At 38.9% G+C, this 576,716-nt stretch overlaps 1 protein-coding gene and 1 pseudogene across 2 annotated transcripts; one reads left to right on the top strand and one right to left on the bottom strand.

The window, feature by feature from the left end:
• The first annotated feature begins 141,921 nt into the window (after positions 1-141,921).
• On the top strand, positions 141,922-567,605 carry TRPC5 (transient receptor potential cation channel subfamily C member 5). Of its 2 annotated transcripts, XM_058291576.1 has the most exons (12): positions 142,326-142,617; positions 143,192-143,322; positions 320,940-321,338; positions 390,464-390,985; positions 453,832-454,168; positions 455,455-455,594; positions 459,784-460,106; positions 469,224-469,419; positions 558,032-558,235; positions 558,481-558,522; positions 563,507-563,596; positions 565,298-567,605. In XM_058291576.1, exons 3-12 carry the CDS (start codon positions 320,961-320,963, stop codon positions 565,988-565,990), a joined length of 2,925 nt encoding a protein of 974 aa, XP_058147559.1. In that variant the 5' UTR covers positions 142,326-142,617; positions 143,192-143,322; positions 320,940-320,960; the 3' UTR covers positions 565,991-567,605. The 2 variants fall into 2 exon arrangements, with proteins under 2 accessions (XP_058147560.1, XP_058147559.1); XM_058291577.2 differs by lacking the exon at positions 390,464-390,985 and having other exon boundaries at positions 141,922-142,617.
• On the bottom strand, positions 547,843-548,563 carry LOC139438134 (solute carrier family 25 member 16 pseudogene; annotated as a pseudogene).
• Positions 567,606-576,716: the final 9,111 nt, after the last annotated feature.

Genomic DNA, 576,716 nt, shown 5'->3' with positions numbered 1-576,716 from the left:
CCAAATGCAATGAATGTCTCATGATGATGGAGCAGATTGTTGTTATGGGGGGAGGAGTGGGGCAAGGGGGGTGGGGAGTTTATAGGGACCTCATACTTTTTGAATGTAATATTAAAAAATTAAAAAAGACAAAATAATTAAAAAAATAAAGTCTCATAGAGTCAAAAATAATAAGGAAAAGGGGGAAAGGGAGAGTATGTTGGGTATCTGGGAATCACCTATATTCTGTATATGACATTTTAGTAGCCTAAAGCTTTTTTGAAGACAAAATGGAAAAATAATAAGACACCAGGGAAATAAATGGAAGAAAATGTCACTGAACATATAAGACAATAGACCTTACTCTGATGAAAGACATAATATCAAAAAGAATTTCATGTATTTTTTTATTTCTAACCTTTTAAAAAATTCCTTGCATTTTATGTTATTTTTAAAACTATCACTAATATATCATTTTCCTATTTAAAAAAAAGTATAGGGGTGGAATGAGAGTACATTGTTTTGACCTACAAGTAAATAAGGCACATAAACTGATTCTTTAAGTAAGGAAAATGAACTGACCTTATATCATTAGCGTGGGGTGGTTTATACGGTGAAAAAAGAGACTCTAACTGTTTTTAAATGGCCCTATTTCTAAAGATGTACAAACCAGAGTGGGAATTTGTGTTTGGACAAAAGGTCTATCTCATATCACAGGAAGCCATTTTTCATTTCCTTTCTGCTTCTAGTTCATTGTGAAGTTATTCACTAATTCATTCATTCAAATACCTATTAAGCACATAATTTATGCCAGGTACTATGCTGGGTACTGTCACATCCCTTTGACTCTTGGGATTTTAAGAGATGAGTTTAAATGTTAAGTCTCCAGAACTGGGACTCCAACAGCAATTTTAAGATTTTCTACTTTGCTTTGGAATTTCCTTCTTTTCTGTTTTCTCTCCAAGCTACACATTTAATCCAGGTTATACATTATCAAGAAAGTGGAAGGGGAATTATAAGATGGAAAATAAGTACAAGATACAGTTGGTATATAAAGGAAAGTTCCCAAGTATCAAGACACTTTTATGGCCATATGTATAGCATTCTATCCCACCTTCAGTCATAGTCAGGATATGACCGTGCTCTTTGGACTCCTTTATGACTCTGATAAATACTTGTGGACTCAAGACTGCCACATCCAACAGAGTAGAGAGCAATGCTTCAAATTAGCATTTGTCTTTGGCATCATTTGCTCATTAGTGCTGGCTTGCTGCTATATTGGATTTTTCAGCCTCCAGATCATGCCTGCTGAGTTCTCAAACAGCAGTCCCATCCCTTAGCATCCCTCTCTATCCCCTTACCTTGCTTGCTTTCATACCACTTACCAACTCCTAACATTGTGTTCATCTGTTTATAATTTGTCTAAGCTCCATGAAGATGGGGAATTTTGTCTATTTTGTTCACTCAGTGCCTAGAATAGTGCCCAGCACATATGTTGTTGAATAAATTTTTTCAAGACTGATTCCTGTATGTTACTTTTCTGCCTTAGCTGTCCTTCTGGGCTTCATTCTCTAGCTGACAAGGATCAGCAGCATCAACTTGATCCTCTTCCTTGGTGCAAATACTTTGTCCCACCTGACATATTGACCAGATTCTAACTGAAGAACAAGAACCCACATACAACCCAGGAAGGACAAAAGTCAAATCACTGTATTCTTATATATACAAGGATCCACCCACAAAGCTATTTGTTTATTCATTTGTCCTTAAAGAATTTTTTCAATTATACTCTATAGGTGAGTATTTAATTACCTACCAAAACATCTGCTACAAGCCTTCACCAATTATTTAGGCTCTTCCTTAGTCATATAAGGCCCATTCCCCTCCAAAGTAGTGTTTACATTTTAATAGGGAACACTTTAATGCCATAGGCATGACCCAAGGCAGCAATAAACAACTATGAATGACAGTAGTTAAGGGCAACAGATAATAGGGGCTTACTTACCTCCTACTGAGTCAATGTGTGTGTCTCTACTCTTCCACAACATTGGGGAGGTCATGCTTGAAAAACAGATCACAATGGAGTGAATACTAGGAATCTATTCTTCAAGACAGTTTTATCCAACCAACCACTTTTCATTTGCCAACTAACTGCTGCACCTTATGTCCATTAGCTAAGATCCCAAAAAGACTTTTCTTTCTATTGACAATTCAAGAGAATCTTCACACACTTTGCTCCTTCTGTCTTTTGGGTATCTATTTTCTGAGACGTATAGTCAGAGGAGATAAACATGGTGAGAATTACATTCCCATCTATTCCTAAAGTGTCCTGGGCATATATTATGCGATTCCAAGGAAGCAATGCTAGGGTTGGGGTGAGGATAAAGGGAGTTGCACATTGCATGTGTTATCATAAATGAGATCGCCATGATGCCTAACAATGAAAGCAAGAGAGGGTGAGGGTGAGAGACCAGTTAAGCACATAGTTGTTGTTGCTGTTTTACTAAACAATATATACGTAATTTGGAATAATTTTAGATTTACAAAAAAAGTGGCAAAGATAGTACAAAGAGTTCCCATATACCCTCCACTCAATTTTTCCTAATATTAATATCTTACATAATCGCGGTACATTTGTTAAAAGTAAAAAAAATAGAATTTCTATATTACTATTAAGTAAACTGCAGACATTATTTAGATTTTACTACTTTTGCCACTACTTTTCTCTCACTGTTTAAGGGTCCAGTCCAAGATCCTACATAGCATTTCATGGATAGCCTTTTGGTAGTATTAGAAAATCTAACCAGGAGGCCAAGTCCAGGCCCAGTCTTCATCAGGAGAAACCTGCTCCCACTGGGCTATTTCTTTCTAGAAGCCCTGCTTAATCTGCACTGCATGGTGCAGTCAAAGGGAGCTTGGCTAAACAAAATAAAATAAAATAATAAGTCCATTTCAAGGGAAAGGACATCATTCAGATATGGAAAGCCATGTGGGAGAATAAAGAGAACCATATTAATTGCAATGTAGATTAAAAATTATGAAAGAACCTTAAAAAAGTATTCTTGACTACGGTCCATAAATTACATTAGGTTTTTTGTCCCCTATATACCACCCTATTATTAACACCTTGTATTAGTGCTGTATATCTGTTATAATTTGTGAAAGAACTTTCTTATGTTATTTCATCTAGGGTCAGAGCAAGTTGTTTGTATGTTTCTATAAATTTGTCCATTTCTTCTAGGTTATCTAATTTGGTGGTAAACAGTTGTTCATAGCATCCTGTTATGATCCTGTTTTATTTCTGTGGGGTCAGGAGTAATGTCCCCTCCTTTCACTTCTCATTCAATTTATTTGCATCTTTTCTCTTCTTTCTTTGTCAATTTTATTGATCTTTTCAAAGAACCAACATTTGGTTTTGTTTGCAACCTTTGACTATCATAAAAAATGCCTCTATGAACATTGGTGTGCAGATGTCTAGTCATGTCATTGCTCTCAGTTCTTCTGGATATATACCTTGCAATGGAATTGCTGGGGCCCATGACAAGTCTATATTCAACTTCCTTAGGAACTGCCAAACAGTCCTCCACAGTAGCTGTACCATTCTATATTCCCACCAACTGTGAATTAGCATTCCTGTCTCTCCATATCCTCACCAACATTTACAGTTTTCTTATGTTTTAATATCGGCCAGTCTAATAGGTATGCAATGATACCTCATTGTAGTTTTGATTTGCATTTTCCTAATCGCTAGTGAGATTCAACATTTTTTTTTCATGTATTTCTTTGCCATTTGTATTTCTTCTTTGGACAGTTGTCTTTTCAAGTCTTTTGCCCATTTTTAATAGGATACTTTGTTTTTTTTATTGTTGTTGTATGATCTCCTTATAGATCATAGATATTAAATGTATATCAGATATGTCATTGCCAAATATTTTCTCCCATTAATTCGGATGCATTTTCACACTTTTGAAAAAGTCCTTTGAGGTACAAAAGTGTTGAATTTTGAGGAAGTCCCATTAATCTATTTATTTCTTTTGCTTTTGGTGTAAAGTTTAAGAAACTATCACCTACCACAAGCTCTTAAAGATTTTTTCCTACATTTTCTTCTAGGGGATTTATGGTAGTTGTTTTTATATTTAAATCCTTGATTTAATTTTTAGAGTTAATTTTTGTATAAGGTGTGAGATAGGGGACTCCTTTCTTTTTTTTGAATATGGCTATCCAGTTCTTCCAGCACCACTTGTTGAATAGACCGTTCTGACCCAGCTGGGGGAGCTTAAGAGCCTTGGGAAAATTCAATTGACTGTAACTGTAAGGGTCAATTTCTGAGTTCTTGATTATGTTCCATTGGTCAGTCTGTCTGTCCTTATGCCAATACCATGCTGGTTTTTTGTTTGTTTGTTTGTTTGTTTACCATATTAGCTAAGTAATAAGCTTTAAAGTCAGGAATTAAGACTTCCTCCAAATTCTTTCTTCTTTTAAAAACATTTTTGGTTACTTGGGGCCCCTTCCCCTGCCAAATAAATTTGATTATTGGCCTTTTGATTTGTGCAAAAAAAGCTGTTAGGAATTTTATTGGGATTGTGTTGAATCTGTAATACAGTTTGGGTATAACTGGCATCTTAATGATATTTTGTCTTCCAATCAATGAACACAGAATGTCCTTTCATTTATTTAAGTTTTCTTCAGTTTCTTTAAAAATATTTTTTAGCTTCCTGAATATAGGTCCTTTATGTCTTTGGTAAGTTTATTTCCAAATATTTTATTGTTTTAATCACTATTACAAATGGAATTTTTTTCTGATTTTCTCCTTAGATTGCACATCAGTAGGGTATAGAAACAAAATTGATTTTTGCATATTTTCCATTTTATTATATATTTTTTAAAGATACACAGATTACACAAAATGTTACATTAAAAAATATAAGAGGTTCCCATATGCCTACACTCTACATACACCCACTCCTCACACTTCGACAACTTCTTTCATTAGAGTGGTACATTCATTGCATTTGGTGAGTACATTGTGGAGCATTGCTACACAGCATGAATCATAGTTTATGTTGAAGTTTACACTCTCTCCCAGTCCATCCAGTGGGTTATAGCAGGATATATAATATCCTGCACCTGTCCCTGCAATGTCATTGAGGACAACTCCAAGTTCCAAAAGTGCCCCAATATCACACCTCTTGTTGTTGATGTGGGAGGAGTGGGGTGAGGGGGGTAGGGGATATATGGGGATCTCACATTTTTTTAACGTAACATTTTAAAAAGATAAAAAATAAAACAAAAAAAATGTTAAATGCAAATATATTGAGCTAATTTAATCTATTATTCAGGTGTTCCTTTTCTTTATTCTATAATGCTATAAGAGAATAAATGTGGTGAATTTATATCAAAAAATATATATATATATCACATTTCTCTGTCCCTCTACCTGTCCCCAGCAACTCCTGTGGCCACTGTCTCCACATCAATGATATAATTTCTTCCATTGCTAAAGTAACAATAATTCCGTAGTAGAATACCAGTAAGTCCACTCTAATCTATATTTTATTCCTCCATCCTGAGGACTCTGGGATGGTGATGTCCACTTCACCTCTAAATTGAGAGGGGACTTAGATCCCACATGGCTGATGGATGGGATAATCCTGCTTGCAACTGTAGACTCTCTCGGTTCCCTTGTGTGGTAGTTGATCTTCTTCACCTCCCTGTTAACTGACATGGGTAACTCCAACGACCCGGAGATTAGGTGTTGCAACTCTGCTGAGGCTCAGGGCCTAGCTGGCACATAGACATTCCAGAGATTCAAGTCATCTGAGAATACACCCACCTCAGTGCCAGTCACAGGTTCAGTAAAGTGAAAGAAGAGGCATGCATAGAGTGGTCACATCTGAGTACACCTCCATCACACTCTGGAACACAAATTCCAAAGTAGGGCCCACTGGCGAGCAACTGAATTGCACATCAATCTGCCATGACCGTAGGACCTGGGTGTCCCAGTAGCCTTCAGGAGCACCACTACCTGGGGCTGTATTTACTTTGGCTGTCTCTGATATCCTGCTGAGATGTGCATAAGGACGACCCATCTGATGACTCCCGACTCATGTTGAAGGGTGGGAGTTCCTTCCCTATATTCTATATGGGACTTTACTGTGACTTAAAACTTTTTTGAAGACATAATAAAAAAAAGGATATAGACACTGAGGAAGAAATGGAAGAGACTGCCTTGCCACTGTACATACAAGGCAACACCTATTACAGTGAGGAAAGGTAAAATATCAAAAAAATTATATGATATTTTTCATTTTTTAATTCCCCAATTTATTTTTAATTTTATTTCAGTTTTTCTAAATTATTATGTATTCTATTTCTAATCTTAAAACTGCCATTACTATTTCATTTTCCTGCTAAGTGAATCTGGCAATATATTAGACTTCATTTTTGAAAAAGTTTTGGATCACAGGGGGATTCAATATGGCAGGGGAGGTACACTGGCATGGGGTGTCATCGATGGGGGATGCATGGGTGGGAGGGAGTTCTCTGGAGCATGCATATAGGGTATATAGATATGTTCAGATGTTCATTGGGTATTGACATAGGGGGTAGAGTTTCACACAACAACTGAGGGGGTGGTGAGTTCCCATTTCAGGGAAATCTGTCACACTCCCCAATGGAGCAGCAAAATTCCCCCAAGTACAAGGGCAAAGACTAGTGAAGAAGGATGATCCAGTGATGGGCCCTTGATACTGATGACTATGCTTATGAGCCTGTGTGCTTGAAATTTCAACTAAGCCTAGAACTGCAGGGTGCCTAAGAGTTATCTCCTGAGAGCCTCCATGTTGCTCAAATGTGGTCACTCTCTAAGCCAAACTCAGCTTGTAAATGCATTACCTTCTACCCAGAATGGGACTTGACTCCCCAGGATGAGCCTCCCTACTGCCAAGGGATTACTACCAAACACCAGCCAGTGATGCAACTAGAAAAAGACCTTGAATAAAAGGGGGAATTGGTAAAGACAAATGAGTTATATGGCTAAGATTTTTGCATATTAAAAATGTATCCCACCACTTTGCTAAACTCATCTAATAATTTTAATATCTTGCTTGTGGATTTTTCAGGATTTTCTAGCTATAGGGTCATATCATCAACCAATAGTGAAAGATTTATTCTTCCTTTCCTATTTCTGTACCTTTTATTTCTTTGTGTAGCCTAATTGCTCTAGCTAGAAATTCTCTGACAATATTGAATAGAAATTGTGACAGTGGGCATCCTTGTCTTGTTCTTGTGTGTGTGTGTGTGTGTGTGCGTGTGTGTGTGAAACACATACACATTTTATTGGATGCTGTGTGTTTATCTCTTCATTTGAAAACAAGTTCCAGACCTCATGACTCTTAAGTACTTCAACCTATATCTGCTAAGTATATGGACAGTCTCTTCTATAATCAACATATGTTACAATAGCTTTTATTTATTTTTATAGTTAGTAGTGTTTTTTTCTTCTTTATTTTCTTCTAAAAGTTACATTAAAAAAATATGAGGTCCCCATATACCCCCCACTTTTTATTGATCTCAAGGGAAAGGTTTCAGTCTTTCACTGTTGAGAACAGTGCTAGTTTTAAGTTTTTCATATTTGTACTTTACTATATTGAGAAAGCTTCCTTGTATTCCTATCTTTTGGAGTGTTTTCATCAAGAAAGAGTGCTGTATTTTGTCAAATGCCTTTTCTGTATCAATAAACAGGAAATGTGGTTTGTCTTCTTCATTTTATCAATGTAGTTTATTAGACTAATCGATTTTCTTGTGTTCAACCACCTTTGCAAGCCTGGGATAAAACCCACTTAATCGTGATGTATAATGCTTTTAATGTGCTTTTAGATTATGTTTGCAAGTTTTTTTTTTGAGGATTCTTGCATTTATATTCAGTAGACATACTTGTCTGTAATTTTCTTTTTTCAAAGCATCTTTTTCTAGTTTTGGTATTAGGGTGATGTCGGCTTCATAGAATGAGTTTGGTAGCTTTCTTTCCTGTTCAAATTTTGGAAGAGCTTGAGCAAGATCAGTATTAGTTCATCTTTGAAAGATGGGTAGAATTCCCCTATAAAGCCATCTTGTTCCTGGCTTTTCACCTTTGTGAGGTTTTTAATAACCGTTTCAATCTTGTTGCTTGTGATTGGTTTGTTGTGGTCTCCTATTTCTTCCAAAGTCAGTGTAGGTGGTTCATGTGTTTCCAGGAATTTGTCCATCTCATCTACATTTTCTAGTTTTTTCACATACAGTTGTTTAGAGTATCCTTTTATAATGTCTCATTTTCTACAGGATCAGTGGCAATGCCCCCTCTCTTATTTATGATTTTATTAAATTGTGTATTCTCCCTTTTTTTCTTTGTCTATCTAGCTAAGAGTTTGTCAATTTTGTTGATCTTCTGGGAGAACTAACACGTTTTTTGTTGATTCTATGATAGTTTTTTTTTCCTGATTTCATTTATTTCTGCTCTGATCTTTACTATATCTTTCCTTTTGCTTGGTTTGGGTTTAATTTGTTGTTCTTTATCTAGTTCTTCCAAGTGTGCAGTTAGATTAATAATTTCATCTCTTCTTTTTGTAATGGAACCATTGAGGGCTATAAATTTCCCTCTCAGTACTGTCTTTGCAGTGTCCCATAGGTTTTGATATGTTGTGCTTTCATTTTCATTCATCTCAAGATATTTGCTGAATTCTCCTGCAACTTCTTCTTTCACCCACTGATTCTTGAAGAGTTTGTTGTTTAATCTCCATATATTTATTAGTTTTCCATTTTCCATCCATTATTGATTTCCAGTCTCATTCCATTATACAAAAAGAAAGTGTTTTGTGTTCTTTCAATCTTTTTAAATTTATTGAGAGCTGTCTTGTGCCCAACATATAATCTATCTTGGAGAAGGAAACATGAGCACTTGAAAAGAATATATAACCAACTGTTTTTGGGATCCCAGAAAGAGAAGAAAATGGGCCGAGAGAATATCTCAGGAAAAAATGACTGGAAACTTCCCTATCCTTACGGGAAAAAAAATCAATATCAAACAGAATAAACATGAATAGACCTACACTGAGACACCTAGTATTTCGAATGCCAAATATTAGAGATAAAGAGAAGATTCAGAAAGCAGCAAGAGAAAAGCAAAACATCATATACAGGGGAAATGCTATAAGATTAAGTGCTGATCTCTCATCAGAAACCATAGAGGAAAGAAAAAAGTGGTATGATGTATTTAAGACATTGAAAGAGAACAACTGTCGGCCAAGAAATCTGTGGTGGCAAGGCTGTCCTTCAAAAATTTCGGGAAGCTCAAAGTCTTTAAAAACAAACAAAAAGTAATAGACTATATTATGAAAAGACCAGAATTACAAGAGATACTAAAAGGAGTGTTGCAGCCTGAAAGGAAACAAAAGGGTGAGAGACTTGGAGAAGAGTGCATAAATGAAGAATATGAGAAAGGGTAAGAAGATAGATTATAGTGCAATATGACAATAGAACACCAAAGGTCAAAATGGATGAAGTAAGTAATGCTTTTACAGCTATAACATTGAATGTTAATGGCTTGAACCCCCCAATCAAAAGAAACAGGTTGATAGAATTGATTACAAAATATGAGTCATCTATATGTTGTCTATATCAGATGTAAGGACACAACCAGTTTAAAAGTGAGGGGTTCAAAAAAGATATTCCATGCAAAGAGTAAACCAATAGGAGATGGGGTAGCAATACTAATATCAGACAAAATAGATTTTAAATGCAAAACTGTTATAAGGCATTAAGAGTGAAATTATATTTTAATAAAAGGGACAATTCAACAAGAAGAAATATCTATTCAAAATATTTATGCACCTGACCAAAGTGCCCCAAAATGCATGAGGCACACACTGTGAAAGCTGAAGGTAGAAATAGATTTCTCCACAATAATAGTTGGAGACTTCAACACATCACTCTCAGTTTTGGATGGAACATCTGGACAGAGGATAAATAAACAGGGAACTTGAATAACATGATAAGTGAACAATACCTAACAGACATCTATAGAGAACTACACCCCTAAACACCTGGATATACATTCTTTTCAAGTGCTCAGGGATCCTTCTCCAAGATAGACTATATGTTGATCAAAAGAAAAGTCTCAATATATTTTAAAAATGGAATATATAAAACACTTTCTATGGTCATAACAGAAAGAAGTTGGAAATCAATAAAGGACAGATAAAAGGAAAATTCATAAATATATGAAGATTAAACAACACACTCTTCAACAATCTGTGGTTCAAAGAAGAATTTGCAAGAGAATTCAACAAATATCTTGAGATGAATGAAAATAAAAACACAACATTTCAAAACCTATAGGACACCGTAAAGGCAGTGCTGAGAGGGAAACTTGTAGCCCTCCATGCTTATGTAAAATAAGAAGAAAGAGCTAAAATAGATGATCTAACTGAATACCTAGAAGAACTGGAAAAAGAACAATAAACTAATCACAAACCAAGTGGAAGGAAAGATATAGTAAAGATCAGACCAGAAATAAATGAAACTGAGAACCGAAAAAAATAGAGAAAATCAACAAAATCAGAATTTGGTTCTTTGAGAAGATGAAGAAAACCGACAAATCCTTAGCTAGCCTGACAAAAAAAAAAAAGAGAAGGCATGAATTTTAAAAATCAGAAATGAGAGTGGGAACATTCCCTCTGACCCCATAGAAAACAGAGAAGTTGTAAGAGCATACTATGGACAACAGTATGCTAAAAAAAAAAATAACTAGAAAATGTAGATGAGATGGACAAATTCCTGGAAACACATGAACCACCTGCACTGGCTTTAAAAGAAGTAAAACACCTCAACAAAAACATTACAAATGAAAAGACTGAAACAATCACAAAAAAATTTCCAAAATTGAACAGCTAGGGACCAGATGGTTTCACAGATGAATTCTACTCACCATTCAAAGATGAACTAATACAGATCTTCCAAAAAATTTAAAAGGAAAGAATGCTACCAAACTCAATCTATGAAGCCAACATCACCCTAATACCAAAACAAGATAAAGATACTATGAAAAAAGAAAATTACACACAAATATGTCTACTGAATTTAGATGCAAAAATCCTGAACAAATAATTGCAAACGAATCCAAAAGCACATTGAAAGCATTATAAATCATGATCAAGTGGGTTTTATCCTGGGTATGCAAGGGTGGTTGAACAGAAGAAAATTAATTAGTGTAATTAACCACATTGCTAAATTGAAGAACAAAAATCACATGATCCTCTTGATTGATGTAGAAAAGTCATTTGACAAAATACAGCACACTTTCTTGGTGAAAACATTACAAAAGATAGATTAGAAGAAAATTTTCTTAATATGGTAAAATGCATATATGAAAAAACTACAGCTAGCATTGTACTCAATCTTGAAAGACTGAAAGCATTCCTGTTGAGATCACTAACAGGACAAGGTTGTCCACTGTCACCATTATTATTTAATACTGTCAGAGAATTTCTAGCTAGATCAATTAGGCTAGGCAAAGAAATAAAAGGCACCCTAATAGGAAAGAAAGAATGAAACTTTCACTATTTACTAATGACATGATCCTATATCTAGAACATCCTGAAAAATCCACAACAAAGATACTAAAATTAACAGATGAGTTCAGCAAAGTAGTGGGATACAAGGTTAATATGCAAAAATCAAGAGCGTTTCTATATTGTACTGATGTGCAATCTGAGGAGGAAAGCAGAAAAAAAATCCATTTATAATAGCAACTAAAACAATCGAATATTTAGGATAAACTTAAATAAGGGCATAAAAGACGTATTCAGAAAACTACAAAACATTGTTAAAGAAAGTGAGGAAGACTTAAACAAATGGAAGGACATTCCAAGTTCATGGATTAGAAGACTAAATATTATTAAGAAGACAATTTTACCCACAGTGATTTATAAATTAAATTCAACACCAATAAAAATCCCAACAGCCATTTTACAGATATTGAAAGACCAATAATTAAAATGATTTGGAAGGGTAAGGGACCATGAATAGCAAAAAAAAAATAAGTCTTTAAAAAAAAAGAAGGAAGTTGGAGGACTCATATTTCCTGACTTTAAAGCATGTAACTTAGCTACAGTGGTAAAAACAGCATGCTACTGGCATAAGGACAGACAGACTGACCAATGGAACAAAATCAAGAACTCAGAAATTGACCCTCACATCTACAATCAAGCGATTTTTGCAAGGTTGTTAAGCCTACCCAGCTGGACCAGAACAACAAATGGTCCTGGGAGAATGGGATAGCCATATCCAAAAAGAAAGAATGAAGACCCCTACTTCACACCTTACACAAAAATTAACTCTAAGTGGATCAAAGATTTAAATAGAAAAACAACAGCCATAAAATTCCTAGAAGAAAATGTAGGAAAACATCTTCAAGAGTTTTTGGTAGGTGGTAGTTTCTTAAAACTTATGCCCAAAGCATGAAAAATAGAAAAAAAGAGAGTAATGTGACCTCCTCAAAATTCAACACTTTTCCACCTCAGAGCCATTGTCAAAAGGGTGAATAGGCAGCTGAGAAAATATTTGGCAATCACATATCTGATAAAGTCAATATCCATGGTATATAAGATGGTCATACAACTCAGCAATAAAAAGTGAAAGTATCCTATTAAAAATGGGCAAAAGACTTGGAAAGACAACTATCCAAAGAAAGAAAACAAACGGCAAAGAAACACAAGAAAAAATGTTCAACCTCACTAGCAATTACGGAAATGCAAATCAAAACTACAATGAGATATCATTTCACACCTATTAGACTGGCCACCATCAAAAAGATGGAAAACTTTAAATGTTGAAGAGGATGTGGAGAGATAGGAATGCTTATTCACTGTCAGTGGGAATTTAGAATATTACAGCCACTGTGAAGGACTGTTTGGCAGTTCCTAAGGAAGTTGAGTATATACTTGCCATGGGCCCAGCAATACCATCACTAGGTATATTCCCAGAAGAACTCAGAGCAGTGACACGAATAGATATCACACACTGATGTTCACAGCAGCATTATTTGTGATAGCCAAAAGTTGGAAACAATCCAGGGGTCCATCAACTGAAGAATAGATAAGCATATTGTGGAGTGTACACACAGTGGAATATTGTGCAGCAGTAAGAAGAAATGAAGTCATAAAACATATGATAACATTGATGAACCTGGAAGATGTTATGTTGAATGAAGCAAGCCAGACACAAAAGGACAAATACTGTATGATTACCCTTTTGTGAACTAAATATATTACGTGAAATATGGATATGGATAGAATTGTATATGTAAGACCATTTTGCTGTGAAGCTGAGCCAATGTAAGTTAATAGTACAAAATGTTAATATCAGACAAAAATAAAAATAAAATCATTATACTAAGTGAAGGAGACCAGACACAGAGTCCTACATATTGTATGATCCCATTTATATAAAATGTAAATATAAATCAATAGATTAGTGGTTATAGAGGTCTGAGGAAGGAATGCTGAGTGGTGTGGAGTCTTTCTTTTTGGAATAATGAAATTTTTCTAAAATTTTCTAAAATTTTTGAGATGATGAATGCACAACATTGTGATTATTCTAAAGGCATTGATTATACTTTGGATAGAGTAGCCAGAAACAGCAGCTATATACATTGGGGGAAGCATAGAGAGGTTGAGAGGTGAGGAATTTTCTTGTTTGTCTATTTTATGTTTATTATTAATATTATTGAAATAATGAAAATGCTCTAATAATGATTGAAGAGATGAACACACAACTATTTGATTAGAGCATATAAAACTGATAGTACACTTTGGATGAATTGTATGTTTATTAATATGTGTCTATAAAAAATTGATTTGTTAAAAAAAAATAAAAACTAGAAAAAAACACATTAACCATTGACCACTGTTGAAGTATGACCCTGCATGCCACTATGATTAAATGTTACTTAGTCTGCTGGTAACATTAACAAAATAGCTCCTTCTGACACCCTGTACATTATGTACTGAATAGAGAACTTGTTCTGAGAAATTTGTTCAAAAGTTTCTCAAAATATAGAAACTCACCATCAGGTATACTAGTTTCTAGGTAGAAATTCATATTCTTTTTATATAAGTAATATTTTGAAATAAATATTTATTTACTTTCTGAAAAAATATCAATTGGGCATACATGTGAGGGTTTATTTCCAAACTCTCAGTTTGATTCCGTTGGTTGAAAAATCTATCCTTGTGCCAGTACTAAGCTGTTTTGACCACTGTAGCTTTGTAATGTGCTTAAAATAAGGAGGTATGAGTCCTATTTTCTGCTGCTTTTTCAAGATGTTTTTGGCTTTTTGGGGCCCCTAAACCTTCTAAATAAATTTGATAATTGGCTTTTCCATTTCTGCCAAGTAGGATGTTGGAATTTTTATTGGAAGTGCATTGAAACTGTAAATCATTTTGGGAAGAATTGACATCTTAATAATATTTAGTCTTCCCTTCCATGAACATGGGATGTCCTTCCAGTTATTTAGGTCTTTAAAAAATATTTTTAACTATGTTTTGTAGTTTTCTGTGTACAACTTTTTATATACATGGTTAAATTTATTCCTATATATTTGATTCTTTTAGTTGGTATTATAAATGTAATTTTTTTATTTCCCCCTCAGATTGCTCATTACTAGTGTATAGAAACACTACTAACTAACTATGAAATTTATTTGGAAAGGAAAGAGGCCTGGAATAGACAAAGACATATTGGAAAAGAAAAACAAAATTGGAGGAATCACACTACCTGACTTCAAAACATACTCCAAAGCTACAGTAGTGAAAAGAGCATGGTATTGGCATAAGGAGAGACACACAGACCAATGGAATCGAATTGAAAGTTCTGATATAGAACCTCATATATATAGCCATATAATATTTGATAAAGCCACCAAACCCTCTCAACTGGGAGAGAATGGTCTATTCAACAAATGGTGCCTGGAACTGGATATCTATATGTAGAAGAATGAAAGAAGATTACCATCTCAAACCTTATACAAAGATGAACTCAAGATGGATCAAAGACCTAAGTATAAGAGCCAAGATCACAAAGACCTTGGAAAGCAGTGTAGGGAAACATCTACAAGAACTTGTAATAGGAAATGGCTTCATGAACATCACACCAAAAGCACGAGCAGCAAAAGAACAAATAGATAAATAGGACTTCCTCAAAATTAAAGCCATCTGCACCTCAAAGGAGTTTGTCAAGAAAGTGAAAAGGGAACCTACACAATGGGAGAAAATATTTAGCAACCATATATCTGATAAGAGCCATAACTTGCATATATAAAGAACTCCTATATCTTGAAAATAAAAAGATAAACAACCCATTTAAAAAATGGGAAAAAGATTTAAACTGACACTTCTCCAAAGAAGAAATACAAATGGCTAAAAAGCACATGAAAAAAATGTTCCAAATCTCTAGCTATCAGGGAAATGCAAATCGAAACTACAATGAGACACCATCTTACTCCCATAAGATTGGCAGCTATGAAAAAAACAGAAGAATACAAATGCTGGAGAGGATGTGAAGAAAGGGGCACACTCATCCACTGCTGGTGGGAATGCAGAAGGATCCAACCATTCTGGAGGACAGTTTGGCGGTTTCTCAAAAAACTAACCAAAGATTTGCCATATGACCCAGCAACACCACTGCTGGGTATATACCCAGCAGAACTGAAATCAAGGACACAAACCGATATACGCACACCAGTGTTCATAGCAGCATTGTTCGCTATCGCCAAAAGTTGGAATCAACCCAGATGCCCATCAACAGATGAGGGCATCAATAAAATGTGGTATATACATACAATGGAATACTACATGGCTTTAAGAACAAATACACTACAAACACTATGTGATAACATGGATGAACCTTGAGAACCTTATGCTGAGTGAAACAACCCAGGCATTGAAGGACAAATACTACATGACCTCAATGATATGAAATAAGCAAGGTGCCTCAGAGAGCTAGAGACTGGAAGATAGGCTTACAGGAAATTGGGGGGTAAAGGAAGGATGTAAGCTGACATCTACACGTGTGAAATCTATGAAAAGCTGGAGGTAAGTATGTGCACAAGGAAGAGATAAAATGGGGGCATAGGGTTACCTTTGGGTGGGGCTTTGCGGGGTTGAGGGGGGCTAGGGATGGGCGGATGGGTAATATTGCCCAAGAAATTGGGGGGAGGGTGGGGCAACATATGAACCTAGGAGATTGTCAGGTGTTGGTTGAGAGTATAATGATGAGAAAACCTTTTCAAAATATAATTAGGAAAGTTACCTGTTCAAGATACTCAAAGGGGATAATCTGATGCAGGACAGACTCCTAGAGAATATCTGAATGCTCATTTTGCAAAAGTGGTTTATACCATTGGGTAGAGACCCATATAATGAGAGTGAAGGTAGACCCATATACTGGGGAGGACTAATGCCATCAAATAGAGGGAACTGTGTCTCTCAAGAGAAAGGGTGGCTCCCAGGGCATTAGGGCAGTTGAGCAAGTCAAGACCTCAACACTGTTGCAAGTATCTCTGAACATGGCTCCTCAAGGAATGAAGATTGACTGCCACTGTGGGCCCCGAGGGGAGGGGGAAAAAGATATTGAATAGATGGAACCAAAGTAAATGTGAGGGTAAAAGAAGTGTTTCACAAGAGTACACAAGGATGGATATAAAACATGTAATATTATAGCAAAAACATATAGGGGACGACAGACTAATAATGTAAACCATAATGTAAAACATATGATAACTAAAAAATTTAGAAAACTGTATAGCTTAAAGTATGAAACACAATGTAAACACAAATGTTACCTTGTTTGAAAGCTATTGTCTCAATATCTGTACATCAGTTTCAGTAAGTATGATATGAAAAAGTTAAAAGATTATCGCTGTGGAAGGGAAAAGGTTTTATAATGGATATGTAGGAGTACTGTATATTGTATATATGAATTACTGTGATCTAGTGCTCTTGTGAAGAGAAGCTCAATAATTAGGAAAAAAGAAAAGAAAAAGATAGGATGTAGAATTTTTCCAAATCAATACGTATTCTATATCTAACATTTAAACTCATCGCTATATTCCATTTTACTAGTAAGCCAACCTGACATTATATTAGGCTTCATTTTTCAGGAAGTTTTGGATCACAGAGTGGTTCAACAATGGCAGTGGAGGAATACTGGTATGGGATGTTATTGACAGACTATATATTGTTGACAGGGAGTTATACAGGGTATATGTCCAGGGTGCATGGAAATATTTGGACATACTCATAGTGGAAACAATGAAAAACAACAGCTGGGGGGGGGTACTGGGTTCCTGGCTGGGAGGGGCTCTGTCATGGTCCCTAGGGGAGCAGTGGCAGACCCCCAGGTGCAACGGTAAGGACCAGGAAGAAATGAGGGTCCAACAGTGAGCCCCTGATACTAATGACTATGCTTGTGAGCCTATACACCTGAAATAAGAACAAGGCCTAGAGCAGCACTGTGCCTAAGAGTTCCCTCCTGACAGCCTCTGTGTTACTCGAATGTGGCCAGTCTCGAAGCCAAACTCAGCATGTAAATGCAATGCCTTCCCCCCAGTGTGGGACATGACACCATGGGATGAGCCTCCCTGGCACCAAGGTATCACTACCAAGTTCCAGCTGATGACGTAACTAGAAAATAACCTTGAATTGAAGGTTATTTCAATTCAATGGACCAGCAGAATATCCCTGTCTACATATAATAAGAGGAGTTAAAAATGCTGTTTGACCTAAAGTAAGGGGGAAATGGAAAGGACAAATGAGTTTATATGGCTATGAGTCTCTTAAACAGAGTCTGGAGGTTGTCAGAAGGATTGCCCTTATGCACACCTGAGCAGAGTCTCAGAGATAGATAAAGTAGATACAACCCCAGGTATTGGTCCTTTTGAGGGCTAAAGAGACCCACAGGTTCTATGGTCATGGCAGATGGGGCTAACTGCCATGTCAGTTGGCTCTTCTTTGGAGCTAGTGTTTCTGCGTGTTGGAGCTGGATTCAGATGTGATCTCTTTTCACAAGCCTTTCAAGCTACTTTACTGGAATTGTAGTTGGTGCTGGGGTTTAAGATATATCTAGGGGATTTGAATCTCTGGACTGACAATATGATAGCCAGGCCCTGAGCCTCAACAGACTTCAGCTCCTACACTCTGATTTATTGGACTTACCCCACTCAGCTAACATGGAGTTGAAGAATGTCAACCACCACACCATGGAGCCTAGAGTGCCTACAACTGAAAGCAGGAGGATTGCATCCAGTATCCATGTGGAATCTAAGCCCCTTCTTGACATAGATGTGGAATGGACACAACCAAGCCAAGGTCCACAGGAAGAAGGAATACAGTAAGTATTAGAATGGACTTAATGATATTCTACTCATGAACTAATGTCGTTAATAATCAAGAAAATGTGGCATTGGTGTGGAAAAAGTGGCCATGGTGGCTGCTGGGTGTGGGGAATGGGAGGAAGAGATGAGATGTGGAGGCATTTTCGGGACTTGGAGTTGTCCTGGGTGGTGCTGCAGGGACAATTGCCGGAAACTGTATGTCCTCCCATGGCCCACTGGATGGAACGTGATAGAGTGTGGGCTATGGTGTGGACCACAGGCCATGGGGTGCAGCGATGCCCAGAGATGTACTCACCAGATGCAGTGGATGTGTCATGATGATGGGGGAAAGTGTTACTGTGGGGGGAGTGGTGGGGTGGGGGTGGTTGGGGTGAATAGGGACCTCACATTTTTCTAATGTAATATTTTTTTAAAAAATGAATAAATTTAGTAGAATTTGGAAAAAAAAAAAAAGGAAACGCTACTGATTTTTGCATGTTACTCTTGTACCCTGCCACTTTGCTGAATTTGTTTATTAGCCTTAGTAGCTTTGTTGTAATTTGCGGGACTTTCTATATATAAGATCATATATTCTGCAAATACTGCAAGTTTTACTTCTTCCCTTCCCAATTTGGATGGCCACACATTGTTTTCTTAATATCCTTTTTCTCTTTTTTTTACACATTTTTATTAAAGTTAATAGATCACAAAGAACATTACCTTAAAAACATTTTAAAAAAAAATGAGGTTCCCATATAACCCACTCCCCACCCGCCAACCCATCATTTTTGTTAATTGTATTTTATTTGAAGATATATACATCACACACAAAAAATGTTACATTAAAAAACATAAGAGGTTCCCGTATTTTTCTTCATCTACTTGAACTGAATTAGGAGACTGTTTGGACATCTTTGATTAGGTGATCTAAGTTCTGAGTCTCCTCTGAAGTTTTAATCTGTTCCCTTAACGGAACCATACCTTCCTGTTTCTTAACATGGCTTCTCCTTTTTTGCTCATGCATAGGAATCTGTTTTTCCTGTTGGGTTAGAACTGAAGGTCCATTTCTCTCTCTTGTTTGGGGTTATATTGTTGATTGTCTTTGACTTAAAGTTCTTCTTTGACACTTGCTCTAAATTTTTCTAGACTGCTAGAATAGTCCATATTTAACTGTTCAGAATTTCTCAGCTCTTCCTTGTCTGATTCTTGCCCTGGATAAGCAGTGCAGTTCTTAAGATTGCACTTTTGTGTACTTTTTTCACCTCTAGGAAAACATTTCCTTTCCTCTTTTTCCTTCTCCAGGAATCTTGATCTTTTCAGTTTTGTTCTTTTGATCTTTTCTCCCCAGCGCCTATGGTTTGTTTAATTCTCTCCCTCACTCAGTGCCCCGTTTTCCTTACAATTTTCAGTTCTGACACCTGTCTCATCTTACAGCAGTTCAGTTACCATCCCCCCATTTTTTTCTTTGTGAGGCTTTCTTCCCTTCAATTTCTTCCCCATTAGGGTAACCCACCACAGAGAGACAGATGGGGTCAATATAGAAAGGTGGTTTACTTTAGAAAAATCTGTTTTGCCTTCAGGTGGCCCAGCAGCCTGAAACTGGATTGGTCCCTATTCTTACTAGCCTTTCTCTGATAGTCTCTCTTTTTTTTTTCACCCCTGCATACAAAAGAGAACTTTTGTATGCAGCATTCTTCAGCCGGTTCTTGTTCTGTTCTGGGTCTCTGTGAACTTAGGTCCCTATGTATACATATGCATGGAGTTCTAACTTGCTGATGTGATTTGGTCTACAGTCTCAGTCGGTGGTTAGAGGGGCTCGGGGCTATATAACCTCCGTTTGGTTCCCAAGGCGTGTGTGACTAAGAGAGTGGAAAGGTAAATGCGAACCGGGTGGAGGTCCTAGATGGACTTCTCCTACCTGAGATTTTTCTGTTTCTTGTAACTTTTTTGTCCTTCAATTCCATTAAACCCTACTTTTATATTTATTTGCTTTTCTGCATTGTACCATGTTGAGTGCCTTCTCATTTCTATCTGGATATATTTTTAATCTATTTTACTTGTGATTACATTGGGGTTAAAATTTAACTTCCTAAATATAAAACAAGCATACTTGGTTTGATACCAACTTAATTTCTTTTTTTGTTGTGTGTATAGACTAATTTACTTTTTTTAATTTTTACTTTTTATTTTTAAAGCAGCTTTAGATTACACAAATGTTACATAAAAAATATAGGGGATTTCCATATGCCCCACCCCCTACCACTCCCAAATGCTCTCATATTAACAGCAACCTTCATTAGTGTGGTACATTTGCTAAAATTGATGATCACATATTGAAGCATTGCTACTAACCATGGACTATAGTTTACACTCTACCCTGCACAATTTTGTAGGTTATAACAAATTATACAGTGGCCTATATCCATCATTGCAGTGTCATGAAGGACAGCTATAATATTCTGAAAATGCTCCCATATTACACCTATTTTTCCCTCTCCCTCCCCTTAGAACCTCAGGGGACTACTGCCTCCACATCAGTGATAAAATTTCTTCCATTGCCAGAATAACAATAAGTCTATATCAGAAAATAGTAAGTCTACTTTAGTCCTTTGATCATTGCCCAATCTTGAGGAATTTGGGATGGTGATGTCTACTCTATTTCTAACTGAGAGGGGGCCTATGTCCCATGGGGAAGATGGGTAGAATTATCTTACTTGCAGACCAACTTAATTTCAATAGCATGCACATACACTTTTTAATATACTCCTCTGTCACACCACCATTTTTGTAGTTGTTACCACATTACCATTTGAATCTTTGTATATTGTACATCCAAAAATGTAGATTCATCATTACTTTTTGTGCATTTGCATTTTAGCATGTGTAGGCCTTAAGAAGTGGAGCTACATATACAAAAATACAATACAGAAATATGGACATTTATAATTATAATTATGCAAATGGTTACTTTTGCTTCAGATTTTTATTTCTTTATGGTGCTTATTACCACTGTCTAGTGTCCTTTCCTTTCTATCTGAAGAACTCTCTTTAGAATTGCTTGTAAGCAAGTCTAGTGGTGATGAACTCCCTCAGTTTTGTTTATCTTAAAATGTCTTAATTTCTCCCTTATTTTTGAAAAAATGTCTCCCTGGATATAAAATTCTTGGCCAGCAGTACCTTTCTCTCAGCACTTTAAGTATTTTAGTCCATTACTGATATTCTGTTCATGAACTATTGTGATTAGTAATCGAAGAAAATGTGCCATTGGTGTGGAGAAAGTGGCCATGGTGGCTGCTGGGGGTAGGGAGTGGGAGGAAGAGATGTGATGTGGGGGCATTTTTGGGGGTTGGAGTTGTCCTGGGTGGTGCTGCAGGCACAGTTACCGGACATTGTATGTCCTCCCATGGCGGCCCACTGTGTGGACTGTGGGAGAGTGTGGGCTATGGTGTAGAACATTGACCATGAGGTGCAGTGGTGCTCAGGGGTATGTTCACCAAGTGCAATGAATGTCTCATGATGATGGAGGAGTTTCTTGTTACGGGTGGAGGAGTGGGGTGAGGGGGGTGGGGGATATATGGGGACCTTATATTTTTTTAATGTAACATTAAAAAAAAATAGAGACAAAAAAAGTATTTTAGTTCACTACCTTCTTTCCTCAGTTGTTTCTGATTAGAAATTGGTACTCAATCTAATTGGGACTCCCTTATACATAACATGCTGCTATTCTCTTGCAGCTTTCAGAACTCTCTTCTTGTCTTTGCATTTGAAGGTATGATCAGTGTATAATGGGGCATATTTTTCTTCATTTCTATCCTGTTTGGTGTTCTCTGAGCTTCCTCAACATGCATATTCATATCTTTTGCTAAGTTTGGGAAGTTGCCTGTCATTACTTCTTTGAATATTCCTTCTGTTCTTTTCTTCTTCTTCTGTGACTCCCATGTGTATATTGTTTGGCTTGATTTTGTCTAAGAGATGTCTTTGGCTTTTATTGCTTTTAATATTTCGTTTGCTTTCTGCTCCTCATCCTGACTCATTTCAAGTGTCTTTTCCTCCTGAAGTTCACTGATTCTTTTTTCTGCCATTTCCAATCTGCTCTTGAAACCCTCCTGGGTATTTTCCATTTCAGTTACTGTGGTATTCAACTCCAGTAGCTAGCTTTGGTTCCATTTTAATATTTTTATCTCTTTACTTAGACTCTCATATTGCTCAATCATTGTTTTCCTGATATCATTTAGTTCTTTGACTTTATTTTCCTTGATCTCCTTGAGCATTTTAAAAGATCACTTTTTAAAGGCTTTTTTAGGTATGTGTACATTTTTGTCCTCTTCATTGCTATTTTCTGGATTTTTCTCCTCTTCCTTTCAATGGATCATCATTTCCTGTTTCTTTCTTTTGTACTCTTTTGTTTCACACTGTATATTTTTATATTTTAAAACTCTGAGATCTATTCCATAAGATGTCTTTTTCTTGGTTTTGTGACCAACTGGTGTAAGACAGATTTCCTTGATCTTTAATCCTCCTATCGAGAAGGTCTGCCCAAGGCAAATGCAGTGTGGAGGGTTTTGTCTGCATTCCTTGGCCTCTGTCTTGTCCTGAGATTTTGCTTGTTAGTTATTTTGGAGTTCCCCTGTGTAGCAGTTTTATTTATTGATGAATTCCAAAAAGAAATATTGGATTATATTTGTAAATTGATCTTTTCCTCTGGGCATATTAGATTATATTAGATTCAGAGGTTTACTTGATTAAGTAATCAGATAAAACTCTTGTGCCAGTAGGGCATTGAGTTCCCCCCACCCCTTGGTTGATGGGGACTCAAAGATAAAGGACATGGCAAAGGACAGAGTTGAAGGGTTTTTGATTTTGGAGTTTTGATGTTGGAGTTTGATGCTGAAGCCTTAAGCTGGAGGCCCAGAAAGTATGCTCACAAAGGAAAGAGAAACAAGCCATAGGAGGAGAGAAACACTGAGCCCAGGAAGAAGCTAGCCCTGGGAAAAAAGGAACCCAGAAAGCTTGAACTTTCACAGACTTCTGCAGCCATCTTGACCCAACATGTGAAAATAGGCTTTGGGGAGGGAAGTAACTTATGCTTTGTGGCCTGGTATCTGTAAACTCCTTCTCTAAATTAAAACCCTTTATAAAAACCAACCAATTTCTGGTATTTTGCATTGGCACCCTTTTGACTGACTATTACACCCTGTTTACAGGAGATTGGTTGCCCTCTCTGCTTTCCAAGAGACAGGGCTCCTTCTCCCAGGCATTTGAAAGTGGCAGGCCTTTGTCCATAACAGTCCTCCTCTATAGTTATTTACACTCTTTTCATTTTCTTAAGGTGCTTTTGCCTGCATGGCAAATTATGGGAGGAGAGGAACTCTGCAGAGGACTTTCCCAAGTCAGTCTTTCCTAGGCAAAACAGGGCTAGAGCCCCATAAAGGAGGTTTAGACAGGCTCCAAATTCCATGGGGAGGGTATCAGGAGGGGCACCAAGAGCTTCTGTAATAGCTCCCCATAGTTGAGCTTTTCTGGTATGTCCAGCAATTGAAACCCTTCAGCTAACTTTTCCCTGCAACCTGAGGAAGCATAACATTTTTAAGTCTCCACCACTTCGGCCCCTGTCATAGGAGAGTTGAAACAATGACTGCCACCAACTTTGTCTGGGGCAGGTTTAAACAATATCTGTCTTCAGAGCTAAGCCCACGGTGACTTGAATTCGCTAATCAAAAGCTATGATCCATGATTGACCTTGCCCACCCCTGTTCTTGGAGAATAGGATTTTTGTGTCCCTTTCTGTTACCAGTGTGCTAGCCAGGGGCTGAATCCTATGGTAGCCTATTGTGAGAATAGGATCTGGGCACAAACAGGCACCACATGTTGTGATCATTTATATTCTTACCATAATTTATCAGCCTATTCCTCCCACTCTTCTCTGGATGTTGTAAAGTGTTCTTCTGGCCTCTGGAGTTTTAAATTAGTTGTTTCAGAGAATTCCTCCTGTTTAATATTTGTTTTGGTCAGAGGACTGAGTCCAGGAGTTCCCTACTCCACCATCTTCCCCGGAAGTCCATTTAAACTTCCTTAAGAGCAGACTGCTCATTCTCCTAAACTCCAAAAATCATATGAACACATTACTTCTATTGTCAACATTTTAGGGATGAGAAAATTTAGGTGCAGAGAGACGAACTTACCCACTGTCATATAGCTGTGAGTGGTAAAGCTGGGATCTGAATTCAGTTTGGAGTACCTGAAGCACCATGCTCTTTACCACCATAATAAATAGCCTTTCAGATCCTCTATAATCCTTGATCATCACTTTTTCTGGAAGGTAAAACAACTGAAAAACAACAGATTTTACAAAGTTTTTTAGGATCACATACTTTTCCTAAAGTACCTTGAAAAAATTGCCTGATATCTCTGTAAGGGTAGGAGGGATTTCACAGGTTCACTTTATGTTGTGGAAGCAGCTCATGTTATCTATCCAGCCCTGTTTCTTGGTGTCGGTACAAAGTCAGCACAATCTAATGGCTTTCCATAGGTAAATTCCTACCTGATAGATCATCTACTAGGAATAATGTGGAATTTGGAACCATGAAAGTTTAAAAGAGATATAACCAGGAGATTTAGATGAGAGGAGACTGGAGAATGATGTTGAATCCTGTTAACCAGAAGTGCTTCCTAATCAGTCTGCCCCAGCACTCTTGGGAATGATGCATGCGCAAATGAGGTTTGCTGATATAGTGGTGATATATTGATATCTCAGCCTTAAGGCCCCAGAGCTTTTTGCCTCTGACTGCTCCAAGTCTCATCTTTTTATATCAAAATTCCCAAGAAATGTTTTTTACTTATGCCATGATGTGTAGTGCAGGGATTTGGGTTGTACTGTTGACCAAACATATTTCAGCCACCAAAGATTTCATATCTTATATCCAATATGAAAATGCTCTTTTATTTCCTGGTCTGTTTTGATATCAGAGGTTCAGTGTGACTTTCTGAGGATCTAAGAGAGTAGGGTATAGAGAGGAGGCATGAAAAAAAATCAGATTCCACCCAAATGTAGGAGACTAAAGGAATGCATGGTGAACTGGTGCTCTAGCTTTTTAGAACAATTCTTTTTCTTGATAGTTTTGCTCAGCATTCAATACACAGAAATGGGTCAATTTTCAAATAAGAGCACCCTTCTGCAATAGTTATGTCATATTAGCCCTGCTTAGATATGGAGAGGGATTCTCCTAATACAAGTGAAATGATGGAGAAATAGATGTAAATATAGATAAAGAGAAATAGTCATGGAAGGCTATACATTAAAATGTTGACAGTGTTTTATTTCTTGAGGCATTATGGTATCTTTTCATTTATTTTAATATTGAGCATGCATTTGTCTTATAATATTAAAAAGAATAAAAGAACTATTTCCATTTTAGAAAACATCACCACAATAAATAAATTGCTAAATGACATTAAACGAATTACAGCCTCAGTTAACCTCAGTTTCCCACCTAAAAAAAACAGTGTCTTCTTAAAGGTTGTTGTAAAGATTAAAGGAAAGAATGTCAGGTGCATAGCAAGAACCCCAAAAACATTTCTTTAAAAAAAAATAAAACCTCTGAAAGGAGAGTGTCAGTGATGAGTTTGTTTCTACAAAAAATATATAAACCAGAGAAGCCCTTGAATTCAGGATAAGATTGCTTACCTCTTGTATCTTTAAAGGTCAGGAAAAACAAATAGATAAAACAAGCTATGTAGAATGAAAACCCTTCTGCCCAAGGTGGAAGCTTACCCAAACTCTACTAATGCACTTTGTTGTTTCATTGTGCATTCTCATCTTGCTTTCACTCTTCTGTTTTCCTTTCCCTAGTGATATGAAAAAATTAATGTACCTAACAAGATCCCCAAGTATGTCACTGGAAGATATTAATACATCTTATAACACACAGCCCTTTTGGTCTCTGGCTATAATGATCTGAAAATCTCTAAATTGAAACTGAATTTGGCCTGGGCCAATCTGACCTTTTGCACTTGCACAACTGTAGTCAATTTTTTCTCTAAGGAAGCTTTTGTCCCATCTCATCACTTCTTTTTATATACACATAGATAAAGATTTTCAGTATGTTTACTTTTAAATAGAAGAATTAAAATTTGTTAGAACAGAGAAGGAATGCCAGCCAATCCAGACGTAGAAGATAAGCAGCTGCAGCAGAGGAGGAAGGGACTTAGAACGTCATCCTAAACCAAACACCATAATCAAAATTAATTATATAGTAGTTACTGTCTGTCAGGCCCTGTTTTTAACATTTCACCTCTATCAACTTATTTAATCCTCAAGACAACCTCATGACATAGGCACTTTCATTATCCCATTTTACAGATGAGAAAACTGAGATACAGACTCACTCAGATCGCCCAGCCAGTAAGTGATACAGCCATACAGACTGACTCTGGGTCTCTGCTCTTGACCACTGCACTATGCTACCTCTCTAGGAACAAAGTACTTTCAATCACAATCAAACTGTACCAAAGAGAAACCTAAATATTCTTCCTTGGTTTCTCAAAGTAGTTTTTGTTTACAAATATCCATCTTTACCCCTATTTACTTTACCCCTTTATTGCTACTTAGTCCTACTTAAACATCACCTACTCTAAACTACAGTCATCTTCTCCCATACTCACTGACACTTCACTGACATAGTGAGGACCCCAAAAAGACACTTCAGCAGGGTATCATCTCCAGCAAATCTGAAATGTTACTCCTTTACTCTTTCCTGCTTTTTCATTCATTTGAACTCATTAGTTATTATTCCCTTGTTAGCTAGCAACATACAATAAATGATTCTGCTCCTGCACAACTATTCTTCCTCCTTCCCATTCTGGTTATTCAAAAACATGGTCTTTCTAGGAAATGGGAAAGGGATTGATCTGAAAGAATTAAAGAATACCCAACATGCACTGCACAATTTTTTATATTCCATATTAGTGGGCCCAGAAACTATGCTGGCACTTGGGGTGTTTAATTGGACAGAGCCTCTGAAAGACATTGCTGAATAATATGGATTGATAAGCCATTACTAATCAGCACTTTTGTCAAGAACATTATATTAATTACTCTTTAGGACTTTTAAGAAACTGGTGATTATTTGAATGGAGAAAGTTTCAACAAGTCAATTATTCCTCAGGTTACAAATAAAGTTAACCTCCTTCCTATAAAAGGGTTCTGTGATTTTCTATATGAATTGATTTTAATGAACACATATTCCATTTCCTATACACATTCTCAATTAATGGCATCTGAGTGGAAGGCAAAGTGCTACAATGCTGGCATTCTTTTACAGAAAAGAAAACTTAGAAAATTGCTGACAATACACTTGCAGTCTTGGGGGCCAAAAAAGCATCCAAAGACAGAGAGAGGAAATATTTACAGTGATAGATCATTCACAGTGTTCTCTGCAAGGCCTTTCTTGGTTATTACCTGACTATGCAGGAAGAGTAATATGAACACAAAGCAAAAGTGATGAAAAGTACAGTGAATAAACTAGAGCCAACCATATTAAAAATAAGAGAGAGAAGGAGGAAGCAAGGGAAGAGGGGGGAGAGAGAGAGAGAGAGAATATTTAATTCAGTGAGTTCTTTCCACCTGGGATGGATAGGATTCCACATTGGTCCAGCAGGAGAGAGATGATTCAACCTGATTGGATTTAATCAATCCAATTCCCCAAGGATTGGTTGAGGACCTATTATTTGTACTAACTTCTAGGTACTGTCGCAGTAGGGAGGATTAGAGTTGGGGTCTGGAGGGAACATAAAAGATAAGAAGAAATAAGAAAAAAAGGCATCTTTCCCCTCAAGTAATGAACAAAGATAGGCAGACAGAATATCTGTCAGGAGATGGAGAACAGTTCACACCAATCTATGGCCAAGCAATGGTTAGAATGTTTCAGGCTACTGTATTTTCTGAGGTCTAAGACTCCTGTGTTCTTTTTGCAATTATATTGCTTCCCAAAATGAAAGTGGTCTGTGAATTGCTGTATAGATTTGATGTAATATTGCAATTTCTTATTTTATATTCTGAAAAGTGATTTTTAAAATCAAAGGTGCATGTTGCCAATCAATGATATCTTAAAATGACAGAAATTTGCTATGTGAGCTCTGATTATGTGATATGGGAAAAAATATCTGTGATCTCAATGTGAAGGAAAGTCACAACAGAATAGGCAGTATCTGATAAAGGACCTGAAAAATGACTGTGACAAGATCATGTGAGCAGAGAAAAGAAGGCACTCCTGAAGTGGGTAATGGGAGAGGGCAGGAAAATATGAGCAATTACGGACAAAAGAGTGAATGTGGCCTTGGAAAGGATGGGGAGAACCTAGTTGGAGATGAAGTTCTTTTACAAGACTAGTATTAGTAGCAGATCAGGCAGGAAGAGTGAGTAGACTTTGCTCTTTTAGGAAAGTGTGGGATACAGGGTGTTCTATATCCAAATCCAAATACCAGTATCAGAAAATAAGCTGACTGAGGCAGACACCTGAGGTGAGTTAGGAGCGTGAACCATTGGGTCCTACGCAGTTGTAAGAAAACAGACAGGGGATGTTCTAAATTAACAGGAAAGAGCAGACTGGGAAACAGATTATAGACCGGTTTTCAAGTCAAGATAACTAAACTAAAGATAGTGAGTAGGATACTCCCCTCCAACAATTGGTTGACTCTAGCTACATGAGCTGCTTTGAGAGAGTGGAAATCATACAACCTTTGGTTTTAGACTGCAGGGATTTAAATCCTGGCTCTGCCACTTACTGTCTTACTATGGACAATAACTTTCCCTCTCGGGCCTCAGTTATTTAATTTGTAAAATTAGCCCTGTTTTACTGAAGAGATTAACTGAGGTTTTGAAAGGATGCATGGCATTTTTTTCTTGACCCATACTATTTCCCCATTCTTGTGGATATAGACAACTCCTTGCCCCATTCTCAGAAGCTCATGCTATTCCTGCCAGCCTTAAGTGGACAGATTAAAATTTTTGCATACTTTTTTATTTTTAAAATATACTTAGATTACCTAAATGCTACAAAAATATAGAGGACTCCCATATGCCCCACTACCTACCCCTCCCACATTTCCCCACAATAACAACATCCTTAATTAGTATGGCACATTTGTTACAACTGATGAACACATTTTGGAACACTGCCACTAAGTGTGGATTAGAGCTTATATTGTAGTTTACATTCTATCCCACACAATTTTGTAAGTTATGACAAGATATATAATGACCTGTATGTGTCATTGCAATGTCTTTCAGGACAAATACCAAGTCCCGAAAATGTCCCCAAATTACAGCTATTATTTCCTCTCCTTCCCCAGAACCTCCAGTGGCCACTGCCTCCACATCAAAGATAAAAGGTCTTCCATTGCTAGAATCACAATAAGTCTATAGTAGAACAATATTAAGTCTACTCTAGTCCACCATTCACTCCCCTATCCTAAGGATTCTGGGATAGTTATGTCTACTCCACCTCTAATTGAGAGGGGGCTTATATCATATGGGGCAGATGTGTGGGAATATCTTGTTTGCAGTTGCAGACTGTTCCTTGAGATGGTTGTTGTCCATCATCAACTCCTTGTTATTTGTCCTGGGTGAGTCCAATGGACTAGAGAGTAAGTGTTGCAATTCTGTTGAGGTTGAGGACCTAACTGGCACAAGGACAGACCAAAGATTTAGGTCGATTGGATGTATACCTGTCAACTCTACTACTAATTCTAGGTTCAAATAGAAGGGCAGAAGAGCCATGTGTAGGGAAATGACAACTGAATCCAACTCTGTCACACCAGGGAGTATAAAAATCAAAGTGGGACCCACTGACAGGGAGCCATACCCTTGAGCTGTTTGCCCTGCTTATAGTATCTGGATGTCTCAATAGCCGACAGTAGCCCCGCTATTTTATTCTGGCTTAACTTTTGCACATCTGTAGTACTTTATAAACTTTCTTTTTTGTCTTTATTTATTTTTTTAATAATACATTCAAAAAATATGAGGTCCCCATATACCCCCCAACCCCTCACCCCACTTCTCCCCACATAACAGCCACCTCCATCATCGCGAGACATTCATTGCACTTGGTGAACACACCTCTGAACACCGCTACACCTCATGGTCAATGGTCCACACCATAGCCCACACTCTCCCATAGTCCACCCAGTGGCCATGGGAAGACATACAATGTCCGGTAACTGTCCCTGCAGCACCACCCAGGACAACTCCAACCCCCAAAAATGCCCCCACGTCACATCTCTTCCTCCCACTCCCTACCCCCAGCAGCCACCATGGCCACTTTCTTCACACCAATGCCACATTTTCTTCGAATACTACTCACAATAGTTCATGAATAGAATATCAGCAAGTCCATTCTAATCCATACACTATTCTTCCATCCTGTGGACCTTAGAATGGTTGTATCCACTCCACATCTATATCAAGAGGGGGCTTAGAATCCACATGGATGCTGGATGTAATTCTCCTGCTTTCAGATGTAGGCACTGTTGGCTCCCTGGTGGGGTGGTTGACTTTCTTCAGCTCCATGTTAGCTGAGTGAGGTAAGTCCAATAAACCAGAGCGTAAGAGCTTAAGTCTGTTGAGGCTCAGGGTCTGGCTATCACATGGTCAGCCCAGAGATTCAGGTCACCTGGGTATACAATGAACCCCAGCGCCAACCACAGGTCTGGTAAAAGTAACAGGAGAGGCTTGTGAACAAAGATCACGTCTGAGTCCAGCTCCATCACACAGAAACACGAACTCCAAAGTAGGGCAAAGTGACATGGCACTGAACTCCATCTGCCATGACCATAGAACCTGTGGGTCTCTGTAGCCCTCAGAAGAACCAGTACCTGGGGTTGTATCTACTTTATCTGTCTCTGGGACTCTGCTCAGCTGTGCATAAGGGCAACCCCTCTGATAACCTCCCGGCTCTTTTTGGAGATTCATAGTCATATAAATTCATTTGTCTTTTCCATTTCCCCCTTGATTCAGGTCAAAAAGCATTTTTAAACTCCTGATATTATATGCAGACTGAGATATTCTGCTGGTCTGGGTTGACCCTTTTATTCAAGGTCATTTCCTAGTTACATCATCAGCTGGTACTTGGTAGTAATCCCTTGGTGCCAGGGAGGCTCATCCCCAGGAGTCATGTCCCATGCTGGGGGAAAGCAATACATTTACATGCTGAGTTTAGCTTTGAGACTGGCCACATTTGAGCAACATGGAAGCTCTCAGGAGGTAACTCTTAGGCATCCTGCAGCTCTAGTCCTTGTTCTTATTTCAGGTGCACAGGCTCACAAGCATAGTCATTAGTATCAAGGGCTCATTGTTGGACCTTCCTTCTTTTTTGGTCTTTGCCGTTGCACTTGGGGGATTGTTGCTGTTCCTTTAGGGACTGTGATAGAGCTCCTCTGGCTAGGAACTCAGCACTCCCTCAGTTGTTGTTTTCATTGTAACCCCTATGAAAATATCCAAACATATTTATGTACCCTGAATATATGCCCCAGAGAACTCCCTTACAACCATCTGTCTCTTGTCAGTAACATCCCACACAAGTCTTCCTTCCCTGCCATTGTTGAACCTCTCTGTGATCCAAAACATCTTCAAAAATGAAGCACAATATATTGCCAGGTTCCTTTAAAAGTAAAATGGAATATAGTGATGAGTTTAAAGATTAGATATAGAATACATATTAATTTGGAAAAATTAAGGTAAAAATAATTTGGGGTATCAAAAAATTTAAAAATGCAAAATCTTCGTTTTTGATGTTTTGCTTTCCATTACTGCAATAAATATTAACCTGTATGCAAATTGGCAAGGCATCTTCTTCCATCTTTTCCTCAGCATCTATGTCCTCTCTTTTTTTTCCTAATTATTAAGCTTATCTTCACAAAAGCTTTAGATCACAGTAATTCATATATACAATATACAGTACTCCCACATTTCCAACATAAAACCTTTGCCCTTCCATAGCAATAATCTTTTTACATGTTCATACTCTATTGCCTGAAACTGATGTACAGATATTGAGACAATAGCTTTCAAACAAGGTAACATTTGGGTTTACATTGTGGTTTATATTTTAGACTATACAATTTTCTAAATTTTTAGTTATCTTATGTTTTATACTATGATTTACATTTTAGCCTATCTGCCCCTATATATTTTTCGTGTAATTTGACATGTCTTATATCCATCCTTGCATAGTCTTGTGGAACACGTCTATTGCCCACACATTTACATTGATTCCATCTATTCAATACCTCTTTTCCCTCCCCTTAGGGCCCACAGTGACAGTCAATCTTCATTGCTTGAAGGGCCATATTCAGAGACACTTGCAACAGTGTTGACCTCAATGATATGAAATAAGTAAAACAACCTGCCTCAGAGAGCTAGAGACTGGATGATAGGCTTAAAGAAAATTGGGGGGTAGAGGAAGGATGTAAGCTGACACCTACATGGGGGAAATCTATGGCAGTCCTGCTATTTGAGGTAATATATACTTTGCCAGTCAATGAGATCTTACTGAGATGTGTGTAAGTATAACCTCTGGAATGACATCTAAATTCACTTTGATGTCTTAGCCATATAAACTTAATTATCTTTACCTTTTGCCACTTTGAAAAAAGTTCTTTCCCCAATGGCTTTGCTAGTTGGCACTTAGTAATCCCTCATTGCCAGGGAGGCTCATCCTTTGGAATCGTGTCCAACACCAAGGGGAAGAAAATGCATTTACATGCTGAGTTTGGATTAGAGGTATGCCACAATTGAGCGACAAGGAAGCTCTCAGAAAGTAACTTTTTTTTTGTATGTTTGTTTTTTTTGTTTTTTTTTTCTCCAAATTCTACTCAATTTATTCATTTTTTTAAAAAGATATTACATTAAAAAAATATGAGGTCCCCATTCGCCCCTACTGCCCCCACCCCACCACTACCCCAACAATAACACTCTCCCCATCATCATGTCACATCTATTGCGTCTTGTGAGAACATCTCCGGGCATCGCTGCCCCCATGTCCCGTGTTCCACACCATAGCCCACACTTTCCCACGTTCCATCGAGTGGGCCGTGGGAGGACATAAAACGTCCGGCAATTGTCCCTGGGGCACCACCCAGGACAACTCCAAGTCCTGAGAATGCCTCCACATCTCTTCTCTTCCTCCCATTCCCCACACACAGCAGCCACCATGACCACTTTTTCCACATCAATGCCACATTTTCTCGATTATTAACCATAATAGTTCATGAATAGAATATCATTAAGTCCACTCTGATCCTTACTGTATTCCTGATTCCTGTGGACCTTGGCTTGGTTGAGTCCATTCCACATCTATGTCAAGAGGGGTTTTAGATTCCACATGGATATTGGATGCAATCCTCCTGCTTTCAGTTGTAGGCACTCTAGGCTCCATGGTATGGTGGTTTGCAATCTTCAACTTCATGTTAGCTGAGTGGAGTAAGTCCAATAAATCAGAGTGTAGGAACTGAAGACTGTTGAGGTCAGAGCCTGGCTATCATATTGTCAGTCCAGAGATTCAAATCCCCTAGATTTATCTTAAACCCCAGCACCAACTTCAATTCCAGTAAAGTAGCATGAAAGCTTGTGAAAAGAGATCCCATCTGTGTCCAGCTCCATCACGCAGAAACACTAGCTCCAAAGAAGGGCCAACTGACATGGCAGTGAACCACATCTGCCATGAAGATAGAACCTGTGGGTCTCTTTAGCCCTCAAAAGGACCAATACCAGGGGTTGTATCTACTTTATCTGTCTCTGAGACACTGCTCAGGTGTGCATAAGGGCAATCCTTTTGACAAACTCCAGACTCTTTTTTAGAGACTCATAGCCATATGAACTCATTTCTCCTTTCCATTTCCCCCTTACATTAGGTCAAACAGCAATTTTAACTCCTGTCATTATATGTAGACAGGGATATTCTGCTGGTCCGCGTTGAAACTTTAATTCAAGGTCATTTTCTAGTTGCGTCATCAGCTGGTACTTGGTAGTGATCCCTCGGTGCCAGGGAGGCTCATCCCCGGGTGTCATGTCCGACGCCAGGGGGAAGGCATTGCATTTACATGCTGAGTTTGGCTTTGAGACTGGCCACATTTAAGTAACACGGAGGCTGTCAGGAGGAAACTCCTAGGCACAGTGCTGCTCTAGGCCTTGTTCTTATTTCAGGTGTATAGGCTCACAAGCATAGTCATTAGTATCAGGGGCTCACTGTTGGACCCTCATTCCTTCCTGGTCCTTACCGTTGCACCTGGGGGACTGCCGCTGCTCCCCTAAGGACCACGACGGAGCCCCCCCAGCCAGGAACCCAGTACCCCCCCAGCTGTTGTTTTTAATTGTTGCCATTATGAGTATATCCAAACATTACCTTGCACCCTGGACATATGCCCTGTATAAGTCCCTGTCAACCATATATCACCTGTCAATAACATCCTATACCAGTATTCCTCTACTGCCATTGTTGAACCACTCCGTGATCCAAAACTTCCTGAAAAGTGAAGCCCAATATAATGTCAGGATCCCTTACAAGTAAAATGGAATATAGCAATGGGTTTAAAGGTTAGATATAGAATACATATTGATTTGGAAAATTCTACATCCTATCATTTTCTTTTCTTCTTTCCTAATTATTGAGCTTCTCTTCACAAGAGCCTTAGGTCACAGCAATTCATACATACAATATACAGTACTCCCAAACATCCACCATAAAACCTTTTCCCTTCCACTTACATTGTGGTCCATACTTTAGGATATACAGTTTTCCAAATTTTTAGTTATCCTATGTTTTACATTATGGTTTACATTATTATTCTGTCATCCCCTATATGATTTGGTGTAATATTACATGTTTTATATCCATCCTTGTGTACTCTCCAGAAACTCCTCTCTTGCCCCCACATTTACCTTGGTTCCATCCATTCAACATCCATTTCCCCCTCCCCTTGGGCCCAACAGTGACAGCCAATCTCCATTTCCCGAGGAGCCACGTCCAGAGATACTTGCAACAGTGTTCAGGGCCTGACTTGCTCAACTGCCCTAATGCCCTGGGAGCCACACTTTCTCTCGAGAGATACAGTTCCCTCTTTTTTTTGATGGCATTAATCCTCCCCAGGATGTGGGTCCACCCCCACTCTCACTACTTGGGTCTCTATCCAATGGTACAACCCACCCTGGCAAAATGAGCATTCAGATATTCCCCAGGAGTCTGCCCGTGACAGACCATCCCCTCTGAGCATCTTAAACAGGTAACCCTCTTAATAATATTTTGATACGATTTTCTCAGCATTTTACTCTCAACCAACTCCTGACACTCTCCTATGTTCGTATGTTGCCCCTCCCTCCCCCCAATTTTTTGGGCTCTATTACCCATCCGCCCATTCCCAGCCCCCCTCAAACCCGCAAAGCCCTACCCAAAGGCAACCCCTTGCCCCCATTTTATCTCTTCTTTGTGCTCATATTTAATGCCAGCTCATCATAGATTCTACCCCTGCAGACATCGGCTCACATCCTTCCTTCACCCCACAATTTCCTATAAGCCTATCTTCCAGTCTCTAGCTCTCTGAGACAGCTTGCTTATTTCATATCATTGAGGTCATGTAGTATTTGTCCTTCAATGCCTGGGTTGCTTCACTCAGCATAAGGTTCTCAAGATTCATCCATGTTATCACGTGTGTTTGTAGTGTATTTGTTCTTAAAGCCGAGTGGTATTCCATTCTATGTATATACCACATTTTATTGATCCACTCATCTGTTGATGGGCATTTGGGTTGATTCCAACTTTTGGCTATAGGGAACAATGCTGCTATGAACATTGGTGTGCATATATTGGTTCATGTCCTTGTTTTCAGTTCTGCTGGGTATACACCAAGCAGTGGTATTGCTGGGTCATATGGCAAATCTATGGTTAGTTTTTTGAGAAACCGCCAAAGTGTCTTCCAGAATGGTTGGATCCTTCTGCATTCCCGCCAGCAATGGATGAGTGTGCCCATTCCTTCACATCCTCTCTAGCATTTGTATTCTTCTGTTTTTTTCATAGCTTCCAATCTTATGGGAGTAAGATGGTATCATATTGTAGTTATGATTTGCATTTCCCTGATAGCTAGAGATTTGGAGCATTTTTTCATGTGCTTTTTAGCCATTTGTATTTCTTCTTAGAAGAAGTGTCTGTTTAAATCTTTTTCCCATTTTTTAAATGGGTTGTTTATCTTTTTATTTTCAAGATATATGAGTTCTTTATATATGCAAGTTATAAGTCTCTTATCAGATATATGGTTTCCAAAGATTTTCTCCCATTGTGTGGGTTCCCTTTTTACTTTCTTGACAAACTCCTTTGAGGTACAGAAGGCTTTCATTTTGAGGAAGTCTCATTTATCTATTAGTTCTTTTGCTGCTCGTGCTTTTGGTGTGATATTCATGAAGCCATTTCCTATTACAAGGTCCTGTAGAATTTTCCCTACACTGCTTTCCAAGGTGTTTAGGCTCTTGGCTCTTACATTTAGGTCTTTGATCCATCTTGAGTTGATCTTTTTATAAGGTGTGAGATGGTAATCCTCTTTCATTCTTCTACATATGGATATCCAGTTCTCCAGGCACCATTTGTTAAATAGGCCATTCTCTCCCAGTTGAGAGGGTTTGGTGACTTTATCAAATATTATATGGTATATATATGAGGTTCTATATCAGAACTTTCAATTCGATTCCATTGGTCTGTGTGTCTCTCCTTATGCCAATACCATGCTGTTTTCACTACTGTAGCTTTGTAGTATATTTTGCAGTCAGGTTGTGTGATTCCTCCAATTTCGTTTTTCTTTTTCAATATGTCTTTGGCTATTCGGGGTCTCTTTCCTTTCCAAATAAATTTCATAGTTTTTCTAGTTCCCTAAAGAAGGCTGTGTTGATTTTTATTGGGATTGCATTGAATGTGTAGATCAGTTTTGGTAGGATAGACATCTTAATAATATTAATCTTCCTATCCATGAACAAGGAATATTCTTCCATTTATTTAGGTCTTCTTTGATTTCCTTGAACAGTCTTGTATAGTTCTCAGTGTATAAGTTTTTTACATCTTTATTTAAATTTACTCCTAAATATTTGATATTTTTAATTTACTATTGTAAATGGTATTTGTTTCTTGATTTCATCCTGATCTTGATCATTATTGGTGTACAGAAATGCTACTGATTTTTGTGCATTGATCTTATAACCTGCGACTTTACTAAACTGATTTATGAGTTCTAGAAGCTTTGTTGTAGATCTCTCAGGGTTTTCCATTTATAGGATCATGTCATATGCAAATAACGAAATTTTGACTTCTTTCTTTCCAAGTTGAATGCCATTTATATCTGGTTCTTGCCTCAGTGCTCGAGCAAGTACTCCTAAGGCAATGTTAAATAGAAGGGGAGACTATGCGCATCCTCATCTTGTTCCTGACTTTAGAGGGAAGGATTTTAGGATTTCTCCATTGCAAACAATGTTGGCTGTAGGTTTTTCATATATACTCTTTATCATGTTCAAAAAATTTCCTTGTATTCCGATCTTTTGGAGTGTTTTTATCAAGAAAGGGTGCTGTATTTTGTCAAATGCTTTTTCTGCATGTATAGATATAATCATGTGATTTTTTCCCTTCAATCTGTTTTTATGGTGTATTACATTGATTTTCTTATGTTGAACCATCCTTGCATACCTGGAATGTATCCCACTTGGTCGTGGTGTATAATTCATTTAATGTGTTGTTGAATACGATTAGCAAGTATTTTGTTAAGTATTTTTGCATCTAGGTTCATTAGAGAAATTGGTCTGTAATTTTCCTTTCTTGTGGTGTCTTTCTTTGGCTTTGGTACTAGGGTAATGTTGGCATCATAGAAGGAGTTCGGCAATGTTCCTTCTGTTTCGATTTTTTGGAAGAGTTTCAGCAGGATTGGTGTTAGTTCTTTCCGGAATGTTTTGTAGAATTCACCTGTGAAGCCGTCTGGCCCTGGGCTCTTCTTAGTTGGGAGGGTTTAATGATGGATTCTATCTCTTTACTTTTGATTGTTTTTTTGAGATCATCAATTTCTTCTTTTGTCAATATGGGCTGTTTATGTGTTTCTAGGAATTTGTCCATTTCCTCTGAATTGTCATTTTTGTTGAAATATAGTTTTTCAAAGTATCCTTTTATGATAGTCTTTATTTCTGTGGGGTCAGTGGTGATATCTCCTTTCTCATTTCTTATTTTGTGTATTTACATCTTCTCTCTTTTTTTCTTTGTTACTCTCGCTAAAGGTTTGACAATTTTGTTGATCTTCTCAAATAACCAGCTCTTGGTCTTGTTTATCTTTTCAAGTGCTTTCTTATTTTCTATTTCATTTAGTTCTGCTCTTATCTTTGTTATTTCCTTCCTTCTTCTTCCTGTTGGATTACTTTTTTGTTGTTTTTTCTAATTCCTTCAAATGTGCAGTTAGTTCTTCAATTTTGGCTCTTTCTATGTGGAGGCGCCTTTGGGACTTAGAGTTGCCCTGGATGGTACTGCAGGGGCAATCACCGGACATTGTAAATCCTCCCAGGGCCCACTGGATGGAATGAGGGAGAGTATGAACCATGATGTGGACCATTGACCATGAGGTGTAGAGATTCCCGGAGATGTACTTACCAAATGAAATGGATGTATCATGATGATGGAAATGAGTGTTGGTGGGAGGGGGAGTGGTGGGGTGGGGGTGGTGGGGTTGAATGGGACCTCATATTGTGTTTTTAATGTAATATTTTTACAAAATCAATAAAAAAATGTTTGGCTCTTTCTTCTTTTTTGATATATGAATTTATGGCTATAAATTTCCCTCAGTACTACTTTTGCTGCATCCCATACATTTTGGTATGTTGTGTTATCATTATCATTTGTTTCAAAGTAGTCATTGATTTCTTTTGAGATTTCCTCTTTGACCCACTGTTTTTCTAAGAGTGTGCTGTTTAATTTCCAAATCATGGTGTGAAAGCTGGGTCTCTGACCCGTGCAAATTTCAAGCTTCACTCCACTGTGGTCAGAGATATTATGTTGTATGATTTCGATCTTTCTGAATTCATTAAGCCTTTCTTTGTGGCCTAGCATATGGTCTATCTTGGAGAATGATCCATGAGCACTTGAGAAAAATGTATATCCTGCTGTGTTTGGGTGTAATGATCTATATATGTCTATTAGATCCAGCTCCTCTAATATACTGTTCAAATGTTTTGTTTCTTTAGTGATTCTCTTTTGAGATGTTCTTTCCAGAGTTGATAGTGGTGTATTAAAATCCCCCACTATAATTGTGGATGCATCTATTCTTTTAGTTAATTTTTCCAGTGTTTGCCTCATGTATTTAGAGGTGCCCTTGTTAGGAGAATAAATATTTATGACTGTTTGATCTTTTTGACAGATTATCCCTTTCACTAAAATGTAGTATCCGTCTTTGTTTCTCACAATTGTTTCACGTTTAAAGTCTATTTTGTCTGATATTAATATAGCTACTCCTGCCTTTTTTTGGTTATTGTTTGCTTGTGTGATTGTTTTCCAACCATTCACTTTCAACCTCCATGAGTCTCTGGATCTAAGATGTGTCTCTTGTAGACAGCATATAGATGGGTCATATTTCCTTATCCAATGTCCCAGTCTGAATCTTTTGATAGGTGAGTTTAATCCATTGATATTCAGTGTTATTACTTTCAAGGAATTATTTGCGTTAGCCATATTTTGATTGTACCTGTGTTTGTCATATTTTGTTTGCTTTATTTCCCTTCTCTTTTTTGTCTTTTTGTTGCTCTTACACACTCCTCCAACTCTGCCTGTCCAGTTTTTTCCTTTCTTCCTGCAGAACTCCCTTTAGAATTTCTTGACGAGCAGGTTTCTTATTGGCATACTCTTTCAGTTTCTGTTTATCTGTGAATATTTTGAACTCTCCATCATTTTTGAATGCTAGTTTAGCTGGATAGAGTATTCTTGGTTGGAAATTTTTTTCCTTTAGTACCTTGACTATATCATACCACTGCCTTCTTGCCTCCATGGTTTCAGATGAGAAATCAGCACTTAATCTTATGGAGCTTCCCTTGTATGTGATGGTTTTCTTTTCTCTTGCTGCTTTTAGAATTTTCTCTATGTCTTGAGCGTTGGATAATTTGACAAGTATATGTCTTGGGTTGGGCCTGTTGGGGTTTATGATGTTTGGGGTGCACTGTGCTTCTTGGATATGTACTTCTGTCTCTTTCAGTAGATTTGGGATGTTTTCAGCCATTATTTCTTGCAACACTCCTTCTGATCCCTTTCCCTTCTCTTCTCCTTCTGGGATGCCTATAATATGCATGTTTGAGCGTTCTGCATTATCATTCAGGTCCCGAAGTCCTACCTGGATTTTTTTCTATCTTTTTATCGACCAATTCTAGTATCTGTTTGATTTCACTAATTCTCTGCTCTGCCTCTTCTAGTCTGCTGATATTTGCTGCAAGTGTATTTTTGATTTCTTGAACTGTGGTGTTCATTCCCATGATATCTGTTTTCTTTTTGCGTATGTCTGCAATTTCCCCTCCAAGTGTTTTATTCATGTTGTTAACCTCTTCCTTTACTTCATTAAATTTGTCGGTGATAAATGCTCTGAGATCTTTCATTACTTGTGCAAAGTTCTGCTCCCCTTCCTGATTTTTAGTTTGTTGATTGGACTCAGCCATGTTTTCCTGATTACCGGTTTGGTTTGTAGATTTTTGTTGCTGTCTGGTCATCATTTTATCTTGACAGGTTTAATCAGTTCCTTAGCTTCTTTGTCTAGTCTTGGGTATTAATTAGCTGTTGTTTTTGCGTAAGTGTTATATCTTCTCTTTGTCACTTTGTTCTTCTTATTCTAATTTCCTATTGCTGGTTGAGTTCAATCATTGTTGCTAATTCCTCTCTGAGAAATCCATCCAAGACAAACTGCTGTACAATGAATCCTACAGCAAGTTCATGGCAGTCAAAACTGGAGGCCCACGTGGTGCCTTGGCCTGGCCCAAGCACCATCTCACTGCGACCGGATACTGAACACCCTGAGCTGTGAGAGGTGCCGCCGCCACCACGCCACGTGCTGGAAGGATATAACTCATTTTTTGAAAAACCACCAAATTGTCCACCAGACTGGCTGGATATTTCTGCATTCCCACCAGCAGTGGGTAAGTGTTCCCATTCCTCAACATCTCTCCAACAATTGTCGTCTTCTGATTTTTGATAGCTGCCACTCTTATGGGAGGAAGATGCTATCTCATTGTAGTTTTGATTTACATTTCCCTAATAGCTAGTGATTTTGAGCAGTTTTTAATGTGTTTTTTTTTTCCACTTGTATATCATCTTGGGAGAAGTGTCTGTTCATATCTTTTGCATATTTTTAAAATGGCCTGTTTGTCTTTTTATTTTCAAGATATAAGAGTTCTTTATATATGCAAAATATAAGTCTCCTATCAGATATGTGGTTACCTAATATTTTCTCCCATTGTGTAGGCTCTTTTCACTTTCTTCACATACTCCATTGAGGTGCTAAATGCTTTAATTTTCAAGAAGCCCCATTTATCTATTTGTTCTTTTGCCGCTCATGTTTTTGGTATGAATTTCATGATGCCATTTCCTATTACAAGGTCCTGTAGATGCTTCCCTATATTGCTCTCCAAGGTCTTTATGGTCTTGGCTCTTATATTTAGGTCTTTGATTCATCTTGAATTGATTTTTGTATAAGGTGTGAGTTGGTAATCCTCTTTCATTTTTTTCATATTGATATCTAGTTCTCCAGGTACCATTTGTTGATGAGGCCATTCTCTCCAGTTGAGGTGGTTTGGTGGCCTTGTCAAATACCATATGGCTTTATATATGAGGATCTATACCAGAACTCTCAATTCAGTTCCATTGTTCAGTGTGTCTATCCTTGTGCCAATACCAAGCTGTTTACTCTACTGTAGCTTTGTAGTATGTTTTGAAGTCAGGTAGGTGATTCCCCCAATTTCATTTTTCTTTTTCAATATGTCTTTAGCTATTCGGGGCCTCTTTCCTTTCCAAATAAATTTCATCATTAGTTTCTCTACTTCATTAAAGAATGTTGTGCTGATTTTTATTGGAGTTGCATTGAATCTGTAGATCAGTTTTGGTAAGATCGACATCTTATTATTTAGTCTACCTATCCGTAAACAGGGAATGTTTTTCCATTTATTTAGGTCTTCTTTGATTTCCTTGAATAGTGTTGTGTAGTTTTCTGTGTATAAGTCTTTTACATCTGTAGTTAAATTTATTCCAAGGTATTTCATTTTTTTATTTACTATTGTGAATGGCACTTGATTCCTGATTTCTTCCTCAGATTGCTCATTATTGGTGTGCATAAATGTTACTGATTTTGTGCATTGGTCTAATAACCTGTGACTTTAATGAACTCATTTACAAGTTCTAGAAGCTTTGTTGTAGACTTCTGAGGGTGTTATACACATAGGATCATATCATCTGCAAACAGTGAAATTTTGACTTTTTCCTTCCCAATTTGGATTCCTTTTATGCCTGGTTCTTGCCTCAGTGGTCAGGCAAGTACTTCTAAGATTATGTTAAATAGTAGGGGTGAAAATGAGCCTCTTTGTCTTGTTTCTGATCATAGAGGGAAAGATTTTAGAATTTCACCATTGTAAATGACGTTAGCTGTGGGTTTTTCATATATACTCTTTATCATTTTCAGAAAGTTTCCTTCTATTCTGATCTTTTGCAGTGTTTTTATTCAAGAAAGGGTGCTGTATTTTGTAAAATTCTTTTCTGCATCTGTAGATATGATCATGTGATTTTTTTCTTCAATCTGTTTATATGGTGTATTACATTAATTGATTTTTTTATCTTGAACCATCCTTGCATACCAGGAATATACCCCACTTTGTTATGGTTTATAATTCATTTAATATGCTGTTGAATATGATTAGCAAATATTTTGTTGAGAATTTTCACATCTAGGTTCATTAGAGAGATTGGTCTGCAATTTTCCTTTCCTGTAGTGTCTTTGTTTGGCCTTGGTACTAGGATAATGTTGGCATCATAGAATGAGTTAGGCAATGTTCCTTCTTTTTTGATTTTTTTTGAAAAGTTTAAGCAAGATTGGTGTTAGTACTTTCTGGAATGTTTGGTAGAATTCACCTGTGAAGCCATATGGCCCTGGGCTCTTCTTAGTTGGGAGGTTTTTAATGACTGATTCTATCTCTTTACTTGTGTTTGGTTTGTTGGGATCATCAATTTCATCTTTTGTCAATACAGGCTGCATATGTGTTTCTAGAAATTTGTCCATTTCCTCTAAATTGACGTTTTTGGTGGAATATAGTTTTTCAAAGTATCCGCTTATGATAGTCTCTATTTTTGTGGGGTCAGAGTTAATCTCTCCTTTCTCATTTCTTATTTTTTTGTATTTGCATCTTCTCTCTTTTTTTCTTTGTTAGTCTAGCTAAAGTTTTGTCAATTATATTGAAACTCTCAAAGAAGTAGCTCTTGGTTTGTTTATTTTTTCAAGTCTTTCTTATTTTCTTTTTCATTTTGTTCTGTTTTTTATTATTTCTTTCTTTCTTCTTCTTTTGGGATTAGTTTGTTGTTTTTTTTACTAATTCCCCCAGGTGTGCAGTTAGTTCTTCATTTTTGGCTCCTTCTTCTTTTTTGATGTATGAATTTATGGTTGTAAATTTCCCTCTCAGTACTGCTTATGCTGCATTCCATAAGTTTGGCTATGTAGTGTTATCGTTTTCATTAGTTTCAAGATAGTTATTAATTTATTTTGAAATTTTCTCCTTGACCCACTGTTTTTCTAAGAGTGTGGTGTTTAATTTCCCATCTTGGTGCCAAATCTGGGTCTCTGGCCCTTACAGATTTACAGCTTTCTTCCACTATTGTCAGAGAAATTATTTTGTATGATTTCCATCTTTCTGAATTCATTTAGGTTTTTTCTGTGGCCTAGCATGTGGTCTACCTTGGAGAATGAGCCAGGTGCCCTTGAGAAGAATGCATATCCTACTTCTTTTGGTGGAATGTTCTGTATAAGTCTACTAGGTCCAGCTCCTCTAATATATTGTTCAAAGTCTTTGTTTCTTTATTGAGTCTCCTTTGAAGAAGAGGGAAACAGTACAGAAGGTGTGTTGGAGGAAATAATAGCTGAAAACTTCCCAAACGTATTGAAGGATATGTTAAGAACATGTCCAGGAAACATGGCACACCCCAAACAGTATAAATCCTACCAGGCCTACTTAAGGATATGTACTTGTCAGATTCTCCAATGCTCAAGAAAGAGAGAAAACACTGAAAGCACAAAGAGAAGAGAGAACCATCATATACAATGGAATCTCAATAAGATTAAGTGCTGATTTCTCATCTGAAAATAATGAGGTTAGTAGGCAGTGGTATTACATATTGAAGGTGCTAAAAGAATAGACTTGCAGCCAAGAATTCTCTGTCCAGCAAAACTGGCATTCAAATCTAAGGAGTGTTCAAAATATTAACAGATAAACAGAAATTAATAAAGTATGTGATCTTTGTCCACAAGCCTCTCCTGTTACTTTTACCAGAACTGTAGTTGGTGCTGGGGTTTAGTGTATACCTAGGGGACCTGAATCTCTTGACTGACCATGTGATAGCCAGGCCCTGAGCCTCAACAGACTTGCAACTCCTACACTCTGCTTTATTGGACTTACCCCACTCAGCTAACATGGAGGTAAAGAAGGTCAACCACCACGACAGGGAGCCAAGAGTGCCTGCAATTGAAAGCAGGAGAATTACATCCAGCATCCATGTGGAATCTAAGTCCCCTCTTGATATAGATGTGGAGTGGACACAACCATTCCAAGGTTCACAGGATGGAGGAATAGAGTATGGATTAGAGTGGACTTACTGATATTCTATTCATGAACTATTGTGATTAGTACTCCAAAAAAATCTGGCATTGGTGTGGAGAAAGTGGCCATGGTGGCTGCTGAGGGTAGGTAGTGGGAGGAAGAAATGTGATGTTGGGGTCATTTTCGGGTGTTGGAGTTGTCCTGGGTGGTGCTACAGGGACAGTTACCAGACATTGTATGTCCTCCCATGGCCCACTGGATGGATTGTGGGAGAGTGTGGGCTATGGTGTGGACCACTGACCATGAGGTGCAGTGGTGCTCAGAGAAGTATTCACCAAGTGCAATGAATGTCTCATGATGATGGAGGAGGTTGTTGTTATGGGGGGAGGAGTGGGGCGAGGGGGTTGGGTGGTATATGGGGACCTCATATTTTTTTAATGTAACATTAAAAAAATAAGTAAAGACGAAAATTAAAGTATGTAAATAAGAAGCCAACACTTCAAGAATAACAAAAAGGAGTTCTGCAGATTCAAAGGAAAAAATGAAACAGTAGAGCAAGAGTTGAAGAAGAGTGTAAGAACACCTAAAAAGATAAGAACAGAAATAAAAACAACATATGGCATACATAAACCAAAGAGTATATACCTAATGTGAGTAATACCTTGTCACTAATAACATTAACTGTTAATAGATTAAAGTCACTAATCAAGAGGTACAGATTGACAGAATGGATAAGGAAATACGACCCATCAATGCACTGTTTCCAAGAAACCTAACTTACTTAGACCGAGGGATGCAAAACTACAATTATAAAAGGGAGGGGGGGAGGAATAGCTATACTAACATCAGACAAAATGAACTTTGAATGTAAATCTGTCGTAAGAGACAAATAAGGGCACTACACATTAATAAAAGGGAAATCTATCAAGATAAACAAAAATCATGAACATTTATGCAGCTAACAAGGGCACCTCAAAATACACGAGAAAACATTGGAAAAAATAAGTGGAGAAAAAGTTGCTTCTCTGACTGTAGTGGGGGATTTTTTTTTCTTTTTTAAAACGTTTTATTGTAGTAATATATATGCAACTCAAATTTTCCCATTTTAAACACTTTCTTGTGGGCACTTTCAATTATATACTTTCAAATGTACAATTCAAGTGCATTAATTACATTCACAATATTGCTCTACTATCACCAATGTCTATTACTCCCACTGTTTTTAATCACCTTAAACAGAACCTCTGCACCCATTAGGCAATATCTCCCTCTTCCCTTTCCCAACGCTTGGCCCCTAATAACCTATAATCTACAATCTGTCTCAATGAAATTTTCTTCTTTTAGGCATGTTATATAAGCAAGATCATACAGTATTTTAACTTTCTGTGTCTGACTTAATTTACTAATACAGTGTCTTCAAGTTTCTTCCATGTTGTAGCATTGTATCAGATTTCTATTCCTTCTCACAGCTGAATAATATTCCATTGCACATATATACCACCTTTTATTTATCCATTCATCTGTTGATGAACACTTGGGTTGCTTAGTGAGGGATTTTTTAAAAAATTGATTTTGTAAAAATATTACATTAAAAATATATATATGAGGACCCATTCAACCCCACCACCCCCACCCCACCACTCCCCCCAGCAACACTCATTCCCATCATCATGACACATCCATTGCATTTGGTAAGTACATCTCTGGGCACCTCTGCACCTCATGGTCAATGGTCCACATCATGGCCCATACTCTCCCCCATTCCATCCAGTGGGCCCTGTGAGGATTTACAATGTCTGGTGATTGCCCCTGAAGCACCATCCAGGGCAGCTCCAAGTCCCAAAGACGCCTCCACATCTCGTCTCTTCCTGCCATTCCCCATACCCATTAGCCACCATGTCCACTTTTCCCACTCCAATGCCACCTTTTCTCTGTGGACATTGGATTGGTTGTGTCCATTGCACCTCTATGTCAAGAGGAGGCTCAGATTCCACATGGATACTGGATGCAATCCTCCCGCTTTCAGTTGTAGGCACTCTAGGCTCCATGGTGTGATGGTTGTCCTTCTTCAACTCCATCTTAGCTGAGTGAGATGAGTCCAATAAATTAGATTGTAGGTGCTGGAGTCTCTTGAGGCTCAGGGCCTGGCTATCACATTGTCAGTCCAGAGATTCAGATCCCCTAAATATATCTTAAACCCCAACACCAACTACAACTCCAGCACAGTAGCATGAAAGTCTTATGAAGAGAGATCCCATCTGAGTCCAGATTCATCATGCATAAACACCAGCTCCAAAGAAGGGCCATCTGACATGGCAGTTAACCCCATCTGCCATGACCTTAGCACCCATGGGTCTCTTTAGCCCTCAAAGGAACCAATACCTGGTGGTTGTATCTACTTTATCTGTATATTAGACTCTGCTCAGTTGTGCATAAAGGCAATCCTTCTGACAGCCTCCAGACTCTTTTTTAGAGACTCGTAGCCATATAAACTCATTTCTCCTTTCCATTTCCCCCTTACATTAGGTCAAACAGCATTTTAAAGTCATGTTATTTTATGTAGACAGGGATATTCTGCTGATCCGCATTGAACCTTCCATTCAAGGTCAGTTTCCAGTTGCATCATCAGTTGGTAGTTGATAGTGATCCCTTGGTGCCAGGGAGGCTCATCCCCGGGTGTCATGTCCCACGCTGGGGGGAAGGCATTGCATTTACATGCTGAGTTTGGCTTCAAGACTGGCCACATTTGAGTAACATGAAGGCTGTCAAGAGGAAATTCCCAGGCATAATGATGAGTGAGGGATTTTAATACACCATTATCACCATTAGAAAGAACATCTTGACAAAGAATCAATAATGAAAAAAAAAAGACTTTGAGTAATACATTAAAAGACCTGGATTTAAGAGATATATACTGAACATTATATCAAAAGAGAGTAGAATATACATTCTTCTCAAGTGCACATGAATCATTCTTCAGGATAGACCACAGGCTAGGCTATAGAACAACACTCAATGAATTCAGAAAGATTGAAATTATACAAAGTAATTTATCTAACCACAATGGAAAGAAGCCTAAAATCAGTAGGGGAGAAAGAACCAGATTAGGCACAAAAATATGGAACTTGAACAACACACTTGTGGACAAACAGTGGGTCAAGTGTGAAATTGCAAAAGATATCAGTAACTACCTTGAAACAAATGAGAATGCCACCAGAGCATATCAAAACCTATGGAATACAGCAAAAGCTGTACTGATAGGGAAATTCATAGCCTTAAATGGTGGTCTGATGCGGATCTGATCCACTATAGCTTTCTGAATCCCAGCAAAACCATTACATCTGGAAAGTATGCTCAGCAAATCAATGAGATGCACTGAAAACTTCAATGCCTTCAGCTTGCATTGGCTAATGGAAAGGGCCCAATTATTCTCCATGACAACATTCACCTGCACAGTACACACCCAATGCTTTAAAATTTGCACAAATTGGGTTATGAAGTTTTGCCTCATCCACCCTATTCACCTGACCTCTTACCAACTGACTACCACTTCTTCAAGCATCTTGGCAACTTTTTGGAAGGAAAATCATTCCACAACCAGCAGGATGCAGAAAATGCTTTCCAAGAGTTTGTGGAATACTGAAGAATGGATTTTTACACTACAGGAATAAATAAACATTTCTCATTGGCAAAAAGAAAAAAAAAAGAAGAAGAAGAAAGAGCTAAAATCCATATCTAACTGCACACTTGGAGGAATTAGAAAAGGAAAAACAAACTAAACACCAAGGAAATAGAAAGAAATAAAAAAATACACAAAGATTAAATCAGAACTAAATGAAAATGGAACTAAGAAAGCACTACAAAAAATAAACAAAACCAAAAGCTGGATCTTTGAGAAGATCAATAAAATTGACACACCCATACCTAGACTAACAAACAAAAAAAAGAGAAAAGATGAAATTCAGAGAATAAGAAATGAGGGAGGAGTTCTCATCACTGACCCCACAGAAACAAAAAGTGTCATAAGAAGATACTTTAAAAAAATCATAGGCTGGCAAGATGTATAATTTAGAGTAAATGGACAAATTCTGAGAAACACAGCCTACATTATCTAAAGAGGAATTTTTTTAAAAGATTTGTTTATTTTATTTATTTATCTCCCCTTCCACCCTCCTGCCCCAGTTGTCTGTTCTCTGCATCTTTATGCTGCGTGTTCTTCTTTGTCCACTTCTGTTGTTGTCAGTGGCACAGGAATCTGTGTTTCTTTTTGTTGCATCATCTTGCTTTGTCAGCTCTCTGTGTGTGCAGCACCATCCCTGGGCAGGCTGTACTTTCTTTTGCACTGGGCAGCTCTCCTAATGGGGCACACTCCTTGCAAGTGGGGCTCCCCTATGAGGGGACACCCCTGCATGGCAGGGCACTCCTTGGGCACATCAGCACTGCACATGGGCCAGCCCCCAGAGTTTGAACCGCGGACCTCCCATGTGGTAGACAGACGCCCTAACCACTGGGCCAGGTCTGCTTCCCTAAAGAGGAAACTGGTAAACTCAACAGACAAATCACAAGTAATGAGATAAAATTAGTCATCAAAAACCTCCCAACAATTAAGATCCCAGGACCAGATGTCTTCACAGGTGAATTTTCCAAACATTATAAAAAGAACTAACAGCAGTTCTGCTTAAATTCTTGCAAAAAATAGAAGTGGGAGAACATTGCCTAACTCATTCTATGATGCCAACATCTCCTTAATACCAAAGCCAAACAAAGAGACCACAAGAAAGTAAAACTATAGACCAATATCAGTAATGAACCTAGATGTTAAAATCCTCAACAAAATACTTCCTAATTGTATTCAACAACACATCAAATAAGTTATACACCATGCTCAGGTGGGTTTCATCCCTGGTATGCAAGAATGGTTCAACATAAGAAAATCAATCAATGTAATACACCACATAAACTTATTTTTAAAAAATCAAATGATCATCCCTATATAGATGCAGCAAAAGCATTCAACAAAATTCAGAAAAAAAATTGCTGATAAGAACACTATAAAAGATAATAATAGAAAGAAACTACTGAAGGGATGGGGCAAGATGGTATCCGAGTGATTATACCCTCATCATCTCTCCTGCAAAAAAACTGGCTTACTGGAGACAGAATCCTGCCTGAGCAAGCTGTTTTGGGAACCCACAAAACAGGAGGCTTCCAGACATTGATCTGGAGAGAGTGTGACAAAAGGAGTGATTGTTCAAGGTAAAACCATGGGTTTCTGGCACTTGTGCCCAAAGCTGTGACGAGGCGAAAAACCCTTCCTCTAGACTTGCTGGTCGTGGCATTCCCTGAACACCCTAGTTGCACAGTGGCTTTCCCCATGTCCCGTGAGCCCCAAGCCCTGGGTTCTCCAAACCCCACATTTCCCAAACTCACATTCCCTGAGCCCACATTGTCCAAAACCAGGGCTCTCCAAAACCCAAGAGTGGGAGGGTTCTGGTGAGGTGTGCAGAGGGGCCCAAGGAATGCAGGTTCAATTGTCTGGTCCCCCCTTTTTGAGATTGGAGGAGCATGCCAGCTGGCTGAGGGAGAGGCTAAGAATAGATGAGAGGTGAATCAGCTGAGAGAGCCCAATTTACCTAAACACACCGGGATAGGGAAAATTGGTCTGGGAGAAGGTGGAGTCAGGTAATTAAGTAATCCTGTGCAACACACCAAAGGGAGGGAGACAGAATGTTGTCTTCATATCACTGTGCTAGGGGGGTTAAGACTCTAACCCAAAGATGGGGTAAGGTGTGGCAACCACCCCAACACTCTTGGAGGGTGAGGTCTGGAGCTTGGTGGACACCCAAATGCTTGATGAGGATGGAACCAAGAATATGGCTGTTGGGCAAGCCTGTGGAAAGGGTGGGTTCCCATACGGCACCAAGGAGAAGAAACCATCATCTTTAGAATGACTTTCAGACTGAAATTGAATGGAGGATGCCCTGCAGGTTTACTGAACTGTAGACGAATCATGACTCATGTTTCCGTCCCAATTTCTCCTTCTTGTAATGAAAATGTGTCTATTTGTGTATTGGAAACAGATAAATTGTTGTGTAAGTTTCAGAGGTCTTGAGCAGACAGGACTTTCCCCAAGACAAACTTTATTTCTTTAAAATGACTGTGATATGATTTAGCACTTGCATTGTTACTGATTTAAGGTTTTTTTTTTTAAAATTGTAATTATCTTTTTGCAATTCAGAGGGTGGATGTAGAAGTTTGATATGGTTATGAATTCCAAAAATAGATACTGGATTAAGTTTTTAATTTGGTCTGTACCTGGGTGTGATTGAATTATGATTAGGGATTTGATTGGGCCATGTCATTAGGGTATTGAGTCACTGCCCCTTGGTGGGTGGGGACTTACAGATAAAAGGCATGGCAAAGGGCAGAGTTGAGGGTTTTTTTATGTTGGAGTTTTGACTTTGGAGTTTGATGCTGAAGTCTTAAGCTGGAGCCCTGGGAAGTAAGCACACAGGAAAGAGAAGCAAACCCTGGGAAGAAAGGAACCTTGTATCCAGAAAGAAGCGAGACCCAGGAAGGGAGGAACTCAGGAATCCTGAACCCCCAAAGCCATCAGCAGCCATCTTGCTCCAACATGTGAAAATAGACTTTGGTGAGGGAAGTAAATTATGCTTTATGGTTTGGTACCTGTAAGTTCCTACCCCAAATAAATATCCTTTACAAAAACAACCAATTTCTGGTGTTTTCCATCAGATCCCATTTGGCTGACTAATACCGTATACCAACAAGAAACCTGCTTTCAAAAATACTTATGGGAGTTCTGCAGAAGGAAAGAAAAAAACAGAAGAGACAGAGTTGGAGGAAAGTTTAAGAACAACAAAAATAAAAAAAGAGAAATAAAAACAGCATATGACATACACAAATGCAAAGAAAATATAGTGAATGTAAGTAATTCTTGAGAGTAATAACACTGAAGGTTAATGGATTAAATTCACCTATCAAGAGACAGACTGGCAGAATGGATAAGGCAATATGACCCATCTATATGCCGTCTGCAAGAAACCCACCTTAAGACCCAGGATTTCAAGTAGGTTGAAAGGGAATGGCTGGAAAATAATCTTACAAGCAAACAATAACCAAAAGAAAGCAGGAGTAGCTATACTAATGTAGAACAAAATAGAGTTAAATGCAAAATTATTGTGAGGCAAAGATGGACACTACGTATTAGTAAAATGGGTAATCTTTCAAGAAGAAAGAAGTCATAAACCTTTTTACTACTAACCAGGATGCCTCTAAATATAAGAGGGAAACACTGGAAAAACTAAGTTAAGGAATAGATTCCTCTATAATTACAGTGGGGGAATTTAATACACCATTATCACCAGTAGACAGAATATTTCAATTGAGAATCAATAAAGAAACAAAGACTTTGAATAATATAATAGAGGATCGGGACATAATAGATATGTACAGAACATTACACCCAAATATAGTAGGGCATACATTCTTCTCAAGTGCTCTTGGATCTTTCTCCAAGATAGACAATAGGCCAGGCCACAGAGAAAGACTCAATGAATTCAGAAAGATTGAAATCATACAAAATAATTTCTCTGACCACAATGTAATGAAGCTGAAAATCTGCAAAGGCCAGAGACCCAAATTAGGCACATAGATATGGAAGTTAAGCAACACGCTAATAAACAAAGAGTGGGAAAAGGAGGAAATCTCAAAAGAAATGTGTAACTACCTTGAAATAAATGAAAATTACAACACAACATATCAAAACTTATGGGATACGGCGAAAGCTGTACTGAGAGGGAAATTCATATGTCAAAAAAGAAGAAAGAGGTGTCTGGACATCGATTTGGAGGGAAGGTAACAGAGAGGATTCGTCTGTGAAAGATACACGGAGATCCCAGCTACCTGTAGAGGATTCCCTCCTTGGTGAACTTAACCAACAACAAGTAACTAGAATAAGAAGAAAAATCTGACAAAGAGAAGATATAACACCTATGCAAAAATAACAACTAATTAACCTCCAAGAGCAGACAACGAAGCTAAGGAACTGATTAAATTCGTCAAAATAAAGAGATGACCAGAAAGCAACAAAAATCTACAAACCAAACCAATAATCAGGAAAACATGGCTGAATCCAATCAACAAACCAATAATCACGAAGGGGAGCAAAACTTGGCACAAGCAATGAAAAATCTTAGAACATTTATCACTGACAAATTTGATGCAGTAATGAAAGAGGTTAACAACATGAAGACATCACTTGGAGGGGAAATTGCAGACATACGCAAAAACATAACAGATATGATGGGAATGAACACCACAGTTCAAGAAATCAAAAATACACTTGCAGCAAATATCAGCAGACTAGAAGAGACAGAGCAGAGAATTAGTGATGTGGAAGACAGTACATCAGAAATCAAACAGATAGTAGAAGGGGTCAATAAGAAGATAGAAAAAATCCAATTAGGATTTAGGGACCTGAATGACAATGCAAAACGCTCAAACATACGTATTATAGGCATTCCAGAAGGTGAAGAGAAGGGAAAGGGGTCAGAAAGAGTGTTGCAGGAAATAATGGCTGAAAACTTCCCAAATATACTGAAAGAGACAGATGTACATATCCAAGAAGCACAGCGCACTCCACAAGTCATAAACCCCAACAGGCCCACCCCAAGACATATACTTGTCAAATTATCCAATGCTCAAGACAAAGAGAAAATCCTAAAAGCAGCAAGAGAAAAGAAAACCATCACATACAAGGGAAGCTCAATTAGATTAAGTGCTGATTTCTCTTCTGAAACCATGGAGGCAAGAAGACAGTGGTATGATATAGTCAAGGTACTAAAGGAAAGAAATTTCCAACCAAGAATACTTTATCCAGCTAAACTAGCATTCAAATATGATGGAGAGTTCAAAATATTCGCAGACAAACAGAAACTGAAAGAGTATACCAACAAGAAACCTCCCCTTCAAGAAATTCTAAAGGGAGTGCTGCAGGAAGAAAGGAAAAAACAGGAAAGGCAAAGTTGGAGGAGAGTATAAGACCAACAACAACAACAAAAAAGACAAAAAAAATATATACAAACAAAATATGACAAACACAAATCCAATCAAAATATGGCTAACACAAATAATTCCTTGATAGTAATAACACTGAATGTCAATGGATTAAACTCACCTATCAAAAGATTCAGACTGGGACACTGGATAAGGAAATATGACCCATCCATATGCTGTCTACAAGAAACACATCTTAGACCCAGAGACGCATGGAGATTGAAAGTGAAAGGCTGGAAAACAATCATACAAGCTAACAATAACCAAAAAAAGGCAGGAGTAGCTATATTAATATCAGACAAAATAGACTTTAAATGTGAAACAATTGTGAGAGACAAAGAAGGATACTACATTTTAGTCCAAGGGAAAATCTGTCAAGAAGATCGAACAATCATAAATATCTATGCCCCTAACAAGGGTGCCTCTAAATACGTCAGGCAAATGCTGGAAAAACTAAGTGAAAGAATAGATACATCTACAATTATAGTGGGGGATTTTAATACACCACTATCAACTCTGGACAGAACATCTCAAAAGAGAATCACCAAAGAAACAAAACATCTGAATAGTATATTAGAGGAGCTCGATCTAATAGACATATATAGATCGCTACACCCAAACACAGCAGGATATACATTTTTCTCAAGCGCACATGGATCATTCTCCAAGATAGATCATATGCTAGGCCACAAAGAAAGGCTGAACGAATTCAGAAAGATTGAAATCATACAAAACATTATCTCTGACCACAGTGGAGTCAAGCTGGAGATTTGCAAGGGACAGAAGCCCAGATTTCACACCACGATTTAGAAATTAAACAGCACACTCTTAGAAAAACAGTGGGTCAAAGAGGAAATCTCAAAAGAAATCAATGACTACCTTGAAACAAATGATAATGAGAACACAATATACCAAAATTTATGGGATGCAGCAAAAGCAGTACTGAGAGGGAAGTTTATAGCCATAAATTCATATATCAAAAAAGAAGAAAGAGCAAAAATTGAAGAACTAACTGCACATTTGAAGGAATTAGAAAAACAACAACAAAGCAACCCAACAGGAAGAAGAAGGAAGGAAATAAAAAAGATAAGAGCAGAACTAAATGAAATAGAAAATAAAAAAGCACTTGAACAGATAAACAAGACCAAGAGCTGGTTTTTTGAGAAGATTAACAAAATTGACAAACCTTTAGCAACACTAACAAAGAAAAAAAGAGAGAAGATGCAAATACACAAAAATAAGAAATGAGAAAGGCGATATCACCACTGACCCCACAGAAATAAAGACTATCATAAGAGGATATTTTGAAAAACTATATTCCAACAAAAATGACAATCTAGAGGAAATGGACAAATTCCTAGAAACACATAAACAGCCCATATTGACAAAAGAAGAAATTGATGATCTTAACAAACCAATCACAAGCAGAGAGATAGAATCAGTTATTAAAAATCTCCCAACTAAGAAGAGCCCAGGGTCAGATGGCTTCACAGGTGAATTCTACAAAACATTCCGGAAAGAACTGACACCAATCCTGCTGAAACTATTCCAAAACATCGAAACAGAAAGAACGTTACCCAACTCCTTCTATGATGCCAACATTACCCTAGTACCAAAGCCAAACAAAGACATCACAAGAAAGGAAAATTACAGACCAATTTCTCTAATGAACCTAGACGCAAAAATACTTAACAAAATACTTGCTAATCGTATTCAACAACACATTAAATGTATTATACACCACGACCAAGTGGGATTCATCCCAGGTATGCAAGGATGGTTCAACATAAGAAAATCAATCAACGTAATACACCATATAAACAGATTGAAGGAAAAAAATCACATGATTATATCTATTGATGCAGAAAAAGCATTTGACAAAATACAGCACCCTTTCTTGATAAAAACACTCCAAAAGGTTGGAATACAAGGGAATTTTTTGAACATGAAAAAGAGTATATATGAAAAACCTAAAGCCAATATTGTTTACAATGGAGAAATCCTAGTCTCCTTCCCTCTAAACTCAGGAACAAGACAAGGATGCCCACTGTCTCCGCTCCTATTTAACATTGTCTTAGAAGTACTTGCTCGAGCACTGAGGCAAGAACCAGAAATAAAAGGCATTCAAATTGGAAAGGAAGAAGTCAAAATTTCATTATTTGCAGATGACATGATCCTATACATAGAAAACCCTGAGAGATCTACAACGAAGATTCTAGAACTCATAAATGAGTTTAGTAAAGTCGCAGGTTATAAGATCAATGCGCAAAAATCAGTAGCATTTCTGTACACCAATAATGAGCAAGATCAGGAGGAAATCAAGAAACAAATACCATTCACAATAGTAAATAAAAAAATCAAATACTTAGGAATAAATTTAACTAAAGAGGTAAAGAAATTATACACCGAGAACTATACAAGATTGTTCAAGGAAATCAAAGAAGACCTAAATAAATGGAAGACTATTCCTTGTTCATGGATAGGAAGACTGAACATTATTAAGATGTCTATCCTACCAAAACTGATCTACACATTCAATGCAATCCCAATAAAAATCAATGCAGCCTTCTTTAAGGAACTAGAAAAACTAACGATGAAATTTATTTGGAAAGGAAAGAGACCCCGAATAGCCAAAGACATACTGAAAAAGAAAAACGAAATTGGAGGAATCACACTACCTGACTTCAAAACATACTATAAAGCCACGGTAGTGAAAACAGCATGGTATTGGCATAAGGAGAGACACATAGACCAATGGAATCGAATTGAAAGCTCTGATATAGAACCTCACATATACAACCACATAATATTCGATAAAGCCACCAAACCCTCTCAACTGGGAGAGAGTGGCCTATTCAACAAATGGTGTCTGGAGAACTGGATAGCCATATGTAGAAGAAGGAAAGAGGATTACCATCTCACACCTTATACAAAGATCAACTCAAGATGGATCAAAGACCTAAATATAAGAGCCAAGACCATAAAAACCTTAGAAAGCAGTGTAGGGAAACATCTACAGGACCTTGTAATAGGAAATGGATTTATGAATATCTCACCAAAAGCACGAGCAGCAAAAGAACTAATAGATAAATGGGACTTCCTCAAAATTAAAGCCTTCTGCACCTCAAAGGAGTTTGTCAAGAAAGTAAAAAGGGAGCCCACACAGTGGGAGAAAATATTTGGCAACCATATATCTGATAAGAAACTTATAACTTGCATATATAAAGAACTCCTATATCTTGAAAATAAAAACATAAACAACCCATTTAAAAAATGGGAAAAAGACTTAAACAGACACTTCTCCGAAGAAGAAATACAAATGGCAAGAAAGCACATGAAAAAATGTTCCAAATCTCTAGCTATCAGGGAAATGCAAATCAAAACTACAATGAGATACCATCTTACACCCATAAGATTGGCAGCTATGAAAAAAACAGAAGAATACAAGTGCTGGAGAGGATGTGAAGGAAGGGGAACACTCATCCACTGCTGGTGGGAATGCAGAAGGATCCAACCATTCTGGAGGACAGTATGGCGGTTTCTCAAAAAACTAGCCATAGATTTGCCATATGACCCAGCAATACCACTGCTGGGTATATACCCAGCAGAACTGAAAACAAGAACACAAACTGATATATGTACACCAATGTTCATAGCAGCATTGTTCACTATTGCCAAAAGTTGGAATCAACCCAAATGTCCATCAACAGATGAGTGGATCAATAAAATGTGGTATATACACACAATGGAATACTACTCGGCTGTAAGAACAAACACACTACAAACACATGTGATAACATGGATGAATCTTGAGAACCTTATGTTGAGTGAAGCAACCCAGACATTGAAGGACAAATACTACATGACCTCAATGAAATGAAATAAACAAGCTGCCCTAGATAGCAAGAGACTGAACGATAGGCTTACAGGAAATCGGAGGGTGGAGGAAGGATATGAGCCGATGTCTGCAGGGGTCGAATTTAAGACGAGATGGTGTGGCTCCTCAGGAAACGGAGGTTGGCTATCACTGAGGACAACAAGGTGGAAGGGAAAATGGACGTTAAATGTGTGGAACCAAAGTAAATGGGGGGTAAGAGAGGAGTTTCTTGAGAGTACACAAGGATGGATATAAAACATGTAATATTACACTATAACATATAGGAGATGACAGACTGATAATGTAAACCATAATGTAAAACATAGGATAACTAAAAATGTAAAGAAATGTGTATCCTAAAGTATGCACCACAATGTAAGCACAGATGTCTCCTTGTTAGAAAGCTAATGTCTCAGACTCTGTACATCACTTTAAGTAAATATGATATGAATAGGGCGTAAGAGTATCACTGTGAAGGGAAAAGGTTTTCTGGTGGATGTGTGGGAGTGCTGTATATTATATATATACATTGCTGTGGTCTAGGACTCCTGTGAAGAAAAGCTGAATAATTAGGGGGGGGGGGAAAGAAAAAGAAAAAGATAGGATGTGGAATTTTTTCAAGTCAACATTCTTTATCTAAGTTCTTTATCTAACTTTATCCAAGTTCTTTATCTATCCTTTAAGCTCATCGCTATATGCCATTCCCTAGTAAGGGACCATGAAATTATATTGGGCTTCAAATTTCGGGGAGTTCTGGATCACAGAGTGTTTCAACAATGGCAATGGAGGGATACTGGTATGGGGTACCAATGACAGGTGATATATGGCTGACAGGGAGCTGTACAGAACATATGTCCAGGGTGCATGGTAATGTTTGGATATACTCATAGTGGCAACAATTAAAAACCACAGTAGGGGGGGGTACTGGGTTCCTGGCCAGTGGTGCTCTGTCGTGGTCCCTAGGGGAGCAGCGACAGTCTCCCAGGTACAGTGGCGGGGACCGGGAGGGAGTGAGGGTTCAACAGTGAGCCCCTGATGCTAATGACTATGCTTGTGAGCTGATAAACCCAAAATAAGAACAAGGCCTAGAACAACTTTGTGCCTGGGAATTTCCTCCTGTCAGCCTTCATGTTACTCAAATGTGGCCAGTCTCGAAGCCAAACTCAGCATGTAAATGCAATGCCTTCCCCCCAGCGTGGGACATGACACCCGGGGATGAGCCTCCCTGGCAACGAGGGACCACTATCAACTACCAACTGATGATGCAACTGGAAAATGACCTTATACGGAAGGTTCAATGCGGATCAGCAGAATATCCATGGCTACATAAAATACCATGACTTTAAAATGCTGTTTGACCTAAAGTAAGGGGGAAATGGAATGGAGAAATGAGTTTATATGGCTACGAGTTTCTAAAAAAGAGTCTGGAGGCTGGCAGAAGGTTTGCCCTCATGCACAACTGAGCAGAGTCAGAGAGACAGATAAAGCAGATACAACCCCCAGATATTGGTTCCTTTGAGGGCTAAAGAGACCCACGGGAGTTATGGTCATGGCCGATGGGGTTAACTACCAGGGCAGATGGCCCCTCTTTGGAAATGGTGTTTATGTGTGATGAATCTGGACTCAGATGGGATCTCCCTTCATAAGACTTTCATGCCAATGTGCTGGAGGTGCAGTTAATGTTGGGGTTTAAGATATATTTAGGGGATTTGAATCTCTGGACTGACAATGTGATAGCCAGATCCTGAGCCTCAACAGACTCCAGTACCTACAATCTGATTTATTGGACTTACCACACTCAGCTAAGATGGAGTTGAAGAAGGACAACCACCACACCATGGGGCCTAGAGTGATTACAACTGAAAATGGGAGGATTGCATCCAGCATCCAGGTGGAATCTGACCCTCCTCTTGACATAGAGGTGCAATGGACACAACCAATCCAATGTCCACATAGAAGAGGTGGCATTGGAATGGGAAAAGTGGACATAGTGGACGAAGGGTATGGGGAAAGGCAGGAAGAGATGAGAGGTGGAGGCGTCTTTGGGACATGGAGCGGCCCTGGATGGTACTTCAGAGGCAATCACTGGACATTGTAAATCCTCACAGGGCCCACTGGATGGAATGGAGGAGAGTATGGGCTATGATGTGAACCAATGTATATGAGGTGCAGAGGTGCCCAAAGATGTACTTACAAAATCCAATGGATGTGTCATGATGATGGGAACGAGTGTTGTTGGGGGGGGGAGAGGGAGGGTGGGGGGATGGGGTTGAATGGGACCTCACATATATATTTTTAATGTAATATTATTACAAAGTCAATAAAAAATAAAAAAAAATAAAAATAAAAAAAAAGAATAACAAAAAAAAAAAAAGAAGAAAGAGCAGAAAATGAAGACCTAATTGCACACTTTGATGAATAGTAACAAAAACAACAAACTAACCCTAAAGGAAGAAGAAAGAAAGAACAAAAATCAGAGCAGAATTAAAGGAAATAGAAAATAAGAAAGCATGAGAAAAAATAAAGAGCTGGTTCTTTGAAAAGATCAATAAAATTGGCAAACACTTAGCTAGACTAACAAAGAAAAAAAGAGAGAAGATGTAAATACACAAAACAAGAAATGAGAAAAGGGATATCACTACTGACCCCAGGAAAATAGAGTATCAACAGAGGGTGCTTTGAAAAACTATATGACAACAGGAAGGACAATGTAGAGGAAATGGACAAATTCCTAGAAACACATAAGCAGCCTACATTGATGAAAGAAGAAACTGATGATCTCACAAAATCAATCAAAAGTAAAGAGATAGACTCAGTCATTAAAAATTCCCAACTAAGAAGAACCCTGGGCCAGACGGATTCACAGGTGAATTCTACCAAATAATCTGGAAAGAACTAACACCAATCTTGCATAAACTCTTTCAAAAAAAATTGAAATAGAAGGAACATTGCCTACATAATTCTATGATGTGAACATTACCCTAATACCAAAGTCAAAAAAAAAAAAAAAAGAGGCTAAAATCCTCAACAAAGTACTTGATAATCATATTCACCAAGACATCAAACAAATTATATGCCATGACCAAGTGGGTTTTATCCCTGGTATGCAAGGATGGTTCAACATAAGAAAATCAATCAATGTAATACACCACATAAATAGATCAAAGGTGAAAATAATATGATCATATCTATAGATGCAGAAAAAGCATTTGCCAAATGCAGAATGCTTTCCTTATAAAAAACATTGCAAAAGATAGGAATAGAAGGAAACTTTCTGAACGTGATAAAGGGTATATATGAAAAACCCACAGCTAACATCATTTACAATGGCAAAATCCTAGAATCTTTCCCTCTAAGATCAGAAACAAGACAACGATGCCCACTATCCTCCCTCCTCTTTAACACTGTGTCTGAAGTACTTGCTCAAGCACTGAAGAGAACCATATATAAAAGGCATCCAAATTGGAAATGAAGAAGTTAAATTTTCAGTATTTGCAGATGACATGATCCTATACATAGAAAGCCCCAAGAAATCTACAACAAAGCATCTAGAACTTATAAATGAGTTCAGCAAATTCGAGCATTTTAAGATCAATGTGCAAAAATCAGTAGCATTTCTGTACACCAATAATGAGCAATCTGAGGAGTAAATTACGAAAAAAAATACCATGTTCAATACTAAAATAAATATACAAATACCTAGGAATAAATTTAAAGATATAAAAGACTTATACACAGAAAACTGCACAACACTGTTAAAGGAAGTCAAAGAAGAGGTAAATAAACAGAAGTATATTCCCTGTTCATGGATAGGAAGACTAAGTGTTATGAAGATGTCTATCTTACCCAAACTGATCTATAGATTTAATGCAATCCCAATAAAAATCACCACAGCATTTTTTAATGAACTGAAAAAACTAACTATGCAATTTATTTGGAAGGGAAAGAGGACACATATAGCAAAGGACATATTGAAAAAGAAAAATGAAATTGGAGGAATCACACTACCTGAGTTTAAAATATACTACAAAGCTATAATGGTCAAAACAGCATGGTACTGGAACAAGGATAGACATATTGACCAATGGAACTGAATTGAGAGTTCTGATATAGATCCTCACATATACAGTCACCTGATATCTGAAAAGGCCACCAAGTTCACTCAAATGGGAGAGAAAGGCCTCCTCAAAAAATGGTGCTTGGAGAATTGGATATCCATATGCCAAAGAATGAGTAAGGACTGCCATCTCACACCTTATACAAACATTAACTCAATATGGAACAAAGATCTAAATATAAGATCCAAGACCATAAAGATCTTGCTAGACAAAGTACAGAAGCATGTACAGGACATTGTAATGGGAAATGTCTTCATGAATTTCACACCCAACCCATGAACAGTGAAAGAAAAAAATAGATAAGTGGGATTTTCTCAAAATTAAAACCTTTTGAACCTCAAAGGAGTTTATCAAGAAAGTAAAAAGAAAGCATACCCAATTGGGAAAATATTTGTTAAGTATGTATCTGAGAGGAGACTAATACTCAACAATATAAAGAAATCCTAAATCTTGACAATAAAAGACAATCTATTTAAAAAATTAGCAAGAGAGAACCAGCAAGTTGGCAGTGGAGTAAGGAGCTCCTAGAGTCAGCTCCTGCTACAGGGAAGTTAGCAAACACCAGAACTCTCTGGAGCTAGCTGAAGCACCTGTTTGGGGGCTCCAGGAGACCAGAAGTGCATCCTGCAACATCCTTGAAGGGGTGGAAGGAGGAGACTGCCCATCTGCAGAGAAGACACATAAGTAGAGTCCTCCACACCCCAGGGCTGGTGCCCATCCTCCACCAGAGGCCCAAGCCACCTCAGGAGCTGTTCCACAGCTGGAATTGAAAGCTCCACTTCCCCAAAACAATGGAGGAAGAGACAGCTGGGCACCAATTTTAGCTACTGATGGGTAAATTCAGCAGACTAAAGTATAACCCTGAGAACAGCTAAAGTTTGAGCCTGTCCAAATCAGAAAGAGGCCAGGAGCCTCTTTCTCTGTGCCTAGCATGAGGGAAAATGGGGTGAACTGAAAATCACAGTGATGGTGAGGACCAGCTTCTTTCCATCCAGATCATATTGCACCTCTAGCCTAGGTATCAGTGCCACCTCCAGCAGGGAGGAAGCTGCGGACCTGTGCCAGGCTCTCTGGGAAATTACTGGCCAAGCTGAGGAGCCAGTGATTATCCTACTCTGGTGGCAAGAGCCACCCCAACAGCTATTCTGTGGCTGGAATTAGAAGCTCCATTTCCCAGAAACAACAGAGGAGGAGATGGTTGGCTGCCAATTTCGGCTACTGACTGGTGGAGTTGGCTGGCTAAGGTATAACCCGGGGAATAACTAGGGTGTGAACATGCCCAAGTCAGAAAGAGGCCAGTAGCCACCATTTTGACTCTGCCCCCAGCCTGAGGGGAAGCCAGACTGATACTCTCAATTTTGGCCAGAACCAGTTTCTTTCATGCAGATCAGCCTGCAGCCCTAGCCTAGGCTTCAGCCCCTCCTCTGGCAAGGAGGAAGCTGAGGAGCCCTGCATCAGCTTGTACAGGTAACTGTGGGTATCTTTGGCTGACATAGACTGAAAAGTGGAAGTCTACCAGACCAACCGTGGTCGTCTTGGACCCACACTGCATAGATTGCTGCCCACACCTGCAGCTCCATCCACACCCCAGGCAGGGGAGAAAGGGATGTAGAGTTTCATCAGTCTCTCTGGGCAACTACAGTCTAGGACTGCACTTGGATTATTCCACACAACTGTGGCTCTGTCCCTACCCCTGGCAAAGGAGAAAGTTGAAAGAAGCTTCATTGGTCCCTGGCACAATGAGGATAGCTTGAGCTTCCACAGCTTACAGCACCAACTACATGCTTGGCTCCCACTGCTCAACAAGCAAGGGAGAAAGGATAGGAGGCCCTAAACTAAAGAGAAAAATTGCACCCAAAAATATACTCTACTAAGCCAGATGTGAAGACACCAATAAAAAATTACAATCCACACCAAGAAACAGGAAGCAATGGCCCAGTTAAGGAACAAGATAAGCCTCCAGATGACATAAAGGAGTTGAGAAAACTAATCATAGATATTCAATCATATCTCCTTAATAAATTCAATGAGATGGCTAAAGAGATTAAGGATATTAAGAAGACATTGGATAAGCACAAAGAAGAATTTGAAAGCATACATAGAAAAATAGCAGATATTATGGAAATGAAATGTGCAATAAATGAAATTAAAAGAAAATTGGAATCAAATAATAGGAGATTTGAGGAGGCAGAAGAAAGGATTGATGAGCTTGAAGAAATGGCCTCTGAAAGTGAACATACAAAAGAAGAGATGAAGAAAAGAATGGAAAAAATTGAACAAGGTTTCAAAGAACTAAATGACAGCAAACGGCATGCAAACATACGTGTCATGGGTGTCCCAGAAGGAGAAGAAGGGAAAGGGGGCAGAAGGAATATTGGAAGAAATAATGGTAGAAAATTTCCCAACCCTATTGAAGGACATAGATATGCCTGTCAAGAAGCACAACAAAACCCACTGGAAAAAATCTGAATAAACCAACTCAAAGACACATACTCACCAGAAGGTCAAATGCCAAAGACAAAGAGAGAATTCTGACAGGATCAAGGGAAAACAATACATAATATATAAGGGATATCCAATAAGATTAAGTGCTGATTTCTCACCAGAAACCACGGAGGCTAGAAGACAGTGGTCTGATATATTTAAGATACTACAAGAGAAAAACTTCCAGCCAAGAATCTTATATCCAGCAAGACTGTCTTTCAAAAATGAGGGAAAAATTAGAGTATTCACAGATAAACAAGAACTGAGATAATTTCTAAGAGTCCAGATTCTCAGTCCTCCTCTTAACTCTCTTAAGAATCCAACAGTTACAACTAAGTCTTGAAGATATTCTCCAATAATTACTTCCAGAAGTTTTATGGTTCTTGCTTTTATTTCTAGGGGTTTTTTTTTTAGTCCATTTTGAGTTAGTTTTGGAATAAGGTGTGAGATAGGGGTCCTCTTTCCTTCTTTCAGCTATGAATATCCAATTCTTTCAGCACCATTTGTTGAGTGGATTGTTCTGCCTGAGCTGTGTGAATTTGACAGGCTAGTCAAAAATCACTTGACCATACCTGTGAGGCTCTGTTTCTGAACCATAAATTTGGTCCCATTGGTCTACTGTGTCTGGCTTTAGGCTGGTACCATGTTGTTTTTACCACTATAGGTAGGTATTATTATTTAAAGTCTGGAGATGAGGGTTCACTTTTCCTTTTTATGATGTTTCTGGCTGTTCGGGACACCTTACCCTTCCAAATAAATTTAATGATTGTGTTTTCAATTTTTTTATTGCTTGTGGAATTTTTATCAGAATTGCATTAAATCTGTATATCAATTTAAGTAGAATTGACATCTTAATGATATTTATTCTTCCAATCCATGAGCATGGAATATTCTTTCAATTATTTAGGACTTTTTAAAATTTGTTTTAACATTGAGTAGCAATATTCTGAATACAAGTGCTTTTTACATCATTGGTTAAGTTTACTCCTGACTATTTGAGTTTTATCTGTCATATTTTATTTTCACTACTCTTTTCACACTTTTACTTTTATTGATATGATTTTCATTTCTAGACTCCTTTCCAGGCCCCTCTCTTCTGTCTTTTCTTTTCAGGCTCTAGCACACCCTTTAGTATTTGTTGGGTATTTTCGTAGTAGGTAGAGTTACACACAACAACTGAGGGAGTGCTCAATTGGTAGCCAGGGGAGCTCTGTCACATTCCACAATGGAACAGCAACAATTCCCCAAGTGCAAGGGCAAAGACCGGGGTAGAAGGATGGTCCAATGATGGGCCCCCGATACTGATGACTATGCTTAGGAAACTGTGTACTTGAAATTTCATCTAGGCCTAGAGCTGCAGGGTGCCTAAGAATTACCTCCTAAGAACCTCCATGCTGCTAAAATGTGGCCACTCTCTAAGCCAAACTTAGCATATAAATGCATTACCTCCCCCCCAGCATGGTTCATGACTCCCGGGGAGGAGCCTCCCTGGTGCCAAGGGATTACTACCAATCACCAGATGGTGATGCAACTAGAAAAAGACCTTGAATAAAAGGCGTAAATGGTAAAGACAAATGAGTATATATGGCTAAGAGACTTCAAAATGAGTTAGGAGATCATCAGAAGGGTTGTGCTTACACACATCTCAGCAGGTTCCCAGAGACAGCCAAAGTAGATACAACCCTAAGTACCCTAAGTACTGATGCTCCTGAGGGATATGGAGACACACAGGTCCTACCATCATGGCAGATGGCTCTGGAGTTCAGTGCATTGTCAGTGGGCCCTACTTTGTAATTTGTTTTCCTGAGTGTGATGGAGCTAGAATCAGATGTGTCTTTCCAAACATGCCTATTCTTTTTTTCTGAACCTGTGGTTGGCACTGGGGTTGGCATATACTCAGGAGACTTTACTCTCTGTGCTAGCTTTGCACCAGTTGGGCCCTTAGCCTCAGTAGAGTTGCAACTCCTACTCTCCGGTTCACTGGACTTACCCAGGTCATCAACCACTACAACAGGGAAACAAGAGTGCCTACAACTGCAGGCAGGAGAATCACATCCATCAACTATGTGGGAACTAAGCCCCCCCTTTTGATTTAGAGTTGGAGTGGACATCACCTTCCCTGAGGCCACAGGGATTAGACTGGACTTATGAGTGTTCTACTATAGAACTATTGTGACTCTATCAATTGAAGAAACTGTACCATTGATGTAGAGATAGTGGCCATGGTAGTTGCTGAGGCCAGGGAGAAGGAACAAGAGATGTGATGTGGGGGCATTTTCAAGTCTTGGAGTTGTCCTAAATGATTGCAGGGATAGATGCTGAACACAATATATCCTGCCATAACCCACTGAATGTACTGGGGGAGAGTGTAAACTACAATGTAAACAATAATCCATGCAGTGTAGCAGTGCTCCAAAATATATTCTCCAAATGCAATGAATGTGCCACAATAATGAAAGTAGTTGTTGATGTGGGAGGAGTGTGGTGGGATGTGGGGTATATGGGAACCTCTTATATTTTTTTAATGTAATATTTTTTGTGATCTACATATCTTTTAAAAAAGGCAATTAAATTTAAAAAAATTTTTTAAATAAAAAATTTGCTAAAATGAAAGAAACTTCCTCAACCCGATAAAGGGTATACATGAAAAACCCACAGTTAACATCATTTTCAATGGTGAAATCCTAAAAACTTTCCTTCTAAGATCAAGAAAAAGACAAGGATGCTCACTTCCTCTGCTTCTATTTGATACAGTGTTAGAAGTACTTGCTTGAGATCGTAGGAAGAACATTAAATAAAATGCATCCATATTGTAAAGGAAGAAGTAAAAATTTCACTATTTACAGACACAATGTAATCCTTTATATAGACAGTACTGAGAAATCTCCAACAAAGCTTCTAGAGCTTACAAATGAGTTCAGTAAAGTTGCAGGTTATGAGAGTAATGTGCAAAAATCAGTAGCATTTCTGTACACCCATAATGAGCAATCTGAGGAGGCAATCAAGAAAAAAATCCCATTTACAACAGCAGTTAAAAGTATCAAATAACTTGGAATAAATTTAACTAAAGTTGTAAATGATTTACTTGCAGAAATTTACACAACACTGTTATAGGAAGTCAAAGAAGACCTAAATAAGTGGAATAATATTCCCTGTTCATGGATAGGAAGACTAAACATCATTATGATGTCTACCCTACCCAAACTGATCTACAGATTTAATCCAATCCCAATAAAAATCACCACATCAGTTTTTAATGAATTGGAAACACTAACTCTGAGATTTATTTGTAAGGGCAAGAGGCCACAAATAGCCAAAGACATATTGAAAAAGAAAAATGAAATCATAGGAATCACAGTACCTGACTTTAAAACATACTACAAAGCTATAGTGGTCAAAACTGCATTATATAGGAACAAGGATAGACATACTGACAAATGGAACTGAACTGATAGTTCTGATATAGATCCTCACCTATACAGTTATCTGATAATTTACCAGGCCACAAAGTCCTCTCAACTGAGAGAGAATGGTCTTTTCAACAAATGGTGCTTGGGGAACTAGATATTCATATCCTAAAGAATGAGAGAGGAACATCATCTCACACAATATACAAAAATCAACTCAAGACGGATCAAAGATCTAAATATAAGAGCCAAGACCATAGAGACCTTGGAAAATAATGGAGGGAAGCATCAATAGGATCTTGTATTAGGAAATAGTTTCATGAACTTACACCCAATGCATGAGTAATGAAAGATAGAATAGATTAATGGGACCTCCTCAAAATTAAAAACTTTTGCACCTCAAAGGAGTTTGTCAAGAAAGTGAATAGGCGGCCTGCTCAATGGGAGAAAATGGTTGGTAACCATATATCTGATAGTGGCCTAATGTCCAGCATATATAAAGAAATCCTACACCTTGAAAATAAAAATACAAAGAACCCATTTAAAAATTGTGCCAGTGATTTGTATAGACTCTTCTCCAAAGAAGAGATGTAAGTGGATTAAAAAAAAAAAAACATGAAAAGATCCTCAACATCACTAGTTATTAGGGAAATGTAAATCAAAATTACAATGAATTATCATCTTATACCCATTAGACTAGCAGCTACTAAAAAAAAGAGGACTACAAGTGTTGGCAGTGGATGTGGAGGAATGAGAACCCTCATCCACGGCTGGTGAGGATGTAGAATGGTCCAGCAATTGTGTATGACAGTTTGGCAGTTCCTCGGAAAACTAACTATAGAACTGCTATATGATCCAACAATTTCACTGCTGGGTATATACTCAGAAGAATTGAAAGCAACAACACGAATAGATATATACACCAATGTTCATAGCAGAATTATTAACTAAAAAAAAATGGGAAACAACACAAATGTCCATCAACAGATGAATGGATAAGCAAATTCTGATATATCCATACAATCGAATATTACTCAGCTGTAAGCAGGAATGAAGTATTAACACATGGGATAACATGGATGAACCTGGAAGACCTTATATTGAGTGAAGTAAACCAGGCACTGAAGGACAAATATTTTATGACCTCACTGATATGAATTAAGCAAATCGACCTGATTCACAGGGCTAGAGTCTGGAAGAAAAGTTTAAAGGTAACAGAAAGGGAGTGGGTTTTGAGCCAATGCCTACAAGAGGAAAATCTCTGATAAAGTGAAAAGTGTGTAGTTGTGAAGTGGATGGGGATGACAATGTGCAGTGATGCTACTGGGTTTGATGGTGCTGGCCTGTTAGGGTGGTAGGGTGTGGGGGTTGCAATTTTCCTTAAACTGGGGGTTGGGGACAGGGGTGGGAGTGGATCATCTCTGGGTATTTAAGGGTATGTTTGACATTACAACATTGGGAATGATTTTTTTTTTTTGCTAATATGGCAGGGGAGGTTTACCAGTTTATAGTGTTGAATGTGGGAGTCCTGCGAGACAGGGTTCACCAGGGGCGTGCTTCTAGGGAATTTGTGACTGTTCATCCTTTCATAGCTCATTGCATCAACAGGTAGAAACACACACAATAGATGGGAAGGTGTTAGACTCACATCCTGGGGAGTCCTGCTGTGTTCTCAAGTAGGGGGGCAGGAGCCTTTTGAGAACATAGGCAGTGCCTAATAGGGGAGGACAAGCCTCAATGTTGTTGCAAGTTACTATGAAACTTGTTCTTCAAGAAGTGAAGCTTGGTAGCTGCCGTGAGTCCTGAGGGGAGGGGGAGGGAGGAATAGAATAAATGGAACACGAGCATTTTAGGGGCACTGAAATTGTTCTACATGATCTTTCAGTGCTGGAAACAGGCCATGTGAAATTTTGTCAAAATTTACGAAAGTGTATGATCAAAATGTATACCATAATGTAAGTCATTGACTATAATTCATAGCAAAACTTCATCATTTGTACATTGATTGTAAAAAATAAACCATCCACATGTAAAATGTTATTAATAGTGGAAAGGTTAAAAGGGGGAGGATGTTGGATATATAGGAATCCCTTATATTCTGTATGTGACTTTTCTGTAACCTTAAGCCTCTTTGAAAATAAAATGAAAAAAGTAGGACACTGGGGGAATAAATGGAAGATAATATCATTGTACATACAAGACAACAGATCTTACAGTGATGGAAGACATAATGCCAAATTTTTTCAATTTTTTAAATTATTTCTTTTATTATTTCAAAATCATTTTAATTTTTATATTTATTTGTCAATTTTAAAATTATTATTATTTCATTTTCTTTTTAATTTCATTTGATTATTTTGTTGGCTTCAATTTTGAAGAAGTTTTGAATCACAGAATGGTTACAACTGTGTCAGGGAAGGATCATTGTTGTGGAGTGTCATTGATGGAGGAGATTAACCCGGAATATACATATAAGGCATATGAATGTGCTTAAGTGTTCATGGGGCATTGTTACGGTGGGTGGAGATCCACACAATAACCAAAAGAACATCCAATTCCCAACCTTGGGAGTTCTGCCACATCCTCTAATGGGACAGTAACAATTCCTCAAGTACAGGGGCAGTGACTAGTGAAGGGGAATGGACCATTGACGGGCCCTTGATATTGATGACTGCACTTATGAACCTTTTGTTTTGAAACTGAAACTTAGCCTAGTATTGTAGGTTGCCTAAGAGTTTCCTCCTGAAAGCCTCCTTGTTGCTTAAATGTGGACTCTCTCTACTGGTGTGGGACCTGACTCCCAGGAATGAGCCTCCCTAGCACAGAGGGATTACTACCAAGCCCCAACTAGCAGTGCAACTGGAAAAAGACCTTGACCAAAAGGGGGAAAGTGTAAAGACAAAGGAGTTTATATGGCTAAGAGACTTCATTGTGAGTCAGAAGGTCATCCCAGAGTTTATACTTAAGTATGTCTCAGCAGGATCTCATTGACTGCCACAGTAAATAATACTTCAAATACTGAGGGCTCTGGAGACATCCACACTTTAGGCATGGCTGACAGCTCAGGAGTTTGGCACCCTACCAGTAAGCCCTATTTTGGAATTTATGCTCCCCAGGGTGACAGACTCAGTTGTAGTTTCCCTACACATGGTTCTTCTCCCCCTTCTATTTGAACTTATAGTCAGCACTAGAGATAATAGGTTTATGTCCAAGAGACTTAAATGTTTGCACTTTCTATGTGCCAGTCGTGCCCTAAATCTCAACAGAGTTGCAAAACCTACTCTCTAGTTCACTGAACTCTCCCAGGACAATTAACAAGGAAATCATGATGGACCACAACCATCCCAAGGAACAGAGTGTCTTCGAGTACAAGCAAGATATTCCTACCTATCAGCACCATGGGATCTAATCCCCCTCTCAATTAGAGGCAGAGTGGGCATCACGACCCCAGAATCCTCAGGCTTGAGGAATGAACAATGGACTAGAGTAGACTTTCTGATATTCTACTATAGACTTATTTTTATTCTAGCAATGGAAAAACTTTTATCATTGACGAGGAGAGGGAGAGGGAAAAGTAGATGTAATATGGGGGCATTTTCAGGACTTGGGAATTGACCTGAATGACGTTGCAATGACAGATACAGGCCATTATATATCTTGTCATAACCTACAAAATTGTGCAGGAAAGAGTGTAAACTACAATGCAAACTATAATCCACACTTAGTGGCAATGCTCCAGAATGTGCTCATCAATTGTAACAAATATACCACAATAATGAAGGATTTTGTTAATGTGGAAAAGTATGGGAGGGGTAGGGAGCAAGGCATATGGGAATCTCCTACATTTTTTATGTAACATTTATGTAATCTAAGTATCTTTACAAAATTAATAAAAAAGAAAAGTGGGAAAAAAATGTCAGTAGAAGCCCGATGTCAGCAGAAATCAGAGGACCAGATGCAAAGATAGAAATCACCATGAGAAATGGGATTCCAAAATCACTGTAGACTCTAGGAGAAAGCAAATCCTACCAATACCTTGATGTTGGAATTTTCTCCTCCACAGCCATAATACAACAAATCCCTATTGTTTAAGCCAAAGGGAAAAAAAAACACACCAAATCTCTTATGAAGCTTTTCCAAAATATACAGCTCTCCTTTACTGGTGGGAATGTAAATTGCCACAGATATTTGAGAACAAACTTGTCAATATCTATTAAAATTTAAAACGGAAATATCAAAAAAAATATGTAGGGAGTATCAGGGTTGATGCTTCAAATCAGGCAAGAGGCAATAACTGTAGAACGAAGGCCAGTCAGAGAAACAGGGGAAGCAGCTTATAGACCAGCACAGGTAGCCGCACACCATCAACAGAAAGGCATGAGTGCGGAGCCTAGGGCCCGTTTGCTGGAGTTGAGCAGCCCTCCTTGAGTGAACAGAGAAAGGTGGGCAGATTTTAACTGCTTGTTGATGGAATGCAGAGTTCTACTATTATCTTTATGTGTGGTAATTGCTGCACAGGCAAAGGTATGGCATGTTTATACCATTATCCACCTGAACTGTATGAGCTAAGGTATTATTCAGCACAGAGGGTAGGGAGGAGATAAGAAACAATAAATAAACAGCTGAGAAGCCTAGGGTAGATAGGGAGCAGATTATATGTTTTCCCAAAGATCATAGGCCTTATGCTGTTGTTACATAACTTTTTCTTTCAAATTCTGCTCTTTGTAAAATATCCCAATATCACAGAATATCAGACTTAGAACTATACTTAAGGATTATTTAGCCCAATCCCTTTTATTTATATATGAGGAAATGCAGGTCCAGAGAAAGAAAGGAGTATGCCTAAGGCATCATTTTAGAAAAAGAGAACAAAAGAATCAAGTCCATTCAATAGCCCCATGTCCTGTATTCGAGGATAAAAGATATTTGAACAGATTTTTAGTGAGGAATTGAGGTCAGTATATGAAAATTAATATTATGTGGTATCCATTTTACTAATAAATAATTAAAACATGGAGAAAAGTACAGAAAGCAATATAATGGACAATCATGAACCCATCACACAGATGAAAGAAAATTTATTATTCTGTCAGCTTTGCTCCAGATTTTTTACTTCTTTTAAGAAGTACGGCTTTACATATATTGTTGAAATTCTATTTGCATGCTACCCCAAATTCATTCCCTTTCTTATATGCTCCCACAAAAGGTGCTCATGTTCTTGAATTGGTGTAATTATTCCAAAGGATTTCTTTACATTTTTTCTCTCCCTGTATATTTGTACAGTATATATCATTCTATGTATTTAAATATAAATGGTCTCACCAAGTAAATTTCCTTTTGCAATGTAAAGTTTTCACTCAACATGGTTTATAACATGTTGATATATGTAGATCTAGTGCATTAACTTTAAATGTTGTTTAATATACCATTGAATGAATATATCACAATGGATTTATCCATTCTTTTACTGAAAGAAATTTAGGTGATTTCTAATTCCAATCTTACAAAGTTGCCATAAGCATTCTTGTACATATCTCTTTGTATACACAGGTGAGAGATTCTCTAGCAACATATACATGAAAGTAAAATGAGTGCTGAGTGTTGAGGAGGTTCAAATAAATACTATCTCTCTTCCTCACCCATGTTAATCAATCTATTGAGAGGATTTTTAAGAGTAAGAAAGATTAAGAGCATAAGATCAGCTTTATAACAAGCAAATCTAATACTAAAGAATGTGTTTATATCTGCACACTTGTATAGTTTCTAACTGTAAAACCAAATTTACCCCTCCCCCCAGAGTGTAGGGTATCAGTTTGGGGTATTTATTTCTCTGTCATTATTTAGCTTACAGAAAAGTTCACTGTTGGAATTTAGAACTATAATCAAAATATTTGCAGGCAAAGTATGTCTGAGGAAATAACCTTGAGTAATAAACAAGTAAAAACATAAAAACTATGACAGAACTATCTCAACCATCAACTCAAATTTATTCAGTTTGATGGGGAAATGGGATATTTCTTAATTGACCTCTCTGGGTAACTAAAACTTATCAGCTCTTCTACTTTACATGAATTGCAATTTTTCAGACAATTAGGATATAATAATTTGCATGGAAAACACAAAATCTCCTCTACTAAGAATGACCAATTTTTTTCTGCACTGACTGAGCCCCATTTACAGTCTTTAAGTTCCCATGGTGAATGTGATTTCTAGTCATCTAGTTAGAGATGTAAATGATTTTAGAAACTAAGTCCCAATCAACCCTCAGATTTTTAACAAAATCAATTCCTGATGCCAGCTTCCATACTCTTTCTCAGCAAAGTTGAGGACATATAATGCCAAAAAAATCTATTTATTTGAACTTTTCAATAGGTCAACTTCAGAAGCATGTGAAATTGTTGTGTCTGCCTATAAATTATGTACTTTGGATGCTATTGAATGCTTATAGGCCCCTAGGATACTATTTAGGTAGGCTTTTGCTTAGGGTTTTAAAATCTCTAGGGACATAAGTTCAACCCACTTTCTGAGGTATCTTCATTAACTCAAGTAAGACTTTTTTGTAACAGAATAGTCTGCCACAAAAGTTTTGGAAAAACTGTGAACTTAATTGAAGAAAATACAAAAAAGGCCGAAAGTTTTATTTTTATTATGTCTAACTCTCCAGTGGAGGTAAGGGTAGTGTAAAACGTTTGGGGAAAGACTTCATAAAGTATATAGAATATGGAAGGATGGAGATGCCGTTTCCTCCAACCTTCTTTAAAAGAACTATAACCTAGCTGTGTTAATCTAGAAAGCAATAGCTTTCTTCTTAAAATACCTATGTGCCTGGACAGAAGAAAAGGAAAAGTCAAGTAACTACCAGAACAGTAAGTCATACATACATTCATTCAACAAATATATAGCAGGAATCTACTATGGGCCAGGCAATGTAATGGGCCCTGAGAATACAATGGTGAACAAAAATAGACATAGTTGTCACTCTAATGGAGGTTAAGATTTTGAGACTTAGTGAGGAATCATTATTCTTTACCAAGTTCCTAATTACACAAACTTCCATTTAGAGTTTCCTAAATGCCACTCAAAATCCACTCCAAATGCAGATTAGGCTTCAGCATCTGAAACTTGGAGCCAAGAATAAACTAAATGTTCCATACATACCAAGTTGTGGGTAAGAGTTGTTATGTGGAGGCAAGGAAAATAAGCAGCTCCAAATAATTACCACTTGTAGGTTTCCAACTCTAAAAGTATTTCATAATTGCCTTTGGCTCAGCTCTGAGTTTTTTTTTCATTGAATATTTGCTGAGAGGCTAAAACATCATGCACAAAAAAGGAGGGTTCTAAACAAAGAAAAATGTACACAATGGGACAAATCTCTTTGAGACTATGCACTGATATGAGTATTCATAGCCAGCCTGTGGCTATCTTGTATGTCTGAACCTTGTTGAGGACGACATCCTTCCTTCTGGAAGAATTATAAATGAAGAGATTTATATTCCTTAATATGCTCCAAAGACCCTCTTTTCTTGACTTGACTTTAGACATTGTGGCCAGATCCTTTTCTTATGGGAGAGTGAGATAGCAGAGGGTTCCTCAGAATCCCCCACCTGACCCTCCTCTGCAAGTCCACTGAAGATCTCCAACCAGGGCTCTGTAAAACAGATGGTCAGCACTGAAAAGAGCAAAAACAAAGAGTGCTTTTCAGCATCCAGAGAAAATGGGTAGGTGGGAAAATAATCTCAGTGCTATAAGAGTAACGGTTCCCAACTATTTACTCTTGTATTTCTCTGTGTCCCACATTTGCCTCTATTAAAGAAAAACCTCTGTTTATCTCTTAGGGCAGAGTTCATTAACTTCCATTCCATGGGACACTAGGGTATCAATGGATAGGCTCCAAGTGTCCAAAGTCCCTGGAATTACCTTGCAAAAGTTCACATCCATCAGAGTTTTGCTGAAGAATGATTTCATAGCTTTTATCAGATTCTCAATGGGATCTTTCACTCTGATAAGGCTCAAAATGTCAGGGTCTTGGATGCTGACACTAAAAAGAATTGGATTTCTTCCCTCTTGAATTTCACAGATACAAGGGAAAGGCAAGGTGAAGGAAAATAAAAGAAAATAGGGGTTCATAGTGGTTATGTCTGGGCAGGTGAGGGGCAGTTCACCTCAATAAGGAGCAATTGGTTGGGATAGCTAAAAGAAGCTCCACTGCCTAAGTCTTTTCCATGTCCTTTAATCACCTCCAGATTCCTTACAATTCCTTCTGCTCCTTCCAGAGGGCAAGAAATCTCAAACTCCAATTTCAAAAACACTACAGGATTAGCAAAATGGTCTAAAACCACATCCTTGGTCCCAAGATTCCTTTATTTATATACCAATATTAGTGCCCACATTTGTACTTCTCATCTCATGTTCTTTATGTTCTTTATGTACCTAAATGAAATTTCTATTTCTCAGAAAATCTACTCAGCTACACTCTGTCAATTTCTAAAACATAGATGCTTTAATTGGTGCTGGCATAGCATCTTTCCATCTTCCCATACAGTGCTCATATCCTTTGCTTCACAGAGACAGTAGAATTCTCATGCTAAGTATTAGAGATGGCATGTTCTTAAATGAGCAACTCAACTTCTTTCAAGCAGGTGAATAATAACCAAACACCTTACAATGGCATACAAGGTTTACACGATTTCTTCCCCTCTCAGTCCCACTACTTTTATGACCTCAACTCCTGCCATTCTCCCCCTTGCTCATGCTGCTCCAACCACACTGTCCTCCTCACTGTTCATCAGACATACAGACCAGTCACACTCATAGCCTTTGCACTAGCTGTTCCCTCTATCTAGAAATGCTCTTCCACCAGAAATTTCCATAGCTAGATCCCTCACTTCATTCAGGTCTGTATTCAAATATCTTATATTAAAGGCCTTTCCTGACTACCCTATTTAAAACAGTGACCTTATTCTGCTTTATTTTTCTTTTTTTTGTATATTCACTCCTGGACCAATTATAAATTTAATTTTTCTTTCTCCTAAGCTCCATGAAGGAAGGAACTCTATCTTCCTTGTCCCCTGAAGAATGAATCACCAGCACCTAGCATAATGCCTGATACATAGTAGGCACACAATAAATAATTGAGTGAACAATCAGAATGATGAGCAAAGACCTCAGTATCAAAGTTCCCAGATGGAACTCACCTGCATTCCACCCTATTCCAAACCCAGATAAGTCCTTGAAGTTTAAGTTTTACAACCAGCATTCCAGTCTAGATTAAAACTCCCATTATGTTTTTTAAAAGCCCTTTGACCTTTTCTTTAATAGAATTTTTCAAAATTAGTAAATCATATGTTTATTTGTTTAAAAGATGGCTAATATTTGCCTCCTCATACCAGAATGTAATAATGAGGGCAGGGACCTTGTCTGCCTTATTCACTACCTGGTGCTGCCAGCACCAAGTTCACTGATGGAGACCTAGCATACTCTCAATAAATATGAGTTGAATGAATAAATAAACAAATGAACTGAGTTTTATAAAAAGTTAAATCCTCCTTTTTCTTAGCTACACTGTCCCAATACCAATAGAGGGAGGTGTAGGTTGTACAGAATGGAAACTTCCCTCAAAACAACTATTGGAATATTTGGAATGGAAGAGAGAGAACATACAGAAAAGTAAACTACAAACTGATATGAATATTTGACTTTCCATTTCTGATGTGTGGACACCAGTCATGCAGAGTCTAGCCACAGCTTTTGATGAAACTTATCAATAGAAGTAACAACTCATTTTTGTTTGGTCAAAGGAAAAAAGATAAGTAATCTCTGTAATTGTAACTTTTCTATTTCTTTATATTTATGGGGGAAAATAAAACAGACATGAGTCCAGTCCTAAGTTTGTTTGGGATTTGACTATTTTATTGACTGTCTTGACTCTTCAAATCACTTAATACTCATTGGCACTTGGTTTAGTTTCATATTTTGAGCAGATACATGAGAAAAGCATGAAGTTTGCTCTCATTGTTTTCCTGAGTTTTCTTTGGAGTCACCATCAAATAAATTAAAGGCTTACATTTGTATAGTTCTTCACAGTTTACTAATTTAGCCTATGAATTATTTCATTTAATGCTTGCTGCCTTGGAATGTGGGTATAATTAATATGACCCTTTTACAGATGAAGAAGCTATGACCTAGACAGGAGCAACAGCATTCCCCAGGCCGCACAGCTGGTAGTGACAGAGCAAGGATTTTTAACCCAGATTTTTAATTACAAGTCCATTGCTCCTTCCTTGGCATTCTACTTTCTCCATATTTTATCTCCAGGGAATTTTGGTTGTATAGGGTGACCAACTTGTAGTGGTTTGCCTGGATCTTTATTGGTTCTAGCATTGAAAGTCCTGTGTCATGAGAACTCCCTTAGTTCTGGGAAAACTGGGATGGTTCATTACCCCAATTGTCACTCAGACATATCTACAACATCACTCATTCTTCTTTCCAACACAAACAATGCATATTTGATGTCACCAAATTTATTTTTTTTAACCACAGTGCTCCTATTTGTCACATGTATACTCTCTGCATATAGAGAGCAATGATTTAGACTCAACAAGAAGTCTGTGGTTTTTGTTTCCAGCCTAGTATAACATCTTGTGTAAATAGGTGCTTAATAAAGATCATTTGATAATTCTGTGATAGGGATTGTGATTGATGTCCAGGATGGAGCAACGAACTTGAAGTCAAAAGACTGGATTCTAGGTATGTCCGTTACTCTTTGGTTATGGTCAAGACATTTCCCATCTTCTGGACCTCAATTTCCTCATGGGAAAATGGGCATAATCCCTGCTCTGTTGATCACATAATGATGAAATGAGCCCTGAAAAGGGCTATAAGTACATGAATAATTTAGAAGATGGTGATAAGTCCAGCATCATGGATAGTGCATAGTAGAACAGCTTGGTTCATGTCAGCCATTTTTATACTTAGTACTGTAGTGGAAATTAATGCATTCAGTGTGTTCCAATCACATTACTTGGCCTGCACAACTACCTTTGCCTTGTCCTTATTGTGGTCACTTAATGGCTGAGAAGATAACATTCTTGCATCCTTCTTGGAGTCCACTTACTCATTTACTAAATTTACCAAATGGGTGAAATTAGCAACAGGCAGGATATGACATTCTGCCATTAATACCTTTACCACTTCTCAGATGACAAGAAACTTAGAAATAGCCCTGTGCTCATAGTTCTAGATATTCAAAGAAAATGTAATTTAAGAAAAACTGACAATATTAAAATCTTGAAAATCATAACCCATAATTTTCTCATTCAAAGAGGAAATGGCACATGCAACAAACTTCCCAGGTTTCTCAGACATCTGGTTGTTTTCACTATAGAACCTGGTGGTAAGTTTGTGGCAAATACCTAAGATTAAATCTGAGAAAAAAAGCACAATGAAAAAGAGGCATTTGCAGGATTAAATTTCACTATGAGTTTGGGCCTTTTTTACAGATCCAGAGTGAGACTCAGGATGAGGCTGTTGTCACAGTGATCAGGAGAGCTAAGCTGAGGCAACACCTGGAGATTGGTGAATCCCCACCACCTCTTCCATGAAAAGCCTGATAACAGTAAGACTGCTAAATTACTTGGTGCTTTGATATACCTCTCCCCTCTTATTGATGCTCCCAAGCTACACCCTCAACTGAAGAATGTGTCAGTCTGATGAACAAGCCATACTCCTCCTCTCAAGACAATCTTTCTCCTTCTCCCAACTTCTTTGTTGGTGACAGTTGGTAAAATGGGCATTAACATTCCAAAATGGGATACTGTCCCCGTTTCTGTTCCCTGAAGTCTAAACTCCACAGAACAACCAGGGAAATACTAAATTGTCTATAGCTCCCCATCACATGCAATGAAAAGCAGTGATTACTATGACCCACAAGGCCCACATGATCTGCCCTCCAACTCCCCAGTCACCTTCTAGCCTTATTTCCCACTAATTTTCCTCTCCATCACTCCACTCATGCCCCTCCACAAACTCTGAACATGCATCAGCCATTCCCCCGCCTGAGGGATTTTGCACTTGTACTATACCCTCTTCCTAGAATACTCTTCCCCCACATATTTGCATTTCCTTCAACTCTTAGCTCAAATGTCACCTTCTCAGTAGTCTCATATCTGGTCTCTATCTAAAACAGCAACTCTCTCTCTTATGATATTTCTGATACTTTCTATCTCATTTTTCTGCTTTATTTTTCTCCCTGGCACTTATCACAATCTAACATGTAATATATTTTACTTATTTATTTTTTTACTGACTGTCTCCTTCCAAATGATTATAAGATCTATGAGAGTGAGGTTTTTTGTTTGTCTTGTCTCTCTAGCACCTAAAAAGGGTCCTGATCCATCATAGGCACTTATTAAATATCTGTTAAAGGAATTAATGAATGAGTGAATGAATGAGGAAGATTCCTCCTATAAGGTCAGCTATGCTAAAGTAAGCATCAGCAGAGGGATTTTTCTTTGCAGGAGTGAAGAATGATTGAATGGCTTAACCACTGGAAATCTACATGACTCTGTCTGCAGACAAATGCAAGAGACACTGAGGTACTTGAAGGAAGAGAAACTGCTTTCCCTACCTGCCCTCAGAAGTGCCATCATCATACAGTCCCTATGGTAGGTGCTTAGGGAAGAGATACAGAAATAGGATGACATGCATATATTGACATACAAGCAAAAAATTCTAATATTAACTCTTATAGATAGATATAGCTATCCTCATTTTATGTAAGAGGAAACAAAGTCTCAGAAATTAAGTAATTTGCCCAAAGTCACACAGCTAGAAATATACAGAACTGTGTTTCAAACCCATGTCAAAAGCATATGCCTTCTGCTCTAACATGCTGTTGTAGTTGTGTGGAAGGGATGTACCTTCACCCAAGGTTTTCATTCTAGGAAATAGGACAAAACTCCCCATAGGCAACAGACCTCAGGCCTGGAATTGCTTGGCATTTACAGTGAACCTTTTCAATTTCTGGCTACAAAAGGCCTCCACACACTAGAGTAGATATCCTGCCCCACCTCCTGCAAAACTTCACAACAAATGACAATCTTCTCAAATGCAGGCTGTGGACTATATGCCTGCATTTGCCTATTTCAGTGCCATTAGCATAGCTGGAGCTGAAAGAGCAAACCCAGGATTTGCCTTCTAAGTGTCACACAGCAGACAATCACATTTGAAGACCTGGGACACATGTATTCCTCCTGTTTAAAGCATGTTAATAGGTAGGCTCTCCGGAATCTCAAACCTATATCACTGCAAAAGGTAAGTTTCCAAAGACAAAACTTGCCACTGAATGACAAATGAACAGGAGGAACCAGCTTCTGTTGAGGGCTGTGAAATGACTTTCCTTACGTTCTTAGAGCTGCCTTTTCCCAAAAAGGAGAGATCATTATTCATGGTTGAACATGGTCACCAGGCCCTGTGCTAGGTACCACTGACAGAAAAGTAATGTGACTCCTTCCAGTACAGAGACAGACATGTGAATCAGACAATGAATAGCTGCTAAATGTAGCAAAGACTATAATGGGGGTATGAAAAGAGTGCAAGGAACACAGAGAAGGGGAGACCTGGCTTTGAATGGAGGAAGTAGAGAAAGGTTTTCCTAAAAAGATGACAGACAGAGCCAACTCCATCAATTATTTTTCAATGAACCAAATACTTATTGAACACCCAATTTTTTCAAGGTATGGTGTTGACCTTTATTGATTTTTGCTTCAGAATGGGAGTGGTGGAAAGGAGCTTACATTGTGGCTAGTTCACTGGAATTCAGGGGCCATGTCTCCACTCCACCTGAACTAGTGGCTCTGTGTTCTGTTTCAGAGCTACAAATAGATTTCCTAACACCCACCAATAAACTTACAATGTCAGTCTTTGGCAACAAAGTGGGGCAGGTGATTCTAAAATTCTAAAATTCTAAAAAGCACATAGAGATTCTGAATACTAAATACTGGATTCTGGATTCTAAAATACTAAAAAGCACATAGAGAACCCATCTAGTTGAGTAATTTGGAAACCACAGAGCAGAATAGGAGTGGGGGTAGCCTAGAGAATAGGACTACAGGTCCCATTCCCAAGCCTGAAACAGGGCAGACCTGCTGTTGTATATATTCTTTCTGAATCTACTGCTGGTTTATAAAAGATGAGAGGGTCCTGTTTCCGATAAACATTTAGAAATAATCCAATCACACATTTTACAGATGAGGGAAACTGAGGCACAAAGAAGGTTAATAGTTTGCTCCAGATCACATTGTGTGATACTGAGCAAGTGGATTAATCTCACTGAGACCCAGTTTCCCCATCCGTGAAATGGAAATGATAATAGTGCATACCTCACATGGTTGCTATGAACATTAATTAAGATAACCCATGCAAACAGAACAGTGTCTGAAACACAAGTGCTATAGAATAAATATTGATTACTGCCATGTTGATGACAATGATGCAGTTAGCTCTAATTAGTTATTTTTAAATTTTTATTAAAGAAGCTGTAGGTTTATGGTCCTATAGTGTATAAAATACAAGATTTCCAAACACCACGGTGCCAACACCACCTTGCATTGCTACAGAACATTTTTTACAATTAATGATTTTTAAAATAGTACTATTAAATATCATCCATCATTTACATTAGCTATATTTTCCCCATATACCACCCTATTACCAACACCTTGTATAAGTGTCATACATTTGTTATAATTCATGAAGGAACATTTTTATATTTGTACTATTAATTATAATCCATTATCTACAATAGAGTTAACTGTGTTATATAAACTCCTATGTTTTTTTCCTTTTAATTTTTATTCTAGGAACATATAAAAACTAAGTTTTCCCCTTTTAACTACATTAACCTATATAATTCAGTGCTGTTAATTATACTCACAATAATACGCTACCATTACCACCATCCATTTTCAAACCTTTACTATCAACCTAAATAGAAATTCTGTACAAATTAATCATCCACTTCCCATTCTCTAACCCCAATCTATCCCATGGAAACTTGTATGATAGATTTTATTATAATTAGTTCATATCTGTGAGATCATATAATAGTTGTCCTTCTTAGACTGGCATTTCACTCAGCTTTATGCCCTAAAGGTTCATCCATGTTGTCTTATGCATAAGGACTTCATGCCTTTTGATGGCTAAAATAATATTCCATTGCATGTATATACCACATTTTGTTTATCCTTTCATTGGCTGATGAAAGGATAGGATGCTAGGGTTGCATCCAACTTTTGGCAAATGTTAATGACACTGCCATGAACATTAGTGTACAAATATCTGCTCAAGTTCCTGCCTTCAATTCTTCTGGCTATATACCTAGTAGTGGGCATAGCCAGGTCATATGGTGATTCAATACTTAGCTTCCTGAGGAACTGACAAACTGTATTTCACAGTGGCTGTATCATTATACTTCCCCACCAGCAAAGAATGAGTGTAACTATTTCTCCACATCCTCTTCAACATTTGTAGTTTTCTTTTTATTATTATTATTATAGCCATTCTAGTGAGTGGGAAATGCTATCTCATTGTGGTCTTGATTTGCATTTTTCTAATAATTACTGATATTGAGCATTTTCTCATGTGCTTTTTAGGCATTTTTATAAACTATTTGGAGAAATGTCTATTCAAGTCTTTTGCCATTTTTATTTTATTTTACTTTTTTGATATTTTTATTATCTTTTATAGAGATACATAGATCACACAAAATGTTACATTAAAAAATATGAGGTTCCCATATACCCCACACCCCACACCCTCACTCCTCTCACATCAACAACCTCTTTCATCATTGTGTCACATTCATTGCATTTGATGAATAAATTCTGGAGCACTGCTACACAGCACGGATTGTAGTTTACATTATAATTTACACTCTCCACCAGTTTGATCAGTGGGTTATGGCAGAGTGTATAATGTCCTGCATCTGTCCTTGCAATATCATTCAGGACAACTCCGAGTCCCAAAAATGCCCCGATATCACACCTCTTCTTCCCTCTCCATGCCCTCAGCAACTCCCGTGACCACTGCCTCCACATCAATGATAAAATTTCTTCCATTCCTAGAGTCACAGTAATTCTATAGTAGAATACCAGTAAGTCCACTCTAATCCATATTTTATTCCTCCATCCTGATGACCTTGGGATGGTGATAGCCACTTCACTTCTAAATCGAGAGGAGGCTTAGATCTCACATGACTGATGGATGGGATTTTCCTGCTTGCAGTTGTAGACTCTCTCGGTTCCCTGGTGTGGTGGTTGACCATCCTCACCTCCCTGTTAGCTGATCTGGGTAAATCCAACAAAGCAGAGAATAGGTGTTGCAACTCTGCTGAGGCTCATGGACAGTCCAGAGATTCAAGTATCCTAAGCATACACAAACCCCAGCCCCAACCACAGGTTCAGTAAAAGTGACAGAAGAAGCATTTGAGTCCAAATCCATCACACTATGGAGCACAAATTCCAAAGTAGGGTCCACTAGCAAGGCACAGAACTCCAGAGCCATCTGCCATGACCACAGGACCTGGATTTTCTTCGTAGCCCCCAGGAGCACCTCTAGCTGGGGTAGTTTTGGCTCTCTCTGAGATCCTACAGAGATGTGGGTAAGCGCGACCCCTCTGATGACCTCCCGACTCATTTCAAGTCTTTTGCCCATTTTTAAAATTGGACTCGGTGTCCTTTTATTGTTGAGTTGTAGGTTTATTTATAATTGCTGGATATTAAACCTTTATTGGATATGTCGTTTCCAAATATTTTCTTCTATTGAGTAGGTTGTCTTTTCACTTTCATGGCAAAGTCCTTTGGTGCACAAAAGCTTTTAATTTTTTGAGGTCATTTATATGTTTTTTCTTTTGTTCCTGGTGCTATGGGTATAAAGTCAAGTAGACCATTGTCCAACACAAGATCCCAAAGATACTTTCTTATATTTTCTTCCAGGAGTTTTATAGCCTGGCTTCTTATATTTAGGTCTTTGATCCATTTTGAGTTCACTTTTGTATTAATATATGGTGGTCCTCTTTCATTCTCTTGCATATTGATATCCAATTCTCCAGGCTCGATTTGTCAAAAAGACTATGCTTTTCCAACTGACTGGACTTGGCAGACTTGTCCAAAATCAATTGGCCATAGATGCAAGGGTCTATTACTGAACTATTGACTCAATTCCATTGTTCAATATGTCTATCCTTGTGCCAATACCATGCTGTTTTTACCACTGTAGCTTTGTAATATGCTTTAAAGTAAGAAAGTGTGAGTCTTCCAATTTCGCTCTTCTTTTTCAAGGTGGTTTTGGAAACTTGGGGTTCCTTATCCTTTCAAATGAATTCGATAATTGGCATTTTCATTTCTGCAAAGTAGGGCTGTTGGAATTTTGATTGGGGTAGCATTGCATCAGTAAATCATTTTGGGTAAAATTTACATATTAATGATATTACATCTTTGAGTCTATGAACATGGATTCCATTTATTTAGTTCTTTTATGATTTCTTTTAGCAATGTTTTGTAATTTTCTGCATGAGTCCTTTACACCTGTTTTAGTTTGCTAAGGTAGCTGAAAGCAATATACCAGAAATGGATTGGCTCTTAAAATGGGGATTTATTTCTGAGGCCGTGAAATCAAGGCTTCATCGGACAATGCTTTCTCCCTGAAACTTGGCCACTGGCAATCCTGGACTCCTCTTTTGCATGGCAAGGTACATGATGGTGTCTGCCAAATTCTAAATTTTCCTCATTTGTGCTGTTCTCTCTCAGCTGCTGTGGCTTTCTTTCTGTTTCACGGATTGCAGCTTCTGGTTTCCAGGGCTTTCTCTCCCAGTTTCTGGGATTTCACTCTGTTTCTCTCATCATATTCATCTCACTATAAAGGACCCCAATAAAAAGACTAAAACCCACCCTGCATCAGACCTTATGGAAGTAACTTAATCTAAAGATTTCACTTACAATAGGTTTACACATTCAGTAACATATGAGCAATAAGGTTGTGATTTTCTGGGGTCCATCTTACATCAAACTGTCACATTCTACCCTCTGGGCCCCCACGATTATGTTCTTTCCATATGCATAATACATTCCTTCCATCACAATATACTGAACAGCCTTACATCCTTTTAGTAACAATATTAAGTACAGTGTCTCATCAAAATCAGTTATTGGATACACCAATGTAAGATAAGGACTATAATTAGTAGTAACATTTTGAAAATATTCTTTCATTATCTGTAACAAATGTCTCACGACAATGCAAAGTGTTGGTGGAGGGCTGATGTATGGGACACCTGTATAATGTTATGCATGTTTGCTTTGTAAGTCCACAACTTTTACTATACACTCACTGTTTATGTATGTTTATATAGTAATGATATAAAGATAATAATAATAGGGTGGGTTGGGGGAAAATACTTTGGCTAGTAGTAATATTTTGACAATGCTCTTTAATCATTAGTTTAAAATGTTTAACAACAATGCAAGGTATTGGTGATAGGGTGACTTATGAGAGTCCTGTATGATGCTATGTGTGTTTGTTTTGTAAGTTCACAACTATTACTATACACTTACTGTTTATGTATGTTTATGTTTGAGTGATATACTTCAATAAGTTTTTTTAATGAAAAAAAAAAACAGTTATATGCATGTTCTGTCCTAGAGCAAAATTTCCCCCAGATGGTGGACCCGTGAAACTTAGAACTAGTTATCTCTTTCCAATATATAAAGGAGGGGCAGCCATAAGATACACATTCCCATTGCCACCAGGAGAAATTGGAAGGAAAACAAAGTTTACAAGTCCCTAACAGTTCCAAAAACCTTCAGGGTATACTTCATTAGGTGTCAAGGTCTGAGAGTCATCTATGGAAAAATGTCTTCTTGTTTTGGAGCCTGATTGAGTGGCAGCCCCACCCTTTCCAAGGACTTGCCCAGCAGCCACATTCTTGGCTCCACAGTCATCAAACATATGGGTGGTGGCCGAACTCTAGGCCCTGCCCTCGAAGAACATTAGGGTGATGGCCACACTTTCACCAATCTCTGGGACACAGGCTCAATTCCCTTCGAACAGTGGGGTGGGGACCAAATTCTTTCCAATCTTCAGGGAATGCATTCTACCTTCATTGATGCTTAGAGGGGTGGCACTTTTCCTGAATGATGGGGCAAAAGGCCCTCCCTCTTCAAATGACAGGGCATATTTATCCTGCTTTTCACACATATGGCTGGGCTTGTCCTCCTGGCCTAAGAAGATATCTTCAGTCCAGACTTCAGCTTCCATGGTCCTGCTTTTGAAGTCATTTTCTCTTCAACTTGTCCCTTTTATATCCCTTTATTTCAAGCTGGTGGAGGTTCTATTCATACAGATCTTGCAAAAAAAACTCTTGTTTTGCGTGTAGTATACAGGAATACAAACCTTCTGACAGTAAGACATTCCACTGTTCCTTTATAGATACATTTCCAATACTGACATTCAGTGAAATGGCTGGCCACTTCTGTGTTCAGTTAAATCCTTACATGTAGCACTATTCTCTGGGGACTTGTTTTCCAGAGGTCCAGAATATACCAAACCATCAATTTCTGGTTTCTTTATGCTCAGGAGTTCAGTTCTCAGCTTATCCCTTTCCTCTCTCAATTTACTCTACGTTGCAAAGAAAAGTCAGGTTACACCACATTTAGTTTGGAAATCTCCTCAGCTAAATATCAAAGCTTGTCACTTTCAAATTCGGCCTTCATTCTGGCATCAGAAGACAATTTTTCCAACTCTACCATTTTAAAACAAGGGTCATCACTTTTCTTCCAGTTTGCAATGACTCATTTATAATTTCTGTCTAAGCTGCATCAGTGATAGTACCTTTAGTGTCCATATTTCTACCAAGTCTCTTCAATGCAATCTAGACTTTTCCTATCAACCATCTCACAATTAATCCTGAAGATACTCTCATCCAATTGAGATGAATTTTTACCACTTTTAATATTTGCAATCGCAGCACCCCACTTTCCTAGTACCAAAACCTGTTTCAGTTTGCTAACACTGACAAAAGCAATATATCAGGAACTGGTTAGCTTTTACATGGGGAATTTATTAGGTTGCAAGATTACAGCTCTGAGGCCATGAAAATATCCAAATTAAGGTTTCTTCAGGTGATGCTTTCTCCATGAAGAACGGCTGCCAGTGAACCTGGACTTCTCTCTTGCATGACAAGGCACATGGTTTATCAGCTGGTCTCTGCCTTCTCCACTTCTGTGACTTTCTCTCTTTTTCTGTGTTCCATGGATTTCAGCTTCTGGCCTCTGGGGCTTTCTCTCCTAGCTTCTGGGTATTTCCCTCTATTTTTCTCTGTCTATTCATCTAATACATAACGGACTTTAGTAAGATGATTAAGCCCCAAACTTGGTCACACCCTACTGAAATAATCTAATCAAAATGTCCCACCTAAAACAGGTGCAAATTCACAGGAATGGATTAGCCCTAAGGACATGATTTTCTGGAGTCCATCCAGCATCAAACTGTCATAAGGTCCTTGGTTAAATTTAGTTCTAGATATTGATTCTTTTAGTTACTATTATAAATAGAATTTCTTCTTGATTTCTTTCTCAACTTGCTCAATACTAGTGTATAGAAACCCTACTGATTATTGCATGTGGATCTTGCATGCTGCCACTTTGTAGATTTATTTATTAGCTCTAGTAGTTTTGTATATTTTTTCAAGACTTTATGTAGGATCAAGTCATCTGTAAATAGTGAAAGTTTTATTTTTCCTTTCCAATTTGGATGTGCTTTATTACCTTTTCTTGTCTAACTGCTCTGACTAGAACTTCAATGTTGAATAACAGTGATGGGAATGGGCATCCTTGTCTTGTTCCTGATTTTAGAGGGAAAGCTTTCAGTCTTTCAGCATTGGGTAGGATATTATCTGTAGGTTTTCATATATGCCCCTTATCAAGTTGATGAAGATTCTTTCTATTCGTGTTTTTCTAAATGTTTATATCAAGAAATTTGTCCGGATTTTGTCAAATACCTTTTCAGCTTGAATGGAGATGACCACGTAGTTTTTCCCTTCAATTTATTAATGTGGTGTATACATTATTGATTTTCTTATGTTGAACCACCCTTGCATACCAGGAATAAAATCCAACTCATTGTGGTGCATAATTCTTCTAATGTGCTGCTAGATTAGATTTGCAGGTATTTTGCTGAGGATTTTACATCTATATTCATGAGAGAAATTGATCTCTAATTTTCATTTCTGGTAGTATCTTTATCCAGCTTTTGTATTAGAGTGAGGCTGGGCTCATAAAATGAATTAGGTAGGATCCTTCCTCTTCAATTTTTTGGAAGAGTTTGAGCAGGATTCATATTCATTCTTCCTGGAATAATTAGAAGAATAAACCTGTGAAGCCATCTGGTCATGGGCTTTTCTTTTTTGGGGAGGTTTTTGTAGTGGTTTGATATGGTTATGAATTCCAAAAATAGATATTGGATTATGTTTGTAATGTGGTCTATTACTGGGTGTGACTGAGTTATGATTATGGCTTTGATTGAGCTACATCATTAGGGCATTGAGTCCCCATCCCTTCATGGGTGGGGACTCACAGATAAAAGGCGTGGCAAAGGACAGAGTTTGAGCTTTTGATGCAAGGATTCTTAATGTTGGAGTTTTGATGTTGGAGTTTGATGCTGAAGTCTTAAGCTGGAGCCCCAGGGAAAGAGATAGAGCCATTCACCTTATAGTCTACAGCTGACCTTGTGGAGAAAACAGAGGAGCTGATCTCAGAGTAACCCAGGAAGCCTGAACCCATCTTGCTCCAACAGGTGAAAACAGACTTTGGTGAGGGAAGTAACTTATGCTTTTTGACCTGGAATCTGTAAGCTCCTACCCCAAATAAATACCCTTTTAAAAAACCAACCAATTTCTGGTATTTTGCATCAGCATCCCTTTGGCTGACTAATACAGTGGTCAACGACTGATTCAATCTCTTTTCTTGTTATTGTTCCATTGTGGTCTATATTTTCTAGAGTAAGTGAAGGTTATTCTTGGGTTTCTAGGAATTTGTCAGTTTCATCTAGGTTGTCTAACTTGTTGGCATACAGTTTTTCATAGTATTCTTCTTATGAACCTTCTTATTTCCATGGGGTCAGTATTAATGCAACAGCTAATTTCTGACTTTAATTCTTTGCATCTTCCCTCTTTAATTTTTATCATTCTAACTAAGGGATGGTCAATTTGATCATCTTGAAGAACCAAGTTTTGGTTTTGTTGATTCTCTTTCTTGATGTTTTTATTCTCAAATTCATTTATTTCTGATCTAATGTTTGTTATTTATTTCCTTCTTCTTGCTTTGGGGTTAATTTGACGTTCTCTTTTCTAGGTCCTCCAGGTTTTCAGTTAATATTTTATTTTAGCTCTTCCTTATTTTTTTAAGCTAAGCATTTAGGGCTCTGAATTTCCCTTTCAGCACTGCCTTCAATGTATCTCATATTTTTTTTTTTATTTCTGAAGAGTTTTTATATAACATAAAAGTAACAAAAAATATAGGGGATTCCCATATACTCCACCCCTTTCTCCTCCCACACTTTTTCCATTAACATCATCTTTGATTAGGGTGATATGTTTGTTATAATTGAGGAAAGCATATTGATGCATTGCTACTAGCCATGTTTTATAGTTTACATTATGGTTTATACTTCCTACTGCACAATTTTATAAGTTTTGACAAATGTATAATGGCCTGTACTCATCACTGCAATATCCTGCAGAACAATTTCAATATCCCCAAAATGCCCCATGTTACATTTATTCTTCCCTCTCCATCCCCTCAGAACCTCTGGTGACCACTGTCTTTATAACAGTGTTAAAAGTTCTTCCATTACTAGAATAATAATGTCTACTTTGGTCCATAGTTGCAGTCCCCCTTTATGGGCATTCATTCCACAATCGTGAGGATGTTGGGATAGTGATACTCATTCTGCTTCCAATTGAAAGGGAATTTAAGTCCCAGGTGCAGATGGATGGCACTGTTTTGTTTGCAGTTGTAGATACTCTCTTTTTTGGGGGATGGAGAGTAGGTGTTGACTGCAACACTTACAAATTTAGTCGGCTGCTAAGATTCAGGGCTCCACCAGCATATGAGCAGACCCAAGATTTAAGTCTCTGGGACACATATTTAATGGGTATAGTCCTAATTATAGGTTCAAATAAAAGGGGCAGAAGAACCATGTGGAGGAAAAATTTTAAAACAATTCTAACTCAGATACTGGGGAAATAGGTCATCATATATTCCAAGGATAGGCCCACCGATGAGATGCCGATGTCCTGGGGTTATCTGCCCTGCCTGTTGTGTCAAAATGTCTCTAGACCCTTCAGGAGCACTCCTGCTTGAGTTACTGTTAACAGGAAAAGATATTCCACAAAAACTGTATCCAAAAAAGAGCAGGGGTAGGTATACTAAGAAGGGACAAAACAGACTTTAAATACAAAATTATTAGGAGATAAAGAAGGGCATTAAATATTATCGAAAGGGGCAATCTGCTAGGAAGAAATAATAAAAATAAATATTAATGCACCTAACCAGGGTGCCACAAAATACATGAAATAAGCATTAGCAAAACTGAAGGGAGAAATAGATATCTCTACGGTAATAGAAATAAAAAGGTTGTGAATAAAATGATAAATGAACTATCCTAACATACATATACAGAAGATTGCATCCCAAAAGAGCAGGATTTACATTCTTCTCAAATGCACATTGAACTTTCTCGAAGAGAGAAAACATGTTGGGTCACAAAACAGGTCTCGATAAATTTAAAAAGATAGAAAGCATGCAAAGCACTTTCTCTGAACTTAATGGAATGAAGCTGGAAATCAATAATAGGGAGATAATAGGAATATTTGCGAATATATGGCAACCCACAATTTGTGGGTTACAAAAGAGTTTGCAAAAGAAATCAGCAAATATCTCAAGACAAATGAAAATGAGAACATGGCATATCAAATGGGATGCAGCAAAGGCAGTGCTCAGAAGGAAATTTATAGCCTGTAACACATATATTATAAAGGTAGAAAGAGCTAAAATCAAACTGAACACATAGAGGAACTGTACACAGATTGCCATTCCATTTATTTAGGTATTCTTTGGTTTCTTTTGCAGTGCTTTGTAGTTTTCTGCAAAGAGGTCTTTTACATCATTGGTTAAAGTAATTCCTTGATATTTAATGCTTAGGTGCTGTTGTAAATGGATTTTTTTTTCTTCATTGCCTCCTTGTATTTTTCATTACTGGTGTATAGAAATACTATTGATTTTTGCATGCTGATCTTGTATCTTCCACTTTGCTGAACTTGTTTATTAGCTTTAGAAGCTCTTTTGTAGATCTTTTGGATGAGCATTTGCTTTCCATACTATTTAAAAAGAACATACAACTGAACAATAAAAAAGCAAGCATCTGATTTAAAAATGTGCAAAAGACTTAAATAAACATTTCTCCAAAGAGAAGAAATACAAATGGTGAAAAAGTACTGAAAAAATGTTCAATATCACTAGCTATTAGGGAAATGCAAATCAAAATTTCAATGACATCATCTCACACCTCATAGAATGGCCTTTTTTTTTCAAAACACAGAAACAACAAGTGCTGAAAGGTTGTGGAGAAGTAAGATCCTCCTTCATCATTGGTGGAAATGTAAAATGTTGCAGCCTTTGTGGAAGACAGTTTGGCAGTTCCTCAGTGTTTTAGTCTGTTAAACAGGTGCTGATGCAAAGTATCAGAAATGGGTTGGCTTTTATAAAGGATTTTCATTTGGGGTAAAAGCTCACAGTTCCAAAGTCATGGAAAATCCAACTCAAGGCATCATAAGAGGTGCTTTCTCACTAAAATCAGCTACTGTGGATCCTGGCCTCTTGACACTTAGTGAAATAAGATGGCCAGCAATCTCTGTGAAGGCCTCTGCCTTCCTTCCCTAATCTACCATATCTTGGAGCTCAGTTGTGAGCAACCAGGCATAGGGCTTGTCTCTTTCCAGGCCTCCTATATCAGTCTGGGCTGTTCCACTTTCTTCTCAAGTTCAGCCATAAGCTATCAAGCATATAGCAAGGCTCATCTCCTCTTAAGCTGCACCATAAGCCCAGTTGTTTGGGGACTTTGTGCTTAAGCAATCCTCTCTCTCACATTGAAGAATCAAATATGTCAGCTCCCTCTTTCCTTTGTCTGACCAAGTCTCCATGTCTCCCTTTATATCAAACCCAGCAAGAGGGCAGGGACTCAATATGAATCATGCCCAACTGACATAATCAGTCAAAGGGGTCTCCCACCCTCAGGAATGGATTAGTTTAAAACATAATATTTCTCTTCTTAGGATTCATAAAATAATTTCAAACTTCCACACTCAGAAAGCTAAATATAGAACAGCCAGATAATACAACAATCACTCTAGTAAGAATATATGCAGAAGAACTGGAAACATTGAAGTTTGCATACCGACATTCATAGTGGTATAATTCACAAATGCCAAAAGATGGAAACAACACAAGTGTCCTTAGTCGATGAATGGAGAAACAAAATGTGGTATGTACATACAGTAGAATACTAAGCTGCTCTATACTGAGTGAAATTAGCTAGACACAAAAGGACAAATATTGTATGATCTCACTAATCTGTACTAAATACAAAGAATAAACACATGGAGTTAAAATCTAGAGTATAGGTTACTAGGAGATAGGAAGAGGGCTGAGAACAGGTACTGATGCTTAATGTATTTAGAATTTTTAATCAGCTTGTCTGTAAATGTGTAGAAATGGAAAGAGTTGATGGTAACACATTACAGTGAGTATAACCAATATGCCTGGTTTATAAATGTGATTGCAGTTGAAAGGGGTAGTCTAGGGATGTAAATATCAATTGAAAGAAAGCTAAAGAATAATCTAGGGACTGAATAACATGGTGAACACAGAGGCGGATGAGGAGTATGATTAATGGTATAAATATAAGAATGTTCTATAAACTAGAACAAATGTACATCACTATAACAAGGAGATAAGAATATGGTGATGCATAGGAAAAATACAATTAATTTAAATTATGGACTATAGTTAACAGCAATATTGTGGTATTCTTACATCAATGTCAAAGAAGGTACTATATCAACTTTAAGTGTCAATAATAGGGGCTATGGGTGTTTTTCTTTTGGACTAGGGAAACCTTTTTTAAAATTTACTGAGGCAACGACTGCACAACTCTGTGATGAAAATGAAAGCCATTGAGTGTACACTGTGAATAAAATGTGCAAGTCATAGGACTGTAAAACCCAGTGAACCATGGGGTGGAAGATGGACTGTGGATAAAAGTACAAATATGAGAGTGTTCTCTCATGAACTGTAACAAAAGTACAATACTAATACATGGTGTTACTAATGGGGGTTATGGAAAAAATACAGCACATGTATGCTACAGACTATAGTTAGTGAAAAGTCTGATGGGATTCTTTCATAATCTGTAACAAATTTTCCATATCAGTATAAGGTGTTGATGGAGAGTTGTTGTATGGGAATTTTGTACATTATGCGTGACTGATTTGTAAACTGACAACTTCTCTAATAAAAATATATATTAAAAATATTTGGTGGTAGGAGGTGGTTTCTTAGACCTATGCTGAAAACATAAACAACAAAAGAATAAATATATAGGACTTCCTCAATATTAAACATTTTGTACCTCAAAGAACTTCATCAAGAAGGTGAACAGGAAACCTATTCAATGGGAGAAAATTTTTGGAATCCACATATCCTACAATGGTATAATATTCATAATATATAAAGAGTTGCTACAACTGAACTATTAAAAGACAAATGACTGAATTTTAAAATGGGCAAAAGACATGAATAGACATTTTTCCAAAGAGGAAATACAAGTGACGAACACACACACACACACACATGAAAAGTTCGAAATCACGAGCTCTTACAGAAATGCAAATCAAAAGTACACTGAGGAGAGGAGATGTGGCTCAAGTGGTTGAGCACCTGCTTCCCACATTGGCAGGTCCTGGATTCAGTCCCTGGTGCTTCCTAAAAACAAAAACAAGCAAAGAAATGAAAAAATAGCTCAGGGGAGCCAATGTGGCTCAGTAGTTGTGCGCTGGCTTCCCAAATACAAGGTCTTAGGTTTAAACCCAGGCCCCAGAACCTCAAAAAGAAAAGAAAAAGAAAAAAATACACTAAGATATAATTTCATAGCTATTAGAATGGCCACTATTAAGCAAACAGAAAACTACATGCATTGGAAAGGATGTGGAGAAATAGGAATACTTATTCACTGCTGGTGGGAATGCAGAATGGTGCAGCCACTGTGGAAGATTGCTTGTCAGTTCCTAAGAAAATAAAATGTAGTTCTGCCATAGGACACAGTAATACTAATACTTGAGTAAATATATTCAGAACTGAAAGCAGGAAAATGAAGAAATTTTGCACACCAATATTCATAGGAGCATTTTTCATAATTGCCAAAAATGGAAACAACCCAGGTATCCAACTATTAAAGAATGGATAAACAAATTCTGTTATATACATATGATAGACTACTATGTAACTGTAAGAAGAAGTGAAATCATGATGCATAAGACAACATGGGTGAACCTTGAGGATATTATTTTAAGTGAAAGAAGTCAGACAGAAAAGGACAAATATTTTATGATTTTACAATTATGAACTGAAAATAATGAGCAAATTCACGAAGTTAATAGCTAGAATATAGGTTACCACAAGATAGAATGAAGATAGAGAATGGGGAACTGATGTATAATTTGTGCAGAATTTGTAATAAAGTTGATTGTAAATGTTTGGAAATGGATAGAGGTAATGATAGCATATTATAGTTTGTAATTAGCACATTACAGGTATGATAGTAGATGAAAGGGAAAGTTTAAGGTCGTTTATGTCACTAGAAGGAAAGCTGAAGTATGAAACATGGGACTGTAGAGCATAATGAACCCTCTTGTGGACAATGAGTATGGGTAATAGTCCAAATATAAGAATGTCTTTCCATAAACAGAACAAATGTATGTTAATACAATAAGATATTAATAGTAGAGTTGTATTTGAGCTAAAATGCACCCAAAGCAAACTATGGACTGTAGGGAATTGTAATATATTCATATTTTCCACCAATTGCAAAAAAAAATAAAATTATGCAAGGTGAAAAAACAGACACCAAGAATACCAAGTACTATATATTGCTTGACTCCATCTATACAAAATTTAAATATAAATAAATCTATAGAGATGGAATAAGATTAGCGGATATGTATCACAGGGTAGGAAAGAGGAATTGAGAGGTGACTTCTAAGGGGTACTCTTTTTGGAGTAATAGAAATGCTATAGTGTTGTTTGCAGTGATGTATACACACTTTATGATTATAAAAAAAGCCATTGAATGTACGCTTCAGGTGAATTGTATGGTTTGTGACTATGTTTCAGTAAAATTATTTCCTTTTTAAAAAAAAAATGAAGTACTGATAGATACTACAAAATGGATCAACTTTGAAAATATTATGCTAAGTGAAATAAGCCAGACATGAAAGGAAAATTATTGTATCATTCCCCTTATATGAAATATGTGAGAGGCAAATTCAGAGATAGAAAGTAAATTAGAAGGTGCCAGTAGCTGGGGAAAGAAGTACAGTGTTTCTGTTTGGGGTGATGAAAAAGTTTTGTAAATAGATAGTGGTGATAATGTACAACATTGGGAATATAATTAATGCCACATAACTGTACACTTAAAATGGTTTAAATGGTAAATTTTATGTCATATATATTTTACCACAATAAATATTTTAAAATGAATGGAAAGTAAAGATGTTTCCATACATACAAAAGCTGAAAGAACTCATCACCAGTAGACACACATTACAAGAAATGTTAAGGAAGTCTTGTCAGTTGGAAGGAAATGTATAACCAGGTAGATTTCTGAATCTATGCAAATGTGTGATGAACACATGACAAAAACAAAAGAAATATCTCCTTATTTAAATCTCTTCAAAAGACATGCAAATGTTCATAGAAAAACAATAATAATTTATTTTGAATCTTGTCACATACATAAAAATTAAGCATATGACTATGAAAGCACAAAGACTTGGAAGAGAGAAATGGAAATATACAGTTTTAAGGTTCTTATACTATATGTGAAATAGTATAAAATCACTTGAAGTTAGACTGTGAGTAGTTAAAAAATGTATCCTATAAACCCCAAAGAAACTAAGAAAATTATAAAGAAGAATAACAGCTAAGAAGTCAATAAAGGAGATTAAATGGTATCATTAAAAATTCACTTAATACAAAAGAAGGCAAAAAAGAAGAAGAAAGGGACAAGGAATACAAGTAAGAAATAAAAAATAAATAGTAGGAATTATTTTTAAGCCCAGCTCCATCAATAATCCCATGAAATGTGCATGGCATAAACATCCCAATTAAAAGTCAGAGATTATCAAATTGGATTCAAATACAAGAGCCAACTATATGCTGATCTTCAGAAACACACTTCAAATAGAAGGACACAAGTAGGGTAAAAAGAAAACTAACATCATGCTAACACTAATCAAAAAAAATGTTGTAGTAGCTATATTATATCAGACAAAGCCCATTTGAAAGCAAAGAACATTACAAAGTATAAAGAAAGATATTTCATAATGATAAACCAATTCATCAATGACAAAAATTGTAGTTTTCTATTGCTATGTAACAAATTATCATAAACTAAGTGGCTTAAAAAACACACATTTTATTATGTCACAGTTTCTACAGTTCAAAATTTCAGGCAGGCTTTGTTGGGTCCTCTGCTCAGGATAAGACTGCAATCAAGGTGGCCAGCCTATGATTCCATCTGGTGGCTCAACTGGGAGACAAGCCACTTCCAAGTTCATTCAGGTTGTTGGCAGAATTCATTATTTTCTGGCTGTATGAAGGCCTCAGTTTTATGCTGTTGTCAGCTAGGGTTTGCTTGCATTTCCTAGACGTCATTCCTTACCACATGGGCTTTGTTAACATGACTGCTTACTTACTTCATCACACCAGCAATAAAAATATCTTTCTCCAGTCTGCTAAGATGGATACTTATAAAACATCAAATAATCATGGTTATGACATCTCATTACCTTTGCCATATTCTATTTTTTTTCTTTGCTTCTACTTTATTTTTCCCTCTCTTTATTTTTTTAAATGTTACATTAAAAAAAATAAAAGAGGTCCCATATACCCCCCAACCCCCTTACCCAACTCCTCCCACATCAACAACCTCTTTCATCATCGTGGCACATTCACTGCATTTGGTGAATACATTTTGGAGCACTGCTGCACCACATGGATAATGGTTTATATTGTAGTTTACAGTCTCCCCTAGTCCACCCAGTGGCCATGGTAGGACATACAATGTCCAGCATCTGTCCCTGCAGTACCACCCAGGACAACTCCAAGTCCTGAAAATGCTCCAACATCATATCTCTTCTTCCCTCTCCATACCCTCAGCAGCTACCATGGCCACTTTCTCCACATCAATGCTACAATTTCTTCCATTACTAAGCACAATAGTTCCGTAGTAGAATATCAGTAAGTCCACTCTAATCCATACTCTATTACTCCATCCTGTGGACCCTGGGATAGTTATGTCCACTCCACCTCTATATTGAGAAGGGGCTTAGGTTCCACATAGATGATGGATACAATGTAATATCAGGTGTTAAAAACTGCTTTTTGATCTTGAATAAAAGGGGGAAATGGAAAGGACAAATGAGTGTATATGGCCATGAGACTCCAAAAAAGAGTCAGGAGGTCATCAGAGGGATCACGCTTACACACACCTCAGCTGGTTCCCAGAGACAGCCAAAGTAGATACAAACCCAGGTACTGGTTCTCCTGAGGCCTACAGAGACCCACAGGTTCTATGGTCATGGCAAATGGCTCTGGAGTTCAGTGCCATGTCAGTTGGCCCTCTTTGGAGTTTGTGTTTCTGAGTGTAATGGAGTTGGACTCAGATGTGACCTTTCTACACATACCTCTTCTGTCACTTTTACTGGACCTGTGGTTGGTGCTGGGGTTGGTGTATACTTAGGAGACCTGAATCTACGGACTGTCCATGTGACAGCCAGCCCTGAGCCTCAGTAGACTTGCAACTCCTACCCTCTGGTTTATTGGACTTATCCTGGCCAGCGAACAGGGAGATGAAAGTCAACCACCACAGCATGGAGCCAAGAGTGCCTACAACTGCAAGTAGGAGAATTGCATCCATCAGCCATATTCTATTGATTCATAGTCCTTCCTGCACACAAAGGAGGGGATTACGTAAAGGTGATCACCTTTACCAGGAAACACCAGGTAATGGTGAACACCAGGAAATGGAAATTATTAGGGGCCACATTAGAATCTGTCCCCTATAACAATCCTAAACACTTTATGTACCTAATAACAAAGTGTCAAAATATATGAAGCAGCACCTGATAAACCTACAAAGAGAAATTAATGAAGGTACAATTGTAGTTGAAGATATTAAACCCTTCTTTAAATAATTGCTAGAACTAGAGGAAAGAAAAACAACTTGACCTCTTCATTTATAGAACAAGTCACTCTAAAATAGCAGATACGATTCTTTTCTAATGCAATTCATTTACCAAGATAGACCATTTCCTGGGCCACAAAACAAGTTTCAATACATTTAAAAAGTTTCAATTCATATAAAGTTCATTCTTTCACTACAATTCAATTAAATTAGAATCAATAAAAATATCTGGAAATCTCCTCCTTAAATCAAGAAACTAAACAATGCACTTCTAAATATCCAGCGGTGCAATGAAGAAATCAAAAGTGAACTTAAAAGGTATTTTGAATGGAATGAAAATGAAAATACAACATAGGAAAATTTGTTGAATGCCACCAAGGCAGTACTTAAGGGGAAATTTATAGCATTAAATGACTATATTTGAAAGTAAGAATGGCAGCAAATTAATTATTTCAGTACCACATATAAGAGTAGGAAAAAGCAAGGTAACTGGAAGAAATGAAATAATAAAGATCAGAGTGGAAATTAGTGAAATAGAAAACAGAAACTGAGTAAAAATTAACCTAATTTGTCTTTTTCAAGGAAACCAATAGAATTGATAAACCTCTAGCCAGACTGATCAGGAAAAAGAGAGAAGATATAAATTATCAATATTAGGAATGAGAGGGTACTGTCACTAAAGATTCTACTATTATTAAGAGGATAATAAGGGGCTGTTATGAACAACTTCAAGCAAATAAATTCAACAACTTACATAAAATGGACAAATTCCTTGAAAGATGTAAACTACTAAAGTTCCCTCAAGGTTAGATGTTGTTAATGTGGGAAAGTGTGGGAGGGATAGGGAATAGGGCATATGGGAACGCCCTACATTTTTTATGTAACATTTATGTAATCTAAGTATCTTTTTAAAAATAGAAAAACAAAAAAAAATAAGTTAAATAGATAATAGGAATAGCTCCATATTTATTGAAGAAATTATATTTATAGATAAAACCTTCTGATAAAGAAAATTAGTGCCAGACCATTTCACTAATGAATTCTACCAAATATTTAAGAAGAAATAAAGGAAATTCTGCACATTTTATTCAAAAAAACTAAAAAGGAGAAAATACTTCCAAATTCATTTTATAAGGCCACCATTATGCTTCTACCCAAACCAGACAGAGATATTACAAGGAAAGACAATTACAGATCAATATCTCTCATGGCACAAATGCAAAAATTCTAAACAAAACTTCAGCAAATTGAATGCAACATGTAAAAAGCTTAACACCCAGTAACAAAATTGGGTTTATCCCAGGAATGGTATGGTAGCAGTTATGAATAGTTATGAATTCCAAAAATAGATATTGGATTATGTTTGTAAACTGGTCTGTACCTAGTAGTGATTAAATTATGATTAAGGTTTTAATTGGGTCACATCAGTAGGGCATTGAGTCCCCACCCCTTAGTTGGCAGAGATTCCTTACACATGGCAGAAGTCCTGGGGAAAGAGACAGAGCTCTTTGCCTGATAGTCCACAGCTGGCCTTGTGGAGTGAGCACAGCAGCTGAGCCCAGAGAGAAATACAACTCCAGAAAGAAAGGAACACTCAGCCCAGACAGAAGCAAGTCCCAGGAAGAGAGGAACCCAGGAAGCACGAACCTGGCAGACGTCAACAATCATCTTGCTCCAACACATGGCAAAAGACTTTGGTGAGGGAAGTAACTTATGCTTTATGGCCTGGTAACTATAAGCATCTACCCCAAATAAATGCCCTTTATAAAAACCAACCAATTTCTGGTATTTTGCATCAGCACACCTTTGGCTGACTCATACAGGTAGGTTAGTTTAACATTCAAAATCAATAAATATAATTCACCAATTAGCAATCTTAATAAGTAAAGTCATATGATCATCGCAATCAATGCAAAAAATTGGCAAAAACTCAATTGCTGATAAAAATTTCTCATCAAATTAGAAATAAAAGTGAACTTCCTCAACATCTCAACTTGATACGGAAATCAATGCAAAATTTACAACCAACACCATATCTAATGGTGAAAGACTGAGTACTTTTTGCTAAGATTCAGAACAAGACAAAAATGTTCACTCTTTTCAATATTTTACTGGAGGTTTTAGCCACCACATTAGGAAAGATAAAGAAATAAAATTTATCGAAATTAGGAAGAATTAAGTAAAACTATCTTTCATTTGCAGACAACATGATTATCCATGTCAAAAATTCAGTGGAATCTACCAAAAAGCAATTAGAACAAGTGGACTTAGTATGCAGTTAAAAGACCAATATAAAAATTAATGCTATTTCTATATGTGTGTAGAACAATTGAAACACGCATATACTGTTGGTGGAAATGTAAAGTTGTACAACCAGCTTGGAAGACAGTTTTCCAATTTTTAAAAATGTTAAAATCTAATCATACAAGTACCATATGATTAATTCATTCTACTCCATTCCAAGAGAAATGAGCATATATGTTCATACAAAGACTTTTTTGTCTTTATTTATTTTTTAATATTACATTCAAAAAATATGAGGCATACAAAGGCTTTTATATGAATGTTAATAACGGCTTTATTTGTAATAGTCAAAGAATAGAAACAACTCAAATATTTATCAGTAGGCAAATGGATAAATGATTTGTGGTACATACGTAGAATGAAATACTGATCATCCATAAAAAGGAATGAATGGTTGATACACACTGCAATATGGATATACCACAAAATAATTATGCTGAGTAAAAAAAAAACCAGACAAAAGAATAAAAAAGAGGACATACTGTGTGATTCCATTAATATAATAATCTACTAAACGTAAACTACTGTATAATGACCAAAAGAAGCTCAGTGGCTTTCTGGGGATGGAGAGGCTTAATAAAGGAGCCTATTGGAATTCTGGAGGATGATGTTTATATTCACTACCTTTATGGAAGTAATGGTTTCCTGGGTATACACAAGTCAAAACTTATTAGGTTGTGACTTTAAATATGCACAATTTGTTGCATATCTATTATAGCTTCATAAAGTTATTTTTAACTACTGATGGGAGTTTAGAGAAGGTAACCATAAAATGCATCACATAAATGGGGAGAAAAAGTGATCTGTAGGGGTGAGTTATCCTTTTCCAGGATCTGAATTTTCCTTGAAAGGAAAGGTATAGGAAAATCCTAAACTATATTTCCAAGTTTGAAATGTATTAGTTCCACAGCATCTAAGATTTGGAAGGGTCCTAATAATCCAATGGTTTTCAAATACTGCTTCATAGAGCACTGGTGATCTCCTGAGTTCCCTGGAGTGTATGTGGTTATGTATGGATGGGGAAGGCAGTTGGACGGGGTTGAGCAAGCAGAGGATGTTATGTTCCCTCCTCCATCCTGCTTCAGTCAAAGGTCTATTCTTACCTTCTCAATGTACTGGGCTTCAGAATAATGATTTATTTGAAAAAGTAAAAGAACTCCACAACTAAAAAGAAAAATTTGGAAATCACAGGCATAGCTCTGACAATATGCTATGCAACTATATTAGTTAGCCAAAGGGGTGCTGATGCAAAACACCAGAAATCTGCTGGGCATTATGAAGGGTACTTATTTGGGGTAGGAGCTTACAGTTACCAGGCCATAAAGCATAAGTTACTTCCCTCACCAAAGTCTATTTCCACATGTTGGAGCAAGATGGTTGCTGATATCTGTGAGGGTTCAGGCTTCCTGGGTTCCTCTGGGCTCAGCTCCTCTGTTTCCCCTCCACAAGGACAGCTGTAGACTATCAGGCAAATGGCTCTGTCTCTTTTCCCGGGGCTCCATTTTAAGACTTCAGCATCAAACTCCAACATCAAAACTCCATCAGAAACCAGCAACTCTGTCCTTTGTCATGCCTTTTATCTGTGAATCCCCACCCAGCAAGGAGCGAGGACTCAACCCCCTAATAACGTGGCCCAGTTAAAGAGTTAAAGCACTAATCATAATTCAATCAGGCCCAGGTACAAATCAGATTACAAACATAATCCAAAATCTATTTTAGGAATTCATAACCATATCAAGCTGCTACAGAGACTCATTTTTCACTACATTCATTTATTGTGTTGGGGCTAAAATAGCATTGAAGAGATCTGGAAGTCCTGCTTAGTATTCTAGTTATATAATCCTTAGCACAGAATAGGGAGGAAAAAGTTATTGCTGGAAAGAACAGAATGGGAGAGCTGGATGAGTTAATTTCTCTTGAGCCAAGCCTTTTTTTAAACTATATAGATCAACAATTATAATAACAAATATTTTTTGAACATTTACCATGTGACAGACAATGAGCTAATTACATGTATTAACACATTGAATCTTCACAATAATTTTAAGGGATAGTTGCTATTTATCTTCCTCTATTATCAGATGGAAAAAGTGAGGCATAGAGAGATTTAAATATCTGTCCACAGTCACAGAGTTATTAAGTCATGAAGAAAGGACTAGAGGACTAATTTGTTTGACTTCAAAGCCCGTGTTCTTGACCATTGCATGCTGTTGATAAACTCTTTTCAAAATATGCTGTATGAATGTCCTTTATAGGTGTGTTAACGTGAGGAGGCAGGAGGAGGCCAATTTGGGAGGGAACCTACACCCTCGCCACTCACTACCATAATCACTTTTTCAATCACAGCAGCTGTACTTTTACCTATTTAAATACTGGCATTCTGAATGAGATCTATTGACCAAAAAGATTTTCAATACTAATAATTTTTTAATAACTTTGAAAATTACCAATAATAGTCCAATCCCCTAATGTTACAGATGGAAGTACTCAGGCCATAGAAAGTCCTTTACCTTCAGTAGCAATATCATAGCAAGTTAGTGGCAGCTTTTTAGAGTCTTCGTCCAGCATTCTTTACTATATTCCACTATTTTACCATGAACCCCTACAAGTGCTCGTCAAAAATCTGGTGGAAAACATGAATATAAAAAAAGCAAACTCGAATGAAATCAATGCCAATATAGAAGACTTATTTTGAAATTCAAAGAAAGCTATCCTTCTCTTATATGTATATAAGATGTAATAGTCATATCTAGCTCCTCCTCCTGGCTAATACTCAAAGCCAAAGATTTTTCCTAGACTACCAGTGGGCACTGAAGTGTTTAAAGAATTTAATCTTTCTTAGTACATTTCACCAAGTTTGAGTATAGGTAGGAATTTAAGTTTAAGGTCTTTCATCAGACTTTTCATAGGGATATGACTTAATGGGAGAGAAGACAAATGTCTATCCCTGCATTTGAAAAGGACTCATCAAAGTCCAGAGAGAGGCAGTATGCCAGGCCAGTGTTCATCTCTGTCTTGGCAGTTCCAGACCCCAAGACTTGCATCTCATCTGAGATACAAGCCTTAGGAATATTGAACGAGTCTATGAAACACTTGAAATTGCATGCAAAATAGTGCATGCATGTGCATATTTCTGGAGAGGGTGTCTTTAGCTTTCTTCAGATTTTCAAAAGGGTCTATAACCCTCAAAAGTTTAGGAAATGTTGGTTTGGACCAAGTTTCAATGGATAAACTAAGATAGACATTAAGCTCTTTGTGAGATCAGAAGTAGGTAAGCACTATGCTTGACCTAAAAATGCCACTAAAAGTTAAATGTGAGGCTAGGACTTGTTTTCTACCTGCTGGCCTGCCTACCTGCATACCTCCTTACCTCCCTTGAAAAGCTCTTTAACTGAATTTAATCTACAAAGTGGAGGGAAGCATGAGGGAAGGTAATGAAGGAAAACAAAGCTAGGGAAAATGGTAGATTATATTGTGTTGTGTGGAATTTCTGTTTATATGATGCCATATAACTGGTTTTTAAGTTTTTGCCTTTTAACATGTTCATGCAGTATCATATAGAGGCAAACTGACACTGTAGGCTTAGTATGGGCTTTAGAGACAAAAGGGCCTGGATTCAAATCCAGCCTCTACCACCCTGAGGCATGTTACTTAAATTATTTGAGCCTCTTTTTCCCCATTTATAAAATTGGAATAAAAGGATCTATTTCTTAAAGTTGTTGCATGGATTAAATGATATAGGAAAAGTGCCTGGTAAATAGGAGGAACATAATAAATAGTAGAAATTTTATTAGAATTCACTATTTTTGCCATAAGCACAGTCTTTCTATTCCTGATTTTTATTGTCTTTACCTCTTTCTCTCTGTCTTCCTATCTCCAATAATTTTCCTGTTTGGCCCCTCCCATTCATATTCCTTGCTTCCCCCTCTTTCTTTTCCAATTTCTTTCTAATTTCTCCTCTTTAATATCTCTCTTTCTCCCACTTTAGCTCTTTCTCCCTACTGCTGTCTCCCTGGTAGGAAAGAAACATGAAACTATGTGAGCAATTATAAGGCAAGAATTAGTCAAAGGAAAAGTAAAGGCATTTTTGTTAAGTCAGATTTCAAGAAATATCAGGTCTCATTATTAAGTTCCTATATTTCCAACTGACGTCTCATATACAAATATGCAATCACCTCTAAAACTACTCTGTCCACTTGAGTGGCTCATCCTAGGCCAAAATCAATGTCAGGTCTCCTGTTGTACTCAGAGCTGAAAATGAGCGCCTGGGCACCATGGAGGTTGATAATTCTGCCAGAGATCTTAAGCTTTTACTGAAATGAAAAGACAGACAGCCAACCAATATTTACCCAGGGATTTTGCTACATTAAATAAAATACAGTACAAGCCTTCTTACTAATATAATAGATATATAATTAGTTGAATAACAGGCTCTGTTCAAACAGAGAACAATAAAGGATACATATATACCTTAGATGTTTTATTTTAATTTTAATTTAAAACATTTAAAAATACATTGATTTCTCAATTTTTTTAATGTAAGTCCAAGGAGTACACCATTATTTTTCTTGTATAAAACACACACATTCATGTTATAAAGGATTTATAGGTTGAGTTTCTTTAATATGGAGTAAGAGTCCACACATAATGACACAGCATATATGAGTAAATAATACTCCTATATCATATGCTTATGTTCACAATTATTTATAGCTGTTAAATTCTCATTTAGTTTGACAGCAATAGTTTTGTATTGACATGGGTTTATTGAGTTTTCCAAGTCATTTTACTTATTATTTTTATTTTTACTATTAAATATATACTACATAAAATAATATATAAAGCATATGTAAAATATAAAGAATAAATATAAAATGAGCACCTATGTATTAACAAACCAGTTTGATAAATAGATCATTAATAACTTTGAAGGTCCTCATGTCAAAAATTGTGAAGGGTCTAAAATTTTTTTTTTATTCATTTTGTAAAAATATTACATTCAAAACCTATGAGGTCCCATTCAACCCCACCGCCCCCACCCCACCACTCCCCCACCAGCAACACTCTCTCCCATGATCAGGACATATCCATTGCAATTGGTAAGTATATCTCTGGGCATCGCTGCACCTCATGGTCAATGGTCCACATCATAGCCCATACTCTCCCACGTTCCATCCAGTGGGCCCTGGGAGGATCTACAATGTCCTGTAATTGTCCCTGAAGCACCACCCAGGGCAACTCCAAGTCCCGAAAATGCCTCCACATCTCATCTCTTCCTCCCATTCCCGCACCCATCAGCCACCATGGCCACTTTTACCACACCAATGCCACATTTTCTCTGTGGACCTTGGATTGGTTGTGTCCATTGCACCTCTATGTCAAGAGGAGGCTTAGATTCCACATGGATACTGGATGCAATCCTCCTGCTTTCAGTTGTAGGCACTCTAGGCTCCATGATGTGGTGGTTGACATTCTTCAACTCCATGTTAGCTGAGTGGGGTAAGTCCAATAAATCAGAGTGTAGGAGTTGAAGTCTGTTGAGGCTCAGGGCCTGGCTATCATACTGCCAGTCCAGAGATTCAAATCCCCTAGATATATCTTAAACCCCAGCACCAACTACAATTCCAGTAAAGTAGCATGAAAGCCTTGTGAAAAGAGATCCCATCTGTGTCCAACTCCATCATGCAGAAACACCAGTTCCAAAGAAGGGCCAACTGACATGGCAGTGAGCCCCATCTGCCATGACCATAGTACCTGTGGGTCTCTTTAGCCCTCAAAAGAACAAATACCTGGGGTTGTATCTACTTTATCTGTCTCTGAGACTCTGCTCAGAGTGCATAAGGGCAATCCTTCTGACATCCTCCAGACTCTTTTTTAGAGACTCATAGCCATATAAACTCATTTCTCCTTTCCATTTCCCCCTTAATTTAGGTCAAACAGCATTTTTAACTCCTGTCATTATATGTAGACAGGGATCTTCTGCTGGTCCGCGTTGAACCTTTAATTCAAGGTCATTTTCTAGTTGCATCATCAGTTGGTACTTGGTAGTGATCCCTCCGTGCCAGGGAGGCTCATCCCCGGGTGTCATGTCCCACACTGGGGGGAAGGCATTGCATTTACATGCTGAGTTTGGCTTCGAGACTGGCCACATTTGAGTAACATGAAGGCTGTCAGGAGGAAACTCCTAGGCACAGTGCTGCTCTAGGCCTTGTTCTTATTTCAGGCATATAGGCTCACAAGCATAGTCATTAGTATCAGGGGCTCACTGTTGGACCCTCATTCCTTCCTGGTCCTTACCATTGCACCCGGAGGACTGCCGCTGCTCCCCTAGGGACCACGACAGAGCACCCCTGGCCAGGAACCCAGTACCCCCCCAGCTGTAGTTTTTAATTGTTGCTACTATGAGTATATCCAAACATTACCATGCACCCTGGACATATGCCCTGTATAACTCCCTGTCAACCATATATCACCTGTCAATAGCATCCTATACCAGTATTCCTCCATTGCCATTGTTGAACCACTCTGTGATCCAAAACTTCTTGAAAAGTGAAGCCCAATATAATGTCAGGATCCCTTACTAGTAAAATGGAATATAGCGATGGGTTTAAAGGTTAGATATAAAATACGTATTGATTTGGAAAAATTCTACATCCTATCTTTTTCTTTTCTTTTTTCCTAATTATTGAGCTTCTCTTCACAAGAGGCATAGATCACAGTAATTCATATATACAATATACAGTACTCCCACACATCCACCATAAAACCTTTTCCCTTCCACAGTGATATTCTTATAACTTATTCATATCATATTTACTTAAACTGATGTACAGACTCTGAGACAATAGCTTTCAAACAAGGTGACATCTGTGCTTACATTGTGGTCCATACTTTAGGATATAAGGGTCTGAAATTTTACCCTTCCTTCAAGCCAACAAGTTGGCCTGCCACAGTCCCAGATGCTAGGAAATTTGGTCTATTTTTCTTACTTTATGCCAACAAGACACTGCCTTGATTACTGTAGCATTATAATAAGTCTGGAAAACCAGCTAGAGCAACTCCTCCAACTTTCTTCTTGTTTGAACTTGTTTTGGCTAATGTAGGTTATATTTCCATCAGTTTGTCAATTTAAAAATAGTGTTCTGGCATTTTGATTGGAATTGTGTTGAATGTATAGATAGACTTTGGAATAATTAACATCTTCACAATATTGAGTTATCTTTATGATTCATTAAAACAATATATCTCTCCACTTATTTATTTAGGTATTTATTTTTTTCTCAGCAATGCTTTTTTGTTTTCAGTGTATGGGTCTTGTATGACATTTGTCAGATTGCTCCCTAAGTATTTAATATTTTTGATGCTACTGTTAATGGTGCTTTTTTTTTAACTTCAACTTTGGATTGTTGCTAGTATACAATTGATTTTTGTATGTTGAACTTATATCCTGCATTTTTGCCAAATGCAGTTATTAGTTCTAATGGATTTTTTGTAGATTCCTTCAGATTTTCTATTTAGAAGACTTTATTAGTCAGCCAAAGGGGTGCTGATGCAAAATATTAGAAATTGGTTGGTTTTTATAAATGGTATTTATTTAGGGTAGGAGCTTACAGATACCAGGCCATAAAGCATAAGTTACTTCCCTCACCAAAGTCTATTTTCATGTATTAGAGCAAAATGGCTGCCAACGGCTGCAAGTGTTCAGGCTTCCTGCGTGCCTCCCTTCCAGGGTCTTGCTTCTTTCTGGCTTCAAGTTTCCTTTCTTCTCAGGGCTTGCGTCTTCCAGGGCTCAGGGTTCATCTCTTCCTGGGGCTTGCTTCTTTTTCCTCTGTTACCTTACTTCACAGATGCTTAAGACTTCAGCATCAAACTCCAACATCAAAAACGCTCAACTCTGTCCTTTTCTATGCCTTTTATCTGTGAATCCCCATCCACCAAGGAGTGGGGACTCAATGCCCTAATGATGTGGCCCAATCAAAGCCCTAATCATAACTCAATCAGGCCCAGGTACAGATCAGATTACAAACATAATCCAATATCTACTTTTGCAATTCATAACCATCTCAAACTGCTACAAAGATCATATAGTCTGAAAATAAAGGCAGATTTAGTTCTTTTGTTCCTATTGGATGCCTCTTTCTTGACTTACTGCAATGGATAGAGCCCCCAGTTTTATCATTGGCTTTCTCTCCTATCTGTCTGAATTTCATTCTGCTTACAAAGGACTCCAGTAATAGGATTAAGACCCTTCCTGCTTGAGGTGGACCACACATTCTTAACTGAAGTAACCTCAACAAAAGTTCCTATTTACAATTGATTCATACTCACAGGAATGGGTTAAATTTAAGAACATGTTTAACTGGGGTACATACAGCTTCAGTCCAATACACTCAACCGTGTAGACTCGCAAAAGATGTGTTCTTTCTATATTCAAAATACATTCATTCCATCATAATATCCCAAAGGCCTTAAGGCATTTTAAAAAAATGCTTAGTACAAAGTCTCTATTTCATTTATCTCTGCTCTAATCTTTAGCTCCTTCCTTTTGATAGCCTTGGGTTTAATTTGGTCCTTTCTTCTAGTTCCTTGAGATATGAAGTTAAATAATTGATTTGATATCTTTCTCCCATTTTTCGTTGTTTTATTTTTCTAAAGGGTTTTTCCCAGGGGCATCTCAGTGCTCCAGCATTTACAGCTATACATTTCCCTCTGAGATCTGCTTTCACTGCATCCCATAAGTCTTGGTATTTTCTATTTTCATTTGAGGGCTAAGATGAAGGTGCTTTTCTCCAAAAAGCATTTTTATTTCTTTTTGCCAAGCACCTAAGGGCTCTGCCTGTCAGGTACCATTTTAAATTAGATTCTTTTCTTGAAGTTTTCTGTTGAACCAGGTGATAAATTTGGGATGCAAATATATGTAAGGAACAGGTATGTGTTAAATTCTTAGGGACTAGTACTCTTATTCCTATATTTTTGTCAGTGCCAAGGCAACTTTCCATGTAGTTTTCTGGAGGGGTAAGAATTGGTGGAATGGATTTACTTCTGATTTGCCCTTATTCAACAATCTAGTCCTTTAAGTTTCAGTTTTATAGAAGAAAGTTTACCCATTAGACTCCCCATCATGGGAAGGTCCTGTATTATAAATTCTGTCCCATTCACCACCTTGGACTATGAACAACAAAAATTCTAGTCACTTGGTTTGGCAAATTCCTTCAGGACAAAGGTGCTTAGTTTATACCTCCCTGTTCCCACAAGCCATCTTAAATTTTAGCCTTTTAATTTGTTATCTAATAATATCCTGGTTGCCTTTAATATTTTGAACAATATTTTATTCAAAATTGAATGAGGGTTTGCTTAAAATAATTTAGCTGTCCGTATTCCAAGAAATGGAGATGTCATAAGTATAAAGGCATGTAAACAAAATGATAGTCATATAAACTGAGAACAATATAGTTTTGTTTTTTCCCTTTAAATCCTTCTAATTTTCATTTCTTTATTTTGTCTTACTCTTCTGGCTTGGATATCCTATAAACCATTAAATAGAAATAGTGTTAGTAGGCATCTCTATCTTGTTCCTGATTTCAAAGGGATGCTTTTGAAATTTCAGCATTAAGTATTATATTTGCAGTACACTTTTTATCTATCTCCTTTATCAGATTAAAGAAGGCTCCTTCTTTGTATTTAAGCACAAATACATGTTAAGTTTTATCAGATGCTTCTGCTGTACCTATTGAGATAATATAATTACGTGGTAAGTAACATTAATAGATTTCCTAAGCTTTTGATCACATATGTCAAGAATCCTCACATAGGTACCTAAAATCTGTACTCCTAGCATTTCTGAAATAAACTCCTGCATATTTGAAATAAATACAGCTTCATGAATTCAATAAAATGAATTGTCTTCTTAAATATTGCTAGAATCAATTTGTTAAAGTTTTTATTATAATCTTCAACCTATATTCATGAGTGAATTTAATCCCTAATTCTCCTTTCACATACTGACCTCCTCTCACCTGTTATCACCTCATATAATTATTTGGGGAGTAGTCCTTTAGTCTCTCCCCTAAAATGCTTTGTGTAAGATTATAAAACTCTCTGCAGCTGTAGTTTTCCTTGTGCACAGATTTTCAACAAGTGAATACATTCCTCACAAGTTATTGTACTTAAAATTTTCTATTTTGTTTTGAGTCACCTATGGTAATTTATATTTTTCTAGAAATCTATTCATCTCATCTAATTTTTAAACATGTTGCATAAAGCAGTTCATAAGTTCTTATTAATCTCTGCTCTATCTCTAGTTATGCCATTCTTTTATACCTAATAATGTTCATTCAATTTAATTTATATAGAAACAATCATTTCGTTTTTTTTTATCATGTTCTATTGGTTGTCATAATTCTAAAATTGTTATGGAATTAAAATAATTTGAGTTGACCTAAACAGGTTTAGAAACAAATACAACTAAATCTTCATTCATATCTCTCTTAACTGGTGATAGCAAGAGTATTTTAGCATAATAGAGGGGAGCCTATTAGCTGCAAGTAATCAGCCTGAACTGAACAGATTTTATAGAGGGACTAGGATACAGATGTAAAAGTTCTGGTGTAAGTCAAATTTCTTGTTTGTATGCAAGGAAAAAGAGTTATTTTTCATTTTGTTTCAAAGCATTTTTATTATCAATTATTGAAATGTAGTCATAAACCATACAATCCGTCTTAGTATACAATCAATAGCATTTGGTATGATCACTTCTATTCATCACTTCAATCAATATTAGAGCATTTTCATTGCTCCACAAAAAAAGAGAAAAGAAAAAAGGAAAAAGAATGACAAAACACAATCAAACAAGAAAAAAAACCTACCACTTAGTAGTCACCTCTCAATCTTTCTATCCTTCTCCTGCCATACATAATTGCTACTCTATTTCCATCTTTATATTTAATTTGTACTTACATTTTGCATAGATGGAGTCAAATATATGCAATACATTTTGTCTAGTTTCTTTCACTTAGCATACTTCCTTATTTTACCACTAATGGAAGGTTATCAATATATTACTTTACATTACTGCCCATAGTTTTCTTTGTATGTATTTTTGCCCAAATATCACCCTGATAGTAACATATTATAGCATTAATGTGTTTTTGTTCTGTTTCAAAAGAAAACATTCTTATAGAGGCACTACTAACCATACTCATTTTTCACAAGAGGGTTTGCTATGCTATACAGTCTCATGTTTTGTTATTTACCTTTCCTTCATGTAATATACTTTAGTTTAGACTTTCCCTTTCAACCACTATCATACCCACATATTAACCCTGAAAATTTCAAACATTATGATGTGCTTTCACCATTTCTATTCATTTCCAAACAACCATTTTACCAATTCTGCACAGATTGAACCTTAGCTTTCCATTCTCTAACATCATTCTACTTTCTGGTGAATTATATTCCAGCCATTAACTCCTCGGGTTTGCTCATTTTCTTCACGTCAGAATAACAAAATCATACAGTAGTTTCCTTTTGTGTTTGGCTTGCTTCACTCAACATAATGTCCTTCAGTTTTATCCAAGTTGTCATATGCTTCACGATTTCATTTCATATTAATGCTGAATAATATTCCTTTGTGTATATATACCACAGTTTGTTTATCTATTTGTCAGTTGATAGACACCTAGGTTGTTTCCATCTTTTCGCGTGTGCATATATCTGTTCGTGTCCTTGCTACAATGTCTTCTGTGTATATACCTGGTAGTGGTGTTGCTGGGTCACATGACAGCTCTATATCTAACTTCCGTAGGAATCCAAACACACTTCTACCTCAGCCGTAGCATTCTACATTCCCACCAACAGTGAAGAAGTGTTCCTATTTCTACACATCCTCTCCAACACTTGTAGATTTCTGGTTTTTAATGGGGACCATTCTAGTATGTGTGAAATGATATCCCATTGCAGCTTTGATTTGCATATCCCTAATAGCTAGTGATGTTGAACATTTTTTTCATGTGTTTTTTCCCATTTGTATTACTTCTTTAGAAAACTGTCCAAGTCTTTTGCTAATTTTCAAATTGGGTTGGTTTTTTATTGTTGAGTTGCAGGATCTCTTTATATAACATGGATATTAGATACTTGTCTGATATGTGATTTCCAAATAATTTCTCCCATTGAGTAAGCTGCCTTTTACCTTCTTCAGAAAGCCCATTGGGGTGCAAAGTGTTTGATTATGAGGAGGTCCCACTTATCTATTATTTTCTTTTGTTGCTCATGCTTTGGGTGTAAGATTTAAAAGACCGTGACCTACTTACTACAAGGTCTTGTAGATGTTTCCCTACATTATCTTCTAGAAGTTTTATGGTCCTGGACTTTGTATTCAGGTCTTTGATCCATTTTGAGTTGGTTCTTATATAGGGTGTGATATAGGGTTTATCTTTTATTCCTTTAGTTATGGATATCCAGTTCTCCCAGCAATATTTGTTGAAGAGAATGTTCTGTTTCAGTAACATGGATTTCACAGGCTTATGGAAAATCAGTTCACCATAGAGATGAGGGCCTATTTCTGACTCTTAATTTGATTCCATTAATCAGTGTGTCTATATTTATGCCAATACCATGCTATTTTGATGACTATAACTTTGTAGTTTGCTTCAAGGTTACAAATTGTTAGTCCTCCAATTTTGTTCTTCTATTTAGGAAATTTTTAGCTATTCAATGACCCCTTCCTTTCCAAATAAATTTGGTAATTGTCTTTTCTATATCTGTAAAATAGGAATTGCAATTTTTATTAGGATTGCATTGAATCTATAAATCAATTTGAGTAGAAATTGTCGTCTTCACAATAGCTAGTCTTCTAATCCATAAACATGGGATGTCTTTCCATTTGTTTAGGTCTTCTTTGATTTATTTTGCAACATTTTGTAGTTTTCAGAATACAGGTCCTTTACATCCCTGGTTATATTAATTTCTAGATATTTGAGGCTTTTTGTTGCTATTGGAAAAGGAATTTTTTTCTTGATTTTCTTCTCAGATTGTACATGTCCGGTGTATGGAAACACTACTGATTATTTGTGTATGTTGATCTTGTATTTTGCCACTTTGCTGAATTCATTTATTAGCTCTATTAGCTTTACATAGATATTTTTGTAGTTTTCTAAGTATGTCAACTGTGAATAGTGAGAGTTGTACTAATTCTTTTTCAATTTGAATGCCTTTTATTTCTTTATCTTGCCTAATTGAGCTTATGTTACAGTGTTGAACAACAGTGGTTACAGTTGTTTTGTTCCTGATCTTAGAGGGAAAGCTTTCAACATTTCCCCATTAAGTATGATGTTAGCTATGGATTTTTCATACATTCCTTTTATCAGATTGAGGAACTTGCCTTCTATTCCTATCTTTTGCTGTGTTTTTATCAAGAAAGGAGGATGGACTTTTTCAAATTCCTTTTCTGTGCCAATCAAAATGATCATGTGTTTTTTTTTTATTTGATTTGTTAATGTGGTATACTACGTTGACTGATTTTCTTGTGTTGAGCCATTCTTGTATACAAGGAATAAAGCCCACTTGGTCATGGTGTATAATATGCATGGTTTTAATATACTGTTGGATTTGATTGGCAAGTATTTTGTTGAGAATTTTTTATCTATGTTCATTAGAAAGATTCATTTGTAATTTTCTTGTAGTATTGTTTTTGCTACTAAAAATGCTCTCGTTAAATACTAAATGTATACTTCATATGCATATACAAAAGATAAGAAACATAAATTAGAAATTGTTTCTTCAAGTTTTTGTAAATACTGCAATTTACCAAAGTAGATTCTTGTAATGTCTTTATCTGGCTTTGGTATAAGTGTGATGTTGGCTTCATAAAATGTGTTGGGGGAAGTAGTTGTGGCTCAACTGATAGAGTGTCCACCTACCATATGGAAAGTCCCAGGGTTCAATATCAAGAGCCTCCTGAAGTGTGCGGTGAGCTGACCCACACGCAGTGCTGCCACGCACAAGGAGTGCTGTGCCATGCAGGGGTGTCCCCCACGTAGGGGTGCCCTACACCCAAGAAGTGCGCCCCACAAGGAGAGTTGCCCTGAGCATTAAAAGTACAGCCCACCCCAGGAGTGGTGCTGCACATATGGAGAGCTGATGCAGCAAAATGATGGAACAAAAAAGCAACACTGTTTCCCATTGCCACATGACAAGAAGGCAAGCGGACACAGAAGAACACACAGTGAATGGACACAGAGAGCAGACAATGAGGGGAAGGGGAGAGAAATAAATAAAATAAATCTTTTTAAAAAATGTGTTGGGCAGTTCACTCTTCTCATTTTTTTTTGAAAACTCAAACGTAATTGATATTAATTCTTCTTGAAATGTTTGGCAGAAATCACCTGGGAAGCCATCTGGTCCTGGATTTTTCTTTGTTGGAAGATTTTAGGAGACTGATTCAATCTCTTGTGATTCATTTGTTGAGTTCTTGTATTTCTTGTAGAGTTAATGAAGGTTGTTTATGATTTTCTGGATATTTGACCATTGCATCTAAGTTGTCTAGTTTGTTGCCTACAGCATTTTATAATGTCCTTTTTTTAAAATTTCTAATATTTTGTCTTTATTATTTTAATGTTACATTCAAAAAATTGAGGTCCCCATATATCCTCCACCCCCCTCACCCCACTCCTTCCCCCATAACAACAACCTCCTCCATCATCATGAGATATTCATAATATCCTTTTATGATTATTTTTATTTCCATGGGGTCAGTTATAATGCTCCCCCTTACATTCCTGATTTTATTAATTTATATCTTCTCTCTTTTTTCCTTGTTATTGATCCTAAGGACTTGTTGATTTTATTGATTTTCTCAAAGAACCAGCTTTTGGTTTTGCTGATTTTCTCTATTGTTGTTCTCAATTTCACTTATTTCTGCTCTTATCTTTCTTATTTCTTTTTTCTTTCAGCTTCCTTTGGGATTGGTTTGCTGTTCTTTTTCTAGTTTCTCCAGTTTTTTTTTCAGTTAGAAATTTGATTTTAGTTCTTTCTTCTTTTTTAATATATATGCTTATGGTTATATGTTAATATTTCCCCCTCAGCTCTGCCTTCACTGTATCCCACTAGCTTTGATAAGATATGGTCTCATTTTCATTCATTTCATGATATCTACTAATTACTCTTACAATTTCTGTTTTTACCCACTGCTTGTTCAGGAGTGTGTTGCTTAGCCTTCATATTTGTGAATTTTCCTATTCCTCATCTATTATTGATATCCAGCTTCATTGTTATGATCAGAGAATATGTTTTGTATAATTTCAAAATTTTTATATTTATCGAGACCTGTTGTGTGACACAAGTGGTCTATCCTGGAGAAAGATTCATGAGCTCTTGAGAAGAATGTATAATCTACTGATTTGGGGGGAGGGGAAATGTTCTGTATATGTCTGTTTGAGCTACCTCATTTATCATATTGTTTAAATTCTGTTTCCTTTTTGACATTCTGTCTAGTTGTTCCATCTATTGACATGACAGGCATGCTGAAGTACCCAACTATTACTGTAGAGAGGTCTATTTCTCCTTTCAGTTTTGCCAGATTTTAACTCATTTTGGGGCATTATTGTTTGGTGCATATATATTTATGACTCTTTCTCCTTCCTGGTGGATTTTCCCTTTTATTAGTATGTAATGGTTTTCTGCATCTCTTATAACTCTTTTGCATTTAAAGTCTGTTTTGTTTGATAGTAGTATAGCTACTCCTGCTCTTTTTTGGTTACAGTTTGCTTGAATTATCTTTTTCTAACCTTTCACTTCCAGCCTATTGTACACTTGGGTCTAAATTGAGTCTCTTCAGATGAAGTAGATACAATCCCCAGGTATTGGTTCCTTTGAGGGCTAAAGGGACCCACGGGTTCTATGGTCATGGCAGATAGGGTTCATTGCCATGACAGATGGCCCTTCTTTGGAGCTGGTGTTTCTGCGTGATGAAACTGGACCCAGAGGGGATCTCTTTTCATAAGACTATCATCCTACTTTACTGGAATTGTAGTTGGTATTGGGGTTTCAGATATATTTAGGGGATTGAATCGTTTTACTGACAATATGATAACCAGGCCCTGAGCCTCAACAGACTCCAGCTCCTACAATCTGATTTATTGGACTCACCTCACTCAGCTAAGATGGAGTTGAAGAAGGACAACCACCACACCATGGAGCCTAGAGTGCCTACAACTGAAAGCAGGAGGATTGCATCCAGTAACCATGTGGAATCTGAGCCTCCTCTTGACATAGAGGTGCAATGGACACAACCAATCCAAGGACCTCAGAGAAAAGGTGGCATTGGAGTGGGAAAAGTGGACGTGGTGGCTGATGGGTATGGGGAATGGCAGGAAGAGATGAGATGTGGAGGCGCCTTTGGGACTTGGAGTTGCCCTGGATGGTGCTTCAGGGGCAATCACCGGACATTGTTAATCCTCCCAGGGCTCACTGGATGGAATGGGGGAGAGTGTGGGCCATAATGTAGACCAATGACCATGAGGTGCAGAGATACCCAGAGATGTACTTACCAAATGCAATGGATGTGTCATGATGATGGGAGTGAGTGCTGCTGGGGGGGGGGGGGAGGGGTGCAGTGGGGGTGGTGGGGTCGAATGGGACCTCATATTTTGTTTAATGTAATATTTTTACAAAATCAATAAAAAATAAATAAATAAATAAATAAATAAATAAATAAATTGAGTCTCTTGAAGACAGCATATGGATGTCTCATTTTTTAAATTCATTCTGTCAGTCTGTATCTTTTGACTGGGGAGTTTAATCCATTAACATTCAAAGTTATTACTGTAAAGACGTTGCTTACTTCAGCCAGTTTATGCTTTGGCTTTCATATGTCATATATTGTTTTTGTCTCTCTTTTTACCATTTTGATTACTCTTTCTGATAGTCTTTATGTCTATATTCTCCTCCAAATCTCTCTGTCTCCTATCCTTTCTGGTTACAGAACCCCCTTCAGTGTTTCCTGCTGAGCAGGATACTTATTTAAGTGCTCTCTTGGTTCCTGTTTACCATTTATCTATGAATATTTTAAACTCACCTTCGTATTTGAAGGACAATTTTGCTGGATAAAATATTCTTGGCTTGCAGTTTTTTCTCTTTCAATATCTTAATTATATCCTACCACTGTCTTCTTACCTTCATGGTTTTATGATGAGTAATCCACACAAAGCCTTACTGGGCAACCTTTGTATGTGATCTTTCTCTTCTGCCTTGCTGCTTCCAGAATTTTATCTTTATCTTTGAAATTTGATATTATGAAATAGTATGTGTCTTGGAATAAGTCTATTTGATTTTATTCTGATTGGAGTTTGGTGTGCTTCTTGTAACTTTATATTCCTGTCTTTCATGAGGGTCAGGAAATTTAGGGCCATTATTTCCTGAAAATTTTTTTCTGCCTCTTATCATTTCTCTTCTCTTTCTTGAACTCCCATAATATTTATGTTGTTCTGCTTCATGCTATCAATCAATTCCCTGACCTCCTGCTCAAGGTTTTCAATTTTTTTCTCTCTCTGTTCTACTCTCTTTTCAATTTCAGCTCTTCTTCTACTTCCCTGAATCTTTCTTCTATGATTTCAAATCTGTTGTTTTACACCTCTAGTGTATTTTTTTTTAATAATATTACATTAAAAATATATATGTGAGGTCCCATTCAACCCCACCCCCCCACCCCCCCCTCTCCCCCCCCCCCCAACAACACTCGTTCCCATCATCATGACACATCCATTGGATTTGGTAAGTACATCTTTGGGCACCTCTGCACCTCATATACATTGGTTCACATCATGGCCCATACTCTCCTCTATTCCATCATGTAGGCCCTGTGAGGATTTACAATGTCCGGTGATTACCTCTGAAGCACCATCCAGGGCAGCTCCATGTCCCGAAGACGCCTCCACCTCTCATCTCTTCCTGCCTTTCCCCATACCCTTTGTCCATTATGTCCACTTTTCCCAATCCAATGCCACCTCTTCTATGTGGACACTGGATTGGTTGTGTCCATTGCACCTTTATGTCAAGAGGAGGCTCAGATTCCACCTGGATGCTGGATGCAATCCTCCCATTTTCAGTTGTAATCACTCTAGGCTCCATGGTGTGGTGGTTGTCCTTCTTCACCTCCATCTTAGCTGAGTGTGGTAAGTCCAATAAATCAGATTGTAGGTGCTGGAGTCTGTTGAGGCTCAGGATCTGGCTATCACATTGTCAGTCCAGAGATTCAAATCCCCTAAATATATCTTAAACCCCAACATTAACTGCACCTCCAGCACATTAGCATGAAAGTCTTATGAAGGGAGATCCCATCTGAGTCCAGATTCATCACACATAAACACCATTTCCAAAGAGGGGCCATCTGCCCTGGTAGTTAACCCCATCGGCCATGACCATAACTCCCATGGGTCTCTTTAGCCCTCAAAGGAACCAATATCTGGGGGTTGTATCTGCTTTATCTGTCTCTCTGACTCTGCTCAGTTGTGCATGAGGGCAAACCTTCTGCCAGCCTCCAGACTCTTTTTTAGAAACTCGTAGCCAAATAAACTCATTTCTCCTTTCCATTTCCCCCTTACTTTAGGTCAAACAGCATTTTAAAGTCATGGTATTTTATGTAGACATGGATATTCTGCTGATCCGCATTGAACCTTCCGTATAAAGTCATTTTCCAGTTGCATCATCAGTTGGTAGTTGATAGTGGTCCCTCGTTGCCAGGGAGGCTCATCCCCGGGTGTCATGTCCCACGCTGGGGGGAAGGCATTGCATTTACATGCTGAGTTTGGCTTCGAGACTGGCCACATTTGAGTAACATGAAGGCTGACAGAAGGAAATTCCCAGGCACAAAGTTGCTCTAGGCCTTGTTATTATTTTGGGTTTATCAGCTCACAAGCATAGTCATTAGTATCAGGGGCTCACTGTTGAACCCTCACTCCCTCCCGGTCCCCACCACTGTACCTGGGAGACTGTCGCTGCTCCCCTAGGGACCACGACAGAGCACCACTGGCCAGGAACCCAGTACCCCCCCTACTGTGATTTTTAATTGTTGCCACTATGAGTATATCCAAACATTACCATGCACCCTGGACATATGTTCTGTACAGCTCCCTGTCAGTCATATATCACCTGTCATTGGTATCCCATACCAGTATCCCTCCATTGCCATTGTTGAAACACTCTGTGATCCAGAACTCCCCGAAATTTGAAGCCCAATATAATGTCATGGTCCCTTACTAGGGAATGGCATATAGCGATGAGTTTAAAGGATAGATAAAGAACTTGGATAAAGTTAGATAAAGAACTTAGATAAAGAATGTTGACTTGAAAAAATTCCACATCCTATTTTTTTCTTTCCCCCCCCCCCCCTAATTATTCAGCTTTTCTTCACAGGAGTCCTAGACCACAGCAATGAATATATATAATATACAGCACTCCCACACATCCACCAGAAAACCTTTTCCCTTCCACAGTGATACTCTTACGCCCTATTCATATCATATTTACTTAAAGTGATGTACAGAGTCTGAGACATTAGCTTTCTAACAAGGTGACATCTGTGTTTACATTATGGTGCATACTCTAGGATACACAGTTCTTTACATTTTTAGTTATCCTATGTTTTACATTATGGTTTACATTATCAGTCTGTCATCTCCTATATGTTATGGTGTAATATTACATGTTTTATATCCATCCTTGTGTACTCTCAAGAAACTCCTCTCTTACCCCCCATTTACTTTGGTTCCACACATTTAACGTCCATTTTCCCTTCCACCTTGGTGCCCTCAGTGATAGCCAACCTCCGTTTCCTGAGGAGCCACTTCCAGAGATAGATGGAATAGTGTTCAGGGCCTAACTTGCTCAACTGCCCCAATGCCCTGGGAGCCACCCTTTCTCTCGAGGGATACAGTTCCCTCTATTGGATGGCATTAGTCCTCCCCAGGATGTGGGTCCACCCCCACTCTCACTACTTGGGTTTCTACCCCATGGTGTCACCCACTCTGGCAGAATGAGCATTTAGACATTCCCCAGGAGCCCGTCCTGCATCAGACCCTCCCCTCCGAGCATTCTAAACAGGTAACCCTCTTTATTATATTTTGATATGATTTTCTCGGCATTTTACTCTCCACCAACACCTGACCCTCTCCTGGTTCGTATGCTACCCCTCCCTCCCCCCACTTTTGGGCAACGTTACCCACCCGTCCCTCCCCAGCCACCCTCAAACCCGCAAAGCCCCAAGCAAAGGCAACCCCTTGCCCCCCTTTTATCTCTTCTTTGTGTTCATACTTACCACCATCTCGTCTTAAATTCCACCCCTGCAGACATCGGCTCATATCCTTCCTCCACCCTCCGATTTCCTGCAAGCCTATCGTTCAGTCTCTTGCTATCTAGGGCAGCTTGTTTATTTCATATCATTGAGGTCATGTAGTATTTGTCCTTCAATGTCTGGGTTGCTTCACTCAACATAAGGTTCTCAAGATTCATCCATGTTATCACATGTGTTTGTAGTGTGTTTGTTCTTACAGCCGAGTAGTATTCCATTGTGTGTATATACCACATTTTATTGATCCACTCGTCTGTTGATGGGCATTTGGGTTGATTCCAACTTTTGGCAATAGTGAACAATGCTGCTATGAACATTGGTGTACATATATTGGTTTGTGTTCTTGTTTTCAGTTCTGCTGGGTATATTCCCAGCAGTGGTATTGCTGGGTCATATGGCAAATCTATGGCTAGTTTTTTGAGAAACCGCCATACTGTTCTCCAGAATGGTTGGATCCTTCTGCATTCCCACCAGCAGTGGATGAGTGTTCCCCTTCCTTCACATCCTCTCCAGCACTTGTATTCTTCTGTTTTTTTCATAGCTGCCAATCTTATGGGTGTAAGATGGTATCTCATTGTGGTTTTGATTTGCATTTCCCTGATAGCTAGAGATTTGGAACATTTTTTCATGTGCTTTCTTGCCATTTGTATTTCTTCTTCGGAGAAGTGTCTGTTTAAGTCTTTTTCCCATTTTTTAAATGGATTGTTTATCTTTTTAATTTCAAGATGTAGGAGTTCTTTATATATGCAAGTTATAAGTTTCTTATCAGATATATGATTGCCAAATATTTTCTCCCACTGTGTGGGCTCCCTTTTTACTTTCTTGAAAAACTCCTTTGAGGTGCAGAAGGCTTTAATTTTGAGGAAGTCCCATTTATCTATTAGTTCTTTTGCTGCTCGTGCTTTTGGTGAGATATTCATAAATCCATTACCTATTACAAGGTCCTGTAGATGTTTCCCTACACTGCTTTCTAAGGTTTTTATGGTCTTGGCTCTTATATTTAGGTCTTTGATCCATCTTGAGTTGATCTTTGTATAAGGTGTGAGATGGTAATCCTCTTTCATTCTTCTACATATGGCTATCCAGTTCTCCAGACACCATTTGTTGAATAGGCCACTCTCTCCCAGTTGAGAGGGTTTGGTGGCTTTATCGAATATTATGTGGTTGTATATGTGAGGTTCTATATCAGAGCTTTCAATTCGATTCCATTGGTCTATATGTCTCTCCTTATGCCAATACCATGCTGTTTTCACCACCGTAGCTTTATAGTATGTTTTGAAGTCAGGTAGTGTGATTCCTCCAATTTCGTTTTTCTTTTTCAGTATGTCTTTGGCTATTCGGGGTCTCTTTCCTTTCCAAATAAATTTCATAGTTAGTTTTTCTAGTTCCTTAAAGAAGGCTGCATTGATTTTTATTGGGATTGCATTGAATGTGTAGATCAATTTTGGTAGGATAGACATCTTAATAATGTTCATTCTTCCTATCCATGAACAAGGAATAGTCTTCCCTTTATTTAGGTCTTCTTTGATTTCCTTGAACAATCTTGTATAGTTCTCAGTGTATAAGTTCTTTACCTCTTTAGTTAAATTTATTCCTAAGTATTTGATTTTTTTATTTACTATTGTGAATGGTATTTGTTTCTTGATTTCCTCCTGATCTTGCTCATTATTGGTGTACAGAAATGCTACTGATTTTTGCGCATTGATCTTATAACCTGCGACTTTACTAAACTCATTGATGAGTTCTAGAATCTTCGTTGTAGATCTCTCAGGGTTTTCTATGTATAGGATCATGTCATCTGCAAATAATGAAATTTTGACTTCTTCCTTTCCAATTTGAATGCCTTTTATTTCTGGTTCTTGCCTCAGTGCTCGAGCAAGTACTTCTAAGACAATGTTAAATAGGAGCGGCGACAGTGGGCATCCTTGTCTTGTTCCTGAGTTTAGAGGGAAGGAGTCTAGGATTTCTCCATTGTAAACAATATTGGCTTTAGGTTTTTCATATATACTCTTTATCATGTTCAAAAAATTTCCTTGTATTCCAATCATTTGGAGTGTTTTTATCAAGAAAGGGTGCTGTATTTTGTCAAATGCTTTTTCTGCATCAATAGATATAATCATGTGATTTTTTTCCTTCAATCTGTTTATATGGTGTATTACGTTGATTGATTTTCTTATGTTGAACCATCCTTGCATACCTGGGATGAATCCCACTTGGTCGTGGTGTATAATTCGTTTAATGTGTTGTTGAATACGATTAGCAAGTATTTTGTTAAGTATTTTTGCGTCTAGGTTCATTAGAGAAATTTGTCTGTAATTTTCCTTTCTTGTGATGTCTTTGTTTGGCTTTGGTACTAGGGTAATGTTGGCATCATAGAAGGAGTTGGGTAATGTTCTTTCTGTTTCGATGGTTTGGAATAGTTTCAGCAGGATTGGTGTCAGTTCTTTCCGGAATGTTTTATAGAATTCACCTGTGAAGCCATCTGGCCCTGGGCTCTTCTTAGTTGGGAGATTTTTAATAACTGATTCTATCTCTCTGCTTGTGATTGGTTTGTTAAGATCATCAATTTCTTCTTTTGTCAATATGGGCTGTTTATGTGTTTCTAGGAATTTGTCCATTTCCTCTAGATTGTCATTTTTGTTGGAATATAGTTTTTCAAAATATCCTCTTATGATAGTCTTTATTTCTGTGGGGTCAGTGGTGATATCGCCTTTCTCATTTCTTATTTTGTGTATTTGCATCTTCTCTCTTTTTTTCTTTGTTAGTGTTGCTAAAGGTTTGTCAATTTTGTTAATCTCAAAAACCCAGCTCTTGGTCTTGTTTATCTGTTCAAGTGCTTTCTTATTTTCTATTTCATTTAGTTCTGCTCTTATCTTTGTTATTTCCTTCCTTCTTCTTCCTGTTGGGTTACTTTGTTGTTGTTTTTCTAATTCCTTCAAATATGCAGTTAGTTCTTCAATTTTTGCTCTTTCTTCTTTTTTGATATATGAATTTATGGCTATAAACTTCCCTCTCAGTACTGCTTTTGCTGCATCCCATAAATTTTGGTATGTTGTGTTATCATTATCATTTGTTTCAAGGTAGTCATTGATTTCTTTTGAGATTTCCTCTTTGACCCACTGTTTTTCTAAGAGTGTGTTGTTTAATTTCCAAATCGTGGTGTGAAATCTGGGCTTCTTTCCCTTGCAAATCTCCAGCTTGACTCCACTGTGGTCAGAGATAATGTTTTGTATGATTTCAATCTTTCTGAATTCGTTCAGCCTTTCTTTGTGGCCTAGCATATGATCTATCTTGGAGAATGATCCATGTGCGCTTGAGAAAAATGTATATCCTGCTGTGTTTGGGTGTAGCGATCTATATATGTCTATTAGATCGAGCTCCTCTAATATACTATTCAGATGTTTTGTTTCTTTGGTGATTCTCTTTTGAGATGTTCTGTCCAGAGTTGATAGTGGTGTATTAAAATCCCCCACTATAATTGTAGATGTATCTATTCTTTCGCTTAGTTTTTCCAGCGTTTGCCTGACGTATTTAGAGGCACCCTTGTTAGGGGCATAGATATTTATGATTGTTCGATCTTCTTGACAGATTTTCCCTTTCACTAAAATGTAGTATCCTTCTTTGTCTCTCACAATTGTTTCACATTTAAAGTCTATTTTGTCTGATATTAATATAGCTACTCCTGCCTTTTTTTGGTTATTGTTAGCTTGTATGATTGTTTTCCAGCCTTTCACTTTCAATCTCCATGCGTCTCTGGGTCTAAGATGTGTCTCTTGTAGACAGCATATGGATGGGTCATATTTCCTTATCCAGTGTCCCAGTCTGAATCTTTTGATAGGTGAGTTTAATCCATTGACATTCAGTGTTATTACTATCAAGGAATTATTTGTGTTAGCCATATTTTGATTGGATTTGTGTTTGTCATATTTTGTTTGTATATTTTTTTTTGTCTTTTTTGTTGTTGTTGTTGGTCTTATACTCTCCTCCAACTTGGCCTTTCCTGTTTTTTCCTTTCTTCCTGCAGAACTCCCTTTAGAATTTCTTGAAGGGGAGGTTTCTTGTTGGTAAACTCTTTCAGTTTCTGTTTGTCTGCGAATATTTTGAACTCTCCATCATGTTTGAATGCTAGTTTAGCTGGATAGAGTATTCTTGGTTGGAAATTTTTTTCCTTTAGTACCTTGACTATATCATACCACTGTCTTCTTGCCTCCATGGTTTCAGAAGAGAAATCAGCACTTAATCTAATTGAGCTTCCCTTGTATGTGATGGTTTTCTTTTCTCTTTCTGCTTTTAGGATTTTCTCTTTGTCTTGAGCATTGGATAATTTGACAAGTATATGTCTTGGGGTGGGCCTGTTGGGGTTTATGACTTGTGGAGTGCGCTGTGCTTCTTGGATATGTACATCTGTCTCTTTCAGTAGATTTGGGAAGTTTTCAGCCATTATTTCCTGCAACACTCTTTCTGACCCCTTTCCCTACTCTTCACCTTCTGGAATGCCTATAATACGTATGTTTGAGCGTTTTGCATTGTCATTCAGGTCCCTAAATCCTAATTGGATTTTTTCTATCTTCTTATTGACCCCTTCTACTATCTGTTTGATTTCTGATGTACTGTCTTCCACATCACTAATTCTCTGCTCTGTCTCTTCTAGTCTGCTGATATTTGCTGCAAGTGTATTTTTGATTTCTTGAACTGTGGTGTTCATTCCCATCATATCTGTTATGTTTTTGCGTATGTCTGCAATTTCCCCTCCAAGTGATGTCTTCATGTTGTTAACCTCTTTCATTACTGCATCAAATTTGTCGGTGATAAATGTTCTGAGATCTTTCATTGCTTGTGCCAAGTTTTGCTCCCCTTCGTGATTATTGGTTTGTTGATTGGATTCAGCCATGTTTTCCTGATTATTGGTTTGTTTCGTAGATTTTTGTTGCTTTCTGGTCATCTCTTTATTTTGACGAATTTAATCAGTTCCTTAGCTTCTTTGTCTGCTCTTGGAGGTTAATTAGTTGTTATTTTTGCACAGGTGTTATATCTTCTCTTTGTCACTTTTTTCTTCTTATTCTAGTTACTTGTTGTTGGTTAAGTTCACTTTAGAGGAAAGTATTAGTGTTGGGGAAAGGCAATTGTGTAAGCAAGGGAAAAGTGTAAAGTTGTATTGGTGATGTATGTTAATAAAGCAGGAATATGAGATCTGGAAGGATGGAGGTTAGATTCATGTAGATTGTATAGAGTTATAGCTGTAGGTAGAGTACCTTTTATGAAGTTGATGACTGAATTTGGGAGGAATATGGTATGAACTACACAGCTATTGTTTTCATGAGAGAGGGAAAAAGAAAAGAAAGGTAATAGTTTCAAGAGTGGATAATAGACAGAAAACAGAACAAAGGTATTAGAAATTAAGAGTTAGACACTTTGTGGATCAAAGAACGGGAGGTGGGGGGTGGAATATAGGAGAGACAGTAGATGATAGTGGATATCAAGATGCAGGGGAAGGGGGATAGTGTAGGTAGCCTAATCAGTTCACACAGAAATGAGGCAGTGGAGGATGGGAAAACCCAGCAAATGTGAGGTGTTCCCTGTAGCACCTATTGTATACTTGAATTAAAGTAAAAATAAGTGGAAGATGTGGGACAAGAGGGAAAGAGAAAACCGAAAAAAAAAAAACAAAAAAAACAAACTTCCCTCCAAATCGATGTCCAGACACCTCCGGACCAGCAAAAGTCCCGAAACAATCCGGTCCCAAAGAGTCTCCAACGCCGCCCAGCCGATTCCCTGCAGAAGACTCTAACAGGGATGTTCACTCAGCCGCCATCTTGCCCCCTCTTCTCTCTAGTGTATTTTTAATCTCACCTGTTGTGTCTTTGATTTCCATAAGCTCTATTGCTTTTCTATTCAAGCTTTCAAATTCTTCTTTGAGTTTGTCCAATGTCTTCTTAATATCAGTTATCTCTTTAGCCATGTTGTCCTTCAATTCCTTGATTTGATTTAGGAGATTTGTATGAACATCATTGATGTTTGAAATCCAGTGTCTCATCTGAAGCTTTATTGTTTTCCCTTATCCTGAGCCATGTCCTCCTTTTTCTTAGTATGGATAGTAATTTTTTGTTGATGTCTAGGCATCTGATTATGATGGTGCGTTTACTCTCATGGTCAGTTTCTCACTCTTGCCTAGGGATTTAGTGCTGTGGGTTGCCTCTTTTCTTTGATTCTTGGTTCAACTTGTTCTAGATCTTTAGGATTGCCCCAGATTAACTGCTCAAACCAGAGCCATTGAACCAGTAATTGGGTGTAGACCAGTTTCTAGGAGCCTTGGGGAGGGAGGCAGTAAAGGTACCCAAAAGCCTCTTTTTTTCCCCTTTTCATGTGCACTTTCCTGGTCTGCCAGTAGATGATGATCTTCATCAGACCTCTTCATTCAGAACCAGGGGAGAATGTGCTCACTGGAACCCCAACTAGATATGTGCTGTAAATTCAATGCACTGGAGAATTCCTCTCAGGGTGGGCTATTCAAAGCCAAGCCTTACAAATTAAACTTGCTCAAAATATTTCCACTGACCACACACTCCCTTTTCCAGGGAAGGAATTAAATTTCACTCAGCAAACAGTCTGGTTTAACAGGGAGACTGCTTGAGAAGGTATGTTCTCAAATATCCTTCCTTTTGTTCCCTACCAATTCCCAGGGAGAACTATGACACAGCTTTACCCAGTCAGGAAGTGAGAGACCCATGGGGTGCTGCAGACCATGTTCCCTGGCCAAAAGCCAGATCATAGGGTGAGCCCCTCCCTCCCTCCTTTTCTGGGGAAGTGTACCCCTGTGACCCCTAGTCTGTAGCTCCCAGTCAGTGGTCAGAGGACTCACTGCTATCTGTTCTGATGGTGGGGGGATGGATGCCAGCAGCTGCAATTGCAACTTTACTCACTCATCTTTCTTCCTTCTCTTTGCCCCTCTCTTTTCTGGGTGGTGTCCAGGCTTCCCCTGCTGTTCTAAGCCCTAGAACTGCTTTCTGGACAGTTTCTGACTGTCTTCAAGCTATTTTTCTGAAGAGAAGTGAGTCCTGTGCTTCTCTAATCTTTCATGTGTCAGAAGTCCTATGCAAAGCATTTTCGATGTGATTTTTCTTCTCCCTACACTAAGGTATGCTCTATTTTTCATGTTCTCCAGTAATGTAATGTTTTTATAATTTCTCAAGAAGAAGAGAAGCTGCTAGATTTGGGGTCTTGTCTAGAATATTAATGAGCTACAGAGTGCTTTAGTTACCTATCTGGATACTCACAACCTATATTATTAAGATTTTCTACCTGAAAATAATTCATGTTACCTACATAAAATATTCTTGCAAAAATCCTACTTACATGGCCATTTATAAAAGAAGATCAAAATTTTGCTTTTGTTTTAACCCAAATGGGGACTGGTAACTGCTTTCCTGAAAGTAAAGTTAACTATGTCATGGTCTCTCTATAAATATAATTCAATAAGGTCAATTTAACTAGCAGTATGGATAAATGCTCTGAAAACATGTTACATTAGCTTGTCATCACTTTTAAAGAGATGTAAATCTACATCAGTGGCTGACCAACACTATGAAAGGTGGTAAGCATATTAGTATTCAACAGATGAACATTACTACATGAGTTGATAATGCTGTTGTTCAAATTTAAAGATGCCACTACAGACCACAGTTGGCCCTCTTTCCCATTCCAAACCACAGTAGTTTTAAGTTTTCAAAACTCTATCCAAGCCTTTTACCCCATCACAGTCAGACTCAGCAGAATGTCCTACTGTACTCTTCAGAAGGAAAATAGGGACTGTTGAGTGGAAACTCCATCAACTTTCCTGCCTTAATATTGAAACATTTATAATAATGGTATCCATCTTCTCTTCCTTCTCTTTTATTTCAGAAGCATGTTCTCACTCTAATTCAAGGGTAAGTGTTCTTGGTGAAGCTAACATGTTCTGGCCAAGGCTTACATATTTTGATGTTTGAGGCTAACTCCTCCCTGTATCTGGATTCTCATTATCTATCACTGTAATTATGGTAAAGCCTCTGTGCAATGGAATGTCCTCTATCCCATATCCATCAGTTTCATCAATACCCCCTTCTCTCTCCTGTGCCTCTGACTTTCATCCTTTACCTCAGTCTACAAATATATTTGTTTTCCTATTAAAAATAATAAAACCTTTCCTCAACAAAGTCTATTCTTAAACCTAAATCTCACCTTGCTGCTTTCCTTTAACTACCAAATATATTGATTACTTGCTTACTTTATCAAACATCAATAATGCAAGTTCATTACATTAAAAATTGGAAAATAGAAAATAAAATACATATTTTTAAAAATATCTATATTCTCCCCACTCAGAAACAAACATTCTTGATACTTTGATGTTTGTATTTTCAAGCTTTTTCCTCCACATCTCCATTCACACAAAAACATGTGTAGCTTTCTAACAAATTATACTGTAACATACATAATTGTGGTAGCTAGCTTCCAAAATGGCTTCCAATGATCCCTGCCTCTTGTTATTCCTCTCCCATACTTAACCAGGGTTGGTCTGTATGACAAATAGCATATGACGGAAGGGTCAATATGATGCTTCCAAGATAAGGTTATAGAAGACAGTCGAGTCCTTGGTCTCTATCACTCCTTTGTCTCATTCACTTTGGGGGATGCTAGCTGCCATGTAATGAGCACCCTCATGCAGCCTGTCAGTTGACCTATGTAATGAGGAAAAGAGGCCTCTTATTAACCACCAGAGAAGAACTGAACCATAATAACAATAGAATTACCATATGACCTTGGAATTCCATGTCTAGGTATATACTCCAAAGAAATGAAAGCAGGGACTCAAACAGATATTTGCATACTGATGTCCATAGTAGCATTATTCACAATTCTCAAAACATGGAAGCAACCAGTGTCCATCAACTGATTAATGGATAAACAATATATGATATATACATACAATGGAATATTATACAGCTCTAGTAATGAATGAAGTTCTGATACATGCGACAAAATGGATGAACCATGAAGACATCATGTTGAGTAAAATAAGCCAGACACAAAATTTTGTCTGATCTCACTGATAGGAAATAATTACAATAAGCAAATTCATAGAATTAGAAACTAGGGTATAGGTTAACATGAGCTGGGGTATTAGTAAGGAATGGGGAGTCAATGCTTAAATTGTACAGAGTTTCCATTTGGGATGACAGAAATGTTTTGGTTGTGGATGGTGGTGATTGTAACATAACACTGTAAACGTAATTAACAGCATTTAAATATATAAGTGAATGTGGTTAAAAGGGAAATTTTGAGTTGTATTTACACTATTAGAAAAAAATTTTTTAAATATATCCATAATATTGCACAATGCAAACAGTGAACCCTAGAGTAAACCATGGACTCTGGTTAATAGTATAATTATAAAAAATGTTCTTTTAATTGCAGCAAATGTACCACATTAATATAAAGTGTTAATAATAGGGCAGTATATGGGAACTCTGAATTTTCTGCATCATATCTGTAAGCCTACAACTTCTCTAATAACAAAATGAAAATAAAAGCAGGGAAGCGGACTTGGCACAGTGGATAGGGCATCCGTCTACCACATGGGAGGTCCGCGGTTCAAACCCCGGGCCTCCTGGACCCATGTGGAGCTGGCCCACTTTCAGTGCTGATGCGCGCAAGAAGTGCCATGCCATGCAGGGGCAGCCTGCCCAGAAATGGTGCCACACACATGGAGAGCTGATGCAGTAAATGACGCAACAAATGAGACACAGATTCAGGCAGACATAGAAGAACACACAGCGAATGGATACAGAGAGCAGACAACTGGAGGGGGAAGGGGAGAGAAATAAAAAAAAAGAAAAGAAAAGCATATATCTACCTGACCACAGAGCCCCAAATTATATGAAACTAAGCATTGGCATAATTCAAGGGAGAAATACACAATTCTACAATAATACTTGGAGACTTCAATGTATCATTTTCCATAATATATTGGACATGAAGGCAGAAGATCAAAAAGGGAATAGAGGACTTGAAGAATACTATAAACCAACTAGACATAAGAGAAAAATATAGAACATTCCACCTAACAATAGCAGAATACATCTTCTTCTCAAGTGCACACAGATCATTCTTCAGGATAGATAATTCTTAGGTAACAAAAAAATTCTCAATAAAATTGGAAATACTGAAAAAATATAAAATATCTTCTCTGAACACAGTGAAAAGAAGCTATAAATCAATAAAAGAAGGAAAACTGGAAATTTGAAATTACGTATGGAAATTAAACAACATGCTCTTAAACAATAAATGGGTCAAAGGAGAAATCAAGAGACAAATTAGAAAATATTTGAGACAAATGAAAATGAAAACACAATATACCAAAACACATGGTTTGCAATGAACACACAGTGCTCTGAAGGAAATTAATAACACTGAATGCCTACGTAAAAAAGAAGGGTGGTCTCAAATCAATAATCTTACTTTGCAACCTGAAGATCTAGAATAAGAAGAGCTTAAAGTTATCAGAAAAACGAAAATAATAAAGACTGAAGTGGGAAAAATGAAACAGAGAATAGAAAATCAACAGAGAGAATCAATATAACAAAAAGTTAGTTCTTTGAAACGATCAATAAATTAATGTTAGCTAGACTGAAAAAGAAAAAAGAGAGAAGATGCAAATAGCTAAAATCAGAAATGAAAGCAGGGACATTACTACTGACCTCACAAATATAAAAAGATTATAACAGAAAATAAAGAACGATTTTATTCCAAAGAGTTAGTTAATCTAGATGAAATGGACAAATCTGTAGAAAAACAGAAATACCTAAAACTACTCAAGAAATAAACATCTTACAAACCTATAACAAGTAAAAAGATTGCCTCAGTAATCAAAAACCTGAATCAGTAATCAAAAACTTCCCAGTAAAGCAAAACTCAGTTACAAATGGCTTCACTGATGAATTATAACAAGTATAGAATTAACACCAATCCTTCTCAAAACCTTACCAAAAATTGAATAGGAGGGAAAACTGCCTAACTCATATTATCAGGTCAGCATTATCTTCATACTAAAGGCAGATTAAGGTATCACAAGACAAGAAAATTACAGACCAATGACCATTATGAATATAGATTAGAAAACCTTCACAAAATACGTTCAAACCAAATCTACCATCATATTAACAGGATTATATACCATGAACAAAGTGATATTGATCCAGGCAAACTAATGGTGGTTCAACATAAGAAATTCAATCAATGTAACAAACCACATTAATAGAACAAAGGAAAAATCCTCATGATCAGCTCAATTGGTGCAGAATAGGCATTTGACAAAATCCAACACACTTTCATGATAAAAATACTCCAAAAACTAGACATAGAAAGGAAAACCCTTATCAGGCAGGGCATTTATGAAAAACACAGAGTTAACATCATAAGCAATGATGAAAGACTGAAAGATTCCCTATAAGATCACGAACAAGAGGATATCTACTTTCACTACTAATATTAAACCTTGCGCTGGAAGTTCTAGCCAGAGCAAGTAGACAAGAAAAAGAAATAAAAGGCATCCAAATTGTAATGGAAGAAGTAAAACTATGTCTAGTCTTAGATGACATGCTCTTTACGTAGAAAATCCCCGAAAATCCACAAGAGTTATTAGTGCTAATAAACGAATTCAGCAAAGTTGCAGGGTATAAAACTAATGCACAAAATTTCATTGTGTTTCTCAACACCAACAATGACAAATCCAAAATATATATTAAGAAAAGACTGCTTTTTCAATAGCCTATAAAAAAATAAACTATTTGGATACCAATTTAACCAAGGAAGTGAAAAACTTTTACACTGAGAACTACAAAACACTGCTGCAAGGTTTTAAAAAGGCTTAAAAAAATCTAAAGATATCTTGTGTTAATGGATTGGAAGACTAAATATTGTTAAGATTCAAAACATCTATAAGCTATCACAGATTTAATACAATCTCTATCAAAATTACAGTAGCCTTTTTTTTTGCAGAAATGTAAAATCTGATCCTCAAATTCCTATGGAATTATAAGAATCTCTGAATAGCCAAAACAAACTTGATAAAGAGCAAAGTTGGAAGGCTCACATTTCCCAATTTCAACATACATTTACTACAAAGCTACAATGATCAAACAGTACAGTAGTAGCATGAGGATAGACATAATTGATCAATGGGATAGAATTGCGAGTCCAGAAACACGTCAGTACATCTACTGCCATCTGATTTTCAACAAGGGTGCCAATTCCATGCAAGAGTAAAAAATAGTCTTTTAAAATAATAGAAAACTAGATATCCACATGCAAAAGAGTGAAACTGAGCCCCTACTTCAAACAACATATAAAAATTACCTCAAAATTGGCCAAAGAACTAAATATAGGAGCTAATACCATGAAACTCTTAGAAGAAAACAAAGAGGAAAATCTTTATGACCTTAGCTTTGTCAAAGGATTCTTAGATATAATACCAAAAAGCACAAGCAACAAAAGGAAAAAATAGATAAATTGGACCTCATCATAATTAAAAACTTTTGCACATCAAAAAACATTTTCAATATACCTGTCTACATATAATAACATGACTTCGGGAAACGGTTTGACCTAATGTAAGGGGGAAATGGAAAGGAGAAATGAGATTATAAGGCTGTGAGTCTCTAAAAAAGAGTCTGGAGGTTGTCAGAAGGAATACCCCTATGTACAACTGAACAGAGTCTAAGAGACAGATAAGGTAGATACAACCCCAGGTATTGGTTCTTTTGAGGGATAAAGAGACCCACGGGTTCTATGGTCATGGCAGAAGGGGTTCACTGCCATGACAGATGGCCCTTCTTTGGAGCTGGTGTTTCTGCATGATGGAATTGGACTCAGAGGGGATCTCTTTTCACAAGACTTGCATGCTACTTTATTGGAATTGTAGTTGGTGCTGGGTTTAAGATATATGTAGGGGATTTGAATCTCTGGACTGATAATATGACACCCAGGCCCAGAGCCTCAACAGACTTCAGCTCCTACACTTTGATTTATTGGACTTACTCCACTCAGCTAACATGGAGTTGAAGAAGGTCAACCACCACAACATGGAGCCTAGAGTGTCTACAACTAGAAGCGGGAAGAGTGCATCCAGTACCCATGTGGAATCTAAGCCCTCACTTGACATAGGTGTGCAATGGACACAACCAATCCAATGTCCACAGAGAAATTGTGGAATGGGTGTGGGAACGGTAGCCATGGGGGCTGCTGGGTGTGGGGAACGGGAGGAAGAGATGAGATGTGGAGGCGTTTTCGGGACGTGGAGTTGTCCTGGATAGTGCTTCACGGACAATTACGGGACACTGTAGATCCCCCCAGGGCCCACTGGATGGAACGTGAGAGAGTCTGGGCTATGATGTGGACCATTGACTATGGGGTGCAGTGATGCTCAGAGATGAACTTACCAGGTGCAATGGATGTATCACGATGATGGGAGAGAGTGTTGCTGTGGGGGGAGTGGGGGGCGGGGGCGGTGGGGTTGAATGGGACCTCATATATTTTTTTTAATGTAATTAAAAAATAATAATAAATATTTAAAAAAAACATTTTCAAGAAAGTAGAAAGACTATATACAGAATGGGAGAAAATATTTGGAAACCACATATCTGATAAGCATTTGATTTCTATGTTATATAAAGAGGTCATACAACTCAACAATAAAAGACAAGCAACCCAAATTTTTAAAATGGGCAAAAGACTTGAATAGACATTTCTCCAAATACGAAATACAAATGGCCAAAAGGCACATGAAATCATGTTCAACATCACTAGCTATTAGGGAAATGCAGATCAAAACTAGTTGCAAATAATATACCTGATATGAGCTTAATATCCGGAATATATAAAAACTCCAACAACTCAACAACAAAAAGATAGACAACCAAATTAAAAATGGGAAAAGGACTTGAGGAGACATTTTTTTCTAAGAAGATAAACAAGTGGTCAATATGCACATGGAAATATGATCAACATCATTAGTCATTAGGGAAATGCAAATCAAAAACCACAATGAGATACTACATCTCACACACTATTTTTTAAAAAAAAACTTAAATTAAGAAGTTTTGGAAAGGATGTGGAGAAATAGAAACTTTCTTACATGTTTGAATGGAAAATAGTGCAGCCAGTATGGAAAGCAATTCAGTAGTTCCTCAGAAAATTAAACATAAACTTACCATATGACCTGACAATTACATTCTTAGGTATAGACCCAAAGGAATTAAAAAGATGGACTTAAACAGGTACTTGTATGACAATATTCTTAGCAGCATTATTTACAATAACCAGAGCTGGAAACAATCAAAATGTCCATAAAGAGATGAATGGAAAAACAAAATATGTTTTATACATTTAGCAGAATATTTCTACCCATAAAAATGAATGAAGTACTAATACATCCTACAAAACCTTGCAAACATTAGGCTAAGGGAAATAAGACAGACACAGTAGGACAAATATTATTTCATTCTACTTAATCTGAAATATTTAGTACAAACAAATTCATAGAGACAGAAAGTAAATTACAGGGTTACCTTGTTGTAGTTTGAAGTTCTCTTTTTGAATTCCAAAAGATTATGTTATTAAGCTAATTTATTCCTGTGAGTGGGGTACCTTTTGATAGTATTAAATTTACTTTAGATCACTTGATTAGATTGCTTTTGATTGGACTATGTCAGTGAGGCATGTTTCAGGTTTCCTCTTCACCCTTTTTCTGGGTCTTATATAAAGGGAGACACAGAGAGACACACACAGAGAGAAAGGAAGCTGCTACTTTTGATACTGCTACATGGGAAAGGACTTGAGAATCACTGGCATCAAAACTTAATCACAAAGTTCCCAAGAGGTTGGGCCAATGGAGCAGTTCAAGATTGAAGAGACTAGCCATATGCCCAATAGCCTACAGCTGGGCTCTGGGAGATGGTGAGCCCAGAGAGGAAGGCAGGGACCTTGGCAGAGATGGCTGCCATCTTGCTTCTATACATAGTGGGACACCAGAATTACCAGTAGCTAATTTTGGTGAGGAAGTACCTCTGATGAGGCCTTGATTTGGACATTTCACAGACAAAACTTAGTATTTACCCCTAATAAGTTTCCCATTATAAAAGCCATCCCATTTCTGCTACTTTGCATCAGCAGCCCTGTGGCAAACTAAGACATTGATTAATAGGCAAAAAGTTTCTGTTTAGAGTGAAGAAAAAGTTTTGGTAATGGATGGTAGTGATGATAGCACCATATTGTGAATGTGATTCATACTACTGAATTGCCCACTTAAAAATGGCTACAATGACATATTTTATTATATATATGCTACAATAAAATTTTAAAAAGGAAGAATAAAGCATGGTTCACCAGCTACTCTTTCACACCAGCAAACCCTCCAGAGAAAATTTTTCAAAACAAATTTCATTTTTCACACGAAGTCCTCCTTGAAAATCAAAAATAGCCAATTCTTAAAAAGGCAGGAGAAATAAACATTCCCTCTTCTACTCCCAGCTTCTACAAATTATGCAAGGCCTAATTTGCTATCAAGGTAATTTCAGTGACTGCAAGGGTCCTCATCCCAAAGAAATACATGGACTCTCTTTACTAGGAGATAGTGCAAAATTTCTTCATATTCATAAATAAGCCTGAAGACAGAGCTATTCCTCAGAGAGAACACACTGGTATACGTGATTAAGGCAGATCATATTATTCCACTAGGGCAAATTTTAATAAGCCAGGGTGGGTTCATGCAGGGTGAAGTTTAAACCTGTCCTTCCTGAGGTTACAGAGAGTCAATTGCAGAGCAAAAAGACTTGTTGGAGACTTGTCTGGAAGCTAATTGTTCATGTAACCTCAGGTTACGCTCTGCTTACAAGCCCAACGTTCACTAAATTTCTGTGAGTTTTTAATTCTACTTAACAAATTTGCCTGTGGCCCTTTTTAGTCCTATTAATATTGAACACAACAAAGTCCCTTGCTAATCCATGAAATGTAGCTGTTTTTACTTTACTTTTATTAAAATTAATCATCTATTAATTTAAGACCTCATGCCTTGATTACAGGGATCCTGTTGTGATGTAAGAATTTACATATACTTTTGAAAAGTGAAACCTATTTCCAATTATTTCCAGTCACTTATGGCCCCAATTCAGGCAAAACTCTTATTTAAATTAATAACTAGCCTTGGTAAAAGAATAATGTTATGAAGGGATAAAGCTTGAAAGTGCTAATTGTTAGTCCCTGCTATGGACATTAGCCCAGCATTTGTCTTTGAAAGTGACATGTGATATCTATCTATCTATAGATAGATATATAGATAAATAGATATATAGCTATATATGGCATTGGGTTAGTAGTTATCCAAAGCAAGTGACATTGATGCAGTCATGGCTTACTAGAAACTTTATTTTCTAAGGCAAGGGCTTACTCAGCTGATTTCAAAAGACGTTCTTCACTTCCTCCTGTATTTTCCTTTGCTGAATTTCTGATCAGGATCCTACAATTCACATTAGTGTTGTTTGACTTCCTGGGGCAGAGAAATTTCTGAGTGTTAAAGCCCAAAATCACACCAAGACATTTTCCAACACTCCAAAGTATTTTAAGTATCATCTATTCTTATATTACATTAAATTTCCTTTGCCTTTGCCATTGTTGTATATTTGTCTAACATGCAGTAAATTAAAGCTGTTTCCTACAAAAACAACAAGAACAGCAAAACTTGCCTTCAGTCTCCTAAATTTGTTATAGCCTTTGTGATGTTGTGGTCATTTCAATGCCAGCTGCATTGTTATGGTACAAGTGCCACTTATAGAGAAGTCAAAAAAATTCTTCATGGTGTTATGGTAATTAGCCAGACAAAGATCAATGTCCCTGGTAGTACCCACAAGAATAAGTCAGTGCTGGGGACAAAAGGGAAACAGAAGGGGGAGAAAGCCTGGTTGTTTTAATCAAGAAACTGATTATACATGAAAATTCAGTAGCCTTGTCCCCTTGGGGGAAAAAAGTCATTTGTCTCATTTTCACAGCCGAAATTATATCTTTCAGATATTTGGTATAATCAACACTTGGTATGCTTCCTTACTATAGTGTATGCTCAACACTAGTTAGATGGTGACTGGGAGGGTGGCAATGCTAATAACAATGAGTTCAACCATTTTTTCAAAACATTAATTTGTGAGGACTCCTTATGCTCTTCCTCACAAAATATCCCATATTTTTCTGAGATCTGTTCAATACAAGGTCTGGACATGCCATGCCAGTAGCAGAAGAATTAAGATAAAATATGATCTTTGCAATATGATATTATCTTAAATGGTCATGGTTCTCAACTGGGGGCAATTTAGCCCTCCCAGGAGACATTTTGCAATGCCTGGAGACATTTTTGTTGTCATGACTGGATCTGGAGGACAGCTGAAGTGTGTGAAATTAGCATCTAGAGGATAGAGGCCAATGATGCTGCTAATCATAGTACAATGCACAAGGGAGTGTCCCCCTCCCCACTACAAAGAATTATCCAGTCCCAAATGTCAGTGCTGAGGTTGAGAAACCTACTTAAAGGGGAAAGGAAAATGCTTTCACTTTCTGGGTTCTTTTTATCAGTCTCTCTTTGCCTATGATATTACTTTAAAGTCCAATCTATATATAACACTTATGACTTTTGTCAAGGCTGTAAGGACGGAAAAGTATGCTTGAATTTTTTAAGTCTCAATTATATTTTTTTCTAGGAACACAATGGGCCAAAATTCTTAAGTTCTCAAGTTTCAGTTGTATTTTGACAGTCATATCTGTCATGATGTTCGAATCAGACAGACCATGTGAGTAACCTAGCCTAGAAGTCTAGTACAACTGGGCTTAAATTATTCAAATAGTGGCTTCCATTTTTGGCTTTGAACAACTTTTGCAGATGTGGCCTCTTGTTGAAAATTGCCCTTGGAGAGTTCAAATAGACATACATCCTTAGCCACCAAGGGGAAAGCCTGAATATTTCCATACAGAAATATTCTACAGAAAAGAGGAGCCACCGACACCCATGTTTTACAAGGAATCCCTGCTTAAGTCAGCCTCTTAATTGCATAAAAAGATCCTCTAGAATCTAGATCCTCTAGTAGATTTTTCCTGAAATTTATATAATAATGACTTGCATTTGCATGAAATTGTTTTTGTTTGTTCTGTTTTGTTTTGTTTTGTGTATATATGTGTGTTTACTTTTGTTTTCCTTTGTATATCCTTGACCTCCTGAGGTTAGCAGGGCAGGGCAGTGGTTGGAAGAGACATTTTGGTTTTATCCACTTAAGAAAATACTAAAATGTAGATGCACACATACTCGCCATAAATTAAACACTATTGCCACTGTATATCTGGCTTTTGAAGGAAACAACCCATAAGAATAGGGTTTTCCTCCTTCCTGAGCACTGTTCCTGGTTGCACTCTGGTCTTGGAGTGAAAGCTTCAGCTGAGCTGGAGGTTAGCTCCCATCCAAAAGCTTAATATTCTCCAGAATATTGGGTCACCTCAGGGCTAGGGAAGCTTCAGGACTGAGGACAACAGAAAAAAACTTGTTCTGCTGGGCTCCTCAAGGAACTTCCCAGGATAGCCTAGGAAGCGAGTTGTCAGAGCTTCCACTAAACATAACTAATGCCTGCTTCACAGGCGGGGGAAAGGGAGCAAGTGGCTACTTAGACAAGGAAGACCGGCTATTTTCTGGAGCTCTACTAGGGCTCGCAGGATGTGCTCAAGGGGTTAAAGCAACAGCAGGAGAAACAGCTGAACTTTCTCTGAGCTCGGGATTGCTATAAGAATGGGCAGGGAAAAGAGTTTCTGGTACCGGCCCAGGGGCCCAGCATCCAGATAAGTAAAGCCTCGAACCCCCCTTTCTGGAGAGAGTTAAGAGAGCTGAAAGACAAAGCCAAGTTTTTGGGATGTGTGGCCGGACCATGAGACGCTGTCAGCTAGCGGACCTCACTGCCTTCAGGGTGGATGTGGAATTATCAGGTTTGAGGTGGAAGTGGGGCCATTCAGATGGTTCCAGGATGGTTCAAGAGGAGTGATAACGGTTTTGGGCACCGGTATGTGGAGTGAGAGGTGGGGGTGGAGAAACGCCTCACGTGACACGGAGGTGCAAAGATCAAAGACTCACGGAAGTGTTCAGTGACCCCCCAGACCAGCCCCACGCAGATACCACTGCTACCACTAAGCCATAACCACCTCATCTTACCAAATTACTATCCCACCACTTCTATCAATCTAGGCAGCATCCTAGGAGACGACCCAACTGGTGAGAGAAAAATGGATGCGAGAAATGGGCTGCGCTCCATGGCTGCTGGCAACGGATCACGCTAGATTTGTCTGAAACCATGCTGCCCCGAAGTGAACCCTAGTGTAGCCCCTAGCGACTTAGGGCGCTGCTGTCCGGTCAGCCGCCTGCGTTCGCACGGGTTCAACTTCCTTTCTCCCAGAATGATCCATGGACCGTGGCGAAACCCTACCACCGCCCTCCCAGACGCCTGGCTGAGAGGGGCGGGCAGGGGTTGCTGCCCAAATCAGGGGACCCTAAAGCCAAGGGGAAAGAGAGACCCTGCAGCCAGGCGCCCAGAAGTGCCCCAGTCCTCTCTCCACGCACCCGCACGCAGTCCCCCGTTTCTGCTACCACCCAAGGGAGGGGGAGGTCCGGGAAGAGCAAACGTATAAACATAAAATTCCGTACCGAAGGGGGAGAGATGAGACGGTGGGAAGGGGCAGAGGGGGCCGACTTGGGGCTGCGGCTGTGGCTTCCTTCCACCCTTCGCTGCCGAGCTGCAGGGAAGGCAGGAGCTGCCCCTGCAGGCTTGCCGGGTACTCCCTCTTTCCCTCCCCCTTCCTGCCTCCCCCGCCTGCCCCGCCCGCTCTAGCCTGGAGCTGGGTTGACCGAGTGAAGCATCAGCTGGGGTCTGGGAGAGGTGAAAGGTGCTTTTGCTTACCGCCGCGGTACCTCTCGCTCTCGCTCTCGCTCTCGCTCTCGCCCTCTCCCTCTCCCTCTCTCGCTCTCGCTCTCTCACACACACAGACACATGCACACACTACAACCGCGACGGGTTCTCCGCAGCTTTCAGTCACCCCCAAAGGAGAAAAATACAGAAATCAGGAGCAGAAGGAAGCCGGGAACAGATAAAAGGGAAAAGGAGGCGCGCAGGTTTGGACATTTTGGGAACTAGGGGTGGGAAGGAGAAAGGGAGCGCGCCCCCTTGATTTTTCCCCTCCCCACCTCTCTTTGCTTTCTGTTCCCCTTCTCCGTATAGCGTTTTCCAGAAGCAGCAGTCTAAAGGGACACAAACCTCTAGTTTGGAAAAGGGATTTGGAGGGGTGGCAGGGGCTCCGGCCAGCCACTATCTAGCAGGTTGAGCTTTAGTGTGCGTGTGTGAATGCGGCTCTCGCTCTCTCTCCCTTGTAGTTACCCCTGTCAGTTTCCGTGTCTGTTTCTTTCCTTGCTGCTATTGTGTAGCGGTCTGTGTGAAAGGAGTGCGTGCATTTGGAGGGGCCCTTGTTGGGTCAGACAGCCAGGAGAAATAAGCAAGAGCAAGGCAGCCGCGCGGGTAAAGAGTTTTTGGGCACAGGTGAAGACGCAAGGTGAGGAGGGCCAGCCAACCACAAGGAAGTTTGGGAATAACTGAGGAAGGAAGGGGGAAGCCAAGGTAGGAGGTAGTTCTTGCCCCCCTCCCTCCACAACCCACTTCATTCCCTTGCTCTTATGCCCACCTACCCGGCAGCCTCGAGGCCCAGGGCTGTCCCAGGCGGCTGCTGTTACCGCGCTGCAAAGACCAGTCCTGTAAGGCGGCCGTACCACGCATCCTACCCCGTGGACACCAAACGACGCAGACCCGAAAACAGTTGTCCCAGGGTAAGTCGGCCAGCGGCTCCGTGCCCTTGCCTTTGCGGCCAGAGCGTTGCGGAGGGGTGGTGAGGTGGGGGTTGAGTGAAGGCGCTGGACAGTTGAGAGCTGGGAAGCCTTGGCTGGCTGGTTTGGGGTTCGGGTGGTGGGGACCAAAGGGAGGCCTGCAACAGATTGTATTTTGACACAAGGAAGGAGATGCGATGGGGGAAGCTCTGAGTGATAAGACAAGGTGGCTCTAGGTGATGACCAAAAACATCCTTTCCACTTGGGATGTTCTAAACCAGAGTATTACCCTGGCTCTTTATAGTAATCTGCTCCATCCTTGGGAATGTATTAAGCTCCCTCAGACAACCTGCCCCCACGGCTCCTCAAAATTGGCCTGGGAAATGGGTGTGGGGATAAGGACACTCGCTTTTTGCCGAAGGACACTTTCAGAAGCAGGGAGTAAGGGGTGGGCTCATGAGGGCTGAGGATGAGAGCTCTCATTCACCTTTCTGTTTTGTATCTTTCAAACTTAAGAAATGGCAAGATTCGTTAGCTTAGCTTCCTTAAAGGATCCATGAAATGCAAATGCAGGGGAGTTGGGGGGGGGTTCAGATCTCTGCTCCAAAGTGGACACCCCTCCACACACACACACATTGCCTTGGACAAAAGGTCATGATCACATCCCACACATGCATGTACTGAACTGGTTTCACAGATCCTGACCTTTCTCCATGGTCTCTGAGAATGAGACTAGAAGAAGAGGTTTTTCCCCATTGCCAGCCCAGGAATTTGGTACCTAGTGACAGCCAAATGGCTGGCAAAATTATTGCTTCCTAGTGAAGTGCCTAGAGTCAGGAAACCAGGTTAAAAGAGAGGATCTCTGAACTTTACCTGAGTTTATTATTTGAGTAAGAGAGACACTTTAATCAATAATGCTCCTTTTAGAGATTGTGTCCATATAAATATATTGCTATATATATTTATCTTCATACCATTTAACACATATGAGAGATTTATATATCAGTATTCATAACTGTCTTTTATCTGACTCTGAGGCATTTTTGGTGGTCTACAGATGTCTGCATGATATTTCTTTTCCCAAAGACTCTTAAAAAGCTAAGCTATAAATGATGCCAATCCATAATTTTCATTCTGTTTTTAAAATCTTATTCTAAATCAAAGGACCAAGTTGGTTTTAAACAAATGTTTAGCATGGATTAAAGAAGAAAAAACATGAGAGAGAGAGAGACTTTGCTTCTTAAAAATATCATGTGGTAGGAGATGGATGTTTTACTAACACCTGGCCCGCACAGGGTCAAGAGGAGCCTCTGTCCCTTTGTTTTCCAAGTTGAGGGAAGAAGTGAATGCCATTTGAAATCTACTATTTTTTGTCCCTGGGAGATGCTATTTTCATAAAGTTTTACTATATATATTTATGTGTGTGTGTGTGTGTATGTGTATTTTTTCAAGGAGCCCAACCAACCCCATGCAATCTGGGATCTGTGCTGTTGTGGACGGGGTGGGGGGGGGCGGGGAGCAGACATTTGATTTTGTACTTCCAAAGCACCCAGTCTCTTCTGTTGAACTTTCTATTTATTGTTATGTTACCGAAATACAACGAATTACCTCCTTCTAACTCAGCATATGAGAGAAACAGATTCTGCATTAATTGTAACTGTTTATGTTGCATCAGGCAATTTGTTCTAAGGCTCACTGTAAGTGCACAGCAGAGTGGAGGTTTACTTAAGTAGGATTTAAAAGGTGCCTCTTCTCTTACATTTTTATCTATTGTAGCAAATATCTTCTTAGATTGGTTAAAATTATACTTTCCCATAATCAGCAGACAAAGTTGCAGGTAGGTAAGAAAGAGATCATCAGTTTTATGCTTGGGGAAAAATAACTGAAAGTGACAAGGATGAAGCTATAGGTATAGGTATAGGTCTTTGCTCTGTTCTTCGTGATGTGAGTTTCTGACGGCCACAGTGGGTCTAGAATTGCGGTTCCAAAGGGGGCAAGGAGGTGGGCAGGTACATGAATCCAGAACCAAAGTAGCCCCCAGCTTTGTTAATACTACTTCATCTAACTTTAGTGTATGCTCCAACATGGAAACATGGACCAGATAATATCTGCCATCCCTACCAGCTGTAAGAGCTATAATCTTATGATTCTATTTAAAAGAGAATGACCTACAGAACCAGTGTTAGAAAAGTCTGGGCCAGGAAATTAGAGATGCAGAAAAGAGGGATAGGAGAAAACCCAGAGATGTTTTCAAACTCATTGAAAGAAAACTATCCAGATGTTTGCTTTCTTTTGCTTTGCTCAGGGATGGAATTAGTCAGAAAATCAACTCATATGTGAAGCACTCTAATATTGTTTTTGATTTGGCTTGTAAACACTGATTAAGCCCTTAAAACAAGAGAACTGGGAGCCTTACATTGTATTTTCAGTTTTCCCATCCTATTTTACTTCTTAGAATGTTAAATTACAATCTACAAGCCATTCAAGCACTTAATTACCAAATGGATATTTGAAATGTGCCATGCTACTCCCTGTAGCCTGCCTCCAAATATTTTAATATCTTTTGCCATGACTCCATTGCTGAAGGAGAAGGGCCAAAGCATTTTTGCCTGCTTTGCTTCTGCCAAAGTTTCATTTTTCCAGTTGAGCACACAAAGCTGTTCAGAAGCACCCTGCTAGCTGATATGGGAGGACAGACTTCTTTCCCCAAAGCACTCTCTGACCCAAAGTGTCATCAACTTAGTTTGACCCAGTCTTTTTCCAAGTTTTTAGGTGGTTACTGTAAAGTTTTCAGCCTGAAGACAGATATTATACCTCATTCTAGGCAGCAGTTGCAATTAATCAGTCCCGGATTAGGGCTAAACTGAAACTAGCTACTGTGTCCAGACCTTAGTAGATGAGGTATCCATACTGTTACATTTTCTAAACTCATGCAGCTTTCTTTCTGTTAATGGAACCCTCACACCACTTTTCCAGTATGATTAGCTGACCCATTCAATAGCAAGAATGATTCCTGAATAACTCAGCTATGGTCTCATTAAACAAACATATATATCTTGCTCAGTTGAGTGAAAATAGATGATTTCAAAAAATAAAAGCTGGTAAGACTAAGAAAAAAGTTGTAGTTCAGTGGGTCACGGGAAATTTTCAAGTATCCTATATTTGGTTTTCCATCATCCATTCTGGAGGTAGCTCTTGGATGCTGGTGACCGAGGCAATTGCCCCAGCTTTTTGGCTTAGCAAAGGCAAAGAGCTGATGGTGTGAAACAGACAGGAATCTTGGCAGGGTCCAGTCACCTCATTTTACCTAAAAAGTAACTGAGACTCAGAGGTTAGAAATGGCTTGCCTAAATCAAACGACTAGCTAGTAACAGAGCCAAATCCAGAACCAAGGATTGTCTACAGTATTGAATAAATTTCCTTAAGCTTTCTAGAGATTTTTTCAAGATATCATGGGAAAACTAAAGTTAACCAAAATCATGATCTTCCACTTCCACTCTATATTTATATTTACATGTTTATATGTTTATTCTCATCTCTTTGTGACCTGCCTTCTTGCCCATCACCTCCCCACAACATACACACACACACACACACACACACACACACACGATCCTATTTTACTATCTGAGAAAACATGGCATATTTGCCTACAGCAAGCATTTGCAGGTGGGGGACAGAATTAAGCACGACAAAGACTTAGCTGCTCACATTTATTTTGACTGATCTAGATGGCACAGCAAACAGCAGGACATCTAGTAATCCCAGCCTCTGCTGCTACCAAATCGTTTTAAAGAAATGGAAGCTTGTGGAATACAGTAAATATGACTCTGGCTTTGTATAATTAGCTTCAGAATAGGCACCCCTAACTGTACTGCACACACAGACATGCACATTCACACGCTTCCTGAAAAATTTAAATGAAGGAAATATAAAAGACAAGGCAGATGATTTTTATAGTAAAGTATGAGAAGAAGGAAAGGTTTTCAGGGCGATAGTGTTACCTGCCTCCATTCTTTAACCTCATTGCCTGGTTTCTATAAATCCCCTCCTCTGATTTATTTTAGGATCTAAGAAAATAGGCCAATGCATACATGGCTACAGTCTACAAATATGACATAAGAACTTACACATTATAGTAAGAACATCAAAAGGTTATGAAAGAGAGGCTAGGATGGAATGGGCCTGAGCTTTGCTACTCAAAGTATGGTCCCCAGACCAGTCACACTGACACCCCCTGAGAGGTGGTAACAAATGCAGAATCTCAAATCCCTTCCTAGACCTACTGAATCAGAATCTGCTTTATAAGAAGGTCTCAGTGATTGGTTTACATATTAAAGTTTGAGAAGCACTGGGCTAGAACTTATTGGGGAAAGCATCTAAAAGTCATCTGAAAACAAAAAAAAAATTCTACTATGCATGAAAGGACAATTCATGTGGCTTATTATTTTAAAAATAAAAATAAAAACTTTCCCAGGACTAATTGTTTTGTTATCGAAGAGAATGTTATTGTAGAACACCAAAGCATTAAGTGTGGTCAAGAAACTTCATCCAAGGAGAGTCAGATAATAGGATGGTTCTGTTTACCAGGAAGATTAGGGCTTGAGGGCTCAGACAAAGCTGAGTTCAAATCCTGGTCTTGTTGACAAGCCCCTAGCTGTATAAATTTGCACAGGGTACTTTGCCTCTGAGCCTCAGATTCCTCCTCTGTAAACTGTGAATGATAGTAGTACCTATTGTCATTGGGTTGTTGTGAAAATTAAATGAGAAATTATAAAGCAGTGGCACATGATGAACAATCAATAAATGGAAGATGTTATTATAATTCAAATGCATTGGCTGATAATTTCAGTTTGTTAGAAAATTATATTATATCTTAGGGGTGCTTAGCGTTTATTTATAATTGGTGTGAATCACATTGGGCTTTCCATGGGGAGAATGGTGAGAAAGACACACAACATTAAAATATATTTGAACAGAGCAGAAGTTTGGAAACAAATATTTTTCAGAAAGAATTACAGGTGTTTTTGGTGAAATCACTTAAAAGAAAACAACTGAAGTCAGAAGTGGCCCTGTGCTTTGTGGCCATGTCTGAAAATTATTGAGTTAGAAAGTCAGCATTGAGACCTTTCCTGCATATTTGCATGTACAGACAGCATAAAAACACATGCACAAACATACACATACACATACATACTTACTCTCTCTCACACACATGCACACACACTTCTCTCATTGTGGAAACTGTGAAAAAAAATTCAAGGCTAAAATAGAATTTTAGGGGCCAAACGAACTGGGTTTCTGGCCTGAAAACAATCTATAAAATAGGTGAATAATAACTCCTACCTCATATGATGTATGCGAGGTTATTTGGATTAAAGAAAATGATGTAGGTAAAGGTAAAGCAGAAAAACTCAATAAATAATTTTAAATATCAGTCCACAAAAGAGGCAAAACATTACATTTAAATCTCCATTTGTAAATAAGCTACAGTGATATTTCCCCAGGAAATAATGGCATGGAATTAGATATGATATAGTTTAACTTATCAAAACATCTTACAAAGGCCAGCTCAACAGCAATAAAACAGTTAACACCTAGAAAGTACTTAGTTATGTGCCAAACATTAAAACATGGCAGTATTTAATTTAAACTCCCCACAAAATTCCATAAGTACATTATTATCCTTATTTTACAGATGAGGAAACTGAAGCTAAAAGAAATTAAGTAATTTGCCTAATATTACATAGTTTAATGACTTAGTTAGATAATATACCTATCATTATTTTACATGTGAGAAAAATGATCCTCCCAACCCACAATGATCCCTATCTGCTTAATTTTCTTACATAAAAAATTTAAGTATAGTATCTATAAATTTCAATAAATTCTATAAGCTCCAGCAAAATCACTAAGCATTTGATTCTGTAACAGCTTGTTGATTGGCATATGTAATCTGGACAGCCTGATTGCAAATACCTATAGACATAGAGACAGATACCACAACCTCTGCTCCCTAGCCCTTTGGCATGTTTGAGAACTCCAGCTTCTGTTGGCAGTGAGGTTTCCCAACATTCATTGATTTTTCAAGAGGATCTGATTTGTGTGGAATCAATAACTCAACAATAATAATAATAATATAATAGACAATAAAGAGCACTCATTTCTAAGATATTTGCAATGACCCCAAATAAACAATAGCATTTGCTAGCAAATTTTGAGCATCCTTGTATGGTTTTTTCTTGCTGCTGTAACAAATTAGAGCAAATTTAGACATTTAAGACAATGCAAATTTATTATCATACAGTTCTTTAGGTCAGAAATCTAACATGAGTATCAGTGGGCTAAAATCAAGGTATTGTCAGGGATACATTCCCTTCTGCAGATTCTAGGGGAGAGTCTGTTCCCTTGCTCATTCAGACTGTGGCCTTAATTCAGCTCCTTGAGGGTGTAGGACTGAAGTCCAAATTTCTTTGGCTGTCAGCTAAAGGTCATTCCCAGCTTCTAGAGGTTGTCCACATTCCTTAGTTCATGGCCCCATTCTTCCAACTTCAAAATCAGCAAGGACAGTTCGAGACCCTCTCACACTTTGAATCTTTCTTCTCTTTAATTCCATCACCTCTCTCTGATTATTTTGTCTTCTTCTGTTGTTTTTAAGGGCCCATGTGATTGCATAAGATCCACCCAGATGATCAAGGATAATCTCCCTCTTTTAAGGCCAGTTATTTGGCAACCTTAATTCCACCTGAAAAATCTGTTTTGCCATGTAACATAACATATTCAACAGGTTCCATGACCTTTCTACACATGCCTCTTCTGTCACTTTTACCGAACCTGTGGTTGGTGCTAGGGTTGGTGTATACTCAGGAGACTTGAATCTCTGTACTGTCCATGTGCCAGCTGGGCCCTGAACCTCAGCAGACTTGCAACACCTACCATCTGGTTCGTTGGACTTACCAGGCCAGTTAATAGAGAGGTGAAGAATGTCAACCACCCCACCAGGAACCTGAGAGTGCCTACAACTGCAAGCAGAATTGCATCCATCATCCATGTAGAACCTAAGCCCCTCTCAATATAGAGGTGGGGTGGACATAACCATCCCAGGGTCCACAGGATGGAGGAATAAAATATGGATTAGAGTGGACTTACTGATATTCTACAATGCAACTATTGTGACTAGTAATGGAAAAGAAATTGTAGCATTGATGTGGAGAAAGCGGCCATGATAGTTGCTGAGGGCAGGGAGAGGGAAGAAGAGATGTGATGTGTGGGTATTTTCGGGACTTGGAGTTGTCCTAAATGATACGGTAGGACAGATGCTGGACATTTTATATCCTGCCATTTCCCATGAATGAACTGGGGGAGAGTGTAAACTACAATGTAAACTGTAATCCATGCAGGGCAGCAGTGCTCCAAAATGTATTCACCAAATGCAATGAATGCGCCACAATGATGAAAAGACGTTGTTGATGAGGAAGGAGTGGTGTGAGGAGGGGTGGAAGGTATATGGGAACCTCTTATATTTTTTGAATATAACATTTAAACAATAAATAAATGAATAAAGAGAAAAACAAACAAACAAACCAGGTTCCAGGTAGTAGGGTACGGACATCTTTAGAGGGTGTTATCCTGCCTACCACAATGTTCTATGTGCTAAGTGCTATAAACACAAGATCTTAAATGATTCTCACTATAGTCACTGAATGGTAAGTATTATTATCCCATTAAACCTACTTAACAGGTGAGTAAACAGGGTCAGGCAAGTTAAATGTTATGCTTAATATTGCCCAACTAGTTAATGGAGGAGGCAGGATTGGAACATAGGCCTGTGTGACTCCAAATCTTGCATTTTCTCCCTTGGCCTACTGCCTCCTCATTCACAGAAAGTGCTTTTTCTTGTTAATTTTTCTTTTTTAAAAAATTTTTTATTTGGTTTTGTGTTTTCTCTTTTTATTTACATTTTAGAGTAAGTAATTTATATCCATAGTTCAAAAGATAAAATATATAAAGGGATACTTGGTGAAAAAACTTACTCTCATGCCTGTCTCCCATCTATCACCTTATCACCACCCCTCCCCCACATTTTATTGTGTTTCCAATTATAACTTCTAAATGAAAATACAAGCAAATATGACTTGATTATCATAAAGTTCTTTATGTCATTATAAAATCTCTCATACTATAGCTGAAATCCATTTTGTCTTTTTGTTACATTTTCACTACCGTGCATCTTTGGAAGAACCCACGTTAAGGGGCCAATCATTTATACAAGAAACTGGTGACATTACCCACTTTCTAAAATGCATCATGGTTCTTTTGACCTCATGATGCTTACTTGAATTCTCTATACATTATATAATCCTAATGCCTCAATATTGTCAGGCAGCCCATCAATTTTACCTGAACATTCCAGAATTCTGGAATTCCTGGAAGCACAGATGAGAGGTAGAGAGAGAAGAGAGACAGAGACAGAGACGAGACAGAGACGAGACAGAGACAGAGACAGAGAGAAGAAAAGGAGAAGGAGAGAGTGAATGGAGAGTGGAGAGAGACAGACAGACAGACAGACAAAGGAGAACTGGATAGGGAGAGGAAGAAAAAGAAATTTTCATAGGACATGGGGGAAAACATAATAAATTCATGAAATGTAGTTGTTATATTCTTCTTAATATTCCACATAATAATGTGATATTTTAATGTAAATAAACCCAATACCTTATTTATAAATAATCTTTGAAAGTTGACACAGCTTTCCATCTTCTTATGAGAAAATCTAGGATTCTTATAAGATTGTAAACATTAAAACAAACTACCATATAGTTGCGTAGCATTATATTGCAACAAGCACAGACAACAAAAGATGACTACTTTTGTTTGATCGAAAGCCTGAATTAAGCTGAGGATAAAGTCAACATTGAAAAGTTAATTATTTTTGTCACCACTGCTATGAACATTGTTGTTTAGCTATAAGTTAAGAACTTCTTACCAGCATATCAGTAAAATGCAATATACACTTACTTCTAGCAGCACAAAGCAGAGCATCATATCATCATCTCTTTTTGAATTTCTACCCTTTATACCAGTGCTTTTCAAACTCTGGGTAATAATTCATTAATGTACTGTGGAAAAGTTTAGTAGGTTATAACCACTGTTTTTAATTGAAATAGAATTAAAGAGAAAATTGTGGCTCATTTGTGGTAAGGATAAGTATTGTTTCATGAAATATTTGTTCAGTAATGGGTCTGTGTGTGTGTGTGTGTGTGTGTGTGTGCTGGGTCCAATGTAAAATGCTTTTCTTTCTGTGGGTTATTGTCAGAAAGTTTGAAAAATACTCATTTGTATGATTAGAGCCACTGGCCAGATGTTATAGATACACCAGAATCCTTGTATTAAATAAGTAATTCTCTTGTCCATACCTGAAACCTTGATCTTCCTGAACACATCTTTCTAAATATAAAGGAATTTCATGATATTCCTTGACATTGTGGTTCCTGATATATGGAAATATCAAAAAGCATTAAGTATATAAAGAAAAATTGAAAAATCCAATAAAAACAATGTTTTCTCTGTATGCTGCATTAACATCTGGAGATCTATAATAAATGGATTTCCCAGTAGTCACTGCATTTGGCATCTAATGGATAAAATGGCTTAGGGTGCCCTTGTCAGTGCTGAACTTGGCTTGAAAGTCTGCAATTTACGTAATATATTTAACCTCAAGGGGCCACCAGAGAACTCTTATGGTACAGAGTTTTCTGCCATCTTTACACATTGGTTGCCTCCAGAAACTTTTCCTAGGTTAGTTGCATTTAGTCTAGTGGTAAATATCAAGCAAAGAAGAAAGAGAGTGACATGAAGAGAAAATATGTGTTGGGAGATAAACCTAGGAAAATGCTGATAAAATGGTGATGGGTAGGTAAAGGTTATTGTAGGTTTCTGGTGTTGCAGAATAGATTATTTTCACAACTGTTGTGGGGCCATTATTCCAGGGGAAATGAGAGGGCTCGTGAAGAAGAAAGAGAGAGTATTGAGGAGTAATTAAACAATACAACCCTCCAAGTGGTAACTGAGCCCCTATTATCAATCATTTGACAAATATTCACTGTGTGGACCAGGTAAAAGGCTCTGTGTGGAATGCAAACATGAATGCCCAGACCATCTTCAAGGTCTTACTTGGTGAGATGTGAGTTGGATGATGGGAGGAAACATAAAATAAAATCATGGTATGGTTGAGTGTGGTTTAAGACATTCTTGAATGTTTATATAGGTACTTGCAGGAGATGCGGCTGAGAAGTTAGGTTGTGGTAAGATAGTGGGGAGCATTATATGTCAGGGTGTGGCTGCATTTAATTTATTGGATGATAAGGAGATGATAAAAGATTTTGAGATGAGAAATGAAAAAATTATAGCAATGCCTGGACATGATTATTCTGGAAATGGTGTGCAGGAAAGATTGATGGAGGAGTAAACAATGGAAGGCAAGCAATTATAGAAATCCCAGCATGAGGAGTAGCACCATGGTTAAGAGAAAGGAATATGGGTCCTTGGTGCCATGGTTTGATTCTAACTCTGCCACTCTGAGCCTCCGTTTTCTCAACTATGGGAAGATGATACCAAGAGTACCTCTCTCATAAGAACATTATGAAGATGGAATGAATTTATAAAGAATTTAACTCCATATCTAGGGCATAGTAAACACTTAATCCATAGTAATTATTACAGTTGTTGTTACTGTAGTGGTGGGCCTAGAAATTATGGGGTATAAAATACACTATGAAGGAACAGTAGACACATTATAGTGAATGGCTTTATATGTGTGAGGAAGGTAGTGAAAGGAAAATGAAAGTTTTATCCAGATAACAGAGAAATGATGATGCCATAATGGAGAAGGGAAAATGGTGATTTGGGGTTTTGATAAATACAGTTTTAAGTTCAGAGTCAGTGTGAGGCATCCTAGTAAAAATGTCTACCAGGAAATTAGAGCTATGGAATGGAATTCATCAAGAGATGAAAACTTGGAAAGTTATATAACTAATGATAAAAAAAGTTCACCTCTAAAAATAGATTTTAAATCTCCAAAAGAAGAAAGAAGAAAGAAAAGTAAATAGTTGAAGTAGAACCTTGTGACTTAGGTTTAGAGGAGGAAGAAGAACCAGAAAAAGAATGTTCCAAGACAAAATGAGACATGCGCAAGGCACTATGGATGATTCATGAGAAAAACATGCTTGCTCTTGTGAACATAAGATGTTTATAACCTAGTTGAAGTGATACAATATATGACATACACACTTGAAATAGAAAATATTATGAAGTATGAAATATGTAATATGACATCCAATTTACAAATGTCAGTTCCAAAATATACCTTACATTTCTGACTAGAGGAGTCAGAAAGTCTCCATAGGTGTTTTAGTCCTTGAATGACATCAGGAAACATATGTCAGGAGGCACATTTCAGATGAGAGTAACTGTGTGATCAAAGGTAAGAAGTTAGAAATGGGTACATCAAGTTTAGGGGAGAGAGAGGACACCAGTTTAATAGGAGTGAGAGGGAAAAGAGGAAATTTAATAATCTTTAAATCAACCTCATGGCTAATCTCAAGCCTGAGCTGAGGGGGATTTAAAATATTAGGTCTCATTTGGCTTTAGGCTGGATGCTTCATGTGAATTTTTTTGACAGGACTCCGAGTTTTCTCAGTTAAATGACTGGGCAGATAATGATGCTGTTAACAAGAATGAAAAATGCTAGAGGAAAAAGAGCAGGTTAGGGTGAGGAGATATGGTACTGGGAGAGGGACAATGAGTTCCATTTGGGACAAGTTGAGGTCAAGTGCCAGTAAGACATCCAAGTACAGATGTCAAATAGGCAGTTAGCTCTATGAGTCTAGAAGTCAAAATAAAAAACTAAGCTAAGATAAAGATTAGGGGGTCATTATCCCATAAAAATAGCACAATAACAATAATGATGACAAATAATTGTTAAGTGTATATTTTATTATAGACATCATTCTGAGAGTTTTTTAAATAGTAATTCATGTAATTTTCACAACACTGTCAGTGAAATGCTATTTTTTCCTTGATTTACAGAAGGGGTGAACCTAAGGCTCAGAGAGGTCACCTGTCCAGTGTCAGAGAAGTAGTATATATTGGAGCCAGGCAAGCATAATTTCAAAGCCAGTGTTCTTAGTTCCTACATTAACACTAGGTATTAGTTATAGAAGTAGAATCAATTACTCTAACAGAGCAGTGCCAAAATAGAAATGTCAACTACTGATGTTTAGGGAATACCAACATTTGGAAGATGGGGTGGAAAAGAAAGAAGCTTACAAAAGAACTAAAAAAGGTCATATATGTAGAAGGAAAACTGAAAGTGAGTAATGACTGAAACTGTGGGAGTAGAGGCTGTTGAAAATGTGAGGATATATACAAATGACCAACAAATACATGAAAAGATGCTCAACATCCTTAGTCATTAAGGAAATGCAAGTAAATCAAAATCACAAAGGAAACAAAAAAAACCACAATAATATACCACTTCACACCCACTAGGATGGCTATATTTTTTTTAATGGAAAATAAGTATTGGTGAAGATATGGCAAATTTGGAACCCTCATACATTGTTGATAGGAATGTAAAATGGTGTGGCCATTTTGGCAGTTCTTCAAAAAATTAAGCATTAAATTACCATATGATCCAGCAGTTCCACTCTTAAGTATATACTCAAAAGAATTGAAAACAGGGAGTCAAACAAATACTGGTACATGAATATTTATAGTAGCACTATTCACAGTAGCCAAAAGATGGAAACAATCCAAATGTCCATCATTTGATAAATGGATAAATGAAATGTGGTATATACATACAATGGAATATTATTCAGTCGTGAAAAGGAGTGGAGTACTGATACACACTATATCACGGTGAAAAAGGAAAACAAGCTAAGTGAAAGAAACTAGCCACAAGACACCTTATGTTTTCACTCCAATGATATGAAATATCCAGAATAAGAAAATCCAGAGAGACAGAAAGTAGTTTAATAGGTACCAGGGGCCAGAGGTAGGGGAGAATAGGGCATAACTGCTTAATGCATATAGGGTTTTATTTTGAGGTGATAATGTTTTGGAACTACCTAGAGGTAACTTTCTAAATTTACTAAGTGCCATTTAATTGTATATTTTAAAATCGTCAATTTTAAGTTATGTTAATTTTACCTCAATAAAAATTTAAAGAAAAAAAAGAAAGGAGAGTGAACAGACTTAAGAGTTGTAGAAGATTGAAAAAAAAACTAATTGGGTACGACAATGTGAAGTGCTCTGAATAATGTAGTGGATAAACATGGGTCAGGAAACAAAGACCCGTGGGCCAAGTATGGCCCATGGCCTGTTTTTGTATGGTCTATGAGCTAAAAATAGACTTCACATTTTTAAATGCCTGAAAATTTTCAGAAGAATATTTCATGATATATGGAAATTGTATAAGCCCAAATTTCAGTGTTTATAAATAAACCTGTATTGAAACCCAGTATTTACGTATTATCTATGGCTGCTGTCTTAATACAACAGCAGAGCTGAGCAGTAGTGACAGAAATTGTAAGACCTGCAAAACCTAATATATTTACCTTCTGGCTTTTGTTTTGTTTTGTTTTGTTTTTTTATTGTCTTTTTTTTTTAAAGATACACAGATCACAAAAAATGTTACATTAAAAACTATAAGAGGTTCCCATATACCCCACATCCCACTCGCCCACACTCCTCTGACATCAGCAACCCTTTAATCATCGTGGCACATTCATTGCATTTGGTGAACACATTTTGGAGCACTGCTGCACCACATGGATAGTGGTTTACATTGTAGTTTACGCTCTCCCCCAGTCCAGTCAGTGGGTTATGGCAGGATATATAATGTGCTGCATCTGTCCCTGCAATATCATTTAGGACAACTCCAATCCCTAAAATACCCCCACATCACATCTCTTCTTCCCTCTCTCTGCCCTCAGCAACAACCGTGGCCATCTGGCTTTTTACACAAGTTTTCTGGCTCTTGCATTTGAGTATGGGCTCAAAGGTCAGACTGCCTGGGTTCCAATCCCAGCTTTATAGTTGTTTTGAGGACTAAATAAGACAATTGGTGTAAAGTGCTTAAAACAGTGCCTGATTCATGATAACTCAATAAATATTAGCTATGTTAATGTTATATGACATAGTAGAAATGAGTGGTGGGGAAAGAAGATAAATGGCAATGGGTTGCAAAAGGAATTGGAGATGAAAACTGCACAATTTGAGACTTGAGAATTTTGAAAGTGAGATTGAAGAGGAGTGGGGGAAAAGTTTGAGCGAGAGAATTTTTCTTTCTACTGGAGAGACTTGAGTACATTCAAGAGCTGAGAAGGGATGAATTGAGCAAGGAAGGTTGAGCATCTAGGAGGGAAGGATGGAACAATGTTGTGAGGAGGCACAAGGTGGGAGATAAACAGCAAATGTAGAGATTCATTTTAGAAAGGAGTAGGAACACTTCTTCCTCTAAAAAGGAAATAAAGTTGGATAAAAATGTAAGATTTGATGTAGAATAGTGGAGGGGCATAACTTAAAAGACTTTCCTCTTTGAGGTAAGAGGTAAGCTTTTCTGTTGTGAGGCAGGGGGCAAAAGGCATGATGGAACACTGACTATGGAACTTTTAAAAGGAAGTAAACCAAAAAAAAAAAGAAGTAAATAAAAAAGACACAATAGGAAATATGTGTGGAATGATACTGTGAGCCTGGCAGAGCTTGGAAAATCATAACTTGGTGGCACCAATCTTCACAGCCATGTCATTTTCTCTAGAGGTGCTCAAAAGCTTGGGATAAGAAATCCAGGAAATGGAAGGTTGAGTTTGATCAGGACTTACAGGTATTTTGAAACCTGGGAAAATGTGATGCCACCACTGGAAACCTCTTTATCCTGTAGCAGCCTGTCCTTGAGAACTCTGCCTCTGGGACCTTGGTCTTGTCATCATATTCTCCAGCTTTCTCATCTTTATCCTGCCTTGTATGGTGTTTAGTTTGCACAATAGCACAGCCTCTTCAGACATTTCTAGATTTTTTTGCCTGCAATCTCCTTACAACATGTTAACAGAGACAGACTGGAAAGCGTGGATAAGGAACATAAACTGACTTTTATGGAGGGAGAACGAGACTGCTGAAGGATTGGGACTAGTGCTAGAGATGGTCTGAGTATCTTTCAGGATTCCAGGAGGTCAGCAATAAAATCCCTTTTAATTTGCATGATACAAGATGTCAGCTTTATGGTGGCCTGGCATAGATCCAAATAAAATGCTACAAAGGCCTGATGTGTTAGTTTTGGCTCCTTTGAGACTACAGGGGTAAAGTGACAAGGCAAATGGGCCAATTCCTTTTGGGGAAAAATAAAGACAGAGCAGAGGTTGGTGAGGGGGACTTGTCTCCCTAGTTGCCTAAGGAAACCATAGATGCAGAGAACAAATACTTTGGCTAGGAGTCAAGGTCACACAGAGAAATGGAACAACAGGTGCTCCCCAACAGTGTCCCCTGCACCTCCTCAGGAGATCTGCATCTCAGGTGATACTTAGGCAGAGCAGCTCTGAGAATTTTGCACATTCTTCTTCAAGGAAGCTAGAGCTACCTACTGGCGAAAGTGGGTCTCCTGTATGTATTTCCCCATCCTTCCCTGAACTTCTGGCCGGGGCCCAGACAAGTGGAACTTCCCCTTAGATGCTGCCAGCTCATTTGGGGTCCCGGATAAGAGGATATAGAGGGCTGGTTTGCATTTAGATAGCACTGTACTTTCCCAAAACACTTTCTCATCTAGCACTTCAAGCAGGCTATAATGATAACAAGAGCTCTGCCTAGGAGTTAAGAATTCTAGATTTAAGACATAGTTCTCCTACTTGCAATGAATATGATCTTAAGCAAGTCATTCAACCACTCTGAGCCTCAGCTTTTAGCTTTTGTAAACTGAGGATAATACTGTAGTGTCCTTTTATAGTTGCTATGAGGATTAAAGGAGACAACAGTGCTAAGCCAAGAGCCTGACTCATGATAAGCACTCATTAGCTGCTGTCATCGTGGTGGTTAGCATCATCATCATCACTATCATCATCATCATCATTCCTATTTAATAGATAAAGACTTTGAAGCATGACTTCCAAGAAAATTTGGCTTGAGTTCTGGCTCTGCCACTTGCTGGTCATGTGATCTTGGGCAAGTCACATAACGTCCCTGAGCATGTTTACTCATCCTCGGTTTAAAACATACTTGCTGATGAAACAAGGTACTGTATGTGAAAAATATACAGTACTATCCAAATGCTAGTTTTCATTTTCTTTTTGAGAAAGCTTTGCCCCATTTTGCAGACAAGGGAAAGTACCTGAGAGGTAAAGGAATTTAACCCATGATGCAACAGCAAACCTGGGATGAAGTCCCAAAGCCTTTATTCCCAAACCAGGAATCTTCCCACTCACACTCTCAAAGGACAATTTGGTTCTCTACTTAGAATAGCAGGTCCCATCTGGTCCCATCAGTGGGGGCTCTTCTAACATGTGCCCTTCCCTGATGCTCATGAGCTAGAAAGGTAGCAACACTCATCTCTTTTAAGCAGTCTTCAGAAGTGAGAACCTCAATCTTTCTCTTTACCCCCAGAGCAACTGAACAATATTTGAAAATAGAGAACTCCACCCATCTTCACAACCAACATACTTTCTCTCCCACCAGCCTACCCCAATATCTGAATCACCATCACTGGAGGTTTGTTTCTTTAAGCCTCAGTCCTTATTCAAAGGGTGAATGCACTCGGACTTGTATACAATGCATGACACCAAGGATCAGTCATCAGTACAAGAGTATGAATCGGTCTTTTCAGCTCTTTTTCTTTCTGGGAGGGGGAAAGTGGGAGATTTCGATTATATAACATTGTTCAGGCCTCCTGTACAGCTAGAGAGCACTGGAGAGAGCAGGAAGATATTGTGAAAGGATAGAAGGTATATTAAGGGTAAGCTGTTAGAACAACCAACCTCTACCCTTTCTAGTGAGAGAGGGACAGGATGGACAGATGAGCCAGCCTTGGAATGGTAAAAAGAGAATGGGTTATGGCCTTTGCCCTTGCACTTGGGGATTGTTGCTGTTCCATTGAAGAATGCAACAGAGCTCCCCTGCATAGGAATTCAGCACACCCTCAGTTGCCATATGAGACTCGACCTACTATGAAAATACAAAGGGAACATCTGAAAATATTTATATACCCCATAAACATGCCCTGGAGAATTTCCTCCTAGCCATGTGTCCCACATCAATGACAACCTGCACTGAATGGACTGGGGGAGAGTAAAAATTACAATATAAACTATAATCCGTGCTCTGTAGCAGTTGCTCAAAAATGTATTCACCAAAATCTATGATAAGCTGGAGGTAAGTATTTGCACGAGGAAGGGATAAAATGGGGGAATAGGGTTACCTTTGGGTGGGGCTTTGTGGGCTTGAGGGGGGCTAGGGATGGGAGGATGGGAAATATTGCCCAAGAAATTGGGGGGAGGTTGGGGGAACATATGAACATAGGATATTGTCAGGTATGTAGCTGAGAGTATAATGCTGAGAAAACTTTTTCAAAAATATAATAAGGAAGGTTACCTGTTTAAGATGCTTAAAGGGGATAATCCGATGCAGGACAGGCTCCTAGGTAGTGTGTGAGTGCTCATTTTGCCATAGTGGATTATATCATTGGAAAGAGACCCATATAATGAGAGTGAAGGTATATGCACATCCTAGGGAGGACTGATGTTCTCAAATAGAGGGAATTGTATCTCTTGAGAGAAATGGTGGCTCCCAATGCACTAGGGCAGTTGAGCATGTCAAGTCCTCAAAACTGTTGCAAGTATCTCTGAACATGGCCCTTCAAACAATGAAGATTGACTGTCACTGTGGGCCCTAAGGGGAGGGGGAGAGAGGTATTGAATAGATGGAATCAATGTAACTGTGTGGGCAATGGAAGTGTTCCACAGGAGTATGCAAGGTTGGATATAAGACATGTTAAATTACACCAAAATTTATAGGGACTGATAAGCTAAAATGTAAATCATAATGTAAAACATAAGATAACTAAAAATTTAGAAAATTGTATAGTCTAAAATATAAACCACAATGTAAACCTAAATGTTACCTTGTTTGAAAGCTATTGTCTCAATATCTGTACATCAGTTTCAGCAAATATAGTATGAATATGTAAAAAGATTATTGCTGTGGAAGGGAAAAGGGTTTTATGTTGGATATGTGGGAGTACTGTATATTGTATATATGAATTACTGTGATCTAAAACTTTTGTGAAGATAAGCTCAATAATTAGGGGGAAAAAAAAAAAGGTCATAGACACCGAGGAAAATACAGAAGAAGATGCCTTGCCAAATTGCATACAGGGCAACACTTATTGCAGTGATGGAAGGCAAAAATATCAAAAACAAAGATTTTGCCTTTTTTAATTTTTTGATACCCCAATTTATTTTTACCTTAATTTTTCTAAATTAATATGTATTCTATATCTAACCTTTAAACTCATCACTATATTACATTTTACTATTAATGGAACCTGGCAATATATTGGGCTTCATTTTTGAAGAAGTTATATATCATAGAGAGATTCAAAAATGGCAGGGGAGGAATACTGGTGTGGGATGTTATTGACTGGGGGCACATGGTTGGCAGGGTGTTCTCCAGGGCATATATCCAGGGTACAAAAATGTTTGGATATTTTCATAATGGTTACAATTAAAAACAACAACTGAGGGAGTGCTGAGTTCCTAGCCAGGGGAGCTGTATCACAGACCCTAAAGGAACAGCAACTATCCCCCAAGTGCAACAGCAAACACCAAAAAAGAAGGAAGGTCCAATGATGAACCCTTGATACTAATGACTATGCTTGTGAGCCTGTGCACCTGAGATAAGAACAAGGCCTAGAGCTGCAGGATGCCTAAGAGTTACCTCCTGAGAGGCTCCATGTTGCTCAAATGTGGCCAGTCTCGAAGCCAAACTCGGCATGTAAATGTATTGCCTTCCCCCCAGTGTGGGACGTGACTCCCAGGGATGAGCCTCCCTGGTGCCAAGGGATTGCTACCAAGTACCAGCTGATGATGTAACAAGAAAATGACCTTGAATAAAAGGGTCAACATGGACCAGCAGAATATCTCAATCTACATATAATACCAGGAGATAAAAATGCTTTTTGACCTGAACAAAAGGGGAAAATGGAAAGGACAAATGAGTTTATATGGCTATCAGTCTCCAAAAAGAGCCAGGAGGTTATCAGAGGGGTCGCCCTTATGCACAACTCAGTAGAGTCCCAGAGACAGATAAAGTAGATACAACTTCAGGTACTGGTTCTTCTGAGGGCTACAGAGATCCACAGGTTCTGTGGTCATGGCAGATGGAGTTCAGTGCCATGTCAGTTGGCCCTACTTTTGTAGTTTGTGTTTCTGTGTGATGGAGCTTGACTCAGATGTGATATTTGTTCACAAGCCTCTCCTGTTACTTTTACCGGACCTGTAGTTGGTGCTGGTGTTTAATGTATACCCAGGGGACCTAAATCTCTGGACTGACCATGTGATAGCCAGGACCTGAGCCTCAAAAGACTTACAACTCCTACACTCTGATTTATTGGACTTACCCCACTCAACCAACATGGAGGTGAAGAAGGTCAACCACCACAACAGGGATCCAAGAGTGCCTACAACTGAAAGCAGGAGAATTGCATCCAGCATCCATGTGGAATCTAAGCCCCCTCTTGATATAGATATGGAGTGGACACAACCATTCTAAGGCCCTCAACATGGAGGAATAGAGTATGGATTAGAGTGGACTTACTGATATTCTATTCATGAACTATTGTGGTTAGTAATCAAAGAAAATGTGGCCTTGGTGTGGAGAAAGTGACCATGGTGGCTGCTGGGGGTAGGGAGTGGGAGGAAGAGATGTGATGTGGGGGATGTTGTGGGGGTTGGAGTTGTCCTGGATGGTGCTGCAGGTACAGTTACTGAACATTGTATGTCCTCCCATGGCCCACTGGGTGGACTGAGGGTGAGTGTGGGCTATGGTGTGGACCATTGACCATGAGGTGTAGCAGTGCTCAGAGATATATTCACCAAATGCAATGAATGTCTCATGATGATGGAGAAGGTTGTGGTTATGAGGGGAGAAGTGGAGTGAGGGGGGTGGGGAGTATATGGGGACCTCATATATTTTATTAATTTATTGAATTATATTACTCATACATAAACATACATATATACTAAGTATATAATAATAGTTGTAAATTTAGAAAACAAACATATATAACATCATACAGGACTCTCATAACTCACCCTACCACCAATAAGTTGCATTGTTGTTTAATCTTTTTAACTAATGATTAAAGAGCATTGTCAAAATATTCCTACTAACCAAAGTATTTTCCCCCAACAAACCCTATTCTTATTACCTTTATATCATTTATGTATGAACATACATAAACAATTAAATGTACAGTAAAAGTTGTGAACTTACAAAGCAAACTTGCAAAACTTCATACAGGGATCCCATATATGAACCTTCCACTAACATCTTGCATTGTTGTGAGACGTTTGTTACAAATTATGAAAGAATATTGTCAAAATCTTACTACTAATCATAGTCCTTATCTTACATTTGGTGTGTTTTTCCCCCAAACCAACCTATTATTATTTTAAAATATTTTTTTAATGACAGAAGTTGTAAACTTATAAAACAATCATGCACATGTGCAGAATTCCAAAACAACATGCCTCCATCAACACACCACTCTGTGGTGGAACATTTGCTACTGATAAGATAAGATCATCTGATTATTACCATGTCCATGGTGTACATTTGGCTCACGTTTTCCATACTGTATATATCAACACATTATATCTTTCACATAGATGTAAGAATATTATATTATTACTGCTAACCACAGTCCATAGGTCACTGAAACTGTATTTTTCCCATGCTTCTCTTCATTCCCAAAACCCTGCAGTAGTGATATACATTTGCTCTAGCTCACAAAGGACACTCTTGCATCTGTACCATCAACCATAATTCTCATCCACTGTACTATTCAGTTTCTAGATTATTCTCTAATATTCTGTCATTTGGTATTTACATACCTAGATTAACATTTTCAGCTACATCTGAATTTATATTATAATGTAGCTGTTACTCACTATATGTTACCATTCTCTATCTTTCCACACTTTTACAGTAAAGCTAATTAAACCTTATACATACGTTAATCATCAGTAGTCCATCTCAGTCCTCCTCTTATATCCTTTAAGAATCCACAACCTACAACCAGGTCTTGAAGATTTTCCTATAATTTTTTTCTAGAAATTTTATGATTCTTGCTTTTATTTTTAGGTTTTTGACCCATTTTGAGTTAATTTTTGGATAAGGTGTGAGATAGGGGCCCTCTTTCCTTCTTTCAGCTATGGATATCCAATTCTTTCAGCACCATTTGTTGAATGGACTGTTCTGCCTGAGCTGTGTGGGTTTGACAGGCTACTCAAAATCCCATACCCCTTTATACCCCCATAGGAAAAAGAATATGGGTGGATAATGGGAGTTGATGCTTAATGTATGTAGAGTGTTTAATAATGCTTATTAAAAATGTACAGAAATGAATAGAGTTGATGGTAAACATTATACTGTGTATAACTAATCATGCTGATTTATAAATGTGATCGTGAATGAAAAAAAAAAAAGTCACCTGACCATATATGTAAGAGTTGGTTTCTGAACCATCAGTTTGGTTCCATTGGGCTGTGTGCCTGTCTTTATGCCAGTACCATGCTGTTTTTACCACTATAGCTAGGTAATATGATTTAAAGTTTTGAGATGAAGGTTCGTTTTCCCTTTTTATGATGTTTCTGGCTATTCAGGAACCCTTACCCTTCAAAATAAATTTGATGATCATGTTTCCAATTTTTTTTAATGCTGGTGAAATTTTTATCAGGATTGCACTCAATCTATCAGTTTGAGTAGAATTGATATCTTAATGATATTTAGTCTTCCAGTCCATGATCATGAAATATTCTTCCAGTTATTTAGGTCTTTTTTGATTTCTTTTAACATTGAGCTGCAGTTTTCTGAATACAAATGCTGTACATAGTTAGTTAAGTTTATTCCTGGCTATTTCAGTTTTATCTGTCCTATTTTATTTTCACCACTCTTTTGACAATTTTAGTTACTTTTATTGACATAATCTTCATTTCTAGACTCTCTTCCAGGCCTCTCTCTCCTGTCTTTTATTTTAGGTTCTAGCACCCCCTTCAGTATTTCCTGAAAATCTGGTCTCTTGCTTAGAAATTCTCTCCGTTTCTGTTTATCTGTGAATATTCTAATTTCACCCTCATTTTTGAAAGACAGTCTTGCTGGCTATAAGATTCTTGGCTGGAAGTTTTTCTCTTGTAGTACCTTAAATTTATCAGACCACTGTCATCTTACCTCCATGGTTTTTGGTAACAAATCAACACTTAGTCTTTTTTTTTTTCCCAGATTCTACTCAATTTATTCATTTTTTAAAAAAATGTTACATTAAAAAAATATGAGGTCCCCATTCACCCCCACCGCCCCCACCCCACCACTCCCCCCACAGTAACACTCTCCCCCATCATCATGACACATCCATTGCATCTGGTGAGTACATCTCTGGGCATCGCTGCACCCCATGGCCTGTGGTCCACACCATAGCCCACACTCTCCCACGTTCCATCCAGTGGGCCATGGGAGGACATACAATGTCCAGTAATTGTCCCTGGAGCACCACCCAGGACAACTCCAAGTCCCGAAAATGCCTCCACATCTCATCTCTTCCTCCCATTCCCCACACCCAGCAGCCACCATGGCCACTTTTTCCACACCAATGCCACATTTTCTCGATTATTAACCACAATAGTTCATGAATAGGATATCATTAAGTCCACTCTAATCCTTACTGTATTCCTCCTTCCTGTGGACCTTGGCTTGGTTGTGTCCATTCCACATCTATGTCAAGAGGGGGCTTAGATTCCACATGGATACTGGATGCAATCCTCCTGCTTTCAGTTGTAGGCACTCTAGGCTCCATGGTGTGGTGGTTGACATTTTTCAACTCCATGTTAGCTGAGTGGGGTAAGTCCAATAAATCAGAGTGTAGGAGCTGAAGTCTGTTGAGGCTCAGGGCCTGGCTATCATATTGTCAGTCCAGAGATTCAAATCCCCTAGATATATCTTAAACCTCAGCACCAACTACAATTCCAATAAAGTAGCATGAAAGCCTTGTGAAAAGAGATCCCATCTGAGTCCAGCTCCATCCCGCAGAAACACTACCTATAAAGAAGGGCCAACTGACATGGCAGTGAACCCCATCTGCCATGACCATAGAACCTGTGGGTCCTTTTAGCCCTCAAAAGGACCAATACCTGGGGTTGTATCTACTTTATCTGTCTCTGAGACACTGCTCAGGTGTGCATAAGGGCAATCCTTCTGACAACCTCTAGACTCTTTTTTAGAGACTCATAGCCATATGAACTCATTTGTCCTTTCCATTTCCCCCTTAATTTAGGACAAACAACATTTTTAACTCCTGTTATTATATGTGGACAGGGATATTCTGCTGGTCCGCGTTGAACCTTTAATTCAAGGTCGTTTTCTAGTTACATCATCAGCTGGTACTTGGTAGTGATTCCTGGGTGCCAGGGAGGCTCATCCCTGGAACATTTAGTCTTATTGGGTATCCCTTATATATTGTGCATTGCTTTTCTCTTGCTGCTCTCACAATTCTCTCTTTGTCTTTGGCATTTGACATTCTGATGAGTATGTGCCGCATAGCTGGTCTATTCTGATTTTTTCAGATGTGAGTATGTTGTGCTTCCTGGACAGGCATATCCATGTCCTTCAATGTGGTTGGGAAATTTTCTATTATTATTTCTTCAAATATTTTTTCTACCCCTTTTCCCTTTTCTTCTCCTTCTGGAACTCCCATGACATGTATGTATGCACACCTTTTGCTGTCATTTAGTTCCCTGAGACCTTGTTCAATTTTTTCCATTTTCTTCATCTGTTCTTTTGTATGTTTACTTTCAGAGGCAATTTCTTCAAGATCACCAATCCTTTCTTCTGCCTCCTCAAATCTGCTATTATATGATTCCAATGTTTTTAAAATTTCATTTATTGCACCCTTCATTCCCATAAGATATGCTCTTTTTCTATGCATGCTTTCAGATTCTTCTTTGTGCTCATCCAGTGTTTTCTTAATATACTTAATCTCTTTAGCCATCTCATTGAATTTATTAAGGAGATCTGTTTGAACATCTGTGATTAGTTGTCTCAACCCCTTTATGTCATCTGGAGGCTTATCTTGTTCCTTTATCTGGGCCATAGCTTCCTGTGTCTTGGTGTGGATTGTAATTTTTTGTTGGTGTCTTGGCATTTGCATTACTAGAGTATTTATTCTGGGTGCAGTTTTTCTCTTTTGTTTAGGGCTTCGTACCCTTTCCCCCTTGCTCTCTGTACAGAAGGAGCCAAGGTTGTAACTGGTGCTATAAGCGGTGGAGGCTCAAGCTGCCCCCATTGCACTAGAGACCAGTGAAGCTTCTCCCAAATTTCTCCTTTGCCAGGGGTAGGGATAGAGTCACAGTTGTGTGGAATAATCCAAGTCATGCAGGTCTAGACTGTAGTTGCCCAGAGAGCCTGATGAAGCTTCACATCTCTTTCTCCCCTGCGTGGGGCATGGATGGAGCTGCAGGTGTGGGCAGCAATCTATGCAGTGTGCATCTAAGATGACTGCATTTGCCCCAATAGACTACCAATCTTCCATCTGTGCCAGCTAAAGTTAACTGCAGTTACCTGGATAGGCTGGTGTAGGGCCCACCATCCTCCTCCCTGCCAGAGGCTGAGCTTAAGCCTAGGCTAGGGCTGCAGGCCAATCTGGGTGAAAGAAACCTGTCCTACCTTCACTGTGATTTTTGGTCAGCCCATCTTCCCATCAGGCTGTAGGCAGAGACAAAATGGTGGCCATTGGCCTATTTTCGACTTGGGCAGATTCATACCCCAGCTGTTCCCAAGGTTATATCTTAACCAGCAAGTCTACCAATCAGTAGCCAAAATCGGCAGCCAAACCATCTCCTCCTCCTGTTTTTGGGAAACGGAGCTTCCAATCCAAGCCAAAGAATAGCTCCTGGGGCACAAGTGCTGCCAGAGTAGGATAATCAATGGCCTCTGAGGCTTGACCGGTAATTTCCTGTAGAGCTTGGCACAGGTCCCCATAGCTTCCTTCCTGCTGGAGGCAGCACTGGGGCCTAGGCTAGACCTGAAATCTGAACTGGATGGAAAGAAGCCAGTCCCCACCAGCACTGGGATTTTCAGTCCGCCCCACTTCTCTCGTTCCAGGTGCAGAGATTAGGATGACAGCTACTAGCCTCTTTCTGACTTGGACAGGCACAAACTTTAGCTGTTCTCAGGATTATACTTGAGCCCACTATATTTATTCATCAGTAGCTGAAGTTGGTGCCCAACCATCTCTTCCTCCCCCGTTTTTGGGAAGTGGGGCTTTCAACTCCATCCACAGAACAGCTCCTGAGGCATCTGGTACCTCCAGTGGAGGATGGGCACAGGCCTCCATGGTGTGCAGTGCTCTACTTTCAAGTCTTCTCTGCAGATGGGCAGTCTCCTCCTTGCATTCCTTCAAGTATGTTGCAGGATGCTCTTCTGGTCTCCTGGAGGCCCCCAAACAGGTGCTTCAGCTAGTTCCAGAGAGCTCTGGGTGTTTACTAACTGTCCTGTAGCAGGAGCTGACTCTAGGAGCTCCTTACTCCACTGCCATCTTGCTGGTTGTTTATATTTTTTAATGTAACATTTTGTGTGATCTATGTAATTTTTAAAAAAATCCTCCATCCAGAAAAATAAACAAAAATTTTTTTAAAAACTTCAGCTGAAACTCTAAAATTAAAGCCTCAGTAAACTTAAAAAATGCATATATAGGATTCCATATGCCCCACTGCCCACACTCCCCTCTTTTCCCAGATGAACAACTTCTTTCATTAGTGTGGTACATTCATTGCAATTGATGAACACATTTGGAGCATTGCCACACAACATGGATTATATTTTACATTGTAGTTTACACTCTCTCCCATTCCATTCCATAGGTTATGGCAGAATATATAACATCCTGTATCTGTCTTTGCCATGTCATTTAGGACTACTAAGCTTCTGTTTCTTCAGGTGAGAAATGGAGTAATAATAATACCATCTTCCTCACCAGAGTGTTTTAAAGTTAAGAAGAGAAGTGTGTGTGAACATGCTTATAACTACGTCCCTAGATAAAAGGGATTATTATTAGGATCCAGAGTACTAATAGGACTTGGTGAACTTGTGAGAGGAGGCTCAAGGGTACAGTGACTTTGGCAGCTAGAGGGCCAGGTGAGATGTACCTGGCTTTCCTCCTAGAACCTCTACTTTTAAGTGGAGCATGCCTTGCACCTGCCATGCTTCTTATCTGGATCCATCTCCTTCCCTATATCTGGCAAAGCAGAAGAATTTAGTGAGTTCTTCCCAGGGTTCCAGTAAATCACAAGAGCTCTGACCTGAGAGCAGTCAAGGTAGGCAGTGAGCAGAGAACGAGGTGCTTCTGGGACTACATTCCTTTGCACTGGCTAATCACAGTCTTCTTCCAGAAAGGACACTCCTGGCACCAAGTTGATGAGGCAGAGGCAATTTGGATAGCTGCTCAGGGACATGGCTCTGGAGTCATTAAAGCAATGATATGACCAGTCTGCCAATGCTGATATGGTAGACACTTTATAGCAATATGGCAAAACAGTTGTCTCCAGAAGTAAGTAAAGCAATATATAAATAATTACTGAGGGCAATAGCTGTTTTCTCTTTTATCTCGCCCTTCTCCTAACACTTCCATGCTTGGAGGCCCCACAAAAGAGGCAGCCAGAGGAAGAGAGGTGACAATGCAAGGAATGGCTATAGCCGAAGACCCTGGTTGGCCAGAGGCTGTCAGGTCCTGCAAAATGTCTACCTGCAAGTCCCAGGGGCCCTTACAATCTGCTCGGTGATGAGAGTGTTGAAAAGTAAAAAGCATAACCTTGCAGAAAAATATCTAACAAGCCACTCTTGCCCCCACTTCTGTAAATCAGCCTGTGAGAACATGGCCTTGCAGGAGAATATCAAAAGAACAACTCCTGCCCCCACCTCTGTAATCAAACAAACCACTCCTGACCCCCACTTCTGTAAATCAACCCATGAAAGCATGACCTTGTACCTGCCTTCTGCTTCTGTAACCCCACTTGCAAAATTTCGCCAAGCAACGCGTTAGCCAATGAGCAAAAGTCATGATGATCCCTAATAAAATCCTATTTAAACCTATGAAAACTTAAAAACAGGGCTCAGAATTTGGAGATTGACTTTCCTCTGGGCCCATGCATAATAAATTTGTTCCTCTGCCTCTTTGTGTGCCATTTGGGTTTTTCTGCCGTTCAGAACTCCTAGCTTTGCTGCAACAAGAAAAGGCAGGAATGGGCTAAGGGCTGTCGTTAGTGAGGGATGGGAGAGAGATGAGACTGGTAAGAGGACAGAAAGGTACATAAAGCCCATTTATCATGGCCCCATGACACAACCCTACCCACATAGACATGACAGGCTCAGTGTGTGGGGGAGATAACTAGAGAAAGTGTCAAGGCACCGGGCTAACCTACCTTGAAAGGGCATTTCCCACCATACCTTTCTCTTTCCATTCCCCCAAATAAGCCCTGAACCTAAAGTGACAGAAATAGTAAAGATAAAATATGAGGGGGTAAAATCAGAGTTGATAAAGCAGAAACAAAACCAGCCTCCATTATCCTTTAAACCAAGCAATTTAAATTTCTTTGTACTCTTTCCTAGATTTCATTTTAATTTATGATTTTAGTCACTTATATAGCACTTGATATATGCTAGGCACTAAGTGATGTACAAATATGAATTCATTTAAAACACATAGACTTATGAGGAAAAAACTATAACAATTCCCATTTTACAGATGAGGAAAGCAAGTCACAGGGACATTAGATAAATTGTCTAAAGTGAAATCAGGATTTACACCCAGGCTATTCCACTTTCAGAGAAGAGACCATGCTCTTAACCTATATGCTATGCTGCATATAATTAATTAAAATTGTTTGCCTACTATATTTTTATGGAATTCTGTTTATTTGTGGGTATCCCCAGCCAGTCTAATCATCAATGGTAGGCTCCATGAAGGCTAGGTCATAGACTTGGTGGTTCAGCACTGAAATTCCAGGGCCTAACACAGCATATGAATGATTAAATTAATTCATTAGTGAAATAGAGATAATGAGCTTTCACCAAAAACCTACTAAGTACCAAATATTATGCAAATTGTTGAGGATGGGGGAGGGAGTAGCTAAAGAGAGATGTGAAAAACAAATAATTGCAATACTTTGAGAAAGGAGGTGTTTTCAATGTATGTGCAGAGCTATGGAAGACTCTGGGACCCTGGGTGCACAGAAGCAGGGGAGATTGGGTCTGCCTGGGGATGTCAGGGAGAGCTGTACACAGAGAAGTAACATTTCATCTGGAACTTGAAGGAGAAGTAGGCATTCACAAGCAGAGATTAGGCATCAGGCAGAGGCATCCAGTGCCAGGAAAAGGCATGAGGAAAATTGGAGGTGCTCTTGGGACCAGCAGTCTGGTGTGCCTGGAGTCCAGGTTATGTGAGTGGGAGTAGCAAGAGATACCTTCAGGGAGCTATTGATCAATTTGAACTTGGTCTTGCAGCCACAGTAGGACCATCAGCAAACTTTTAAGTAGGGGAAAGATATGATCTGATTTGTATCATTGAATGCTAATTCGAATCATCAAGTGAAAGGTGAAGGAGAGGACAAAGGCAGGGAGACTGTAAAACAGGATGTTGCGATAGCCCACATGAGCAATGGTGAGGTCCTGAACCCAGGCAAAGCGATAGGAGTGGAGAGAAGGGAACAGACGTGAGAAATGTTTTGAAGGCTTGCTTGATAGCCCTTGTTGACAGGGTATGGAAGAGTAATAGAAAACTCAAGAATGACCCCCAGTTTTCTGCTCTGAGTAACTGGATAGATGAAATTGCCATATCTGTATATGAATTATGTGGGATAGCTTAAAAGGAGAGTGATGATGAATTCAATATTGGATCTATTGAATCTGAGATATGTGTGCAGTGGTTACATGCCAGTAGAGATAGCCACTAGGCAGTTTGACACAGCCAGTAGATAGTTTGACACATAGATCTTAAGTTCATAAGAGAGAAAGAGAAGATGATGCAAATTTGGTATTCTCTGCTGTACAAATAAGCCACTGAAACCATGCATGTGAGTGAGTTTAGTCATTTTTAAAATCACCACAACTAGACCCATCCTATGTTGAAAGAGAGCTCTCTAGGTCTTCAGATAAAAGAGATACCTTGCCTTCCTCTGACGCATCATCTAAACTTTTCAATAAGGGCGTTATTCCTGATACAACTTTACTGGAAGCTTAAAGACAATAAATCAGTGGCTATAGACAAGGCAAAGGTTTGGCTCCCATTCTGAAGGAATTTATCCAAAGACCCTGAATACTTCCTTCTCAATTCTGAAGTCAGCTAACAGGAGTATGTGAGGCTGCCACAGTGGCCAGCAGCTGCATGGTCTCCACATTACAGGATGACTTCATCTCCCCACCAGCTATTCCCTGCCCCTGAGGTCCAATTGTCTAGTGAGGCTCCAAGCAAAGCTTGGCAATAGCCTTTGCCATTCAGAGAAAAACAAAGAATGAGAATGATAAAGAAAAAGAGCATTGCTGCCAAATTGATGTGTAACCTTGGACAAGTAATTTATCCTCTTTGTGAATTGAGAAATAATGATATCTACCTGAACTCCATCACAGGAAAGCTGTATTAATGGAATTAAGGAATATGAAAATACTTCTTGAAATACACTATAAGTGAAATTTATTATAATTTCATGCACCAAGGTCTTTGGAGTCTAGTTTCCAATCCACCATTGTTCCAATTAAAAATGGTGTTTTTATCTGCCTCTGTTTACTTTCCTGTGTATAACAATTGACTGAAGAAGTTTCTTGATTTGGAGCACATGCATGAGGATTGTAGAAGAACTAAATTTTTATATATGGCTTTGGAATAAGTGAGCACTTAATAAATGCTAAGTAGGATTTCATATACTACCTGACATTATTCTTTTAATATTTCATATATCTTCTTCCAATATCTCTTTTGTGTTGAGGAATTCACTCAAGCACACACTTATTGAACCCAACCCCTGTGAGGAAAGGAAAAAAAATCTTACTGTGCTGTGCTCCACAGGCAAAAGGGTTCCTTTATTTAAATTAATAAAATAAAAGCAAAAAGCCATCTTAACTTGTCTAGGACTGATGTTTTCAGTTACAAAAAATGCATAAAGGAACAAGTGTCAATCCCTGTGATGACTATAGTTTTCAGAGGCCAAAATATGAGCATGAAAACATTTCCTAATATCAAGCAGAGAGACAATGCTGCACAGGTGAGTGAGGAGGAATACATGCCAATGAATAAAAGTTATTCAACCCTTAAAGGGATTTCCTAAAATGGCAAGATAGGTCAATCAGTACACATTGGCAATTGGTCTGTCATACTTTGAGTCAGCCCTGCTTACAGGTCAGAGTTCAAACAAACCAGCCTAGAATTTCTAGGTCCCTTCAAGCACCAGGATCCCAAGACACAAGAGAATGAAATGTACTTCAACAGCCAAAACAAATAGCTCCCTAAGTTTCAATCTTTTGTAGACTAGCCTAAGTCAACAATAGACAGTTTCTAAGTAGAGAAAGAAAGCATTTCTGGTAATGCCACCCCTGTTCTTCTAGTGTCATGGACTAAAAGTCTGATTCCTTACCTTCCACCTCTCCCTTGCCCCATATGCAGTCAAGTCACCAAGTCCTGTTGATTTATTTTCTACATTTTCATACTGCATTTCTTACCATATTTTTCCCACTGCTATTTTCCTAGATATAGCCCTTATAACTTCATCTCCAGATCACTGCAGTAAGGTAATGTGAAGGAAGGATGAATCTGGTGACTGTGTACAGGATGAATTGACAGGGAGAGCCTGGACACATTTAGGTCAGTTAGGAAACTACCACAGTGGTTCCTCACTACTTACAGGATGAAACCCAAACTCCTTTCCTGTGCATTATAAGCCTCCCATTATCTGGTACCAAATGCATTTTCAGGATGATCTCTTATAAACTCTCTTCTCCAGAATAATTAAAATCTGCAGTGATCCCCAGCATAACCTGTGGGGAGCCCTGCAAAGCAAGACTCCCAGAGGCCTGCAAAGCAGGCCCCAAGATTCATAGAAAGTATGTAGACAAAGAAGAAAGTACACCTGGAGAGACTGGAGATAAAGAAGGAGGTGCCCCTGGGCAAGGTTATGTGTTGATCAAAGCTATGTTGATTATGGATAATGAAGTCTAAAAAAACTGTGTTATCAGAGGGCTAATAAGATCAAAGGATGACTTGTGCAGTTGTAATGACCTAGTAACAAGGACTTCCTGTGAGAACAGCTGAATGCACTGTTTGTACTAAAGGTATAAAATAAACTGCCTAATTAGGCTGGGCGCGTGTGGTAGCTGTTGCACTCCTTCAGCTACTCACAGCCCACCTGATCCCTGCTTTTTTGTCTTTCATTTCTCTATCCCCTCACCTCCCCCTCCTCGGGACTGCGCAGACCCTGTTCAATTATGACTACACTGTGAGGGTCGCAATAATAACCTATGTGTATCAGTCAGAGTTCTCCAAAGAAACATAACCAAAAGGATTTATGACACTTATAAGAATTGGCTCACGTGCCCATAGGGATTGGCAAGTCCGAATTCAGTAGGGCAGGCCGCAAGTTGGGAACTCCAATGAAGATTTCAGTGAATTCCCCAAGAGAAGCTGGCTGGCTGAAGTAGAGATAGAAATTCTTCCTTTGACTGCTGAAATTATCATTTCTTCAGCTGATTGAATGAGACTCCTCTCATTGCTGAAGGCAAGCTCCTTTACTGATGGTAGATACAATCAACCATAGATGCAATTAGCTGACTAATGATTTAAATCCTAAGCAATACCCTCGCAGTAAAAATCAGACCAGTGATTGCTTAACCAAACACCTGGACACCATAACATAGCCAAGTTGACACATGAACTTAACCATCATGCTATAATTTCCCCACATTTCCCTATACCATGTACACTACCAAGAATATATTTCCTGCTCTAAACTACCTACCCAAACATTAATCACCCTTTGAAATCCATCTCAAATTCTACCTCACCAACAAATATGTATTGCATTTCTACTGTGTGCCAAGAATTTTAACATCTTCACTGGCTGTTTTAGTTTGCCAAAGGGCTGCCAATGCAAAGTACCAGAAATCTGTAAACTTTTTAAAATTGAAGTTTATTATTCATACATGAACATCCACAAACAATAAGTATATAGTGTAAGTCGTGAACTTACAAAACAAACATGGCATATCATTATGCAGGGCTCCTGTACTTTACCATACCACCAGTGCCTTGCACTGTTGTGAAGTAATTGTATAAATTATGAAATATCATCATCAAAAAATTACTGCTAACTATAGCCAGTATCTTAGCCAAATACATTTAGTGTATTCCCCCCCAAACCACCCTATTAATGACATCCTGTATTAGTATCATATACTTGTTGTCTTTTATGAAATAATGTTCTCATATTTGTTCTGTTAACAAGGGTCCACCTTCCACCACAGGTTCCATTGCGTTATACAGTCCTGTGCTTTGATCAGTCCATTCCAAGTGTACACTTAGTGGCTTTCATATTCAGCAAAAGCCCATACGTCCTTATATCCCCCTATTCCTGTCCCTTAGAATTGATATATCTTCTTTGCCAATGCTGCGAAAATATAATATTACTGTTAGCTATAATTCATAAGTTACATTAGTTGTGATTTTGGTCATATACTTAACACTTTGTAACGGAACAACATTCTTATACTATTAACCGGTATCTTCATCCACCACCAAAATCACTATGTTACACTATACCTACATTATTCTCTAGCTTCCTTTCAATTTAAACAGTGCATCCACAGACTATCCTTTTAGCCACAATCACATTTATAAATCAGCAGTGTTACTTATATTCCCCATAATATATTAGCATCAACTCTATTCATTTCCACACATTTACAATAAACCTTATTAAAAATTGTACATACATTAAGCATCAGCTCCCATTTTCAACCCATATTCAATTTCCTAGTAACCTATACTCTAGAGTTTATCTCTGAGTTTTCTCATCATTTTAATTCATATTAGTGAGACCATACAATATTTGCTCTTTTGTATCTGACTTATTTTACTCAACATAATGCCCTCAAGGTTCATCCATGTTGTCATATGCATCCCAATCAGAAATCTGTTGGCTTTTATAAGGGTATTTATATGGGGTAAAGGCTTACAGTTCCAAGGCCCTAGAAAGTCCAAACTGATGCACATCAGAGATGCTTCCTCACCAAAGTCGGCTATTGTTGACCCTGGTGTGTTGCCACATGGTGAAGCAAGATGGCCACCAATCTCTGCCCAGGTTTCACCCTTCCCCTCTCGGCTCACACTTTCCTCTTAGTTGCTCCATGTGCCCAGTCTCTTTGGACTTCATGCTTAAAGCGATCCTGAAGTCCTCTCTCTCCTGGCATAGGGCCTGTTTCTTTCTGAGCCTCATATCAATCTCTGCTGTTCTGGTCTCTCCCCAAGTTCAGCTGAAAGCTATCAGGCATATAGCAGGGCTGGTCTCCTCTTGAACTGCAACGTGGACCCAGCCTCTTGGGTGCTTCCTGCTTAAGGATTCCACTTTCTCTCTCATTGTAGAATCAAAAATATTCCGGTTCCCTTTTCCCTCTGCCTGCCTGTCTTGAGTGAGTATCCATTTATAACAGACCCAGCAAAGGGGTGGAGACTCAGCTTGAGTCCTGCCTCACTGATTCAAGCTCAGTGGTCCAGTCAAAAGCCCTAGGCAGGCGTTCTTAACCTTTGTTGTTCCACGGATCCCTTTGCCAATCAGGTGAAAAACACAGCCCCCTTACTAAGTCCATACTATACTGTGTATTATTTAAGAAATATACCACACCTGCACCAACACGTCCCCACAAGAATAATGTTTACTTGATTTCAGTTCAAGCTTAGGTATGGACGTCTTGTTAAGAACCCTTCCCTAGGGCGATCTTATCATGTAATCTAATCAAAGGCCACTCAGCTGAATTTAATCAAAGGGTATCACACCCAGAGAAATAGATTAGTTAATGAACATAATCTTTCTCTTTTTGGGAGTCATAAAATAATCTCAAACTGCCACAAGGGCCTTCCCAGTCCTTGATGATTGCTCTTTCCTTTGAGTTCAAAGAGCACTATCTAAATAACTGAACCATTTTACTGAGTACCTTATATTACAATTAGTCATCATTTTCTTTCTAAACATATTCTCCTTCCACATAGACTGTAAGCTTCTTGAGAGCAGGGATTATTTCTGTATTTCTTTCTAGCAACCTCTCACTCCACATCCTGCAAATAGTACAGTACCTTGTGAAATGTAGGAAGCCAGCACATATTTTTCAATTATTTTTGTAACAGCATATTTCTAGTCGTAAATCTTATTGCCAAGGGAAAGAGCTACTGTCATACAGCATCTAAACGGTCTAAATGAAGCAGGTGAAAATTAAAATAACTTGACTATCTCAACTACTATACAATTGCATTCCAGGTCTAAAAGGAAAACACATCTGTGTAATTAAATAGAAGAGCCCGGAGATAAAAAAGAATGCCTATGTCACATAAGAGAAAGAAAAAGATGGCTATAACCCATAAAGGAATTCAAACCATTATAAAATTGGAGTTAAAAGGAGAACTAATTCTGAACTCTCAATGACTTCAAGTTTAGAGTTCCTTACAGATTATAGATTGATGTAAAGAAAGAGCAAAGACATAGGCTAACAAAGGAAGAACCTGCTTCTAAACGCTTTCGTTTACTTTCTTTGCCTCCCTCTCTCACTATTTCCACCCTCCAAATTCCCCAACTATCCCTGGACCCCCTACACACACACACACACACACACACACACACACACACACACACATGCACACAGAGTTTTTTTTTCTTTTATTAGAGATGTTTTGAGTTTACAGAAAAATCATTCATGAAATACAAGATTCTCATATACCACTTTTTTTTATTAACACCTTGCATTGGCCTGGAACATTTGTTCCAGGAACATTTGTTAGTTGATTATAGCACGTTTTTATAATTGTGCTATAAACCATGGTCCATGGTTTACTTTAGGGGTCACGCTTTGTGTAGTGTACTTCCATGGATTTTTAAAATTTTTTATTTTGTTACTGTATATACAATCTAACATTTCCCCTTTTAATTACAGATATATATTTTAATTAATATCTTTTTAATATTTAATTAATATCTTTTAATTACAGATATATACTTCAGTGTTGTAAATTACATTCACAATGTTGTGTTACCATTACCACCATCCATTACCAAAATATTTCCATCTTTCCTAATAGGAACCCTGTACATTTTAAGCTCAGCTTCCCTTTCCCTATCCCCAGCCTGTCCCTAGTAAACTTTATTCTATATTCTTACTCTATAAATTTGCTTATTCTAATTATTTCAAATCAGTGAGATTATATAATATCTATCCTTTTGTGTCTGGCTTATTTCACTCAACATGATGTTTTCAAGGTTCATTCATGTTGTCACTTGTATCAGAATTCCATTCATTATTCATACTCAGGTTTCTGAACATCAGTTTTTTAATTTTTTAAATTTTTTAGTGAAACCCAAGATTATTGGTTTGTTTTTTTACCAAAACCGCCTTGGTAAAGGCGTTTTTTTTTCCCCCCACATTATGGACTACGCAAATTAAGTTGGTGAGTGTGTTCTAGCCTCACACCAAACCCTAGAGACTCAGGGAGCTTGCTTTCTGATCTGCCCTAACATCTTTGCCCAGCTCTTCCTCTTTCTTTCACCTCCAATTTCAGGCCCCACACTCATCTCATATCTAAAGACAAATATGGTCTTCAGCTTTGTCCCTCAGCACACATCCTCAGATATGGCTTGGCAGTTCCCCTTAGTATAAACTTGTGTGTGGCTACCCAATATATCAAGTCTGCTTTGATATCTAGAGACTACCCCACAAATATACCCATGGGGCTAATACAACATAGGGAATCTGATAGGGCAGAATGCTGGTGTTTCTATGGTAGATGAAGATACCTTACATCAACTCTCTCTTCTTTTGCCACCTGCTTTGTAGCCTTCAGCACAGATTCGATCATAATTGTATTTGGCCATAGAGTAAACAGAGCATGGGCTAGCCCAACAAACCCTATGGGTGTTTAATAAACAATCAATGCGTATCTGTGACTGCCTAAAAGCTAAGTTAAACAGATCAGGACAGAGACGGAAAGAAGCGTTTACCCCACCTTCGTAAGGAAATTTCTCAGGAGGAAACAGAAAATAAAGGTTTTGGAAAATGGTCAATCATTGGAAGATCCCAGAGAAAGTCAAGATTATTAAGCCATCAGGCAGATGCTTCTAGGAAATCATAAAATAAGCAAACTAAGAAAGGTGGGTTTTATTTCACAGGGGAAATGTAGAAGCATGAGTTCAAAGAGAAAATAAATTGCAGCTAAGAGTCAACCCTCTTTTGAGAAACCTTTCAAAATAGGCTGCATCAGTGATACACAACCATTTTTTTTTTGCCTCCACAACATTCACATAAGCAAAATACTCCAATCAGCAACTTATCTCATTACACAGAGTGATTTACTGTGGGAACTCCCTTTGGGAAGTTCTGGTACGTTCTTGTGCTACCCTAGTGTAGGACTATTGGGGTGATCAACCCAATCAAACCCAGGAACCAGAAAGCACCAATATCTTTGATAAAAGGCCTTAGATAAGGTTCTTTATTTCAAATTTGTTAACATCCAAATCATTTATTACACTGAATGTATTAAATTATAGAAATACCCTATGTAACATCAACATTGATAACTTAGATTTTTTAATTCTTCAAAAGACATACTACTATTACTACTCTTATTCATAATCTCAATTTAATTTGTAAGGAGGATTTATTTATTTATTTTAATAAAGTCAAAGTCTCTTTTATTTTCATGGAAATATGGAATTCAAAAGAGGATACTGGTAGGTAAAATGCATACAAGATTATACTACTTAAGATTTCCTGTACCTTTGAAAAAGTACCATAATGGAATTAATATGTCATCAATTCTCAATTTTTTTGCTGTTTTTGGGTGTGTTTTTTTTGTGACCATTTACGCTCCTAAAAATATTGAAGATCCAATTGAATTAATGTGGCATGTATATATGTATATACATATTGACTATTACCATGTTAGAAATTAAAAGTGACACAAGGATAAACACTTATTTAATTCATTAAAACTAATGAATCATTTATGGCAGCTATCAAAAAAACAGAAGACTACAAGTGCTGGGGAGAATGTGGAGGAATGGGAATACTCATCCACTGCTGGTGGGAAAGAAGAAGGATCTAACTATTCTGGAGGACAGTTTGGTGGCTTCTCAAAAAACTAGCTATAGATTTGCCATATGACCCAGCAATTCCACTGCTAGGTATATACCCAGAAGAACTGAAAACAAGGACAAAAACCGATATATGCACACCAGTGTTCATAGCGGCATTATTCACTATTGCCAAAAGTTGTAATCAACCCAAATGCCCATCAACAGATGAATGGATAAACAAAATGTGGTATATACATACAGTGGAATACTACTCAGCTGTAAGAAGGAATACAGTACTAACACATGGGATAACAAGGAGGATTTATTTTATTCCCTCGTTTCAAGTTTTGAAGAACTGAGCGTGGCTCTGGATGGCCATTTCTTCCTGCATAGTACACAGTTTCATCACACTGAAGTAGTTTGACAAGAGTTGAAAATTTAAATGTCTTCGGGAGTCCCCAGGCAACATGAATGTGTGAAACTGTTGGGTACAAGACGATTAGGAGTGATTAGAACAGTGTGAATTAGTAGAGGACATGCCCAACCAGAAGATTTAAATTTAAAACTATTAGAACCAATTGGTAAACATATCTCTTTCTAAATGTGGGACTCAACCTTTGGACACCTAGTTTTATGTCTCTGATTAGGATTAGATGGGCAGGAGGATTAGCTTGAAGATTCCTCAGTGTCTTTCAGTTTGAAAATTTGGTCATTTTGTACTTAACATTCAAATCAAACAGAAGGATCATATTCTCAATGAGGTTCAGAAAAATCAGTTTTCTCATACCTTTCTACCTCCCTTCTATAGTCAATGCTCTGGAATAAAATTTTGTGTAGTTCTCTTTTTTTTTTTTAAATTTATTGAAGTATATCACTCATATATAAACATACATAAACAACAAGTGTAGATATAAGCATAATGTAAATTTCAAAAAAAAACATATTAAGTGTATAGTAATAGTTGTGAACTTACAAAACAAACATATATAACATAATACAGGCCTCTTGTACCTCCCTACCACCTATAACCTGCATTGTTGTTAAACATTTTTCACTGATGATTAAAGAGCATTGTCAAAATATTACTACTAACAAAAGTATTTTTCCCCTAATCCACTCTGGAGCTGATGCCCTAGCTTAGCCCTGTTCTGAAACAGACACAGGTGAAAACTCTAAGAAGCAGTCATTTTAAGCTAAGTTTGATATACAAATGGACATGGAGATTTTTTGTTTGTTTGTTTTTGCTTTTAATACAATGTTTATTTGTGCACATTTTTTACTCATGTATGGTAAGCAAATGTCCAAAACTTAGTAGTGATGTGTTCTGCCCACCATCTGCTCTACAGCAAATTCTGAAAACAAGGCCATTGCATAGGTGATTCCCATAGGTGATTTGCTACAATTGCCTTTTTTTGAGTTATCTGAGAACCACTGTCTTGGCTATTGGTATCTCCTTTCTATACTTTCCTAACCTTCCATCCCTTAAATTCCATGATGAGATATCTCAAACACCACAGAAATCTACCTTGTCCACTCAGTGCATACTCTGAAACAGGTTTTTTGAATGTGCTTTGCATCAACAATTCGAAGAGTTCTAGAAATGTAGAACTGCGTCAGAGCATAGATTGTCCAAATCTAAGTAACAATATGCAAAGAGACGCTCTGTTGCCCATGGCTGCTGCAGAGATGATTAAGAAGTAAAGTTACTAGATGATCAAGCTCAGTCCATGTCTTGTGCATAGACTAGTACCAAACACTTTCCATCAATGCTGAATAACCACCCAGAAAGGCAGAAGGGGCTGGGTAAGATGTGTCATTTCACCATAGTTAAAACTTTTCAAACAGCAGTGAGGATGGAGAAAATTTGAGGACTATTATCCTGGTAAGCCTGCTCCTTGTTTTTGAAAGGCAGACTGGTATAGTGGTTAAGCTCATAGGTTCCAGAGCCAAAATCTCCGTGTTCTAATTCCAGCTCTAAGGTTGTAATGAGGCCTTGGGCAATTTGCTTAACTTCTCTATTCCTAGTTCTGTCACCTGTAAAATAGGGATTGTGATAACAATAGTATCTTTCCTACAGTGTTGCTGTAGGGATTGCAGATCAAGCACATAGAACAATGCCTGGCATGTAATAAGCACTCAAAAATATTAGCTATTAATATATTTTCCTCCTAAAAGCACTTAAGTAAGAATTGAAATTGATGCTCAATATTTAAAGACTGAAAGAAACTTTACCCAAGTCATTTTCCCTCTCTGGGTCTTAGATTCCTCAACTGTAAAATGAAGCAGCGGACAAACAGTGAACTCTAATTTAAACCATGGACTTTAGTTAACGGTACATTTAGAGAAATGTACTATCATTAATTGTGACATATATTCTACACCAATGCAAGGTGTTGGTGTTGGGGTGGTATTTGGGAATACTGTATTTTTATGCAGGACTCTTCTGTAAACCCACAACTTCCCTAATAAAGAAAAAAAAAATTAAGTGTTGAGCTACATCATAGATTTTTTTTTTACCTCCCCCCCCCCCCATGGCTTTTTTTTTCTTGCTGTATGCTTTCTGTGTCCATTCACTGTGCATTTTTTCTTTGTCTGTATTTATTTATTTTTATTTATTCTGCCCCCCCTTGCAGCTTGCTTGCTGTCTGCTCTCTGTGTCCATTCGCTGTGTGTTCTTCTGTGTTTTTTTGCTTGTCTTCCTTTTTGTTGCATCACCTTGCTGAATCAGCTCTCCACAGCACTTGCGGACTGGTGGCACTTGGGCCAGCATCTCTCACAGTGTGTGGGCGAGCCTGCCTTCACCAAGAGGCCCCGGGACATGAACCCAGGGCCTCTCATATGGTAGACAGGAGCCCAACTGATTGAACCACAGTCACTTCCCTACATCATAGATTTTTACAGGATTTTTTGGTAGCATAACCTTTTATTGAAGCTCAGTTGATGCTTTTTTTAAACCTAGATTTTGATATAAGGGAATTATATCCTACATATGCCTTGGGTTCTTTTAAACCCCTGGGCTAGGAGTGTTCCTTCCACTTTGCTGTTCCTTGGTTCCTTAACTCTGACAACAGAAGTGTGGAATCAAAGACTCCTGCCGCCAGCTCATCTGCTCACAGCAACTGCTAGGGGCCGGTAGGTATCATCCATTCGTAATGAAAACAGCAGCAATCATCTGAGGGCAATGTGTTATTTATCACTTGTTTCCTTTTGTTCCCTATCAAACCTGACACCAGTAAATGAGATCACACAGACCAGCTGGTGGGTGAAAGGACTAAGATTAGTGCATTGGCCTGCTTTTCATCCTGGCAGGTTATCGGAGGTAACTCCAATATTGTTCCTTCTTCCCTGGGTGAGGGATCTGGAGAAGTTATTTCCCCCCTCTGAACCTGGAGAAAACAGAGCTTTCAATCACTGTTCCTTCTTCCCTCACAAAGAGACTGCAAGGAGAGCAGAAAGACAATAGGCCAGGTGCTAGAGAAATGACAGGCAGGGACTGGCATTAGGTAGTGATATCTCTTTATCACTATCTTTCAAGTGAAGTTTTTCTCCAAGAACGGACCACTGACCACATACGATGAAATTATCTGAGACATGTCTTAAAATATTAGATTCCTAGGTCCCACCCAAGCCTACTGGATCTGAATTTGTCATAGTGGGGCCTAGGAATTTGAATCTTTTTTAAACTTTTTTACTATAACATATATACAACTCAATAATCTATAATCTAATATCTGTCTCTGTGAAATTTGCTGCTTCTAAGGATTTCATATACATGAGATCATATAATATTTGTCTTTTTTGTGTCTGGCTTATTTCATTCAACATGATGTCTTCAAAGTTCATTCACATTGTAGCATGCATCAGAACTTCATTCCTTTTTAAGACTGAATAATATTCCATTGTGTTTATCCATTCATCTTTTGTTGGGTGCTTGGGTTGCTTCAACCTTTTGGCTATTATGAATAATGGTACTATAAACATTGGCATGCAAGTATCTGTTCAAGTTTGTACTTCCAATTATTTTGGGTAATACCCAAAAGTGGATTGATTGGGTCATATGGTAATTCCACTTTCAAGTTTCCAAGAAAACACCAAACTGTTTTCCACAGTGTCTGCACCATTTTACAATGCCACCAGAAATGTCTAAGGATTCCAATTTCTCTGCATCCTCCTCAACACTTAATATTTTATGTAGTTTTTTTTTCTTTTTTTTTCTTTTTTTTTATTGACTTTGTAATAATATTACATTAAAAATACATATGTGAGGTCCCATTCAACCCCACCCCCCCACCCCCCCTCTCCCCCCCCGACAACACTCGTTCCCATCATCATGACACATCCATTGGATTTGGTAAGTACATCTTTGGGCACCTCTCACCTCATAGACAATGGACCACATCATGGCCCATACTCTCCTCCATTCCATCCAGTGGGCCCTGTGAGGATTTACAATGTCCGGTGATTATCTCTGAAGCACCATCCAGGGCAGCTCCATGTCCCAAAGTACGCCTCCACCTCTCATCTCTTCCTGCCTTTCCCCATAGCCATCGTCCACCATGTCCACTTTTCCCAATCCAATGCCACCTCTTCTATGTGGACATTGGATTGGTTGTGTCCATTGCACCTCTATGTCAAGAGGAGGCTCAGATTCCACATGGATGCTGGATGCAATCCTCCCATTTTCAGTTGTAATCACTCTAGGCTCCATGGTGTGGTGGTTGTCCTTCTTCAACTCCATCTTAGCTGAGTGTGGTAAGTCCAATAAATCAGATTGTAGGTGCTGGAGTCTGTTGAGGCTCAGGACCTGGCTATCACATTGTCAGTCCAGAGATTCAAATCCCCTAAATATATCTTAAACCCCAACATTAACTGCACCTCCAGCACATTAGCATGAAAGTCTTATGAAGGGAGATCCCATCTGAGTCCAGATTCATCACACATAAACACCATTTCCAAAGAGGGGCCATCTGCCCTGGTAGTTAACCCCATCGGCCATGACCATAACTCCCATGGGAATCTTTAGCCCTCAAAGGAACCAATATCTGGGGGTTGTATCTGCTTTATCTGTCTCTCTGACTCTGCTCAGTTGTGCATGAGGGCAATCCTTCTGCCAGCCTCCAGACTCTTTTTTAGAAACTCGTAGCCATATAAACTCATTTCTCCTTTCCATTTCCCCCTTACTTTAGGTCAAACAGCATTTTAAAGTCATGTTATTTTATGTAGACATGGATATTCTGCTGATCCGCATTGAACCTTCTGTATAAGGTCATTTTCCAGTTGCATCATCAGTTGGTAGTTGATAGTGGTCCCTCGTTGCCAGGGAGGCTCATCCCCGGGTGTCATGTCCCATGCTGGGGGGAAGGCATTGCATTTACATGCTGAGTTTGGCTTCGAGACTGGCCACATTTGAGTAACATGAAGGCTGACAGGAGGAAATTCCCAGGCACAATGTTGCTCTAGGCCTTGATCTTATTTTAGGCTTATCAGCTCACAAGCAAAGTCATTAGCATCAGGGGCTCACTGTTGAACCCTCACTCCCTCCCGGTCCCCGCTGCTGTACCTGGGAGACTGTAGCTGCTCCCCTAGGGACCACGAAAGAGCACCACTGGCCAGGAACCCAGTACCCCCCCTGCTGTGGTTTTTAATTGTTGCCACTATGAGTATATCCAAACATTACCATGCACCCTGGATATATGTTCTGTACAGCTCCCTGTCAGCCATATATCACCTGTCATTGGTATCCCATACCAGTATCCCTCCATTGCAATTGTTGAAACACTCTGTGATCCAGAACTCCCCGAAATTTGAAGCCCAATATAATGTCATGGTCCCTTACTAGGGAATGGCATATAGCGATGGGTTTAAAGGATAGATAAAGAACTTGGATAAAGTTAGATAAAGAACTTAGATAAAGAATGTTGACTTGAAAAAATTCCACATCCTATCTTTTTCTTTTTTTTTTTTCCCCCCCTAATTATTCAGCTTTTCTTCACAGGAGTCCTAGACCACAGCAATGCATATATATAATATACAGCACTCCCTCACATCCACCAGAAAACCTTTTCCCTTCCACAGTGATACTCTTATGCCCTATTCATATCATATTTACTTAAAGTGATGTACAGAGTCTGAGACATTAGCTTTCTAACAAAGTGACATCTGTGCTTACATTATGGTGCATACTTTAGGATACACAGTTCTTTACATTTTTAGTTATCCTATGTTTTACATTGTGGTTTACATTATCAGTCTGTCACCTCCTATATGTTATGATGTAATATTACATGTTTTATATCCATCCTTGTGTACTCTCAAGAAACTCCTCTCTTACCCCCCATTTACCTTGGTTCCACACATTTAACGTCCATTTTCCCTTCCACCTTGGTGCCCACAGTGACAGCCAACCTCCGTTTCCCGAGGAGCCACTTCCAGAGATAGATGGAATAGTTTTCAGGGCCTAACTTGCTCAACTGCCCCAATGCCCTGGGAGCCACCCTTTCTCTCGAGGAATACAGTTCCCTCTATTTGATGGCATTAGTCCTCCCCAGGATGTGGGTCCACCCCCACTCTCACTACTTGGGTTTCTACCCCATGGTGTCACCCACTCTGGCAGAATGAGAATTTAGACATTCCCCAGGAGCCCGTCCTGCATCAGACCCTCCCCTCCGAGCATTCTAAACAGGTAACCCTCTTTATTATATTTTGATATGATTTTCTCGGCATTTTACTCTCCACCAACACCTGACCCTCTCCTGTGTTCATATGCTACCCCTCCCTCCCCCCACTTTTGGGCAACGTTACCCATCCGTCCCTCCCCAGCCACCCTCAAACCCGCAAAGCCCCAACCAAAGGCAACCCCTTGCCCCCCTTTTATCTCTTCTTTGTGTTCATACTTACCACCATCTCGTCTTAAAATCCACCCCTGCAGACATCGGCTCATATCCTTCCTCCACCCTCCGATTTCCTGTAAGCCTATCGTTCAGTCTCTTGCTATCTAGGGCACTTGTTTATTTCATATCATTGAGGTCATGTAGTATTTGTCCTTCAATGTCTGGGTTGCTTCACTCAACATAAGGTTCTCAAGATTCATCCATGTTATCACATGTGTTTGTAGTGTGTTTGTTCTTACAGCCGAGTAGTATTCCATTGTGTGTATATACCACATTTTATTGATCCACTCATCTGTTGATGGGCATTTGGGTTGATTCCAACTTTTGGCAATAGTGAACAATGCTGCTATGAACATTGGTGTACATATATTGGTTTGTGTCCTTGTTTTCAGTTCTGCTGGGTATATACCCAGCAGTGGTATTGCTGGGTCATATGGCAAATCTATGGCTAGTTTTTTGAGAAACCGCCATACTGTCCTCCAGAATGTTTGGATCCTTCTGCATTCCCACCAGCAGTGGATGAGTGTTCCCCTTCCTTCACATCCTCTCCAGCACTTGTATTCTTCTGTTTTTTTCATAGCTGCCAATCTTATGGGTGTAAGATGGTATCTCATTGTAGTTTTGATTTGCACTTCCCTGATAGCTAGAGATTTGGAACATTTTTTCATGTGCTTTCTTGCCATTTGTATTTCTTCTTCGGAGAAGTGTCTGTTTAAGTCTTTTTCCCATTTTTTAAATGGGTTGTTTATCTTTTTATTTTCAAGATGTAGGAGTTCTTTATATATGCAAGTTATAAGTTTCTTATCAGATATATGGTTGCCAAATATTTTCTCCCACTGTGTGGGCTCCCTTTTTACTTTCTTGACAAACTCCTTTGAGGTGCAGAAGGCTTTAATTTTGAGGAAGTCCCATTTATCTATTAGTTCTTTTGCTGCTCGTGCTTTTGGTGAGATATTCATAAATCCATTTCCTATTACAATGTCTTGTAGATGTTTCCCTACCCTGCTTTCTAAGGTTTTTATGGTCTTGGCTCTTATATTTAGGTCTTTGATCCATCTTGAGTTGATCTTTGTATAAGGTGTGAGATGGTAATCCTCTTTCATTCTTCTACATATGGCTATCCAGTTCTCCAGATACCATTTGTTGAATAGGCCATTCTCCCCCAGTTGAGAGGGTTTGGTGGCTTTATCGAATATTATGTGGCTGTATATGTGAGGTTCTATATCAGAGCTTTCAATTCGATTCCATTGGTCTATATGTCTCTCCTTATGCCAATACCATGCTGTTTTCACCACCGTAGCTTTATAGTATGTTTTGAAGTCAGGTAGTGTGATTCCTCCAATTTCGTTTTTCTTTTTCAGTATGTCTTTGGCTATTCGGGGTCTCTTTCCTTTCCAAATAAATTTCATAGTTAGTTTTTCTAGTTCCTTAAAGAAGGCTGTGTTGATTTTTATTGGGATTGCATTGAATGTGTAGATCAGTTTTGGTAGGATAGACATCTTAATAATGTTCAGTCTTCCTATCCATGAACAAGGAATAGTCTTCCATTTATTTAGGTCTTCTTTGATTTCCTTGAACAAACTTGTATAGTTCTCATTGTATAAGTTCTTTACCTCTTTAGTTAAATTTATTCCTAAGTATTTGATTTTTTTATTTACTATTGTGAATGGTATTTGTTTCTTGATTTCCTCCTGATCTTGCTCATTATTGGTGTACAGAAATGCTACTGATTTTTGCGCATTGATCTTATAACCTGCGACTTTACTAAACTCATTGATGAGTTCTAGAATCTTCGTTGTAGATCTCTCAGGGTTTTCTATGTATAGGATCATGTCATCTGCAAATAATGAAATTTTGACTTCTTCCTTTCCAATTTGAATGCCTTTTATTTCTGGTTCTTGCCTCAGTGCTCGAGCAAGTACTTCTAAGACAATGTTAAATAGGAGCGGAGACAGTGGGCATCCTTGTCTTGTTCCTGAGTTTAGAGGGAAGGAGTCTAGGATTTCTCCATTGTAAACAATGTTGGCTTTAGGTTTTTCATATATACTCTTTATCATGTTCAAAAAATTCCCTTGTATTCCAATCTTTTGGAGTGTTTTTATCAAGAAAGGGTTCTGTATTTTGTCAAATGCTTTTTCTGCATCAATATATATAATCATGTGATTTTTTTCCTTCAATCTGTTTATATGGTGTATTACGTTGATTGATTTTCTTATGTTGAACCATCCTTGCATACCTGGGATGAATCCCACTTGGTCGTGGTGTATAATACGTTTAATGTGTTGTTGAATACGATTAGCAAGTATTTTGTTAAGTATTTTTGCGTCTAGGTTCATTAGAGAAATTGGTCTGGATTTTCCTTTCTTGTGATGTCTTTGTTTGGCTTTGGTACTAGGGTAATGTTGGCATCATAGAAGGAGTTGGGTAATGTTCTTTCTGTTTCGATGGTTTGGAATAGTTTCAGCAGGATTGGTGTCAGTTCTTTCCGGAATGTTTTGTAGAATTCACCTGTGAAGCCATCTGGCCCTGGGCTCTTCTTAGTTGGGAGATTTTTAATAACTGATTCTATCTCTCTGCTTGTGATTGGTTTGTTAAGATCATCAATTTCTTCTTTTGTCAATATGGGCTGCTTATGTGTTTCTAGGAATTTGTCCATTTCCTCTAGATTGTCATTTTTGTTGGAATATAGTTTTTCAAAATATCCTCTTATGATAGTCTTTATTTCTGTTGGGTCAGTGGTGATATCGCCTTTCTCATTTCTTATTTTGTGTATTTGCATCTTCTCTCTTTTTTTCTTTGTTAGTGTTGCTAAAGGTTTGTCAATTTTGTTAATCTTCTCAAAAAACCAGCTCTTGGTCTTGATTATCTGTTCCCAAATGCTTTCCTATTTTCTATTTCATTTAGTTCTGCTCTTATCTTTGTTACTTCCTTCCTTCTTCTTCCTGTTGGGTTACTTTGTTGTTGTTTTTCTAATTCCTTCAAATGTGCAGTTAGTTCTTCAATTTTTGCTCTTTCTTCTTTTTTGATATATGAATTTATGGCTATAATCTTCCCTCTCAGTACTGCTTTTGCTGCATCCCATAAATTTTGATATGTTGTGTTATCATTATCATTTGTTTCAAGGTAGTGATTGATTTCTTTTGAGATTTCCTCTTTGACCCACTGTTTTTCTAAGAGTGTGCTGTTTAATTTCCAAATCGTGGTGTGAAATCTGGGCTTTTGTCCCTTGCAAATCTCCAGCTTGACTCCACTGTGGTCAGAGATAATGTTTTGTATGATTTCAATCTTTCTGAATTCGTTCAGCCTTTCTTTGTGGCCTAGCATATGATCTATCTTGGAGAATGATCCATGTGCGCTTGAGAAAAATGTATATCCTGCTGTGTTTGGGTGTAGCAATCTATATATGTCTATTAGATCGAGCTCCTCTAATATACTATTCAGAGGTTTTGTTTCTTTGGTGATTCTCTTTTGAGATGTTCTGTCCAGAGTTGATAGTGGTGTATTAAAATCCCCTACTATAATTGTAGATGTATCTATTCTTTCACTTAGTTTTTCCAGCATTTGCCTGACGTATTTAGAGGCACCCTTGTTAGGGGCATAGATATTTATGATTGTTCGATCTTCTTGACCGATTTTCCCTTTCACTAAAATGTAGTATCCTTCTTTGTCTCTCACAATTGTGTCACATTTAAAGTCTATTTTGTCTGATATTAATATAGCTACTCCTGCCTTTTTTTGGTTATTGTTAGCTTGTATGATTGTTTTCCAGCCATTCACTTTCAATCTCCGTGCGTCTCTGGGTCTAAGATGTGTCTCTTGTAGACAGCATATGGATGGGTCATATTTCCTTATCCAATGTCCCAGTCTGAATCTATTAATAGGTGAGTTTAATCCGTTGACATTCAGTGTTATTACTATCAAGGAATTATTTGTGTTAGCCATATTTTGATTGGATTTATGTTTGTCATATTTTGTTTGTATATTTTTTTTGTCTTTTTTGTTGTTGCTGTTGGTCTTATACTCTCCTCCAACTTTGTCTTTCCTGTTTTTTCCTTTCTTCCTTCAGAACTCCCTTTAGAATTTCTTGAAGGGGAGGTTTCTTGTTGGTATACTCTTTCAGTTTCTGTTTGTCTGCGAATATTTTGAACTCTCCATCATGTTTGAATGCTAGTTTAGCTGGATAGAGTATTCTTGGTTGGAAAATTTTTTCCTTTAGTACCTTGACTATATCATACCACTGTCTTCTTGCCTCCATGGTTTCAGAAGAGAAATCAGCACTTAATCTAATTGAGCTTCCCTTGTATGTGATGGTTTTCTTTTCTCTTGCTGCTTTTAGGATTTTCTCTTTGTCTTGAGCATTGGATAATTTGACAAGTATATGTCTTGGGGTGGGCCTGTTGGGGTTTATGACTTGTGGAGTGCGCTGTGCTTCTTGGATATGTACATCTGTCTCTTTCATTAGATTTGGGAAGTTTTCAGCCATTATTTCCTGCAACACTCCTTCTGACCCCTTTCCCTTCTCTTCACCTTCTGGAATGCCTATAATACGTATGTTTGAGCATTTTGCATTGCCATTCAGGTCCCTAAATCCTAATTGGATTTTTTCTATCTTCTTATTGACCCCTTCTACTATCTGTTTGATTTCTGATGTACTGTCTTCCACATCACTAATTCTCTGCTCTGTCTCTTCTAGTCTGCTGATATTTGCTGCAAGTGTATTTTTGATTTCTTGAACTGTGGTGTTCATTCCCATCATATCTGTTATGTTTTTGCATATGTTTGCAATTTCCCCTCCAAGTGATGTCTTCATGTTGTTAACCTCTTTCATTACTGCATCAAATTTGTCGGTGATAAATGTTCTGAGATCTTTCATTGCTTGTGCCAAGTTTTGCTCCCCTTCGTGATTATTGGTTTGTTGATTGGATTCAGCCATGTTTTCCTGATTATTGGTTTGGTTTGTAGATTTTTGTTGCTTTCTGGTCATCTCTTTATTTTGACGAATTTAATCAGTTCCTTAGCTTCTTTGTCTGCTCTTGGAGGTTAATTAGTTGTTATTTTTGCATAGGTGTTATATCTTCTCTTTGTCACTTTTTTCTTCTTATTCTAGTTACTTGTTGTTGGTTAAGTTCACTCACTCATGGTGGCTTTAAAACAAGTCCCAAATCTCCACTGCTCAGCACAGGGGACTGTTCAAGGGTCTCTCTTTATGTAGTTTTAACAGTAGCCATCCTACTGGATGTAAAGTGGTATGTTCTTGTGGTTTTAATTTATGTTTCCCCGATGAATGGTGATGTTGAGTATCTTTCCATGTGCTTATTGACCATTTGTATATTTTCTTTAGAGAAATGTTTATTCAAGTCCTTTGTCCATTTTTTCTTTGGGTTATTTGCCTTTTTATCATTGAATTATAGTAGTTCTTTACATATTCTGGGTATTAAACCCTTATCATATATATGGTTAAAAATTATTTTCTCCCATTCTGTAAGTTGTCTTTTCACTTTCTTGATAGTGTTTAGGAATTTTAATTTTAATAGGCTCTCTAATTAATTAACTTGTGCACTAAAAATTTTGCTCAAGAACCCACTGATCTTACATGGTAGCCAATTAAGTATATAGTCATATGAAGGATAATGTAAAAAATGAACATGCCACTCTGTGGTAGGCTGAAAATGCTGCCTATGCTGCTTCCCCACTTTGCAGCTGCCTGCTAGACACTGGCAAGAGGAAGACAGTGCAATTAGTGGTAAAAATGGCTACTCTCTATAAACAGAGTTAGGATGAACATATGCCTTCAGCCCTCTCAGGAAAATGAGCCAAAATCATCTGGTAAAATGTAGCTGGACAGGCTGCCTGGCAGAGAATTTTCATATATCACTAGGCAGCAAAATACATAGAACATAGGTTTCTATGGCTGGAAAGGACCTTTTAGAACATCTACTTCAGCTTCTTTCATTTTGCAACTTAAGCACCTGAGGCTCATAGAGGGGAAATGATTTACTACAGGTCTCAGGGTTTGATCTTCCCTAAATCAAACTTAGTGGTGGGAAGGCCAGTTTTAGTGAGATGCTAGGATTACAGATGAGTTTCAAAAATGCATTTCTCTTTAAGAATTCTATGCTTTTTACATAACATAATATTATGTATTTCACAAACTTGACTGGTCATCAGAATCATCTGAGAGGTTTTTACAGTAGCTCTGCCACTTATTAAGTATAATCATGCAGGATCACTTTATACAGTTGTGCAGGTTATGCACAGCATGAGAGAACCCATTGATGAGGGTGAATAGGTACTCAGCCTAAACCAGTGCACAGACTTACTAAGCCATGCACCCTGGTGTGAGGCTGCATCTGCTTGGAGAAAGGGAAACTTCTTCTACTTTGTACAAAGGCACAATATGAATTAGCAGCAGCCTATATTCATGGCTCCCTCCTCTCAGGTATCACTGTAAATCCCTGTTCCCCTTGCAACCATCCTAATATGCTTTGAACCCTCTTCTAATCCTGAAATATGTTAATTTTGTAACTCCTGCTGCCATGTCTCTGGACAGAAAAGCCCTTTCAATGGTTGATGCCTCCTCCTTACAGGAAATGTGCAGTAGCTTAATGCAAGGGCCTTCAAGTTTTCTTGGTTTATAATTTTATTAGTAAGAAAAAAAATCTGAGCTCATACCCCCAATATATGTATGATTTACATATATTTATTACATATAGCATATATAAAATATATATGTATAAATATGTACATATATCAAACATGAACTACTGTTATAATACATTATGTATGTTTTTAAAAGAAATTTAAATGGATACAATAAAGAAGAAATGAGCCATATTTTGTAAAAAATTATCAATATATTAACATTTCTGAAATCCTTTTTGCTATCACTAAAAATATTAACATAATGCTTTAGCAAAAGCAACATGATTTAATAAGTTCAGTTTTTAAAATCTTAGTGTAATCCGCCATGATATAGCAATTTGATGTTCTGATTCTAAGTTCAGTAATTTCAATTCTTGGTATTCATGCTATCATAACCCATAAAAGTATACTTCACCAGGATTTTTGGCCTTTTGGGGCCATCTCTTATCAGTTTCTTCATTAGATTGTTGCTGTTTTAACTTGGTAACATGGCTGACAAAGAGCTCATTGTAGGGCCAGAAAAATAATAGCTCTGCTATTTTTTTGTTATTCTTTTGTGCTAACCTTAAGTTTCTCCTCAATCTCTGGTTTATTTGGAGGAAAAGTTTTAACTACTTGCTCCATTTGTGAGGATTCATTTTGTTAAAACTAGACAATATAATCAATAATTCCACATAACCAGGCACACAGAAATTGCAATATGTTCCATTATATGCACATAATTAGGTACATACAAACTACAACACGATATATTGATAAATGAAGGGAGGATGATATCACCAATCACTCCTTGTTCTAGTACTTCCATCCTGCCCTTAGGATCCTCCCTTATCACTCATGCCTTGCAACTGTCTGATTAACAGAGAGAAAATTCCAACATCTATCTCTATTTTAATTATTGTAAAGTTTAATTTATTTCTTATTTCCCAAATAAAGCATACATAAAGTAGAAATTATAATTTCTCCACACATCCTAACAGATCGTACTGCATACTCCACTTCAGAATAATCTAGTGGTCAGACATTTATATCTCTTTTTCCCCCCAAGTCCTCTATCATGAAATAGCTGTCACACCACCTCTTTTACACATTGTCACTATATTGGAATTTTTGCTTAAATCCTTCAGGCTTCTGGTGTTCGTGGCTTCCTTATTACTCTTTTCAACTTACAACCCTCACAGCAATTTTAGTGCAAGAACACACACTCAGGTGCAAAACCTCAGTGTAGAATTTCCCAAAAGCTGTTCCACCTCATTTTCTCTAGTTCCCCTCTGAACCCTGCTTCTAAGATCTTCTCATATTCTGTCCCAAAACCACAGGAAAGATAACATCATTTGGGAGGGGACATGGACCAGGGAGGTCTTCTCAGGGGAGGCTACTGAGAGGCCTTGAATACTGGGAAGAATTTTCAAGGAAATGGAGCAAAAGAGCAGGAAGAGGCATTGATATAAAAATGTCATAAACAGTGGAGCAGCTAGGATTATGGACTTTGGAAACAGCCAGACCATTAGGTTCTGAGCCCTAGTTCTGGCTGTGGTACTCACTCCTGTCACATGTAGCTGTTGACTCCCTATACTCACCCCTTTTATACCCATTCTTTGAATCAGATTTTTTGGGGATGGTACATGGGCATCTGTAATTTTTAAGCCAGGTTTGGAAACCACCAATACATACCATGGTCATTCATGATTACATAGTATTTTTGCCACATCCTGCTACCCTCTATTGCAATATTACACAGTGGCTCCTTATTGCCTATTTTTTTTATAGTTTACACAACATTTATTTTTTCCTATATGCCACCTTATAATTTTTTTTCACTTTTTTTTAAAGTTAATAGATCACAAAGAACATTACATTAAAAACATAAAAAAACATAAACATAAGAGGTTCCCATATACTCTGCTCCCCACCCCCCCACCCCACCATTTTTGTAAATTGTATTTTTTAAAGATATATACATCACACAAAAAAGTTACATTAAAAAATACGAGGTTCCCATATACCCCCACCCCCCCCCACCTCACTCCTCCCACAATCCAAGCACCTCAGTCCAACTTTCAGCATCCTCACCTTTAAGACCTCATCATGGTGTGCTAACCACAACAACTTTCTTACCTTTATCACTCTTTAACCCACAACTTTTCCCCGAACTAGGCAATTTACCACCCTTCCCACTACCAATCCACATAGTTTGCTTCAAGGCTCAGCTCAGAACTCATTGACTCAAGGAGGTATTTCTGTATTTTTCTACCCCACTCTGCTTACTTTATAATCACACACTAACTCAAGCTGCTGTAATCTGTTTGTACCACAGTCCTACTTACCTAATTTAGATCAGTTGAGTATTCCAATGAATGAAGTAAATTATAAAAATCGGGCAAAATGGAGTTTATAATATGTTTAAAGTGCATAGATTCACCTAAAGCAGTGACTCACAAAGCAGCACCAAATAGAAACCTTGCTAGGTCTGCTTTACTGAGATTTTTGTAAAAATTATAGTATATAATTAGCCCAACAATTAGATGCATATGAATTAGATATATGCAAACTAATGGGTTACTTAAAAACACGTATTAAATACATTAAGCACTCCTATATATGGGAAGACAGGTTGCTGAACCCAACTGGAAGCCAGCCCTCAAAAGAGCTGTATGTTTTTCTGGAGTTAGTGTCTTAGGGCACAGAAAGCAGGGCAGAGAAGGACAGAATGGATATGGGGTATATATGTTGGGAGTGGCAAACAAAGAAACCAGCACATTGGATTATAGCCAGTTACTGACCATGGGGCCTTAAGCAAGTCAGTTAATCTATTCTGAATATTTACCCATTTAAGATTCTGTACATAGTAATTCCTGTCATTCCCCCTGACAGAGGTTCTGTAAGACTTCGATAAAGTAACAGATGGAATACTCCTTTTTACCCTCTGAAGTGTTGTCAAACATGGAAAATTAATGTTTCTTCCATCCTTTTCCTTTGCACCTTTCTCGTCTACCCAGTATGATCAGAAAATAACATGTCTTAGTGGGAAAAACTGAACTTGTAAGTGGCAGATCTGTGATATCAAGCAAGTGACTTTCTCTGAGTATCAGTTTCCCCATGTATAAATGTTTTAATGTTCTTCCAATTCCAAAACATTTCCTTACTGAACATTAGGTCAGCAAGATGTACACACACACACACACATGCACATGCACACACATACACACACCTGATCATTCCCTTTCCTCTGCCTCATGCCACACACATATATTTACTCAAACCTATTTATGTTTTTGCTTTTGCTAAACTAGTAATCTCATCCATGAGGCCAAGTACCAAAACATTGTCCTTGACATCATAATCTGTGGGAGACCTTCCCTGCTTTATCCTTTATCTATAACCTAAAGCAATATTGCACAATATATGGTCCTCCTGAATGTTAAAGTTGTTACAAGGGCTGGTGAAGGTGGGAAGTCAATTCAGTCTGGAAAATGCTGGGTTAAACGAAGCTAAACAGGCACCTTTACTGCAGTTCTCACAGACTTTACTATGCTTATGTTCATTGTGAATTTCTGGGAGGGTGGTAAAGTATTCAGCATTTATTTGCCAAACTTATTAGACTTTGAAACCATCCAACCACCTTGCCCACAGCATCTCAAGTACTTTGGAAAAATCTCTGCTGACTCAAATCCTATATCCAGACAGCCTCTCCGTGTATTTGTACTTCAGCCCAAAATATGATATATTTATATATTAAGATATATTTTAACCCATAACACATATGTTCTATCCCTTTGTAACCCCTGATAACCCCTGAAGTTGGTGGGTTTCCAGGAGGGTATTTTTTGGTGTTAAGAAGACATGGTTCTTACCCAAATCAGAAAGAGACACCCCACAATGCCTTTAGGACAAGGCAGTCATTTGGTATTTGGCATTATTTAGGCAAGAAGGATTGTTTCCGCTCAATATGCACTTATAACATCAATCCATATTTTAATGACAGTTTACAGTCGCAGAGAGCTTTCACATCTACCCTTTCTTTCATTCCTCACACAATTGACGTAGGAATGACCATCCCCACTTTACAGATGAAAACAGCCAGAGTATATATCTCTTCCAAGGCTACTCAGCAGACCTAGAACTCAAACTCAGTTCTAGGCATTCTAATTCCAGTGCCTATTTTAATGCATCAAGGAAGAGAGATTCCCTCAGATTTGTAATGACCCATACTCATTGGGCACTTGGTGCTAAGTTTTCCACTACCAGGGTAGTAGACAGGAGTGGGAGTGTCCTGTTGCCCTTGATTAACCTCCAGGGAGGGAAGAATGACTACAGTATTTTTCATAAAGTTTTCCTTTTATAACTTTTTATTTTGAAATAATTTCAAATTTAAAGGTCAGTTGCAAAAATAATAGAAAACCCAAAGAGAAAACTCCACATAACCTACCACCCAGATACCCAGATACTTTTAATTATTTTTTAATCCCAAAAGTTAACTATGCTTATTATAGAAAGATCAGAAACTGCAAATAATCAAGAAGAAGAAAACATAAAAAACCCATGATACTTATCCAGAGATAACTACTGTTGACACCTTGGTGTATAATGTTCCAGACCCTTTTCTACGCATGTTTGATTCTATGATGCATTTTCTGTCATATTTTATTATTTCCAGAATTGAGAGGGGTCTTTCAATTGATAAACACAATTGATGTGGTAGTCCTCCCCTCACAAATACGGTTATCATATTGGTTATGTGCCTTAAAACCAAGGCATCTTAGAGTTAATGAAAGATTATATATGTATATATGTAATTTTATAAAAATATAATGATGGAATGTATAATGCATACAAAATTTTATGCCAGAATTGCTGTTTTAGAACCAACATTTATCATCCCAAATATGTCCTGGCATAATTCCATGTCAATAAATCTATTTCTCCAACAACATACTTAGTGGCTGCAAAATAGTCCCCTGACTTGATATACCATGTTTATTAACCAAACACCTATTTCTGACCATTTAAGTCCCTTACAACTTTTCACAACTATAAGCAGAACCATAAAACAGATGCTAATTGATGAATTCAGGTCCTACTAAATGCCAGGCATTGAACTAGGTGTTACAGATAGAGCAATGAGCAAAATAGACATGGACCCCACCCTCGAGGAGTTGATAGCCTGCAGGGGACAGCATGCATTAAACAAGTAAACACATGAGTAAATATTTATAGAGCTTTATAAAATGTCAAACATTATGAAAGATAAGAACAATATTTTTTGGATTAGGCAATCAGGGAAGGTTTCTCTAAGGAAGTGACATTAAAGTTGAAATCTGAAGGATGAGAAAGAAACATCAGGTGAAGAGCAAGGGGAAGACTCCATCAAACTAGAGTCCTGCAAGTGCAGAATGAAATACCAACTCTTTTACCAAAGTGGAATAGAATCATTTATCTTTGTAAATCTTCTAGGGGATATAAATACATTATTGATTTAATTGGCATTTTAAAAATTATGTGTACAATTGAAAATTTGTTTTTATGTCTTGCTGTTTCCTCTTCACAAGAAGAGCTAATAAATAGCACTGTGTTCTCAGTTGTGATCTGATAACATCTACTACACATAACCAAGGCATAAACCTAGGCTAGTGGTTCTCAAAGTGTGGCTCTCCGGGAACCCAGACCTACTAAATCAGAAATTCTGGGCATCGGGCCTAACAATCTGTGTTTAACAAGCCCTTCTGAAGTGTGAAAACCATTGCACAAAGAACGAGTAAATGGATATTTGTAGATGGATGGATATCATCTGACCAAAAGCTCGACCAAAGATGCAAATCACATAATATGGGCCCATATTGTAGCGAAAAGCTTGAGAAGACATTTCATTTATCAAATTATTTAACAAATACTTTTCGAGTACCTGTGATACACCAGACACTAGGACAGGCACTGAAATTCAATAAGGAAAGGAGACAAGAGCCTCTGCCCTCCCAAAGCTAATTGTCTAGTGGAGTGATTCCTTGTCAAAGTGAGTTGGCTGATCAAGCGAGTTTCTAGCATGTACTTTTCCAGAACTCATGAAGAGCAAGAGAAATGAAGCAAAAATAATAGAAATACATTTTGATCAAGATAGGGGAGACGAAATTGGAAGGAGAGAAGTGGACAGAAATGACCCATTCAACCTGGTTCTGCTGAGTCTCCTCCAGAGTGCCCCAGTACAGAGGTAGATTACAAATGGGAGACATGCTTTGGTTCTACAGTTTTCATCATCCATGTTTTTTGTCAAAATTGCACGCTTCTTTTCCCTTTTCTAGGTAGCAAAGCCTCAGCTTCCTTGGATTTCTAAAGGAATTGCAGTTCTATGTTAATGTGATACATAAAATAGAGTCACCTTGACTTTTCATTTTTCTGGCTTATGTAAGCTCTAACCTTTTACTGCAGTGCAACAGAAATTCCAGACCCATTTTGTGTAGGCGCGTAAACAAACACTCTAATTCTAAATACTATATTGGGAGTCCTGGTGACTGTGAGAGCATGGCAATCTGCAGGGGGTGAGAAATTAAGCTTCTGATCAAAGCCCTGTTGTGGAGGGAAGCTCCAGATTCTGGCTCCGCTGTTCTTCCCACAACAACTCATTGCAATATGAGCTATGGAAAGAACTTCAGAACTTTCCCTTCCACTGGCTATAAGCCAAGTAAGGCATCTGAAGAAGGGTTCTGATAAGCCCACTGCCCCACCAAGTACCACAACGTTGAACAATCTCTTTTTAAAACTCTCCTCTAATTCTGAATAAATTAATGCAAGAACCCAAAGGAAAATGTTGGGCTGTCTTTAGTTTTCTCTCCCACTAGACCTGGGTTTCTCCACCCCAAGAAAACTAACAGTTTGGATCAGATATTTCCTTGTCGTGGGAGAACTGTCCCGTGAATTGTAGGATGTTTAACACTCACTAGTTGCCAGTAAACCCCTCCCCCAATTGTGACAATACAGAATGTCTGGATATTGTGAAATATCCCTGGGGAAGGGGGATCAAATCACTTCCAATTGAGTAATTAGAAATTAGAGAGCTTGGATGTTAATCTCTACTAGGGAATCACACAGACTATATTTTGCGAGATTGATAAATCAAATCAGTCTAAATATATAAGATACCATTCAAGAGTTCACATAAGTAAATTAGGTATTAAATCTCTCCCAACTATAATAAATTCTCTACTGCCTCCTCTGGCTTTAAACAACTTAACATTATAAGAACAATATTCTCATTCACCAAAGAACAATGCCTGATGGCCAATAAATGAAATAGAAAACCTGAAATCAAGTTATGAAGATTACTCCTAAAACATGTATGGTGGTTCCCATATGCCCAATGTCTTCCGCTTTTTCTGTTCTCCTCTATTAATAACATTTTACATGTGGATGGTACACTTGTTAACAATTGATGTACAAATATCCAAGCATTTGCTACTGACCATGGTCAATGGTTTACATTATGGTTTACATTTTGCTCTTACAATTTTAGAGGTTTTGACAAAATAAAAAATGGCCTATACCTGTTACTATAAGATCATGCAAAACAATTCCAATACCCTAAAAATACCCCATGTTCCATTTCCTCTGTTCTCCCCACCCCTTCCTCTTGGAATGTATGGTAACCATGAAGTTTCAAATTTTGAAGAATAAGTTTCATAGTTACTTGCAATAATATTGAGGGTTTAACATATTAACCTAAAGCTTCTTTGAAGATAAAATGAAAAAAGATACTAGGGGAATATTCAGAAGAAATTATCACTGTACATAAAGATAACAGATCTTAGAGTGATGAAAGACACAATGTCTAAATTTTTTAAAATTTTATTTCAATTTTTAAAATTTTTTATTTTGGTATATTATTTGCCACTTTTAAAGTTATTTCATTTTCTTATTTAATTTTATTTAGCTATTTTGTTGGCATCATTTTTGGAGATGTTTTAGATCACAGAAATCTCACAACTGTGGCAGGGGAGACTCACTGGTACAGGATGTTAGTGATCATATGAATATGTTCAAGTGTTCATGGGGCATTGCCTTGGTCGATGGAGTTCACACAATAGCTAAAAGAATATTAAATTCCTATCCTGAGAAGTCATGCTGTTTTCTCTAATAGAATGGCACAAATCCCCCAAGTACATGCACAGTGCCTAGTGAAGGAAGACATTATCACTGCAGGCCCTTGCTATTGATGACTGTACTTATGAACCTTTTCTTGTAAAATTGAAATTTAGCCTAGTATTGCATATTGTCTAAGAGTTACTTCCTGAAAGCTTCCTTGTTGCTCAAATGTGGCCTCTCTCTAAGCCAAATTCAACATATAAACCCACTACCTTCCCCCTACATGGGACACGACTCCTGGGGATGAACCTCCCTGGCACCAAGGGATTGTTACCAAGTGCCAACTAGCAAAGCATCTGGAAAAAGACCTTAACCAAAAAGGGGAAATATTAAATACAAATGAGATTTTATGACTGAGAGATTTCAAAGTGAGCCAGGATGTGATTCTAGAGTTTACACTTATGCACATCTTAGCAGGATCTCATTGACTGCCACAGTAAACAGTACCTCAAACAGTGGGGCTCCTGAGGGCTCTAGACACATCTAGACACTATAAGCAGGGAAGGCAAGCTCAGGAATTCGGCACCCTATCAGTGGGCCTCACTTTTGAATTTATGCTTCTCAGCGTAACAGAGTTATATGCATTTATATTTTCCCTACACATGGCTCTTCCACCCCTTTTATTCGAGCTTATAATTAGCACTATACTTATTCAATATATGAGCTGAAGAATTAAATCTTTGGTCTGTTCATGTGCCAGTTGAGCCCTGAATCTCAATTTTGTTACAACACTTACTCTCCAGTTTTTTGGCTTCATCCAGGACAACTAACAAGGAGATGATGATGGACCATGCCCATCCCAAGGAACAGAGAGTGTCTGCAGCTGCAAGTAAGACAGTTCCATCCATCTCTTCCATGGGATATAAGCCCCCCTCAATTAGAAACAGAATGGGCATCACCATCCCAAACTCCTCAAGACTGGGGAATAAGCAAAGGACTAAAGTATACTTATTACTATTCTAGCATATATCACTGATGTAAAGGCAGTGGCCACCAGAAGTTCTGAGGCGAGGGAAAGAGAAGAATAGGTGTAACATGGGGGCATTTGGGAAGCATTAGAATTTTCCTGCATGACATTTCAGGCTGTTGGGGGGCATTGGAGTTTTCCTGTATGACATGATACAGGCCATTATACATTTTGTCATAACATATAAAATTGTGTGGGGCAGAGTGTAAACTATAATGGAAACTATTGGTCATGGTTAGTAGCAATGCTTCGATATGTGTTCATCAATTGACAATGAGATTCTGATGAGATGTGCGTAAGGGTACCCTCTGGAATAACTCATTTTTTAATCTCTTAGCCATAAAAATTCATTTGTTTTTACTATTTCCCCCTATTGGTCAAGGTCTTTTTCCGAATGCATCGCTATTTGGCATTTGAAAATGATCCCTCAGTGCCAGGGAAGTTCATCCCTGGGAGTCATGCCCCACGCTGGGGGGAATGTGTAGTGAGTTTATATGCTGAGTTTAGCTTAGGGAGAAGCCACATTTGAATAAGAAGGAGGCTTTCAGGAGGTAACTCTTAGGAAATACAAAATACTAGGCTAAGTTTCAATTTCACAAGAAATGTTTTATAAGTAAAACCATAAATATTAAGGGCCTAGCATAATGGTCTGTCCTTCACTGGGCACTGCCCATGTACTCAGGGGATTCTTGCTGCTCTATTAGAGAATGCAGTAGGATTTTCTGGTATGAGAATTCAATATCCTTTGGTTATTATGTGAAGCTCTTCCCACTAAGACAACACCCCATGAACACTTGAACATATTCATGTGCCATAGAACCATGCCCCAGGTGCACCCCTCCCCATACATTCCCCCCATCAATGACACCCCACACCAGTGAATCTCCCCTGCCATAATAGTGACTCTTCTGTAATCCAAGACCTCCAAAAAAAGAAAGTGAAAAAAATAAGCAAATAAAAAAATAATAAAAATAACAAGTAAAATACAAAAAATTTAAAAATAAAAATAGAGGTAAAAATTTTTTAAAAGTACAACAGAAATTTTTTTCAATGTTTCTTTTATCACCATAAGATTTGTTATCTGTTATGTACACTTTATAGCAATTAAACAAAATGGTCTCTAGTTGGATCCTCACAACATCTCTGTATGTAAGGACAATCATTATCATCATTTCCCTTTTACAGGTGAGGAAATTGAAGATTGGGGAGTTAAATGACATTCCCAAACGGGAATAAAATACAAACCTTATTCCTGTTATCCTAATTGTCTCTTCTAAATGTTATCTCTCATTTAAGAATGACTAATCTAGATGCTTCATAAAGTTACAACCGAGAGCTACTGAGAAGTCAATTCATATGGTAAATGTCCCTTTATATTTTTAGTTATGTAGCTCATGTAATTTGGATACACAAGTCAAGAAACTCAAATATTTTTTAGGTACTTTTCATGTAATTTGGATATATGAACAAGAAGTGTCAGAAAATTTCTTGGTAAGCGGTTTGAATGGTAAAGTTTAAACTAAGTGCTTGCCTCAGTCTGAGACAGAAATTATGGATCCCCCAGGCTTTATATTTTATAAATAATATTACACATTGCTAATGTATTTTATTTTAAGCAATAGTTCATTTATGATTAAAGGGGTAGTTACATAAGTTCATTTAAAGAAAATTATAATATCTAGTTTTCTCTTTTTCAAAATAACCCATTTTCAACTGCAGGTTAAAGCTTGGTCTTATCCTCAGATTGTATTATATTGCTCCTTTCTACTTCACCCTAAATATTTATTTTAAACATTCTTCCCTGACAAGTATGTGGCTTGGAGATTTCTATATGGCTTCCCAATAAAAGAGCCATGGATTCTTTCTCAGATGCAAAAACTATTATTCTCCAGTTTCTCTCTGAATTTTTAGGAAAAGAACTTCTGGAATGAGAAAAGAGAAAGCAAGGCGTTCAATTTTTCAGTTCTCTAACTCTAACTTACAACAGCAATCAAACAGCAATGGGTTATCACTGAAAGCACATCATGCGATAATTTATTTTGCTGTCAGAAAGATATATGTTTTCATCCTATTCCCTAAAAGATAGCAACATCCTTCCTCCCGACAGGTATTTCCAAAGGTAGTGGCTAGCTTAGTTTAACTGGAAAGTTTCATGGGATGAATTTCCTTAGCAAATCCCTCACTACCTGCAACATCCACAGAGTGCCTTTCTGCCACTGATGCCTTCTTTTTGTTCCACATCAAGAGATACAAATCCAAGCTCACACAAAAACAGCAAACAAAGAACCCACATATTTAAGCACTTTTCACATGGAGATTTTTTATTGTTGCATCAGGGATACACTGGTACTTTGCAGTAAACAATATCCATGTTGTATGTCAACCTTAAAGATCATCCTGTCTAAGCTTGGCACTCTGCTAACGACTGTGAGAACTCAGGAGAAATGTGAGCCATAGTTCCTGCCTCAAGAGGTTTACAAACCAGTTGAGGAGATGAGATACCTAAAGGAAGCATCTCTATAAGATAAGAACATGAGAATATTTTCGAAAGAGTGAGGACAGATAGGAATGAAGTACAGAGGATTATAGTAGACAGGAAAGTTTCATGTACAAGACTTTAAAAGAGGGATAGATCCTACATAAAAGTAAACAAGTGGCAAAAATATTTCTGGTGAAGGGAATAAGTATCACAGTGGCAGAGAGGTGAGAATGAAACTGTCAGGGTGGCTAGTCAAAATGGGGACTTGCCTGGGTGGAGCAGAAATTAGGGGTGGAGAAACAAAGCGAAGTTATATTATGGATGATCTTAAAGTCAAAGAGATTGGAAAATATGAGCAGCTTTTGATACTTCTCATCTGCCCTAGTATGGAGGTTGAGCTCTAGCAGTAAGAACTAAGGCTAAGGCCAGAGAAGGTCTGTAGTTAGGATTTGTGATAGGGAAGAAACCAGGTGAAGGGGACTGAAAGAGGGCCAGTCCGTGAAATGAGGAGAAAATAGAGTGACCATAACCTTGAGCAAGTAAGCCAAGGGGAAGGAGCAAAAAGTCATCAGCACTAACAGAAGCCCAAAAGGAGTTGGTAACGTGAGATGAGTTCTGTTTGGCATGGTGTGTATGGGAGGTGATAGATACATATACAGAAAAGACACTGAGGGTGTGGTCCCAGATGGAGGAAGAGAGTTCAAGGAAAATCTTTCTTGCCTCTTGCAGCAAGTGAACATAGCACATCAATAACCTCAGAGTCCCCATATCCAATCTGGCACCATTTATCTACCCTTCCCATGAGTCCTGCATTTAATGGCTGTCACATCACTGGGGAAACTTCCTTGCAACACTGTCATTTCATGGGCACTAGCAAGAAGACTTATACTAAAGTCCTAGCAGAAGAAAATTTTCAGATAAGATATGTACTTGTCATATCGACAGTAAGCATCTGTCATCCTCATCATAAGCTGCACATCGAGAACTAGTTTCTAATCCTTAACACTCCAGCTTCCCCATGCTGCTTTTCTTGAGTGGAAATAAGCCTAGTTTATTTTATTTGCATTAATCACCCTACTGTCCATAAAGTGACATGTAAAACTAAAAATATTTCCCAAGTTGAGCAGCTTATCAGCTAAGACCATTGAGAATAAGAAAGAGAGTCAAGCTATAAAATGTCCTTTGACAATAAGGGGAGCCACATTCATAAAACATGTTGACATCTTTCCCATTTCAGAACTATATACAATATAACCTGTGAAAAAGCAGATCAGAGATTCCTGTCATTTTCAAGGCACTGGTCTGGAAACCAGTAAACAAAACCTCAGCAAGGTATCGTAAATCCTCTTTAGTAGCGGAGGCAGTCAACTGTAAATGAAAAACTAGAAACAAGATCTTCAAGGTCACCAAGGAGGCTATAGCTGCCCCTTACTTTTAAGATTGTCAGTAGAATATAGTGGTTTTAAGAGTGTGGATTCAAGAATTTGACTTCCAAACTTCAAATCTCAGCTCTGCCACTTATCATCTGTGGGGTTTTAAGCAAGTTTCCTCAGCTATCTGAGCCTCAGGCTTCTCTTTGAGATGGAGATAAATAAAGAATATTTAGCTTATTAAAGAGGATTAAATGAGTCAATTTATGTAAAACACTTAGCGTAGTATCTGACATATAGTAAGAGTTCAGCAGATTTTATGATTATAATTGTTTCATTTGCCCCTCAGATGGGGTAACTCTGAGAAAGATGTCTCAGCCTGCCCCCCAGACTTTCCCCTGAAGGCTGCCCCCCCCCAGTCACATACTGTGTTAGCTAGCTTAATAATGCCCCACCCCGTGTATTACCTGTTCATTTTCCTTCCTTGTTTCACTATCCCATTATTCTATCAGTCTTTCCTTCATCTTTCAACCATACTTTTTGTATGTGAAAACCCAAACTAAGAGCTTCTCATAAACCTGTGAAATATTTAAGGGTATGAATCATCATTTCCATTTTGCAGAAAGGAAACTGAGTTTTTATATGAGTTGTGGGTCACATAAATAGTTACTGACAGAGATAAGCCTAGGACCCAGGTCTCTTGACCACCTGGCTTCTTTTTCTGTTATCTGAATGTATATCATAGCATTTTCCAACTCTGCACAAGCAGACTAATAATGTCCATAATCCCCTATTATCTTCATCCTCATTGTATATCAGTTGATTTCCTGGAAGTCTGTCTGAACCAGGCAGGGAAGGGTCACACTCCAGCTGACTCATATAATTAATCTTCTCCATGTACGACATGTATATTTATCACTTTGTATTTTTAGTATATGATCTTAAGTAGCCATCTACCTAATGAATACTGTAGTATCTGTCAGCCCAGAAATAGGAATTGTTCTAGTTCATAAAAGAGTCTAGATAATAGAGAAGTTCTGAATTCACAGGAACTGATTTTCAAAAAAAAGTAACACAGTAACACTTAACATAGTGTTTACACTAAACACAAAGTAAGTTTCCTTTGATGATTCCATAAATAATTGGGGTCCATAAACACCTTGGGATCATGTGTGTACAAATTAATTCTCACTAGATTGGAGACACAACAGAGCTGGGTTCTGATGGTTCCCTGACGAATGTTCTACTGGATAGTAAGGATTTATTTGTGACTTATCATTTTTCTGGGCCTTCTTGATACCCTGTATCTACTACCCAGAAGGAAATCACCCCATAGCCCTGGGTACCTTACTGGGAAAGTTAGTTAGACTCAGCATTTGTTGGATGTATGGCACAAGAAGATTTTCTTGGGGGTCTTCTATTTGGAAAGTTTTTGTAATTAATGGTCATCCGGTTCCCTCTGAAGAACTGTAGTTAGAAAAGCAGTGTAGGAGTAGATATGTCAGTGAAAAACTCACCTGTGCTTGCCTTCCCTCCAATAATCAGGTGACTGCCAAGGTCACATTGGGTAATTTTTATTTTTCACAAAAATTTGGGTTTGGAGGTTGAGATCAGATAAATCACTGATTGAATTAAGTGGCAGGCACAGGACTTACTAACATTGGAATGCTGCCCCCACCCACCCACTGATTCTGATTTAACACAGGTCTGCTGTTTTCATTGGCCCAGCTTTATCCAGTTGATTTTACACTATGCATGACAGTAATGGAGATGTCCTGTAGCTTTGCGATAGATCAAAGAATTGAAAATGACCCTTGGTTTTGTCAAATGTATCTGCACCTGTCTTTTCCACTGCAAACAGAATGAAAAACTTCTATCGTGGTTATTCCTTTAGAGTATAATCAAAGGAACAGTCTTCACCCAAGCCCCAGAAGGACCTCTGCCGAGTTAGAAACCATCTCTGTTGCAATATCCAGACTTAGGGATGTGATCAAACCAGAAGCCTCACTAAGCAGAAAATAAGAACTAAGACTGCCCTGTCCCTTGTTGTCCACTTTATCTACTCCATCTGCAGGACCTATAGGTGAAAATCTTAGAAGACTTGGGCATTGGATGCAGGATCTTCCTGAGATGGGAAACCAAAGTTGCAGTGATATGCTTAAATGGTGGCCCTTAGCTATGGCTTTAATATATTTCACCTGAAAAGAGGTGAAATAATAAGAGTCTCATTTTAGAATTGTGGAAGGAAACATGAGGATATTGTCAACTATATCCTGGCTATAAAGTGACTTGAATGTTACTATGAAAAGCAAACCTTCTCCTTGCCCAGCTTCACCTTATAACCTCAGCAACATCACTTACCTGTAACATAGCTAAGAACTAGGAGCTAGGAAAACAGAACGTCTGAGTACCAATTCCATGCATTTTAACTCATGCTTCCCTCCCTAAAGGTGAGCCCTTTACAGGCTTTGATTCAGAGTCTATACACTTGCAATTTATACATAATTCTAACCAAGTCTGGATGTTTTATTTTTGAACTTACCAAAGATGAGAGACATCATTTTAAAAGGTATACAATTGATGTTAAAACAAAGAGAAGAGGACATTAACAGTAAGAAGAAAGAGGAAAACTAGGAAGAAGCTGTCAAAATAACTCCCTGTGGTCTGGGAACATTTAATATTGGAGTAAGCAGCTTATAGCCTATAATAGGCCCTACAGGTCTATTTAGTTGAGAAACTAAAAACCATAGCATGGCTTATAGACTATAGTTAACAGTAGTACTGTAATATTTTTACAATGGCAAAGAAGGTACTGTATCAGTGCTAAGGGTCAATAACAGGGTATATAAGGGGGTATGGGATTTTTGCTGTTGGAGTAATGAAGACATTCTGAAATGGACTGAATGGATAATAGTACATCTCTGTGATGAAACAGAGCCACTGAAGGTACACTTTGGATGGATTGCACTAGGTAGGGATCTATAACACAGTGATCTCCATAGTCAATGATGGACTGTGGTTAACGGTACAAATATGAGAACTTTCTCTCATGAAATATAGCAAATATACAATGCTAATACATGGTGTTAATAATAGGATGGTTTGTGGGAACAATACACCAAATATAAGCTATGGACTATAGATAGAAGTATTAGTATGATGATGTTCTTTCATCAATTGTAACAAATGTGTCACAACAATGTAAGGTGTTGGTGGTGGCGCAATGTATGGGAATCCTTTATGGTATGCATGATTGTTTTATGAACTCACAATTTCTCAAATTTAAAAAAAAAGTTAAGGGAAGCGGACTTGGCCCAATGGATAGGGCATCAGCCTACCACATGGGAGGTCCGCAGTTCAAACCCCGGGCCTCCTTGACCCGTGTGGAGCTGGCCCATGCACAGTGTTGATGCGTGCAGGGAGTGCCGTGCCATGCAGGGGTGTCCCCCGCATAAGGGATCTCCATGCGCACGGAGTGCGCCCCATAAGGAGAGACACCCAGCATGAAAGGAAGTGCAGCCTGCCCAAGAATGGTGCTGCACATATGGAGAACTGACACAAGACGACGCAACAAAAAGAAACACAGATTCCTGGTGCCACTGATAAGGATAGAAGCGGTCACAGAAGAACACACAGTAAATGGACACAGAGAGCAGACAGCTGGGGGTTGGGGAGAAGGGGACAACTGGGTGGGGGGGAGAAGGTGAGAGAGAAAAAAAAGAAAGTTAAAAAAATAGTGAGCCCTGATTAAAGGATTATGTGCCTGATGTTAGTCTAGATATTTTAAATTCCCTGTCACTTAAGCCTCATGACAATCTTATGTTATCATTGTTTTATAGATGAAGAAACTGTGTTTCAGAGAGGGGAGTTTTACACACCATGGGAGCTCTGAGATTTGATCCTGTGCTTCTCCCATTACATCATGCCACTTCTAAAATCAAAAGAAAAAAAAAGTGTGGTGAAAAAGAAAAAGAAATCATAGCATGGCTCCTGAGTCACTGAGAAAAGATCAAATTATATTCAGTATATTCTACTTAAGAAGGCAAGTTAGTGTATGAAATATGTTAGACAAAGTTTGAAATAAAATAGTTAAATTAAAAACTGTTGTGCAAAGAGGTAAATTTTAAACTCCAGAAAACTCTCTTATCCAGAAAGATTTGTTTTCAGGAGCTCCATTTGTTGCTGAGGTTTCTACCTCTTGAGGAGGAAGATCATGATTTTGCATCTGATATTCCCTTTTGTTGTAGAAAAATACATATACCTTGTATTGTCAAGTTTTTCAAATCTTGAAAGAAGGGGGATCTTTATTTTTAATTGCATATTTTGTATACTTTTTAAGGATAATGAAGTGTCCACATTCTTATATTAGCAGTGAATTGCCCATGAAGATCAATTCTAAACTTAGAGAGCACTCCCTCACCCCACCAAAGTAGAAGAAAATTACCCTCAATACATCTTTGTGGTAAAAATCTTGGTCCAATTAGATTAGGGGACATTTCCATTTTACCTGCAGGAACTGCTTCTCTGCCAACTTGTCTAATAGGTCTATAACCTACATTTTCTGAAAATGCTAAAGAAATGAAACTACCTGTGTCTGTAAGGTATATTTCAGGGATTTGGGGAAAGGTTAAGAGTGATAGACACAGAGCAGAACGAGAGAAAACTAAGATGAAGAGGAAATTGTACGACTTAGTTCTAAGAGCTGCCATAAAAACTAAAAAGTACCTATAACTATATGACTAATTACTCAAGGGAGGGCAATGCTGCAGGAAAGCTATAGGGAAATAAAAAGGTATAGTCAATACGGCAGAAGAAATGTGGCATGAATTTCCCAATAAGTAAAATGGTCAGATTCCAGAGGAAATAGGCAGTGCAAGTCAGATATAGAAAATCTGATGAACTCTTTGCCCATCCCTTGGTGGTGGCACTGGTGGTGGTGGTGGAGAGGGGAATAGGGGAAGTTGTGGGAGTAAGCCCTGAGTAGATCCAGACCTTTAGGATTGAGGAATACAGATTAGGAAAAGTAGGTAAACTGTGAAATATAACAAGTGTGAACTGCAAGAAGAGAACCAATCAAGAAAAACTGGATACCAGGGAATTTGCCTAGCATAGTAGAAATTTAATAATATTTTAGAGCCATGCTTAGGAAGTAAATATGACTCACATTGAACAAAGGATATTTACAATATAGAGAGAAAGAAGAGAGACATAAGGAAGGACAACCCAAGGAGAGTTCAAATCTATCACTGAAAGCCATTTGTGGGATACATTTTGAGGGTAGATTGGACACCTGGTAACTGGACTTTAAAATGTTTCCTGACTTCCCTTCCCATTGCCACTTCATTAGCACAATCTTTTCCTACAACTGTTAACAATCAAATGGCCATGGGTGTCGTCTAGGCTAAAGTCTAGGCAAGGGTTCCTGTATGACAGGGGTTTTAAACCTGTGGTCCACGGATACCCAAAGGGTCTGTGGAAAGATTTCAGGGAGTCTGTGAGCTTGAATTGAAAAAATCTACTCATTATCTTTATTTTCTCTGACCTCTAACTGAAATCTAGCATTTCCTTCACTTATGGATATATGCAATAAATGAATTACGGTAGTATTCATTTCAACTGACTGGCAAAAAGTTAAGAACCTATGTTGTATGGGGAAGACATTGTAGACCAGGGTTCCTTTCAGGGGTATTTGTGGAGAAAAGGTCTGTGTTGGTCAAAAGTTACAGACTTTTTAAGCTAAGACTTCCAGAACAAGTCTTTGATTCAATGGCCCTGTTAAAACTTTCTTCATGCTCAGTACGTGTTTTAAGTGTTAATATTTTAAATCATTTACCCCTATTAACATAATTAAGAATACACAAGCTTCAGCAAACTGAAAACAAAATTATCCAATTAGCAGGTGCAGGAATTGGAAACAGAAAAGTTGGGAGAAATGCTTGCACTTAAAACAGCAATAAAATACTAACTTTCATAGCCAAGAAGCCATCCCCAGATGCTGTCCTTGGATTGACTAGAGGTAGAGGACATATACTGAGACCTCTCATCAAGGAGGGCACAGGAGAAAATAGGAAATAATCCTTCAACTTTATGTCTCAAGGAGTTCTGCTTTCTGCCCTTTTGCTGGAGAAGATGGTAGATTGTGTTCATTCTACCCTAGGGGACCCTCCAGAGAGCTGGAGCCAGGATTTAGAGACAATGGAGAAAGACTGGGATTTTTCAATTTATCAGAGTTATTTTGGAAGGTATGAGATTATAAGGATATGAGTCTCTAAAAAAGAGTCTGGAGGTTGTCAGAAGGAATGCCCTTATGCACAACTGAGCAGAGTCTAAGAGACAGATAAAGTAGATACAACCCCAGGTATTGGTTCTTCTGAGGGATAAAGAGACCCACGGGTTCTATGGTCATGGCAGATGGGGTTCACTGCCATGGCAGATGGCCCTTCTTTGGAGCTGGTGTTTCTACATGATGGAATTGAACTCGGAGGGGATCTCTTCCCACAAGACCTGCATGCTACTTTATTGGAATTGTAGTTGGTGCTGGGGTTTAAGATATATTTAGGGGATTTGAATCTCTGGACTGATAATAAGACACCCAGGCCCAGAGCCTCAAAAGACTTCAGCTCCTACACTTTGATTTATTGGACTGACCCCACTCAGCTAACATGGAGTTGAAGAAGGTCAACCACCACACCATGGAGCCTAGAGTGTCTACAACTGAAAGCAGGAGGAGTGCATCCAGTATCCATGTGGAATCTAAGCCCCCACTTGACATAGATGTGCAATGGACACAAGCAATCCAATGTCCACAGAGAAAATGTAGAATGGGTGTGGGAAGGGTAGCCATGGTGGCTGCTGGGTTTGGGGAATGGGAGGAAGAGATGAGATGTGGAGGCGTTTTCGGGACGTGGAGTTGTCCTGGGTGGTGCTTCACGGACAATTACAGGACATTGTAGACCCCCCCAGGGCCCACTGGATGGAACGGGGGAGAGTGTGGGCTATGATGTGGACCATTGACTACGGGTGCAGTGATGTTCAGAGATGTACTTACTGGGTGCAATGGATGTCTCACGATGATGGGAGAGAGTGTTGCTGTGGGGGGAGTGGGGGTGGGGGCGGTGGGGTTGATTGGGACCTCGTATTTTTTGAATGTAATTCGTAAAAATATATAATTTTAATTAAAAAAAACAAAAACAAAAAAAAAACAAAAAATAAATAAATAAATGAAAGCTGAGTAATGTACTGGAATAGACCTTGGGGTTTAGAGTAAAAAACATCTGGGTTCAAATCTCAACTCCATCCCTTAATAGCTGTGTAACATCAGGCTATTTACTTAGTTTTCCCAAACTTAACTTTCCACTTCTGTTAGATGGGCATATATAACTCAGCACAATTGTTGCATAGATTGAATGAGATAGAAATCAAATGCCCAGTATAGTGCCTCACACACAGCAAGCACTTAATACTAGTTAATACTAGTTATATTTCTTCAGTCAATATCCTTTCCTAACTAGGTTGATGAAGAAGGCTACAAATACAGAAGGTACCAAAAAAATTATATCAGGCAATGGGGCAGAAAATCCAAATCAATGATTCTGTACCATAAAAAAATTCCTGCCTGGGGAGAGATAAAAGCAAAATGAGAATAAGAGAAAGACAGAGCTGATGGGTAATTCCACCCCAGACTCCCTGCCTTTTTTTGTTGGCCCTACAATAAAACAAAAGTATGCATATTCTATAAGCAAAAGAAGCTCAATTAATGGATAAAACACAATTAAATCATCTGAGAAGGAAGTCATGGTTTTCTTATCCTCCTCAGGAGGCTCCAGGCTTCAGAATATTAGTAACTAACAAAAACATGGATATAGATACAGACAGATGGGAATTTACATCTGAGAGCTTTAGCTGTGGACCTTAGGCAAGTCACTTTCCTTCCCTGAGGCTTTGAGTTGTTGTTTATAAATAATGGTACTTACATTGTAGAGTTGGGTATATTAAATATAATGATACTTGTAAAGTACTTGGCACAATGTCAGGCACATAGCAAATAACCGGTAAATGTTCATTCTCTCGCTCTTCTTATCATATCATGTTCCAGCAAACTTTACAGAAAGGAGCTCCTCTCTTTTTAATTAATAGACTATTTTTAGAGTAGTTTTAGGTTTACAGAAATATTGAGCAGAAAGCACAGTTACCATATACACTTTCTCCCCCACTCCCACCCAAGATTCCCCTATTATTAACATCTTGCTTTTGCATTAGTGTGGTGTATTTGTTAAAACTAATGTGCCAATATTAATACATTATTACTAACTAAAGTCCACAGTTTACATTAGGGCTCAATCTTTGTGTTTACATTTCTATGGGCTTTGACAAATGTATAATATCATGTATCCACAATTACAGTATCACACAGTATAGTTTCACTGCCCTAAAAACACCCTGTGCTCCACATGGGACTTGTTTTTAAAGATGAAGTTATCAGGAAGAAGAATCATCTTCCATACCTTTTTTGCTTGAATTATGGTTTGAAGTTCCCCTTCATTAGCTTATGTATATACCTGTTGATTTGGCTCAATTTTAAATTTGAGAGACTAAGCGTTTTGTCAGTGGAAATTGCAACAAATTAAAAGTTAGAATCACTTGAATTTAGCGCCAGCTTTCCCACTAGCTAGCACACGATCTTTATCGGCTATGTTTATGCACAGTGAATAAGATTGAACTCCAGTATATCCCTTCCAGTTTAAAATTTACATGAATCTAATCACTGTGCCTGACAGTGGAGGGCAAGCCACAACGTTTGCTGGAAAGAAGAAAAGAATCATGGACATGTGGATCTTTGAGGCACCTCAAGAAGTCAACCAATTTATTTAATGTTAGAACCATTTAAACTCAGCACCTGGAATGGAGATCCCATACATTTCCTTATTGGCTTTTTCTAAAGTTTAACCTCCCTGAAAGTAAATCTCTGTAATTTATATGCAAAGAAGGATTAGAGTATGCAAATATCATGTATATATAATAGTCATTATATTGATGCAATTAATAACCTATATTCAGAGACTTGAAGAAGGGTTATTTTGTGTGGAATAGTTTTGAGGTAATCATAGAAGGGAACCTAGAAAATAGAGTTTTTTCATTTGGACCTGAAACTTAACGTAGTCTACTTTGAGTACAGAGGGTATTTTCTAGTATTAAAAAACTATTTCTTAGTTAAGCTTTGATCCTTGTACTTTGAAAAATGAAATATAACAGGACTTATGTAACCCCACAATTACATGTGCATGTGTGTATGGCATGTGCATATGCACACATGCACACACACATTTCTCTTCTCCTAAAAGAGATAGGGTCTGTCTCAAAGTATACCAGCTAGAAGTGAATCCAGGAAGACTTGGATCATCTTCACCTGGTGGGTCAAGCAATCCACTATGGTAAAGAGGGTATAGCTTAGGTCATTAAAGAGCAAATTCAAGATCTCAAGATCAAGAGCAGAAATGTTGCACTCCCTTTCTGTAGACCAGGAAAAAATGCAGATTACTTCTACAGACTACTGAACAACATACTGAATGACTCCAGGGGCATTGATCCTTCTCTTTGACCCAGGCATTAAAGATATAGCCTCTTCTATCCACAAGACAGACAATACGTAAGCTAGAAATCCAATGCCACATATGATCTCTTCCCTCAAGAAGCTTGCAGTCCAGCCAAGACTTCACATAGCTCACAGAAGCATTGGCTATAGGGACTGTAAAGGGCCCTTAGAAATCATCCAATCCAGGGGTTTTTATACTATTCCACAGAGATTTTAGAACCCCACTGAGGTATTTGAGACTGCCATTAAGAATTCTAGGAGGGTTGTTTGCACCTAGGAGGCTCTAGGTCTATGGCCTTCTTTTTTGTCATTACTCTTTTTCTTTATTAGGAAATTGCTCATTGGTATGGAACATTTGTTACAATTGATGATAGCACATTTTTATAATTGTACTATTAAATACAGTCCGTAGTTTAACTTAGGGTTCGCTGTTTGTATAGTGTAGTTTCATGGATTCAAAAAATATATTTTGTTACCATATATACAATCCAGCATTTCTGCTTTTAATCACATTCAGATAACTATTTCAGTGCTGTTCATTATGTTCAGTGTTGTGTTAACCATCACCACCATCACCATTCATTATCAAAACATTTCCATCATTACAAATAGTAACCCTGTACATCTTTATCCTTTACTTCCTAATCCCTATCCCCACTCCATATGCTAGTAACCTGTATTCGGATTCTATATATTACTTTTTATGCCTTTGCAATGTAGAAACTGTAAGAAGCAAAAAGTAGAATTGCATTCTAAAAATACAACTCAGTTGTATTGGCATGTATAAATATATATATATATATACATACACACAAACTTTATGTATTGGCATGTATAAATAAATATATATATATACATACACACAAAACTTTATGAATTGCCTTTATTTTTAATAGCATGTATATTGACTAGAGTCTTTTATTTTATTTTTTAATTAACACATGCAAAGCAACTAGGACAGTTTCTGGCACATAGTTATCATACTGCAAGTGTTAACTGTTGTTATTATTGTTGCTATTGTTACCTTTTCAAAGGCTCATTTATATCATAATGATAAAAATGTAGTGGAAACTATTCAGAGATGTTAAATGACCTACCCAGCCTCTCACAGCTAGTAAGTGGGGGAATTGAAATTCAAGTTCAAGACCACTTCTATATCTAACCTTTAAACCCATCGCTATATCCCATTTTGCTAGTAAGAGATCCTGACATGATATTGGGGCTTCAATATTCAGGAAGTTCTGGATCCCAGAGTGGTCCAACAATGGCAGCGGAGGAATACTGGTATAGTATACTATTGACAGGGCATATATGGCTGACAGGGAGCTATACAGGGCATATGTCCAGGGTGCATGGTAATGTTTGGATATACTCATAGTGGCAACAATTAAAAACTAAAGCTGGGGGGGTACTGGGTCCCTGGCTGGGGGTGCTGTGCCGTGGTCCCTAGGGGAGCAGTGGCAGTCCCCCAAGTACAGCGGCAAGGACCGAGAAGGAATGAGGGTCCAACAGTAAGCCCCTGATACTAATGACTATGCTTGTGAGCCTATATGCCTGAAATAAGAACAAAGCCTAGAGTAGCACTGTGCCTGGGAATTTCCTCCTGACAGCCTTCATGTTACTCAAATGTGGCCAGTCTCGAAGCCTAACTCAGCATCTAAATGCAATGCCTTCCCCCCCAGCGTGGGACATGACACCCGGGGATGAGCCTCCCTGGCACCGAGGGATCACTATCAACTAACAACTGATAATCCAACTGGAAAATGACCTTGAATTGAAGGTTCAATGCGGATCAGTAGAATATCCCTGTCTACATAGAATAATGTGACTTTAAAATGCTGTTTGATCTAATGTAAGGGAAATAGAAAGGAGAAATGAGTTTATATGGGTATGAGTCTCTAAAAAAAAAAAGAGTCTGGAGGCTGTCAGAAGGATTGCCCTTATGCACAACTGAGCAGAGTCTAAGAGACAGATAAAGTAGATACAATCCCCAGGTATTGGTTCCTTTGAGGGCTAAAGGGACCCACGGGTTCTATGGTCATGGCAGATAGGGTTCACTGCCATGTCAGATGGCCCTTCTTTGAAGCTGGTGTTTCTGCGTGATGAAACTGGACCCAGAGGGGATCTCTTCTCATAAGACTATCATGCTACTTTACTGGAATTGTAGTTGGTATTGGGGTTTCAGATATATTTAGGGGATTGAATCTTTTTACTGACAATATGATAACCAGGCCCTGAGCCTCAACAGACTCCAGCTCCCACAATCTGATTTATTGGACTCACCTCACTCAGCTAAGATGGAGTTGAAGAAGGACAACCACCACACCATGGAGCCTAGAGTGCCTACAACTGAAAGCAGGAGGATTGCATCCAGTAACCATGTGGAATCTGAGCCTCCTCTTGACATAGAGGTGCAACAGACACAACCAATCCAAGGACCTCAGAGAAAAGGTGGCATTGGAGTGGGAAAAGTGGACATGGTGGCTGATGGGTATGGGGATTGGCAGGAAGAGATGAGATGTGGAGGCGCCTTTGGGACTTGGAGTTGCCCTGGATGGTGCTTCAGGGGCAATCACCGGACATTGTTAATCCTCCCAGGGCTCACTGGATGGAATGTGGGAGAGTGTGGGCCATGATGTGGACCAATGACCATGAGGTGCAGAGATACCCAGAGATGTACTTACCAAATGCAATGGATGTGTCATGATGATGGGAGTGAGTGTTGCTGGGGGGGAGGGGTGCGGTGGGGGTGGTGGGGTCGAATGGGACCTCATATTTTTTTTAATGTAATATTTTTACAAAATCAATTAAAAAAAAAAGTGAAAAAAAAGTGAAAAAAAAAAAGACCACTTCCAAAGCTCAGGCACTTCCTGCTGCATTACATAACATGACCTTCTTTTATTTAAAGCAACTCCTTTTTATCTCTGTTTTGTATATTAGAGTTCTACACATTTTCTTAGTAGTAAGGTTCCATGGCCAAGAAAAAAAGTTTGAAAACCACAAACTTTTCATTTCATAGATGAGGAAATAGAGGTACAGTATGGCCCAGCAACCAAACCCAGGTTTTGCTGCAAGTATTTAACCAAACCATGAAGTATTGAAAGAGAGAAAACATACTGTCTTGTGATGTCTCTACTACTGTTAAGTGCCAAATAAGTATTGGAGATAAATCTTGTGAATGAGCACAATCACAGGGGACCTTTGGTAGACAGAGATCTGTTTCCTGGATATTATTGGACTTGAGCTGGACTCTGACCTGTGGGAAGGGTTTCAAGAGATAAGGTAGAAGGGTGAGGGTGGCCCAGCCAGAGGTACAGTCTGAGCAGAGGCACAAGGGCTCTAAGGTATGCAGGAATGCTCTTCTAGCTGTTCTTTATGAAATGGTGCCTGTGACCTAGGTCTCTTGCTTACCAAACTTTCTGATTCCCATTATGATGGATCTATTCCTATTGCCCCTTTCAGAACAGTGTCTGAACTGGAGGATTCTGTCAGATCAGCTTCTGTATGAACCCAAATAAGCTGCAGTTTTGACAGTTGGCATGATCAGATAATTCTTGGTTTTATCTTCCACAGCCAGCTCTGTGATTCTTTCCAAATACCATAATTTACAGGGTTTTCTGGTTAAGTACGGCTAGTCTTTTCTCATAATATCTGGGTACCCATATCCTACAGATAATTCTGTTCAAATGTCATGAACACAAAGACCATTCCTCCTGGAAGATATTGTATCCTATTTCTTTTTAAAAGATACCAAAGAAAGCAAGGGACTCGTGTTATTTTAGTATGAATAGCTTCAGTAAAAATTATAATAAATGGTTATTGACTAAGGAAAAAAGGTGGGAGTTTATATTGTTAACCATTAATAATTATTGTGTTGCTTGACTTTTTTGAGAATCCCTGTGACATAAGCATTGAGTCAGAATTCATTACAACAATTTCTTTCATTGCAAAACAGGGGAAGTGATTTATCTAGTCATGCCACAAAGAAATGATTGAATTAGGGTTACAATTATGATTTCTGAATTATTACCAGAGCTTCCTGCCTCCTAAATTACCCTACTTTGAAATATTCACTCAAAGTAGTGGACTAGTATCTCCAAGAAGGCAGGGTTCATTTGTAAGATGATCTAGACTTAATGAAGCTTCCAAGACCAGGATTCCTATGGAAGAGATTTCTAGGGATTGGGGATACCATGTCCCTACTTCTATGAATAGGAGATTGAAATTGGAGCTAACTTTACTCCTTTTGCAAAATTACCGCTTTCCTTCCATGTTGCCTGGTTTCAGCTTGTACCCCAACTCTCTGTTGGGGCTTAGGAAGGGTTTGGAGCATTAAGAGTTTGAGGATATCAGCCAAGGGAGTCATGAACCACAGAGAAACATGGAAATAGGGCTGTGGGTAAAAGCAGATTATAGAACCAGAATATAGGAATGCATAAGGAAAAAGGTCCAGATCCAGGGAGCTCATGAAAACTTCAGATTAGAATAAAATAACAGATCAGAACAAGGCAAGTTTTCAATAGAACACACCTGAAGCTGGATGTCAAGGGAATAGAGGCTGACACAACGTTCCAGAGACAAGAAGACTTAGAAACCAGACAATTTACGTCTGACAGGAAGCCTCCTAGAATTTTCCATAGGACTTTGGGACGTACTTGCCAGAATCTGACCAGTCTAGGGCCATCATGGATACAAGTCACAAAATCAGAATTTCTCAGAAGAATCTGCCAAGGACTGTGAGAAACAAACAAAAGGCTCAAGGTTAGGAATAGATTTCAGTGGCAGGTGGTAGAATTGTAAAGAACAGACCAAGAGAAAAGAAGATAGGAAGGAATTTTAAAGTAACTAAGTCCTGTTTGAAACAAATTTTCCTCATTCCTTAAGGATGGATTTAATAGAGGGTTCACTGTATTGGAATTGGATTATATAAAGGCTAAACAATAAAAGGGTAGTAAAATGTTAGTCTTTGTCAGTAAAATCCATGGCAATTAATCTTGCCCCAGGAAAATGTTACTTCCTGTAAATCCCATGGCTTTTTAACATGTTTTTTCTCTTTTCCTGAACTTGAACGAAGTCAGAAGCCCTTATAAAACTAATTTTCCTTTTGTGATTATAACTTTGGAACTACCATAAACTTCTATTTCTCTCATGTGCATGCCTTTTCCACATTCCATACTCCCCCTAATGACAGTGACACTACAAAGCAATATATAGGTGTTGGTTATGATGTCCTGTCTGAAACAGTGAATGAGAACACACATTCATTCACTCATTCAACTCATGCATTGAGCTCCTACTATATGTCAGACATTTTACAGACACTGGAGATACAGCAGTGGAAAAATCAAATAAAATCCCTTCTCTCATGAAGCTTATATTCTTATGAACATTCTAATGTGCTGTTTGGAGGATCTGATAATCAGGACTTTTAACCTATGCTGGTACACATGAAGAATTGGCATTTTGCTTCAACCAGAAGATCTTTCCTCCCTGACTGTATTTAAATGGTTTGACTGAGTATCTGAGTGCTAGAAAAGTAATTCTGATTTCTATCAAAAATGACAGAGATGAGGTGCCAGTGTAGCTCAGTGGTTTGAGCACCTGCTTCCCTGGCACCTCCTTAAAATAATTACAGAGGATTGGGATAAGTAGAAAGGTGAGTGTGGCTTAACACATCCAATTCTTATAGTATAAATAATATTTTCCCCCACTAATCACTTGGACTCCTGTGTGCTCAAAATTTAGATCTAAATATATTTCTCAAGCTCCTGAGACTCTTGAAACCAGATCTCTCAGAGCCATCATTCAGAATCTATAAACATTTACTGAGTGTCCACTAAGTGCCAGGTACTTGGCTACATACATTCACATCATTATTCAATTTATTCCTCACAACATCCTGGTAAGGGATGCAGAGCTGGTATTCTTAATCTTCCTAGGCTTCAGATTCCTTAGGACAATGTGTGTCAATGACTTACTTGAAGTACTCAAAGTCAATAAGCTAGTAAGTAGACTATTTGGAATATGAAAATGGTCCTTTTGACACCATGATCCTTTCCCTAATGTCCTTAAGGGGGAATCTTTTTCCTTGTCACTCGCACTCCATGCATGAAATATGCATGAAACACACCCAGCACATACAGTAGTCTCTGGAGCAGGCATATTGAATCATCTTGAATATTCATTGAATGCTACCCTTTAAATTCCCTGATTGCACAGGTCATCGAGAGAGACCAGAGAAGCAGTGGTGGTGATGAAAACTTCATTCATTCTCTAGCTCATGACTAAGAATCTGAATTCTGTCTGTGTTGAGTTTGGGACTGAGATACTTGAGGACTGGGAAATCTCACTCTAGAGAGTATAGCAAAAACAGAACAAGAGTCCCAGATATCTGCGTGAATGGTAAAGTTTATAAATATTACTGTACCTTTGGTTAGTGGAGAAAATCCTTCAGTTTTTGACTCAGCTACAAAGAATTATATAGAAGTACCTATACTGATCATCTGGATGCTTTTCTGTATACTCCTTTTTTGTTTGTTTTTCTTCTTGTTGTGGTTGTTTTTTACCTGTGTATCACATTTAGTTTGTGGGTTAGCACCATGGATTCCATTTGATACTAAAAATCCTGAGGGTTTCCTGGATCAAGTCAGTTCACAATTATATTTACACATAGGACAGATAGGAGTTTGGAAGACAGGAGAAAGAGGCAGATGACAGATAATTCCCCAAGACCCAGTATAATCAAGAGTTAGTTTCTTTTTTTAAAATTTTTTAATTCATTTTTAAAAAATATTACATTCAAAAAATATGAGGTCCCATTCAACCCCACCGCCCCCACCCCACCACTCCCCCCACAGCAACAAAGAGTTAGTTTCTACTCTCAACTCCCACTAGGCCTTTCCACAAAACTTAAAACAAGAAGAAATTAAACTTATTATCTGGTAGTTCCTCCCAACCTCATCTGACCCTGTGGTGAATGCAGGTAGTAAGGAAGATGATGAAGACCTCAAAGGCCAAAAGCAAATGAAAGTCATTAAGTGACCTGAAGCGTCAGGCAACCAAACATCCTCAGAAGAGTTGAGAATTGACTGCTGTCATTAGTGGGAAAAGTCAGCTGTGATCAGGTCATTGATTATTTTGCAATAAAAAATTATCCTCAATGCCTCAGCTTCTGGAAACATGAACAATGAGAAGAAAAAATGTTTAATAAATAACCTAAGCTGATTTGACAGGGATCTAAATCAGACCTCAGCCCAAATCCAAAAATAAGAAACATAAGAGGCTGCTGTAATTTTAAATTCAGTAGTTGACAGAGTGAAACATAATCCTTGCCAGTCAGGCCCCAGAGAATCCATTTTTATTTTGTTCTGCTACAAAAAATATACTTACCCTTCTCATCGCATTGATAATGTATTGTCAGCACTGGAGGAACAAACTGTATGTTGTGTTTTCAAAACTTGGTCTAAGAATATCACTCAGGTTATGCCTCTTTGATCCCTCTAGGGGACTTCTATATTCCCCATCAGATCCTTTTTGGAGGATATGAACAGCAGAATTTGAGGCTCAAAGGTTCTTGCCAGCCAAAAATGTCAAGACTTCAGGCCCCAATGACCCAGAGCCTCTAAATCCCTACCCTTAAAATTATGTTCTCAATTCCCTCACTGTACATTATCCCGAACAAGAAATGGAGCCACTTCTTTGTCCAAGTCCCTCGTCTCTTAAATAATTGATTGAAAGAAAAATATACATCTGAAAAATGGGAATTTCAGCAAAATTCATCATTTATCAACCAGCACATTCAATGTTACACGTGAATGAGAAGAAACAAATTCAATGTCATATACAAAGTAGATATATTTTTCTAAAACTCAAAAATGGAAGAGTTTTTAGGTTTTAAATTATTTCAGAATATAAAAAGTCATGGAATAGTGACAAAATTAGTTTAGGTGAGAGATTTAAATCTCAGCGGATTTCAAATGTTTCATCTGCCTGCCCTTTCAATAGTCAACATATTCTTAGAAGGCCTCAAGAGAACAGGAGATAGAATCCATGACCACTTCCAGAAGACCTCCACTCCCCAAGCCTCTATTTCCTCATCTATAAAATGCAAAGGTCATTTTATATTATCTTTAACATTGTTTCCAATGCCAACATTTCTTAAATTCAGAGTCTCTTATCCATGGGATTGGGACCTACTTCCTCAGTGGGTCTTCTCCAGCCCTGAATGTATTAGCTCCTTTTATAGATTCAAAGTCTCTGCTCGTAATTTCATTCTTACTGAAACAGTGTAATAAGTTGTTTGAGGTCCTGTGTTAGGCAGACTTCTAAGATGACCTCCAAGATTCTTGAGCCCTGTTGTACACAAACTTCTCTCAGTTATTCAATAAAACACTTATCTTGGTACTGCTGGGAAGGGATTTTGTGGATGTAATTAAGGTCCCAAATCAGTTGACCTTAAGCTATGTCTGGATGGGCCTAACCTAATTACATAAGTGCTCTAAAATCATGGAGCTTTCTGGCTAGTTGCAAAAGAAGTAGTCAGAGAGAAATGCTCCTGTCGTCCTAGAAGAAAGCAAACATATCTTGTGAGATGTCTTCGGAGGTCACATGGCAAGGAATGGTGGGTAGCCTCTATGAGCAGAGAATGATCCCCAGCCAAAGCTAATGGAACAGTGGAAGCTCAGTTCATACAAAAAGAAGAAACTGAATTCTGCCAACAGTCTGAACTTAGGAAAGGACCCCAAACCCAGAAGTGTAACTGTGGCCCTAACCAAACACTTTGATTTCAGCTCAGTGAAACCCAGAGCAGAGAATCCAGGCACATTAAGCACAGACCTTTGACCCAGAGAAACTTTGAAATAATAAATTTGTGTTGCTTTAAACCACTAAAATTTTAGTAATTATTATGCAGCAATAGAAAACAAATACAGTTCCTTTTAGCCATGAAGTCCTGGCTCCTTTTGGCCTTTCTGATCTTCATGTTTTAAATTTTCCTTAGCTTGGGAATTTCCTCTTCTTCATATCACCTCTCTGAGCAGACAGAATAAGGATTAACAGATAAGAAATTTATAAGTGAACCAACATTACATCACTTAGCCACAGCTATAACTTCCTGTCATTAGGGAAATTAAAGACATGCAATACAGAAATACGAATTAAATACCCAGTCACCCAGGGTAATGGAAAAAATAAATACAAGTTGATTCCCTGAACCTTCTAGTCAAAGTTACAGGGTTCAGTACAAACCTGGATACAGAATCAGTTTCTTCATTTGGTTATTTAGAAATACTCAGGGAGCACTAGTATGTTAGGCAGTAAGGATACCACAGTAAGAGAGACAAGCTTTCTTTCCTCACAGTGCTGACAGTCTAGTGCTTCATGAGCCAACGGAAACACAATGTAAGCCACATTTGTAATTTTATATTTTCTAGTGGCCTCCTTAAAAAAAGTCAATAAAAATTTGATTATATTTTATTTAACCCAGTATATTAAAAATATTATCATTTAAACATTTAATCAATATGAAAATTATTGATGAGATATTTTACATCCTTTTATGGACTATTCTTTTCAGAATCTAGTGTGTATTTTATACTTACAACATATCTCAAATCAGACAAGACACATTTCAAATGTTTGATAGCCTTACATGGCTCATGGCTGTACTAGAAAGCACAAGTCACTGGATACTGTAAAAATAGTGTGATAAATGTTAATCTATGAAAATTACTGAGGGCTATGATAATATCAAGGCAAGGCATTGAACTCAAACTGGGGAAAGACATAATCACGCAAAGCTTAATAAGTGTTAACCAGGTGAATAGCAGGTTAAAGAGTTTTCCAGGCAGAGGGATAGAAGAAGTGAGAGGAAAAGAGTGAGTATGGTCAAAGGCCAGAGGAAAGAAAGAACAGAGTATTCACAGAGAATGGCAAGCAGATGGGGAAGAAAGAAGAAAGGCTAGATGCCCTTAAGGAATTAGCCTCAATGCGTCCTGATCCACTCTGGGAGCTCCAAGGGGACCTTCCTCTTGCTACTCAACTCAGATACAGAAAATCCTGGGCAAATCCTGCCCAGTTCTTTCTCTCCTTGGAAACTTGACTCTCTAAAACCCTCCTCCCAGGAGTATCTTTTACCTCAGTCCGTATTAAATGGTTGGCTTAATTCCTAGCATGTGTTAGTAGCAATCGCCCAAGGAAAAGGCTTATCCTTGGAGCCCCAAATGGTGGTTTTACAGTGCCCTAGAAATTTAGATTATTTTGCCACCACTTTGGAAATTTCTTCTTGCCCAAGAGACTGTCTCTTCTTCCATTAAATGATGATAATGACAACAATAGGTGATATGTTTTGAGTACTTACAATGTGCCAAGCTAAGTGCTTTATGTGGGTTTTGTCTTTTAACTTTCATAACAACTCTCTGTATTGGGCACTTTGTTTTCCCTTGTTTACAGACAAGAAACTGAGGTTTACTGTGGTGAGGTGATTTGTTCAAGGTAATTCAGCGAATAGGGGATACGTTTGGGACTCAAGTACAAGGGGCCTGAATTTGGATGGTTAACATTAAGCTAGGCTGCATCCTCATCTCTGTCTACACACACATACAGGTGCATACACACACAGCAGAGTTTAGCCTTGAGACATACATGCTTAGATTGGGCCAAGCTCTCATAAATGATTCATTGTGGTGGTCTTTCTGATGAAGGGAACCTAAGAAGAAGGAAAGCATCCTGATCCTCATGGTCTTAAGGTACCAAATGTGGGCCCAGGAAGAGAAATGGTATCAGTACTGACCTGCCAGCTCTGCTTTCTGAGTACCATTTCTTTCAGATCATCCCTATTCTGGACCATCCAAGAGAAACATGAATAAGAAAGATTGAATATCTAGTATAGTTGGTATTGTTGGGCTTGTCCCTCCCTGATACACACACATACACACACACACTACAGACTCCCAGAGGTGTTTCTCTGAAAGGTGTGATATAATCAATGTCTTGGGGCTGCTGGGCTCATTTTTCACCTCTGTTCTTGCCTTTGATCTACAAGGCGAGGGATAGGGGTAAATGGTAAAGGCAAGAGCTGTATTACTAGTCATTCTGAGCAAACACAATGACTAACCAATTCCCTCCCAACCTCATCATCCCCGTCTATATGATTTCCCCCTCTCCCCATCTTTTTGGAGAATAATTAACCTTGCAAGCACTCGGTAATGTTAAAGCTGACTATGATATTCAAAATTGACCCAAAACATTCTTCTTCTGGCCTGCTGCCCTGGATTAGAGTGGCTTTGATTTGTTTTGTTTAGTTTTCTGAGCCTGTGATCACTAATTTGCCCTTGTGCTTTATAACAATAAACCTGTACCTCTTTAAATGGTAAAAGACAGTTTTAACCGTGGCAGGTGGAGAGGGAGGCAAAGACACCCAAGTCTAATAGAGATTGAATCAAGATAAACAACCTAATTATTTAACTCTTTCCTCCACTGCTGGCTACCTGTCTCCCATTATTCTGATGCATACTAAAGTCTCAGAATTATTGCTTTACTATATATACTATATTACTATACTAAATATAGTGAAGCCTATATTTAATGAAACCATGGTTGAAAGGTAGGAAGGCAGAGTAAAGAGAAAAGTGGTTTTGGGTTTAACAGTGGTTCTCAACCAAGGATGCACATTAGAATAGCCTGAAGAGCTTTAAAAATACTGATGCCTGGGCCCCTCCAAAAGATTCTGATTCCATTGGTCTGTCATGGGGCCTAGGTATTAGTATTTTTTGTGAAATGTACCAGGTGATTCTAATGTGCAGCCAGGTTTGGAACTGCTGATTTTAGAAACATGGTAGTATGTCATCTGGGGGTCTTTCTCTTTTTAGTTATCACCTTGCCTAGAATGGCAAATGCCCTACTTTGGGTCAGGGGAATGCCAGGACAACTTGTGAGTAATAGGGAAGTATTACCAGTTTGAGAAGGGGAAGGAAGGAAGCTAACACTCACTGAGCGCCTGCTATGCACCAAGCACTACACTAGACACTAGGCAAATACACCCCTGAGAAGCTTAAGTTGCTGGGAGCGATCAGTGTGGAACACTCAAGAGGAGGAATCAGGATAAGGAGGTAATTATTTCACAGGACCAGATGTATAGAAGGTGCTCATTATAATCATTCAAACAATTGTACAAAATAGGTAACAGAAGCCAAGCATATATTTTGAGTGGGTTAAGTAGATCCCAGCTTAGATGCAGAAGGCTGGAGTAGTTGAGCTCAGATTTCTTCCAGATAAGACTTGGAAGCTGTTTCTGCAAATCCAAAATAATGGAGAAAACTGAGGTACTATATCCAAACACCATTATCACCAAAAACTTTGGAGATGACCCAAACAACCTTAGGTAAGAATTACAACTGTGTCTCTCCATGTGTGGTTCCTGGACCAGCAGTATCAGCATCATTTGGGAACTGATTAGAAGTGCACATTCTTGGACCCCACCCCAGACCTTCTGAATCAGAAACTTTGTGGGTGGAACCCAAAAGCCTGTGTTTTAACAAGCCTTTTAGGTGATTAACTCAATTGTGAAGCCCACCAAGTAGCCTGCCTATCTGGGCCTCAATCACACTCTACTCAGAATCACTACCTACTGGAAAATGCAGGGAGAGGAGCAGGACTGCTATAATGGCAAAGTGGCCAAAAGGCAACTTGAGAGTTGCCCTCTAAAGCCAATCCCTTGCTTATAGTATAACCTAGGAAAGTCACCTAACATTCTAAGGGACAATTGGGCACCCAGCAGGTGCTTATTAAATATTTCTTATCTGAGTATCTAAAACAATGATAAAAGCTGAAGGGAAGGAGGCAGGGTGTAATGAAGGGACCTGGAGTCAGACATAACTGAGTTTTGGTCCTGACCCTTCCTTTAAATTTGCCTTATGACCTTAAGCAAGGCACTTCCTATTTCAGCCTCACTTTTCTCAGCTATAAAATGGGAAAAGAGATTTGGATTACATGATCTCCAAGGGCCCTATTAGCATCTAAATTGTTTTTGCACTTCAATACAGAGGGAGTTTAGTGACCTAGACAGTGTCTATAAAGATAGGGCCATATAAACACAAAATCTACTGAATCCTTGGAAAATGTTCCATATACATGATAAATTTCCAGCACCTGGCAAATAATAACTATTACTACTATAGGAAGAGGTTTAATCATTAATAAGTGACAAGCAACCACCTGCAGCCACTTAATCAAATACTGTCCTTAAACCATTTAATAATTACAGCTTTCCATTGTCTAAGTAGTACACAGGAGTCTTTCTTTGTGGTAGGAAGCATGAGCTGTTTAGAGTATCTGGGAAACATTATGCACAACAGACTGGGGCAAGCTGCTTGTGCTAATTAGGATCATAGGGCTGGGTGAACTCTTCAATTGCCCTTAAACATTAGAAAATGAAAAGTACAAGAAAGGATCAAGGACAAAAACAAATGCAGATCATCAGGAAGATATGCAAATAGTCAAAAGTGCTAGGACAATGGAAAGAGGCCAGAGCTGGGATCAAATCCAAGCTCCACAATGGATGAGGGAACTTAGACATGCAATTTAAAATTTCTGGGACATAAACTTAGAATTTATCTGTGAGGGGAGATAACACCTGCTTTGTAAGGTTGTTGTGAGGATTAAGGGAGACAATGGACTATGTAAAGAGCCAGTATAGAATAGAACCTAGCACAATCTAAGTGCTCAATTAATAGATGATAATGTTATCCTGAATTGGCTTGCATGTGCAAGCAAAGGGAGTTGTGAGACTCCCTGTAACTTGCAGCTTAAACAAAAGGGCTTGACAAGTCCTTGCTACATACCCAGCTGTGTGCATGGTGTAGAGAGGTGTGGCCAAGAAATAGGAGATAGAATCACACAAAATTGCAATATTTGGTCATTTCATGGACAAACAGCAATGTTATGTGGCTTAACCTAAAATATGATCCAGTTACTTATTTTATGGAAAATCTGATCCTGTTGAGACATGACTGAGGCACTGGGGGGAGGGGGGAAAGCAATCCCCTATTATATAACCAATTGCTAAATTGACTGTAACACAAAATGTGCAGTACAGGGAGGCAGAATTGATGGCCCAAGAAGCTTTCTTTTGGCTGAGTGAACAAGAGCACACATTCTGAATTGCTTTCTCAAAATACCCACCTTTTGGCCATCCACTTGGCTGCACTACCTTTCCTTCCCCACCAGGTCATGAATATGAGGACAATGGAACACATAGCTCCTGCTGTAGAAGCCTTGGCATGCTGGAGCCCTATTGGGGAGCTTCCCTGTTTCAGGCAAAGTTGCTCAGAACAGGCAAAGTGAGACTGAAATGGGTAACAGCCTCTGTTCCTTGAGATTCCACGAGCCTCTGATGGGAACAGGCTCCTTCATAGAGTCAGTCTCTGGAGAAAAGGCAGCTGACAACTCTTCCCAAGTTGCAGTCACTATGATGTCTGTAACCTTTTCCTTATAAAAATATATGCAAATCTCGCAGAGCCCTACCAACTCCCACCTTCCTTGAGTGGCTGCTGGGTTTCACACAACCAGAATAGATGACATTCTGGCTAGTTCAGATACTATCAGTTTAGGTCCCTTGGTCCCAGAAACAATTAATCACACAAGGGGATTTGGTCCTCTAAATCTAAGGAGAAATTGGGGGGCCTTTCCTAGGTGGAGATTTCCCAAAGGCAGTCCATTCAAGCTGATGAATTGATCTGACATGCACATGGAGTCTGACAAATCCTGTCACTCCCCCCACACACATACACATAGTCTCTTCAGAATTAGCCCATCTTTTACCCTTGTCAATTTGGAGAAGGTAGAACATCCTGCAGTAGAGGATTAAGACCACTCAGTTTCATGTCTTCTGACGGAACGGGTGGCTTTCTGGCTGCCCCCCTCATAGGCAGGAAGTTTGGCTGCCAGGCCGCTGTGGTGTTTTGTTTGTTTATCAAACATTTATGCAATAATTTCTATGTACCAGACATTGTTCTAGGCACTATCTATATATCTAAATATCTATACACACTCTTTTATTATCTTCACAATAAAGCTGTGAAGTGGGTGTTGTTTTTAAGCCCATTTTACAAGTGAGGAACCTGAGTCATAGAAAGATGAAGTGTAACCAGGGCACAGAGCTTAGGTAAGTGGGAGAGCTGAGATTTGACCAGGCAGTCTGACTCCAAAGCCTATGACCTAAGCTACTAGAAAAGTCTGCCTCCTGAAGGACTTTCTAAGGGGTCCATAATGGCAGAAGCAAGGCCAGAGGTCTTACCTAGAGTTACCGCCACCTTTATCAGGGCTTGAAAGGGATCTCTGCTCTCAAATGCCCCCTCTACCCTTTTGGGTCAGATTTCACACTTTGCTCCTCTATAGAACTGTTAATAAATCATGGCAGAGATCAATCAGTCATCACTGGTCATTAACACTGAGTCTTGAAGCACATTATCATATTCATCATCCAGCAGAGTCCTGTGAGATTGAGTCCCTGAACAGGAAATTTGTAAATATAGGAACAGGTTTCAGGTTTAGGAAAGGTCTGGGGCTGGCTGGGTACCTAGGGGCCAAGACCTCACAAGGAGAAATAAGATTGTGCTGAAGATAAACTTTGCTTCCTTGCTGCATTAGCCCTAGATTTCATTTGTTAAATCCTGACTGGCAGCAGTAAGGTCCTCTTCTACAGTTGTAAAGGCATAAAGGGAAATGCTTCCAGATTAATGAACAAGACCCCTGATGGGTGGGTGTCCAAACTCAGAGTTTCCCCCTCTTGGCTGTGGTACAGAGACACTCTCAAAGAAGACTGCACCCTGCTCACCCACTCTGGCAGAATTTTATAGAACAAGGTGACAACAAAGCTTAGAGTTCAGAAGGCACAAGAAAGTCCTTTAATGGTCTGAATACACCATGGTTGTTGACTGTGGCAGTGACAGGCAGATGCTCTAGGACAGCTTAAGACCTAGACTCTCAGCTTGTGGTTGTTACCCTGCCCACACAAGGTTGTTACCTTGACTTCTAACATTATAGTTAAGCTGTGACTAATCTCATTTGTCAAGCATTTGATGTGCACCAGACATTGTTATGTGCTTGATGTGTATTAACTCATTTAATCTTCACAATAACTTTATTAAGTAGTTGCTATTATTGGCAAGAAAACTGGCACTCTGAGAAGTTATTTAACTGGTCAAAGATTACATAGCTAGTAAGTGGCAAAGTGGGAACTTTCTGTGTGTCTTCAAACCACCTCTTTCTGTAAAATACAATGGGGCTTATGCAAAAAGAGGTGACATATATGAGGTTCTAGTAATCTTTTACCCCTCATTTAGATGTATTAAGAATTCTAAAGTCTGTGGCAGGCCAAGGAGGAGACAGGCAGGGAATCAAGGAGGAGGCAGGCCAGTGCCATTCATATCAGCCACCAAGGCACTTATGTCCAAGCCTGGCTCTACTCTCTAGAGTATCTAATCTATCCATCCTTTTCTTTCAAGCTCCACCATCACTACCCTAGTCCCCATCCTTATCTTTCCCCATCCTGCCCACATAAATACCTTATACCTTGATACCTTCTCAAACTTCTTCCTGTTGTACATGCTACTTATGTAGTTTCACAGGACCACACACTTACTTTAATTCTCTTCTGTCATCATCTAGAAATTCTTAATCATTTTTTCACAAGGGGCCCTGAATTTTCTCATTTTGCACTGACCTCTGCAATTAGATAGCCAGTTCTGCCTGTCTCTCACCATCTGGACCCAACTTGCATGTAATCCATTTTGCCAGAGCTTGTATGCAAATGTCAATCGTAATGCCCCAGGTCTCTAATGGGTCCCCACTGTCTCTATAATCAAACCAAAACTGCTCAGCCTGGCTTTCAAGGCCCTCTATTACCTAGCCCCTGTCTAAGCTCCCATACTTTCCACTCAAACTCCCCCATTCCAGAATTGGGGATGGCTTTGCTGATCACTAAGTGCAGCAAAGTACTTAACAACTTACACTTGGTGTCGGCACACCTGGGTCCTGCTTCTACACATAGAGGCTGTGCACCTTTTGGCGAGTTACTTAAACTCTCTGAACCTCCATTTCCTCATCTGTATAAAGGGATGTCATCACTGCCTGCCTCATAAAGTCAATGTAGGAATTAAATGAGATAATCAATAGAAACAGATCCCTAAGCACAGTGCATGGCTCCTTGTGAACACTCAATAAATATTAGCTATTAATACTGTTGCTCATTGTTGTAATTGTTACAGAAATGTGAAATTCTAGAAGTCATCATGCCCTTGTTCCTGTCTAATCATCCATATGCCAACTAGATTACAGGTATCTCAAGAACCTGGCATGTCCCTCTATGTCCCTCTCATGTACACCTCAACCATCCTCCTTTGGTTTTAGATAATAATAATTAGCATGTTGTTCACCAACTCCATCCTTTCTCCCTCTGCTAGTGTGGGAGCAACCTGATGGGTCAGCAGGAGCTGCAGAGGCAGATGAGAGAAGAATCAACAATTTTGCCAACTAGTGTTCCTGAGGGAAGCAGCTCTGGAAACTGGCACTCAGACTCTGAACACCCCTCTTTCCCCCTGCCAAGGCCTGTTCATTTTCCTATTAAACTATATGGTGGGTCTGGGGAGATAAACAGAGATTTAAGATAAGCTTTATCAAAGCATCTGTGTGAAATGACTCTGAGAAAGTTCCCCAGATCACATCATAGCAACTCCAATTTTGAAGCAAAGGTTCATCCTGCTGAACTTATTCAAAGTAGTCAGGAAAATGGCTGACCTTAAATGGAGAATAAATGCCCCAGCTCAGGCTTTTTGCTTGGGTCCTTTGACACAATCCAGCTACAGAAAGGAGAACAGCTCCAACTGCCTTACAGATATACTTTATCCTTCTCCTAGAATCCTGGATGCACTTTAGAATCACCTGTGGAATTTCTGAAAAATACCAATGTCTGGGCCACCCTCAAGACCAATTAAATATGAATGCGTGGGAGAGGGGTCCTGGTTTGGTAATGTTTACAAACTCCCCAGGTTATTCTAATGTTCTTCCAAGGCAGAGAACTACTGGATTATTAGACAATAATATCTTCTTAATCTCCTTACACCACTATATCACACATTGCTTGACACCTAAAGCCCCAGAGCCCCCCAACATGAGCCCTGTCTCCTTTTCCTGCCACCCCTACCCATTTCCCTACCCTTCAGCCCCATCCAGTTCTTTTCCAGGCCACAGAGGCATCACTTTTATGTTAATCCTTTTGAAACATTGCTCACATTATTTCCTTTTCCTTGAACTAGGATTCCTCCCCCCCCCCCCCCACTTCTTTGCCCAAAGCAGTGGTTCTCAGATGTGAGCAGGCATTAGCAACACCTGGAGGTCTTGTTCAAAGATTGCTGGGCCTCACTCCCAATAATTCAGATTCACTAGGTCTGGGGTGGGCCTGAGGTTTGAGTTTCTAACAAGCTCCCAAGGGATGCTTATGCTACTGGTACAAGGACTACATTTTGAAAACCACTGGCCTAGAAAAATCTTACTCACCCTTAATGGCCAAGAAAGCTCAAATGTTGCCTTTTCTACAAAACCTTCCCTATCTCCCACCTCCCTTCCCCAACTGAAAGTGAGCATCCCTGTTCTGCCCTTCCATGGCATTTTATTTGTGCATCTTGATTATACTTGATTGAATACTTGACTCTCTATCCCCATTTAGGATATGAAGCCCCTGAAGATGAGATTATATTGCAGTCATTTTGTATCCCCTACAATGCTAAGTGCTGCATTTTACACTGAAAGGGCTCTGTGAGTATGTGTCATGTGAAGCTATTTGCTCTTACGTGTGAAGGGAGCCCAGGTGTATGGGCAACTTCTGCAAAGTGAACTTAAACTGTATAGGATAGCACTATTATTTTTTGGATGCATAGTGTAAGCCCAAAAAGCTTAGCTTCAGCTTTACCATGACCTTGTGACGCTGTTTTCCCCTTCTTGAACTTCCAAAAGCACTCTTTCAAATTGACAGTGTGGTTCTAGGGAGTAATGATTCTAGCAGGATCTGCCTTTGGCAAACTTGAGGGGAAGACCTTGTCTTCAGCATCCTTCCATTTCTTTTTACTGCTTTTCTTATACTCACTCTCTTACCCCATAGAACCCAGGGCTTTCATGCTGACTGCCAGCTGTTCAAATGGTCCCACTGAACCAGGCATATGACTGACACTTTTCTGCCTGTCTCACATGTGCTCTGATCTCTGTACTCTGCTAAGAGGCACTGCTGATAACAGCTAGATATAGCACTGTGGTTAAGAGCATAGGCTCTGGGATCAAACAAGTCTGGGTGAACTTGCTCCACCATTTACCTGCTGTGTAACATTGGGAAAGTCACTAAACTCTGAGGCTACATTTACTCACCTGTAATATAGAGATACCATTCATCTTTGCAAGGTTATTTCAAGGATTGAAATAATATAATATATATAAAGCACACACCACACACTTAACATATAATAATTGCTCAATAAAGAATTGCTATTACAAATGCTTTAAAACTTAGTATTAATATCTGATGAGAACTTACTCAGTTATCCCCCTTCCAGGAAGCCTTTGAATTTTAACAACTAAATCAGTGAAGATCTCTGGGGGAACCCTACATTTTCTGCACAGTGGCCAGAATGATCTTTTCAGAATATAAATTGGATCACTTTCTTCTTTACTTAAACTGCTTCTCATTGTTTCTCCCTTGCTTTTAGGACAAAGCCCTAAATCCTTAAATGGCTTACTAGGATCTACATGTAGTAGTTCTTAACTGGGGGTATTTGGAAATTTAGGGACAATTTAGTTATCATCACTACTGAGAGAGTGCTATTGGCATTTAGTGGGCAGGAACCAGGGGAGCTAAACTTCCTGCAACCTTGCGTATGCAAACCAGCACTTCCCACTCCACAGCGAAGAACTGTCCTGCCGCAAAGCCAATGGCACCCACTTTGAGCAACATCCCTATTTAACCCTCCAGCCTCGCCTCATACCACCTTCTTCTCTGGAATCCAATTGCCCTGACCTTGTTCCTAGTCCACAGCAACTTGGTTCTGCTGTTCTTTCTACTTGAAATGTAGTTCCTTTCTGATCAGTCACTTACTTAGGTCTCAGCTTAAGTGATACTTCTTGGTAGTGACCTTCATTAAATACCTACTATAATATGTATGTCCTTGGAACTGTGCAGACTGATATGAGGGTTCAGAACACTTTAATCAGTTTGTAATTATATACACATTTCTGTGATTATTTGATTAATATCTGTCTCACCCAAGAAACAACAAGCTCCAAGAAAGCAGGCATCACATCTGTTTTTGCTCACCTAGCCCAATGATTAGCACTGCTCCCTGACTATTAATGGATATGTGCAAAACCTACAAGAGGTAGTGCAGTCAGTTATGGTAGACCTTTGTTGTTTTTTCTTGTCTTTTTTAAAATAAATAGATCACATAAAAGGTTATGTTAAAAAACATAAGAGGTTCCCATATACCCCACTCCCTACCCCAGCCCCCGTTCCTCCCACATCAACATCCCCTTTCATCAGTAAGGCACATTCATTGCATTTGGTGAATACACCCTGGAGCACTGCCAACCTGCATGGACCATAGATTACATTGTAGTTCACACTCTCCCCCAGTCCATCCAGTGGGTTATGACAGGATAAACAATGTCCTGCATCTGTTCCTGCAATATCTTTCAGGACAACTCCAAGTCTCAAAATGCCCCCTATCACACCTATTCCTTCCTTTCCCTGCCCTCAGAAACTCTCGTGGCCACCATCTCCACATCAATGATACAATTTCTTCCATTGCTGGAGTCACAACAGTTCTATAGTAGAAATACCAGTAAGTCCACTCCAATCCACATTTTGAAGTCACTTAGCCATATAAACTCATTTGTCTTTACCATTTCCCCCTTTTATTCAAGGTATTTTTCTAGTTGCATCACCAGCTGTGATGGTAGTAATCTCTCAGCACCAGGGAAACTCTTCCCCAGGAATCATGTCCCACGCTGGGGGAAAGGTAATGCATTTACACGCTGAGTTTGGCTTAGAGAGTGCCCACGTTTGAGCAACATGGAGGCTCTTAGGAGGTAACTCTTAGGCACCTTACAGCTCTAGGCCTAGTTGAAATTTCAAGCACACAGGCTCATATGCACAGTCATCAGTATCAATGGCCCATCATTGAACCATCCTACTTCACTGGTCTTTGTCCTTGCACTTGGGGGATTGTTGCTGTTCCATTGAGGAATGCTACAGAGCTCCCCAGGATGGGAGCTCAACACTCCCTCAGTTGTCATGTGTAACTCTATTCACTATGACAATACCCAACAAACATCTCAACCAATCTATATACCCTATATGCATGCCCTGGAGAACTTCCTCCCACCCATGCATCCCCTATTAATGACACCCCACACCAGTGCTTGTCCCCTGCCATAGTTGAACCCCTCTGTGATCCAAAGCTTCTTCAAAAGTGAAGCTTAATATATTGCCAAATTCAGTTAGTAGGAAAATGAAATAGCATTGACAGGTTTAATGGTTAGAAATAGAATTCATAATAATTTAGGAAAACTAAAAGAAATTAAAAAATAATTTGGGGTATTAAAAAATAAGAAATATCATAAAACTTTGTTTTTGACATTTTGCCTTTCATCACAGTAATAGGTGTTGCTCTGCATGTACAGTGGCAAGGTAATCTCCATTCCTTCCTCAGTGTCTGCATCCTTTTTTTATTTTCAATTTTGTCTTCTAAAAAGTTTTATATCACAGTAAAGTCATATATACAATATAGGGGACTCCCATTTACCCAACATCAAACCCTTTTCCCACTTCCCCAGCAATGATCTTTTTACATGTGGATGTTACATTTGCTATAGCTGATGTACAGATACTGAAACACAGCCACCAACCATGGTTCCATTATGGCTTACATTATGCTTTATATTTTAGACTGTACACTTTTCTAAATTTTTGGTTACTTTATCATTTACATTATGGTTTACATTTTGGATTATACCCTTTTATACATATTTGGCAAAATTTAACATGGCTTATATCCATTGTTGCATGAACTTGTGGCCCCCAGTTACTCTCTTTTCCATCTATTCTATTCCTTGCTCCCTCTCCCCTCAGGGCCCACAGTGACAACCAAGCTTCACTGCTTGAAGGACAAGATTCATAGATACTTATAACAATGCTGAGGGCTTGACACTCTAGACTGTCCTCCCCCATTGGGAGCACCCATGCTACAAGAGACACCCTCTCCTTTATTCGAGAACATCAGTCTGCCCCAGGATGGGGGTACAACACTTTCCTGCTCATTTTATGTGTCTCCACACACTGATATAACACACTATGACAAGATGAGCACTCTCATACTCCCTAGAAGTCTGCCTGTGCAGGCTACCTCCCATCAAACACCTCAAAGAAATAACCCTTCCTTATTATATTTTCTGAAGAGTTTTCTCAACATTATAGTTTCAACCACATACCTGACACTCTCCCATGTTCACCTGCTCACTCCAAACCCTCTCCCCAATTCCATGACCTTTGTTTTTTGAAAGGAGAATGCTCCCTTCCCCACCCCCAAAAAAGCCATTGTGATTCATCTGATTGTATGGATTTTACACAGATGGGAAAATAGCGGTCTTCCTAATTTCTAAATTTCCTCCACTCCAAGGCATAAATCCATAGCCCCAGGTAAAAACAGGTGAATCAGAACATTTTATTTGGAGCTACAAGTTCACCAATTTATCCAAAGCATCAACAACCTTACCAATAGCTTTTAGGTTTGTTACTTTCCTTGTGCACTACAAACTCTTGTTAGTTACTTTCCTTGTGCACTACAAACTCTTGTTAAATGTTCATTATCTACATAATGAACCTGGTGGTAGATGAGGAAGTACAAGGTACAAGATGTGTCAGATACAACAAATAAAAGAATGTTCTTCTGTGAACTAGAACAAATGTACATCACTATTAGAAGTTGTTAATAATATGGTGATATATGAGAAAATACAACTAATGTAAGCTAAAGGAGTATTATTAACAGTAATGTAACTTTTTTTTCATCAAGTGCAACAAAGGTACTGTATCAATGCTAAGGGTCAACAATCAGAAGTATAAGAGGGTATGGCATTTTTCTTTTTGAAGCAGTGAAAATGTTCTAAAATTGACTTTGGTACTGACAGCACAACTTTGTGATTATACTGAGAGCCATTGTGTGTACACTTTGAATAGATTGTACAAAACATGAGTCTATAACACAGTGAACCCTGTTGTGGATGATAGACTGTGGTTAAGAGTACAAATATAAGAATGTTCTTTCATTAATTATAACAAAAGTACAATGCTAAAACAGTTATCTATGTTTTTTAAACAGGAAGAGTTGTCATTGTTATCTGTCAGGCTCCCCCTGCCCCAATCCATGAAGAAAAATCATAATAGAGAAGGCATTTTTGTTAAAAAAACATTCTTTCTTCTTGTAAGAATAGATGAATAAATACAGAATTGTACAAAAGTAAATGTCTGTTTTTCTCTTTCCTTGCTCCCCCTTCTCCCCCCAAAAACAAATTCCCTAGAAGTAGACAGTGCTAACAGTTTGAGCCTTTTGAAATATGGCAAGTTATAAAAATAATAGAACAGAATCTTCAGAATGATTTTTACATGCAGCCAGACCAAGCTGGCCCTAAGTACCCATCACCTCAGGTTGGCAAGGATATCCAAGCCAACAATATAGAGGAATGGTGCCACACAAGATGGCAGTCATAACTCCAAATTTTATCTCCAAGTATCCTTTCTAATATTTCCCCCATGAACCATTCGTTTTCTAATATTTTGCCTACCAAACTTATTTTATCAAGGAAAATTTATCTTCCCCAGTCTCCAGTAATCAAAGCCAAATATAGTTGGCCCTAGAATGAGGTTATCTTAAAATTTAAGCTTTTCCTTGGAATGAGAAGATACTAGTGAGGGGCATGACTGATTTAAGACCATTTATTTATTAATTCAACAAATAATTATTGAGGAATAAAACTATTTTGAGGCAGTCTAGGCACTGGGGATATATAAAACCTCTGAAAACCTTGTCCTTGTGGAGCTGACTTTCTGATGGGATGAGACAGGCAATAAATAATAAACAAATAACTAATGTGCCAGGTGACAATAAATGCTATGGTGAAAAATAAAGTAAAGTAAAATAGTTATAGAATGCTAGGGGTTACGGAGCTGTTTTATATAGGATGATCAGGAAAGGTCTCTTTAAGGCAATATGTGAGCAGGTAACTGAAAGAAATGAGCTAAAGTCTGATCTGAGAGGAGAGCATTCCTGGTAGAGGGACCAGCAAGTTCAAGAATCCTAACGCACGAGTGTGTACTTGGTGTGATCTCTGGACTGATAATGTGATAGCCAGGTCCTGAGCCTCAACAGACTCCAGCACCTACAATCTGATTTATTGGACTTACCACACTCAGCTAAGATGGAGTTGAAGAAGGACAATCACCACACCATGGAGCCTAGAGTGATTACAACTGAAAATGGGAGGATGGCAGCCAGCATCCATGTGGAATCTGAGCCTCCTCTTGACATAGAGGTGCAATGGACACAACCAATCCAATGTCCACATAGAAGAGGTGGCATTGGATTGGGAAAAGTGGACATGGTGGACGATGGGTATGGGGAAGGGCAGGAAGAGATGAGAGGTGGGGGCGTATTTGGGACGTGGAGCTGCCCTGGATGGCGCCTCGGGGGTAATCACCGGACATCATGGATCCTCACAGGGCCCACTGGATGGAATGGAGGAGAGTATGGGCCATGATGTGGACCATTGTCTATGAGGTGCAGAGGTGCCCAAAGATGTACTTACCAAATCCAATGGATGTGTCATGATGATGGGAACGAGTGTTGTTGGGGAGGGAGAGGGGGGGTGGGGGGGTGGGGTTGAATGGGACCTCACATATATATTTTTATGTAATATTATTACAAAGTCAATAAAAAATAAAATTAAAAAAAAAAATGAATTGTTCATGAGGCCCCCTCTCATTTAGAGGTGGAGTGGGCATCACCATCCCAGAATCCTTAGGATTGGGGAGTGAACCATAGACTAGAGTAGACTTACTGGTATTCAACTATAGAGTTATTGTGATTCTATCAATGGAAGAAATTATATCATTTATGTGGAGACAGTGGTCACTGGGAGTGCTAAAGGCAGGGAGAGGGAGAAAGGAGTGTAATATGGGGGCATTTTCGGGACTTGGAATTATCCTGAATGTCATTGCAATGTCATATACAGACAGGCCTTTATATATCCTGCCATAACATACAGAATGGAGTGGGAGAGAGTGTAAACTATAATCCATGCTTAGTGGCAGTGCTCCTAATGTGTTCATCAATTACAATGAACATACCACACAAATGAAAATAAATAAATAAAGGTGATTTAACTAAAAAAAAAAAAGAACTGCTCAGTCTGATCCTGTGTGATTAGAATAAAATAAGTAAAAGTGAAAGTAATAGATGAGATGAGAGAGGTGGCTAAGAGCAGATCAGTTAAAAACTTTGCCTTTTTCTCTAAGTAAATTGGGGATCCATATTCATGGAAGGATCTTGAGGAAAGGAGCTGAGAGATCTAATTTATGTTTTAAGAAGATCACTTTGTGTACTGTTTAAAAAAATATTCAGTGCAGGGAGGGAAGGCTTAATGGGTAGAAGAGGACAGAGGCAGTAAGGCCAGTTAGGAGGCTATTGTGATAATCCAGATGAAAGGAGATGGAGGCCTTTGAACAGGATGGTAGAGAGAGGGTAGTTAAAACTGGTTTTTGGTCTGAAAAACTGCAAGAATGGAATTTCCATTTACAATCCCTTGATTCTGAACATAAATTGGTAGCTTGGGCCAGTATCGTTTGACACAAAATATTGTGTCACAGCACCAGGCAAGTGTTAACTACAGTTATCCTCTAGAATGGTTAAATAGAATTCAAAAGGAAAGAAGTTATCAGGCCTACTGAGAACCTGAAACACTGCCACTGACTAGGTCAGTGAAATTTCCCTGGGATTCTTCTGTGGAAATCTCCCATTGATATGGTGGAAAGAAATGTATGGAAACAAAAAGTGAAAAGGAACCCTGAGATTTGGAGTTAGGATGATAGAAATTGCTCACATTTGTTGAATGCTTCCTTTGTTGTAGGCCCTATGCTAAGTGCTGAAAATAGATTACCTTATTTGTCTACCAAGGAGAAAAACAGTATCTCCATGTATGAACCTGAGGTTCAGAAAGCTTCCATGACTTAGCTAGGCTCTTGCAGCTACTCAGACATATCTGTTTTACCCCAAAGCCCACACTGGAGTAAATTCTCCTCCCGCACTCCCCAGTGAGCCTTGCCCAGGCCATCCACTCACCATTACTTGCATTGTTTCTACCACTTCAATTTGTACTTCTTTATATATTTTTATGCATGTTTGTTACAATCTCATTCAAACATGTGTCCCATCTGTGCTAGTCCCTGCAGAATTTCCTTCCCTTGCTTCTTTTTCTTCTTTTATGCTAACTATTGCTGCTAATGGAAGCTGCTCTAAACAGGATTGCTTTATCTTTGATGACACAGGCAAGGACTTGCTTGAAAATAAAGATCCTGGCATCTGATTGCCATCGGCTGTGGTAAAGAGACAGGAAAGCTAACTGGCATTTCCTCTCTCACCCTAATCAGTTACTTGTCTCTTTCCTTTTTGCTTCCTTTTGTCTCTCCCTCTCCTTCCCCTTCTTTCTCTCCCCCCTACCCCCCTCTCTCCTAGGTTAGAAATGAAGGACCATAGATGCCTGTTATACCTTCAACCCTGAACAGTGGGGATGCTGTCTTTCCCTTTCTGCCCACCACATTTGATACATTCATTTCTGCCTTTAACCCTGTGGTCATGCCAGTTGCCAGATGCATTTGGAATACCTCCCCTCCCTCTTTAGGCTAATTTCTAGGCCCCTCCCCCAAGAAGCCTTCCCTGACTACCCCAGTGCACAGTGCCTCTCTCTTCTTTTATCTCTTATAAAATATCAGCTGTACCTATAGATTAATTCTTATGTTATCCTGCTTTGGATTCTCACTATTTAAATTATGTTAATCTTCTTTTCCCATTATTCCTTTTTAATAAACAGGGCTGAGAAGTAGATGGAAAGTGACAGTGGCCAAGAATAGTAGTTTGTCAGAACCCAAATTTTCACAGGATCCTTCTTCATCCCCATTTTGTCTCCCCATTTAAAGTGAAAATGTTAGGTTAAAGTGTGGGTGGAGGAGATATATGAAGAAATGAGTAAATTTGATAAATTGATTTATTAAAGAAAATCCCTTTAGGGCTCTTGTACATCATTTTCTAAGAACTTGATAACCATCTATCTCTTCTAGGTATTTACTGTGGCTGTCAATGAATTCCTGCAGAGACATGCATAAGCATAACCTGTGGATTGACCTCCTGACTCATTTTGAGTCATAAAAACTCTTTTGTCTTTATCCTTTCCCCATTTTGTCCAAGGTCTTTTTCCAGGTCAATTGCTAGTTGGCACTTGGTAATAATTCCTCGGTGCCAGGCAGGCTTATCCACAGGAGTCACGCCTCATGCCTGGTGGAAGGTAATGTATAATTTATATGATGAGATTGGCTTAGAAAGAGACCACATTTGAGCACCAAGAAGGCCCTTAGAAGGTAACATTTAGGCAACATATAATACTAGGCTAAGTTTCAATTTCAAAAGAAAAGATTCATAAATACAATTATCAATATCAAGGGCCCATCGCATTGGTCTGTCCTTCACCAGACACCACCCCAGTACTTGGGATATTCTTGTTTTCCCATACCTAATGTAGCAGAGGTCCCAAGAATGGGAAATTGATATTATTTCAGTTATTCTATGAATCTCCATCCACCATGACAATGCCCCATGAACAAACCTGAACAAATTCATATGCCTTAGACATATGCCCCAGGTGAAACCCCTTCCATGCATTCCCCCATCACCTACAACCCACAGCAATGATCCTCCCCTGGCACAGTGGTGACCTTTCAAAACCTCTCCAAAAATGAAGCCAACAAAATAACTGAAAGAATTAATAAGAAAATGAATTAAAAAGATAGTCTTTAAAATAATGAAGAAAATACCAAAATATTAAGAAAATTTGAAATAATAAAAAATTTATGCATTATGTCTTTCATAACTCTAAGATCTGTTGTCTTGTATGTACAGTGACATTATCATTCCTATATTCCCCTAGTGTATTATTTTTTTTTCATTTTATCTTCAAAGAAGATTTAGGTTACAGAAAAGTCAAATACAGCATATACGGGATCCCCTTATACCCAATGCCTTCCAACTTTTCCCCTCTCCTCTATTAACAACATTTTACGTGTGGATGGTACATTTCTTACAACTGATGTACAAATATTGAAGCATTGCTACTAACCACGGTCAATGGTTTACATTAATTCACATTTTGGTCTATATACTTTTATAAATTTGACAAAATTTAAAATAACCTGCGTCCATTATTGTCAGACCATGCAGAACAATTCTAATGCACTAAAAATACTCTATGTTCCATCTATTCTATTCTTCCCTCTCCTCCCCTCGAGATCTATGATTATCACTGTTTCACTTTTTGATGAAAAATATTCATATTTACTTGCAATAATATTGAGGACATGACATATTGGTCTGTTTTCTTTTATAAGGCACTGCCTATGTTCTCGAGATACACTTGCCACTCTATTTGAGAACATAGCATTACTCCCCAGGATGGGAGTTTAATATTTTCTTGTTTATTGTGTGGGTCTCCACCCACTGATATAACACATTATGAGAAGATGAACACTTACATGTTCCTAGAAGACTACCCCAGTTGTGCCCTGTCCTGTATGCCACTCCACATCCAACACCCTAAACCAATAACCCTCCCCTGCCATATTTGCCAAAAGAATATTCCCAATGGTATAGTTTTAACCACAGACCTGCAAATTCCCAGCGTTCACCTGTCCCTACCCCAACTCTCCCCCCAGTTCCATGCATAGTCCAATCTAACCCCCCAATTTACCTCCTCCCAGACCAGCACCGCCAAACCCAATAGTATCACTCACTGCACCATTGTCATACGCATTCACTACACAACTACACATTTCCGCCTTGTCATAGATTTTACACATATGGGCATTGGCTCACCACCCTCTAATCTCTTTCTGTCCTCTGCAAAACTGTCTTCCAGACTCTTGCTCTGTGGGTCTGCTCAATTTGCTTAATTCATATCAGTAACAGCAAGTAATGTTTGTCCTTCAGTGCCTGGCTCACTTCACTCAATATAAGGTCTCCAAGATTCATCCATGTTATCTCATGTGTTAATACTGCATTCCTTCTTATTGCTGAGTACTATTCCATTTTATGTTTATACTACAATTTGCTTATCCATTCATCTGCTGATGGACATTTGGGTTGCTTCCAACTTTTAACGATAGTGAATAATGCCTCTATGGACATTTGCGTGCATATATCTGTTTATGTCTCTGCTTTCAATTCTTCTGGATATATACCCAGCAGTGGAATTGCTGGATCATATGGTGGTTCTATAGTTAGCTTCCTGAGGAATGGGCAAACTGTCCTCCAGAAGGAAGGCAACATTCTACATTACCATCAGCAGTGGATAAGGGTTCCCTTTCTTCCACATCCTCTACAACACTTGTAGTCCTCTGTTTGATTTTCTTTTTAATGAAAACATATATTATTCATTTAAATGTAATGGATATGTATAAATTTTTTTGAATCATAAATATATTACACAATATATTTGGTTCATAGTAACACAATCATACAGCATTTGCCCTTTTGTGTCTAGCTTGCTTCGCTCATAGCCAGTCTAATGGATGTAAGATGATATCTCAAATTTCGTTGTAGTTTTGATTTGCATTGCCCTAATAGGTAGTGATGTTGAGCATCTTTTCAAGTGCTCTTTAGCTGCTTGTATTTCTTCTTTGGAAAAGTGTCTATTCAAATCATTTGCCTATTTCTTAAATGGGTTGTTTGTCTTTTTATTTTCGAGATGCTGGATTTCTTTATATATGCTGAATATCAGGCCCCTATTAGATACATGTTTCCAATATTTTCTCCCATTGAGTAGATTGCTTTTTCACTTTCTTGACAAACTCCTTTCAGTTGCAAAAAGCTTTAATTTTGAAGAGGTCCCATTTACCTATTTGTTCTTTTGCTGCTCATGCTTTGGTGTGAAGTTCATGACATTTCCTACTATAAGGTCCTGTAGATGCTTCCCTACATTGTTTTCCAAGGTCTTGGTTGTTATATTTAGGTCTTTGATCCATTTTTAGTTGATTTTTGTATAAGGTGTGAGATGGTAATCCTCTTTCATTCTTTTGCATATGGATATCCATTTCTCCAAGCACCATTTGATGAAGAAGCTATTCTCTCCCAGTTGAGTGGGTTTGGTGGTCTTGTCTTGTAGAATATTGGTTGACCATATAAGCGAGTCTTGATATTACAACTCTCAGTTCTGTTCAGTTGGTCAGTATGTCTATCCTTGTGCGAATACCATGCAGTTTTTACCACTGCAGCTTTGTAGTATATTTAAGTCAGTTAGTGAGCTTTGTCCCATTTCATTTTTCTTTCTAAATATGCCTTTGGCTTCCAAATAAGTTTCATAGTTAGCTTTTCCAATTCAGTAAAAATTGCTGTGGAAAATTTTATTGGGAATCCATTAAATCTGTAAATCAATTTGGGTAGGATAAACATCTTAAAGATGCTCAGTCTAGCTATCCATGAACAGGGAATAGTCTTCCATTAATTTAGTTCTTCTTTGAGTTCCTTTAAAAATGTTGTGGGGAAGCAGATGTGACTCAACTGATAGAGCATCTGCCTACCATATGGGAGGGTCCAGGGTTCGATACCCAGGGCCTCCTTACACATGAGGTGATCTGGCCCACATGTAGAGCTGCTGGCATGCAAAGAGTGCACCCTGCAAGGAGAACTGCCCCACATGAAAAACAGCACAGCCTGCCCAGGAGTGGCGCCTCACACAGGGAGAGCTGACACAGCAAGATGACATAACGAAAAAAAAATGCAGTTTAGTATCCCAGTGCCCCCGATGGTGCAAGTGGACACAGAAGAACACACAGTGAATGGACACAAGAGAGCAGACAATGGGGTGAAGGGGAAAGAAATAAATAAACTAAAATTTTTAAAAAACTGTTCTGTAGTTTTCTGCATAAAAGTACTATACATTTTTAGTTTAGTTTATTCCTCAGTATTTGATACTTTTAGTTGATATTGTAAATGGAACTTTTTTCTTGATTTCCTTCTCAAATTACTTATGATTGGTAAACAGAAATGCTACTGAATTTTGCACATTAATCTTATATTCTGCCACTTTGCTGAACTCATTTATAAGCTCTAGAAGCTTTGTTGTAGATTTCTCAGGGCTTTCTATATATAGGATCATGTCATCAGCAAATAGTAAAATTCTTACTTCTTCCTTTCAATTTGGATGCATTTTATATCTTTTTCTTACCTCAAGCACATACTTCTAACACAATGTTAAATAAGAGTGGAGACAGTCAGCATCCTTGTCTTGTTCCAGGAACTTAAAGGGAAATCTTTTAGGATTTCACCATTGAATATGATGTTAGCTGTGGGTTTTTCATATATACCTTTTATCATTTTAAGAACATTTCCTCCTTTTCCTATATTTTGAAGTGTTTTTATCAGAAAAGTGTGCTGTATTTTGTTGAATGCTTTTTCTGCATCAATAGAGATGATTGTGTGAATTTATGTTTCAATATCCTAATGTGGTGTATGACATTGATTAAGTTTCTTATATTGAACCATCCTTACATAACAGAGATGAAACCCATTTGGTCATGGTGTATGATTCATTAGATGTGTTGTTGATTACAATTAGCAAGTATATTGTTGAGAATTTTAGCATCTAGGTTCATTAGAGTGTTTGGTCTATAGTTTGCCTTTCTTGTGACATCATTTTTGGCTTTGGTATTAGAATGATGTTGGCATCATAGAATGAGTTAGGCAATGTTCCCTCCATTTCTATTTTTTGGAAGAGTTTAAGCAGAATTGGTGCTAGTTCTTTCCAGAAATTTTGGTAGAATTATCTGGGTGGGCTCATCTTAGTTGGGAGGTTTTGATGACTAATTCAATCTTGTTACTTGTGATTGGTCTCTTGAGTTCATCAATTTCTTATTTCACCAATGTGGGTTGCTTGTATGTTTCTAGGAATTTGCCAATTTCATCTAAGTTGTCCATCTTGCTGGCATAAAATATTTCAAATTATCCTCTTATGATACTGTTTATTTCTGTGGGATCAGTGGTGATATCCCCTTCCTCATTTATTATTTTACATATTTGCATCTTCTGTCTTTTTTTCTTTGACATTCTAGCTAAGGGTTTGTCAATTTTATTATTCTTCTCAAAGAATCAGCTTTTGGTTTTGTTAATTTTTTCTAGTGCTTTCTTATTTTCAGTTTCACTTAGCTCTGCTCTAATCTTTATTTCCTTCTTTCTACTTCCTTTGGGGTTTAATTGTTGTTTTCTGTTTGTTTGTTCTTTCTATTTCCTCCAGGTGTGCAGTTAATTCTTAGATTTTAGCTTTTCCTTCTTTTTTAATACAGGCATTTATGGCTATGAATTTCCCTCTCAGAACTGCTTTTCCTATATCCCATAGGTTCTGATACATTGTGTTGTCATTTTTATTCATTTCAATGTAGTTACTCCTTTTTTCTGCAATTTCCTTCTTGTTCCACTGATTTTCTAAGTGCGTATTGTTTAATGTCCATATCTTCATACCTAATCTGGTTCTCTGCCGCTTGCTGATTTCTAGCTTTATTGCATTGAGGTCAGAGAAATTACTGTGCATAATTTCAATCTTTCTGAATTTGTTAAGAGTTGTTCTATGGCTTAGCATGTGTCATCTATCGTGGAGTATGATCCATGTGTGCTCAAGAAGAATTACATCCCACTGTATATGAGTGTATTTGAGTTCTGTATGTGTCCATTAGTTCTAGATCCTCTAATGTATCATTCATTGTTTCTGTTTCTTTATTGATCCTCTGTTGAGATGTTCTGTCTAATGGTAATAAAGTTGTATTAAAGTCCCCCATTATAATTGTAGAACCATCTATTTCTCCTCTTAGTTTATCCTGTGATTTCCTCATGTATTTTTGGGTGCCCTGGTTAGGTGCATAAATATTTGTGATTGTTCTTTTTTCTTGATAGATTACCACTTATGTTAAGATACAATAAGGGGGAAATAGAAAGGAGAAATGAGTTTATATGGCTACGAGTCTCTAAAAAAGAGTCTGGAGGTTGTCAGAAGGATTGCCCTTATGCACAACTGAGCAGAGTCTAAGAGACAGATAAAGTAGATACAACCTCAGGTATTGGTTCCTTTGAGGGCTAAAGAGCCCCACGGGTTCTATGGTCATGGCAGATAGGGTTCACTGCCATGTCAGATGGCCCTTCTTTGGAGCTGGTGTTTCTGCCTGATGGAACTGGACTCAGATGGGATCTCTTTTCACAAGACTTTCATGCTACTTTACTGGAATTGTAGTTGGTGTTGGGGTTTAAGATATATTTAGGGGATTTGAATCTCTGGACTGACAATATGATAGCCAGGCCCTGAGCCTCAACAGACTTCAGCTACTACACTCTGATTTATTGGACTCACCCCACTCAGCTAAGATGGAGTTGAAGAAGGACAACCACCACACCATGGAGCCTAGAGTGCCTACAACTGAAAGTAGGAGGATTGCATCCAGTATCCATGTGGAATCTGAGCCTCCTCTTGACATAGAGGTGCAACGGACACAACCAATCCAAGGTCCACAGAGAAAAGGTGGCATTGGTTTGGGAAAGGAGGCCATGGTGGCTGATGGGTATGGGGAATGGGAGGAAGAGATGAGATGTGGAGGCGTTTTTGGGACTTGGAGTTGCCCTGGATGGTGCTTCAGGGGCAATCACCAGACATTGTAAACCCTCCCAGGGCCCACTGGATGGAACGTGGGAGAGTATGGGCTATGATGTGGACCATTGACCATGAGGTTCAAATATGGCAGGGGAGGAACACTTGTGTGGGGTGTTATTGATGGGGAGCACATACTTGGGAACGAGTTCTCCAGGGAATGTATATAGGGTATATAAATATGTTTGGATATTTGCTGGGTATTTTCATAGTAGTTACAATTACAAATGACAACTGCAGGAGTGCTGAGTTCCTAGCCAGGGGAGCTCTGTCACATTTCCCAATGGAGCAGCAACAACCCCCAAGTGCAATGGCAAAGACCAGTGAAGAAGGATGGTCCAGTGATGAGCCCTTGATACTGATGACTATGCTTATGAGCCTGTGTGCCTGAAATCTGAACTATGCCTAGAGCTGCAGGGTGCCTAAGAGGTACCTCCTGAGAGCCTCCATGTTGCTTAAATGTGGCCACTCTCTAAGCCAAACTCAGGATGTAAATGCATTACCTTACCCCAGTGTGGGACATGACTCCAGGGTATAAGCTTCCCTGGCACTGAGGGATTGTTACCAATCACTAACTGGTGATGCAACTAGAAAAATACCTTGAATAAGAGGGGGAAATGGTAAAGACAAATGAGTTTATATGGCTAGGAGCCCTCAAAAAAGAGGTGGGAGGTCATCAGAGGGGTCACGCTTATGCATGCCTCAGCAGGAACCCAGAGAAAGCCAAAGTAGATACAACACCAGGCACTGGTACTCCTGAGGGCTACAGAGACACACAGGTTCTATGGTCATGGCAGATGGCTCTGGAGTTCAGTGCCTTGTCTGTGGGCCCTACTTTGGAATTTGTGCTACTGAGTGTGGCAGAGTTTGACTCAGATGTGGCCTTTCTACACATGCCTCTTCTGTCACTTTTACTGAACCTGTGTTTGGTGCTGGTGTTTGTGTATACCCAGGAGACTCGAATTTGTGGACTGGCCATGTGCCAGCTGGGCCCTGAGCCTCAACAGAATTACAACTCCTACTCTTTAGTTGATGCTGATTTGTTTCTTGATTGTTGTGTTTCCCCATTCTTTATTTCCTTTACTTTTCTTTTCTTTCACTTATTTTTTCTATGTACTTCATTTCTTTTCTTTCCTTCATTTTTTTATTTTCTTCTTTCTGCTTTTTTTTTCATTCTACCTCCTTTGGTTTGGCCTTCATTTTTAAAACTTCTGTTTCTCTCTCCTTTTTCCCCTCTTTTCACCACTTCTCATCATTCTCACCTTTTAATACATTCTATTATCTTCTCTATTTAGTTTCCTGTTTCATTTTCTCTAATTCATGTTTTTATTCTTTTTCCTTTGTAGCTTTTATGATTTTTCACACAATATTTATTTTCCTGGCTCTTGCATGGTTCCTCTTCTATCTTTATTATTATTTTTTTTCTCTTCTTATCACTTTCATTTTCCCTGGTCCTAATATTTTTTCAAGGGAGCACAGACAACTGCAAGGAAATAGAATAAATGGAACCAAGTGTCAAATAGAAACCTTACCAAACATTCAAAAAACAATAAAATAAAACCCTAGAGTCAAACGAGAACTTAAACAAATGAACAAGCCTTTGAATACAATTAAATGCCCAGACACCAAGAAAAAATTACAAACCATACTAAGAAACAGGAAAACAAGGCCCAGTGGAATGAACAACGTAAAAAACAAGAGGGTATGCAGAATGTGAAACAATGAATCAGGGATGTCCAAATAAATATTATGAATCAACTTGATGAAATGTAGGAAAAGTTAAAGGATATTAAGAAGATACTGGGGGAACATGCCAAGGAAACTGTAAGCATATGTAAAAAGATAATGGATACAGTGGTGATGAATGGCACAATGTAAGAAACAAAAATACACTGAAAGCACAAAATGGCAGATTTGACAGGCAGAGGAAAGAATCAGCAATGTCAAAAACAGTACATCTGAAATCAGACAGAGAGTAGAATAGATAGGTAAAAAGATAGAAAAATTCCTGCAGGGACTTAAGGATTTGAATGACAACACAAAACACACAAACATATGCAGGGAGAGGGAGAAGAGAATGGAAAGAGGGCAGAAGGAACATGAAGGAAAAAATGGTTGAAAATTTCCCAAATCTTTGAGGTGACATAGACGTACATGTCCAGGAAGCACAGCATACCCCAAACAGTACAAATCCTAACAGGTCTACCCCAAGTCATATACTTGTCAAATTGTTCAATGCTCAAGAAGAGTGAATACTGAAAGTAACAAAAGAAAAGAGATCCATCATATAAAAGGGAAGCTCCAAAAGGTTATGTGCTGATTTCTCTTCTCAAACCATGGAATCAAGAAGGCAGTGATATAGCATAGGTAAAAAAAAGAAAAGAAAAAAAATTGTTAGCTGAGAATTCTGTATCCAGCAAAGCTTGCATTAAAAAATGTGAGGGAGTTCAAAATATTCACAGATAAACAGATATTAAGAGAGTGTGTCAACAAGAAACCTGCCATTCAAGATTTACTAAAGGGAGTTTTTCAGGTTGAAAGGAAAAAAAAACTGGAGAGAGAGGGTTGAAGGAGAGTGCAGTAAAGAAAATTGTTGGTAAGAATAACTAAAAAAGATAAAACCAGAAATAAAAAACAATATATGATATATATAAACCTAAAGTAAATATGTTTAATATAAGTAATTCCTTGACAGTAATAACATTGAAAATTAATGGATTAAACTCTCCAAACATGAGACACTGATGGGCAGACTGGATAAGGAAATATGACCCTTCTATATCCTGTCTCCAAGAAACTCACCTTAGACTCAGGGACACAAGGAGGCTGAAAGTGAATGGTCAGACAACAATTTTATATGCAAACAATAACCAAAGTGCAGGAGTAGCTATACTAATATTGTAAGAAACAAAGAAAGACACTGTATTTTTTTTAAATTTTATTCATTTTGTAAAAATATTACATTCTAAAAATATAAGGTCCAATTCAACCCCACCACCCCCACCCCACCACTCCCCCCCCAGCAACACTCACTCCCATCATCATGACACATCCATTGCATTAGGTAAGTACGTCTGTGGGCATTTCTGCACCTCATTGTCAATGGTCCACATCATGGCCCATACTCTCCCACATTCCATCCAGTGGGCCCTGGGAGGATTTACAATGTCCGGTGATTGCCCCTGCAGCACCATCCAGGGCAACTCTAAGTCCCAAAGGCGCCTCCACATCTCATCTCTTCCTGCCATTTAAATTTATCGAAGTATATCACTCATACATAAACATACATAAACAATAAGTGTATAATAATATTGTGAACTTACAAAACAAACATATATAACATCATACAGGACTCTCATAACTCACCCTACCACCAATAACTTGCATTGTTGTTAAACCTTTTTAACTAATGATTAAAGAGCATTGTCAAAATATTACTACTAAGCAAAGTATTTTCTGCCAACCATGCCTATTATTATTATCTTTACATCATTTATATATGAACATACATAAACAATTAAGTGTATACTGAAAATTGTGAACTTACAAATCAAACATGCATAACATCATACAGGGTCCCATATATCAAACCACTACCAACTCCTTGCATTATCTTGAGACGTTTGTTACAAATTATGAAAGAATACTGTCAAAATCTTACTAGTAATCACAGTCCTTATCTTACATTTGCTGTGTTTTCCCCCAACCAAACCTATTATTATTTTTTAAAATATATTCTTTATGGCAGAAGTTGTAAACTTATAAAACAATCAGGCACATGTGCAGAATTCCCAGACAACACCCCTCCATCAACACACCACAATGTGGTGTGTCATTTGCTACAGATAAAATAATATCCTCTGATTGTTACCATGTCCATAGTGTATATTTGGCTCACATTTTCCATACTGCCTCAGTATCAACACAGTGCATCTTTTGCATAGATGCAAGAATATTATATTATAAATACTAACCACAGTCCATAGGTCACTCCAGCTGTATTTTGCCCATGCTTCTCCATATTCCCAAAACCCTGTAGAAGTGATATACATTTGCTCTAGCTAATGAAGGACACTCATGCATCTGTACCATCAACCAAAATTCTCATCCACCTCTTGGTTAACTATGCTATCAAGTTCCTAGATTATTCTCTAGAATTCTATCAATTGGCATTTACATAACTAAACTATCATTTTCAGTCACATCCCTATTTATAAACTACCTGTTACTCACTTTGTGTTACCATCCACTCTATACATTTCCACACTTTTATAGTAAAGCTAATTAAAACTTCTACATATATTAAATATCAGTAGTCCACTCAGTCTTCCTCTTATCTCCTTTAAGAATCCACCACCTACCACCAAGTTTTGAAGATATTTTCCAATAATTTCTTCTAGAAGTTTTATGGCTCTTCCTTTTATTTTTAGTTTTTTACTCCATTTTGAGATAATTTTTTAATACGGCGTGAGATAGTGGTCCTCTTTCCTTCTTTCACCTATGGATATCCAATACTTTCAGCACTATTTGTTGAATGGATTTTTCTGCCCGAGTGGTGTGTGTTTGACAAGCTAGTCAGAAATCACTTGACCATACCTGTGAGGGTCTATTTCTGAACCATACATTTGGTTCCATTGGTCTATTATGTCTGTCTTTAGGCCAGTACCATGCTGTTTTTACCACTATAAGCAGGTATTATGATTTAAATTCTGGAGATGAGGGTTCACTTTTCCTTTTTATGATGTTTCTGGCTATTCAGAACTTCTTACCCTTCCAAATAAATGTAATGATTGTGTTTTCATTTTTTTCTTTAATGCTGGTGAAATTTTTATTGGGATTGTATTGAATCTGTATATCAGTTTGAGTAGAATTGACATCTTAATGATATTTAGTCTTCCAGTCCGTGAGCATGGAATATTCTTCCAGTTATTTAAGTTTTTTTAAAAAATTTATTTTAACATTGAGTTGCAGTTTTCTGGATACAAGTGCTTTAAATCAATGGTTAAGTTTATTACTGACTATTTGAGTTTACCCCATCATATCTTATTTTCTCCACTCTTTTGACACTTTTAGTTACTTTTATTGATATAATCTTCATATCTAGACTCTCTTCTAGGCCCCTCTCTCCTGTCTTTTCTTTTCAGGCTCTAGCACACCCTTTAGTATTTCCTGAAAATCTGGTCTCTTGCTTAGAAATTCTCTCAGTTTCTGTTTATCTGTGAATATTCTAATTTTGACCTCATTTTTGAAAGACGGTCTTGCTGGATATAAGATTCTTGGCTGTAAGTTTTTCTCTTTCAGTATCTTAAATATATGAGACCACTGTCTTCTTGCCTCCATGGTTTCTGGTGAGAAATCAGCACTTAATCTTATTGGATATCCCTTATATGTTATGCATTGCTTTTTTCTTGCTGCTCTCAGAACTCTGTCTTTGTCTTTGGCATTTGACATTCTGTTGAGTATGTTTCTTGGAGTTGGTGTATTTCGATTTTTTTGGATGGGAGTATGTTGTGCTTCTTGGACATGGATATCTATGCCCTTCAATAGGGTTGGGAAATTTTCTACTGCTATTTCTTCAAATATTCCTTCTGCCCCTTTTCCTTTCTCTTCTCTTTCTGGGACACCCATGACACATATGCTTGCATGCCTTTTGCTGTCAATTAGTTCCCTGGGACCTTGTTAAATTTTTTCCACTCTTTACTTTATCTGTTCTTTTGTATGTTCACTTTCAGAGGTCATTTCTTCAAGCTCACCAATCCTTTCTTCTGTCTCCTCAAATCTGCTATTATATGATTCCAATTTTTTTATTTTTAATTTCATTTATTGCACCTTCATTACCATAAAATATGCTACTTTTCTGTGTCTGCTTTCAAATTCTTCTTTTTTTTTTCCTTATTTTTTTTACATTTTTTTTATTGATTTTGTAATAATATTACATTAAAAATATATATGTGAGGTCCCATTCAACCCCACCCCCCCACCCCACCTCTCCCCCCCCCCAGCAACACTCGTTCCCATCATCATGACACATCCATTGGATTTGGTAAGTACATCTTTGGTCACCTCTGCACCTCATAGTCAATGGTCCACATCATGGCCCATACTCTCCTCCATTCCATCCAGTGGGCCCTGTGAGGATTTACAATGTCCGGTGATCGTCTTTGTGCTCATCCAATGTCTTCTTAATATCCTTAATCTCTTTAGCCATCTCACTGAATTTATTTAGGAGATTTGTTTGTACTTCTATGATTAGTTGTCTCAACTTATGTCATCCAGAGGCTTATCTTGTTCCTTTATCTGGACCACAGCTTCCTGTTTCTTGGTGTGGATTGTAATTTTTTGTTGGTGTCTTCGCATCTGGCTTACTAGAGTATTTATCCTGGGTGCTGTTTTTCTCTTTAGTTTAGGCTTTCTATCCTTTTTCCCTTGCTGGTTGTGCAGTAGGAGTCAAGCATGCAGTTGCTGCTGTAAGCTGTGGAGACTCAAGCTGCCCTCATTGCACCAGGGACCAATGAAGCTTCTTCCAACGTTCTCCTTTGCTGGGGGTAGGGACAGAGTCACAGCTGTGTGGAATAATCCAAATGCAGTCTTAGACTGTAGTTGCCCAGAGAGACTGATGATGCTTTAGGCCTCTTTCTCCCCTGCCTGAGGAGGGGATGGAGCTGCAGGTGTGGGCAGCAATCTTTGCAGTGTGGGTCCAAGATGACCACAGTTGCCCTGGTAGACTTCTGATTTTCAGTCTATGCCAGCTAAAGTTACCTGCAGTTACCTTTATAGGCTGGTGCAGGGCTCCTCAGCCTCCTCCCTGCCAGAGGTGCCTGAAGCCTAAGCTAGGGCTGCAGGCTGATCTGCATGAAAGAAACTGGTTCCTGTGGACACCGAGAGTATCAGTCAGCCTGATTTCCCCTCAGCCTGGGAGTGGAGTCAAAATGGTGGCAACTGGCCTCTTCCTGACTTGGGCTGGTTCACACCGCAGCTGTTCCTAGGGTTATATCTTAGCCAGCTGAGTCTACCAATCAGTAGCCAAAATCGGCAGTCAAGCGTCTCCTCCTCCTGTTTCTGGGAAATGGAGCTTCCAATTCCAGCCACAGAATAGCTCTTGGGGTGGCTTTTGCCACCAGAGTAGGAAAGTCACCAGCCTCCGTGGCTTGGTTGTTAATTTCCTGGAGAGGCCGTCACAGGTCCTCACAGCTTCCTCCCTGCTGGAGGTGGCACTGGGGCCTAGGCTAGAGCTGCAATCTGATCTGGATGGGAAGAAGCCGGACCCCACCAGCACTGGGATTTTCAGTCTGCCCCGCTTCCCCTCGTGCCATACATGGAGTTAAGATGGTGGCTCCCAGCCTCTTTCTGACTTGAACAGGCTCAAACTTCAGCTGTCCTCAGGATCATTCTGTAGCCCGCTGAATTTGCTCATGAGTAGCTGAAATTGGTACCCAATTGTCTCTTCCTCCCCCATTTTGGGGAAGTGGAGCTTTCAATTCCAGCCACGGAGCAACTCCCAACGCTGCTTGTGCCTCCCATGGAGGATGGGCACTGGCCTCCAGGATGTGGAGCACTCTGCTTACGAGTCTTCCCTGCAGATGGGCAGTCTCCTCCTTCCAGTCCTTCAAGGATGTTGCAGGATACTCTTCTGGTCTCCTGGAGCCCCCAAAAAGGTACTTCAGCTCTCTCCAGATAGCTCTGTGTGATTACTAACTGCCCTATAGCAGTAGCTGACTCTACGAGCTCCTTATTCTGCCACCATCTTGCTGGTTCTCTTATATTTTTTAATGTAACATTTTTTGTGATCTATGTACCTTATTAAAAAGACAATTTAATTTAAAAAGAAAAGAAAAAATATATAAATATGTGGTATATAATTGCCCATTAATAATTATGTGGGGTCTGTACCACCTAACCTTTTTAACATCTTTGAGGAAGGGGAGCACTAAGAGTCAGACCAAGCCCCTCTAGCCATAACCCACCATTTCCTATACAAAGCTGTTAGCCTCATCCACTAAGCAGGCCATGCAAACTCCCAATTAGATACATTGAGTTTCAAGATACAGAACACCACTCACCTCTCACCCAAAATAAAAAATAGTATTGTTCCCCCAAGTCACCTACTAAGGCCTCCTCACTTCCTTTTAATCTCAGTTCCAGGGCAACTCTCACTGTCCATCATGGGTAAAGCCTAGTTATTTAGATCGTCACTCCAAAAAGAAAGAAGCAGAATACACCTGTCTCCATCTTGCACAGCTGTCAGTACGTGATACCTTCTTCAGCTTTGCAAATTTTTCCAAGTTACTAAAGAAACCTAATGTGAGGAAAGTTTCTGTCACTGAAAAGGATGGTAAATTTGATAAGACATGGTAAAGGGGCCAAAGTCATAATCATCTCTGGGGACTCTGTTTTCAAATACAACATGAAGTAGAGCCCTGAAATGGTACCAGAGGTAATTCACACAAAGGATTTTTTTTTTATTGACTTTGTAATAATATTACATTAAAAATATATATGTGAGGTCCCATTCAACCCCACCCCCCCACCCCCCCTCTCCCCCCCCAACAACACTCGTTCCCATCATCATTACACATCCATTGGATTTGGTAAGTACATCTTTGGGCACCTCTGCACCTCATAGACAATGGTCCACATCATGGCCCATACTCTGCTCCATTCCATCCAGTGGGCCCTGTGAGGATCCACAATGTCCGGTGATCACCCCCGAGGCGCCATCCAGGGCAGCTCCACGTCCCAAATATGCCCCCACCTCTCATCTCTTCCTGCCCTTCCCCATACCCATCGTCCACCATGTCCACTTTTCCCATTCCAATGCCACCTCTTCTATGTGGACATTGGATTGGTTGTGTCCATTGCACCTCTATGTCAAGAGGAGGCTCAGATTCCACATGGATGCTGGCTGCCATCCTCCCATTTTCAGTTGTAATCACTCTAGGCTCCATGGTGTGGTGATTGTCCTTCTTCAACTCCATCTTAGCTGAGTGTGGTAAGTCCAATAAATCAGATTGTAGGTGCTGGAGTCTGTTGAGGCTCAGGACCTGGCTATCACATTATCAGTCCAGAGATTCAAATCCCCTAACTATATCTTAAACCCCAACGTTAACTGCACCTCCAGCAGATTAGTATGAAAGTCTTATGAAGGGAGATCCCATCTGAGTCCAGATTCATCACACATAAACACCATTTCCAGAGAGGGGCCATCTGCCCTGGTAGTAAAGCCCATCGGCCATGAACATAACTCTCATGGGTCTCTTTAGCCTTCATAGGAACCAATATCTGGGGGTTGTATCTGCTTTATCTCTCTCTCTGACTCTGCTCAGTTGTGCATGAGGGCAATCCTTCTGCCAGCCTCCAGACTCTTTTTTAGAAACTCGTAGCCATATAAACTCATTTCTCCTTTCCATTTCCCCCTTACTTTAGGTCAAACAGCATTTTAAAGTCATGTTATTTTATGTAGACATGGATATTCTGCTGATCCGCATTGAACCTTCCATATAAGGTCCTTTTCCAGTTGCATCATCAGTTGGTATTTGATAGTGGTCCCTCGTTGCCAGGGAGGCTCATCCCTGGGTGTCATGTCCCACGCTGGAGGGAAGGCATTGCATTTACATGCTGACTTTGGCTTCGAGACTGGCCACATTTGAGTATTCAATCAGTATATATCATAGAGAATTCCTTCACTTCTCCATTTTATACTGAATAGAGTTACAAGTGGAAAAGGCCTGGAACATGGAATAAGAAGATGGGATATAATCCTCGTCCTGCCACTTACTGTTCCTTGGGTTCTGCAGCAAATTATTAATGTGACCCTGAAAATATCCATCTATTAAAAATGTAGATAACAACTCTGTGAGGTAGCCAAGGGTGGGTGAGAGGATTGAATGAGATGATACATGTAAAAGACTTTTGTAAGCATAAAAGTTTCTATAAATATCAGGCACCATTAAAATAAAGAAAAAACTTAAAAGCATTTTTACTCCAGAGACACATATCAACCCCTCAGATGTTTCACCTGGGAGACACATGGCCAAAAGGCACATTTTTAGTGGGAGGCACAAAGTCTCAAGATATTAGTGTTAGAAGAAATCTGAGAATAATAAAGGTCCCACACTGAACAGTAAGTTGTAAATATAATTTACAGAACTGCTTACCATAAGAAGTGATACAAGAAGACTAATTGTATAAACAACACTAAAAAATGGCTCAGATCAACTGGCATTTGTCAAATTATGTGTTCTTCAGAATGCAGTTCTGCAGATATTGGTTTTCTGCCACCAAAATAAATCTGTGGCTGTTACTTCTTGATTTGCAGGAATAAATTTAGTTCATGGGTACTCCATTTCAGGTTTTTCAGTCACAAATTCTTCTTATATCCTTTAGTGACTGCTACCAGACCATAAGACAAATGAACCTGTAGAAAAGAATAGCGATTAAAAAAACACCTAGAAAAGCAGATCCAGTGTCATTGATAGCTTGTTTTTCATCATGGTCACATACTTGTGTCTGCACATTAAATTGCTAGTAAAAATTCACTGACATCTTATGACGATATGAGACATACTGTCTCAGTCCCACCTGGCAGAGGACTACCTCACAAGGAAAAGTGGTGGGGTGAAGAGCGGATGCAAGACAGACCATTTGTATCCTACATGAGGAAGTCTGGGAGTCAGAAAACCCTGAAAAGAAGCCAAAATTTTCAGCCAAGATGTATACAGTTCACATCAGCATTCAATCCAGAGATCAAGATATGGATGGCATGGATAGCTAGGAGAATAGACACCAGGAGTTAAGGGGCCTTGAGTTGAGCCAGGAAATGCAAGACATGCTGAGCAGAATATTTCTTTGTGTTAGCATTTCCTTTTATTTACATGTTTCTGAGTGCATAATGAGGAAATAGATGCAGATGTTTAAAGAAGTTGGATTAATTTATAGCAGTATTTGATAGTGGTCCACAGGGAACAACCTATCTGAACTATGCCTAGAGCTGCAGGGTGCCTAAGAGGTACCTCCTGAGAGCCTCCATGTTGCTCAAATGTGGCCACTCTCTATGCTAAACTTAGCATGTAAATACATTACTTTCTCCCCAGTGTGGGACATGACTCCTGGGGATGAGCTTCCCTGGTGCCAAGGGATTACTCCCAGTCACTTGCTGGTGATGCAACTAGAAAGAGGCCTTGAATGAAAGGGTCAACACAGACAAGCAGAATATCTCAGCCTACATGAAATATCATGTCTTAAAAATTGCTTTTGACCTTGAATGAAAGGGGAAATTAGCAAAGAAAAATGAGTTTATATAGCTAAGAGGCTTCAAAAAAGAGTCGGGAGGTCATCAGAGGGGTTGTGCTTATGCACACCTCAGCAGGACCCCAGAAAAAGCCAAACTAGATACAACCCTAGGTAATGGTTCTCCTGAAGGCTATGGAGACACACAAGGTATGTGGTCATGGCAGATGGATTTGGAGTTCTGTGCCCTGTCTGAGGGCACTACTTTGGAATTTGTGCTCCTGAGTGTGATAGAGCTAGACTCAGATGTGACATCTCTACACATGCCTCTTCTGTTACTTTTTACTGTTCCTGTGGTTGGTGCTAGGGAAGTTGCATACTCAAAGGACTTGAATCTCTGGACTGTCCGTGTGCCAGCTGGGCCCTGAGCCTTAGCAGAGTTGCAACTCCTACTCTCTGGTTTGTTGGACTTACCCAGGTCAGCTAACAGGGAGGTGAAGATGGTTAACCACCACACCAGGGAATCAAGAGTGCCTACATTTGCAAGCAGAAGAATTGCATCCTTCATCCATGTGGAATCTAAGCCCCCTCTTGATCTAGAGGTGGAGTGGACATCACCATCACAGGATCCACATAATGGAGGAATAAAATATAGTAAAATATGGATTAGAGTGGACTTACTGATACTATACTCTAAAAATATTGTGACTAGTAATAGAAAAAATTGTAGCACTGAAGTGGAGAAAGTGACCACATTAGTTACTGAGGGCAGGGAGAGGGAAGAAAAGATGGGATATAGGGGCATTTTGGGGACTTTGAGTTGTCCTAAACAATATTGCAGAGTCAGATGCTGGACTTTATATATCCTGCCATAACCCACTGAATGTACTGGGGGAGAGTTTGAACCACAGGGTAATCCATGTGGTGCAGCAGTGCTCCACAGTATGTTCACCGAGTGTGATGAGTGTTCCGCAATGATGTGGGAGGTTGTTGGTGTGGGAGGAGTGGGGTGGGGAGGTGGCGGGTATACAGGAACCTATTATGTTTTTTAATGTAACATTTTTTGAGATGTATATGTCTTCAAAAATTACAGTTTACAAAAATGATATGGGTGGGGTTGGGGAGTGGATTATGTGGGAACCTCATGTTTTTTAATGTAACTTTCTTTGTGATCTATTAATTTTTAAAAAGTTTTAAATTAAAAAAAGAAGGAAACATAAGCAACTTTAAAATAATAACAGAAGCCATGAAGAAATAGTCTTTTTTGCAAAAACTCTGTTTACTGTGAAATTACCAGGGCCCTGGTAACCAGCCTAGTGAACAGCTTTTCTCAGTCATACAGATAGTAACACTATCAGTCTTTTAATCACCTGGGCTTAAATTTGGATGTCATCTTGAGGTTCTCCCTATGCCTCATTCTCTATCATCTGTCCATCACTAAGTCTTGCTTTATCTTCCTTTGAATTCACTCACTCTAAATTCTCCTCTTCTAATTCATTTTGACAATCCCTATCCTATATGGAGCCCCATCATTGTATGGGAAAAGAACCATTCTCCTCTCCTCTAATTTATCATTTGCATAGCCATAGGAGTCATCTTATAACTACAACTTTCTAGATCACTTCCCATTTAAGAACCTAGAGTAGCTCCCAAGCAACTATAAGATCAATTCCTAGCTTTTCAACCAGATGTTCAATATCATAACAAACAGGTCCAATTTACCTGCTCCTAAATACTCCCCTCACTTCTCAAAAAACATTGTGTGAATTCCCACCATTGGCTTCCACCTTTACCCCATATATAGCAGAGGTGTTCTCTCAACTACCACATCGTCCTAATAAAACCTACCCAGCCATTAATATCTAGCTCAGATTCTGCCTCCTCCATATACACTTTCTAACTACCCTCAATAACTCCAACTAATCTTGATCTTTACAATTTTATTTAGTGCTAGCTATGCCCAAGACAGTGATCTGCACTTTTGTTCTTTATATAAATGGAACAAATGAACAGGTAAAATTTGGGGCCCATTTAATAATGCTCTGCTCTGTAATAAAGGATGAGCAAATGTTCATATAAACCTTTTATGACTCTCCATTACTGTGGGAAGTGCCAGGCCATCAGTTGAAGGGTTCCACTCTTTCACTCTTGCAAATTGAAAGTAACTTCTGTTGAAACATTGTAAAAGTATTTCATTCATTACTCATTATCTGTGTGATGCAGAATCAGAGAATCTTAGAATATATGAGAGAATAGGGCCCTTGAGTCATCAAGCATGAACTATATATGAGAAAAGTTAGGTCCCTTTTGGTTTCCTGATTTTTCTAATGTATTTTCTTTTCTTTTTAGAAAGCCACTGTTGGTAAATTATAAAACACCTTTAGAAGGAAGTTCAGTGGTATGCATTGAGAGCTTAAAAATGCTCCTGTTTTGACCCAGTAATTTCATTCCTGGGAAGCTATGCTGAGCAAATAAACCTAAATATCTATCAACAATTTTATGTACGAAAATAGCTATCAGAACCTTTTTTATAACAATGAGGAAAAATGGAAGAAACCCTAAATAAATGTCCCAAAACTGGAGAGTAGTTAAATACATTATGGTATAAGTATATGGTATAAATTTAACCATTTAACATAATATTTTAAAATATGGTGGTATGAAACATGCTGCCTCAATCTCACCTAGAGGAGTCACTTCCCCATAAGGGAAATTGGTAGAAGGCAGGAGAAAAAATATTATTACAGATAATAATCTGAGAAAAATTCTTACAAGATGTTAAATGAAGAAAACTGAATAGAAATTTGTATATACAGAAAGAGCATATTTGAAAATACATAAAAGCATGAGATAAAAGAATGGAAAGATTTATTTTAAGCCATATTGTTTGATTGTTATGAGAATGTATTCATGATTTGTTGGTTAAAGTGAAAATTTTAGTAATTTTTATTTTTAAATAATTTCAGACACATAAAAATGTTGCAAGAATAATTCAGAAAGCTCCTGTGTACACTTCACCAAGATTCTCCCAAACATAAATTTTTTTAAGAAGTTCACCTGCCTCATTTAAGGAGGGCTGGCAAATAAGTTGCTGTGTGAGCACTGTTACTTTAGATTCCAAAGTGAAGCGGTAACAGAAAGGGGAGAGACATTCATTTCTCATGGCCTTTGGGAATTGGGATGAATGCCAGCCCTAAGATGAATAGTCAGATGCAAGACTTTTTAATCAATTACATTGCCTGTTATTTGCTGTAATCAGTGTTATTCCATTCTGCTTTTCCTTTGATGACTTCAAAAACATCACCCAAAGTGATGATGAGTGTTGAGCAACAGATTTAAATGCTCCCTTAGAGCTGAGTGACTTGAGGAAGATCAATATATATTTTTTGTTTATGTCTTCAATCTAGTAAAGTGAAAAACATTGATTTAATATAACTGCCAAAGGTTCTAAATAACTAGCCTGGACACCAGAGGAAAGTAGATGACAGGGCTAAAAACCTTGCAAAAATAAAAACACCACATGCCCATAGCCATGTAAATGCATTATGCAAACAAAAGTTGACCATATCCAAATTTTAATATACATACTACATATTTTTACCCGAAAACTTGAAGGGATCCCTGTATAATAGACATAGAGTTGGAAGAGACATTAGGGTCATCCAACACTGTCCAATAGTACTTACTGTGAAGACAATATCAGTGCTGTCCAAAACAGTATCCGCAAGCCATATGAAGTTATTAAAAGTTTGGACTGTGGCTACTCCAACTGAGTAATTGCATTTTTATTTTATTTCATTTTAATTCATTTATGTAGAGCACTGTCCATGTGGTGCAGCAGTGCTCCAAAATGTATTCACCAGGTGCAGTGAATGTGCCACGATGATGGAAGAGTTTGTTGATGTGGGAGGAGTGGGGTGGGGGGAATGGGGGGTATACAGGGATCTCATATTTTTTTAATGTAACTTTTAAAAGAAAATAAAGAAGAAAAAAATCAAAGTAATAAAAAACAAACAAATAAACAAATAAATAAATAAATAGCCACACATGGCTAGCACAGTGGAGATCTAGACTGACCTCTACCCTAGGTAGAAATGTCCTCTCCAGTGTCCCTTATCTTTTTGAATTCTGACTGAAGATTGCATTCACTCACAGCAGCTTCAGTTACCATCTACATTGATGTTGCTCAATCCTGACTGTACATTAAAATCACCTGGAGAGCTATTTTAATATGTTAGTGTACAGGATGGTGGATACCGTGATGCAGGCATGGATGCCTTTTAAAAGCTACCCAGATGGTTCTATTGTGTAGCCAGAGTTCAGAACCTTTGGTCTACATGCTGGTTATGCCCAGTTCTGTGCTTCCAGACCCCAATGATGAGCTCCAGGTGCTGACTCTCTCCTCTGACCACAACAAATCCTCCAACACCAGAATATCCAAATACAATATTATTATTTCTCTTTGCTCTCACACAAATCCCTTCAAACTGTAATTACTGATAAGGGACTTACTTCAGCCATTTTGCTACTCATTTTCTATATGTTGTATATATTTTCTGTTATTTGTGTCTTCTCTTACTGCCTTCTTTTATATTTAATTGATGTTTTTAGTGAATTACTTTGATTTCTTTCTGATTTCCTTTCCTATATATATTTTTAGTTGTTTTCTTCATGATTACCCTGAATTACGATTAACATCATAAATTTATAATAAACTAGTTTGAATTAATACCAACTTAGCTTCAATTTTATATAAAAACACTGCTCCTATACAACCTTGTCCCTCCCTTTCTCTGTTATTATTGATCACAACTTACATCTCTGTACATTGTCTGCCAATTAATGTATTTATAATTATACTTTTATTCCTTTTTATGTTAAATAATACAAGAAAAAAGAAATAAAAAATGCGATAGTACTGACTTTTATATTTACCTATGTAGTTAAGGTTGTTGGTGTTTTTTATTTCTTTGTATGGTTTTGAGTTACTCTCTAATGTACATGCATTTCAACCTGAAGGACTCCCTGTGGCCTTTCTTGTAGGTCAGGTATATTAGATACAAACTTAATCAGCTTTTGTTTATCTGAGAATGTCTAAATCTCACTTTCATTTGTGAAGAATAATTTTGTGGGATATATAATTCTTGGCTGACAGGTTTTTTTCTCCAGCATTTTAAATATGTCATCCCACAGCCCTCTGGCCTCAATGATCTCTGAAGAGAAATTGGCTGTTGATCTTACTTAGGATCCCTTGTATATGACAATTCACTTCTCTCTTGCTGTTCTCAAGATTCTCTCTGTCTTTGGCTTTTGACAGTTTGATTGTAATGTGTCTTGGTATGAATATCTGAGTTTATTTCACTTGGGGTTCATTGAACTTTTTGGATATGTAGATTCATGTCTTTTGTCACATTTGGGGAGTTTTTGGTAATTATTTCCACAAATATTCTTTCTGTCCCTTTCTCTTTATCCATTCCTTCTGAGACTCCCATTACCCATCTATTGGTATGCTTCATGTTGTCTTACAGGTACTTAAACTCTATTTTTCTTTGTACTTTTATATTTCTGTTCCTCAAACTGGGAAATATTAATTGATTGATCTTCACATTTGCTTATTCTTTCTTCTACCTGATCAAAGCTGTTGTTGAAACCACCTACTTAATTTTTCATTGGCATTATTGTATTTTTCACTTTATTTTTTTTTCATTTTTTTGTCTTTGGTTATATGAGGTCCCCATATAACCCCAACCCTCTCACCCCACTCCTCCCCCTATAACAACAACCTCCTCCATCATCAAGAGACATTCATTGCACTTGGTGAATACATCTCTGAGCACCACTGCACCTCATGGTCAATGGGCCACACCATAGCCCACACTCACTGACAGTCCAATCAGTGGGCCATGGGAGAACATACAATGTCCGGTAACTGTCCCTGCAGCACCACCCAGGACAACTCCAAGTCCCGAAAATGCCCCCGCATCACATCTCTTCCTCCCAATCCCTACCCCCAGCAGCCACCATGGCCTCTTTCTCCACACCAATGCCACATTTTCTTCGATTACTAAACACAATAGTTCATGAATAAAATATCAGTAAGTCCACTCTAATCCATATTCTATTCCTCCATCCTGTGGACCTTGGAATGGTTGTGTCCACTCCACATCTATATCAAGAAGGGGTTTAGATTCCGCATGGATGCTGGATGCAATTCTCCTGCTTTCAGTTGTAGGCACTCTTGGCTCCCTGGTGTGGTTGTTGACCTTCTTCACCTCCATGTTAGCTGTGTGGGGAAAGTCCAATAAACAAGAGTGTAGGAGTTGCAAGTCTGTTGAGGCTCAGGGCCTGGCTATCACATGGTCAGTCAAGAGATTCAGGTCCCCTGGGTATACACTAAAACCCAGCACTAACTACAAATCTGGTAAAAGGAAAAGGAGAGGCTTGTGAACAAAGATCACATCTGAGTCCAGCTCCATCACACAGAAGCACAAACTCCAAGGTAGGGCCAACTGACATGGCACTGAACTTCATCTGCCATGACCATAGAACCTGTGGGTCTCTGTAGCCCTCAGAAGAACCAATACCTGAGGTTGTATCTATTTTCTCTGTCTCTGGGACTCTGCTGAGGTGTGCTTAAGGGCGACCCCTCTGATAACTGCCCAGTTCTTTTTGGAGACTCATAGCCATATAAACTCATTTGTCCTTTCCATTTCCTCCTTTTATTCAGGTCAAAAAGCATTTTGAACTCCTGATATTATATGTAGACTGAGCTATTCTGCAGGTCTGAGTTGACCCTTTTATTCAAGGTCATTTTCTAGTTACATCACCAGCTGGTACTTGGTAGTAATCCCTCAGTGCCAGGGAGGCTCATCCCCAGGAGTCATGTCCCATGCTGGGGGGGAGGCAAAAAATTTACATGTTGAGTATGGCTTTGAGAAGGGCCACTTTTGAGCAACACTGAGGCTCTCAGGAGGTAACTCTTAGGTACCCTTCAGCTTTAGGCATTGTTCTTATTTCGGGTGCACAGGCTCACAAGCATAGTCATTAGTATCAAAGGCTCATTATTGGAACTTCCTTCTTTTTTGATATTTGTTGTTGCACTTGGGGGATATGCTGTTCCTTTAGGGAATGTGATAGAGTTCCCCTGGCTAGGAATTCAGCACTCCCTCAGTTGTTGTTTTTAATTGTAACCACTATGAAAATATCCAAACATTTTTATATACCCTGGATATATGCTCTGGAGAACTCCCAGCCAACCATGTGTCCCCTGTCAATAACATCCCACACCAGTATTCCTCCCCTGCCATTGTTGAACCTCTCTATGATCCAAAACTTCTTCAAAAATGAAACCCAATATATTGCCAGGTTCCGTTAATAGTAAAATGGAATATAGTGATGAGTTTAAAGGTTAGATATAGAACACATATTAATTTACAAAAATTAAGGTAAAAATAAATTGGGGTATCAAAATATTTTAAAATGCAAAATCTTTGTTTTTGATGTTTTGTCTTCCATCACTGCAATAAGTGTTGCCCTGTATGCAAATTGGTAAGGCACTTCTTCCATCTTTTCCTCAGTGTCTACATCCTTTCTCTTTTTTTCCCCTAATTATTAAGCTTGTCTTCACAAAAGTGTTAGATCACAGTAATTCATATATACAATATACAGTACTCCCACATATCCAACATAAAACCCTTTTCCCTCCCACAGAAGTAATCTTTTTAAATATTCATACTATATTTACTGAAACTGATGTACAGATATTGAGACAGTAGATTTCAAACAAGGTAATATTTGGGTTTACATTGTGGTTTATATTTTAGACTATACAATTTTCTAAATTTTTAGTTATCTTATGTTTTACATTATGATTTACATTTTAGCCTTTCAGTCCCTATGCATTTTTGGTGTAATTGAACAGGTCTTATATTCATCCTTGCACAATTTTGTGGAATATTTCTATTGCCCACACAGTTACATTGATTCCATCTATTCAATACCTCTTTTCCCCTCCCCTCAGGGCCCACAGTGACAGTCAATCTTCATTGCTTGAAGGGCCATGTTCAGAGATACTTGCAACAATGTTGAGGGCTTGACATGCTCGACTGCCCTATGCACTGGGAGCCACCATTTCTCTCAAGAGATACAATTTCCTCTATTTGAGAACATCAGTCCTCCCCAGGATGTGGTATACCTTCATTCTCATTATATGGGTCTCTATCCAATGATATAACCCACTATGACAATATGAGCACTCACACACTCCCTAGCAGCCCGTCCTGTGTCAGATTATCCCCTTTAAGCATATTAAACAGGTAACCTTCAATATTATATTTTTGAAAAAGTTGTCTCGGCATTATACTCTCAACTAAATATGACAATCTCCTTCGCCACCCTCCCCCCAATTTCTTGGGCAATATTACACATCCTCCCATCTCTAGCCCCACTCAAGCCCGCAAAGCCTCACCCAAAGTTATCCCTATGCCCCCATTTTATCCCTTCCTTGTACAAATACTTACCTCCAGGTTATCATAGATTTCACCCATGTAGGTGTCAGCTTATATCCTTCCTCTACCCCCCAATTTCCTTTAAGCCTATGATCCAGTCTCTAGCTCTCTAAGGCAGCTTGGTTTACTTATTTCATATCTTTGAAGTCATGTAGTATTTGTCCTTCAATGCCTGCGTTGCTTCACTCAACATAAGGTTCTCAAGATTCATCCATGTTATCACATGTGTCTGTAGTGTATTCGTTCTTAAAGCTGAGTAGTATTCCATTGTATGCATATACCACATTTTATTAATCCATTCATCTGTTGATGGGCATTTGGGTTGATTCCACCTTTTGGCAATAGTGAACAATGCTGCTATGAAGATTGTTTTGCATATATCCGTTTGTGTCCTTGTTTTCACTTCTACTGGGTATATACCCAGCAATGGGATTGCTGGGTCATATGGCAAATCTATACCTAGTTTTTGAGAAACCACAAAACTGTCCTCTAGAATGGCTGGATCCTTCTGCATTCCCACCAGCAGTGGATGAGTGTTCCCACTCCTCCCCATCCTCTCCAGCATGTGTAGTCTTCTGTTTTTTTCATAGCTGCCAATCTTATGGGAGTAAGATGGTATCTCATTGTAGTTTTGATTTGCATTTCCCTAATAGCTAGAGATTTAGAGCATTTTTTCATGTGCTTTTTAGCTGTTTGTATTTCTTCTTTGGAGAAGTGTCTGTTTAAATCTTTTTCCCATTTTTTATATGGGTTGTTTGTCTTTTTATTTTCAAGACATAGGAGTTCTTTACATATGCAGGTTATAAGTCTCCTGTCAGATATATGGTTACCAAATATTTTTTCCCATTGTGTAGGCTCTCTTTTCACTTTCTTGACAAAATCCTTTGAGGTACAGAAGGCTTTAATAAAGAGGAAGTCCCATTTATCTATTTGTTCTTTTGCTGCTCGTGGCCATTTCATATTATGAGGTCCTGTAGATGCATATTGCTTTTGAAGTTCTGCACTGTCTTGGCTCTTATATTTAGGTCTTTGATCCATCTTGAGCTGATTTTTGTATAAGGAGTGAGTTGGTAATCTTCTTTCATTCTTTTACATATGGATATCCAGTTCTTCAGGCACCATTTGTTGAATAGGCCATTTTCTCCCATTTGAGAGGGTTTGGTGGCTTTATCGGATATTCTATGAGTATATATATGAGGATCTATACCAGAACTCTCAATTCGGTTCTGTTGGTCTGTGTGTCTCTCCTTGTGCCAACACCATGTTGTTTTCACTATTGTAGCTTTGTAGTATTTTTTTTATTGACTTTGTAATAATATTACATTAAAAATATATATGTGAGGTCCCATTCAACCCCACCCCCCACCCCCCCTCTCCCCCCCCCAACAACACTCGTTCCCATCATCATGACACATCCATTGGATTTGGTAAGTACATCTTTGGGCATCTCTGCACCTCATAGACAATGGTCCACATCATGGCCCATACTCTCCTCCATTCCATCCAGTGGGCCCTGTGAGGATCCACGATGTCCGGTGATCATCCCCGAGGCGCCATCCAGGGCAGCTCCACGTCCCAAATACGCCCCCACCTCTCATCTCTTCCTGCCCTTCCCCATACCCATCGTCCGCCATGTCCACTTTTCCCAATCCAATGCCACCTCTTCTATGTGGACATTGGATTGGTTGTGTCCATTGCACCTCTATGTCAAGAGGAGGCTCAGATTCCACAGGGATGCTGGCTGCCATCCTCCCATTTTCAGTTGTAATCACTCTAGGCTCCATGGTGTGGTGATTGTCCTTCTTCAACTCCATCTTAGCTGAGTGTGGTAAGTCCAATAAATCAGATTGTAGGTGCTGGAGTCTGTTGAGGCTCAGGACCTGGCTATCACATTATCTGTAGTATGTTTTGAGTCAGGTAGTGTATTTCCTCCAATTTCGTTTTTCTTTTTCAATTTGTCTTTGGCTATTCAGGGCCTTTTCCTTTCCAAATAAATTTCATTGCTAGTTTTTCTAGTTCCTTAAAGAATGCTGTGTTGATTTTATTGGGATTGCATTGAATGTATAGATCAGTTTTGGTAGGATAGACATCTTATTAATATTTCGTCTTCCTATGCATGAACAGGGAATATTCTTCCATTTATTTAGGTCTTCTTTGATTTCCTTGAACAGTGTTGTGTAATCCTCTGTGTATAAGATTTTACATCTTTAGTTAAATTTATTCTTAGGTATTTCATATTTTATTGACTATTTTAAATGGTATTTATTTCTTGATTTCCTCCTGAGCTTTCTCAATATTGTAGTACAGAAATGCTACTGATTTTTGCACATTGATCTTATAACCTGCGGCTTTACTAAATTCATTTATGAGTTCTAGAATCTTTTTTGTAGACTTCTCAGGGTTTTCTATGTATAAGATTATGTCATCTCAAAATAATGAAATTTTGACTTCTTTCTTTCCAATTTGAATGCCTTTTATATCTGGTTCTTGCCTCAGTACTCTAGCAAGTACTTATAAGACAATGTTAAATAGAATAGGTGATAATGGGCATCCTTGTCTTGTTCCTGATCTTAGAGGGAAAGAATTTAGGATTTTACCATTGTAAACAATGTTGGCAGTGGGTTTTTCATATATACTCCTCATCATGTTCAGAAAGTTTCCTTGTATTCCAATCTTTTGTAGTGGTTTTATCAAGAAGGGTGCTGTATTTTGTCAAATGCTTTTTCTGCATCTATAGATATAATCATGTGTCTTTTTTTACTTCAATCTGTTTATATGGTGTATTTATATGGTATATTGATTGATTTCCTTATGTTCAACCATCCTTGCATACCTGGAATGAATCCCACTTGGTCATGGTTTATAATTCATTGAATGTTTTGTTCAATATGGTTAGCAAGTATTTTGTTGAGGATTTTTGCATCTAGGTTCATTAGAGAAATTGGTCTGTAATTTTCCTTTCTTGTGGTATCTTGGTTTGGCTTTGGTAATAGGGTAATGCTGGCATCATAGAATGAGTTAGATAATGTTTCTTCTGTTTTGATTTTTTGCAAGAGTTTCAGCAAGACTGGCATTAGTACTTTACAGAATATTTTGTAGAATTCACCTCTAAAGCCATCTGGCCCAGGGCTCTTCTTAGTTGGGAGGTTTTTAATGACAGTTTCTATCTCTTTATTTGTGATTGGTTTGTTGAAATCATCAATTTCTTTTTTCATCAATATAGGCTGCTTATGTGTTTCTAGGAATTTATCGATTTCCTCTAAATTGTCCTTCTTGTTGCAATACAGTTTTTCGAAGTATCCTTTTATGATAGTCTTTATTTCTGTGGGGTCAGTGGTGATATCTCCTTTCTCATTTCTTATTTTGTGTATTTGCATCTTCTCTCTTTTTTCTTTGTTAGTCTAGCTAAGGGTTTCTCAATTTTATTGATCTTCTCAAAGAACCAGCTCTTGGTTTTATCTTTTCAAGTGCTTTCTTATTTTCTGTTTCATTTAGTTCTGCTCTTATCTTTGTTCTTTCTTTCTTTCTTCTTCCTGTGGGGTTAATTTGTTGTTTTTTTTACTAATTCCTCCAAATGTGCAGTTAGTTCTTCAATTTTTGCTCTTCTTTTTTGATATATGAATTTATGGGTATAAATTTCCCCCTCAGTACTGCTTTTGCAGCATCCCATAAGTTTTGGCATGTTGTGTTATAATTTTCATTCATTTCAAGGTAGTTCTTAATTTCTTTTGAGATTTCCTCTTTGACCCACTGTTTTTCTAAGAGTGTGCTGTTTAACTTCCATATCTTTGTGTGAAATCTGGGCCTCTGGCCCTTGCAGATTTCCAGCTTCATTCCACTGTGGTCAGAGATATTATTTTGAATGATTTCGATCTTTCTGAATTCTGTGAGCCTTTCTTTGTGGCCTAGCATATAGTCTATCTTGGAGAATGATCCATGTGCACTTGAGAAAAATGTATATCCTGCTGTATTCAGGTGTAATGATCTGTATATATCTATTAAGTCCAGCTCCTCTAATATTCTGTTCAAAGCTTTTGTTTCTTTATTGATTCTCTTTTGAGATGTTCTGTCCAAAGTTGATAGTGGTGTATTAATGTCCCCCACTATAATTGTAGTGGTATCTATTCTTTCACTTAGATTTTCCAGTGTTTGCCTCATATATTTGGAGGCGCCTGTGTTAGGAGCATAAATATCTATGATTGTTCGTTCTTCTTGAAAGATTGTCCCTTTCACTAATATGTAGTATCCATCTTTGTCTCTCACAATTTTTTTGCATTTAAAGCCTATTTTGTCTAATGTTAGTATAGCTACACCTGCCTTTTTTTGGTTATTGTTTGTTTGTAAGCTTGTTTTCCAGCCATTCACTTTCAACCTCCTTGAATCCCTGGGACTAAGATGAGTTTCTTGTAGACAGCATATACATGGGTCATATTTCCTTACCTAATCTTCCAGTCTGGATTTTTTGGCAGGTGAATTTAATCCATTGACTTTAAGAGTATCACTTTCAAGGAATTATTTATGTTAGCCATATTTTGATTGGACTTGTGTTTGTCATATTTTGTTTGTTTGTTTTTCTTCTTTTTTGTCTTTTTTTTTTGCTCTTACATTCTCCTCCAACTTTGCATCTCTTGCTTTTTTTCTTTCTTCCCACAGAACTCCCTTTAGTATTTCTTGAAGGGCAGGGCTCTTGTTGGCATACTCTTTTAATTTCTGTTCATCTGTGAATATTTTGAACTCTCCATTATTTTTGAATGCTAGCTAAGCTGGGTAGAGTATTCTTGGTTGGAAATTTTTTTTCTTTATTACCTTGACTATATCATACCACTGCCTTCTTGCCTCCATGGTTTCAGATGAGAAATCAGCACTTAATCTTATGGTGCCGCCCTTGTATGTGATGGTTCTCTTTTCTCTTGCTGCTTTTAGAATGTTCCCTTTGTCTTGAGCATTGGATAATTTGACAAGTATATGTCTTCGGGTCGGCCTGTTGGGATTTATGGTGTTTTGGGTGCATTGTGCTTCTGGGACATGTACATCCATCTCCCTCAGTAGAGTGGGAAGCTTTCAGCCATTATTTCTTCCAACACCCCTTCTGTCCTCTTTCCCTTCTCTTCTCCCTCTGGGATGCCTGTAATACATACGTTTGTGCATTTTGCATTGTCATTCAGGTCCTTAAATCCCAGCTGGATTTTTTCTATCTTTTTATCGATCAGTTCTACTATCTGTTTGATTTCAGATGTACTGTCTTCCACATCACTAATTCTCTCCTCTGTCTTTTCTAATCTGCTGCTATTTGCTGAGGGTGTATTTTTGATTTCTTGAACTGTGGTGTTCATCACCATAATCTGTTATCTTTTTCTGTATTCTCTCCAAGTGCTTTCTTCATATTGTTATTCTCTTCCTTTACTTCATTAAGTTGGTTTCTAATATATGTTTTGAGATCTTTAATTACTTGTCTGATGTTCTGCTCCTCTTCCTAGTTTTTGGTTTTTTCATTGGATTTGGCCATGTTTTCCTGATTATTGGTTTGGTTTGTAGTTTTTTGTTGCTGTCTGGTCATTGTTTTATCTTGATGGGTTTAATCAGTCTAGTCTCGGGGATTAATTAGCTGTTGTTCATGCATAAGTGTTATGTCTTCTCTTTGTCACTTTGTTCTTCTTATTCTATTTTTTGTTGCTGGCTAAGTTCACTTTGAAGGAAAATATTAGGGCCAGGGAAAGCAAAATGAGTAAGAAAAGAGAATGTATAAAGTAGTATTAGTAATAAATGTTAACAGAGCAACAATGTGAGATCTAGGAGAATGGATACTAGACTTATGTGAGTTGCGTAGAGTTATAGCAGTAAGTAGAATACCTATAATTAGACAGCCAACTGAATATGGGGAGGAATATAGTATGAATTAAAAGGTCAGTGTTTTCATGAGAGAGGGAAAGAGTAAAGACAGACAATAATATCAAGAGTGGATAAAAGACAGAAAACAGAACAAAGGTATTAGAAATAAAAAGTCAGACAATTTGGGGGCCAGAGAAAGGGAGGCGGAGTGTAAGAGAAACAGTAGATGATGGAGGATAGAAAGATGTAGGGGAAAGGGGATAGTGTAGGTGGCCAAAATCAATACACAGAGAAAAGAGGAAATGGAGGATGAGGAAACATGGCAAATGTGAAGCTTTCCCTGCATCACCTATTATATAAAGAAAATAAAATAAAGAAGAAGAAAAAGAGAGAAAATTTTAAAAATGAAGAAAAAAAGGGGGGGGGGAAGAAAAGGGTGGAACAAGGAAGAAAAAGAAAAAGAGAAAAAAAACTAAATAAGTGAAAAAGGACCTTGCAGAATCAAATGAGAGAAAAGACCAGGAGACAATGCAAAAGTCGCAACCCCAACAAAACAACAACAACAACAACAAAAAACAAAAAACAAAAACAACATTTCAAGCTAGAAATCCTCTTTGCAGTTAAATAAAACGCTTAGGGATCTGACATTCTCCCTTTCTCCCTTCCTCACTTCTCTCCCAGGGCAGCAGGAAAGCTGCCTGAGAGGGCCGGTAGGAGATTCAAGTGGGTCCTTGTTGAACCAACTCAACACAGAAGGCTATGACTCTTTATTTCCAGCGTGAGAGCACCTACACCTCACCAGAAATCCCAAATATGCTATTGGAAGCTTGGCTAGTACATCCTATAGTCCCTCCCCCTTAGGTGTGCTAGGGGAGGTCTAATTAATTTTCTGACTCCACCTTCTCCCAGACCAAGTTTCCTATCCCAGGACGTTTAGGTAAATTGGACTTTCTCAGCAGATTCGCCTCTCATTTCTTCCCAGACTCTCTCCAAGTGAGCTGATACACTCCTCCAATCACAAGGAGAAAGAAAAAAAAAAACAAAAAAACGCAGAGGGCTGGGGTAATAAAGGACCTTAGATTGACCTCAGGGCATGGTGGATTTGGGAATGGGAAGTCTGTGATATTGCAGACTCAAGGTATGTGAGTCTCTGGAGCATGAGCTACCAGGGCTTAGGGATACAGATCTGGGAACCACGCATCCAGTAAACACAGAGCTTTGGGACACTGCAACACAACTAAATTTTCTGGGATCGCCGTGGCCAGGCCGCCAGCCCTAGGGGAAGGGTCCCGCCCACAACTTCTGACCTCCGTGTCAGAAACCCAAAATTCTACCTCTTGCAAGAATCTCTTCTGTCACTGTCTCACCAAATCGACGTCCAGATACCTCCTGCTCTGCAAGCCCCCAAAACAGCCCAGTCCAGCAGGACTCTGACCCTACTCAGCCACTTCTTTGCAGGAGAGATTATGAGGTGTGCTCACGCAGACACCATCTTGCCTAACTTTTCACTTTAAAGCTCGAGAATTTGAGTTTGGTTCCTATTTATAATCACTATTTTTTTATTGATATTATCTATTTGGAAAGACCTTATTTTCTTAGTTTCCTTTATTTCTTTGTCCATGGTCTCCTTAGCTCTTTGAGCATATTTGAGACAGTTGATTTAAAGTCTTTAGCTAGTATTCCAAAGCCTGGGCTTCATCAGAGGCAGTTTCATTTAATTTACTTTTTTCATGTGACTGGGCCATACTGTCTTGTCTCTTTATATGCCTCATAATTTTTTGCTGAAAACTGGACACTTTAAATATTAGAAAGTGGTAACTCTGGAAATCAGAATCTCCCTTTCCAATCCCCAGGGCTTGTTGTTGCTGCTTACTGTGGCTTTGTTGTTTTTTTATAATGAATTTTCTAATCTATTTTTGTAAAATTGTATTCTTTGCCATCTATGGTCAATGAAATCTCTGTTCTGTTAGCATAATATTCAGCAATAAGGAATCAACAGAGATTTCCTAAAACATCTGGAGCCAAAATAGAAAAAAAAAAAAGCACTCTCCTGATCTTTGCAGATTAGCTTTGGATTCAGGCACTCCTTCAATGCTTAGTCTGAGGACCACACTGTCTTAGCTTTCACATATTGTTTGCACACCCTGAAGTTCAGCCAATGGTGAAAGCCTAGAATCTTCTCAGGTATTTTCTGTATATGTGTCTAGCCCTGTACATAGATATAGCCTTCTAGATTCTCTAGTATACATGGGAAATTTTCAAAGCCTTTGTCTCCCCATGTATCTCCTTTCCCAGCCTGTTCCTTCCTAGTCGTTTTAATCTGCCTGCTGCTGATCCCATCTGCTATTCTTTGTCTCTGGTGGCAATGGCTAGTATGTACCTTTTAATGCTTTTGACACATGACACTTGGGAGGCTGCTCACCCCTCAGAAAGTTCCAAAGTGTGTGTGTGTATGTCTGTATATGTGTTTAACAAAGGTAAGCCTCTGAAACAAACCCTCAGGGAGCCATTAGACCTGTGAAAACATGTAATCATAGCTTGTTTAGAAAAGGGTACATTTTGCCCATTCTGGCACCAGCAAGCTACATCAGGAGTACAGGCTGCTCTTCAGTGAAATCACCATGACACTCTCTTACTAAAGTTTCAAGATTTCTTTCTTCATTAAGCACCCCTCTGACTGTTGTAAGTTTCTAATTAAATTTCAGAGCTCAGGAAAAGTTTATTTTGACAGTTTCTGCCAGGTGAATCATTGCTTAATGAAGGGATGGGTTCCATTTTTAATGACATCCTCTTCTATTTTTTAACAGAATTTATTTGGAAATGTTTACACATTTATCTTTTCATTTAAACTTTATTTTTTTCCAGTTCCAAATAAAACCCAAATAGGATACTTCTTATAATTTATATGATAATTTAGGAAGAGATTATATTTTTACGTTATTGAATCTTTCTATTCAGAAACATAGGTTGTTTTACAATGGATCCTGTTGATTTCTAGCTAAATTTATCCATAGGTATCCTAAAATGTTGTAAATATTATAAAGTGGATTTTTTCTATATCACATACCAATCATATTTGTATACTTTTGACAGTCAGGCCTTACTCAAACTATTTTTATGCCTAACAGATTTTGTAAAGCTTCTTGTATGTTCTTTTTCTATAATCATTTTTTTCTGAATATAAAGGTAATTTTGTATCCTCTGTCCCAATATTCATAATATGTTCATGTCTTTCTCTTATTACGTTTTTCAGAAATTTAAAATCAGTATTGAATAATAGTGGTGATACTGGTATCTCTTTCTTGTTCTTGCTTTTAATGGCAATGGATTTAGTATTTCACAATTTATTATTATATTTATTATTGATTTGAGGTAGTCTTTTGGGTATAAGTAATTTTCAGTACTTCTGCTCCAAATTTATGGGGAATTTTTTTGTAAGATATGGCTGCTAAATTATATCAAGTGTTTTTTTTCATCTATTGATATAATAATTTTTTTTGCCTTTAAATCATTGACATATTTACTGAATTACATTGAAGATTTCCTCATATTGAAACATCCTTGCATTCTTAGCACCACCCCCACATGGCCATGCTGTAGTATGTTTCAAATACACTACTGAATTCAATTCACTAATATTTTATTAAGAATTTTTGGAGATTTATTCTTGATTGCATTTGGTATATAGTTTTCAATTAGGGGTAACATTTTCTTTGACATTAAGATTGACCTAACTCTGAACAATGTATTGGGAAGTATTTGTTCTTTTTATTTTTACTTTTCCTTTTTTAGAGAAGTTGTGGGTTTACACAACAATCATGCGTAAAATGCAAGATTCCCATATACCACCCTACCACCAACAACTTGCATTGGTAAGAAACATTTATCACTGATGATAGTATATTTTTATAACTGTACTATTAACTAAGTTTCATGGATTAAATTAGGGTTCACTGTGTGTGTATTGTATATCCATGGCTTTTTTTTTTAAATTATCTGTTACCATAGATACAATCTAACATTTCCCCTTTTAATCACATTCAGGTATATTTTTAACTGTTGCAAATTATGTTCACAATGTTGTGCAGCCATTACCACCATCCATTACCAAACCATTTCCATCATTCCAAATAGGAAACCTGTATATTTTGAGTCCTAACTTCCCATTCCCAATCCCCACCCCATTCCGTGGTCATCTATAATCTAGATTATGAATCTATGCGTCTGCTTATTCTAATTATTTCAAATCATTGAGATCATACAATATTTGTCCTTCACTCAACATCAAGTCATCTTCCAGGTCTTCATTCTTTTTAAGGATAAATAATGTTGCATTTATGTATTATAATGTTTTGTTTATCCATTCATCAGATGATGGACACTTGGGTTGCTTCCATCTTATGACAATTGTGAATAATGATACAGTGTTCACTTATGTGAAAATATCTGTTTGAAACCTTGCTTTCAGTTATTTTGGTTTTATACCTAGTAGGGGAATTGCTGGGTCATATGCTAGTTCTATATTTAGCTTTCTGAGAAACTACCAAACTTCCTTCCACAGTGGCTGCACCATTTTACATTGCCAGTAGCAATGAATGAGTGTTCCTATTTCTCTGCAGTCTTTCCACCATTTTTGTTATGTTCCGTTTTTTAATTGCCATTCTAATGAATGTGAAATGGTTTCCTATTGTGGTTTTGATTTGCATTTCCCTGATGGCTAATGATGTTGAGCATCTTTTCATGTGCTTTCTGACCGTTTCTATATCTTCTTTAGAGAGATGTCTGTTCAAGTTTTTCCCGTTTTTAGTTGGATTGTTTGTCTTTTTGTTGTTAGGTTGAAGGATTTCTTTATATATGCTGGATATTAATTCTTTATCAGATATGTGGCTTCCAAATATCTTCTCCCTTTGTGTTCATTGTCTTTTTACTTCAGTGGTAAATACCTTAGAGGAGAAAACTTTTTTTATTTTGATGGGGTTCTGTTTATCTATTTTTTTCTTTTGTTGCTTGTGCTTTAGGTGTAAAGTCTAAGAAATGCCTAACGCGAGTTCCTCAAGATACTTTCCTTCATTTTCTCTAGGAATTTGATAGTTCTAGTTATTATATATAGGTCTTTGATCAAATTTGTGTTGGTTTTTGCATATTGTGTGAGGTAGGGTCCTCCTTCTTATTTTTACAAATGGAGATCCAGTTTTCCCAACACCAACTTTTGAAGAGAATGTTCTCTCCCAGTAGAGTTGTCTTTACCACCTTGTGTAAAATCAGTTGACCATAACTGTGCAGATTGCTTTCTGAGCTCTAATTCTATTCCATTGGTCTTTATGTCTCTCCTTGTGCGAGTATCATGCTATTTTGATGACTGTGGCTTTGTAAAAGTTTTTAAGATATGGAAGAGTGAGTTTTCTAATTTCATTCTTCTTTTTCAAGAAGGCTTTAACTCTGTGGGGCCCATTACATGTAGATATAAACTTGATGATTGACTTTTCCATTTCTGCAAAGAATGTTGTTGGATTTTTTATTGGTATTATATTGAATGTGTAAATCATTTTGGGGAAAATTGACATCTTAAAGATATTTAGTCTTCTAGTCCATGAACAAGGAATGTCCTTTCATTTATTTAGGTCTTCTTTGATTTTTGTAGCAAAGTTTTGTAGTTTTGTGTGACAAAGCCCTGTGTATCCTTAGATTTATTCCTAGATGTTTTATTCATCTATTTGCAATTGCGATTGGAATTTTTTTTTATTTCTGGTTCCAGTTGTTCATTGCTTGAATATAGAAATACTACTGATTTTTGGGTGTTGATCTTCTACCCTGCTGAATTCATTTACTACCTCTAAGTGCCTTGTGAATTTCTCAGGATTTTCTGTATATACGATCCTATCATCTGCAAAAGGGAATTTTCTTCTTTCTTTCCAATTTGGATGTGTTTTATTTCTTTTTCTTATCTAATTGCTCTGGCAAGAACTTCAAGTACAATGTTAAATAGCAGTGGTGACAGTGGGTATCCTACTCTATTTCTTGATCTTAGGGGGAAAGCTTCCCATCTTTCATCATGAAGTATGATATGGGCTTTTCATATATCCCCTTTATGGTGTTGAGGAAATTTCCTTCTATTCCTAGTGTTTTATGTGTTTTTTGTCAAGAAAGGGTATTGTATTTTGTCTAATGCCTTTTCTACATTGATTGAGATGATCATGTGTTTTTTTTCAGTTAATGTAGTGTATTGTATGAATTGCTAGTCTTATATTGAACCAACCTTGCATACCATGGATAAATCCCAACTGATCATGGTTGTATTAGTCAACCAAAGTGATGCTGATGCAAAATACCAGAAAGCTGTTGGCTTTTATAAAGGGTATTTATTTGGGGTAGGAGCTTAAAATCCTAAGGCCATAAAGAGTAAGTTACTTCCCTCAGCAAAGTCTGTTGCCTTGTGTTGGAGGAAAATGGTTGCCAGTCTCTGTGAGGGTTTAGCTTTCCTATTCCTCCTAAGACTCCGTGGTCCCTGCATATTCTGATCTCAGCTGTAGGCTAGCATAAGGCTTGCCTCTCTCCTGGGAGCTTGTTTCTTTCTGGACTTTCTCAGCCATTCAGGGCTCTGGTCTCGTTAGCTGCAAACTGCCAGGTGAACAGCTCTGCTCTCTCCCTGAGACTACAGCATCCATTAACTAAACTCTCTATGCTCTTCTCTGTGTATTTACTTCCCTGTCTTTAACTAAGCATCCATTTATATAGCCCACAAGGGGGTTTGGGGAGACAGAAACTCAAAATCGTGATGTGGTCAAATAAAAGCCCTAATCTACATTGTAAATCCTCACAGGGCCCACTGGATGGAATGGGGGAGAATATGGGCCATGATGTGGACCATTGACCATGAGGTGCAGAGGTGCCCAGAGATGTACTTACCAAATGCAATGGATGTGTCATGATGATGGGAATGAGTGTTGCTGGGGGGGGAGTAGTGGGGTAGGGGGGGTGGGGTTTAATGGATCCTCATATTTTTTAATGTAATATTTTTACAAAATCAATTTAAAAATTTAAAAAAATAAATAAATAAAATGAAAAAAAAACATAATCCAATGTGATTTAAAATATTTTGATTTCTAAAAGTGTCCACCAATTTTTCTAATGTCTATAATACAAATAAACAATCAGGAAAAGTGCTACAAAACATGCTTAATAAACTATAGGTAATATTGTGTCATTTTCAAAAAAAATAAAAAATAAAAGCCCTAATCTTGATTTAATAAAGTAAAAGTGAAACCTCTGAATCTAATACAATCTCATACATCCAGAGGAACAGGTCAACTTACAAACACAATCCAATATCTATTTTTGGAATTCATAAACAATACCAAACTGCCATTATAGTGTATAATTCTTTTAATATGCTGTTGGATTCAATTTGCCTGTATTAAGTTGAGAATATTTGCATCTATATTCATAAGAGATATTGGTCTGTGTTTTCTTGAGAAATCTTTATCTGGCTTTGGTATAGGGTGATGTTGACCTTGTAGAATGAATGAGGGAGTGTTCCCTCTTCAATTTTTTCGAAGAATTTAAGCGAATTGGAGGTAAGTCTTCTTGAAATGCTTAACAGAATTCTGTGAAACCATCTGATGCTGGGCTTTCCTTTCCTGGGAGGTTTTCTGGTTTTCTTTATTTTTATTTTTTATCCACCCCCCCACCCCACTCCACCCACTGCCTGAGATGTCTCACTTGTCTGTCTGCTCATTCTTTGCTTGTCTTCTTTAGGAGGTAGCAGGAATCAAACCTGGGACCTCCCGTATGGAAGATGAGTGCCCAACCATTTGAAACACTTCTCCTCCCTGCTGTTTGTGTCATCTGCTGCTTTCATCGTATGCTGGTTGCAACATCTTCTCATTACAGCATTTGCTTGATCTGCTTGTTGCAGTGGTTGCAGCATCTGTTGATTGTGGCATCTACAACATCTGCTTGTTGCAGCATCAGCTGTTTGCAGTGTCTGCTCCTTGCGGTGGATGCTCATAGGAGTGTCTGTTCATTGTGGCATTTGCAGCGACTGTTGGTTGTGTCATTTTCTCCACGCAGCTTCTGCAGGTTATGGTGTCTGCAGGTTATGGTGCTACTGTTGTGTCATCTGTTCCTTGCAACATCTTACTGATTGTGCTATCTGCTCATTGTGGCATCTGCTCATTTTCTTTAGGAGGCACCAGGAACCAAACCCAGGAAGTCACATGTAGAAGGTAGCACCCAACTGCTTGAGTCACATCCGCTCCCTTTCATATAGTTTGGCCATTTGTACTTTCTCTTTGGAGAAATGTCTGTTTAAGTCTTTTGCCCATTTTAAAATTTTATTGCTTACTCTTTTATTTTTGAGTTGTATAATCTCTTTATATAGAATGGAAATCAAACCCTTATTGGATATGTGATTTCCAAATATTTTATTCCATTGAGTGGGCTGCCTTTTCACATTCTTGACAAAGTTCATTGAATTACAGAAGTGTATAGGTTTGAGGAGGTCCCATTTTTCTGTTTTCTTTAGTACCTCATGCTTTTGGTGTAAGGTTTAAGAATCAAACACCTTCCATCAGGACATGAAAATGTTTCACTACATTTTCTTCTAGAAGCTTTAAGGTTCTAAATTTTATATTTAGGTCTTTGATCTATTTTGAGGTAATTTTTGTGTAAGGTGTGAGATAAGGATCCTCTTTCTTTCTTTTGGCTATATATACACAGTTCGCCCAGCACCATTTGTTGAATAGACTGTTCTTTCCCAGTTGGGTGGGTTTGACAGCCTTGTCAAAAATCACTTCACCATAGATGTGAGGGTCTTTTTGTAATCCATCAGTTTGGTTCCATTTGTCTATGTGTTTATATATATGCCATTACCATGCTATTTTTACCACTGCAGTTAGGTAATATGATTTTAAGTCCAGAAGTGAGAGTCCTCCAACTTTGCTTTTACTTTTTAAGATGTTTCTGTCTATTTGGAACCCCTTACCCTTCCAAATAAATTGGATAATTGAGGTTTGCATTTCTTTAAAAATGGCTGATAGAATTTTTTATCAGGATTGCATTGAATCTTTATATTAATCTGGGCAGAATTGACATCTTAACACTAATTAGTTTTCCTGTCCAATAGCATGGAATGTCCTTCTATTAATATAAGTCTTTTAAAATTTCTTTTAACAATGAATTGTAGTTTTCTGAATACAAGTGCTTTAAATCCTTGATTAGGTTGATTCCTAAATATGTGATTATTTTTGCTATTGTAAATGGAATTTTTTCCCTCATTTCCTCCTCAGATTGCTCATGACTAGTTTATAGAACACTACTGATTTTTGTGTACTAATCTTGTATCCTGCCACTCTGCTGAAATCATTTTTTAGCTCTAGCAACTTTGTTGTAGATTTTTCAGGACTTTCTAGGTAGAGAATCATAATGTCTGCAAATAGTGAAAGTTTTACTTCTTCCTTTCTGATTGGATGCCTTTTATTTCTTTTTCTTGCCTGATTGGTCTAGCTAGAACCTCTAGCACTATATTGAGCAACAGTTGTGACAGTGGGTTTCCCTGTTCTGTTCCCCATCTCAACAGGAAAACTTTCAGTCTTTCACCATTGAGTGCAAAGTCAGCTTTGGGTTTTCGTATATGGCCTTTATCATGTTGTGAAAATATTCTTTAATTCCTATCTTTTATAGAATTTTTTATCAAGAAGGGATGCTGTATTTTGTCAAATGCCTTTTGTGCTTCAATAGAAAGAATTATGTTTTTTTCTTCCTTGAATTATTAATGTGATGTGTTATGCTGATTGATTTTCTTGTGTTGAACCATAGTTGAAGCCTGGTATAAAACCCACTTGATCTTGATGAATAATTCTTTTAATATGTTGTTGGAATCAATTAGCAAGTATTTTGTTGAGGATTTTTATATTTTTATTCATTAGGGAAATGAGTCTGCAATTTTCTGTTTTCTTAATATATTTATCTGGCTTTGGTATTAAGGTTATATTGGCTTCATAGAATGAGTTTGGTAGCATTTCTTCTTGTTCAATTTTTGTGGAAGAGTTTGAGTAAGGTTGGTATTAAATCTTCCTTGACCGTTTGGTGAACTCACCTGTGAAGCATCTGGTCCTGGGCTTCTCATGTTGGGAAGTTGTTTGGTGTTTGTTTCAGTCTCTTGGTTTGTTGTTTGTTTGTTTGTTTTCTTTTCTTATCTTTTAATTTAGGTACTGGTGGCTGAAGATTGAACCCAGGACCTCATACGTGGGAAGCTGGCTCTCAACCATTAAGCCATATTTGCTTCCCTGAGTTGGTTTTCTGTTTATTTTACTTGTTGTTTGTTTTTTTCTTTATTCTAGGAGGCACTGGGAACTGAACCTTGGTCCTCTCATGTGGGAATGGGGAGCTCAATTGTTTGAGTCATATCCACTCCGTCTCCTATTTCTTCAAGAGTCAGTGTAGGTTGTACATTCCTAGGAATTTTTCCATTTCATCTACATTATCTAGTTTGTTGATATAGAGTTGTTCATAGTATCCTCTTATTATCTCTTTTATTTCTGTGGGGTCAGTAGTAACATCCCCACTTTCAGTTTTTATTTTATTTGTTTGCGTCTTCTCTCTTTTTCTCTTTGTCAGTTTATCTAAGTGTTTGTTGATTTTGTTAATCTTCTCGAAGAACCAACTTGGTTTTGTTAATTCTCTCTACTGTTTTTTGTTTCACTTTGTTTTCAATTTCATTTATTTCTGCTCTGATTTTTGCTACTTCATTCTTTCTGCTTGCTTTTGGAATAGTTTGATGTTCTTTATTTTTATTTAACATCACCCCTCCACCAACTCTTTGCATTGTTGTGAAACATTTGTTACAAACTATGCAAGAGCATCATCAAAATATTACTACCAACTATAGTCCTTATCTTACATTCAGTGTATTTTTCTCCAAAACCATACTATATTTTAAAAATATATGTTTGCTACAGATATTGTGAACCTGCAAAACAATTATACAGATGTGTAGATTTCCCATACAACTCCACAACCTGGTGGAACATTTGTTATAGATTATGAGACAATATCATCAGACTATTACAACCAGTCATGGGCTGTAGCATATATTTGGCACACTTTTTCCATATACATCCATTATCAATACAGTACAGCTTTGGCATTTGAGAATTGTGGTTTAGTATACAAACTCATGAAAGTCTTTCTGTGAGCTAGAGCAGATGCACATCACTATTGCAGGGTGATGGGAATATGGATAAGCATGGGAAAACTACAATTGGTGTGACCTATAGACTGTGGTTAACAGCAATACTATAATATTCTTGCATCAGGTTTGCTGTTCATTTGCTAGTTCCTCCAGCTGTGTAGTTAGGTGATGGATTTTAGCTCTTTCTTCTTATTTAATGTAAGCATTGTGGGCTATAAATTTCCATCTCAGCACTGCCTTCACTTCATCTGATAGGTTATGATATGTTGTGTTCTCATTTTCATTTGTCTTGAGATATTTATTGATTTCTCTTGCAATTTCTTCTTTGACCCACTGATTAGGAGTGTATTGTTTAATATGCTTATTTGTGAATTTTCCCTTTTTCAACCTGTTGTTGGTTTCTAACTTTATTCCATTATGATCAGAGAAAGTGCTTTGTAAAATTTCTATCTTGTTGAAAATACTGAGATCTGCTTTGTGACACAACATATGGTCTATCCTGGAGAAAGATCCATGAACTCTTGATAAGAATGTATATCCTGATTTGGGGGTGTACAATGTTCTGTTTATGTCTATTAAGCTTAGTCAATTTATCATATTATTCAAGCTTTTGGCTTTTTTATTGATCCTCACCTAGATGTTTTATCTAGTGATGAGAGGTATGTATTGAAGTCTCCAACTATTATTATAGAGACATTATTTCTCCTTTCAGATATGCCAGTGTTTACCTCATGTACCTTGGGACATCCTGTTTATGTCCATATACATTTAGATTGTTATTACTTCCTGGCAAAATGTCCTTTTTATTAATATATAATGTCGTTGTCTCTAATAACAATTTTGTTTTTTAAAGTCCATTTCCTCTGATATAAGTATAGTTACTCCAGCTTTTCTTTTCTTTTCTTTTTTTTTTTTTTGGTTACTGCATGCATGGAATATCTTTTCCAGCCTCTCACTTTTCAATTTATTGGTATCCTTGGCTCTAAGGTGAGTCTCTTGTAGACAGCAGATAGGTGGCTCATATTTTTTTATCTATTCCTACAATCTGTGTCTTTTGATTGGGGAGTTTAACCCATTTACATTCAATGTTATTACTGCAGAGGCAGTTCTTATTTCACCCATTTTGACCTTTGAGTTTTATTGTCATATTTTATTTTCACCAACCAATTTGAAACTTTTACTTACTTTAACTGATATAATCTTCATTTCTAATCTCTCTCCTATGCCTCTCTCTCCTGTCTTTTCTTTTCAGGCTGTAGCACTCCCTTTAGTTTACCCTGAAAAGTTTGTCTCTTAGTTACAATCTCTCAGGTTTTGTTTATATGTGAATATTCTAACTTTGCTCTCATTTTTTAAATTTTATTTTATTTTTTAATTATATTTTTTAAAGTTAATAGATCACACAAAACATTACATTAAAAAACATAAGAGGTTCCCATTACCCCACTCCCCACCCCCTCACCCTCATCAATTTTTTTAATTGCACTTTTTTGAAGATACATACTCTCATTTTTGAAAGACAATCTTCTTGGATATATGATTCTTGGCTGGCAGTTTTTCTTTTGTAGTATCTTAAATATATCATACCATTGCCCTTTTGCCTCCATGCTTTCTGATAAGAAACCAGTATTTAATCTTATTTGTTGTCCATTGTATGCGATACATCATTGTTCCTGCTGCTCTCAGGATTCTCTCTAGTCTTTGGCATTTGACATACTTTTTTTTTTAAGATTTATTTATTTATTTCTCCCCCCTTCCCCCCAACCATGGTTGTCTGTTCTCTGTGTCTATTTGCTGCTGCTTCTTTGTCTGCTTCTGTTGTCAGCGGCATAGGAATCTGTGTTTCTTTTTGTTGTGTCATCTTGTTGTGTCATTTCTCCATGTGGATGTCATCATTCTCAGGCAGGCTGCACTTTCTGTGGTGCTGGACGGCTCTCCTTATGGGGTGCACTCCTTGCATGTGGGGCTCCCCTGTGCAGGGGACACCTCTGCATGGCACAGCACTCCTTGTGCACATAGCACTGCACATTGGCCAGCTCCACACGGGTCAAGGAGGCCCAGGGTTTGAACCACGGACTTCCCATGTGGTAGACGGATGCCCTAACCACTGGGCCAAGTCCGCTGCCTTGACATTCTTATTAGTACATGTATCAGAGAAACACAATGAACTCCCATCCAAAGAAATCAATGTAAACCTCCTCAATTAATTCAAATGAGAGTTCATTGTGATTCTTGGACACAGATATCTATGTCCTTCAATAAGGCTGGGAAATTTTCTACCATTATTTCTTCAAATATTCCTTCTGCCCCTTTTCCATTCTCATTTTCTTCAGGGACACCTCTTGTCTTATTGGTGGTGGAAGGTGGAGCCACAGTTTCCCAATAGTCCACTTCATGAAAGCCAAAAGCTCCTGCATTCACCCAGAGAGGCTGAGTAAACACCAGCCCCTTCCTATCCTTTGAGGGGCAGGGATTGAGCTACAGGTGTCAAGTATCCAGTCTGTGGGGGCTGAAAGTGCCTGTAGTTCCCCAGAAAAGCTGAAAAAACACGTTCCCCTCCTATCTTATTGGGCGATAACAAAGGAGTCTCGGGTGTTCTACTATCTAGTCTGTGCTGGCCAAAATGCTTGCAGTAGTCCAAAGAGGCTGAAGACACACCCACCCCCTACTATACTATGGGGGGGATGGGACAGGAATGGAATAGAATGTGTTCAACAAACCAGTTCCTGCAGGCCAAAAGCACTTTCAGTTGGCCAGAGAAGCTGAGGAGACACAGCTTGCCTCCTATCCTATTGAGAGTCAAGGATGGGGTCCCAGGTGTCCAACTATCCAGTCTGTGCTAACCAATCACTTGTAGAGGCAGAAGAAACTCCAGCCCCCTCCTATCCTATAGGGAGTCAGGAATGGAAACAAAGGTGCTCAAGAAACAAGTCTGTGCGTACTGAAAGCACCTGTAGTTTCCCAGAGAGGTGAGGAAACAGCTGCCCTCCTGTTCAGGGGCCAAAATGAAGTCTCAGGTATTCAACTGTTTAATATGTGCTGGTTGAAAGTGTCTGCATTTTCTGATAAGTCTGGTGCAGGTTCCATCAGCTTCCTCCGTGGGGCTGGGTCCTAAGTTAGGACTGCTATCTTGGTGGAAAGAAAACAGTCCTTACTGTCACTGTGATTTTCAATCATCTCTGCTTCCCCTCAAGTAAGGGGCAGGGTTAAAATGGTGACTACCAACCTCTTTCCACCTTGGACTATTTCAAACTTCAGCTGTACTTAGGATTATATTTTAGCCCACCAAATTTACTAATCAGGAGCTGAAGTCAGTCCCTAACAATCTCTTCCTCTGCTTTTTTTGGGAAATGGAGCTTCCAAATCTAGCCACAGAATTGCTCCCGAGGTGGCTTGTGCAGCCAGTGGAGGATTAGCACCAACCTCCATGGTGTAGAGTATTCCACTCATGAATCTTCACTGCAAATGGGCAGTATTCTAATTCCATTCTTTCAAGGATGTTGCAGGGTGCTCTTCTGGTCTCCTGGGATCTCCAAAAATGTGCTTTAGATAGCACTGTATGATTACTAACTGCCCTTTAGGATGATTGACTCATGGTGCTCCTTACTCTGCTGCCATCTTGCCCTTCCCCCTCTTCTATTTCTTCTTGAGTCAGAATAGGTAGTATATGTATTTCTAAGGCTTTGTCCACTTCATCCAGGTTTTCTAATTTATTGGCATACAGTTGCTCATAGTATCCACTTATAGTCCTTTTTATTTCATCATGTTCAGTAGTAATGTCCCCCTTTTCATTTCTGATTTTGGTTGTTTGTATACTTTCTCTTTTTTTCTTTGTCAGTCTAGCTAAAGGTGTGTCAATTTTGTAGACCTTTTCAAAAAACCAATCTTGGCTTTTGTTGATTCTCCCTCAAAATTTTTGGCTTCTATTTTATTTATCTCCACTCTAATGTTTGTTATTCTTTTTGTTCCACTTGATTTGGCTTTAGTTTGCTCTTTTTTTCTAGTTCTTCTAATTTTGAGGTGAGGCCTCTGATTTGAAGTCTTTCTTATTTTTTTAACGTAAGCATTTAGAACTACAGATTTCCTCTTAGGTGCCTACAGCTGCAAGCAGGAGAATTGCATTCATCATCCATGTGGAATCTAAGCCCCCTCTTGATGTAAAGGGGGACCAGACATAACCATCCCAGGGTTCACAGGATGGAGGAATAGAGTATGGATTAGAGTGGACTTACTGGTGTTCTTCTGGGGAACTATTATGATTAGTAAAGGAAGAAATTGTAGTAGTGATGTTGAGAGGGTGGCCAAGGTGACTGCTGATGGAAGGGAGACAGAAGAAGAGATATGGTGTGGGGGCATTTTCAGGATTTGAAGTTGTCCCCGGTGGTGCTGCAGGGATGGATGCTGGATGTTGTGGGTCCTGCCGTGGCCCACTGGGTGGACTGTGGGAGAGTTTGAACTACAATGTGGACCACTGTCCATGTGGTGAAGTGGTGCTTCAGAATATATTCGCTAGGTGCAGTGGATGTGCCGGGATGATGGAAGAGGTTGTTGATGTGGGAGGAGTGGGGTGGGTAGGGTGAGGTGTATATGGGGACCTCATAATTTTTAACGTAACATTTAAAAGAAAATAAAGAAGAAAAAAAAATTTCCCTCTCAGCACAGCTTTTGCTCTATCCCATACATTTTCTAATCTTGAATTTTCATTTTCATTCTTCTCAAGATATTTCCTAATTTCACTTCTGATTTCCTCTTTAATGCATTGGTAGTTTGAGTATGTTGTTTAATTTCCACACATTTGTGATTTTTTCCTTTCTCCCTCAGTTATTGATTTCTAGCTCTATTCTGTTGTGGTTGAAGAAGACACATTATATGATTTTAGTATTTTTTTAATTTATTGAGACTTGTTTTGTGACCCAACATATGGTCTATCCTTGAGACTGATCCATGTGCACTAAAAAAACGTGTAGTGTTGTGCATGTGAGTGCTGTAGGTCTGGGGAGGCACCAGCTGCCTTGCACAGAGGAGGTCAAGGCTACAGCTAAAGTGAGCTCCAGCCCCTCTGTGCCTGTATCTGGCAGTACCAGTGTGAGACAATGATATAATCTTTTCCCACTGTCTACTAATCAAGAGTTTTGGCTGGACCTTTGAGTGCACGTCAAAATTGTGTGGAGCCAGATGAAAATCACAGACTATGGCACTGAAAGTGTTTAATAAGGTTACATGACCCATCCTTTTCTTTCTTGGTATAGGAACTTAGTGATTTGGCTGGTGAACCCCCTGCACAATTTTCTGCACATCCAGTTGGGATGACACATATAATTAGCAAGCCACAGTTATGATACCTAATGACAGCCCATATCAAGGAAGTGTGTTCTTTTTGACAATGTATTTTCCTACTGACTATTCCTTCAAACCACCTAAGGCTGCATTTGCAAGAATTTATCACTCAAATATGAATAGTGATGGCAGCAATTGTCTCCATATTCTCAGATCACAGTGGACTCCTGCTTTAACTATTTCTAAAGTTCTTTTATTTATCTGCTCACTGCTATGTGATCAAAACCCAGATGACCCCCATGTCAGAATTTGCAAGGATCTATAAGTACAACAGAATATCTCTGGAATCGACTACAAAGTATGCCATGTGATGCTACCTTAAAGTCAGAATAATCTGCATTATAGCTGGAATAAACTTCAAATTACTGTTCCTTTTTTTTTATTTTCTTAACTGGCTGCTCCCTATCAAACCTCATTTATTTTATTTTATTTTATTTATTGTTTACAGCCCTCCAATCATTCACACGCTCATCCAAGAAGACTTAATTTCTTCCAGCTTTGGACAATAACTGATTTAGAAACTATAAAATTGTTACAAGAGAAGAGTTGCCCAAGATTCAGAATATTTTTTAAAATGGAGCCATGTGTATTATTTGGCCAGTGTCCTCATTCTAACTTGGTTATGAGACGAAAATCATTCCTCACTGCTCTAACATGCTCAAGAAATCATCTGAAGGGGAGGGAAATGGATGTTCAGTTAACACAACAAAGGAAACATCATTACTCTATAGCAGCATCCATTCTTTAAGACTTCCACTTTAGAGATTTGAGGATACATGATATACTTTATGCTCACAATTAATGTAGCTGGAGAAATGGTATTGAATTTATAGCATCAGCAGAACAGATAATATGATGTATTTTATGCATATCAATAAAGGAATGACCAGTTCTTGTTCTACAGAGAATGGAAAATAAGAAGAATGTGTATTCTATTTTTGTTGGGTGAAGTGTTCCGTATATGTATGTTAGGTCTGGTTGGTACAGTGTATCATTCAAGTCCTGTACTTCCTATATTGATTTGCTTACTAGATTTTCTATGCATTATTGAGAGTGATGTGTTAGTCTCCTACTTTTAATGAAGAACTGTCAATTTCACACTTCAATCAGTATTTATTTCATATAATTTGGCAGTCTAATATTAGGAGCATACATATTTATAATTCTTTACATCTTCCTGGTGAATTGTCTCCTTTATCCATATGTTATGACCATCTTAGTCCATCATAATTGATTTTAACTTAAAGACTATTTTATCCAGTTTAGTATAGTCACCACGTCAGCTTTCCTTTGTTTATAATTTACATGGTATTTTTTTTCCATCCATTCACCATCAACCTACTGTACACTGACTTAAGGTGAGTCTCTCGCAGACAGCATATAGTTGAGTCATGCTTTTTTTTTAAATCTCAGATGGATGCTAGCCATCAGCTCTCAGAACCATTTTAATATTGTTTTTTCTGCAGTTCGTTTTTCTTTTTAAATTTATTTCTCTCACCCCCCCCCCCATTTTTTGCCCTCACCCTCTGCTCTCTCTTCATCTTCTCTTTTTAGGAGGCACTGGGAACTGAACCAAGGACCTCCCATGTGGGAGGGAGGATCCCCAATCACTTGAGCCACCTCCACTCCCTGCTTGTTCTGTCTCTCATTGTGTTTCCTTGCTGTGTCTCTTTGATGCATCATCTTGCTACATCATCTCACTGCATCATCTTGTTACATCAGCTCACCATGCCAGCCCATCATATCAGCTTGATGTCTTGCTCATTTTCTTTAGGAGGCATCAGGAACTGAACCTGGGACTTCCCATGTGGTACATAGGCACCCAGCTGCTTGAGCCACACCCACTTCCCTAGGGCATGCTTTTTCATCCATTCTGCCAATCTCTGCCTTTTGAATGGAGAGTTTAATCTATTTACATTTAAAGTCTCTACAGCAAATACAGATCTTTCTGCCCTTTTACTATTTAACTTTTTTAAGTCTTATACCTTTTATATCCTTCACTTCCATTAAAGCCTAATTTATGTTTATTTCCTTTCTTGTGTTGTACTATATTGTGTGCCTTGTCATTTCTATCTGGATGTGGTTTTCATCTATTTTCTTGTGGTTACCATAAGTTTAAAATTTAACATCCTAAATATATAACAATTATATTTGGTTTGATACCAATTTAACTTTAGTAACATACACATGTGCTTTTCCTATTCCCCTCTATCCCCCGCCATGTTTGTACTTGTTACCACTTATTTCATGTCCCAAAACCAAGATTTATAATTACTTTTTATACATTCACATTTTAACACCTGTAAGAATTAAGAAGTGGTCCTACATACCAAACAATACAATGCAATAATACTGGTATTTATAACTACCAAAATGGTTACTTTTAGTGCAGGTCTTTATTTCTTTTTTTTTTTTAAAGATTTATTTTTATTTATTTAATTCCCCTCCCCTCCCCCAGTTGTCTGTTTTCTGTGTCTTTTTGCTGCGTCTTGTTTCTTTGTCCGCTTCTGTTGTCGTCAGCGGCACGGGAAGTGTGGGCGGCGCCATTCCTTGGCAGGCTGCTCCCTCCTTCGCGCTGGGCGGCTCTCCTTATGGGTGCACTCCTTGCGCGTGGGGCTCCCCTACGCGGGGGACACCCCTGTGGGGCACGGCACTCCTTGCGCACATCAGCACTGCGCATGGGCCAGCTCCACACCGGTCAAGGTCAAGGAGGCCCGGGGCTTGAACCGCGGGCCTCCCATGTGGTAGACAGACGCCCTAACCACTGGGCCAAAGTCCGTTTCCCAGTCTTTATTTCATTAAACTACTTTAAACCACTGTCTAGTGTCCTTTCATTTCAGTCTGAAAAACTCCCTTTAACATTGTTTATAGGATAGGTATAGAGATGATGAATTCCTTCAGCTTTTGTTTATCTGAGAATATCTTAATCTCTCCCTCATGTTTTTCTTTTTTTGAGGTACCAGGAGCTGAACCTGGGACCTCATATGTGGGAAGCCAGCACACAACCACCGAGCCACAATCAACTTCCCTGAGATGGTTTTTTCATTTGTTTTGCTAGTTGTTTATTCTTTATTTTTATTCAGGAGGCACCAGCAATCAAACCCAAATGAAAGGCAGGAGCTCAACTGCTTCAGCCACATCCACTCCCCTCTCCTTAATTTTTTCCCCAACTTATTTTATTTTGTTTTTTTCTTTTTCTTTTTGTTTATCATTTTTGTAGCTTTATTTTCCCAGTTACTTTAAAGATTCAATAAGTTATTTTTTTAAATTTGGTGAATATATATATTTTAAATGTTACATTCATATAGGGGACGACCGACTAATAATGTAAACCATAAGGCAAAACATAGGATAACTAAAAAATTTAGAAAACTGTACAACCTAAAGTATGGACCACATAGTAAGCACAGATGTCACCTTGTTTGAAAGCTATTGTCTCGGAATCTGTACATCAGTTTCAGGAAATATGATATGAATAAGCTAAAAGATTATCGCTGTGGAAGGGAAAAGGTTTTATGGTGGATCTGGGGAAGTACTGTATATTGTATATATGAATTTCGGTGATCTAAGACTCTTGTGAAGCTGACATTATGTTGGGATTCACTTTACAGGAAGTTTTGGATCACAGAGTGGTTCAACAATGGCAGCGGAGGAATACTGATATTGGATGTTATTGACAGGATATATATGGTTGACAGGGAGTTATACAGGGCATATGCCCAGGGTATATAGTAATGTCTAGATATACTCATAGTGGAAACAATTAAAAACAACAGCTGGGGGTGTACTGGACCCCTGGCCGGGGGGTCACTGTCGTGGACCCTGGGGGAGCAGCGGCAGTCCCCCAGGTGTAACGGCAAGAACCAGGAAGGAAGGAGGGCCCAACAGTGGGCTCCTGATACTAATGGCTATGCTTTTGAGCCTATACACCTGCAATAAGAACAAGGCCTAGAGTAGCACTGTGCCTGGGAGTTTCCTCCTGACAGCCTTCATGTTACTCAAATGTGGCCACTCGCACAGCCAAACTCAGCATGTAGATGCAGTGCATTCCCCCCAGCGTGGGACATGACACCCAGGGATGAGCCTCCCTGGCACCAAGGGATCACTACCACATACCAGCTGAAGATGCAACTAGAAAATGACCTTGAATTAAAGGTTCAACACGGATCAGCAGAATATCCCTGTCTACATATAATAACATGACTTCAAAATGCTGTTTGACCTAATGTAAGGGGGAAATGGAAAGGAGAAATGAGATTACAAGGCTATGAGTCTCTAAAAAAGAGTCTGGAGGTTGTCAGAAGGAATGCCCTTATGCGCAACTGAGCAGAGTCTAAGAGACAGATAAAGTAGATACAAACCCAGGTATTGGTTCTTTTGAGGGATAAAGAGACCCACGGGTTCTATGGTCATGGCAGATGGGGTTCACTGCCATGGCAGATGGCCCTTCTTTGGTGCTGGTGTTTCTGTGTGATGGAATTGGACTCAGAGGGAATCTCTTCTCATAAGACTTGCATGCTACTTTATTGGAATTGTAGTAGGTGCTGGGGTTTAAGATATATTTAGGGGATTTGAATCTCTGGACTGATAATATGACACCCAGGCCCAGAGCCTCAACAGACTTCAGCTCCTACACTTTGATTTATTGGACTTACCCCACTCAGCTAACATGGAGTTGAAGAAGGTCAACCACCACACCATGGAGCCTAGAGTGTCTACAACTGAAAGCAGGAGGAGTGCATCCAGTATCCATGTGGAATCTAAGCCCCCACTTGACATAGATGTGCAATGGACACAAGCAATCCAATGTCCACAGAGAAAATGTGGAATGGGTGTGGGAAGGGTAGCCATGGTGGCTGGTGGGTTTGGGGAATGGGAGGAAGAGATGAGATGTGGAGGCGTATTCGGGACCTGGAGTTGTCCTGGGTGGTGCTTCACGGACAATTACGGGACATTGTAGATCCCCCCAGGGCCCACTGGATGGAACGTGGGAGAGTGTGGGCTATGATGTGGACCATTGACTACGGGGTGCAGTGATGATCAGAGATGTACTTACCAGGTGCAATGGATGTGTCACGATGATGGGAGAGAGTGTTGCTGTGGGGGGAGTGGGGGGTGGGGGCGGTGGGGTTGATTGGGACCTCATATTTTTTTTAATGTAATTTTTAAAAATAAATAAATAATTAAAAAATATATGAAGTCCCCATATAGCCCCCACTCCCTCACCCCACTCCTCCCACATCAACAACCTCTTTCATCATCGTGGCACATTCACTGCATTTGGTGAATACATTTTGGATCACTGCTGCACCACGTGGATAGTGGTTTACATTGTAGTATTACACTCTCCCCAGTCCACCCAGTGGGCCATGGCAGGACATACATTGGCTTGCATCTGTCCCTGCTGCACCAACCAGGACAACTCCAAGTCCTAAAAATGCCCCAACATCATATCTCTTCTTCCCTCTCCCTAAACTCAGCAGCTACCATGGCCACTTTCTCCACATTAATGCTACATTTTCTTCCATTACTAATCACAATAGTTCCAGAATAGAATATTGGTATGTCTACTCTAATCCATACTCTAGTCCTCCATCCTGCGGACCCTGGGATGGTTATGTCCATTCAACATCTATATCGAGAGGCAGCTTATATTCGACATGGATGATGGATGCAATTCTCCTGCTTGCAGTTGTAGGCACTCTTGGCTTCCTGGTGTGGTGGTTGACTTTCTTCACCTCCCTGTTAGTTGGCTGGAGTAAGTTCATTAAACCAGAGGGTAGGAGTTGCAGGTCTGTTGAGGCTCAGGGCCTGGATATCACATGAACAGTTCAGAAATTCAGCTCCCCTAAACATACACCAAACCCCAGCACCAACCACAAGTCTGGTAAAAGTAACAGGAGAGGTTTGTGTACAAAGATCACATCTAAGTTCAACTCCATCACACTCGGGAACACAAACTCCAAAGTAGGGCCAACTGATGTGGCACTGAACTCCATCTGCCATGACCATAGAACCTGTGGGTCTCTGTAGCCCTCAGAAGAACCAATACCTGGGCTTGTATCTACTTTGGCTGTCTCTGGAACCCTGCTGAGGCATGCATAAAAGCGACCCCCCTGATGACCTCCTGACTCTTTTTTGGAGACTCCCTCATTTTTTAACAAGATTCTCACTGGATATAAAATTCTTCACTGGCAATTGTTTTCCTTCAGCACTTTGTAAGTGTTTCAACCTACTGCTTTACTGCCTCCATGGTTTCTGATGAGAAATTGGCACTCAATCTTATTGGGAATTCCTTTTATGTAGCATGTGGCTTTTCTCTTGCAGCTTTCAGAACTTTCTCATTGTCTTTTGCATTTGATAGCATAGTCAGTATATGACAGGTGTATTTTTCTTTGTTTCTCCTGTTTGATATTATCTGAGTTTCACGGATGTGCATATTCATGTCTCTTTCTACCTTTGGAAAGTACTGTCATTATTTCTTTTTTAATAATTTTTATTTTTTATTTTTAAAGGAGGTTTAGATGACATAAATATTACATTAAAAATATAGGGGATTCCCATACATCCCACTCTTCCACCTCCTACATTTTCCCCTGTTAACAGCATCTTTCTGAACACATATTGAAGCATTGCTACTAACCATGGTCTATAGTTTACAAAATATTTTACACTTTGTACTGTACAATTTTACAGATTTTGACTAAATGTATAATGGCTGGTATCCATCATTGTAGTGTGTTTGTTGTTATGTTTGATGGTGCCCCATATCTATCTTAGGCTATTTTTGCTTATAATACTACTTTTAACTTTCTGCTTCTCAACTTGACTTACTGGAAGTGTCTTGTTTTCAAGTTCGCTGACTCTTCTGCAAGCTCCATTCTTTTCTTGAAACACTCCTGGGCATTTTCTTTTCAGTTATTTTGGTCTTTAACTACAGTAGTTCTGTTTGGTTCCTTTTTAAAAATTCTCTTTATTTAGACTCTCATATTGTTCATTTGTTGTTTTCCAGAAATCCTGTACTTCTTTCTCTGTACTTTCCTTTATCTTCTTAATTATTTTCAAGATCATTTTCAAAAGGCAACAAAGGGTATATCCCCACTCTCATCTTCTTCCATTGGTGTTTTCTTTATTTTTATCCTCTTCCTTAGGGTGGGCAATCATTTCCTGTTTCTTTGTCTTTTTCTTTTTTGTTGCACACTGTACATTTTAATATTTTAAAATGTTATCTCTGGGATTTACTCCCTGGGATGTGTCTTCCCTGGTTTTGTAACCAGTTGATGATAAAACAGATTTTCTTGAGTGAGTGTCTTCCTATCAGGATGGTCTACCCAAGTCAAATGCACTATTGCAGGTCTTATTGGGTCTCTGCTTTATCCTTGGCTTTTGCTTGTTACTTGTTTTGGCATTCCCCTGTTTACAGGACTTTAGTTGTCCCCTTTGTTTCCGAGGGGCAAACCTCCCTCTCCCAGGTATCTGACACCAGCAGGCCTTTGTTCCAGACTGACTACCTCGGTCTTGGCTTGCCACAGGGCTGCTAGTGTAAAATTAACAGAAATGGGTTGATTATTTTCTTTTATTGAAATTTATCATTCATACATGAACATCCATAAACAATAAGTGTATAGTGAAATTTGTGAACTTACAACACAAACGTGCATATTGTCATACAGGGCTCCCATATATTACCCCACCATCAACTTGTGAAATAATTATTGCAAACTATGAAAGAGCATCACCAAAACATTGGAACTATAGCCAATATCTTACATTTGGTATATTTTTCCCAACCCACCTGATTATTGACACCCTGTATTAGTATTAAATACTTGTTATACTTCACAAGAGAATGTTCTCATACTAGTTCATGTAACCACAGTCCATCTTCCACCACAGGATTCATTGTTATACAGTCCTGTGCTTTATACAATCCATTCAAAGTGTACACTTAGTGGCCAAAATATCCATCATGGGGTTGTGCTGTCATCACCTCAGTCAGTTTTAGAATGTTTTCATGACCCTATATCCCCCTATTGTTGTACCTTAGAATTCATATAATATCTTCTTTGTCATTGCTGCAAAAATATTACAATATCACTGTTAGATATAATCCATAAGTTACATTAATTGTAATTTTCCCAATTATCACCATTTTCTTTTTTTTTAATACTTCGATTGCATAAATATTACATAAAAAATAGGGGATTCCCATATGCCCCACTCCCTACCCCTCCCACACTTTCCCACATTAACAACATCCTTCATTAGTGTGGTATATTTGTTACAATTGATCAACACATATTGGAGCATTGCCACTATGGGTGGATTAAAGTTTACATTGTAATTTACACTCTCTCCCTCCCTACTCTATAGATTATGACAAAATATATAATGGCCTGTATCTGTGGTTGCATTAGTAGAATACCCAAGTCCTGAAAATGCCTCCATTTTACATCTGCTTTTCCCTCTCCCTGCCCTCAGAACCTCCAGTGGCCACTGCCTTCACATCAATGATAAGATTTCTTCCATTGCTAGAATCACACTAAGTCTAAAGTCTATACCAATATGTCGACTTTAGTCCATAGGTCATTCCCCAATCCTGAAGATTCTGGGAATGTGATGTCAATTCTGTCTCTAATTGAGAGGTGGCTGCAATCCATTAGAGCTGATGGATGGGGCTCCCTTGCTTGCATTTGTAGACTCTCTCACTTCCTTAGTATGGTAGTTATCCATCATCACCTCCTTGTTAGTTGTCCTGGGTGAAACCACCTACCAAATCTAGTACTAATTATAGGTTCAAATAGTAAGACAGAAGCGCTGTGTGTAAGAAAATCACAACCGGAGTCCACCTCTGTCACCTTGGGGAAAATATATTCCAAAGTAGGGCCCACTGGCAAGGCATCAAACTCGTGAGCTGTCTGTGCTGAGTATAGTGTCTGGATGTCTCCAGAGCCTTCAGGAGCCCCATAGAGTAGTATTACTTTGACAGTCAATGAGATCCTGCTGAGATGCACATAAGCATAACCTCTGGAATGAGCTCTGGACTCACTTTGAAGTCTCTTAGCCATATACACTCATTTGTCTTTACCTTTTTCCCCTTCTGGTCAAGGTCTTTTTCCAGCTGCATTGCTAGTTGGTGCTTGGTAATAATCCCTTGGTGCCAGGAAGGATCATCCCTGGGGTTCATTTCCCACACTGGGGGGAAGGTAATGTATTTATATGCTGAGTTCAGCTTAGAGAGAGGCTACAATTAAGCAACAAGAAGTCTCCCAGGAGGCAACTCTTAGGCACCATATAATACTAGGCTAAGTTTCCGTTTCAAGAGTAAAGGCTTATAAACATAGTCTTCAATATCACAGGCCCATCAATGGACTATCATCCTTCACTCATCTTTATCCCTGTACTCAGGGGATTCTTGGTGTTCCATTAGAGAATGTGACAGAACTCCCCAGCATGGGAACTGGACATTCTTTTGGTTATTGTGTGTATCTCCACCTGCCGTGACAATGTGCCATGGACATTTATTAACATTTATATGCTTTGTATGTATGCCCAGGTGAGTTTCCTCCCATGTATCCACCATCACTGACACCCTGCACCAATAATCCTCCCCTGCCACAGTTGTAACCCTTCAGCAATCCAAAACTTCTTCAAAAATGAAGCCAAAAATGTAGACAAACACAACCAATAAGAAAATGAAATAATAATAGTTTTAGAAATAAGAAATAAAATGCCATAAATTTTTAATTAAAAAAATTAGGAATAAGAAAATAATGAAAAAAAATATTAAAAATTGTTTTGACATTTTCCCTTTCATCACTGTAAGATCTATTGTCCTATATGTACAGTGAAATTTTCTCTTTATTCCCCTAATGTCTTACTATTTTCATTTTGTCTTGAAAGAAGTTTAAAGCTACAGAAAAGTCACATAGTGGATATAGGGGACTCCCATATACCCAACATCCTCCCCCTTTTCCCCCTTCCCCTATTAATAACCTTTATACATGTAGATAGTATGTTTGTTACAACTGGTTTACAAATATTGAAACATAGCTACTAACAATGGTCAATAGTTTAAATTATGGTTTATGTTTTTGACCATACACTTTTATAAATTTTGGTGTAAGTTAATATAGCCTGTATCCATCATAGCAAGATCATATGGAACATTTCCATTGCCCCCAAAATGCCCCCTGTTCCATTTATTCTATTCCTCCCTCCCCCAGCCCTCCAGGCCCATGGCAACTACCAGGCTTCACTCCATGAAGGACAAGATTTATAGTTCCTTGCAACAGCACTGAGGGCTTGACACCCTATTCTGTCCTCCCTTATTAGGTACCACCATGTTTTTGAGAGACTCTTGCCTCTCTATTTGAGAATATAGCAGGCATCCCCAGGATGGGAGTCCAACACCAAAAGATATAACACACTATGGCAAGATGAACTTTCACACACTCCCTCGAAGCCTGCCCCAGGTGTGCCCTGTCCTGAATGCCCCCCACATCCAACACCCCAAACCAGAAACCCTCAATTGCCATATTTCCAACAGAGCATTCCTAACATTGTAGTTTCAACCATATACCCGCAAATCCCCAGTGTTCACCTGCTCCCTCTCCCAACCCTCCCCCTAGTTCCATGGACATTCCAACCCAACCTCCCTACCCCATCCCCTGTGACAAACAAGCATCACCCAACCCAGTAGTATCATTACACCACTTTCATGCCCCTCCACTGTACAATTACACTTCCACCTTATCATAGATTTTTTCCATGAGTGTTGACCCAAAACCTTCTTCTCCCTTTCTATTTCCTGTAAATTTGTCTTCCAGACTTTAGCTTTGTGAGTCTGCTCAATTTGTTTAATACTTATCAGTGAGGTCATGTAGTATTTGACCTTTAATGCCTGGCTTGCTTCACTCAACATAACATCCGCAAGATTCATCAATGTTATCCCTCGTGTTAATACTGTATTTCTTTTTACAGCTGAGTAATATTCCATTGTGTGTGTGCATATATATATACACCACAATTTATTTATCCATTCATTTGTTGAAGGACATTTGGATTGATTCCAACTTTTAGCAATAAAAAATCCTATAGATGCTTCCCTACATTATCTTCCAAGGTCTTTATGGTCTTGTCTCTTATATTTAAATCTTTGATACATCTTGAGTTAATTTTTGTATAAGGCATGAGATGGTGTTCCTCTCCCATTCTTTTGGATATGGATATCCAGTTCTCCAAGCACCTTTTTTCAAGAGGCCATTCTCTCCTAGTTCAATGGGTTTGGTGGCCTTGTCGAACATCAGTTGACTGTATATGAAAGGGTCTATATCAGAACTCTCAATTTGGTTCCATTGGTTAATATGTCTATCCTTGTGCCAATACCATGCAGGGGCTGTTTTTGTTTTTCTTCTTTTTTAATTTTTTTATTAAATTGCCTTTTTTTTTAAAGATACATAGATCACAAAAAATGTTACATTAAAAAATGTAAGAGGTTCCCATATACCCCACACCCCACCCCACCCCACACCTCACACATCAAAAACCTGTTTCATCATTATGGCACAGTTATTGCATTTGGTAAATACATTTTGGAGCACTGTTGCCTCACATGGATTATAGTTTTCATTGTAGTTTACACTCTCCCCCAGTACGTTCAATGGGTTATAGCAGGATAAATAATGTCCAGCACCTGTTTGGACTACTGTAACTTTGTAGTATGTTTTAAAGTCAATTGTGTGACTCTTTCAATTTTATTTCTCTCTTTCAGTATGTTTTTGGTTATTTGGAGCCTCTTGTCTTTCCAGATAAATTTCATAGTTAGTTTTTCCAATTCAGTAACAGATGCTGCGGTAATTTTTATTGGGATTGTGTTAAATCTGTAGATCAGTTTGAATAGGACAGACATCTAAATGATGTTTAGTCTTCCTATCTATGAGCTCGAAATTCTTCCTTTTATTTAAATCTCCTTTGATTTTCTTTAACAGTGTTGTGTAGTTTTCTTCATAAAAGAAATTTACATCTTTAGTTAAATTTATTCCTAGGTATTTGAATATTTTTGTTGCTATCATAAAAGTGATTTTTTTATTGATTTCCTCCTCAGATTGTTCATTATTGGTGTACAGAAATGCTACTGATTTTTGCACATTGATCTTATAAACTGAAATTTACTGAATTCATTTATTAGCTCTAGAAGCTTTGTTGTATAATTTTTAGGGCTTTCTATGTATATGATCATGTCCTCTGCAAATAGTAAAATTTTTACATTTTCCTGTCCAATTTCGATGCCTTTTGAAATCTTTTTCTTCTCTAAATGCTTGATTAAGTACTAACACAATTTTAAATAGGAATGTTGAAAATGGGCATATTTGTCTTGTTCCCAATCTTAGAGGGAAAGCCTTTAGGATTTCTCCATTGAATATGATGTTAACTGTGGGTTTTTCATATATACCCTTTATCAAGTTGAGGACGTTTCCTTTTATTCCTCTCTTTTGTAATGTTTTTATCAGTAAAATGTGTTGTATTTTGTCAAATGCTTTTTCTGCATCTATAATCATTTGATTTTATCCTTTCAATCTATTTACATATAGTATTACATTGATTGATTTTCTTATGTTGGAACACATTTATATACCAGGGATGAAACCCACATGGTTATAGTGTATAATTCGTTTGCTATCTTGTTGAATTTGATTAGCAAGTGTTTTTTTTTTTTTTGAGGATTTTAGCATCTAAGTTCATTAGCGGGATTGGTCTATAGTTCTCTTTTGGCATCTTTGTTTGGCTTTGGTATTAGGGTAAAGCTGGCTGTTGGCATCATAGAATTAATTGGGCAATATTCCCTCCACTTCTATTTTTTGCAAGAGTTTAAGCAAGATTGCTTTTAATCCTTTCTGGAATGTTTGGTAGAATTTACCTGTGAAGCCATCTGGTCCTGGGTTCTTCTTAGCTGGGAGGTTTTGATGACTAATTCTATCTCCTTACTTGTGATTGGTCTGTTGAGTTCATCAGCTTCTTGTTTTGTCAATATAGATTTCTTGTGCATTTCTAGAAATTTGTCCATTTTTTCTAAATCATCCATCTTATTGGCATACAATTTTTCAATGTATCCTCTTATGATACTCTTTATTTGTGTGGTGTCAGTGGTGATATCTCCTTCCTTGTTTCTTATTTTATGTATTTTCATCTTCTCTCTTTTTTTTTGTTAGCCTAGCTAAGGGTTGTCAACTTTATTGATCTTGTCAAAGAACCAGCTTTTGATTTTGTATATCTTTTCTAGTGTTTTCCTATTTTCAATTGCATTTAGCTCTGCTCTAATCTTTTTTTAAATCTTCTTCTTTCTACTTCCTTTGGGTTTAGGTTGTTGTTCTTTTTCAAATTCTGCCAGGTGTTCAGTTTGGTCTTCCATTTTAGATCTTTCTTCTTTTTTAATACAGGCATTTATGGCTATGAATTTCCTCTCAGTACAGCTTTTACTGCATCCCATTCGTTTTGATATGTTGTGTTGTGATTTTCAATCATTTCAAGGTTTCTGTTGTGATTTCCTCCTTGACCCACTGTTTCTCCAAGAGTATATTGTTCAAATTCCATATCTTTGTGCCTAATCTGGTTCTCTGTCTCTTACTGATTGCCAGCTTTATTCCATTGTTTTCAGAGAAATAATTCTGTATAATTTCAGTCCTTCTGAATTCATTGAGAGTTGTTCTATGACCTAGCATGTGTTGTCTTCTGGAGAATGATCCATGTGCACTCGAGAAGAATGTATATCCCATCGTATTTGGGTGTAATATTCTGAATACTTCTATTAGGTCCAGATCCTCTAATGTATTATTCAAAGTCTTTGTGTCTTTATTGATTCTTTGTTGAGATGTTCTGCCTAATGGTGATAGTGGTGTGTAAAGTCTCAAAACTATTTTCTTCACTTAGTTTTTCCAGTGTTTGTTTCCTGTATTTTGAGGTATCCAGGTTAGATACATAAATGTTCATGATTGTTCTTTATTCTTGATAGATTACCCTTTTTATTAATATATAGTGTCCATCTTTGTCTCTTACAATAGTTTTTCATTTAAAGTCTATTTTGTCTGATATTAGTGTAGCTACTACTGCCTTTTTCTGGTTATTGTTTGCTGGTAAAATTGTTTTCCAACCATTTACTTTCAGCCTCCTTGCATCTCTGGGACTAATGTTGTTTTCTTGTTAACAGCATATAGATTGGTCATATTTCCTTATCCATTCTGCCAATCTGTGTCTCTTGACTTGTGTGATTATTCCATTAGCATTCAGTGTTATTACTGCCAAGGAATTACTTACATTAGTCATATTTTCTTTTGTTTTATGTATGCCATATGTTCTTTATTTTATTTTATCTTTTTAGTTTTTCTTACACTCTCCTCCAACTCTCTCTGTCTTGTTTTACTCCTTTTGACCTGCAGAAGTTCCTTCAGTGTTTCTTGAAGTTCACGTTTCTTATACTCTTTTAATTTCTGTATATCTGTGAATATTTTCAGCTCTCCCTCGTTTTTGAATGCCAGTTTTGCTGGATAGAAAATTCTTGTCTGGATGTTTTTTCTTTTCTTTTAGCACCTTAATTATGTCAAAGTGCTGCCTTCTTGCCTTCATGGTTTCAGGTGAGAAGTCAGCACTTAAATTTGTCAAACTTCCCTTGTATGTGATCGTACCCTTTTCTCTTGCTGCTTTCAGTATTCTCTTCATCTTGAGCATTGGCCATTTTGACAAGTATATATCTTGAAGTAGGCCTGTTAGCATTTATACTGGTTGGGGTGTGCTACACATCCTGGACATATACATCCATGTCCTTCAATAGGGTTGGGAAGTTTTCAGCCATTATTTCCTCCAACACACCTCCTGTTGGCTCTCCCTTCTCTTCTCCCATTGGGATGCCTATAATGCATGTGTTTGTGTGTCTCATGTTTTCATTTGGATCCCTGAGGCCCTGCTGGTTTTTTCTATCTTTCGTATTCTTAGCACATGTAAAAGAAAACACTATTATACTATTAACCACGATCTTCATCCACCACCAGATTCACTGTTATACAGTCCCTACATTATTCTCTAGCTTCCTTTCAATTAAAATATTACATCCACAGAATACCCCTTTCAGCCATAATCACATTTATTATACAGCAATGATAGGTATACTCATGATAATATATTACCATTAACTCTATTAATTTCTACACATTTACAGTAAGCCTTATTAAGACATACATACATTAAGTATGAGCTCCATAATGTGAATTTTATTAGTAGAAAATCTTACAGTCCCACGGTCACGAAGTGTCCAAATCAAAGCACCTGAGAGGTGCTTTGTCACCAAGGTTGGCTACTGGTGATCCTGGTGTCCTGCCACATGGTGAAGAAAGATGGCTATCGATCTCTGCCAAGGTTTATGACTTCCCTTCCAGAACCTACCATCTCACAGAACTTTGATGTGTGTGACCAGGCATAGGACTTGTCTCTTTCTGGCCCTTCTCTCTCAGTCTTGGCTGCTCCACTTCCTTGCCAAGTTCAGCTGAGTGTTATCAGGTATATGACTCATTTCTTCTGCTCTGAGCTGCTCCATGGGTCCAGCCCTTTGGAGGCCTCTTTCCATGCCTCTGTGCTTTGATGATTCCAGACTCTGGGACTTCCCTCAGTCCCTCAGGTCTTCTCTGCAGACTTTTCTCTCATATGGCTGGATTAAAATGTTGGCTTCCTTTCTCTGTGTGTCTCTCTCTGTGTTCTCTGTTTATATAAACCTCCAGTAAGAGATAAGAAAGTCAATCTGTGTCATGCCTCACTGATGTAGTATAATCAAAATGGTCCTACACCGACAGGAATGGATTAGTTCAAACTCAGCATGTAGATGCATTGCCTTCCCCCCAGCATGGGACATGACTGCTAGGGATGAGCCTCCCTGATGCCGAGGGATTACTACCAAGCACCAGATGATGATGTAACTAGAAAAAGACCTTGAATAAAGAGATCAACTCAGACTGGCAGAATATCTCAGCCTACATGTAATATCAGATGTTAAAAACTTCTTTTTGACTTTGGATAAAAGGGGGAAATGGAAATGAAAATGAGTTTATATGGCTATGAGTCTCCAAAAAAGAGTGAGGAGGTCATCAGAGGGGTGATGCTTATGCACGCCTCAGCAAGGTACCAGAGACAGTAAAGGTGGATGGAAACCCAGTTGCTGGTTCTCCTGAGGGCTGCAGAGACCCACAGATTCTATGGTCATGGCAGATGGCTCTGGAGTTCAGGGCCATGTCAGTTGGCCCTACTTTGGCACTTGTGTTCCTGAGTGTGATGGAGTTGGACTCAGATATGACCTTTCTACAATTGCCTCTTCTGTTACTTTTACCAGACATGTGGTAGGTGCTGGGGTTGGTGTATACTCAGGAGACCATGTGATGGCCAGGCCCTGGGGCTCAGCAGACTTGTGGCTCCTACCCTCTGGTTTATAGTAGTGTTGTGCAGAGGGTGGCCAAGGTGGCTGCTGATGGTAGGGAGTTGGAAGAAGAGATATGGTGTGGGGGCATTTTCAGAATTTGGGTTTGTCCTGGGTGGTACTGCAGGGATCATACTGGACATTGTGTGTCCTTCCATGGCCCACTGGGTGGACTGGAGGAGAGTGTGGACTACAATGTGGACCACTGTCCATGTGGTGCAGTGGTGTTCCAGAATGTATTCACCAGGTGCAGTGGATGTGCTGTGATGATGGAAGAGGTTGTTGATGTGGGAAGGGTGGGGGTGGATGGGGTGGGGGGGTAAATATGGGGACCTCATATTTTTTTAATGTAACATTTAAAAGAAAATAAAGAAGAAAAAAAGGGAAAAACATAATCTTTTTCTTTTTGGGATTCATAAAATAACTTCAAACTGTCATAGTCTCTATACATTTTTACACTCCTTTCATTGTTTCATGCTCCTTTTGCCTGGAGGGAAAATTCTGGGAGAAGAGTCACCCCAGGGAGGACTTTCCCAGTCAATTTAGCCCAGGGATCAATGAAGGAGGTGCAGACTAATTTCAAAGTGCCCTGTGGAGAAGGTCAGGTAGGACACCAAAAACTTCTCTGACAGCTCCACAAAGCTGAGCACTCCTGGCCTGCCCAGAAAACACAGCCCTTCAAGTAATTTTCCCCCACAGCCCTGAGTAAGCCCTGCCTCTTTAAATCTTCACCACCTCTGCTCCTGTCCAAGGGGGGTTGAAACAATGGCTACCAGCACCTTTGTCCTGGGTGGGTTGAAACTATAGCTACCTTCAGAGACTGGACAATCTCAATTCACTGATCAAAAGCTGAGTTCATTGTTTCAGCTATGCACACTCCTGTTCTTGGGGAAGAGGATTTTTATGTCCTTTTCTATCTACAACAGCTAACCAGGAACTGCAGGAGTGGGGTAGGCACCAATAGTCACCCTGGTGAGAGCAGTTCATAATTCTTTACCACAGTTTATGAGCCTCTTCCTCCTGCTCTTTCCTGGATGCTGTACAGTGTTCTTCTGCCCTCTGGAGTTTCAAAATAGGTGTTTCAGACATTTCCTGCTGCTTAATAGTTGGTTTGTTGGAAGGTCTGAGTCCTGGAGCTCCATAATCCACCATTTTCCCTGGACTTCCCCTCCATTCTTTTTTTATTATCTAAAATAGTTTGAATATTGAGAACCATCTGTATTTTTAAAGGTCTATCTACATCTATGTGACCACATAAGACAAATGACTTTTAATTGGTAGATATTTTAAATGTTTTCATTCCTTTTATTAATATTATTATTAATCTTTGTGATATGGTTTTGGTAGTTTATATTATTACAATTTTTATTTATTTTTCCAGAAAATGCTATCACTTAGGATGCCTTCAGCTTCTAGTAACTGAAAAAATCTGACTAAAAATTAATTTACGAAAAGGAGGTTATCTTTTCACAAAACTAGAAATCTAGAGGTTGAGAATCTTCCAGATTGGTTAATTCAGGGGCTCAAAGACATCACCAACTTCTACCGTCTTCAGCATATAGATTGCATTTCTTAGGTTGACCCTTCTCATTGTCCCAAAATACCTACCAAAATCCTTAGTGTCACATGCGTATGACAACATTTAGACTGAAAAAGAGAAGTGTTTATCCTTTTGCATCTCCATTTTTTAAAAAAATTTCCCAGAATTTCTCTAGCAGATTTCCCTCACATCTCATTGGCCAGAAGTGCATCCATCTAATACCCAAATCTAGGTCAATCATTGGCAAAAGAAATGGAATTACCAATATTCACTTTATCTTAGACTAATTAAGACTCTTTCTCTGAGGTGAAGGCGGGGCTCCTCTCTAGAATAAAAGGCTGCATTTGGTGGGGTGAATGAGCATACAAACAAAAGCAGGGTTTTTGCAACTGAGCATTCCTCCATCTCTAACCCCACTGTTACCCCATGCAGTAATTCAGTACATACCTATCAAGTGCCTATATGCACCAGGCTCTAGAAATAGAGCAGTAAATGGGGCAGATAAGGTTCTTGCTCTTATGGAATTTATATTTGGGTTGGAAAGCCAAATGACAAAATTATAAAGAAAAAAAAAGAGCATTTCAAACAGTGATAAGTTTTTAAAGAAAATCAAGCCAGAGTTCTGAGACAAATAGTGACATGTGAGAGGTTTGCTCCATTAGGAGGGGTGGTCTTGGAAGGTTTCACTGAAGAGATGACATTTGATCTGAAACCCACATAATTAGAAGGAAACCTCTAGTGGAAGAAGATTATGGACAACAAACCACATGTGCAAAGGGCCCAAGGTGGGCACAAGCTGACATGTTTGAAAAATGCAAAGAAGGCCTGGGTTCTCTTAAAATACCATTATGTTTTATAAACACATTTCTGAGCACATGTTGTGCCACTGGCTAGAATGACTATATCTAAATTGCTGTCTAGAACATTATCCACCCTTCAAGACGCAGCTAAAATATCACTTCCTCTATAATACCTTCACATACTTCTCCAGAAAGTGTTGACCACGTTCTACTTTGTGTTACTACTATACATTAGAATCCTAATTACAATGCAGTACATTTATCTTATTTACATTTTGTTTTCCCATTTGAACATTGGGTTACTTGATGGCCAAGGCCATGACATTTATATATTTATATTTGTATTCCCTCTACCAAGCACTCTGGATCTGACAAACAGTGGATGCCTGTCAAGCATTTATTGAATCAAAATACTGAATTCTACTATGCCTGGCACTATTCTACCCATTATAGAATACACAAAAGAATACACCTTCATTTAAGTAGTTAAGAATGTGGATTCTGGAGTCAGAAGCTTGGCTCCAATCCAATCTCTACCACTTAGCTGTGTGATCTTGAGCAAGTTATTTAACTTTGACCTCCCTGTGCCTCAGTTTCCGTATATGTAAACTGGCAATAATAATGGTAATTGTTGTAAGTTCTAAATGTTAACTTATAAACTAGTAAACTTGCTGGATATATAGGGTTTATGCAGGTGAAAAAACACAATATTGCACATAAATCACTATGCAGGACTGTTTAAAGTGTCTCCTGAAGCAAGACATTAGGGTACCTTGACCTCAACAAAACATTTTGGAATGAATGAATGCATGAATGAATGAATGAATAACAACCGTGGTGTGTAGTCTGTGCTGTACTGACAACTTCTGGAGGACTCGATTCATTTCTGAGCATCATACTTGTATAGAAACAAAATACACTGTAACTAGAAACAACCCATTAGGATGCTCAGAAACTTAACGTGAGGAACAATTGAAGGAACTGAGAATGTTAATTCTAGAGAAGGGAAGACTCAGGACAGAGGAAGACATGAGAGCTACCATCAAACATTTAAAGGTTTATCATGTGCAAGAAAGGGGAGCTTTGTTCTGTGCTGCTCTAGAGAGCAGAACTAGCACCAGCGAACAAAAATTTTAGGCAAGTATATTTCAGATGATCAGTAGAGAAGCATTTGCTGAAAGTCAGTACTCACCATGCATGTGAAGAAGTGGTGAACTTCTCATCAGTGGAGGTACTCCTTAACAGAGCACTTAACAAGGATATTTTCAAGGGAACTTGTTCATTGAGCCAGGGGTTATTCTAGAATCAGAGGTTCCTAACAAGGGTTCTCTGAGCTTGAATTGAAATTAATAAAAACATTATTCTTGTGGGTATATGTTGGTGCAGGTGTGATATATTTATTATTAATACACAGAATAATGTGGACTTAGTAAAGGGTCCGTGGTTTCCACCTGACTGGCTAAAAGGTCTGTGGTCATGTCGACAACACCTCTAAATCAAGAGGGGGCTTAAGCCCCACATGGCTGATGGATGCAATTCTCTTGCTTGCAGTTGTAGACACTCTCGGTCCCTTGGTGTGGTTGTTGACCATCTTCACCTCCCTGTTAGCTGACCTGGGTAAATCCAACAAACAGGAGAGTAGGTGTTGCAACTCTGCTGAGGCTCAGGACCCAGCTAGCATATGGACGGTCCAGAGATTCAAGTCTCCTGAGCATACAGCAACCCCATGGCCAATCACAGGCTCAGTAAAAGTGATAGAAGAGGCATGTGCAGAGAGGTCACATCTGAGTCCAACTCCATCACACTCAGGAGCAGAAATATCAAAGTACGGCCCACGGGCAAGGCACTGAACTTCAGAGTCATCTGCCATGACTGTAGAACCTGTGTGTGTCTGTAGCCCTCAGGAGCACCAGTATGTGGAATTGTATCTACTTTGACTGTCTCTGGAATCCTGCTGAGACGTGCATATGTGTGACCCCTCTGATGACCTCCTGACGCATTTTGAAGTCTCTTAAACATATAAACACATTTTTCTTTACCATTTCCCCCTTTTATTCAAGGTCTTTTTCTAGTTGCATCACCAGCTGGTGATTGCTAATAATCCTTTTGCACCAAGGAGGCTCATCCCCAACCGTCATGTCCCACACTGTGGGACATGATAATGCATTTGCATGCTGAATTTGGCTTAAAGAGTGGCCATATTTGAGCAACATGTAGGCTCTCAGGAGGTAACTCTTAGGCACCCTGTAGCTCTGGGCCTAGTTGAAATTTAAAGCAAACAGACTCATTAACATAGTCATCAGTATCAAGGGCCCATCATTGGGCTATCCTTCTTCACTGGTCTTAGCCCTTGCACTTGGGGGATTGTTGCTGTTCCATTGGGGAATGCAAAAGAGCTCCCCAGGATGGGAACTCAGCACTCCCTCAAATGTCCTGTGTAACTCTACCCACTATGACAATGCCCAACGAATATCCAAACATATCTATATATCCTATATGCATGCCCTGGAGAACTCCCTCCCACCCATTCATCCCCCATCAATGACACAACACACCAGTGCTCCTCCCCTGCCATAGTTGAACCCCTCTGTGATTCAAAACTTCTTCAAAAATGAAGCATAATATATTGCCAAATTCAATTAGTAGGAAAATGAAATAGTAATGATAGGTTTAAAGATTAGAAATATAATACATAATAACTTAGAAAAAATAAAATAAAGTAAAAAATAATTGGGGTATTAAAAAATGAGAAAGATCATAAAACTTTTTTTTTATGTTTTGCCTTTCATCACTGTAATAGATGTTGCCCTATATGTACAGTGGCAAGGCAATCTCTTCCATTACTTCCTCAGTGTCTACATAATTTTTTTAAAAATTATTATGTCTTCAAAGAAGGTTTAGATCACAGTAAAGTCACATATACAATATAGGGGACTCCCATACACCCAACATCAAACCCTTTCCCCCCTTCCCCAGCAATGATCTTTTTACATGTGAATGTTATATTTGCTACAGCTGATGTACAAATATTGAAACAGCTACTAACCATGGTTCCATTACTATATTAAAATTAGGAAATTCTCTAAATGGTAATCTGAAAGGAGCCAAAATAGTCCCAAGAACAATACCCAACAAAATACAAGCACATACACACATGCACGTGAACATACACACATTCCTCTGGCCAGAACACCCCTGTGACATTGTACATAAAATTCCCACTTTAGACCCTCTTTGAATTGGGCTCAGGTCGCTGTTCAAATGTAATTGTTTCCTTAGAGGTATGGCTTTAATCCACTCGGCCTTTAAGGCCACTTATATCACAGTGCCTGGTACATAGTAGAAGTTATTTACTGAATGTTTTTATTACCAGCCCCACCACTTATTTAGCTGTGTGATTTTGAGCAAGTTACTTAACCTTTCTATGCCTCACTTTCCTTGATGTAAAGTGGGGGATAATAATGTATATGAAGCACTTAGCACAGGAATAGAACATAAGTTCTAAATGTTAACTTATTTATAAACTCATGAACTTGCTGGATAGGTAAAAGTTTATCAAATTAATTCTCCTTACCTTAGAAGAGCCCTGAAGGGATCAACAAGTAGACAGATCAGTGTGGATAAGGGTAACATGTCACAAGGTTTCCACCATTCAAGCTCCAATCCCTGTGGCACACAGTGCAAGCCACATATAGATACCATGTCTCTCCAAAATCACTCTTTTAGTTAGGTGAAAGGCCAGACTTTCCTTCTCTAAGACTGAGTCCTGTACTGGGTAGAGAATTGGGCTGGGATTTGGGAAGGCCACTTTTCTCCTTGGCCTTTTGTCCAGGCCATTGAATGAGTTTTTTATAAATCACATCATTTATGCCCACAAATGTCATATATCCTCTTAGACAAACTCCTCTGGCCAGCATCACAGAAAAGAAAGAACATGATAAGCCAGCCCCCTGAGGTAGCCTGTGAGAGTATTCTTAATCTTTCATGCTTGGGGAACTGTGTGGGAAGTGGGTTCACTGGCTAAATGGCATGAAGTGCTGGCAAATTTTGTTTGTTTCAGTTAAGAATATACCTCAAGGCCAGTGCGTAATAATTGGAAAGCCAACTTTATCTCTTGGCTTAGGTTAATGGCAAATGAGTGCAATCTGCCAGGTATAAACATAAAGGGCAATGAGAAGGAACTGTCCCAATAATGCATCCTCAAGAGATGCCAGAAATTCCATCATTGGTTACTTATTCCCAGAATAATAGCAGTTTTGGACGAACAGATGGATCTGGAGAAAAGAATTGGTCTCAGAGCCTAGAATGAGGCTGAGGCTAAAGCTGTAAGCGAAAGTCAAAGGACCCCACCTATGGGGATTGCAAGAGGGCCAGGAAATTGACAAGTCATTAGACATCTATGTAAGCCTGTTTCTCAGTAGACAAGGCAAGGAATCCATTTTTACATCATTTTCAATGCATAGTGTAGAGGTGGGCATAGCTACTTAAAAAGAGTTTTCCAAAGCTGGACACCATGCCTCCTCTTTCTCCTCTATCACATCCTCCCTATCCTTCTAGCTACACATTACTTTACTTCCAAGGTCACAACAACTTTCCTGGTGAAGGAATACATGATAAGTTATAACTGGCCATTGGCCACTTGGTTTGTTATTCCTTCCACAGGTATTTAGTTTTGGAGACATGGTTCTTTAAAGCAAAGGAGTTACTAATAGAACCTTGGGCAGATCTCTGGAGGGGATATTTTCATATCTAGGATGATATTATGGGGCCTCTCATAACAACCCACTGGCAATAAATTAGATAAGCTTGATTCCAAATGTAAGGGATGAAAAGAAAATCTAGACTTTGAATCAATTATGCATCTTCCAATTGTTTTCTCTCTTAAGTACTATAATCCAAGCATCTGACACATAGTGAGAATTCAATGAATGGCCCTGTTTATTGCCTTTATTATTACTATTATATGCAGTAGTAGTAATAGTGCAGCCCCAGTATCTGGCACAGTGCCTAGAACATATTAAGTATTCAAAAATATAATAATTATTTTGATATCTTTATTGCACTAGCTCCTGGCACAGTGCCTGGCATATAATAAGGCACCTATTGAGTTAGTTCCCTTCATTCTCACCTTTCTGTAGGATACATTTGGCTTGTTTCCCCACAGCTGTGCCTTATTAAAGTGGTTGCAGCTCTTCCTGTACTAGTAATACTTCGGCACCGCCAGTGACATCACCTATGACAAAATAAACTTCCATCATTTTCTCACAGACTAGCCTCTTGAGTGGTAAGTGGACAGCAAATGCTTGAGGTCATCTTACAGATGGGAAAATTAAACAGAACCTTGGAATTTTAGTTCATCTCTAATCCATGTATTCTATCCCTATAAAATACCCACCCCCCTACTGTTTCCCAGGAAGGGCATGAACAAACTCTCCTTGAGGCCTTTGTTCTTACACTCTGATGCCTGATTGCTCTCACATTTTCATATTTAATTCATCATTCAAGAACTAGATTAAGAACCACCTCTTCAAGGAAACCTTATCTGAGACCTGCAGCCCTCATTGGTCTTCCTGTTTCTGGAATCCCAATGCATCAGATCAGTAACACATAATCTAGCACTTCATTCCATGACCTGTGTCAACCCTCCCCAATTAGACTTTATTTGATCATTTAACGTCAGCACCATGTTACAGATTCTGTATGAGTACTTGGAATCCAGAAATCAAGGTGCTCCTTCCTTAGTAATAGGAAAATAGACATGAGATTTTGTACTGTTGGAAAAATTAAAGTGCCAAAGGAGAACTCAGGGAAACTGGCTAACTTCCTGAGGGCACTGGGGGAAGGTTTTACAGTAAGGGGAACCATGAGCAATATGCTGAAGCATGCATAGAAGTTTGTTAAGTGGAGTGAGTAGGATTAAGCCATGTACAAAGGCATGATCAAAGAAAGGGCAACTCAGAGAAGATAGCTCAGTATGACTAGAACGTTGGTTTGATGGAGAGAGATGACGGAATATCATGGAAGGTTTACTCATTCATTCATCAAATACATATTGAGTGTCCAGTGTGTGCCAGACACTGGGATCAGTGCAGGAGCTATAAAAACAAGATAGATACAGTCCCTGCACTTGAGTTTTCAGTCTAATTGGACAGAACAGACAATTACCCAGTAAGAACAAAGAAATATATAACTATAGATTGTGATAGGTATTAAGAAGAGAACAGGGTACAATGAAGAAAACGTGAAGGAAGCAATTTAGAAAGGGTACTTAGTAAGGACTGAAATATGAAAAGAGCTGAAGAAGAGTGTTCCAAGCAGTGATTAAAGATCTTGAGTTGGAAAATAGCTTGGCATGTTGGAAGAATCAAAAGAAGCTCCACAAGGCTGAAGAGTAGTGGATGAGTGTGAGAATGGTTTAAGATGAAGTTGAAAAGGCAAACACAAGCCAAGACCTCACAGACCTCAGAAGAACTTTTGATTCTATCAAAACAGCTGCAGGAAACATGTTAACTTGGGGGCAGTGTAGAAGATGGTCTGGATAGGTGGAGAATTGAGTCAGGAAGATCGACTTGAAAGTTGTGTTAATGATCCAGGTGAGAGATAAGGAAGATTCTCAGTGTATATGTGTTGGTGTTGATTAAATAAATATAAACTGAATTGAGTTGTTCAATCTCTCTCATCATGAAGTCTTACTGTCTCTTCTCTGCTCCCACCCCCACCATTTTGTTTACAACAGGGATTGAGAGGCAGGGCATCCTACAATTAGTATTATTAAAGTCATTTGTTGTTTAGTGACAAATGCTTACTCTAAGTGCTGCTTTCCTTTAGCCACTTCTGGGTTACTTAAAGGAGCATAGGAAAATATCAGTGTTTCTCAATACAGACATATAGCACCCTGTTATCCTGAGACTTGGATGCAGACACAAATTTGTCACTTGGGCCTGTTCAGGGCAAAAGGCAACATTCATCTTCAAATAATAACTTTCCATAAATTAACAATCATATGAATTGCAAATACCACTTGATATAATGTGTGCTTCTCCCCCTGCCAAAACAGGGCTGTAATTACCTGGTAGAGTGAGGCAAATGTTTATGGAAAGTTCATGTCTTCATCTTCTCTTACATCCAGTAGACGAGACAAGAGGCTCTTTATCATATTTCCATTTCCTTTTGCTAACAACACAGTTCAGTAATGAAAAACACTTAAATGGGTCTATCATAAACCAGCCTCCAGAGAGTCCTAGAGGTCTTAGGGATGAGAGAGAAAGGGAGTCAATCACCTAATGGGTGTAAGCCTCATGTCTCCCCTGGAGAAGATAATCATTCCTAACTTACAAGGCTAGAAAAAGAAGTCATCGAGGAATGTGCATGAATTTGATCTGTAAACTGCAAGACAAGATTTCTATATCATGATTCATTCATTCATTAATTTTCTCACAGTAAGTTTAAACACCCTGTGGGAACTCTATAAATAGGGTTTTACTCTAAAATTAATTGTATTAATTATAGTCTGGCTTCAGATGGGATCCATATAAAACAGACCATTCAATTTTCAGAATTAAAGCAAACAGATTCTCAGATCCATCAGTTCTTTGGTATGGAATAGTGGAGGAATAAAAAAATATGGGTGGGCAGAGGAGCTAAATGTTTCTCTCTTGGGGCCAATTTTGGCCTATGAAAGTTAATACCACTTGCTAGGTGCAGCAGTTTGATATTACTTATGAATTTCAAAAAGAGACAGTGATTATGTTTGTTAACTAATCTGTTCCTCTGGGCATGATACCCTTTGATTGATTTAAATTTAAAGGCTAAACGTTTACTTTATTAAATCAAGATTAAGGCTTTGATTTGACCACATCATTAAGGCATGCAGGGTTGAGTCTCTGCCCCTTTGGTGGGCTATATAAATGGATGCTCAAAGAAGAACACAGAAGTAGATACACAGAGAAGAGAGACAGCTCCATAGACACAGCAGAGACCCAAGGAAGTGAGATGAGCCGTTCACCTGATAGTTTACAGGTGACTTTGTGAAGAGAGCAGAGCAGCTGAAACCAGGAAAAAACAAGTTCCAGAGGAAGAGAGATGAGCCCTATGCCAGTATTCAGTTGAGATAGGAAGAAGCTGTGACCACACAGCCTTAAGAGGAAAGAGGAAGGCTGAACCCTCACAGACATCACCCACTATCTTGCTTCAACACAGGTTATCAAACTTTGGTGAGGAATGAGTTGGACTCTTTAGGGCCTTGTAACTGTAAGCTTCTACCCCAAATAAATACCCTTTATAAAAGTCAACCGTTTTCTGGTACTTTGCATCAGAACCCCTTTGGCGGACTTGTACACATGAGCAGCAGCAAGAAGCAGAGCATCAGCAGAATAACAGGATGACAATTCAGGATTACATTGCTGTGAATGTAATCATGAAAATGAGTACAGGCCCACCAGCCAAGGGCCCAAAGAAAACTGGCAAAAGATGACCTCCAACTTTGCATCATCAATCAAAATATAACCACACATTTTTTCAGGCAACAAAAGATAAGGAAGGAAATAACTTGTGCCACGTCCCAGGAGGTTTATCTTGTGCCATTACTTTTATAGTTTATTATCTCATTTAACTCTCATAGCAACTTTACCACATAGGAATTATTCTCTAGAATAGTGTCTGGTACACTGAAAGTAGTCACTAAATGATGACTGCTAGTAATATTATTAATATTGATAACATTAGTAATAATAAACTAAAACACAAAAGGCTAGAGTAATTTGTTCAAGGTCGTGTAGCTAGTAAATGGTAAAGACAGGATTTGAACCTGGGTCTTTCTGACACAAAAGCTTGTGCTTTTTCTACAATACCACTTTGCAAGAGGGAAAAGATTGTGCTATAAGGTAGCTTGGGATATTTCAACCCCTTTTCAAGCCTCCTTAACTGGCCATTTGAGACTTTCGGGTACCTAAGCATGTCTTTGGTCTCTCTCTCTTTCCTCACCCAGGTTTCTGAGTTGCTATGAACCATGGCCCAACTGTACTACAAAAAGGTCAACTATTCACCATACCGTGACCGTATCCCCCTGCAAATTGTAAGGGCTGAGACAGAGCTCTCTGTGGAGGAGAAGGCCTTCCTTAATGCTGTGGAGAAGGGGGACTATGCCTCTGTGAAGCAGGCCCTACAGGAGGCTGAGATCTACTACAATGTCAACATCAACTGCATGGACCCTTTGGGCCGGAGTGCCCTACTCATTGCCATTGAGAATGAGAATTTGGAGATTATGGAGCTACTGCTGAACCACAGTGTGTACGTGGGCGATGCGTTGCTCTATGCCATCCGTAAGGAAGTGGTGGGTGCTGTGGAACTTCTGCTCAGCTACAGGCGGCCCAGCGGAGAAAAGCAGGTAAGAGAAACCTCTACAGACTGGGAGGTAGCCAGGGACAAGGGGATACAAGGGTCAGAATCCTTGAAACTATGACTGAGTTGAAAAGCCCCATCATGGTAATCCTCTGCTCTCAGGATTTGCATCAGTGATCTCAGGTGGTATTCTTAGAGCTACTCTGCCTGGTCCATGCTGAGTGTTAGTTTGCCAGAGCTGTTATCACAAACACCACACCATGGGTTGGCTTAAACAAAGATAATTTATTGGATCACCATTTTGAGGCTAGAAAAATCCAAAATCAAGATATATGCAAGGCTTGCATTCTCCCCCAAAGACTGTGGCATTGTGAAGCTGACTGCTGTCAACCTTTGGGGTTCCTTGGCTTCTAGTTCCTCCTAGTGCCTCTAGTTTCTTCTAGTGCCTCCCATCACATGACAATGTCCTCTCCTTTCTCAATTCTGTGACTTCCAGATCCTCTTTGAAAGGCCTCTGATAATCCAGATCAAGCTCACCCTCATTCAGTTGGGCCACACTGTAACTAAAAATAACATCTTCAAAAGGTCCTAGTTACAATGAGGTCACAAACACAGAAATGCAGAACATGTTTTTGAGTTTTTTTAATCTTTTTTTTTTAAGATACATAGATCACACAAAATGTTACATTAAAAAAGTAAGAGGTTCCTATATACCCCACTCCCTACCCTTCCCTTTCCTCCCACATCAACAACCTCTTTCATCAGTGTGGAACATTCGTTGCATGTGATCAATACATTTTGGAGCACTGCCACACAGCATGGACTATAGTTTACATCGTAGTTTACACTCTCTCCCAGTCCATTCAGTGGGTTATAGCAGGGCCTTGCAGGACATTATATTTCCTGCTAGAACATGTTTTTTTCTGGAATTTGTAACTCAGTCCATTTCACTGAGTTTTATTTATTTTCCCTTTCCTTCTTAGTAGTTCCCTTTTTACAGTAAATATGTAATAATTCAAATTTACATTGTTCTCCATTTTCAGAATATTCAAGTTTCTTCTACACTATCTACCCCTTGCTTTGTGTATCTTCTTTTTCTTCCTCTACTTACAGGTTACATTCTATTAATAGAAAACGGGAAACCAAACACATATCTGGTCTTTCTCCTTCTCTCCAGTCTCTCTCCAGAAGACAGAATGGGGAGGCCTTTAAACTTGAGGGTTATAGTACAGATTCAGATAGATATAAGGACTCACATACTTTTCCAGTACCTGTTATATAACTGTGTTCCAACCCTGGATGTTGGAGTGTTTTATCTTTGTGATTCTCCTTTACTCCTCGGCATCTAGATTTGATGATTTGGAGTCATCTTTGATTGTGTCCTCTCCGTTACCACCTTGTCAATCCCCAAACCCTGTGATTACATCCTTCCTGATATATTTTTTTTATTTTTTTGTCATATTCAAAAAATATGAGGTCCCCATATACCCCCCACCCCCTTCACTCCAATCCTACCATAAAAACAACCTCCTCCATCATTATGGGTCATTCATTGCATTTGGTAAATACATCTCTGAGCACTGCTGAACCACATGGCCAATGGTCCACATTATAGTTTACACTCTCCCCCAGTCCACACAGTGGGCCATGGCAGGACATACAATGTCCAGTAACTGTCCCTGCAGTACCACCCAGGACAACTCCAAGTCCTGAAAATGCCACCTCATCACATCTCTTCATTCCACTCCCTACCCTCAGCAGCTACCATGGCCACTTTCTCCACATCAATGCTACATTTTCTTCAATTACTAATCACAATAGTACATGAATAGAATATCAGTAAATCCACTCTAATCCATACTCTATTCCTCCATCCTGTGGACCCTGGAAAGGTTGTGTCCACTCCACATCTATATCAAGAGGGGGCCTAGATTCCACATGGATGATGGTTGCAATTCTCCTGCTTGCAGTTGTAGGAACTCTTGGTTCCCTGGTGTGGCAGTTGACCTTCTTCACCTCCCTGTTAGCTGGCTGAGTAAGTCCAGTAAACCAGAAGGTAGGAGTTGCAAGTCTGCTGAGCTTCAGGGCCTGGCTATCACATGGACAGTCCAGAGATTCAGGTCTCCTGAGTATACAACAACACCAGTGCCAACCACAGTTCCCATTAAAGTAAAAGAAGAGGCATGTGTAGAAAGGTCACATATGAGTCCAACTCCATCACACTCAGGAACACAAACTCCAAAGTAGGGTCAGCTGACATGGCCCTGAACTCCAGAGCCATCTACCATGACCATAGAACCTGTGGGTCTCTGTAGTCCTTAGGAGAACCAGTAACTGGGGTTGTATCTACTTTGGCTGTCTCTGGGACCCTGCTGAGGCATAAGTGTGACCCCTCTGATGACCTCTCAACTATTTTTTGGAGACTCATAGCCATATAAACTCATTTGTCCTTTACATTTCCCACTTTTATTCAAGGTCTTTTTCTAGTTACATCAGCTGGTACTTGGTAGTAATCCCTTGGCACCAGGGAGGCTCATCCCTGGGAGTCATGTCCCATGCTGGGGAGAAGGTAGTGTATTTATATGCTGAGTTTGGCTTAGAGAGTGGCCACATTTGAGCAACATGGAGACTCTCAGGAGGTAACTCTTAGGCACCCTGCAGTTATAGACCTAGTGCATATTTCAGGTGCACAGGCTTATAAGCATATCATCAGTATCCTTCTTTATTGGTCTTTGGCATTGCACTTGGGGGATTGTTGCTGTTCCTTTGGGGAATGTGATAGAGCACCCTGGCTAGGAAGTCAGCACTTCCTCAGTTGTCATTTTTAACAGTAACCACTATAAAAATATCCAAATATTTTTATATACCCCGTATACATGCCCTGGAGAACTCCCTCCTAACCATGTGCCCTCTATCAATAACACCCCACACCAGTGTTCCTCCCCTGACATAGTTGAACCTCTCTGTGGTCCAAAACTTCTTCAAAATTGAAGCCTAATATATTGCCAGGTTCCATTAATAGTAAAATGGAATGTAGTGATGGGTTTAAAGGTTAGGTATAGAATACATAGTAATTTAGAAAAATTTAATAAAGGAAAAATAAATTGGGGTATCAAAAAATGAAAAAATGAAAAAGCTTTGTTTTTGACATTTTGCCTTTCATCACCACTAAGGTGTTGCCCTGTACATACAGTGGCAAGCAATTTCTTCTATTTCTTCCTCAGTGTCTTCATCCTTTCTTTTTTTCCTAATTATTAAGTTTGTCTTCACATAAGTTTTATTTTTTATTTTTTGGGTTCCCAAGTTTTATTAAACGACTCATACAAAAATCCAGGATAAGTGAGTTTTAATCCTCATCTTCCTCCCCTTCTTCATCCTGGTTAATCTGGAAGTAGTGTAATTCATAGCTTTCCTTGCTGTTGGCAACTACACGCAACCAATCACGTAGATTATTCTTCTTCAAATATTTTTTGGTGAGATATTTCAAATACCTTTTGGAAAAGGGCACCTCTGAGGTTACAGTAATCTTGCTCTTGCTCCTTTCAATGGTTACAACCCCTCCACCAAGATTACCAACTTTTCCATTAACTTTAATTCTTTCTTGCAGAAACTGCTCAAAATTGGCAGCATCCATGATTCCATCTTCTACTGGGTGGGTGCAGTCAAGAGTGAACTTCAGCCTACTGAACCTGCTTCTTTTTTTTGCCCCCCTTCACCACAAGCTTTTTCACGGGCACCATGGCGGCAGCGGAGGCAGAAAGCTTCACATAAGTTTTAGATCACAGTAATTCACATATACAATATCTGGTACTCCCACATATCCAACATCAAAACCTTTGTCCCTTCCCCAGCAATGATCTTTTTATATGTTCATATTATATTTGCTGCAGCTGATGGACAGATACTAAAATAATAGCTTTCAAACATGGTTCCATTTGGGTTTACATTATAGTTTATATTTTAGACTATACAATTTTCTAAATTTTTACTTATCTTATGTTTTACATTATGGTTTACATTTTAGCCTATAGACTTTTATACACTTTTGGTGTAATTTAACATGTCCTATATCCATCATTGCATGATCTTGTGGAACACTTCCATTGTCCCACAGTTACACTGATTCCATATATTCAATACCTCTTTCCCCCTCCTCTCAGAGCCCACAGTGAAAATCAGTTTTCATTACTTGAAGGACCATATTCAGAGATATTTGCAACAATGTTAGGGTTTGACATACTCGAATGCCCTAACTCATTGGGAGCCACCAGTTTTCTCGAGAGATACAATTCCCTCTGTTTGAGAACATTAGTCCTACCCAGGATGTGGGTATATTAGTGGACTCCATGACTCTAGCCTCTTCCCTTCTCTCAAGCCATTCTGCATAAAGGTGCTTATTTATTCTTCTTAACTTATCATACCAATCCTGTCTTTTCTGACCAAATGTTTGATAAGCACAAGGGCACCTCATTAGAAGAGAAACAAATCCATGAAGCCTTGCACTCAATACTCTTCATGTAGTGGCCTTTTCCAGTCTCATCTTCCCCTAATCCCTCTTAAACACTTATTTCAGGTCAGACAGGACTCTTCACCATCTCATTTCCTTTGGAGCATAGCACCAGGCACATGGTATGGATGCAGAAAATGCTGAATCAGAAATGGAATGCCTCAATGCATTCAACAAAGTAGAAATAATACAAATCAAAAACAAAGTTGCAAGGTATTTAGAAAATGTTAATAATAGAAACACTCTATATCAAATTTATGGGATATGGCCAATGCTAGGTTTAAAGGAAATTCACAACTTTAAATAATTCCCTAGTTAAACAAAAAAGGCATGAAAAAATCTAAGTGATAATTCATAGACTAAGAATTGGATTTTGGGAGGCGGGCTTGGCCCAGTAGTTAGGGCGTCCGTCTACCACATGGGAGGTCCGCGGTTCAAACCCTGGGCCTCCTTGACCCATGTGAAGCTGGCCCATGGGCAGTGCTGATGCGCGCAAGTAGTGCGATGCCACGCAGGGATGTCCCCTGAATAGGGGAGCCCCACGCGCAAGGAGTGCGCCCCATAAGGAGAGCTGCCCAGTGCAAAAGAAAGTGCAACCTGCCCAGGAATGGTGCGTCACACACGGAGGGTGACATAACAAGATGATGCAACAAAAAGAAGCACAGATTCCCGTGCCACTGACAACAACAGAAAGCGGACAAAGAAGAACACGCAGCGAATAGACACAGAGAATAGACAACTCGGGGCGGGGGAAGGAAGTGAAGGAAGGAAGGGAGGGAGGGAGGGAGGAAGGACTGGATTTCAAAAAGCCGAAAGGAAGACATTAGATTAAAAGTTACTCTGGTACAGGGCCTGAATCCCTCCCACCTTCCCTGTCAGCATCTATCTCTCTTGTCCACTGCTGTATCTCAGAGTGATAAAAGTGCCTGGAACAGCACTGAATAAATGTTTATTTAGTGATTGAAAAATATGCAACCAGCACTGTGCTAAGCATCTTACACATCTCATCTGATCCTTTCAGCAACTCTGTTGGGTAGACACTGCTATTAACATTCCTATATTACCACTGAGAAAAGTCAAGTTACAGGATTGTTAAATCAATTGTCCAAGATTACAGTGAGTAAATGTCAGAGACAGGATTAAAACCCAAGCAGCTTAGCTCCTGAACCCACCCTCTTAAACACTAGCATAAGTAAGTCTAAGAATTCCCAGGACAGTAATTCTGAGACAAGGTAGAGCAAAGGAGAATGGATGAGCTCTTTGGAAAGGACAGACCTGCAGGATTTGGATCAGTGGCAAAGCAGAGAGGTGTGAACATATTCCCTATTCAAAAACTAATTTGTTCTATGGTGATATTTCCCACTTCTAAAATCCTGCAGCCCATTAACCCTTCCCTTAACTTAGCACCGATCAAGAATCATTTTGTAATGTTGATTAAGTTTACTTCTGTAAATGTCTAGTCTCTAACTAGATTGTTTCTTAAATGTGAGGCACATATCTAATGCCTGTTTCTATGCTTTCTCCATCAGTAACTAACCAAGCACTTATACACAATGGATGATACATAAATATTTGCTGATGTGCATAAAGGAGTTAAGTGTATCTCCCAGATAAGCACATGGATAGCCAATTTAACAACACCTCCTAAACTTTCATATTCAAGTTTCATAACTATTTTAAGAAAGACGAGAGCACAGATGATGTACCAGAAAAGGGGCTAGAAATATCAGCCCTACCTGAATTTTGAAAGTAGATACAATTCTTATTTGATGGACCTTATTTCCCCCATCTTTCCCCAGTGCTCTAACAAACCCTGAGGCTCTACCTGTCGGGAAGAAGAAACCATATAAACTTTTGCTAGAGTGCAATATAAGGCATAACCACCCGTGGGAAAAGGCAATGCTTAATTCACAGGAATGCCTATTCTGTCTTAGTTTGCCACAGGACTGCTGATGCAATGTACCAGAAATGGGTTGGTTTTTATAATGGGGACTTTACATGGGATAAAAGCTTACAGTTCCCAGGCCATGGAAAGTCCAAATGAAAACACCATCAGAGATGCTTTCTCACCAAAGTCAGCTACTGGTGATCCTGGAGTCCTGCCACATGGTGAAGCAAGATGACCACTGATCTCTGTCAAGGTTACTGCCTTCTCCTCCAGAATCTACCGTCTCCTGGAGCTCAGCTGTGGGCAACCAGGCATAAGGCTTGTCTATTTCTGGGCCTCCTTTTTCAGTCTCAGCCATTCTCCTTTCTTCACAAGTTCATCTGTGGCTATTATGCATATGGCTCATCCTACAGCCTTGAGCTGATCCCTGGGCCCAGGCTCTTGGGAATTTTATACTTAAGCTTTGGCTGCTAGCGATCCTTGAGTCCTCTCTCACATGAGAGGATCAAAAATGACAAAACTCTCTTTTCCCGTGTCTCTTTCTGTGTCTCCATTTATATAAGACCCAGCAAGAGGGCAGAGATGCAACCTAAGTCATGCCTCGCTGATGTAGTCCAATCAAAAGGGCATCAAACCCACAGGGGTGGATTAGTTCAAAAGCATAATATTTCTCTTTTGGGGATTCACCGACTTCAAACTGTCACAACACCTATCTAATGTTGGAATGTCAGGCATATGGGACCTGTGTGAAGCTATTTGAGGCATGCAATCTTCACTAGGACAATATAAGACATCCTTTGTCCATACTTGGATATCACAACCTAGAAAGCTGTCAACACCATCAACAAGTCTCTTCAGCAGCCATCTCCTCCCTTACTCCTATCTCCCCTAACCCCACAACTAGCCTCTGCTAAATTTCATTTTCTGCCACTCTTCTAGCAATCGCTGTGAGAAGTCATATGTCAGTAACTGTAACAACAGGCTGCCACAGTGCTGGAGCTCTGCTTTTCTGGGAGAAAGAAAAAAGATATATTTACCTGGGAGCAATCAGTGATGTGAGCAAACACAGACCTCCTAAAAGACTAACTGAACAGGCCATTCTCAGGAAGCACTCCTCCCACAGACAGAATCAAACAACTGTGTCTGTTCTCAGAGGCCCTCCCCCATCTCTCCAGGGAATTGGGCACAGATGACCTCCAACAACCTTGGGTTTATAAACCAAACCTCTCTTTGACTTTACTGTGTAAGGAGTTTAGCCCCAGGCTGTCAGAAAGGTCTCTCCTCTATTGCATCCCTTCCCCAGTCCCAGTCTATAATTTGCTCTCTTCTGGCCTCTCACAAATTGCTCCCAGGTAAAGATCAGCAGTTGGGCAAAAGTTACTGATATTTGCTTTAAGTATTATCACTCACAAGGAGACCTGCATTTTTAATAGGCACCAAATCTGAAAGTAGGAATGATGGTACTCTATCAGGTAAAATTTCCTACCCCAAACAGCAAGTGGAGGATTCTCTTTCTCTCTGGGTGTCTGTGTCTCTATGTCTCTGTCTCTGTCTGTGTGTGTGTGTGTGTGTGTGTGTGCTATCTTTTAGTGTTCCAAAAATCCTATCCTTGTGGCAGTGTCTACTCCCTAACCACTGAAGCCTATTTCTTTAGGGGTAGATTTAGTGACCTGGGGGTTTTATGATTCCTTAGGGTGACACTTAAATTATTCTCAGGTTTCAACATTTTGAACTGCATAATGTCTAATGGCAGCCTATTTTTCATCTATCAAACTTGCCACCTTTGGTCTACTGACTTTGGGGGCTACTAAAAGAAGATTGTCAGCAGAAAGAGCAAAACCAGCTATAATCCAGAGAGGAGACTTGTATCTATATTCTCAGAGCTAGTTCAAAATTAATTGTTGTGCATCTGGGAAACTGGTCAAAATGCAGATCCCTGAGCCCTGCTGTTTACCTACAGAATCAGAATCTTGGAATTTGGGCCTGGAATCACCATCTTAATCCCTTCCCCCCACACCAATTTGTAGGTAAGACGTCTATGTACCTCTCTTGGAGAAATACTGTTATATACAAGTGGTTTTCAAAGTTGCATCAGCAGTCTTTCATAGCATGAAATCCTTTCCAGTTGTAAAAAGACCCAAATAGAAAAGAGCAGCCTTAATTTAAGTGAAAGTGGGGACCCAAAGCCCCACTTGTTCTCTCACACACACACGCACACTTCCATACCTCCTTTACCCCTGCAAAGTAAGCAAAGCTGGAAAACTACTGGTCTAGAAGACAAAGTGACAGACCTTAACCCAGTGTTCAAGGTGCTAGCAAGCTTGTAGCTCTGACCCTGGGAAAGTCATAGAATGATTCTGTAGCTCAGTTTCCTCATTTGGAAAATGATGCTAATAATATCTACCCCTAAAATTCCAGGGGTCTTTTGTGAGGCAGAAAAAAGATAAAGGTATGCCAAAATCTTTTGAAAAAAACGTTTAAAAATGGTAGACAGAGGCAAATTATTATTTGTAGCTTTAGTCCATCACTTTGACTTAGCATGTCATATTGAGTGGGAGAGACCAGCTGGCAAGTGGCACACATCACAAAGCTGGTAAGGGACCTGGCCTGGGTCAGGTCACAGATTACCTCCTTCTGCCTGGTCTGGATGGCAGTAATCTCTCTTCTGCTGACAGGAAAGTTATATGATCCCAAAGTAATCTCTCTTCCTTTACTGGAATCTAAATATTTGAGCAACAGGGAGGTAGAGCTGCTTGCTTTTGCGCCAAGAACCTACCCAAGTAATTTTCCTTCTTGGTCTATTGCATCAATGCAGGCAAGTGGAAAGAGGCTAAGCCAAACTTCTCAGCATGGCCCACCCCTATGGGCTGTGCCTTAATTATTCATTTGTCTGTGGCAGATGGCACCAAATTAAAATTAGTCTCACAGATGGGCTAGAGAGATGAAATCTCAACAACACTGATAAGTGTTTATATTGAGATGGTAGTAAATCAGCAACAAGATATTCTATTTGCTCCTTTGTCTCTGGGAGAGATTGTACCATGAGAAAGTGTACACTGAGGGCCTGGGCAAAGTGAGTAGAGCACAGGAAAAAGACCTAAATAGTCAAGCAAATAAATCTCAAACACTCAATATGAGAACAGAAAGTAAAGGAGATATTTGCAAAAACTACTTTGCTATATATAGGCAGCCTGGAGTACTAGAAAGAACATAGATTTTGGATTCAGGCACCTATAATATGTGCTTCCTTGGGTAAGTCATTTAATTTCTCCAAGGTTCAATTTCTTCATCTGTGAATGCGGATGATAATGAACCCTGCTTCAAAGCATTATAGTGAGAATTAAATAAAATAATACATGTATATTACTTAGAAAAGTACCTGATACATAGGAAGTACTCAGTGAATGGTAGCAAGTACTACTTCTACTCCTTTTAGTTGAAACAAGCAGATATGATCTGCTGGATAATGTCATTCTTTCATTCAAAAATTGTTTTGAGCAGCCACTATCACATAATAGTGAAGAGTTCAGACTGGGTAACCTGGGGAATGTTTACCCTGTTTGAGCATCAGTTTCCTTAACTGTATAATAGGATTAATGATATATTACCTACATCGTAGGTTGTTGAGGTTTAAATGAGAATTCTTTTTCAGCCCTTGCCATACAGTATGGAACAAAGAAAATATGATATTTATATTATTGACATTAATATAAAATAGAATTGATATTATTATTAAGTTTTTGTTATGTGACTTTCCCAATGCAAGACTTTAATCGCTGTAATAATCTGAGTAAAAGCTTTAATTCTATGACTCCATTTGATTCCCAATCCAAAACAAAAGGTCAGGACCATAATGAGTTGTGTCAATGAAGTCAAGAAAATAAATCAAATAAATCAATCAGTTCAAACTGGGAGAAAAGGGCAAAATGCATCATTTTAAGCAAGTTGAAGGTAAGGTAACAAAGTTACCTTCTCTCATGTATCTGTGCTGACTTTCAGAAGATATAGCCTTTCTCACTCACAGAATGGAATTGTCAAGAGTTTAGGGAAAATTTGGTCTGAAATGACTTGTCTAAGGTCAGTCAGCTAAGTCTGAACTGACACAAATGCCACCTGTCTCCCAAGCTACTCTTTCTACTACCTCACCCTACCTCTGAGGAATCTTCCAAACTGGTAACATTTACAAAAAACTCAAAATAAATAAAGCAGCTACAAGTAGTTGATGACAAAATCACACCAGATCATTAATTGTATTCAGTCTTATTCCATTTACTAAAATATTTTGGATTACTAATCATATGCCACATTATAAAAATGAAAAATATACTTAGTGCCCTCAAGAAATATATTGGCTCATGGGGAGAAAATATATTCATATGTTATCAAGCCAGACCACCACTCTTAGCAGGCAAGGCTTTAAGTGTTCCCAAGGACACAAAAGACTTAAAACAATGATGGTCTCCAATCAGAAAGAAATAAGATTATTTAATACAAGCAGGGGAAGATAGTGACTGAGTAAGGAGCCCCAAGAGTCAGCTCATCCTACAGAGCAGTTAGAAATCACCCAGAGCTATCTGAAGCACCTGTTTGGGGGCCCCAGGAAACCAGAAGAGCATCCTGCAACATCCTTGAAAGAATGGAAGGAGGAAACTACCCATCTGCAGAGATGAGTGAATAGAGCACTAAACGCCATGGAGACCAATGTTGATGGCACAAGCTGCCTCAGGAGTTATTCTGTGGCTGGAATTGGAAGTGCCATTTCCCAAAAATGGGGAGGAAGAGAGGGTTGGCTACAGACTTCAGCTACTGATTACTAAATTCAGCTAGCTAAAGTATAATCTTAAGAACAGCTAAAGTTTGAACCTGTCTAAGTCAGAAAGAGACTGGTAACTGCAATTTTAACTCACCCCTGGCATGAGGAGAAGCTGTGCAGACTAAAAATCACAGTGAAAGTAGGGACACAGATAGGATTATAGCCCTAGCCTAGGCTCCAGCCCCACCTCGGCAGGGAAGAAGCTGTGGGGACCTGCTTCAGCCTCTACGGGTAAACTGCAGGCATTTTTTGGCCAGCATAGACTTAATATTTGGACACCTGGTGCTCTATCTCCATGCCCCAATAGGATAGGAGAGGAGCTGTGTTTCCATAGCCTCTCTGAGCAACTGCAGGAGCTTTTGGCCCCCAAAAACTGGTTTGCTGAGCGCCTTCAATTCCATCTTCACCCCTCCACCCCCAGTAGGAGTTTTCCTCAACCTCTCCAGGCAACTGCAGGTGCTTACAGCCCACATGAAATGGTTTATTGAATGCCTTTCATTCCATTTCCACCCCAACCCTCCCATAAAATAGGAGGCAATTTGTGTTTCCTCAGCCTATCAGGGCAACTGCAAGCACTTTTGGCCTTCATGAACTCAACAGTAGCGCACCTCTGGCTCCATCCCCACCCCAATAGGACAAGAGGGGGAAGTGTTTCCCAAGTCTCTCTGGGTAATGCAGGTGCTTTTAGTCAACACAGACTGAACAGACACCTGTAGTTCTATTGCCTCCCCCAAGTAGGATAGGAGGTGAGCTGTGTTTCCTCAGCCTTTCCAGGCAGGGGCAGACACCTTCATCCTACAAAGACTGGACTGGTGGGTACCTGTGTATCCATCCCAAGCTCCCAATAGTATAGGATGGAACTGGTGATTTCTCAGCTGTACAGAGCAACATCAGGCACTTGTAACCTGCATGGACTGGACTGGTGGGTACCTTTGGATCTACACCCACTCCCCAGATAGAAGTTAGCTGGTGTTTTCTTAGCCTTTCAGACAACAGCAGGCACTTTTGACCTCCACAGACTGGACTGTCTAGCACCTGTTCATCAACGCCCCCCCACAAACCCCCCAATAGGACAAGAAAGGGCTGGTGTTTCTTCAGCATCTCCAGGAAATGGTAGTACAAGGACTGAACTGTTGGGTGTCTGTTGTTCCATTCCCATCCCCTAAAGGGCAAAAGGGACAGTACTCCCTCAGCCTCTCAGGGCAACTGCAGGCATACTCAGACCCATACAAATTAGATTTTTTGGCACTCCAGAGGGTTCATCTGCAGGAGAGGAGGAGGGCAGGGCTATATTAGTGTACTTGGGCAACTATAGTCATTTTGAACCCACACAGCATAGATTGCTGCCCACTTGTGCATCACCATCACTGCTTCAGGCAGGGGAGAAAGAAACATTAACTTTCATCAATCTCTCCAGACAATTACAAATGGTCTTGGCCTGCATGACTGGGAATATTACTCACAGCTGGTAGTCTGTCAACACCCCTGCAGAGGACAAACGTGGGAGAAGCTTCTTCCAGTTCCTGGGGCAATGTAAGCAGCTTCAACTTCCACAGCTTACAGTACCAACTATATCCTCAGCTCCTACTACACAACCAGCAGGGAGAAAGGACAAGAAAGCCCTAAACTGAAGAAAGAGACTGCACCCAGAAAAAAATAGACCTAGTAAGGCAGACGCCAAGACAACAACAAAAATTTACAAACCATACCTATAAACAGGAAGATATTGTCCAGTCAAAGGAACAAGATAAGCCTCCAGGTGATATAAAGGAATTGAGACAACTAATCATAGATGTTCAAATGTCCTTAATAAATTCAACAAGATGGCTAAAGAGATTAAGGATATTAAGAAGACACGGTGAACACAAATAAGAACTTGAAAGCATATATAGAAAAATATCAGATATGAGAATGAAAGACACAATATTAAAAACACACTGGAGGCATATAACAGCAGATGTAAGGAGGCAGAAGAAAGGATTGGTGAACTTGAAGACATCACTTCTAAAAGGGAAAAAACAAAAGAATAGATGAAGAAAAGAATGGAAAAAATTGCAAGGGTCTCAGGGAACTGGATGATGGCAAGAGACATGCAAACATATGTGTCATGGGTGTCCCAGAAGGAGAAGAGAAGGGAGAAGGGGCAGAAGGAATATCTGAAGAAATAATGGTAGAAAATTCCCTAACACTATTGAAGGACATAGATATCCATGTCCAAGAAGCACAGTGTACTTCCATCTGAACAAATCCAAATAGACCAACTCTGAGGGACATATTGATCAGAATGTTAAACCCAAAGACTAGAAAAAATTCTGAGAGCAGCAGGAGAAAAGCAATACATAACATGCAAGGGATACCTAATAAGATTAAGTGCAGATTTCTCATCAGAAGCCATGGAAAAAAGAAGGCAGTGGTATGATATATTTAAGATACTGCAAGAGAAAAACTGCCAACAAAGAATCTTACATACAGTAAAATTGTCTTTGAAAATGAGGGCTAGTTTAGAATATTCACGGAAAAACAGAAACCGAGAGAGTTTATAACAAAGGGACTGGCTTTGCAGGACATACTAGGGGAGTACTACAGCCTGAAAGGAAAAGACAGGAGAGAGAGAGACTTGGAAGGGAGTTTAGAAATGAAGATTATATCAGTTACAGGGAGTTTAGAAATGAAGATTATATCAGTTACAGTAACTAAAAGTGTCCAAAGAGTGGTGAAAATAAACTATGTCAGATAAAACCCAAAGGTCAAAATCAATGAAATAAGAACTGACTTTTCAGTAATATAGTGAATGTTAAATGATTAAACTCTCCAATCAAAAACCACAGATTGGCAAAATGGATAAGAAAATATTAGCCATATATATGCTGTCCAGAAGAGACTTACCTTAGGCCCAAGGATGCCAATACGATGAAAGTGAAAGGTTGGAAAAAGATGTTGCATTGCATGCATGCAGCAACCAAAAAAAAACCAAAAAAACCTGGAGTAGTTATATTTCTATATGATGAAATAGACTCTAAAGCAGAATGATTATTATTTAAAGAAGGACAATATGTATTAATAAAATACTGCACAAAGAAGAAATAACAATCATAAATGTATATGCACCTAACCAGGATGCCCCAAGATACACAAGGCAAACACTGGCAAAACTGAAAAGAGAAATAGATATTGCTACAATATTAGTTGGAGACTTCACTGTACCACTCTCAGCATTGGATAAACTATGCAGGCAGAAGATCAATAAAATAACAGGGAGTATAACAGACTAAACCAAATAGAAATATACAGAACCTTGCACCCTCAAATATCAGGATGTACACTCTTCTCATATGCTCATGGATCTTTCTTCAGGATAGACCATATGTTGGGTCATAAAACAGATCTCAATAAATACAGCAAGTTCAAAACTTATACAAGTCACTTTCACTCATCTTAATGGAATAAAGTTGGAAATCAACAGGTGGGAAAAGGGAAAATTCACATATAAATGAGATTAAACAACACATCCTTAAATAATGAATGGTCAAAGAGGAAACTGGGAGAGAAATCAATAAATATCTTAAGACAAATGAAAATAAGAACACAACATATCAGACCCTATGGAATGCAATGTAGGCAGTCCTGAGAAGGAAATTTATTACCCTCAATGCTTACATAAAAAAAAAGAAGGACCTAAAAACAATGACCCAACAAAACAGCTGTAGGAACTAGAAATAAATGGCAAACTATAACAAAGCAAACAGACAGAATGAAATGATGAGCAGAGCAGAAGTAGATGAAATTGAAATCAAAAAGAAAAATTGAGAAAACTGACAAACCCAAAAGTTGGTTCTTTGAGATGATTAATAAAAATCAACAAACCCATAGTTAGACCAACAAAGAAAAAAAGAAGATGCAAACAAATAAAATAAAAAATGAAAACAGGGACATTAATACTGACCTGAAAGAAATAAAAGGGATCATAAGAGGATAATATGAACAACTGTATGCCAATAATCTAGACAGTGTAGCTGAAATAGAAAAATTCCTAGGAATGTACAAATAACCTACACTGACCCTAACAGAAATAGAAGACCTCACCAAACCAATCACAGGAAAAGAGTTTGAAAAACTCATCAAACGATTCCCCAAAAAGGAAAGCCCAGGACCAAATGGTTTCGCCAGTGAGTCCTATCAAGCATTACAATAGCAACTAAAAGAATAAAATATTTAGGAATAAAGTTAACCAAGGGTGTAAAGCACTTTATTAAGAAAACTACAATGTATAGCTAAAAAAAATTCCAGAAAGTCCTAAATGATTGGGAAAACATTCCATGCTCATGGATTGGAAGATTAAATATCATTAAAATGTCAGTTCTGCCAAAATTAATATACCAACATAATAATGTCCCAATAAAAATTCTGGAAGCAACCCAAATTTCCATCAGCAGATGAATGGATAAGCAAACTGTGGTATATACATGCAACAGAATATTAACCAGCTGTTAAGAAAGAATGCAGTATTAACACGTGGGATAACATGGATGAATCTTGAAGACCTTATGTTGAGTAAAGTAAGCCAGGCACTGAAGGACAAATATGACATGATCTTACTGATATGAATTAAACAAACTGAGCAGATTCACAGAGCTAGAGTCTGGAAGATAGGTTTATAGGATACAGAAAGGGAATAGAGGGTGGTGAGCCAATGCCCGTAAGGGCAAAACCTATGATAAGGTAAAAGGCTATGGCTGGACAGTGGATGGGGATAACAGTGGTGCAGTGACATGATTGGGTTCAGTGGTGCTTGTCTGTGAGGGGCAGTAAGGTTGGGGGGGAGGTTTGGACTACCCATAGGACTGGATAGAGTGTTGAGGGAAGAAGAAAGGGGATTTGCAGGTCTGTGGTTAAACTTATAATGTTGGAAATGTTCTTTTGGCAAATGTAGCAGTGGGGGAGGGTTACTGGTTTAGGGTGTCGTGTGGGAGGTATATGGGATAGGATGCACCTGGGACAGGCTTCTATGGAATATCTAAGCGTCCAACTTGTCATACTGCCTTATATCAGTGGGTGGAGACCAACACAATAAACAAGATAATATTAAACTCCCATACTTGGGAGTCCTGAATTATTCGCCAGGGTTTTTTAAACAAATACAATGGTCAAATTTATTTGGAAGGGTAAGGGGCCCAAAATGCCAGAAACATCTTTAAAAAGAAGAGCAAAGTTGGAGGACTCTCACTTCTGGACTTTAAATCATACTGCATAGCTACATGGTACAAACAGCATAGTACTTTTGTAAAGAAAGCCACATAGACCAATGGGACGGAATTGAAATTTCAAAATGGAACTCTCATGTCTATGGTCATGTGATTTTGGACTAGCCTGTCAAAACCACCCAGATCAAGCAGAGCAGTCTATTCAACAAGTGGTGTTGGGGGAACTGGACATCCATATCCAAAAGAAAGAAAGAGGACCTTTATCTCATATCTTACGTATAAGTTAACTCAAAATGTTTCAAAGTCTTAAATACAAAAACTAGAACCACAAAGCTCCTGGAAGAGAATGTAGGAAAACATCTTCAAGACCTAGTGGTAGCTGGTGAAGTCTTAAACCTTATACCAAAGGCATGAAAAATGAGAGAAAACATGGATAAATAAAATCTCCTCAAACTGAACACTTCTGTGATTCAAAGGACTTAGTCTAGAAGATGAAAATGCAGCCCATTCAATGGGAGAAAATATTTGGAAACCACATATCCGAAATGGGCTTGATTACCATTCAACTTCAAGAGATCATACAACTCAACAGTAAAAGAGCAAGCAATTCAATTGAAAAGTGGGCAAAATCATATAGTAGGGGTCTTGAGGGCTCTGGAAACATCCAGACAATATAGGCAGGGCAGACTGCTCAAGAGATTAGCGCCCTGCCAGTGGGCCCTATTTTGGAATTTATGATCCCCAGTGTGACAGAGTTGGACTCAGTTGTGGTTTCCATACACATGGCTCTTCAGCCCCTTCTATTCAAACCAATAGTTAGTACTAGAGTTGATAGGTTTATGGCCAAGAGACTTAAATCTTTTGGATGTCCATGTACCAGTTGGGCCCTGAATCTCAACAGAGTTGCAACATCTACTCTCCAGTTAATTGGACTCACCCAGGACAAAAAACAAGAAGACGATGGATAATGACATCTCAAGGAACAGAGATAGTCTGCAACTGCAAGCAAGGTATTCCTATCCATCTGCCCCATGGGACCTATGCCCCATCTAAACTAGAGGCAGAGTGGGCATCACCATCCCAGAATTCTCAAGACTGGGGAATGAACAGTGGACTACAGTAGATTTACTGTTATTCTACTATAGACTTATTGTGATTTCTAGCAGTGAAAAACTTTTATCATTCATGAGGATGCAGTGGCCACTGGAGGTTCTGAGGGGAGGGGGAGAGAAAAATTGGTGTAATTTGGGGGCATTTTTGGGACTTGGGAATTGTCTTGAGTGACATTTCAATGACAGATACAGGCCATTATATATCTTGTCATAACTTTAAAAAATGTGCAGGAGAGAGTGTAAACCACAATATAAACTATAATCCACACTTAGTGGTAGTGCTCCAAAATGTGTTCTTCAATTGTAACAAATGTACCACTTTAATGAAGGCTGTTGTTAACATGGGAAAATGTGGGAGGGGTAGGGAGCAGGACATATGGGAATTCCCTATATTTGTTATGAAACATTTATGTAATCTAAGTATCTTTTAAAAAATTTAAGTATATATATATAAGAATATTGATGGGAGAGAGTGTTGCTGTGGGGGGAGTGGGGGGTGGGGGCGGTGGGGTTGAATGGGACTTCATGTTTTTTGAATGTAATATTTTTTAAAAAATGAATTTTAAAAAGTTAGAAAAAAATAAAGAATATTGATGGAATTGCATTAAATCAGTAGTTTTTTTTAGACTTAAAAAAAAGTGGGGGGGGGGGAACAAAAAACTTAAATAGACATTTCTCCAAAGAGGAAATACAAATGGTCTAAGAGCATATGAAAAAATGTACAAAATCACTAGCTATTAGGGAAATGCAAATCAAATCAACAATGAGATATCATCTCTCACCACAAAGAATGATCATTATTAAAAAAAGAGAGAAAAGTGCTGGAGAGGATATTGAGAATAGGAACACTCCTTCACTGTTGGTGGGATTGTAAAATGGTGCAGCCTCTGTGGAAGAGAGTTTGGCAGTTCCTCAGGAAGCTAAAAATAGAATTGTCATGTGATCCAGCAATTCCTTTACTAGGAATATATCCAGAAGAACTGAAAACTGTGACACAAACAGACATTTGCACACTGATGTTCACAACAGCATTATTCACAGTTGCAAAAAGATGGAAATGACTCATGTGACCATCAACCAATGAGTGCATAAACAAAATGTGATATATACATATGATGGAATACTATGTTGCTATAAGAAGAAACGAAATTGGGGCACATATGATAACATGGATGAATCTTGAAGACATTATGCTAAGTGAAATAAGTCAAACACAAAAGGATAAACATTGCATGGTCTCACTAATATGAAATAAATATGAAGATTAAACACATGCATTTAAAACCTAGAGTGCAGGTCATGAGGAGATACAAGGAGGGCTGTGAAGATGTACTAATGCTTAATGTATGTAGAACTTCTAATTAACTTGACTGTAAACATGTAGAAATTGATAGAGTTAATGGTTAACACATTATAGTGAGTAGCAGCTGGTTTATAAATGGGGTTGTGGCTGAAAAGGGTAGTCTAGGGGTGTAAATGTCAATTGAAAGAAAGCTAGAGAACAATATAGGGATGAAATAATACAGTGAACCCAGAGGTGGATAAGAACTGTGGTTAATAGTGCAAATGCATGAATGTCCTTCTGTGAAATAGAATGGATGTACATCACAACTGCAGGGAAATGGGAATGTGGAGAATCATGGGACAAATACAATTAATGTAACCTATAGACTGTCATTAACAATAATACTGTAATATTCTTGCATAAATGTCAAAGATGTACTGTGATAAAAATAGGGGGTATTGAAAAATTATGCTAAATTTACACTATGGACCATAATTAGTGGTAATAATCTGATGGTATTATCTCATAATCTGTAACAAATATTCCACAATGGTGTGATGTATTGATGAAGGGGTATTGTGTGATAATTTTACACATGTGCATGATTGTTTTGTAAGTTCAAAACGAATGTAATAAAAATATAAAGGCAGTGACCACTAGAGGTTCTGAGGGAAGGTAGAGGGAAGAATAGGTGTAATTTTCAGATCATTGGAATTGTCCTGCATGATATTGCAATGACGGATACAGGCCATTATATATTTTGTCATAACATACAAAATTGTGTGGGGCAGAGTGTAAACTATAATGTAAACTATAGTCCATGGTTAGGAGCAATGCTTCAATATGTGTTCATCACTTTTAACAAATGTACCACCCTAATAAAAGATGTTGTTGATGTGGGAAATTGTGGGAGGGAGGGGGGCATATGAGAATCCCAAATATGTTTTATGTAACATTTATGTAATCTAAAGCTTCTTTAAAAATTAAATATATTTGAAGTTGATCTCAAGTAGATCAAGGGAATAGGCTGCACAACACTTCGCAAGGAAGAAACCATACACTAACCTCAAAATGCAATGAATGTGCCACGATGATGAAAGAGGTGGTTGATGTTGGAGGAGTGGGGTGAGGGGGGTGGGGGCTATATGGGGACCTCTTATTTTTTTTAATGTAACATTAAAAAAAGAAAGAAAGAAAAAAAATTAAAAATAACCAATCATTCTTTTAAGCCAATAAAAAAAAGCAATTAATTACATAAAAATGCATGTGGGTTTTTTTTAAGTATTCAGGGTTTTCTGTCAATAGAGGTTTCTGTACAGAATGAAAAATCATATTTATTGGATTCCCTAGGACTAAATGAACTGACATTTTCATACAATTTTCTGATGCTGCTATATCTCTTAACAAGTTAATATCTCTTGGATACTGGATCAATTAAAAGACCAAAATAAGCTATAGGCCTCTGACAAGTCTCAGGTAATTGAGTCAATAACCCTAGTTTTCAGTAGAGTTTTCATGAACAAAAAGGGAAAAGGACTTGCAAATCTAGGATCTTCTGGTACACAGGTTTTATACCAGTCTCCTTGTTTAAATATGAGAATGCTATTTGTTTAATTTGAAAAGCACAAAATTATTGAAAAATATTTATTCAGAGATTGAAGTCTTCTGTGTATACACCAACCCCAGCACCAATCACAGATTCGGTAAAATGACAGAAGAGGCATGTGTAGAAAGTTCACATCTGAGTCCAACTCCATCACACTCAGGCACACAAATTCCAAAGTAGGGCCCACTGACAAGGCACTGAACTCCAGAGCCACTGCCATGATTATAGAACCTGTGCATCTTCATAGTCTTCAGGAGCACCAGTTCCGGGGATTGTATCTACTTTGGCTGTCCCTGGGATCCTGCTGAGGTGTGCATAAGTGTGACCCCTCTGATGACCTCTTGACACTTTTTTGAAGACTCTTGCCAGCTGGGCCCTGAGCCTCAGCAGAGTTGCAGCTCCTACTCTCTGGTGTGTTGGACTTGCACATGTCAGCTAACAGGGAGGTGAGGATGGTCAACCACCACACCAGGGAACCGAGGGTGCCTACAACTGCAAGCAGGAGAATTGCATCCATCAACCATGTGGGATCTAAGCCCCCTCTTGATATAGAGGTGGAGTGGACATCACCATTCCAGGATCCACAAATATGGAGGAATAAAATATGGATTAGAGTGAAATTACTGATATTCTACTATAGAACTACCATGACTAATAATGGAAGAAATTGTAGCATTGATGTGGAACAAGTGGCCATGGTAGTTGCTGAGGGCAGGGAGAGGGAAGAAGAGATGAGATGTGGGGGCATTTTTAGAACTTGGTGTTGTCCTGAATGATATTGCAGGGACAGATTCTGGACATTATATATCCTGCCATAACCCACTGAAAGTACTAGGGAAGAGTGTAAACTACAATGTAAACTATAATCCATGTGGTGCAGCAGTGCTCCAAAATGTATTCACCAAATGCAATGAATGTGTCACAATGATGAAAGAGGTTGTTGATGTGGGAGGAGTGGGGGGGTAGGGGGAACCTCTCATATTTTTTAATGTAACATATTTTTGTGATCTATGTAACTTTAAAAAATAAGACAATTTAATAAAATAAGAAAAAAGAAAAATATTCATATTAGCATATTTTACTTATGTAAAATTAATTTATGAAGAAAAACTATCTTATTATCAGAATTTTTGAAACATTAACTTTGGTAAACAATAGCTCTTAACAGTTTTGAATGAATTAAAATTTGCATATTTTAGATAAACCCTATTATTCCTATTGTGCACCCTTTTATATAATGAACGAGCAAATCTTTGTGTTACATAAAGGGCAATTTAGGAAACCCAAAGACACTTTAGAGTAATAGACAACTTAACAGACTTATTATTCTAAATGTGTGATCTAAAGTTTGGAAAGGCAAAACCAAGAATAGTTGTTGGAAGAGACAGGATATAAGTCTTAAGCATCTAAGACAAAACTACTTAGAGACAACATTGTAAAAACACAGAACAATAAGAAAAATCCTTAAAAACTTAACATAAAACTTTTTTATTAGAGAATTTGTGAGCTTATAGAAGAGTCATACATAACATCCAGAATTCGCATTCATCACCCCTTCACCAACACATTGTATTGTTATGTTGTATTTGTTACAGATTATGAAAGAAAATCATTAAAATATAACTACTGACTGTGGTCCATAGATTACATTTGATATATTTTTCCATACACCCCCCATTTTTGAAAGCCTGTTTTAGTAGTGTATGTTTGTTATACATTATGAGAGAATGTTCTCATATTTGTACTCTAAATCAAAGTCTATCATCCACCACGTTTCACTCTTTATACAGTCCCATGTCTTGAACCAGCCATCCAAAGTGTACACTCAGTGACTCTCACTTCCCTCACATAATTGTTCAGTCATCACATCAATAAATTTTTAACATTTTCCTTAGTCCAAAAGAAAAAATCTTATACCACCTATTATTGATTATTAGCATTGATATAGTACCTTCTTTGATACTGATGTATGAATATTAAAATATTGCTGTCAACTATAGTCCATAAGTTACATTAATTGTATTGGTCCCTTGCATCACCATATTCTTACCAAGTTCTAATAGTGACATACATTTGTTCTAGTTGATAGGAGAACATTCTTGTATTTGTACTATTAATCACACACCTCATCTATCACCAGGCTATGTTATTTGGTCTCTAGATTAGTCTCTAGTTTTGTTTCAATTGACATTTACATCCGTAGACTTCCCTTTTGAGCCACAATCACATCCACTCATTTCCAAAGGTTTACAAAGAACATTTTTAACAATTCTCCACAGAATAATCTTCAGTTTCCCATTCTCTATCCTCCTTTCTGTTTTCTGGTGACCTATATTCTAATTATTAACTCCATGAGTTTACACAATATATTTAGTTTATAATAGCACAACCATACAATATTTGTCCTTCTGTGTCTGGCTTGCTTCACTCAACACAATGTCCTCCAGGTTCATCCATGTTGTCATATGCTTCACTTCACTTCTTCTTGCTGCTACATAATATTTCCATCTTGTGTATATACCACAATTTGTTTATCCATTCATTAGTTGATGGACACCTGGGTTGTTTATAACTTTTGGCAATTGTGATTAATGCAGCTATGAACATAGGTGTGCTGATGTATGTTCATGTCTCTGCTCTCAGTTCTTCTGGGTATATACCTAGTAATAGTATTGCTGGGTCACATGGCAATTCTATATTCAACTTCACCAACAGTGAATAAGTGTTCCTATCTCACCTCATCTTCTCCAACATTTACAGTTTTCTGACTTTTTAATAGCCGCCAGTCTAATAGGTGTGAAATGATATCTAATTGTACTTTGATTTGCATCTCCCTAATTGATAGAAATGTTGAATATTTTTTCAAGTGTTTCTTTGCTATTTGTATTTCTTCTTGGAACAATTGTCTTTTCAAGTCTTTTGCCCATTTTTTAATCAGATACTTTGTCTTTTTACTGTTGAGTTGTATGATCTCTTTATATGTCATAAATATTAAACCCTTATCAGATATGTGATTGCCAAATATTTTCTCCCCTTAAGTTGGCTGCCTGTTCACCCATTTGACAAAGTTCTTTGAGGTGCAAAAGTGTTTAATTTTAGGAACTCCCATTTATCTATTTATAGTTGTTGCTCGTGCTTTGAGTATAAAGATTAAGACACAACCGCCTACTGCTAGATGTTGAAGATGTTTTCCTACATTTTCTTCTAGGAGTTTTATGGTTGTGGTTTTGGTATTTAGGTCCTTGATCCATTTCAAATATATTTTTCTATAAGGTGTGAGATAGGGGACTTCTTTCTATCTTTTAGATATGGCCATCCAGTTATCCCAGCACCATTTGTTGAATAGACTCTTCTGGCCCGGTTTGGAGGGCTTGACCATCTTGTCAAAAATCACTTGACTGTAGATGTGAGCATCTATTTCTGAGTTCTTGATTCAGTTCCATTGGTCAACGTGTCTATCTTTATGCCAGTGTCATACTGTTTTTACCACTGTAGCTAGGTAATACATCTTAAAGTCCCGAAGTGAGAATCCTCCACCTTCGTTCTTCTTTTTTGAGATCTTTTTGGCTATTTGGGGCCCCTTACCATTCCAAATAAATTTATAATTTGTTTTTCCAATTCTATGAAAAAGTCTGTTGGGAATTTTATTGTGATTGCACTGATTGGTAAATCAGTTTGGGTAGAATTGACAGCTTAACGATATTTAGTATTCCAATCCATGAACACAGAATGTTCTTCCATTTATTCAGGTCTTCTTCAGTTACTTTTAAAAACATTTTGTAGTTTTATGAATATAGATCCTTTATGTCCTAGATTAAGTTTATTCCTAAATATTTGATTGTTTTACTTGTTATTGTAAATGGAATTTTTTTTCTGATTTCCTCCTCAGATTGCATGCTATTGATTTTTGCATATTAATCTCGTATCCTGCCACTGTGCTGAACTAATCTATCAGTTCTAATAACTTTGTTATGTATTCTTCAAGAGATTCTAGATATAGGATCATATCATCAGCAAATAATGAAAGGTTTACTTCTTTATTTCCTATTTGGGTGCCTTTTATTTCTTTTTCTAGCCTAATTGCTCTAACTAGAACGGCTAGCACAACACTGAATAACAATGGTGACAGTGGGCATCCTTGTCTTGTTCCTGATTCCAGAGGGAAAGCTTTCAGTCTTTCACATTGAGTACTATGATAGCTGTAGGTTTCTCATCTATGCACTTGACAATATGGAGAAGGCTTCCTTTTTATTTATTCATTTTAATTGTATTTTTTGAAGATACATAGATTACAAAAAATGTTACATTAAAAAATATAAGATTTCCGTATATCCCAAACTCACCCCACCCCACTCCTCCCACTTCAACAACCTCTTTCATCATTGTGGCATATACATTGCCTTTGGTGAATACATTTTGGGGCACTGCTGAATTACATGGATAATAGTTTACATTGTACTTTACACTCTCCCTCAATACTTTCAGTGGGTTATGACAGGATATATAATGTCCAGCACCTGTCCCTGCAATATCATTTAAGACAAATCCAAGCCCTGAAAATGCTCCCACATCTCATCTCTTCTTCCCTCTCACTGCCCTCAGCAATTACCATGGACACTTTCTCCACATCAATACTAAAATTTCTTCCATTACTAGTCACAATATTTCTATAGTAGAATACCAGTAAGACCACTCTAATCTATATTTTCTTCCTCCATCCTGTGGACCCTGGGATAATGATGTTCATTCCACCTCTATTTCAAGAGGGGGCTTAAATCCCACATGGTTGATGGGATCACCCTGCTTGCAGTTGTAGGCACTCTAAGTCCCCTGGTGTGGTGATTGACCATTTTCACCTCCTTCTTAGCTGAACTGGGTAAGACCAATGAACTGGAGAGTAGGACTGTAGAATCTGTGTGTCTCCATAGCCCTCAGGAACAACAACACCTGGGGTTGTATCTACTTTGGATGTCTCTGGGATCCTGCTGAGGCATGCATAAGTGTGTCCACTCTGATGACCTCCTGACTCTTTTTTAAAGACTCTTAGCCATATAAACTCTTTTGTCTTTTCCATTTCTCCCTTTTATTCAAGGTGTTTTTCTAGTTGTGTCACCAGTTAGTGACTGGTAGTAATCCTTTGACACCAGGGACGCTCATCCCCGGGAGTCACGTCCCACGCTGGGGGTAAGGTAATTCATTTACATGCTGAGTTTGGCTTAGAGAGTGACCATATTTGAGCAACATGGAGGCTCTCAGGGGTAACTCTTAGGCACCCTGCAGCTCTAGGCCTAATTGAAATTTCAGGCACACATGTTCATAAGCGTAGTCATCAGTATCAAGAGCTAATCATTGGACAATCCTTCTTCACTGGTCTTTGCCCTTGTACTTGAGGGATTATTGCTATTCCATTGGTGAATATGACAGAGCTCCCCTGGCTAAGAACTCAGCACTCCCTCAGCTGTCATTTTTACCTGTAACTACTATGAAAATACCCAATGACTATCCGAACATTTTTATATACCCTATGTACATGCCCTAAAAAAACTCCCTCCCAACCATGTGTCTCCCATCAATAACATCCCACACAAGCGTTTCTCCCCTGCCATAGTTAAACCACTCTGTGATCCAAAACTTCTTCAAAAATGAAGACAAATAGTTACCAAATTCAATTAGTAGGAAAATGAATAGTAATGATAGGTTTAAACATTAGAAATAGAATACATACTAATTTAGAAAAACTGAAATACAGTAAAAAGTTAATTGGGGTATTAAAAATTGAAAAATATCATAAAATTTTTTGACCTTTTGCCTTTCATCACTGTAATAGGTGTTACCCTGTATGTACAGTGGCAAGGCAATGTCTTTCATTCCTTCCTCAATGTCTACATCCTTTTTCTTAATTTTTAATTTTGTCTTCAAAAATGTTTTAGATCACAGTAAAGTCACATATACAATACAGGAGACTTCCATATTTCCAACATCAAATTCTTTTCCCCCTTTCCCAGCAATGATCTTTTTACATGTTCACGTTATATTTGCTGTAGCTGATGTACAGATATTGAAACATAGCTACCAAACATGGTTTCATTTTGGTTTACATTATGGTTTATATTTTAGACTGTACAGTTTTCTAAATTTTAGTTACATTATCATTTACCTTTTAGCCTATAGACCTTTATACATTTTTGGTGAAATTTAACATGTCCTATATCCATCATTGCAAGATCTTGTGGAACACTGTCATTGCCCCCAGATACCCTGCTTCCATCTATTCTATTCCTCTCTCCTCTTCACCTCAGGGTCCACAGTGACAACCATGCTTCACTGTTCGAAGAATCAGATTCACAGATATTTGCAACAATGCTGAGGGCTTGACACACTAGACTGCCCCCCCCCCCTCCATTGGGAGCCACCAATTCTCTCGAGAGATACAATTTCCTCTATTTAAGAACATCAGGACTCCCTAGGATGAAAACAGCAAGAGAAAGAGAACCATAACATACAAGAGAAAGCTTCCTTCTATTCCTATCTTGTGGAGTGCTTTTATCAATAATGCTGTTGTATTTTTTCAAATGCTGCTTCTGCATCAGTTGAGAAAACCATATGATTTTTCTTTTCCAATTTATCAATGTGGTTTATTACACTAATTCATTTTCTTATGTTGAAGTTGAAGCACCCTTGCATACCTGGGATGAAACCTACTTGATCATGGTGTAGAATTCTTTTAAAGTGCTTTTGGATTCTGTTTCCAAGTATTTTGTTGAGAATTTTTACACCTATATTCATAGAGATATGAGTCTGTAATTTTCTTTTTTTGTAGTATCTTTATCTGGTTTTCATATTAGGGTAATGTTGGCTTCACAGAATGAATATGGTAGCATTCTATTCTGTTCAATGTTTTGGAAGTGCTTGAGTAAGACTGATATTAGATCATCTTTGAATGACTGGTACAATTCACCTGTGAAGCCATCTGGTCCCAGGCTTTTCATCTTTGTGAGGTTTTTGATGATTGTTTCAATCTCATCAATTTTGATTGTATTGTTGAAGTCTGCTATTTCTTCTAGGGTCAGTGTAAGTGTTTTGTGTGTTTCCAGGGATTTGCCCATCTCCTCTACATTGTCTAGTCTTTTGGCATACAGTTGTTCATAGTATTCTCTCATGATCTCTCTTATTTCTGTGGGGTCACTGGTAATGTCCCCCTCTCATTTGTCAATTTATTTGCACCTTCTCTCTTTTATTCTTTTTCACTCTAGCTAAGGATTTGTTGATTTTGTTGTTCTTCTCAAAGAACCAACTTTTGGTTTTGCTGGTTCTATTGGTTTGTTTGTTTATTTTTTATCTCGGCTTCATTTATTTCTGCCCTAATCTTTACTATGTCTTTCCTTCAGCTTGGTTTGGGATTAGTTTGTTGTTCTTTTTCTAGTTCCTCCTGCTATGCAGTTAGATTTTCAATTTTAGCTCTTTCTTCCTTTTTAATGTAAGCATTGAGGGCTAAAAATTTCCCTCTCAGCACTGCCTTTGCAGTGTCCCACAGGCTTTGATATACTGTGTTCTCATTTTCGTTTGTCTCAAGGTATTTGCTGAATTCACTTGCAATATCTTCGACACACTGATTATTTAAGGGTGTGTTGTTTAATCTCCATTTACTTGTGAATTTTCCCTTTTTCTGCCTGTTTTTTATTTCCAGCTTCATTCTATTATGATCAGTGGAAGTGTTTTGTATAATTTCAATCTCTTTGAATTTATTGAGATCTGTTTTTTCACCCAACATATGGTCTATTCTGGCAAAATATCCATGAGCACTGGTGAAGAATGTATATTTTGCTGTTTTCGCATGCAATGTTCTGTATATGTCTATTAGATTTAGTTCATTTTTCATATTACTCAAGCTCTCTCTGTCTTTATTCATCTTCTGTACAGATATTCTATCCAGTGCTGAAAGTGATGTATTGAAGTCTCCTACTATTATTGTAGAGACATCTGCTTCTCCCTTCAGTTTTGCCAGTGTTTTCCTCATGTAATTTGGGCTGATTAGGTGTATATACATTTATGATTATTATTTCTTCCTGGCAAATTGCTCCATTTATTCATATATAATGCCATTCCTTGTATCTAATAATAGCTTTCATTTTAAAGTATATTTCATCCAATATATATAATTATAGCTATGCCAACTTTTTTTTTTTTTGTTACAGCATGTGTGGAATATCTTTTCCAACCTTTCATTTTTAATCTATTTGTATCCTTGGTCTAAGTGAGTCTCTTGTAGAATGCATATATATGGCTCTTATTTTCTTGTCCATTTTGCCAGTCTTTGTCTTTTGATTGGGGAGTTTTAACCTTTAACATTCAATGTTATTACTGTGAAGGCAGTTCTTACTTCACCCATTTTGACCTTTGGGTTTTATCCATCATAAATTATTTTCACTTTTTACACTTTTAGTTACTTTTTCACTAATATAATCTTCTTTTCTAAACTCTTCCAAGCTCTCCTGTCTTTTCTTTACAGGCTGTAGCACTCCCTTTAGAATTTCCTCCAAGGGTGGATTCTTGTTAATAAATTTCCTGTTTCTGCTTATCCATGAATATTCTAAATTTGCCCTCATTTTTTAAAAGATTAATTTATTTATTTATCTCCCCTCCCCCCCCCCCCACCCTGGTTGTCTGTTCTCTGTGTCTATTTGCGTCTTCTTCTTTGTCCCCTTCTGTTGTCAGCGGCATGGGAATTTTTGTTGCATCATCTTGTTGTGTCAGCTCTCTGTGTGTGCAGCACCATTCCTGGACAGGCTGCACTTTCTTTCGCACTGAGTGGCTCTCCTTATGGGGCTCACTCCTTGCACGTGGGGCTTCCCTACGTGGGGGACACCCCTGCATGGCATGGTACTCCTTGCACACATCAGCACTGCACATGGGCCAGCTCCACACGGGTCAAGGAGGCCTGGGATTTGAACCATGGACTTCCCATGTGATAGACGGATGCCCTAACCACTGGGCCAAGTTCACTGCTGCCCTCATTTTTAAAAGACAATCTTGCCTGATATAAAATTCTTGCCTGGACATTTCCTTTTTTCAGTATCTTAAATATATCATACCACTTCCTTCTTGCCTCCATGGTTTCTAATGAGAAATCACACTTAATCTTATTGGGCATCCCTTGTATGTGATGAATTTTATTTCTCTTGCTTCTTCAGAATTCTCTCTATCTTTAGCATTTGACATTCTTATTAATATGTGTCTCAGAGTAGGTCCATTTGAAGTTATTCCGGATTGGAGTACATTGTTCCTTTTGGACATGGATATCTGTCCTTCAACAGAGTTGGAAAATTTTCTACCATTATTTCCTTACGTATTCTTTCTGCCCCTTTTCCCTTCTCTTCTCCCTCTGGAACACCCATGACACATGCTTACATGTCTCTTGTCTTTTAGTTCCCTGAGACTCTGTTTAATTTTTTCCATTGTAATCTTTATCTGTTCTTTTGTGTGTTCACTTTCAGGGGCTCTGTCTTCCATCTCATCAGTACTTTCTTCTGCCTCTTCAAATCTGCAGTTATATGACTCCAGTGTATTCTTAATTTCATTTGTTGTGCATTTCATTTCCATAAGATCTCATGTTTTTTCTTGCATGCTTTAAAATTCTTCTTTGTGCTCACCCAGTATCTTCCTAGTATCCTTAATGTATTTAGCCATCTCTATAAATTTTTTAAGGAGATTTCTTTGAATATCTGTGATTAGTTGTCTCAACTCCTTTATGTCATCTGGAGGTTTAGTTTGTTCTTTTGACTGAGACATATCTTCCTGTTTCTTAGTGTATTTTGTAATTTTTGTTGGTATTTCAGCATCTGATTTACTTGATGTATTTATTCAGGGCTCAGTTTCTCTTCTTAGTATAGGGCTTTCTATTTAATTGGCTTTGTGCTACAGCTTCCCTTTGACACTCAGTTCAATTTATTTTGGAAGTTTATAATCTTGTGTGTAACCAATGTTGATATTTTCAGCTCTTTTTCATCCATTTCTTCTCATTTCTCTCTTTTGGGGGGCAGAATAGAAACCAAGGATGTGGTTGGTACAGTAAGCCACAAAAGCTGAAGCTGCTTGCATTGCCCCAGGAACTGATGAAGCTTATGTCATCTTTCTCCCCTGCCAGGGATGGGGATAGAGCTCCAGTCATCTGCAGTAATCCAAACTGTGCAGTCCAAGACCTTCTGTTGTTGTCCAGAGAGACTGATGAAGCTATAAACCCCTTCCTCCCCTGCCTAGGACTGAGATGGAGCTGCAGGTGTGGACAGCAAACTAAGTCATTCAGGGCAAAAGTGACTACAGTTGCCAAGATAGACTGAATAAGCACTGACCCTATTCCTCCCCTGCCAGGTGCAGGGATGGAGTTACAGGTATGCCCAACAATCTAGTTCTTATGGGCTGAAAACAAATGCTGTTGCTCAGAGAGGCAGAGGGAGCACCACTCTTCCTCTTATACTATCGGGGGCAGGAATGGAGCCACAGATGTGCCCAACAATCTATGCCACATGGGCCAAAAGCAACTTCAGTTGCCTGGAGAGGCTAAGGTAGTGCTATCCCTCCTGATCTGTTGGGGTGGAGGATGGAGTCACAGGCATATCTAACAATCTTGTCTGTGTAGGCCAAAAGAACCTGCAGTTGCCTGCAGAGGCTGTGGAAACACTGCCTCCTCATCATATCAGGAGCAGGATGGAGCCACAGGTGTGCTCAACAATCTAGTCTGTGCAGGCCAAAAGTAAATATGATTGCCCAGAGAACATGGTGCCGGTCACCTCAGCTTCCTCCCTGCCAGAGATCAGGCTGGAATCTAGGCTAGGGCTGCAATCCTATCTAGGTGGAAAGAAGCCAGTCCCTGCTGTCATTGTGATTTTCAATCAGCCCTGCTTCTCCTCATGCCAGGGGCTGAGTTAAAATGGAAGCTACTGGCCTCTTTCCAACTTGGACAGGTTCAAACTTTAGCTGTGCTTGGGATTGGACATTAGCCAGCCAAATTTATTAATCAGTAGCTGAAGTTGGTGCCCGACCATCTGTTCCTCCTCCATTTTTGGGAAATGGAGTTTCCCTCTCCAGCCAAGGAATAGCCCCAGAGGCTCCTTTTCCACCAGCAGGGAGTGGGCACCCTTCTCTATGGCATGGAGTGTTCTACTCACAAATCTTCACTGCAGATAGATAATCTCTTCCTTCCATTCTTCCAAGGGTGCTGCAGGATACCCTTCTGGTTTCCTGGGCTCCCAAACAGGTGATTTAGATAACTCTGACTGATTGCTAACTGGACTGTAGGACTAACTGACTCTCAGAGCTCCCAATACTGCCACCATCTTGCCCTTCCCTCAAGAACTTAACTTTTTAAAAAAAAACAAGGAATCTTTTCCAAAATGACTTAAGAGGACAATTGTGGGAATGTGGTGGAATAGGAAGCTCCAGTATTCAGTCTGTTCACTCAAACAATTAATGAACTGGAAGGAACTATCTGAATCAACTGTTTTAGAACTCTGGACACTAGTGGAACACTTACAACATCAGGGAGGAGTTAAATGTAGAGGCTGGTAAATATCATTGAATTTCACCTTCCATGTAGTATGGGACCAGACACATCCCCAACGGTGTGGTGGGCAGCTTTGGGGACTGAAGCCAGCATGAGGTTTGTTAGCCATGGCCCCAATGCTTCAGGGTCACACTATCTCAGGATTTCCTTCCTAAGCCTCATGCTTTCTAGTTATATATAACCTTAACCAACATATACATTGTCCAAGTAGGAAGTTTCCTATTCTCCTCTGTCCCTGGACAGGTAAGTCTCATCTGTGTAATATCATCCCCTCTCCCTTCACTTCAAATATACAGTTGTCTAGTAGGCAGCCATTTGTCTCATTTTTAGCCCAAGCCCCTCTTTGGGTTACTCTGTTGTTGGTTTTTCCAGCTTATGACCTTTGTTGTAAACTTGATGTGTGAAATGTCAGTGCAAAACTCAAAACCCTCTTTCCATTTTTCGTCCTAGCTGTGAACTAAATATTACTCTAGTGATCTTTCTATATGCCAACAACAAACATGAGACAATAATATAACAGTGCAAGGAAATATTGGTTACATTACCAAAAATGTGTGATGTATACAATACAGGAGGCCACTCTAGGTATCCATAGATAGAGAGATTTCAAGGGGAATATTTAGGAATAGAAATAGGCTTTGAACTGGAAACAAAAAGAAGGGGATGGCATGGTGGTCAGGAAGTGACTAAGCAATGTGTGGGGAGTGAGAATGACAGGTGTTTGATCACTGTGGGTGCTGGAGTGAAGAGTTGGTGGTGAAAGCAATGTTTGGGGCTCATGAAATTAGCCTCATGGAGGATGGTTCTGGATACCTCACTCAGAGTCAGGACACTGGGCCAAGAGGGCCTTGAGTCTGATCACAAACAGTACTTTCTCAGTCCCTGTGCTCATCTGCCTTGTCTCTTTTTCCTTTGATCCTAGTTTGGATATAAAGGCAAATGAGTCTATTTCCATTGAGTAACTTCCTCCTTAATTTGGATCATGGTAAACAGTCACCACAATCCCAGCTGATTCTTAGTGGTCCTCCAATTGGCAGTTGAGACAGAGGGCTAGAGTGAGGCGAAAGAAAGAGGCCCGATCCATTGATGAACCAAAGAATTGGGTACACAGGACTGCCCCTCAGCCAAGCCAATGTTTGCAAGGAGCTGGCAAGACTGGTCTTTGACCCTCTCCCCTTTCGTTTTTTCCTGGGACTCTATCTACTTTCCTGTATGACACTGTCTCTCTCACCTGTCCTGCACCCCCATACACAGAGGTCTAGTACCTATGTCCCATTTTTATCTCATTGGCTGACAACTTTCTTTGCTCCCATGATAACCTTGCCCATCTAGTTATCCTCTTCTCTCTCTGGCTGCTCCCTCTTAATATCTTTTGCAAAATCCTTATCTATCTTTTTCTCATTCCTTTGATATTGGTGCTCCCTAGGGTTCTGTCAGTTCTCTCTTTGTATCCCAATATTTATCATAAGCTCTATAATTTATTTTCCAACTTTCAGCAAGATATAGCCACTTAGATATACCTCAAACATTTAAAATTCCCTGTCTAAAAATAAAAATATAATAATATTAAACAGTTATTGAACATTTACAATGTGCTAGGTACCATTCTAAGTACATAACATGTATTAAGTTACTTGATACAACCACCTTGTGATACAAGATGATATTATTATCCATTTTTACAAATGGGGACATCATTGCCTATGCTCATGTAGTTAGTAAGTGGACAAACTAGGATTCACACCTAGGCAATTCAGCAGCAGAGTCTGTGCTCTTAATTCCTGAGCCAGATTAATTTTGGCCTCCAAACCTTCCTCTTCATCCCTCCTCTTTGCACTCTCTCAGGTAATGCCTTCCAGTTATCTAGACTTGAAATCTGGGGTTTTTCTTCATTTCCAACCTCTTCTTTAGCCATTCACACCCAGTTGGTTACCAAGTGCCTCTAAATAACTTAATTCTGATAATGAGGATGCAAACATATAAGCAATTAATCACAACGTAAGTTCTGTTAGAGATAAGAGGAGAGTGCTCTATATGTGAGAACATAGGTGTCTGATCATGCCACTCAATCATAGGTGTACCTTATTTCCTATAAAATAAAGTTCAAATACAAGCAGAATTGATAGTTTGAGGCAAGAGGCATACTGAATTGTCACTGATAAATCTAGCCCAAGGCTCAGAGGATATTAAGGACAACAGGATAAGGGAAGGGGTTTCTTCTATTAGCAGGTAGTCCCTAGAGTCAGAGGGAGAGCAGGGCTAGGGAGAGCCATCCTAGATTCAGGGACCTGTTGATAGACTCAAACACTTTGTTGCCTCTGGCAAGATTAAGTGACCTCAATCCAGCAGCTATTCTCTATTTTAAGAAGTCAGTCAACCCTCTGAAGTCTTGGGTCAAGGGGAGGGAACCGCATATGATTAGCAAGAGCTTCAAAAAAGGAAATTGTCTTGTTTCAACCTGCTGTCAAACTGAATTTTTGTTTTCAGCCCAATTAGTAAAAGAGGACTGTGAGCCAGAGAAGAAAAAGGCATTGAAAGAAAATATCAAAGAGTCAAATCAGTTAAGAAGAAAGGGAGCTGGTCCCAATGATAGATAGCCTCTCTGTCTACCAACTTTACCCCTTCCACAGAAAAGGTGGGCTATGACCCATAACCACCACTTCTGAAGCTAGGGGATGAAATTTCTAAATCTTCCTCTGCTTTTCAGGGACACTCTAGGGCGAGTTGTTCTTAATCCCCATCAGCAACATTCCCCACACCTAAGAATTGTGGATAGAACTTTTGACCTAAAAATGATCTCCAGAGTACATCCAATCCATTCCCTTGTCTTTAGAGAGGTCTCACACTCAAACCATTAGACAGATAATATCTCCTCACCTTCCAATATGCCTGCTCAGGGGAGACTTTAGTCCCCACTGTGACAGCCAGACTTTAGGAGTTTGGGCTTTCTCTACCCAGTCAAAAGGAAGATGTGACATATTTACTGAAGCAATTTTCTCCCTTCCCCTACCCCCGTATTTCTTGACTCTCAAAATGAGGTGTGAAATTATCCAAACCTCAAGGTCCTAGGTTACCATCACTCTTCTTAACATCCATATGCTTATTTTGGAGTTTTTGTTATAAAAGTAATTTAAGTTAAAACTTCAGACAGTATATAAACATATAAAGGAAAACATCCCACTCTTAAAACTAACTCCCCAAAAGTAATCATTATGAGCAATTTAGGTGTATTCTTCTAGCTATTTTCTTCGTATATTCAAACACAAACACGTGGACATTTTTATCACAAATTATCCTGCAATTTGTTCTTTTTCCTTAACAATATACTGTCGACATCTTTCCCTGTGGGTATATTTAGCTTTACCACATTCTTTTTACTTTTTAATGGCAATATTGCATATCATATATATGTACCATATTGATTTAACCAGTCCCTTATTAATGGAATTTAAGTTGTTTCAAGATTTTCTGTTGCTTTTTGAAACAACGCTTTTATGAATCCTTGTATATATATGTGAACACTTGTATGATTTTATATATATATATAAGGTAAATTCCTAGTAATGGAATTATGGAATCATAAATTGTGTGCATTTTTAAAATTTTGGTATATATTGCCAAACTTTTCCACCAACAGTGTGTAAGAATGCTTGTTTCTCACATTTTTCAATCACAGAATGTTGTCAGTTTTTAGTCTTTGTCAATCTAACAGGTAAGAAATGCTACCTTATTATAGTTTTCTATTTGAATTTCTTGTATTAAAATGAGTTTTCACATCTTTTCATATTATAAGGCATTTGCTTTATTCTTCTGTGAACTACCTCTTCTTATTTTTATCAAGTTTTCTGCTAGAGTCTTCATCTTTTTCCTATTGATTTATACAATTCTTTGTATATCAAGGTCATTAGCACTTTATTCAGTTTTGTTTTAGATTTTTGACCTTCATTTATAGAGAACAGTTATTTAAACACAATTTTACAGCAACTCTGGAGTAAAGAGCAAAGATAATTAAAATCCATATATTTTAACTTTTCTGCATAAAATTACAAGAGCGTTTTAAGTGATACTTAATTTTTTAAATGTTTATCTGGTATAAGAGCACAAAAAGAGACAAAAAGGATTAAAAGAGTATTCCTTCTTAATAGTCCCTTTATTTTAAGTTTCCAGTTTAGTGCTTAAGTACTGTAGCAGTTTGATATAATTGATGAATTCCAAAAAGAAATATTGGATTATGCTTGTAATCTGATCTGCAACCAGGCATGATTGAGTTATGATTAGGGGACTGCGTCCCCACTCCTTGGTAGGTGGGGACTCACAGATAAAAGGCATGGCAAAGAACAGAGTTGGGAATTTCTGCTGTTAGAGTTTCATGCTAAAGACTTAAACTGGAGCCCTGGGAAGTCAGCACGCAGAGGAAAGAGAAGCCAGCCCCAGGAAGGAAGGAATCTTGAACCCAGAGAAAATCAAGCCCCAGGAACACAGGAACCCAGGAAGCCTGGATCCTTGCAGACGTCGGCAGCCATCTTGCTCCAAATAGACTTTGGTGAGGGACTTATGGCCCGGTATCTGTAAACTCCTACCCCAAATAAAACCCTTTTTAAAAAAACGACCAATTTCTGGTATTTTGCATCAGCACCCCTTTGGCTAATACAAGTACCTTTATTCAAAGGAAAGAACATTTATATCAGTTATAGCCAGAATTTACCAAGTTAGAGGCACAGAGGAAGAGGACCAGACAGACTTAAACCTCAAGTCCAAGGGAAGTAGAAAGAAGACAGAAACAAGCAGAGAGACTGGTCTTAAGCAGAGAAATGAATCTTAACTCCCCGGAAATGGCAAAAAGCCTCTATTCCATTTCATTCATCCTTTGCCTAATTTCACTGGGAACAGAGTTGCCATTTTAGAAAAAATGGCAGGGAGCAGGAATGGCTCAAGTGCTTGAGTGCCTGCTTCCACATGGGTGGTCCTGGGCTCAGTTCCTGGTGCCTCCTAAACAAACACACACACACACAAGCAAAACAAGCAAAAAAAAAAAAATCAGGGGAGCCGATGTGGCTCAGTGGTTTTAGTTCCTCCTTCCTATATATGAAGTCTTGGGTTCAGTCTCCAGCCCCTAGGATCTCAAAAAAAAAAAAAATGGCATGGATCAAATTTTACAGGAAAACATTTATTTTGATTTCCTTGATAGTGAGGAAACATACAAGATGAGAAAATGTAAAACATGGACAAGTCTATACTATGTTTATCCTAAGCTCTTCAAATTGTTTATATAGATCAGAAAAACAAGATAATTTGCAAATTATTACTTTGTTTTCATGCTGACATAATTATCTAGATTTGCTTAGTACATGGACAAAGCACACCAATACCAGTGTCAGAATAGGACAATCAGGTAGTTCTGATTGATATGCCAGAAAGAAATGTAGAGGCTTACGGGGTCTTCTCTTCCAGAATTCAATAAAATAGCAATGGGCCCTGGAATAGAACAGCTTTAACAAGCTCAAAGAGGAAAAACCTTTTCTAGAAAGCTACTACCAATAATCACAATTATCTGTTACTCGGTTATATTTTCCTACTTTGATTTGAGAAGAGTTAGGAAGTTTGGGAATTCACAAAATTCAAAATCAAGGTTCCCCATGTTGGAGATGTGTGAACTATGATTATAACCTCATAATGTCTGAAAGAGATGCAAAGAATAGAGGAATATGCAAGCTCACCTTCTCCCAGTTCCTGGTTTACAAATGACAACCAGGTAAATTAGAGATTGTGTCAGTCTCTGACTAAAATGATAGAGACTCTAGAAATAGAAGAAAGAAATATGGCTCCTGTCAGGGAAGGAAGAAAAATAATGACATCAAGGCCAAGTCAGGCTCATCACTAGGTAATGCCTCAGTAATCTGAGAGAAAGGCTATGTTTAGCAGAAGCTGCAAACTATAACCATATCAGTAATCATGAATGTTTCATACTCAATACCAGGGCCTGTTGGCCACCAGCTTAAAGGATTTTGCATTTAGACACAAATATGTTTTAATTTTTTAAATTTATTTCTCTCCCCTTCCCCCCAGTTGTCTGCTCTCTGTGTCCATTCGCTGTGTGTTCTGTGTCCGCTTGTATTCTTGTCAGTGGCACCCAGAATCTGTGTCTCGTTTTGTTGCATCATCTTGCTGCATCAGCTCGCCGTGTGTGTGGTGCCATTCCTGGGCAGGCTGCAATTTTTCTTGCTGGGCAGCTCTCCTTATGGGGCACACTCTTTGTGCGTGGGGCTCCCTTACACAGGGGACACCCCTGTGTGGCACAGCATTCCTTGCACGCACCAGAACTGCTCGTGGGCCAGCTCATTGTACGGGTCAGGAGGCCCTGTGTTTGAGCCTTGTGTTAGGTGGACGCCCTATCCATTTGGCCAAATCCACTTCCCTGTTTTGATTTTAGAGGACATATTGTAATGCTATCCTGCTTAAACTGCACTAACCTGGAGTCAAAGGTACTGTCACCTCAGACTTGCATTTTCTGCTGCCAGTATTAAGCATTTCTGGATAACAGCTTTTCTGATCTGAATGGAAAGATTTCTCTCGATCCAGGAATTTACCTGGAAGTAAATGCCACAGATATTATTTGGGGGAAGCCTACTTAAATGAGCTAGGCTATCCTTAACTGGAAATTTTTCTTTAGTCACTCTCACTACTTCTTCATTGAAACTGTGATTATAGCCTTATAATGTCTGGAAGACTCAAAGAAGAGAAGAAACCATGAGATGTCCATAACAAGAGACTTCAGCCCTTGAATCTTTCCAGATGACCCTAGCACTTAACCATTTCTTGTCACCCTACCACCTCACCCTAATCCAAGCCACCAGCACCTGTCACCTAGACGATTTTAGTAGCCTCCTAGTTGATATTCCACCTTTCAATCTTGGCCCCACATAATTCAGTTTTTTCTTAGCAGTCTGAGTCATCCTTTTAAGACATAAGTCACTGCCTTGCTCAAAGCCCTCCAAGCTCTTCCCAATGCCTACAAAACCTTGTATGTTCTAGTCACTGCTCCCTCTCTATTCTCATTTTCTATTACTCTTCCCCCTCACTCAATCTGCCCCAGCCATTCTCTCCACTTTCAGGAATTGGCTGGCCTCATTGCTTTTGCTTGAAATGTTCCTCATTCTGATATTTGCATGGCTGGACCCCTCTTTTCTTTAGATACTTGCTCTAATGCCACCATATTGGGTAGGCTTTCCCTAGTCACTCTACATAAAAAGAGCAATGCCCAATTGCACCATATACCCATGCCCTGCCTCAGTTTTCTTTGTAGCATTTATCATCACCTGGCATGTATTTGTAATTGCTTATGTCAATTTTCTAAAATATAAACTCCATGTTAGAAGGGACTTTTTAAAATTTTATTCATTTTTGAATCCCCAGTGTGTAAAACAGTTTTTGGAATATAGTAGGTACCCCAAAAATATTTTTTTTCCTCTCCCTTTCCTCCCCCCCCCCCCACCCAGTTGTCTGCTCTCTGTGTCCATTCGCTGTGTGTTCTTCTGTGACCCCTTATATCCTTATCAGCGGCACTGAGAATCTGTGTTTCTTTTTGTTGGGTCATCTTGCTGTGTCAGCTATCCATGTGTGCAGCACCATTCTTAGGCAGGCTGCACTTCCTTTCGCACTGGGCGGCTCTCCTTATGGGGCGCACTCTTTGAGCATGGGGCTCCCCTACGTGGGGGACACCCCTGCATGGTACGGCACTCCTTGCGCACATCAGCACTGCACATGGACCAGCTCCACAATGGTCAAGGAGCCCCAGCGTTTGAACCACGGACCTCCCATGTGGTAGGCGGACACCCTATCCATTAGGCCTAGTCTGCTTACCCCATAAATAATTTTTTGAGTGAATGGATGACATCAGTGAAATTAATAAAATGTCATACCTGGAGAGAATGTCTAGTCCACCTCCTCCCCATTTTATAGAAGGAGAAAGTAAGATGCACAGAGGGAAAGTGGCCTTCCTACTATGTCTCTCCAGACTTCTGATATCTAAGAAGAGAAGTTTGTTTCATGGGGTTGATATGAGACTTTTGGAGCACCATAGGGCTCAAAATTTTGCCTTGTTTATTGTTCAGAGCAAATATCAGCTCCTTAAAATAGCAAATATTTTATTGAAGGAAAGTTTGTCTTTCCTCTCCACCAAGAGCTGAAATAGAGGAAATTGTTAGCCTATAGGATGAAGGACTTGAGTTAGATGCAAGGAAGACAGATCATGGTGTTAGAACCCAGAGGTAGTGTTAGACCAAATTCTATGAATTCTGTTTGAGTGGCTTTTTTGAAAGACATAAGATCTTTGTTTTAATGTAGTGGAAGTAACACACAATTGGAAGACAGACATATAGACCTTGGTTTTGCTATAAAAGTCATTCTGTTGAACCTGGATGAGTCACACCATCTTACTTTTGAAAAACAAAGAATACTAAATAATCTCACAGAGATGCATGAGGAAATGAGCAATATTTTAAAATTACTCTAAAAGTACTTTACAAATCTACATTAAATAAGTGTTTATGCCTGATACATGTGCAAGAATACAGAGCCTCACCATACAAAAAAACCACAGGGTGTTCACTAATAACTCCACAAGTAGTGATTCAATGACACATCTCTAGCACAAAACCTCTGAAGTTCTGGTGGATAGCTTGTTTGGCTGTGGGCCACTTAATCATAGAATCAACAGGATTAGATGAAACAGTAGACATCTAGTCCATTCTTTCACTACAATCAATCTCTAACCTATTACAAGAGTTAAACACTCCACTGTTAATTTGATGGAACAGAACTTTGGCAGGATATGAAAGAAGTCTCAAAGCAACTCTTGCAAGAGTCAATTACCTACAATTCTCAAATACTATGCCTGGGCCTTCCAGGAAGTCTCAAGTTTATGAATGAAATGTATTATGAGACCACAGATGAAGAAGAATTTGTTGGGAGCTAACCCTCCTCCTTGCTTACCTGATCATTTCTGCTGCTCTTTTCTGAGAGTGGACAAACAATTTCCTGCTTTGATGGAGCCCCCTGAGAGCTGGGTGCTCTATTTCTTTCCCTTTGGAAAATGGGGGTGGAATAATCAAACATGGGGACCCTAACCACTACCACTCTTGCAACTTTCATCAATCTTTGAGATTCTTATCCCCTATTAAATGAAAAGGGAGGAGAAAGATAAGCAGTAGGAAATTGGAACCCTAGTCTCTTCTAATGCTCCCCTTCCTTTATCCCTGGCCTACATTCCTGAAAAGCCTCTGTAGAGTGAAAGACTGAATTGAGGCTAGGAATTTTCTGGCTACATGTGTGTTTTGGAGAAAAAGGACATGTTTTGCAAGTGACTTAAATATCACACTTATATTTAAAATGTCTTTGTCTTGAAGTTTCAGATTCAGAGTATGTTTGACTTTAGAGAATTAAGGACAAGGCAGCTGATATTTTCCTAATTCAGTAGTGATCAGCTCGTAACTTACCTTCCTTCCTCTATGGAAACAGCAGCCTACCTCTAACCTGGGAGCATACAGGGAGAAAAGAGAAGTAGCAGTAGGATTGGAAGCCCAAAGCAGCTTCTCTCTTTCTTCCCTCATCTCCAACCAAAGTCAACGAAGTTCCTGTGCCTTTCCTTTAACACTTAGTCTGTTGTGATAAGAGCAAAAGGCATTCTGCTTGAGAAGGCTCTATTGGCAATGCAGCTGCAAGTTCAAAGCAATAAAATTAAAAGTAATGTCAGAGAGAGAGTAATTATTGGAGTGGGAAGTGGCATTTTTCTTGATTTTTCCTCTCAGTATGACAGAAGTAAAATATATGAATAAATGCAGTAAATTACAAGAACACTAGTAAACCTTAGCTTGTCAAAGACTGTGTGTGTGTGAAAAGAATTTTCTTGCAATGGAATAATGTCAACATGATAAGCATAGTTTCGATTACAAAATTAAGCTACTTTTCCCTATCAACTAAAAGTTATGTAATTTAAAAAATGAATTCTATTTTATTAGTGACCAGTAATTCAAGATTTGCCATTGAGTACTGAAAAAATCAACTGTTCATCATGATGTATGCCATCACGGCCACTGAACAGAGACTTTTGAATTCTGTTCTTCTTCTAAAGAATGAAAGAATATTCTTGAAATAAGTCCCACTGAGGTGTCTTTGCTAGGTCTGGCTAGTTTTATTTCAACTAAGAAAGTAAATTTTAAAATATTAATTTTAATTAATTTTAATTTTAGTAGCCAAATATGGGTAGTGTTTTTAATAATAGACAGTGCAGTTCTAGAGTTTTTCAAACTCTCCCACCAAAAATAAAATTCCAGTAAAGCCTCCTGGGGAAGTGAGGGACATTCCTATTCCCTCTCCTTCCAGAAATTGAGAATAATTGTCCTAGTGAGCTAGTGTACTGATGGAGTGTGTTACAATCCTCAGATGATTCCCTGTCTGGGATATTATCATCTGTCCTAAAATTCTGGCAGGCTGTATCTTCCTTCTGATAACCTAGTAAATGATGAACTAGACCCAATTCTCTCTCCACAGCCTCCTTTATTTTAGAGATTTTTTTCTTCTTTGCATTTTCCCAGGTGAAGGATTGTCAGGTTTCTTAGTGTGCCCCTAATACAGAAAGGAACAATTTCCTTCCAGGTAATTTAAAAGGAATAAGCTCGGGGAAATACAAACATTGCACTGAATTCTCAAAGGAGGTTAGGAACCCCTGTTTTTGGAGGAATTAGAGAGCTGCTATGTTCACTGCAGACAAGCAATCTGGATAATTCAGATCATAAACCCATTTTTCTTCTCCTAAGTCTGAGCTCAGGGAAATTCTTAACTATCCTACATAATTGTCCCCTACTTTCCACTGCACTTTGTCTAATACACATCAAATTCTTTCATGTGACAACAATCAACAGGACTGGAAGGGCAAATTTCAACCCTGCAGATGCTTTATCATTATCTGGGGATTTGGAAATTGGAATCCCTAAAATGTTGATAACCCTATAATGTTTTCTTTGCTGAAAAGATCAAGGCTAGCCACACAAAGAAGAATTACCCCCACCACAAGAACTATGCCCACATTTAAAGTAGATACCAACATGTTGACCGTAGTATTCTACCTTAGAAGACTAGTGTCAGCTGCCTAGTTTGCCTCAGGTGTAAATAGCTGAGAGAAGCAGGAATGTGGGGCTCAATAATTGGTAATTGTGACAATTGCCTCTCTTATGCCTTATCCTACAATCATGTAGCCCTTCAGTCAGATTGCCTTCATATGCATGGAGGAACTTGCACACATCTTATGGCATGTATGTAGAGTATGAAATGAAAACCATGATTGGCAAACAGGGTAGTCAACATCATTTAACATGAATTTTGCTTCTAGTTTTCTGGTTTGGTTTCCTTTATATGTTTACCGGTATCTGTTACCTACCATAGGCTACTTCCTGCCTTTTTCTTTATTCTGACTTTTCCTGCACGCCTTTTGAGAGTAATGATGAGAATAACCCTTCCATAACCTTCTTTTTACACTCAGAACCAAATAAGCCTAATTTTGTTCAGCCAAGCTCTTCTAAACCAAATTAGGACTCATAGGGATACCTACCATCTTTTTCAATTGTATGGCTATGAACTACTTAAACAAAATAAGGGTTCTCAGAACCTCTTTCTGCACAAATGACACTCTGTTGTTGTCATTTTTTTAAAATTCTGGCTTCATTTTGTTGTTACATGTACTACTATCAAGATCAGTACCAACTGGAAATATTACAAAAAAATATGTGATTACTTGTATTGAATCCTATTATATCACCAATGGCAATCTGGTTACCTGGCCCTCATATGGTCCTGCATGTTGGTTAGCTCACCAGGGTTTCTGGACATGGGTTCTCATCCCTATCTAGAAAACTTATTCATACTATTCAAACTCAGATGTGATGTGATGAGCAATGACATGGAAAACTCAAAATCAGCTTTTCAGCATCCTCTTTCCAGTCAGGCAACATGCAAAAGAAATTAAACCTAACACATGGTTGCCTATAGAAACTGAACCAAGGACTATGACTTTCCTGAAGAGCTCCACCAAGGGGCTGCCTGCAAAACTGATGGCATATTCACCCTGAAAGATAAGGGCTTCATTCTTCTATGCAGCACTAAAGACCCAATGGACCAGACCTTCTGGCATTTTTTTCTGTCTCAATCATAGCCCACATCTTAATTACTTATTTTCTACTCATTGCAACATTTTCACAATCTCCTTAAAACTACCATGTTTTAACTGTATATAGAATAGCTTCACAGAGGGCTGGTTTCCCAAAGGCAACCATCATGTATCTCCCTTACCTAACTTGACTTCTTTTTACCTTTTCCCTTATTACGAATCTCTATCCTAGGATGCATCTTACTCTTGAGTCAATAGTCACTCATTATAACCCACAGTTTGCAAAGGAAAATATTCAGAAGGGGTCATTTAACTCTTCGTGATAATCTAAATTTGAAAAAAAAAATACCTTTCCAGGTTTCCTGGAATTAGAAACTCTCACAAACTATGGAGTTAGCCATATATTATTTCTCATAGACTTAGCACCTGTCTTTTGGAAAATTAAGAGCCCCTACCTGATGGGAAATCAGGAATGGCTTTGTAGGCTTCCAGACGTTGAGCAGTGCTTATCTGAGTTTAAGGAGGAACATTAGTTGCTAAGTTAATATCCAATAATCCTTACTTAAGGTAAGTCTGAGTATTTAATGTTTGATTATAGATTTATTTTTTAATGCAATAAATTAAGTTGTTGGTCTTTTCTTGTTTGGGGTGGGGTAGTTATTAGTACAGGTTTTGGAGCCAAACTGCCTGGGTTCAAGTTCTGAGTCCTCTACTTCCTAGCTATGTGACCTTGGGCAAGGCACTTTGCCTTAATATGAATGAATTTCCTCAGCTGTAAAATGGGGATAATTAATATACTTGACCCACTGTGGGGACTGAGTGAGATACTCCAACTGGTGCCTGGCATATGGAAACTGCTCATTAATCGGTAGTCATTTAGTATTATTATTGTCCCTGCAGGCCATTGTTTTAAATTATTAAATTTTGTATATATTGATAAAGTCACTATTGAGTGGCTTTTTTTTTTAATCCCCCCCTTGTGGCTTTTTGCGTGCTGTCTCTCTCTGTGTCCATTCACTGTGAGTTCTTCTGAGTCTGTATTTATTTTATTTTTTAATCCCCCTCTTGCTGCTTGCTTGCTGTCTGCTCTCTGTGTCCGTCACTATGCTCTTCTTTGTTTTGTTTTGTTTTGTTTGTTTATTTTTTGCTTGTCTCCCTTTTTGTTGTGTCACTTTGCTGAGTCAGCTCTCCATGGCACTTGTGGGCTGGGCAGCTCTCCACAGTATGCGGGCAAGCCTACCTTCACAAGGAGGCCCCAGGACGCCAACCCAGGGCCTCCCATATGGTAGACGGGAGCCCAACTGTTTGAACCACAGCTGCTTCCCTCAATAGTGACTTTTTAAAAATACCAAGTGGGTTTTGTGGCATTATCCTAGAATATCTGTCAGTTTTGGTCTTTAGTCTAAATTAAATACACCTTGGCTTTGAAATAAGATGAAAATACATAACAAATCATAATTCTGATGATTCTGTTTTTAACAGTTTGGGAAAGAAATTATTTCCATTCTAATGGCAATGGCCTCTCAATAGCTCATGCATCACTGCTGGTAGCTAAATAACCTACTAAGTAGACAGTGGGCTGCTAGTGACATGATTAGATTCTGGTGTTCCTCATTTCTGAGTAACACAGAGAAATGAAATTTCACTTGCAACATTTCCTTGGATTGCTGAAAAAGTTTGAATTTTAATTTTATGTGGCATTTTAGGATAAAGGAAAAGGGGTCCCAGCAGGTGGAAAAACAAAGATTGCAATTTCACTAAATCCAGACTCAAAAGTGGAGATTCATTTCCAACATAATCCTATCAAGGTCAGCTGTGTGAGAAAGTGCTAATTGTGGCAGTTCATCCTTTGACCAGATAGCATTGTATGCAAGAAAGAGGTGACTCCTTACAAGGGTCTGTCCATTAATTACAAATGGCAGGTTTAATTTCAGAAGCCTGTGATAAACTTCACCAAGGGTGCCTGCCTAAGACTGGTAACAATAGGGTTCAGATAAATTCCAATAAGAAGACTGTGTCTAGTGATGAGATTAATGGAAATGAATGTATTATTTGAGCCCCTTGGGAACAGGAACCTTGCAAAAGCTCTAGCCAGTCCTGAAAGTGGGGAGAGTAGAGAATTGTTTATTCCTCTGTTGTGTCTCTGGCAATGGAATTCGGCTGAACATATGAAGAAGCAGAGATTAGCTCGCTCTGTTCAGTGAGCTACAAGTGTTTTATGTGATGAGATCTGAGTCAAACAACTGGCCCATGCTCATTAATCCAGAAGGATCATAGAATGTAATGCTAGCTTTTCAACAAGAAGTCCTTGGGCAAATCCAGTAGCAAACTCATTAGGGCCTGAATGCAAAGCCTCTGGAAGAGGCAGACAACGTAACTCTTTAATCCATAGTTCACATTACTGCAAATTTTAAAATTCAATCAAGTCGTTCATGCCCCAGGTTGCTTTAGATGTATAGTTGTACATCATATGAACCAAATCTAATTTCTTGGCCTATTGATTTCCTTTTCTCTTGCTTCCCTACCAACACCATTTTTTTCTTTGTAAATAACATGATGTTTAATGGAAGCCCAAGATCAAGCAGTACAATTCTGGAGTTCAAAGAGAAGGCAAAGCTTAATGAGAAAATAATAAAATTGAGATTTCCACCTGACCTCAATCTGAGCACAAAATGGCTGTTAAAGGATAATTTTTTGAAAAAGAAAAGGTTAAATTATGATCTTCATACAAATTTAAAGTGAAGATCTCAAATATTTTATTTAACTCATTAACTAATGAGGGAAGCTGTAGGCTAGATGTCTGTCTGCAAACTACAGCCTACAGGCCAAATCCGCCTGCTAGCTGTCTTCTTAAATAAAATTTTATTGGAGCACAGCCATGTCCACTCTTTTATTCTTGTCTATGTCTGCTTTTGTGCTACCATGGCAGAGTCTCCTGGCCCATAAAGTCTAAAATACTTACAATTGACCTTCTACAGGAAATGGTTGCCAACCCCTGATGAAGACAATCAGGAATGCTAAAACTGATTTACAAATAGATGCACAGTGTTCAATATCCACAAGGCAATAATCAAATGCCTTACACCAGACAAAATTAATTTGCATTTGAATGGACAATAATTATTTGCATTACTGTAAGTTTTCTACAATTTAGAAAGTTGTAAAATAACTCAAAAACAAATGAAAGGCACAGGTAATCCAGAAGGGCATGCTAGACAGGACCTTCAATTTTCTTTTTTGCCCATTTGAAAGTCTTTCACAATTTTTGACAGCTGCTAGATAGAAGCTCATGTACAGAGCCCTCACTAGTAGCAGAGTCCACTCTATTTGAATGTGGGGTAGTAGTCAGGCTGCATAGTGGATAGTGAGTGCCCCTGGAAAGGCCTTCATCAAACTTAAGACCCTACCAGTCTACTTGTTGAAATTTTCACCTTTGGGCCAAAGCAGTATTTCTAAGTGCATCTAGTTAAAATGCAGAGTACTCCCTGCCAGGAATAACTCCAGATATGTTACAGTAATTAACATCTTGGGGATGGATTATTTTTCAGAGATTAACTAACTAGTCATCTAGAAGGGCCCAAGGGACCCTGGATAAGAAACTGATAAAATTTAGTGAACCTAATCTACACAGAAATAGTATAAAACAAAAGAACAACCCAGAAAAAGCAATACTGGTTAAGCCCACACTAGACAAACAGGAGGGTACATGACAGCATTTGCATGAAGTTGTAGGAAACATTAAAAAGTAAACAAAGAAGAATGGGGGAGTCTGAAGCCTTTGCATATATCAAAATTTTGCTCAGGACTTGGTGAATGAAAAATACCAAACTGTGCTGGGAAATTTACTTTGGGTTGGGGTACTTTTATAACACATTTTTGTGTTATACTTTTATAACACATTTCTTGTTATAATGATAGAAATCACAGTTGTTGAGAACCTAGTATGTTCTAAACCCTGTTGTGGCAATACTCATTTAATCGTCATAATTCTAACCATGTGTTATTATTTTTTCCTTTTTAAGGTAAGGGGACCGAGGCACAAAAAAGCTAAATAACTTAGCCAATGTCACAAAGCTAGAAAATGACAAAGCCAGAAGAGGTATGCTTAAACTGCACTGGGGGAAATCTCCTCAGAGTACTGTGAGCAGAGATGCTATTCTCCCCATCTCCTGATCATTTACTGATTTGGTCACTATCCTATGTTCACTGGTGATTGTGGCCCCTGGAACCCAGTCATCCTCTCCAGCCCAAGAAGTGTCATCATCTTAGATGACTTCAGTGTCCATTTGGACCGCCAAACCAATATCTTGGCCCATCTGTTCCTTGCCCTCTCCAGTTCTACTAATCTCGACATCCACTTCACTTCAGCTCCCTGTGCTCATGACTAACGAGATCAGGTCATCATTCAGAACTGCTCTAACATGGAAATCTTATACATCAGTATCCCCACTCTCTGGCCACAGTATCCTTCCTGCAAATTCTCCTACTCTGACTCTATCCACCCTTTGACTTCAAAGACACCTCAAGTCCCTTGATGCCTCCGTTTCTTCCCAGTCTTTTAGCCGTTACCTACCTGATCTGGCCCTCATATTCAATCATCTGAACTTTTCCAGCATCCTCACCTTCCTTGCTCCCCTAGATCAATCCAATAACCTGTATTCTCCTTTACTACATATAAGCTGTCAAAATGCTGGAAAAAAGCCACACACTTATGTGGATTGCTGCCACTACAAACTTCCAGCCTACAATTTATGTGGGATGTCAGCACTGCTAGGAAATCTGTTACTTTCTCTTGGTCAGCTTCCTCTATCTTTCCCCTTACAAATATTCCATATATTCAGTTCTTTCCAAACACCCTGCCAACTTCCACCTCCCTCACTCACGGCAGATACTCTCACCTCCTATTTCAATAAGAAAACAGCATTTTCAGATGAGAAGTACTCTAACTTCCCAGCCTCTCCAATAGCAAACTTACCTACAGCTATCCTCAATTCACTTATTTTCCCCAGTCTCTGATTATAAGGCATCCTTCCAGGCCAAGAGTAACCACTACACCTCTGCTGTGGATCTCATTCATTCTCAACACGTTAGGCATCTTGATCTGTCCATAAAGCCCCTTCTTACCTTTATCTGTAGCTTCTGACATAATAAATGTGCTCAAGCCTCACTTGACTCCATACCATACTCTACTTACAGCTCCCTTTCCTTCTCTTCACAACGATGTTTCTTAAAAGAGGCCTGGACTGTTAGGTCAAGTACAAGGAAGAGAAAGTCAGATTAGGGAATCAGGAAAAAGTTGTGTTTTACAGACTAGGGCAGAGGGTGGAGAAGAAGCTAGGATTCAGAAACTAACAGGGACTCTTAAGCCATCAAGACCAGGAAAGTGTCCTAGTGCAAAGCACCAGCAACTGGAATTTGGAATGGAGGAGGCTGAGGCAGCATGAATACTTCCTACCTGGAGCCTCTGCTTCTCTGGAAACTGGGACAGAGCTTAGCCCTCAGGCTAAATCAGTGGGCCCAACTGTGGGGACACCGGAGCAGGCAGAAGCTGATCCCATCCACTCTCATGGTTTCAGCTATTATTATATGCTGAAGACATTATTCTATATTTTCAGCCCTGACGTCTCCTTCAAGATCCATCCTGGAGTTAAAATTTTATGCTACAGTTCCACAGGAAACTCATACTCAACATGTCCAAAATAGAACTTTTATTGGATCCTAAATCCTGCTCTGCCTCCTGCACTTGCGATCTCATTTGGTGACACCATTATTCAAGCAGCCATGCAATATAGAAAGCAGACATCTTGATTTCTTCCCTCTCCCTTACCTGACACTCCTAATGAAAGCCTTAAATTTTGTTCTTCCCTGCCTATTCCTACAACCAATGCCTAGTTTAAAATCTTCACTAGCTCTTCACCTCGGCTACAGATATCTTTTAACTGGTCTTACATTTCTGAAATTTATCCAACTATGTGCTAGAGTTGGCTCATACCAACTGGAGAAAGCTGATTGTGTGCATCTATACCCCTCTCTTTTCCATAACGTCATGTTGGTAGCTTGAAATTATACCACAGAAACTGGTAAACATTACAAATCAGGATCTATTTTCTTTTTCATGGAGAATTGGTTGTTAAAACATTTACCAGCACATTTTCCTACTCATTTACTTCAGCCCATTCAACACATTTTGACCAAATTGTTCTTTGTAAAACATTTTACCTTACTATGTCACTCTCCTGAGTAAAGCCCTTAGTAGCTCCCCATGGTCAACAGATAACATCTTAGTTCCTTAACATGTCATACAAGGCCTTTTATTATCTGGCTCCTGCCTGAATGTTCAGCTCCTCTCCCATTCCTCCTTAGTCTCCCAAGTGATGTGCTAGCACAGAAATCACAAATGGGCTCACTCAAGACAAATTTGCCTCACATGTGTTTTGCTTGGCCTGAACACGGTCCTTAAAATTTTTTAGCAAACATATAAAACATTGGGATATTTAATTTTTAAAAATACAGATTTATTACTTCTTTTGAAAAATTACTGGGCCCTCATTCATGTTTATTACAAATGGCAGAAGCTGAGCAGAACCTGACTCCTTTAAAGGCTATGTCCACAGGAAGGAGGAATACAGTAAGGATCAGAGTGGACTTAATGATATCCTATTCATGAACTATTGTGGTTAATAATTGAGAAAATGCGGCGTTGGTGTGGAAAAAGTGGCCATTGTGGCTGCTGGGTGCGGGGAATGGGAGGAAGGGAAGAGATGTGGAGGCATTCTCGCGACTTGGAGTTGTCCTGGGTGGTGCTTCAGGGACAATTGCCGGATGTTATATATCCTCCCATGGCCCACTGGATGGAACGTGGGAAAGTGTGGGCTATGGTGTGGAACACGGGACAAGGGGTGCAGCGATGCCCAAAGATGTACTCACCAGACGCAATGGATGTGACATGATGATGGGGGAGAGTGACACTGTGGGGGGAGTGGTGGTGTGGGGGCGGTGGGGGCCAATGGGGACCTCATATTTTTTTAATGTAATATCTTTTTAAAAAATGAATAAATTGAGTAGAATTTGAAAATAAATAAATAAATAAAGGCTGTGTGCTGTACCATTCTCCAGTTCCTACCACTCCCTTACTCAAATTACGCATATGAACCTATACCTGGCCCTCCTCACTATTACCTGTTACCTGTTTGGCTCCTGTTGTAGATCATATCATATAGTATCGATTATCAGAAAACCTTGGACCATTATTATAGAATATTTTCTTTACCATGGCTGTCCTGTTGGTAGTCTATGATCACTATACAGTCTGTGGAGAGAAAGCAGCAAGATGATGAGAGGAGAAAAAAATAGGGAAGAGGAATAGAAAACCATGGCTTATGAGTATTCTTTAACTGGAGAAATTGTAGATTTACAGAAAAATCATGGATAAAATAGTGTTCCAATGTAACCCTCTACACACAGATACACACACACACACACACACACACAGTTCCCCTACTATTAGTGTGGTACCTTTGTTATAACTGCTGAAACATTATTATAATTGAACTATTAACTATAGCCCATAGTTAATATTAAGGTTCACAGTTTGTATTGTACAACCCTTACTGGATATCCCTTATATGTTATGCATTGCTTTTCTCTTGCTGCTCTCAGAATTCTCTCTTTGTCTTTGGCATTTAACATTCTCATTAGTATGTGTCTCAGAGTTGGTCTATTCAGGTTTATTCAGATGGGAGTATGTTGAGCTTCTTGGACATGGATATCTATGTCCTTCAATAAGGTTGGGAAATTTCCTACCATTATTTCTTCAAATATTCCTTCTGCCCCTTTTCCCTTTTCTTTGTCTTCTGTGACACCCATGACACATATGATTGCATATCTCTTGCTGTAGTTTCATTCTTTGGGCCTTGTTCAGTTTTCTTTTTCCATTCTTTCTTCATCTGTTCTTTTGTATGTTCATTTTTAGAGGCCATGTCTTCAAGCTTACCAATCTTTTCTTCTGCCTCCTCAAATCGGCTGTTCTGTGATTCCAGTGTATTTTAAATTTCATTTAATGCAACTTTCTTTCCCATAAGATATGCTAATTTTCTATGTATGCTTTCAAAGTCTTCTTGGTGCTCATCCAATATCTTCTTAATATCCTTATGATCTCTTAAAATATCTCATTGAATTTGTTAAGGAGATTTGTTTGAACATCTATGATTAGTTGTCTCAACTCATTTATGTCATTTGGAGGCTTATCTTGCTCCTTTAACTGGGCCATATCTTCCTGTTTCTTGGTATGGATTATAGTTTTTTGTTGGTGTCCTGGCATCTGGCTTACTAGATGTATTTATTCTGCATGCAGTTTCTCCTTACTTTAGGACTTTCTTGCCCTTTCTCCCTTTCTGGTTGTGTAGTAGGAGCCAAGGATGTTGTTAGTGCTATAAGCTGTGAAGGCTCAGGCTGTCCTCCTTGTGCAAGGGACTGATAAATTTTCTTTTAACTTTCTCCTTTGCCAGAGGTAGGGGCAGAGCCACAGCCATAAGTAATTATCTAAGTCATGCAAGCCTAGACTGTAGTTGCCCGGAGAGAGCAATGAAGCTTCATGCTCCTTCCTCCAGTGACTGGGATGGGAATGGAGCTGCAGGTGTGGGCATCAGTCTATGCCATGTGGGCCAAAAATGACCACAGTTGCCCTGATAGACTTCTGACTATCCAGTATGTGCCAGCTGAATGTACCTGCAGTTACGCGGAGAGGCTGCTGCAGGTCCCACCAGCTTCCTCCCTGCCAGAAGTGGGGCTGAAGCCTAGGCTAGGTGGCATTCTGATCTAGGTGGAAAGAAGCCAGTCCCTACCATCACTGTGATTTCCAATTAGCCCAGCTTCCCCTTATGCCAGGGGCAGTGTCAAAATGGCAGCTACTGGCTTCTTTCTGAATTGGACAGGTTCAAACTTTAGCTATTCTTAGGATTATACTTTAGTCCACCTAATTTACTAATCAGTAGCTGAAGTTGGTGCCCAAACGTCTTTTCCTCCCCCGTTTTTGGGAAATGAAGCTTTTAATTCCAGCCGTGAAATAGCTCCCAAGGCAGCTTTTGCCACCAGCAGAGGATGGACACCAGCCTCCATGGCATGGAGTGTTCTACTCATGAATCTCCTCTGCAGTTGGGCAGTATCCTTCTACCATTCTTTCAAGGAAGCTACAGGATGCTCTTCTAGTCTCCTGGAGCCCTAAACAGGTGCTTTAGATAGCTCTGGATGATTAGTAACTGCCCTGTAGCATGAGCTGACTCTAGGAGGTCCTTTCTCTGCTACAATCTTGCTGGTTGTTCAGTTCTGTCAGTTTTTAAATTAATTTTTATTCAAGTAATATATACACAAGCAAAATTTCTCCCTTTTAACCATGTTCACATATATAATTCAGAGGTGTTCATTATATTTACATTGTTGTGTACCATTATCACAATACATTAAAAATCTTTTCCATCACACCAAACAAATTTTTTTTAAAATAAATTATTTTAAAAATTATTTTAAAATAAATATCAACTCCCCATTACTTTCCCCCTGCCCAGCCCCTGGTATCTTGCATTCTTGTTTCTGGCCCTATGAATTTGCTTATTCTAATTATTTCATATCACTGAAATCACTGATTTGTGATCTTCTCAACCATCTTATTTCACTCACCTTGATCTTTTCAGGGTTTGTCCATGTTGTCACATGTAACAGAACTTCATTCCATTTTACAGCTGAATAATATGCTATTGTATATATAGACCACATTTTACGTATCTGTTCATCTATTGATGGACACTTGGGTTGCTTCCATCTTTTGATAATTGTGAATAATGCTGCTATGAACAACGGCATGCAAATATTTTTTCTAGTCATTTCTTTTGGTTATATATATGTAAGTGTGATTGCAGTCATATAGTAATTCTATACTTAAACCACTATACTGTTTCCTAGAGCACTTGACAATTTTACATTCCCACCAACAATGAACAAATGTTATTGTCTCTCCAAATCCTCTCCAACACTTATTTTCCATGTTTTTAATAGTAGCCATTTCTAAAGGGTCTGAAATGTTAGCTTACTGTGGTATTGATGTACATTTCCATAATGACTAATGATGCTGAGGATCTTTTTATAAGCTTTTCAGCTACTTGCATGTATTCTTTGGAGAAATGTCTAATTAAGTCTTTTGCCCATTTTTGTTGTTAGCTTGTAGAATTCCTTTATATATTCTGCATTTTTATACTGAATATATATGTGGTTTTCTGATATTTTCTCCTATTCTGTAGGATGTGCTTTTCCTTTCCTGATGAACACCTTTGGTGCATAAATATTTTACATATTGATAAATTCCAATTTATCAATTTTTGTTTTCTTGCTCGTGTTTTGGGTATAATGTCTAGGAAAGCATTGCTAACACAAGGTCGCAAAGATGCTCCTGATGCCTTTTTTTCCTAGGAATTTTATAGATTTAGTTCTTATAGTTAGTTCTTTGTTCCATATTGAGTTAATTTTTTTGTATGGTGTGAGGGTTCAACTTCCATCTTTTGCATATAGACATCCAGTTTTCCCAGCACCATTTGTTGAAGATGACTCTTCTTTCCCCATTGAGTAGACGTCTCAAAAATCAATTGCCATAGATGTTAAAGGTTGATTTCTGCACTTTCAATTTGATTCTCTCGGTATATATGTCTGTCCTTGTGCCACTACCATGCTTTTTTGATTACTGCAACTTTGTAATAAGTTTTTTCCCTTTTAAAAATATATTTTTTATTTATTTTTAAAAGATACATAGATCACACAAAATGTTACATATAAAAAATATAGGAGGTTCCCATATACCCCACTCCTCATACCCCTCAATTTCCTACATTAACAACTTCTTTCATTAGTGTGGTACGTTCATTGCAATTGATGAATACATTGTGAAACACTCCACCATAGCATGGATTATAGTTTACATTATAATTTACATTCTCTTCCAGTCCATTCAGTGGGTTATGGCAGGATATATAATGTCTTGCATCTGTCCCTGCAACATCACTCAGGACAACTCCAAGTCCCAAAAATGCCCCCATATCACACCTTTTCCCTCTCCCTGCCTTCTGTAATAAGTTTTAAAATTGGGAAATGTGAGTCCTCCAGTTTTGTTCTGCTTCACCAAGGCAGTTTTTGATTATTTGGGGACCCTTACACTTCAATACAAATTTGATGATCGGCTTTTCCATTTCTAAAAAGAAGGCTGTTGGAATTTTTATTAGGATTGCAATGAATCCGTACATTGCTTTGGGTAGTATTTATATCATATTAAGCCTTACAATCTGTGAATGTGGAATGTTCCTCCATTTTTTTTAGGTATTCCTTGATTTCTTTTAGCAATATTTTGTAGATTCTTGTGCACAACTCTTTACTTCCCGGATTAAATATTCAAATATATTTGATTATTTTTATTTTTCTTGATTTCTTTTTCAGATTGTTCATTACTAGTATATTGAAACACTACTGATTTTTGCAAGTGGACCTTGTACACTACCACTTTGATGAATTTGTGTATTAGCTCTAGGAAATTGGTTTCGAAATTTTCTTGGAATTTTTAGGATTATGTCATATGGAAATTGGTAAAGTTTCACATCTTCCATTCCAATTTGGATGTCTTTTATTTCTTTTTCTTGCCTCATTGTTCTCACATGAACTTCCAGTAGGATTTTGAATAAGAATGGTGACAGTGTGGCTCCTAGTCTTGTTTCTGATTTTAGAGGGGAGCCTTCTAATCTCTAATCACTGAGTATGATGTTAGCTGTGAGTTTTTCATATATGCCCTTTATCAATTTGATGAAGTTTCCTTCTACTCCTAGTTTTCTGAGTGTTTTCATCAAGACAATGTGCTGGAGTTTGTCAAATGCCTTTTTGGGTTTTTATTCTCTATTTCACTTATCTCTGCTACAATCTTTTTTAAAATTAATTTATTGAAGTATATCACTCATACATAAACATACATAAACAATAAGTGTGTAATAAAAGTTGTGAACTTACAAAGCAAACATGCATAACATCATACAGGGGTCCCATACATCAACCGTACACCAACACCTTGCATTGTCCTGAGACGTTTGTTACAAATTATGAAAGAATATTGTCAAAATCTTACCACTAATCATAGTCCTTATCTTACATTTGGTGTATTTTCCCCCAACCCAACCTATTATTATTTTTAAAATATATTCTTTATGACAGAAGTTGTAAACTTATAAAACAATCAGGCACATGTGCAGAATTCCCAGACAACACCCCTCCATCAACACACCACAATGTCGTGTGTCATTTGCTAGAGATAAAATAACATCATCTGATTGTTACCATGTCCATAGTGTACATTTGGCTCACATTTTCCATACTGCCTCAGCATCAACACAGTATATCGTTAGCATAGATGCAAGAATATTACATTATTACTGCTAACCACAGTCCATAAGTCACTCCAGCTGTATGTTTCCCATGCTTCTTCACATTCCCAACACCCTGCAGTAGTGATGTACATTTGCTCTAGCTCAAAAAGGACACACTTCCATCTGTACTGTCAACTACAATTCTCATCCACCTCTTCGTTTACTGTGCTATTCAATTCCTAGATTATTCTCTAGCGTTCTGTCACTTGGCATTTATATACCTAGACTATCATTTCTAGCCACATCCCCATTTATAAACTAGCTGTTACTCACTATGTGTTGCCATCCACTCTATACATTTCCACACTTTCACAGTAAGGCTAATTAAAACTTGTACATACATTAAACATCAGTAGTCCACTCAGTCCTTCTCTTATCTCCTTTAAGAATCCACCACCTACCACCAAGTCTTGAAGATATTTTCCTATAATTTCTTCTAGAAATGTTATGGTTCTTGCTTTTAATTGTAGGTTTTTTATGCATTTTGAATTAATTTTTGGATAAGGTGTGAGATAGGGCTCCACTTTCCTTCTTTTGACTGTGGATATCCAGTTCTTTCAGCACCATTTGTTTAACGAACTTTTCTGCCCTAGCTGTGTGAGTTTGAGAGGCTAGTAAAAAAATCACTTGACCATACATATGAGGGTCTTCTTCTGAACCATCAATTTGGTTCCATTGGTCTATGTGTCTGTCTTTATGCCAGTACCATGCTGTTTTTACCCTATAGTTAGGTAATATGATTAAAAGTCTGAAGATGAGGATTTCCTTTTCTTTTTTTATAATGTTTCTGGCTATTCAGGACCCCTTACCTTTCCAAATAAATTTGATGATCATATTTTCAATTTTTTTTTAATGCTGGAGGAATTTTTATCACTATCACATTGAATCTGTATATCAATTTGAGTAGAATTGGCATCTTAATGTTATTTAGTCTTCAGTATATGAGCATAGGATGTTCTTCCAGTTATTTAGGCCTTTTTTAATTTCTTTTAACATTGAGTAGCAGTTTTCTGAATACAAGTATTTAACATCATTGGTTAAGTTTATTCCGGACTATTGGAGTTTTATCTGTCATATTTTATTTTCACCACTCTTTTGACACTTTTAATTAATGTAACTGATATAATCTTCATTTCTAGACCCTTTTCCAGGCCTCTCTCTCCTGTCTTTTCATTACAGGCTCTAGCACACCCTTTAGTATTTCCCGAATTCTGGTCTCTTGCTTAGAAAGTGTTTCAGTTTCTGTTTATCTGTGAATATTCTAATCTTGCCCTCATTTTTGAAAGACAGTCTTACTAGATATAAGATTCTTGCCTGGAAGTTTTACTCTTGTAGTATCTTAAATACATCAGACTACTGTTTTCTTGGCTCAGTGGATTCTGGTGAGAAATCAGCATTTAATCTTAGTGGGTATCCTTTATATGTTATGCATTGCTTTTCTCTTGCTATTCTCAGAATTCTTCATCTTTGGCATTTTACATTCTGATGAGTAGGTGTCTCGGAGTTGGTAGATTCTGATTTTTTCAGATTGGAGTATGTTGTGCTTCTTGGACATGGATATCTATGTTTTTCAATTGGGTTGGGAAATATTCAACATTAATTCTTCAAATAGTCCTTCTGCCCCTTTTCCCTTCTCTTCTCCTTCTGGGACACCCATGATATGTATGTTTGCATGACATTTGCTGCCATTTATTTCCCTGAGACCTTGTTCAATTTTTTCCATTCTTTTCTCCACCCATTCTTTTGTAAGTTCACTTTCAGAGGCCATTTCTTCAAGCTCACCAATCCTTTCTTCTGCCTCCTCAAATCTGCTATTATATGATTCCAATGTTTTTTTAATTCCATTTATTGCACCTTTCATTCCCATAAGATCTGCTATTTTTCTATGTATGCTTTCAAATTCTTCTTTGTGCTCATCCATTGTCTCCTTAATACCCTTAATCTCTTTAGCAATCTCATTGAATTTATTAAGGAGATTTGCTTGAACATCTAAAAGTAGTTGTCTCAACTCCTTTTTGTCACCTGGAGGCTTATCTTGTTCCTTTAATTGGGCCATATCTTCCTGTTTCTTGGTGCGAATTGTAATTTTTTGTTGGTGTCTTGGCATCTGGCTTACTAGAGTATTTATTCTGGGTGCAGTTTTTCTCTTTAGTTTAGGACTTCCTGCCCTTTCTCCCTTACTGGTTGTGCAGTAGGAGCCAAGGTTGTAATTTTTTGCTATAAGCTGTTGAGGCTGAAGCTGCCCTCATTGGGCCAGGGACAAATGAACCTTCTCCCAACTTTCTCCTTTGCCAGGAATGGGGAGAGAGTTAGAGCTGTGTGGAAAATTCCAAGTCATGCAGGCATAAACTGTAGTTGCCCAGAGAGACTTATGAAGTTTCATGCCCCTTTCTCCCTTGCCTGGGGCAGGGATGGAGCTGCAGGTGCAGGCAGCAATCTATGAAGTGTGGGTCAAAGATGAAAACAGGTGCCCAGGTAGACTTCTGATTTTCAGTCTATGCCAGCCAACCTTAACTGCAGTTCCCTGGATAGGCTGGTGCAGGGCTTGCCAGCCTCCTCCCTCTGGCAGGAAGCTTAGTCCAGGGCTGCAGGCCAATCTGGGTGAAAGAAAGTGGTTCCTACCATCACTGTGATTTTTGATCAGCCAGGCTTCCCCTCAGCCTGGGGGCAGAGTCAAAATGGCAGCCACTGGCCTTTTTCCTACTTGGTCAGATTCACACCCCAGCTGTTCCCAGGGTTATATCTTAGTCAGCTGAATATACCAATCAGTAGCTGAAATCAGCAGCCAATCGTCTCCTCCTGTCTTGTTTTTGGGAAATGGAGCTTCCTATTCCAGCCACAGAATAGGTCCTGGCTTATGCTGCCAGAGTAGGATAATCAATGGCCTCTGCAGCTTGGCTGGTAATTTTCCAGAGAGGCTGGTACAGGTCCCCACAGCTCCTCCCTGCTGGAGGTGGCACTGGGGTCTAGGCTAGACCTGCAATCTGATCTGTGATTTTCAGTCCACCCGTCTTCCCCTCATGCCAGGTGTGGAGTTAAGATGACTTGAACAGTTGCAAACTTTAGCTGTTCTCAGGATTATACTTTAGCTTGCTGATTTTACTCATTAGTAGCTGAAGTTGGTGCCCAACTGTCTCTTTCTCCCCTGTTTTTGAGACGTGGAGTTTTCAATTCCAGCATTGAAACAGCTCCTCAGGCGTTGGGTGCCTCCAGTGGAGGGTGGGCACCAGCCTCCATGACATCTGGTGCTCTACTTACAAGTCTTCTCTGCAGACGGGCATTCTCCTCCTTCCATGTCTTCAAGTATGTTGCAGGATGCTCTTCTGGTCTCCTGAAATTCCCAAACAGGTGCTTCAACTAGCTTCAGATAGTTCTGGGTATTGTAGCAGGATCTGACTCTAGGAGCTCCATACTCTGCCACTGTCTTGCTGGTTGTCTGCGCCAATCTTTATTTCCTTCCTTTTGCTTACTTTGGGTTCAGTTTGTCCCTTTTTCTGAGGTTAGGTCTCTGATTTCAGATCTTTCTTCTTCCACAATGTAAGCATTTAGAGCTATAAATTTCCCTCTCAGCACTACCTCTGCTGCACCCCACAGGTTTTGGCAAGTTGTATTTTCATGTACATTAGCTTCCAGATATTTCCTAATTTTCCTTGTGATTTCTGCTTCCACCCATCCGCTGTTTAAGTGTTCATCATTTGCGGACCATTGACCATGAGGTGCAGCGGTGTTCAGAGATGTATTCACCAAATGCAATGAATGTCTCATGATGATGGAGGAGATTGTTGTTAAGGGGGTAGGAGTGGTGTGAGGGGGGTGGGAGGTATATGAGGACCTCATATTTTTTTAATGTAATATTAAAAAATAAAGACAAAAAAACACAAAGGCTATAACAAAAAAAGGGTTCATCATTTAATTTTCACATATTTGTGAATTTTCCAGTTGTCCCTGTTATTGATTTCTACCTTCATTCCATTATGGTGGGAGAAGATACATTATATCATTTTAATCTTTTTTTTAATTTATTGAGATTTGTTTTGTGACCCAACATATGGTCTATCCTGGAGAATGACCCATGAGCACCATAGAATTGTATGTATTCTGCTGCTATTTTTGTAGTGTTCTATAGATGTCAGTTGGGTCTCACTGATTTAATAGTGTGATTCAAGTCGTCTACCTCCTTACTGATCTTCTGTCTAGATGTTCTATCTGTTATTAAAAGTGGTATATTATGGTCTCCTACTGTTAAAGTAGAACCATGTATTTCTCCCTTCAAATATATATTTACTTCATATATTTTCAGTCTCTGTCATTAGGTATATATATATATATATAATTTATGTTTGTTATGTCTTTTTGCTGAATTCACCCCTTTATCAGTATATAGTGACCTTTGTCCCTCATGATAATTTTTATTTTAAATCTATTTTGTATGATATTAGTTTAGCTACCCGAGCTCTCCTTTGCTTACCATTTTCATGGTATATATTTTTCAATCCTTTCACTTTCAATCTACCTGTGTCTTTGAATTAAAGGTGAGTCTCAGTATATAGTTGGGTCATGCTGTATCCATTCTGCCAATCTCTGCCTTTTGGTTGGAAAGTTTAACCCATTTATATTTAAAGTAACTACTGAGAATGCATGACTTTCTTCTGCCATTTTGCTATTTGTTCTTTTTCTGTGTCCCTCAATTATTCCACTAATGCCTACTCTCATATCTATTTGATTTTTTTAAATTTTTTGTACCATTTGAGTTCCTTCTCATATCTCACTGTATATATTTTTCATATTTTTTCTTCCTGTTTACCATGGGCTCATATTTAACTTAATAAATCTATAGCAATCATGTTTGATTTCGTACCAAATTAAATTCAGTAGTACGCACATACATTATTCTTATACCCCTCCTTCTCCCTCCATTTTATTGTACTTGTTACAAGTATACCTTTATACAATGTATGTCCAAAGCCAGATTTATCATTACTTTTTGTACAGATATCAAAGCCAGGGATTGAATCTAGGACCTTGTATGTGGGAAGCCATCACTCAACCACTGAGCTACACTGGCTGCTCTGAGCTGGTTTTTCCTCTGTTTGTTTGATTTTGTTTTTAGGAGATACCTGGAATTGAACCCAGGACCTTGTACATGGAAGGCAGATGCTCAATCACATGAGCTACATCTGCTCCCCAATTTATTATTATTTTTATGTATTTGCATTTTAGAACCCGTAATAAGTGGAGTTACATACCAAAAAATACAATATAATAGTACTGGCATTTATAATTACAGATATGGTTACTTTTTTGTTCTTTTTTGTTTTATTCCTTATTGTTACCAGATTTTATTTAGGTTCTTGACTATGCTGCAGAAATGAATTTCAAGAGCACACCAGGTGAGTTAGGCCAGTAATTTATTCAGGCAGGGAGGGACAGGAAATGGAAGAAAATAACAGGTCAGGAGTCTCAGGTAGAGAGGAAGGGCTTAAAAAGTGATAAAGAGGGCTGATTTACAGGCTACAATTCCCCATTATAGATTATAAATGCCCAGGTTTACTAGCGTGGCCATGTGGCAGTGGACAAGAGCAGTGTGAAGAGGGCAGGAACAGGTCCAGAGACGAGAGAGCAGGAGCCAGCACAGGCGTTAAGACCTCAGTTTTTGAACTGTTAATTATTCCACCCCTTTGCTAATGGCAGGGGAGTGGTTTCAGCTGTTTGCTGTTTTGATTGATTACCTCACCCATCCATTCCTTATGAGGGCCCAACGATAAAGTCCCTGGAGAATATCCAGGGCTTCTCCAGGCTTCAAAAGAAAGTCTTTGCTCTGGATGGCAGGATCTTGCAGGTGGGGATCTTCCAGCAGCCATCTTGGGGGTTACTGATGTCCTCATGGACTGCTTACCAGGTTCCAGATCAATTTATTGATATCTTACTAGCCTGCTTCATTCCCCCCTCAGAGAGTTTACACCTTTAATCTTAAAGGGGTGCTGAAGGGAGGTGATGATTCTTCTGTAGCTACTTCCCTCTAGTTAGGAACAAGAGGCCCTACCTGACTAGATGTAAAACTCTCTTGCTATTCTATCTTGGTTGGAGGAAGATGGGTCTGGCATCCAGTGTGAAGCTGGATGAAGTCCCCATATGGCTAACAAGATGTTGATTCTGGTAGAAATAATAGAATTTTGAAAATATATGGTCCTAATAAGAGGACACTGAACTACAAAAGTAAAAAGGTCAGGTGCCTGCAAAGGCTCCATTTTCCCAAAGTTGGTGGAAAACAGTATTCTTACTTCAATAGAATTGGAAGAGGCATTGCCCTTTTTAGTTAAGGTATAGGAGATGAAAACACACATGGTTTCTTTAAAGGATATTTACTTTGTCCTCCCCCTAGCAATAGGCATTTGGGCTAGAGTTAGAGGGAACAACTGACTTTGACACAGACACTACCTAGCTTTCTCTCTTGAAGAGGTATTTCAGGCCATCCAATGACTGGCATTCGTACATCCCATCAGGTGCTTTTGGTGAGCTGGCACTTTCATGGGCAGCTGGCTTCACTCAGGATTAGTGCACCAAGCTGGAAATTCCTTTAACTTTAATAGCTGTAGGAATGATCAGAACTACAGAGTAAAGTTCTTTACATTTTGCCTCTAATTGAGAACGCGCCTTGTTTTCTTGCCAAGTTGTGATCAGAACCTGATTTTCAGGTCCTGGGTAAGGAAAGATTGCCCATGGACCATCTCAAAGGGGCTAGGCTGAAGTGGATCCTAGCCACCTCATTTGCTGTTTCCCTTCTGGTGGGAAAAACACTTAGCCCCGGTAGGATGGCATGTGGATCTGCCAGTCCTTTCCAGGGTATGAGTGGGACATGTTCTGGAGTAAAGGCTAGGAGGGAAACCTGGGATAAGCACATTCAGCAACTATTTAGAAAATGACATTTACCAGAACTTTTAACATGTTCAATATCCTTCTGCACATGATCTAGCATAGAAAAGATATTATTATAATCATCAGGCGTATATCTAGAATAGGATACAAGTACAATACTTAATACTAATTTATGTACTACGCAATGCATAAGTTTCTCTTTGAGCTGCAATTAATAGATTTAAGTTTCAGGTTTGTAATACCATATATGTTATCTCTCCATGGGAGCAAGCCATAATGCCAATTGTGCTTAAGTTCTACTCATAGTACTCTGGTATTCATTGCTCCACTTGGTATGTCCTTCAGACAGTGGCAAGCTGTAGCACTGGTGACCCTAGAGAGGAGCTAGGAGAGTATTTTCCAGTATTCCACCAGCCTGGTGCATAGCACCCTTTGGCACTATGAAACAGGGCCAGTCTGGTGGCAATATCCAACATACATTTGGCTGTACTGAGCCATTATTGGCTGCTGCAGGAGTTTGAAACTATAACATAGTTTCCATCGATTTCAGGAGCACAACCAAAGATGTAGTAGATACCTTTATTGTTATAGGGGTCAGTGACCAACCAAGCCAATAACTCATATGGAGAGGCAACCTGTAGTGTATTCAAGGCCTGGTTTGAATGCACAAGAGAGTTTGAAAATGCTGAAGTTTATCTCTTGATTTTTATACACTTCTTAAACATTTCCAATGAAATGTGTAACATATCAAATAAACTTTTAAGTACTTTGCTTTTTACTTCTACACTTTTACTATGAGGATGTTAATTATCAGGTATTCTTAGTTACAGTTTCTAGTAAGTTTTTACTTTAAGGTGAACTGGGTACCTTTATCAACTAAGCCACAAGAATTTTATGAGTAACAACTTTGAGAAGTTTCTTTGCTTTTCTAGCTGTTGAATTAATTCTACTTGTGATTTATACATTAAATCCTCTAGCAAGACAGTATTGACCTTTAAAGACTCATTTTCAGGTTACCTTTCACCATTATTGAATTTGTAACAGGTGAACCACAAATCTGATTTTCTAGGCACAAGTAAACTGACAAAGTTAAACACAGTCTTCAAAGTTGAACACAAAGTTAAGCACAGATTAAAACAGAAAAGAGAATTTTATACCTTTAGCATTTCTAGAAACTCTTTGTTCTTAATTGATGGTACATGAGGTTTCTTTATCTTGATCACTATTCATACCTTTTATAGGCATGACCGAGTTTAAACTAATGGAAGTTTGAGGTTTATTTTCTCATTTCTTTAAGGAGACACGACATGAGGTTTCTGGGCCTCAGATTTATCTATCCTATTTTCTTACACCAGTTTAAGTGGAATTCAGGGCTTCATACAGAGGCTGCTCTCTGCTATTCTGTGGCCATTTAGACCAGCAGTAGGCAGAATTTCCTGATTTCGAAGAGACTTCTATGAAGAGTTTGCTGGCATGCTAGAGACTGTTCCCATTATTCTAGGAAGAATGAAGAAGCACCTTTCATTTGATTGTTCTGGTGTCCCATAGCCCTAGTCTGACTAAAATATTCTCTGCCCCATGTAATTTGGAGTTGACGCTCTGTCTCAACATCCTAAGAATTACAATATTCAGAGCCAACCTAGCCTACAGGCATCCCTGGGTGGGTGACCTAGGTCCTGGGGTATATCTAATGCTTCCTCTGGTGATCAGATCAATGCACCCAAACCAAATTGGTTGGAGACTGTGCAGTGGCCCCAAGTCAAAGTGCCTGAGATGTCTGTCTCCCAGGAGATATTTGTCTGCTCTCTGAGTGAATGGGCCCAAGGATTGGGGACCATTCAGTTTACTGCTCTGGTTCTCAGCACCCCTGGCCACTATAGGGTCCAAGACCAACTGCACTGTTATTCAAACAGAAGTTTCTAAATTAAATTTCAGGAAATGTTTGCCTGCTCTGATTTCCACCTCCCCAGCCACCGGGCATTCCTGGGGCTGTTCTGGACTTGGGAGACAGGCTGAATAGATTTCAACCTGAAGCTCCCAAGCCAAATAGTGCTTCTTCCTCAAATATTGCTCCTCCCTTTGAGAAGGGGTAAATACCTTTTTTCTATTCTTACGGAGGTCCTTAAAGCCATCCTAGTTTTATGACTACTGTCTGATAGTTTCCCAGTTAAACCAGCCATCAAAAGGCCATTAAGTGATTAATGATCAATTGCTCTAGCTAACAGGCCTTGGGGCCCTGAGGCAATAGCTTCCTTGCTAGACAAAGGTACTTTCCTTTTCCACATTTTTTAAGACATTTCAAAGCATTCTAACACAAACCTGTAAAGAGAGATTCAGTAGCAAGAAGTAGAAAGGTAAAACATGGGTAAAGGTTAATTTTGTAAGGATATCATGGCTTATGACCACTCTGGGGAAGGGAACTCCCACGGCATCCATCTTGACTGCCCACCGCCTTCCTAGTTCATCCCCCAAGTAGCTGGGTGTGATGAGATAGGAATACCACTTGCAAAAGCATGGACCTGCTGGGAGGGGCAAGTCCCCCACTCTCCACCATTGCCATGCACCCCCTAGAGGAGATGGCAGGAGAAGGCAATGGCAGGCAGACCCATGGACAAAGACTCTGGCTGCTAAAAGGGCTTGAAAAAGACCTTTCTGCACATGCCTCTTCTGTCACTTTTACTGAACCTGTGGTTGGCACCAAGGTTGGTGTATACTCAAGAGACTTGAATCTCTGGACTGGCCATGTTCCAGCTGGGCCCTGAGCCTCAGCAGAGTTGCAACTCTTACTCTCCGGTTTGTTGGACTTACCCAGGTCAGCTAACAGGGAGGTGAAGATGATCAACCACCACAACAGAGAACTGAGAGGGTCTACAACTACAAGCAGGAGAATCACATTCATCAACCATGTGGGATCTAAGCCCCCTCTCAATATAGAGGTGGAGTGGACATCACCATTCCAGGGTCCAGAGGATGGAAGAATACAATACAGATTAGAATGGACTTACTGGTGTTCTACTATGGAACTATTGTGACTAGTAATGGAAGAAATTGTAGCATTGATGTGGAAAAAGTGTCCATGGTAGTTGCTGAGGGCAAGGAGAGAGAAGAAGAGATGTGATGCAGGGGCATTTTTGGGACTTAGAGTTGTCCAAAATGATATTGCAGGGACAGATGCTGGATATTATATATCCTGCCATAACCCATTGAATGGGCTGGGAGAGAGTGTAAACTACAGTGTAAACAATAATCCATGTTTTGTAGTAGTGCTCCAAATTGTATTCATCAAATGCAATGAATGTGCCACAGTGATGAAAGAGGTTGTTGATGTGGGAGGAGTGGGGAGGTGTGATATGGGGTATATGGGAACCTCTTAGATTTTATAATGTAACATTTTTTGTGATCTATGTATTTTCAAAAAAACAAATAAATAAAAATAAAATTTAAAAAAGAAGCTTTGCAGGGCCCAGTGCTCTGCCAGGGAACATCTGTCATGGCAGGACTGTGATTTAAGCCACTGCCCTATGACCCAGCTGACCTGGCTAGGGTCAGATCTCATAAGTGTGGGTGTGCAGCACAAATGGAGAGAATTCCCAAACACTGGCCCTTCCCTCCCAGGATTACCACCTTTGGGGGCTCATAGGCAAACCCATTTAAAACAGAGAACGAAAGGAAGGCATTAAACAAACTGTAGGCCATAGTTACACTCACCATTAAATTCCTGGACTGGCTTGCCAAATATGTTACTGGATTTTATTTAGGATATTGTCTATGCTGCAGAAATGAATTTCAAGAGCATGCTAGGTGAGTTAGGCCAGTAATTTATTCAGGCAGGGAGGGACAAGAAATGAGAGAAAATAAAAGATCAGGGTTCTCAGGGAGAGAGGAAGGGGGTGAAAAGGGATAAAGAGGGCTAATTTACAGGCTACAATTCCCCATTATGGATGATAAATGCCCAGGTTTACCTGCATGGCCACATGGCAGAGGAAAATTGGCAAGAGCAGTGTGAAGAGGGCATGAACAGGTCCAGAGACGACAGAGCAGGAGCCAGGGCACGTGTTCAGGCCTCGGTTTTTGAACTATTAATTATTCCACTCCTTTGCTAACGGCAGGGGAGGAATTTCAGCAGTTTGCTGTCTTGATTGATTACCCCACCCATCCATTCCTTATGAGGGCCCAATGATAAAGTTCCTGGGGAATATCCAGGGCTTCTCCTGGCTTCCAGAGAAAGTCTTTGTTCTGGATGGCAGGATCTTGGGGATGGGGATCTTTTAGCAGCTGTCTTGGGGATTATTGATGTCCACATGGACTTTTTGCCAGGTTTCAGATCCATCTGTTGCTTCCCTATCGTACTAGCCTGCTTCAATATGGTTACTTATTAATTATACATATATATATATATATATATATTAGAGAAGTAAGTTTAAAAATAAAGTAAGTTTAAAAATAAAAATAAAGAGAAAGAAACTGTTGATTAAACCAGGATATGTCTATTCTGAGAGAAACTCCATTATCCACATTATGTTCTCCCAAATTAAAATGAGTGTTTGGAATAGCATTTTTTCCTTAAGTGTATTAAGACCAATATTTCACAATCTTATGGAATTTTCTCCATGCTTGAATACTCAGCTTCACCCCTCCACGAAGCCTCCTTTGATTATTCCATTCCACCCCAATCTCTAGATTTGGGTCCTAATGCACGAAGATGCTTCTGTGGGTCTAAAGAGCTGCCTCAGTTTCCCTATTAAGCCTGTGAACAGACTGGGTCACAAAAGACACAGATGAATGTCCAAGGTTTTTTATTAATTGATTTTATTCTCCACACTCACCCAGAAATGCTCCTGAATACCCAGAGAACCCCATGCCTTTTGCCAGTTAACTTCTCTTTACACCAAGCATTAATTACATCATGATTATATAAGTTTTCTCAAATGTCCCTTTCCTATAATAACCATATCCCCTCTTCATTTATGGAGTACTTCTTCCTGACAGTAACAAATTCTCTCTACCTTGCTAGGATCTACAGGAAGTTGGACAAGCCCTGTTTGGCCTTGCTCTTTGGTCCTCTGAAGTTCCACACACAAAGTCAATGTAACCATTTGAGGGAATCTTCTTTTCAGCCACTAGGGCTTGATTTAGTGGCATAGTCTTTAAGATTATTGGTTGGCTTTAGCCTTTCAAACAGATATTCCTGCAGTCTCTACTGTTTCTTTGGAACTGAACACATTCTACTATGTACTATTGTTTACCAATTTTATGTAAATCTGATCTACCCAACCAAGCTCCAGAAAAGGAAAATTCCTTACTTCTCTGTATCCCCCACTCAGGCAGAATTGGGCTTCTTGTAATTGCATAATTTAAAAGCCAAGCTCTAGAGTTAGTCTGCCTATGTTTGAATCTTGACTCTGCCCCTAAAAGCTGTGTAACCTTAGATATGTTCTTTAATTTCTCTATGCCTCCATTCATTCATGTGAGATGAATATTTACATCATAGGGTTGTTGTGGAGATTAAATTAGTAAATACATCTAAAGTACTTAGAACAGTGCCTGGCATACAGTGAGCACTCCACAAATGTTACCTATTATGGTAAAGAGGAGGCTTGACAAGAGAATGGTGACTCTAATTCTGGAGTTATCAACATTTGATGGGCCCTATGAACCTTCTCTCTCCAAGCCTTAATCCCACCCTTTTATGCTTCTCACTTTCTTATACCTAGGTCCCCACTCTGATGATGGACACCCAGTTCTCAGAGTTCACACCGGACATCACTCCAATCATGTTGGCGGCCCACACCAACAACTATGAAATCATCAAATTGCTTGTCCAAAAACGAGTCACTATCCCACGGCCTCACCAGATCCGCTGCAACTGCGTGGAGTGTGTGTCCAGTTCAGAGGTAGATAGCCTACGCCACTCTCGCTCCCGGCTGAACATCTATAAGGCTCTGGCAAGCCCCTCACTCATTGCCTTATCAAGTGAGGACCCCATCCTAACTGCCTTCCGCCTTGGCTGGGAGCTCAAGGAGCTCAGCAAGGTGGAGAATGAATTCAAGGCAGAGTATGAGGAGCTCTCCCAGCAGTGCAAGCTCTTTGCTAAAGACCTGCTAGACCAAGCTCGGAGCTCCCGGGAATTGGAGATCATCCTCAACCATCGAGGTGATCATAGTGAAGAGTTAGACCCTCAAAAGTACCATGACCTGGCAAAGCTGAAGGTGGCAATCAAATACCACCAGAAGGAGGTAAGCTGATCTCTTCTCTGCTTTCAAGGAAGCTTATACTTGCCAGAGTCCAGAGCAACAGAGCAAAAGTTAGCATTTTTCTAATGCTTAGACCCCTAATAATTAAATGGTTAGGCAGACCTCTAGAATAGGTAAGTCTATTCATCCAAGTCACAAGAAGCCTCTGCATTTTTTATGGCTAGGTAAGTGGTGGAAAATACTGATATTCTTATTCTTTGATAGGAAAGCATTCAATCCTTCATTCAACAAATGTATATTGAGTACTATGCTAGATGCTTGGGATATAGCAAGCACAAGCACTGACCCTGCCTTCCTGGAACTTACTAGCTAGTGGTAGACATTATGTAAATGATCACTTAAATGATTATGCAATTACAAACTAAGATAAGTACTCTGAAGGAACAGTGTTCTATGAGGATACATTAAAAAGGATCCTACCCTGTGTACTAGGACCATGAAGGACAATGATCAGAATTCTCATTGTTGGAGTAATGATAATTGCTGACACAACTGAGTCCCTGGCAACCCCTCAGCAAGAAGGCTGAGCACAATACTCAGCATACAGCAGGAACTCAATAAATATCAGCTGCTGTTATTATTCATTTTCATTGTTATACACAGGGGGCCCAACGTATATGGTCTCATTCTGTGTATTAAAATCTCAGGTCTTTTTAGATTATGAATTGCTTCCATGAGACAAAATAGTTAATGTAAAGAGAAGTGCTAAAAAAAATAGGTATTACAGAATAAGACCAAAGTTTCTATTCCTTATCTCACTGGACAGGGTATGAATTTCATAATTTTAGATCCCCAACGCCATGGAAATTAACCAAACTTTTATTTTCAAGTTATTTCACTGCAGTAATTCATCAGTTTTGTATTGATAGATCATCTGCCAGCTACTTTATCACTTGACCCCTTCTGCTCACATAATCTTCATTTGCCAGTTCAAGTTATTGCTTCATTTGCAAACCATTTTGCGACTGCTTCATTCTCAGGGAATCTGCTTGGCATATGACCATGGAATCACCTTTGGGTTCTATGTTAATTTCCCTTCAATCCTCATTAAACTTATTATATTTTTCTTCCACTTTTGGTCCTTTGGCTTTCCTGAAACTTTGTTTTATTTGTCCCTTATTTGCTACTATAAGCTCATGTAACATATTTTTCAGCTATCATTATATCAACCTAAATTTGCCAAGCAGTTATATTTCCTTTGGGTCTCAAATCAAGCACTGTTTCCAGTGTCTATTTACATTAAAAAGGAAGGAATCTTATTTTTAAATATACAAGTTTTAGGGGGATCCACTTTTCTCTCAATAGTGAGTCCATATAAACAGCGTTTCATATTTTTCAGGACATTATTTTTAATCCCTAAAACTGGCAAAGTAGCACTTTTTAACTATTCAAAATTAAGAATATTCAGCAGTAATACAAAAGCGATACAAAAAGCACTGTATTTATGCAAAGATCAATGATTCTAGGCCTGTTGCTATGCACTGATCATTGTAAATCAAATCAGTGAGAGTCCTGGTATTTAAGGCTAAACAGTTTTAGTTAGAGCACCTCAAAACCCCAAATCCAGATTTGTATCATATATAGTGAGTGACTCTCAACTCAATGTCAATAATATCAGAAAGGTATTATATTTGCATTGAGCCACATATACTGAAATATGCCCCAAAGTTTAGTCACACAGCCAGAAATCTCAGAATTAGTTTTGGTTGTACATATTTTGCTCCAAATTTTCCAAGACAAATTATCTTAGCAATGGCCATAGATCAATTTTAGTTTAATTAATTTTTCTTCTAACTAAGCCGCACTGAGTAGGAGCACAGGCTTGATGATTCAGACATATTCTAAGGTTTGCACTATAAAGACATTGCCTCAGATATTTAAAACATGATTTATATTCATCAAAGTCTATAATTCTCTTCAGAATTGTGACTTCCTTTGCATTAAAAACTGTAATCTTTCCTAATCTGTGAATTACACTTTTTTAAAAGCATCTGTGGTTCCACTGAGTCTCAAATGATAGTCTAAATGTTCTTTATTCAATCCATGTGTCTAGTTTAAGACTGCATACTCTTATCTTCTGAACAAATCAGCAATGTCCTTGTTTGGGAGCAGTTTTGTTGTTGTTATTTGAAGTTTAGTGTGTTTGGAGAGTTCAGACATCAGTAAGAAACAATCTTGTGAGCTATGGAGTTTTAAACAATTTAGATGTCTATAAGGATTTACTTCTCAAAGTGTTGGGGAATTAGACTAAATGTGTTCAGTAAATCTCCATAATCCAGTCATTAAATACGTGAAACACACACATTGCTTAAGGCCCAAAAATAAGGTTACAGTCTTATTCATTTATGTTATTATTCAATACACTTGATCATCAATTTTCATAGAACAAGTTCTCCTTGTGTAGGATGGCATGAAACTGGGCAAACCGACCTTTTCTATGGACAGAAATCCATGAATGGAACTTAACTTTACCCTGCCATTATATCTACAGCATGTGATCTTAGCTTTTCTGTGTTAGATAAAATTCCTCAAATTCCTTGGTGGCATATAGTTTGTGTGTGCTAACTTATCAAAAACAAAATATACTAATGTCTCATGTAGGTCACATTCCAGGATCTGGTGGGACCCATTCAGTCTGAAGTTTGCATGTTGGGAGATCCTAAACAAATGGGAGACATTTTTCAAAATGCCAGTTTTTCCAGATGACCTTCAGGCTCTGAAAAAGGTTGGTAGGAGAATGGACAAGAATTATCTCCAAGGACCAGTATTATTCAAAAGGAAACAACCTCTAGATGGAAATGGGACAACTGAACTCAAAGAGAAAAAAAAATTGTCTTCTCTTCCCACTTGATTCCATGTTTGATTCCAGTTAGACCATAAAGTTCTAGCCTCAAAATTCATAAACACCCACTCATTACCAACAAGCAGTAATCCATGCCTGGAACTTGAGTTCTCTGATTAGAACAGATATTGGGAAGGGGTATAAAGGTGAGATATGGAGAGCACATGGCATCTTGGAAGACAAGTATCAGATTAACTATAGCTCCAAATGAGCATGCATGTAGAGGAATAGTGTAAGTTGAGGCTGAAAAGGTAAGTTCAGATTTTAGAGGCCCTCAAATGCTTAAAAAAGAACTTTAGATAGGGTGACTAATTCATCCCAGTTTGTCCAAGACTTTCCTGGTTTTAAAACTAAAAGTCCTGTGTTCCAGGAACCTTCTTAGTCCCAGGAAAACCAGGGCAGTTGATGACTCAAACTTTAGACTTTATCCAGCTGGCCAAAGGGAAGCTACTGAAGAAAACTGATGTGCTTTAAACAGTTAAAAAGATTCATTTAATGGCTATAGGTAAGATGCTCTAGAAGAAAGGAAAAAAGCATAAGATAAGGATAATAGGTGTATAGCTCCTTAGCTAATTTAACAACCTAACAAACTCTTCCACCATAAGGCATCAGTGGCCAATAGTGATTTGATGTCACTATTATTATTCACTTTACAGTAAATTTGCATTTTAATAGATGCCAGAAAATTAAATGGTAGGAACTTCACAGATTAAAACAGTCTGGAAGAGATTTGTGGCTGGTAATTTTGGCTCTCCATCACTCAAAATCCACCATGCCCCTTAGATAAACATCTAGGCTTTCCAGGATTACCAGTGTCTTGATCAAGGGGACCAGTGCAGCCACCTGCATCAACCAACTCTGGAAGCCTCACTTACCATCCCAGGAAGACAGACTGGCTTCTTTTCTGAAATACAGAAGTCAGTGTTCCCCTAAGTGAAGTACTGGCACTCCTTTCTTCCCAGGGATTAAACCTGAATCTCTGGACTGTCCATGTGACAGTCAGGCCCTGAGCCTCAGCAGACTTGCAACTTCTACCCTCTGGTTTATTGGACTTACCCCAGCCAGCTAACAGGGAGGTGAAGAAGATCAACCACCACACCAGGGACCCAAGAGTGCTTACAACTGCAAACAGGAGAAATGCATCCATCATCCATGTGGAATCTAAGCCCCCTCTCGATATAGAGGTGGAGTGGACATAACCATCCCAGGGTCCATGGGATGAAGGATTGGAGTATGGATTAAAGCGGATTTACTGATATTCTACTATGGAACTGTTGTGCTTAGTAATGGAAGAAATTGTAGCATTGATGTGGAGAAAGTGGCCATGGTAGCTGCTGAGGGTAAGAGAGGGAAGAAGAGATATGATGGGGGGGGGGGGGGCGGGAGGAGGCATTTGTAGGACTTGGAGTTGTCCTAGGTGGTACTGCAGGGACAGATGCTGGACATTGTATGTTCTGCCATGTCCCACTGGGTGGACTGGGGGAGAGTGTAAACTACTATCCATGTGGTGCAGCAGTGCTCCAAAATGTATTCACCAAAGGTAATGAATATCCCACGATGACGAAAGAGGTTGTTGATGTAGGAAGAGTGGGGTAAGGGGGGTGGGGGGTATATGGGGACCTCATATTTTTTAATGTAACAATCTTTTAAAAATAGAGAAAAAAATTTTTAATTAAAAAAAAAAAAGAAAGCAGCCTGACTTTAGGGGTTTCTAAATACTTAATGTGCTATTAAACACTAATTGTTGAAAAGGGATTCTCTATCACCAGACCATTTAAAACTCTTAATTGTTTCCAATTAAAATGTTGCGAATCAAGCCTAACATCCAAATGTAGAACCTGAGAAAATTTGACCAGCAAGACTAATAAGAGCCCTCTCAGGGATCAAGAGGTAAGACGCTCAGGAACAAAAAATGGCTGATGTGTTCATTCACTTCTCCACTCTCTAGTGCAATCCCTGCCGAAACTCAGTTCAATCTTCTTTTAAAATTTGAACTGGGCAGAAATGAAGAAATGCACAGGTAAATTGAAACTTTCTCAACTGGCAGATGTATTGTGGAGGAAGAGCATCCGAGACTCCTGCACCAAAGAAAAATACCCAAAGATAAACCCTTTCACACCTAAAGTTACAAAAAGACAACTTATCTCTTTAACCTTTAGCTAAAGAGCTATATTCTACAAAAAGCAGAACATATTTTTATCAATAAATTGAACTTCAACACAGCTGATTTGCCAAAGTGTGAACTTAAGGGAGAGACCAACATTAAATTTAGAAGATAGATGGTTTCAAGAAAGAACAATGTTTCCCCAAGTTTAAGAATAAAGCTATTAGAATTGATCAATACTGCCAGAATTTGTTATAGTTTTGAGGCACGTATATTTACAAGTTTTTAATTACAGATTTCATAAATGACATCTTTGGTTAAAGGAGTCTGAAACACTTAAGTTGTGTTTCATAACTTTGGATTCCTAGCCCAATTTCCATGAATACTTGCGTTAAATTTTTTTTAATGCCTCTTGAGATACTTTGAGCATTTTTCTAGTGTCTTCAAGATGAAATCGTGACAAGGGATAAGGAGCTCAGTGGCTTTCTTTATCTTGCTAAAATGCAGTTCCATTCTCCAGAAATATAATGGTGATTACCTTCAAGGATTTTTTCTCACTCTGAAAAGAGGTGGCATTCAAGTTAAATGGACAGGTGTATCTGTCAATACAAATAAATCTCAACTTCAGGAACTCGGGATTATTGTTTTCTAAGGGTTAGTTGGTTTTTTATTAGTTTGTGAGCTTTCTCAGGGTTGTAAAGGTGGAAGAAAAAATTTTAAATGTGGCCTGGACGGAGGCCTTGCAAAAACAAGTGCACCCAAAACAAATTGCTAAATACCTGGAATCTGTTAGGATAAGGTTATCAGTATGAAAATACAATAGTCAGTCTTGATGTAAAAAATAATTGTAAACATCTAGTTGGATCATAGTGGGTTAATAATTTTGAGAGTTACATAAGCACTTCAGGAACAAAATCTTAGATTTAAACGGAATATGATTCATTATTTCAATATTACCTAAAGGCTTTTTCGTTGTTTGTTTTTTTCCTCATTATTATTCCTACTACAACCCAACTAGACCTTCCAAAATAATTTATTTTGCTGAAAAAAATAAGCTCAGAAGAATGAAACTAAAGCAGTTTCCAAACTATAATTTTAACATATAGTAGAATAAAGAAGGCCTAATTTATTATAGAACAGGTATAAAACTATTAGATAATCTTTACATGTCAAGTAGACTTTCAGGTATTCAAATACTCCTAAAATTCCTACTTCAATATTTTCTGTCCCATTGTCACATATATCAAACCAAATGAAAACCGTATTATTTCATTTGTTCCTTGTTACCATTGTAGGTGAAAATATAATTCACATTTTACAAATGAGGAAAGATTATGACAGAGATTTGTTCAGGATTATATGAAAAAGTCAGGAGTAGAACTTTAGACCCCTAATACAATATTCTGAGTATACTATGCTACCTTCCATTAAGTGGAGTTCTTTTATGCCAGTTTGGTAACCTCTAAATTCACCACCAGGCAATTTAAGATGACCACGAGTTATCTGATTTGTGAATGAAAGTTTATTAGTTAAAATCTCTTAAAACACACAACAGTAAAATGGTTTCGCTAATAAGTAGCTAATAAGGACTGTAAGGAATTATGATTTAATAGCCAGTAGTAATCATCACACATAAGGAAGCAAGTATGTAGTCCCTATAACTGCCAACACACACTTTAGTCAAAGCACACTGGGATGAACACATGGGCTATCTCATCTGCCATCCACCAGTCTATCTCACTTGGCTTTCACATCTTTGAACATGTTTCAAAATGGTAAGCCTGTCTCCCTTTCTACAACTCCATGCCATTACAAGAATAGGTGTTGGTATTGGTCTCAAGAAGATCCAGAAAGGGGCTATTTTGGTTAGAGGACCAGCCACTCTCTCCATTCTCCTGGAGGAGGGATGCAGGATTCTAATCAGAAGTTATCTGATCAGTGGATTGCCAAGTTAATTAATACATTTGACTCTAATCAGGATTTGGGGTACATGACTTATATCAATTGCCAACCAGCTATTTCTGTCAATATGGACATCTTCCAGATAGTTGGATGAATGAATACATAGATAGACAGATAGATAGAATGATATATCAAGTGTGGCAAAATGTTAAAATTTGTTGATCTGTGTATCTGGGTTGGGGATATGTGTAGTGCTCTGTATGCATTTTCTATTATTTTTGCAACTATTCTATAAGTTTGAAATTATTTCACAATAAAGTGTAAGAAAATAATATCAACATCTTAGAGTTGACTAATTTGCATATGACAATAGCAGGGCTTGATTCACAAACCTTAGGAACTAACTCCATGCATGGCTTTTCATCATAAATAACTGCATAATTGTTGGCAACTTATAACATTTTCTCTCCTGAAAATCCCTCCCCTATTACCTCTTGCTCCTAAGTATTTTATTTCCTAAACTTATTTCTTATCTTAAACTTATTAACTTTATTTCTAAATCTGTTCCATATATCAAACATTTAATACAAAAATCCACGCCTTGGAGTTGGGTTACATCTTAGCAACTTTTAAACACAATCAAAGTAAACAGTGCAATATAGCATATCTAGTCATTAGGTGCCTTCACAATCCAGTCTTTTCAGGTAACCCAGCTAAACAAGAGGCAGGCCAGTTCCACATATTATGAGGTTGTAGCATCTTCCAGCTTTGACACCTAAGGACCATGTTGAATATTAGTTGATTTACAGTCTTGTTCAAGTCGTTATCTTATTTGATGTTCCAGAGTAGTCTCACACATTTCTCTTGATGTTTTCTGATGATCTGACTGAGTTAGTATGGTTGTTCTGTTCCCTCATTAATCCTTAGGGGTTTAACAAACGCACACTAATCTGTTATAGAACTGTTATAAAATCTGTATATCCAGAGTTCTAGTTGAAGGAACAGCTACCCTCCATTATTTAACGTGTTTGAGGGGCACCAGTTCATGAACTAGAATTTGAAGTATCTAGAATCTCCCATATTAGGAATGTAAGGTTCCATTTACTGCAGCAGTGAAGTCCCTCAGTCTGCTATCTGATATGGCTTGAAATCATGCACAGCAGTGGCTCCAAAATATAATTTTTATTTCTATCACTTGTGTCTTTGTTTGTCCCTCTAAGTCCCTTAGAGCTGCATCTACTCTATCAATCTTTCCTTGTAGCAGTATTTTATGGAACATTTTCATATTAATATCTTTGAGTGGCTCTATAAGTTCCTTTAATTTTAATAAAGATCTGCAGTATCTTTTCTTGATACAGCAATCTCTTTACACAAATTTGTTAGATCAACTTATCCTGGAATTGAGTGGCCAAACTGATTTATATTTCTCCTGCTATTGCTCATCCAAATAAGATTAAGTTATATTGTCTAAATTTGCCCTTATTTTTCTTTAAAGGTAGCTAATTATTGTGAATGCAGACCTCACTTGTTATTAGAGCAGCATTTGCTGTGTTGGTCAACTCTGAAGTTGTCTGTATTAAATGTCATCGTAATCCTTTTGACTATAAAATACTTTAAGGTCTAGTCTGGTTACCACCAATGTGGATTGCCTTCTATATGTAATTTCTTCACAATTTGCATATAATGCATTGGTCAATGGTACACTTTTATGACTTTACCTTGTTGTTGCCTGTCTCAGGAGATGCAATAGCAATTCTCCAGGAGAGACATAGTGTTCATGGGCTGGTCTGATAGGTAGCTATTCTTCCAAATGGAAGTGAGGGTACTATATGGCATGAAATTAGTATGATCAGTGAACTTTCCACACAATTATGCAGTTCATTTCTGTTTCGATGTGGGAGTCCTTTATTTCATTTTCCTTGTCTGTCACCATTAGAATTATTGTGGCTAAATAGTCGTCCACATTTTTGTTTAAATTCATTATTGCTCCTATCTCTCAATAGTAAAGATTTCCAAGACAAGGTTGTACCAGGTCCACTGTAATAAGTCTATCAGCTATTCTTATTAAATTCAGGTATACACAAGTTATACTTTATCCACTTCTACTCATGGATTGTCATCTCTAGGCTTGTACCATAAGTGCCTTTCCATTGGTGAATAGCCCTTGGAGGATTTTGTCTAGCCCTTCTAATACTGCTAATTCTCTACTGTTGTTATTTGTATACTTCTCCATTTCCATTTGTAGAACAGTATTGCAGAGAAGATGTGATATGAGATTCTTCACTGGAACCTCTTGTCCAAGTTTTTTCAATGCTTTCTTTTTACCAAGTGTTATCTGAGAAGCTTTCTCCAGTTTCATTACCTGATAAATGTTGCTCTTACAGAATTATTTCCTTTAATCTGCTATAGCATCTTACGTTTAGCACATTTTCTCGTAAGGGCCCAGTAAAGAGTTATATCTTTTCAGGTGAAAGTGCCCCAATAGTGTCCTGTTAACATGAACATAGTCACTGCAATACCATCCTGGGGGATATATTCCTCTTTTAATTTCCATTCATTGTAGGGCAGTGAAATTAGGTTCCAAGATCTGATAGAGTTATCAATGCATCACTCCATTGTTAGGTTAGGATTTTCTTTTCCTCACTATCGTTTGCTCCTGTCAATCAGTAATCCAAGTAGGAGAACAAATACAGGTAAAAGAAGAACTATATTGCTAACGTCAGAGCTTTTTGAATAAACATAAAGTAGAAAAGGGGCTAGTTTCTGCCAGAAGCAAATCAAATCTTACTTGTTCTACAAGGTATTGATAATGAAAAGTGTAGAACTAGAAGAAAACTCATACTGCTATATCCAGAAAAATCAGAATACATTTGAAACAGAGAAATAATCAGTTCTCACATGCTGCTGGGGGGAAATTGGTCTTATTCACTTCTTAAGTCATCATTTATACCAGAAAGAACATCTTCATATAAGTCATCTATGTCTAGCATAGCTTGATCTATATCAAGGATTAAGTCTTCATCTTCTCTTGGTGTCAGTACTGAATCTAAGTCTGAGAGTTCAGCAAGTTCAGGTAGTGCAGTTTCGTTGGGGGGAGATGCATCTGTTTCTATCTGTTCATCTCTATCATTCTGTTCTACATAAGGAACTTGTTGTTCTTGGGAAAGCAGCTGTAAAAGCTCTTCGGCTATTCTTATTAACTGGGCTACACAATCAACAAGCCCACCAATTAGTACAGGGATCGACACAGACTCCATGCCTCAATGTTCTTCTCAATCGATAAAATATTGCTAAAAGCTGAAGCAAATGGACTCTTGGTGACAGTGGATCCTGTGGGGCTATCAATGGTTCTGTGGTTGATTTAGATGAGAAATGAGGCTGCTGATAATGATTATTATGATGAGCAAGTACAGAATGAGGTCAGTGGTCCTATAGCACTTTTTGATGACGTTGGTTAACCTCTCATAAAGTTTACATATAGTACTGTTGTTTGAGCTAGAGTGAACTGATATTATAATGATGATCAGACAGATTGTCACAGCCAAGAAAAAACAGCAAAGCAGATCTAATAATAGAAAAGAGAAATATAAAGATTAGTATCCTTGAGCCTTTATCCATCTTATAGGTTCTGGCTATAGGATATCCCTATCAATACTTACCCACAAATTGAAGGGGTTTCCCTAGCTATTGTTCTTCCTTTTTTGATGGCTGGATGAGGATCTACTATTCATATTCTCTTTCCTTTGAACTTCTTATGGTCTTTATCTCTTATTAGGGGATTAGAGAGCAAGTGAACACAGGCAGTTCGTCTTTCTTTCTTGAATATCTCTATTGAGGAAGGTACATTCATTCAGGGTCTTTTGATTAACTTCCTACCTTTATTAGCACCTGTGTATCATTGCCATTTATATCTGGTGCTTTTAAGATCTTTCTGTGTTTTTAATAATCTATTCGTTAAGGATCCAATTGCCCCTGCAGCCTGAGGAGAGGATGGTAAATGAAAACCCCACGTTATCTTTTGCCAGGCTTTGGACTTTAGCTATAAAAATTAGTTCCTTGTTCATTTCCTATTATTGTCAGCCTTCCGTATCTATCAGCTATTTCCTTCAACTTTGTCTAAAGCCAAAGTTGTACTATTTTCATCTAAATATCTGGTGTGCTATGAAATGCCTCTTCCTGTGTAAGTATATACTTCTATAAGGCAATATTCTTTCATAAAATCTACCTGCCATTTTTGTCTGGTTTATTACTCTGCCAAATGAGCTTGTTGAGGATGCAGGAAGTTTTACTTTTTGACAAAAGTATGTGTTTACTTGTTTTATGTGGACAACTTGTAGCTTTTTTTTCCCTACTTTCTCATCCACTTAACAAGTGCATTCATGTCTATACCATATGTCCTGAGATTTCATATGCCTATTCAGCAACCTTAAATTGAACTAACAAGGTTGGGATCTGAGTTGAGAGTCCTCAAGGTTGCAGAACAGATTAGCTTTAAGGGTCAGATAGTCTTCTCTCCTATTCTAAATAGACTATTCTGTTTTTCCCTTCTGATAAGTTGGTACATGAGCTGTAAATTCCACTCATTGATTTCTCTCCATAATCCCCACCACAGATTGGTTTTCCTACAATAGTCCAGTCTGTAATTTTCCATTTATTAGAGCATATATCTCCAGTTTATGGTTGATCTGTGTACCTTTGGCCAATTGTTTTCTTGGGCATATCTATACATTATATTTCTAGCCACCAGCTCTGTAAATCGGGCCGGTTTTCTTTCTCCAACCTCACTTCAGCAGTCTTTCCACAGAGGAGAGTCTTAGGAAGCAATCATCCATCTCACTCCTTCAGGATACTGTCAAGTCTATTATTGCCTGGTTCCAGCAGTTGTGACCAGACTGGGGCTGAGCAAGCCACAAGCTTCACCTCCAGCTGACTATACACTTTGGATTTAAATTGGAGTACAGCAAGTCATCAGCTAAATAGTCTGTGATTTTCACATGGAGCTTTTTGGTCTCCACAGGGCCTGGTTTGATCTATTCAGTCAAATACTATCTCCACTTAGCATAGGTCCTATCAGAACCACTATATATTTTTAAAATCCAAAATCTTACTGGATGTAGGGTTTGCCCCAATGATAATGGTCACAACCATGGTGACCAGAAGGCATGGTTTTGCTTGGAGGCAACTTTCTATCTGAAATCTTGGATAAAAGGTACTAGAAACTTAGCAGTTTATTTTATTATCTCAAAGGGCCTCTGTTTGCTTGCAATTAGAGTAAAAGCAATCTTGGAAAAAGAAATATGGAAAGAAATCAATAAAAGGAATTTAGCATTAATGTAGAACATGCATCAGCTCACCAGAAGAGAAAGACAGAATAAAGGTGTGTGTTAAATATTTCTGGATAGCAAAGTCAAATTTATCAAAGGAAGCAATAACCTTCTATGTTGTCCATAGCCAAGGATACAAAAGGTGACAGGAACACACAAAATCTATTTAACTTCTAGCTTCCCTTTTGCCTAGTTTTTGTTGCTGTTGTTGTTTTCCTCAGTTTCTCTATCTCAATATAGGACTCTTATTCTCCCTATCGGTCAGTATGTTTCATATATTCACCTATGTGTTTCATTTTGTCTCTTCCTCTGTATTTCCATCTTTCTCTAGTCCCTTCCCATCATCCTTTCTTCGATCCCTGTCCCTCAACTGGGTAAAATTTAGGAATAAATCATATATCATTCATCAACTTGATACTGGATTTACTTATTTTTGTATTTTATGATACAAAAGTAAAAAGCAGAAAAACGGAACATGTCATAGTTTACACTCTCTAAATACAAATCTAGTTACTTATTACTTATGCAGCCCTTGATTTATGTTTTCTGTTGCCTTTGGTCACTTTTTCAATTACCTTTGATGGGGAAAAATGTTTCCTGACCTAGACTTAACTCTGTTGACATTTATGTCCCACAACTCCTATCTTCAAAGCATCTTGGAATCTAGGAAATGGGAGTGGAGAGAAGGTGGTGAGAAACTGCTAAGTACTGCAATACCAAGAAAAAGTAAGATTATAGAGTTACTTTGTTTCAATTATGGTAATTACCAGAGCAAACAATCCCTGACACCTTAGTTTGCCTAAAGGATTATTTTAGATAGTTTGCACTAGGCCCAGCTCACCTTTAGAGTCTTTTTACCTCTGCTTGGGATAACTTTCCCCCAGAAAAAAAAAAGGCTTCTTAGCATTCTGGTCTCAGCTTTAGTATTACCGCCTCAAGGTTTCTGACCTACCCAACCTGAAAAAACCCCAAACACTCCCTTTCTCACTATGCATTGTTGCATTATAGCACTTATAACTACCTCATATTTGCTTGTTTATTTATTTATTCATTGACTGTCTCCTACCCCATCATCACATACATACAGATTAAAACGTAAGTGCCATGAGAGTAAGAAACTTATCTGTTTTGTTCTCTGCTGTATCACCAGGGAATGTAAGAGTGCCTGCAAGTAGTAAGCATTCAATAAGTTGCTGAATAAAGGAAGGAAAGGAAGGTATGAGTCAAAGGAGGTAGAAGGAAAAACAACTTTTAGCTCACTCATTCGGTAACAATTATCAAGCTTCTACCATGTATGGGGAAAGTAGAGGATAAAAGATAAACTAACTCATCAAAACCCATGGTTAATGAAATGAACAGGCAACCCACAGACTTAGACAAAATATTCACAAAAATATCTGACAACGAACTTGCAACCAGAATATATAAAGAACTCCTACAGCTCAATAATAAAAAGACAAGTGAAAAAGGATGGTCCAATGATGAGCCCTTGATACTGATTATGCTTATGAGCCTGTGTGCCTGAAATTTCAACTACATCTAGAGCTGCAGGGTGCCTAAGAGTTACCTCCTGAGAGCCTCCATGTTGCTCAAATGTGGCCACTCTCTAAGCCAAACACAGCATGTAAATGCATTACCTTCCCCCCAATGTGGGGCATGACTCCAGGGGATGACCTCCTTGGCTCCGAGGAATTACTACCAATTACCACCTGGTAATGCAATTAGAAAAAGACCTTGAATAAAAGGGGGAAATGGTAAAGACAAATGAGTTAAGAGACTGCAAAATGAGTCAGGAGGTCATCAGAGGAGTCACACTTACGCATGTCTCAGCAGGATCCCAGAGACAGCCAAAGTAGGTACAACCCCAGGTACTGGTGCTCCTGAGGGCTACAGAGACACACAGGTTCTACTTTGGAATCATGGCCCTACTTTGGAATCTGTGTCCTGAGTGTGATGGAGTTGGACTCACATGTGACTTTTCTATACATGCCTCTTCTATCACTTTTACTGAACCTGTGGTTGGTGCTGGGGTTGGTGTATACTCAGGAGACCTTAATCTCTGGACTGGCCATGTGCCAGCTTGGCCCTGAGCCTCAGCAGAGTTACAACTCTCCGGTTTGTTGGACTTACCGAGGTCAGCTAACAGGGAGGTAAAGATGGTCAACTACCACACCAAGGAGCTGAGAATGTCTACAACTGCAAGCAGGAGAATTGCATCCATTAACCATGTAGGTTCTAAGGCCCCTCTCAATTTAGAGGTGGAGTGGACATCACCATCCCAGTGCCCACAGGATAGAGGAATAAAGTATGGATTAGAATGGACTTACCAGTATTCTACTACAGAACTATTGTGCCTCTAGGAATGGAAGAAATTTTATCATTGATGTGGAGACAGTGGCCACAGTAGTTGCTGAGGGCAGGGAGAGGGAAGAAGAGATGTAATGGTGGGGGGGGCACTTTCAGGACTTGGAGTTGTCCAAAATGATATTGCAGGGACAAATGCTGGATATTATATATCCTGCCATAACCCACTGAGTGTATTGGGGGAGAGTGTAAACTACAATATAAACTATAATCCATGAGATGCAGCAGTGCTCCAAAATGTATTCACCAAATTCAATGAATATGCCACAATGATGAAAGAGGTTGTTGATGTGGGAGGAATGGGGTAGTGGAGTGTGGAGTATATGGGAACCTCTTACATTTTTTAATGTAACATTTTTTGTGATCTATGTGTCTTTTAAAATAAAACTATTTTTAACATTTAATTAATTAATTTTAGAAATTTTAGCAACCTAGTAAAAAGTAGGCAAAATATTTGAATAGGCATTTTATAAAGGAAGAAAAATGAATAGCTGAACACATGAAAACGTAGTCAACATCATTAGTCATCAGGGAAATGCAAATGAGCATCATAATGAGATACTCACCAGACTGGCTAAAATTAAAGATTGACAACACCAGTGTTGGAAAAAATGTAGAACAACCAGAGCTCTCATACATTGCTTGTGGGAGTGCAAAATGGTACAACCACTTCAAGAAACATCTGGCAGTTTCTTATAAAACTAAGTATACATCTATCTATGACCCTGCATTTCCACTCTTAGGTATTTACCCGAAAGAAATGAAAATACATGTTCACAAAAATACTTTTACAAGAGTGATTATATCACCTTTATTATAGCCAAAAAACTGGAAAGAGCTCAGGTGTCCATCCACAGATGAATGGATGAACAAATTGTTGTGTATTCATAAAATGTAAAACATCTCAGCAATAAAAAGAAAGGAATTACTGACAGAGTCAACAACATGGATGAATATCAAATATTACACTTAATGAAAGAATTCAGACCCAAAAGAATATATATTATATGATTCCATTCATGTAAAATTGTAGAAAATGCAAGCTAATGTATGGTGGCAAAAAATCAGAACAGTGGTTGCATCTAGGGAAGTGGGGCCTGACTGGGAAAAAGCATAAGAGAACTTTCTGGGGTGATGGTAACGGTCATGTTTTAGATAGGGTTTTGGGGTACACAGGATTATGCATTTGTCAGAACTCATTGATTTGTGCATTTCACTGTATGTAAATATACTTCCCCCTGCCCAATACTAGCACAGTCCCCAGCCTCAGGAGGTATACATCAGATGAGCTGACATACCCATAAATAAATATCTAATAAGTACTCACATTTATGGAGAACCTATTATGTGTCAGTCACTGTGTGGGCCACGTTTCTATATCAGTACATTTAATCCTTAGGAATAATCCTCAGGATTACATTAGTACATTTAATCCTCAGGACAGTCTTAAAAATTTATAGAGAAATTGAGGATCGAAGAGATTAAGAAATTTCCCCTAAGTCACATGGCAAGTAAAATATGGATGTAGGATTTAAGCCTAGGTCTGCCTTCTAAACCCTTTGCCAGAGGGCACAAATTCAGGTGCCTACAGGAGCAAATTTGCTGTATTTGGGCTAAAGCGAAATCCCATCACCCTAAGCAAGAACAAAACTGAGAATGTCCATCTCATTTGCCAGCCCTGGAAATTGGCTGAATTCCAAGTTGGCTGGAAACAACTGCAGAGAAAGGGACAAGGCTCCATCGTCCTCTAGAAGATCCCAACCTCTATGACATGGAAACTCAGAGGTTGTATCCCTTGTCTGCCCTTCCACTGACCTAAGAAATTGACTCAAACATTCAAGAACTACTCACCCGTGATGGAGCAGAGATCGACGAGATCAAAGTTCCACTATAAACAATTTTCTCGACTTATGCTTTCAAATACGATGTAGTCCGTCAAGACAAAAATGTTCCAACCACAGCTAAAAAACAAAAAAAACAGGTTGAAATGCAAAATTGACAGGTTTAAAGATACACGTGAGCTGTTGAACAACAAAGATGAACTAAAATTACAGAGAAGGATCCTTCTTGAAAGCTGATAACTATACAATTTTTCCTTCCCTGCTGCTTTTGCTAATGCTGGGCTCAGGTTGAGGATTAGGCTTGGGCCCAGGCAGAGGGACTCTACTGTGGGAAAATAGAAAACCGCAGAACCTTTGGCAGTTGCGCGCGGCTAGCCCAATAGGTTGGAAACGAGGAGCTCGAAACGCGGGACTAGATTTTCTTACCGGTTCTAGGATGGCGTCTGGACGGTAAAAGCAAAGTGAAATTCTCAGTCTCGCAGTATTTCTAAGACAGGGTCTCGCTGGGAGTGAGGTGGGATGGGGCGGGAACTCCTGCAAACATTACCGGTCTCCCCCATGAAAACATTCCTTAGATTTTGAAGTTGGGGGTGGGAGAAGCTAGTGAAGTAATAAGCTCAAAGCTACCACCAAAGAGCATTTTGGATGAAATTATTCTAAAATGTATAAAGTTATTATTTAACAAGCATAGTATAGCCAAAACATTTTGAAGAAGAACAAAGTTGGAGAACATACACTACCTGATATCAAAGGTAGTCATATAGCTACAGTAATTAAGAGAACTTGGTGCTGGCACAAGTACAACCAGATAAATCAATGAAATCATGACCTTTACCTCACACCAGATATAAAAACGAAAATTGAAAGGAATCATAGACCTAAATATGAAAGGCAAAGCTATTAAGCTATAAATCTTGTATATGGATAGAAGCTTTGGGTAGGCAAAGATTTCTTAAAGAGGACACAAATAGCATTAACTATGAAAGAAAAGGTTGATAAACTAGACTTCATTAAAATTAAGAACTCTGTATACCAAAAGATAGTTTGAGAGGGTAAAAAGACCAACCAGCGATAGGAGGAAAATATTCACAATACATATATCCTACAAAAGACTTGTATCTAGTATATGCGTTTTTTTTAAATCCTACAGATAAAAAAGAAAAAACCTGGTTTTTAAAAATGTGGAAAGCCAGTAACTCACCAAAGAGAATGTCCAAATGGCCTGTAAACATATGAATAGGTATGCAACATTATTACTTATCAGGAAAATGCAAATTAAAACCACAATGAGATACACAACACTTCCACCAGAATGGCTATGATTTAAACAGTTTGACAATACCAAGTGCTGGTAAGAATGTTGAGCAGGTTGAACTTTTGTACATTGCTGATGAAAGTACTAGCTGTTACAACTACTTTGGAAAACTGTTTGGCAGCATCTACTAAAGCAAAAAATACATCTATCTCTACTCCTAGTTACCTATCTGAAAGAAAAGAGTGTTAAGGTCCACAAAAAGGTATATATAAAAATGTTGAAAGAAACCAGATGCATATTGTATATATCGTATCATTCCATTTATATGAAACTCAGGAATAGGCAAAACAAATCTAAGGAGCAGAGTGGTTACCCTTCTGGGGTGCTGGAAATGTTCTATATATTGATGTGGTTACATGTGTTTTTTTAAAAGGCATTGATCTGTACCCTTAGAATAATTTGTGCACTTTGCTGAATGCATGTCATACATCAAAAAAATATATTATTAATTTTGAGTTTCTTTTCTCTAAAACTAGTGAAGACAAGGCAGTGTCTTGCCCAGGTTCAATATTAGGGGCCAGTCATTATAGCCAATGAAAATGGAATGAGGTATAAACATGCAGGGAAGGGTCCTGGTACAGACAGGGCCAAACTGATTGACACCTTGGCCTGTGTGGCTCCCTACTTCATGGCAGTAATAAGTAGGCAGGAGGCCCTTATAGCTAGACAGGGTTTTTAATTGCTACAAGAAGAGATAACTCCAGTAATAACAAAATACTCAGGAAAACAGGTGGGGCAGAGGCCATGATATTTGTCTAATAACTAGGCTCTTTAACCTCATTAGATTTTTAGTAGCTTCTTTCTCTTCTGATATTTTTGTCAAAACAAATAATCAAAAGCCACTGTTTTCTTTTAGTTGATAATCCCACCCTGCTATTTTGTGATGCTTATAACTGGCAAACTGGCAATAAGTGTCTAAGAGTAGGATGGAAAAGGACTAAAGGAATCCAACCTCTCTGGGACTATGTTTCTAGTTGATAAGCTTCTCTGCATCAGGCAAGGTAAATTAGTTCATGTCCAAGCAGAAAAGAGGTAGTTATGTGGGAGAGATTAAAATGTGCCTTTGGTAAGTATAGCTCCCAGTTTCCTATTTACAAACAGGGCATTTTTTCATAATGCTCCATTCTCTAGGACAGCAGTATCTTTGGTTACATGCATTCAATATACATTTTTAATAAAGAACTTTGGATATACATAAATTCTCTTTTCCCTCCCCACCATTGGGGAAATCATCAAGACTTGTCCCAAAAGGGCAAATTTTATAATTTTGACATAGAAGGAGTTCTCTGTGGGCAACAATGAACAAAGCAACATTATTTATCCTTTAAACTCTTTTAAAAAGCTACAAACCTTTGCTTTAAAAAAGAAGCTATGAGCAGTAAGGCATTTTCCTGTTAGAGGATCTGACATTTAAAATCCCCATGAACCATCTTTAATTTATCAAAAAAAGAAGGAAAAAGAACTGTACAGCTGAGGAGCTAAACATGGCACCTTTTTGAAAATATATGACAAATTCAAAACAGAAACAAAAAAAAAGGGAAGTAGGAAATGTCATTATGGTCAATTTAAACCTAACTCTACTAAATTTCTTTCTCCTTCTCCAAATTTGCTAGCTGCTACAGGGAGAACTACAAACTCTTGAAATACCCTTCAGGAAGACAACTTAGTCATCGGAGAAAAACAGCCACTTTTGAAAATAAATCTCCTGGTTATTTTCCTAATATAGGTAGTTTCCTCAAAATACTGTCCCATTATGAGGCCAGCCACCTCATCTTGACTTAGTGGGACCCTGGAGCTTGGCTGCTGCTGGAAGCCCATAGGCATCCAGAAAGCCTAGAAAGAGTTTTGGTTTCAAATATTAACAGTGCAGAACACAGGATCTAAAATAAGGGAAATTAAAACAACTTGGAGGTATCAGGAAAAGAGGTTCTATCCCTGGGAGTTCCCTCAGATTTCTGAAAGGGCGAAAGGAAAGTTGTTTCTGTTTGCTTATTTTTATGTTTTCCTTCAGGGAGAGAGTGGTTATAAGGGTAGGATCTGGTGTCAAACAGACCTAGATTTGAATTCCACCTTTCTCACTTACTAACTGGAAGGTTGCTAAACTACCCTTTGCCTCAGTTTCCTCATCTGTAAAATGAGTATGATAGTTGTGAAAATTACAGGAGTTAATAAATGCAATGAGTTTCGAATGGTTCCTGGTATATAGTACGTTCCTAATAAATGGTAGCTGATATTTGTGCTGGAGAAATTCCTGGATCCAGGAAAGAGTGTGTAGCACATCCTAGGTACTGACTAGGGACCCCTGGAAGGTGGGAAAGGAGGCAGCTTTGGCATTAAAAAACTGGAAGGAAATACCAGATATACACTTCATCCCATAATTATAACCAATATTAGAATGATGAACTTGAATAACTGTGTGCAGGGGCAGGGCTCTCGAGTTCACACATGATTCTTTCAGAAGACCTGAAATAAATCAAAGACTGTAGGGACAAGCTAGAATCCTGGAGAGTAGTGAATCTCAGCCTAACTCACTCTCTGAGTTTGATTTTTAAAGATTTATTTTTTATTTATTTCTCTCCCCTTCCTCCCCGCCCCACCCCCCCCCCCCCCACCCCCAGTTGTCTGTTCTCTGTGTCCATCCGCTGTGTGGTCTTCTGTGTCTGCTTGGATTCTTATCAGAGGCACTGGGAATCTGTGTCTCTTTTTGTTGCATCATCTTGATACGTCAGTTCTCTGTGTGTGCAGCGCCACTCCTGGGCAGGCTGTGCTTTTTTCGCGTGGGGCAGCTCTTCTTACGGGGCGCACTCTTTGCACGTGGGGCTCCCCTATGCAGGAGACACCCCTGCATGGCACGGCACTCCTTGCACGCATCAGCACTGTGCATGGGCCAGCTCACCACACAGGTCAGGAGGCCCTGGGTTTGAACCCTGGACCTCCCACGTGGTAGGGGGATGTTCTATCAGTTGAGCCAAATCTGCTTCCCATCGCTCTCTGACTTTGAAGTCACTCTCATCATTTCTGGCATCACAAAAGCTGCCTATGCTGCAGGCTGCTCATTGCCTATGCTTCCAATACCTTGCCAGCTGCCAAGAGAAGGCCCTCCACCTGACATTATGGCGGTAATTCTTCCATAGCATTAGCCAATTATTCCTTGGAAACACCACTTGGAAAGTACTTGGCAAGGTCATTGAGGGAAGACAGTAAAGGCCACTCCCCTGTGTCTAGCAAGACTTCACCTGAATCAGACCAGACTTTCATATCTTCCTGTGTATATCATTTAGGTAAGAAGCATAGCATTATGCAAATATCTTTTGTGTGCCTTTTATCCCTTACTCTCCTAGCTGAGATTTAGTCCTGATCTTCAGGAATGACTCTGAGAAATTCAACAAGAGCAAGATTAAGCTTCAGTCATGGCCTTCTCTTTCTTTCTGTGGAAAATGCCAGCTTGCCAAGGGAGCCTAGATTAGTTTATTTTACCACCTGGAAAGAAGATTAATGTAGTCCTTCCCTCTGCCTGCAAACAAACTTACTGCTTATCCACCAAAGGAAGGGTCTTTGTTTTTAATGATCTCAAAATAAGATTCCACAACCTTCCTTGGTAGCTTTTTCCAGTGTTTTAAATTTTCCTCCTTCTGCTAATTGTATGCTCATGTACATTCACATATATTAACTTATTTAATCCTTAGAACATTCCTGTGGTCAAGGATTATCCCTATTTTACAAGTGAAGAAATGAGGGCCCAAAGAGGGAAAGTGACCTACTTGCCAAGATTACATAGCTAGTTAGGAGCAGAGCAAGGATACAAACCTGATTCTTCAGGTTCTTGGTCTTCTGTGCAGTCTGTTACACTGTGGTCTCCCCTAATGGTGCTCTGGGGACCTCCAAATCACTAGCAGAATCTGAACCAGTGTTGTCAACAAAAACACAATACAGCCATGGTGACTGGCTTACAGAGTGGATTAAAAGCCACAACTCCCTTTGAGGACAACCATTTTGTAGTACTCTTATCTATATACCATTCTTCCCAGAGTGCACTTTCATTTAGAATGCTAGAAAAGATCCCAAAAACCTAGATGAACATTAAAATCATCTTAAGACCATAGGCTGACCCATTAAAATAAGAATAAGAGTAATTGATCTATTTTATAATTTCTCCCTTTTTTATTGAAATGAAATTCACAGAACATAAAATTAACCATTTTAAAGTGAAAAATTCAGGGGAATTTAGTACATTCACAATGTTGTACAACCACCACATATATCTAATTCCAAAACATTTTCATCACCCCAAAACAAAACTCCATGCCCATCTCCTTTTTTTTTGATCTCTGAGATAGATATACATAGAATAAATTGGAGGAAATTATGCAGGAAAAATAAATTTCTTACTATTCTAGTAAGAAAAAATGCATTGCTCTTGTGCTTGAAGTTGTTGTTTGCTTTCCCTGTAACGATTTCATCCTTCTAACTCCCAAGGGTTTATAAAGGGACATAAGGTTAGCATTTAAACATGGGTAAAGAGTGAATCCCATTGTCCATATGTTTGGCACTCAAAAAATCACACTAGGGCCATGGCCCTGTCCTCTGGCGAGAGCCCTACCAAACCAGCATGCTAAATCACTCAGCTCCTTCTAACTCTTTGCTTAAAGCTCACCTTCTCAGTAAGGGCTGCCCTATTTAAAATTGAACCCATTCTCCCAACCTGGAACTCCTAATGGCTGGCTTACTCTGCTCCACTTTTATATATTTCCTTAGAACTCATCACCTTTACACATGCTATATAGTTTACCTATTTTTATTGTGGATTATGACTATCATTTATCTTCTGGCTCTCTTCTCTCAAAGGCAAGTCCCATGAAGGCAGGGGACTGTTTTGTTTAAGTGCAAGAAGAGTGCCTGACACAGAGTAGGTATTCAATAAATAATTGTTGAATGAATAATAGAGCTAATAATTATTTAATTTCATAGTGTTTTATACCTTTTCTAGAGCTTTCACATCACATTGTATTTGATCCTCACAATTACCATGTGATGAGGGTAGAGCAACACAGAGTTTAATTATTCTCTTTATAATTTGGGAAAACTGAAGTGCAGAAAGGCAAAATTTTCTACCCACAGTCACATAGCTGAAATGTGATAGAACCAGGAATGCAATTCAGAGCACTCTTCCCATAGCCTCCAACTTTATAATCCATAGCCCCCGATCCTTAAGGAAAGGTCTTCCAAATTCTTTGCTAGGATAGGGATATGCCCTGCATATGCCATTAACCTGGAGCCCTGAAATTGAATTTGTTTCATTGCTCATGGGAATACAAAAAAATGTGAAGTCATTTTAAGATGTCAGTTTATGTGGGTATTTGCCGTGTGAATGTCAGGGAAAAAAATGATGCCATTCCCAAATGACACTCTCTCCAAGAAAAAAAGCAACATTTAAATATCCCAGCTGCTCGGTGAAATATATCACTTGTTTCTTCCTTACCTCCTCCCTCTTGCATTTCACATTAAACCAAATAGTTCTCCAATACAACCTAAAAGTACAAAGGGAAATCACAGCATAAGAGGGCATCTGCTACCTTAAGTGCAGCCTAGTGGTTTCCTCCACACCATCTAAGCCACTAACTGTTCAAGTCGAAAGCTCTCCCACACTGCCACAAGAAGAGGAAAGACTGTTTCTTCAAATATACCACCTTTGATACAGGGCGGTGCAGGGGGAAACAAGATATTTCATGCTTGGCATACTGCTACCATTGGCATCCAATCCAGAAGCTGCTGCATTATTCAGGGGTGACAACTATTGTGTCCTCAGTATAAGACTGTAAAAGACACAGCTATATTTATGTGTAGACTTTTTAACAGACACATCTGTCACTCCTAGTAAGCTCACAGGAAGCAAAAGGAATGGCAGAGCCAGGAAAAAGCAAGCTGAGTCCTCAGTACCCTCTAGCAGCTGAACAACCTGTAAGAGGGAGGCCTTGTTCTATTTCCCTCATCCCCAGAATGTCACTATATCAGAAACTCTCCCAGGAATTACTAAGAAGACCAAGTTTGAACTCAGTGCCCTTGCCAAAATTCTCCTTTCCCAGACCACAGCAAATCAAAAAGTTGAGATTTGACTCTGCAACCAAGTCAGCTCTGGTGCCAGGCTCAAGAAATCACCCCTAATGAAACACCAAGCATCGTTCAATAAACCATCAGGCTGAAAATGGAAGCATCAATGCAAGCATAATCTACTAACTGCTTGATTGACTTCAGATAATGCTTGGACCCAAACATCACCGAAACATGAAGACATGTACAACAACTTCAACCACACAGACATGTGCCAAAGTATTTGACACTGAGGAAGTAGGAAGGATGGAAGAAAGAGACATTATTTTTAAGGGGAAGAATATAGGATTTGGAGACAGAGAGATTTGGGTTCAAGTCTAAAAGTTTTCTCCTCTAGGGCAGGTCACTTAGGCTTGTGACTTGCTTTCCTCATCTGAAATTAAGGATGATAATAATACTTAAGCAAATATTACTTTTGTGATTAGGCAATTTTTAATTATAAGGAGATGCCCCTTTACTTTTTTAAAATATAAAAGCATGACTTTTGAATTCAAATATAGATTTAAACTCTAACTCAGTAGACAGGCTTTAGCTAAGCTCTGACTAGGACTTAATTAGGCTTAGGCACTCACTAGGCCTTAACTGGGCCAGCTAGGTCTTGACTAGGCTTAGAAGCTGGCTATAGCGGCAATCCTCCAGGTGCAACGGCAAGAACCAGGAAGGAAGGAGGGCCCAACAGTGGGCTCGTGATACTAATGGTTACACTTTTGAGCCTATACACCTGCAATAAGAACAAGGCCTAGAGTAGCATTGTGCCTGGGGGTTTCCTCCTGACAGCCTGCATGTTACTCAAATGTGGCCACTCTCACAGCCAAACTCAGCGTGTAGATGCGATGCATTCCCCCCAGCGTGGGACATGACACCCGGGGATGAGCCTCCCTGGCACCGAGGGATCACTACCACATACCAGCTGAAGAAGCAACTAGAAAATGACCTTGAATTAAAGATTCAATGCGGAACAGCAGAATATACCTGTCTACATATAATGACATGACTTCGGGAAGCTGTTTGACCTAATGTAAGGGGGAAATGGAAAGGAGAAATGAGATTATAAGGCTGTGAGTCTCTAAAAAAGAGTCTGGAGGTTGTCGGAAGGAATACCCCTATGTACAACTGAACAGAGTCTAAGAGACAGATAAGGTAGATACAACCCCAGGTATTGGTTCTTTTGAGGGATAAAGAGACCCACGGGTTCTATGGTCATGGCAGAAGGGGTTCACTGCCATGACAGATAGCCCTTCTTTGGAGCTGGTGTTTCTGCGTGAAGGAATTGGACTCAGAGGGGATCTCTTTTCACAAGACTTGCATGCTACTTTATTGGAATTGTAGTCGGTGCTGGGTTTAAGATATATGTAGGGGATTTGAATCTCTGGACTGATAATATGACACCCAGGCCCAGAGCCTCAACAGACTTCAGTTCCTACACTTTGATTTATTGGACTTACTCCACTCAGCTAACATGGAGTTGAAGAAGGTCAACCACCACAACATGGAGCCTAGAGTGTCTACAACTGGAAGCGGGAGGAGTGCATCCAGTACCCATATGGAATCTAAGCCCTCACTTGACATAGATGTGCAATGGACACAACCAATCCAATGTCCACAGAGAAAATGTGGAATGGGTGTGGGAACAGTAGCCATGGTGGCTGCTGGGTGTGGGGAATGGGAGGAAGAGATGAGATGTGGAGGCGTTTTCGGGACGTGGAGTTGTCCTGGATAGTGCTTCACGGACAATTACGGGACATTATAGATCCCCCCAGGGCCCACTGGATGGAACGTGAGAGAGTCTGGGCTATGATGTGGACCATTGACTATGGGGTGCAGTGATGCTCAGAGATGAACTTACCAGGTGCAATAGATGTGTCATGATGATGGGAGAGAGTGTTGCTGTGGGGGAAGTGGGGGGCGGGGGTGGGGGGGTTGAATGGGACCTCATATTTTTCATAATGTAATTAAAAAAAATAAATAAAACAATATTAAAATTTAAAAAAAAAAAAGAAGCTGGCTATGCCTTAGCAAGACTTTGATGAGTCCTTAAGCAAGCTACCTACCTTTTAACTAAGTTTAGACCTTGGCTATACCTTAACAAGGCTCTGACTAGGCCCTTACTGTGCTTAGGCCATAGATAGGCCTTAACTAGGCTCTGACTAAGCCTTAACTGGGCTTATGACCTGGCTATACCTTAATTAGTTCTGACTAATATTTAACTAGATTTAGGCCTTACATGGGCCCTACCTAGGCCTTAATTGGGCTCTAAGCCTTAACTAGGCTCTGACTAGGGCTTAACTAGGCTTAAGCACTGACTCAAACTTAACAGGGCTCAAACAAACCTTAACTTAGGCTTAGGCCCTAACTAGAACTTAACTAGGCTCTGTCCATAACTAATTATATGCTAGTCTAGGCCTTAAGTATATAATGATTAAGATTTAACTAGGCTTAGGCCCTAGCTAGGCCTTAAGTAGAGTATGAATCAGCCTTAATTTGGCTTTTGCTCTACCTAGGCCATAGCTGGACTGTTTAGTCATTAATAGGACTAAAGAGGGCATGATTAATCCCTGGCTGGGCCCTAAGTGGGCTCCAACAAGATCTTAACCAAGCTTAGGTCCTGGTTAGGCCTAACTATGCTCTTATTAGGGCTTAACTACACTTAAGCTCTGGCTACACTTTAACCACACACTACCCACTCTAGGCCTTAACTATGTATACAGCTTAGATAGGTCTTAATTGGTCTCTGAGTGGGTCTTAAATAAGCTATGTCCTGGTTAGGACTTAACTAAGCACTCCCTAGGCCTTAACAAGGCTTTGGACCCTGCTGGGTCTTAACTGTGCTCTGACCAGTCCTTAACTGGCTGACTAGGCCTTACCTGGGCTTAGGTCCTGGATAGAACTTAACTAGGCTCTGACTAAACCTTGATGAGACTTTGGCCCTGGCTGGGCCTTTACTGTGCTCTAACTAGGCCTTAACTGGTCCACTAGCTTAGGCCCTGGCTAGGCCTTAACTGTGCCCTGACTAGGCCTTAACTGGCTGACTAGGCTCTAACTAAACCTTAATGAGGCTTTGGCCATAGCTGGGCCTTAACTGTGCTCTGATGAGGCCTTAACTGGCTGACTAGACCTTAACAAGGTTTTGTCCTGGCTGAGCCTTAATGGTGCTCTGACCAGGCCTTCACAAGGCTTTGGCCCTGGCTGGACATTAACTGTGCACTGACTAGGCCTTAACAAGGCTTTGCCTCTGGCTAGGCCTTAACTGTGCTCTGAGAAGGACTTAACTGACTGGCTAGGCCTTAAGTAGGCTCTGACTAAGCTTTAACAAGCCTTTGGCCCTGGTTATACCTTAACTGTGTGCTGACTAGGCCTTAACTAGCTGACTAGGCTTAGGCCCTGGCTAGGCCATCACTGTGCCCTGCCTATGCTTTAATAAGGCTTTTGCCCTGGCTGGGGCTTAACTGTGCTATAACTAGGCCTTAGCTGGCTGAGTAGACCTTAACGAGGTTTTGGCCCTAGCTAGGCCTCAACTAGGCTTTTATGCCTGCACTAGGCCCTGGCTAGGTCATTAGTAGGCCAAAATCATGGCTAGATCTTAATTGGCCTTAATCCTCAGCTAGGCCTTATGTAGACCAAAGCTATGTCTAATCCTTAAGTAAATCTAGACTCTGGCTAGGACTTCACTAGTCTTAATCCTGGCTAGGCCCTAACTATTCTAAGTAGGCCTTAATTTAGGGTCTTAGGCCCTGGCTAGTCCTTAAAGGAGCTGCCTAGGACGAATTGGGTAACTAGGCATTATCTCAGTTTAGGCTGGGCCTTAACTTGATGTCCTGGCCTCACTGGACTGATGAGACCTTGAATAGGGTTAGACACTGACCAAGCCTTAACTCGGATGGCTAGGCCTTAACTAGGCTTTGAACCTGGCTAAGCTCTGGCTAGAACATAACCAATTATGGCCATGGCTATATGTGAACTGCCTTAATCTAGCCTGGCATGCTGACTGGACCTAACCTAGATCTAGGGCTTGGTCCTGACCTTGCCTTAATAAAGCATTGATTAGGCCTTAGCTAAATCACAAGTTGTTTTTCTGTTTTGTTTTGTTTTTACTTTTACTTTTTTTAAATTTTTTGTCTTTTTTTTAATGTTATATTAAAAAAATATGAGGTCCCCATATATCCCCCTCACTCCCCCCTTCCCCCCTCCCCCCACTCCTCCCCCCATAACAACAACCTCCTCCATCATCGTGAGACATTCATTGCATTTGGTGAATACATCTCTGGGCACCGCTGCACCTCATGGTCAATGGTCCACATCACAGCCCACACTCTCCCACAGTCCACCCAGTGGGCCATGGGAGGACATACAATGTCCAGTAACTGTCCCTGCAGCACCACCCAGGACAACACCAAGTCCTGCTAAATCACAAGTTGTTCTTTACTAGGATAACCTCAATCACATACTCTTTTTAGCACTCACCTCTCCTAGTTTGCATCTGCCATTACTTTAGATATCCTGCAGTTTCAGGCTGCCCTCTGAGTTATAAAAAGGGAATGAACAAGAGCCCACCTTACCCCACTTTACCAGGAAACCAACTACTTCTTGCCTCATTGCAATCAGACATATTTATAGTGCAACACAGGAAGCAACCACCAAACTGGCACCCTCTGAGAAACCAAGGGATACTTTTTTGAGGTAACACTCCACCCGGAAGTTTATTCTTGTTTTACCCAGTCAAAATAGTCTGTACAACTCCTTCCACATCAGCCACATTTTGCAACAAATTTGTAACAGATATAGTAGAAAGTGTTTCCATGTACAGGACATGTGTCTACAGCGTTTGTCCATAGCGTGCAGTTAGCAGTTAAGAACAGAAAGAGCTAACACACTAGAATTGCTGCAAAGAGAGTGTAAGCTTCATAAGACTGGATCCTGAGCATTTAGGCCTTAATTTACATGACTAGGCCTTAATGATACTTCAGTCTACCCCATCCCACCTCTATGAACCCTCCACAGTTATTTGATCAGTCAGAATGTAAAGAATTAACCACTGTGATGTATACTGGCTTAGACTTAAGGACTTGGACTCAGAATACTTAAGTCCTTTAGTTGATGACTCAAGAACAGTATGATGAATCCAGACCAGAACGTAATAATCATTCCTCTCTAATGGTTTCATCAATACCCTAGCTGTGAGAGACTGGTAATTGGTTCTAGATCCCTGCTGTATTATTTAGTTTGGGTGTAGACATTTGTATACCCTCACATTTTAGGAAAATGCATTTGATTCTTTCCACATTGGAAATTTTCTTCAGCTCATCTAATCGTTGTTGTTATCCTTATCAAGTACTAAGTTAAACTTATATAGACTGTAAAGTTCTAGGAGGACAATTTTTACATTTATACATAATCTCCAGGGCAAAGCAGGTAAGTAGCACTGTTCACAGGATAGTTCTTGAAGGATGCAACCACTCATTACATTAGGTTGTTTACAGCTTCAGGTCAAAGGGACTGATCTGGGCATCCATATCAGGGAACTTATGGATTCATTCATTCATCCTGCAAATATGCACTTATCACTTACAACTTACTAGGTACCAGATATTATCCTGGGTACTGGGAATATGATGGTAAGCAAAAATAGGCACAGTCTTTACCCTCATGGAGCTTATATTCTGCAAACAAAGTACAGGAGTGATGTCTGGACTTAGGAATCTCAGGAAAAGATTCAAAGAGCTTTAGGGATCCTCAGATTCCTTTACCAAAGACACTCATGACAGCTCTTTCCTTCTTCCTCAATTTTATCTGCTTTCCAATCATTGATCAGGGATATGGTTTAGTTGGGGAGACTGTCATGAAAAGCTGGGGCAGGCCTCAAGGAGAGGAATGAATGGGCTATGGCTGAAAATAAAGAGATGGTTACAATTGTATAAAACATCTGGGCTATGACTACTTTCTGTGGAAAAAGAAACAAAAAAGGATACATCATGAGGGTTCTTTTGTAGTTAAATATTGAGGAGAGTGAAAATCTCAGGTTCGTTCTTATCCAATGCAACAAAATGCTCTAAGGATTTACAGTAATCCCTGGGGTTGTAAGGAATATTAATGCTTAGTAATTCATGTTCTCCCAACAAAACTGCTGATTCTTATGTGTAAATACTCTATATCATGCAAAAAAAAATTCAATCTTCTGGCAGCAAGCTAACCTCAGTTCCTCTGATTTATTCACCTTGATTGAATTATGGGAGTTATTACACAGGGGCAACAAAGAAGAATTCTAGTGGAGAATAGGAAGCCAAACTGCTTCAAGGCCAAAGAGCTCCCAAGGTTGTTTGGGGCTTCCAACCATAACTAGTTACATTCAGGAAGATGCCTATTCATTCTGCATCTCTCCCCTCTCCCTCTCCTCAAAGTGACTCAGAAGTATGTTAGGGATGCTAAAACAAACTTTTTGTTGGCAGCTGGACTCTCTGGCTCAGTGCCCTCGTCAAAGCGTGTAGTATATTCTTTGGTTTCCTCAATACCTTTGCAGGCATGTAAAGTACCTCCCACTCAAAGCCAGCTGTCAGGCTCAGTATGACTAATGACCTCCCATATCCATTAAGAAATAAACTGCTTTCATCATTTGATCAGTCAGTGCCACAGAATACAAAAAAATTTGATATCACAGAATGAATGAGAGATTGCTTTATCTAGCTCTTTATTTCTCAGGATGAAAGATGTCTTATCATCTGAACTAGAATGAGTGGAGTCAGTAGTGATGACACAGTAGAAGAAAGAAAACTTGAGTTCTAGCTTCCCCTCTGGTCTTATACACCACGTCCCCACGCCACCCCCCATCTCCACCACCATTACCATGTCACCCTGGGCAAATCCCTTATATTTTCTGGTCCTCAGTTCTTACATCTATAAAATTGAATAGCTTACCCATTTAAAGAGAGAAAACTGGACTAGATAAATAAATCATATTAGCTTAGTAGATTAGAGCACAGATGCTTTGAAGTTGCAAAGCTCAGGGTTTGAATCCCAGCTCTGTCACCATGTTGTTATTTGATTTTGGCAAGTCATTTAACCTCTATGATCCTCAAATTTCTTTCTTTGTCAAAAGAGAATGGGTACTATTAATTCCTGTCTTATGGGGCTGTTGTGGAGTCAAACCTGAGAATACATGGAAATTTCTTAGTCAATAAATTAAAATGCTTCATTAAGAACCAGGAAGAATGAGTTCTGCCTTTCACTTCTCACTCCTTTTTGTTTATATCACTTTTTGGTTTGGAATAATTTTTAGCAGGTACTCAATAAAGATGTGCTGAATGACTTATTGGAACTCACTATAGAGCAGTAGGAGGATTCACAGGGCAATATCTGCAAAATGGTGATTGAAGTAAGCAAGGAAGCACAACTCTTCCTTATGCTCACCTTCAGTTCAGCTCAACTTGCATCCATTCATTCCTTGCTACTAATAACAAAGAAGGCTCTTCCTGGGGCCATGAGACCCCATTGAAATGATGCATAAAAGTGTCAGAGAAATGGTTTAATCTGAAGAATGAGATCCGGGACTCCTGGGTTCTCTCCTCTTTGGGCATCAAAACTTTCTGTACCTTTATTTTACCTATATTTTGCACATTCCCTCTTTCTCTGATTTCCCCAATCTCAAGCCAGTTTCTTAGGGATTATGGATAGAATTACAAACTAATATTTGAAACATGATTTGAAAACAAAAAGTATTATTGACTACTAGTTGCACTTTTGAAAAAATTAGTAAATGCTTCCCTTAAAATTACAGAAATATTACAAACCCCTTCTGTAATTAGTTATCTCTAGAGAGGTGCTTTGATAATCAGGACCATAAGGGAAGTGTGTTGCCATCATTTCAGTACTTGTTTAAGTACAAATACTGAGCCATATTCTTACTTCAGGGAGAGGTAGGGAAAGGAATGAGTTTAAGGGACTCAGAACTGAAAGCAAGTAACCAAGGAAGGTTTCTGGAGGCTGTGAATTAGATATCAATGTTTCTCAACTGGGGAAGGCCTTGGATTGTTGCTGCCAAAGGACAAGGGGCTAGGCTTGACTCAGATCACATGAAACAGCAGTTGTCAAACCAAGGCTGACTGTGCCCTCCAGAGGACATTTGGCAATGTCTGAAGACATTTTTGGTTGTAACCTGGGGGTGGTGTACTACTGGCAACTATTAGGTAGAAGCCAGGGGAACTGCTAAACATCCTGCAGTGCATAGACCAGTTCCTCCAAAAAGGAATTATCCGGCCCAAAACATCAGTAGTCAATGTTGAGTAAATCTGGCCTAGAGAATTTTTCCATCCTTCCATCCTCTAATACCCAACAAATATTCTTGAAGGATTTTCTTATGCAGCAACAAGTGGGCACTGTGGGGGATATAAATCATGGTCTCTGCCCTAAAGAAACTTAGAGTCTAATAGGGAGACCAATCAAGTGCAACGGAAGCAAACAGAGAACAAAGAACATTACAGAATTTTATTGTTGTTGTTGTTGTTTTACATAGTATGGTATCGCACCCTGGTGGGTACTATAAGAAATTTGAGAAGGGGGAGAACAATAGGTACTGGAATCATTTAGGAAAACTTCTAAGAAGTGTTGGATCTTGAGCTGGTATATGAAAGAGGCCATTATTCTTTCCCTTCTCTTCACTTTTGGGAGAAAGATTAATCTTTTCTTAAAACCCATACTTCCTTTTTCTCAAAACCCATACATTCTGTCTTCAGCTAGCATCTTGTAATCTGATTTCAGGACACTGCAGACTCCAGGAGTTACAGAAAATGTCCTCTTATAGGTTGTTGGTGATACATTAATCACCAGAGTCATTCACTTGACTTCTGGTGACTCAGTCTTCAGATTTATTTCTATAACCAACCTATATGGGTAGATGTGCCTCAAGCTTCAGCCTCATGAAAATTCTCTTTCTCCTTGATTTTGGGAATAGGGCCATAGACAAGTTAAGACCTAATAGCTTGAGGAAACAAGTAAATTCTCAATTATTTTATTCATTCATTTTATATGCTGTCTCATTACACAAAGAATTTGAAGTAATTATGAGCTCATGCTATGAACTTTCTTTTTTTTTTAATATTTATTTATTATTATTTTTTTAATTACATTAAAAAAAATATATGAGGTCCCATTCAACCCCACCGCCCCCGCCCCTCACTCCCCCCACAGCAACACTCTCTCCCATCATCGTGATACATCCATTGCACCTGGTAAGTTCATCTCTGAGCATCACTGCACCCCATAGTCAATGGTCCACATCATAGCCCAGACTCTCTCACGTTCCATCCAGTGGGCCCTGGGGGGATCTACAGTGTCCCGTAATTGTCCGTGAAGCACTATCCAGGACAACTCCACGTCCCGAAAACGCCTCCACATCTCATCTCTTCCTCCCGTTCCCCACACCCAGCAGCCCCCATGGCTACCGTTCCCACACCCATTCCACATTTTCTCTGTGGACATTGGATTGGTTGTGTCCATTGCACACCTATGTCAAGTGAGGGCTTAGATTGCACATGGGTACTGGATGCACTCTTCCTGCTTCTAGAACTCTTTCTTAATTATCATACACACTCCTGATGTTTCACCCATCATCTCCACATAGGCAACTCCCCAAACTATGGCTCTCTGATGTCCTCCCTGCACACCAGACCTACCTGCCCAACCACCTGCTGGATACTGTGTGCAGACTCCTCAAATCCAGCATGTCCTAAACTTAGGGTGAACAACTCATCCTGGTTTGCCATGGACTTTTCTGGTTTTAGCACCAAAAGTCACGTGTCCTGGAAAATTCCTCAATCCCAGGCAAATCAGGATGGTAAGTAGTCACCCTATCTAAGAAGAACTTACTGGTCTTAGTCCCAAACCCCTTCCTGATTTTACATCATTTAATCACAGTGACACATTCCTTCTGCATAAACTTCAACTCCTCTTTACATTTGGGCAATTGATTGCTAAATATTGTCAGTTCTATCTCCAAGATAGATCCCTTATCAACACCTTCTTTCATCAACTGACACTGCTTTAATTCAGGCCCTTATCACCTCTCCTCATGGACAATTATAATAAACTCCTCATCATTCCTACTGCCCACAGACACTATATCCTCCCACTCTCATCCCCTCTGCTAATTCATCTTCCATTCTGACAAGATCGATTGTTCAGAAAAAAACCTTATCATGCATAGGTATTCAGATCCTCATCAAGATGGTAGTCTTCCAGACTGAACCCCAAGAAAAATATTAGGCCCAAGCCTCCCATGTATTTGAACATGATGACTATGCAGTGTGATACCTAAGGTTGATATGACTGACTAAAATGCACTGAGTAATATTATGAGCTGTAAGCGAAATGTGAAAGCAAAACAAAACAAAAACAACCATACTCCTGAGAAGCCAGAGATCCTGAGTCGGTCAATTACAGTTTTGCAAGAAATATATAACAACCACAGTTAAGACCAGTATTGCCAGGGAACTCAGGTATTAGGTTGGTGCAAAAGTAATTGTGGTCTTGCATTGTTGAAATTTGCCATTTGATATTGGCATACATTCTTAAGTAAATGTAGTTATGCTATACATCATTTTAATGTGCATTTCTCGTTTTATGTTTTTTGCTAATGACTTACTACTTCCTGTTTATTTTATATTTATCTTAGACTATGGAAATGATGTTAGACAAAAAGCAAATTTGAGCGATTTTCTTATTTGAGTTCAAAATGGGTCATAAAGTAGCAGAGACAACTTGCAACATCAACAATGCCTTTTTCCTAGGAACTGCTAACAAACATACAGTGCACTGGTGGTTCAAGAAGTTTTGCAAAGGAGATAAGAGCCTTGAAGTTGAGGAACCTAGTGGATGGCCATCGGAAGCTGACAACGACCAATTGAGAGCAATCATCAAAGTTCATTCTCCAAACGAGAAGTTGCCAAAGAACTCAACTTTGACCATTCTATGGTTGTTCAGCATTTGAAGCAAATTGGAAAGGGGAAAAAGCTCGATAAGTGGGTGCCTCATGAACTGACTGAAAATAAAAAAAATTGTCATGTTGAAGTGTCTTCTTCTCCTATTCTAAGCAACAACAAAGAACCATTTCTCGATCAGATTGTGATGTGCAATGAAAAATGGATTTTATGTGGAATGGGTGTGGGAACGGAAGCCATGGGGGCTGCTGGGTGTGGGGAACGGGAGGAAGAGATGAGATGTGGAGGCGTTTTCGGGACGTGGAGTTGTCCTGGATAGTGCTTCACGGACAATTACGGGACACTGTAGATCCCCCCAGGGCCCACTGGATGGAACGTGAGAGTCTGGGCTATGATGTGGACCATTGACTATGGGGTGCAGTGATGCTCAGAGATGAACTTACCAGGTGCAATGGATGTGTCATGATGATGGGAGAGAGTGTTGCTGTGGGGGGAGTGGGGGGCGGGGGCGGTGGGGTTGAATGGGACCTCATATTTTTTTTAATGTAATTAAAAATAATAATAATAAATAAATAATTAAAAAAAAAAGAAAAATGGATTTTATACAACAACTGGTGATGACCTGCTCCATGGTTGGACCAAAAAGAAGCTCCAAAGCCAAACTTGCACCAATTAAAGGTCATGGTCACTGTTTGGTGGTCGGCTGCAAGTCTGATCCACTATAGCTTTCTGAATCCTGGTGAAATCATTACATCTGAGAAGTATGCTCAGCAAATCAATGAGATGCACCGAAAACTGCAATGCCTGCAGCTAGCATTGCTCAACAGAAAGGGCCCAATTCTTCTCCATGACAACGCCCGACCGCATGTCGTACAACCAATGTTGCTGCTCCTGCATTAATGCAACTTTAGCTCAGTAAACAGGCTCTGCACCCACTTTAAAAATCTGTACGTTTTACGTTCAGCACAATAGATTTTCATTTCTTTTCTGCTCTAAGTGCTCTGGCATGGAGAAAGCTGGTATCTATCTTTTTCCTGATTTGGGGGGAAACAATTTCACTTTTTTATTATTAAGCATGATGTTAGCTGTGGCTTTTCCAATTTTGGACTTTATCTGGTTGAGGAACTTCACGTTTACTCCTAGTTTATTGAGTGTTTTTTTCTTGACTAGGTCTTGAGTTTCGTGAAATACTTCTGTATCAATTTAGCTCATCACCTTTCTGTTGTTATTCCTTCATTCTATTAGTGCAGTGCATTACATTCATTCAATTCACATTGAATCCTCCTTGCAAGAAACAAAAAATGTTTGAATGTATTAGGCTACAAAGTTTTGCCTCATCTGCCATATTCATCTGACCTCTCGCCAACCAACTACCACCAACAAGCATTTCAACAACTTGTTGCAGGGAAAACACTTCCACAACCAGCAGGATGCAGAAAATGCTTTCCAAGAGTTCATTGAACCCTGAAGCATGGATTTTTACACTACAGGAATAAAAATACTTATTTCTCATTGGCAAAAATGTGCTGACTGCAATGGTTCCTATTTTGATTAATAAAGATGTGTTTGAGCCTATTTATAATGCTTTAAAATTCATGGTCCAACTGGATAGAACATGGGAGAGTGTGGGCTATGATGTGGACCATTGACCATGAGGTGCAGCGGTGCTCAGAGATGTATTCACCAAATGTAATGAATGTCTCATGATGATGGAGGAGATTGTTGCTATGGGGGGAGGAGTGGGGTGATGGGGGTGGGGGGTATATGGGGACCTCATATTTTCTGAATGTAATAAAAAAAAAAAGAATGGTGTGGCTAACTCATGCACACACAAAAAAAATTCATGGTCCAAAACCGCAATTCCTTTTTCACCAACCTTAATAATAAAAGACTAGTTTTAGCCTTGATATTCATCTGAATTGGAATCAACTATAAGTCCCATTATGGGGAAACTAAGATAGCTTGAGAGAGAATTCTTTTTTTCTGGTCTTTATTTATTTTTTTAATGTTACATTAAAAAATATGAGGCCCCCATATACCCCCCACCCCCCTCACCCGACTCCCCCCACCCATAACAACAAACTCCTCCATCATCATGAGACATTCATTGGGTTTGGTGAATACATCTCTGAGCACCTCTGCACCTCATGGTCAATGGTCCAAATTCATTTGCTCCCTCAGGCTATTTTTTAGGTCTTAACTCCTCTGTGACCCTACTCCCAAATTACCCCTGCTGACAGAGCCAAACGATTTCCAGACTAGCAAGAAGAAAGGTAATTTGCTTGAGTGATGTTTATCTCAGTGACAGGAAATATATATTCCATTTGAATAATGAAGGGAAGAGCTCCAGATACAGATTAGGAGAAAGAAGTAAAAACTGCCAGATGAAGGAGAAGGCAAATGCTTTTCCTTTCCTCTCTCATCAAAACGCATCTGTCCTCTGTCTCCTCTCTGAGACTTTCAAGTGATAAATTGTTCATGAAGTAACTCACCTTGGAAGTGAATAGCTGACCTTAACAGAGGCAGTAAAAAGAGATGGTTCCCAGAAAAAGCAGTGCCATAACCTAAAGGCTTACCTTTCTAGTGGTAGAAATTTCCATCACATTGTAGGTTACTTATTCTTTCACTTTTGTAATTGAGAAATGTACCTGGCCCCAGCAGAAGGCTCCACCAGCTGCCATATTTTGCCATGTTGGTTTTTCTAGTTTTTCTCTGTCTTCCAATAGGATACTGAAACTTTGAGACATTGAAACATTTACTTTATCTCCCAAAGACCTAGCTTCTGAAATTCATTCTCCCTTCTCTAGCAGGTACCTCCCCAGTCAGAAACACACACACATACACATACATAACCCCCTCACCCACACACACACATACACACAAATACACGTCCCTTCATTATTTAATATCAGCAGCACTCTCCTTCCCCATAAACTTGGGAGATACAAGCCATGGTCTCTTCCCTAAAGGAGTTGAGTCTAATCAAGGAGAACAACCAAGCACAACTAAGAACAACAAAGTACATATGTGGTCATATTTTTCTATAGTTGCTAGAGGAGCTTGAAGATTGGGATGGTCAGCATGCACTGCAATCTTTAAGAAAACGTCAGATTTTTCAAAGAATAGAATCAGAGTCCATTCAAAGCACAACACCAGGAGAGGAATTTTAAAGATACCGAAAAAAAAAAAAACCATAGAATTGTTCTCTCTCTCTCTCTCTCTCTCTCTCTCTCTCTCACACACACACACACACACACACACACACACACACAGACCACCTTACTTTGCTCACACAAATGATTCAGGCTTAAAGCATTAAACAGTTTGTTCTAGGGTGAGTCCCCTACTCTCAGCCCCCCTCTAGTACCCAAACCTGTGCTTCCTGCCCTATCCTGCTGATTCCCATACCTCTATCTGGAGCGCTAAACTCCAGGTTTATGTTAACAACCCAATGCCCTAGAAAAGTCAGCAAAAGAAGACAAATATGAATATTTGCTATTAAGTGAACATTTACTATGTCCTAGGCACAGAGCTAAGTTCTTTCTGTTATCATTACACTACAAATAATTTGACTGCCATTTTTAAAGAGCTTACTATGTGTCAGGCAGCTAGGCACTTTGCTAAGAATTTTCCATGCATGATATCTCATTTAATCCTCATAACAACATGAAGTGGTAAGTGGTATGATTATTTCCATTTTGCAGATGAGTAAACTGAGGCACATAGTACTAAAAGGACTTGTCCAAGAATACATTATTAATAAATGGCATAGTCAGAGTTTGACCTCGCATTCTGTTTACCTGCGATCTGTATACCAGAGACTGTGCAATATGTTGGTTAGAGCAGGAATCAGCAAACTTTTTATGTAAAGGGTCAGTTAGTAAATATTTTAGGTTGTGTAAGCCATACAGTCTCTGTCATAACTACTCAGCTCTACTGTTGTAGTGCTAAACCTGCCATAGATAACACAAACAGATGAGGGCGGGGATTCTGGAAGTTTACTTTCCTGTTTTAGCAATTAGAAAGTCTCCTGGCTTCATTGTGGTTTTGCCAGGCCCTGGGGACTCCATCATGGAAGGGCATGTTGTTATTATCTGTTAGGTTCATCCTTCAGTCATGAGATTCTGGCACTGGAGTCAGGGACAATGTCTTAGTCGTGCCTGTGCCTGGAGCACCTGACATGGGGCCTAGAGCAGAGTAACTACCCAACAAATGTTGCTGGCTTAATTGAGCTGGCTTTGGGGTGGGCATGCCAGGAAGCAAAAGGAAAATTACTTCATTAAAGCAATTTCTGTAAACCCACAACTTCTCTAATAAGAGAAAAATATATTAATTTTTTTAAGAAAAGAAAAAGCCCACCAAACCCAGACACAAAAGGACAAATATTGTGTGATCCACTTATATGAAATATCTATAATAAGCAAATTCATTGAGACAGAAAGTAGATTAGAGGTTATTAGGGACTGGGAGGAGTAGAAATGGTTAACAAGTACAGAATTTCTGTTTGCAGTGATGAAAAACTTTTGGAAATAGATAGTGGTGTTGTTTGCACAACATTGCAAATGTCATTAAGGCCACTGAATTGTATTCTTTAAAAAAAAATGGTTGCAAAGGCAAATTTTTTGTTATTTATACATTATCACAATTTTTAAAAAAAATCTCATCAGGTCTTGAGGTACCCTCCTGTTTTCACAAGAGAGTATAGGGACGGAAAGTTAGAGGAATGTGTGGGATGGTTGGGAGGGCAGGGAAGAGCTGAACACCCTGTTCCTGAGATAGATTAAGCACCCAGGACCTGGGTTGCATGTCACTATAGGCCATGCTCCTGAATATGTACCCAGGGAAAGCCACACTGAGCAAGCTTTTTGCTTTAAGTCAAAATCATATTCATGGAAGCTTCCTTCTTGGCTTTAAAGGAACCTCTGAGATAGCTTAACTTGCCAGGCAGCTCCCCAAAAGCCATCTTTTCTGCAATCTTGATATGCCCATCTTTCTCAATGAAAAATTCTCTCCTCTCTCTACCAAGTTGTTTCCTTTCCTCTAAAATGTGTCTTGCAAAATAATCCAGCTTTTCATTCTGGAATTTGTTCAATTTATTCATAGGATCTGACTATTGAATGAAAACTATACTAAATCTAATCAGATATACTTCTCTAACACACGATTCCTCTGCTGCCTTATCATCCATACCCCTACTTCCACCACAATCAGTCTCCTTTCCAGAATCCAAGCCAGTAATTGTCATGACAGAACACACCCTCAGAAGTTTCAGAAGAATTAATAATGGGAGCATTGCTGATACCCGCAAATTCTATCTAGGCAAGAATTGTGTCAAAAACACTCCAAGACTACATATCCAGGAAGCAGCAAGTCTCCATTATAGTAATAATGATGAAAATATCAAACATTTATTGAATGTTTCTTCATTTAATCCTCACAACAATCTATGATGAAAAATGATAATAATAAAATTTGCTTCTTAGCTGCTGGGTACTGAATTAACTCTCGTAATCATCATCCTGACATTAGGACATTGGCTATTATTATCCCTATTTTGCAGATGGGGAAACCGAGAGCTAGAGAAATTAAGTAACTTTCCCAAGGTCACCCAGCCAGGAAGTGTTGGAGCAGAGATTCAAACCCAGTTCAGTCTGTCTAACTGCAAAGACCGTGCTCCTGACCGTATATATATACATTACCTTATTAGAAACATCTTTCGGTATGCAGCATGCATTACACTGTTATGCTAACAGAGATGTATGAGGCATGCCATCTTCCATTTGTTTGGTTTAGAAAGTTTAAAAGTGCTTACCCATCCATGATCCCATTTGATTCTCAGAGAAGCTCTCTGAGGACCGCAGGGAGGTTGGCAGTGCCGCCATTGCACAAACCCAAATGCAAAGACTTGCCCAAGTCCCTCCACAAATCTGAAGCCAAACCAGAGTCACGGTACAATGTATATGTTTACAAAATTCATTCTTTGGTGTAGCGAGAGGTTATGTTTCCTCCACCTTCTTTAATTTAACTTGATGCAAAAGGTTTGAAAGAAAGTGAGGAGGCTCATCTAGCTGGTCATGAAACATCCAGCCAAGCCTCATACAAGTGAAAACTACTTGGTTATACCTGATTTAGTCTCCCATGCACCCCAAACCTTCAAAATCTGCAGTACTTGAGCACAACCTGTGACCTGAAGGAGAAAGGGATTTTGGCCCTTAAAAACTGGATATACTGAAGGCACGAACACATAGCTCTCTCAATTTTAAAAATATTTATTGAACAATTACAGGTTAACAGTTCCAAAATCCACCAAGTTCTGAAAACCAAGTTTTGTTTTGTTTTAATAAATTTGCTATCAGAACTCACATGGTAGCAAAATCTTACATGAACTGATGAGAGGCAATTTATGATCTTTATCTGATTGAGTCTAAGCATTCACAGGTTTAAACTGATGAAATATTGTTTTGTTTGATTATGGTAGGGTTGCCAGATAAAATACAGGATGCCCAGTTAAATTTAACTTTCCAATAAAAATGAATATTTTAGTGTAAGTAAAACCCAAATATTGTACTTATATTAAAGTATTATTTATTGTTTTGCTGAAATTCAAATTTAACTGGATGTTCTGTATTTTTATTTGCTAAATCTGGCAAATCTAATTATAGGTGCTGCCCCAGACCCACTGGTAATGTTACCTAATATACAACATAGGCAGCATATTATTGTTCTAAAATCTGAAAAATTTAGAATTCAAAAACACATCTGATCCCAAGAGTTTTGTAATAGTAATTCTGAACCGTGGACCTATAGCATTTTTCCAGCACCAGGCTTGGTACTGCCTGGGGACCTAGCTCTCAAAGAGCAACCACCTCTAAAAGACTTCTACCATCAGAATCCGTTGTCTCTTTGGCTCCCATCAGATTTTCTCCCTGCTCTGTTCCACATGTCCTTAGCTTGATGAATGGGTTTATCCCTCTCTTACTCCTCAAAATATTTCCTCTTCCATCCTCCTGGTTTAAACCAGTAGGACTGCAACTCCCAGGTGACCTGATCACACTCCATATGAGTTCTTACTTGGCTTAGTGAATTTCCAGGCTCTTATTAATTGCCATGACAATTGCCCTGCTATGACATGCTTCCCCCCACCACCACCCTGTAAGAAGTTTTCCAATAAAGGGCCTGCTTCCTTCTAGACTCCGCCCCCCTTGGAGTAGGAACTGAGCCTGCATCGCCCTCTGCTGACATTTTATGGCTACAATAAACCACTGCATTAGCCTTAATTCAGCTGCACTCTTTGCTTTTCAGAACCCATCACCTCCAACAGGAAAAATATAACATCTGCCAGGATACGCCATTTAGCTAATTCCAATTGCTGTTTATACCTGCAAATGGAAAAGTATATATGTTTTTAAAGATGTATTCTTTTTTTTTTTTTAAGATTTATTTATTTAATTCCCCCCCCCCCCCCCCGGTTGTCTGTTCTCTGTGTCTGTTTGCTGTGTCTTGTTTCTTTGTCCGCTTCTGTTGCTTCTGTTGTCGTCAGCGGCACGGGAAGTGTGGGCAGCGCCATTCCTGGGCAGGCTGCACTTTCTTTCGCGCTGGGCGGCTCTCCTTACAGGGCGCACTCCTTGTGCGTGGGGCTCCCCTACGCGGGGGACACCCCTGCGTGGCAGGGCACTCCTTGCCCGCATCAGCACTGCGCATGGGCCAGCTGCACACAGGTCAAGGAGGCCCGGCCCGGGGTTTGAACTGCAGACCTCCCATGTGGTAGACGGATGCTCTAACCACTGGGCCAAGTCTGTTTCCTAAAGATGTATTCTAACACAGACTTTTTATCATCTAGACTCACCTTCCTCCATTTAGTTCCAATTATTGATGCTTAGCTCTAGTTTGAAAACAGAATGTGGCTTCCAGTTGACTTATTTGGTGAGTCTGCACCTGTGTTGCCATTGATAATGGCAACCCAGCTCAGTAGGGAACCAAGTCTGCTAGCTAATTGCAACAACAGAACCAGCTGAGTGCAAAATGGTTCCGTAATCCTGAGGTAAGCATGTGCCTCCTTTTATCCCCCCATAAAATCTACCATGAATTAGTGGTCCAAATGGGTAAATACCAAATTGGGTTAGACGGAGAGTACATGTTAAATGAAGAGGCTATGCCCAATCATCATCTGGGCCTAAAATGCTTGCCAACACCTATTTCTTGGTCTGAAATTTCTGCTGCAATGGTAAAAGGCTGCACTGCTTAAGGACAGTACTGCTTAGCAAGCTCTTGTAATGGTGAGAGAAGGAACATGGCTTGAACATTTCTTCCTCTTCAGGAAATGTTTCATTGCCACCAATTTCCTTTCTGAGCACTTTTTCCCAGAGCTCAGCTTGTTTGGCAGCTACAAAACCAACAAACAAAAATCATTGTATCTCAGGTCATTTCTGCTAAGCTGGTCTTTTAAGTACACCCTTGTGCCCAACCAGTCTGTCTTTTCTTTTGACACACTGACATCTGATGCAATGAAATTTGGGCATATTTCAGTGTGCAGCCTATTCAGTGAGGAAGCAGGAGATGACTCTTGAAAGATAAGCAGACTTTTTCAAACCATGGAAAAAGGCCCCTATCTCAGAACTTGCCATAGCTGGTAACTTGATTTTTCATCCCTGTCCTCACCTTCTCTCCTGGGATGGGAGCAATTCATTCTCACCTTTCAAATTTTCTTTTCCTCCAAATGGTCTAAATGAAGAAGGTTTACAGCTGTAGGTGCCCCAGCTTGACATCAGCTGATAGCTTTTAGGAAACATACAAAGTAACTTGGTACCAATTGCTTCAGAGAACAATAGGCGTGTACCACTTTGCAAACCTCTGAATGTTAGACAGATGTTCCTTCTAGTGCTACCTATTGCACTTTTTGCACAACTCCAACAATTTAAAATTATCTGGAAAGACCAGCTAGGTGACTGAAATGTAGAACTGACTTGTTTTATCCTGATGTAATTCTTTTCTCCTATAGACGGCCTCCATAGCAGGGAATAGAGTGTTATGAGAGGGGTTAAGAAAGATTATTCTGGGAAACGGACTTTGGCCCAGTGGTTAGGGCGTCCGTCTACCACATGGGAGGTCCGCGGTTCAAACCCCGGGCCTCCTTGACCCGTGTGGAGCTGGCCATGCGCAGCGCTGATGCGCGCAAGGAGTGCCGTGCCACGCAAGGGTGTCCCCCGCGTGGGGAGCCCCACGCGCAAGGAGTGCGCCCATGAGGAGAGCCGCCCAGCGTGAAAAGAAAGAGCAGCCTGCCGAGGAATGGCGCCGCCCACACTTCCCGTGCCGCTGACGACAACAGAAGCGGACAAAGAAACAAGACGCAGCAAATAGACACCAAGAACAGACAACCAGGGGAGGGGGGGAAATTAATTAAATAAATAAATCTTTAAAAAAAAAAAAAAAAAAAAAAAAGAAAGATTATTCTCTTGCTACTTTCAGTATTAAGAGAATAATCTTTTTTAACCCTTCTCAACCCACAAGAGTGTCTGCAATTGCAAGTAAGACAGTTCCATCCATCTGCCCATGGGATCTAAGCCCCCTCTCAATTAGAAGCAGAGTGGGCATCACCACCCCAAAATCCTCAAGATTGGGGAATGAACAATGGACAAAAGTAGACTTATTTTTATTCTACTATAGACTTAATATTCTAGTGATGGAAGAACTCTTATTTTTTTTAATTCATTTTTTAAAAAAATATTACATTCAAAAAATATGAAGTCCCATTCAACCCCACCGCCCCCACCCCCCACTCCCCCCACTGCAACACTCTCTCCCATCATCATGACACATCCATTGCATTTGGTAAGTACATCTCTGGGCTTCGCTGTACCTCATGGTCAGTGGTCCACATCATAGCCCATACTCTCCCACGTTCCATCCAGTGGGCCCTGGGAGGATCTACAATGTCTGGTAATTGTCCCTGAAGCACCACCCAGGACAACTCCAAGTCCTGAAAACGCCTCCACATCTCATCTCTTCCTCCCATTCCCCGCACCCAGCAGCCACCATGGCTACTTTTCCCACACCAATGCCATATTTTCTCTGTGGACCTTGGATTGGTTGTGTCCATTGCACTTCTATGTCAAGAGGGGGCTTAGATTCCACATGGATACTGGATGCAATTCTCCTGCTTTCAGTTGTAGGCACTCTAGGCTCCATGGTGTGGTGGTTGACATTCTTCAACTCCATGTTAGCTGAGTGGGGTAAGTCCAATAAATCAGAGTGTAGGAGTTGAAGTCTGTTGAGGTTCAGGGCGAGGCTATCATATTGTCAGTCCAGAGATTCAAATCCCCTAGATATATCTTAAACCCCAGCACCAACTACAATTCCAATAAAGTAGCATGAAAGTCCCGTGAAAAGAGATCCCATCTGAGTCCAGTTCCATCACGCAGAAACACCAGCTCCAAAGAAGGGCCAACTGACATGGCAGTGAACCCCAGAAGAACTCTTATGATTGATATAAAGAGAGTGGCCATGAGGTTCTGAGGGATGGGAGAGGAAAGAATAGATGTAATATGGGGGCATTTTTGTGATATTGGAATTGTCCTGCATGATTTTGCAGTGATGAATACAGGCCTTTGTATATTTTGTGATAACCTACAAAATTGAGCAGGGCAGAGTGTAAAATATAATATAAACTGTAGTCCATGGTTAGTAGCAATGCTTCAATATGTGTTCTATAATTGTAACAAATGTACCATACCAATGAAGGATGTTGTTAATGTGGGAAAGGATGGGAGGGGGAGGGAGTGGAGCATATGGGAATCCCTTATATTTTTAATGGAACATTTATGTAATCTAAAGCTTCTTTAAAAATAAAAAGAAATTAATTTATAAAAAAGAAAGATTATTGTCCTCTGACCATTGCTTGTTCCTAATGCAGCGACTGGAAGCTCCCTGCTGCTGGCTTTTTCTCTGCTTCATAGCCCAGCTTACTTCTCAAGATCACACCCCCCACTCCCAGATCCTTTGCTCCTAGAAGGGGACTTGTCTCTCTTTCCATTGCCTCCTCAGGGAGTGGTAATTCAAGCAATAACGAGTGAAGTCTCTCCCCCAGTTCACTACTTTTAAATGAGCACTTACTACAGTGCTTGATGCATAGTAGGTAATCACATGTTAATTGTTGTTGTTAATATTACTGTTTAACTTCTGTATTACAGTTTTCACATCCTTAAATAGGTGTAATAATAGTACCAACCCCTAGGTTTATTAATACGTATATCATACTTTTAAAAGCATCAAGAATGTAGGAAGTGTTATGTATGCTTTATCTGTGACTATTATGACAACTTGAGGGCACACAGACTGCAGGGTGGAAAGAGAAATGTGTGTGTGTGTGTATGTGTGTGTGTGTTTGAAGGGCGGATTGGGGGAAGAGTTCTGTTTGGGTTATGTATTTTAAATGTATTTGTGCAATGAAGGGGAAATGCCCACTGGGCAGTTGAACATGCAGGTCTGAAGTTTGGGGGAAAGGGAGAGGAAAAAATGTCCTCACTTTAACAAATACAGAAAACACCTACAAAGCCCTTTGGAGTATGAAATGACACATAAAAAATTGTTTCTCCCTTCAAGAAGTTTACAGTCTAATAAAAAGGCTGAGTCGTGAGTTTTACATAGAAGTACATGTAATATAAGGCAGGCTGGAGGGGTGCCCAAGGAGGCAGCAAAGGGGTTGGTACTCAAGGAGAAGGAAGAGGTTGCATCTGGCCAAGCCAATCAGGGAAGGGTTCCATCTGACTCTAGTGCCTGTGATTTTCTCATCTTTGGAAACCTTGAGTTCTCAAAACCTTTGATCCATAGTGTGCCTCTTGACAAAGTAATAAGCTTTCCGTAAAACTCAATGTATCCAATTTGAGTTTATTCTGCCCTTTCTTTAATAAAATGATGGTAACTGCTCTTTCTTTAATAAAATGATGGTAACTGAGGTGGAAGGGATACTGGGTTTTCTTCATGTCCTTACTTAACAAAATCTCCCAATTTGGAGGGGGTGGCTTTCTGCCATCTGGAGCCAAACCTGACAAATTTACCATCAGTACTGCTTATGTGGATATCTGTACATAAGCCTTCTCATCCTGCCACTTGTTTCACATGAGTTAGGTGGTTTCCCAAAGAGATCCTGCAAGACAGAATCACTGCAGGACTCTCCTTCTGACCCTTCCCCCACATGCCACATAGAGCAAGGCACAGTGCAGTTGTTCAGAAATACATGTCTAAAGGTCTAAATTAAATCATCACATTCATCTTGAATTCTTTTGGTAGTGAGCAAGACAAATTATGTTCTGCCTTGAGTTCTGCATGTGAATTGGACAATAAAGCTGCCTGATTATTTGGACAGCTGTAGGAGCAAAAGCATTTAATAGAAAGGTGAGGAACTAGGGGGATAATTCTCCCCACTGACATGTAATGAAGTCAGAGAACTTGCTGCTGAAGTGAAATCAAAGCTGTTTTGCTAGCTGTCCAGGAGGGGGGCAGATAGGCTCTTTCCAGAAGAAGCTGAGATATTCCTATCAAGAATTATTATTAGGGAGGACAAAGAGCCACTGAGCTCCTCAATTTAAAACACAGCGTTTTATAAAAGGAAAAAATCCAGGGCTCTTCCAAATGTTCTGTGCACTAAAAAATAATTATTTTCAGTTCTTCTCTGGGAGTATTGGAGATTTGAAGCATTGCAGAGATAAAAACCCAACAACTGCAATGAGGGCCCTAGCAGGTTTGTGAAGAAGAGATGAACAGATTGATAGGATGTGTCCTATACAGATTTGGATTGGGGCAAACCTGGGAAGTTAATGTGTCCTTAGCTATGCCTTACTCCTAATGCCTTTCCTAGCTGTCATTCAGGGGGCCTAGAACTAGGACTTGCCCCATTGCTTCAGGGATTTGCTGGAAGGCTGGTCCCTTATAGCTAGACAACTAGGTAATATGATTTACACATATTCTCTAAACTGTTAAGGGAAATGAATAGTCTCATGTATTACCCCTTTCTATGAACATGATTATAACTTCTATGCCTTAACTCGAAGCAATAAGTGATGTGGACATTTCAATCACTGTGGCAAGACCGATCTGGGAGATTCAGCTCTCTACATGTCTCAGATCTGTCTACAGATGTCCTGCCATGGCCCACTGGGTGGACTGGGGGAGAGTGTAAACTACAATGTGGACCATTGTCTATGCAGTGCTCCAAAATGTATTCACCAAATGCAGTGAATGTCCCCTGATGATGAAAGAGGTTGTTGATGTGGGAGGAGTGCAGTGAGGGGGGTGGGGGGTATATGTGGACCTCTTATATATTTTTAATGTAACATTTTTTAAAAAATGAAGAGGGGGGGAAAAAAAGAGCTTGTATTTGGAGACAGCCAGGCTAGGGCTCCAGTTCTGGCTTCACCAATCACCAAGTACATGACCTTGGGCTCAGTTCTATCATCTTTAAAATGGTACCTGCCTGTACAGTTGCTGTGAGGTAACTCATGTGAAAAACTTGGCAGAGTGCTTGGCACATTATAAGAGCTCAATATAAAGTAGTTAGTCTGCCTATGTCTAGAGTGGATCCTAGTCACAACTCCCAGGAGATTTGTCCTAGCTACCAGATTTCACCACTTCATATGCTAAGCAGAGAAGGCTTTGGAAAGAGGGTATTCAACCAAGGTTCATCCAGTAGAGACCTATCTATTCAATAATTCATTTAACAAATATTTATTCAGTGTCTACCATGCACCAGGCATTTTGCAAAGTGTTGGAAATATAATGATGAATAAGACATGTTCCCAGTTCTTGAGCAACATGCAATCTTCCAGCTTAAGAAGCTCCTATACTCCTCAAACTTTGTTCTTTTGAAGCCCCCTGGAGACATTAAGTAGGGGAGGGCTCTATCATTTGAATTCACCCATGCACAAATACATTGCTTCCTATGAAAAGTTTAAAAAGTTACAAGGAGAGGCACTTCTGGAACAGACTTCTGAAAATCTCCAAAAATGCAAAAAGACAATGGAAAAAATGAACGTTTCCAGTACTCTTGAAATTAATCAAAGGATTATAACAATCAGAGGAGCATTTATGCAAGAAAAACAGTTGAATCTCGGTATGAACTTGCCCTATTCCCATCCCTCTCTCACAAGCTCCACAGTAGTCTGGAAAACCAGTATCCTTGGAATCATGGTAGCCATAAAATCCAGCAGCCTGGCAGCACTGGAGGAAATGGACTGGGTTTGGAGCTCCCCTGAAAGACCCATGCCCAGAAAATTGTCATTATTTGACCCATCTGGCATCTCCCTGGAAAAGCCCCTTTCACAACAGCTAGTGTTTATGTGACCTGACTCAGAGATTACTCAGTGTAAGAGTCCTCTCCCCAGGGGGGCAGGTGTTGAATAAAATCAGCTGTAGTTGTTTAACAACAAGGCTGACTGAGACAGTGGATAACAGTTGGGGCATATTAGACTGAACAAAAAGCAGTTGAATCCACCAAAATATAAAAAGAACTATACACAATGACTAAGTGGGACTTATCCCAGGAATGCAAGTTTGGTTTAACATATGAAATCAGTCATGTAATAACAACAGAACATTAACATTAATAAAATAAAGAACAAAACCCCATGATCATCTCAAGAGATGAAGAAAAAGCATTTGACAAAATCCAGTACCCTTTCATGATGAAAACACTCAACAAAAAAGGAAACTTCCTCAACATGATAAAGACCATGTATGAAAAACTGACAGCTAAATGTTTGCATATTTAATAGAGAAAGACTGAATGCTTTCCCCCTAAAAATCAGGAAAAAGACAAGGATATGTGTTCTTAACTACTTCAATTCAAATTCCTACTGAAGGTTTTATTTTTTTATTAAATTTATTTATTAATTTTTTTCCTTTTAAATGTTACATTAAAAAAAAATGAGGTCCCAATATACCGCCCACACCACACACCCCACCCCTCCCACATCAACAAAATCTTCCATCATTGTGGCACATCCACTGCAACTGGCGAATACATTCTGAGAATTTTCTGCAGCTCTTGAAGAGTGGTCCACATTGTAGTCCACACTCTCCCCCAGTCCACCCAGTGGGCCACTACAGGACACACAACATCCAGCACACATCCCTGCAGCACCACCTAGGACAATTCCAAATCCTGAAAATGCCCCCACATCATATCTCTTCTTCCCTTTCCCAAACATCAGCCACCATGGCCACCCTCTCCGCATCACTACTACAATTTCTTCCATTACTAATCACAATAGTTCCCCAGAAGAACACCATTAAGTCCACTCTAATCTACACTCTATTGCTCCATCTTGTGGACCTGGGATGGCTATGTCCAGTCCCCCTCTACATCAAGAGGGGATTAAGATTACACATGGATAATGGATGCAATTCTCCTGCTTGCAGCTGTAGGCACTCTTGGCTCCCTTGTGTGGTGGTTGACCCTCTTCACCTCCCTATCAGCTGGCCAGGGTAAATCCAAGAAACCAGAGGGTAGGAGCTGCAAGTCTGCTGAGGCCCAGGGCCTGGCTGTCACATGGACAGTTCAGAGATTCAGGTCTCCTGAGTATACACCAACCCAAATGCCAACCACAGGTCCAATAAAAGTGACAGAAGAGGCATGTGTAGAAAGGTTGTATCTGAGTCCAACTCCATCACACTCAGGAATACAAACTCCAAAGTAGGGCCAACTGACAGGGCCCTGAACTCCAGAGCCATCTGCTTTGACCATAGTACCTGTGGGTCACTGCAGCCCTTAGGAGAACCACCACCTGGGTTTCCATCTACCTTAGCTGTCTCTGGTACCCTGCTGAGGTGTGCATAAGCATCACTCCCTGATGACCTCCCGACTCTATTTTTGATTCTCTTAGCCATATAAACTCACTTTTCCTTTCCATTTCTGCCTTTTTATCCAAAGTCAAAAAGCAGTTTTTAACACCTGATATTACATGTAGGCTGAGATATTCTGCCAGTCTTTGAGTTGACTTTTATGTTCATGGTCTTTTTGTAGTTACATAATCAGCTGGTGCTTGGTAGTAATCCCTCAGTGCCAGGGAAGCTCATCCCCAGGAGTCATGTCCCATGCTGGGGAGAAGACAATGCATCTACATGCTGAGTTTGGCTTAGAGAGTGGCCACATTTGAGCAAAATGGAGGCTCTCAAGAGGTAACTCTTAGGCACCCCACAGCTATAGGCCTAGTTCATATTTCAGGCACACAGGCTCATAATCGGAGCCATCAGTATCAAGGGCTCATTGTTGGACCATCCATCTTTATTGGTCTTTGCCATTGCATTTGGGGGATTGTTGTTGTTCCATTGGGGAATGTGATACAGCTCCCCTGGTCAGGAACTCAGCACTCTCTCATCTGTGGTTTCCAACTGAAACCACTATGAAAATATCCAAACATTTCTATGTACCGTGTATACATGCTCTGGAGAACTCCCTCCCAACCGTGTGTCCCCCACCAATGACACCCCACAGAAGTACTCCTCCCTCACCATAGTTGAACCTCTCTGTAGTCCAAAACTTCTTCAAAAAGGAAGCCCAATGTATTACCAGGTTCCATTAATGGAAAAATGGAATCTAGTGATGGGTTTAAAGGTTAGATATAGAATACATAGAAATTTAGAAAAATTAAATAAAGGAAAAATAAATTGGGGTATCAAAAAAATGAAAAAAGTGAAAAAGCTTTGTTTTTGACATTTTGCCTCTCATCACCGCTACAGGTGTTGCCCTGTATGTACAGTGGCAAGGCAATTTCTTCAGTTTCTTCCTGAGTGTGAACCTCCTTTCTTTCTTTTTTTTCCTGATTATTAAGTTTCCCTTGACATAAGTTTTAGGTCACAGTGATTCACAAATACAATATATGGAACTCCCATATATCCAACATCCAACATCAAACCCTTTGTCCCTTCCCCAGCAGTGATCTTTTTACATGTTCGTATTTTATTTGCTGCAGCTAATGTACAGATATTGAAATGATAGCTTTCACACATGGTTCCATTTGGGTTTACATTATGATTTATATTCTAGACTATACAATTTTCTAAATTTTTGTTATCTTATGTTATACATTATGGTTTACATTTTAGCCTGTAGACTTTTATACAATTTTGGTGTAATTTAACATAACCTATATCCATCATGGCATGATCTTGTGGAACATTTCCATTGCACCACATTTACCCTGATTCCATGTATTCAACACTTCTTTCTCCCTCCTCTAGGGCCCACCATGACAATCAATCTTCATTACTTTTGGACCATATTCAGAGATACTTGCAAAACTATTGAGGGCTTGACATACTCGACTACCCTAACCCATTGGGAGACATCGATTCTCTCAAGAGATACAATTCCCTCTGTTTGAGAACATCAGCCCTGCCCAGGATGTGGGTACACCTTCACTCTCATTGTATGGGTCTCCACCCAATGATATAATCCACTATGACAAAATGAGCACTCACACACTCCCCAGAAGCTTGCCCTGTGTCAGACACCCCCTCTTAAGCATCCCAAACAGGCAACCTTCCATATTACATTCTCTAAAAAGTTTTCTCTGCACCACAATTTCAACCACATACCCGACAATCTCCCACGATCAAATGTTCCCCTCACCCTCTTCCCAATTTCTTGGGCAATCTGACCCATCCTCCCATCCCTAGTGCCCTTAAAGCCCACACAGCCCCACCCAAAGTTATCCCTATACCCCCATTTTATCCCTTGCCTGTACAAATACTTACCTCCAGCTTATCACAGATTTCACTCAAATAGCTGTCAGCTCACAACATTCCTCTACCCCCAACTATCTTAAAGTTTATCATCCAGTCTCCAGCTCTCTGGGACAGCTTGGTTTACTTATTTCATATCAGAGAATTCATGTAGTATTTGTCCTTCAATGCCTGGGTTGCTTCACTCAACATAAGATTCTCAAGATTAACCCATGTTAAAATATGTGTTTGTGCTGTATTTGTTCTCATAGCTTAGTATTCCATTGTATGTATATCCCACATTTTATTTATCCATTCATCTGTTGATGGGTATTTGGGTTGATTCCAACTTTTGGCAAAAGTGAATAGTGCTGCTATGAACATTGGTGTGTATATATCAGTTTGTGTCCTTGTTTTCAGATCTTCGGGGTATATGGCCAGCAGTGGAATTGCTGGGTCATATGGCAAATCTATGGTTAGTTTTTTGAGAAACTGCTAAACTGTCCTCCAGAATGGCTGATTACTTCTGCATTCCCACCAGCAGTGGATGAGTGTTCCCATTCTTCCACATTCTCTCCAACAATTGTAGTCTTCTGCTTTTTTGATAGCTGCCAGTCTTATGGGAGTAAGATGGTATCTCATTGTTGTTTTGATTTGCATTTCCCTAATAGCTAGGGATTTTGAGCATTTTTTTCATGTGTTTTTTAGCCATTTGTATGTCATCTTTGGAGAAGTGTCTGTTCAAATCTTTTCTCATTTTTTAAATGGGCTGTTTGCCTTTATAAGATATACGAGTTCTCTATATATGCAAGATATAAGTCTCCTATCAGATATACGGTTACCAAATATTTTCTCCCATTGTGTAGGCTCTCTTTTCACTTTCTTGACAAACTCCTTTGAGGTGGAGAAGGTTTTAATTTTGAGGAAGTCCCATTCATCTATCTGTTCTTTTCCCGCTCGTGCTTTTGGTGTGAAGTTCATGAAGCCATTTCCTATTACGAGGTCCTGTAGATGCTTCCCTACTTTGCTTTCCAAGGTCTTTATGGTCTTGAGTCTTTTTGTTTAGGTCTTTGATCCATCTTGAGTTGATCTTTGTATAAGGTGTAAGTTGGTAATCCTCTTTCATTGTTTTACATATGGATATCCAGTTCTCCAGGCACTATTTGTTGAAGAGGCCATTCTATCCCAGTTGAGAGGTTTTAGTAGCTTTGTCAAATATCAGATTAGTGTGTATGTGAGGATCTATATCAGAACTCTCAATTTGGTTCCATTTGTCAGTGTGTCTATCCTTGTGCCAACACCATGCCATTTTCATAACTGTAGCTTTGCAGTATGTTTTGAAGAAAGGTAGTGTGATTCCTCCAATTTCACTTTTCTTTTTCAATATGTCTTTTGCTATTTGGAGCCGCTTTCCTTTCCAAATAAATTTAATAGTTTCTCTAGTTCCTTAAAGAATGATGTGTCAATTTTTATTGGGATTGCATTGAATCTGTAGATCAGTTTTGGTAGGACAGATATCTTAATAATATTTAGTCTTCCTATCCATGAACAGGGAATATTCTGCCATTTATTTAGGTCTTCTTTGATTTCCTTGAACAGTGTTGTGTAGTTTTCTGTGTATAAGTCTTTTACATCTTTAGTTAAATTTATTCCTAGGTATTTGATTTTTTATTTACTATTTTGAATGGTATTTGATTCCTGATTTCCTCCTCAGATTGCTCATTAAATGCTACTGATTTTTGTGCATTTATTTTGTAACCTGTGACTTTACTGAACTCATTTATAAGTTCTAGAAACTTTGTTGTAGACTTGTCAGGGTTTTTTATGTATAGGATCATATCATCTTCAAATAGTGAAATTTTGACTTCTTCTTTTCCAGTTTGGATGCCTTTTATGTCTGGTTCTTGCCTCAGTGCTCAAGCAAGTACTTCTAAGTGTATATTAAATAGGAGGGGTGATAGTGGGCATCCTTATCTTGTTTCTGAACTTAGAGGGAAAGATTTTAGGATTTCACCATTGTAAATGATGTTAGCTGTGGGTTTTTTTCATATATACTATTTATCATGTTCAAAAAGTTTCCTTCTACTCCTATCTTTTGCAGTGTTTTATCAAGAAAGTGTGCTGTATTTTGTCTAATGCTTTTTCTGCATCTATGGATATAATCATGTGATTTTTTTTCCTTCAATCTGTTTAGGTGGTGTATTGCATTGATTGATTTTCTTATGTTGAACCATCCTTGCATACCTGGAATGAATCCCACTTGGTCATGATGTATAATTCATTTAATGCATTGTTGAATACAATTAGCAAGTATTTTGTTGAGGATTTCTGCATCAAGGTTCATTAGAGAGATTGGTCTGTAATTTTCCTTTCTTGCGGTGTCTTTCTTTGGCTTTGGTACTAGAGTAATGTTGGCATCATAGAATGAGTTAAGCAATGTTCCTTCTGTTTCAAGTTTTTGGAAGACCTTAAGCAAGATTGGTGTTAGTTCTTTCTGGAAAATTTTGTAGAATTCATCTGTGAAGCTGTCTGCCCCAGGGCTCTTCTTAGATGGGAGGTATTTAACGACTGATTCTATCTCTTTACTTGTGATTGGTTTGTTGAGATCATCAGCATCTTCTTTTTCAATGTAGGCTGTTTATGTGTTTCTACGAATTTGTCCATTTCCTTTAAATTGTTGTTTTTGTTGGAATATAATTTTTCAAAGTATGCTCTTATGATAGTCTTTATTTGTGATGATCAGTGGTGATATCTCCTTTCTTATTTTGTGTATTTGCATCTTCTCTCTTTTTTTCTTTGTTAATCTTGCAAAGAGTTTGTCAATTTAATTGATTTTCTCAAAAAAACAACTCTTGGTTTTGTTTATTTTTTCATGTGCTTTCTTATTTTCTAATTCGTTTAATTCTGCTCTGATCTTTGTTATTCTTTCTTTCTTCTTCCTTTGGGGTTAGTTTGTTGTTTTTTAACTAATTCCTCCAAGTGTGCATTTAGTTCTTCAACTTTAGCTCTTTATTCTTTCCCCAACTATAATTGTAGAGGCATCTATTCCTTCACTTAGTTTTTCCAGTGTTTGACTCACATATCTGGAGGCACCCTTGTTAGGAGCATAAATGTTTATGATTGTTTGTTCTTCTTGAAAGATTATCCCTTTCACTAATATGTAGTGTCTGTCTTTGTCTCTCACAATTGTTTTGCATTTAAGTGTATCTTGTCTGATATTAATATAGCTACTCCTGCCCTTTTTTAGTTATTGTTTGCTTGTAAGATGGCTTTCCAGCCATTCACTTCCTTTTTTTTTTTCTTTTTTTATTTTATTTTATTTTTTTTATTTTATTGACTTTGTAATAATATTACATTAAAAATATATATGTGAGGTCCCATTCATCCCCACCCCCCCACCCCACCTCTCCCCCCCCCCCACAAAACTCCCTCCCATCATCATGACACATCCATTGGATTTGGTAAGTACATCTTTGGGCACCTCTGCACCTCATAGTCAATGGTCCACATCATGGCCCATACTCTCCCCCATTCCATCCAGTGGGCCCTGTGAGGATATACAATGACCGGTGATTGCCTCTGAAGCACCATCCAGGGCAGCTCCATGTCCCAAAGACGCCTCCACCTCTCATCTCTTCCTGCCTTTCCCCATACCCATCAGCCACCATGTCCACTTTTCCCAATCCAATGCCACCTCTTCTATGTGGACATTGGATTGGTTGTGTCCATTGCACCTTTATGTCAAGAGGAGGCTCAGATTCCACATGGATGCTGGATGCAATCCTCCCACTTTCAGTTGTAATCACTCTAGGCTCCATGGTGTGGTGGTTGTCCTTCTTCAACTCCATCTTAGCTGAGTGTGGTAAGTCCAATAAAACAGATTGTAGGTGCTGGAGTCTGTTGAGGCTCAGGACCTGGCTATCACATTGTCAGTCCAGAGATTCAAATCCCCTAAATATATCTTAAACCCCAACATTAACTGCACCTCCAGCACATTAGCATGAAAGTCTTATGGAGGGAGATCCCATCTGAGTCCAGATTCATCACACATAAACACCATTTCCAAAGAGGGGCCATCTGCCCTGGTAGTTAACCCCATCGGCCATGACCATAACTCCCATGGGTCTCTTTAGCCCTCAAAGGAACCAATATCTGGGGGTTATATCTGCTTTATCTGTCTCTCTGACTCTGCTCAGTTGTGCATAAGGGCAATCCTTCTGCCAGCCTCCAGACTCTTTTTTAGAAACTCGTAGCCATATAAACTCATTTCTCCTTTCCATTTCCCCCTTACTTTAGGTCAAACAGCATTTTAAAGTCATGTTATTTTATGTAGACAGGGATATTCTGCTGATCCGCATTGAACCTTCCATATAAGGTCATTTTCCAGTTGCATCATCAGTTGGTAGTTGATAGTGGTCCCTCGGTGCCAGGGAGGCTCATCCCCGGGTGTCATGTCCCATGCTGGGGGGAAGGCATTGCATTTACATGCTGAGTTTGGCTTCGAGACTGGCCACATTTGAGTAACATGAAGGCTGACAGGAGGAAATTCCCAGGCACAATGTTGCTCTAGGCCTTGTTCTTATTTTATCAGCCATTCACTTTCAACCCCCTTGAATCCCTGGGTCTGAGATGTGTTTCTTGCAGACAGCATATAGATGGTTCATATTTCCTTATCCAATCTTCCAGTCTGAATCTCTTGACAGGTGAGTTTAATCCATTGACATTCAGTGTTATTACTTTTAAAGAATTACTTACATTAGCCACATTTTCTTTAGATTTGTGTTTGTCATATTCTGTTTGCTTTTCTTTTTCTGTTGTTTTTGTCCTTGTAGTTGCTCTTACACTCTCCTCCAACTCTGTCTCTCTTGTTTTTTCCTTTCTTCCTGCAGAACTCTCTTTAATATTTCTTGAAGGGCAGGATTCTTGTTGACATACTCTGTTAGTTTCTGTTTATCTGTAAATATTTCGAACTCTCCATCATTTTTGAATGCTAACTTTGCTGGATAGAGTATTCTCAGTTGGAAATTTTTTTCTTTTAGTACCTCGACTATGTCATACCACTGTCTTCTTGCCTTGATGGTTTCAGATGGTTTCAGCACTTAATCTTATGGAGCCTCCTTTGTATGTGATGGTTCTCTTTTCTCTTGCTGCTTTTAGTATTTTCTCTTTGTAGTAAGTGTTGGATAACTTGACAAGAATATGTCTTGGGGTAGGCCTGTTGGATTTATGCTGTTTGGGGTGCGTTGTGCTTCCTGGATATGAACATCTGTCTCTCTCAGTAGATTTCGGATGTTTTCAGCCATTATTTCCTGCAATACCCCTTCTGACCCCTTTCCCTTCTCTTCTCCTTCTGGGATGCCTATAATATGTATGTTTGTGCATTTTGCATTGTCATTCAGGTCCCTAAGCCCCTGCTGGATTTTTTAAATCTTTTTTTCGAACAGTTCTACTATCTGTTTGATTTCAGATGTACTGTCTTCCACATCACTTAATCTCTCCTCTGTCTCTTTGAGTCTGCTGTTATTTGCTGAGAGTATATTTTTTATTTCTTGAATTGTGCTGTTCATCAAAATCATATCCGTTATATTTTCTGTATAATTGCAATTTCTTCTGTATTCCCACCAATTGTTTTCTTCATATTCTTAGTTTCTTCCTTTACCTCATCAAATTGGTCCCTAATATATGTTTCGAAATCTTTAATTACTTGTCCAATGTTCTGCTCCTCTTCCTGGTTTTTAGTTTGTTCATTGGATTGGGGCATGTTTTCCTAATTATTGGTTTGGTTTGTAGTTTTTTGTTGCTCTCTGGTCATCATTTTATCTTGATGGGATTAGTCAGTTGCTTAGCTTCTTTGTCTAGTTTGGAGTTTAATTAGCTGTTGTTTTTGCATGCGTGGTAAGGCTTCTCTTTGTCACTTTGTTCTTCTTATTCTGTTTCCTTGTTTTTGGCTAAGTTCACTTGAAGGAAAATATTATGGCTAGAGAAAGCAAAAGGAGTAAGAAAAGAAAATGAATAATAGTAGTACTGATATTAAATATTAACAGAGGAACCATGTGAGATATAGGAGAAAGGATATTAGATTCACATAAGGTAAGTAGAGTTATAACAGTAAGAAAAGTAGAGTACATAAAATGAGATGGTAATCTGAATATGGGGAGGAATACCATGTGAATTAAGAGGCCTGTGTGTTTAGGAAAAAGGGAAAGAGAAAAGAGAGGACAATAATATAAAGAGTGAATATAAGGCATAAAGCAGAACAAAGGTATTAGTAGTAAAAAGTCAAAAAAATAGGGGGGCAAACAATTAGAGTTGTAATGTAAGAGAAACAATCAATGATGGAGGATAGAAAGATGTAGAGGAAAGGGAATAGTTTTGGTGGCCAAAATCAATACACAGAAAAGAGTAAATGGAGGATGAGGAAATACAGCAAATGTAAAGCTCTCCCTGCAGCACCTAATGTAAGAATAAGAAAGCAGAGAAAGAAAGAAAGAGAAAAAAAAGGGACAAAAGGGAGTGGGGAAGTAAGTAGGAAAAAGAAAAAGAGAAAGAAAGAAGAAAGGGCTTTGGGGGGATAAAGAGGAAGGAAAAACCAACCAAATACTAGGGAAAGTTTTAAGCAAGGAATCCTGTTTGTAGTTAAATAAAACACTTAGGGATCTGATGTTCCCCCTTTTCTCCCTTCCTCACTTCCCTCTTTCCCAGGCATCAGGAAAGCTGCCTGAGAGGTCCGGTAGGAGATTCAAGTGGGTCCTTGCTGAATCAGCTCCACAGAGAAAACAATGACTCTTAATTTCCAGAGAGAGAGCACTCACACCTCACCAGGAAACCCAAATATGCTATCGGAGGCTTGAAAAGCATCTCCTACAGTCCTTCTCCTTTAGGTGTTCTATGAGAGGACTTGTTGATTTTCTGACTCCACCCTCTCCCAGGCCAATTTTCCTATCCCAGGGTATTTAGGTGAATCAGGCTTTCTCAGTAGATTTGCCACTCCTCTCTTCCCAGACTCTCCCCAAGCCAACCGGTATGCTCCTCCAAGCGCAAATAAAGAAAAAAAGAATAGAAAAAAAAAAGGGGGGGGGGAACACCAGAAAATCGAATCCACACTAGTCAGGCCCCCCTATTGCACCCCCCACTGAATCCCTCCCACCCATGGAGTCAGTCCAAAACTGGAGGGCTAAGGCAATCCCAGAACACCATGAGCACTGGACTTGGGAAAGGGAAGTCTGGGACTCTGCAGACCCAGGGCAGGTAGGTCCATGGAACACAGGCTATGGGGGCTTAGAGGACACTGATCTGGGCACCACGCATCCAGGGACCATGGGGCCCAGGAACACCATTGCACAACCAATAGTTCTCAGGAAACACTGCGGTTACCAGCCCTAGGGGGAAGGGTCCTGCCAGTCCACAGCTTCTGACCTCTGTACTTGTAAGCTGCAGTTCTACCTTTAGCAAGCACCACCTCTGCCACTCTCTCTCCTAATCGATGTCCACACACCCTGACCTGCAAGCCCCCAAGACACCCCGCTCTGGCAAGACTCCAACCCCACTCGGTCACCTCTTCACAGGAGAGACCGTAAGGTGCACTCACTCAGATGCCATCTTGCCCCACCTCTTCTGAAGGTTTTAGCTAATACAGTCAGACAAGAAAAATAAATAAGGAAGTATCCAGTTTGGAAAGGAAGAAGTAAAATTATTTCTATTTTCAGATAGCATGATTTTGTACATAGGAAATCCTAAAGACTTCACACACAAAAAATATTAGTGCTTATAAATAAGGTCAATAAAGTTGCAAGATACAAGTTAGATATACAAAATCCATTGAACTTCTATAAAGTAACAATGAACAATCCAAAAACGAAATTAAGAAAATATTCCACTTACAATAGTATAAAAAATAATTAAATACTTAATAATAAATTTAACGAAAAAAGTATAAAAGTTATATACTGAAAGCAACAAAACATTGTTGACAGCAATTAAAGAAGACCTAAATAAATGGACATATTCTGTGTTTATGGATTGGAAAACTTACTGTTGTTAAGATAACAATACTCCCCAAACTGATCTACAGATTCAAAGCAATCCCTATCAAATCCCCAGGCTTGTTTGTTTGTTTTTGGATTTTTTTTGCAGAAATTGACAAGCTGATCCTAAAATTCAAATGGAAAAGCAGTGGATCCAGAATAACCAAAACTTTTTTTGAAAAAGAAGAACAAAGTCAGAGGACTCGCACCTCCCAATTTCAAATTTTACTACGAAGCTACTATAATCAAGACAATGTAGTACTGATATAAAGAGATAAATAGAATAGAATACAGATTCCAGAAATAAACCCTTACATTTACGGTCAATTGATCTTCACCAAAGTTGCCAAGACAATTTAATGAGGGAAATAGAAGTCTTTTAAAAAAAAAATAATGCCAAGATTAGTGGATATACACATGGAAAAGAATGAAGTTGGACCCGTATTTAATGCAATACACAATTAAAATGGATCAAAGATCTAAATATAAATGATAATATTGCCAAACTCTGAGAAGAAAACATGGGAAAAATTTTTTTGACATTGGATGGGCAATGGATTCCTAGATATGACAGCAATAGCAAAAATAACAAAGGAAAAAATAAATTAGACTTCATCAAAATTGGAAACCACTGCATCCAAATAAAAAACTACTCAATAAAATTTTCATGAATAAATGAGGCCCCAAATCAGGAAAGGAATTTACTAAAGGTCACACAGCTAGTTAGAGGAAGAGCCATCACATTCCATATCTTGAACTTCCCAGCTTTTAAAGATGACTCAGGGAAATTCGGTGATTTACCTAAAGTCACAGCACAAGGGCCACATTAGCACCTAGACCTGCTGACTCTCAGTCCAGTGCTTTTTCCACTGCATCCAAATGTTTTACTTTACCCTTGGACTTTTCCATCCTATCCATACCAGCCTTTTACATAGGCTATGATGGCAAGGAGAATGGAAAGACACTACAGGCTTTTTGACTTTTTGCATATATCCTTGGTCAGCAGGGGTAGCTCTCCTCAAGTGACCACTGACAGACACAAGCTAACCGAAACCCCTAGGTCATCTGGGGCTTCCATATCCCAGTCAGCTAGAAGGGGGAAAGAAAATGGAGGATCACACATGGGAGACTCCTATAGGACAAGTCTGGAAGTGGCGCACATCATTTATCTTCACGTTCCGTTAGAGAAAATTTAGTCATGTGGCCAATCTCACTGCAAGGGAGACTGGTAAGTGTAATCGAGCTGTGCACTCAAGGAAGAGAAAAATGGTTTTAGTAGGAAGCTAGTGACCTTCACAGATACACTAACAGGAAAGTTGGTCTAAAGTTTACCTTGGGTAAATGATGTAAATAGTTTACTTTCTTTGCACTAGTAAGATATATGGTATAGCTTTGTTTAACCTGCCCCATGGGTAGCCAGGAACATGTGTGTAAGCCATCAAATGTAGTCAGTATTTAAAATCATGGTAGACAGTTGAGCTCCTTATTTAGTTGCTTACCAGGAAGTAGCAGCTGGAGGACAACTTGCAATGCTACGATTCCTTAATTATTAATCACTGATGCTTTGTAGTTTGCCTTTAAGTAAAATCCCATCTAGTTAGTATAAAATATTTTAATGTTGAGCCCTAAATATTTTTTCCTTCCCTGCATGTCTAGACTAGAGAGAGTGTTAAAATAGATGGTAAAGTAACAACCTGATACATTACTAACCAATCAAGAGGTGCTCAAAACCAAAGGTGAAAAAGACATTCAAAAGTGGAACTCATTTCTATTTCAAACCATAACCACAGGCATGGGCTTATTCCCTGCCTGTTTGTGTTTTCTCAAATAGAGAGCACATTTGTTATGACCTCATGTAAGGGGAATGAGTAAAAGTCGATAAATTTGAAATGAAATATCCCAAGAGTCTCTCTTAAGATGCATGTAAATTCCCTAAACTTGGAACAACTTCCTGGGCTCTACTCCCCAAAGATTCTGAGTTCTTATGTTGGTGGTGGGACCTGGGAATCTCTATTTTTTTTTCAGTATTCCCTGGCTGACTCTGATTCAGAGTCAGGATTTAAGAACCACTGCTCTAACATCATAGGAGGTGAGAGAGGGAGGCATGCCAAAGCTCACACTGAGCAGAAAGGTTTTGTTTTAATATGTGAAACAAGAAATCAACCCTAAGGACATTCTAGTCTCATAGCTTGACATGTAGAGCTGTCTCTGGGTTAGAATCATTCATGGGAATCTGGAAAACTGGCTTCTTGTGGCTGGTCGGGCATCTCCTTGCACGAGCTGGCTAAAACTAGGAGAGGGATTATAAATGTAGACTTCCCCCTGGATATCCCAGATGCCTAACTTGTTTTCTTCTTTTCCCAGTTTGTTGCTCAGCCCAACTGCCAACAGTTGCTTGCCACCCTGTGGTATGATGGCTTCCCTGGATGGCGGCGGAAACACTGGGTAGTCAAGCTTCTGACCTGCATGACCATTGGCTTTCTGTTTCCCATGCTGTCCATAGCCTATCTGATCTCACCCAGGAGCAACCTTGGGCTGTTCATCAAGAAGCCCTTTATCAAGTTTATCTGCCACACAGCAAGCTATTTGACCTTCCTCTTCATGCTTCTCCTGGCTTCTCAGCACATAGTCAGAACAGACCTCCATGTACAGGGGCCTCCCCCAACTGTCGTGGAATGGATGATATTGCCTTGGGTTCTAGGTGAGTCAAAGGAGCCAGGATCTATGGCAAGACTGTCTGCCAGTCTGAAGAAAGGACCAAAACAGGCTATTGGACTTGCCCTAATCTAGGGCACTGCCCTCTGTGCTACGGGGTAGCCCTTTACTGAGAGTCACAGAAATGTGGTTCCTTCTGCCTCGGGCCCTATTCACTCAGTATTGCCTGGTCCACAATGAAACTGGCAGTGCTTCCAGAGCCTATCTTGCTTCTGATGACTACAGTCTTCAGGGACAGAGTAGTTAACTGTCAGTTGGTTTAGGGAGAAAGCCAGGTGTCAGCCAGAAGAGTCCTCAGGAAAGCTAGGCAGGGCATGTGCTGATCAGTCTATTCAAAGCCCTTTTTCCCATAGCAAGGGGCTCTTGTATCTGCTGCTCTTTTGTGGCTACACACAACCACAGTACTTGCTCAGTGTACATATCCTATTTAGATACTTACTCCACAATAATCTCTAGGCATAATTATATTGCCTTGGACCCTCCCACACATTGCCATCCTCTAAGCCTTTGCTACTCAGAATGTGGTCTCCAAACCAGCAGTATCAGCATCAACTGGGAGCTTGTGAGACATACAGAATCTCAGGTCCCATCCCAGATCTATAGAATCAGAATCTGCATTTTAACATGATGCCCAGGTCACCCTCCACACATTGAAGTCTGAGAATCTTTGCCCTACCCCATGGCCACTTCTATCTTTTACTGCTTTCCACATTCCAAGGCTAAACGAACATCTATGTCATTAAGCAGATTTCCATGAAATCTCCATACAGTGAGAGGAGAAAGGAGAAAAGAGGAAAATAATCCTAAATTATTTTAGGCCTCACTGCCTAGCTTTGGCCCCCGGGTCCAGTAATTTGGTCAATGGTAAGGTTACCTCAAAACTCATTGACAAGTTTTCTGTCTAGCAAATTAGTAGAAACTAATTAATTTTTTGATGAAGTTATTCCCACCCCAAAATGGGAAGGAAGATAGAATCAGGCACCCAAAATGGCAACAGCATTCCATTAACTATAGTAACAATGCTAACAGTGAGTAGTGCCAAAAAAAGTACAACATATGGGCATTTCAGGTAAGGCCCATTACATTTGGCATGTTCAGAGCAGGGAGACAGGAAAGTAAAGAAAGAGAGCTAAGTGAGTACTATCTCTAGGGACTTCACTCCACTGACTCCAATTCACTCACTGATTTCATCTTTCCTCATTTTGGCGAATCTTGCTAGAATGGAGAGGACTGACCCTGTGTAGAAATAAACATTTTGCCTCCATTCTTCAGGTTTTATTTGGGGAGAAATTAAGGAAATGTGGGACGGTGGATTTACTGAATACATCCATGACTGGTGGAACTTGATGGATTTTGCAATGAACTCCCTCTACCTGGCAACTATTTCTCTGAAGATTGTGGCCTATGTCAAGGTAAATTGGAATGTTTGCCATTCTACACCCAGTGAGGTCATTCAAGCAGTTATGAATACAACTTTTTGAATATCACCCACCCTATGGTTCCCTACCAATTTGGATAACTTAAATACACATGCATCAGGCTGCCCAGATGATTTCCCCCCACAACGTGAAACCTGAGTTAGCCTGAAAATAGATTCATGCCCAATACTTTCCTTTGTCTAGACAATCACAGGCTCAGAGTTCAGGTTTGTTACTTATTAGATAATAGGATGGCCGTGTTCCTTCTACCCTGAGTTGAACTTCTCAGGCATAAGGAAAGTGTGACAATTTGGTCCCCGAGATTGTCTAGTCAGTCATATGTTTCAGCACTAAATCCCACAGTAAGGAGTTTCAGAATGGGAATATGGCTGGCCCCCAAATCTCCAACAACTTAATTTATTTTTGTATCCTGAATATGCATATTGCATAAATTTAAAAACCTTGGGAGTTATGTGGGGCATGAATATTGAATGCATCCATGAACCATTTTTGAAAGGAGCCTAAGAGTATGCCTTAAACATTTGGTGATTGTTTAATTCATAATTACAACTTCCTTACAAGAAAAAACTGGCAAGGAAAATGTTTGAACCTTTGTTAATGTACCTGGGTGAAATCTATGTCATTCTGGCACTCTGCTGACTAAGTAACACTGTTTAACTAAAAAAATTCTCTTCTTTGGAAGTGGTATTTATATAATCTATACATTGGAAGGACCATAAATTATCAACCTAGAAATTGATGGATTTTATTTCAACAGGAAAGTTTAGAATAAAAGATGAAGGGAAGGATTAACTCTTGGGGATGTGAAAAATGTCTCTGTAGATGTTCAGCATTAGCTAATCACATAGCCTAACCAACATCACCGAGTGTTAACCTCCAAGAAACTTGACGCTTCCCCACCACAGAGGGCAAGAAGAAATCAGCTGAACCATGCCCTGGTAAATGCCCTTCAACTGACAAATGCATAGCTCAAAGGAGAGCTTTGCCAAGAAGTTGGGTCCATCTCAAGGAAGGAAAACTTAAAAGCCAAGAAATGTTACATGCAGAATTTAGATTTACATGGAATCATATAAATGGGCAGAATCTGGGACACCAATCTGCAGGGGCACACCAGTTTGGGAGAAACTTCCCCAAGTAGGCTGAGCTGATTTCTATAAGGTAAAGCCACAAAAGCTACTCTCCAGGCACTTGAAACAGTTCAGATCATTGTTGATCTGAGATAGTACAGAGGTGCCATGGGATAAGTTGGCCTTAAAGAAAATCCATTATTAGAGCAAAAAAAACTGATCAATAGCATGTACTACACCTCATGTGGTCTACGGCCACAGGAACAAAAAGGCACATACCCAAAGTATTCAAAAGGACAAAAATAAACACAATTGCCCCCCCCCCCCCAGTGCCCCAGACAACCTTACGAACTGAAGAACAATTGTCTTTTTGCCCTCTAGGATAGTATCACCTAGTTCTAGGCCACCACCACCTTGCTCCCATATGTACAGACAAAATCTGAACTTTGTTACCCACTAATTTGTTGTCCTTTCTTCAGTCAACATTTGGCTAAAGACCCAAATTACCCCCTAAATCTTTATTACAATTGAGTCCCCACAATAGGCTGTCCACCTTCACATTATGTTTTTGGATTGACAGAATGCAGTTCACATCCCTTTGAAAGGCGTGAAAGCCAATTTTCCAGCTGCATTCCATCTCAGAGAATTTAAGTAGAACCACTGATCTCACAATGTCCCTGACTCAAGAGTCAGGAAATCTGAATTTAATCTCCACTCTGATTATCAAAAGCTGGATTACCAAAGGCAATCCCTCTACCTCTTTGAGCCTCAGTTTCTGCTTTTGATAAATAAGAATGGTCCTGATCAATGGTTTGCAAACTTTTTACTTTCACTGAAATACTTCTTTAAATGAAATCTTAGACAGAACTCAAATATATAAAAAAGCTCAAAGAACTGAGTTTGGCTTGAGAAATGAGGCATCTCGACCTCCTCCTTGGCTCCCAGACTGGCCCTAGATCCCTTGACTGAACCCTCAGGTTGAAGGGAATACAGTTTGGAAACCAGTGTACTAGACCAGGGGTCAGCAAACTCTAGCCTACATGCCAAATCCAGCCCACCTCATGTTTTTGTAAATAAGATTTTGTTAGCATACATTTATGCACATTTGGTTACATACTGTCCATGGCTGCTTTAATGCTACAATGGAAGAACTGAGTAATTGCAACAGAGACTGACCTTCAAACCAAAGATATGTACTATCTGGCTCTTGTCCGAAAAAGTTTGCTGACCTCTGTGCAAGGTAAGCTCCAAGTTTTTTTCCCTCTTCTCACATTCTATGATATCTTTCTCCAAAGCTATATATGCAGTGCATAGATTTGCTCTGAGAATCATCTTTCACACTTCCAAGTCTCTTGCAAATTCAGACGTACCATTCCATGGACAGTGCACTTCCCAGTGATTACAGGTCTGGCTGTGGTGAGGGAAAAGCCTAAAGAGCTATACATGTTCCAGTTGATACTTTTTAGTTTTAAAACATAGGTCTCTTTTCTTCTCAGGCAAAGGGGCTCCATTCCTCACACATACCTCAAAAGGCCTATCTGACATCTGTGCTGTGGTATCAAATATACAAGTAATATTTAATAGTAAGACTGAGAGACTGACTCTGCAGAGGCCTGAATTTCAGTCCTGGCTCTGCCAATCACCTTGGTATGTGATCTTAAGTCACTCTGACTCTCTGGATTCCCATTCCTCCATTTGTAAAATAGGCATAACAACACCTACTCCTCACAGCGATGTAATGAATACATTTGGGAAGAGAAAATGTAGAAATACAAGACATGGCCAAGAATGCATAAAACTGATTGGTCACCTAAGAAGTCTATCTGAAATAAGTGAAAATGTGGTAAGGTTTCCCCAAATACCTCTGACTGTGAAGGATGTTCAATACATAAATGATTTCAACAGCACCAGTTGTCTCTGTCATTGGGACTGAAGTGCATTTTAGAAATGCTAGCAATGTAATTTAGTCCCAAATGCAACATCTTCTCAGGAAAGCTGTTTACATTTAATCCTGAGAAATTGGAATATTTAGGTGAAAGCTCTAGGCAACATATCTCAGATAGAATCCCAGGCAGATTCTCCTTCTGTCCTGGGGAAGGTAATAAGCAATTCCTTGTGTTTCCATGACATCTTCCCTTATGGAGCACACAGACTTACACATACAAACACAGAATCACAAATATGTATATAGGAGTGTGCAGAAGAAGGCATTAGCCTCATTTTATGGTGAAATTAAGGGACACAGGCAGTTTTTAAGTAATGAAGCCTGAACTGGAGCTCAGGCCCTACAATGAAGTCATCTTCCTTTGAGAATGCCCCCTAAGATTCCAGGAGCCAGAAGCCCTGAAGCTGAAAAAGGGCTGAAAATTGGATAACCAACCCCATGAGTACTGACTCTTCCACTCCTTCAACCCCCTCATTCTTTGTTTGTACTAGAGGGACATTCTAACTTGTAGGACTGTCGAAGGAACAATAAAATGCATCCATGTGTGGTGCAGTACCAAATTCCTACCTGGAAGGTTGACATGCCATTTGCGTAGTATGGAATACATTACAGACTTTGCTAGAAATTCATCAGAAAGTTCCTATTAATTGCTCCCTAAGGAGAGTCTATCAGTCCCAAACTTCAGACAGCAGGAGTCAGAATGAACACTGCATACCTGGGAGGCTGACTCTATCCTTTGTGCATCAGTAACTATATATTGTCTGTGGTGCTCAGAACAAAGTGGGGATTTGAAGAAGTAAACCTGATCTGAAATCTCATTAAGAAGCAGGGCAATTTGGCTCCACTATCCCACTATCTTGGGCATACCATTGGCTTCATTTCAGTGATACTCCCCTGCAATCTGGTAAATTCAGAGTTAGAAAGTATCTGTCAATAAACCACAGGTGATTGCTCAGAAATTCATCCTTCTACATGTATGTGCTGGGTATATATTTGTAAATGAGTGGGACTAAGAGGGTTACTAGCAACATGTATTGATGTGGGGCCCATTATATAAGCAAATGCTTGATGGCATTGTAGGCATTTGGAAGGGAGGAGAGAGGAAAAAGCTTTATAAATGCTCATCTTGTGTTCTTGTTGTTTCTTTCAGTATAATGGTTCTCGTCCAAGAGAGGAATGGGAAATGTGGCACCCAACCCTGATTGCAGAAGCACTCTTTGCAATATCCAACATTTTAAGTTCCTTGCGGCTCATATCCCTGTTCACAGCCAACTCCCACTTAGGGCCTCTGCAGATTTCTTTGGGGCGCATGCTGCTTGATATCCTCAAATTCCTCTTTATCTACTGCCTGGTACTGCTGGCTTTTGCCAATGGATTGAACCAGCTTTACTTTTATTATGAGACCAGAGCTATCGATGAACCTAACAACTGCAAGGGGATCCGATGTGAAAAACAGAACAATGCCTTTTCCACGTAAGAATCCCCTCTCTACTGTTTTGCCCCTTTTCTGCCTTCTCCTTCCTTGCCATGTTTTCAGTACACAGTTTTATAACTGCCTCTTGACAATGCAGGCAACATTCACTTATGGATCAACCCTAAGGGTCTGAAGTGGATGAAGATCCTTTTCTCACTACAGGGGACTACAAGTAGAGTTAAGCGAGGGAGGAAAGAGACATAAACACATGCATGGGCTCCAGTAACTCTTGAAGAAAGTTAGTTCTTAATCCTGTTTGTGTCATCTCCTATATTTTATGGCAATTAATGAGGAGAGGGTTTCCTCACACAAAAGATAGACACCCACGAAGGAAATGAAATAGCAAGGCCAATGTCTGAACAAGTGACAAGCAAGGCTAACTTAACTCTTCTGAGTCAATTCCAACAAATAAGAATGCAAAAATATCTTAATGCATGTTCTTTCACAGGAGTGAGCTAAAGAAACAGCAGGCTAAAGACAAGCTTCGAGTCAGCTTGCCTTCTGGGGTTAATTCAAGCTTTCTGGTGGGCTGAGGGGCACCAAACTCTGAATTGGAAATGTCCCCATGCCCACTTGGAAGACATGAGACAGCTCATGATTTTCTGTCCATGAGTCCACTGTGTCTGGACACAAAACTCTTGGGAATTTTCTTTCTAAAGTCAAGTCTTATTTTGGGGGGATCTTTAAGACCCCTGTATGGCTTCTATTTTCTGACAAATAAATTTTAGGGAAAATACATGAGAAAATTAACATATGTCAGGAAACTTGTTACATTCCAGGAACTGTCCTGGGCCTGCCCCTGCTCTCAGAATTCTGCGTATTGTTACTCTCTACCCTGAGTTCTAGAAAGTACATCTCATAACTGGTATTCACAACCTCAGGATTCTTGGTCATTAAATTAAGATCAATTTTTCCCCTTATCTGTATAAACTGAAGCTGTTCAATGGACCCAAACATTCCAGAAATGTGTGCAATAACAAAGACCAGGAAAATATGGGTGCTACTTTATCCCAAGTTACTCTAATAGGGAGGGGGGGAAATGTGATCAGTTGCATCCCTATCAATTGCTTCTAGCAGCATTCCCTAAAATGGATTCCAGATAACCGCAGTTCACTGAGATGTGAAGAGAAATGAAAAGAGAATATATGATCAAATGAGTTTTAGAAATGCTGGGACAAAGTAAAATTGTTTCTCTATTGCAGGACTTCTCAGAGCCTTTCCTTTGTGTATACAGTGTTTCCAAAATGTATTGTCCACACATACATCCCTTATTTTTTTCAAACCATCTCTCTCTTCAGAATGATGTTCTCATGAACAGAGTTTGAAAAGTGCTGGCTCACTGCATTGCCCATTGTGCATCGCTCATGCCCTCCATTAGGCTATGCTCCTGCCTCTCTTCCCAGAATTCAGGGCCAAATCATAGATGGAGAAACCATACTCACATGAAAAGAAAAAGGGAAAAGAAAAGGAAAAGAAAACATGGATCTGCAAAGAGATACTGCTATTTTGGTTAAGTCAAACAAGAGGGTACATCAACAAGTTATCATTTTACTTGTCCTCTTGACTAGGAGCTTCTTCCCCTCCCTGTATTATACTAGAAACAGAACTCACGTCAACCTGTTTTCAATATAAAGAGAAAATTCATAGTGACTTTAGCACCAGGAGGCTGCATTTGTTTCTATGAAAACATCAGACAGAATTGAACACCTGAATGTGAGGTGCCTTCCAGGAGGCCAGGTGCCTGCCAATTACCCGTTGATATGAACTTTGCTGAGGAAGTTTATGAAGTACTTCCTTGAAATTTTGTAGAGATTATTACTACCCCTGTTGCCAACTGACGTCTTACTCCCATCATTTGTCCAGCAGGGACAATAGGCAAGAATGGGCACATGCCATAAAGAAAATTTTATCTTGGGGCATCAGGACTGAAGAAGCATTGCTGTGTTGCGACCAAATAAGCAATAATGTTACCACAACTTTTCCTCTCCCCTCCATAGATGTCTGAATCAGATTTGTGCTTTATTTTAAACCCCTCAACTACAGCATTTATAATACCTGGTATAATATATGTTATTCAGTCAGAGCATCAGAAAGATTCAGCTTTAGAGAACAGGAAAGTCAGCTTATTTATATACCTGTGTAGAATGTGGCATCTGCTTATCATCATCCTTTTCCTTCTGATCCTTCAGAGACACCAGTGCTATTATCCTTCAGTTTAAAAAAGAAAAAGAAGTATTTTTCTCTGGGAACACAATTCCAGGGGAACTTGTTGCCCTTAGTGACAAACACATAGTAGCATTATTGATAATTGGAGTTCAGTATTCCATATTGGGGATATCTGACCTTCATCTACTGTCAAGATAAGCAATTGAAAAGGCCTTGACATTCTGAGAGTGTGGGACTTGGCAAGAGAAAAAATGTGGAAGCGGCAATGAGCTAATTTGTTAGTCCTGCATTTTTACTCCGAGATCCAGGTCCTGGTCTCCAGATGTCCCCTGAACACACCTGGCTGTGTCTCAAGCACCTCAAACCTAAATGCCCACAACTAAATTCTTTAGCCTACACCCTCACCCCAAACCTATTTCCCCTGTTAGTTCTCACCTCAGTAAATGACACCTGCCAGATTTCTAGGAGTCATCTGGGATTCTTGCCCTCTTCCACACCAAACATAATCTCTCACCCATCCATGTCAGTTCTACTTCCTAATATCTCTTCAAGTCACCCTCCATATATACACACTACTCTACTGGTTCGGGCCTAAATCATCTCTCCCAAGCATGATTTCAGCCTCCTCTTAACTGGCTTCCCTGCTTCCAGTCTTATCTCCCCTCCAATTTCTCACCTACCACATAAGATTCCACATTGTAGTCCACACTCTCCCCCAGTCCACCCAGTGGGCCACAACAGGACACACAACATCCAGCATCCGTCCATGCAGCACCACCTAGGACAACTCCAAATCCTGAAAATGCCCCCAAACCATATCTCTTCTTCTCTCTCCCGACCATCAGCAGCCACCATGGCCACCCTCTCCACATCACTACTACAATTTCTTCCCTTATTAATCACAATAGTTCCCCAGCAGAACACCAGTAAGTCCACTCTAATCCATTCTCTATTCCTCCATCTTGTGGACCTGGGATGGCTATGTGCAGTCCCCCTCTACACCAAGAGGGGGTTCAGATTTCACATGGATGATGGATGCAATCCTCCTGCTTGCAGCTGTAAGCAATCTTGGCTCCCTGGTGTGGTGGTTGACCCTCTTCACCTCCCTATCAGCTGGCCAGGGTAAGTCCAAGAAACCAGAGGAGCTGCAAGTGTGCTGAGGCCCAGGGCCTGGCTGTCACATGGACAGTTCAGAGATTCAGGTCTCCTGAGTTTACACCAACCCAAACACCAACCACAGGTCTGGTAAAAGTGACAGAAGAGGCATGTGTAGAAAGGTTATATCTGAGTCCAACTTCATCACACTCAGGAACACAAACTCCCAAGTAGGGCCAACTGACATGTCCCTGAACTCCAGAGCCATCTGCCTTGACCATAGTACCTGTGGGTCACTGCAGCCCTCAGGAGAACCAGCACCTGGGATTCCATCTACCCTGCTGAGGTGTGCATAAGCATCACCCCCTGATGACCTCCTGACTCTTTTTTTTGGAGACTCTTAGCCATATAAACTCACTTGTCCTTTCCATTTCCCCCTTTTTATCCAAAGTCAAAAAGCAGTTTTTAACACCTGATATTACATGTAGGCTGAGATATTCTGCCAGTCTGAGTTGACCTCTTTGTTTATGGTCTTTTTGTAGTTACATCATCAGCTGGTGCTTGGTAGTAATCCCTCAGTGCCAGGGAGTCTCATCCCCGGGAGTCATGTCCCACACTGGAGGGAAGGCAATGCATCTACGTGCTGAGTTTGGCTTAAAGAGTGGCCACATTTGAGCAACATGGAGGCTCTCAGGAGGTAACTCTTAGGCACCCCACAGCTATAGGCCTAGTTCATATTTCAGGCACACAGGCTCATAATCAGAGCCATCGGTATCAAGGGCTCATTGTTGGACTATCCATCTTTACTGGTCTTTGCCATTGCACTTGGGGAATTGTTGTTGTTCCATTGGGGAATGTCATTGAGCTCCCCTGGTCAGGAATTCAGCACTCTCTCATCTGTTGTTTCCAACTGAAACCACTGTGAAAATATCCAAGCCTTTCTATGTACCCTGTATACATGCCCTGGAGAACTCCCTCCCAACCATGTGCAGCCCACCAATGACAACCCACCTAAGTACTCCTCCCCCACCATAGTTGAACCTCTCTGTAGTCCAAAACTTCTTCAAAAATGAAACCAAATATATTGTCAGATTCATTAATAGAAAAATGGAATCTAGTGATGGGTTTAAAGGTTAGATATAGAATACATAGAAATTTAGAAAAATTAAATAAAGGAAAAATAAATTGGGGTATCAAAGAAATGAAAAAATGAAAAAGTGTGTTTCAACCATTTGCTATGTCTCTTATCCAGGAGACTAATACCCCCATTTTTAATATACCTTGTACCTATCCTAGAGGGGCCTAAGACATAATAGATGCTCAACATGTTTATTGATAATTAAGTAAGTAAAAGAAAGAAGTCCCATAGTAGTCCTATCTTTCATTCTAGAAGATCTACTTCTGCACCTACCCCCTAGGATGACTTAAGTATTTGGCCAGCTCTGTCACTCTGCTGATCCACATTGAGCTTGCTGTCAGTGAAAAGCCTTGATCTTTCTCATATTTCCCCCATTCTGTACTTGGGCACCTGGCTGGAGAGCAAAGCTCTACATCAATTCCTATTAAGTTTCATTTTGTTACTTCCTGCCCATTTCTCCCAACTGTTGAAATCTTTCTGAATCTTGATCCTGTCATCTCATTTATTGTCTATACCTCCCTGTTTTGTGTCATCTAAAAAGCTAAGAAGCAAACCATCTATTCTCATCCATTACACTGATAAAAGTGTCAACCAGGCTTAGTATTCACTGGAAGGAATATTGGGCAGCTCTAAAACGATAAATATGAAGATTCTGTATATGCCTAAAATTGTCTATATCCAAAATGTTTAATTTATAAAACACAAACTTGACATTTATACTATGTATAATTAGACATGCATATGAATGTCAAATTGCAGAAACAATAAAGAAATGTAAAACAACAATGAGTTGTATTTAGTTGGAAGGTTTAATTATAGTAATAACAGTAATTCATATTTGGTGAGTGTGTGGACCAGAAACTCACAAATGAGTTTTGCATTAATTAACTCATTTACTTCTCACAAGCATACTGTGAGGTAAACACTATTGTTATTACCCCCATTTTACAGATGGAGAAATTAAGGTACAGAGAAGTTAAGTAAGCTGCCTTCAGTCACATAGATGATAAGTGGCAGAGTAAACATTTCAATCTAGGCATACAAGCTCTAGCCTGTGCTTTTAACCATGGATACAAATGTAGAGTTTGTTTTGTAAAGTTGTATAAGATTTGTTGTGTGAATTTGCAATAATAATGAATACATGTAAAACTAAACTGGACAGAGCCATGACCTATCAGGCCACTTGGGACTTTCTTCCAGGCTCTTGGCTATTCCTACTTCATCAGTGGAGAGTCTTCCACTCATCTTTCATCCTATTTGCACCGTATTTACAAGGATACAAAATCAGTCCGTACCAATGGCTCTTTTTGTTCTGACCAGGTTTGAAAGGCCCTTAGTGGTTGTCTCCAGCTTTTCCCCCTAATTTTAGTTTATATCTTTCCTGCCACTGTTATCACAGAATGGTGCCATTCATTTGTAGTTTTCTGGCTATGTGCTTCTCCTGTCATTTTTCTAAATAGATTCAACAAACATTTATTCAGAAACTCCTATGTGCCAGGCAATGTTGACACTGAAAAGGATGGCACCCTTACCCTCAAGACAATCTTAGTGTAGTGGAGAAAACAAGTAAACAATTACATTTGCTGCCATTTTTATTGCTTACTGTATGCCAAGCACTGTGCTGAGTACTTTATGTATAGTATCTTGTGTGATAGAGTGGTTAAGTGTCTGGGATTTGGAGTCAGACTAAGCTGGGTACAGATCCTACCTCTGTTACTTGCTGCCTATGTGACTACTCTCTTCCAAAACTAGAAGAATAAGATTCGCTACTACTTCACAGATTTGTTATGAGAATCAAACTTTAGAATATGCTTAAAGCACTTAGCATTGTGCCTGGCACATAGAAAGAGCACAATAAATATTAGCAATTAGTTTTTATCCTACCATGAATCTTAAAGAAGCTTAAAGAGGCTAAGTAGAAGGAGACTGAAGTTTTCTCTTAGTCACTCCCCTCAACTGCCTCTACAGTATGATATGTGCCTTTATGGAATAAGGCTAGGGTGCTATGGGAACACAAAAGAGGAACATCTAGCCCAGCCTTGTAGGAAAGGATTCAAGGCAGACTTCTGGAGGAGGTGGGACTTCAGCCAAGCCTTGCAGGTCAAACAAGAGTTGGGCAGAGAAGGAAACAGTATGGAAGAGGAGGCTAGAGGTTGGGGTAGGAGAGGGGCATTGCATCCATAGGTAGAAACTTGTCAAAGTAATGGAGAATGGGAGAGATGAGGCTAAAGAGCTAACCATGCCTTCACTCTATTTTGGCTATCAAAGCACAACTTTTTTTTACCCTTTAATAGTCACCTCTCTTTTTATTTACTTATTTGTTTGTGTTTTTTTTCTTCTTTATTTTCTTTTAATTTTACGTTAAAAAAATATGAGGTACCCCTATACCCTCCACCCCCCCACCACCCCCCTTCCACATCAACAACCTCTTCCATCATTGCAGCACATCCACTGCACCTGGAAAATACAATCTGGAGCACTGCTGCACCACATGGACAGTGGTCCACACTGTAGTCCACACTCTCCCCCAGTCCACCCAGTGCAGAATGAGGTCATTGCTTCTACCCAAAGAATTTGTCCCTTCCAGTTCACTGTCCACTCTTCTCCACTGATTAAGTCCAGAATGGTAATCCTCTCCATAATCTTCTACCTTCTAAATGTGCAGATGTCAGAAGTTCATATCTCTATTATGATGTGCCCCTCTTAGCTTTGTGATCTATTAATGGATGGCTCCCAATATGTGAAAGTTCCCCCTTAGTCACCTGGTATGGATTTGTTTTCCACACATTTAATATCATCTTCTTTTTGTTCTCAGTCTGTGCCTCTTCTTGAGCTAACAAGTTCCACGTGTTTGTTTACTCTCTACTAAATAAAAATGGACCATTTTCTCTAAAGTTATCTCCTTTAAATTTTAAAAGATATTCTTTTGATATGAGAATTCTGGAGTTTAAATAACAAGCCTTTCTACCCATGTGATGATTTTATTATGGACCCAGCCACCAAAGTCCTTTCCCTAGGTGGTGAGATTTCCCTGTGAATCCATCTGAGTTGAGAAACCACAGAACTTCCTGCAGATGTCTCACCAGAATGTCCTTGTCCCCTCCCACTTGCCATTCTCTCATTTTACCTGGGCATACCTTCAACAAGACAGCTTGTCCTTGTGACCAGACCACATCGTGACATTCTGTGCCCCCTGTTGATGGCATTCTCACTACCAACCACCAACACTAAGGAACCATCTTTCTCTACCCATTTTTCCCCCACTTGTACAATTATACCTAGATGGATTCCCTGGCTAGACTATCACCACAGTTGAAGGCAGATTTTAAATGCCCAGATTTAAAGCATTATCCACTGCAATTTTAATTGGTGTGAGACTGGAGATGAGAGAGGTTAACATTCAGGAGAAGCAACCAATTCTGTAAGACCCTGCCAACATATTGATGACATACTTGCACACAATTGGAAATGTAAATCCATGCTTAAAGTATCATTTCTAATGTCCTGTACCTCTTCCATATGCTTGGGAAATAGCTGGTTCATGCCACCCATGTGCTGACTGCACTTTATTGCTACATGCATAGATTTCTGAGTATAAGGCAAAAGGACCCCTAGACACCAAAGATTTATCATTGCAAGGTCACCTGTTAGGATGTGGAGACTGTGACAGGAAACAATCATTTGTGACACCATCTAATATAGTCCAATATAATGGTTTGGGGAGGTCAGACAGATTTGGACTTGAATTCTGGTTCAGCACTCATTAGCTGTGTGGCCTTGGGCAAGTCACTCAATCTTTGAACCTCTGTTTCCTTATCAGTAACAATAAGGTTTTTCAAAGAATCATAATGTGCATAAAATGCCTAGTATGCTTATCTTCAGTAAGTTCTCAACATTTGCTATCTGATAATAATAATTCACCTAATGTGTTAATTCCAGAGTTCTTAAGCTCCTCTGCTAAGCTTAGAACCATTCTGGACCCTGTGGGAGTCACAAAGGAAATATGAAAAATGGACCCTGGCTAATTAGGCACATAATAATTAGCAAATAAAATAATAAACTAAATTAAGCATAATCAATGACTTAAATATGGAATCAGGTAACATTTACTGGGTACTTAATATGTGCCAGGGAGTATTCTAAGCACTCTACTTGAGTTTTCCCATTTAATTCCCATAACAATCCTATAAAGCAGGTAATTGTAGGGGAAAAGAACAACAGAGGCACAAAGACGTTAAGCAACTTTTCCATGTTCACTTAGCTAGCACGTTTCAGAACTGAGATTTTAACTTAGAGCTATCTAACCCAAGTACCAAATTTTTCACCACTGCATTTACTGCCTCTGTGCAATTACAAAGGGGGTTACTATCTTTTCATAATTAGGCAGGGGGTAAATCACATGGATTTAAGATGAAAGAGAAAACTTGGTGGAGGAAGTAGTCCTTGAAATAAGCCTTGATCGATAATATATGTATGGACTGAGACGAGGAAGATGGTATTCCAGATGGAAGGGCAAAGCATGTGACATAGAAGTGGGAACACCTTGTTAGGAATAATAAGGAGACTGACATGGCTGGTTAGTTTTGAGGAAGAGACCATAATATGTGAGAACTTCATTCTACCTGCTGGGTTGCAAATCTGACAGCCCTTTTATTATTAAATTGCCTGATGTCTTAAATTCCCTGAGTTAAATAATTTGTTCTTTGGTCTTTTTTAGGCTCTTTGAAACACTTCAGTCTCTCTTCTGGTCTGTATTCGGCCTTTTAAATCTCTATGTCACCAATGTGAAAGCCAGGCACGAGTTCACAGAGTTCGTGGGCGCTACTATGTTTGGGACATACAATGTCATCTCTCTGGTAGTGCTACTGAATATGCTGATTGCCATGATGAACAACTCCTATCAGCTTATTGCCGTGAGTAGTTCCTTCCTTTACAGATGTGGTTTTAGGAGTGGACACGTGGGCACGGAATCCATTGGAAACTCAATGAAACTGTCTATCTGCCTCAATTTATTTTACATTAGCGTTTCTAGTATAGTTAGATTGAATTTATTTCTTTCCAAGGCAACTCAGTTTGGACACTTAGTTCACTGAGTCTTGGTAACCAAGAATAGGATGTCTTAGTGGAATTTTCTGGCTATCTTTTTAAACCTGTTCATCCATTTTCTTGCCTTAGTAATGAGAGTTGAGGGGGTATGAGCACAATTTGACTATACCTTCTCACTTCACTAATCTCCAGGATTGAATTAGCTGAGCTAGTTCTCAAGGTAAGGATATCCTATCTCCCTCTTCACTGCAAACATTTCCTTCCCAAAGATGAATGTTCATTGACAAAGGTGACCTTCTCAGATAGAGTGGCTAATGTTTTTAATGAGGATGTATGAGTAACTGCACTCCACTTTGAGACACTTTCAAGTAGAGTCCATTACTGTTACCATTTTGATCAGCAGTGTTCGTTACTTTGGACAAGAAATGGTGGAAGTATAGGATAAGGGATCAGTCTAGGCCTTGTCCTGGAATTTGATGACAAACTAAATATCTAACCTCACCTTGTTTTCTCATGGCCTGCCTATAGTTTCTAGAAAATGAATATTAGAAAAAGATTTCTGACTATCTGAGGTCCTGTTTAGTTTGGTATTGATGAATTTAAGTCTTTCATTCCTATTTAGGTGCCAGATCTCCCTACAAATTCATTTGTTGCTGAAAGGTCTTGCTGTAGCACAGAAGCCACAGAAAGAAAACACCTGAATCTTTTCTCCCTTCCTACATACCATTTCTCAGACTTGTTTTGCTATGTAGTAATCATTTATCCTATAGTAAAGAAACTTAAATTATTGCTGTGTGTATATCTGTATAATGATATGTACATATATATATATATATATATATAAAATCACACATACGATCCTGTATGTATTTCTTGAATATTATTTGTGTTAGTAAACATCTATCATCCTTTTCACTAAGAACTGACGCAAAGAGTTTCTCTTTGGAGAAGCTTCCTACTCATAAATGGCAATGACATACATTTTCCTGGGTAGGTTTCTAGAATCTTTTTCATTGGAGAGTTAAAAAAAACTCAGGATCGAAAATTATCTACTAGAATGGTTTAGATCCTAGATTCTTAGGTAAGGAAGAAGAAAGAGGATAATGAAAAAATATATATATATGAAAAGTCATATATATATCCTGATTCTGGCATGTATAACCAAGTGATCTTGGGTAACTTTCCCTTTTTGGGTTTAGTTTCTTCATCCAACATGAAGGGGGTGGACTTGATAGGCTTTAATGTCCCTGCAAGTTCTGATATACTGTGGGTGTGGATGTCTATGGATGAATAGGGGAGGCTCATAATGTCCCTTCTAGCTCTGAAATTTTGCTCATCTTTTGCTTTTGAAATGGAATTTAAATTCAGTCTCATACTCTCTCTCTCTCTCTCTCTCTCGATAATTCAAACCCATCTAGATCACAATCTCTGAAAGTCCATTGCAGGGAATGACCTATCCTCCTCCTAGTCTGTCTCTATAAGGGAGAGCAGGCCAGGTGTCAGGGCTTAATTTTTCCACTCTGGCATCCTACCCCTCACTCCTGCCAAAGATGGCAATATTCATTCTGAGGAATTTGTCATTTTCTCTATGGGTGTATGGTAGCTGATTGCTCCTAGTGAAGGTGGAAAAGGGAAAGATTTTCTTGTCATCTAATGCAGGGCTGTGGTGTTTCCCACTGAGCTCAGTAATATTTATTAGGAAGGGTGGAAATCATCAGCTCTAGCTCTCTTGTCACCACTTGCTAGCAGTAGGCTTTGTTGTAATGCCACCTCCTGCTGAGCCTGAAGAAAACACTTTGGCTTGAGAGAGGACCTGGGGGACATGACCTTAATGCGGCCTATACCAACTCCATCAGGAGTTGTAGCCAACTATTCTGAATTCTATATGCTGCTTTGGGATCCCATGAGAATTTCTTTACCATTTGGAGATGGATCCAGTGGAGTCCTTATGTTGGTCAGCCTGATTCTAAAATATCTGAATCTCTTTATGTGGTAAAACCCAGCAATAGTTGGATTCTATTAGCAACATCTCCACTTAAGTAGTGAATTCAGTTTGTAGAAGAATGATAAGGGGGGTGGGTTACAGAAAGGGAAGCCACTGAATTCAAATTTCTCCAACTTCAAAAAGGCATTGCAGGCCAACTAAGTCTAAGGAAAGACTCAGTTGTCAACAATGTTTATTATGAATCTATTCAGTGTACATTCTAGGACAGGGTCAATCTCTTGAAGGGTTGAGCTTCCTCAGTGCTCTGTGCAGGTTGCAGAGCTGATGGTGATGTGAATATATGGCTCTGTAACAATTTGTATTTCTATGCCAGAGGAAGGTCCTCTTCAGTAATGTACAGAGTAATATACCTCAAGATATGGTGAAATGGAGATTACTCCTAGCCTGTGCTTTGTGGTCTCAGTCAGCATTAGCAGGTAAAGCTGACGGTATTGTATATTATTGTTGTTATTTACAATTAGCCACAGTCTTTTCCTTCTTTTATCCTTATATCTCTCTCAAGCTCCTTAATACCCTCTTGTGACAGTTATTTCCACACATCCACTTTCCCACTGCTATTCTTGCTGTGTACGTTTCCAGTTCCGTCAAGTGAAACTTCCCTTGATGCCATTTTAATTGGATTCACCCATATAAAATTATTTAGGAGAGACAGACAACTCTCAAAAATGTGTTTACCTTCGACCCTATCTCTACTCCCTACTCCACCCACAAAGGGTGTGTCTGTTGCCTGAGATTGATTCTCACAGCATTCAACTGTAAGTCCTTGGTTTCTTTGGCTGCTGTGAAATGTTTGTGATAACACTGAGAGCAAGTTAGCAGAACTTGTCTTGCTTAGCTACAGCTGCTGGATGACTGGAGGAAGGTCCAAATACATAGGATTGGTTGTCTCCCTCGGGGTGGCAGCATTTGGGAGCTCAAAAGATAGATAGACTCTCCCACTGCAGAAGACAGCCATACAAATTAAGAGAGTAGGCAAGGCTGGAGTTAGAAAAGCTCTGCTCTTGAATGTATAAAGGGATATTGCAACCCATCAAAGTGCCAAGAAGGGCTGGTTGCCTACCAGTCATCTGGCACCAACCTCAGTCTCTCTAAGAACAGAGGAAAAGGCAGTACTTCACACATGCACACCAGGATTTCATTGTATTTTTAGCCTTGTAACTAATATATCCGAGCATTACAGTAATATTGCCAACCATCATTAAAATATTGAAATATTTCCGTACCAGTTGGCAAATAGCTGCCACCCCAGCTGTTTCCTTTGGGGTTCTCAGACCTTCCCACAATCCAGCAAGTCAAGGGGTGATACCTGGAACAGCAGGTCATTTCCAGGAACCTGCTTCTGTGCTATAGTTGGCATACTTCTGATTGGTCAGTTTCTTAATCAGTCTGATTATCCTTGTGGTAAGCAGAATCCTAAAATGCTTCACAAGATTTCCCATCATAATCCTTGGCACTGAAAATCTGATGCACTATTATGTTGTGATTATGTTACATTACATGGCAAAGGGATGTTGCAGATGTAATTAAAGATTACTAACCAGGTAATCCAGGTGGGCTTTACAGAATCACAAGAGTCCTTAAAATACAGAGTTTTCTCCAACTGGTATCAAAAGAGGAAGAGTTTCAAAGTAGAAGAAGGATTTGATGTACCATTGCTGGTTTGTGGATGGAAAGGGTCATGTGGTAAGGAATTCAGGCAGCCTTTAGAAGATGAGAGCTGCCCCCAGCTGACAGCATGCAAGAATGTGAGGACGTCAGTCTCAAAACCACAAGAAAATGAAATCTGGCAACAATGCAAATGACTTGGAAGTAGATTCTTCCCAGAGCTTCCAGATAGGAGCTCAGTCATGCCAACAACTTCATTTAAGCATTGTAAAGACCAGCATTACTGGGGATCGAGTCACAGAGGAAAAGGGATGAGGAGCAGATCACGTAGTACTGTACATTGTAAGGGCTTTGTCTTTTATGATGTGTGAGATGGGGAGCTATGACAGGATCATTTTTTATTAGAGAAATTGGGGTTTTATAGACCAATCATGCATAAAATTCAGGATTCCCATACACTAGCCCACCACCACCATCTTGATTTGGTGTGGAATATGTTATAATTGATAAAAGCACTTTTTTTTTATAATTGGACTGGGTTTTTTTAGAGATTTATTTGTTTCTCTCCCCTTCACCCCCATCCCCTCCCCACCCCAGTTGTCTGTTCTCTGTGTCTATTTGCTGCGTCTTCTTCTTTGTCCACTTCTGTTGTTGTCAGCAGCACGGGAATCTGTGTTTCTTTTTGTTGCGTCATCTTGTTGTGTCAGCTCTCCATATGGGCAGAACCATTCCTGGGCAGGCTGCACTTTCTTTTGCGCTGGGCAGCTCTCCTTATGAGGCACACTCCTTGCGCGTGGGGCTCCCGTATGCAGGGGATACCCCTGCATGGCAGGGCACTCCTTGCGCGCATCAGCACTGCACATGGGCCAGCTCCACACGGGTCAAGGAGGCCCGGGGTTTGAACCGTGGACCTCCCACGTGGTAGACAGACGCCCTAATCACTGGGTCAAGTCTGCTTCCCTGGACTGGTTTTTAACAGTAGTAACCTCTGTTACAATTGATGAAAAATCATTAAAATAGTATATTATTAACTATTATCCACTGTTTACATTAGGTGTATTTTTTTCATATATCACCCTATTATTAGTACCTTGTAAGGGGCTTTCTCTGTTTCAGGGCCTCTAAGAGGTTCAGGGAGGCCAAGGCTACTTACATATCTTGAAGATTCCTTTATACTTTTTAATGAATTTAAACCAAACGGAGTAACACAAATTATGATATATTTTAAGTGCTTGTATTTATAAAATTTGTACGTTTACCCTTGAGCTAAAGCTATAACACAGTTTATAACTTCTTGCAGGGTTCAGAAATAGTCATTTTTAACAAATGCCCCCATGTGATTATGATGCACACCAACATTTGAGAAACATGCCCTGAATTGTAGCCAGAGAAGACAGCAGTCCAAGTGAGGTAGACTTCCCATGAGATGCAAGGAGAAATGAATTCTCTCACCACTCTTTGGAGTGTGTATGTCACAGTAATTTGTGTTGCTTTCTCATCAGTAGGAAACAGCTGGCCATATACCAAAATGAAATAAGCAGCTATTAGTTAATGTGAAAGATGCCAAAATATCTCTTTGCCCAATATATCCCTCCAACCAGCCTGCCATCAGGCCCAAGAATCTTAGGCATGCCTTTCTCTCTAAGGGCTGTTGTTAGCTCTGCTCTTGCTATGCCTGTGCCAGCCACTCCCCCTTTGTATTATATTATAAGACTTTTCAGTTTGCTAAAGAAAGATGGTTTCTGGCAGGAGATCTGAGAGAGTGTAAAAGACTGTCAAAAACTGGTAAGAAATTAGTCTTACCAGGAAGGAAAGAAAAATAATCTTGAGCTTAGATTTGTTGAGAAATGTGAAATCAAACAGGCATGTTCATTTGACCTAGCTATGGCCATGTGTCAGGATTTGAGCAAGTCAACAATATATGAGGGTGTGGTCTACAGTCACAGTACATTATACTGGCACTGTGAAAGGAACTAAATTTAATAGATGCCTTGGCCTGCTGTACAGAAGCCTACAATCTGAAAGGTAATGCATAGCACACACATGAATTGGAACAGAGTTGTAAGACCATGTATCGTTAAGTGCACATTATGACAGGACAAAAGTCCTGAAAATTTTAGAACATTGGGAAGAGGCAGAACCATTGTGTATGCTACCCAATCATGGGATAATCTTGGAAAATATTCAAAAATCATAGTTGAGTAGAGATGGTTGGCCAGGGAGTAGGAGAGGGCCTCTCCATCAAACATTGAGAATAATCAAGGACAAAGTCAATGTCTGATTTGACTATCACAGAAGGTGCAAGGCTAGCCCCATGCAGATAAATGAAATCTCTTGAGAATTATATACTTAGGGGAGTTTTAGAAAACTATGCCTATAAAGCCACATGCATAATATAGCACTTCAAATTATCTCAGATAAATAGCTGAAAATAAAACAGATTTATGTATACCAAATGATCTTGTCCATTTTATGCAGTAGCATATCATTAACACGTAACATCTAATTGGTAGTCTATAAATACTTATTGACTGAATGAAAAAATATATATATACATACCTTACTCATCACTGAACAGATCAGTGTTTAGCCAGTTGTGCCAGACGGCCTGTTTTTCACTCTTTCAGCACTCAGGTGCTACTCTGTACTCTGTCTTCTTTTCTGTATGATATTCCCACCACTACCACTGAACAGTAATCTCTGTTATAGCCATCACCTAATAGAGTGCCTGGAATATGGTAGTTGCTCAACACAGGAATCAAAGAATTAAAGGCTAGATGGATGATGAATTGACACATGACAAATAAATTGAAAATACTGTTGAGAGGATTGTTTGCAATAAATTTGCTGCTTAGTTTCCCAACCTGATCTCACCTGAGTGCTAAGGAAATAGAATGCGGCAATGGAGGTCTTTGAGCTATTTTTCAAAATGCTTAGCCAAGATAATATCTTCACCTGAGTGGAGTAGATGCAGTTAAATTAGGGGCATCAAAAAGCCTCCCAAGCTCAAAAAACTCTGGCAACCAGTGGGCACTACGTTGGAGTTTATGCACCCTGGTGTGACAGAGTTGGACTCAGATATGACTTCTCTACACATGTCACCTCTGTCCCCTTTATTTGAAACTATAGTTGTACTTCCAAGAGACTTGAATCTCTGGGTGGTCCAAGTACCAGCTGGGCCCTGAACCTCAGCAGAGTTGCAACACATACTCTCCAATCCATTGGACTCACCTAGGACAACTAACAAGGAGGTAAGGATGGACAACCACCACACCAAGGAGAGTTTCTACAACTGCAAGCAGAAGACTCCCATCCATCAGCTGTATGGGACTGAATCTCCCTCTCAATTAGAGGTGGAGTGGGTATCACCATCTCAGAATCCTCAGGATTGGGAAATAAAATATGGGCTAGAGTGGAAAAAAAGCCTCTGACAACAATTCTACCATTAATAATACCAGTTAACATATATTGAGTGGACTGTCACAAAGTTGGCTACGGTTTCTTAGTTTAGCCCAGTGCATGATTCTATTCTTTGCCAAATCAAATGTTTTCCCCTAAAACTTCAGACCACATTTTTAAAACTACATAACTGTTTATTGTTTAAAACACACAAATCTATAGTCACAGAGAGGTTAAAAAAAACAAACAGAAAGAGCATTTCCAGATATAAGGGCATCTAGCCAAGTTTCTTTTTAAAAATTGCTGAATACCCATGGGAACTTTATCATCATTTTCCCTTTTGAACAATTTCAGAGATGGAATTTGCTGTTTATAAATGTGGTTCAGTTCATGTGATGAAATACTATTGAATACCTACTTCAACCCACAGGCTGTACTGGAGAAACAAAAATGTATTTCCAGGGATGACAGACTGGTTAGACTGAGCCATTAAATGATGAAATGAAAATTCAAGGTTTGTTTCTGGTATTTAGGGCGAATTTAGGAGAAGGAACTACAATTTTTAAAGCATTTTATTGAGATATATTCACATACATAGAATCCATCCAAATCATACAATTAGTGGCTTTTAGGATAATCACAGAATTATGCTTTCATCACCACAATCAATTTTAGAATATTTTCATTACTCCAAAAAGAAAAACTCCATATCAATTGGCAGTCACCCTTCAATCCCTCTATCCTTCCCCCACCCTATATAGTCATTAATCCAATCCTATCTTTATAAATGTATTTATATATCCATTTTATAAAAATGGAATCATACAATATGTAGTACTTTGAGTGTGGTTTCTTTTACTTGATATACTGGGTTTTTTTTTAACTCTTGTGTTTTTTAGAAAAGATGTAGGTTTACAGAAAAGTCATGTAAATTACGTTCTCATATACCCCCCCCCACTTTGCATTAGTGTGATACATTTGTTGCAGGTGGTAAAAGAATATTAAAATACTGCTGTTAACTATAGTCCATAGTTTACATTAGGTGTATTTTCCCCATACACCATGCTATTATTAACACCTTATAATAGCATCATACATTTCTTATAATGCATGAAAGAACATTCTTAATATTTGTACTATTAACCACAGTCCATCATCCATAACAGGGTTCACTGCTATGAAGTCCCATGTTTTATTTTCTGACTTTCCTGCTAGTAACATGGGCGAGACCCAAATCTTCCTCTTTCAACCACTTTCACAAATGTAATTCAGCATATTAATTACACTCACAATAATGTGCTACCATCACCACTAGGCATTTCCAAACATTTACAATCAACCTTATTAAAAATTCTCCATAAATTAAGCATTAGTTCCCCTTCTCTGCCCCCATTCTATCCCCTGGTAATTTACATTCTAGATTATAACTCCATGAGTTTTTTTTTATTATAATTAGTTCATATCAGTGAAATGATACCATATTTGTCCTTTTGGGTCTGGCTTATTTCACTCAACATAATGTCCTCAAGGTTCATCCATGTTGTTGCATTCAGCAGGACTTCATCTCTTCTTGCAGCTGAATAATAATCCATTGTATGTATATGCCATATTTTGTTTAACCATTCATTGGTTGATGTACACTTGGGTTGCTTCCATCTTTTGGCAATTGTGAATAACGCCACTATGAACATCAGTGTGCAAAGGTCAGTTCAATTTCCTGCTTTCAGTCCTTCTGGGTATATACCTAGTAGTGGGAATGCCAAGTCCTTCGGTAATTCTAAGCATCCTGTGGAACCACCAAACTGTCTTCCACAGTGGCTACACTACTTTACATTCCTACCAGCAGTGAATGAGTGTGGAACGAAAAATTTCATAACTTACTACATACTGAGTAGTAGCCTAGGCATTCTACATTGACAGCTACAATACAGCTTGCTCAAATCTTTACAGTTGAGGAAACTGATTCACAGATTTGGATTCACTGATCTGAGGCCACACAGCTAATAAGTAGCAGAGCAGTATGTCAAACCCTTATTTGTTTGATTCTAAAAATCCCTGCTTTGCCCACTATGGCATCCTGTTTCTCACTATTTCATACTGCCTTAACTCCTATCCTCTTCCTCATCCTAAATTGCTTATAGTAAGTTTTCATCATAAGTTTAAAAAATTGCAAATGATGTCATTTCTGGGACATTAACATCTCCCACAGAATTTTATACTAATGTAATATATTTTTTGTTTTAAATGATTTTATATTTATTGATGACCAGATCATACTTCTTCATAACAAAAGTATAAATTGAAAAGCAATTTTTTCTGTCCTCTGAATTACCATTCAATTAATAGTAGTTCACAATTGCTAAAAAAGAACAGAAATATAACATTGATTCTGACAAACAATTATTTAATATAAAATTACATTTTTATTGGAAATGTATCTTAGAGATGAGAATGGAGCTTTTTTTCCAAATTAGTTCTTATATCCATGGATGAATAGGATTCAGTGTCAATTACATTTGTGGTTTTGATTTTTATATAAGTGAATGCCAAGAAACGTCATCTATCAATAAGTAGATGTGAATGGATATTGTTTTATTATGTTATGGTCCCTCAATTTTTTGAACTCCAAGTTATATGCCAAAATGCCATATCATATCATAAAATGCCATATAATAAAAATGTCATAAAATGTTATTTTTTAACAGTTTAACTTCTGAAAACTTGTCTAAGTTTCCTTAAATTTTATTGAAGGCAAAGAATTAGAAACCAAATGACTTAGAAAAGGGTTTGTAATCCAAGATTAGAGTCATTCAATTTCTCAACAGAAGAAAATAAATACTACGTAGGAAGCCTCTGAGATGATCCCCCACCTCCTGGTACTTGAGCCATGTGCATTCTCCTCCCCTTGAGGGTATATTGAACTTAGGAACTCGTGTCTAACAAATATGATATGGCAAAAGTGATGTCACTTCCCATATTAGGTTACAAAAATACCTTGGCTTTTCTTTCTCACTCACTTATCCTGAGGGAGACAGCTGTCATGTTGTGGACTGACATATGGTGAGTCCTACATGGGATGGAATTCAGTGAGACTCTCAGCCAATAGCCAGCAAGGTCTTAAGACCCTCAGTCCAACAGCAATGAGGAACTGAATCTTGCCAACAACCATGTGTGTGGGCTTAGAAGAGAATCTTCCCCAATCAAGCCTTCAGATGAGATCTGACCTTAGCCTACACCTTGATTACAGCCTTGTAAGAGATCTTGAGCCAGAGGCACCAAACTTAGCTATGCTAAGATTCTTGACCCACAGAAACTATGTGATAGTCAATGTTTGCTATTTTTAACACATTTTAAATTAAAGTTAATAGATCACACAGAACGTTACATTTAATAAACATAAGAGGTTCCCATATCACCCACTCCCCACCTCACCACCCCCATCATTTTTGTAAATTGTATTTTTGAAGATACATATATCACAAAAAAACATTACATTAAAAAAACATGAGGTTCCCATATACCCCCCACACCCCCACCCCACTCCTCCCACACCAACAACCTCTCCCATCATTGTGACACACTCATTGCTCTTGATGAACACATTTTGGAGCACTGCTACACCACATGAATAATAGTTTACCCTGTAGTTTACACTCTCCCCCAGTATATTCAGTGAGTTATGGCAGGATATATAATGTCCAGCACCTGTGTCTTTTTGATGCCTAGTTTTCAACAAAAAGTATGAAATATGCAAAAAAACAGGTAAATGTGACCTCTACACAGGAAAGAGGGAAACGAGAAATTGTCATTGAGGAATCCCATGTGTTAGATTGCTTAGATAGTTTAAATGAGTTATTTTAAATAACTTTAAAAAACTGAGGAAGCCATTTCTAAAAAACAAAAATTATAAGCATGAGAACATCTCAATAAATAGAAAGAGATTCGTTTTAAAAAAAGAGAAGAACTAAGGAAGTGGATGTTGCTCAACTGATTGGGCTCTTGTCTACCATATGGGAGGCCTTGGGTTCACATCCCAGGGCCTCCTTGTGAAGGCAAGCTGACCCGCACCCGCAGAGAGCTGATAGCCCATGCCCATGGAGAAGTGGCACAGCAAGATGACACAACAAAGGGAGACAAGCAGACACAGAAGAATGCACAGCGAATGGACACAGAGCAGACAGCAAGCAAGTGGCGGGCGGGGGGGGGGAGAATTAATAAAAAAAATAAATCTTAAAAAATAAAACTAAATTGAACTTCTGGAGTTGAAATGTAAAATAAGAGAAATGAAAACCTCACTAGAGGGGTTCGACAGCAGATTTAATCTGACAGAAGAATCATCAAACTTGAAGATAAGTAAATTGATAGTATCCAGTCTGAGGAACATATAGAAAAAAGAATAAAGAAAAATGAACAGAGCTTCAGAGATCTGTGGGTCGCCATCATGAGCATCAGCATATGCAGAATGGGACTTCTAAAAGGAGAGGGGAAAGAGAAAGATGGAGAAAGAATATTAGAAATCATAATGGCCAAAACATCCAAAATTTGATTAAAAAATTTACACACACAGGAAGCTCAACAAAATCCAACTGAATTAAACTTTAAAAGATCCACATCATAGTCAAACTATCAAAAGTCAAAGACAAAGACAGAATCTTGAAAGCAGTAGGAGAAAAATGACTAATTGTGTACATTTGACCATCAATAAAATTAACAGTTTACTTCTCACTAGAAGCAATGGAGGCAAGAAACCAGTGGGATGACATATACAAAATGTTTAAAGAAAAAGAATGTCAACCAAGAATTCTATATACAGAAAAACTATCCTTAAACACAGGAAATTTAAGCTATTCCAAGGTGAAGACTGAGAGAATTCCTTGCCAGAGACATGACTTACAGGAAGTCTTAAGGGTGCAGCTGTATCTCAAACAGTTGAGCGCCTGCTTCCTTCCCACAAGAGATATCTGGGTTAAGTTCCCAGTGCCTACCAAAAAATAAATAAACATGTAAAATAAATTGTAAAAATCAACTCTCTGGGAACCAATGTGGCTCCGTGGTTGAGCACTGGCTTCCCACCTATAAGGTCCCAGAACTCATTCCCCGACACTGGCACCACAAAAAAAAAAAAAAAAGAGAGAGAGAGAATTCTTAAAACAAGCCTCTCAGATTGAAATGAAGGGACACTAGGCCAGTAAAAAAAGTCACATGAAATAAAGAACTGGTAAAGGTAATTACATAGGTAAATATAAAAGACAGTATAAATATATATTTTGCAACTCATTTTTTCCCTATCTGATGTAAAAGACAAGTGCATAAATTTAATTGAAGAAGTATGATGATGGGCTTAAAATGTGTAAACGTATAATTTGTATGTCAATATAGTACAAGGAAGGGAGGGAAAGAACAGATCTATATTGCAGCAGTTTTTGTATACAAGTGAAATTAAGTTGGTATTAATCTAAAATAGATTATATTAAGATGTCGATTGTATCTCCAGAGCAACCAATAAAATAATTCCAAATACAGTAAAAGAACAAAATACAGACAGCGAACTTGGCCCAGTGGTTAGGGTGTCCGTCTACCACATGGGAGGTCCATGGTTCAAACCCCGGGCCTCCTTGACCCATGTGCAGCTGGCCCATGTGCAGTGCTGTTGCAGGCAAGGAGTGCCCTGTCACTCAGGGGTGTCCCCCATGTAGGGGAGGCCCACGCACAAGGAGTGCGTCCCATAAGGAGAACCGTCCAGCATGAAGGAGAGCTGACACAACAAGATGGCGCAACAAAAAGAAACATAGATTCCCATGCTGCTGACAACAACAGAAGCGGACAAAGAAAACGCAGCAAATAGATACAGAGAACAGACAACCGGGGTGGGGGGGGAGGGGAGAGAAATGAATAAATAAATAAATCTTTAAAAAAGAGTAAAAAAATAACAAAATACAGTAAAAGAAACAGAAATGGAATTAAGAGGTATAGTAGAACATATCAACTTTTCACAAAAAAAATCAGTAATGAAGGAGAAACATAAAAGACATAAAATACATAGAAAATAGCAAAATGGCAGGAATAATTCTTAATTTATAATTATATTAAATGTAAATAGATGAAACATTCCAATTAAAGGGTAGTGATTACAGGAGATCCAAGATGGTGGAGTAGGGAATGACTGGCTGCAGTCCTCCTCCTGTGGGAAGGTGGGCAGGTTTACCTCGCAGAAGGGAAGCCATGGGAGCATGGGAGCAATAAGAGAGGGCTGCTAGAGAGGGGGGACCCAGTTTGCCAGGGGAGAGGGAAGACATGGGAGACAGGGCAGGCAAACCAGTACCCATCTAGCTCAGATGGCATAGGACGCTGGAGAAGTTACTTGGCTGGAAGACCAGCATTCGGCCCAGTTGATTCTTAAAGTAGTGAAAGCCCCTGGGTGACCAAGGGTGCATCACAGAACCCAGCAGGCTCTTGAGGCAGGGGAGTTGCAGGGAAAACAGATGTGGGATCAGCACCCAGCCAACTCAGAGGGAGAGAAGAGTGGGAGGAGAGAAGATAGGGTGGGTTGAATGAAAAAAAAAAGGAAATATGCCAGCTGGCTCTGAGGTGGCTCCAGGGAGAGGGGAGGAGGGAGCTGATCAGGCAGGCTGTCACACCCACCAGCCCTGGGAGAAAGAGGAACTGTATCAGTGAGAGAGTGTGATGGCAGGTGCCTAACAGCCCAGGAGAGAAGGAAGTTGGCAAACCAACTCTCAGAAGCCCAACCAGCCTGAGGGATATGGGGGCAGAGAGAGGCAGCCCAGGAACTGTCAGATGCCCAACCAGCCCTGAAGAAAAGGGATACAGAGTGATTCAGCAGGTTGTCAGGCACCCAGCCAGTTCCCTGAGGAAGGAGGAGTTGAGAGAAGCAGTATCATTATAGGGAACATAGACTGAAATTTTGTTCAGATTTTTATTTATTTAATATTTATATTTTTTTAAATCTTGATTTTTATTTATTTCTTTACACCAGGTACCTTATGGGTGGAGGTGGGCTACAGGGTGACTGACTGGTGGACACTGGCAGCGTGAGACAGTGGCTCATGGCCTGAGAGGGAGGTCTGTTAGTCTTCTGTTTTTCCTTTGCTTCTTTTTCTCTTTTCCTTCATTTTTTTCCATTTTTCTCCCTATTTTCTTTATTTCTTTTCTTTCTTTCAGTTTTCATTCTTCCATTGCTTTTATTTCATTTAATCTTCTCTTACATGGTCTTCACTTTCTTTCTTCTATTCTCATCTTTCTTTTCTTCTATTTTGTTTTTCTTTTTTTATTCCACCTTTTTTAGTCTTATTCATTTTTATTTTTTTATTACTTTACACTATGGTCACTTACTTTTTTCCCTCGTTCTTTTATGGGTTTTTTTTTAAATTAAAGATTTATTTATTTATTTCTCTCCCCTTCCCCCTTCCCACCTGGGTTGTCTGTTCTCTGTTTCTATTTGCTGCATCTTCTTCTTTATCCACTTCTGTTGTTGTCAGCAGCACGGGAATCTGTGTTTCTTTTTGTTGCATCATCTTGTTGCGTCAGCTCTCCGTGTGTGCAGCACCATTCCTGGGCAGAATGCACTTTCTTTCACGGTGGGCGGCTCTCCTTACGGGGCACACTCCTTGCATGTGGGGCTCCCCTACACGGGGGACACACCTGCGTGGCATGACACTCCTTGCGCACATCAACACTGTGCATGGGCCAGCTGCACACAGGTCAAGGAGGCCTGGGGTTTGAACCGTGTACCTCCCACGTGGTAGATGGATGCCCTAACCATTTGGCCAAGTCTGCCGCCTTTTTATGGTTCTTTCTTCACTTTTTAAAAATTATTTTTATCTTCTTCGTTCTCTCCTTTTCTATGGTCTTAATATTTGGGGGATGGGGCAAAATGGACAACTATATGGATATAAAATAAGTTGAATCTAGTGTCAAAGAGGACCCTTAACACAAAACAAAACAAAATAAAACCCTAGAGTAAAAGGGGAAGTTAACCAATAGAATAATCCCATTAAGATAAACAGATGCCTTAACACCAGCAAAAAATTACAAGCCATACCAAGATAAGGAAGACATGACCCATTCTAATGAACAATCTAAATATCAGGAGGAGATGCAGAACATAGAAAAACTAATCAAGGATGTCCAAACAAATAGCATGAGCCAACTTAATGAAGTGAAAGAAGAGATAAAGGATATTAAAAAGACACTGGACACTACTGAAAGAGATTGGTAATGTGGGAAAGTGTGTGTGGAGGGGTGGAAATTAATGGAATCCCCTATATTTTTTATGTAACATTTGTATAATCTAAAGCTCCTTTAAAAATAAAAAAAAATGAAAAAAAATACACTCGTGTGGGGAGGGGATGTGACTCAATTTGTTGAAAACCTGCTTCTCATATGGGAGGTCATGGGTTCAGTTCCTGGTGGCTCCAAAAATAAAAAAAAAACAACAACCAAAAGTTGTGAAAAAAACAACTCCCGGGAGCAATGTAGCTTAGTGGTTAAGTGTCAGCTTCCAACATATAAGGTTCAATCCGCTATCCCTGGTACCTGAAAAAAAAAAAAAAACAATTTAAAAATACACTGGGGGAACATACAAAAGAAATCAGAAAAAAAAAAACACAAAAAGAAAATGACAACTGAGGGAGTGCTGAGTTCCTAGCCAGGGGAACTCTGTCACATTATCCAATGGAACAGCAACAACCCCCCAAGTGCAAGGGCAAAGACCAATAAAGAAGGATGGTCCAACAATGAGCCCTTGATATTGATAGCTATGATTATGAGCCTGTGTGCCTGAAATATGAACTAGGCCTAGAGCTTCAGGGTGCCTAAGAGTTACCACCTAAGAGCCTCCATGTTGCTCAAATGTGGCCACTCTCTAAGCCAAACTCAGAGTGTAAATTCATTTCTTTCCCCCAGAGTGAGACATGACTCCTGGGGATGAGCCTCCCTAGTGCCAAGGTATTACTATCAAGCACCAGCTGGTGATGCAACTAGAAAAAGACCTTGAATAAAAGGGGGAAATGGTAATGACAAGTTAGTTTATATGGCTAAGAGACTTCAAAATGAGTAGGGAGGTCATCAAAGGGGTCACACTTATGCATGTCTCAGCAGGATCCCAGAGAAAGCCAAAGTAGGTACAACCCCAGGTACTGGTGCTCCTGATGGCTACAGAGACACACAGGTTCTACAGTCATGGCAGATGGTTCTAGAGTTCAGTGCCTTGTCAGTGTGCCCTACTTTGGAATTTGTGCTACTGAGTGTGGCAGAGTTTGACTCAGATGTGACCTTTCTACACATGCCTCTTCTGTCACTTTTACCGAACCTGTGGTTGGCACTGCGGTTGGTGTATACTAAGGAGACTTGAATCTCTGGACTGTTCATATACCAGAAGGACCCTGATCCTCAGCAGAGTTGCAACACCTACTCTCTGGTTCATTGTATTTACCCAAGTCAGCTAACAGGGAGGTGAAGATGGTCATCCACCACACCAGGGAACCAAGAGTGCTTACAACTGCAAGCAGGATAATCACATCCATCAGCCATGTGAAATCTAAGCCCCATCTCTATTTAGAGATGGAGTGGATTTCACTATTGCTGTGTCCACAGGATAGAGGAATAAAATATGAATTAAAGTGAACTTACTGGTATTCTACTATAGAAATATTGTGCCTCTATAGCAATGGAAGAAATATCTGATGTGAAAACATGGCCATGGTAATTGCTGAGGGCAGGGAGAGGAAAGAAGCAATGTGATGTGGGGGCATTTTCTGGACTTGGAGTTCTCCTAAATGATATTGCAGGGACAGATGCTGGATATTATATATTCTTCCATAACCCACTGAATAGACCGTGGTAGAGTGCAAGCTACACTGTAAACTATAATCCATGTGGTGCAGCAGTGCTCCAAAATGTATTCATCAAATGCAATGAATGTGCCACAATGATGAAAGAGGTTGATGATATGGAAGGAGTGGGGTTTGGGGTGTGGGGTTCATGGGAACCTCTTATATTTTTTAATGTAACTTTTTTGTGGTCTATGTATCTTTAAAAAAAGATAATTTTTTTTTAAAAGATAACTGATCTATGGGAATTCTACACATGTGCTTGGTTTTGTTTTGTTTTGTTTTTTGTAAGTTCACAACTCCTGTAATAAAAATATATTTTAAAAACATTTAAAAACAGATCTGATGGTGATGAAAGGCACAATGCAAGAAAGTGAAAATAAGCTGGAAACAGATTTGAACAATCAAAGGAAAGAATTAGTGACATCAAAGGTAGAACATCTGAAATTGCACAGTTAGTAGAAGATAGATAAAATTGTAGAAAAAATTCCACATGGACTCAAGGAATTGAATGACATCATTAAACACAAAAAAATATGCATTATATTCATCCCAGAGGGAGAAGAGAAGGGGAAGAGGACAGAAGGAGTGTTGGAGAAAATAAAGACTGAACATTTCCCAACACTTTTGAGGGACATGGAGGTACATGTCCAGGAAGCACAGCAAACTCCAAAAGTATAAATGCTAACAGGCCTACTCAGAGACACACACTTATCAAATTGTCAAAAGCTCAACACAAAGAATGTTGAAAGCATCAAGAGAAAAGAGATCCACATAAAGGGACACTCGATAAGATAAAGCACTGATTTCTCACCTGAAAACATGGAGGTAAAAAGGCAGTGGTATGACATAGTTAAGGTGCTAAAAGAAAAAAAACCCCTCCAGCCAAGAATTCTGTACCCAACAAAGCTGGATTTAAAAATAAGGGAGAGACAACCAGCAGGTTGGTGGCAGAGGAAGGAGCTCCAGTGTTCAGCACATGCTACAGACTAGTTAGAAATCACCCAGAGTTATCTAAAGCACCTGTTTGGGGGCTCCAGGAGACCAGAAGAGCATTCTACAATATCCTTGAAGGAAGAGAAGAAGGAGACTGCCCATCTGCAAAGAATATACATGAGTAGAGTACTCCGTGGCACGGAGGCAAGCGCCCATCTTCCACTAGTGGTACAAGCCCCTCAGGAGCTATTCCATGGCTGGAATTGGAAGCTCCATTTCCAAGGAGTGGGGAAAGAGGAGATGGTTGGGCAATGACTTTGACTGCTGATTAGTAAATTTGGCTGGCTAAAGTTATTCCTAACAACAGCTAAAGTTTGAACCTGTCCAAGTTGGAAAGAGTCAGTAGCTGCCATTTTAACTCTCCCCCTGGCATTGCAGGAACTGGGGCTTACTTAAAATCACAGTGCTGGTAAGGACCTGCTCCTTTCCATCCAGGTCAAATTGCAGCTCTAGCCTAAACCCCAGCCCCACCTCCAGCAGAGAGGAAGCTGGGAGGATCTGCATCAGCATCTCCAGGAAACTGCAGACCACACTGCAGAGGCTGGTGTTCGTCCTACTCTGGTGGCACAAGCTGCTTCAAGAGCTATTCTGTGGCTGGAGTTGGAAGCATCATTTCCCAAACTCAATGAGGAACAGATGATTGGCCACAACCTCAGTTACTGATTAGTAAATTCAGCTGGCTAAAGTGTAACCCTAATAACATCTAAAGTTTGAACCTTTCCAAGTTGGAAACAGGCCAGTAGCCACCATATTTACTCAGCCCCTGGCATGAGGGGAAGTGGGGCTGATTGAAAATCAAGTGATGGTAGGGACTGACTTCTTTCCACCCAGATTGGACTGCAACCCTAACCGAGGCTTCCACCCCACCTCTTGCAGGGAGGAAGCTGGTGGGACCTGTAGCAGCCACTATGGGTAACTGCATATACATTAGGCTGGCAAAGACTGAATAGTCAGACATCTATGTGGGCAACTGTGGTCATACTGGACACACAGGGCAGAAATTGCTGCCCACACCTGCATTTCCATCCCCTCAATCCAGGGGAGGAAGGGGCTTGCAGGTTCATCAGTCTCTCTGGGCAACAGCAGATAGTCTTAACCTGCACAACTTGGATTTTTAAACACAGCTATGGCTCAGTTCCTATCCCTGGAAAAGGAGAAAGGTGGGAGAAGCTTCACTGGTACCTGGGGCAACACAGGAAGCTTGAGCCTCCAAACTCACAGCACCAACTAATTCCTAGGTTCCTAATACATAACCAAGAAAGGAAAAAGGGCATGAAAGCCCTAAACTAAAGAGAGAAACTGCACCCAGAATAAATACATCTAGTAATCAGATGCTAAGATATCAACAAAAAATTACAATTCACACCAAGAAATAGGAAGATATGGCCTGGTTAAAAGAACAAGATAAGCCTCCAGATGACATAAAGAAGTTGATCAATTAATCACAGATGTTCAAACAAATCTCCTTAATAAATTCAATGAGATGTCTAAAGAGATTAAGGATATTAAGAAGGTAATGGATGAGAACAAAGAATTTGAAAGCATACATAGAAAAATAGCAGATCTTATGTGAATGAAAAACATAATAAATGAAATAAAAAACAAACTGGAGTCATATAAAAACAGATTTGAGGAGGCAGAAGAAAGGATCATTGAGCTTGAAGACATTGCCTCTGAAAGTGAACATACAAAAGAACAGATGAAGAAAAAATGGAAAAATTTGAACAAGGCTCAGGGAAATAAATTATAAGACATGCAAATATACATGTCATGGGTGTCCCAGAAGAAGAGAAGGGTGTGCTACATTTTGAAAAGACAGAAGAGAGAGACTTGGAACAGAGTTTAGAAATGAAGATTATATCAGTAAAAGTAACTAAAAGTCTCAAAAAAAGTGGTGAAAATAAAATGACAGATAAAACGCAAAAGTAAAAATGGGTGAAATAAGAACTGCCTTTACATTAATAACTTGAATGTTAATGGATTAAACTTCCCAGTCAAAAGACACAGACTGGTGAATGGATAAGAAAATATGAGTCACCTATATGCTGTCTGAAAGAGACTCAACCTAGACTCAAGGATAGCAATAGATTGAAAGTGAAAGGTTGGAAAAAGATATCCAACATGCAGTAACAAAAAAATCTGGAGTGGAAATACTTACATCAGATGAAATAGACTTTAAACGACATGAATAATGCACAATCTGAGGAGGAATTCAGAAAAAAAATCCATTTACAATAGCAAATAAAATTATCAAATATATAGAAATAAACTTAAACAAGGATGTAAAGCACTTGTATTCAGAAAACTACAATGCATTGTTAAAAGAAATTTTAAAAGATATAAATAATTGGAAGAACACTCCATGCTCATGGATTGGAAAACTAAATATCATTAATATGTCAATTCTACCCAAATTGATATACAGATGTATTCAATGCAATTCCAATAAAAATTCAACAAACATTTTTTAACCAAATGGAAAGCACAATTATCAAATGTATTTGGAGATAAATAAATTTGGTTCCAGATAGCAAGAGACATCTTAAAAAGGAAAAATAAAGTTGGAGGACTCTTACTTTCAGCTTTAAACCATATTACATAGCTACAGTGGTATTAAGAGCATGGCACTAGTGCAAAGATAGACACACAAACCAATGGAACCGAATTGGTGATTCAGAAACAGACCCTCACATCTATGGTCAAGTGATTTTTGACAAGCCTGTCAAACACCCAGCTCGGGCAGAACAGTCCATTCAACAAATGGTGCTGGGAGAACTTGATATCCATAGCCAAAAGAAAGAAAGAAGACCCCTATCTCCCACCTTATACAAAAGTTAGATCAAAATGGATCGAAAATTTAAATATAAAACCAAGAACCATAAAGCTTCTGGAAGAAAGTATCAGAAAACATCTTCAAGACCTGGTGGTAGTCATTGGATTCTTAAAGGAGAAAAGAGGATAACTGAGATGAACTACTGATGCTTAATACGTGTAGAATATTTAATTAACTTGACTGTAAAGTATGGTAATGTATAAAGTTAATAGTGACACATTATAGTGAGAACAGCTGGTTTAAACATGGAAATATGACTGGAAGGGGTAGTCTGGGCATGTAGGTAGTCTGGCGATGTAAAAGTCAACTGAAAGAAGGCTAGCGTATAATCTAGAAACTGAATTACACAGTGAACCCAGAGGTACAAGAGAATTGCAGCTGACTGTGCAGATATAAGAGCGTCTTTCTGTGAGCTAGAGTAGATGCACATCACTACTGCAGGGTAGTGGGAATGTGGAGATGCATGGGGAAAAATACACCTGGAGTGACCTATGGATTGTGGTTAACAGCAATACTGTAACATTCATGCATCTATGTCAAAAATGTACTGTATTGATAATGGGGGAATGGCGAAAATGTGTGTCAAATATATACTATGAACCATGACTAGTGGTAATAGTCTGATGATATTATCTCATAATCTGTAACAAATGGTCCCCATTGTATGGTGTGTTGATTAAGGGGTGTTGTATGGGAATGCTGCACATGTGAATGATTGTTTTGTAAGTTCTCAACTTTTGTAATATAAATATATTTTTTAAATGATAATAGAGTGGGTTGGGAGGAAAATACACCAAATGTAAGATTTAAACTATATTTATTAGTAAGATTTTTATGATATTCTTTCATAATTTTTAACATATGTCTCACAATCATGCAAGGTGTTGATGGTGGGTTAATATATGTGACCCCTCTATGATGTTATGCATGTTTGCTTTGTAAGTTTACAACTTTTATTATACACTTACTGTTGATGTATATTATGAATGATATAGAAAATAATAATAAAAGGATGGGTTGGAGAAAAATATACCAAATGTAAGATACTTTGATTAGTAGTAATATTTTTAGGATGTTCTTTCATCATTTATTAAATGTTTCACAAAAATGAAAGGTATTGGTGGGGTGAAATATGAGAGCCCTGTATGATGTTATGCCTGTTTGTTTAGTAAGTTCACAACTTTTACTATATATTTATTTGTATGTTTATGTTTGAGTGATATACTTCAATAAATTTTTCAATGAAAAAAAAATAAGAGTTCAACCTATTCACAAATAAATATTAAGAAAGTTTGTCAAAAGAAGTCCTGCCCTTCAAGAAATATAAAAATGAGTTTTTCAAGTTGAAAGAAAAAAGCAGGAGAGAGAAGATTGGAGGAGAGTTTAGAAAGTAAGGTTAATAATAAGAGTAACGAAAAGGATAAAAAGAAAAAGAAAAACAAAATCTGACATATATAAACGTAAAGAAAAACTGGCTAATGTAAGTAATGCCTTGACAGCAATAACATTGAATGTTAATGGATTAAACTCTCCAATCAAAAGAAACAAATTGGTAGAATGAATAAGGAAATATGATCCATCCATATACTGTCAACCAGAAACTGACCTGAGACCCAGGGACACAAGGAGGTTGCAAGTGAAAGGTTGGAAAAGGATTTTACATGCAAACAATAACCAAAAAAGGCAGAAGTAGCAATAATAATATAGGACAAATAGACTTTAAATGCAAAACTATTCTAAGAAACAAAGAAGGACGCCTTATATTAATAAAAGGGGCAATCTGTCAAGAAGAAAGAACAATTATAAATGTTTATGTACCTAATGAGGGTACCCCAAAAATACATGAGGCAAACAATGGAAAAACTAAGGGAAGAAATAGATGTCTCTATAATTATAGTGGGGAACTTTAATACACCATTATCACCATTAGAGAGAACATCTTGATGGAAGGTTAATAAAGAAACAGAGACCTTGAATAATACTTCAGAGACCTAGATTTAATAGATATTTACAGAACATTATACCCAAACAGAACAGAATATACATTCTTCTCAAGCACACATGGATTGTCTCCAGGCTAGATAATATGCTAGGTCAGAGAACAAGTCTCAATTTATTTAGAAAGATTGAAATTATACACAGCGATTTCTCTGACCACAATGAAATGAAGCTGGAAATTAATAAGGGGCAGAGAACCAGAATATGCACAAAGATATAGAAGACAAACAACACAGTGTTTTCTCTCAAGGAGAAAATTGCAAAAGAAATCAATAACTACCTTGAAACATATGAAAATGAGAGCACATTTCAAATCCTATAGGATGCAGATAAAGCAGTGCTGAGACAGAATTTTATAGCCATAATTGATTATATTAAAAAAGAAGAGCAAAAATCAAAGACCTAACTGCATACCTGGAGAAATTAGAAAAAGAACAAATTAATCCCAAAGCAAGCAAAGAAGGAAAAAACAAAGATTAGAGCAGAACTAAATGAATTGGGGAATTAAAAAATCACTAGAAAAAAATAACAAAACCAAAAGCTAGTTCTTTGAGACAATTCATAAAATTGACAAACCCTTAGACTAACAAAAACAAAAAAAGAGAGAGAAGATGAAAATAAAATAAAAAATGAGAAAGGGGATAGCACCCCTTTTCCCTCAGAAATAAAAAGTATCATAAGAAGATAATTTGAAAACTTGTGTGCCAACAAGATGGATAATTTAGATGAAATGGACAAATTTCTAGAAAAACACAAGTAACCTACATTGACTAAAGAAGAAAGAGAACGCAAGAGACCAATCAGAAGTAGCAAGATTGAATTCGCCATCAAAAACCTCCAAACCAAGAAAAGCCCATGATGAGATAGTTTCATGGATAAATTATACCAATCATTTTGGAATGTACTAATACCAATCCTGCTTAAACTCTACCAAAAAGTAGAAGTGTAGAGAACATTACCTAATTCACTCTATGATGCGAACATAACCCCAGTACCAAAGTTATATAAAGATGCCACAAAAAAGAAGACTACAGACCAATCTCTCTAATGAACTTAGATGCTAAAGTCTTAAAAAAAAATACTTGCTAACCATATTCAATAACACACCAAATGGATTATCCACAATGATCAAGTGGGTTTCATCCCGGATATGCAAGAATGGTTGAGCCTAAGAAAAGCAAACAATGTAATACACCATATTAATAGATCAAAAGAAAAAAATCACATGATCACCTCTATTGACACAGAAAAAGGATTTGACAAGATACAGCAGCATTCCTTTAAAAAACACTTCAAATATAGGAAGAGAAGGAAACTTCCTAAAATGATAAATGTTATATATAAAATACCCATAGCTAACATCATACTCAATGATGAAATGCTAAAGGTTTTCCCTTTAAAATCTGGAGCAAGACGAGGATGCCCACTGTCACTGCTTTTATTTAACATTGTGTTAAAAGCACTTGGTGGCTGCTGGGTGTGGGGAATGGGAGGCAGAGATGACATGTGGAGGTGTTTTTGGGACTTGGAGTTGTCCTGGATGGTGCTGCAGGGACAATTACCAGACATTGTAGGTCCTCCCATGGCCCACTGGATGGAACGTGGGAGAGCGTGGGCTATGATGTGGACCACTGACTATGAGGTGCAGCGATGCTCAGAGATGTATCCACCAAATGCAATGAATGTGTCATGATGATGGAGGAGAATGTTGCTGTGGGGGGAGTAGTGGGGTGAGGGGGGTGGTGGATACATGGGGACCTCATATTTTTTAATGTAATATTTAAAAAATGAATTAAAAATAAATAAATAAAAGTACTTGTTTGAGCACTTAGGCAAGAAAAAGAAATAAAATGCATCCAAGTTGGAAAAAAAAGAAGTAAAAATTTCACTATTTGCAAATAACATGATCCTATACATAGAAAGCATAGAAAAATTTACAATAAAGCTTATAAAGCTGATAAATGAGCTCAGTAAAGTGGCAGGATATAAATTCAACAAGCAAAAATCAGTAGCGTTTCTGTACACTAATAATGGACAATCTGAGGAGGAACTCATGAAAATATTCTGTTTACAGCAGCAACTAATAGAATCAAATATCTAAGAATAAACTCAAATAAAGATGTAAAGGACATGTACATACAAATGTACACAGCATTGTTAAAGGAAATCAAAGAAGACCTAAATAAATGGAGAAATATTCCATGTTCATGGATTGGAAAACTACACTTCATTAAGATGTCTGTCCTAACCAAATTGATTTACATATTCAACGAAATCACAATAAAAATTGCAATGGCATTTTTTACTGAACTGGAAAGGCCAACCATCTGCTCCGTGGAATCTAAGCCCCCTCATGGTTAGAAGTAGAGTAGGCACCACCATCCCCAAATCCTCAAGATTGGGGAATGAACAATGGACTAAATTAGACTTATTATCATTCTATATTAGACTAATTATTATTCTAGCAATGGAAGAACTCTTACCATTGATATAAAGGCAGTGGCCACCAGAGGTTCTGAGGGATGGAAGAGGGAAGAATAGGTGTAATATGGGAACATTTTTGGGACACTGAATTTGTTCTGCATGACATTGCAGTGACAGATGCAGGCCATTGCATATTTTGTCATAACTTACAAAATTTTGTGGGAGAGAATGTAAACTGTAGTCCATGGTTAGTAGCAATACTTGAATATGAGTTCATCAATTGTAACAAAAGTACCACACTAATGAAAGGTGTGGTTAATGTGAGAAAGTGTGGGAGGGGGAGGGAGTGGGGTATATGCCAATCCATTATATTTTTATCTAACATTTATGTAATCTAAAGCTTCTTTAGAAGTAATAAAAATTATTTTTTTTAAAATTTATTTGGAAGGGCAAGGGGTCCTGAATACCCAAAAACATACTGAAAAAAGAAAAATGAAATTGGATGAATCATGCTACCTGACTTTAAAGCCTACTGTGAAACTACAGTGGTCAAAACTGTGTGGTATTGGCACAAGGACAGACATACAGACCAATGGAAGTGAATTGAGAATTCTGATATAAGTCCTTTCACATTTCACATATGGTCAACTAATATTAGACAAGACCACCAAGCCCACTCAACTGGGAGAGAATAGCCTCTTGAACAAATGGTACTGGGAGAAATGGATATCCATATTCAAATGAATGAGAGAGGATTACCATCTCATGTCCTATACAAAAATTACTTCAAGATGGATTTAAGACCTAAATATAAGAGCCAATAGAATAGATGGAACTGGTGGAAATTTGGGGGCAATGGAAGTGTTCTACATGATCTTGCAATGATGCATACAGGCCATGTTAAATGTCATGAAAATTTATCAAAGTGTATTGTCCAAAATGTAAACCATAATGTAAACCATTGACCATGGTTGGTAACTATGTTTCAATATTTGTTTATCAGTTGTAACAAATGTACCGTCCACATATAAACTGATATTAATAGTGGATGGGGAAAAGGAGGAGGATGTTGGGTATATAGGAGTCCCCTACATTCTCTACATGGCTTTGCTGTGAACTAAACCTTCTTTGAAGACAAAATTAAAATAGTAAGACACTGGGGGAATAAATGGAAAAAAATGTCACTGTACATACAGGACTACATATCTAACAGTGAGAAAGGCAAAATGTTAAAAAAATTTCTCCATTTTTTTGTAATTCCAATTTCATTTTATTCTATTTTTTAATTTGTATTTTATTTATTATTTTTAAAACTATCATTATTAGTTCATTCTCTTATTAATTATATTTGGCTATTTGATGTGCTTCATTTTTGAAGAAGTTTTGGATCAAAGAAGGGTTACACAACTGTGGCAGAGGAGGATCATTGGTGTGGGGTGTCAGTGACAGTGGATACATGGGGGGAAGTTCACCTGGGCATATATATAAGGCATATAAATCTGTTCAAATGTTCATGGGGCATTGTCACAGTAGGTGGAGATTCACACAATAACCTAAAGAATATTGAATTCCCATCCTGGAGAGCTCTGCCCCATTCTCTAATGGAACAGCAAGAATCCCCTGAGTACAGGGGCAATGACTAGTAAAGGAGGATAGTCCACTGATGGGCCCTTGATATTGATGACAACACTTATGAATGAACCTTTACTTTTGAAATTGTAACAGCCTAGTATTATAGGGTACCTAAGAGTTACCTGCTGAGAGCCTCCTTGTTGCTCAAATGTGACCTCTCCCTAAGTCAAACTCAGCATATAAATACATGACCTTGCCCCCCAAAATAGGACATGACTCTGCAGGATGAGCCACCCTGGCACAGAGAGATTACTACCAGGCACCAAGTAGCAATGCAGCTGGAAAAAGAAACCTTAGATAAAAGGGGGAAAAGGTAAAGAAAAATGAGTGTATATGGCTAAGAGATTTAAAAATGAGTCCAGAGGTCATTCCAGATGCTCGTCTCAGCAGGATCTCATGGACTGCCAAAGTAGATATTACCCCAAATAGTGGGGCTCCTTAGAACTATGGAGACACCCAGGTCCTATTGTCAGGGCAGATAGCTCAGAAGTTTAATGCCTTGCCAGTGGGCCCTACTTTGGAATTTGTGCTCCTGAGTATGACAGACTTGGACTGAGTTGCTTCCCTACATATCGTTCTTCTGTCCCTTTTATTTGAACCTACAGTTGGTGTTGGTGTTGCAGTTGCTAGGTGTACATCCAAGAGACTGGAATCTTTGGGCTGTCCATGTGCCAACTGGGTCTTGCAACTCAATGGAGTTGCAACACCTACACTCCAGTTCATTGAACTCACCCAGGAGCACTAACAAGGAGGTGAAGATAGACAACTACCATATCAAGGAACTGAATCTACAACTGCAATCAAAAGAGTACTATCGAAGAAGAGATGTGATGTGGGGGCATTTTCAGGACTTGGAGTTGTCCTGGGTGGTACTGCAGGGACAGTTACTGGACACTGTATGTTCTCCCATGGTCCACTGGGTGGACTGGGGGAGAGTGTAAACTATAATGTGGACCACTGACCATGTGGCGCAGCAGTGCTCAGAGATGTATTCACCAAGTGCAATGAATGTCCCATGATGATGGAGGAGGTTGTTATGGGAGGAGTGGGGTGAGGGGGGTGGGGGGTATATGGGGACCTCATTTTTTTTAAATGTAACATTAAAAAAATAAGGAAAGAAAAAAATCTTTTAAAAAATTTGCAGCAAAAAAAAAAAAGAGTACCACCAATTGCTCATATGGAATTAAAACCCCCTCTCAATTAGAGGTGGAGTGGACATCACCATCCCAGAATCCTCAGGACGGGGGAATAAAATATAGACAAGAGTGGACTTACTGGTATTCTACCATAGACTTATTGTGATTCCATCAATGGAAGAAATTATATCATTGGTGTGGAGGTAGTGGCCACTGGAGGTGCTGCGGGCAGGGAGAGGGAAAACAGTTGTAACATGGGGGAATTTTGGGGACTTGGAATTGTCCTTAATGACATTGCAATGACAGATATAGGCCATTATATACCTTGCCATAACCTACAGAATTTTGTGGGAAAGAGTATAAACTACAATGTAAACTATAATCCATGCTAAGTGGCAATGCTCCAAAATGTGTTCATCAATTGCAATGAATGTACCACACTAATGAAGGAAGTTGTTAATGTGGGAAAACGTGGGAAATCAGATGGAATTCCATTATATTTTTATGTAACATTTACGTAATCTGAGTATCTTTTTAAAAAATAAAAAAACTATATATTAAAAATAAGATCCAAGATCATAAAGCTTCTAGAAGATAATGTGGGGAAGCATCTATGAGACTTGTAGCAGAAAATGGTTTTATAAACTTTACACCCAAAGCGTGAGCAATAAAAGAAAAATAGATAAATGAGACTTCCTCAAAATTATATACTTTTGTGTTTCAAAGGAGTTTATCAAAAAAGGCACCCTACCCAATGGGAGAAAATATTTGGGAATCACTTATCTAACTAGGCTCTAATATCCAGCATTTATAAAGAAATCCTATATCTTGAAAATAAAATGATAAACAACCCATTTTAAAATGAGCAAGAATTTTGAATAGACACTTCCAGAGAGGAAATACAAACCTAGAAAGTTCATGAAAAGATGCTGAACATCACTAGCTATTAGGGAAATGCAAATCAAAACTACAATGAGATATCATCTTACAACTGTTAGATGTGGGTATTAAAAAAAAACAGGAAGTGGACATGGCCCAATGGATAGGGCATCTGCCTACCACATGGGAGGTCCACGGTTCAAACTCCAGGCCTCCTTGACCTGTGTGGAGCTGGCCCATGCGAAGTGCTGATGCACGCAAGGAGTGCTGTACCATGCAGGGGTGTCCCCCGCATAGGGGAGCCCCACACGCAAGGAGTGTGCCCCATAAGGAGAGCCATCCAGCACAAAAGAAAGTGCAGCCAGCCCAAGAATGGCACCGCACACACAGAGAGCTGACACAACAAGATGACGCAACAAAAAGAAACACAGATTCCCGGTGTCACTGATAAGGAGAGAAGTGATCACAGAAGAACACACAGCGAATGGATACAGAGAGCAGACAACTGGGGGAGGGGGAGGGAGGGGAGAAAAATAAAAAATAAATCTTAAAAAAAAACTACAGAAAACTACACATTTTGGAGAGGATGTGGAGGAAAGGGAACATTCATTCATTGCTGGTGGGAATGCAGAATGGTGCAGTCATTGTGGAAGATGGCTTGGCAATTCCCCAGGAAACTATAGAATTGTCATATGATCCAGCAATCCCACAGCTGGATATATACCCAGAAGAATTGAAAACAGGAATACAGACAGATTTATGCACAGCAATGATCATAGTGGCATTATTCTATATTGCCAAAATTTGGAAGCAACCAAAATGTCTGTCAACAGATGAATGGATAAGCAAAATGTGGATATACATACAATGGAAATGTACTCGGCTGTAACAAGAAGTGAAGTTTTGACACACGTGACAACATGGATGAATCTTGAGGACCTTATGTTGAGTGAAGTAAGCCAGTCACAAAAGGACAAATATTTCATGACCTCACTGATAAGACCTAAGCATATTAAGCAGATTCACAGAGATAGGGGCTGGAAGATAGGTTGTCAGGAGATAGAAAAGGAGTATAGTGTGGTGAGCTGATGCTCAATCTGAGCAAAACCTATGATGAGGTAGAAGGGGGTAGGTGGGCAGTGGATGGAGGTGATGTTGGTGCAGGGATGTAAGTGGGGTGGATAGTTCTGCAATGTGAGGTTGAGCAGGGTGAGGGGTTTGTTTTAGACTATCCATGGAAGTCGGGGGAGGGCTGGAAGAAGGAACAGGTGATCTCTGGGGATTGGTAGGTCGGTGGTTGAAACTACATTGGTGGGAATCTTCTTTTGGCAAATATGGAAGGGAAAGGTCACTTGTGCAGTGTGTCTGTGGTGGGGGGATACATAGGAAAGGATGCACCTGGGGCATTTTTCTATGGAATCTGAATGTGTTCCTCTTGTCATGGGGTGTTATCTCAGTGGGTGCAGAGCCATACAATAGACAAAAATATTAAACTAGACGAAAAATATTAAACTACAATGACAGATACTGGCCATTACACATTTTCTCAAAACCTATAAAACTGTACAGTGCAAAGATTAAACCATAATGTAAAACACTGACCATGGTTAGTCACAATACTTCAATATTTGTTCATCAACTGTAACAAATGTACCATACTCATGTAAGATGTTATTAATAGGGGAAAATGTGAGAGGGTGAATGGGTGGACTATATGGGAATCCCCTATAATTTTCTTCATTTAAAATTTTTTAACAAATCAAATTTATTGATACATATTAATAAAATATAAATCCATCCAAAGTGTACAATCAATGGTATTCAGGATAATCACAGTTATGCATTCATCACTTCAGTAATTTTTAGAGCATTTTCATTATTCCAGTAATAATAATACTAAAAAAACAAATAACGCCAACCAAACAAAACTCATTACCTCTTAATCTCTCTATGCTTCCCCTCCTATATATAGTTGCTATTCCGTTTCCTTCTTTCTGGTTTATTTGTAGTTATATTTTGTAAAAACAGTCGTATATGCAGTATCCCCCATATTCATATTTTCCAAGAGGTTTCACTGTATTAAACAATCCCATGTTACATTTTTTAGCTTTCCTTCTAGTAATATAAATGTCCTTAGGCTTTCCCTTTCAACCTCTGTCACGCCCATTACTCTATATTTTTAAGTGTCTTTTCTGTAACCTAAAGCATCTTTGAAAATAAACTGAAAAAAAAGACAATGGGGGATCAAACAGAAGAAATTGTAAATATACACAAAAGGTAACAGATCTTACAATGATGAAAGGCACAATTCCAAAAAATAATTTTGGCTTTGTTTTGGGGGAGGTTTTGGATTACAGAAAAGTTACTATAACAGGAGAGGATCACTGGTGCAGGGTGTCAGTGGTGGGGAGATGTGTGGGGAAAGATGCACCTGGGGCATGCTTCTATGGAATATGAATATGTTCGTGTGTTCATGGGGTGTTATCTCAGTGGGTGGAGATCCACACAATAACCAACAAAATATTAAATTCCCATCCTGTGTATGGAGGAATAGAGTATGGATTAGAATGGAGTTACTGATATTCTATTCATGAACTATTGTGATTAGTAATCGAAGAAAATGTGGCATTAGTGTGGAGAAAGCAGACATGTTGGCTGCTGGGGGTAGGGAATGGGAGGAAGAGATGAGATGTGGGGGTGTTTTCGGGACTTGGAGTTGTCCTGGGTGGTGCTGCAGGGACAGTTGCCAGGCATTGTATGTCCTCCCATGGCCCACTGGGTGGGATGTGTGAGAGTGTGGGCTATGTGGACCATTAACCATGAGGTGCAGCAGTGCTCAGAGATGTATTCACCAAATGCAATGAATGTCTCATGATGATGGAGGAGATTGTGTTATGGGGGGAGGAGTGGGGTGAGGCGGGTGGAGGGTATATGGGGACCTCATATTTTTTAATGTAATATTAAATAAAGAAAGAAAGAAAAAAATAAATTCCCATCCTGTGGAGTCCTGTTATGTTCTCTAATAGAGTGGCAAGAATCTCTAGAGTACATAGGCAGGCGTAGCAGAAGAGGACAGACAATTATGCCAGGCCCTTGAGATTAATGCTTGTACTTATGAACCTTATTCTTGTAAAATTGCAGCTTAGCCTAGTCATACATATTGACTAAGAGAATGTCTTGTTATTCAAATGTGCCCTCTCTCTAAGCCAAACTTAGCCTATAAATTCACTATCTTCTCCCCATTATGGGACATGACTCCCAGGGATGGGCCTCCCTGGCACCAAGGAATTATTACCAAGTACCAACTAGCAGTATATTTGGAAAAAGACCTTGATCAAAAGGGGTAAATATTAAACACAAATGAATTTTTATGGCTAAGGGATTTCAATGTTAGTTTGGAGTTTATTCCAAAAGTTACATTTATGCATGTCTCAGTAAGATCTTATCGACTGACACAGTAAACAGTGACTGAAGCAGGGGTGCTCATGAGAGCTCTAGAGACCTCTGGACATTATAGGCAGGGTAGACAATCCCAGGAATTTAGCATCCCATCAGTAAGCCTTACTTTGTGATATACATTAACCAATCTCTGCAATGTAACAGAGTTAGATTCATTTATTTTCCTACACGTGATTCTTCTGCCCCTTTTATTTAAACCTATAATTAGCATTTTACCTGTTAAAATATATGTCCCAGAGACTTAAATCTTTGATCTCTTCATATGCTGGTTGAGCTGCGAATCTCAGCAGAGTTGCAGCCAGGACCTACTCTCCAGTACATCAGGCTCATCCAAGACAACTAACAAAATGATGATGATGGGCAGTGCCCATCTCCAAAATAGACTATCTACAGCTGCAAGCAAGGCAGTTTCATACATCTGCCCCATTGACCTAAGCCCTCTCTCAATCAGAAGCAAAGTAGGCATCACCATCCCAAAATCCTCAAGATTGAGGATAAACAAATATAAGGGAAATGCAACCATGGACAAAAGTAGACTTATTATTATTCTAGTAATGGAAGAGTTGTAACATCATTATAAAGCCTGGTCACCAGATGTTCTGAAGGAAGGGAGAGGGAAGAATAGGTGGAAAATGGGGCATTTTTTTGTCTTTATTTTTTAAATATTACATTAAAAAATACGAGGTCCCCATATACCCTCCAACCCCCTCAACCCACTCCTCCCCCCATAACAACAATCTCCTCCATCATCATGAGACATTCATTGCATTTGGTGAATACATCTTTGAGCACCGCTGCACGTCATGGCCAATGGTCCACATCATAGCCCACACTCTCACACATTCCACCCAGTGGGCCATGGGAGGACATACAATGTCCGGTAACTGTTCCTGCAGCACCACCCAGGACAACTCCAAGTCCCGAAAACACCCCCACATCTCATCTCTCCCTCCCATTCCCTACCCTCAGCAGTCACCAAGGCCACTTTCTCCACACCAATGCCACATTTCCTTCGATTAATAATCACAATGGTTCATGAATAGAATATCAGTAAGTCCACTCTAATCCATACACTATTCCTCCATCCTGTGGACCTTGAAATGATTGCGTCCACTCCACATCTATATCAAGAGGGGGCTTAGATTCCACATGGATGCTGGATGCAATCATCCTTCTTTCAGTTGTAGGCACTCTTGGCTCCCTGGTGTGGTGGTTGACCTTCTTCAACTCCATGTTAGCTGTGTGGGGTAAGTCCAATTCCTGAACATGGTATATTGCTACATTCAAGTTTAGTTTTCTCTAATTTCTCTGAGCAGCCTTTTGTAGTTTTAAGTGTACAGACTTTCTTTTGTCAAATTTATCCCAAAGTATTTAATATTAAAAATCATACTGTTTTTAAATTTCTATTTTTCATTGTTCATGACCAGTATGTAGAAATACAATGGATTTCATTTTGGTTTTGCTTTTTTTTTTTAATTTAATTGGCTTTTTTAAAAAAAGGTACATAGATCATGCAAAAAATGTTACATTAAAAAGAATAAGAGGTTCCCATATATCCCACCCCCCACCCCACCCCACTCCTCCCACATCAACAACCTCTTTCACCATTGTGGCACATTCACTGCATTTGGTGAATACATTCTGAAGCACTGCTGCACCACATGGATTATAGTTTACATTGTAGTTTACACTCTCCCCCAGGACATTCAATAGGTTATGGAAGAATATATACTGTCCAGCATCTGACACTGCAATAACATTTAGGGCAACTCCAAGTCCCCAAAATACCCCCACATCACATCTCTTCTTCTCTCTCCCTGCCCTCAGTACCATGACAACTGTCTGCACATAAATGATACAATTTCTTCAATTGCTAGATTCACAATAGTTCTATAGTATGATACCAGTAAGTCCACACTAATCCATATTTTATTCCTCTATCCTGTGTACCCTGGGATGATGATGTCCACTCCACCATTAAATCATGAGGGGGCTTAGATCCCACATGGTTGATGGATATGATTCTCCTGTTTGCAGTTGTAGGCACTCTTGGTTCCCTGGTGTGATGGTTTACCACCTTCATATCCCTGTTACCTGACCTGGGTAAGTCCAATGAACCAAAGAGTAGGAGTTGCAACTCTGCTGAGGTTCAGGGCACAGCTGGAAAATGGACAGTCAGAGATTCAAGTCTCCTGAGCACACACCAACCCCAGCATCAACCACAGTTTCAGTAAAAGTAACAGAAGAGGCATGTGTAGAAAGATCACATCTGAGTCCAACTCCATTACACTCAGGAACACAAATTATAAAGTAGGGCCCTCTGACAAGGCACTGAAATACAGAGCTATCTGCAATGACTGTGGAACCTGTGTGTCTCTGTAGCCCTCAGGAGCACCAGTACTTGGGGTTGTATCAACGTTGGCTATCTCTTAGATCTTGCTGAAACATACATTAAGTGTGACCCCTCTGATGACCTCCCAACTCTTATTTGAAGACTCTTAGCTGTATAAACTCATTTGTCTTTAACATTATCCCCCTTTTATTCAAGTTCTTTTTCTAGTTCCATCACCAGCTAGTGATTGGTAGTAATCCCTTGGCACCAGGGAGGCTTATCCCCAGGAGTCATGCCCCATATTGCAGGGAAGTTTGGCTTAGAGAGTGGTCACATTTGAGTTTGGCTTAGAGAGTGGCCACATTTTAGCAAGATGGAGGCTCTCAGGAGGTAACTCTTAGGCACCATGCAGCTCTAGGCCTCGCTGAAATTTCAGGCATATAGGCTCATAAGCATAGTCATCAGTATCAAGGGCTCATCATTGGACCATAGTTCTTCACTGGTCTTTGCCCTTGCACTTGCTGTTCCACTGGGGAATGTGACAGAGCTCCCCTGGCTAGGAACTCAGCATTCCCTCAGTTTTCATTTGTAACTGTAACTACTACAAAAATACCAAATGACTACCTGAAAAATTTTATATACCTTATGTACATGCCCTGGAGAATTCCCTCCCAACCATGTGTCCCCCATTAATAATACCAAACCAGTATTCCTCCCCTGCAAATTCTTTTTAAGCATCTATAGATACAATCATGTGATTTTCTTCCTTCTCTCTGTTTATGTGATGTATTACATTAATTGATTTTCTTATGTTGAACCATCCTTGCATACCAGGAATGAAACCCACTTGGTCATGGGTTATAATTCATTTAATGTGTTGTTGCATATGATTAGCAAGTATTTTGTTGAGGATTTTTGCATCTAGGTTCAATAGAGAGATTGGTCTGTAACTTTCCTTTCTTGCGGTGTCTTTGTTTGCCTTTGGTATTCGGATAATGTTGGCCTCATAGAATGAATTAGGCAATGTTCTTTCAATTCCAATTTTTGAAAGAGTTTAAGCAAGATTGGTATTAGTTATTTCTGGAATGTTTGGTAGAATTTACCTGTGAAACTATCTGCCCCAGGGCTCTTCTTATTTGGGAAGATTTTAATGACTGATTCTATCTCTTATGATTGGTTTGTTGAAATCATCAATTTCTTCCTTCATCAATGTAGGCTGCTTATGTGTTTCTAGGAATTTGTCCATTTCCTCTAAATTGTCCTTTTTGTTGGCATAGCTTTTCAAAGTATCCTCTTATGATATTCTTTATTTCTGTTGGGACAGTAGTGATATCCCCTTTCTCAATTCTTTTTGTGTGTATTTGCATCTCATCTCTTTTTTCTTTGTTAGTCTAGCTAAGGGTTTGTCAATTTTATTGATATTCTCAAAGAACCAGCTATTTGTTTTGCTTATTTTTTCTAATCTTTCTTATTTTCTATTTCATTTAGTTCTGCTCTGATATTTGTTATTTCTTTTTTTCTTCTACCTTTGGGTTTTCGTTTGTTGATTTTTACTAATTCCTCCAAGTGTGCAGTTATGTCTTCAATTTCAGCTTTCAGTACAGCTTTTACTGCATTCCATAAGTTTTGATATGTTGTGATATCATTTTCATGAATTTGAAGATAGTTACTGATTTCTTTTGAGATTTCCTCCTTGACCCACTGTTTGTTGAAGAGTATGTTGTTTAACTTCCATATCTTGGTGCCTAATCTGTGTCTCTGGTGCTTGTAGGTTTCCAACTTCATTCCCGTGTGGTCAGGAAATTATTTTGTATGATTTCAATCTTTCTGAATTCATTGAGACATTCTCTGTGGTCTAGCATATGGTTTATCTTGGAGATTTATCCATGCACACTTGAGAAGAATGTATATCCTGCTATTTGAGTGTAATGTTCTGTATATGTCTATTAGATCCAACTTCTCTAATATATTGTTCAAAGCCTTTGTTTCTTTATTAATTCTCTGTTGACATGTTCTGTCCAATGGTGACAGTGATGTATCAAAATCCACCACTATAATTGTAGTGGCATCTATTCCTTCACTTAGTTTTTCCAGTGTTTGCCTCATGTATTTGGATACACCCTTGTTAGAAGCACATTTGTTTATGATTCTTCTTTCTTCTTGAAAGAGTACCCCTTTTACTAATATATAGTGTCCATCTTTGTCTCTCACAATAGTTTTGCATTTAAAATCTATTTTGTCTGGTATTAATATAGCTACTCTTGCCCTTTTTTGGTTATTGTTTACATGTAAGTTTTTTTTCCAGCCATTCACTTTCAACTTCCTTGAATCCCTGGGTCTAAGATGTGTTTCATGTAGAAGGAATATAGATGGGTCATATTTCCTTATCCACTCTTCCAATCTGTGTCTCTTTTTTTTTCTATTTTTTTAAAATGTTACATTTGAAAAATATAAGTGGTCCCCATATACCCCCACCTCCCTCACCCCACTCTTCCCAACCTCTTTCATCATTGTGGGACATTCATTGGATTTGGTGAGTACATTTTGGAGCATTGCTGCACCACATGGATAATGGTTTACATTGTAGGTCTTTTAGTATTTTGACTATGTCATACCACTGCCTTCTTGCCTCCATGGTTTCAGATGAGTATTCAGCACATAATCTTATCGAGCTTCTCTTTTATGTGATGGTTCTCTTTTCTCTTGCTGCCTTCCGTATTTCTTCTTTGTCTTTAGCACTGAATAATTTGAACAAGTATATGTCCTGGGGTAGGGCTGTTGGGATTGACTCTATTTGGGGTGCATTGTGCTTCCTGGACATGTACATACATCTCCACCAGTAGGTTTGGGAAGTTTTCAGCCATTATTTCCTCAAGCATCCCTTCTGTCCCCTTTCCTTTCTCTTCTCCTTCTGGAATGCCTATTATGTGTATGTTTTGCATTTTGTGTTGTCATTCGGGTCCCTAAGTCACTGCTGGATTTTTTCTATCTTTTTATTGATCAATTCTATTATCCGTTTGATTTCAGATGTATTGTCTTCCACATCACTAATTCTTTCCTCTGCCTCTTCTAATCTGCTGTTATTTGCTGAGTGTATTTTTGATTTCTTGAATTGTGCCATTCATCACCATCATATCTGTTACCTTTTTGCATGTTTACAATTTCTTCTGTATGCTCTTCAAGTGTTTTCTTAATATCCTTAATTTCTTCATTTACTTCATTAAATTGGTCCATGATATATATTGTGAGAGCTTTGATTAGTTGTTCAATGTTCTGCTTCTCTTCCTGGTTTTTAGTTTCTTCATTGGATTGGGCCATGTTTTCCTGATTATTGGTATGGTTTGTAATTTTTTGTTGCTATCTGGTCATCATTTTATCTTTATGGGTTTTTTTCAGTTGATCAACTTCTCCATCTAGCCTCAGGGTTTATTTAGGTGCTATTTGTGTGTGCGTGTGTTTAGTCTTCTCTTTAACACCTGTTCTTCTTATTCTATTTCCCTGTTGTTGTCTAAGTTCCCTTGAAGGAAAATATTAGGGCCAGGGAAAGCAAAAGAGACAAGAAAAGAAAAAGTATACTAGTAGTATTGATAGTAAATGGTAGCAGAAGGACCATGTGAGACCTAAAAGAATGGATATTAAACTCATGTAAGTTGTGTAGAGTGAAAACAGTAAAATAGCGAAGTGCCTACAAGTGTATGGTAAATTGAATATGGAAAAGAATATAGTAGGAATTAAAAGACCAGTGTGGTCAGGAGAGAGGGAAAGAGAAAAGAAAGGACAATAACATAAAATGTGAATGAAAGAGAGAATACAGAATAGAGGTGTTAGAAATAAAAAGTCAGAAAAGTTGGGGACTAAACAAAGAGAGGTGGAATGTAAGAGAAACAATATATGATGGAAGATAAAAGATGTAAAGGAAAGGGGATAGCACTGGCAGCCAAAATCAGTACACACAGAAAAGAGGAAATTGAGGATGAGGAAGCACAGCAAACAGGAAACACTGCCTGCAGCACCTAATAGAAAAAAAGAAGGAAAAAAAGGAAAAAGAGAAAAAAAAAATAAAGGGGCTATGGGGAGATAAAGAGGAAGGAAAGACAAGAAAACAAACAATCAAAAAAAATAAGACAGGGCCTCAAGCAAGGAATCCTCTTTACAATTGAATAAATTGCTTTGGAGTCCATCCTTCCCCCCTTCTCCCTTCCTCACTTCCCTATTTTCCAGGGCAGCAGGAAGGCCATGTGAGAGCTCCCCTCTGAGCTTCAAATGGGACTCTGGTGAACCAACTCATCACAGAAAATAATGACTCTTAGTTTCTTTGAGAGAAAGCACCCACACCTTGCCAGGAACCCTAAATATACTATTGGAAGCCTACCAAGCACACCCTACTGTCCCCCTCCTTAGATGTGTGGTGCAGGACTATTTAACTATCTGACTCCACCTTCTCCTAGACCAAGTTTCCTTATCCCAGGGCATTTAGGTAAATCAGGCTCTCTCAGCAGATTCACCTCTCCCCTCTTTCTAGCCTCTCCCTAAGCCAGCTGGCATGCTCCTCCAAGCTTGATAAAGGGGGGGACCAGAAAATTGACCCTGTACTCCTCAGGCCCCTCTGCACCCCTCACCAAATCCCTCCCACTCTCAGAATTTGTCCAAGACTGGAGGGCTAGTGGAATGCTGGGGTTTGGGAAGTACTGGGTTCAGGGAAAGCAGGCTTGGGAGAAGGCAGGCTTGGGGAACGCACGTTTGGGGAACATGGGTTATGGGGAATGTGGGTTTCAGGGAATGCAAAGTTCAGGGAATGCAGGTTTAGGGATCACAGGTTTGGGGAACAAAGGGCTCCAGAATGCTGCCATGCAACTGGTGGTGTCCAGGGAATGCTATAGCAATCAGTCCTAGGGGAAGGGTTTAGCCTTCCCACAGCTTCCAGCTCTAGTGTCAGATACCTGTGATTTTTTCTTGAGAAAGCACTCCTTTTGTTGCACTCTCTCCAGGTTGATGTCCAGAAACCTCCTGCTTTGTGGGTTCTCAAAACTGCTCACTTGGGCAGGATTCTATCCCCACTCAGCCAGTTTTTTGCAGGAGAGATGAGGAGGGGGCCCCACCCCTTATCTGGTTTTATTTTGATTGATTTTATCCTTCTCATTATGGGTTACATTTTCCTGCTTCTTTACATGCCTGGTAATTTTTCATTGGATCCCAGACATTGTGATTTTACCTTGTTGAGTGCTAGATATTTTTGCATTGTTATAAATATTCTTGAGCTTTATTTTGGAAACAGTTTGCTCCCTTAAGGCTTGCTTTTCAGCTGTTAGGACCAAAGCAGCCTTTTGTGTGGGTGGCAGCATTGTACATTAAAAACATATTGCAAGTCACAAGTATTTGCTACATATTAATTTACATTTTCTTTAGCTACATATACATAAATATATCACATATGTAATGCTTTCTTGGTAGCAAAACAAGAAAAAGCAGTACAAAAATAATGACAGATCAATATCCCTCATGAACATAGATTCAAACATCCTCAAAAATGTATTAGCATATTGTATCCAGCAATATATAAAAAGAATATTACAACATGACTGTGCCAGTGATATTAATTTATGAATCCCTAAAAGAGAAAGAATATGTTCATAAACCAATCTATTCCTCTGTGTGTGAAAGTCTTTGATTTTATTAAATTCAACTGAGGGGCCTTTGAATACATTACTTGATAAGATCAATTTTGGGCTTTTGATTGGACTACATCACTGAAGTATGACTCAGGTTGAGTCTCTGCCACTTTGCTGGGTCTAATATAAATGGAAACACAGAGAAAGACTCACTCAGACACAGGAAGAGAGAGCTCTGCCATTTTTGATTCTGCTATGTGACAGAAAGGAGAAGCTCAAATAGCTGAGGCCCTGGGAAAAGATGAGCCATTTTTCTCATAACTTACAGCTGAACTTGGGAACAGAGTGGAACAACTGAGATGGATATAGGAGACCAGGAAAGAAATGAGCCCTATGCCAGGAGAGAGGACTACAGGTTTGCTTAAGCATGAAGCTGGACTCACGGCAGCTCAAGAGGAAAGGGTAAACCTGAAGGAGAAGGTTGAAACCTGGGCAGATATCTGTAGCCATCTTGCTTCACCACTTGGCAACAGGCCAGGATCAAAATAGCTGACCGGTGAGAAAGCATCTCTGATGGTACCTCAATTTGGACTTTTCATGACCTTGGAACTATAAGCTTTTACCCCAAATAAATCTCCTTTATAAAAGCCAACAGATTTCTGGTACTTTGTATCAGCAGCTTTTTGGCAAACTAAAACAATGACCAAGCAGGATTTATTCTAAGAATGCAAAACTGGCAAAATATTCAAAAATCAAAGTAAAATATATTAACAGTCCGAAGAAGGAAAATTCCATGATCATACCAATTGATACAGAAAAAGCATTTGAGAAACTTCCACATGCAATGATAAAAATAAATTCTCAGCAAATTAGGAAAAAAATGTAATATTCATAACCTGAAACAACCATTCTACAAACTACCTACAGCTAATGTTGCCTGATTTCCTCTATGTTCTTGGCTATGTACATAAATTAACTTAAGAACATGCCAGTTTAGTTAGGCCAGTACTTTACTAAGGAAACGAGAGAATAGAAATGGGAGAAAATAACAGATTATGGGTCCAAATTATACTTGTAGTTTGGTCCAGGCAGAAAAAGGATAAAAGGGACTATTTAACTCCTGTGCTTGCTTTTTAAACCAATAATTATTCCTCCCACTTGCTAATGTTCAGGGGATGGGTCCCAGTTGTTTGCTGTTTTGAATGATTATCCCACTTGTCAATTCCTGGGGGTGAGGGGGGGTGGCAATGATAAGGCCCCTTGAGAAAATTCAGGGCTTTTCCTTGATCCTGGACAGTTAGGGAAAATTCTTGTGGGTTCTTCCAGCCACTCTCTGGTGGTGGGGGATCTTTCTTTCAGAGAATTTCCAGGTGCAATTCCATGGCCATGTGTTTCCTGGCCATGGTTTTCTGCCAGGTCCAAGGTTTGTCTTTTCATTCCCTAAACTAGCATGCCTAAACTCCCCCCTCAGAGGGTTTACATCTTTATTCTTAATGGGGCACTGAAGACGATGGTCATTCTTCTATAATTACTTCCTACTGGTTAGGAGCAGTAGCCCCTACCTGACAAGGCATAAAACCCTCTTGCTACTCTGTCATGACTGGGAGAAGATGAATCTGGCACCATGGCTGGAGCTGGATGAAATCCCCATATGGCTAACAAGGCACTGATTCTGGAATAAAAAAACTGAATTTGAATCTTTAAAATACAGAGTCCCCCTAAAAGGATACTGGACCACAAGAGTAGGAAAGGCCAGGTGCCTCTAAAGGCTGCATCTTCCTGAAGTTGGTGGGCTTTATTTTGCAGGTTTTAAATGCTGTTTAGGACTATTTCAGAGTGATTTACATAAAGACAGCATTCCTCTTTAAGGAACAGACATGTTCCTCCTTGTGCCGATGTTAACATGTTAAGTGCCCGCAATTTTGCACCACTGCAGCAGCAAAAAAGTCTGTTTGCTGCCTTAGTGCTTCTAAGGCATTGCTAGTTTCTTCTATGCTGTTAGTTAGCTCTAGGGAGTGATTGTAAATAGATAATGAGGTTTGGTATAAATTGCCAATCCCAATTTTCCGTGGTGGTGGTTATGTTTAAGAGAGCTAAGATGGGAATGAGAGGAGCCATTGCTCTTTTAGTTATTGTATAGGGAGAAACTACAGGAAATGAGAACAGATAAGATTTTTTAAGGGGTGTCTGGCTTGCCCTCTCCCTAGCAAAAGGTGTTTGGGATAGAGTTAGAGGGAACAGCTAGTTCTGACAAAGAACTACTTAGCTCTGTCTTTTGAAGAGAGATTTCAGGCCATCTAATGGCTGGCACTTGTCCGGTCAGGTGCTTTTGGTGAGTTGGCACTTCCTTGGGCAGCTGGCTTAACTTGGGATAAGTGCACCCAGCTGGTAATCCCTTTAACTTTAACAGCTGTGGGAGTGATTAAAACCACAGAATAATGTCCCTTCCACTTTGGCTTTAATTGAGATGAGGCCTGTTCTACCAAGTTTTGATCAGGACCTGGTCTCCGAGTTTAAGTTTAGGTAAAGATAACTCATGTTTGGGGATAGGAAGAATTTTGTTCCCAAGCTTCTGGATGACTTGTTGAGTTTGGGTATCCTGATCTAGTACCAGGAAAGGCCACCCATAAACCATCTCAAAGGGGCTAAGCTGAAGTGGGTCTTTTGGAGCTAAATGCAGCCTCAGCAAAACCACAGGTAGATTGATAACCCAAGGTGACATAGTATCTTAGCAAAGTTTGGCTAGAATTTGTTTCAGGATATGGTTAGCTCTTTCTCTGAGGATTAAGGTCTCCAGGAGCTATGAAGATGACATATATATTTTTAATTATCTTTTTTTTAACTTAATAGATCACACAAAACATTACATTAAAAACATAAGAGGTTCCCGTATATCCCACTCCTGCCCCCACCCCAATCTTTTTTTATTTTTTGAAGGTACATAGATCACAAAAAGTTACATTAAAAAATATAAGAGGTTCCCATGTACCCCCACCCCCTTCACCCCACCCCTCCCAAATCAACAACCTCTTTCATCATTGTGTCACATTCATTGCATTTGGTGAATACATTTTGGACACTGCTGCACCACATGGATAATAGTTTACATTGTAGTTTACACTCTCCCCCAGTACATTCAGTGGGTTATGGCAAGATATATAATGTCCAGCATCTGTCCCTGCAATATCATTTAGGACAACTCCAAGTCCCAAATATGCCCCTACATCACATCTTTTCTTCCCTCTCCCTGTCCTCAGCAAATACCATGGACACATTCTCCATATCAATGCTACAATTTCTTCCATTACTAGTCACAGTACTTCTATAGTAGAATACTGATAAGTCCACTCTAATCCATATATTATTCCTCCATCCTGTGGACCCTGGGATGGTGATATCCACTTCACCTCTAAATGAAGAGGGGGCTTAGATTCCACATGGATGATGGATGCAATTCTCCTGCTTGCATTTGTAGGCACTCTGGTGTGGTAGTTGACCATCTTCACCTCCTTGTCAGCTGACCTGGGTAAGTCCAATGAACCAGAGAGTAGGAGCTGCAACTCTACTGAGGCTCATGGCCCAACTGGCACATGGACAGTCCTGAGATTCAAGTCTCCTGAGTATATACCAACCCTAGCACCAACCACAGGTTCAGTAAAAGTGACAGAAGAGGCATGTGTGGAAAGGTCACATCTGAGTCCAACTCCATCACACTCAGGAACACAAATTCCAAATTAGGGCCCACCAACATGACACTGAACTCCAGGGCCATCTGCCATGACCACAGAACCTGTGGGTCTCCATAGCCCTCAGGAGAACCAGTACCTGGGTTTGTATCTACTTTGGCTGTCTCTGGGGTCCTGCTGAGGTGTGCCTAAGTGTGACCCCTTTGATGACCTCCCAACTCTTTTCTGAAGACTCTTGGCCATATAAACTCATTTGTCTTTGCCATTTCCCCCTTTTATTCAAGGTCAAAAAGCAGTTTTTAACACATGATCCTACATGTAGACTGAGATATCCTGCTGATCTGAGTTGACCCATTTATTAAAGGTCCCTTTTTAGTTGCATCACCAGTTAGTGATTGGTTGTAATCCCTCAGCACCAGGAAGGCTTATTCCCAGGAGTCATGTCCCAAGCTGGGGGAAAGGTAATGCATTTACATGCTGAGTTTGGCCTAGAGAGTGGCCACATTTGAGCAATATGGAGGCTCTCAGAAGGTAACTCTTAGGCACCCTGCAGCTCTTGGCCTAGTTCATATTTATGAAGATGATATTTAATTCTGAAGGCAGCTGATAGACTTTGGGTTATTTTGCTAATAAAGGCTGGCCCATTTTCATTTTGCAGGGACTCAGGCAGTCCAAACCTGGGAACTATTTCCTATAGGAGAGCCTTAGCCACTTCATTTGCTGTTTCTTGTCTAGTGGGAAATGCTTCCACCCATCCAGTAAAAGAATGCTGGGTTAATCCTAGGCTAGCCTCCCTAGTTTGGTCATCCTGGGTATATTCTGAAGCCTGAGATAGTGGGACAGGTGCTGCAATAAGAGGTAAGAGGGAAATCTGGGTTTGTGCTGTAGCTTTAAAGACTGTGTCTGCTTGGGCATGTCCCCTTGCTATAGCAGTGTCTGTCTTGATGCTCTGGACAATGCATAACTGCTATTTCTAATGGGTAACAGATCAACTTCTAGTAAGTATAGGATTTCCTACCTGTTCTTAATAGGTCATCTACTGTTAGTAAGCAAGCCTTGGTCTTGCCACACAGCAGAGTGAGCATGAAGGACAAGGAAAGCATACTTGGAGTCTGTGTAAATGTTAACACTTTTCCCAGCTGCCAGTTTTAAACTTCGGGTAAAGGCAATCAGCTTCGCCTTCTGGACGGAGGTTCCATGGGGAAAGGCTTGGGCCTCTATAGTTTTAAACTGAGAGACCACTGCATAGCCTGCCCTTTTAATTCCTTCCCTTATGAAACTGCTTCCATCTGTGAACCACTCAATGTCTAGGTTTGCTAGAGGTTTATCTTTTAAATTTGGTCTGCTTGAGTAGTTTTAAGAATCTCAAGGCAGCAGTGGAGAAAGAAGCCCTCAGGATCTGACTTTGGGCCCTCTACTGGTAGCAGGGTAGCAGGGTTGAGGGTTTGACACACCCTTAGCTGCACCTTAGGGTCACTAGTAATTGAGCCTGGTATTTAATTAACTGGCTACCTGTAAGCCATTGGTGGTCCCTGGCCCCATCACATCTTTCATCTTGTTTGGGGTAAAGGCTGTGAAAGTTTGCCCCCAAGTTAATTTGGTGGCTTTCTCAATTAAAGGGGCTGTTGCTCCCACTGGTCTCAGGCAAGATGGCCATCCTTTCACAGTGTTATCCAGTGGTTTAGAGAAATAAGCTACTGGTTGAGAAATCTCACCCAGTTTTTGGAGTAACACTCCGAGAGCCACCCCCTTCTTCTCGGTTACATGCAGAAAGACTTGTTTTGGTTGGGAGCGCATAAGGCTGGAGGGCTAAGTGAGGCCTGTTTTAAGGCAGAGAAGGCAGCTTTCTGGTCTGTTTCCCATTCTAAGGGATGTTTATTAGCTCTTGCAATAGCACTGTACAGTGGTCAGGCAATTTCACCAAACCTAGGTACCAGTCAGCAGTAACTAGCCTTTCCTAGGAAAGCCTGCAGTTGTTTCTTAGTTTGAGGCTGAGACATACTAGTGATGGCTTGAACTCTTTCTGGGGAGAGAGACCTTTCTCCTTGGGTGAGAAGGAACCCTAAATAGGAGACTTTCTGCCAAGAAATGTGTGCCCTGGATGCTGATACTCTGTAGTCTCTTTCAGCTAGGAAATTAATGACTAAAATGGTATTGGCATTGGAAATTTCCTTCACTGGACTGCAAAGCAACAGATTATCCACATATTGTAGGAGGGAGCTCTGAGGTAAGTGAAGATAAGCTTGGTCCTGAGCTAAGGCATTCTCAAAAACATGGAAACTGTCTCCTCAGAACCCTTGTGGCAACATGGTCCATGTAAGATGGACTGGAGGTTTAGAGTTGGGCTCCTGCCATTCAAAGGGAAAAAGGAATTGGGAGTCTGGGTGGAGTGGAATGCATAAAAAGCCATCCTTTAGGTCAAGAACCAAGCTGTAGTTTCTGGGACCTGGTTTAGCAGAGTATAAGTGTTGGTACAACCAGATGAATTGGTATTACAAAGCTATTAACTGCTCTTAAGTTTTGAACTAGCCAGTAGGTGCCATTTGGGCTTTTTTACAGAAAGAATGGGAGTGTTGCAAGGAGATTGGCAGGGAACTAGTATACCATTCTCCAAGAACTTTTTAACCATAGACCAGAGGCCCTTAACAGCTTCCTCCTTGAAGGGGTACCACTTTCTATGAGGGTAGGGCTGGCTGTTATTATAGTAAATGGAAACTGGGGAACCTGGAGGGCCCCTCCTAGTATCCCTGTTTCCCAGACAATAGAATTTACTTTACTATTGATTTCCTGGGGAATAGCTACAGATGAGACACCTAATTCCTTATTTAGAACCATGGTTAAACACAGAGTTCTGCATTCTTCCCCTGAGCATTGGGCAACAGGCACCTTAGAAATTTTACTTATCCCTACTAGGTGGATACATGTCTCCAAAGTACAAAGTAAATTCCATCCCAGTAAGGGGGTGGGGCACTCAGGGATAATTAAAAATTGATGGCTTATGATTAGGTCTCTTATTTGGCAGAGGAAAAGCTCAATAAAAGATCTAATTTCAGATTTACTGTTGACACCCACTACCAGACAGGTTCCAGGAGAGGGAGGTTTGGAGTGACAAGTCAAAACTGAATGGGTGGCTCCAGAATCAATTAAAAGTCAACCTCTCTATCTGCCATGTCAGAGATCACCCAGGGCTCCTCTAGTTCAAAGTTCCATGGAGTCGTCCAAGGAGCCACTTTTTGCCCTGGGCCCACTCAGTCCTCCCCAGCAGCCATTGCCATTGACATTAGGGTCCCGGGCCATGCTCCGTACCCCCCTTTGGGATTCAGTACACTCAAAGACCAATGGCCTGTTTTCCCACATCAGGGGCAGGGACCGGGGGGGCTCCTTACAGGATTGCAGTGGTTTAGGGCAGTCTTTCTTTCAGTGGTCAACCTCTCCACAGTTGAAGCAGGATCTTGATACTTTGGAGCTTGAGCCAGTGTAAGCCTGAAGCGACTGGCTGCCGCCCATGGCGACAGCAAGTAGCTGAGGCTTCTCTCAGTCCCTCCTACCTTCGACTCCTCGATGGCCTTGTCATGATTGTTGAAGATGGAAAAAGCTGCTTTTAAAAGGGGTTTTGGGTCCTAGTGCTAGCTTTTGGGGTTTCCTTCTAATATCTGGAGCCACCTGGCCAATAAAATAGATTGTCAACACAATATGTCCCTCTGGTGAGTTTGGATTAATTTGGATATACTTTCTCATAGTTTCCACTAACCTCCCATGGATCAGGGCAGGGTTTTCCTTTTCTCCCTGGGTTATTTCCTGCAGCTTATTATAGTTAACAGACTTGATACATTTTTTCATTCCCTCTAATACACATGCAATCATATGGTCTCTTTTCCCTACATCCGTTTGTCCCCTTTGGGAGTTCCAGTTAGTGTCAGTCTCTGGGACTACCATGACCCCTAGAGTGTGTTGCTGGGGATGTTGGGCAGCCATCTTATTGGCATGTCCCTCGGCCTTCTCCCAAATGCCATACTTCTTTTCAGGGGTGCAGAAAGTGGCTAAGATAACATGCGCGTCTCCCCATATTAGTTCAAAATTTAGAGTTAACCACTGGAATTCCTCAGTAAATTTAGCTGAGTCCTCTGAAAACCACCCCTATTGTTTCTTACATTGAGCTAAATCTGTCAGGGAGAAGGGAATATGGATTCTAATTGTTCCTGCATCTCCATTTGCTGCTTCCCTTATTGGGTAGAGGCCATTCCCTAGTAGGTTGGAAAGATGCTCCTCTCCTAGTGATTCCCACTGAGCTAGCTATGGGCATATGAGGTAGGGGTGCAGAGGCTGGAGGGGGAGAACTGAGGAGGGGAACATCTAAGATATCACTCTTTTTCTCAGGTTCCCTCTTCTCTGGGAGTGATTTCATTTCCCAAGCATAATACAACCTGCAAGATCTATTTAAACTTGTGTCCTGACATAGAGCCATAAAGAGTTGGACATATGGAATTTCTGACTGCTTCCCTTCCCTTTTACACAGGAGGTATAACTGCAAAGTAGGGTCATAATTTGAAGTGCCGTTAGGCCATTTTTGGTCATTTTCAAGGCGATACTGTCGCCTTGTGGTGTTGCAGAAAAAGATCAGTTTCTCCTTCAACACTTTGGTGGTCAGGGTTGTCCAGTTTTCAAGAATACACCCCAGTGGGGAGTCTCCTGTTATGCTAGAAGCCTCATCCATTAAGCTAAAAGAAAAGGAGCACTTTCATTAACCAAGCAACTAAAAAAAAATTAACCAAGCAACTTAACAACTTTAACCAAACAATTAACACAATTTTAACCAAACAATTAAAACAATTTTATTAGTCAGCTGACCTGGTGTTCCAGAGTCTAAGTCTGACTAAATCTTCACCCTTCCCAAACCAAAGTGCTCAAGCCATTTAAGTCTTGGGTGATGTTTGGGGTTACTGCTCTCTGAACTAAAGTGCCCAAGGCACTTAAATCTCAGGCACTCAGGGAAGTGTGGAGTTATTGCTTTGGTTCCTGCACCCCTGGCATTCAAGAGTCTGAGACTGCCTACACTGCTACCCAAACTGAAGCATCTGAGCTACTTAAGTCTAGGGTGACATTTGGTTGCTCTGGTTCCAGCCATCCTGGGAATCACAGAGCCATTGCAACCAGGCATTCCTGGGACCAAACTAGGTCTTGGGAAATGCCTGAACCCAAAATTTAGATCAAAGCAACCAAACCGAATTTGTGGGAGATGTTGAGAGCAGTTGCCCCCAACAGAAGTCCCCAGAACACGAGATTCTTCCTAGCAAAAGGGCTGGATTAAAGGGCCCCTCTTTTTTCTTTTCCTTTTCTCTCTTTTTTTCCCCCACATATTCGAATTTACAGAATTTTAGGAAGTAGTTTCATTTTAAGGCTTTACCAGGAAGTTTCACAGCTAAACCTGACATTAAGCCCAATAAGAGATTAAAGATCAAGTGTTCCAGCTAACAGGCCTCAGGGTCCTGAGGCAATAACCTCCTCACACCATGGGTGGAACCAAAACTTTGCCAGCAAATGCACTTCAGTTTCTAAGACATCCCAAATCACTGTACAAACCTGAAATGAGAAATTTAGTAGTAGGAAGTAGGGAGATTAAATGTGAAGTTGAGGTGAATTAAGGACACAGCCCCTGGTCCGTGACCCCCTGGGAAAGGGAATTTGGTCTATCCCATGACACCCATCCCGGCCCTGCCTGCGGCCACTTTCCCACCCCGTCCCAGACTGGGGAGCCCCGTGTGGTCAATGGTAGGAAGGTGGGACCAAGTGCGGACGTATAGGGCGGGGGGCAGCAGCAGAAGGCATTGGCAGCCAGCTCCAGGAGCTGGGCTGGGGCTGCTAAAAAAAAACAGGGCTTTAGCATAGACGTGCCCCATCCAGGCCAGAAAAAGCGGCTCCACTAAACCGGGAACTCAGCCCAGGACGCCCTCTGCCCCACCCTGCACCCCTCCTCTCCCACCGGCGTCAGGTCCAAGAAACCTGGGCTCACTGTGCAGACACGGAGGGGTCCCACCTCCAGCCCCCACTCTTGGGTTGGGATTATGTCCTGTAGGGGCCCATAGGGGAAACAGTTTAAAATGGATATCCAAAAAAGGGCATTAAATAGGCTGTAATCCATAGTTAGACTCACCAGTTTTCGCCAGGATTGAGGAAGATTACCTACTTCTCCTGGCTGGCTCTAAACGGCAGACGGGGTGGGGTGGGGGTGGGGGGGGAGGGAGTTCTGTTCATAGAGGCAAATGTGCATGCATGCCCAAAATAAGATGCACACACAAAAAGGACTAAGGAGACATCTACACTTTGGCCTAGAGCTGTTCTCTAACCTCTTTGTATGGATAAACTCAGAAGGAGAGTACTCACACAGGGCAAGCTGCAAAGACTGGGAAAGATATTTTCTTTTTTTCCTTCTTTTTGTTAGCTCCTGACATTCAAAGGAAGCTCTATCATAATACTAGCTGGATATACACATGAGGAACAGATACCTGAGCATCTAAATTGCAGCAGTAACACATTAAAATATCAAAATGTCCAGGTTTCAACAATAGATTACAAAACATACAAAGAAACAGGAAGTTATGGCCCAGATAAAGGAGAAGATTAAAGCATTAGACTCTATCAATGAGGAAGATCAAACTTTGGATATTCCAGACAAAACTTAAAAAATGGTTCTTCTGATTCTAGGAATTTGTCCATTTTATATAAGTTGTCATGTCCTACTGATGTGCCCAGTTAAAGCCTTAATCATTACTTAATGAAGTAAAAGTGAAACCTCTGAATCCAATATAATCTAATATACCCAGAGGGACAGACCAGTTTACAAACATAATCCAATATCTATTTTTGGAATTCATAAACAATGTCAAAGTGCCTCATACGGTTTCCAAATAATTTCTTCCTTTGAGGAGGTTGTCTTTTCACTTTCTTGAAAAGTTTTAAATTTTGATGAATTCCTATTTATCTATTTTTTCTTTCATTGCTTGTACTTTAGGTGTAAAGTCTAAGAACCATTGTATAAAACAATATCTTAAAGATGCTTCCCCCTTCTTTCTTCTACGAGTTTTATTTTTTATTTTTTTAAAGATTTATTTTATTTATTTCTCTCCCCTTCCCCCACCCCCGCCCCAGTTGTCTGCTCTCTGTGTCCATTTGCTGCATGTTCTTCTTTTCGTCTGCTTTCTGCTGTTGTCAGTGGCATGGGAATCTGTGTTTCTTTTTGTTGTGTCATCTTGCTGCTTCAACTCTCCATGTGTGCAGCACCATTCCTGAGCAGCCTGCACTTTCTTTCGTGCTGGGTGGCTCTCCTTATGAAGCACACGCTTTGTGCCTATGCAGGGGACACCGCTGCGTGGCATGGCACTCCTTACGCGCATCAGCGCTGCACATGGGCCAGCTCCACACGGGTCAAGGAGGCCAGGGGTTTGAACCGTGGACCTCCCATGTGTTAGACGGCTTCTATGAGTTTTATAGTCCTGTTTCTTATATTTAGGCCTTTAATTCATTATGATTAAATGTTTTAATAATGTGTGTGACAGGGGTCCTCTTTCATTCTTTTGTATATGGATATCCAATTCTTCCAGCACCATTTATTAAAAGAAAATCTTTTTTCCCAATTAAGTGGACTTAGAAGCCTTGTCAAAAATCAATAGGGTATATGTTATTCACAATTGCCAGAAGATGGAAATGACCCAATGTCTACCAACTGATGAATGGATAAACAAAATGTGGTATATACATATGATGAAATACTACACTGCAGTATGAAGAAATAAAATCAGAATGCATAAGGTAATTAGGATGAATCTTGAAGACATTATGCTAAGGGAAATAAGTCAGAATCAAAAGGACAAATAGTGCATGGTCTCACTAATATGAACTAAATACAAAGAATAAGTGCATGGAGTTAAAACCTAGAGTATAGGTTATTAGGAAATAAGAGAAAGGCTGAGAAGGACTACTGGTGCTTAATATACATGCAGTTTTAATTAACTTGTCTGTAAAAGTGTGGAAATGGAGACAATGATGACATTATAGTGAGTAGCATCTGGTTTATAAATGAAATTGTGGCTGAAAAGGGTAGTCTAGGGATGTAAATGTGAATTGAAAGAAAGGTGGAGAATAATCTAGGGACTGAATAACACAATGAACCCAGAGGTGGATGAGAATTGTGGTTGATGATATGAATACAAGAATGTACTTCTATGAACTAGAACAGATGTATGTCACTATTGCAAGGTGTTGGGAATGTGGAGAAGCATGGGAAAAATACAATTAATGTAACCTATGGACTATATTTAACAGCAATACTGCAATCGGATTGCATCAATGCCAAAGATGACTATGTTATTAATAATAGGGGAGTATGGAAAAAATATGCCAAATGTATGCTAGGGATCATAGTTAGAGATAATAGTCTGATGAAATTATCTCATATCTGTAACAAATGTTACAGATGGTGTGGTGTATTGGTGAAGAGGTATGGGAATTTTGCACACATGCATGATTGCTTTGTAAATTCACAGCTTCTGTAATAAAAATATATTTTAAAAATTAAAGACTACTTTCATGTACATATGCTTGCATATACATACGTGTGTATGTGGTGTGTGTGTATATATTGGTCCATATCTATATCTATCTATGGCTATATCTACATTTGCATTTATCTATCTAGATCCTTTTCTGAAACAGTTGCATAAGCATAAGTAGTATCATTTTGATATGAATGGGTAGTGTTTGAATTTTTAAAATTAGTTTCAAGAGGTTTTGAAATTTAGTCACAGAAAGCAATAAAAATAGTTCAATTAAAAATCAGGATCATACATAACACTTCCATTGCCCTCCAGTTACCCCCACTTCCATCTATTCTATTCCTCTCTCCCCCTCCCCTAGGGGCCCACAGTGACAACCAAGCTTCAGTGCCTAAAGGAACAGATTCACAGATACTTGCAACAGTGCTGAGGGCTTGACACAAGAGTAAGTCTTCTCCCATTGAGAGTCACCCATGCTCTCAAGAGACACCCTACCCTCTGTTTGAGAACATCAGGCCTCCCCCCATGAGGGCATAACACCTTCCCGCTCATTGTATGGGTTTCCACTGATATAATACATTACGACATTATGAGCACTCACACACTCCCTAGAAGCCTGCCCCAAGTGCACCCTGTGCCAGATGCCCCCCCCAAACACCTTAAACCAGTAACCAACCCTTCCTTATTATATTTTCTAAAGAGTTTTCTCAACATTATAATTTCAACCACATACCTGAAAATCTCCCATGTTCACTTGCTTCCCCCATCCCTCCCCCCAATTCCTTGGACCATCTGACCCATCCTCCCAACCTGAGCCCCCCTCAAGCCTGCAAAGCCCAACCCAATAGTTTCCCTATACCCCCATCTTATTCCTTCAATGCACAACTACTTACTTAGAGTGGACTTACTGATATTCTACTATAGAACCATTGAGACTCTAGCAATGGAAGAAATTATATCGTTGATGTGGAGACAGTGGCCAAAGGAGTTGCTGAAGGCAGGGAGAGGGAAAAAGAGGTGTGATATTGGGGCATTTTTGGGACTTGGAGTTGTCCTCAGTGATATTGCAGGGACAGATGCAGGACACTATATATCCTGCCATAGCCCACTGAATGGACTGGGAGAGAGTGTAAACTACAACATAAACTATAATCCATGCTGTGTAGCAATGCACCAAAATTAGTCATCAAATGCAATGAATGTACCACACTAATGAAAGAAGTTGTCGATGTGGGAGGAGTGGGTTGTGTGGGGAGTGGGTATATGAGAACCTCTTATATATTTTAATGTAACATTTTGTGTGATCCATGTATCTTTTAAAAAAAAAGATAATAATAAAACATGTTAAAATTTAAAATAATCAGTTAGTATGTGTCTGGACATAAAATTGCTGGGAGTGTAAAACCTTGAGGGAAAAAAAATTTGAGAGAGAAATAATATAAAAAAGATACATATTACTATGAGTCTTTTACTATTTGTATGGATTGAATCATCTCCTCACAGACAAGTTCAAGTCTTAACCCCTGTTCATGTGGATGTGAACTCATCTGTAAATAGGATCTTCTAAGATACTATTAAGATGAGGCCAAAATGAATCAGAATGGACTTTAATTTAATATGACTGCAGTCCTAATAAACAAAGGAAATTTGGGACACAGGAAAAGAAGACAGAGGGAACCAGATGGTCATGTGACAGAGAAAGAGACTGAGTTATGGATTGCCAACAAGCCACCATCAGAACACTATGGTCTTCAGAAAAAGCATGGCCCTGCTGACACCTTGATTTTGAACTTCTATCCTTCAAAACTGTGAGACAATAAATTTCAGTTGTTTAAGACAAAAAAAATCAATAAGCCATAGATGAGAGGGTCTATTTCTAAACTTTCAATTTGATTCCATTGGTCGATACATCTATCCTTGTGCCAATACCATTCTTTTTTACCATTGTAGCTTTGTAATATGCTTTAAAGTTAGGAAGTATAAGGCCTCCAGCTTCCTTCTTCTTTTACAAGACATTGTAGACTATTTGGAACCCTTACCCTGCCAAATGTATTTGATAAATGGCTTTTCCATTTATGTAAAGTAGGCTGTTGGAGTTTTTATTGGGTTTGCATTGCATCTGTAAATCATTTTGGATAGAAGTGACATCTTAATGATACTTAGTCTTCCAATCCATGAACATAGAATGTCCTTCCATTTATTTAGGTCTTCTTTGAACTCCTTTAGCAATATTTTGCAGGTTTCTGTGTACAAGTCCTTTACATCCTTCATTAAATTTATTCCTATTTGATACTTTTAGTGGCTATGGTACATGGATTTTTTCTTGATTTCCTCCTTATATTGCCCATTACTAGGGTATAGATACACTGCTGATTTTTTATTTTTGCTTGCTGATTGTGTATCCTGCCACTTTGCTGAATTATCTCCAGTAGTTTTGTTGTAGATTTTGGGGGATTTCCTAGATATTGGGTCCTGTCATCTGAAAATAGTTAAAGTTTTACCTCTTCCTTTCCAATCTTGATACCTTTTATTTCTATATATTGCCTAACTTCTCTGGCTAGGACTTCCAGTTCAATGCTGAATAATCATAGTTCCAGTGGACATCCTTGACTTGTTCCAGATATTGGAGGGAAAGCTTTCTATCTTTCCCATTGAGTATCATGTTAACTGAGTTTTTCATATAAGTCCTTTTATCATTTTGAGGAAGATTCCTTCTATTCCTTTTTTTCCCAAGTGTTTTTATCAAGAAAAGATGTTGGGCTTTATCAAATTCCCTTTCTGCATCAATGTAGATGATCATGTGATTTTCCCCAAGGTTTTGTTAATGTGCCATATCACATTAATTGGTTTTCCTATGTTGAACCATTCTTGTATATCTGGAATAAAATTCACTTGATCATGGTGTATAATTCTTTTAATGTGCTGTTGGATTCATGACAAGTATTTTGTTGAGTATTTTTGCATCTATATTCATATGAAAAATTAGTCTGTAATTTTCTTTTCTTGTAGTATCTTTATCTGGCTTTTGTGTGAGGATGGTATTGGTCTCATAGAATAAGTTAGATAGTTTTCCCTCCTCTTCAATTTTTTAAAGAGTTTGAGCAGGATTGCTATTAATGCTTCTTGGGTTGATTGGCAGAATTCACCTGTGAAGCCATCTGGTCCTGGGCTTTACTTCGTTGAGAGGTTTACAATGACTGATTCAATCTCTTTAGTTGTAATTGCTCTGTCGAGGTCTTCTGTTTCTTCTAAATTAATGTTTATTATTCTTGGGTTTCTAGGGATTTGTCAGTTTCATCAAGGTTGTCTAATTTGTCACCATACAATTGTTCATAGTATACTCTCATAGTCCTTTTTATTTATGAGGGGTCAGTAGTAATGCCTTCCTTCATTTCTGATTTTATTGATTTGTGTCTTCTCTCTTTGTTCACTGTTATTCTAGGAAAGGGTTTATCAATTCTTTTTTTATGTTTTCAAACAACCAACTTTTGGTTTTGTTAATTCTTTTTATTTTTTATTCTCAAGTTCATTTCATCCTGCTCTAATCTTTGTTATTTATTTCCTTCTGCTTGCTTTAGGATTAGTTTGTTGTTCTTTTTCTAGTTCCTCAAGGTATGCTCCCAGATCTTTGATTTAAGCACTTGCTTATTTTTTAATGTAAGCATTTAGGACTATAAATTTCCCTCTCAGCACTGCCTTCACTGCATCATACAAGTTTATTTTTTATTAGAGAAATTGTGAGTTTACAAAACACTCATGTATAACATACAGGATTCCTATACATCATCCCACCACTAACATTTTGCAATGTTGTGGATCATTTATTACAAATGATGAAAGAACCTTGTAGCAGTTTGATATAATTTATGAATTCACAAAAAGATATCAATTATGTTTATAAACTGATCTTTTCCTCTGGGTGTGATACCCTTTGATTGTATTAAATTTAAACAAATAATAAGGGGTATTTATTTATAAATTGCCAGATTCTTGATGGAAAAGGCCTAGACTGCTTTGAAGAGACTGTTGGTAGGAATATGGAGTCTAAAGTTATTTTTGATAAGGCCTTTGAAGGAAATGATGAAACTCTTATTTGAAATTGGAGAAAAGGCTATCCAAGTTTTGAAGTTGCAGAGAACTTAGCAAGACTGACTCCTGATGTTATGTGGGAGGCAGAATTTGAAAACTAGTAGCTTGGACATTTAACCAAGGAGATTTCCAAACTGAATGTGGAAAATATAGTCTGGCTTCTCCTGGCAGACTATAGGCAAATATTAGAGGAAATAGGTAAGCCAATAAATGAATTGTTGGGCTCAAAGCAAGCAGAAACTGATTCCAGAAATTCCAAGCCTCTGGAAATCAAGCCCCCAGATGATAGTGCCCCATTTGAGGAATTAACTAAACTTGGAACTTGTAAGTCAGGATTGAAAATGCAGTTATTCAGGAAACACTTGTGGATAGGCTTACTGTCCAATGGCTTGGACCCCTGCTTCCTGCATGTTAAACCAACAAGATTTTTGAGAGAGAGGTATGAACAAAATGACTGTTAGCCAGGACTAAAAGGGACATGGAGGGGAGAGATGGAAAGGAAAATGGCTTTAAGAGGAAAACTATGGAAGCTGAGGTATGGAGTTAGGATATCTCCCTGGGATAAGAGAGGTACCCCACTCATGTGTACAGAGAGGGTGAGTTTGCCCCAGAGTTTGAAGAGGGTGGAAGGTCTAGCCCACTGTTCAAGGAGAGTTTTGCTGCCCCAGGCTACAGAGAGGGTGAAGCACATTACCCACATGTTGGAGAGAGTGAGATCGATCCCCCAGTGCTCTTGTTGTAGAACTTGAGAGAGGTTCAATTATTTGCGTATAGAGAGGCCAGGACTCAGGAATGATTTTGAGAAGGAAAAATGGTTTATTGACGGATGGCCGGACTCAGGAGCTTTCTGTTTGAATCCCGAGCCCTGAACAAGATCTTCAAATTTCTTTTATACAAAGAGGAAAGGCCAAATGGTCCCTTTGTTTCAGTTCTCAATAGGCTTGAATTAGCATATATATCTTCCACATCTTAGGTAAGCTTTTAGCATGGACTTCAGACATTCTAGGTAAGCTTTTAGCATATTTTGTTTGCATTTCCCCTAAATACTTAAAGTTTATAGACCTTGCATTGTTAAACTGTTTCCTGGGACTGGAGTCGTTGCCATTGTCACTAAGGGCAGGACTGCAGCCTCTTACCGTTCCACACCCACAAGTCAAACAGCTTAGTTTATCTCTGAAGAGAAAAAGAGTCTCCCACCCACAACCCACATCACTCTGAGAGTGGTGGACCTTTTCCCCATAGGTAACCTATTCCCCTCTGAGAGGGGAAGGCCTGTCCTTGATAGATTAAGGAAGGCCAGGTCACCAACTCACTATTCTGAGAGGGTTGGGTCTGTATGCCAGAGATTAGGGAAAATGTTGCTGCCACCTCACTGTACTAAGCAGGTTGAGACTCTACCCCAGAGATTGCAGAAAGAGAGGCTATCACCCCAATGTGCTTGAAGGGTGAGGTCTGGAGCTCAGTCACCACCCAGGTGCTTGATGAGAGTGGAACCAAGAAAATGGCCATTGGGCAAGCCTGTGGAAAGGGTGGGCCCCATAAGGCCACAAAGAGAAGAAACCAATTTAAGAATGAATCTCAGACTTTGAAATCTAATGGACTATGCCTTGCAGGTTTTCAGAATTGTTGGGGACTAGTGACTCATGTTTCCTTCCCAAATTCTCCTTACAGTAATGCAAATGTTTATCTTATGTCTATCCCTTGGAATATTGGAAGCAGATAAATTGTTTTGTAAATTTCACAGGTCTACAGCCAGAGGGGACTTTTCCCCAAGACAAATTGTATTTCTATAAACTGATTGTGATGTGATTTTGTACATAATATTTTTACTGATTTAAGGTTCTTTTTAAAAAATAATGTAATGTCTTTTTTTTTAATTCAGAGGGTAGAGTGTAGCATTTTGATATTATTTATAAATTCCAAAAAAGATATTGATTATGTTTGTAAAGTGCTCTGTTCCTCTGGGAATGATACCGTTTGACTGTATTAAATTCAAAGGTTTTACATTTACTTGATTAAATCAAGATTAGGGCTTTGATTTGACCACATCAGTAGGACTTGACTCAGGGTTGATTCTCCACCCCCTTCATGGGTTGAGATAAACAGACAACACAGAAGATATGGAAGAGGAGAGAACTTGGTCTTTTCAGTCCTTCCAAGTGAAAGAAAGGAGAAGGCCCAAACAGCTAAAGCCCTGGGAAGAGAGAAGAGGCCTATGGCAATGTACAGCTGAGATCAGAAAAAGTTGGGCCCCTTGGGCCTCAAGAGAAAGAAGGAAGGAGAGACCAAGCAGAGGTCACCCGCCATCTTGCTTCAATACAGGTTATCAAACTTTGGTGAGGAAGTAACTTTGAGTTGGACTCTTTAGGGCCTTGTAACTGTAAGCTTCTACCCCCAAATAAATACCCTTTATAAAAGCCAACAGATTTCTTGTACTTTGCATCAGCACCTCTTTAGCTGACTAATACAAACACCATCAAAATATTACTGCTAACAATAGTCTGTAATTACATTTAGTGTATATTTTCCATAAACCACCCTATCTAATATTAACATGATGTGTTAGTGTTGTACATTGCTGTAGCTCATGAGAGAATGTTCTCATATTTGTACTGATAACCACAGTCCATCATCCACCACAGGGTTCACTGTGTTGTGCAGTCCCATCCAAACACATCCAAAGTATATACACAGTAGATCTCTTTCATCACAGAACTGTGCTGTCATCACCTCACTTTTATTTTTCTTGATTTATTTTTTTCCTTCATTTTCTTTTAAATGTTACATTCAAAAAATATGAGGCCCCATATACCCTCCATCCCACCCACCCCATCCCTCGCACATCAACAACACCTTCCATCATTGCAGCAAATGCACTGCACCTGGTTAATACATTCTGGAGCACTGCTGTACCACATGGACAGTGGTCCACATTGTAGTCTACACTCTCCCACAGTCCACCCAGTGGGCCACGGCAGGACACACAACGTCCAGCATCTGTCCCTGCAGCAACACACAGGACAAGTCCAAATCCTGAAAATGCCCCACATCATATCTCTTCTTCCATCTCCCTACCATCAGCAGCCCCCATGGCCATCCCTCCACATCACTATTACAATTTCTTCCCTTACTAATCACAATAGTTCTCCAGCAGAACACCAGTAAGTCCACTCTAATCCGTACTCTATTCCTCCATCCTGTGGACCCCAGGATGGTTGTGTCCAGGCCCCTTCTACATCAAGAGGGATCTTAGATTCCACATGGGTGATGGATGCAATTTTCCTGCTTGCAGCTGTAGGCACTCTTGGCTCCCTGGTGTGGTGGTTGACCCTCTTCACCACCCTGTCAGTGGGCCAGGGAAAGTCCAAGAAACCAGAGGGTAGGATCCACAAGTCTGCTGAGGCCCAGGGCCTGGCTATCACATGGACAGTCCAGAGATTCAGGTCTACTGAGTATACACCAACCCAAAAGCCAACCACAGGTCCAGTAAAAGTAACAGAAGAGGCATGTGTAGAAAGGTCATATCTGAGTCCAACTCCATCACACTCGGAAACACAAACTCCAAAGTAGAGCCAACGGACATGGCCCTACCTCAGTCAATTTTAGAACTTTTTCATTACTCAATAAAGAAAAATCACATCTCTTTATATACTCTATTGTTGACCCTTAGAATTGGTAAAGTAACTTCTTTGCCATCACTGCAAAAATACTACAATATTACTGTTAACTCTATTCCATAAGTTAAATTAGGTGTATTTTTCCATGTATTGCCATAATCTTAACATCTTTTAATAGTGACATACATATTTCCTTATCAATAAAGGATGCTGCATTTTGCTGAAAGCCTTTTCTGCATCAATAGAGATGATCATGATTTCTTTCCTTTGATTTGTTAATGTGGTGTATTACATTGATTTTCTTATGTTGAACCATCTTTGCATGCCTGGGATGTAACCGACTTGATCACGGTGTACTTCAATGGATGTGTTGTTGGATTCAGTTAATAAGTATTTTGTCAAAGATTTCTGAAGCTAAGTTCATTAGAGAGATTGGTCTGTCGTTTTCTTTTCTGGTAGTGTCTTTATGTGGCTTTGGTCCTATGGTTAAGTTGACATCTAGAATGAGTTTGATAATGTTCCCCCCTCTTAAATTTTTTTGAAGAATTTGAACAGGATTAGTATTAGTTCTTTCCAGAATTACTGGTAGAATTGACCTGTGAAACCATCTGGTCCTGGGCTTTCCTTGATTGGGAGATTTTTAATGACTAATTCAATCTCACTAATTGTGATTGGTCTTTTGAGTTCTTTTATTTCTCCTTTAATTATTGTAAGTTGTTCATGTGTTCCTAGAAATGTGTCCATTTCATCTCAATTGTCTACCTTGTTGGCATACAATTTTTCAAAGTATCCTCCGATACGCTTTATTTCTAAGGGGTCATTGTTGATATCCCTTCCCTTGTTCCTGATTTTATATGTTCGCATCTCCCCTCTTTTTTTTTGTTACTATAGATAAGGGTTTGTCAATTTTATTACTCTTCTCAAAGAACCAGGTTTTGGTTTTGTTAATTTTTTCTAATGGTTTTTATTCACAATTTCATTTAGTTCTGCTCTCTTTCCTATTTCTTCCCTTCTGCTTGCTTTGGGGTTAGTTTCATTTTCTAGTTCCTCCCGGTGTGCAGTTGAGGCTTTGGTTTTAGCTCTTTCCTCTTTTTTAATGTCATATTTAGGGCTATAAATTTCTCTCTCAGCACTGCTTTAGCTGCATCCCATAAGTTTTATATGTTTTGTTCTCATTTTCATTTGTTTCAAGGTAGCTACTGATTTTTCTTGCAATTTCCTCCTTTTCCTACTAATTGATTAAGAGTATGTGATTTAACTTCCACATATTTGTGCCTACTCTGGTTCACTACCTCTTGTTAATTGCCAGATTCATTCCATTTGGTCAGATAAATTGCTGTGTATAATTTCAGTATTTATAAATTCATTGAGACTTTCTCTGTGACCTAGCATGTGGTCTCTCTTAGAGAATGATCCATGTGCACTTGAGAAGAATGTATATCCTGCTGTTTTGGGGAGCAATGTTATATATATGTCCATTAAGTCTATTTCCTCTAATGTATTCTTCAAGATCTCTGTTCCTTTATTGACCCTCTGATGAGATGTTCTGTCTAATGGTAATAATGGTGTATTGAAATCCTCCACTATGATTGTAGAGGTTTCTATTTCTTCCCTTATTTTTGCCAGTATTTGCTTCATGTATTTTTGGGCACCCTGGATAGGTGCATAAATATTTGTGATTGTTCTCTCTTCTTGGTAGAGTACCTTTTATTAATATATAGTGTTCTTCTTTGTCTCTTACAACAGTCTTGCATTTAAAGCCTATTTTGTATGATATTAATATCGCTACTCCTGTCATTTCTGGTTATTCTGTGTGGGTATAATCATTTTCCAACCTTTCACTTGTAATCTGTGAGTCCCTGGGTCTAAGAGGAGTTTCTTGTAGACAGCATGTAGATGGGTAATATTTCCTTATCCACTCTGCCAATCTGTGTGTTTTGATTGGAGGGTTTAATCTATTAACATTCAATGTATAAAGGTAGTACTTTACTTTAGCCATTTTTCATTAGGCTTTTATATGTCATATTTTACTTTTGTTTCTCTTTTTATCCTTTTAGTTATTCTTACTAATAATCTTCCTTTATACACTCTCCTTCAACCTTCTCTCTCCTTTTTTCCTTTCAACCTGCAGAACTCCCGTTAGCGTTTCTTATATAGCAGGACTCTTTTTGACAAATTCTCTCTATTTCTCTTTATCTATGACTATTTTGAACTCTCTCTCATTTTTGAATGGCAATTTTTACTGGATACCGAATTCTTCGTTGGCAGTTTTTTTTTCTTTCAGCACCTTAACTATGTCATACCACTTCCTCCTCACCTCTGTGGTTTCAGAAGAGAAATCAGCACCTTATTTTATCAAGCTTCCTTTATAAATGAAGGATCTCTTTTCTCTTGCTGCTTTCAGGATTCTCTGTCTTGAGTGTTTGAAAATTTGATAAGTATGTGTCTTGTGGTAGGTCTGCTAGATTTATACTGTTTGGAGTATGCTGTGCTTCCTTAACATGCACATCCATGGTCCTCATAAGAGTTGGGAAATTTTCAGTCATTATTTCCTCAAACACTCTGCATTTGTCAGCCAGAGGGGTGCTGATGCAAAATATCAGAAATTTGTAGGCTTTCATAAAGGGCATTTATTTGGGGTAGAAGCTTACAGTTACTAGACCATAAAGCATAAGTTACTTCCCTCACCAAAGTCTGTTGCCACATGTTGGAGCAAGATGGCTGCCAACATCTGCAAGGGTCCAGCCTTCCTCTTCCCCTTAAGGCTCCTTGGTCCCAGGTTCTTCCAATATCAGCTGTTGGCTGGGATAAGTCTTGTCTCTCTCCTAGGCATTGTTTCTCTCCAGGCTTAGCTGCTGTGTTCTCTCCACAAGGTCAACTGTAGACTATCAGGCTCTCTCTCTTCCTAGGCCTCTGCCATGTCTATGGAGCCATCTCTGTTTTCCTGTATTCTCCTGTTTACTTCCTGGGGCTCCAGCATCCAAACTTCAACTAACTCCTCTGCTGTATTGTTTTCTCTGTGAGTACCTGCCCACCAAGGACTACTGACATGGCCCAATCAAAGCCATAATCATTAATCAAGTAAAAGTGAAGTCTCTGAACTTAATACAATCTAATACACCCAGAGGAACAGACTAGTTTACAAACATAATCCAATACCTCTTTTTGGAATTCATAAACAATATCAAGCTGCTTCACACTCTTTCTGCTCCCTTTACCTTCTCTTCACAGAAGAACATTTGTACTATTTGTACTATTAACCACAATCCTCATCCACCACAAATTTCACTATGTTATACAGTCCCTAAATTATCCTCTAGCTTTCTTTCTCTTGACATTTATGACATTTATTATACCTTTAAGCCACAACCACAATCATAAACCAGAACTGTTAGTTATACATACTATAATGTTATTAACTCTATCCATTTCCACACATTTACACTCAACCTTATTAAAAATTCTACCTACATTAAACAGAAGCTTCCCCTTCTCAAGACTCATTCTATGTTCTAGAAATCTATATTCTAGATTTTAACTCCACGACTTTACTCATTGTCTTTAGTTCATATTTGTGAGACCATACAATATTTGTCCTTTTGAGTCTGGCTTATTTCCTCAACATAATGTTCTCAATGTTCATCTGTTGTAATTTTCATTCTGACTTCATTTCTTCTTACAGCTGAATAGTATTCCATCATATACATGTGTGTGTATGTGTGTGTGTGTGTATACACACACAACATTTTGTTTATACATTCATTGGTTGATGGATATTTGGGTTGTTTCCATCTTTTAATAATTGCAAATAATGCCACTATGAACATTGTTGTGCAAATGTCAACTCGTGTCCCTATTTTCAGTTCTTCTGAATATATTCCCAGAACTGGGATTTCTGGATCATACAGTACTTTTATGTTTACCTTTCTGAGGAAGCACCAAACTGTCTTCCACAGGGCCTGTACCATTTCTTAATTCCTACCAACAGTGAAGGAGTGTTTCTGTTTCTCTACAATCTGTCCAGCACTTGTAGTTTTCTGGATTTTTAAAAACAATGGCAATTCTATAAGATGTGAAATGATATCTCATTATAGTTTTGATATGCATTTGATATGCATTTTCCTAATAGCTAGTGTATTGAACAAATTTTCATATCTTTTCTGGCCATTTGTATTTCCTCTTCAGAAAAATGTCCATTCATATCTTTTGTCCATTTTTAAAATTGGGATGCTTGTCTTTTTATCATTGAACTCTTTATATGAACTCAAAGTATGAACTCTTTATATAACATCAAATCAAAACCTTATGGGATATGTGTTTTCCAAATATTTTCACCCATTGAGTATGCTGCCATTTCACCTTCTTGACAAAGTCCTTTGAAGTACAAAAGCACTTAATTTTGAGGAGGTCCAATTTTTTTTAACCTCAAATTTTCCTTTATTCTTTTTTTATAGTTTACATTTTTATTATCTTTTTTAAAGACACATAAATCACACAAAGTGTTACAATAAAAATATAAGAGGTTCTCATATACCCCACTCCCCATGTGCCCCACCCCTCCCATATCGACAACTTCTTTCATTAGTGTGGTACATTCATTGCATTTGATGAGTACATTTTGAGTACACAGCATGAATTATAACTTATGTTGTAGTTTACACTCTCAGGGAGGTCCAATTTATCAATTTTTTCTTTCATTGCTTGCCCATACATTTGATATGTTGTGTTCTCATTTTCATTCATCTCAAGATTATTACTGATTTCCCTTGCAATTTCTTCAACCCTCTAATTAAGTGTGTTTAAGTAAGTATTTTACTACCATATATTTTTGGATTTTACAGTTCTCCACCTGTTATTGATTTCCAGCTTTCTTCCATTATAGTAAGAGAAGATATTTTGTATAATTTCAATCTTTTCAAATTTATTGAGTTGTTTTTGCGACCCAAAATGTGGTCTATCCTGGAGAATGATCTATGTGCTCTTAAGAAGAATGTGTATTCTACTGTTTGGAGTGCAATGTTCTGTATATGTCTCTTAGGTCTAGTTCATTTATCATATTATTCAAGTTCTCTGTTTCCTTACTGATGTTCTATATATTGATGAGAGTGGTTTGATGAAATTACCAACTATTATTGTAATGGTTTCTATTTCTCCCTTCAGTTCTGTCAAGTGTTTGCCTTTTATATTTTCGGGCACTATTAGGTGCATAAATATTTATGATTGCTATTTTTTCTTGATGGATTGCCCCTTTTGTTAATATATAGTGTCCTCCTTTGTCTCACAGTTGCTTTTGACTTAGTCTATTATGTCTCATATTAGTATAGATACCCCAGGTATAAATAATTTTTGTCTGGCAATTTTTCTCTTTCTGGATCTTAAGTATATTATATCAGTGCCTTCTCACCTCCACAGTTTCAGATGAGAAATTTGCACTTAGTCTTATTGAGGATCCCTTTTCCATGTGATGAGTCACTTTTCTCTTGATGCTTTCAGAATTCTCTCTTTATATTTGGCATTTGACATTATGATTAGTATTGTCACAGAGTAGATCTGTTACTATTTATTCATTTCGGACTGTTTGTGCTTCTTGGATATGTATATTTATATCTTTCATAAGAGTTGGGAAATTTTCAGCCATTATTTAATCAAGTATTCTTTCTACCCCTTTTCCCTTCTCATCTTCCTCTGGGACAGCCATGGCACAAATGTTGGTACACTTCATGCTGTCACTCAAATCCCTGAGATATGGCTCATTTTTCCTATTCTTTTCTCTATCCGTTCTGACATATGAATCAATTGTCCTGTCTTCTAATTCACTGCTTCTTTCTTCTGCCTGTTCAACTCTGCTGTTGTATGACTCTAGTGTATTTTCAGTCTCTACTATTGTGCCTTTCAAACTCATAATTTCTATTTCTTTTTTGCAATTTGTTTTTAATTGTCCTTTGTAGCCCATAACATAGAAGGCAAATTTTATTTTTAAAATATTTGCAGACCCTTCAAGATGACTGAGTTACTTGTTTTATACATTTAAATTTTCTTAAGACTTGATAACAATATTTAGCTACAAATGTAGCCCAGAAATGAAAATTTACAAAATATTCTTAGGAACATATGTATTTCTACCTGCTGGTATATTTATAAATCATACAAAGATATATTTTTATATTAAAATAAAGTCTTTGAAAATGAAACCAGTTCATCAAATTTTTACCAAGATATGACATGAAATACTTTTTGCAAAAAAAAATTAAAGCAGAAGTAACACTTTAAACTTATTTTTCAAATGCCTTAAAAATCACATCAATTCTTTGAATCATTATTTTTGAGGATATAACTATTTTTCCTCTCCCATATTTGGCATGCTTATTTTTAAAAGTAAGTGCTCTAAAAATAATAAATGGAGTTCTTACATTTTAAACCATTTTTGTAATATAAAGGATAACAATTCAAATCATATTTTACATCTCTACTTGTTTACATTGCACTAAAATTATTTTACATGGAAGAACTAGCTGATATATCATGGCATAATACATTAGAACCATATACATTAATGGCTATTTCACAGTCCACTTAAATAAAAAATCTAGTATACAGCAAACCATCTATAATAAACAAATCTACAATGCTAACCTCTTTGTCAGAGCAAAGACATTCATTATTTATTATTCCTACTTTTGGGAAATACAATGACTTTTAAAAACACATGTAAATCTCCCATTGTACTTGCTAATAACATTTGAATAATACTTGAAAATTCTTCATTTACTGCTGAGTCTCTACATGGCTACTTTTTTATTTGGTTGGTTGGTTGGTTTTTAAGCTCTTATATTTATTTGCTTAAAACAAATCAACTTTATTGATACACAGTAATAAAGCATAAAATTCATCTGAAGTGTACAGTGAGTGGTCTTTGGTATAATCACAGAGTTGTGCATTCATGTCCATTATTATTAGAGCATTTTCATTAAGAGGTGAAGAATTTTCTTATTTGTTTCTTTGTTTTTTATTATTAATTTTTTAAGTGGGCTATGAGATTTTTTTAAAAATATATTGAAATATATCACCCACACACAAACATAATAAACACTAAGTGTATAGTAATGGTTGTGAACTCATAAAACAAATATATATAACATCATACAGGACTCTCATAACTCACCCTACCACCAACACCTTACATTGTTGTTAAACCTTTTTAACTAATGGTTAAAGAGAATTGTCAAAATATTAATACTAACCAAAGTATTTTCCCCCAACCTTCTCTATTTTTATTATCTTTATGTCATTTATATATGAACATACATAAACAATTAAGTGTATAGTAAAAGTTGTGAATTTACAAAGCAAACATGCATAACATCCTACAGGAGTCCCATACATCAACCGTCCACCAACACCTTGCATTGTTCTGAGATGTTTCTTACAAATTATGGAAGAATATTGTCAAAATCTTAATACTAATTATAGCCCATATAATACATTTGGTGTGTTTTTCCCCAAACACACCTTACTATTATTTTTAAAATATATTTTTAAGACAGAAGTTGTAAACTCATAAAACAATCATATACATATGCAGAAATCCCAAGCAACACCTCTCTATCAACACAACACTGTGCTGGAACATTTGTTACAGATAAGGTAATATCATCCGATTCTTACCATGTTCATAGTATATTTTTAGCTCACATTTTCCATACTGCCTCGTTATCAACACAGTACATCTTTGGCATAGATGCAAGAATATTATATTATTACTGCTAACCACAGTCCATAGGTCATTCCAGTTGTATTTTTCCCATGCGTTCCCAACACCCTGCAGTAGTGATATACATTTGCTCTAGCTCACAAAGGACACTCTTGCATCTGTAACATTAACCACAATTCTCATCCACCTCTTGGTTTACTGTGCTATTCAGTTCCTAGATTATTCTCTAGAATTCTGTCAATTGACATTTACATCCCTAGCCTAACATTTTCAGCCACATCCCTATTTATAAACTAGCTATTACTATTTTTACCATCCATTCTATATATTTCCACATTTTTACAGTAAAGCTAATTGAAATTTCTACATACATTAAACATCAGTAGTCCATCTCAGTCCTTCTCTTATCTCCATTAAGAATCCACCACCCAGAACTAAATGAAATAGAAAATAAGAAAGCACTTGAACAGATAAACAAAACCAAGAGCTGGTTTTTTGAGAAGATTAACAAAATTGACAAACCTTTAGCAACACTAACAAAGAAAAAAAGAGAGAAGATGCAAATACACAAAATAAGAAATGAGAAAGGCGATATCACCACTGACCCCACAGAAATAAAGACTATCATAAGAGGATATTTTGAAAAACTATATTCCAACAAAAATGACAATCTAGAGGAAATGGACAAATTCCTAGAAACACATAAGCAGCCCATATTGACGAAAGAAGAAATTGATGATCTTAACAAACCAATCACAAGCAGAGAGATAGAATCAGTTATCAAAAATCTCCCAACTAAGAAGAGCCCAGGGCCAGATGGTTTCACAGGTGAATTCTACAAAACATTCCGGAAAGAACTGACACCAATCCTGCTGAAACTATTCCAAAACATCGAAACGGAAAGAACATTACCCAACTCCTTCTATGATGCCAACATTACCCTAGTACCAAAGCCAAACAAAGACATCACAAGAAAGGAAAATTACAGACCAATTTCTCTAATGAACCTAGACGCAAAAATACTCAACAAAATACTTGCTAATCGTATTCAACAACACATTAAACGTATTATACACCACGACCAAGTGGGATTCATCCCAGGTATGCAAGGATGGTTCAACATAAGAAAATCAATCAACGTAATACACCATATAAACAGATTGAAGGAAAAAAATCACATGATTATATCTATTGATGCAGAAAAAGCATTTGACAAAATACAGCACCCTTTCTTGATAAAAACACTCCAAAAGATTGGAATACAAGGGAATTTTTTGAACATGATAAAGAGTATATATGAAAAACCTAAAGCCAATATTGTTTACAATGGAGAAATCCTAGACTCCTTCCCTCTAAACTCAGGAACAAGACAAGGATGCCCACTGTCTCCGCTCCTATTTAACATTGTCTTAGAAGTACTTGCACGAGCACTGAGGCAAGAACCAGAAATAAAAGGCATTCAAATTGGAAAGGAAGAAGTCAAAATTTCATTATTTGCAGATGACATGATCCTATACATAGAAAACCCTGAGAGATCTACAACGAAGATTCTAGAACTCATAAATGAGTTTAGTAAAGTCGCAGGTTATAAGATCAATGCGCAAAAATCAGTAGCATTTCTGTACACCAATAATGAGCAAGATCAGGAGGAAATCAAGAAACAAATACCATTCACAATAGTAAATAAAAAAATCAAATACTTAGGAATAAATTTAACTAAAGAGGTAAAGAACTTATACAACGAGAATTATACAAGAATGTTCAAGGAAATCAAAGAAGACCTAAATAAATGGAAGACTATTCCTTGTTCATGGATAGGAAGACTGAACATTATTAAGATGTCTATCCTACCAAAACTGATCTACACATTCAATGCAATCCCAATAAAAATCAACGCAGCATTCTTTAAGGAACTAGAAAAACTAACTATGAAATTTATTTGGAAAGGAAAGAGACCCCGAATAGCCAAAGACATACTGAAAAAGAAAAACGAAATTGGAGGAATCACACTACCTGACTTCAAAACATACTATAAAGCTACGGTGGTGAAAACAGCATGGTATTGGCATAAAGAGAGACACATAGACCAATGGAATCGAATTGAAACCTCTGATATAGAACCTCACATATACAGCCACATAATATTCGATAAACCCACCAAACCCTCTCAATTGGGAGAGAGTGGCCTATTCAACAAATGGTGTCTGGAGAACTGGATAGCCATATGTAGAAGAATGAAAGAGGATTACCATCTCACACCTTATACAAAGATCAACTCAAGATGGATCAAAGACCTAAATATAAGAGCCAAGACCATAAAAACCTTAGAAAGCAGTGTAGGGAAACATCTACAGGACCTAGTAATAGGAAATGGATTTATGAATATCTCACCAAAAGCACGAGCAGCAAAAGAACTAATAGATAAATGGGACTTCCTCAAAATTAAAGCCTTCTGCACCTCAAAGGAGTTTGTCAAGAAAGTAAAAAGGGAGCCCACACAGTGGGAGAAAATATTTGGCAATCATATATCTGATAAGAAACTTATAACTTGCATATATAAAGAACTCCTATATCTTGAAAATAAAAAGATAAACAACCCATTTAAAAAATGGGAAAAAGACTTAAACAGACACTTCTCCGAAGAAGAAATACAAATGGCAAGAAAGCACATGAAAAAATGTTCCAAATCTCTAGCTATCAGGGAAATGCAAATCAAAACTACAATGAGATACCATCTTACACCCATAAGATTGGCAGCTATGAAAAAAACAGAAGAATACAAGTGCTGGAGAGGATGTGAAGGAAGGGGAACACTCATCCACTGCTGGTGGGAATGCAGAAGGATCCAACCATTCTGGGGGACAGTATGGCGGTTTCTCAAAAAACTAGCCATAGATTTGCCATATGACCCAGCAATACCACTACTGGGTATATACCCAGCAGAACTGAAAACAAGGACACAAACCGATATATGTACACCAATGTTCATAGCAGCATTGTTCACTATTGCCAAAAGTTGGAATCAACCCAAATGCCCATCAACAGATGAGTGGATCAATAAAATGTGGTATATACACACAGTGGAATACTACTCGGCTGTAAGAACAAACACACTACAAACACATGTGATAACATGGATGAATCTTGAGAACCTTATGTTGAGTGAAGCAACCCAGACATTGAAGGACAAATACTACATGACCTCAATGATATGAAATAACCAAGCTGCCCTAGATAGCAAGAGACTGAACGATAGGCTTACAGGAAATCGGAGGGTGGAGGAAGGATATGAGCCGATGTCTGCAGGGGTGCAATTTAAGACGAGAGGGTGGTAAGTATGAACACAAAGAAGAGATAAAATGGGGGCAAGGGGTTACCTTTTGTTGGGGCTTTACGGGTTTGAGGGTGGCTGGGGAGGGACGGTTGGGTAACGGTGCCCAAAAGTGGGGGGAGGGAGGGGTAGCATACGAACACAGGAGAGGGACAGGAGGTGGTGGAGAGTAAAATGCCGAGAAAATCGTAACAAAATATAATAAAGAGGGTTACCTGTTTAGAATGCTCGGAGGGGAGGGTCTGAAGCAGGACGGGCTCCTGGGGAATGTCTAAATGCTCATTCTGCCAGAGTGGGTGACACCATGGGGTAGAATCCCAAGTAGTGAGAGTGGGGGTGGACCCACATCCTGGGGAGGACTGATGCCACCAAATAGAGGGAACTCTATCCCTCGAGAGAAAGGGTGGCCCCCAGGGCATTGGGGCAGTTGAGCAGGTTAGGCCCTGAACACTATTCCATCTATCTCTGGAAGTGGCTCCTCAGGAAACGGAGGTTGGCTGTCACTGTGGGCACCAAGGTGGAAGGGAAAATGGATGCTAAATGTGTGGAACCAAAGTAAATGGGGGGCAAGAGAGGAGTTTCTTGAGAGTACACAAGGATGGATATAAAACATGTAATATTACACCATAACATATAGGAGATGATAGACTGATAATGTAAACCATAATGTAAAACATAGGATAACTAAAAATGTAAAGAACTGTGTATCCTAAAGTATGCACCATAATGTAAGCACAGATATTACCTTGTTAGAAAGCTAATGTCTCAGACTCTGTACATCACTTTAAGTAAATATGATGTGAATAGGGTGTAAGAGTATCGCTGTGGAAGGGAAAAGGTTTTGTGATGGATGTATGGGAGTGCTGTATATTGTATATATGCATTGCTGTGGTCTAGGACTCCTATGAAGAAATGCTGAATAATTAGGGGGGGGGGGAAAAAAGGATAGGATGTGGAAATTTTTTCAAGTCAACATTCTTTATCTAAGTTCTTTATTTAACTTTATCCAAGTTCTTTATCTATCCTTTAAACCCATCGCTATATGCCATTCCCTAGTAAGGGACCATGACATTATATTGGGCCTCAAATTTCGGGGAGTTCTGGATCACAGAGTGTTTCAACAATGGCAAAGGAGGAATACTGGTATGGGATACCAATGACAGGTGATATATGGCTGACAGGGAGCTATACAGAACATATGTCCAGGGTGCATGGTAATGATTGGATATACTCATGGTGGCAACAATTGGAAACCACAGCAGGGGGGGTACTGGGTTCCTGGCCAGTGGTGCTCTGTCGTGGTCCCTAGGGGAGCAGCGACAGTCTCCCAGGTACAGCGGCGGGGACCGGGAGGGAGTGAGGGTTCAACGGTGAGCCCCTGATGCTAATGACTATGCTTGCGAGCTGATAAACCTAAAATAAGAACAAGACCTAGAGCAACATTGTGCCAGGGAATTTCCTCCTGTCAGCCTTCATGTTACTCAAATGTGGCCAGTCTCGAAGCCAAACTCAGCATGTAAATGCAATGCCTTCCCTCCAGCGTGGGACATGACACCCGGGGATGAGCCTCCCTGGCAACGAGGGACCACTATCAAATACCAACTGATAATGCAACTGGAAAAGGACCTTATACGGAAGGTTCAATGCGGATCAGCAGAATATCCATGTCTACATAAAATACCATGACTTTAAAATGCTGTTTGACCTAAAGTAAGGGGGAAATGGAAAGGAGAAATGAGTTTATATGGCTACGAGTTTCTAAAAAAGAGTCTGGAGGCTGGCAGAAGGATTGCCCTCATGCACAACTGAGCAGAGTCAGAGAGACAGATAAAGCAGATACAACCCCCAGATAATAGTTCCTTTGAAGGCTAAAGAGACCCATGAGAGTTATGGTCATGGCCGATGGGGTTAACTATCAGGGCAGAAGGCCCCTCTTTGGAAATGGTGTGTATGTGTGATGAATCTGGACTCAGATGGGATCTCCCTTCATAAGTCTTTCATGCTAATGTGCCGGAGGTGCAGTTAACGTTGGGGTTTAAGATATATTTAGGGGATTTGAATCTCTGGACCGACAATGTGATAGCCAGGTCCTGAGCCTCAACAGACTCCAGCACCTACAATCTGATTTATTGGACTTACCACACTCAGCTAAGATGGAGTTGAAGAAGGACAATCACCACACCGTGGAGCCTAGAGTGATTACAACTGAAAATGGGAGGACTGCATCCAGCATCCATGTGGAATCTGAGCCTCCTCTTGACATAGAGGTGCAATGGACACAACCAATCCAATGCCCACATAGAAGAGGTGGCATGGAATTGGGAAAAGTGGACATGGTGGACGATGGGTATGGGGAAGGGCAGGAGGAGATGAGAGATGGAGGCGTCTTTGGGACATGGAGCTGCCCTGGATGGTGCCTCAGAGGTAATCACCGGACATTGTAAATCCTCATAGGGCCCACTGGATGGAATGGAGGAGAGTGGGGGCCATGATGTGGACCATTGTCTATAAGGTGCAGAGGTTCCCAAAGATGTACTTACCAAATCCAATGGACGTGTCATGATGATGGAAACGAGTGTTGTTGGGGGGGGAGAGGGGGGGTGGGGGGGGGGTGGGGATGAATGGGACCTCACATATATATTTTTAATGTAACATTATTACAAAGTCAATAAAAAAAAATTAATTAAAAAAAAGAATCCACCACCTACCACCAGGTCTTTTTTTTTTTTTTTATCTTTTTACATATTCATACTATATTTACTGAAACTGATATACAGATATTGAGACAATAGCTTACAAACAAGGTAATATTTGGGTTTACATAGTGGTTTATATTTTAGACTATACAATTTTCTAAATTTTTAGTTATCTTATGTTTTACATTACAATTTACATTTTAGCCTATCGGCCCCAATATATTTTTGGTGTAATTTTACATGTCTTATATCCATCCTTGTGTACTCTTGTGGAACACTTCTATTTTTTTTTTTATTGATTTTGTGATAATATTACATTAAAAATATATATGTGAGGTCCCATTCAACCCCACCCCCCCACCCCACCTCTCCCCCCCCCCCCCCCCAGCAACACTCGTTCCCATCATCATGACACATCCATTGGATTTGGTAAGTACATCTTTGGGCACCTCTGCACCTCATAGTCAATGGTCCACATCATGGCCCATACTCTCCTCCATTCCATCCAGTGGGCCCTGTGAAGATTTACAATGTCCAGTGATTGCCTCTGAAGCACCATCCAGGGCAGCTCCATGTCCCAAAGACGCCTCCACCTCTCATCTCTTCCTGCCTTTCCCCATACCCATCAGCCACCATGTCCACTTTCCCAATCCAATGCCACCTCTTCTATGTGGACATTGGATTGGTTGTTTCCATTGCACCTCTATGTCAAGAGGAGGCTCAGATTCCACATGGATGTTGGATGCAATCCTCCCACTTTCAGTTGTAATCACTCTAGGCTCTATGGTGTGGTGGTTGTCCTTCTTCAACTCCATCTTTTTCTTGCTTTTATTTTTAGGTTTTTGGTCCATTTTGAGTTAATTTTTGGATAAGGTGTGAGATAGATGTCCTCTTTCCTTCTTTTGCCTATAGATATCCAGTTCTTTCGGCACCATTTTGCTGAATGAACTGTTCTGCCTGAGCTGTGTGGGTTTGACAGGCTAGTAAAAAATCACTTGATCATACATGTGAGGGTCTGTTTCTGAGCTAACGATTTGGTTCCATTGGCCTATGTATCTGTCTTTATGCCAATACCATGCTGTTTTTATCACTATAGATTGACACTATGATTTAAAGTTTGTAGAAGAGGGCTCACTTTTCCTTTTATGATGTTTATGACTATTCAAGACCCCTCACCCTTCCAAACAAATTTGCTAATTTTGCTTTCAATTTTTTAAAAATGCTGGTGTAATTTTTATTAGGGTTGCATTGAATCTGTATATCAGTTTGAGTAGAATTGACATTTTAATGATATTTAGTCTTCCAATCCATGAGCATGGAATGTTCTTCTAGTTATTTAGGTATATTTTTATTTCTTTTAACATTGAGTTGCAGTTTTCTGAATACAAGTGCTTTACATCATTGTTTAAATTTATTCCTGACTATTTGAGTTTTATATATCATACTTTATTTTCACCACTCTTTTGACACTTTGTTACTTTTATTGATATAATCTTCACCTCTAGACTCTCTTCCAGGCCTCTCTCTCCTGTCTTTTCTTTTCAGGCTCTAACACACACTTTAGTATTTCCTGAAAATCTGGTCTCTTGCTTAGAAATTCTCCTAGTTTCTGTTTATCTGTGAATATTCTAATCTTGCCCTCATTTTTTAAAGACAGTCTTGCTGGATATAAGATTTTTGGCTGGAAGTTTTTCTCTTGTAGTGTCAAATATATCAGACCACTGTCTGCTAGCCTCCATAGTTTCTGGTGAGAAATCAGCACTTACTCTTATTGGGCATTCCTTATATGTTATGCATTGCTTTTTTCTTGCTGTATTCAGAATTCTTTCTTTGTCTTTAGCATTTTACATTCTGATGAGGATATGTCTCGAAGTTGGTCTATTCAGATTTTTTTTGGATGGGAGTACATTGTGTTTCTTGGACATGGATATCTATGTCCTTCAATAGGCTTGGGAGATTTTCTAACATCATTTCTTTAAATATCCCTTCTTCCCCCTTTCCCTTCTCTGCTTCTTCTGGGACACCCATGACATGTATGTTTTCACATCACTAACAGTCATTTAGTTCCCTGAGACCTTGTTCAGTTTCTCCCATTCTTTTCTTGATCGGTTCTTTTATATGTTCACTTTCAGTGGCCACTTTATCAAGCTCACCAATCCTTTCTTCTTCCTCCTCAAATCTGCAATTATATGATTCCAATGATTTTTAATTTCATTTATTGTGTCTTTCATTCCCATAAGATCTACTATTTTTTTATGCATGCTTTCAAATTCTTCTTTGTGCTCATCCAGTGTCTTCTTAATATCTTTAATCTCTTTAGCCATCTCATTGAATTTATTAAGGAGACTTGTTTGAACATCTATGATTAGTTTTCTCAACTTCTTTATGTCATCTGGAGACTTATCTTGTTCCTTTAACTGGGCCATAGTGTGGATTGTAATTTTTTGTTGGTGTCTTGGCATCTGGCTTACTAGAGTATTTATTCTGGGTGCAGTTTTTCTCTTTAGTTTAGGGCTTCCTGCCCTTTCTCCCTTGCTGGTTGTGCAATAAGAGCCAAGGATGTATTTGGTGCTATAAACTGTGGAGGCTCAAGCTGCCCTCATTGCCCCAGGGATGGATGAGGCTTCTCTGAACTTTCTCCTTTCCCAGAGGTAGGGATAGAGTCACAGTTGTATGGAATAATCCAAGTCATGCAGGTCTAGACTGTTGTTGCCCAGAAAGACTGATGAAGCTTCAGGCCCCTTTCTCCCCTGCCTGGGGCATGGATGGAGCTGCAGGTGTGGGTAGTAATCTATGCAGTGCAGGTCCAAGATGACCATGAATGCCCCAGTAGACTTCTAATTCTTTAGTTTGTGCCAGCCAAAGGTACCCCCAGGTACCTGGATAGACTGGTGCTGAGCTAGCCAGCTTCCTCCCTACCAAAGGTGGGACTGAAGCCTAGGCTAGGGTTTCAGACTGTTCCAGGTGAAAGAAACCGGTTCCTACTGTCACTGTGATATTTGGTCAGGCCTCCTTCACCTCAGGCTGGGGGTGGAGTCAAAATGGCAGCCACTGGCCTTTTTCGGACTTGGACAAATTCACACCCCAGCTGTTCCTTGGGTTATTCCTTAGCCATCCAAGTCTACCAATCAGTAGCTGAAATCAGCAGCCAACCATCTCCTCCTCCCCTGGTTTTAGGAAATGGAGCTTCCAATTCTGGTCACAGAACAGCTCCTGGGGTGACCTGCACCACCAGAGTAGGAAAATCACCGGCCTCCGTGACTTAGCTGGCAATTTCCAGGACAGGATGGCACAGGTCCCTGCAGCTTCCTCCCTGTTGGAGGTGGCACTGGGTCTTAGGCTAGACCTGCAATCTGACCTGGATGGAAAGAAGCCAGTCCCCACCAGCACTGGGATTTTCATTCTACTCCACTTCCCCTTGTGCAGGTGTGGAGTTATGATGGCAACTCCTGGCCTCTTTCTGATTTGGACATGCTCAAACTTTAGCTGTTCTCAGGATTATACTTCAGCCTACTGAATTTTACTCATCAGTAGCTGAAGTTGGTGAACAATGGTCTCTTCCTCTCCTGTTTTTGGAAAGTGAAGCTTTCAGTTTCAGCCATGGAACAGCTCCCGAGGTGGCTTGTACCTCTGGTGGAGGATGGACACCAGCCTCTAGGGCGTGGAGCCCTCTACTTAGGAGTCTTCTCTACAGATGGGCAGCCTCCTTCTTCCATTCCTTCAAGGATGTTTCAGGATGCCCTTCTGGCCTCCTGAAGTCCCCAAACAGGTGCTACAGCTAGCTCCAGATAGCTCTGGGTGTTTATTAACTGCCTTGGAGGAGGAGCTGACTCTAGGAGCTCCTTACTTCACCACCGTCTTGTTGTAATCCTACATGGCTACTTTTTAAACTCAACATTTATTTTGTAAATAAATGAAGTAAAAAATATGCTATGCTTTTATCCAATGGAGTAGAATTATGACAAGAGATGTAATACAAATATTACTTCAACACTGGTTTCTAGGCTATATTTTACAGAATGTAAGGAATTCTGTTCTCATCTTTCTGCTCCAGTATAATCAAGCCTCTTTATTTTGATAACAATGTTAGAGTCTTTTGTAAATCGGGATTGCAATTAGAACTTTCAAATGGCATGACAAAATTAATGGCAGCTTCTTCAAACATGTTTTGAAGTTAATTCTACTTCCAAATAACAGATGAAAATGGCTTCAAATAACCTATCTGATTAGTCAGCATTCGCTTACGAATTTTTTCAGTATTCCATAGTACAACTTTTGACATCAAAAATAAAAAAAGAATATTTTTGATTTGTGACTTCCCTCCAAAATAAAATCAAGTACTAAAATACCAGTGGTTCCTGTGACAGGGCAAATATCCCCTTTCAAGTAACGAAATAACATTTTTTTTCTCTCTCCAGTAGTTTAGTAAAGGGGGAAATAGGAAATTTTTTTAAGTTTAGGTGAAAAGATTCTTCATAAGTTCAGATATTGTGAAAGCTACAGCTTGAAAGGGAAAGCAGCAAATGTAATTAAGAGATAAACCATGATATATTCCTTTCCCAATTCCACAGTATCCAGAGACATATGCCATTGTCTCCCTCATGGTAAGGCACTTGTCAAATTCTGACAGAATAGTTCCTAATTACATTAGCCGGCGAGTTACATCAAATGGGTATGATATTGTTTTTGCTATTGTTCCAACACCACTACCACAAAGTAAGTTGATGTGTTTTCAAAACTAAGACATTAGGATTGTATGATGAAGGTCTGCCAAGAAGGGCAGGAGTATAGGAAAGCCCAACACTCTTTAAGGTACCAAAAGTGAAAAACAAAACACCTGCATATGGAGTCATTCCTAATATAATAGGCATCAGGCCTCTATAAATCCAAGGAAACCACCTTCCTTTGCATAAATTGTTTTTACTGCATGAATAATTCCTGTATAAATGTGCTCCCCCTTATACTTGGACTGCTAGGCAAACTCTAACCATGTCAGTAGGGTAAGTACAGATAACTGCCATCATACCTGCCATGGATCCAGCCATTAATCTGTGTACATGACCAGAAACTGCCAGCTTTGCAGTGATTAACATTTTATAATGTTCAAATGCCATAAACTGGATTGCACCATAAGGAAAGATTCTAATCATCATTGCACCAGTTCCTGTATACAATCCTTCTTTTTGAGGAACAGCACATAATCTATAAAATACTCCTAAATATTTGTAATGGTGATTGTGAGTTTGTAATTAAACCTTTACTCCATCCTAGGAGCAACTTTTGTTTTGGCACAGCAACTGGCAATACCTCTAGCCAGGAAGATGTGCAACAAGCAGAAGTCTCAGTGGGTGGTATGCCCTACAACCCCTGCCTCCTGTACCACCACCATCAGGGCCAGGCCATGTAGGGAGCTTCAGTCAACAAGTTACACATTATAGTCTCTAAGTTAAAAATCAAGTTATAAGTAGCAGAAGGTAACAGTTTGCCAACTGCTGCACTTGTGCTACTGAACACTGTGCCTCTATTTCTTTTTGTTATTTGAAATTCTTCTTTATGCTCACACTGTTGTCTTCTTAATATCCCTTATCTCTTTATGCATATTTTCCTTTATCTCCTTGTATTGATTTAGGAGATTTCTTTGAACTGCTTTGATTAGTTCCAAATTCTGTGTCTTCTCTGAAAATTTTATTTGTTCCTTTAACTGAGTCATATCTCCCTGTTTCTTAGTATAACATGCTATTTATTTATTTATTTTTGCAGATTTCTTGGCATCTCTACTGTCCTCCAGAGTTCTAAGCAAGTGGGATTTGCCCTTTCACTTGCTTAATTTCTGGGGAAGTTCTTCCATGGGATGTCTTATATTGCCATGTTGATGATGTCACCCTTCTGTCAGTAGTGTTTTGTAGTTTTCAGGGTACAGTTCCTTTACCTACTTGGTTAAATTTTCTAGATATATTATTCTGTTCCATATGATTATGTCCCAATGGATTTTTAGTCATACATAGGCAAAAAATAATAATCTAAGTCTAAATCTTACCCCTTATTTAAAAAATTAAACCAACATAGAACAGAAAGCTAAGTGCAAATCTCATAACTATAAAACTAGCAGAGGAAGAGGTAGGAGAAATTTTTCATGACCTCAGTTTAGGTAAAGAGTTTTTAGACATGACACAAAAAGCACCATCCATTAAAAATTTGATAAATTTGACTTCATCACATTTAAAACCGTTTGCTCTGGAAGGACAAAATATACACAATGAAAAGACAAGGTGTGGTGTGAGAGAAAATATTTGTAAGCTACATATCTGACAAGGGATTTGTATACAGAATACATTTTTAAAATTTCTCTAAACCAATAATAAGAAAAGAAGCAACTCCATAAAAAATGGCCAAAGGATAATAACAGATACTTCACCACAGAGGATATGAAAAGCATGTGAAAAGATGCTCAATATCATTAACCATTTGGGAAATGCAAATTTAAACCATGAGGAGATTCTAACATTTCTGTTAGAATGGCTATAATTTTGGAACCTGACAAGTGGTGATGAAGACACAGTGCAACTGGCAGAATGGAAAATGGTATAGCCATGCTGGAAAAGTTTGGTAGTTTCTTATAGGATTAAGCATACAGTTACCACATGACCCAAAAATACCATTCATAGATTTTATCCTAGAAAAATTAAATCTATATTCATGCAGAAACCTGTACAAGAATGTTTAGAACATCCTTGTTCATTATAGCTATAAATTGGAAACAATCCAAATGTCCTTCAATGGATGAATGAATAAACAAATTATTTACAGCCATATTATGGAAAACTACCCAGCAATAAATAGGAACGGACTATTGATGCATACAAGAACATAGGTGAATCTCAAAGTCATTATGCTGAATGAAATAAGCCAATCACAAAAGGTTACCTACCATATAGTTTCATTATGACATTTTAGAAAAAGTAAACTATAGGGGTCAAGAACAGAGAAGTGGTTCCAATGGCTTGGGGTTTAGGAAGGATTTGATTAAAAAGAGGCAACATTAGGAAATTTGAGGGTTGATGAAACTTCTCTATATCCTGATTGTGGGGATTGTTACATGAGTCCATACAGGTCTCAAAACTCTCAAAAGTATATACAATATATACACATATGTGTGCATGTATCCTGATTATGATGGTAGTTACACAGGTACATATACTTGTCAAAACTCATTGAATCAAACACTTGAAGTGCATGTAAATTATGTCTTAATAAAGTGGAATTTGCCTTAATAAAGTTGAATTGAAAATGTCCCTACCCCAGTGTGATAGGCTAATGTGTCAACTTGGCAAGGTAATTGTGCCCAGTTGTTTGGTTAAGCAAGCACTGGGCTAATTGTAATACAAGGACATTTATGGACTTCAGTCACCAGTGAGTTTACTGCATAGATAGCTGATTACATTTACATCAATCAGGGAGATTGCCATCAGCAATCCAGTGACATTTTATCTAATTAGTTGAATGCCCTAAAAGAGGAAGTGATTCCAGCATTAAGATAGAATTTCCCAGCTCTTCTTTGGTCAGATGTCTCCCAAAAACTCATTAAGGACCTTCATTGGACTTTTATCAGAGCCTGTGGTTTGCAGCCTCCCTGCAGAACCTGGACTTGTGCATTCCCATGGTCACATCAGAGAATCTTATAAATTTCATACTATTTAGAGATATCTCCTCTTGATTCTGTTGCTCAAAAGAACCCTAATACAGCTTGGTACAGGGAGTGGTTGTGGAGGAACAAAATCTTAAACATGGGATGTCTGAGGTGGTTCTAGGAGATTTGCAATTGGCTCTCTACTCTAATTGGACTCAAGGGTACTAGTGACTCCCTTTCCAATAACGATGTGGTCACTAATAGGCCACGGCATGAGTTGGCAATGGAGATATGCAAAATATCATCACTGGATTCCCCATCACTGGCAATGGAGATATGCAAAATATCATCACTTGCTTATAAAAAGCAAGGATCTGAGTGAGAGTGTTTTCAACACCTTAACAGAGTCTTGTGGAGTCAAAAAGCCATAATGATGTTGTTTGGCTTCTCCTAGATACTCTGAATACTGTTACAAAAGAAAGAGATGAACTAAAGCCTTCAAATTTGAAACTTAAACACCGCATGAATCATATGAAAGTTTCTATGTGTGCCCTGAAAGAAAATCTTGTCTCCTGCAGCCACAGGCTTGAGATATTGGATAACCACACTCAGAATCTCATTGTATAAGTAGACAAGTTACAAAGGAAACTAAAATTTCAACCCTGCAGAGTATCTGTGGTTAAAGTAAAGACATTGATTGGATAGGAGTGGAACCCAGAGGATTGGGATGTAGACATATGGGATGATGATAATATTGGTGGGGTCATTGGAACCCTAAATTCTACTGAGACTTTACCAGATAAATTTGCAATGGTCTGCCCTATGAAGACCACACTTTGTCAACCTTGAATCACCCAGCCTCCAGCCTGCCCCAGGGAGTCTAGACCTCCTTCCTGCCCTGAGGTAGGTACTAACCAAGCTGAAACCTGCACTGCCCAGCCTCTGGCCTGCCCCATGGAATCTGGACCTCCTTCCAGCCCTTAGGCATGTACCAGCCTGATTCCAGCATGAACTGCCCAATTTCCACCCTGCCCTGAGAAATCTGCCTTCCAACCATTGCCTGAAGAGATTAATCCTGTCTCACCAGAATAAAAAGCAAAGGAATGCCCCGAGGTCAATAGTTTGCAAGAACTTTCTAATCCTTCTCCTTACCTACCTCACCACCCCTCTTCCCAAGACCTATTACTAGACTAAAATCACAACAAGCCCCCAAAGGTGAAATAAGAAGTGTGACACATAAGGAAGTACTCTATACTTTGAAAGAACGTAATGAGTTTTCCAATTTATATAGACAGAAATCAGGGGATTTATGTGTAGGAATGTATACTAAGTGTATGAAATAAAAGTGGAAGGAATATAAAGTTGGATCATGCTGCGTTTATTGACATGGGTCCACTAAGAAATTCTGGATTCAATGCTCTAGCACACGGCATTAGAAAGGGCTCTAACAGTTTGTTCAGGTGGCTGACTGAACTTGGACCAAAAGATAGCCTAGCATGTCTGAGGTTGAGATTCCTGATTTGCCCTGGTATTCAGTAGAAGAGGGGATTCAAAGACTTAGAGAGACTGAAATGCTAGAATAAATTTACCATCTAAGACCTGCCCAACCACCCCAGGAATGTCCTCAGAACACACCTTTAACTGAGGCTGTGAGGAATAAATTTGTAAGACTAACTACATCTACCCTGAAGAACTCTGTGGTTGCTCTTCTCTGTAGTCCAGATATTAACGTAGAGTTCTGTATTAGAATTAGAATCCTTAAATATTATGAGGATGATCAGGTCTTGGGCCCTTAAAGGTCAAGTATCAGCAGTTAATCACCAAAGATTAGGTGGGTGTGGCTACCACAATAAAAGGCAGATTAAAGGAGCACTCAAAATAGTTTAAGTCACATAGAGCGATAGTGTTGGCTAATAGACCATGGGGAACCTAGAAGTGAAATAAACAGGCAGTCTACTAAATTTCTTCTAGATCTGTATAAACAGAAGAGTTCTAGATCGAATGAACAAAATCCTAACTCGAATTACAGACATAGAGAATCATTGCCCCTTAATCAATTCCCAGGCTTGAGACAGATTAAAGACCCAGATCCCCTTGAATGAGGAGAAGGCCAGGTCCCCTTGGAGAAGGATCCTATTAAACTGGCAAAGATGTATACTGTTAATCTTCCTCAAACTTTTCCCCAAAGAGACCTATAGACTTTTACCAGAGTGTGCATTGGGGAAAAGGAAATGATCAGAAATTAGGGGGATTATTAGACACAGGTTCAGAAATTATATTAATTCCCGGAGACCCAAAACATCACTGTGGCCCACCAGCCAGAGTAGGGGCTTATGGAGGTCAGGTGGTTGATGGTCTTTTAGCTCAGTTCCATCTCACAATGGGTCCAGTGGGCTGCTGGACCCATGCTGAGGTTATTTCTCCAGTTCTAGAATGCATAATTGGAGTAGACATACTCAGTAGCTGATGGAATCCCCACATTGGATCTCTGACTTGTGTAGTGAGAGCTATTATGACTGGAAAGGCCAAGTGGAAGCCACTAGAACTTCCCCTACCTAGCAAAATAGTAAATCAAAAGTAATACCAGATACTTGGAGGAATTGCAGTGGTTAGTGCCACCATTAAGGATTTGAAGGATGCAAGGGTGGTGATTCCCACCACATCCCCATTCAACTCTCCTATTTGGCCTGTGAAGAAAACAAATGGATTTTGGAAGATGACAGTAGGTTATTAGAAACTTACCCAGTTGGTGACTCCAATTGCAGCTGCTGTTCCAGATGTGGTATCATTGCTTAAGCAAATTGACAAATCCCCTGGTACCTGGGATGCAGCTGTTGATTTGTCAGATGCTTTTTTCTCAATTGCCATTAGTAAGGACCACCAGAAACAGTTTGCTTTCAGCTGGCAAGGTCAGCAGTATACCTTCACTGCCCTGCCTCAGTGGTATCTCAACTCTCTAACACTATGTCATAATAGTCTAAAAGGACCTTGATCACCTCTCCCTCCCACAAGACATGACACTGGCCCATTAAAATTGATGATATGATGTTGATAGGACCTAGTGAGCAAGAAGTAGTAAAAAACCTAGACTTATTGGTAGGCCTTTGTGTGAGAAATGATGGGAGATAAATCCAACAAAAATACAGAGGCCTTCCATCTCAGTGAAATTGCTAGGTGTCCAGTGGTGTAGGGCATGTTGAGATATCCCCTCTAAAGTGAAAGATAAGCTATTGCATCTGGCTCTTCCTAGAAACAAAAAAGAGGCACAATGCTTAGTTGGTCTCTTCAGATTTTCAAGACAACACATTCCTCATTTGTGTATGCTAATCTGGCCCATTTACCAAGTGACCATAAAAGCTGCTAGTTTTGATTGAGGACCAGAACAAGGAGATGCTCTGTGATAGGTCCAGGCTGCTGTACAAGCTGCACTACCTATTGGGCCATATGATCCAGCAGATCCAATGGTGCTGGAAGCTCCAGTGGCAAATAGAGATGCTCTCTGGAGACTATGACAGGCCCCTATAGGAGAATCACAATGCAGACCCTTAGCATTTTGGATAAAAGCTCTGCCATCCTCCACAGAAAACTATTCTCCTTTTGAGAAACAGCTTTTGGCCTGCTAATGGGCCTTAGTAGAGACTGAACACTTAACCATGGGCGATCAAGTTACCATGAAACCTCAGTTGCCTATCATGAGGTGGATATTGTCTGACCCACCAGACCATAAAGTTGGGCCTGCACATCAGCACTCTGTAATAAAGTGGAAGTGGTATATACAAGACAGGGCTCAAGTGGGTCCTGAAGTCACCAGTAAGTTCCATGAGGAAGTAGCCCAAATGCCCATAGTCACCACCCCTGCCATATTACCTTCTCTTTCCCAGCCCACAGCTTTGACCTCTTGCAGAGTGCCTTACAATCAGTTGACTGAGGAAGAGAAAACTTGGCCCTGGTTTACAGATGGTTCTGCATGATATGCACGTACCACCTAAAACTGGAAAGGTGCAGCTCTGCCACCCTTTTCTGGAACATCTCTGAAGGAAGGTGGTGAGTGCACATCTTCCCAGTGAGCAGAACTTCAAACAGTGCACCTGGTTGTTCATTTTGCTTGGAAGAAGAAATCACCAGAGGAGCATTTATATACTGATTCATGGGCTGTTGTCAGTGGTTTGGCTGGATGGTCGGGGACTTGGAAGTAACATGATTGAAAAATTGGTGACAAAGAGGTCTGAGGAAGAGATGTGTGGATAGACCTTTCTGAGTGGGCAAAGAAAAAGAGAAAATATTTGTGTCTCACGTGAATGCTCACTAGAGGGTGACTTCAGCAGATTAAGATTTTAACAATCAAGTGGATAAGATGACCTGCTCTGTGGCTAATACTCAGCCTCCTTCCCCAGCCACTTCTGTCATTGCCCAATGGGCTCATGAACAAAGTGGTCATGTAGGTAGGGATGGAGGCTATGCATGAGTTCAGCAACATGGACTTTCCCTATCAAGGCTGATTTGGCTACAGCCACTGCTGGGTGCCCAATCTGCCAGCAGCAGAGATGCACACCCAGCCCCTGATACGACACCATTCCCCAAGGCGATCAGCCTGCTACCTGGTGGCAGGTTGATTAGCTTGGACCACTTCTACCATGGAAGCATCAGTGATTTGTTTTAACTGGAATAGACACATACTCCAGATATGGGTTTGCATTTTCTGCACGCAGTGCTTCTTCAAAAACTACCATCTGTGGACTTGCTGAATGTCTTGTCTCCCACCACTGCATTCCATACAGCATTGCTTCTGATCAAGGAACCCATTTCACAACAAATTATATGAGGGAATGGGCACATGCCCTTGGAATTCACTGGTCTTACCATGTTCCCCATCATCCTGAAGCAGCTGGATTGATAGAACAGTGGAATGGCCTTTCAAAGACTCAATTATGGTGCCATCTATGTGGCAATACCTTTCACGGCTGGGGCAATGTCTCCAGCAGCCTGTGTATGCTCTAAATCAGTGTCCACTCTATGGTGCTGTTTCTCCTGTAGCCAGGATTCATGAGTCCAGGAATCAAGGGGTGGAAATGGGAGTGGAAGCACTCACTATTACCCCTAGTGACCCACTAGGAAAATTTTTGCTTCCTGTCCCTGCAACCTTAAGCTCTGCTGGTCTACAGGTCTTAGTTCCAAAAGGCAGAGGGCTGCCACCAGGGAACACAACAATGATCCCATTGAACTGGAAGTTAAGATTGCCACCTGGCCACTTTGGGCTTCTCTTACCTCTGAATCAACAGGCAAAGAAGGGAATTACTGTACTGGCTTGGGTGATTCATCCTATCAAGAGGAATAGGACTGCATCTACATAATAGGAGTAAAGAAGAGTTGGCCTGGTATACAGGAGATCATCTAGGGCATCTTCTAGTACTGCTGTGTCCTATGATTAAAGCCAATGGAAAATTGCAACAACCCAATCAAAGAAGGACTAACAACAGCCCAGAATCTTCAGAAATGAATGTTTGGGCCACCCATCCAGGCAAGGAACCACAGCCAGCTAAAGTACTTGCTGAGGTTAATGGGAACATGGAGTGGGTATCGGAAGAAGGTAGTGATAAATATGAACTTTGACCATGGGACCAGTTACAGAAACGAGGACTATAATAGTCATGAATCCCTCTTCCTTGTTTCATTATGATTATGACTGTATATGTATATAAAATGAATTTCTTTGTTTTCTTACCCAACCTTTCCCTTATAATATGACAGGTCATACTAGTATCACATCATAATATTTAAGGATGTCATATTTAAGATTGAATATTACCAAAGGACTTGCTCCCTATTCTGTAGGGAATTAATGCATTTCCGGTTGTACGTAGGAGAGTTGAACATTGTTAGGCGGAAATATATATAACCCCCCCCACACACACACATATATATATATGCATGTCTGTTATTATTTTTACTTAGAGACTAAGTATGGTTTAAGATAATGTGTATGGTTGCCAAGTTGACAAGGGGTGGACTATGATGGTTAGCCTAATGCATCAACTCAGCCAGGTAATTTTGCAAGCACTGGGCTAATTGTAATATAAGGACATTTGGTGAAGCACACACTGGGCTAATTGTTTATAAGGACATTTATGGGTTTTAGTCATCAGTGAGTTTACTGCATAGATGGCTGATTACATCTGCAATCAACCTGGGAGATTGCCATCAGCAATGAGTGACATTTTATCTAATCAGTTGAATGCCTTAAAAGGGGAAGTGATTCCAGCATTCAGAGAGAATTCCCCAGCTCATCTTTGGACAGCCAATGTCTCCTGGAAACTCATCAAGGACTTTCATTGGAGCCCTTGGTTTGCAGCCTCTCTGCGGAACCTCGACTTGTGCATCCCCACCGTCACGTGAGAGAATCTTATAAATCTCATACTATTTACAAATATCTCCTGTTGATTCTGTTTCCCTAGAGAAGCCTGACTAATACACCCAGTCCCACTCCTTAAAAACAACTGTTTACAGTTTAGTGAACATGAAAGCATGTAATATGGAGAAATTTTAAATGGGATCATTGTACACAATATATATTGTGCTTCACATTAATTTTTTCACTTAGAGGTCTTGGAGGTCTTATAAATGGACATGTTATATATATACAAATATATGTATACATATAAGTTCTATATGTAAAATGTTTATAGACTGCTTATATTTAAATAGTTATATTGTATGCTATTCTGTGATATAACACCATTTATTTAACCAGTCACCCAGTATTGGATATTTAGGTTATTGCCAGGTTTTTGCTATTACAAGTTATGCTGCAGTGAGCAGTCCTGTGCATGCATCTTTTTCCAAGTATATTGATAAGATAAATTTCAAAAAGTGGGATTACTGGGTTACATGGTATACATAATTAGATTTTTTAATAGTGACTGACAGTATCCTACTTAGAAGAAAGTAGAGCTTTTAGAATGAGGCATAGGTGCATTTTATCATTTCCCATCACAAATCTTTGATCTTCTATCTTATATAGGATCATGCTGATATTGAGTGGAAATTTGCCAGGACGAAGCTCTGGATGAGTTACTTTGATGAAGGTGGCACCTTGCCACCGCCTTTCAACATCATCCCCAGTCCCAAGTCATTTCTATACCTTGGTAGCTGGTTTAATAAAACCTTCTGCCCCAAAAGAGACCCCGATGGTAGACGGAGAAGGCACAACCTGAGAAGCTTCACAGTAAGGGTTTTAAAATTGTACTTCTTTTAAAAATAATACTATTTCCTACCTTCCCTCCTAAGTGACACTCCCTATCCTAAACATCATAAAGTCATTCCAAACTAAACAGATGTTTGGGAATTTGTCAAGCAGGACCTCCTGTCATTTTCCAGTCCTAACATTTTAAATTATGTTCTGGTGGTAGGTGGGTGCCTTGGGTTCTGGGAGACTGCTCATGTAACTTGTCTACCCATTTTAAATTACAGGAACGCCATGCTGACAGTCTGATACAGAATCAACATTACCAGGTAAAGATTTCTCACAGGGAATAAGCACAATTGTTTTTGTCTATTTCTGTGACATAGAAGCAAAATCTACCCTAGCTTTGTCTAGACCTGATCCCTTCTGACTGGGGTAGAAGGCTTGGAAAGGTTGAAATTCATCAAAGGTTTAAATATCTCCTCAGAGTGGAGTCACCTACTTTACAGTCCTGTTCTTAAACCTTAACACTGTCTCAGCTTGATCAGCAACAACCATAACTTAGAAAGTTATCTTCTTAGAGAGTAAATAAAATAGAGTATGTGTTTGGTCAGTCAGTCTCAAATATATATTGAGTACCTACTGTGCATCAGACACTAGACTAGGTGCTAATGAAATCACTGTAAACAAGAGAGTCTTTCTGCCTTTATGAAACGTATCTAGTAGTGATGAAATATCTTAAACAAATTGCAACTATTAGCTAACCTGCAGTGAAAAAATGTACAGAGGGTTGTGGGAATATACAGTAAGTAAGGAGTATATATAACAGGGAAGAAACTAATCTCACTGAAATAAAAGCTTATCTCAATGTTAGGAATGTAGGTCATCCTGAATAACAAACATGACTTTAATCAAAGAAAAAGATAAACACTTCAACACATAAAATGAGAAATTAACCTAATAATTATTAGGGCATTCTTCTCCCACTACCAAAAATTAACTAAACTTCCAAATGTCAGAAACATTTCCTAAGACTACTTGCAAATCACAAATAAGAGACTCCCGTCTCTTATCTTCTTTATGAAAATAAACCCAAAGTAGGAAAATATTCTGCCAGACTTGGAGGAAATTCACTCTTACAGATTCTGCAGGTTATTTCCTCTAGCTTTGACCTAGTTCATAAGTAACAAGGGAAACCAAAAATACAATATTTGGCAGATAACTTTTCTTTCTCTACCTTGCCACCAACCCTCACGATTTCCACAATAATGATTCTTGGGCAATATTCATTACCTTCATTTTCTACTTCACAGTCTCAAAAATTTTGGTGCATAACAGTGACTTCTTCAAGTTCACACAGTAACAGAAATAATAAATGTAACATTGGTTATTACAACAATAGGACTTGAAATTAGAATGAAGCAGAATTGAATTCTAATTTTGCCAATATTTATGTGACTTTGGGTAAGTCACTTAAGCTCACTGAGCCCCAGTTTCCTCATCTTACAAATGTGGATAATAAAACTTAAATCAGGGTTTTTGTGAGAATTGAGTGATGAGTATGTATGTGTGTGTATGTGCATTCATATATATTGCCTGGCACACTGCTTGACACAGTGTGAAAATGGTAGCTAATGTCATCACCATCACTAATAATGAAGCATAGTGACCATGTGTGTGTCATTCCTCCAGATGTTAAATCGGGTTTGAGGGGAGCTAGGGTTGGGGGGGATGGGTCAGATGGCCCAAGGAATTGGGGGGAGGGCTGGAGGGAACAGTTGAACATGGGAGATTGTCAGGTGTGTGGTTGAACTAAAATGCTGAGAAAACTCTTTAGAAAATATAATAAGGAAGGATTACCTGCATTAGATGCTTAAAGGGGAGCATCTGGCACAGGAGCAGGCTTCTAGGGATTGTGTAAGTACTCATTTTGTCATAGTGGTTATATCATTGGGTGGAGACTCATACAATGAGTGTGAGGTTTACCTACATCCTGGGAAGGCCTGATGTTCTCAAATAGAGGGAATTGTGTCCCAGTGGGTTAGGGCAGTCTAGTATGTCAAGCCCTCAGCATTGTTGCAATATCAGCGAATCTGGTCTTTTCAAGTAGTGAAGATTGGTTTTCACTGTGGTCCATGAGGACAGGGGGAGAGAGGTATAGAATAGATGGAATCAGGGTAACTGGGAGGCAATGGAAGTGTACCACAAGACCATGCAATGATAGATATAGGACATGTTAAATTACACCAAAAATGTATGAAAGACTACAGGCTAAAATGTAAGCCATAATGTAAAACATAAGGTAACTAAAAATTTAGAAAATTGTAAAGTCTAAAATATAAACAATAATATACTTACCAGGTGCAATGGATGTGTCATGATGATGGGAGAGAGTGTTGCTGTGGGGAGAGTGGGGGGTGGGGCAGTGGGGTTGAATGGGACCTCTAATTTTTTGAATGTAATATTTTTTAAAAAATAAATAAAAATAAAATAAAATAAAATAAAATAAAATAAAAAAATATAAACCAAAATGGAACCATTATTGAAAACTATGTTTCAATATCTGTACATCAGGTGCAGCAAATATAACATGGACATGTAAAAAGATCATTGCTGGGGAAGGGGGAAAAGGATTTGATGTTGGATATATGGGAGTCCACTATATTGTATATGTGAATTACTGTGATCTAAAACTTTTGTGAAGACAAAATTAAAAATTAAAAAAAAAAGAAAGGATGTAGACACTGGTGAAGAAATTGAAGAAATTGCCTTGCCACTGTACATACAGGGGAACACCTATTGCAGTGATGAAAGGCAAAATGTCAAAAAAAAAAAAAAACTTCATAATATTTTTCATTTTAAGACCCCAATTTATTTTTACTTTATTTTAGTTTTTCTAAATTACTATGTATTCTATTTCTAATCTTTAAACCCATCACTATATTTCATTTTCTTATTAGTTGAATTTGGCAATACATTAGGCTTCATTTTTTAAGAAGTTTTGGACCATAGAGAGGTTCAACTATAGCAGGGGAGGAACACTGGTGTGGGATGTTATTGGTGGGGGGCACATGGTTGGGAGTTCTCCAGGGCATGTATATAGGGTACTTAAAAATGTTTGGGTATATTTGGGGTGTTTTCATAGTAGTTACAGTTACAAACAACTACTGAAGAAGTGCTGAGTTCCTACCCAGGGGAGCTCTATCCCATTCCCCAATGGAACAGCAACCATCCCCCAAGTGCAAGGGCAAAGACCAATGAAGAAGGATGGTCCAACGATGAGCCCTTGATACTGATCACTATGCTTATGAGCCCGTGTGCCTGAAATATGCACTAGGCCTAGAGTTGAAGGGTGCCTAAGAGTTACCTCCTAAAAGCCTCCATATTGTGCAAATGTGGCCACTCTCTAAGAAAAACTCAGCATGTAAATGCATTACCTTCCCCCCAGCTTGGGACATGATTCCTGTGGATGAGCTTTTCTGGAGCTGAGGGATTACTACCAATTGCTAACTGGTGATGCAACTAGAAAGAGACCTTCGATAAAAGGGTCAACTTAGACCAGGAGAATATCTCAGTCTACATGTAAGATTATGTGTTAAAAACTGCTCTTTACCTTGAATAAAAGGGGGAAATCACAAAGTTTATATGGCTAAGGGTCTTCAAAAAAGTCAGGAGGTTATCAGAGGGGTTGTGCTTACATGTGCCTCAGTAGGACCCCAGAGACAGCCAAAGTAGATACAACCCCAGGCAGAGGGACCCCTGAGGGCTTTGGAGACCCACAGGTTCTATGGTCGTGGCAGATGGCTCTGGAGTTCAGTGCCATGTCAGTGGTCCTACTTTGGAATTTCTGTTCCTGAGTGTGATGGAGTTGGACTGAGATGTGACCTCTCTACACATGCCTCTTCTGTCACTTTTATTATACCTGTGGTTGGTGCTAGGGTTGATATATACTCAGGAGACTTGAATCTCAGGACTGTCCATGTGCCAGCTGGGTCTTGAGCCTCAGGAGAGTTGAAACTCGTACCCTCTGGTTTGTTGTACTTACCCGGGTCAGCTAACAGGGAGGTGAAGATGGTCAACCACCACACCAGGGAAACAAGAGTGCCTACTACTGCAAGCAGAATTGCATCCATCATCCATGTGGAATCTAAGCCCTTTCTCGATATAGAGGTGGAGTGGACATCACCATCCCAGGGTCTACAGGAAGGAGGAATAAAATATGGACTAGAGTGGAATTACTGATATTCTACTATGGAACTATTGTGACTAGTAATGGAAGAAACTGTAGCACTGATGTGGAGAAAGTGGCCACAGTAGTTGCTTAGGGCAAGGAGAGGGAAGAAGCGATGCGATGTGGGGGTGTTTTCAGGACTTGGAGTTGTCCTAAATGATATTGCAGGGACAGATGCTGGATGTTATTATATACTATCATAACCCACTGAATGCACTTGGGAAAGAGTGTAAACTACAATGTAAACTATTATCCATGTGGTGCAGCAGTGCTCCAAAATGTATTCACCAAATGCAATGAATGTGCCACAATAATGAAAGAGGTTGTTGATATGGGAGGAGTGGGGTGAGGGGGTGAGGGGTATATGGAAAACTCTTATTTTTTTTAATGTAACATTTTTTTGTGATCTATGTAACTTCAAAAAAATTCAATTAAAAAATCAATGGGGTGGGTGTGTGGGGAGTGGGGTATATGGCATCCTCATGTTTTTAATGTAAAGTTTTGTGCAATCTATTAATTTTTTAAAAAGGTAATTAAAAAAAGGTTGTCACTGTAAAGAAGTGTAGATTAAGTCTGAGAAAGGTATCTTTTTAAAAATTTATTTTATATTTATTTTTATATTTAATTTAAATTTAAATATAGTTTAGTGGACATTGAAGTCAGCAAACCTTGTAACACTGAAGAATATAAAACTCTATATGTATACAATGAGGAAAAGTCTTATCTTACTAGGAGGATTAATATTTAACCTGACCTAAAGGGAAAGGATATTGGCTATGGTAATTCAATAACTTCACTCTCATTATTCTATAAATGTGAATACATTTATACTTGTTTGAAAAAATTTTCCTTTAGGGTGAATTTAATTACACTTACTCTGCCACCAAATTCGATAGACACAAAATAATTCTTCATTTGGCCAATTAACTGGGGTTTTTTTCTCAGAAGCATGGCTGGATCACTTGAGGATTTTCTATAGAAAAATCTAATTTTGTCTTATTTCCTGTGTGGGTTTCTTATTTTACTGAAAGCCTGAGAAGGAAACCGAATGCCTCTCATGTTTGCCTGTTTTTCAATTCCAGGAAGTTATCAGGAATTTAGTCAAAAGATATGTGGCTGCTATGATAAGAAATTCCAAATCAAATGAGGGACTGACAGAAGAAAATTTTAAGGTAAATTTAATCATGAACTGGTTTCTCATTTCACATTTCTTAAGCATCATTTAATCTTCAGTGTTCGTTATTTCTGGATATGGAATTTCACCTGCCTATAGTACAGTAAAAACAGCTACAATTCTTATTCTCTCTCTTAGAATTGTTTGTTGTCCAATAAATGGAGGGATTTTTACCAATGTCTGTCACATTACAATCAGCTTTATTAATAAGAGAAGTTTGCCCCTATGCATTCTTTTAACATCTAGGTATCTTTCAGTGTGGGAATTGAGTACTTTAAGTGATGGCACAAGGATATGTGGGGAGGGACAAGATAATAAAGGGAACCTGGAGACTTAAAGGCATTCTTTATTTTAAAGAGATGAAATAAAGACAGCCCCTCAAAACCTATTATTAAATCTAAGGTTTTAAGAAGCCCCACAATTCTAGTTTCCTCCAAGGCATATTTGGCAACATTTGTAGACATTTTTGTTATCAAAACTGAGCAGGGGGAGCATTATTACTGGCATCTTGTTCATAGAATCCAGTAATGCTGTTAAATATCCTCCTATGCACAAGACAGCCCCCCACACACAACAAATAATTTTCCAACCCAAAATGTCAACAGCACCAAGGTTGAGAAACCCTATCCTAGAAGATGTATATATTTTAAGGCCCATAGGAAGGTCATTACCCTAATTCATACATGTAACTCATCTATTGAGGGCTTGCTATGTGCCAAGCACTCAGCTAAGTGCTGGGTTACAGTGATAAGCAAGATATAACACTCCTGCTCTTGTAGAGTGAAAAGCAATTATAACATAGAGTGACTGAGTGTTCTAACAGGGTAAATACAGGGTACTGTGGAAACACTGTGAGGAGGGACATGTAACTGGAACTTGGGAAGTCAGGGTCGGCTTCTCAGATGAAGTGATGTTTAAGCTGAAGCTTTATTAATGTGTAAAGGGAAGTTAGGGAAAAGAGCACTCTAGACAGAGAACAACATAGTCAATGTTCCAAAAGCAAAAGAGAATATGGTTCTGTAGAGCTTGACAGTAGAGAGCCTGGAAGGAGCAAGAAGAGATGAGAGTGGAAAGGTTGTCAGATACCAGGTCTTGAAAGATCTTGTAGTCTACTGTATGGCATTTCTACTATTCCCTGAGGTCTGTAATAAGTTATTAAAGAGTATTAAGCAGGGAAATGACATGATCAGAATTATGCTTTCAAAAGATTGTTTATAAAGGAACAATCTAGGAATCTAGACAGACCCTTAAAGAGAAGAAATCTCAGAGGGATTTGAATGAACAGGGCCCTGTCCCCAAACAGCAGTCTCACCACCTGCAATTCCACTTATCTAGTTTCATTCCTTGGTGTCTCAAAAGGTTTTTCCTCTTTAGCAGTACTTTTATATGCAGATGCCCATAAGAGCCAGTGCCCTAATCTAATACCTTGACTGTTAGTGAACATTTTAGCAGGGATTATTCTGGTGATGTGTACCTGATGGGGAGGTGCTGAAATCAACTTTACCAATTGCATAATTTGTCTGATGGCCAGCCGTGCTCACATAATTATTAATATGTTTCTCCTTTGTTTTTTAATGTGAGATTTTTTCTGATAGTTTGTGTACTTTGTTCTTTGTCATTAGGCAAAACCTGGAACATCCCAATCATGCCAACTTTGAAGAGAAGACCATGCTAATGTGTCTTCTCTTTCTTGTCCTAGGAATTAAAGCAGGACATTTCCAGCTTTCGATATGAAGTGCTTGACCTCTTAGGAAATAGGAAACACCTAAGGAGAAGCTTTTCTACTAGCAGCACTGATGAACTCTCTCAGAGAGATGATACCAATGATGACAGTGGTGGGGCTCGGGCCAAATCCAAGACTGTCTCTTTCAATTTAGGCTTCAAGAAAAAAGCCTCTCATGGGCCACCTCTCAGCAAAACCATGCCAAGAGCCAGTGGTGCCCAAGGAAAGTCAAAGGCTGAGTCATCAAGCAAACACTCCTTCGTGGCTCCTTCTCTAAAGAAACTGGGTCTTCTATTCTCCAAATTTAATGGTCACATGTCTGAATCCAGTTCAGAGCCAATGTACACAATTTCTGATGGAATTGTTCAGCAGCACTGTATGTGGCAGGACATCAGATACTCTCAGATGCAGAAAGGGAAAGCAGAGGCCTGTTCTCAAAGTGAACTTAACCTCAGTGAGGTAGAATTAGGTGAAGTCAGGGGTGCTGTTCAGAGCAAATGCCCTCTAGCCTGTTCCAGCTCTCTTCATTGCGCATCCAGCATCTGTTCCTCAAATTCTAAACTTTTAGACTCCTCAGAGGATGTATTTGAAACTTGGGGAGAGGCATGTGACTTGCTTATGCACAAATGGGGTGATGGACAGGAAGAACAAGTTACAACTCGGCTCTAAGTCAAACCTCTATCACCTGTTCTGGAACTCAACAGAAAGTGCATAATTCCTTGCCCTTCCAGTTGACCTAGAATATTATTCTCTTGCTGCCCCCTAGAAAGAAGAGTGACACTCCTATTATTTTCACTCTTTTATAGTCACATTTGCTACCTTCTTTATATTATTATTATTATTTGCTTTTTTATACCTACAAACACTTCATTCATTTCACAAACAACTGAAAGGGTGTTCGCCTCTAAAAAGCAGAGGTGCAGTTGGGTGCTTAACCCTTTTGCTGGGCTTTTCATACCCTTGTTTCCTTGAAGCTCCAGGTGCCACTTTGCTATTGTTGCTGCTGCACAGATTCCTGACCTTCCTCAGAATATCACATCATTTCCCCACAAGGCTGAGGATGTGGTCAATAGTCCCCACCAGCTATCAGATAATGTAGACTATCCTGTCTACCTGTTGCCCTTCAGTGCTACACGCTGCCCATGCTGGTTCAATGAACAGCAACAAAGGGAGACTGAACAGACTCCAAAGAATTGTCAGTTTGTGGTTTCTAGGTATAACTGGCTTTTAAAAACAAGAACACTAAAACTTTTCCTTACTATGGGGGCTGTTGAGGGTTTTTGTTGTTGTTGTTGTTTCTTAAAGATGTGCTAGTTTCCTAATGTGTGCCAATGAGATAGTTACCCCATGGTATATATCATATCTAATAAGTTAGGTGAATTCCTTTCCAGTGTTTGTGTATTTCAGTTAATTTACATTTAAAATTTTTATAGTATCAAAACTAATATTTAGGATGTGTGCTATTTTTTAAAATTGTCTACTGCACTCTAATCAATAGTCACTACATCTCATACATTGGCAAGAAAAAATAATTAGCTGGTATATTTGTAGGGTCCTAGCTGCTGTTGACAGTTTTAATCATCGTTGCTATCAAAATCATTTCTAAAATGAAAACTTGGATTTCAAAACATTTTTTTCTCATAAAAATGGCATCTTGCTGAAGTATCAAAGTCTAAAAAGGAGCATCTTCATTTTAATTAATTGCTCCCCCCCAAAAAAAACCACAACAATACCCTTTTAGAGTTAGATAAAATAATTCAGGTTGCAATTTTAATATTCATTGGGGGCAGTGGAATTGCATGCGTAAACTTATATTAAATAACATTACTTACCCTAGTGGATTCATGGAAATACAAGCATGATCCAAATTCTACTGTGTAAATTCTGTCTTCAAAGGAAGCTTCATTTATATAACCAAACAAATTATTTCTTACAGCTTAAGAGGATCTCATCAGAATTTCAGAATACAAAAGTTCAGGTTAAAAAATGAGGTCCATAATACAGATGGTTATTTTAGATCTAATAACCACTGAAGGATAACTTGCTAAGCAAAAGTGGTTTTTACCAGCATTAGCAAAAAGTATCCCCAATTTATACTCTAACATATGACCTGAAGCAGCCCTAGGTCAGGGTCCCAGAGATTAAATTAAGTGTGTAGCTCAGCAAAGTAAGAGAGTTAGTTGTCACCTTGTTCTTTTAAATGTCAACACCAATAGGAATCTGTTTAAATTTACATTGTTTCTGATAAAAATAAGTGAAATAAAGGATTTTCAAACAATGAAAATATGCCTCCAAAGTAGTTTTTGGCAGTTTAGTTTCTGTTATTTGAATTGATTCCCATCTCTATCTCTAGCATTGGTGATTGATGGTCATAATATTCCACATGGAGAGGAGAAAAATAGGGGGTGGGAGAGAATAAAGCTAAGATCCAGGAAAAGGAAAGCAAAGAGTTGAGAACAAGCTGCATATCAAGATCCCTTTAGCAAGAAGTTGTTCCCAAATTATTTCTTAATCATATCTAATATGATCATTTACTCAAATCTAACATCTCCCCCAACTGGCTAAATGAGAATATCACAAATGGCCCTGGCATTAATAAGAGGTTACTGTCCAGAAAGATTTATAAAGTTACAGATTCAACCTTTCCCATTGTCAAAACCACTAAGAATAATAAATAGAACCTATTATGTATTGCCAACTCACATTGATAGCACCAAAACCCAATATATTACCTTATTTCATAAAAAGAAAAAAGTGTGTCTGGAAGTTACTTTATCAACTTGTCAGATAACAAAGGTAGCCTAGACTTGGAGCCATACTCCAAAATACAGTATGCTCTCAGTTATGATCTAAAAAAGAGAATATGTATGAATCATAGCAGCCCATATCTACTAAAGAAAAAAATATCTTGCTTCATAGACAGTACATTTCATTTCAGATCTTATTAGGGTTATCATCTTTGTGACTTAGGTTTAAGATTTCACCAGCAGTGCTGAGGCCTCAGTGAGGATGGGGGTTAAAATTTAAACAGCTTTTCTTTTAATTTCCATGTTGGTGACACCAACATTTTTACTAACTCAATAGAAAGTGGGAAGGAAAAGAGATTCATATTCGCCTCTACTTTCTTGATCACCTACTATCAAAACAGGTATTGCGAATCAAAATGCATAATTATGTCCTCTGACCCCAGGAAAAATATAAGCCAATTTGAAAGTAAATTAATAAATGTAAAGAGTTAGAGAGAAAAGAGAACCTTAAAATGAAATATTCTATCCCACCCTCTTATTTTTCAGATGGAAAAAAAAAGAAAAAACTGAGGCCCAGAGGAGGACAGTGACTTGCTAAAGGTGACGAGCCAGTCAATAACAAAGCTGGGACTAAAACCCAAATCTCCTAGACAACAGAAATAATTAAATGAAATGTAATAATGAAACAGCCACTATAGATATATTTTTATTCATTTGCATAAAATGTCAAAAACTGCAAAAACTTAAGATTGACATATTTAAATGTAAAGTTAAAAATCTACTCCAGACTAAAACATAATTATAAATAATAAAAGAATCATTTACTATTTGAATACTACCTGGATTCATTTGCTTGATCACATCATAATTACCTTCCAGACTTCCTCATAGTAAGTGTAAAAAGATCACAAAGAAAATGTATGAATAATATTAGAAAATCACCATCGTACAAGTATCTTCTCCACTTCTAGATTTAAGTCCAGTGGCGTTCAAAGATAGAGGACAAATTCAAAATTCAAAATCATTGGAAGGTGCCAAATTTACAAGGATATAAATGTGCTCTGCATTATATTTCTGGCTACTTAGATGGAAGTATCGAAAAATTCCCAGTTTTCTGCCTCCCATAACCACTTTTCATTCCACTGTGACTAAATTTAGATTATTTCAGCTAAGTTCAAAACACATAAAGATGTCTGAAATTTTACTAAAAAATATTTTAATATCTAGTGCCCCTACCTTTTGAATGACTTAATGTAAATAATAAGCAAATACCTTGCTCAGTAAGAACTTTATATTTTTTCTGGAAGTGCAAGCATCCTCTGAAAATTTCCTTGGGAATTTTAGTGAAAAGTATGAGGTAATACCTTAGGAAGAAAATATAAATAACCATTTGGTTTTCATTTTGCCTTGTGGATGAGACTTGAGGTGTTTTGACTAACAGTTTTGGTGGCCCAGCCTTTCATGTGTTAAACCATCAAGTAAAATTAACTGAAGTTAGGTAGAAATTCTTTCCTGCATATAAGAAAATATTGAGCGTATTATTTGGTAATCAGTTTTAAAAACAATGCTAATTAACAGATTGCTTGTATTGACATAGTCAATATAAATCAATATAATTGTTAAGATCATTTAAATAATCTCTCTATACCTACTTCCATGCCCCTCTATCCCTACTCCAAATACTCCATGAGTATTTTATATTGTTTTTTTGGCTTACTTTATTTAGGTAACTGTTCCAAATATCCACTTTGTTGGTGTAGAACTGGTCACTGGAATTGAGTATCCAATGTAAACATTCAGTTAATACAGAGAAATGCTGTCTCTACTATATCTCCATTGAAACTTTCAATCACTATTTCCCAACAGAAGAGGGTTTTGCATTGCTTTGCTTTTGGGGAGTTTCTAGAAGTTGGTATGCACATACATGCAAGCACATACATACATATGTGCAGTTAAACGTAATAATAGCATTTGATTATTCTGACATTGGCCCTTCATCACTTTTGGTAATTACTAAATCATTTTGAAAGGAGGGGAGCAGGAATCACTTTGATGGAAAGACACTTCCTGAGCTGTAGTGAGGAATTGCTCAAATGAACTACCACAATAGCATTTGCTATATGACAATTGTTATATTGAGAGCTATCAGGGTTCCGGGTCTCTGATTGTAGAGCAGAAAAAAGACCTTACTTGTAAAGCACAAAAATATGTTTTTGGTGAAATAAACTGAAAGTCAGCATACTTCAGGGTTATTGCATACTTGAGATATTCGTGTACTAATTTGTGGCCTAGGATTTTCATCTGTATGCTGCATGGTGATTCAGGGAATATGGTGCTGGTAGGTGGCTTTAGAGAGCTTTACTTTAGAAAATGGGATGTTTATTAAGCTAAGAAGCAGAGGCATTAATTGCTAGAGAGATACAAATAGGCAGCAAGCCTGGGTTCTCTAGCATTTCTAAGCTCAATATGTTTTATTCTCCACTCTAGTGTGGACTTGTATCTTATATTTGTTAGTTTGTTGGGTCTGATTTGTATTATTTCTTTTCTAAAGGTATACCATCAGTGTTATGATATAGGACAGACACATACATATTAAGAATTATAACATTTAAATAAAAAATTAAGTGGAATGCCCTTATGCCAAAAACTAATTTTCTTATCTGTGAAAAGGTATGAAAACTCTGTTGAGGTTTCCTGTTACTACAAAAATTAGTGGGAGTTGGGAGGGGGAAAAAGATGGTGGGTGAATAAGGCATTCCAAGAGTGAGCACATCTTACAGGGCAGTTAATAATCACCCAGAGCTACCTAAAGCATCTGATTAGGGTGCCCAGGAGGCCAGAAAAACATCCTGCAACGTCCTTGGAAAAATGGAAAGAGACTATCCACCTGCAGTGAAGATTTGTAAGTAGAGCACTCCATGCCTCAGAGCCCAGTGCCCATCCTCCACTGCTGGCACAAGCCTCTTCAGGAGTAATTCCATGGCTGGAGTTGGAAGCTCGATTTCCCAACAACAGAGGAGGAAGAGACAGTTGGGCATTGACATCAGCTAGTGATTAGTAAATTTGGCTGGCTAAAATATAATCCAAGAACAGCTTGGATTGAAACTGTCAAAGTCAGAAAGAGACCAGTAGCCACCATTTTAACTCAGCTCTTGGCCTGAGGGGAAGTGGGGCTAATTGAAAATCACAATGAAGGTAAGGATCGGCTTCTTTCCACCCAGATCAGACAGCATCCCTACCCTAGGCTCCAGCCCCACCTCTCGCATGGAAGAACCCAGCGGGACCTATACCAGCTGCTCTAGGCAACTGCAGGTACTTTCAGCCTGCACAGACAGGATAGTCAGAAACCTGGGGCTCCATCTCTGCCCATCAATAGGATATGAAGACAGCTGTGTTTCCTAAGCTTCTTCAGGAAACTGCATGAGCTTTTGGCATGCATGATCTAGTTTGTTGAGTGACTGGGACTCCAGCCCCACAGGATAGAAAGGGGCTGGTGTTTCTTCAGCCTCTCTTGGCAACTACAGGTGCTTTTGGCCTACATGCTGCATGACCTTGACTGTTGGGCACCTGTGGCTCCACAACCAACCCCAATAGGACAAGATGGGAGCAGTGTTTCCCCAGCCTTTCTGGGTAACAGCAGATACTTGTGACCCACACAGACTAAATAGTCAGACACATGTAGCTCCATCCCTGCCCCCAAGTAGGATATGAGGGGAGCTGTGTTTCCTTAGGCTTTCCAGACAATAGCAGGCACTTTTGACCTGCACAGACTGGTCTATTGAGAGCTTGTGGATGCACCCTAGATCCTCAATAGGATAGGAGAGGGCTGGTGTTTCCTCAGCCTTTTTGGGCAACAGTAGGCACTTAGGGCCTACAAAAATTGAACTGTTGAGAGTCTGTGATTCCATCCCCAACCCCTAAACGGCAGAAGGGAAAGTTCTCCTTCAATCTCTCAAGGCAAATGCAGGTGCATTTGGCCCACACAGTTTAGATTATTTGGCATATCAGAGTATCCATCCCCACATCTGTTAGGGGAGGAGAGGGACCAGTGCTATATCAGTCTACCTGGGTAGCTGCATTTATTTTGGACCCGCATGGCTTAGTTTGCTGCCCAAAACTGCAGTTCCATCTGCATCCCAGGCAGGGAAGGAATGAGTTAAAAGCTTTATCAGTCGCTCTGGGCATTCAGAGATGGTCATGGCCTGCACAGCTGGGATTACTGCACATTGCTGTGGAACTGTCCCTAAATCTGGCAGAGGAGAAAGGTGGTAGAAGCTTCATCAGTTCTTGGTGCAACACAGGCAGCTACATACTCCACAGCATATATATCAATTACATCTTGATTTTTACTATACAACGAGCAAGGGAGAAAGGGCAGAAAGGTCCTAAATAAAGAGAGAAACTGCACCCAGAATAAATACATCTAGTAAGCCAGACGCCAAAACACCAAGGAAAAATTACAACCCAGATCAGGTACACAAAGATATGGACCAGTCAAAGGAAGACGATAAGCCTCCAGATCGCATAAAGGAGTTGAGACAACTAAACATAGATGTTTAAACAAATTTTAATAAATTCAATGACATGGCTAAAGAGAATAATGTTAAAAAGAAACTGGGTGAGCACAAAGATAATTTGAAAGCATACATAGAGAAATAGCAGATATGTGAATGAAAGGCACAATAAATGAAACAAAAAATACACTGGAGGCCTATAACAGCAGATTTGAGGAAACAGAAGAAAAGATCAGTGAACTTGAAGACATGGCCTCTTAAAGTAAATGTACAAAAGAACAAATGAAAGAATGGAAAAAATTGAACAAGGACTCAGAGAAATAAATGACAGCAAGAGACATGCAAACATACATGACATGGGTGTCCCAGAAAAAGAAGAGAAGAGAAAAGGGGCAGAAGGAATATTTGAAGAAATAATGGTAGAAAGTTTCCTAACCCTATTGAAGGAAATAGATTTCTGTGACCAGGAAACACAACATAACCCCATCAGAAAAAATCTGAATAGACCTACGCTGAGATACATACTAAACAGAACATCAAATGCCAAAGACAAAGAGAATTCTGAGAGCAAGAGAAAAGGGATGCATAGCATACAAGGGATACCCAATGCAATTAAGTGCCAATTTATTATCAGAAACCATGGAGGCAAGAAGACAGTGGTGTGATATATTTCATATACTGAAAGACAAAAACAGTTAGTCAATAATCCTATATCCAGTTAGACTGTCTTTCAAAAATGTGAGTTTGGAATAGTCACACATAAACAGAAACAGAGAATTTGTAACCAAGAGACTGGCTTTGCAGAAAATTCTAAAGGGAATGCTACAACCTGAAAGAAGAGAAAGGAGAGGCTTGGAAGAGACTCTAGAAATGAAGGTTATATCAGCAAAAGTAACCCAAAGTGATAAAACATTGGTGAAAATGAAATGACAGGTAAAATAGAAAGGTCAAAAAGGGTGAAATAAAAATTATTTTTACAGTAATAACATTGAATATTAATGGGTTAAACAACCCAGTTGAAAGATACAGAATCATGGAATGGACAAGAAAATATGAGCAATCTATATGCTGTCTACAAGAGGCTCAGCTTAGAACCAAGTATATAATATACTGAAAATAGAAGTTTGGAAAAAGATATTCATTGCCTATAGTAACCAAAAAAAGCTGGAGTAGCTCTATTTATATTGGATGTAATAGATTTTAAAAAGCAAAACCATTATTAGAGACAAGCAGGGAAATTATATATTAATAAAAGGAGCAATTCACTAGGAAGAAATAACAAATGTAAGAGTGTATGTACTTAACAAGTGCACCCCAATATATATGAGGCAAACACTGGCAAAACTGAAGGGAGAAATAAATATGTCTACAATAATTGTTGGAGACTTCAATACACCACTCTGAGCACTGGATAGAACATCTAAGCAGAGGAAAATAAAGAAACAGAGAGCTTGAACGATATGCTAAATTTTATTTTTTCCTGGATGAGGGATTTTTTCAAAGATACATAGATCACACAAAATGTTACATTAAAAAAATATGAGGTTCCCATATACCCAATCCCCCAACCCCTCCCAATCCTCCCACATCAGCAACCTCTTTCATCATTGAGGTAAATTCACTGCATTTGGTGAATACATTTTGGAGCACTGCTACACAGCATGTATTATAGTTTACACTGTAATTTACACTGTTCTCCAGTCCATTCAGTGGATTATGTCCCTGCAATATCATTCAGGACAACTCCCATTGCCAATGTCTCCACATCAATGATACAATTTCTTCCATTGCTAGAGTCACAGTAATTCTATAGTAGGATACCAGTAAGTCCTCTCTAATCAATATTTTATTCCTCCATCCTGAGGACCCTGGGATCACGATGTCCACTCCACCTCCAAATCAAGAGGGGGCTTAGATCCCACATGGCTGATGGATGCGATTCTCCTGCTTGCAGCTGCAGACTCTCTCAGTTCCCTGGTGTGGTGGTCGACCATCTTCACCTCCCTGTTAGCTGACCTGGGTAAGTCCAATGAACCAGAGAGTAGGTGTTGCAATCCTGCTGAGGCTCAGGGCCCAGCTGGCATATGGACAGTCCTGAGATTCAAGTCCCTTGAGCATAAACCAACCAAAGCACCAAGCATAGGTTCAGTAAAAGTGACAGAAGAGGCATGTGTAGAGAGATCACACCTGAGTCCAAGTCCATCACACTCAGGAGCAGACATTCCAAAGTAGGGCCCATTGGTAAGGCAGTGAACTCCAGAGTCATCTGCCATGACCATAGGACCTGGGTGTCTCTCTGCAGCCCTCAGGAGCCCCTCTGCCTGGGGTTATATCTACTTTGGCTGTCTCCGGGATCCAGCTGAGACGTGCATAAGTGTGACCCCACTGATGACCTGCCGACTCATTTTGAAGTCTCCTAGCTGTATAAACTCATTTGTCTTTAATTGACTAAACCTAATAGCCAAAACATTGCACCCCAAAAGAACAGGATATACATTCTATTCAAGTGCTCATGGATCTTTCTCCAGGTTAGACCATATGTTGGCTCACAAAGCAGATCTGAATAAATTCAGCAAGATTGAAATTATACAAATAACCTTCTAGGATCATAATGGAATAAAGGGTTGGGAAAAGGAAAAATTCATAAATATGAATGACAAAATATTCAGTGGTTCAAATACTTAATTTTAAGAGAAATCAGTAAATATCTCAAGAGAAATGTAAATGAGAACACAACATATCAGAACCTATGTGATGAAGTAAAGGCATTGCTGAGAGGGAAATTTATAGCCCACAATGCTTATAAAAAAGAAGAAAGAGCTAAAATCAATTACCTAACTACCCAGCTCGAGGAACTAGGAAAATAACAGAAAACTATTCCCAAAGCAAATAGAAAGTGAAATAACAAAGATCAGAGAAGAAATAAATGAAATTGAGAACGACAATAACAACAAACAATAGAGAGAATTAACAGAACCAAAAGTTGGTTCTTCGAGATTTACAAAATCAACAAACCCTTAGCTAGACTAACAAGGAAAAAATGAGAGGAGATTCAAGTAAAGAAATAAAAAATGAAAACGGAATTATTGATCTCACAAAAATAAAAGAGATCATAACACTCTTTTAGTTGTACGCTAACAAACTAGACAATGAAGAGGAAATGAAAAATTTCCTAGGAATGTATGAAAAGCCTACCATGACCCTAGAAGAAATAGAAGAACTTCACAAAATGAAAAGCGCAAGACAAGATGGTTTCACAGGTGAGTTGCAAGAATTGTTCAAATAAGATTTACTCAAGCTCTTGCAAAAAATTAAATAAGGTGAAATGCTGCCAAATTCATTCTATGAAGCCAATGTTACCGTAATACCAAAGCTAAATAAAGAAATAATGAAAAAAGAAAATTACAGACCCATTTCCCTAATGAATAAGGATGCAAAAATCCTCAACAAAATACTTGCTAATCAAATTCAACAATGCATTAAAATAATTATTCATTATGATAAAGTGGGTTTTATACCAGGCATGCAAGGTTGGTTCATAAGAAGAAAATCAATCAGGGTAATGCACTACATTAATAAATCAAAGAAAATATATCACATGATCCTATTGATTGACACAGAAAAGGTGTTTTGTTTTTTTTTTTTTGACAAAAACACTACAAAAGATAGAAACTGAAGGAAAATTTCTCAAAATGATAAAGACCATATATGAAAAACCTACAGCTAATATTATACTCAATGGAGAAAGACTGAAAGCTTTCCCACTGAGGTCGGGAGCAAGACAAGGATGCACAACTGTTACCACTGTTGTTCAATATAGTGCTAGAGGTCCTAGCTAGAGCAATCAGGCAAGAAAAAGAAACAAAAGGCATCCAAATCAGAAAAGAAGTAAAACATTTGCTATTTGCAGACAATATGATCCTCTACCTAGAAAGTCCAAAAAAATGACAACCAAACTGCTAGAGCTAATAAACATTTCAGTAGAGTGGATGTGAATAGGGTGTAAGAGTAGCACTGTGGAAGAGAAAAGGTTTTGTGGTGGATGTATGGGAGTGTGGTATATTATATATATGCATTGCTGTGGTCTAGGGCTCCTGTGAAGAGAATCTGAATAATTAGGGGGGGGGGGGAAAG

The sequence above is a fragment of the Dasypus novemcinctus genome, chromosome X, assembly GCF_030445035.2.
Source record: "Dasypus novemcinctus isolate mDasNov1 chromosome X, mDasNov1.1.hap2, whole genome shotgun sequence".
Classification (NCBI taxonomy): Eukaryota; Metazoa; Chordata; class Mammalia; order Cingulata; family Dasypodidae; genus Dasypus; species Dasypus novemcinctus.
Note: the sequence above shows the minus strand (reverse complement) of the source record. Positions and strands in the feature narration are given on the sequence as shown.

Coding starts and splice junctions, on each gene's coding strand:
- TRPC5 (XM_058291576.1), top strand. CDS start 320,961: ATGGCCCAACTGTACTACAAAAAGGTCAACTATTCACCATACCGTGAC. Junction 321,339..390,463: donor GGCCCAGCGGAGAAAAGCAG/GTAAGAGAAACC, acceptor TCTTATACCTAG/GTCCCCACTCTGATGATGGA. Junction 558,523..563,506: donor TACAGAATCAACATTACCAG/GTAAAGATTTCT, acceptor TTTCAATTCCAG/GAAGTTATCAGGAATTTAGT.